The sequence below is a fragment of the Bufo bufo genome, chromosome 9 (assembly GCF_905171765.1).
Source record: "Bufo bufo chromosome 9, aBufBuf1.1, whole genome shotgun sequence".
Taxonomy (NCBI): domain Eukaryota; kingdom Metazoa; phylum Chordata; class Amphibia; order Anura; family Bufonidae; genus Bufo; species Bufo bufo.
Genome location: NC_053397.1, coordinates 135,144,876 through 135,721,591, shown reverse-complemented (window position 1 = coordinate 135,721,591; position 576,716 = coordinate 135,144,876). Strand labels below are relative to the sequence as shown.

At 44.4% G+C, this 576,716-nt stretch overlaps 1 protein-coding gene across 2 annotated transcripts; it reads right to left on the bottom strand.

The window, feature by feature from the left end:
• Positions 1-139,438: 139,438 nt before the first annotated feature.
• On the bottom strand, positions 139,439-572,883 carry CENPM (centromere protein M). Of its 2 annotated transcripts, XR_005774194.1 has the most exons (8): positions 572,772-572,883; positions 468,795-468,874; positions 399,966-400,064; positions 358,309-358,388; positions 358,127-358,224; positions 153,158-153,345; positions 150,321-150,326; positions 139,439-139,448 (listed from the first exon to the last, which is right to left on the bottom strand). XR_005774194.1 is itself a non-coding variant. In XM_040407185.1 (6 exons), exons 1-6 carry the CDS (start codon positions 572,838-572,840, stop codon positions 153,229-153,231), a joined length of 543 nt encoding a protein of 180 aa, XP_040263119.1. In that variant the 5' UTR covers positions 572,841-572,883; the 3' UTR covers positions 153,062-153,228. The 2 variants fall into 2 exon arrangements, 1 of the variants encoding a protein (XP_040263119.1); XM_040407185.1 differs by lacking the exons at positions 139,439-139,448; positions 150,321-150,326 and having other exon boundaries at positions 153,062-153,345.
• Positions 572,884-576,716: the final 3,833 nt, after the last annotated feature.

Sequence of the window (576,716 nt, the reverse complement as noted above, 5' to 3'; positions counted from 1 at the left end):
GGCAAAATCCAAAATCTGTAGAATGAAGGTTGCATACTTACCCTCAACATCAGACATTACCAAAAACTGAGTGACAGCTGCCATTCCATCCTTAAGACATATGGAAGTGTAGAGTGATTCTACATCACACGTTACGATCAGCATATCGTCCTCCAGTTGTATGCCATTAAGTTTGGGTAATATATCTCCGGTGTCCTTGAGATAGGAAGGTAGATTCTCAACCAGAGGCCGTAAAACATGGTCAACTAGTCTACATATGGGTTCACACATGTTATTAGTACCTGCCACAATGGGACGGCCTGGTGGTGTTTCCAAATTCTTGTGCACTTTAAATAACAAGTAAAATGTAGGTATTGTGGGGTAAGCCACATGTAGACAACTCAATTCCTTTGCAGTGATGGTGCCTTTGTCATGAGCAGTATGTAAAATCTTCCCCAAGGCTTCCTGAAAAGAATTCAAAGGGTTGAATGTCAGCTTTTTATAACATGTGGTATTTCTTAGCTGACGGAACGCCTCCTTTTCATATAATGTGGCAGGCCAAACCACCACATTACCTCCTTTACCAGAAGGTTTGATAATCAAATCCTTCATACCTCGCAATTGTTTAATCGCCAAGCGTGAATTGCCATCCATGTTACAATCTCTAAACTTAGTTGAAATCTTCCTCAGTTCCTCGGTTACCAGTTTCACAAAAATATCTATATTCGGAAACATAGATACAGGGAAGAATTTTTTGGATCTCGGCATAGGTGTACTGGGTAGTCTACTTACTGTCTCAGGGTCCTGTTCATCCAGCAGATCACATAGATCCTGAATCGCTCCTTGTTCAATGTCCAACGGTTCAGTCCCACGCTCAAATCTTTTTAAAAACCACATTTCTTGCGAATAAGTTCAAATCCTTTATCGCTGTAAAGGTATCAAATTTGGTAGTAGGGACAAAATTAAGACCAAGGCTTAACACTTCTAATTGGGTCTTTGTGAGGGACACATCTGAAAGATTAATTACCTGGCCTCTGGCAGAGCCAGAGTCACCTATGCGGTATCGTTTGTTGATATTCCGATTGTTGGGCAGCTCCTTCCGTTTACCACCCTGTCTGGTGGGGCGGGAACTGACCACATCATCACCTCTCGCCCCTTGAACATCAGTGGAGACATAGGAAGAGACAGACGTACTTCTACTCCGTGGTGCCATTCTATATTGCTTCCATCGGTAGACCCGTTTCTGCTCATAGTCCTGACAATCCCTCTGAAATTTTGTGGCCTTGCGTTCCTTAATTTGTTTTTCCCACAGACTATGAGTGCCCTCCATTTCATGTTTAAAGGCATCCAAATCCGTATTACTCAATATCTGTTTAAGCTGAATATCAACAGCCATCAGTTCTTTATCAACATCAGCCAACATCAACGTCTCATTTGCTGAAATAAGAAGTTTAAGGAAGGTGATGGAACAAACATTACATGCCTCTTCCCACTTAGTATTCAACTGGTCAACATCAAGACCATAAGAGGGAAAGACTTGTACCCGAAGACCACGTGGAATGAGGTTTTTAGATACATACTGTTCCATAGAAGTCTTGTTCCACCAAATGCATAACCGTTTGTGTGAGAGATTCTTGAATAAAATCTTAACATCCCGTGTGTTCTTTTGATGATCCACATCCTGTGTGAAATCGCCACCAGAATTAAAAATAGCATCCGCAAGGGACCTCAAAGAGGCTTTCCGAACTAGAAAATCCATAGTACTGGAACGTCTGCAAAAAAGACAAATGAATGGCTGCAGGAAATAAATAAACACCAATCGTAGATAACTCACAAAGTGAGTATGCGTACTAGGCCAGTATACCAAGTATCGACGCCAAAAAGGAGAGAAAAGGCAAAGCACGACTAACAATGTATATAAACTTTATTATGGTTCCCAAAAGGGGGAAAATACAATAACATACAATGACGGACAATACAATACAATGGTGGATAAAAAGACACACAGGGTGGGAAAGGATCACAGAATGGACAACATAAAGCAATGAAAAAACAATAGGCAAGGCCAAAGAGATACTAGATAGTTAATAAATACCCAAGTGGGGGACATGTATAAATGACCTCGCCAACCATGAACAAGATATTGGAGCCAGATACAGTACATACATTTAAAGTGCAAAGTGCAGGAAATACAATGTACATGGACAATAAATTGAACAATATAGTGAATAAAAAATTGCATCAATAAATACCAAAGTAGTGATCCAAAGAGCCCCAACGCGCGATTCGCGTAAGCTTCCTTAGGGGGTGTATGTGCAAACTATGCCAAAAGAAGGTGCCTTTTATGTAGAAAATAACTAAATTAATGATAAACAGCTGGGAGAGGGGGGGGAGAACACATTCATGTGTGGCCACACACAGAGGTGAAACGCACAACGTCACTTCCGGTTCGGGAGGAGAAGAATGCAAACCGAGCACATACTGTATAACTAAAAACACAGATGTAACTCATATAATGCTAATGGAGCGGACACCCATATATATATATATATATATATATATATATACATTGGGATGCAAAAGTTTGGGCAACCTTGTTAATTGTCATGATTTTCCTGTATATATCGTTGGTTGTTACGATAAAAAAAATGTCAGTTAAATATATCATATAGGAGACACACACAGTGATATTTGAGAAGTGAAATGAAGTTTATTGGATTTCCAGAAAGTGTGCTATAAATGTTTAAACATAATTAGGCAGGTGCATAAATTTGGGCACCACAAAAAAGAAATGAAATTTATATTTAGTAGATCCTCCTTTTGCAGAAATTACAGCCTCTAAACGCTTCCTGTAGGTTCCAATGAGAGTCTGGATTCTGGTTGAAGGTATTTTGGACCATTCCTCTTTACAAAACATCTTTAGTTCATTCAGGTTTGATGGCTTCCGAGCATGGACAGCTCTCTTTAAGTCACACCACAGATTTTCAATTATATTCAGGTCTGGGGACTGAGATGGCCATTCCAGAACGTTGTACCTGTTCCTCAGCATAAATGCCTTAGTGGATTTTGAGCAGTGTTTAGTGTTGTTGTCTTGTTGAAAGATCCAGCCCCGGCGCAGCTTCAGCTTTGTCACTGATTCCTGGACTTTGGTCTCCAGAATCTGCTGATACTGAGTGGAATCCATGCGTCCCTCAACCTTGACAAGATTCCCAGTCCCTGCACTGGCCACACAGCCCCACAGCACGATGGAACCACCACCATATTTTACTGTAGGTAGCAGGTGTTTTTCTTGGAATGCTGTGTTCTTTTTCCTCTATGCATAACGCCCCTTGTTATGGCCAAATAACTCAATTTTAGTTTCATCAGTCCACAGCACCTTATTCCAAAATGAAGCTGGCTTGTCCAAATGTGCTTAAGTGGCACTTTTTGTGCTGTGGGCGGAGAAAACGCTTCCTCTGCATCACTCTCGCATACAGCATCTCCTTGTGTAAAGTGCGCCGAATGGTTGAACGATGCACAGTGACTCCATCTGCAGCAAGATGATGTTGTAGGTCTTTGGTGCTGGTCTGTGGGTTGACACTGACTGTTCTCACCATTCGTCGCTTCTGTCTATCCGAGATTTTTCTTGGTCTGCCACTTCGAGCCTTAACTTGAACTGAGCCTGTGGTCTTCCATTTCTTCAATATGTTCCTAACTGTGGAAACAGACAGCTGAAATCTCTGAGACAGCTTTCTGTATCCTTCCCCTAAACCATGATGGTGAACAATCTTTGTCTTCAGGTCATTTGAGAGTTGTTTTGAGACCCCTATGTTGCTACTCTATAGAGAAAATTAAAAGAGAAGGGAAACTTACAATTGACCCCCTTAAATACTCTTTCTCATAATTGGATTCACCTGTGTATGTAGGTCAGGGGTCACTGAGCTTACCAAGCCAATTTGAGTTCCAATAATTAGTTCTAAAGGTTTTAGAATCAATAAAATGACAACAGTGCCCAAATTTATGCACCTGCCTAATTTTGTTTAAACAATTATAGCACACTTTCTATAAATTCAATAAACTTCATTTCACTTCTTAAAAATCACTGTGTCTGTCTCCTATATGATATATTTAACTGACATTTTTTATCATAACAACCAACGATTTATACAGGAAAATCATGACGGTCGATTAACAAGGTTGCCCAAACTTTCGCATCCCACTGTATATATATATATATATATATATATATATATACTGTATATATCAAAAAGGAGAAAACAAATTAAGAAACAAAGGAGGGGAATAAAAAATGCACGCAGTGCAAAAAGTGTATATTAGTAATATAAATAGTGAAAAAAAGTGAATAAATCGATAAAAAACACAAAATATGAATAGGAATGTAAATAAAGACTATCTTTGTTGTGGTCCTTATGCTGCTTACTAGTACTGCGAGTCTCGCGATAGCAGACGGAGCGGCGCATGCGCTGACACTCTTCCTGGACGCCAACAGTTCCCACCAAGTCTCTCCGGCCTAAAGTGATCCATTCAAAGGTTTTTAATAATTTTTATTGATGTATCATGGTAACACACCTGTTCACTAATCACACTTGATTATTAATTATGCAATTCTGGCGATTTTGTACTGTATGAATCACGTTATGGAATTTATATTATTACACTTATGTTTCTGCGGAATTGTATTATAATGACAAATGAATTTCACTTGTAACCTGGCTGTACTATCCATGTATTTGCACTTTATTATATTATGTATCGATTTGCAATCTTGTTAATCATTGGCACTTTGTGTATGTAATTTTGCAAATGTTACTCAGCTGGACAAAGGCTCCATAGAGAGAGCTGAAACGTTGCTAGATGGGTGAATAAACCGTCCACCTTTTTCATCACAAATTGGAGTGCTGCCTTCTTTTGCTTTCTTTATCCATACTTGGGATCTTGGTCTCAGGTCCCTTAAGAGGATTTTGCACCTGCATATATATTTTTTGTGCGCTGCGTCCTTCCTTTTTTCTATATATCTCTGGACCCAAGGAAGCTAAGCACCTGCAACATGGATCATACCACTGGATGTGTACACTCAGATGTGTTTTCCTATACGCCTGAAAATGAGGAGAGAATTTTGCATGATTCGGTGAGAGACGTTACCTTTTTGTCTACATTTTCTGCCACTGACATTAAGAGGAAACTTGAGAATGAAACCAAACGTTTAATTAGCTTGGAATTACACCTTGCTACTTTAAGTGAATATCATCTTGCACACAGGATCCCCAGAGGGATGCGTTCCCACCTGAGACTGGACCTATTTGTGAAGAACGCCAAATTTTGTACCAGATTCGTCCAAATCTCAAACAAATACGCGTTTGAAATCATCCTGTTGAATGTTGAATTTTTACAAAAAGAAAAAGCAACAGTACAAGGGACTTTAGATGAATTAACAGATAAATTGAAAAATGTGTTGTCTACTGAGGACTTTGACGCCTATATGTCCAACAGTGTGCCATATTTTGATAAATTTAAGGGAGACCTGCAGAGTAAAAAACGGTGCAAATGGATCCGGGATGTGGACGACTACGCCACAGGTTTTGTCTATAATTGGCAAGGTGACCAAAGGAGAAGTCGCAAGACCCCAGGGGAGAAATACGGATCCATGTCTCCGTCCACTACCAAGAAGCCACAGGGACATAACGCCCGGGATAATGCCATAGGGCCCCAGTTGGACTCTAATTCTGCTATGTCTTCTACATCTTTTTTAGGGGGAACCCCCGGGTTGGCAGGACTCGCCGAGGGGGGAGGAGACAACATAAACAGAGGAAAAGGGAAAAACATGCAGCCCCAACGGGGCAGGACTCTGAGACGCAAGATATAGAGGTAAATATTTCTTCAGTAAATTTGAGCACTGCACAGTTATCTGTATTGAACAAGGGCCTGTCATATTGTCCAGTGAACACAACTAAATGGTTTGATCTAGAAATGGATCTGCAGAGATTTTTACGTAACATTAAATTGAAGGTGTGGTTCGCGGACTAAGGTGACAGACCTTTGTCTGAAAATGTAAATATTAGTAAGTTGAATTTGAAAAACATGGGTCTATATCTTAAAAGTGATTTCATTTCAGCAATTGATCATTCTGCCATTGAGGCTTTTAGTCTCGCAGTCAAACGCGACATTGAGAGTCTCAAACAGGAAACATTTCAGCAACCACTCAAATTCGCTAACATGACTAAAGCAGAGATGGCGGCACTTAGAGATCTGGCTTCGGACCGCAGCCTCACCATCAAGTCTGCCGACAAGGGTGGTGGCGTTGTGGTCATGAACACCAGATCCTATGTAGCTGAAATCAGACAGCAGCTCGCAGAAACTAATTGTAAAGGGGGAATATTAATCACCAATATTTATGCAAATATCGATAATTAATATTCATAAATAGGAGGAGCCATCTATTGATATTTATACCTTTATATAGCAAAAATACAATACTTTGCCTTTGCCTTATGCTAATCACTAAGCTAGCTGCATGCGCCTTACTAAACTATCGCTAATAACCACACATCACACAGATAGTTATATATAAAACACAGTATTTATTAATACCAACAATACACTATGCACGCAATACACTAACAATACAGTACTATAAATACAGCACTAAACTACACTACACGGTTCCCAAATTCAACCCACAAACTAACTATACAATACACACACACACATGTATTAGCAGCCTACCCCACCTGACTAATTCTATCCCTAAGAGAACGACGAAGGGTTAATGGTGGCACTGCAGGGGTGAATGCAGGCCACAGACATTGGGTAGGGATCCAGCAATGCAAGGGCTAATACCTTGCAAATGACTCTGGTAGGATTAGGGTGAAGGGGAACTGAAGGGTAGGGATCCACCAATGCAAGGGTTTATACCCTGCAAGTGAATGCTGGGGTACAGGTGAATGGTAGGGGTGAATAACAGGGAGAGGGATAGTAGGGATGATGTTGGGGGTAGATTGGGGTATGGGGTGTATAGTGGCAGGGGTTGGATAATCAGGGGTGTAGGGAAAGGGGGAATGTGCTTGGTACTGCAATGGCAGAGATACAATGCAGTGCCAGGGTATTTGCAGGGGATTTCACCAACAGGGGTTGATGCTGCTGGGCAAGGAAGGGGTAAATATGGTTGGCACTGCAAGGGTAGAGATACAATGCCATGCCAGCGTATACTCAGCCATCTCCAGGGGCATATGGGCCTCTCTTCCTTCAGGGACCTGTTCCCATGTGTCTCTCTCTGTAGTCCAGTTCCAAAAAAAACCCTCTTCCTGGCTTGAGGCTCCTATATCAGCCTCAGAAACAGCCCACCTCCCCCCTCCTCAGGCATGTGACATCATAGTGTGCCTTCCCAAGAGTCCCCCCCACCTAGTCCCAAAAATGCTGGGAGTAGGGGCATGGAGTTTAGCCATGGGGCAGAGGTGTGGAAGACAGGTTCATGATGTCTCTGGTTAGAAAGCCCCTGGCAAACGGTGCTAGAGAGTCTGATTGTTTGGGGCCTGAACAAAAGAGGACTAGATACTAATCAGCTGTTATCCTACAGGCTATCAGCACAAGTTTTTCTCTAAACATGGGGGATGAACTGTTGATAAGAGTTGGGAGTACATAATACATATATATATATATATATATATATATATCCACAGATGCTTGGGGCACATCTATAAACACATACACATACAAAACCGGGGGTATGAATGGGCCCACATACATACTCTCATGCTGACATAAGTGTATATATATAGACACGTGTGCAAATACATACACATATATCCATATATACACCCACACTCGCATATACCTGGGGCATCACATACAGGGGACATACATATGTCCCCACTTGAAGGGACACATATAAGGGGGAACATAGTCCCCACAGGGGCCACCAAGGGCAGATGTGCGCAGATGCAGGGCACATCTGCGTACATCATCCTATGATGTGGCAGTCAATGCATGCATATATGTTATACATGCATGCACGTGTTTGCATGCATATATGGACATATATGCATACGTCTCAACCCTTCCTCGACAATCCCCCTGTTGTCGGAAATACGACAATCTTGGGGGAAGGGTTGAGATATATTTGCCCCCCAACCTCAACCCCATCCTTGGTGGAAGTTCAGGAAGAACTGTAGTGCTCACTGATTTTTAGGTACCTAGACATCCCTCATCCAGTTTTTTCCGACCTGCCCTTCACCGTAACCCACTCCTCCATCCACAGGATACACCGTCTTCTTCTCGCGGGAACTTTCTTGACATCTTTTGAATAGTCTTCCAGTGTCGGCCACTCCCAAAGTTTGGAGTGACCACACCCCCACAGTCTTTCGGTAGCATTGCCGATCTTCAGGTGTCGTCCTTCCCCCCCAAATCTGGAGCGGGTTCACCCTCGCAGTCTTTAACTGGCCTTTCTTTCACTTCCGGTGTCGGCCACCCCCAATTGGAGTGACCACACCCCCACAGTCTCTCGGTACCATTGCCGATATTCAGGTATGGCCCGCCTCCAAGGAGCTGTAGCGGGTTCACCCTCACAACCTTTACCTTTCTTTCAAGAAAACTTCCGGTGTCGGTCACCCCCAATTGGAGTGACCACACCCCCACAGTCTTTCGGTAATATTGCCGATCTTCAGGTATGGCCCGCCTCCACGGAATCTGGAGCGGGTTCACCCTCACAACCTTTAACTGGCCTTTTCTTCAAGTAACAGTCTTCCAGTGTCGGCCACCCCCACTTTGGAGTGTCCACACCCCCACAGTCTCTCTGTAGTTGCCGATCTTCAGGTATGGCCCGCCCCCAAGAAATCTGGAGCGGGTTCACCCTCACAACCTCAGTCCCAACTTTCTTCAAACATGACTTTCTCTTGTTCCATCTTGATGGGTGTGGTTCTCCCGTGGACAGATTAATAGGTCTTTACAAGGCAGGTCAGATTTTTCATTGTGCGAGGTGATGTCATGGTACCTAAATTCTAACTGCAGAGAACACCTCCGCCACACTACACATCCAGCCCTTCCCTTAAGAACTTCACCGTTCCGGGTTTCAAGGTGGCAAATGGCGAAGGCCTGTCCCTATTGTGTCCTAATCTTATCCCCATTCACACAATATACATGTCACATCCCTCCCAACACCACCAAATTCCATTATATGTGTGTACCCATAGAGACTCATGCAACCTGGCATATCTCTCTGCCTCCAAAGACACAGGTAGGTCGTAGACCCCCGTGTCAATGGGAAACGACTATAGGATGCAAATGTGTACAGTCAAATCCTGGGTATAGGCTGTCACACATTTGTACCTAGAGTGTCTATGGGTACACAATTGACCAACAAACAAAATCAATATATACAATACAATGTGCTATGGGGTTTCAGGGTAGTACAAGTTATACGTCCCGAACCCTCATAGGAAACAAAGTGTCCATAAAATATTTGGCTACAGGACAAAGTTGGAGTTATGTCCTGAGCCTCCTCCTCCGGTTAGTTCTGTAAAGTTCTGTCTGGTTCTGGTGTATTTGGTCAATAAGTCCCTTGACCCTCCGATATGACGATGACCAGAACCAGAAGAAGTTTCACTGGGTGAAACAAGTGATAATAAGCTCTTCCACCCGAACGTCTCCAAGTCTTCCTCCAGAGCCTGAGATAATGCTCCCGCTGGATTGTGGCACAGTCCTCCATCTCTAGAACACCTCGAAACAAAGGTCACTTGGTTGCCAAAATCCAGTGGGATCCTCTGGAGCCTCACAAGAGTGTCAGGGGGGATAGCTGGTCTCTTCTGTGGCGTCATCTGGGTTTTTCCTCTGCTCCATATAAACACACCTATGGCAGAAGAAAATACCAGGCGCTCCTGGGGGATTTCTCCCCTCATGGTGCAATTAAATGTCAAAAATCCCAGCACCAATACCTTTGACCCATGAGTAGAGAAAGGCATAGGGCTGCCCTTTATCTCACAGGACCCCTCGTTATCCTAATACTGGTGTCTGAACACCCTACCTTCAGAGGATCGCATCCTCTGCTACACATCCCTCTGCACCAACAGATAAGGATGGCCACCCTACTAGGTTAGGATAACTGAAGTGCTGTGGACAAAGCACCATCTTGTTATTGATGTCACCGTATCCCCGTCCACTCATGTGTACCCAGGCTGATTTCCCCCTGTGATCCTGTCCTGTGGAGGCCCGCAGAACCAATGGCATGGTCATGCCCTGGCTCTCCAGGACCCCACAACACAAGAACACAGTCCACACTCTGCTGCCAAACATTCTGTGTCCAATCCCTATCAGAGCTGTGTTACCTGTTCGGACTAGAATTAAGTGCACAGCACAACATTACACCAATGTTGTCTCTCCGCCCCAGCCCCTAGTGTAACACAGCCCTACCGAAATCCTTGAGCAAAACAGTGTTACCTGTATCGATCAGAGACCTTGGTTGCTCATCGTGACATTCCACGTAAATGTGTTCCAATATCACCCGTTCCGCAAACCAACAATTTACTAGATCCACAGTATAACAAAGTTCTACTCAAAGAGGACACAAGAATGAATCAAAACAGCAGCGACCGGACTTACAGCAAGGAATGTAAACTACAAAAATCAGCATGGGGAGACACATTCATAGACAAGGACCTCTGCCGTTACACATAAAAGACATACAAACAGGTAACAAATACACAACATGGACATACACGGGGAACAAACTGTGTAACAACTAGTACAGGGGTTTCAAATGTTGCCTAGCTTAGCTTGGCCATTCTGACCCCTCAGCGCCTGATGAGGCATGTGTCGCTGAGAGGTAGCCCCTTTATGGCCAAACTGACTAGATCCTGCTGCACGATTTGATACCTGGATCCCATCACTGGACACATTGCAATTACTTGCACAAGGGCAATTCCTTGCAATGTGTCCCTTGTTCCCACACCTGAAGCACCTGATTGGGCTTTCTGTCCTGTGTGCTTTGTTCTTATTTGTTTTGCAGTGCTTCGCTATATGACCCAAGCCACCACACGCAAAACATTTGATGTTTGCACGGCATGGCTTAGGTCCGTCCACACTGCAACCGTTGTCCCTGAATTGTTCCATCCTCAGGGAAGCACTTTTCACAATCTTTCTTCTTCTCAAAGTCAGGGAAAAATCTCTGTTAGTCTGGACAGGCTTGGTCTGGTGATTTGGCCTGTCACAGACTACTCTCCCCCCTTTTTGCCCTGCATAGGGCAAAGTTTTGGGAGATTCCGACCCTGACTTTATGGAAAAAGAAAGGGCCGGCACCAACTTGGTGATGACCTGTTGCATGCCAGTCATTATTTGGGAGCTTACAGCAACCTGAGCCTTCAATTTGGCTACCGTCACATCAGTAGAGGCAGTCTGCTCCTTGAAGGCCTTGACCTCAGTATAAGACTGAGTCAACTTAGCCTCAATTTCCTCCTTCTGCCTCTGCAGCTCTACTAACTGTGACTCTATCCTAGCCACCTGCGCATCTCGGTCAACAGTAGACTGCACATTCTCCGCCAGCTGTGCCTGCAATGCCGAAACCTGGTCCGAATTACTGGCACAGCACTGGCAGTGAATGGCCGGAGGAATTGTCTCCGTTGACTGAGACACCAGCGCAACTTCCTTTGGCTTGCAGATGCTAACCTCAAATGTTTGCACAAGTTTGGCTAGAATACGAAGCCGTTTGGTGGTCTTGTTCAACACCGTCCGTTTGTTAACACATAGCTTGTCGTAACTACAAGCCTGTGCTAACAAATCGGACCACAGCATTTCTGCTGACTTGTATGTGGTGGGGAGGATGGGGTTGAATGTGCTGTGTCTGCTCAAGTGTTGCAGTGTGAGGAAGTCCATACTCACTTTTTGATGAGCGTCCATCTTCTCATTGGTGCCGTACCTCTTCGTCCTAACAGCTGCTTGGAAGAAGTCCTTTTTCTCCCGGATCTCTTCTTCCCGACCAGCCGGACTGGTATGCTGCTCCAACGAAGATGGATCTCCTTCAGTGACGTGTCCTCTTCTCCCTCGCAATCACTTGAGTGATGCAGTGACCATGTAAAGCAAATAGCAAAATATTAGTTCACAGATAGACAATAGATTCTCTGCTAAAGATTTTGATCTGCGTTTGGTGCTATAAGGAAGAGTCGCGTTACCTGTCCGAATTATCAGGTCCTAGACGCTCAGACCACTGACCGCGTCTCTCTTGCCTGATAATTCACAGTATAACCGACCTCTAGCCTCAAACACCGTAAGGAAGAGTCACGTTACCTGTCCGAATTATCAGGTCCTAGACGCTCAGACCACTGACCGCGTCTCTCTTGCCTGATAATTCACAGTATAACGGAGCTCTAGTCTCAAAACCAAACACAGATTTCAAAATCTGAGCAGTGGGCCTGACTTGCCAATGTAAAGGGGGAATATTAATCACCAATATTTATGCAAATATCGATAATTAATATTCATAAATAGGAGGAGCCGTCTATTGATGACCCCGCCTATTTATACCTTTATATAACAAAAATACAATACTTTGCCTTTACCTTACGCTAATCACTAAGCTAGCTGCATGCGCCTTACTAAACTAACTATCGCTAATATAATAATATAGAATTTACAATAAAATATTTGCATAAATTATTCGCATAAAATATTGACATAAAAAATTGACATAAAAAGCACTGGGGACAATAAGTAGTTGTGTGTCTTCCTTATATTAGCTAACTGATTGAATGATAGGCTCTAGGTCAAATCCTATAAGTGCATATAATACATATAATGATAATAATGTCCTGTGTAAAAAATCAAGGATAAGTATCCTTCCGTGAAAAACCTGTGGAAAATAAAATAAAATAAAAATATCCTGTGGAGAATAAATGTGACAAAAAATATATATAGATATAATACACTTCCTGACTGTTGATACGCAAGGAGGTAGCCTCGTGGAACGCCGAGATCGGCGAGAGGTAACTCCTGCAGCGTTGGATCCCACGTCAACCCGGGAGAACTAAGAGTCCTAGCGCCTATGAGAGTGGCACCCCCAAAGAGGACAGTCACAATTAAGGGCAAGGTAAGAGGGTTTGAAGAACTAGGGGGACGCCCCAGTTTTAAAGCCCGACCACTCTTTACCTAAACCCTTATTTTCTGGCGCATAGAGGAATTGCTACTGAATAGAAACAATACCAATACCTCATCTGAGGAATTGCTACTAGGCCTTTACAAGATCTCACTGAAACTATTCACCAAAGTTTATTATATCTATATATATTTTTTGTCACATTTATTCTCCACAGGATATTTTTATTTTATTTTATTTTCCACAGGTTTTTCACGGAAGGATATTTATCCTTGATTTTTTACACAGGACATTATTATCATTATATGTATTATATGCACTTATAGGATTTGACCTAGAGCCTATCATTCAATCAGTTAGCTAATATAAGGAAGACACACAACTACTTATTGTCCCCAGTGCTTTTTATGTCAATTTTTTATGTCAATATTTTATGCGAATAATTTATGCGAATATTTTATTGTAAATTTTATGTAAAAATTCTATATTATTATATAAAGCTACTACTCTTAGACCTGCCAGCTGGTGTGTGCCTGCTTTTATTTCTAATCTATATATTTCTCTATGTGGGATGAATAGGTGAATCATCCAAAAAGCAGAGCACCTTAACCACAGTAACAGATACGGGTGAGCCACGATATATATATAAACTATCGCTAATAACCACACATCACACAGATAGTTATATATAAAACACAGTATTTATCAATACCAACAATACACTACGCACGCAATATACTAACAATACAGTGTTATAAATACAGCACTAAACTACACTACACGGTTCCCAAATTCCACCCACAAACTAACTATACAATACACACACACATGTATTAGCAGCCCACCCCACCTGACTAATTCTATCCCTAAGAGAACGACGAAGGGTTAATGGTGACACTGCAGGGGTGAATGCAGGCCACAGATATTGGGTAGGGATCCAGCAATGCAAGGGTTAATACCTTGCAAGTGACTCTGGTAGGATTAGGGTGAAGGGGACTGAAGGGTAGGGATCCACCAATGCAAGGGTTAATACCCTGCAAGTGAATGTTGGAGTACAGGGTAATGGTAGGGGTAAATAACAGGGAGAGGGATAGTAGGGATGATGGTGGGGGTAGATTGGGGTATGGGGTGTATAGTGGCAGGGGTTGGATAATCAGGGGTGTAGGGAAAGGGGGAATGTGGTTGGTACTGCAAGGGCAGAGATACAATGCAGTGCCAGGGTATTTGCAGGGTGTTTCACCAACAGGGGTTGATGCTGCTGGGCAGGGAAGGGGTAAATATGGTTGGCACTGCAAGGGTAGAGATACAATGCCATGCCAGCGTATACTCAGCCATCTCCAGGGGCATATGGGCCTCTCTTCCTTCAGGGACCTGTTCCCATGTGTCTCTCTCTGTAGTCCAGTTCCAAAAAAAAACCTCTTCCTGGCTTGAGGCTCCTATATTAGCCTCAGAAACAGCCCACCTCCCCCCTCCTCAGGCATGTGACATCATAGTGTGCCTTTCCAAGAGTCCCCCCCCCCCCCCAGTCCCAAAAATGCTGGGAGTAGGGGCATGGAGTTTAGCCATGGGGCAGAGGTGTGGAAAACAGGTTTATGATGTCTCTGGTTAGAAAGCCCCTGGCAAACGGTGCCAGAGAGTCTGATTGTTTGGGGCCTGAACAAAAGAGGACTAGATACTAGGGCATCACATACAGGGGACATACATATGTCCCCACTTGAAGGGGACACATATAAGGGGGCACATAGTCCCCACAGGGGCCACATATTTCCCACAGGGGCCACCAGGCGCAGATGTGCGCAGATGCAGGGGACATCTGCGCACATCATCCTATGATGTGGCAGTCAATGCATGCATATATGTTATACATGCATGCACGTGTTTGCATGCATATATGGACATATATGCATACGTCTCAACCCTTCCTCAACACTAATGTATATGAAAGGATCTACAATGATCCTAAGTTTGTGCTATTGAGAGAGCTCAAGGAAATATTGATTGGAGCCAAAGAGAAGGCCATAATTGATGAGAATATTTTTGCTTTTTTGTACTGTGATAAGCCGGCAACACCTATTTTATATACTTTACCCAAAATACACAAGTCTCTGACTTCACCCCCGAGACGTCCTATCGTCTCGGGGATGGATTCACTGTTCTGTAAAGCAGTCATTTTTCTCGATAAGATTTTACGTCCCTTTGCCATATCCGCAAGATCCTACATTAGAGATACTAATGACTTTCTGACTAAGATCGATGGTTTATCTATTCCCAAAGGGGCACTGTGTCATGGTCTTACCTTCTTGCTGTTCTCCTTCGTTTGACATGTGCTGGCGGCCATCTTGGTTTCTGGGTTTCTTGTAGCCTCCCACCCTGCGGCTCCTCCTTCCCACTGGGAGGAGCTGGATGCCTAGCTCATATATATAGGAGGTCTGTGGCTTCAGTTCCTTGCTTGGTCCTCCTGTGTTCACATGCTTCTAGACTGCTGCTGCTTCTGGTTCCTGATCCTGGTTTCGTCCGACTACCCTGCTGGTTCCTGATCCTGGTTTCGTCCGACTACCCTGCTGGTTCCTGATCCTGGCTTCGTCTGACTACCCTGCTGGTTCCTGATCCTGGCTTTGTCTGACTACCCTTCTGGTTCCTGACCTCTGGCTTCGCAAAGACTCTGCTTCGGTTTCGCCACCCGTTTGGACTTTTGCTTTACAGCTTTATTTTCAATAAAGAATTCTTATTTTCACTTATCCCTTGTTGTACGTCTGGTTCATGGTTCCGTGACATTAGGACCAAGCCATAAATTCTGACGGTACAGGGCCATCCTCGCTACCCACGCTGGTTGCCAGACTTGATCAGCAGGATCACCTGTTGGGTCGGTTCGCTGTGGCGTTGCAAACCCTGCTTGAACGCACGGCTCATTTCGCTCCCGTTGCCGATGGGTCGGTTGTCGCTCCTGGGCCCGCTCCTACTGCCGCTTCGGTTGTTGCACCAGAGTCTACCCCGACACCTATTGTTGCACCTGCGGTGTTTCGGGGTATGACCGGTTCTGCCCCTCTTCCACAGCGCTTTGGGGGAGAGCCAACTCAGTGCCGAGGTTTCCTTAACCAGGTGGGCATTTATTTCGAGTTGCTGCCACATGCCTTTCCTACTGAGAGATCAAAGGTGGGCTTCTTGATCTCGCTGCTCTCGGACAAGGCCTTGGCCTGGGCCAGCCCTTTATGGGAGAACAACAATCCGGTGGTTGCCGAGTTTTCCGGTTTTGTTGCTTCTCTTCGGAAGGTATTCGATGTGCCGGCTCGTGCTGCCTCTGCTGCGAAGCTCCTTATGTCCATCAGACAGGGTTCACGATCCGTAGCTGAATACGCCATTGAGTTTCGTACCCTGGCAGCAGAGGTGGGCTGGAATAATGAGGCTCTGGTCGCTGCTTTCTCTCATGGTCTCTCGGATGCCTTGAAGGATGAGGTTGCAGCTAAGGACCTACCAGTGGAGCTCGAGTCTCTTATTTCTTTCCTGATTTTGATTGACACCAGACTCAGGGAGAGACCTTCCTTTAAGGAGAGCCTGCGGAGGTTTTCTAACAGATTGGCGCCTACGTTTGCTGTCCCACCCGTGCCTCCCTCTCCTCCCACGCCTCCTGGGGATGACTTGTCTGGGGGTGAACCCATGCAGCTGGGGTTTGCTCGCCTGTCCGAGGGGGAGAGGGTACTCCGGAGACGCGAGGGCCGATGCATGTACTGTGGTCTCGGTGGGCATTTTCGGTTGGCATGTCCGAACCGTCCGGGAAACGCTCGCACCTGAGATCCTGTCGGGGGCAGATCTTGGGTGGAGTCTCCTCGTCCCCGGTTTCCCGTGTTGACAAACCACTGATCACTGTTGTCCTCTCCTGGGTCGGGGGCTCGGTGACGACCCAGGCGTTGGTGGACTCTGGTGCTGGTGGTTTGTTCATTGATAATGTGTTCGCTGCCGCCAATTCCATTCCTCTGCAGGCTCGAGGTTCCCCACTGGCTCTTGAGGCGATAGACGGCAGACCCCTTCTGCCGCCACACGTGACTCATGAGACCCTTCCAGTGGGGATAGCCATTGGTGCCGTTCACAGAGAGTCGGTCTGCCTCCAGGTTATTTCGTCTCCACACTACTCGGTGGTCTTGGGGTACCCCTGGCTCCGGAAGCATAATCCGACTTTCGATTGGAGATCGGCCGAGATCCTCTCGTGGTCACCGCAGTGTGGGGCTAGTTGCATCCATGGGTCTGTCAAGTTGCTGTGTACTTCCTCGGACTCTCTGTTGCCTCCTGAATACGAGGAGTACCGGGATGTATTCGATAAGGTGCGCGCGGTTGCCCTACCTCCGCACCGCCCATACGATTGTGCCATAGAGTTACAATCTGGTGCCGTTCCTCCTCGTGGCAAAGTCTATCCACTGTCGGTAGCGGAGAATGAGGCCATGGAGGAGTACGTGAGGGAGGCGCTTTCACGCGGACACATTCGCAAATCCTCGTCCCCGGCAGGGGCTGGATTTTTCTTTGTGAAAAAGAAGGGCGGTGAGTTGAGGCCTTGCATCGATTACAGGGGTCTCAATCGCATCACGATCAAGAACGCTTACCCGATACCCTTGATTTCCGAGCTGTTCGATCGCCTTAAAGGGGCCACGGTCTTTACCAAACTCGACCTGAGGGCGGCATATAACCTGGTAAGGATCAAGGCGGGCGATGAGTGGAAGACCGCGTTTAACACCAGGACCGGTCATTATGAATCCTTGGTTATGCCCTTTGGGTTGTGCAATGCGCCCGCAGTCTTTCAGGAATTCATCAACGATGTTTTCCGTGACCTGTTGCAGCAGTGTGTGGTGGTCTATTTGGATGACATCTTGGTATATTCTGAATCCAGGGAGGCCCACATTCTGGATGTCAGACGAGTGTTGCAACGGTTACGAGAGAACAAGCTGTTCGGTAAGCTTGAGAAATGCGAATTTCACCGATCCCAGGTAACCTTCTTAGGTTACATCATTTCCGCTGAGGGGTTCTCCATGGATCCTGAGAAGGTTTCGGCTGTCTTACAGTGGCCCCAGCCCAGTGGTCTTCGTTCCCTGCAGCGCTTTTTGGGCTTCGCCAATTATTATCGGAAGTTCATCAGGGACTTTTCCATGCTAGCCAAGCCTCTCACGGATCTGACCAGGAAGGGCAGTAATTCCCAGGTCTGGCCGCTCGAGGCCATCCGAGCTTTTGAGGCTCTAAAGTCCGCCTTTGTGTCGGCTCCGATTCTGTCGCATCCCAACCCTGGGTTGCCCTTTGTCCTCGAGGTGGACGCGTTTGAGACGGGAGTAGGCGCCCTTCTGTCTCAGCGTAGAACACCAGAGGGTCCTCTGCTTCCTTGTGGGTTTTACTCCCGGAAACTGTCTTCCGCGGAGTGCAACTATCAGATTGGTGACAGGGAGTTATTGGCCATCGTGCAGGCCCTTAAAGAATGGAGGCACTTGCTCGAGGGTTCGGTGGTTCCGGTCCTCATCCTGACGGACCACAAGAATCTGACCTACCTTTCTGAGGCCAAGAGATTGACACCACGTCAGGCCAGATGGGCTCTGTTCTTGTCACGTTTTAATTACGTGGTCTCCTACCTACCCGGTTCCAAGAACATCAGGGCGGATGCCTTATCACGGCAGTACTCCGAGCTGTCCAGGGAGGAGTCGATTCCGACTTCGGTCATACCTCCGAATCAGATCTTGGCCGCCATTCGCACCAGCCTGACCTCTCCTCTGGGTGAGCAGATTTTGGCGGCTCAATCTGGTGCTCCCTCTGGGAGACCCAACGGCAGATGTTTTGTGCCTGAGGAGTTGCGCACTCGGTTGTTGCGAACCTACCATAACTCCAAGACCGCGGGGCATCCTGGAAAGAATCAGCTGTCCTGGGCTGTTTCACGTCTGTTCTGGTGGCCTTCCCTACGTTCCGACATCGCCGCATATGTAGCGGCATGCTCCGTTTGTGCCCAGAGTAAGTCCCCTCGGCACCTTCCGTTGGGCCTTCTGCAACCCATAGCCACCGGGGAGCGCCCATGGTCACACCTGGGGATGGATTTCATTGTGGACCTCCCTGCATCCCGAGGCCATACGGTCATTCTCATGATTGTGGATCGGTTTTCCAAAATGTGCCACTGTGTTCCTCTCAAGAAGTTACCCTCTGCACAAGAGTTGGCCACGATTTTTGCCAGGGAGGTCTTCCGGTTGCACGGTTTGCCCAAGGAGATTGTGTCGGATCGGGGGAGTCAGTTTGTGTCCAGGTTCTGGCGCGCCTTTTGCTCCCAGTTGGGGATTCATCTCTCCTTCTCCTCGGCCTACCACCCTCAGTCCAATGGGGCCGCAGAACGATCCAATCAGGCCTTGGAGCAATTCCTTCGTTGCTATGTCTCCGATCACCAAGACAATTGGGTTGACCTCCTGCCTTGGGCTGAGTTTGCCAGGAACACGGCGGTGAACTCTTCCTCTGGGACGTCTCCCTTCATGGCCAATTATGGGTTCCAACCTGCCGTGTTACCGGAGGTATTCTCTCCCCAGGATATTCCGGCTGTGGAGGATCACCTTTCCGTCCTACGTGCTTCTTGGGTACTGATCCAGAAGTCCCTTGAGGTCTCTGCGCAGCGCCAGAGACTCCAGGCTGATCGCAGACGAGCGCCTGCTCCTTCCTACCAGGTCGGAGACCGTGTATGGTTGTCCACCCGCAACCTCAACCTTCGAGTGCCCACTCCCAAGCTGGCGCCTCGCTTTGTTGGTCCCTTCCGAGTGCTTCGCAGGGTAAACCCGGTAGCCTATGCCCTTGCGCTTCCTCCTGGCATGCGGATCTCCAACGTGTTTCATGTCTCCCTGTTGAAGCCACTGGTGTGTAATCGTTTCACTTCCTCGGTTCCTCGGCCTCGTCCGGTCCAAGTGGGTAATCGTGAGGAGTATGAGGTGAGCAATATCCTGGACTCACGCCTGGTCCGCGGTCGGGTGCAGTTTTTGGTCCATTGGCGTGGTTATGGTCCAGAGGAGCGTTCCTGGGTTCCCTCCGCAGATGTCCATGCTCCTGCCTTGCTCCGAGCCTTCCACGCACGCTTCCCTCAGAAACCGTTCTTTACTCCGCGGAGGAGGGGCCCTTGAGGGGGAGGTACTGTCATGGTCTTACCTTCTTGCTGTTCTCCTTCGTTTGACATGTGCTGGCGGCCATCTTGGTTTCTGGGTTTCTTGTAGCCTCCCACCGTGCGGCTCCTCCTTCCCACTGGGAGGAGCTGGATGCCTAGCTCATATATATAGGAGGTCTGTGGCTTCAGTTCCTTGCTTGGTCCTCCTGTGTTCACATGCTTCTAGACTGCTGCTGCTTCTGGTTCCTGATCCTGGTTTCGTCCGACTACCCTGCTGGTTCCTGATCCTGGTTTCGTCCGACTACCCTGCTAGTTCCTGATCCTGGCTTCGTCTGACTACCCTGCTGGTTCCTGATCCTGGCTTCGTCTGACTACCCTTCTGGTTCCTGACCTCTGGCTTCGCAAAGACTCTGCTTCGGTTTCGCCACCCGTTTGGACTTTTGCTTTACAGCTTTATTTTCAATAAAGCCTTCTTATTTTCACTTATCCCTTGTTGTACGTCTGGTTCATGGTTCCGTGACACACTGTTGGCTTCTTTTGATGTGGTAAGCCTGTATACTTCTATAGAACACGAACTAGGCATACGAGTCATTGAACAAGTTCTACAAAAGACACAATACAGCATTGATTGCCAACATTTTTTGAGTACTTTGTTGAGGTTCATCCTGACTCAGAATTATTTTTTGTTTCAGGACGACTTCTTTTTACAATTGCGTGGGACCACTATGGGGTCCAACGTGGCGCCGACCTATGCAAATATTTACATGTCACATCTTGAGGAGTCTGTCGTCTATGTGAGCCGCCACTTCAGGCATGTGCTGGGGTGGTGGCGTTACATTGACGACATTTTCCTGATTTGGGTCGGCGCCGCGAAGGACCTCATCGCCTTCCACTGTTTTTTGAAAACTATTGATCTCAGTGTCAAGTTTACATTGACACATTCTGATGCAACTTTACAGTTTCTGGACACTCAGGTTAGCATTCACAATGATAGGTTAGTGACTGACTTGTACGTGAAACCCACGGATAAAAACACTTTATTGCGTTTTGAGAGTCACCACCCAAAACCTATGATAAGGTCACTTCCCTTTAGTCAACTCCTCAGAGTTAAGAAAATTGTGCAAGACCCAGTGAAAGTAGAGAGTAGACTGCAGGAAATGCAGTCCAAATTCCAGACACGTGGATACCCCAAAAAACTCATTCGAGAACATGTGAATAGAATTAAACCTCTTACCAAAGAGACTATCAGAGAGGGACTAGGTGACACTAAACGTTCCCAAGCCCGGATCCCTTTTGTGTCGGAGTTCAGCACCAATAGTGATAGGATTGCTGCTATAATTAAAAAACATTGGCGAATTCTCACTAGTAATTTTGAGAAGGTGGAGAAATTCAAATCCTTACCTTTATGCTCATATCGACGTAGCCCCAACTTAGGTGATAGACTGGTGAAGTCTGATATTGGCTCCTCCAGGCAGACGTGTGAGACTTATTTTGGCTCTACCCGCAAGGGTTGCTATCCTTGCTATAACTGTGTTAACTGCAAATTGATCATGAGAGGTGACTCGTTTGTGCACCCGGTCTCTGGACAGAGGGTCAAAATCAGACAATATTTAACATGTGATTCGTCTTATGTTATCTATCTGTTGATGTCCCCCTGTAACCTTTTATACATCGGTGAGACTACATGGGACGTCAAAACCCGTCTCAACCAACACCGATATTCTATTAGAAAACAAAAAATGGATCTTCCTGTGTCAAAACATTTCACCGAAGCTAAACACACACAAAATGATTTACGTTTTAGCAAATATCCCCCTCAAGGCGAGGTGGTGATCGAACTAAATTATTGAAGAGACGTGAGCTCTATTGGATCTATACACCTGGTACTTTGAAGCCACAGGGCTTAAATGTGGAGTTTAGGGTTGCCTAGTCATTGATCCTGTTTGTTCTCTTCTGTTTGGATTGCATATATGGAAAACAACATGTGCTATATACTAAACTGGTTTTTCTTTCCTTTTTGTAGGATATTACTTTGGAATATATATTACGAATGCTCACGTATGGCGAAGACTGGAGGAACTGTGCCGGCGATCCATCCTTATATTTTTATTTTTATTATTCTATCATGTTGAGCGATTGTCTGGTGACGGCCCCTGTCTGCACTCTGGTGCGACTCCAGCCCCTTTCGGGACTTGGGTGGCATCTGTGCAGACGGGTGTTGCTGTCATGTGTAATATTAACATATCATGAGCCCCGATGCAGTTTGTCCGTGTCCCTCCCACTGGCAGTTGTGGTATACTCACAGTAATGTGGACCCTACCCACTGTATGGTGGTGAGTGACACGGAGCGGATATGCTGTTAATTCTGGACAGCGGGGTGTCAGCGGTGTGGCTACCACATCACCCTGCTGATACAGATGTCCCTTTGGTGACCGGCGTTGAACCGCTGGTCCCCGATGTAGGGATCAGCCTTGTCTGCTGTATACTGCGGTGCTTCTGACACTTCATATGTGTCTGTCAATTCTATACGGGCGGCTGTGCTGGCACGCACATGCGCCCAAGTGTAATGTTCAATAGCGGCCATCTTTGTTGTGGTCCTTATGCTGCTTACTAGTACTGCGAGTCTCGCGATAGCGGACGGAGCGGCGCATGCGCCGACACTCTTTCCGGACGCCAACAGTTCCCACCAAGTCTCTCCGGCCTAAAGTGATCCACTCAAAGCATTTTAATAATTTTTATTGATGTATCATGGTAACACACCTGTTCACTAATCACACTTGATTATTAAATATGCAATTCTGGCGATTATGAATCACGTTATGGAATTTATATTATTACACTTATGTTTCTGCGGAATTGTATTATGATGACAAATGAATTTCACTTGTAACCTGGCTGTACTATCCATGTATTTGCACTTTATTATATTATGTATCAATTTGCAATCTTGTTAATCATTGGCACTATTTATGTATGTAATTTTGCACATGTTACTCAGCTGGACAAAGGCTCCATAGAGAGAGCTGAAACGTTGCTAGATGGGTGAATAAACCGTCCACCTTTTTCATCACAAATTGGAGTGCTGCCTTCTTTTGCTTTCTTTATCCATACTTGGGATCTTGGTCTCAGGTCCCTTAGGAGGATTTTGCACCCGCATATATATTTTTTGTGTGCTGCTTCTTTCCTTTTACATATATATATATATACACTCACCTAAAGAATTATTAGGAACACCATACTAATACGGTGTTGGACCTCCTTTTGCCTTCAGAACTGCCTTAATTCTACGTGGCATTGATTCAACAAGGTGCTGATAGCATTCTTTAGAAATGTTGGCGAATATTGATAGGATAGCATCTTGCAGTTGATGGAGATTTGAGGGATGCACATCCAGGGCACGAAGCTCCCATTCCACCACATCCCAAAGATGCTCTATTGGGTTGAGATCTGGTGACTGTGGGGGCCATTTTAGTACAGTGAACTCATTGTCATGTTCAAGAAACCAATTTGAAATGATTCGAGCTTTGTGACATGGTGCATTATCCTGCTGGAAGTAGCCATCAGAGGATAGGTACATGGTGGTCATGAAGGGATGGACATGGTCAGAAACAATTCTCAGGTAGCCTGTGGCATTTAAACGATGCCCAATTGGCACGAAGGGGCCTAAAGTGTGCCCAGAAAACATCCCCCACACCATTACACCACCACCACCAGCCTGCACAGTGGTAACAAGGCATGATGGATACAGTCAGGTCCATAAATATTGGGACATCGACACAATTCTAACATTTTTGGCTCTAGACACCACCACAATGGATTTGAAATGAAACAAACAAGATGTGCTTTAACTGCAGCCTGTGAGCTTTAATTTGAGGGTATTTACATCCAAATCAGGTGAACGGTAAAGGAATTACAACAGTTTACATATGTGCCTCCCACTTGTTAAGGAACCAAAAGTAATGGGACATAATAATAATCATAAATCAAACTTTCACTTTTTAATACTTGGTTGCAAATCCTTTGCAGACAATTACAGCCTGAAGTCTGGAACGCATAAACATCACCAGATGCTGGATTTCATCCCTGGTGATGCTCTGCCAGGCCTCTACTGCAACTGTTTTCAGTTCCTGCTTGTTCTTGGGGCATTTTCCCTTGAGTTTTGTCTTCAGCAAGTGAAATGCACGCTCAATCGGATTCAGGTCAGGTGATTGACTTGGTCATTGCATAACATTCCACTTCTTTCCCTTAAAAAACTCTTTGGTTGCTTTTGCAGTATGCTTTGGGTCATTGTCCATCTGCACTGTGAAGCACCGTCCAATGAGTTCTGAAGCATTTGGCTGAATATGAGCAGATAATATTGTCCAAAACACTTCCGAATTCATCCTGCTGCTTTTGTCAGCAGTCACATCATAAATAAATACAAGAGAACCAGTTCCATTGGCAGCCATATATGACCACACCATGACACTACCAGCACCATGCTTTACTAACGAGGTGGTATGCTTAGGATCATGAGCAGTTCCTTTCCTTCTCTATACTCTTCTCTTCCCATCACTGTACAAGTTGATCTTAGTCTCATCTGTCCATAGGATGATGTTCCAGAACTGTGAAGGCTTTTTTAGATGTCGTTTGGCAAACTGTAATCTGGCCTTCCTGTTTTTGAGGCTCACCAATGGTTTACATCTTGTGGTGAACCCTCTGTATTCACTCTCGTAAAGTTTTCTCTTGATTGTTGACTTTGACACACATACACCTACCTCCTTGTGGGTGTTCTTGATCTGGCCAACTGTTGTGAAGGATGTTTTCTTCACCAGGGAAAGAATTCTTCGGTCATCCACCACAGTTGTTTTCCGTGGTCTTCCGGGTCTTTTGGTGTTGCTGAGCTCACCGGTGCGTTCCTTCTTTTTAAGAATGTTCCAAACAGTAGTTTTGGCCACGCCTAATGTTTTTGCTATCTCTCTGATGAGTTTGTTTTGTTTTTTCAGCCTAATGATGGCTTGCTTCACTGATAGTGCCAGCTCTTTGCATCTCATCTTGAGAGTTGACAGCAACAGATTCCAAATGCAAATAGCACACTTGAAATGAACTCTTGACCTTTTATCTGCTCATTGTAATTGAGATAATGAGGGAATAACACACACCTGGCCATGGAACAGCTGAGAAACCAATTATCCCATTACTTTTGGTCCCTTAACAAGTGGGAGGCACATATGCAAACTTTTGTAATTCCTACACCGTTCACCTGATTTGGATGTAAATACCCTCAAATTAAAGCTGACAGTCTGCAGTTAAAGCACATCTTGTTCATTTCATTTCAAATCCATTGTGGTGGTGTATAGAGCCAAAAATGTTAGAATTGTGTCAATGTCCCAATATTTATGGACCTGACTGTACATGTTCTCATTCTGTTTACGCCAAATTCGGACTCTACCATTTGAATGTCTGAACAGAAATCGAGACTCATCAGACCAGGCAACATTTTTCCAGTCTTCAACAGTCCAATTTTAGTGAGCTCGTGCAAATTGTAGCCTCTTTTTCCTATTTGTAGTGGAGATGAGTGGTACCCGGTGGGGTCTTCTGCTGTTGTAGCCCATCCGCCTCAAGGTTGTGCGTGTTGTGGCTTCACAAATGCTTTGCTGCATACCTCGGTTGTAACGAGTGGTTATTTCAGTCAACGTTGCTCTTCTATGAGCTTGAATCAGTCGGCCCATTCTCCTCTGACCTCTAGCATCCACAAGGCATTTTTGCCCACAGGACTGCCGCATACTGGATGTTTTTCCTTTTTTACACCATTCTTTGTAAACCCTAGAAATGGTTGTGCGTGAAAATCCCAGTAACTGAGCAGATTGTGAAATACTCAGACCGGCCCGTCTGGCACCAACAACCATGCCGCGCTCAAAATTGCTTAAATCACCTTTCTTTCCCATTCTGACATTCATTTTAGAGTTCAGGAGATTGTCTTGGCCAGGACCATACCCCTAAATGCATTGAAGCAACTGCCATGTTATTGGTTGACTAGATAATTGCATTAACGAGAAATAGAACAGGTGTTCCTAATAATTCATTAGGTGAGTGTATATATGTATTAAGGCATTTGCCTGGATTTGTGGGAGGGGCTGAGGTCCGCCTCCAGCCTATTTAGGGCACCCCCCTTACCTGGCTCCTGCACCGTCTGAGGTCTGAGCTTTGTGAGAGGAAGTCGCTTGTTGGAGTTCTGAGGAATTTACCTACGAGCCGCTGATTTTCTGAGAGCCTTTTTTCGTCGCCGTCTGGTTCTGGTTTTGGAGCATTGCTGTTCTTTTCCCAGCTTCACTCGGTTCACTGTGGGTCGCGTTTGCCCGTCAAACTGTGAGTTATTTCGTACGGGTCAGCAGGGCCTCACGGTTGCCCCAGTACCGGTTTATCTCATTTCATCAAGGCGCACTAATGTCATGGTTCATACAAGTCACCATCATTCATTTCTGTCACACCTGTTCATACGTTCTCATCCACGATTTGCACCATCATTCTGGTCACACTCTGGCAGCAGGCGGCAATGGTTCCTGGTTTAAAACCCCCTCTTTTTTCTGATGTTCTTTCACACGCTGCATTCATGTCACGGCTGCCCAGTCACCAGCAGCTCATTTCTCAGGCCCTCTGTCATCTCCCCACAGGACCGTTACGCCGGCCAGCAACCTGCTAATCTCAGCCCACTACCCGGTCTGGTTCACCCCAAACATCATGTACATCACAAGGGCAGCTGCGGTGCACCCCCCCCCCCCATTCACTTCACTTTCTCTAGCGATCGTCCCCTCCCCGTCGCCTCCTGCCTGTTGCCGCTCCGCCTGCCGCGCGGCCGATGGCGCCCGACCGCGTCCTGGGGCCTGGTCTGCGCATGCGCGGCCGGGGTTCTGCGCATGCGCGGCGATTTCGTCGGCGCATGCGCAGTGTCCCGACGACTCCGGACACATATGTTCAAATACATGGATTTCCCTGGCTCCATGTCACCCCCCCCCCCGGTCAATCACGGGCGCAGTCGCGGGGGCCAGAGGCGGTGATACCGCACACCCCCACCCCCCCCCCCTCTCCTCCCATTTATTTACCATGCACTGGGCTCACCGCGGCCGAAACATCCCCTCACCACCTCCTGGCTGGTACCGCTCCCCCTGCCGGCCGCATCCTTGGTGCGTGGTCTGCGCGTGCGCGGCCGGGGTTCTGCGCATGCGCGGCTATTCCGTCGGCGCATGCGCGGTGTCCCGGCGGCCGTGCGCGCGGCGCTTGTGTTCGGGGGGCCGCCGTCGGGCAGCACTGATTCTTCCCAGCCCCCACATGTCACTCCTCAGTCACACCCCCCCCCGGTCATTCATGTGCGCAGTCGTGGGGGCCAGCAGCAGTACAACCACACAATCTCCCCCCCCCCCCCCTCTTCCATTCATTACCTGCACTGGGCTCACCATGGCCGTAACGTCCCCTCACCACCTGCTGCCTGGTTGCCGCTCCCCCTGCCGCGCGGCCGCCCGCGTCCTGGGGCCTGTTCTGCGCGTGCGCGGCCGGGGTTCTGCGCATGCGCGACGGCATGTCGGCGCATGCGCGGTGTCCCGGCGGCCGTGCGCGCGGCATCTGTGTCCGGGGGGGCCGCCGCCGGGCGGCAGGGGAGGCCACAGCATGCCCCCCTTGTTACACATTCCCCAGGAGCCCCAATAAAGACAGGGAAACACATCACACCCATGAAATAAACAAACAGGGAATCATGAGCAGGCCCCTCTTGGCCAAAATCGTACATGATCTCACCATGCTGATCGCCGGAGGGGCATAGACTTCCCATCCGCATTCAGCTACAAGTGACTGTCTCCAACGGGGTCGTCACCTTTTTCACAACCATGTTCAAAAAAAAAAAAAAAAATAATAATATATATTTTGCTTCATATTCTATAAACATGTGGGAATTGCGGGGGCACGGTCCAGAATGTTCCAAAAAAAAAAAAAAAAAAAAAAAGAGGAAAATATTTTGCAGGCGCACACTTTCCGCCAGCCCATGGCCACGGCACGCACTGGTCTCGTTCACATCAGGCGCAAGCTATCATTTCATGTGTAACCGCCATGATCCTCCCGGTCATACATATGTACCACATGCATTTACGCTTTTCATCACGCTATGTCATGTTTACCCTCCCCCTTATTTTTTAGGCGGTCAACCTATACTGTTTTACACTACCGTGTATCCGGAGAATTTTTCTTGGTACCAGGTACGTTCACCTGCTCATTTACCAAAATCTTCCTTACATTTCGGATGGTCCCGTTAGGGTCAGCGTGCTGGCTTTAGGGGCACGATCATCCCACTAGGTAACCCCCCCCCCTTTCTTGGCTTCGCCGACAGTTAGTGGTCCCGCGAGGCCGACACCCCGCCTCAAACGTACGGAGGCACCTGCCCAACGCGCCACCTCGTTAGTAAGCCGCCTCGCATGTTGCATAGAGAGGGCCTCACCTGTCACTCCCTTCCCCTAGTCCTGTCTTACAGTCACCGAGAGGCCAACGCTCCTGCCACTACCACGAGTGGCCTCATTACCCCCTCGCGCCAAATCATAGGTAGAGCCTCTCAAAGCCGCTTGGCAATTAGCAGGGCCTCATCTGTCACCATGCAAGTGTAATTTTTTCGCCATTTGGCCTAGCTAGCCAGCACGATCCTGCATGGCCTCAAATTAATCAACTTTTTTTATTATAGTATGTCGCTGGATGGGTTGGGAAACTTCTCCCTACCTGGCACCCCTGCTAGATCTGTCACTGCCACTTCGGGAGACGATCTAGCCAGTCCAGCGTCCATCCGGTCCTGGACAATTCCTCGCATCACGGCGGAGTTGAGGAAACGGCATGTTCCCTTCCCCGCCACGGCTAGGAAAGCGGAGCTGTTCCGGCTGTTACGCGCTTCAACCGATACTAGCGATGCGGGGCAAGGACCCAGCCAGTCCGGCACCGGGGACATCCATGCCATGCTGGCCTCTCTGATGACATCCATGTCAACAATCAACGCCAGGCTGGAGAGGCTGGAAACGGTCACCACGACCCTCTCCTTGGCGGGTCCGCCACCGGCGGCATCACCGGCACCGGTCGGTTTGCCGGTGGTCACACCATCCACTAACGTGGAGGACCGGGAAGTCAACCCGGCGCATATGATTCCTGAGCACTTGAAACGGGATATCCTGGAAGGTAAGGATATAAACCTGGCCTCCCTTCTGATTGCCTCCCAGGACGTGGTCGAAAACACGACGTACGCCTATGACGAGGTGTCAGTTGTGGTCAAGTCCAGGGATGCCCGGCTCAACAGGAAATTGACCATTCCCGAATTCGTGCTGGCCTTCGGAATCTACAGAGAGGTCATCTGTGCGGTCTACCCCAACAGAAGGGAGGAATTCGACCTCTACTTACACAAACTGGTGGATTTGGGCAACAAATACGGAGGGTCAGCGTTTTATGACTATCACAGGTCTTTTTCGGCAAAGGTGGCAGGGGCTTTCTCCCAGTACGGAGTCCGCTCCAACTGGGCGAGGATCGACACGGTCATTTTTTGTCGCCACTTCGCAGGCCTTAGGACCCCAGCCTGTGCGCACTGCTCCTCCACGGCCCACACCACCAATTTCTGCCCGAACACGTCGGTCAGACAGGGCCCCTCCCAGGCAGCTGGTCCCTCCGGGGTCCCGGAGAGACTGGCCCGGGACAAACTGGGTCGGCCGATCAAATTTCTAGGCAAATCGATGATTTGCAATAATTTCAATGAGGGGTCCTGTAATTATAACGGATGTAAATTGTTACACATATGCACCAAATGTTTCCGGGCACATGCCAAGTCCATGTGTCCAAATAAAATGTTTACCAAACCGTATCTAACGACCATCAACATGCCAGTTTTTACCGCGCTCATGTCGCAACACCCCTCCAGGCATCTGTCAGATTTCCTCGTTTCAGGATTGACAGAAGGATTTCACACGGGCATCCTGTATATGCCAACAGGCACCCTGGAATGTCCCAATCTTTTATCCGCTCTACACAACCCCACCGCCATTGACGCCCTCATAGCCCAAGAGGTAACAGAGGGTTTTGTGCTAGGTCCTTTCAAAACTCCCCCATTCGCCACTTGGCGCACCAACCCCATTGGCGTCGTCACTGGGAAATCTTCCCAGAAACAGAGGCTCATCATTGACCTATCGGCACCTCACGGGACGGGCAACCCCAGTCTCAACTCCCTCATTCCCTCGGAGGAATTCTCTCTGCAGTATACCACCATAGATCACGCCATCACGGCCATCAGTCAAGCAGGGGTGGGGGCATGGCTCAGCAAAACCGACATCGCCAACGCCTTCAAATTACTTCCGATTCACCCTACACTGTGGCACCTGCATGGCATCAAGTGGTCTGGGGATTATTATTTTTTCTCCCGATTGACCTTCGGGTCCAAAAGCAGCCCGGCCATCTTCGACGTGTTTGCGGAAGCATTATGCTGGTTGCTATTGAATATAGCAAGGGGCCCGCTGGTTTTACATTACCTTGATGACTTCCTATTGGTGGAAGAAAACACTTCCCCTCCTTCCAGCCTCAGAGCCACCATCAAGCTGTTCAAGGAACTGGGGGTCCCCCTCTCCACCAAGAAGACAGAGGGGCCGGACACGATCATCACCTTCCTGGGTATCCAGTTGGATTCAGCTTCGATGCAAGCCAGTTTGCCGTCCGGGAAGATCCAGGACATCCTCACCCACATAGACGGCTATCTTCAACTCGGCACCTGCAACCGCAGAGAACTACAGTCCCTGCTGGGCTCCCTGAACTTTGCCATGCGCATCATACCCCAGGGTCGCTCGTTTATTTCACGGCTTCTGCACCTCTTCCCCTTGTTCCTACACGACTCGCACAGATTGTCCCTGGATGCCCACGCTGCGGCGGATCTGGGTATGTGGAGGAGATTTCTGTCCACCTGGAATGGTAGGAGCTTGTTTCTCCCTCAGCTGTCGGACTCTTCCCCCTCTATCTGGTCAGATGCGGCATCTACCACAGGCTTTGCGGCCATATTTGGGGACGATTGGCTGTGGGGCAGCTGGCCTCCTGAGGTCCAGGGTCTGGAAGGATTCTCCACTACCTCAGCACTTTTTGAGATCTATCCCATCGTAGCGGCTGCCGTGGCGTGGGGTCATTTATGGGCAAATCTGGCGGTCCGCTGCTACTCGGACAACCAAGCAACCTGCCAGATTATAAATAAAGGTCGTTCCAAATCCCTCACAATCATGAGGTTCATGCGAAGACTTACTTGGCTGGCCGCCTGCAACAATTTTTTCCTGCATTGTTTCCATGTCCCAGGGGTGTGCAATTCGGCTGCTGACAATTTATCTCGCTTCAAATTTCAGGCTTTTCATCAGGATCTCCCATCAGCATCACCCACTGCCTCCAGCACCCCGTCATTTCAGCAACTCATTCTGGACTAGAGGCCATCATGCGGCATAGCCAGTCTTTGTCCCACTTTTCACTATCAGTCAATACACATAGAGCATACAACAGAGCATTCACGCTGTTCAACAGATTCCTGGTAGAACACAACATCACGCACCCTTTCATCATGACGTCTGTTTTGGGATTTGCTTCCTTTTGCCACCTCAAACTAAAAATGTCATACAACACCATCAAACTGTATCTTACTGGCATTCAACATCATATGCTAATCTTGCACCCTAACTACACCAGCTTCATGGCCTCCCACCAAATCAAAACAATACTCAGAGGCATTCAGAAGACGGAACCCGCACGTCCAGCCCAAAGGCTGCCCATCAACAGTCATGTTTTCAAGGCATTATCCGACCTGCTGGACGCCACGCCTTTTGATACGAATACCAACGCGGTCATCAAAGCTGCTATTTACTTGGCCTTCTACGGGTTCCTGAGGCCCGGGGAATTCACTACCACCTCCGCATCCCAAACCTCATCTTGTCTTCTTGTCTCCCACTTATCTAAACACCTGGATCACTACGTCCTGACCTTACCTCACTCCAAGAGTAGTCAGCGTTCACCTGTCAACATCTCATATTACCCCACGCACAACAAATGGTGTCCGGTGAGGGTGCTGGACACATACAGTCAGCTTCACAGGTTCCTACCCTCTCAACCGCTACTTCAACTTCATGGATCGGTGCTCACCACGACCACCTTCATGATCCATGTCAGATCATTTCTCACCCAACTGGGCCTGGACGCGGCCAACTACTCGGGGCACTCCTTTCGCATCGGAGCTGCATCCACGGCCTCCAGTGCCAACATCCCTGCCCATGTTATCAAGAAATTGGGACGCTGGAAGTCGTCCGCTTACGCACGATACATTCCCAATCCAGCGCAAGAGTTAAGGGTGGCTTTCCAAAGCATGTCGGGTTGAGCTGTTTACATGTTTTATTGGTTACAAATAAACTGGTTTATTTCCATTTTTGCCCTCTTCTTTCTTAGGCCTACCTCGTCCTCGGTTTCGGCACACCACAACCGACTGCATTTCTTTCCCTGCTTCCCAGGGCTCTTCTCTGTACTACCGTAAGCACCTAACACAAGTATTAAGGCATTTGCCTGGATTTGTGGGAGGGGCTGAGGTCCGCCTCCAGCCTATTTAGGGCACCCCCCTTACCTGGCTCCTGCACCGTCTGAGGTCTGAGCTTTGTCCCTCCCACCACTCCACTCATTTACAACTCATTTCTTTTATGTCTTTTCCTTGGGTGGGCCCTCTTCTTTCTTAGGCCTACCTCGTCCTCGGTTTCGGCACACCACAACCGACTGCATTTCTTTCCCTGCTTCCCAGGGCTCTTCTCTGTACTACCGTAAGCACCTAACACAAATATATAATATATACTGTATATATCAAAAAGGAGAAAACAAATGAAGAAACAAAGGAGGGGAATAAAAAATGCGTGCAGTGGAAAAAGTGTATATTAGTAATAAAAATAGTGAAAAAAAGTGAATAAATCGATAAAAAACACAAAATATGATTAAAGTGAGAATAAAATAGGTGTGAAGTAAATGTGAAGAAAGTGGTTGAATTAGTGTAATAAGAAATAATAAAGTATAAAAATATGTATATATAATATATTTATAAAATATAGAATATCAAGATCAATGCAAAAAAATAAAAAATAAATTATATGTATATAAAAATCGCTCGTCGATGCTTCCATATATAAGTTCATCTCTGAAAGTTCCTCCAGATGAAAAATCGATGACACAAACAGGGCAGCCACACCTAATAACTAACAAGAAAACGAATAAAAAAATTGCATAAAATCATAAATATACACTGCTCAAAAAAATAAAGGGAACACTTAAACAACACAATGTAACTCCAAGGCAATCACACTTCTGTGAAATCAAACTGTCCACTTAGGAAGCAACACTGAGTGACAATCAATTTCATATGCTGTTGTGCAAATGGGATAGACAACAGGTGGAAATTATAGGCAATTAGCAAGACACCCCCAATAAAGGAGTGGTTCTACAGGTGGTGACCACAGACCACTTCTCAGTTCCTATGCTTCCTGGCTGATGTTTTGGTCACTTTTGAATGCTGGCGGTGCTTTCACTCTAGTGGTAGCATGAGACGTGGGTCTACAACCCACACAAGTGGCTCAGGTAGTGCAGCTTATCCAGGATGACACATCAATGCGAGCTGTGGCAAGAAGGTTTGCTGTGTCTGTCAGCGTAGTGTCCAGAGCATGGAGGCACTACCAGGAGACAGGGCCCGACGTCCACGGGTGGGGGTTGTGCTTACAGCCCAACACCGTGCAGGACGTTTGGCATTTGCCAGAGAACACCAAGATTGGCAAATTCGCCACTGGCGCCCTGTGCTCTTCACAGATGAAAGCAGGTTCACACTGAGCACATGTGACAGACGTGACAGAGTCTGGAGATGCCGTGGAGAACGTTCTGCTGCCTGCAACATCCTCCAGCATGACCGGTTTGGCATTGGGTCAGTAATGGTGAAGGGTGGCATTTCTTTGGAGGGCCGCACAGCCCTCCATGTGCTCGCCAGAGGTAGCCTGACTGCCATTAGGTACCGAGATGAGATCCTCAGACCCCTTGTGAGACCATATGCTGGTGCGGTTGGCCCTGGGTTCCTCCTAATGCAAGACAATGCTAGACCTCATGTGGCTGGAGTGTGTCAGCAGTTCCTGCAAGACGAAGGCATTGATGCTATGGACTGGCCCGCCCGTTCCCCAGACCTGAATCCAATTGAGCACATCTGGGACATCATGTCTCGCTCTATCCACCAACGTCACGTTGCACCACAGACTGTCCAGGAGTTGGCAGATGCTTTAGTCCAGGTATGGGAGGAGATCCCTCAGGAGACCGTCCGCCACCTCATTAGGAGCATGCACAGGCGTTGTAGGGAGGTCATACAGGCACGTGGAGGCCACACACACTACTGAGCCTCATTTTGACTTGTTTTAAGGACATTACATCAAAGTTGGATCAGCCTGTAGTGTGTTTTTCCACTTTAATTTTGAGTGTGACTCCAAATCCAGACCTCCATGGGTTGAAAAATTTGATTTCCATTTTTTTATTTTTGTGTGATTTTGTTTGTCAGCACATTCAACTATGTAAAGAACAAAGTATTTCAGAAGAATATTTAATTAATTCAGATCTAGGATGTGTTATTTTTGTGTTCCCTTTATTTTTTTGAGCAGTGTATATAATCATGTCTCCAAGAGGATACATATGAATAAAGACGGAACCAATTTATCCAATAGTCATACCCCCAGATGATTAGACCTAAAAGCAACCTTATATGCATGGTACAGTACAGACCAAAAGTTTGGACACACCTTCTCATTCAAAGAGTTTTCTTTATTTTCATGACTATGAAGGCATCAAAACTATGAATTAACACATGTGGAATTATATACATAGCAAACAAGTGTGAAACAACTGAAAATATGTGATATTCTATGTTCTTCAAAGTAGCCACCTTTTGCTTTGATTACTGCTTTGCACACTCTTGGCATTCTCTTGATGAGCTTCAAGAGGTAGTCCCCTGAAATGGTCTTCCAACAGTCTTGAAGGAGTTCCAACAGTCATGAAGTAGCTGCTTTTTTCTTGCCATAATACAAATTCTAACAGTCTATTCAGTAGGACTATCAGCTGTGTATCCACCTGACTTCTCCTCAACGCAACTGATGGTCCCAACCCCATTTATAAGGCAAGAAATCCCACTTATTAAACCTGACAGGGCACACCTGTGAAGTGAAAACCATTTCAGTGGACTACCTCTTGTAGCTCATCAAGAGAATGCCAAGAGTGTGCAAAGCAGTAATCAAAGCAAAAGGTGGCTACTTTGAAGAACCTAGAATATGACATATTTTCAGTTGTTTCACACTTGTTTGTTATGTATATAATTCCACATGTGTGGATGCCATAGTTTTGATGCCTTCAGTGTGAATCTACCATTTTCATAGTCATGAAAATAAAGAATACTCTTTGAATGAGAAGGTGTGTCCAAACTTTTGGTCTGTACTGTATATATATATATATATATATATATATATATATAAATCATATAGACACAAACATGAATAAATATACATACCAGATAAACACATACATAAATACATACATGCATATAACATAGACATACACATCAATCAACATACAAAAGAACACAATCCAAGCCAGGATCAAGAAATCCTCAATGGACTACAAAGATGTTATTAGATATGATAAGGTGGTGGTGGAACACTTAAAAAAAAGGGGCAAAGCTTAGACCCTCATTTAGACCATAGGGGGTAATGGTGTTGAGCTCAAAAATCCATTTGGCTTCGCGTTGAGCCAAAAGACGTTTCCAGTTGCCACCCCTACTGCCTATGAAAACTCAATCTATCCCTCTTACCTTCAAAAGGGAGCCATCGCATGCATGGTGGGCCTTAACCGCTTCCCGACCGCCTAACGCAGGGATGCGTCCTGCGGGCGGTCAGTTTGTTCCTCCTTGACGCATCGGCGCGTCATCTCGCGAGACGCGAGATTTCCTGTGAACGCGAGCACACAGGAGCGCGCGTTCACAAGATTGGGAGGTAAACGAGTGGATCTACAGCCTGCCAGCGGCGATCATTCACTGGCAGGCTGTAGATGCGATTTTTTTTAACCCCTGAAAGGTATATCAGACGCTGTTTTGTTAACAGCATCTGATATACATGCTACCTGGTCATCTGGTGGTACCTTTTGCTTGGATCGACCACCAGAGGACACAGGCAGCTCTGTAAGTAGCACCAATCACCACACTACACTACACCCCCCCTGTCACTTATTAACCCCTTATTAACCCCTGATCACCCCCCTGTCATTGATCACTCCCCTGTAAGGCTCCATTCAGACGTCCGTATGTGTTTTGCGGATCCGCGGATCCATGGATCCGCAAAACACATACGGACGTCTGAATGGAGCCTTACAGGGGGGTGATCAATGACAGGGGGTGATCACCCCATATAGACTCCCTGATCACCCCCCTGTCATTGATCACCCCCCTGTAGGGCTCCATTCAGACGTCCGTATGTGTTTTGCGGATCCACGGATCCGCAAAACACATACGGACGTCTGAATGGAGCCTTACAGGGGGGTGATCAATGACAGGGGGGTGATCACCCCATATAGACTCCCTGATCACCCCCCTGTCATTGATCACCCCCCTGTAAGGCTCCATTCAAACATCCGTATGTGTTTTGCGGATCCGCAAAACACATACGGACGTCTGAATGGAGCCTTACAGGGGGGTGATCAATAACAGGGGGGTGATAACCCCATATAGACTTCCTGATCACCCCCCTGTCATTGATCACCCCCCTGTAAGGCTCCATTTAGACGTCCGTATGTGTTTTGCGGATCCGCAAAACACGGACACCGCAGATCCGCAAAACACGGACACCGGCAATGTGCTTTCCGCATTTTGCGGATCCGCACATTGTCAGAACTATATAGAAAATGCCTTTTCTTGTCCGCAATTACGGACAAGAATAGGACATGTTCTATAGGCTCTACAAAAAACGCAGTTTTCCCCCGATCAGGCCTGATCTTGTGTGCACACTTGCGTTCAGTGCACCCCACCGCAGTGACAGAATTATTTTTTTCTGATCACTGCAAAAACACCGTAAAATCGCTGCGGCGCTATAAAGATCACTTTTGAGGGGCATAGAAGATTTTATTTTTTTTGGCACAAGTTAGCTGAAATTGATTATTTATTTTTATTTTTTTTCTTACAAAGTCTCATATTCCACTAACTTGTGACAAAAAATAAAATCTCACATGAATTCACCATACCCCCCACGGAATCCAAATGCGTAAATTTTTTTAGACATTTATATTTCAGACTTCTTCTCACACTTTAGGGCCTCTAAAATGCCAGGGCAGTATAAATACCCCACAAGTGACCCCATTTTGGAAAGAAGACACCCCAAGGTATTTCGTGAGGGGCATTGCGAGTTCATGTAAAATTTTATTTTTTGTCACAAGTTAGTGGAATATGAGACTTTGTAACAGAAAAAATATATAAAAAATCTTTTTCCGCTAACTTGTGGCAAAAAAAAAAATTCTAGTTGCCATGCCCCTCACGGAATACCTTGGGGTGTCTTCTTTCCAAAATGGGGTCACATGTGGGGTATTTATACTGCCCTGGCATTTTAGGGGCCCTAAAGCATGAGAAGAAGTCTGGAATCCAAATGCCTAAAAATGCCCTCCTAAAAGGTACTCATTGGAATTTGGGCCCCTTTGCGCACCTAGGCTGCAAAAAAGTGTCACACATGTGGTATTGCCGTACTCAGGAGAAGTAGGTCAATGTGTTTTGGGGTGTCTTTTTACATATACCCATGCTGGGTGAGAGAAATATCTCTGTAAAATGACAACTTTGTATAAAAAAATTGGAAAAGTTGTCTTTTACAGAGATATTTATCTCACCCAGCATGGGTATATGTAAAAATACACCCCAAAACACATTGCCCTACTTCTCCTGAGTACAGCGATACCACATGTGTGACACTTTTTTGCAGCCTAGGCGAGCAAAGGGGCCCAAATTCCAAAGAGTATCTTTACGATTTCTTCTCACGCTTTAGGGCCCCTAAAATGGCAGGGCAGTATAAATACCCCACAAGTGATCCCATTTTGGAAAGAAGACACCCCAAGGTATTCCGTGAGGGGTATGGTGAGTTCATGTAAAATTTTATTTTTTGTCACAAGTTAGTGGAATATGAGACTTTGTAAGAAAAAAAAAAAAACATTTTCCGCTAACTTGTGCCAAAAAACTAAATATTCTAGGAACTCGCCATGCCCCTCACGGAATACCTTGGGGTGTCTTCTTTCCAAAATGGGGTCATTTTTGGGGTATTTATACTGCCCTGGCATTTTAGGGGCCCTAAAGCGTGAGAAGAATTCTGGAATCCAAATGCGTAGAGAATGCCCTGTGAAATCGTAAAGATACTCTTTGGAATTTGGGCCCATTTGCGCACCTAGGCTGCAAAAAAGTGTCACACATGTGGAATCGCTGTACTTAGGAGAAGTAGGGCAATGTGTTTTGGGGTGTCTTTTTACATATACCCATGCTGGGTGAGAGAAATATCTCTGTAAAATGACAACTTTGTATAAAAAAAATGGGAAAAGTTGTCGTTTACAGAGATATTTATCTCACCCAGCATGGGTATATGTAAAAAGACACCCCAAACCACATTGCCCTACTTCTCCTGAGTACGGCGATACCACATGTGTGACATTTTTTTGCAGCCTAGGTGCGCAAAGGGGCCCAAATTCCAAAGAGTATCTTTACGATTTCACAGGGCATTTTTTACGCATTTGGATTCCAAACTACTTCTCACGCTTTAGGTCCCCTAAAATGCCAGGGCAGTATAAATACCCCACAAGTGACCCCATTTTGGAAAGAAGACACTCCAAGGTATTCCGTGAGGGGTATGGTGAGTTCATGTAAAAAAAAAAAAATTTCACAAGTTAGTGGAATATGAGACTTTGTAAGAAAAGAATAAAAATAAAAAAAATAAATCATTTTCCGCTAACTTGTGACAAAAAATTAAAACTTCCATGAACTCACTATGCCCACCAGCGAATACCTTAGGGTGTCTACTTTCCGAAATGGGGTAATTTGTGGGGTTTTTCTACTGTCTGGGCATTGTAGAACCTCAGGAAACATGACAGGTGCTCAGAAAGTCAGAGCTGCTTCAAAATGCGGAAACTCACATTTTTGTACCATAGTTTGTAAACGCTATAACTTTTGCGCAAACCAATAAGTATACATTTATTGCATTTTTTTTATCAAAGACATGTAGAACAATAAATTTTGAGAAAAATTTATATAGAAATGTAGTTTTGTTTGAAAAATTTTACAACAGAAAGTAAAAAAATGTCATTTTTTTGTAAAAATTTCGGTCAGTTTCGATTAATAACAAAAAAAGTTAAAATGTCAGCAGCAATGAAATACCACCAAATGAAAGCTCTATTAGTGAGAAGAAAAGGAGGTAAAATTCATTTGGGTGGTAAGTTGTATGACTGAGCAATAAACCGTGAAAGTAGTGTAGTGCAGAATTATAAAAAGTGGTCTAGTCATTAAGGGGGTTTAAGCTAGGGGGGCTGAAGTGGTTAAAATGACGTGGAATCGTCTTCAGACAGATATCATCTTCTTCATTCAGAGCCGAATGTATCCCCAGAACATGTTCCCTAGTTCGACGTTTCAGTTCGCGTGAGGTGAGACCAACATATTGAAGTCCGCACGGACAGCTGGCAGCATAAACTACCCCAATGGTATTGCATGCAATCATATGGGTGATTTGATAAGTCTTATGACCAGTGGAATCTGAAAAAGAGGTTGTAGTTAGAATGTTGGCACAAGCAACACAGTTGCCACATGGGCGGCAGCCCCACTTGGGTCCCTTGGAGCCAAACAGTCTGGGGGAATTAGTACCTTGATAGTAACTGTGAACTAAAACATCCCGGATATTGTTGTCTCTTCGAAACTTAAGGGAGGGTTTTGGATGTAAATGTTGTTTCAGAGTGGAGTCCATGTACAGAATACTCCAATATTTCTTCAATGATTCTAATACCGCATCATGACCCGAATTATATGTGGTAATAAAATGTACCGTATTCTTTAGAGAGTTCAATGTCCTTTTTGGTCGTTGTTGTAGAAGATCGTCCCTTCTGGATCGTTTAGCTCTGAAATAGCCCTTCTTCAGAGAGGATTCGTTATAACCTCTCTCCCTAAATCTTTTGGTCAGTTCTTGTGCCCGCTTTTCAAAGAGATCATCATTGGAACATATTCGCCTAGGGATACCTTCAATCAGTTTCCTTGGATGAGATGATTCTGCATGTAGGAGACTATTAACGGAGGTGGGTTTCCGATACAAGTCGGTGTAGATATACCCATCCTGGTCCACTTGTAGAAGCACATCTAGGTAGTCCATATTATTTCAACTAAATTTATATGTTAGATGGATATTAAGGTCATTTTTATTCAAATTACTCATGAAGGAATCCAATTCTTCAATCGTGCCCTGCCAAATGATGAGCACATCGTCAATATAACGATTCCAAAGATGTACTTTGTCAATGAGGGGAACAGGATTAGTGAGGAAAATGCCTCTCTCCCACAACCCCAGGAAAAAGTTGGCATAGGACGGCGCACAGGCCGCCCCCATGGCGGGGGAGCTGTAGGTAGAAAGACCCCTTGAACATAAAAAAGCTATGGCCAAGGGCAAAATCCAAAATCTGTAGAATGAAGGTTGCATACTCACCCTCAACATCAGACATTACCAAAAACTGAGTGACAGCTACCATTCCATCCTTATGACATATGGAAGTGTAGAGTGATTCCACATCACACGTTACGATCAGCATATCGTCCTCCAGTTGTATGCCATTAAGTTTGCGTAATATATCTCCGGTGTCCTTAAGATAGGAAGGTAGATTCTCAACCACAGGCCGTAAAACATGGTCAACTAGTCTACATATGGGTTCACACATGTTATTAGTACCTGCCACAATGGGACGGCCTGGTGGTGTTTCCAAATTCTTGTGCACTTTAGGTAACAAATAAAATGTAGGTATTGTGGGGTAAGCCACATGTAGACAACTCAATTCCTTTGCAGTGATGGTGCCTTTGTCATGAGCAGTATGTAAAATCTTCCCCAAGGCTTCCTGAAAAGAATTCAAAGGGTTGAATGTCAGCTTTTTATAACATGTGGTATTTCTTAGCTGACGGAACGCCTCCTTTTCATATAATGTGGCAGGCCAAACCACCACATTACCTCCTTTACCAGAAGGTTTGATAATCAAATCCTTCATACCTCGCAATTGTTTAATCGCCAAGCGTGAATTGCCATCCATGTTACAACCCCTAAACTTAGTTGAAATCTTCCTCAGTTCCTCGGTTACCAGTTTCACAAAAATATCTATATTCGGAAACATAGATACAGGGGGGAATTTTTTGGATCTCGGCATAGGTGTACTGGGTAGTCTACTTACTGTCTCAGGGTCCTGTTCATCCAGCAGATCACATAGATCCTGAATCGCTCCTTGTTCAATGTCCAACGGTTCAGTCCCATGCTCACCCTCCTTATGAAAAATCTTTTTAAAAACCAAATTTCTTGCAAATAAGTTCTAATCCTTTATCGCTGTAAAGATATCAAATTTGGTAGTAGGGACAAAATTAAGACCAAGGCTTAACACTTCTAATTGGGTCTTTGTGAGGGACACATCTGAAAGATTAATTACCTGGCCTCTGGCAGAGCCAGAGTCACCTATGCGGTATCGTTTGTTGATATTCCGATTGTTGGGCAGCTCCTTCCGTTTACCACCCTGTCTGGTGGGGCGGGAACTGACCACATCATCACCTCTCGCCCCTTGAACATCAGTGGAGACATAGGAAGAGACAGACGTAATTCTACTCCGTGGTGCCATTCTATATTGCTTCCATCGGTAGACCCGTTTCTGCTCATAGTCCTGACAATCCCTCTGAAATTTTGTGGCCTTGCGTTCCTTAATTTGTTTTTCCCACAGACTATGAGTGCCCTCCATTTCATGTTTAAAGGCATTTAAATCCGTATTACTCAATATCTGTTTAAGCTGAATATCAACAGCCATCAGTTCTTTATGAACATCAGCCAACATCAACGTCTCATTTGCTGAAATAAGAAGTTTAAGGAAGGTGATGGAACAAACATTACATGCCTCTTCCCACTTAGTATTCAACTGGTCAACATCAAGACCATAAGAGGGAAAGACTTGTACCCGAAGACCACGTGGAATGAGGTTTTTAGATACATACTGTTCCATAGAAGTCTTGTTCCACCAAATGCGTAGCCGTTTGTGTAAGAGATTCTTGAATAAAATCTTAACATCCCGTGCGTTCTTTTGATGATCCACATCCTGTGTGAAATCGCCACCAGAATTAAAAATAGCATCCGCTTGGAACCTCCAAGAGGCTTCCCGAGCTAGAAAATCCATAGTACTGAAACGTCTGAAAAAAAGACAAATGAATGGCTGCAGGAAATAAATAAACACCAATAGATAACTCACAAAGTGAGTATGCGTACTAGGCCTGTATACCAAGTATCGACGCCAAAAAGGAGAGAAAAGGCAAAGCACGACTAACAATTTATATAAACTTTATTATGGTTCCCGAAAGGGGGGAAATCCAATAAAATACAATGACGGACAATACAATACAATGGTGGATAAAAAGACACACAGGGTGGGAAAGGATCACAGAATGGACAACATAAAGCAATGAAAAAACAATAGGCAAGGCCAAAGAGATACTAGATAGTTAATAAATACCCAAGTGGGGGACATGTATAAATGACCTCGCCAACCATGAACAAGATATTGGAGCCAGATACAGTACATACATTTAAAGTGCAAAGTGCATGAAATACAATGTACATGGACAATAAATTGAACAATATAGTGAATAAAAAATTGCATCAATAAATACCAAAGTAGTGATCCAAAGAGCCCCAACGCGCGTTTCGCGTAAGCTTCCTCAGGGGGTGTATGTGCAACTATGCCAAAAGAAGGTGCCTTTTATGTAGAAAATAACTAAATTAATGATAAACAGCTAGGAGAGGGGGGGGAGAACACATTCGTGTGTGGCCACACACAGAGGTGAAACGAAGCTCCCGTTCCACCACATCCCAAAGATGCTCTATTGGGTTGAGATCTGGTGACTGTGGGGGCCATTTTAGTACAGTGAACTCATTGTCATGATCAAGAAACCATTTTGAAATGATTCGAGCTTTGTGACATGGTGCATTATCCTGCTGGAACTAGCCATCACATGATGGATACATGTTCTCATTCTGTTTACGCCAAATTCGGACTCTACCATTTGAATGTCTCAACAGAAATCGAGATTCATCAGACCAGGCAACATTTTTCCAGTCTTCAACAGTCCAATTTTGGTGAGCTCGTGCAAATTGTAGCCTCTTTTTCCTATTTGTAGTGGAGATGAGTGGTACCCGGTGGGGTCTTCTGCTGTTGTAGCCCATGCGCCTCAAGATTGTGCGTGTTGTGGCTTCACATATGCTTTGCTGCATACCTCGGTTGTAACGAGTGGTTATTTCAGTCAACGTTGCTCTTCTATCAGCTTGAATCAGTCGGCCCATTCTCCTCTGACCTCTAGCATCCACAAGGCATTTTCGCCCACAGGACTGCCGCATACTGGATGTTTTTCCCTTTTCACACCATTCTTTGTAAACCCTAGAAATGGTTGTGCGTGAAAATCCCAGTAACTGAGCAGATTGTGAAATACTCAGACCGGCCCGTCTGGCACTAACAACCATGCCACGCTCAAAATTGCTTAAATCACCTTTCTTTCCCATTCTGACCTTCAGTTTGGAGTTCAGGAGATTGTCTTGACCAGGACCACACCCCTAAATGCATTGAAGCAACTGCCATGTGATTGGTTGACTAGATAATTGCATTAATGAGAAATAGAACAGGTGTTCCTAATAATTCTTTTTGGTGAGTGTATATCGTCAGTGGGTGTAAATGCTAATAAAGGCCATCAACAATTTCTTGATGATCCAAGCGGATATGAGTACTCCCCTGTGTAACTTTGATGTCAGCTAGTGGCAGCTCATGCGTGACACCTGCCATTTGCTCAGGCCCTTTGAGGACTCCACGTTATTTGTCAGTCACCAGGACTATGGAATGAACGACGTCTTTCCACTGCTTCATATCCTGGAACAGATGCTGGTAACAATGGCTGGTCAGCGGACTGGAGACGTGGCGCCTAAGTCTCAAGGCCACATGAATCCTGTGGGGGCTGAACTGGAAGAGGAGGAGGAGGGGAGGAGGACATTGGAGTATAGGAAATATGTAGTAAAATGGGTGGTTTATCTACTCAGGTGACAGTAGAGGAGGAGCAGGAGCAGCCAGAGGAGCTACAGGGCGATGAGGAAGACGAGGCAGAGGACACAGACATACCATGGCAGTATGCAGTGGAGATGGAGGCAGGGAGTCCCTTGGAGTCACTTGCACAAATGGCCCGCTGCATGCTCACTTGCTTTCTTAGTGACAGCCAAATTGTCAGCATTCGGCAAAGGGATGACTTCTGGCTATCCACCTTGTGGGATCCTCGCTACCGGTCCAAAATGGGGTCCTGTTTTACACCCACTGAGAGGGAGTACAAACTGAACTACTATAGAGACATCCTATGTAGTCAGTTGGCCGCTGCCTATCTGCACCATCTTCTTGCAGGTCTGACCGGGGGTCCCTCTGCTCTCATGTTCCACTGCCATGGTTGCTGGGGAGGGGTGGGGTGGCAGGAGCAGTACCAGCTCCATCAGCAGCAGCCTGAGTTTAGAGTTGCTGATGAGCAGCCTTCTTCACCCGAATAGTGAAGAAACTACTCACCAGCAGCAGCAGGTAGACCTCAAGCAGGACCTAACCAGCAGGTGTTGGCATGCTTGGACAGCACCCTGCCAGCCGTCATTAAAGATCCGCTGGACTACTGGACAGCCAAACTGTATTTGTGGCTGCAACTGGCAGAGTTTGCTCTGGAAAAGCTGTCCTGCCCGGCCAGTAGTGTGGCATCAGAGCGGGTGTTTAGTGCGGCGGGGGCCATAGTTACCCCAAGAAGAACTCGCCTGTCCACCCATATGTGGAGAGACGGACCTTTGTCAAGATGAATCAGGCGTGGATCAGCCAGGATTTCCACCCACCAATGCCTGAAGCCGCCTCACCCATACCTTGACAAAAGAGTGTTTTTTTTCTGGCTACCTGCCTCAGCTACTATTCTGATGCTGCCACCTGCCTGATGCCACACATCTCCTGCCAAGTGCTCCTTCTTTCACCCACCTTTATCAGCGGCTACTGGTATTGCCACCCACCTCCCCACTTTGTCACCGGATCACTTTTATGGTATCCTGATGGTGCTGCTGTCATCTCCACACTATGTCATCTTGCTACTCTGTGGTCTTGTTAGGATCACAGGGACGTCATCTTTCCCTGGGGTCAGAGGGTACGGCGTAGGGTACGAACCTTCCATCAGCCTGGCAGATCCACAGGTGTCCCAGCCGCTAATGCGCTCATTTAGTCCTCAGCTGTAGACCTTGCTGGAGGAGGTTTCCCAGCCCACACACACACCCTCACCTGCTATTGGGCCGCAGGAGAGGAAGCTTCCTGGTCACCTTGGAGACAGGGGCGGACACACACACCTTCTGGCTATAAAAACCTGATCAGAGCCCTGGCTCAGTGTTGAGTTATTCCACCTCTTGGTGAGACATACTAAGCTCCCTAGGTAATTTCCTTGTTGTTTCCTTCTGGCTTCCTGCCTCGACCTGGGATTAGCTGACTATTTTTATTGAATTGTCCTTGGTGCCTTGTTTACTGGCTGCTACCCGCCAGTGGGTTCCCTCCTTGCTGTTCTCTTTTCAGGCTCATATCTCAGAGCTTAACAGGTCTCTTGATGCTGCTGCTATCTCCGCACTATGTCACCTTGTCACTCTGTGGTATCCTGATGCTGCTGCTGCCAAAACCTCCAGACTGTCATTGTGCAACTCTGTGGACTCCTGATGCTGTCGCCACCTCCACACTCTGTCATTGTGCCACTCTGTTCCCTACTCATGCTGCTGCCACCTCACCACTATGTCATAGTGCCACTCTGAGGACTTCTCATGCTGTTCCCACCATCTCCACTTCATGATTGGGCCTCTATTTTGGCTTTCGGCCTGGCTATCATCATAATTTATTCAACTTATTTATTCAACCTGATGCTGATACTGCCATCTCCACACTATGTCACCTTGCCACTCTGTGGTATCCTGATGCTGCTGCTGCCATATCCATACTATGTCACCTTGCCACTGTGTGGTGTCCTGATGCTGCTGCTGCCATCTAAACACTATGTCACCTTGCCACTGTGTGGTCTCCTGATGCTGCTGCTGCTGCTGCCATCTCCACACTATGTCACCTTGCCTCTGTGTGGTATCCTGATGCTGCTACTGCCATCTCCACACTATGTCACTTTGCCACTATGTGGGTTCCTGCTGCCATCTCCACACTATGTAACCTTGCCACTCTGTGGTATCCTGATGCTGCTGCTGCCATCTCCACACTATGTCACCTTGCAACTCTGTGGTATCCTGATGCTGCTGCTGCCATCTCCCCACTATGTCACCTTGCCACTGTGTGGTATCCTGATGCTGCTGCTGCTACTGCCATCTCCACACTATGTCACCTTGCCACTCTGTTGTATCCTGCTGATGCTGCTGCTGTCGCCACCTCCAGACTCTGTCATTATACCACTCTGTGGTCTCCCCCTGATGCTTCTGCTACCGCCACCTCCACACTCTGTCATTCGGCCACTCTGCGGTCTCCTCATGCTGCTTTCACCTCACCATTATGTCATAGGTCCACTCTGTGGACTTCTCATGCTGTTCCCACTTCATGACTGTGCCACTATTTTGCCTTTCAGCCTGGCTGACATCATAATTTTTCTTCTGATCTCTTAGAAGGAAGGAAAAATTAGACGCACAATGGATCCTGTCTGTGTAGCAGCTGTAAGGTCTGTATGGTCCCATAAGAATTGGCTTATAATTTGGTAGCCAAAAGCAGGAGTGGGTACAAAACACAGAAGACGTGCAAATATTCTATTCACGTGTCATCTCTGTTTTAGCTCCACTCCTGTTTTTTTTTGGCATTAGCAATACTGATAGATTATTGAGCAAATGCTGACCAAGTGAAGGCTTATGCTCCACAGACAGGATCCGTTTTTTTGTGGGTTATTGTTCTGATGGATCAAGGGAAGGGTAAAATAATCAGTGACGTCAACACAAACTTACTGCTGATACCCTCTCCTCTCTGTCAGGGGGCTCTACTTGTATAAGCGTTTAATAGAACAGGTTCTGTAGACATCTATGTGGAATCAGCTGGCGACTGTGTAAAAGGAGTGTGCTTCTTCTGGACGCTAACATCGACCTTTAAGGCTGAGTTCATACTTGAGTTATTTGGTCAGTTTTGGCCCCATGACTACCCAAATATGTGAAGTGTGCAGTGATTCTAAGAGCAACACCTGTCATCTGCATGTCATACTGACTTACAGTATTATTTCACTACCACAGCAGACTCCCTATGCGTATTAATGCAAGGCAAAGTGTTCTACACCACTATAATGGCTGCTCTCATCAGCCCAGAAATAGTTGTTTTTTTAACTCGATTCGACACAAATAAATTCAGACCGAAACAAATCTTTTCAAAGAATTCGGCGAACCGGCCGAATCCAATTTTTTGGAAATTCGCTCATATCTACTGATAAGCTAACACAGTAGTGGTGTCTATAATCATATATTGTGCCTGTGAATAAAGCAGTAATATATAGATTATCTTTCTGAGAAGATCTCAGAGTGGTGAAGCTATAGTACATAGTGTGTATAAAACACATATATACAGTAGATATGTATAAGCCAGGACAGAGCTCTGGCCTCCGCCTGATGTCTATTCCTGTCAATCAATGGGAGGGGGTGTGTACAGAGCACAGGGGTGTTCAACCCGGCCTCTTAGTGCTCCAATTGCTCATTTGCATATGAATAAATACGCATATTTCTCTGCAGCCATTTAGTATACAGACAAAAGAAAGGTATAGTTTTTACCAGCATGATGAGACCTACCAGCCAGTATGTCCAAATTAAAGGGGTTGTCCGGGTTCAGATCTGATGGAAAGCTCCGGGTTAATCTTCCTCAATTGTGGCTGGGATTTCCATGGTAGCTGGTACTCCACCACCGTAGGGCTAAACACTAGCGCTGCGTGGGCCATACCTCCCATTCGCTGTCCAATTTTCACCCAGGCAGCCCCCCCTGATGTTAGCATCGGAGCATGTTATGCTCTGATGCGTTCCCTTGCCCTGTGCAGGGCAAGGGCTTGTTTATTTACAACAACACACTGCTGGGCAGAGGCTTCCAGCCAGCAGTGTATTTGGTGATGTCACCGGCTCTGATGGGTCAGCTATAGGTCTGCCCTAGCCATTTTACAGTCTAGGGCAGCCCAATGGAGAGCCCAGTACGTCACCGGATCTGCAGAAAATGCCTTTACCCTGCTCGATTTATCGCATTGTGCTGACAGGACAGGACACGGGTAGTTTGCATGCTGTGCAGTCAGAGCCTGAAGCGAGGACTAAATGTTTTAAACCTGAGCACCAACTGCATGATCCGGAATCTAACCGTAAAGCACGAGCTGCAGTGGAGTACACAGCTGAAGAACCAAGAAAGATGCTCCCTAGTGATGAGCGGCATAGGCAATATTCTAATTTGCGATATTTCATAAATTAGCAAATTCCCTTAATCCAGTGGTGCCTCTGAAGGTTACGGCCTACGCCACAAACGCATTGGACTACAGGAAGGACATTGAGGACTGGGTCCTCCGCCTGCTAGATCGACCACTACCCCATGACCCGATGCTAGAAAGAAGGACCGGCACCGTGATCTGGTTCAGCGTCTAGCGAGGTACAGGGTTCGTGCAGGATGACAAATCTGGGACTGAGCTGTTTGTTAATAGGCGTTCAGTTAAATGGTTACTTACCGTAGGCTAGGCATAGCCTATACAAGGGGGAACAAGTAGAGTTTACTCCCATGCGGTCCCCTAAAGGCCCCTTTGCTATGGAGTGAGTTTGCTGCAGAAGCCGCTGGTCCCAGTGTCTACACCGGAGCACTGGCAGGAAGACCCAGCTGCCAGGGGACATGCTGGATGCTTGCAGGAGACAGAGGATGGAGTGCTGCGATATCAGGAAAAGCCCCAACCAGAGCCGGAACCCCTCATCCCGAGACTGCCTGCACCCCCAACCATTGGACAGCGAATGGGAGGTATGGCCCACGCAGCGCTAGTGTTTAGCCCTACGGTGGTGGAGTACCAGCTACCATGGAAATCCCAGCCACAATTGAGGAAGATTAACCCGGAGCTGTCCATAAGACCACCTAGAGAAGAGACCAATTTACCGGAACCCATGCAGCCGGAGATTCTGGATCCCCTCTGAATGGCAGGAGCAACTGTCCCTGTGAGACAAAAAGTCACAGCAGCAATGCGGAGTGTCACCACACGGACACTATCCAGGAGTGACAGCAGGTGTCACCAGAACACCACTGTGGAGGCCAGGATGGATTATAAAAGGCAGGACAAACCTTTGATTGAGTTTAGCAGGTCCAGTAGCGAGGAGGACCTGAGACCTTTCCTCTAAGGCGTCTCTTCAGCACCTAAAAAAAAAATAATTACCAGGACATCTGGGAGCCACTTCGTGGACTGGACCTGAAGGGTGAGGGCCTGTTTGTAGTGTTTTATTGATGTGTTTGCCCTTGTTTTTAGTCCTCACTCGGATGGCCATGCTAATTAGGACTCCCCCCACTATTTTTCCCCTTTTCAGGTTAATTGGGAACCCCCTTTGCTAAAACAGTTCTCATAACCTGTGCTGCTATTCTTATACCCATGAGGATTACAAATTACATCACTACCCATGTGGATTACAAATATTACCTCATCTGGATTACAATTAATGGTTTCCTAAGGATTACAAGGGACTCTTTTGCACTTAAAGGACTTTGTTGCACTTTTGTTCTCGTTCAGTGCACTTTACCCACCATCATTGAAAAAACGGACTCTAATATGATTTTACTGCATTATTGCACTATTTTAGTACATTGAATATGTACCTAATATATTTGCACTACTTCTGCACTAACCTTTAAAAATTTGAGCAACGTTCAAGTATACTGTGCCCATTGTGTGTATTCTTTTTCAGGTGCCACAATGTGATTATATGCACTTTTTGTATGGACTTTGGTGTAAAATAATATTGTTAGCCAGATAGTCAGCACCTTACTTTAACTTTATTGCTTACATGGACTGCCTCTGACAAAGTTAAAGGGATTCTGTCATCAGAATTTAGGCCTATAACCTAAACATATGGCGAGGTCCCTACTAATGCACAGAATCCTAAAGTGACCTTATCAAATGCGCCTGTGGCTCTATAATCATATAAAACAGGTTTATATAACCTGTCACCTACGTCAAAATGTGTCCAAGGGGATGTCTCACGATGCAGTGTGCCCGGCTGCAGCCATCTCCTTTCGGTGCCCAGCGCCGCCTTCTGAATTGAAATCTCTGCCCTCCCTTCCATTAGAGCCGCCTACCTCAGTTCATCGCCGCCTCTCTAACGTCCGCACTCCTCAGCCAGATCCCGCGCGTGCGCACTAGGTATAATTGAATAGAATTAGATCTGAAGGGAGCGTCTGAAGAAATGCAGCCTCTGCGATCCGAACCTCCGAACAGCTTTGCACCCGGCTGTAGGAGGTTGGATAGCTGTAGGCTGTAATCGGGCGGCCAAGGCAGGTTCTAGCGAAGTGCGCCGGCTGGCGCATGGGCACTTCACATAACGAGGCCACTGCCAGGAGTCCGCACGGGCGTATCAGGTTATACCTAGTGCGCACGAGCGGGATCTGGCTGAGGAGAGCGGACGTTAGAGAGGCGGCGATTAACTGAGGTAGGCGGCTCTAATGGAAGGGAGGGCGGAGTTTTCTATTCAGAAGGCGGTGCTGGGCACCAAAAGGAGATGGCTGCAGCCGGGCACACTGCATCGTGAGTGACAGGTTATATAAACCTGTTTTATATGATTATAGAGCCACAGGCGCATTTGATAAGGTCACTTTAGGATTCTGTGTATTAGTAGGGACCTCGCCATATGTTTAGGTTATAGGCCTAAATTCTGATGACAGAATACCTTTAATATGCGTCACAAGCAAGTCTAGTTTCACTACTGCTCATTAATGACTGCCTCTGAGGACATTAAAGGGAACCTGTCACCGGGATTTTGTGTGTAGAGCTGAGGACATGGGGTTGCTAGATGGTCGCTAGCACATCCGCAATACCCAGTCCCCATAGCTGTGTGTGCTTTTATTGTGTAAAAAAAACTATTTGATACATATGCAAATTAACCTGAGAGGAGTCCTGTCCCTGAGATGAGTCAGGGACACAACTCATCTCAGGTTAATTTGCATATGAATCAAATCAGTTTTTTTACACAATAAAAGCACACAGAGCTATGGGGACTGGGTATCGCGGATGTGCTAGCGGCCATCTAGCAACCCATGTCCTCAGCTCTATACACAAAATCCCGGTGACAGGTCCCCTTTAAATGCTAATGGTTCTTACTTTTACCTTGTGTTGGCTAGATAGCCTAGGCATTGTATTGTATTGCTACACAGGGGGAACCAAGTGGTAAGTCACAAGCAGATCTGAGATCATTGAGGGTAACCTGCTGCTAATATTTGTCTGGAGAGATTGGAGAGCTCGGCCTCATCCTCCTAATTGTTATATGTTTTAAGGCCTTGTGTTTTGCCAAGGTTATTTATCCCCAGGTCTTGTGCTTTGCCAAGACTAGGAGGAATTTGTGTGTAGCTACCTGGTCAATCATAAAGGTGACGAAACAGGATGAAGCCACCCTTCTGTTTATGGGCGTATTAAGACATGTGGAGGGATTACAGTATATGACACCCCCAAACTCCATTTACGACTATGGCAATGTCGTGGAGTATTGAGCGCTTAGTGCAGTAAATGAGTATATTTATTTGGTCAGTTTGCTGTGATAGGGAAAATGTCACGGCTGAGGATGAGGGAAACCCTCAGCCGTGTGCCGAAGGAAGATGGTCGCTGCTTGACCAGGACAAACAGGATTAGGGAGCAGGTCACCTCCTACAGCGTCCCTAACCCCCGTGTGTTGTGTGTTTGTGTGCTGAGTCCTGCTGTCTGTGGGCAGTACATCCACATGGGTTCCAGGCTTGGTTGTCTGTGGTAGGTCTTTGCTATGTTTGTGACAAGTACCTGCCATTGCCACAGGTTGCATTTGTTTCCCCTTGCTTGCAGCTTGGCCAGTGAGACTCCTGTTCCTCCGGATCCAGAAGGAACAGGATGTCTTACTCTGACTCCTAGCCTAGGGACCGGCGGAGGGCGAGTAGGGATCCGAGGTTCCTGCGCATTGGTCCTCCTACCTTCAAGGTCGGCCCATGCAGGTAGGAGTTAGAGTCAGGTTAGGGACGCTGTAGGAGGTGACCTGCTTCCTAATCCTGTTTGTCCTGGTCAAGCAGCGACCATCTTCCTTCGGCACACGGCTGAGGGTTTCCCTCATCCTCAGCCGTGACAATATGACCAGAACGGCTCCTCACCTGGTCCTTCCCTCGAAAGAGGGTAAAGCATGCATCGCCATAGGCTGATGGGGTGAATGCGCGCTCTTCGGAGGGAAAGCGTTGTGGGGGTTTCGCCGCTGACGGCACGGTGAGTGGCTTTTCCCCGCCACTTCCTCACCGTGTTCGTTTGGCGTCCTCTGATATTTTTATTACACGTGGTGTTTGTTTGGTATGCGGTATGCATACCTTCGAAAGAGGGTGCAGCATGCAGTGCCATCCTCTTGTGGCCTGCATGCGCGTTCTCCGGAGGGAGAACGTCCCGGGGGGATTACCGTTTACGGCATGGTTGGTGGCTTATTCCCCGCCACCTTACCTTCCGTGTCCGTGTTGGTGATCCCTCGTCCCTCTCCATGTTCTCATCTCTGGTCGTTTGCTGGCAGCACTCCGTAAGTGGTCCGGCTGCGTGCTGGTTGGGAGTGTCTGCTGGCAGCGACTGGAGTGGGGACGTGTGTGGAGAGTCCCCTCGTCCATCTCTCAGTGGTTCTCTCCCCTGTGTCGCTGGTGCGGGCTGCAGGCCTCGTCGGACTGGCTGTGTTGTGTGCTGGGAGAGGATGCAGCTGACAGCGACTTTTTGGGAACCGTGTCTGAGAGTGGACGTCCCCTTCTCCCATACCCTTGTGTGAGTCCCTCACGTGTTTTTTTTTTTGGTGCGGGGGGGGCTTTGAGGGGTGGGAGTGTCACGGCCACGGTTTTGGCCGTGACTCCTTGGGAGCCGCATACTGTTGCCCGCGGTTTTGGGTTGTAGTGTCAACCGCAGCTTGAGGCATAAGGTTGTTAGCCTCAAGTGCGGTTTCCGCGGACAACAGCTATGTGTGCGGTTCCCTCGGAGTTGTGTGCGCGTTTGTAAGCACTTTTGTATGTCTGTGTGCACTTTGTTTATGTTTGGTGTGCACTGACATTTTCCCTGCACTGTGGCTGTCCGTGGCAACGTTTGGTGGTATTATGTACATGTGGTGGCAGTGTCCCGGCCTTCGGGCTGACTTCCAGGACACGCTTGCCACCCATGTCGTTGCCCGCGGCAACAGCCACAGTGTGTTTGTTGTTTGGACACTTCCCCTTTAAGTTATGTTTTCCCTTCTGTGGTTTTGGAAGGGTTAACTTCCTTTCAGTGTGTGTGAGTCATGGGGTGTGTCTGATTGTTGGGTGTGGCCTCTTGGCCCTATAAAGCCTCAGTTGTAGGCAGTAGCCAGAGAGGGTGTTTCAGCCATGCTGGCTGTAGACATCCTCCTGGTTACTTACCAACTGCCAGTGGGGGCCAACCTTCTGGTCATAAGCAAATATATACAGGGAGTGCAGAATTATTAGGCAAGTTGTATTTTTGAGGATTAATTTTATTATTGAACAACAACCATGTTCTCAATGAACCCAAAAAACTCATTAATATCAAAGCTGAATATTTTTGGAAGTAGTTTTTAGTTTGTTTTTAGTTTTAGCTATTTTAGGGGGATATCTGTGTGTGCAGGTGACTATTACTGTGCATAATTATTAGGCAACTTAACAAAAAACAAATATATACCCATTTCAATTATTTATTTTTACCAGTGAAACCAATATAACATCTCAACATTCACAAATATACATTTCTGACATTCAAAAACAAAACAAAAACAAATCAGTGACCAATATAGCCACCTTTCTTTGCAAGGACACTCAAAAGCCTGCCATCCATGAATTCTGTCAGTGTTTTGATCTGTTCACCATCAACATTGCGTGCAGCAGCAACCACAGCCTCCCAGACACTGTTCAGAGAGGTGTACTGTTTTCCCTCCTTGTAAATCTCACATTTGATGATGGACCACAGGTTCTCAATGGGGTTCAGATCAGGTGAACAAGGAGGCCATGTCATTAGATTTTCTTCTTTTATACCCTTTCTTGCCAGCCACGCTGTGGAGTACTTGGACGCGTGTGATGGAGCATTGTCCTGCATGAAAATCATGTTTTTCTTGAAGGATGCAGACTTCTTCCTGTACCACTGCTTGAAGAAGGTGTCTTCCAGAAACTGGCAGTAGGACTGGGAAATGAGCTTGACTCCATCCTCAACCCGAAAAGGCCCCACAAGCTAATCTTTGATGATACCAGCCCAAACCAGTACTCCACCTCCACCTTGCTGGCGTCTGAGTCGGACTGGAGCTCTCTGCCCTTTACCAATCCAGGCACAGAAGGTAGAGCAAAACGTTTTTTACCCCTATGCACGGCGCCACCATCCCTTGGATCAGCAATATATACAGAAGATAAAAGCAATTTGTTTTATCAGATAAATTCAGAGTTTTTTTGTGTGTTTAAAATACAAATTACAAGTCACTGGCATATATATTCTCATCGGTTCAGGTAGTGGTTATGATGTCATGTAAAATATATATTAGATATACTATATATATTAAAAATGCTGTATATATTAAAAACAATTTTCACTCACTTCACCCAGGAGGTACCGGATGGGATAATCACAAAACACCCACCGGATCACCTCCTGCGCCTGGGTCGCCTATAAGATCCCACGGAATGACAGCAGTCCAGTCGAGCTTCTTGTCAATCGACTTTTATTCAAACCACAGGGTAGGGTGAAGGTATCTTGCTCTACGCGTTTCGGGGTATACAGGACCCCTTCATCAGAAGCATATGACATCATACATCTTTTGGGGGGTATAAATACACAAACTGTTTGTGGAAAAAAGCGCCAAAAAGCGCTGGAAAACGTCACTTCCGGTTTGCGTTCCAGCATGGAACACACCGGGAGCGGCATCTTCTCATATATGCACATATTGTTCTATGCAGATCGCAACATATAGGCAATAAAATACAATGCAATTTTATTAGTAGTAGAATGCAGTTTTTGGTTATTTTAGCATGAAATTTGTCTTGCCGTCCGTACAGGGACCTTGGCGTCACTTCCGATTTGTGTTACACTAGGCACAAGCCGTACTGGATCTTAGCAATTGGCTGATATCGGAACGTCACTTCCGGTGTGCGTTCCAGCATGGAACGCACCGGAAGTGACGATCTCCTTATACAGAAATATATAACATCTCTTTGCCCTTATACTGAAATATATAACATCTCTTTGCCCTTGGCAAATACAAACACAGTTTTCAAATCCTTCCTCTGGCGCCCCGCTGGAAACTCTCAAAACTTCCCTTGGGAAGAATAGAGATTAACCCCCCCCCCCCCTCCTTTTTTTTCTCCTCTTCTTTACCAATCCAGCCACGGGCCCATCCATCTGGCCCATCAAGACTCACTCTCATTTCATCAGTCCATAAAACCTTAGAAAAATCAGTCTTGAGATATTTCTTGGCCCAGTCTTGACGTTTCAGCTTGTGTGTCTTGTTCAGTGGTGGTCGTCTTTCAGCCTTTCTTACCTTGGCCATGTCTCTGAGTATTGCACACCTTGTGCTTTTGGGCACTCCAGTGATGTTGCAGCTCTGAAAATATGGCCAAACTGGTGGCAAGTGGCATCTTGGCAGCTGCACGCTTGACTTTTCTCAGTTCATGGGCAGTTATTTTGCGCCTTGGTTTTTCCACACGCTTCTTGCGACCCTGTTGACTATTTTGAATGAAACGCTTGATTGTTCGATGATCACGCTTCAGAAGCTTTGCAATTTTAAGAGTGCTGCATCCCTCTGCAAGATATCTCACTATTTTTGACTTTTCTGAGCCTGTCAAGTCCTTCTTTTGACCCATTTTGCCAAAGGAAAGGAAGTTGCCTAATAATTATGCACACCTGATATAGGGTGTTGATGTCATTAGACCACACCCCTTCTAATTACAGAGATGCACATCACCTAATATGCTTAATTGGTAGTAGGCTTTCGAGCCTATACAGCTTGGAGTAAGACAACATGCATAAAGAGGATGATGTGGTCAAAATACTCATTTGCCTAATAATTCTGCACGCAGTGTATGTCCTTTGGTGTCTTGAAGATGTGTTTGGTTTTATCTTGTTTTATTGCACCTATGGTCCTGGGTTCCCGTGTGTTGTGTGTTTGTGTGCTGAGTCCTGCTGTCTGTGGGCAGTACATCCACATGGGTTCCAGGCTTGGTTGTCTGTGGTAGGTCTTTGCTATGTTTGTGACAAGTACCTGCCATTGCCACAGGTTGCATTTGTTTCCCCTTGCTTGCAGCTTGGCCAGTGAGACTCCTGTTCCTCCGGATCCAGAAGGAACAGGATGTCTTACTCTGACTCCTAGCCTAGGGACCGGCGGAGGGCGAGTAGGGATCCGAGGTTCCTGCGCATGGGTCCTCCTACCTTCAAGGTCGGCCCATGCAGGTAGGAGTTAGGGTCAGGTTAGGGACGCTGTAGGAGGTGACCTGCTCCCTAATCCTGTTTGTCCTGGTCAAGCAGCGACCATCTTCCTTCGGCACACGGCTGAGGGTTTCCCTCATCCTCAGCCGTGACAGAAAACCATGGTAAGGCACCCTACTCAGGCAGGAGCCCATAGGTAGCCATCTTCTGTCAGTCTATATGTATGTACTTTCACGCAGCACTTACATTTTTTTTCCCTGGTACCCTTAGAGCACATGCATATATATATATATATATATATATATATATATCCTAAGCATAAGCCGAGGGCAGCTTGACTTTTAAGTAAGGGGGTATGTAAGGGGTATGTAAGTCCCCCGAGTGGCATTACCCTACACCCTGCTTCTATCTGTGTAAGCTAATATAATTTCATCTATGCATTTATTCCAAGCCCTCCACATTGTGCATTTCCTATTTCTATGCAACTGTATAGGTTCATATAATCTACCTGGTTCACCAGTAGGTGGCAGCAAGTATGGCAGAGCTACAGTTAGAGAGAATGGAATCTTCTTTTTATTCTATTCTCTCCCTCTAGGGAGGAGTTTAGCTAGTCAGAAGTCAGTCTAGAGTACCCCCTGCTAAGGGAAGGCCGCAGGAGCCCGTCTCTGTTGGATGAGCCCTGCTAGGCCAACTAGAGCACCTTCAGCTAGGCCACCCTACACCACTATGGCATTCCTACACTGGGTACCACCATATCACTAAAAAGGGCCCTGTGCCCTTGTTGCTTTAGTGCAACTGGCGTCACAACAAAACTTTTCACTTAAAGGGACCCCCAGCCCCGATTTTGTCCGCCATACATGTCTTGTGTGTGATGAGACCAAGATAAACTTATTTGGTTCAGATGGTGTTAAGCAGGTGTGGCGGCAACCAGGTGAGTAGTAAAAGTGTGTCTTGCCTACAGTCAAGCATGGTGGTGGGAGTGTCATGATTTGGCGCTGCATGAGTGCTGCTGGCTGTGGGGAGCTACAGTTCAGTGAGGGAACCATAAATGCGAACACCTCCTTTCAGAAAACGGGCCACAGGGCAGTATTCCAACATGATAATGACCCAAACACACCTCCACGACGAACACTGCCTTGCTAAAGAAACTGAAGGTAAAGGTGCTGGACTGGCCAAGCATGTCTCCAGACCTAAACCCTATTGAGCATCTGTGGGGCATCCTCAAACGGAGCATGGAGAAGCACAAGGTCTCTAACATCCACCGGCTCTGTGATGTCCTCATGTAGGAATGGAAGAGAATTCTAGTGGCAACCTATGAAGCACTAGTGAACCATGCCCAAGAGAGTTAAGGCAGTGGAAAATACTAGTGGCTACACAAAATATTGACACTTTGGGCACAATTTGACCATTTTTACTTAGGGGTGCACTCACTTTTGTTGCCAGCAGTTCAGACATTAATGGCTGTGTGTGGAGTTATTTTGAGGGCACATCAAATTTACACAGTTATACAAGCTGTACACCGACTTCTTTACATTGTATCAAAGTGTTTAATGAAAAGATATAATAAAATATTTACATTTATCATATAATATTGACCTCTTGAAATTCGTGTCCCATTCGGACAATTTTTCTAAAAGTTCGGTTTGGTCCCAAATCGATTTGTTATGACTTGAAGTTGCTCCAATTGCCGTGAAATTTGGTATTTTAAAGGGGTTGTCTCACTTAGGCAAATGGCATTTATCATGTAGACAAAGTTAATACAAGGCACTTACCAATGTATTGTTATTGTACATATTGTCTCCTTTGCTGGCTAGATTAATTTTTTCATCACATTATGCACTGATTGTTTCCATGGTTACGGCTGTGACAACCACCCGCCAATCCAGTCGTACTATGCCACAGTTGCCATACAGGTCTCGTCCACTAGAGATTTCTGGAGGCGAATCCACTATGAGCACAGTAGACATTTAAGATTGGTTGGTGTGCCCATACATGATACAATCACGATTGTATGTACAATCGCTAAAATAAAATGATTGATTTCACACTGGAAATCAAATTAATTTGCTGTCACCACTCTTCGTATTGAATCGGGGTAAAGAGACCCCAGCTAGCTAATCCTAAAGGGAAGAAACTGTTATTTGCAACCTAGCTAACCAATTAACAATTTATAAAAATAAGACAATGCGGTAGTATGTCTCTTCTGAGTTGTTAGCATAGACCACATAATCAAGTAACAAGGGCAAAACTGGAATGATTAAATCGTTAGTTTTATTCTAAAAACGATACACCAAAAATATATACATTAAAACTGACAGATGAATATACCTGCCAGTCGAACAGATTGTTTGGATAGAAATAGGTAAGAGGTGGAAGGGAATAGAATGTCTGTAAGTTTAGAATTACCGTGGTAGTGTCCAGTAAAAGATAAAGTCTTTGCAAAGAATAATCCAAGATGGCGGTGTGCCCGTGTCCAGCGGGCGGTTCTGAGGTTAGTCGACATCAGATGTTAGATGAAGGACTAGGATATGCCTGGGTCACTCTGTTTTACCCACTCTGGAGCTGGGAGTGGCTGTGACACGTACAAGTCCAGCCTGGTGTAATTGGAAGAGGGGCAGTCCTTGCCCTGAGAGGGAGAAAATCTGGCAGCATCATTGCTTTGCCAGTTTCTCCGTACCCGTAGGTCAAATTAGGAAATAAAGTTCATACTTATAATCAGGACAATTTTGCACATCATCTGATATCAAATATGACTGGAAGACCATACAGTGTGCCTGAGAACCGTCATATATCAGAGAGGGAATTTCCTATTTATTTGCGGATTTCTAGCAAGGTGTGTTAGAATAACCCGAACAACCTCTTGTCATGCCCTGTTCAGACGGTGTGCGGAGGTATGTCAGATTGGCAGCACGTGTCTAACCTTTTGTTTGTTTTGGAATCATGCTGGATCCGCCTTCCTTCAGGTGCTCTGGGTGGGGTCATTGGCTTAAATTGCCTTCAATCCCAGAGGGCCGTGCGGGTTATAGCTTTCAGTCTGGCCTTGGATTCAAGGAAGGAAGGATTGTCTGTTCCAGCTCAGATAAGTTTGATTTCTGTTTGTGTTGTTTGCGGTCTAGGCTATTTGTGTGTCTTCTGCCCCTTCTCCCCTTTCACCATCTCAGGGATTCTAGGATGTTTGCAGTCCAGGCACGAGGACACTTCATTCCTACCATTAAGGTCTGAATGTGGGCTTAGCAGCATAGGGAGAGAAGTCAGGGATGTGTTAGGAGGTGACCTGTCCCCAGCATCTAGCCTAGACACTTGTGAATTTGGTTGTCTGTGTATCTGAGTTCCTGTCCGCCGTGACACCTCTGAAGAGATGGTTCTTTTCATATTTTCCTAACCCATGAAATATGAGGAAAATATGGAAAAAATATGAAGTGTATGGATTAGAGGTGACTTTCAGGTCATCTTCCGTCTTGTACCAACCAGCTTTTCTTCTGAAGTTCGCAGCCCAGGCTAAAGGTGTGAGACCTCCTGCGATGCAGGAGCCACACAGACTGGGAAGATGAGGTTTTGTCATGATGATATCAGAGTGATGGATGTATAACCTGGCAGGAGGTGCTCCTCTGTCCAGGAAGATTCTTTTGGCATGGAGGTGCTAATTGACTCTGATCTGTGAGCTGTGCTAGCAAGGTGAATTACTTCTGGGTTGAAAAAAAAAAAAAAGATTTTAACTCTTTGTGTGCAGGAGAGGGCTCTTGTGATTTTTTGTGACTTTAATACCGGACAAAATCGCGATTTCTTCGTATTGCTGAGATGGCAAAGCGTCAACCCGTCAATCCAGCAGCAGTGGCAGTGCTTGCACACTATAGAAAAAAAGTGCTGGATTATGCACACTCCCACAGTCTCAGCCACCAAAGAGGCCAGTGCTTTTTCCTATAGTGTGCAACCATGGCCACTGCTGCTGGATTGCAGGGTGGTCGTAACGATGGATACGAACAGTATATGATATGATGGAAAAATGAATCTAACCACCAGCAAAGGAAGCAATATCACCAATCACATTAGTAAGTGCCTTGTATTAACTTTCCCTATATTATAAATGCCATTTGATGAAGTGAGACCATCCCCTTAACAAACACTAGTGTTTGATGGTGTTATGGGCTGATGCGCACAAACCTATTTTCTTTCCCCTTCCGTTCCATTTTTTTTGCAGACCGCATGCGGAACCATTCACTTCAATGGGTCCAAAAAAACAACGGAAGGTACTCTGTGTGAATTCCGCTACCGTATTTCCGTTCCGCAAAAAAGTAGCGCATGTCCTATTATTGTCTGCAAATCACAGTCCGAGGCCCCATTCAAGTCAATGGGTCCGCAAAAAATATGGAACACATCCGTATGTCATCCGTATTTTGCAGATCCATACTGTAGAAATGCTATGCCAAGCCCATATTGCTCATGTGTTTGGTGATTAATGAGTTACTGTTTCAGTTTCCGATCCGCAATAAACGGATCGCATAAGGAAACCATACGGATTTTGTTGAATAACAGAATGGAAGAGGACTTAAATCAGAAAAAAAAAAAACTCTGATACAGAACGGATCAGTGAAAAGCAGACCGCAAAACAACGGTCGTGTGCATGAGCCCTAACCTGTAAGATACCAGTGCCGTTCATGTACATGCGCCGATCAGCTGCAGGGGTCCGGCAGTTAATGATAGCCGGACACCTGCTGTATGCGCCGGCATTGGTGAAAACACAGATGCCGGCGCACTGCCGAAGTCAGCGTTGACCGTGTCACGTGCGGTATCCTGCCGGGTGCGGGATGTCCATCGGGTCCCCGCTCTGCTGTGACGGGGACCCAAAGGCAGGAAAGGCAGCCAGATGCTTTCCTTGGGCATCGTGGCGGCCTTCTGTGAGAGCCTGTGAGATCCAGGGGGCTGTAAGTGTATTACAGTGAGTAATACACTTACAGCCAATGCATTACAATACAGAAGTATTGTAATGCATTGAAAAGGGGATCAGACCCCCAAAAGTTGAAGTCCGAGAGTGGGATAAAAAATAAAGTGAAAAAAAGAAGTAAAAAAAAAAAGTTTTGCGAAAAAATTTAGTTTCAAGTAAAAAAACTTAGTGTCCTTTTCCCAAAATAAAGTAAAAAAAAATTGCTAAAACTATGGGAAAAAATAAAAGTAGAGATATTAGGTATCGCTGTGTCCGTATCGACCGGCTCTATAAAAATATCACACCCTGTCAGGTGAACGCCGTAAAACAAATTAATAAAAACAGTGTCAAGAAAGCAATTTTCTGGTCACCTTGCCTCACAAAAAGTGTAATACCAAGTGATCAAAGAGCCTTATGTACCCCAAAATGGTACCAATCAGTCATCTCATCCCACAAAAAATGAGCCCCTACCTAAGACAATCACCCAAAAAATAGGGCTCTCAGAAAATGGCAACACAAAAACAAGATTTTATTCTGTTCAAAAATGATTTCATATTAGGTATTGCGGCATCCATAACAACCTGCTCTATAATACATTATATGCCCCCTCAGGTGAATGCTGTAAAAAAAAAAATGTTTTTTAAAACTATGCCAAAACAGCAATTTTATTTTCACCTTGCCTCACAAAAGGTTTAATACCAAGCGATCAAAAAGTTTTATGTACCCCAAAATGTTACCAGTCAGTCACCTCATCTCACAAAAAATGAGCCCCCACATAAGATAATCACTTAATAAATAAAAACCAAATTACCACCACATATGGGGTGTTGCCACATTCAGGAGAAAATGGGTAACAAATCATGGGGTGCTTTCTCTCCTGTTACCCCTTGTGAAAATGAAAAATTTGGAGCTAAAGCAACATTTTATTGGAAGAAACAAAACTTTTAATTTTTTACAGTCAAGTGTTTCCAAATTCCGTAGAACGCTTAGGGGGTCAAAGTGCTCAGTACCCCCCTTATATATTCTTTAGGGGGTGTAGTTTTAAAAATTGGGTCACTTTTTGAGTGTTTCCACTGTAGGGGTATGTCAGGGTCTCTTTAAATACAAAATTCTGCTTAAAAACCATTCTAGCGAATCTGCCTCCAAAATCCATATGCACTCCTTTCCTTCTGGCCACTGCCACGTGCCCATAGAGCAGTTTACCACCACATATGGGGTATTTCTGTAAACTGCAGAATCAGAGTAACATATATTGAGGGATTATTTTGCTGTTAACCCTTGCTGTGTTGCAAGAAAAAAATTAACAAAAAAGTTTTCCTTTAATTCTTGTGTGTTAACAAAGTTTGTAACACCAGTTTTCAATGATTTGAGGGGTGTCGTTTCTAAAATGGGGTCATTTATGGGTGGTTTCTATTACGTAAGCCCCTCAAAATCACTATATAAGTGAATTGGTGCTTAAAAAAATGGTTTTGGAAATTTTGCTGAAAATGTGAAAAATAACTTCTAAATTTCTAAGCCTTCTCACGTCCTAAAAAAATTTAATTACATTTCCCAAATTATGCCAACATAAAGCAGATATATGGGGAATGTTGAATGATAACCATTTTATGAGGTATTACTATCTGTCTTAAAAGTAGAGAAATTCTAATTTAGAAAATGGTAAATTTTTCCAAATTTTGGGCAAATTTTGAATTATTTTATAAATAAAGGTGATCTATATATCGACTCAAATTTACCACTGTCATGAAGTACAATGTGCCATAAGAAAACAATCTCAGAATGGCTTAGATAAGTAAATCTTACACAAAACTGACATGTCAGATTTGCAAAAATCGGCCTGGGATTTAAGGTGAAATGTGGCCCGGTACTGAAAGGGTTCAAAACACACTGCACCGGGGGACTGTGGTTTGTTGGGACCAAGGATCCAAAAATTAGGCCTCAATAGGGGCAGATCCCTGCACCGTTTATACACACACAGATATTTTCAGAAGAAATAGCGGCTTGTTCCGTACAAGCGTCCAAAAATGATGCCTTCATGGGGGCAGAATGCCTACCCGTATTTATACATGTGCAATTGTTAACTGTCAGAAGAAAGAGTGGCTTTTTCTGAACGAGCCCAGAAAAATTCTTAATTTTAATTGGGAGCATCAGCAGTACAGTGTGGATGTGGAAAGGTTAGACTAAAATTGGCATGTGGCTGCAATAGTAGTGGCAGCACCGAATGGAACAGATAAGGCAGCAGATTTGTGACTATTTAGGGGCACTAGTAATGGTGACTGTGAAGTGGTAATGGTACTAGCAGTAGGGAATTAGCAGCAGGAAGTAGCAGCTATGGCAGTAGCCATATGGTACAGAACATGATGGTAGGCAGGCAAACAAGGGCAGTGGCATGATTGTGGCAAAAACAGCCATAGGGTACAAAACATGAGGTTAGGTATAAAGTGAGAGTGGCATAATGATGATGGCAGCAGCCATACGTTGAGGAACATGATAGTAGACAGAGAGATAGCGAAAGTGGCAAGATGGGCACCGTCAGATCTATTCATCGGCCTTAGCCTGAGAAGTGTGAAATTCCTCCCGGATCCATGCCTTTGCCATTCTGACAAAAGTGACACTTTTGAGGACAAATTTGTCTGTTTGGGTGTCCCCATGCCCCTTGCCGTGTGGAAAATCCTCCCTGAAATGACACTGGAGGCTGGACAAGGGAATGGAGAGCGCATACTGGGACAATTTGGGCCACTCTTCTAGTCTGCCTGCCCAGAAGTTCATGAGAAAGAAAGAGTTCCTGCTTCGGCGCTTCAAACCCATTTGAGCCAGTCTTTTTTTTAAATGAAAGTTCTTCTTTATTAAATAAAAAGTGCATGCAACAACAACAAGTTTCGGGGAATCTTAAGTCTCCTTTATCAGGTTGAAAAAGTACAGCTGTGTCACAATAGTGTGGAAATTTAAATACATAAAATAACCGCCAAAAATCGCACAAAAAAAAAACCGCACCCTTGGGCGGGAACCAGAATTAGGGCCCGCCCCCAGGGGTGGGTGGGTGTGACTTTAAATATATACACTTTATAGAGACACATATCTATTAAATGAACATGAGGGCACAGTAAAAAGGGGGCTTCAGTAGTGGGGATCTTTATTAGGAATGTTAATTGTTAGTAAAGATCGGGCAGAAAACCCGACAGAGGTGTTTGCAGTGTGCGGCAGGAAAGAGGGTCACGTGATCCGGAGGTCACCGTTCACATGCGCAGTTTCCATGGGTACTATAGACGCTACGGGAGAGTCGGCCAATTGGAACTGGTATTTCGGAGGGCACGTGACGAACTCCGGTCACGTGCTCCCTAAAAGGGGCGGAGAGAGAAAGGTCCTGTGGCTAGTGAAGATGAGTAAAGAGCGTAATAGGTGCCGCTTGAAAACACATCACTCGGTGGGGAGGGGGATGGTGGCAGGGGGCAGGTTGTAGCACAATATGTAAATTATATATATATATATATATATATATATATATATATATAGATGAATATGAATATAAAGGAGAATGTACAGGGGGATGATGGAGGGGAAATTGGAAGGACGCGTGTATACATATATACTATATGGAAATTAAGAGGAAATAAATGAGGGGGATATATGAGGAATGACGGAGAGGGGGACGCCTATAGACCTAAATGTATACACCTACACTAGACAAGAGTAGGGCCAGTGGGATAGGGGGATATACTGGTGTATTAATTGATGGGTATGCTGAGGGATGAATTATGTAATGATGAAAGAAATTATAAAAGATAAATTATATATAAATATAATATGTATAAAATATATATTCATATATATATATAAAAATAAAAAGTGGATAATAAATAATAATGCATAATAATTGGTAAATACAGAATAATAGACATAAAATGTATATAAAATGGTATAAAATTGGGGGTATGAATAAAAGCGAGATAAAAATGCTATTAAAATTTACTAATGAATCGGATAAAATAGCCTGGGATGGATAAAGAGTGAAGGATGAGGGGTGGGAGGGGTAAGCACAGGGGGGAGGGGGGGGAATATGTGAGGGGTGGAGGGGATGGTATGGTAACATGGAGTTGAAACTAAATGGTGGTAATTTATAAATTAATTTCAAAAGCCTCGCTTAATCCGTGCGGATTTAGAGTGTTGAGTTTATAAATCCAGTACATTTCTCTCCTTCTTATGAACTGTATACTATCTCTTTGATGTGCTGGTATCTGTTCAATGGGAGTAATTTTAAAGCCGACCAAGCTCCCGTCATGGTATTCAGCGGCGTGTCTGGAAACACTGTGTTTCATATATTTCTTTTTTATGTTGGATCTATGTTTGTTTAGTCTATTCCTTAATGTTTGTATAGTTCTTCCAACATACAGCAGTTCACATCGACATTCTAACACATTGATGACGTGTGTAGAATTATAATCAAGTCTCGTCAGTATGGGATGGGAGCTCCCTTCCTTCTTATCTAAAAGTTTATCAGTTTGGTCGATCGTTCTGCAGCAGAGGCACTTAGGTTGTGCACATTTTCTGCTGCCTATCTTCGCCCCCCTTTCCAGTAGTGTTTTTTTTCTTGGATATTATTTATTTATATTTTACTAGGTGCTAGTATGTTTTTTTTAGCATGCAGGCTCTCCTGTATATCAATTGGGGAGCAGTTGAAATAACTTTATTTAGAATCGGGTCTTTTCTCAGAATATGCCAGTGTTTCGTCAGAATTGATCTCACCATATTACGGTATGTCTCTGGTTATATGTCGTTATGAAATTACATTGATATTTTTCCAGATTGTTTGTTTGTTCCGCCTTAGTTACCAGGCATTCTGCCTGTGTCAGTTTGGTAGCTTTCCTTTCTGCGGCCTCTATAATGGTTTTGGGGTAAAAAATTTCGTGGAACCTTGATAATAAAATGGCGCACTGCTCTTTCTCCTGTGTGCAGTTTCTTCTAATCCTTTTTAATTGGCCAAAGAGGATGTTGCGTTTCCATTTTTTATAGTGTGTACTGCTATAGTTTAAGTAACTATTACTGTCTACCTCTTTGAAAAATGTTTTAGTTATTTTATTGTCTCTGCAAGAAATCTCCAGATCCAAGTATTCCATTTAACGAGAATTGACTGTAATTCTCGATATCAACCAGCAGATCATAGTGCAATACCCGAATCTTTTTCTAAAAAGTATAATTTATTGTACTTACAATAAAACAACTTGCGTATAGCATATAAAACTTGCCCGACCCGGGAACTTTTACTTGTGTTTTTTATTGTAATTCTACACACGTCATCTATGTGTTAGAATGTCCATGTGAACTGCTGTATGTAGGAAGAACTATACAAACATTAAGGAATAGACTAAGCAAACATAGATCCAACATAAAAAAAGAAAAAAATGAAACACAGTGTTTCCAGACACGCTGCTTAATACCATGATTAGCTGCAAGTACTACCTTCAAGTACTACATTAAGTACAGTGTAGAGATATTGCAGGAGACTGAAGAGATTGAAGAGATACTGCAAGAGATTGGCTTGGAGTTTGCAACTGGCTCATCTGTGTTTTTTTTGCTGACCATTGCTTGAGAAGAGGTAAGGAATTTGGTCAGGTGTTTGCTATTGTGCGTTTGCTAATGAGCCTAGCTCACTAAGGTGTTACATTTGTTGCTGGGGGAGGAGCTTGTGAAGGAGTGTGTGTGTGTATATATATATATATATAGAGACAGACTCATTAGCTGGCCTAATTCATTAGCTGCAAGTACTACCTTCAAGTACTACATTAAGTACAGTGTAGAGATATTGCAGGAGACTGAAGAGATTGAAGAGATACTGCAAGAGATTGGCTTGGAGTTTGCAACTGGCTCATCTGTGTTTTTTTTGCTGACCATTGCTTGAGAAGAGGTAAGGAATTTGGTCAGGTGTTTGCTATTGTGCGTTTGCTAATGAGCCTAGCTCACTAAGGTGTTACATTTGTTGCTGGGGGAGGAGCTTATGAAGGAGTGTGTGTATATATATATAGAGACAGACTCATTAGCTGGCCTAATTCATTAGCTGCAAGTACTACCTTCAAGTACTACATTATGTACAGTGTAGAGATATTGCAGGAGATAGTCAGGAGGTAGGCTGGAAGGTGGAAACAATACAAAAAAAAGGTAAGATTTGTTTGATTTAAATTAAAAAAAATAAATAAAATTCTCCTCTTTAAAATGGCAGACTTGGTTCAGTGCAGGAATTGTTGTGCATTTATTTCATGTTCCACTCTTTGGAGATTCGGATGCTGTCAGATCTGTAGACAGTTCTCCTTACTGCAGCAGGAAATTTCATTTTTGAAATCTGAGATATTTAAATTATCTGTTAAACAAACTCCAGCTAGGACTGCTGCGATGCCACTGCCACAGAGGACCCCCAGAAATGGCAGATGGGTTACTGTAGGTTCTGAAAGACTTAGAGTGGTGGATAGAAGACATGTCCCACAGTCGGTGGTTCTCCATAATTCATTTGCAGCACTCTCAGAATGTAAGGACAACATGGATATGGACTCAAGCACAGAGGGTGAGAAACCATCGACTCCTATGTCTAATGTATGCAAGACTGCAGCCAAGGACAAAAAAGATAAAGTGAAGTCTCAAAGGAAGCAGCTGTTGCTGGGTGATTCAATCATAAGAAGTGTGGAGCTTAAAGAAAATGGTTTTGTGAGATGTCTCCCTGGGGCTACTGCTAGAAGAGATAGAAGACGTATTATTAATATTGTTAAGCAAGCAAAGCAGGAAGGGGACGTGGATGTTCTTGTCCATCTAGGGACAAATGACCTGGCTTGCAATGAAGTGTCAGAGGTGAAAAAATCTTTTATCACACTTGGTAATGAAGTACAGGATTTTGCATCCACCATTTCATTTTCTGAAGTTCTGCCTGTGCATAATGTTCAGAATGATAGGCAGAGGCGCATAAAGGAGTTCAACATATGGCTTGGTAAATGGTGTCAAGAGCAAGGATTTGGCTTTGTTTCTCATGATAGCTCTACTTGGAATAGAAAGGAACTGTACAAAAAAGATGGTTTGCATCTTTCTCTCAAAGGAACAAATGTACTTAGTGAACAACTCCAAGAATTTGCGGAAGAGTATTTAAACTAGGAAGGGGGGGCAAAAGAGTGAAAATAAAAGAGTCCAATTGCCCCCCGAAACAATGCCAGTACAGGTCAGAAGCACAGAGGTTAAGAAATGATAAGCTCAGAGTCCTGTCTACAAATGCTCGCAGTTTAGGTAAAAAAATCAATGAACTTGGGTCAATAATGGCATCTGAGAATGTAGATTTAGTGGCTGTTACGGAGACATGGTTTAATGAAAGAAATGACTGGGACATAACCATACCAGGGTACTCTTTATACAGAAGAGAAAGAGAAGGCAAGAAAGGAGGAGGAGTGGCCCTGTATGTGAAAGATAGCATTAAATCTAACCTAATACAAGTTGGTGAGGCCAACATAGAGTCAGTTTGGGTTACGTTGCAGTTTGCTAACCATCCAGTAACTCGTGTAGGTGTGATATATAGACCACCTGGTCAAGTTAAAGAACTAGATGATCTACTAGTTGAAGAAATAGCTAAAATGACAATGAAAGGAGAAGTTATCATTATGGGAGATTTCAATCTTCCAGATATAAACTGGAAAACCAAAATAGCAAGTTCTACCAGGAGTACAACAAGTGGTTGAGGAGCCAACCCGGAGGGAGGCCATTTTGGATTTGGTATTCACAAATGGGGATTCGGTATATGATGTCATTGTAGGCGAAACCTTGGGATCTAGTGATCACCAGTCAGTGTGGTTTAATATAAGAACTGTGAAAGAGTCCCACCACACAAAAACAAAAGTTTTAGATTTTAGAAAAACAGACTTTTCAAAAATGAAATTAGTCATAAATGAGTCCTTATAGGACTGGAACGGATTACATGGAGTCCAGGAGAAATGGGACTACTTAAAAGGTGCATTATTGAAGGCAACAGAAAATTGCATTAGACTTGTCAGTAAAAGCAAAAAAAGGAAGAGACCACTGTGGTACTCAGCAGAAGTGGCCCAAATCATTAAAAATAAAAAGCTAGCATTTTGTAATTATAAAAAAAAACAGAGCAATGAAGATAAGGAAATCTACAAGATTAGGCAGAAAGAGGCCAAGCAAGTTATAAGAACTTCTAAAGCGCAGGCAGAAGAAAAACTAGCTCAGTCTATGAAAAAAGGGGATAAGACATTCTTCAGATATATAAATGAAAAAAGGAAATTAAAACAAGGAATAACTAAATTAAAAACAAAGGACGGAAGGTATGTAGAAGAGAATAAAGGGCTAGCCGACTGCCTTAATGAATACTTCTGTTCAGTTTTTACAAAAGAAAAAGAAGGAGAAGGACCTCCACTAGAAAGGATGACTAATAAATCGTTTGATGCATGTTCTCTTTACAGAGGAAGATGTTCTAAGTTTGCTGTCTAAAGTGAAGACAAATAAGTCACAGAGGCCTGATGAGATACACCCAAAATTATTAAAAGAGCTTAGTGGTGAGCTGGCAAAACCGTTAACAGATTTATTTAACCAATCATTAGTAACAGGAGTCGTCCCGGAAGATTGGAAATTGGCAAATGTCGTGCCCATTCACAAGAAAGGTAGTAGGGAGGAATCGAGCAACTATAGACCAGTGAGTCTGACATCAATAGCAGGCAAATTAATGGAAACCCTATTAAAGGATAGGATTGTGGAACATCTAAAATCCCATGGATTGCAAGATGAAAAACAACATGGGTTTACTTCAGGGAGATCATGTCAAACAAATCTTATAGATTTTTTTGACTGGGTGACTAAAATAATAGACGGTGGAGGTGCAGTAGACATCGCATATCTAGATTTTAGTAAGGCTTTTGACACTGTCCCACATAGAAGACTTATCAATAAACTGCAGTCATTGAGCATGGACTCCCATATTGTTGAGTGGATTAGGCAGTGGCTGAGTGACAGACAGCAGAGGGTTGTAGTCAATGGAGAACATTCAAAACAAGGTCATGTTACCAGTGGGGTTCCACAGGGATCTGAACTGGGACCAATTTTGTTTAATATCTTCATAAGTGATATTGCAAAAGGCCTCGATGGTAAGGTTCGTCTTTTTGCTGATGACACAAAGATATGTAACAGGGTTGATGTTCCTGGAGGGAAACGCCAAATGGAAAAGGATTTAGGAAAACTAGAAGAATGGTCAGAACTCTGGCAACTGAAATTTAAGGTGGATAAGTGCAAGATAATGCACCTGGGGCGTAAAAACCCAAGGGCAGAATATAGAATATTTGACACAGTCCTGACCTCAGTATCTGAGGAAAGGGATTTAGGAGTAATTATTTCAGAAGACTTAAAGGTGGGAAGACAATGTAATAGGGCAGCACGAAATGCCAGCAGAATGCTTGGATGTATAGGGAGAGGTATAAGCAGTAGAAAGAGTGAAGTGCTTATGCCGCTGTACAGAACACTGGTGAGACCTCACTTGGAGTATTGTGCGCAGTACTGGAGGCCATATCTCCAGAAGGATATAGATACTCTAGAGAGAGTTCAGAGAAGAGCTACTAAACTAGTACATGGATTGCAGGATAAAACTTACCAGGAAAGGTTAAAGGACCTTAATATGTATAGCTTGGAAGAAAGAAGAGACAGAGGGGATATGATAGAAACTTTTAAATACATAAAGGGAATCAACTCGGTAAAGGAGGAGAGCATATTTAAAAGAAGAAAAACTACCACAAGAGGACACAGTTTTAAATTAGAGGGGCATAGGTTTAAAAGTAATATAAGGAAGTATTACTTTACTGAGAGAGTAGTGGATGCATGGAATAGCCTTCCTGCAGAAGTGGTAGCTGCAAATACAGTGAAGGAGTTTAAGCATGCATGGGATAGGCATAAGGCTATCCTTCATATAAGATAGGGCCAGGGACTATTAATAGGATTCAGATATATTGGGCAGACTAGATGGGCCAAATGGTTCTTATCTGCCGACACATTCTATGTTTCTATGTTTCTATGATGGGAGCTTGGTCGGCTTTAAAATTACTCCTATTGAACAGATACCAGCACACTCTAAATCCGCACGGATTAAACGAGGCTTTGGAAATTAATATTTATAAATTACCACCATTTAGTTTCAACTCCACGTTACCAATCCTATCCACCTCCCCTCCGAGTGATGTTTTCAAGCGGCGCCTATTACGCTCTTTACTCATCTTCACTAGCCGCAGGACCTTTCTCTCCCTGCTCCCCAAATGACCGGAGTTCGTCACGTGCCCTCCGAAATACCAGTTCCAATTGGCCTCCTCTACCGCAGCATCTATGGTACCCATGGAAACTGGGCACGTGAACAGTGACCTCCGGATCACGTGACCCTCCCTCCTGCCGCACACTGCCAACACCTCTGTCGGGTTTTCTGCCCGATCTTTACTAACAATTAACATTCCTAATAAAGATCCCCACTACTGAGGCCCCCTTTTTACTGTGCCCTCATGTTCATTTAATAGACATGTGTCTCTATAAGTGTATATATTTAAAGTCGCGCCCACCCACCCCTGGGGGCGGGCCCTAATTCTGGTTCCCGCCCAGGAGTGCGTTTTATGTGCAATTTTTGGCGTTTTTTTTTATGTATTTAAATTTCCACACTATTGTGACACAGCTGTACTTTTTGAACCTGATTAAGGGGACTTAAGATTCCCCGAAACGCGGCGTTGTTGCATGCACTTTTTATTTAAAAAAGACCGGCTCAAGTGGGTTTGAAGCGCCGAAGCAAGAACTCTTTCTTTCTCCTTAAACGATCCTCCGGAGGGACTGGACATCTCTTCTGAGGAACCCTACACCCTGTGGCAGCACACCCAAGGATCTCGCTTATTAAGCCCTCAATAGTGTTACGCCTATTCTAGCGTAACCATACAAGGTGAGCCTTTAATTTGCTCTATTGGCTAACCAGTGTGAACATACTACCCTATTGTGCGCCATCTCTATCTAGCCTTAGGCACGCCCAGTACCTTTGAACAGAAGTTCATGAGGTCAGAGAACATGGTATGTGCTGGAGAAAGGCCAGTGTCCAGGTAGGGATGAGCCTGGGCATTGACGCTGTAGGTCTTAGTTTGCTGATTTGCCTCAGCATGTCGTGGCACGTGAAAAAAACTTTCATCATGTTGAGGAGACTCAACTCGCTGCTACAGCTTTTGCTGCTTGTGGCAGTGGAGACAGTGAGAGGTGGATGCCTGGGGGGAGGGGGGGGGCAGCTGTCTGTTCAACAAAAGCTGAGGCAAGCTGCATACACAGTGTTTCCTGGTCAAAGTGTTTTGGTCTCCCTTTCAGCAGAAGGAAAACATTCCCCCATTTTGCTTTGATAAAGAGGGTCTAAAAGAATAGCTATTAATCATCAGGCTGAATGATACGCCTATCATCACGTAAGCAAGCATACAGCTTGCCATTTTGGCCATCATTTCTGAGGATCCAGTTCTTTCCAGCTCCATCCCCCCAGTAAGATAATGGATGTCATGGCAGGTGTCATCATCATCCTCCTGCTCCTCCATGTGAGCTTCTATTCTAGGATAAATATGAGGGGAATTACATTGTTTATACCACAGTTTCCCCTACTGACAAATTTGGTGGTCCATTTGAAGGGCTTCAGCATGTGGTAGGTGTCTCTAATGAGCTGCCACTGCCTGACCTTGAAACAACACGGGATCCCCTGCTGAGGTGGCCTGGTATGTGACAAAATCATTCATGGTTTTACACTGATCATGCAGGTGTTCTAGCATGCACTAAGTGGGATTCCAGAGTTGTGAAACTAGGTTTATCACGTGTTATTTCCCCTAGATTCAGCACAGCCACAATGTTGCAGCCATTGTCACTGACAACCTTGCCCAGTTGGAATTGGCAGGGACACAGTCAACAAGAGGTTTGTTGCTTGATGCACTTTAGGACAAATTCATGGATTAAGGATAAACAAGGTTTATGTCACAACTGTTATCAAGACACTACATTGCCTAGATGGATGTTTAAAGAGGACCGTACATGGTTTTGTATTAATTGCGCTAAATACCTTTATTTGGGGGGTACCCACCGCTCATGCTGCCACCCTGCCTGATTTTTTAGTTTAGTTTGTAAAATATTTTATTGCAAAAAGAATAAAAGATGTCATCATCTTAGACATATATGTTACATCAGATCGTTTCCATACATTGCACGTCAACAGACCGACATTTACATGGACAATTTTGCATAGTTTTACAACACATAAAACAAAAACAACAACAAAAAGTGACAATCTATGAAAAGCACAAGTATGCATAGTATTTCTAGTTTTTATCTGCCTAAATACTGTAGTATATCAGGTGTCTGTACATCATTTTCCTATGCACAGCGGGGATGAGCAATTTGATAGAACATCTCATGAACCTTTCAATATCTTTTAAGTGAAGTCACAGAATTTTTTCCAAGGCCCCCACACCCTCTCAAAAAGGGGGGTGTTGTTGATTTCCCAATGGGCTATTTGCTCCATCCGGAACACCTGGTCACAGCGGGCCAGCCATTGCGTGATATTGGGCACTACTGTCGACTTCCAATTTGAGGCTATAAGGAGTCTAGCTACCACTAAGAGATGTTGGTGTAACCGATTGGCATAAGGGGAACGACAGGTTTTAGACCAATAAGGCAATACTGTGACAAACGTGGAAGAATTTCGCCCTGCAGCTTAGAAATAGTGTCACACACTCCCCTTCAGAAAGGTGCCAGTAGGTGACAGTCCCACCAAATGTGAACAAATGAACCCTCAGCATTTAAACATCTCCAGCACTGCGAAGGGGAGGAAGGAAAGATCCTATGTAATCTCTTCGGGGTGTAGTACCATCTAGTAATCATTTTGTAATAATTCTCTTGCAGGCGTACACATCTAGATATTTTATTAGTTTGAGACAGCAATAATTTTATTGTGCCAGGCGTGAACTTAGTATTCAAATCTTTCTCCCAGCTCTTAATGAAAGGGGGAGTGGTTGTTTGTGCTGTTTCAAGTAGTGAGGCATATATTTTGGAGATTTTTTTTTTAGGTTCATTCCTTCCTAGGGCCATCTGTTCAAACCCTGTGGGCTCAGTTTGGCACTGGGGCATTGTTCCTGAGGTGGCTTTCAGAATGTGTGCATACTGAAAACGAGATAGGTTCCCAAGCTCATTCTCTCCCTCATGGTTAGTACCTATGAAATCGTGTACCTGGGTGGAAATGTCTTAGGCCCCTGACCTAACGTTGACCTGAACTCTGGGGTGGAGTCCCACAGAACATCTCTAACCTGTAATAAAGGCGTGTTTCACTCTGATATCAATTTTTTTGACACTTCCGCGAACCAAACTTTAAGGGTATTGTGTGTAAGAGGGTTGGTTATCTGTCTCATGTCTATAGCTAGAAAGTAATGCTAGGGAGCGCAATGGGATACTCGTTAAATCATTTTCTAACCCTACATCTAGCCTCTCTGGCGAGTTACGTATCCATTCTAAAACTCTTAAGCCCTGGATTGATTTGTAGTAGAGGAGAAAGTCTGGTACGCCTAAACCCCCTAGTTTCTGGTGTTTAATCACTTGGCTGTAGGGCAGTCTAGGTCTGGCACTACTCCAGAGGAAGCGCGTCAGAATCCCCTTTAGTTGCAAGAAGAAAGCTCTAGGAACCCTTATTGGCAGTGCTTGTAAATAGTATAGCACCTTCGGGAGAATCATCGATTTGATTAAAGTCCTCCAGCCAAACCATGAGGTGAACGGCAGGTCCCATGATGTCATAAGATCCTTAACCTTTCGTGGAATATTTTTAAAATTTTCCTCGTACAAGTCAGAGTAGTGGGAAGTGATATTCACACCCAGGAAAGGGATACTACTAGTAGACCAAGTAAAAGGGGTACTCTGTTCTAATCGGGATTGTGTTTGTGAGTCCAGCGAGACATTTAAAACTTGCGATTTGGAGAGGTTGACTTTGAAGTTTGATAGGTCACCATAATAGTCCAATAGGGTATGGATCGCTGGGAAAGCCTCGCTGGGGTTTGTGATGATAAAGAGGAGGTCGTCTGCGAACGCGGCAAGAGAGTGGGTTCTCCCTTTTATGGTTACTCCCTGGATCCTTTGATCCTGCCGTGCAGCTTGTAATAATGGCCCCACTGACAGAATGAAAAGGAGTGGGGAGAGGGGGCAGCCCTGTCTAGTGCCATTACTAATTGTGAAAGGGGGGGAAAGTGTGTTATTCACCAGGACTCTTGCACTTGGGTTGCCATACATAGCCATTACTGCCGTTATAAAACTATCCGGTATTGCAAAGGTCTTCAATGCAGCACACATAAAAGACCAATTCACTCTATCAAAAGCCTTCTTGGCATCTGTGCCGAGAAGAACTAATGGAGTGGAAGTAGAGTTAGCATGGTGGATAATATTAATCAGGCGACTTATATTCATTCTCCCCTCACGGCCACCCACAAAACCAACTTGCTCAATATGGATCAACTGGGGTAATAGCAGCTGTAGGCGAGATGCAAGCATCTTAGCTAGTAGCTTGAGGTCCGTATTGAGCAAGGATATTGGTCTATAACTGGCGCATAATGAGGGATCCTTCCCTTCTTTAGGGATAATTGTTATTTGGGCTGCTAACATGTGAGGGTGTAGGGGTTTACCTTCCCATAGCGAATTACATACCATTAAAAATCTGGGTAGGAGGGTTGTGTGGAAAGAGTCATAATATTTCATCTGCAGTCCGTCAGGGCCTGGGCTTTTGTGTAGGGGTGAATCTTTAAGAGCTTTTTTTAGTTCGACAATGTCAAACGGGCGGGATAACTTCTGTGATTGCTCTTTCTTTAGTTTGGGCAGATTAAGTTTTGATAACCAATTTTCCATGTCTAAGAGTTTGGCATGGCTTTCAGCAGTGGGTAACTCCTTATTTAAATTATACAGCTTAGTATAATATTCTGTGAAACATGACGCTATTTGATCAGTTTGGTAGACCATTTGTGTCGGGGAATGCTGTATTTTTTGGATGTAAGAATGGGCTTTACGTTTTTTCAGTTGGGACAACATGAATTTAGAGGCTTTGTCGCCATGAGCATAATACTTAAACTTGGCTAACAAAAATAGTTTTGCTGATCTAGAATTCAGCAGATTTTTCATTTGCGATCTAAGGAGGTCAAGTTTTCCTAGTAACTCAGTTGTCTGTTTTTTTTTATGTAAGGACTCCGCCTCAGATATTTGGCCCTGTAGTTCAATTATATCCGCCTCTCTACGTCTTTTGACAGATGAAGTGTCCCCTCACCACTGCCTTGTGCGCTTCCCACACTGTTCCAGGTGATATTTCTGGGGAGTCATTGAGGGCAAAGTACTCTTCAATTTTCTCCTTTATGTTCTCCACATTTTGCGGGGCATGCAGGAGGGTTTCATTCAGTCTCCATATCATTTCTCTTTTAGGGATATTGAGCAGATGGAAACTCATGAAAACTGGCGCATGGTCTGACAATAAAATGGAGCCTATTGACGCCATAGTGCAACAAGGCAGCAGTGAGGTGGACACCAGGACATAATCTAACCTTTGGTAGGATTTGTGTGTCGGTGAATAATACGTGTAATCTTTTTGTCCCGGATGAAGGGCTCTCCAGCTGTCTACCAGTCCTACGTTGGTGATATTTCTTCTGATAGATCTTAGCGCTGCATGTGGAATCGATGATCTCCCGAGGGAAGTATCTATTTCTGGAGAAAAAGCAACATTTAAGTCTCCACCTAAAATCATTGGGCCTTCAGCAAACCCCTGGAGTAGTGCCAGAATGCTGCTCAGCCAGGTCGCCTGGCCTGTATTTGGTACATAAACACTCCCAAATGTATAGATCTGCTGTCCTATTACTCCTTTGACAAAAATATATCTTCCCTCTACGTCAACAAGGGATGAACGCAACTCAAAGGGAACATGTCTGTGGAAGGCTATACAGACCCCCTTGGAGGCAGAAGCTGGTGAAGTGCTGTGAAACCATTGGTTATAGGTCATGTGGCTCAATTTGGGCACGTGTTTCGTTCTGAAATGGGTATCTTGAAGGAGCAAAATTTCTACTTTCTGCTTCCTCATTAATGCACAAATCTGACCCCTTTTAGTAGGTGCGTTCATCCCTCTCACATTAAATGAACATGCTTTTACTACCGCCATTTATATCTCAGTATTTCCCCGTCTCCGCTAATAAAATAAAAATAAAAACAAAAAGGCAGATCTAGCATAAAAATTACTGAATCAAACCTGTCGCTATGAACATAACTGAAAGGTACCGGCATCCGAAAAGTTGCACATATCCTAACTGTTATAGCATACTCATAATCATGTGTGTGATTCATATGTGCAGTCGGTAACATATTAGCACAAACTTTGTCTAACAAGAACAGCAACAACATAGTTCCTAACAGGAACAACTGGTGGTTCTCATGAGTAGGTATGAGAATCGTGGGCGTAGGCTGCCACCTAGAGGATCTAAATGGGTGTGCAGGCAACTACTGCAACACAGGTATGGAAATGGTTAAAAGGCAATATTCTAACCAAAGTGCATTATAAATTCAACATAAGGCACACAAAGAGTTAAACTTTAGACTAGTGCATTTTATACTCAGTCTTTTCCAAGCGATGGACTGCAGGAACGACGTTTCTCAAATCTTCTTCTCTGACGCTGCGGTTGTCCAGCGCTCACCGGTGTCCAGGGGGTAACCAACGGCAGTGCTGGAAGCTGGGTGAGTTCTTGAACTGGGTTCCAGTCCTCTATCTGCAGGTCTGTAATGTCCAGCTTTTCGTAGATTCTTCTGAGGTCCGCAGGTGATTTGACCGTGATCTTCCTATCTGGGAAATTTATCAGCAGGCCAAAAGGGTACAGCCAGCGGTATGTCACCTTGCGCTCTCTCAATATATCTAGTAGAGGCTTGAGTGCTTTCCTCTTTCTCAGGGTCAGCGGTGAGAGGTCCTGGTATATCAGGATAGTAGAACCATCATAAGAGACTTGCGGCATAGATCTTGCTGCTTTAAGTATACATTCTTTAGTCTGGAAGCTATTCAGTTTGCACACTATGTCTCTTGGAGGTTCAGTTGGACCTGGCGGTGGGCGCAGGGCCCTGTGGGCTCTCTCTAATGTGAAGTCCAGGTTCTCTCCCCCCTGTGTTAAGCTTTTGAAAAAGTCCGCCAATGTGAACATAATGGCGTCCGCTTGTATGGACTCCGGGAAACCTCTAAGTCTGAGGTTATTTCGCCTGCCCCGGTTGTCCTGATCTTCAAGCTGGCTATACAGGGAGTTCAGGTGGGCCTGTGTCTGATCCATGTTGTGGGAGATAGCAGTGCTGAAGTCCACTATGGACACTTGTGCATTTTCCAGCACTTCCACCCGGTCGTTTTGCTGCTTAAGATCCTGCTTCAGCTCTTTAATTTCCAGGACCAGTGGGTCAAGCGCCTCTGCTAGCAGCTGTCTCATAAAAGCTCTGGATACTGGTAAGTCCTCTTTAACAGCAGGAGCAGCCGCTTCACTGCCTTTTCCGTCATCAGAGTCTGAGGCCTCCGGCGTTTCTGCTCTCAGCGCCATCTTGTCCGCCCGCCTCACACTCTGGGGACCCGCTTTCCTGACGAATCGGTCCAAATCTCCCTGGCCAGGCAGCGTTTTGCCGGTCCCAGGGGTCTCCTTAGCTTTGTCCTTTAAAGCTTTACCCATGTTGGGGCTAAAAAAAAGGCTTTATTATGGCTTTATAACACCTGTGATTGGATCACGAGTGCGAAGTCCTGTTTACCCTAATAGATCTCTATTAAGATGAATAGTACAAGGGATTAAAAGATCCCAGGTTCTAGCCCCTAAGGTGGCTAATAGTTATTAATAGTTTTTTGGGAGAAATAATGTAGGCTAGGTATCTTTCAACAAGGCGGAGTGCATGCCATCAGCTACCTAAAGGCAGTAGACTCTTCTAAATGGGACGGCCGTGACTGCACCGCAAACAATTTGGCAAGGTGGGAGTAAAGCTTGCTGGGCATGTAGAATTGTTTTCTGACCACACTTTCCGTTATCAATGGCTGACAATGGAACAGAGGAGGAGTTTGAGTGTGCGAAGCAGTAAGTGATGATGACACCATACTGCCCATGGATGGAACCTGGCTTCTGCAAAGTAGACTAGGAGAATGAGGAAAGTTTTGTTGCGCTAGCTGGCGGACACCCTGTTTTCCCACTGGATCAGGTGATGCCGCTTTCCGTGGATCAATAGAGCTGTTGTGCCTATGTTTGTGTTTGACTGCCCATACTCACACAGACTGCAGAAGGCAGCCAAGCTTGGGCCTTCTGCACCTACGGTATTAGCAGCATCACCTGTTCCCAAAGACGATCTAGCCCTGGCAGTTGTTTGAGAGGTTCTGGTCAACCATTGTATCTGCTCTTTATTGCTGCCGCTAGCACTGCTCTCCTCCCCTGATGTTACATCCTCTTCAGCGCCCTGATCTGGCTCACAGGTCCTGTCCAACACGCAATCAGCATCAGAGTACTCACCCTCTTCTACACTTTTACTTGTGATATCTCATGGTGGGCTTCTTGGCCCCCTCACAATTCCTTGCTCTGTACTTGCCTGACTGCCACTGTTGCTACCATTGCCCCTACCACCACCACGTGATTACAAGTGCCATCAGCATTACCACAAATTCAGCTATGCAGTCCCCCACCTTCCCGTGAACCTCTTCCTTCTGACAGTCCAAATGCTGACTGCTCTCACGCAAGTCATCAACAGGGAGACTCTCTTGAGTATCTGCCATAGTGCATGATGGGGTTTGTTGCCTCCTATTAGGAAAAACGAAGAAGCCCCACTAGAAGGGGGTAATGAAGACAGAGAGGACACCACTGAAAGCCTTCTCTGGGGCTGCAAGGAGGAGGATCAGGAGGAATGCTGTGACAACTGGCTCCAAGACACGGTCTCAGATTCAGAAGTGATCTCCATGTCATCCTGCTGTGACTGAAAAGAGCGAGCTATCCAATCTTTAATCTTCTTCTCTTTGTCCTGAATAACAATGTTGTGCCTTTCTGAAGCCAGGGATAACTGTGGTCTACTACTACTGCTACATCTGGCCGGGTAGCTGGTGCTGCTACTTCCCACATACTGGCTCTGGATCTTTAGTATTCCATACATTTTATTATAAGGACTAATGAAAACTCACAATTTTCCTAAATGAAAAGTCACAGGTTTAGTACACAGTTACACAAACTATAGAACTGTTATAACAAAATTGCAACTGTCATTTAAAAGGTGCAATTAAATGTCCTACCCTTTTACAAACACACTGGACACTGCTACTAACAATTTACTTTGGGAATAATGCGATACTGGCAGCGGTAAGATTTCTGCCTTTATTCCACCTCTCAATACTGCCAATTTAATGAAGCAGGAAAGGTGGCAATATTTCTGTCACAGCGTAATTAGAATTTAATTTGACTTGTATAAAAATGCTCCCCCATTACTGTTGACGAAATTACCATAACCAAACTAGCCAAGGGATAGGCACCTGGTCCTGATGGACTCCCCATAGATGTACAGGGTGGACCATTTATATGGATACACCTTAATAAAATGGGAATGGTTGGTGATATTAACTTCCTGTTTGTGGCACATTAGTATATGTGAGGGGGGAAACTTTTCAAGATGGGTGGTGACCATGGCGGCCATTTTGAAGTCGGCCATTTTGAATCCAACTTTTGTTTTTTCAATAGGAAGAGGGTCATGTGACACATCAAACTTATTGGGAATTTCACAAGAAAAACAATGGTGTGCTTGGTTTTAACGTAACTTTATTCTTTCATGAGTTATTTACAAGTTTCTTACCACTTATAAAATGTGTTCAATGTGCTGCCCATTGTGTTGGATTGTCAATGCAAACCTCTTCTCCCACTCTTCACACACTGATAGCAACACAGCAGGAGAAATGCTAGCACAGGCTTCCAGTATCCGTAGTTTCAGGTGCTGCACATCTCATATCTTCACAGCATAGACAATTGCCTTCAGATGACGCCAAAGATAAAAGTCTAAGGGGGTCAGATCGGGAGACCTTGGGGGCCATTCAACTGGCCCACGACGACCAATCCACTTTCCAGGAAACTGTTCATCTAGGAATGCTCGGACCTGACACCCATAATGTGGTGGTGCACCATCTTGCTGGAAAAACTCAGGGAACGTGCCAGCTTCAGTGTATAAAGAGGGAAACACATAATTTAGCAATTTCACATATCCAGTGGCCTTGAGGTTTCCATTGATGAAGAATGGCCCCACTATCTTTGTACCCCATATACCACACCATACCATAAATTTTTTTGTTCCAACAGTCTTGGAGGGATCTATCCAATGTGGGATAGTGTCAGACCAATAGCGGTGGTTTTGTTTGTTAACTTCACCATTCACATAAAAGTTTGCCTCATCACTGAACAAAATCTTCTGCGTAAACTGATGGTCCTGTTCCAATTTTTGTTTTGCCCATTCTGAAAATTCAGTGCGCCGATCTGGGTCATCCTCGTTGAGATGCTGCAGTAGCTGGAGTTTGTAAGGGTGCCATTTGTGAGTAGCTAATATCCGCCAAAGGGATGTTCGACTAATGCCACTCTCCAGTGACATGCGGCGATTGCTACGCTGTTGTCACGGCCAGGCCCATGACCGTGACTTCTTTCCGCATGCAGTTGCCGGCGGTTTTGCATGGGTCTTCAACCACGGGTGAGGGCCGCTTGTCTGTGGCCTCACTTGTGGTTGCTGCGGGCAACCAGTGTTTGGGTTTAGCAGCAGAGCAGCCTGAGCGTTGCTAGGCAGCTTGCTGCCCTGGCATGCGGTCACACCTAGCAACCTTTTTGTTAGGTGTGTGTGTTGTGTGCACTGTGTTGTATGTTATTGTGTGCACTTTCCTTTATGTATGTGTGTTTCCCTTCTGTGGCATTGGAAGAGTTAACTTCCTTCCCAGTGTGTGTGTGTGATGTCACTGGGTGTGTCCAACCTTTGGGTGTGGCCACTTTGGCCTATATATACCCTCTCTCTAGCAGGGCTCGGGAGGTTGCTTCAGTCTTGCTAGCTGAGGCAGCCTCCTGTGCTTTCCATTCCTCTGTGAGAGCCACCACTGTGGTCATAGGTTTAAGTTCAGGTTTTATGTCTTTAAGTTTATGCTTACCTGTATGTGTCATGTCTGGGTGATGGTCTGTTGGGATTTTCCTATGTTGGTCTGTGCAGCTAATGGTTCTGGATTCTCTGTGTCAGGGATCCAGTCAGCAAGGCTGTGGCAGGTTGGTTGAGCTACTTAGTTCACCTGCCATTTCCATTAGTCTGTTTATGTTTCCCCTTTTTCCCAACAGCTTGGCCGTTGAGACTCCTGCTCCTCCGTGTCTAGGAGGAGTAGGTCGTCTTACCCTGACTCCTAGCGCAGGGACTGGATGGAGGGTGAGTTAGGGATCCGAGGTTCCTGCGCATGGGTCCTCCTACCTTTAAGGTCGGCCCATGCAGTTAGGAGTTAGGGTCAGGGTAGGGACGCTGTTAGGAGGTGACCTGCTCCCTATCCTGTTCTCCTGGGTCAAGCAGCCATACCATCACCTGGCTGCACACGGCTGAGGATTTCCCCCATCCTCAGCCGTGACAGCTGTGGGCTCTTGCTGAATGAAGCTAGGACAGCCACTGATGTTTCTTCATTAGAGAGAGATTTCATGCGTCCACATTTTGGCAAATCCAACACTGAACCAGTTTCACGAAACTTAGCAAGCAGTTTGCTAACTGTAGCATGGGAGATGGGTGGTCTCGTAGGGTGTCTTGCATTGAAATCTGCTGCAATGACCCGGTTACTGCGTTCACCAGACATCAACACAATTTCTATCCGCTCCTCACGTGTTAACCTCGGCGACATGTCAATGGCTGTAAACAAAGAGAAACTTGTAAATAACTCATGAAAGAATAAAGTTACGTTAAAACCAAGCACACCATTGTTTTTCGTGTGAAATCCCCAATAAGTTTGATGTGTCACATGACCCTCTTCCTATTGAAAAAACAAAAGTTGGATTCAAAATGGCCGACTTCAAAATGGTCGCCATGGTCACCACCCATCTTGAAAAGTTTGCCCCCTCACATATACTATGGCTGTCAGGTCCGAGCATTCCTAGATGAACAGTTTCCTGGAAAGTGGATTGGTCGTCGTGGGCCAGTTGAATGGCCCCCAAGGTCTCCCGATCTGACCCCCTTAGACTTTTATCTTTGGCGCAATCTGAAGGCAATTGTCTATGCTGTGAAGATATGAGATGTGCAGCACCTGAAACTACGGATACTGGAAGCCTGTGCTAGCATTTCTCCTGCAATGTTGCTATCAGTGTGTGAAGAGTGGGAGAAGAGGTTTGCATTGACAATCCAACACAATGGGCAGCACATTGAACACATTTTATAAGTGGTAAGAAACTTGTAAATAACTCATGAAAGAATAAAGTTACGTTAAAACCAATAAGTTTGATGTGTCACATGACCCTCTTCCTATTGAAAAAACAAAAGTTGGATTCAAAATGGCCTACTTCAAAATGGTCGCCATGGTCACCACCCATCTTGAAAAGTTTCCCCCCTCACATATACTAATGTGCCACAAACAGGAAGTTAATATCACCAACCATTCCCATTTTATTAAGGTGTATCCATATAAATGGCCCACCCTGTATATGCTCAATACAAGCACATTATAGCACCGCAGTTAATGTCAACCATACACTTGACACTAATAGTCTCCCACCATCTCTGAAAGATGCTACCATTATTGTCTTACTTAAACCGGATAAAAAATCTAGAAGACTGCAGATCCTACCATCAACACAGTCATTACTCAAAACAGACTATAAAAGAATTACTACAATATGTGCGAACCGACAAAAGTCTTATCATGGACATCATCCACCCTGATCAATCCAGATTTATGCCAAGCAAGCCTGCTACTGACAATATTAGGAGAGTTCAAGTAATTTCCCATATTGTATTATTGGCATCGTTAAACACAGCCAAGGCATTCGACCGTATTGAATGGGCCTACCTTTTGGCAGTGCTGAGCCTCTTCGGTTTCAGCCCAGTTTTTAACAAATGGATATTAATTATATAACAGTAACTGTCAGCAAGGGAGATGGTGAATGGCCTCCTTTCCTCATCCTTCCTCTTGCACTGTGGGATAAGGCAGGGATGTCTCCTATCACCTCTATTATTGGCAGTGGCGATTTGTAGCACTTTCAGAGCGCAAGAGTAACATGGAGGATGGCTCAGGCACAGTGGGTGAGGAACAATCATCTCCTATGCCTAAAGTATGCAAGACTGCAGCCAAAGACAAAAAAGATAAGGTGAGGACTGATAGTAAGCAGCTGTTGGTGGGCGATTCTATCATAAGTGGTGTGAAGTTTGAGGAAAATGGTTTTGTGAGATGTCTCCCTGGTGCTACCGCTAGCAGGGACAGACAACGTATTCTTAATATTGTTAGGCAAGCAAAGCAGGAAAGGGAGGTGGATGTTATTGTCCATGTTGGGACAAATTATCTGGCTTGCAATGAGGTTTCAAAGGTAAAGGAAGCTTTTCACACACTTGGAAATGATATACGAGAGGTTGCATCAACTGTTTCATTCTCTGCAGTTTTGCCTGTGCATAATCTTCAGCATGACAGGTAGATGCGCATTAAGGAATTCAATGTATGGCTTGGTGAATGGTATCTGAAACAAGGGTTTGGCTTTGTGTCTTATGTTAGCTCTCGTTGGAATGGAAAGTAACTGTTCAAGAAAGATGGTTTGCATCTTTCTCACAAGGGAACGAATGTCCTCAGTGAACAGTTCAAAGTATTTGCTAAGGAGCATTTGAACTAGGAAAGGGGGGCAAAAGAGTGATAATCCAGCAGTCAGACTGCCCTCCGAAACAATGCCAGAAGATGCTAGCAGCACAGAGGTTAAGAAATGACAAGCTCAGAGTCTTGTCTACAAATGCTCGCAGTTTAGGGAATAAGATTAATGAACTTGAGTCTATAATGGCATCTGAGAATATAGATTTAGTGGCTGTCACTGAGACATGGTTCAATGTGAGTAATGACTGGGATATAACAATACCAGGGTTCTCTTTATATAGGAAAGACAGGGAAGGCAAGAAAGGGGGAGGGGTGGCCCTGTATGTGAAAGATAGCATAAAATCTAATTTAATACAAGTTAGCAAGACCAATTTAGAGTCAGTTTGGGTTACGTTGCAGCTTGATAATCATAGGGTAACTCGTGTAGGTGTGATATATAGACCACCTGGCCAAGTCAAATAATTAGATGATCTACTAGTTGAGGAAATAGCCAAAATGACATTGAAAGGGGAAGTTATCATTATGGGAGACTAATCTTCCTGATGTAAACTGAAAAACCAAAATAGCTAGTTCTGCCAGGAGTACAGATATTCTAAATTCCCTACTGGGATTATCTTTACAGCAAGTAGTTTAGGAGTCAACCCGGAAGGAGGCCATTTTAGATTTAGTATTCACAAATGGGAATTTGGTATCTGATATTACTGTAGGGGAAAGCTTGGGATCTAGTGATCACCAGTCAGTGTGGTTTACTATAAGTACAGTGACTGAGTCACACCACACAAAAACTACATTTATAAGATTAGGCAGAGAGAGGCCAAGCAAGTTATAATAGTTTCTAAAGCACAGGCAGAAGAGAAATTAGCTCAGTCAGTGAAAAAAGGTGATAAGACATTCTTCAGATACATAAATGAAAAAAGGAATCTAAAACAAGGAATTACCAAATTAAAAACAAAAGAAGGAAGGTATATGGAAGAATATAAAGAACTAGCTGACTGCCTCAATGAATACTTCTGTTCAGTTTTTACAAAGGAAAATAAAGGAAAAGGACCTCAGTTAGGGAGGAAGACTAATAAATATTTTGATGCATGTGTCTTTACAGAGGAAGAGGCTCTAAGTCAGCTGTCTAAAATGAAGTCACAGGGGCCTGATGGGATACACCCAAAGCTATTAAAAGAGCTTAGCGGTGAACTAGCAAAACCATTAACGGATTTATTTAGCCAGTCACTGGTAACAGGAGTCGTCCCAAAAGATTGGAAATGAGCAAATGTTGTGCCCATTCACAAGAAAGGTAGTAGGGAGGAATCTGGCAACTATAGGCCAGTAAGCCTGACATCAATAGTGGGGAAATTAATGGAAACCATACTTAAGGAGAGGATTGTGGAACATCTAAAATCCCATGGATTGAAAGATGAAAAACAGCATGGGTTTACTTTAGGGAGATCATGTCAAACAAATTTTATTGATTTTTTTGATTGGGTGACTAAAATAATAGATGGCGGAGGTGCAGTAGACATCGTTTATCTAGACTTTAGTAAGGCTTTTGATACTGTCCCACATAGAAGGCTTATCAATAAACTGCAGTCTTTGTGCTTGGACTCCCATATTGTTAAATGGATTAGGCAGTGGGACAGTCAACAGAGGGTTGTAGTCAATGGAGTATATTCAGACAATGGTCTTGTTACCAGTGGTGTACCTCAGGGATCTGTTCTGGGACCCATATTGTTTAATATCTTTATCAGCGAAATTGCAGAAGGCCTCGATGGTAAGGGGTGTCTTTTTTCTGATGACACAAAGATTTGTAACAGGGTTGATGTTCCAGGAGGGATACACCAAATGGAAAAGGACTTTGGAAAACTAGAGGAATGGTCAAAAATCTGGCAACTAAAATGTTATGTTGATAAGTGCAAGATAATGCACCTGGGGTGTAAAAACCCAAGAGCAGAATATAAAATCAGTGATACAGTCCTAACCCACTATCTGAGGAAAGGGATTTAGGGGTCATTATTTCAGAAGACTAAAAGGTAGGCAGACAATGTCAGAGCAGCAGGAAATGCTAGCAGAATGCTAGGGTGTATAGGGAGAGGCATTAACAGTAGAAAGAGGGAGGTGCTCATGCCGCTCTACAGAGCACTAGTGAGACCTCATTTGGAGTATTGTGCGCAGTACTGGAGACCATATCTTCAGAAGGATATCGATACTTTAGAGAGAGTTCAGAGAAGAGCTACTAAACTAGTACATGGATTTCAGGATAAAACTTACCAGGAAAGATTAAAGGACCTTAACATGTATAGCTTGGAAGAAAGACGAGACAGAGGGGATATGATAGAAACTTTTAAATACATAAAGGGAATCAACAAGGTAAAAGAGGAGAGAATATTTAAAAGAAGAAAAACTGCTACAAGAGGACATAGTTTAAAGTGGGGCAAAGGTTTAAAAGCAATATCAGGAAGTATTACTTTACTGAGAAAGTAGTGGATGCATGGAATAGCCTTCCTGCAGAAGTGGTAGCTGCAAATACAGTAAAGGAGCTTAAGCATGCATGGGATAGGCATAAGGCCATCCTTCATATAAGATAGGGTCAGGGGCTATTCATAGTATTCAGTGTATTGGGCAGACTAGATGGGCCAAATGATTCTTATCTGCCGACACATTCTATGTTTCTGTGGGATGAGGCATGGATGTCTCCTATCACCTCTATTATTTGCAGTAGCGATCGAACCTTTGGCATTAATTAATCGACAAGATGTTAATTTTCATGGTATATTTGAGGGCTCCAGGGAAGAATGCATAGGCATATATGCAGATAACATGGTGCTATTTTTGTCTGATCCCAAATACTCCCTCCCATATGCAGTATTAATCATTAACTCCTTTGGCAGGTTCTCAGAGCTACTTATTAATTGGCAAAAATCCTACCTTTTTCCACTCTCACAGACCAGCTGGCATATTGAAGAGGAACTTCAAATATTAAGGGATACATATTACTAGGGACATATTGCATTCCTATCTGCTTAATGTGACTCCTATGCTGCCTTTTCTTAGGCTCTCTGCCTCTGTTGACGGTGGGTATAATTAGTCTGCTTAACCACTTAAGGACCACAGGTTTATACCCCCCTAAAGACCAGGCCCTTTTTTACAAATCGTCACTCCACAAATTTAGCGGTTTATTGCTCGGTCATGCAACTTACCACCCAAATGAATTTTACCTCCTTTTCTTCTCACTAATAGAGCTTTCATTTGGTGGTATTTCATTGCTGCTGACATTTTTACTTTTTTTGTTATTAATCGAAATTTAACAATTTTTTTGCAAAAAAATGACATTTTTCACTTTCAGTTGTAAAATTTTGCAAAAAAAACGAGATCCATATATAAATTTTGCTCTAAATTTATTGTTCTACATGTCTTTGATAAAAAAAAAATGTTTGGGTAAAAGTTATAGCGTTTACAAACTATGGTACAAAAATGTGAATTTCCGCTTTTTGAAGCAGCTCTGACTTTCTGAGCACCTGTCATGTTTCCTGAGGTTCTACAATGGCCAGACAGTACAAACACCCCACAAATGACCCCATTTCGGAAAGTAGACACCCTAAGGTATTCGCTGATGGGCATAGTGAGTTCATAGAACTTATTATTTTTTATCACAATTTAGCGGAATATGATGAGGTTTTTTTTTTCTTACAAAGTCTTATATTCCACTAACTTGTGACAAAAAATAAAAGCTTCCATGAACTCACTATGCCCATCAGCGAATACCTTGGGATGTCTTCTTTCCAAAATGGGGTCACTTGTGGGGTAGTTATACTGCCCTGGCATTCTAGGGGCCCAAATGTGTGGTAAGGAGTTTGAAATCAAATTCTGTAAAAAATGGCCAGTGAAATCCGAAAGGTGCTCTTTGGAATATGGGCCCCTTTGCCCACCTAGGCTGCAAAAAAGCGTCACACATGTGGTATCTCCGTATTCAGGAGAAGTTGGGGAATGTGTTTTGGGGTGTCTTTTTACATATACCCATGCTGGGTGAGAGAAATATCTTGGCAAAAGACAACTTTGTATAAAAAAATGGTAAAAGTTGTCTTTTGCCAAGATATTTCTCTCACCCAGCATGGGTATATGTAAAATGACACCCCAAAACACATTCCCCAACTTCTCCTGAATACGGAGATACCACATGTGTGACACTTTTTTGCAGCCTAGGTGGGCAAAGGGGCCCATATTCCAAAGAGCACCTTTCGGATTTCACTGGTCATTTTTTACAGAATTTGATTTCAAACTCCTTACCACACATTTGGGCCCCTAGAATGCCAGGGCAGTATAACTACCCCACAAGTGACCCCATTTTGGAAAGAAGACACCCCAAGGTATTCGCTGATGGGCATAGTGAGTTCATGGAAGTTTTTATTTTTTGTCACAAGTTAGTGGAATATGAGACTTTGTAAGGAAAAAAAAATATAAAAAAAATCATCATTTTCCACTAACTTGTGACAAAAAATAAAAAATTCTAGGAACTCGCCATGCCCCTCACGGAATACCTTGGGGTGTCTTCTTTCCAAAATGGGGTCACTTGTGGGGTAGTTATACTGCCCTGGCATTTTCCAGGGGCCCTAATGTGTGGTAAGTAGGTAAATGACCTGTGAAATCCTAAAGGTGCTCTTTGGAATATGGGCCCCTTTGCCCACCTAGGCTGCAAAAAAGTGTCACACATGTGGTATCGCCGTATTCAGGAGAAGTTGGGGAATGTGTTTTGGGGTGTCATTTTACATATACCCATGCTGGGTGAGAAAAATATCTTGGCAAAAGACAACTTTTCCCATTTTTTTATACAAAGTTGGCAATTGACCAAGATATTTCTCTCACCCAGCATGGGTATATGTAAAATGACACCCCAAAACACATTCCCCAACTTCTCCTGAGTATGGCGATACCAGATGTGTGACACTTTTTTTGCAGCCTAGATGCGCAAAGGTGCCCAAATTCCTTTTAAGAGGACATTTTTAGACATTTGGATACCAGACTTCTTCTCACGCTTTGGGGCCCCTAGAATGCCAGGGCAGTATAAATACCCCACATGTGACCCCATTTTGGAAAGAAGACACCCCAAGGTATTCAATGAGGGGCATGGCGAGTTCATAGAAATTATTTTTTTTTTGGCACAAGTTAGCGGAAATTGATATTTTTTATTTTTTTCTCACAAAGTCTCCCTTTCCGCTAACTTGGGACAAAAATTTCAATCTTTCATGGACTCAATATGCCCCTTACGGAATACCTGGGGGTGTCTTCTTTCCGAAATGGGGTCACATGTGGGGTATTTATACTGCCCTGGCATTCTAGGGGCCCTAAAGCGTGAGAAGAAGTCTGGAATATAAATGTCTAAAAAAATTTACGCATTTGGATTCCGTGAGGGGTATGGTGAGTTCATGTGAGATTTAATTTTTTGACACAAGTTAGTGGAATATGAGACTTTGTAAGAAAAAAATAATAATTGTCTGAATGGAGCCTTACAGAGGGGTGATCAATGACAGGGGGGTGATCAATGACAGGGGGGTGATCAATGACAGGGGGGGTGATCAATGACAGGGGGGTGATCAGGGAGTCTATATGGGGTGATCACCCCCCTGTCATTGATCACCCCCCTATAAGGCTCCATTCAGATGTCCGTATGTGTTTTGCGGATCCGATCCATGTATCCGTGGATCCGTAAAAATCATACGGACATCTGAATGCAGCCTGACAGGGGGGGTGATCAATGACAGGGGGGTGATCAGGGAGTCTATATGGGGTGATCACCCCCCCTGGAAGGCTCAAGGGAGACGCCTGTATGTGTTTTGCGGATCCGATCCATCTATCAGTGGATCCGTAAAAATCATGCGGACGTCTGAATGGAGCTTTACAGGGGGGTGATCAATGACAGGGGGGTAATCAATGACAGGGGGGTGATCAGGGAGTCTATATGGGGTGATCACCACAGTCATTGATCATGCCCCTGTAAGGCTCCATTCAGACGTCCGTATGCGTTTTGCGGATCCGATCCATCTATCAGTGGATCCGTAAAAATCATGCGGATGTCTGAATGGAGCTTTACAGGGGTGTGATCAATGACAGGGGGGTAATCAATGACAGGGGGTGATCAATGACAGGGGGGGTGATCAATGACAGGGGGGTGATCAGGGAGTCTATATGGGGTGATCACCCCCCTGTCATTGATCACCCCCCTATAAGGCTCCATTCAGATGTCCGTATGTGTTTTGCGGATCCCTTCCATCTATCAGTGGATCCGTAAAAATCATGCGGACATCTGAATGGAGCTTTACAGGGGTGTGATCAATGACAGGGGGGTGATGAGGGAGTCTATATGGGGTAATCACCACAGTCATTGATCACGCCCCTGTAAGGCTCCATTCAGACGTCCGTATGCGTTTTGCGGATCCGATCCATCTATCAGTGGATCCGTAAAAATCATGCGGACGTCTGAATGGAGCTTTACAGGGGTGTGATCAATGACAGGGGGGTAATCAATGACAGGGGGGTGATCAGGGAGTCTATATGGGGTGATCACCACAGTCATTGATCACGCCCCTGTAAGGCTCCATTCAGACGTCCGTGTGCGTTTTGCGGATCCGATCCATCTATCAGTGGATCCGTAAAAATCATGCGGACGTCTGAATGGAGCTTTACAGGGGTGTGATCAATGACAGGGGGGTGATGAGGGAGTCTATATGGGGTGATCACCACAGTCATTGATCACGCCCCTGTAAGGCTCCATTCAGACGTCCGTATGCGTTTTGCGGATCCGATCCATCTATCAGTGGATCCGTAAAAATCATGCGGACGTCTGAATGGAGCTTTACAGGGGTGTGATCAATGACAGGGGGGTAATCAATGACAGGGGGGTGATCAGGGAGTCTATATGGGGTGATCACCACAGTCATTGATCACGCCCCTGTAAGGCTCCATTCAGACGTCCGTGTGCGTTTTGCGGATCCGATCCATCTATCAGTGGATCCGTAAAAATCATGCGGACGTCTGAATGGAGCTTTACAGGGGTGTGATCAATGACAGGGGGGTGATGAGGGAGTCTATATGGTGTGATCACCACATTCATTGATCACGCCCCTGTAAGGCTGCATTCAGACGTCCGTGTGCATTTTGCGGATCCGATCCATCTATCAGTGGATCCGTAAAAATCATGCGGACGTCTGAATGGAGCTTTACAGGGGTGTGATCAATGACAGGGGGGTAATCAATGACAGGGGGGTGATCAGGGAGTCTATATGGGGTGATCAGGGGTGATCAGGGGCTAATAAGGGGTTAATAAGTGACTTGGGGGGTGTAGTGTAGTGTAGTGGTGCTTGGTGCTACTTTACTGAGCTACCTGTGTCCTCTGGTGGTCGATCCAAACAAAGGGGACCACCAGAGGACCAGGTAGCAGGTATATTAGACGCTGTTATCAAAACAGCGTCTAATATACCTGTTAGGGGTTAAAAAAATCACATCTCCAGCCTGCCAGCGAACGATCGCCGCTGGCAGGCTGGAGATCAACTCTCTTACCTTCCGTTCCTGTGAACGCGCGCGCCTGTGTGCGCGCGTTCATAGGAAATCTCGGCTCACGCGAGATGACGCCAATCAGCGTTATCGTAGCCTGGGGGAGCCGCCGCAATGACGCCTTTCGGCGTTACAGTTGCGGCAAGTGGTTAAAATGATTACCCTACCTAAACTCCTATACACATTTGAGCACATAGACACAATAGTAGCACAAAGATTTTTTTCCCCTGAAGCGGAGTCCCTTACATCTTGATTTATCTGGGGCAAGAACAGGCCCAAACTCCGCTTGAGTACTCTGCAGTAACCTAAGACATAAGGAGAGCAGCCTTGCCTAACTTTCAACTATACTTTGTAGAAGGGTAAGTTTGATACATTTGTTTTTGGTTGTCTGACACACCATTACCTAATAGATATTGTTATGGAATATAATGGACACTTGCTTGGCACTTACAAAATGGTGTCAGTCCAAGAGACAACCCCCCAGTATGCATTCTATGATTGAAACTATTTGCAGCAAAAACTTGAAACTGTCAGGAATTCCTCTAAGTCTATCATACACATGCCTTAAACATATTTCCTGTTTACATTCCTTCTTGCTAAAAAAAACAATCATGTCAGCCCACTCCTCCCACTTATATGGAGGGTATATAATGTGAAGCCCCCACCAAATGAATTAGAGTTCTGCTTTGACCTTATCTAGAGTGTCAGTGTTATTTCTCTCGCCGTGCATGCACGTATCTATCTATCTAATTTGGAGCAGTGTATCAACCTACCTGACAATTGATCAGAACCAGAATATTTTGGCGTCCAGCGTGGGGCTCGAAGGTTGGACCCCACTGTTCCCATACCCCCTGGAGATCAGACGTCGGAGGGGTGCACCAACGGACACCGGGATCGCTACACGTGATATGAGGTAAGAAAACAGAGTAATCTTGCCTATACTGTGTCCCCTGGTGAAGCCTCTTGTCATCTGTCTGAGGAAGGGGTGCGGAAGCAGTTGGGGCGCCTTTGAGGGCACGCAAGTAAGAACCCCACAGTAATTGATGAAATTTTGATACACTGTGTTTTATGTGTTGTTCTGACGTCGTTATGACCTTGAGCACCTATGTATAAACTACCGAGTTACAAAATAAGGAAACCCACCTCATTTGCCTACATCGCGGTACAGCCAGAGGCGTCTGTCCGGATAGTAGAAGGGGAAGCGGTCCAAAGGTGTACTACGTGTCTGACTCAAAGAAGAACTCAGGTAGTTCAAGAACACAGGGTGCAAGCACAGGTTACGGACTAGACGGCTCCAGGAGATATTATAATATGGGAAATGTTGAAAGTGTCTCGAAGGGAAGCTGCTCACCAGAGCAGTACGTGGCAGACAAGAGAGGGAAACGCTTCGTAAAGTGTGTAAAGGTGGCACTCTTTGTGTTGATACATGTAGAGCATTGTTAAATGAGAAGAGAGGCAAACTTGCTGATGAAAAGATAGTAAATGCAGTGGAGGTGTGGCTTGACTGCAGCAAAGAATTTGAACGGATGGGGGGAGAACAGACATATAATGAAAAGACATTAACATATTACTGTATGCCCGGGCAGCCATCTTATAATTATGGTGTCATCAAGAAGAAGAGGGGGTGGACCTGTGCCGTATGTGGGCAACAGAATCCTCCCTCCAGTGTTACGTGCCTTGCATGTGGTGCTATACGCCCACATAGCCACATTCCTGTAGTTCCCCGGCACCTCCTACCCACAGCTCTGCCTGAGACACCATCATATTCCCAGCCGATGCCCACGGCTGGACTGTTAACCCCCGGTAACCCAGATCCCTCCATCCTGCCTGTAAGCCCACAAGTTCAAGCACTCTATCCCATGATAAATCCTGATGGCACATTCAGTCTGCCACAGCAGGTTGTTCAAGTGATGGTCGGGAAGAAGGAGGATGTGTGTCATTCACACCAAATCAGCTGTATTCAATTGTCAGTCAGTTGCCGGACCCCGAGACCCACCCCATGCCGTTTTACCGTAAATTAGATCAAATATACAAGACATATGGGTGTATGTGGTCAGATCTACAATGTATAGTAGAGTGAGAGACAGGGGGCCATAGCTGGAAGGGGGAGTGACATCATGCCATTGGCATGTGTGATAAGCGAGAACACTGTCTGAAAGGCCAAAGAGATAATTAAAAGAAGATTGTCGCATTCACACATGCTGGCAAGCAATACACTTGGACTGTGATGCCTCAGGGAGCACAGAATAGCCCCTCATGCTTTAGCAAATTCCTGTCCTCCGTGCTCTAACCATGGCAGGCAGACAACCCGGAGGTCGAACTCCTACAATACGTGGATGACCTCCTCCTTTGTGCTTCAAGCTTTCAGGAATGTCTCTCCTGCTCAATCTTTCTCCTACAGTTCCTGGCCGAATCGGGCTGCAAAGTATCTCAAACCAAACTCCAATTAAGTTTACCCAAGGTAGTCTTTCTTGGCCACTGTATTGCCCAAGGTCACGCTACAGGAGTTCTCATGGTGGACGCAACAGACCTCTGGGCTACTACTCTAAGCACCTTGACCCTGTAGCCAGAGCTGTTCCTTTTTGTGTCAGAGCTGTCCATGCTGCCACATCTGACGTTGTGCTTGGGCACCCCCTCACTATTTTGGCTCTGCATGACATCTCTCTCAGACACAACCCAAACACCTCACTGCACAATGCCACCTCCGGCGGCAGTGTAGTCTGCTCCTGCCAGATAAGGTCACCATTCAGAAATGTCACATCCTTAACCCTTCTACACTCCTTCCTCTTCCAAGGGGGAAGTATACTAGAGATTTAGGAGAAGCTTCTGAAGATTTTATTGATCTGCATGCTGAAGATGATCTTCAGGAAGAAGAACTATTGCCCTCAACTGACTCTCTTTACCAGGAACAGGATCATGATTGCATCACAATGATGGAAACTGAAGTATGGACACCACCATTGGTCTAAGACACTCCTCTGACAAACCCTTATTGGATTCTCTTTGTGGATGGCTCAAGGTACGCCAATGACTAAGGGAAATTCCATACAGGCATGGCAGTCACTAGTGAGCATGAAGTGCTGTGCGCAAGACAATTGCGCCCAAACCAGTCAGCACAGGAGGCTGAACTCATTGCCCTCAGTGAAGCCTGCCTCATGGTAAAAGATTCCAACGCTAATATCTACACGGATTCCAGATATGCCTTTGGAGTGGTTCATGACTTTGGACTAATAAGGAAGACACGGGATTAAATAACAGCTGCAGGAACCCCAATCAAAAATGCCTCAGCAGTAGTGGCCCTAATGGCAGCAGTACTCCTGCCCACTCAAGTGGCAGTGATCAAGGTAAAGGCCCATACACTAACTGACACTCCTGAGGCCAGAGGAAATGCCCTAGCTGATCAAACAGCGAAGAGAGCAGCAATGGAAGAGAAAGGAGCCCAGACAGAACAGATCCTGACAAGAAGATCTGGATCAAGAGGAAGTCACATGGGACCTACTGAAACAAATGCAGAAACAGGCCACTCCCAGGGAAAAGGAAACCTGGTTGAAAGAGTCAGCCCTCGAAGAAGAATCCGGACTCTGGACACAGGGAAAGAGAGTATGCCTACCCAGAACTCTCTATCCCCTAATAGCAGCAATAGCTCATGGGCCCACCCACCAATCTAAAACCATCATGAAAGAGCTAATTGATAAAATATGGGTGGCTCCAGGGATCACCCCCGTCCTGGTGAGACATACTCAAGCATGCCTCATCTGCGCAGAGTGTAATCCAGGTAGAACCGAGCCCACGCCCCAGAAATGTCTCCCAAAGGCCTTATATCCCTTTCAGAGAATACAAATCGACCACATCCAGATGCCAATGTACCAAGGGCTTCAATATGTGCTGGAAGTGATAGACTTGTTCTCTGGGTGGCCAGAAGCCTGCCCCGTGCAAAATCAGACAGCAACTACTACTGCTAAAAAACTGATGCAGGAGCTTGTCTGTAGGTTCGGAGTACCTAAGGTCACAGAGTGATCAGGGCCCAGCATTCACTGCCAGATTAACCCAAGAAGTCTGGGATATGGTAGGGTCGCACCTGGCGTATCACACCCCCTACAGGCCCCAAAGCAGCGGCAAAGTTGGAAGATTGGGGTGTTAAAGTCAAAAATGTTGAAGATGACCAGGGAGACGGGGCTCAATTGGGTTCAGAGCTTGCCTATAGCACTCTTTTCAGTTAGGCACACACCAAGGCATCCACACAAACTGACACCATACAAGATCCTATTTGGGACAGGGCCAAGAATGGGACAGTATTTCCCGTGTTGTGGAAATTTTATTATGCGGACATTTTACGTTAGGATGTGTGTGTGTTTTTATAGTTTGTCATCTGTCTCCCTGTGTCTGATTTGGCCAAGGAGCGCTCTAGCAGAGGGTACTTTGGCTGAATCGGGACCAGTGGCAAAACCGTCAGTATGAAAACCTTCTCATTGGCTTGGAGACATATCTGCTTTTAAGACATGCATATCTGCCTTGTCGGTATACTAGTACCGTATACTGACAATAGCCGTAGCAATGTCTCGCAGATAATTTCAAACCTATGGGAACCAGTAGAATGACCTTTATTAGATACTGATCACCTTTGAGCAGTATTGAATGAGGTCCATGCTGACAGTGATGGGGGGTGGGCGGCCACCTGGCTGATCAGACAATGGACATGACTCATCCTTCCTTATACAGGGATGGGGCGTGTGCATTGTCTGCCTGGCCACATTGATTGCCCCGCCCTGTCCTTTGACATCACTTCCTGCATGTTATAACTTCCTGTATCCATGTCTTGGGCCAGCCCCTTTTACACCTTTTGTGAGTAAATAAAGGTGAGCAGACTGAGGAGGAAGGAGGAGTTGCTCAGAATTTTCAAGCAAGATGGTAACACGTGTGTTTGTCTCTGACTGGGGCTGAGAGAAGGGATTCACCTTTTACACAAACTTTGATGCGAGCGGATTACAACTATTAATATATTTACCACAACTAGGGATGAGCGAACCCGAACTGTATAGTTCGGGTTCGTACCGAATTTTGGGGTGTCCGTGACACGGACCCGAACCCAAACATTTTCGTAAAAGTCCGGGTTCGGTGTTCGGCGCTTTCTTGGCGCTTTTTGAAAGGCTGCAAAGCAGCCAATCAACAAGCGTCATACTACTTGCCCCAAGAGGCCATCACAGCCATGCCTATTATTGGCATGGCTGTGATTGGCCAGTGCAGCATGTGACCCAGCCTCTATTTAAGCTGGAGTCACGTAGCGCCGCACGTCACTCTGCTATGATCAGTATAGGGAGAGGTTGCAGCTGCGACGTTAGGGCGAGATTAGGCAGATTAACTCCTCCAAAAGACTTCATTCTGTGATCGATCTGCAGCTGTGGATCATTGAAGTGCTATTATTGACTTGCTCACTTTTTTGAGGCTGCCCAGAGCGTTTTTAGATCACTTTTTTTCTGGGGTGATCGGAGGCCATTTTGTGACTTGTGGTGCGCCAGCACAAGCTATCACCAAGTGTATTTAACCATCGATAGTGTGGTTATTTTGTGCTATATCCTACATCAGCTGCAGGCTGAGCCTGTGTCACCGAAGTGCATTTAACCATCAACAGTCTGGTTATTTTTTGGCCATATACTACATCAGCTGCAGGCTGAGCCTGTGTCACCGAAGTGCATTTAACCATCGACAGTCTGATTATTTTTTGGCCATATACTACATCTGGTGCAGGCTGAGCCTGTGTCACCCAAGTGCATTTAACCATCAACAGTGTGGTTATTTTTTGGCCATATATTACATCAGGGGCAAGTTGAGCCTGTCACCCAGCGCCTAAAAAATAGACCTGACATTTCTATTCAACCAAATCTGTACTGTTTTAGCTGGTCAAGTTATTTGTAGTGACCGTAAAAGCACACTTTTTTTTCTGGGTGGAAAAACCATTCCCAAATTTGCCATTCTCAAAATAACTAGTTTCTGGTATTTGGCCTACTTGAAATCTATCCCAAAAAGAATATCTTACATTGAAGCTAGTGATAGTGTCATTCAGAAAAACCTAAGACACACGCTAGCGTGCAGATAGAAGTCTGATTCTGTGATTAAACCTATACCTGTCACACAGCGCAAAAAAAAAAAACAGGCCTCACATCTCTATTTAACCAAATCTGTACTGTTTTAGCTGGTCAAGTTATTTGTAGTGACCGTAAAAGCACACTTTTTTTTCTGGGTTGAAAAACCATTCCCAAATTTGCCATTCTCAAAATAACTAGTTTCTGGTATTTGAGGCCTACTTGAAATCTATCCCAAAAATAATATCTTACATTGAAGCTAGTGATAGTGTCATTCAGAAAAACCTAAGACACACGCTAGCGTGCTGATAGAAGTCTGATTCTGTGATTAAACCTATACCTGTCACACAGCGCAAAAAAAAACAGGCCTCACATCTCTATTTAACCAAATCTGTACTGTTTTAGCTGGTCAAGTTATTTGTAGTGACCGTAAAAGCACACTTTTTTTTCTGGGTTGAAAAACCATTCCCAAATTTGCCATTCTCAAAATTGTGGTGAACGGGAACAATGAGGAAAACATCTAATAAGGGACGCGGACGTGGACATGGTCGTGGTGGTGTTAGTGGACCCTCTGGTGCTGGGAGAGGACGTGGCCGTTCTGCCACAGCCACACGTCCTAGTGAACCAACTACCTCAGGTCCCAGTAGCCAGCAGAATTTACAGCGATATTTGGTGGGGCCCAATGCCGTTCTAAGGATGGTAAGGCCTGAGCAGGTGCAGGCATTAGTCAATTGGGTGGCCGACAGTGGATCCAGCACGTTCACATTATCTCCCACCCAGTCTTCTGCAGAAAGCGCACAGATGGCGCATGAAAACCAAGCCCATCGGTCTGTCACATCACCCCCATGCATATCAGGGAAACTGTCTAAACCTCAAGTTATGCAGCAGTCTCTTATGCTGTTTGAAGACTCTGCTGCCAGTGTTTCCCAAGGGCATCCACCTAGCCCTTCCCCAGGGGTGGAAGAGATAGAATGCACTAACGCACAACCACTTATTTTTCCTGATGATGAGGACATGGGAATACCACCTCAGCACGTCTCTGATGATGACGAAACACAGGTGCCAACTGCTGCGTCCTTCTGCAGTGTGCAGACTGAACAGGAGGTCAGGGATCAAGACTGGGTGGAAGACGATGCAGGGGACGATGAGGTCCTAGACCCCACATGGAATGAAGGTCGTGCCACTGACTTTCACAGTTCGGAGGAAGAGGCAGTGGTGAGACCGAGCCAACAGCGTAGCAAAAGAGGGAGCAGTGGGCAAAATCAGAACACCCGCCGCCAAGAGACTCCGCCTGCTACTGACCGCCGCCATCTGGGACCGAGCACCCCAAAGGCAGCTTCAAGGAGTTCCCTGGCATGGCACTTCTTCAAACAATGTGCTGACGACAAGACCCGAGTGGTTTGCACGCTGTGCCATCAGAGCCTGAAGCGAGGCATTAACGTTCTGAACCTTAGCACAACCTGCATGACCAGGCACCTGCATGCAAAGCATGAACTGCAGTGGAGTAAACACCTTAAAAACAAAGAAGTCACTCAGGCTCCCCCTGCTACCTCTTCTGCTGCTGCTGCCTCGGCCTCTTCTGCTGCTGCTGCCGCCGCCTCGGCCTCTTCCTCCGTCTCTGGAGGAACGTTGGCACCTGCAGCCCAGCAAACATGGGATGTACCACCAACACCACCACCTGCGTCACCAAGCATCTCAACCATGTCACACGGCAGCGTTCAGCTCTCCATCTCACAAACATTTGAGAGAAAGCGTAAATTCCCACCTAGCCACCCTCGATCCCTGGCCCTGAATGCCAGCATTTCTAAACTACTGGCCTATGAAATGCTGTCATTTAGGCTGGTGGACACACACAGCTTCAAACAGCTCATGTTACTTGCTGTCCCACAGTATGTTGTTCCCAGCCGCCACTACTTCTCCAAGAGAGCCGTGCCTTCCCTGCACAAACAAGTGTCCGATAAAATCAAGTGTGCACTGCGCAACGCCATCTGTGGCAAGGTCCACCTAACCACAGATACGTGGACCAGTAAGCACGGCCAGGGACGCTATATCTCCCTAACTGCACACTGGGTAAATGTAGTGGCGGCTGGGCCCCAGGCGGAGAGCTGTTTGGCGCACGTCCTTCCGCCGCCAAGGATCGCAGGGCAACATTCTTTGCCTCCTGTCTCCTCCTCCTCCTACTCAGCTTCCTCCTCCTCTTCTTCCACCTGCTCATCCAGTCAGCCACACACCTTCACCACCAACTTCAGCACAGCACGGGGTACGTTTACCCCGTGCTGTGCTGAAGTTGGTGGTGAAGGCAGGCCATTCTGAAACTCATATGTTTGGGGGACAAGCCCCACACCGCACAGGAGTTGTGGCGGGGTATAGAACAACAGACCGACGAGTGGTTGCTGCCGGTGAGCCTCAAGCCCGGCCTGGTGGTGTGCGATAATGGGCGAAATCTCATTGCAGCTCTGGGACTAGCCGGTTTGACGCACATCCCTTGCCTAGCGCATGTGCTGAATTTGGTGGTGCAGAAGTTCATTCGCAACTACCCCGACATGTCAGAGCTGCTGCATAAAGTGCGGGCCGTCTGTTCGCGCTTCCGGCGTTCACACCCTGCCGCTGCTTGCCTGTCTGCGCTACAGCGTAACTTCGGCCTTCCCGCTCACCGCCTCATATGCGACGTACCCACCAGGTGGAACTCCACCTTGCATATGCTGGACAGACTGTGCGAGCAGCAGCAGGCCATAGTTGAGTTTCAGCTGCAGCACGCACGGGTCAGTCGCACTGCGGATCAGCCCCACTTCACCACCAATGACTGGGCCTCCATGCGAGACCTGTGTGCCCTGTTGCGCTGTTTCGAGTACTCCACCAACATGGCCAGTGGCGATGACGCCGTTATCAACGTTACAATACCACTTCTATGTCTCCTTGAGAAAACACTTAGGGCGATGATGGAAGAGGAGGTGGCCCAGGAGGAAGGGGAGGAAGAGGGGTCATTTTTAGCACTTTCAGGCCAGTCTCTTCAAAGTGACTCAGAGGGAGGTTTTTTGCAACACCAGAGGCCAGGTACAAATGTGGCCAGACAGGGCCCACTACTGGAGGAGAGGAGGACGAGGATGAGGAGGAGGTGGAGGAGGATGAGGATGAAGCATGTTCACAGCGGGGTGGCACCCAAAGCAGCTCGGGCCCATCACTGGTGCGTGGCTGGGGGGAAACACAGGACGATGACTATACGCCTCCCACAGAGGACAGCTTGTCCTTACCTCTGGGCAGCCTGGCACACATGAGCGACTACATGCTGCAGTGCCTGCGCAACGACAGCAGAGTTGCACACATTTTAACGTGTGCGGAATACTGGGTTGCCACCCTGCTGGATCCGCGGTACAAAGACAATGTGCCCACCTTACTTCCTACACTGGAGCGTGATAGGAAGATGCGCGAGTACAAGCGCACGTTGGTAGACGCGCTACTGAGAGCATTCCCAAATGTCACAGGGGAACCAGTGGAAGCCCAAGGCGAAGGCAGAGGAGGAGCAAGAGGTCGCCAACGTAGCTGTGTCACGGCCAGCTCCTCTGAGGGCAGGGTTAGCATGGCAGAGATGTGGAAAAGTTTTGTCACCACGCCACAGCTAACTGCACCACCACCTGATACGGAACGTGTTAGCAGGAGGCAACATTTCACTAACATGGTGGAACAGTACCTGTGCACACCCCTCCACGTACTGACTGATGGTTCGGCCCCATTCAACTTCTGGGTCTCCAAATTGTCCACGTGGCCAGAGCTAGCCTTTTATGCCTTGGAGGTGCTGGCCTGCCCGGCGGCCAGCGTTTTGTCTGAACGTGTATTCAGCACGGCAGGGGGCGTCATTACAGACAAATGCAGCCGCCTGTCTACAGCCAATGTGGACAAGCTGACGTTCATAAAAATGAACCAGGCATGGATCCCACAGGACCTGTCCATCCCTTGTGCAGATTAGATATTAACTACCTCCCTTTAACAATATATTATTCTACTCCAGGGCATTTCCTCATTCAATACTATTTTTAATTTCATTTTACCATTATATTGCGGGGCAACCCAAAGTTGAATGAACCTCTCCTCTGTCTGGGTGCCGGGGCCTAAATGTGTGACAGTGGCCTGTTCCAGTGGTGGGTGACGTGAAGCCTGATTCTCTGCTATGACATGAAGACTTATTCTGTGCTGACATGAAGCCAGATTCTCTGTTAAGCGACCTCTCTCCTCTGCCTGGGTGCCTGGGCCTAAATATGTGACAGTGGCCTGTTCCAGTGGTGGGTGACGTGAAGCCTGATTCTCTGCTATGACATGAATACAGATTCTGCGCTGACATAAGGCCAGATTCTCTGTTACGGGACCTCTCTCCTCTGCCTGGGTGCCTGGGCCTAAATGTGTGACAGTGGCCTGTTCCAGTGGTGGGTGACGTGAAGCCTGATTCTCTGCTTTGACATGAATACAGATTCTGCGCTGACATAAGGCCAGATTCTCTGTTACGGGACCTCTCTCCTCGGCCTGGGTCTAAATGTGTGACAGTGGCCTGTTCCAGTGGTGGGTGACGTGAAGCCTGATTCTCTGCTATGACATGAATACAGATTCTGCGCTGACATAAGGCCAGATTCTCTGTTACGGGACCTCTCTCCTCTGCCTGGGTGCCTGGGCCTAAATGTGTGACAGTGGCCTGTTCCAGTGGTGGGTGACGTGAAGCCTGATTCTCTGCTATGACATGAAGACAGATTCTGCGCTGACATAAGGCCAGATTCTCTGTTACGGGACCTCTCTCCTCTGCCTGGGTGCCTGGGCCTAAATGTGTGACAGTGGCCTGTTCCAGTGGTGGGTGACGTGAAGCCTGATTCTCTGCTATGACATGAAGACAGATTCTGCGCTGACATATGGCCAGATTCTCTGTTACGGGACCGCTCTCCTCTGTCTGGGTGCCGGGGCCTAAATGTGTGACAGTGGCCTGTTCCAGTGGTGGGTGACGTGAAGCCTGATTCTCTGCTATGACATGAATACAGATTCTGCGCTGACATAAGGCCAGATTCTCTGTTACGGGACCTCTCTCCTCTGCCTGGGTGCCTGGGCCTAAATGTGTGACAGTGGCCTGTTCCAGTGGTGGGTGACGTGAAGCCTGATTCTCTGCTTTGACATGAATACAGATTCTGCGCTGACATAAGGCCAGATTCTCTGTTACGGGACCGCTCTCCTCTGCCTGGGTCTAAATGTGTGACAGTGGCCTGTTCCAGTGGTGGGTGACGTGAAGCCTGATTCTCTGCTATGACATGAATACAGATTCTGCGCTGACATAAGGCCAGATTCTCTGTTACGGGACCTCTCTCCTCTGCCTGGGTGCCTGGGCCTAAATGTGTGACAGTGGCCTGTTCCAGTGGTGGGTGACGTGAAGCCTGATTCTCTGCTATGACATGAAGACAGATTCTGCGCTGACATAAGGCCAGATTCTCTGTTACGGGACCTCTCTCCTCTGCCTGGGTGCCTGGGCCTAAATGTGTGACAGTGGCCTGTTCCAGTGGTGGGTGACGTGAAGCCTGATTCTCTGCTATGACATGAAGACAGATTCTGTGCTGACATAAGGCCAGATTCTCTGTTACGGGACCGCTCTCCTCTGTCTGGGTGCCGGGGCCTAAATGTGTGACAGTGGCCTGTTCCAGTGGTGGGTGACGTGAAGCCTGATTCTCTGCTATGACATGAAGACAGATTCTGTGCTGACATCAGGCCAGATTCTCTGTTACGGGTCCTCTTTCCTCTGCCTGGGTGCCGGGGCCTAAATGTGTGACAGTGGCCTGTTCCAGTGGTGGGTGACGTGAAGCCTGATTCTCTGCTATGACATGAAGACTGATTCTGCGCTGACATGAAGCCAGATTCTCTGCTATGGCATGAAGAGACTGATTCTCTGCTGACATGAAGCCAGATTCTTTGCTACGGCATGAAGAGACTGATTCTCTGCTGACGTGAAGCCAGATTCTCTGCTATGGGACCTCTGTCCAATTGATATTGGTTCATTTTTATTTTTTTTATTTTTATTCATTTCCCTATCCACATTTGTTTGCAGGGGATTTACCTACATGTTGCTGCCTTTTGCAGCCCTCTAGCTCTTTCCTGGGCTGTTTTACAGCCTTTTTAGTGCCCAAAAGTTCGGGTCCCCATTGACTTCAATGGGGTTTGGGTTCGGGACGAAGTTCGGATCGGGTTCGGATCCCGAACCCGAACATTTCCGGGAAGTTCGGCCGAACTTCTCGAACCCGAACATCCAGGTGTTCGCTCAACTCTAACCACAACAGATGGCGAGCTAGGAAGGAGATAATTTTTTTCCCCGTTATCAGCAGAACTTAAAGGAGATACAGCTTAATTTTCAAAAAGCAAAAAAGGCCAGCATAAGGTAATATCCTTTTCCTTACTCTCATTTTTGAGAAAGTTTTGCTCTTTGTGAACTGAAATCTGTGTACTCAAATCTGCTGACATCAGAAAGAAATCTATTTAAAGAATCTTTTGGTGTATGTGGTTGTTATCTGCTGCATCAAGGGGTGTGAGGATAAGGTAAGTGTTTTTCCCTTGTGAGTTGATTGTTCAGAGATTGTATGATAAGATTGTATGATGAGCAGTACAGGGTCTTAACTTTTATGTTACTGTGTTTTTGTAAGAGGCAATTTTATAGAGGTTTATAGAGACAGCAATTGGTTTTAGTGTTTGTACATTAGAGACAGCATTTAGAGAGTATTTTTATATTGTTAACCTGTAAATCTCCCACAGAGTGGAGGTTTTGCTCTTGTTTCGGCGGTAGGGAACAGGAAATATAGAAACTGTTTTTATTGCTGGATTTTGTACACACTATCTTGATTTCCTCTGTGTGATGACCATGTGCTTGTCGGCCATCTTTACTATGTGCTTGTCGGCCATCTTTACCATGTGGTATGTCAGCCATCTTTAAGTTTGTCGGCCATCTTAGTTAGTTTACTATGGAAAGCGATTTGATTGTTTTTGCCTGAAATGTTAGTTTTGTCCAGAATAGTTATCTTGTCTTTTTGTAACCTTTCTATGTACAGTTTGATTTTGTGTTGATAAGTTTTATGCTGGATATCAGTGGAGTGTTCGGTTATGTTATAGCTCAGTGATCAGTCTGATACAGGTATCATTGTGTGAGCATTAGTGGCAGTTTAGTGGTGAAATCGTCCTATAGTTGATGATTTTGCTTAATGTTTGTAAATCTTTGGCTGTTACACTGAATTGTAGACTTGTTTGGCATAATTAATACGGGTACTACAGTGTAGAAAGGTTCTGTGCCAAAAGTATTGGGACAACTCCTAGAAATTGGTACTAGTGTTTTGTTTTTTGTAGCAACCATTGTGGTGTTTGTTTTCTGGTGCAATGGAAAGTATTTTTAAAGAAGTTGCAAAGTTGAAGGACATGGCGGCCATTCTTCAGGCTATGCAGGGATCTACTGATCCATGGCTGCAGTCCCCGAATTGTGTAGCAAACCTGGTCGGTACCAAAAAATGGCGCAAAAGGAAAGGCAAGTATGCTCTGATTTTTGCTGCTGCGTGGATAGCGGATAAATATCAGGAGTCTTGTAGGCTGAAGCTGAGTTTGGAAGGAGAAGTGGAAGATTTAAAAGTGGAAATTGTTAAATTGAGAACTCTTGTCCAGCAGGCAGCTGAAGCTAGCGCTAATTATGAATGTACTGTGAGGTGTAATACTGAGCTGCGCAAGGAAAATGAATGTTTATCTGAAAGCCTGATGAAACAACCGTTGGAGAGTAATGTGTCTGGGGTTAGAGGCAATGTATGGGCTGTAAGCAGGGATAAGTGTGAGGACTGTGGGTCGCATGGTGGAACCGACTCAGGGATGGAGATGGACAATGTGTCTGACCCTGGAGTTGGGCGTATTAACACAAGGCCAGAAGATTCCTCAGATGAGTCCGTGGTAAGTGGACTCAATACAGATTGTAGTGTGGGGTCTAGTCATGCTAGGATGGTTAATGTGCGCCAAATCAAATCGCCATGTGCCCAGACAAGGTATTATGCAGGGAGGCGAGCTATCCTTTGTTTTGAATGCAGGGAATACGGGCACATTGCACGATATTGTGACGTTGCTAATGGCAACAGATACAGGTATGTTAAGTACCCCAGAACCCCACCTAGAAGTGAAGTGGTTTAATCAGCAAGGTGGGGTAATGGTCCCAGACATGCTTCTTTGCAAAGGCAGAGAACCCAGGGACAGTCAAGGTCTAGGAAAAACCGTTTTTGGGACATTGAAATGTTAAATCCTGCTTCTCTGGTAGGAATCTGAAGCTGTTTGGGGCTGGGCAAATTAACATTTCAATGGGTGGGTAGAAATTCTCCTGTACAGTTTCAGGGGAACCCTCCAAGACATTGATTTGTTAATTCAGTCCTATACAATTGTATGTGTTCCTAAGGGTTTCGTTTTTGTATGAGTTTTGGGCTTTAAGTTAAAATTAACTTTTTACTGAATCTCAATGTATGTAGCAGGACTGTCTGTAACTGAAGTTTGTTATGTTTGTTTTTCTCTCCTGTTTATAGGTCTTCTTCTTTTACTAATCCATTTTTTATTTTTTAGGTTTTTATTGAAGTTTCTTTCAGTTTTTCCTTATTTACCAACCCATTTTTATTTTTTAGCCTATTATTAATTTTTTCCTTTTTATACATTTTTTAGGTTTTTCATATTTTGGCGCTTTTCTCTTTTTCTTTTTTCTCTTTCTTTCCCTCTCTTTTCTCTGTAGATTTGGGTAGGAGTACTGGGGGTCTCATGATATTGTGTGGGAACTACTGTCTGAATACAAGGGTTGCTGCTGAGTGAGAGGTTTTTGATCAGTCACTTCAAAAAGGGCTTCGTGTGCTGTTCAGCTTGACTATATAGAATCATATCGGCAAAGGAAAGTGAGTTGATGAGCATTTTTTTAAGGAGACAAGGTGATATATATCACCTGGGCATACCAATAGCTGTGTGAGTAACCCCATTCCCCACAGGAGTACTGTGTGTTTGTTTCCTGTGTACCCCGTCCCCACAGAAGGTACTGTGTGTTCTCTGTGCACCCCTTTTTCCACTCCAGGTCAATTGGAAGCCCTATCCTGTGGTCAGGTCACTATTCAGAGCCAAAACTGAGGCTGGTATATCTCATTAGGAGACTCAGAGGGCCGCCGTGTGTCGGCGAGAGCCCTTTTCCTCACACTGATTACTCCTTTTCCTGAGGTCTAACTAGGGTGAACGGAGTCCGTGTGTCGGTGCCAGAAACCCTAGGGCACCTCAGAGGCGAACGAAGGGGAGTAACAGCCGTCCAGCGTGTGTTGCAGGGCAGTCCTTGCGTAGGTCGGGGGACAATCCCTTGCGTAGGTCGCGGGAAACTGTAGCTCGAGCATGAGTTTAGGGAACAGAAGGGTACCACTTCTGACTATAGGACATCTATGGAGGAGGAGTTGTTAAGTTGTTAAGCTCCTCAAAGATTGGCACCAATGGACTGTAGGTTCAGAGTGGACCATCCCCAAAAAAGGGACCTTTGAGGTCTGGATTTGGGAAAAGTTTGTCCGTGAATTCCCCACTAGACTCCAAAGCCATGGTTCCCTCCAGAAGGCAGAACTGTGGCTTCACAAATCCATAGAGCTCCAGCAACAGGGCATTCAAAAGTCCCAGACAGTGCGAACTAACACTGTCATGTACTCCCGTCCCGCAAAGACTGCAGAGTCCAAGAGAAGCGCTTTTCTCTTTCTCTCTCTCATCCCTCCGTCATCTCTCCATCTAACCTTGAGACGATGCACCATGTTTAATCCAGCTTCTCTTCGTCCTGGTTTTAAGGACGATGAGAAGGGAGGAAAGTGGTGCAGAAAACAACGATCTTCAAACTTTCTAACCTCTCTAATGTCAATCCTTTTCTTTGCTGGTACTTGGGTCCGATTTTTGCAAAGAAGGTAAAAATCACGACCGATCCATGGCCTGAATGTTCCGCTGTAACCCTTTTATTCCATCAGGTATGCCCCCAGGCAGCCCCACGGGTTATCACCCGATGTCCACCACCGGGTTCGGGAGTTTTCTTCCGGACCCAGACTCAATAACCAGTGTTCATTCTAGTCAACCAGGTGATTGGGTCTTGCTAAAGAAACATCCGAGGACGGGACTAGAGCCGAGATATCTTGGGCCATTCCAGGTGCTGCTGATGACGCCAACCTCTCTGAAGTTCGAGGGACGAGACAACTGGATCCACACCGGTCACTGCAAGAAGCTGCTCAACTAAGTCAAAGAATGCAGAGTATCACTTTTGTTTATTTGTTACAAGAAGGCATTTGTTGATAACGATACATTCCTAGAGGGTAATATTAATATTAGCTCTGGCTCCTGCTCCTTGCTTATTAATCCTGTATGGGTGTCCGGGCAGCTAGGTGACCCGTAGATGTGGGATCCTCCGGTTGTGAGCAAGGTTATGCCTGGCTAGCAGACACCATTGACAAGGGTCAGGCCCATACTGACAGGAGCAGGACAGAGGCGGAGCTATGACTAGTGAGGGTCAGAATCCTTTTTAAAGCTTTGGGAGGTCTTGGGGCTCACTGCTTTTCCATTGGATCCGGGTGAAAGGAAATGGGACATGTACTTATGTTTTTTGTTTCCATTCCTTCTATACGCCGGAGTGAGATGTTCCTGATGTCTAATCGACTGAGTTACTGAAGCCCGAACAGACAAGACGCCCTGAAGACCAAACCATGGACCAAATGCAGAGGATCCCAAACCAGCCGGCGACCAACGCAAAACGCCACCTCTTAAGTCACCTCCCGAAGAAAAGAAGACGTGTCAAGATTGACTTTTGGTTTTCCATCATCTGTTATGTTTTACAAAGACAGTTTTTTTTTTCAAAGAAGAAGATCAAGATTCATCGAGGGACATTGGCGAGCATATGACAAAGAGGAGGAACTGTTGTGGAAATTTTATTATGCAGACATTTTACGTTAGGATGTGTGTGTGTTTTTATAGTTTGTCATCTGTCTCCCTGTGTCTGATTTGGCCAAGGAGCGCTCTAGCAGAGGGTACTTTGGTTGAATCGGGACCAGTGGCAAAACCGTCAGTATGAAAACCTTCTCATTGGCTTGGAGACATATCTGCTTTTAAGACATGCATATCTGCCTTGTCGGTATACTAGTACCGTATACTGACAATAGCCGTAGCAATGTCTCGCAGATAATTTCAAACCTATGGGAACCAGTAGAATGATCTTTATTAGATACTGATAACCTTTGAGCAGTATTGAATGAGGTCCATGCTGACAGTGATGGGGGGTGGGCGGCCACCTGGCTGATCAGACAATGGACATGATTCATCCTTCCTTATACAGGGATGGGGCGTGTGCATTGTCTGCCTGGCCACATTGATTGCCCCGCCCTGTCCTTTGACATCACTTCCTGCATGTTATAACTTCCTGTATCCTTGTCTTGGGCCAGCCCCTTTTACACCTTTTGTGAGTAAATAAAGGTGAGCAGACTGAGGAGGAAGGAGGAGTTGCTCAGAATTTTCAAGCAAGTTGGTAACACGTGTGCTTGTCTCTGACTGGGGCTGAGAGAAGGGATTCACCTTTTTCCTTACACAAACTTTGATGCGAGCGGATTACAACTATTAATATATTTACCACAACACCCGCAACAGTTGCAAATGCATTATGAATCTGTTGCCAAATATGTGATAGCTCTGAGTAAACAATTGTCTAACATACATGCACAAGTTTTCTCTTCTATTCCAGATCCTAACTCCCTAGATGGAAGCCACACTCTGAAACCTGGAGAGTGGGTGGTGGTCAAGAAGCATATCAGAAGCACCCTCGGACCACGATACAAGGGACCTTACCAGGTGCTGGTGACCACCCCAACTTCTGTAAAACCCGAGGGAAGACCTAACTGGATCCACGCATCACCCTGCAAAAAAATACGAGCTCCAACTCCAGATATCGAGGGAACCACTGCTGAATCTGCATGATGCCTTTTGCAACAGTTATCGCTCTGCTACTTTTTGTCTACACCCACACGGTCATATACACAGAATCTTCCAAAGACAGGAGGACAAGTGGCCATCACCCAACAAAATGAGAAGGATGGCTACATATTGACCACTTTCTGGTTTAATTCCTCCAGTACGCACGTGGCTACCTTCAAATTCAATTACTGCAGTCTAGTATTGTGCCCAATGCCAGCACTGCAATGTAGCATGTACCAAACGGGCAGCCATAGATCCACATACATCTGTGTCACTGATAACCAGTATGGGGAACAGTGTAACTGGTGGGGAGCAGTTAGGTGGAACATGGGTGACCCATGGGGATACAGACCTCAGAGTGCTTGAGACAAAAAAGACAAACTGGGTAAATCCTTGCTTACCCGCATGATACTGTTTAAGAGTGGAAGATGCCACCCAAGTGGACAGACAGGCTCCAACATGCCACTTACCCTCATATTAGAAAACCCCAGCCCCAATGATGCAGGGACATACAGTACAGACCAAAAGTTTGGACACACCTTCTCATTCAAAGAGTTTTCTTTATTTTCATGACTATGAAAATTGTAGATTCACACTGAAGGCATCAAAACTATGAATATGGAATTATATACATAACAAACAAGTGTGAAACAACAGAAAATGTCATATTCTAGGTTCTTCAAAGTAGCCACCTTTTGCTTTGATTACTGCTTTGCACACTCTTGGCATTCTCTTGATGAGCTTCAAGAGGTAGTCCCCTGAAATGGTTTTCACTTCACAAGTGTGCCCTGTCAGGTTTAATAAGTGGGATTTCTTGCCTTATAAATGGGGTTGGGACCATCAGTTGCGTTGAGGAGAAGTCAGGTGGATAAACAGCTGATAGTCCTACTGAATAGACTGTTAGAATTTGTATTATGGCAAGAAAAAAGCAGGTAAGTAAAGAAAAACAAGTGGCCATTATTACTTTAGGAAATGAAGGTCAGTCAGTCAGTCAGCCGAAAAATTGGGAAAACTTTGAAAGTAAGGGCTATTTGACCATGAAGGAGAGTGATGGGGTGCTGCGCCAGATGACCTGGCCTCCACAGTCACCGGACCTGAACCCAATCGAGATGGTTTGGGGTGAGCTGGACCGCAGAGTAAAGGCAAAAGGGCCAACAAGTGCTAAGCATCTCTGGGAACTCCTTCAAGACTGTTGGAAGACCATTTCAGGGGACTACCTCTTGAAGCTCATCAAGAGAATGCCAAGAGTGTGCAAAGCAGTAATCCAAGCAAAAGGTGGCTACTTTGAAGAACCTAGAATATGACATATTTTCAGTTGTTTCACACTTGTTTGTTATGTATATAATTCCACATGTGTTAATTCATAGTTTTGATGCCTTCATAGTCATGAAAATAAAGAAAACTCTTTTAATGAGAAGGTGTGTCCAAACTTTTGGTCTGTACTGTACCTTGTAGGCACCTGGATGGGGGTAACTGCTGGGGACAAGGGCATGTTCCACCTGAAAGACCTACATAATCTCACAAAGATTGAGAAGGGTCCGTCCAAACCCTACACTACCTCCCTTAGGCAGATGACAGCCATAGCAAACCCCACCTTTGAAGATACTATGGCCGCCGAGACAGGATTTTTTGACACCAACCTGTGGTTAAAATGGATGAAATACAATGCTGACACACACAATAAGACAAACTGTTACATATGCAGGGGGCACGCCCACACCTAGGCACAGTGCCCTTGCATCTGCATGCTGAGACTGAAAGCTGCTTCCTCAGCCTATACACCAACATTGGTAGTAAAAACACCCAAACCAGGTGAAGGCATAACCATATACCCCGGTAACTACACCTGTTACTTCAACCCTGGCAGTCAGAGATTCTTGGGAAACTTCACAGAGGGGTATTGCTCATCCTACAGCAACCTGTCCACTGAAACACAGAATCAGAGGGTATCTTTGTGGGACATCTATTGGATCTGTGGAGACCGGAAAAATAAGAACTAGGTTAGAAGGCAATTGGCCCGGTTAATGCGCCCTTGCGAAAGCCATAATGCCCCTTCACATACTAGAAGATGACCCCACAGTTAGAGGGCATACTCAAAAATCCTATTTAGGGAGGTCAAAAAGGGGGGCCTCCCCACAGGGGAGCTTTGACCCACATTTGTAAATAGACACAATAGGAGTACCAAGGGGGGGCCCCAACGAGTTTAAGGCCAAAGATCAGGTGGCAGCTGGATTTGAATTCCTACTCCCAATAGTGACAATCAACAAGAACGTCGACTGGATAAACTACATATACACTGCTCAAAAAAATAAAGGGAACACTTAAACAACACAATGTAACTCCAAGTCAATCACACTTCTGTGAAATCAAACTGTCCACTTAGGAAGCAACACTGAGGGATAATCAATTTCACATGCTGTTGTGCAAATGGGATAGACAACAGGTGGAAATTATAGGCAATTAGCAAGACACCCCCAATAAAGGAGTGGTTCTGCAGGTGGTGACAACAGACCATTTCTCATTTCCTATGCTTCCTGGCTGATGTTTTGGTCACTTTTGAATGCTGGCGGTGCTTTCACTCTAGTGGTAACATGAGACGGAGTCTACAACCCACAAAAGTGGCTCAGGTAGTGCAGCTTATCCAGGATGGCACATCAATGCGAGCTGTGGCAAGAAGGTTTGCTGTGTCTGTCAGCGTAGTGTCCACAGCATGGAGGCGCTACCAGGAGACAGGCCAGTACATCAGGAGACGTGGAGGAGGCCGTAGGAGGGCAAAAACCCAGCAGCAGGACCGCTACCTCCGCCTTTGTGCAAGGAGGAACAGGAGGAGCACTGCCAGAGCCCTGCAAAATGACCTCCTGCAGGCCACAAATGTGCATGTGTCGCCTCAAACGGTCAGGAACAGGAGGAGCACTGCCAGAGCCCTGCAAAATGACCTCCTGCAGGCCACAAATGTGCATGTGTCGCCTCAAACGGTCAGAAACAGACTCCATGAGGGTGATATGAGGGCCCGACGTCAACAGGTGGGGGTTGTGCTTACAGCCCAACACCGTGCAGGACGTTTGACATTTGCCAGAGAACACCAAGATTGGCAAATTCGCCACTGGTGCCCTGTGCTCTTCACAGATGAAAGCAGGTTCACACTGAGCACATGTGACAGACGTGACAGAGTCTGGAGACGCCGTGGTGAACGTTCTGCTGCCTGCAACATCCTCCAGCATGACCGGTTTAGCATTGGGTCAGTAATGGTGTGGGGTGGCATTTCTTTGGAGGGCCGCACAGCCCTCCATGTGCTCGCCAGAGGTAGCCTGACTGCCATTAGGTACCGAGATGAGATCCTCAGACCCCTTGTGAGACCATATGCTGGTGCGGTTGGCCCTGGGTTCCTCCTAATGCAAGACAATGCTAGACCTTATGTGGCTGGAGTGTGTCAGCAGTTCCTGCAAGACAAAGGCATTGATGCGATGGACTGGCCCGCCCGTTCCCCAGACCTGAATCCAATTGAGCACATCTGGGACATCATGTCTCGCTCTATCCACCAACGTCATGTTGCACCACAGACTGTCCAGGAGTTGGCAGATGCTTTAGTCCAGGTCTGGGAGGAGATCCCTCAGGAGACCGTCCGCCACCTCATCAGGAGCATTTTGACTTGTTTTAAGGACATTACATCAAAGTTGGATCAGCCTGTAGTGTTTTTCCACTTTAATTTTGAGTGTGACTCCAAATCCAGACCTCCATGGGTTGAAAAATTTGATTTCCCTTTTTAATTTTTGTGTGATTTTGTTGTCAGCACATTCAACTATGTAAAGAACAAAGTATTTCAGAAGAATATTTAATTAATTCAGATCTAGGATGTGTTATTTTTGTGTTCCCTTTATTTTTTTGAGCAGTGTATTACAATCAGCAAAGACTTGTAAACTACACCCGTGATGCCCTAAAAGGAATTGCAGAACAGGTAGAGCCTACTTCTGCTGTGGTCTTTCAGAACAGGATGGCCTTAGATATGTTCCTAGCTGAGACTGGGGGAGTTTGTAAAATGATTGGGGGAAACTGCTGCACCTACATCCCTGCTGCCTCGGCCTCTTCTGCTGCTGCCGCCGCCGCCTCGGCCTCTTCCTCCGCCTCTGGAGGAACGTTGGCACCTGCCGCCCAGCAAACATGGGATGTACCACCAACACCACCACCTGCGTCACCAAGCATCTCAACCATGTCACACGGCAGCGTTCAGCTCTCCATCTCACAAACATTTGAGAGAAAGCGTAAATTCCCACCTAGCCACCCTCGATCCCTGGCCCTGAATGCCAGCATTTCTAAACTACTGGCCTATGAAATGCTGTCATTTAGGCTGGTGGACACACACAGCTTCAAACAGCTCATGTCACTTGCTGTCCCACAGTATGTTGTTCCCAGCCGCCACTACTTCTCCAAGAGAGCCGTGCCTTCCCTGCACAAACAAGTGTCCGATAAAATCAAGTGTGCACTGCGCAACGCCATCTGTGGCAAGGTCCACCTAACCACAGATACGTGGACCAGTAAGCACGGCCAGGGACGCTATATCTCCCTAACTGCACACTGGGTAAATGTAGTGGCGGCTGGGCCCCAGGCGGAGAGCTGTTTGGCGCACGTCCTTCCGCCGCCAAGGATCGCAGGGCAACATTCTTTGCCTCCTGTCTCCTCCTCCTCCTACTCAGCTTCCTCCTCCTCTTCTTCCACCTGCTCATCCAGTCAGCCACACACCTTCACCACCAACTTCAGCACAGCACGGGGTAAACGTCAGCAGGCCATTCTGAAACTCATATGTTTGGGGGACAAGCCCCACACCGCACAGGAGTTGTGGCGGGGTATAGAACAACAGACCGACGAGTGGTTGCTGCCGGTGAGCCTCAAGCCCGGCCTTGTGGTGTGCGATAATGGGCGAAATCTCGTTGCAGCTCTGGGACTAGCCGGTTTGACGCACATCCCTTGCCTGGCGCATGTGCTGAATTTGGTGGTGCAGAAGTTCATTTGCAACTACCCTGACATGTCAGAGCTGCTGCATAAAGTGCGGGCCGTCTGTTCGCGCTTCCGGCGTTCACACCCTGCCGCTGCTTGCCTGTCTGCGCTACAGCGTAACTTCGGCCTTCCCGCTCGCCGCCTCATATGCGACGTACCCACCAGGTGGAACTCCACCTTGCATATGCTGGACAGACTGTGCGAGCAGCAGCAGGCCATAGTGGAGTTTCAGCTGCAGCACGCACGGATCAGTCGCACTGCGGATCAGCCCCACTTCACCAATAACGACTGGGCCTCCATGCGAGACCTGTGTGCCCTGTTGCGCTGTTTCGAGTACTCCACCAACATGGCCAGTGGCGATGACGCCGTTATCAGCGTTACAATACCACTTCTAGGTCTCCTTGAGAAAACACTTAGGGCGATGATGGAAGAGGAGGTGGCCCAGGAGGAAGAGGAGGAAGAGGGGTCATTTTTAGCACTTTCAGGCCAGTCTCTTCAAAGTGACTCAGAGGGAGGTTTTTTGCAACACCAGAGGCCAGGTACAAATGTGGCCAGATAGGGCCCACTACTGGAGGACGAGGAGGACGAGGATGAGGAGGAGGTGGAGGATGAGGAGGATGAAGCATGTTCACAGCGGGGTGGCACCCAAAGCAGCTCGGGCCCATCACTGGTGCGTGGCTGGGGGGAAACACAGGACGATGACTATACGCCTCCCACAGAGGACAGCTTGTCCTTACCTCTGGGCAGCCTGGCACACATGAGCGACTACATGCTGCAGTGCCTGCGCAACGACAGCAGAGTTACCCACATTTTAACGTGTGCGGAATACTGGGTTGCCACCCTGCTGGATCCGCGGTACAAAGACAATGTGCCCACCTTACTTCCTACACTGGAGCGTGATAGGAAGATGCGCGAGTACAAGCGCACGTTGGTAGACGCGCTACTGAGAGCATTCCCAAATGTCACAGGGGAACCAGTGGAAGCCCAAGGCGAAGGCAGAGGAGGAGCAAGAGGTCGCCAACGTAGCTGTGTCACGGCCAGCTTCTCTGAGGGCAGGGTTAGCATGGCAGAGATGTGGAAAAGTTTTGTCACCACGCCACAGCTAACTGCACCACCACCTGATACGGAACGTGTTAGCAGGAGGCAACATTTCACTAACATGGTGGAACAGTACCTGTGCACACCCCTCCACGTACTGACTGATGGTTCGGCCCCATTCAACTTCTGGGTCTCCAAATTGTCCACGTGGCCAGAGCTAGCCTTTTATGCCTTGGAGGTGCTGGCCTGCCCGGCGGCCAGCGTTTTGTCTGAACGTGTATTCAGCACGGCAGGGGGCATCATTACAGACAAATGCAGGCGCCTGTCTACAGCCAATGTGGACAAGCTGACGTTTATAAAAATGAACCAGGCATGGATCCCACAGGACCTGTCCATCCCTTGTGCAGATTAGATATTAACTACCTCCCCTTAACAATATATTATTCTACTCCAGGGCACTTCCTCATTCAATACTATTTTTAATTTCATTTTACCATTATATTGCGGGGCAACCCAAAGTTGAATGAACCTCTCCTCTGTCTGGGTGCCGGGGCCTAAATGTGTGACAGTGGCCTGTTCCAGTGGTGGGTGACGTGAAGCCTGATTCTCTGCTATGACATGAAGACTTATTCTGTGCTGACATGAAGCCAGATTCTCTGTTAAGCGACCTCTCTCCTCTGCCTGGGCCTAAATATGTGACAGTGGCCTGTTCCAGTGGTGGGTGACGTGAAGCCTGATTCTCTGCTATGACATGAATACAGATTCTGCGCTGACATAAGGCCAGATTCTCTGTTACGGGACCTCTCTCCTCTGCCTGGGTGCCTGGGCCTAAATGTGTGACAGTGGCCTGTTCCAGTGGTGGGTGACGTGAAGCCTGATTCTCTGCTATGACATGAATACAGATTCTGCGCTGACATAAGGCCAGATTCTCTGTTACGGGACCTCTCTCCTCTGCCTGGGTGCCTGGGCCTAAATGTGTGACAGTGGCCTGTTCCAGTGGTGGGTGACGTGAAGCCTGATTCTCTGCTATGACATGAAGACAGATTCTGCGCTGACATAAGGCCAGATTCTCTGTTACGAGACCTCTCTCCTCTGCCTGGGTGCCTGGGCCTAAATGTGTGACAGTGGCCTGTTCCAGTGGTGGGTGACGTGAAGCCTGATTCTCTGCTATGACATGAATACAGATTCTGCGCTGACATAAGGCCAGATTCTCTGTTACGGGACCTCTCTCCTCTGCCTGGGTGCCTGGGCCTAAATGTGTGACAGTGGCCTGTTCCAGTGGTGGGTGACGTGAAGCCTGATTCTCTGCTATGACATGAAGACAGATTCTGCGCTGACATAATGCCAGATTCTCTGTTACGGGACCGCTCTCCTCTGTCTGGGTGCCGGGGCCTAAATGTGTGACAGTGGCCTGTTCTAGTGGTGGGTGACGTGAAGCCTGATTCTCTGCTATGACATGAAGACAGATTCTGCGCTGACATAAGGCCAGATTCTCTGTTACGGGACCGCTCTCCTCTGTCTGGGTGCCGGGGCCTAAATGTGTGACAGTGGCCTGTTCCAGTGGTGGGTGACGTGAAGCCTGATTCTCTGCTATGACATGAAGACAGATTCTGTGCTGACATCAGGCCAGATTCTCTGTTACGGGACCTCTTTCCTCTGCCTGGGTGCCGGGGCCTAAATGTGTGACAGTGGCCTGTTCCAGTGGTGGGTGACGTGAAGCCTGATTCTCTGCTATGACATGAAGACTGATTCTGCGCTGACATGAAGCCAGATTCTCTGCTATGGCATGAAGAGACTGATTCTCTGCTGACATGAAGCCAGATTCTTTGCTATGGCATGAAGAGACTGATTCTCTGCTGACGTGAAGCCAGATTCTCTGCTATGGGACCTCTGTCCAATTGATATTGGTTCATTTTTATTTTTTTTATTTTTATTTATTTCCCTATCCACATTTGTTTGCAGGGGATTTACCTACATGTTGCTGCCTTTTGCAGCCCTCTAGCTCTTTCCTGGGCTGTTTTACAGCCTTTTTAGTGCCCAAAAGTTCGGGTCCCCATTGACTTCAATGGGGTTTGGGTTCGGGACGAAGTTCGGATCGGGTTCGGATCCCGAACCCGAACATTTCCGGGAAGTTCGGCCGAACTTCTCGAACCCGAACATCCAGGTGTTCGCTCAACTCTAACCACAACAGATGGCGAGCTAGGAAGGAGATAATTTTTTTCCCCATTATCAGCAGAACTTAAAGGAGATACAGCTTAATTTTCAAAAAGCAAAAAAGGCCAGCATAAGGTAATATCCTTTTCCTTACTCTCATTTTTGAGAAAGTTTTGCTCTTTGTGAACTGAAATCTGTGTACTCAAATCTGCTGACATCAGAAAGAAATCTATTTAAAGAATCTTTTGGTGTATGTGGTTGTTATCTGCTGCATCAAGGGGTGTGAGGATAAGGTAAGTGTTTTTCCCTTGTGAGTTGATTGTTCAGAGATTGTATGATAAGATTGTATGATGAGCAGTACAGGGTCTTAACTTTTATGTTACTGTGTTTTTGTAAGAGGCAATTTTATAGAGGTTTATAGAGGCAGCAATTGGTTTTAGTGTTTGTACATTAGAGACAGCATTTAGAGAGTATTTTTATATTGTTAACCTGTAAATCTCCCACAGAGTGGAGGTTTTGCTCTTGTTTCGGCGGTAGGGAACAGGAAATATAGAAACTGTTTTTATTGCTGGATTTTGTACACACTATCTTGATTTCCTCTGTGTGATGACCATGTGCTTGTCGGCCATCTTTACTATGTGCTTGTCGGCCATCTTTACCATGTGGTATGTCAGCCATCTTTAAGTTTGTCGGCCATCTTAGTTAGTTTACTATGGAAAGCGATTTGATTGTTTTTGCCTGAAATGTTAGTTTTGTCCAGAATAGTTATCTTGTCTTTTTGTAACCTTTCTATGTACAGTTTGATTTTGTGTTGATAAGTTTTATGCTGGATATCAGTGGAGTGTTCGGTTATGTTATAGCTCAGTGATCAGTCTGATACAGGTATCATTGTGTGAGCATTAGTGGCAGTTTAGTGGTGAAATCGTCCTATAGTTGATGATTTTGCTTAATGTTTGTATATCTTTGGCTGTTACACTGAATTGTAGACTTGTTTGGCATAATTAATACGGGTACTACAGTGTAGAAAGGTTCTGTGCCAAAAGTATTGGGACAACTCCTAGAAATTGGTACTAGTGTTTTGTTTTTTGTAGCAACCATTGTGGTGTTTGTTTTCTGGTGCAATGGAAAGTATTTTTAAAGAAGTTGCAAAGTTGAAGGACATGGCGGCCATTCTTCAGGCTATGCAGGGATCTACTGATCCATGGCTGCAGGCCCAGAATTGTGTAGCAAACCTGGTCGGTACCAAAAAATGGCGCAAAAGGAAAGGCAAGTATGCTCTGATTTTTGCTGCTGCGTGGATAGCGGATAAATATCAGGAGTCTTGTAGGCTGAAGCTGAGTTTGGAAGGAGAAGTGGAAGATTTAAAAGTGGAAATTGTTAAATTGAGAACTCTTGTCCAGCAGGCAGCTGAAGCTAGCGCTAATTATGAATGTACTGTGAGGTGTAATACTGAGCTGCGCAAGGAAAATGAATGTTTATCTGAAAGCCTGATGAAACAACCGTTGGAGAGTAATGTGTCTGGGGTTAGAGGCAATGTATGGGCTGTAAGCAGGGATAAGTGTGAGGACTGTGGGTCGCATGGTGGAACCGACTCAGGGATGGAGATGGACAATGTGCCTGACCCTGGAGTTGGGCGTATTAACACAAGGCCAGAAGATTCCTCAGATGAGTCCGTGGTAAGTGGACTCAATACAGATTGTAGTGTGGGGTCTAGTCATGCTAGGATGGTTAATGTGCGCCAAATCAAATCGCCATGTGCCCAGACAAGGTATTATGCAGGGAGGCGAGCTATCCTTTGTTTTGAATGCAGGGAATACGGGCACATTGTACGATATTGTGACATTGCTAATGGCAACAGATACAGGTATGTTAAGTACCCCAGAACCACACCTAGAAGTGAAGTGGTTTATTCAGCAAGGTGGGGTAATGGTCCCAGACATGCTTCTTTGCAAAGGCAGAGAACCCAGGGACAGTCAAGGTCTAGGAAAAACCGTTTTTGGGACATTGAAATGTTAAATCCTGCTTCTCTGGTAGGAATCTGAAGCTGTTTGGGGCTGGGCAAATTAACATTTCAATGGGTGGGTAGAAATTCTCCTGTACAGTTTCAGGGGAACCCTCCAAGACATTGATTTGTTAATTCAGTCCTATACAATTGTATGTGTTCCTAAGGGTTTCGTTTTTGTATGAGTTTTGGGCTTTAAGTTAAAATTAACTTTTTACTGAATCTCAATGTATGTAGCAGGACTGTCTGTAACTGAAGTTTGTTATGTTTGTTTTTCTCTCCTGTTTATAGGTCTTCTTCTTTTACTAATCCATTTTTTATTTTTTAGGTTTTTATTGAAGTTTCTTTCAGTTTTTCCTTATTTACCAACCCATTTTTATTTTTTAGCCTATTATTAATTTTTTCCTTTTTATACATTTTTTAGGTTTTTCATATTTTGGCGCTTTTCTCTTTTTCTTTTTTCTCTTTCTTTCCCTCTCTTTTCTCTGTAGATTTGGGTAGGAGTACTGGGGGTCTCATGATATTGTGTGGGAACTACTGTCTGAATACAAGGGTTGCTGCTGAGTGAGAGGTTTTTGATCAGTCACTTCAAAAAGGGCTTCGTGTGCTGTTCAGCTTGACTATATAGAATCATATCGGCAAAGGAAAGTGAGTTGATGAGCATTTTTTTAAGGAGACAAGGTGATATATATCACCTGGGCATACCAATAGCTGTGTGAGTAACCCCATTCCCCACAGGAGTACTGTGTGTTTGTTTCCTGTGTACCCCGTCCCCACAGAAGGTACTGTGTGTTCTCTGTGCACCCCTTTTTCCACTCCAGGTCAATTGGAAGCCCTATCCTGTGGTCAGGTCACTATTCAGAGCCAAAACTGAGGCTGGTATATCTCATTAGGAGACTCAGAGGGCCGCCGTGTGTCGGCGAGAGCCCTTTTCCTCACACTGATTACTCCTTTTCCTGAGGTCTAACTAGGGTGAACGGAGTCCGTGTGTCGGTGCCAGAAACCCTAGGGCACCTCAGAGGCGAACGAAGGGGAGTAACAGCCGTCCAGCGTGTGTTGCAGGGCAGTCCTTGCGTAGGTCGGGGGACAATCCCTTGCGTAGGTCGCGGGAAACTGTAGCTCGAGCATGAGTTTAGGGAACAGAAGGGTACCACTTCTGACTATAGGACATCTATGGAGGAGGAGCTGTTAAGTTGTTAAGTTGTTAAGCTCCTCAAAGATTGGCACCAATGGACTGTAGGTTCAGAGTGGACCATCCCCAAAAAAGGGACCTTTGAGGTCTGGATTTGGGAAAAGTTTGTCCGTGAATTCCCCACTAGACTCCAAAGCCATGGTTCCCTCCAGAAGGCAGAACTGTGGCTTCACAAATCCATAGAGCTCCAGCAACAGGGCATTCAAAAGTCCCAGACAGTGCGAACTAACACTGTCATGTACTCCCGTCCCGCAAAGACTGCAGAGTCCAAGAGAAGCGCTTTTCTCTTTCTCTCTCTCATCCCTCCGTCATCTCTCCATCTAACCTTGAGACGATGCACCATGTTTAATCCAGCTTCTCTTCGTCCTGGTTTTAAGGACGATGAGAAGGGAGGAAAGTGGTGCAGAAAACAACGATCTTCAAACTTTCTAACCTCTCTAATGTCAATCCTTTTCTTTGCTGGTACTTGGGTCCGATTTTTGCAAAGAAGGTAAAAATCACGACCGATCCATGGCCTGAATGTTCCGCTGTAACCCTTTTATTCCATCAGGTATGCCCCCAGGCAGCCCCACGGGTTATCACCCGATGTCCACCACCGGGTTCGGGAGTTTTCTTCCGGACCCAGACTCAATAACCAGTGTTCATTCTAGTCAACCAGGTGATTGGGTCTTGCTAAAGAAACATCCGAGGACGGGACTAGAGCCGAGATATCTTGGGCCATTCCAGGTGCTGCTGATGACGCCAACCTCTCTGAAGTTCGAGGGACGAGACAACTGGATCCACACCGGTCACTGCAAGAAGCTGCTCAACTAAGTCAAAGAATGCAGAGTATCACTTTTGTTTATTTGTTACAAGAAGGCATTTGTTGATAACGATACATTCCTAGAGGGTAATATTAATATTAGCTCTGGCTCCTGCTCCTTGCTTATTAATCCTGTATGGGTGTCCGGGCAGCTAGGTGACCCGTAGATGTGGGATCCTCCGGTTGTGAGCAAGGTTATGCCTGGCTAGCAGACACCATTGACAAGGGTCAGGCCCATACTGACAGGAGCAGGACAGAGGCGGAGCTATGACTAGTGAGGGTCAGAATCCTTTTTAAAGCTTTGGGAGGTCTTGGGGCTCACTGCTTTTCCATTGGATCCGGGTGAAAGGAAATGGGACATGTACTTATGTTTTTTGTTTCCATTCCTTCTATACGCCGGAGTGAGATGTTCCTGATGTCTAATCGACTGAGTTACTGAAGCCCGAACAGACAAGACGCCCTGAAGACCAAACCATGGACCAAATGCAGAGGATCCCAAACCAGCCGGCGACCAACGCAAAACGCCACCTCTTAAGTCACCTCCCGAAGAAAAGAAGACGTGTCAAGATTGACTTTCGGTTTTCCATCATCTGTTATGTTTTACAAAGACAGTTTTTTTTTTCAAAGAAGAAGATCGAGATCCATCGAGGGACATTGGCGAGCATATGACAAAGAGGAGGGACTGTTGTGGAAATTTTATTATGCAGACATTTTACGTTAGGATGTGTGTGTGTTTTTATAGTTTGTCATCTGTCTCCCTGTGTCTGATTTGGCCAAGGAGCGCTCTAGCAGAGGGTACTTTGGTTGAATCGGGACCAGTGGCAAAACCGTCAGTATGAAAACCTTCTCATTGGCTTGGAGACATATCTGCTTTTAAGACATGCATATCTGCCTTGTCGGTATACTAGTACCGTATACTGACAATAGCCGTAGCAATGTCTCGCAGATAATTTCAAACCTATGGGAACCAGTAGAATGATCTTTATTAGATACTGATAACCTTTGAGCAGTATTGAATGAGGTCCATGCTGACAGTGATGGGGGGTGGGCGGCCACCTGGCTGATCAGACAATGGACATGATTCATCCTTCCTTATACAGGGATGGGGCGTGTGCATTGTCTGCCTGGCCACATTGATTTCCCCGCCCTGTCCTTTGACATCACTTCCTGCATGTTATAACTTCCTGTATCCTTGTCTTGGGCCAGCCCCTTTTACACCTTTTGTGAGTAAATAAAGGTGAGCAGACTGAGGAGGAAGGAGGAGTTGCTCAGAATTTTCAAGCAAGATGGTAACACGTGTGCTTGTCTCTGACTGGGGCTGAGAGAAGGGATTCACCTTTTTCCTTACACAAACTTTGATGCGAGCGGATTACAACTATTAATATATTTACCACAACACCCGCAACAGTTGCAAATGCATTATGAATCTGTTGCCAAATATGTGATAGCTCTGAGTAAACAATTGTCTAACATACATGCACAAGTTTTCTCTTCTATTCCAGATCCTAACTCCCTAGATGGAAGCCACACTCTGAAACCTGGAGAATGGGTGGTGGTCAAGAAGCATATCAGAAGCACCCTCGAACCACGATACAAGGGACCTTACCAGGTGCTGGTGACCACCCCAACTTCTGTAAAACCCGAGGGAAGACCTAACTGGATCCACGCATCACACTGCAAAAAAATACGAGCTCCAACTCCAGATATCGAGGGAACCACTGCTGAATCTGCATGATGCCTTTTGCAACAGTTATCGCTCTGCTACTTTTTGTCTACACCCACACGGTCATATACACAGAATCTTCCAAAGACAGGAGGACAAGTGGCCATCACCCAACAAAATGAGAAGGATGGCTACATATTGACCACTTTCTGGTTTAATTCCTCCAGTACGCACGTGGCTACCTTCAAATTCAATTACTGCAGTCTAGTATTGTGCCCAATGCCAGCACTGCAATGTAGCATGTACCAAACGGGCAGCCATAGATCCACATACGTCTGTGTCACTGATAACCAGTATGGGGAACAGTGTAACTGGTGGGGAGCAGTTAGGTGGAACATGGGTGACCCATGGGGATACAGACCTCAGAGTGCTTGAGACAAAAAAGACAAACTGGGTAAATCCTTGCTTACCCGCATGATACTGTTTAAGAGTGGAAGATGCCACCCAAGTGGACAGACAGGCTCCAACATGCCACTTACCCTCATATTAGAAAACCCCAGCCCCAATGATGCAGGGACATACAGTACAGACCAAAAGTTTGGACACACCTTCTCATTCAAAGAGTTTTCTTTATTTTCATGACTATGAAAATTGTAGATTCACACTGAAGGCATCAAAACTATGAATTAACACATATGGAATTATATACATAACAAACAAGTGTGAAACAACAGAAAATGTCATATTCTAGGTTCTTCAAAGTAGCCACCTTTTGCTTTGATTACTGCTTTGCACACTCTTGGCATTCTCTTGATGAGCTTCAAGAGGTAGTCCCCTGAAATGGTTTTCACTTCACAAGTGTGCCCTGTCAGGTTTAATAAGTGGGATTTCTTGCCTTATAAATGGGGTTGGGACCATCAGTTGCGTTGAGGAGAAGTCAGGTGGATAAACAGCTGATAGTCCTACTGAATAGACTGTTAGAATTTGTATTATGGCAAGAAAAAAGCAGCTAAGTAAAGAAAAACAAGTGGCCATTATTACTTTAGGAAATGAAGGTCAGTCAGTCAGTCAGCCGAAAAATTGGGAAAACTTTGAAAGTAAGGGCTATTTGACCATGAAGGAGAGTGATGGGGTGCTGCGCCAGATGACCTGGCCTCCACAGTCACCGGACCTGAACCCAATCGAGATGGTTTGGGGTGAGCTGGACCGCAGAGTAAAGGCAAAAGGGCCAACAAGTGCTAAGCATCTCTGGGAACTCCTTCAAGACTGTTGGAAGACCATTTCAGGGGACTACCTCTTGAAGCTCATCAAGAGAATGCCAAGAGTGTGCAAAGCAGTAATCCAAGCAAAAGGTGGCTACTTTGAAGAACCTAGAATATGACATATTTTCAGTTGTTTCACACTTGTTTGTTATGTATATAATTCCACATGTGTTAATTCATAGTTTTGATGCCTTCATAGTCATGAAAATAAAGAAAACTCTTAGAATAAGAAGGTGTGTCCAAACTTCTGGTCTGTACTGTACCTTGTAGGCACCTGGATGGGGGTAACTGCTGGGGACAAGGGCATGTTCCACCTGAAAGACCTACATAATCTCACAAAGATTGAGAAGGGTCCGTCCAAACCCTACACTACCTCCCTTAGGCAGATGACAGCCATAGCAAACCCCACCTTTGAAGATACTATGGCCGCCGAGACAGGATTTTTTGACACCAACCTGTGGTTAAAATGGATGAAATACAATGCTGACACACACAATAAGACAAACTGTTACATATGCGGGGGGCACGCCCACACCTAGGCACAGTGCCCTTGCATCTGCATGCTGAGACTGAAAGCTGCTTCCTCAGCCTATACACCAACATTGGTAGTAAAAACACCCAAACCAGGTGAAGGCATAACCATATACCCCGGAAACTACACCTGTTACTTCAACCCTGGCAGTCAGAGATTCTTGGGAAACTTCACAGAGGGGTATTGCTCATCCTACAGCAACCTGTCCACTGAAACACAGAATCAGAGGGTATCTTTGTGGGACATCTATTGGATCTGTGGAGACCGGAAAAATAAGAACTAGGTTAGAAGGCAATTGGCCCGGTTAATGCGCCCTTGCAAAAGCCATAATGCCCCTTCACATACTAGAAGATGACCCCACAGTTAGAGGGCATACTCAAAAATCCTATTTAGGGAGGTCAAAAAGGGGGGCCTCCCCACAGGGGAGCTTTGACCCACATTTGTAAATAGACACAATAGGAGTACCAAGGGGGGGGCCCCAACGAGTTTAAGGCCAAAGATCAGGTGGCAGCTGGATTTGAATTCCTACTCCCAATAGTGACAATCAACAAGAACGTCGACTGGATAAACTACATATACACTGCTCAAAAAAATAAAGGGAACACTTAAACAACACAATGTAACTCCAAGTCAATCACACTTCTGTGAAATCAAACTGTCCACTTAGGAAGCAACACTGATGGATAATCAATTTCACATGCTGTTGTGCAAATGGGATAGACAACAGGTGGAAATTATAGGCAATTAGCAAGACACCCCCAATAAAGGAGTGGTTCTGCAGGTGGTGACAACAGACCATTTCTCATTTCCTATGCTTCCTGGCTGATGTTTTGGTCACTTTTGAATGCTGGCGGTGCTTTCACTCTAGTGGTAACATGAGACGGAGTCTACAACCCACACAAGTGGCTCAGGTAGTGCAGCTTATCCAGGATGGCACATCAATGCGAGCTGTGGCAAGAAGGTTTGCTGTGTCTGTCAGCGTAGTGTCCACAGCATGGAGGCGCTACCAGGAGACAGGCCAGTACATCAGGAGACGTGGAGGAGGCCGTAGGAGGGCAAAAACCCAGCAGCAGGACCGCTACCTCCGCCTTTGTGCAAGGAGGAACAGGAGGAGCACTGCCAGAGCCCTGCAAAATGACCTCCTGCAGGCCACAAATGTGAATGTGTCGCCTCAAACGGTCAGGAACAGGAGGAGCACTGCCAGAGCCCTGCAAAATGACCTCCTGCAGGCCACAAATGTGCATGTGTCGCCTCAAACGGTCAGGAACAGGAGGAGCACTGCCAGAGCCCTGCAAAATGACCTCCTGCAGGCCACAAATGTGCATGTGTCGCCTCAAACGGTCAGAAACAGACTCCATGAGGGTGATATGAGGGCCCGACGTCCACAGGTGGGGGTTGTGCTTACAGCCCAACACCGTGCAGGACGTTTGACATTTGCCAGAGAACACCAAGATTGGCAAATTCGCCACTGGTGCCCTGTGCTCTTCACAGATGAAAGCAGGTTCACACTGAGCACATGTGACAGACGTGACAGAGTCTGGAGACGCCATGGTGAACGTTCTGCTGCCTGCAACATCCTCCAGCATGACCGGTTTAGCATTGGGTCAGTAATGGTGTGGGGTAGGCATTTCTTTGGAGGGCCGCAAAGCCCTCCATGTGCTCGCCAGAGGTAGCCTGACTGCCATTAGGTACCGAGATGAGATCCTCAGCCCCCTTGTGAGACCATATGCTGGTGCGGTTGGCCCTGGGTTCCTCCTAATGCAAGACAATGCTAGACCTTATGTGGCTGGAGTGTGTCAGCAGTTCCTGCAAGACAAAGGCATTGATGCGATGGACTGGCCCGCCCGTTCCCCAGACCTGAATCCAATTGAGCACATCTGGGACATCATGTCTCGCTCTATCCACCAACGTCATGTTGCACCACAGACTGTCCAGGAGTTGGCAGATGCTTTAGTCCAGGTCTGGGAGGAGATCCCTCAGGAGACCGTCCGCCACCTCATCAGGAGCATTTTGACTTGTTTTAAGGACATTACATCAAAGTTGGATCAGCCTGTAGTGTTTTTCCACTTTAATTTTGAGTGTGACTCCAAATCCAGACCTCCATGGGTTGAAAAATTTGATTTCCCTTTTTAATTTTTGTGTGATTTTGTTGTCAGCACATTCAACTATGTAAAGAACAAAGTATTTCAGAGATATAATATTTAATTAATTCAGATCTAGGATGTGTTATTTTTGTGTTCCCTTTATTTTTTTGAGCAGTGTATTACAATCAGCAAAGACTTGTAAACTACACCCGTGATGCCCTAAAAGGAATTGCAGAACAGTTAGAGGCTACTTCTGCTGTGGTCTTTCAGAACAGGATGGCCTTAGATATGTTCCTAGCTGAGACTGGGGAAACTGCTGCACCTATATCCCTGCTGCCTCGGCCTCTTCTGCTGCTGCCGCCGCCGCCTCGGCCTCTTCCTCCGCCTCTAGAGGAACGTTGGCACCTGCCGCCCAGCAAACATGGGATGTACCACCAACACCACCACCTGCGTCACCAAGCATCTCAACCATGTCACACGGCAGCGTTCAGCTCTCCATCTCACAAACATTTGAGAGAAAGCGTAAATTCCCACCTAGCCACCCTCGATCCCTGGCCCTAAATGCCAGCATTTCTAAACTACTGGCCTATGAAATGCTGTCATTTAGGCTGGTGGACACACACAGCTTCAAACAGCTCATGTCACTTGCTGTCCCACAGTATGTTGTTCCCAGCCGCCACTACTTCTCCAAGAGAGCCGTGCCTTCCCTGCACAAACAAGTGTCCGATAAAATCAAGTGTGCACTGCGCAACGCCATCTGTGGCAAGGTCCACCTAACCACAGATACGTGGACCAGTAAGCACGGCCAGGGACGCTATATCTCCCTAACTGCACACTGGGTAAATGTAGTGGCGGCTGGGCCCCAGGCGGAGAGCTGTTTGGCGCACGTCCTTCCGCCGCCAAGGATCGCAGGGCAACATTCTTTGCCTCCTGTCTCCTCCTCCTCCTACTCAGCTTCCTCCTCCTCTTCTTCCACCTGCTCATCCAGTCAGCCACACACCTTCACCACCAACTTCAGCACAGCACGGGGTAAACGTCAGCAGGCCATTCTGAAACTCATATGTTTGGGGGACAAGCCCCACACCGCACAGGAGTTGTGGCGGGGTATAGAACAACAGACCGACGAGTGGTTGCTGCCGGTGAGCCTCAAGCCCGGCCTTGTGGTGTGCGATAATGGGCGAAATCTCGTTGCAGCTCTGGGACTAGCCAGTTTGACGCACATCCCTTGCCTGGCGCATGTGCTGAATTTGGTGGTGCAGAAGTTCATTCGCAACTACCCCGACATGTCAGAGCTGCTGCATAAAGTGCGGGCCGTCTGTTCGCGCTTCCGGCGTTCACACCCTGCCGCTGCTTGCCTGTCTGCGCTACAGCGTAACTTCGGCCTTCCCGCTCGCCGCCTCATATGCGACGTACCCACCAGGTGGAACTCCACCTTGCATATGCTGGACAGACTGTGCGAGCAGCAGCAGGCCATAGTGGAGTTTAAGCTGCAGCACGCACGGGTCAGTCGCACTGCGGATCAGCCCCACTTCACCACCAATGACTGGGCCTCCATGCGAGACCTGTGTGCCCTGTTGCGCTGTTTCGAGTACTCCCCCAACATGGCCAGTGGCGATGACGCCGTTATCAGCGTTACAATACCACTTCTATGTCTCCTTGAGAAAACACTTAGGGCGATGATGGAAGAGGAGGTGGCCCAGGAGGAAGAGGAGGAAGAGGGGTCATTTTTAGCACTTTCAGGCCAGTCTCTTCAAAGTGACTCAGAGGGAGGTTTTTTGCAACACCAGAGGCCAGGTACAAATGTGGCCAGATAGGGCCCACTACTGGAGGACGAGGAGGACGAGGATGAGGTGGAGGAGGATGAGGATGAAGCATGTTCACAGCGGGGTGGCACCCAAAGCAGCTCGGGCCCATCACTGGTGCGTGGCTGGGGGGAAACACAGGACGATGACTATACGCCTCCCACAGAGGACAGCTTGTCCTTACCTCTGGGCAGCCTGGCACACATGAGCAACTACATGCTGCAGTGCCTGCGCAACGACAGCAGAGTTGCCCACATTTTAACGTGTGCGGAATACTGGGTTGCCACCCTGCTGGATCCGCGGTACAAAGACAATGTGCCCACCTTACTTCCTACACTGGAGCGTGATAGGAAGATGCGCGAGTACAAGCGCACGTTGGTAGACGCGCTACTGAGAGCATTCCCAAATGTCACAGGGGAACCAGTGGAAGCCCAAGGCGAAGGCAGAGGAGGAGCAAGAGGTCGCCAACGTAGCTGTGTCACGGCCAGCTCCTCTGAGGGCAGGGTTAGCATGGCAGAGATGTGGAAAAGTTTTGTCACCACGCCACAGCTAACTGCACCACCACCTGATACGGAACGTGTTAGCAGGAGGCAACATTTCACTAACATGGTGGAACAGTACCTGTGCACACCCCTCCACGTACTGACTGATGGTTCGGCCCCATTCAACTTCTGGGTCTCCAAATTGTCCACGTGGCCAGAGCTAGCCTTTTATGCCTTGGAGGTGCTGGCCTGCCCGGCGGCCAGCGTTTTGTCTGAACGTGTATTCAGCACGGCAGGGGGCGTCATTACAGACAAATGCAGGCGCCTGTCTACAGCCAATGTGGACAAGCTGACGTTCATAAAAATGAACCAGGCATGGATCCCACAGGACCTGTCCATCCCTTGTGCAGATTAGATATTAACTACCTCCCCTTAACAATATATTATTCTACTCCAGGGCACTTCCTCATTCAATACTATTTTTAATTTCATTTTACCATTATATTGCGGGGCAACCCAAAGTTGAATGAACCTCTCCTCTGTCTGGGTGCCGGGGCCTAAATGTGTGACAGTGGCCTGTTCCAGTGGTGGGTGACGTGAAGCCTGATTCTCTGCTATGACATGAAGACTTATTCTGTGCTGACATGAAGCCAGATTCTCTGTTAAGCGACCTCTCTCCTCTGCCTGGGCCTAAATATGTGACAGTGGCCTGTTCCAGTGGTGGGTGACGTGAAGCCTGATTCTCTGCTATGACATGAATACAGATTCTGCGCTGACATAAGGCCAGATTCTCTGTTACGGGACCTCTCTCCTCTGCCTGGGTGCCTGGGCCTAAATGTGTGACAGTGGCCTGTTCCAGTGGTGGGTGACGTGAAGCTTGATTCTCTGCTATGACATGAAGACAGATTCTGCGCTGACATAAGGCCAGATTCTCTGTTACGGGACCGCTCTCCTCTGTCTGGGTGCCGGGGCCTAAATGTGTGACAGTGGCCTGTTCCAGTGGTGGGTGACGTGAAGCCTGATTCTCTGCTATGACATGAAGACAGATTCTGTGCTGACATCAGGCCAGATTCTCTGTTACGGGACCTCTTTCCTCTGCCTGGGTGCCGGGGCCTAAATGTGTGACAGTGGCCTGTTCCAGTGGTGGGTGACGTGAAGCCTGATTCTCTGCTATGACATGAAGACTGATTCTGCGCTGACATGAAGCCAGATTCTCTGCTATGGCATGAAGAGACTGATTCTCTGCTGACATGAAGCCAGATTCTTTGCTATGGCATGAAGAGACTGATTCTCTGCTGACGTGAAGCCAGATTCTCTGCTATGGGACCTCTGTCCAATTGATATTGGTTCATTTTTTTTTTTTTTTTTTTATTCATTTCCCTATCCACGTTTGTTTGCAGGGGATTTACCTACATGTTGCTGCCTTTTGCAGCCCTCTAGCTCTTTCCTGGGCTGTTTTACAGCCTTTTTAGTGCCCAAAAGTTCGGGTCCCCATTGACTTCAATGGGGTTTGGGTTCGGGACGAAGTTCGGATCGGGTTCGGATCCCGAACCCGAACATTTCCGGGAAGTTCGGCCGAACTTCTCGAACCCGAACATCCAGGTGTTCGCTCAACTCTAACCACAACAGATGGCGAGCTAGGAAGGAGATAATTTTTTTCCCCGTTATCAGCAGAACTTAAAGGAGATACAGCTTAATTTTCAAAAAGCAAAAAAGGCCAGCATAAGGTAATATCCTTTTCCTTACTCTCATTTTTGAGAAAGTTTTGCTCTTTGTGAACTGAAATCTGTGTACTCAAATCTGCTGACATCAGAAAGAAATCTATTTAAAGAATCTTTTGGTGTATGTGGTTGTTATCTGCTGCATCAAGGGGTGTGAGGATAAGGTAAGTGTTTTTCCCTTGTGAGTTGATTGTTCAGAGATTGTATGATAAGATTGTATGATGAGCAGTACAGGGTCTTAAATTTTATGTTACTGTGTTTTTGTAAGAGGCAATTTTATAGAGGTTTATAGAGGCAGCAATTGGTTTTAGTGTTTGTACATTAGAGACAGCATTTAGAGAGTATTTTTATATTGTTAACCTGTAAATCTCCCACAGAGTGGAGGTTTTGCTCTTGTTTCGGCGGTAGGGAACAGGAAATATAGAAACTGTTTTTATTGCTGGATTTTTTACACACTATCTTGATTTCCTCTGTGTGATGACCATGTGCTTGTCGGCCATCTTTACTATGTGCTTGTCGGCCATCTTTACCATGTGGTATGTCAGCCATCTTTAAGTTTGTCGGCCATCTTAGTTAGTTTACTATGGAAAGCGATTTGATTGTTTTTGCCTGAAATGTTAGTTTTGTCCAGAATAGTTATCTTGTCTTTTTGTAACCTTTCTATGTACAGTTTGATTTTGTGTTGATAAGTTTTATGCTGGATATCAGTGGAGTGTTCGGTTATGTTATAGCTCAGTGATCAGTCTGATACAGGTATCATTGTGTGAGCATTAGTGGCAGTTTAGTGGTGAAATCGTCCTATAGTTGATGATTTTGCTTAATGTTTGTATATCTTTGGCTGTTACACTGAATTGTAGACTTGTTTGGCATAATTAATACGGGTACTACAGTGTAGAAAGGTTCTGTGCCAAAAGTATTGGGACAACTCCTAGAAATTGGTACTAGTGTTTTGTTTTTTGTAGCAACCATTGTGGTGTTTGTTTTCTGGTGCAATGGAAAGTATTTTTAAAGAAGTTGCAAAGTTGAAGTACATGGCGGCCATTCTTCAGGCTATGCAGGGATCTACTGATCCATGGCTGCAGGCCCAGAATTGTTTAGCAAACCTGGTCGGTACCAAAAAATGGCGCAAAAGGAAAGGCAAGTATGCTCTGATTTTTGCTGCTGCGTGGATAGCGGATAAATATCAGGAGTCTTGTAGGCTGTAGCCGAGTTTGGAAGGAGAAGTGGAAGATTTAAAAGTGGAAATTGTTAAATTGAGAACTCTTGTCCAGCAGGCAGCTGAAGCTAGCGCTAATTATGAATGTACTGTGAGGTGTAATACTGAGCTGCGCAAGGAAAATGAATGTTTATCTGAAAGCCTGATGAAACAACCGTTGGAGAGTAATGTGTCTGGGGTTAGAGGCAATGTATGGGCTGTAAGCAGGGATAAGTGTGAGGACTGTGGGTCGCATGGTGGAACCGACTCAGGGATGGAGATGGACAATGTGTCTGACCCTGGAGTTGGGCGTATTAACACAAGGCCAGAAGATTCCTCAGATGAGTCCGTGGTAAGTGGACTCAATACAGATTGTAGTGTGGGGTCTAGTCATGCTAGGATGGTTAATGTGCGCCAAATCAAATCGCCATGTGCCCAGACAAGGTATTATGCAGGGAGGCGAGCTATCCTTTGTTTTGAATGCAGGGAATACGGGCACATTGCACGATATTGTGACGTTGCTAATGGCAACAGATACAGGTATGTTAAGTACCCCAGAACCACACCTAGAAGTGAAGTGGTTTATTCAGCAAGGTGGGGTAATGGTCCCAGACATGCTTCTTTGCAAAGGCAGAGAACCCAGGGACAGTCAAGGTCTAGGAAAAAACGTTTTTGGGACATTGAAATGTTAAATCCTGCTTCTCTGGTAGGAATCTGAAGCTGTTTGGGGCTGGGCAAATTAACATTTCAATGGGTGGGTAGAAATTCTCCTGTACAGTTTCAGGGGAACCCTCCAAGACATTGATTTGTTAATTCAGTCCTATACAATTGTATGTGTTCCTAAGGGTTTCGTTTTTGTATGAGTTTTGGGCTTTAAGTTAAAATAACTTTTTACTGAATCTCAATGTATGTAGCAGGACTGTCTGTAACTGAAGTTTGTTATGTTTGTTTTTCTCTCCTGTTTATAGGTCTTCTTCTTTTACTAATCCATTTTTTATTTTTTAGGTTTTTATTGAAGTTTCTTTCAGTTTTTCCTTATTTACCAACCCATTTTTATTTTTTAGCCTATTATTAATTTTTTCCTTTTTATACATTTTTTAGGTTTTTCATATTTTGGCGCTTTTCTCTTTTTCTTTTTTCTCTTTCTTTCCCTCTCTTTTCTCTGTAGATTTGGGTAGGAGTACTGGGGGTCTCATGATATTGTGTGGGAACTACTGTCTGAATACAAGGGTTGTTGCTGAGTGAGAGGTTTTTGATCAGTCACTTCAAAAAGGGCTTCGTGTGCTGTTCAGCTTGACTATATAGAATCATATCGGCAAAGGAAAGTGAGTTGATGAGCATTTTTTTAAGGAGACAAGGTGATATATATCACCTGGGCATACCAATAGCTGTGTGAGTAACCCCATTCCCCACAGGAGTACTGTGTGTTTGTTTCCTGTGTACCCCGTCCCCACAGAAGGTACTGTGTGTTCTCTGTGCACCCCTTTTTCCACTCCAGGTCAATTGGAAGCCCTATCCTGTGGTCAGGTCACTATTCAGAGCCAAAACTGAGGCTGGTATATCTCATTAGGAGACTCAGAGGGCCGCCGTGTGTCGGCGAGAGCCCTTTTCCTCACACTGATTACTCCTTTTCCTGAGGTCTAACTAGGGTGAACGGAGTCCGTGTGTCGGTGCCAGAAACCCTAGGGCACCTCAGAGGCGAACGAAGGGGAGTAACAGCCGTCCAGCGTGTGTTGCAGGGCAGTCCTTGCGTAGGTCGGGGGACAATCCCTTGCGTAGGTCGCGGGAAACTGTAGCTCGAGCATGAGTTTAGGGAACAGAAGGGTACCACTTCTGACTATAGGACATCTATGGAGGAGGAGTTGTTAAGTTGTTAAGCTCCTCAAAGATTGGCACCAATGGACTGTAGGTTCAGAGTGGACCATCCCCAAAAAAGGGACCTTTGAGGTCTGGATTTGGGAAAAGTTTGTCCGTGAATTCCCCACTAGACTCCAAAGCCATGGTTCCCTCCAGAAGGCAGAACTGTGGCTTCACAAATCCATAGAGCTCCAGCAACAGGGCATTCAAAAGTCCCAGACAGTGCGAACTAACACTGTCATGTACTCCCGTCCCGCAAAGACTGCAGAGTCCAAGAGAAGCGCTTTTCTCTTTCTCTCTCTCATCCCTCCGTCATCTCTCCATCTAACCTTGAGACGATGCACCATGTTTAATCCAGCTTCTCTTCGTCCTGGTTTTAAGGACGATGAGAAGGGAGGAAAGTGGTGCAGAAAACAACGATCTTCAAACTTTCTAACCTCTCTAATGTCAATCCTTTTCTTTGCTGGTACTTGGGTCCGATTTTTGCAAAGAAGGTAAAAATCACGACCGATCCATGGCCTGAATGTTCCGCTGTAACCCTTTTATTCCATCAGGTATGCCCCCAGGCAGCCCCACGGGTTATCACCCGATGTCCACCACCGGGTTCGGGAGTTTTCTTCCGGACCCAGACTCAATAACCAGTGTTCATTCTAGTCAACCAGGTGATTGGGTCTTGCTAAAGAAACATCCGAGGACGGGACTAGAGCCGAGATATCTTGGGCCATTCCAGGTGCTGCTGATGACGCCAACCTCTCTGAAGTTCGAGGGACGAGACAACTGGATCCACACCGGTCACTGCAAGAAGCTGCTCAACTAAGTCAAAGAATGCAGAGTATCACTTTTGTTTATTTGTTACAAGAAGGCATTTGTTGATAACGATACATTCCTAGAGGGTAATATTAATATTAGCTCTGGCTCCTGCTCCTTGCTTATTAATCCTGTATGGGTGTCCGGGCAGCTAGGTGACCTGTAGATGTGGGATCCTCCGGTTGTGAGCAAGGTTATGCCTGGCTAGCAGACACCATTGACAAGGGTCAGGCCCATACTGACAGGAGCAGGACAGAGGCGGAGCTATGACTAGTAAGGGTCAGAATCCTTTTTAAAGCTTTGGGAGGTCTTGGGGCTCACTGCTTTTCCATTGGATCCGGGTGAAAGGAAATGGGACATGTACTTATGTTTTTTGTTTCCATTCCTTCTATACGCCGGAGTGAGATGTTCCTGATGTCTAATCGACTGAGTTACTGAAGCCCGAACAGACAAGACGCCCTGAAGACCAAACCATGGACCAAATGCAGAGGATCCCACCTCTTAAGTCACCTCCCGAAGAAAAGAAGACGTGTCAAGATTGACTTTCGGTTTTCCATCATCTGTTATGTTTTACAAAGACAGTTTTTTTTTTCAAAGAAGAAGATCGAGATCCATCGAGGGACATTGGCGAGCATATGACAAAGAGGAGGGACTGTTGTGGAAATTTTATTATGCAGACATTTTACGTTAGGATGTGTGTGTGTTTTTATAGTTTGTCATCTGTCTCCCTGTGTCTGATTTGGCCAAGGAGCGCTCTAGCAGAGGGTACTTTGGTTGAATCGGGACCAGTGGCAAAACCGTCAGTATGAAAACCTTCTCATTGGCTTGGAGACATATCTGCTTTTAAGACATGCATATCTGCCTTGTCGGTATACTAGTACCGTATACTGACAATAGCCGTAGCAATGTCTCGCAGATAATTTCAAACCTATGGGAACCAGTAGAATGATCTTTATTAGATACTGATAACCTTTGAGCAGTATTGAATGAGGTCCATGCTGACAGTGATGGGGGGTGGGCGGCCACCTGGCTGATCAGACAATGGACATGATTCATCCTTCCTTATACAGGGATGGGGCGTGTGCATTGTCTGCCTGGCCACATTGATTGCCCCGCCCTGTCCTTTGACATCACTTCCTGCATGTTATAACTTCCTGTATCCTTGTCTTGGGCCAGCCCCTTTTACACCTTTTGTGAGTAAATAAAGGTGAGCAGACTGAGGAGGAAGGAGGAGTTGCTCAGAATTTTCAAGCAAGATGGTAACACGTGTGCTTGTCTCTGACTGGGGCTGAGAGAAGGGATTCACCTTTTTCCTTACACAAACTTTGATGCGAGCGGATTACAACTATTAATATATTTACCACAACACCCGCAACAGTTGCAAATGCATTATGAATCTGTTGCCAAATATGTGATAGCTCTGAGTAAACAATTGTCTAACATACATGCACAAGTTTTCTCTTCTATTCCAGATCCTAACTCCCTAGATGGAAGCCACACTCTGAAACCTGGAGAGTGGGTGGTGGTCAAGAAGCATATCAGAAGCACCCTCGAACCACGATACAAGGGATCTTACCAGGTGCTGGTGACCACCCCAACTTCTGTAAAACCCGAGGGAAGACCTAACTGGATCCACGCATCACACTGCAAAAAAATACGAGCTCCAACTCCAGATATCGAGGGAACCACTGCTGAATCTGCATGATGCCTTTTGCAACAGTTATCGCTCTGCTACTTTTTGTCTACACCCACACGGTCATATACACAGAATCTTCCAAAGACAGGACAAGTGGCCATCACCCAACAAAATGAGAAGGATGGCTACATATTGTCCACTTTCTGGTTTAATTCCTCCAGTACGCACGTGGCTACCTTCAAATTCAATTACTGCAGTCTAGTATTGTGCCCAATGCCAGCACTGCAATGTAGCATGTACCAAACGGGCAGCCATAGATCCACATACATCTGTGTCACTGATAACCAGTATGGGGAACAGTGTAACTGGTGGGGAGCAGTTAGGTGGAACATGGGTGACCCATGGGGATACAGACCTCAGAGTGCTTGAGACAAAAAAGACAAACTGGGTAAATCCTTGCTTACCCGCATGATACTGTTTAAGAGTGGAAGATGCCACCCAAGTGGACAGACAGGCTCCAACATGCCACTTACCCTCATATTAGAAAACCCCAGCCCCAATGATGCAGGGACATACAGTACAGACCAAAAGTTTGGACACACCTTCTCATTCAAAGAGTTTTCTTTATTTTCATGACTATGAAAATTGTAGATTCACACTGAAGGCATCAAAACTATGAATATGGAATTATATACATAACAAACAAGTGTGAAAAAACAGAAAATGTCATATTCTAGGTTCTTCAAAGTAGCCACCTTTTGCTTTGATTACTGCTTTGCACACTCTTGGCATTCTCTTGATGAGCTTCAAGAGGTAGTCCCCTGAAATGGTTTTCACTTCACAAGTGTGCCCTGTCAGGTTTAATAAGTGGGATTTCTTGCCTTATAAATGGGGTTGGGACCATCAGTTGCGTTGAGGAGAAGTCAGGTGGATAAACAGCTGATAGTCCTACTGAATAGACTGTTAGAATTTGTATTATGGCAAGAAAAAAGCAGCTAAGTAAAGAAAAACAAGTGGCCATTATTACTTTAGGAAATGAAGGTCAGTCAGTCAGTCAGCCGAAAAATTGGGAAAACTTTGAAAGTAAGGGCTATTTGACCATGAAGGAGAGTGATGGGGTGCTGCACCAGATGACCTGGCCTCCACAGTCACCGGACCTGAACCCAATCGAGATGGTTTGGGGTGAGCTGGACCGCAGAGTAAAGGCAAAAGGGCCAACAAGTGCTAAGCATCTCTGGGAACTCCTTCAAGACTGTTGGAAGACCATTTCAGGGGACTACCTCTTGAAGCTCATCAAGAGAATGCCAAGAGTGTGCAAAGCAGTAATCCAAGCAAAAGGTGGCTACTTTGAAGAACCTAGAATATGACATATTTTCAGTTGTTTCACACTTGTTTGTTATGTATATAATTCCACATGTGTTAATTCATAGTTTTGATGCCTTCATAGTCATGAAAATAAAGAAAACTCTTTGAATGAGAAGGTGTGTCCAAACTTTTGGTCTGTACTGTACCTTGTAGGCACCTGGATGGGGGTAACTGCTGGGGACAAGGGCATGTTCCACCTGAAAGACCTACATAATCTCACAAAGATTGAGAAGGGTCCGTCCAAACCCTACACTACCTCCCTTAGGCAGATGACAGCCATAGCAAACCCCACCTTTGAAGATACTATGGCCGCCGAGACAGGATTTTTTGACACCAACCTGTGGTTAAAATGGATGAAATACAATGCTGACACACACAATAAGACAAACTGTTACATATGCGGGGGGCACGCCCACACCTAGGCACAGTGCCCTTGCATCTGCATGCTGAGACTGAAAGCTGCTTCCTCAGCCTATACACCAACATTGGTAGTAAAAACACCCAAACCAGGTGAAGGCATAACCATATACCCCGGTAACTACACCTGTTACTTCAACCCTGGCAGTCAGAGATTCTTGGGAAACTTCACAGAGGGGTATTGCTCATCCTACAGCAACCTGTCCACTGAAACACAGAATCAGAGGGTATCTTTGTGGGACATCTATTGGATCTGTGGAGACCGGAAAAATAAGAACTAGGTTAGAAGGCAATTGGCCCGGTTAATGCGCCCTTGCGAAAGCCATAATGCCCCTTCACATACTAGAAGATGACCCCACAGTTAGAGGGCATACTCAAAAATCCTATTTAGGGAGGTCAAAAAGGGGGGCCTCCCCACAGGGGAGCTTTACCCACATTTGTAAATAGACACAATAGGAGTACCAAGGGGGGGCCCCAACGAGTTTAAGGCCAAAGATCAGGTGGCAGCTGGATTTGAATTCCTACTCCCAATAGTGACAATCAACAAGAACGTCGACTGGATAAACTACATATACACTGCTCAAAAAAATAAAGGGAACACTTAAACAACACAATGTAACTCCAAGTCAATCACACTTCTGTGAAATCAAACTGTCCACTTAGGAAGCAACACTGAGGGATAATCAATTTCACATGCTGTTGTGCAAATGGGATAGACAACAGGTGGAAATTATAGGCAATTAGCAAGACACCCCCAATAAAGGAGTGGTTCTGCAGGTGGTGACAACAGACCATTTCTCATTTCCTATGCTTCCTGGCTGATGTTTTGGTCACTTTTGAATGCTGGCGGTGCTTTCACTCTAGTGGTAACATGAGACGGAGTCTACAACCCACACAAGTGGCTCAGGTAGTGCAGCTTATCCAGGATGGCACATCAATGCGAGCTGTGGCAAGAAGGTTTGCTGTGTCTGTCAGCGTAGTGTCCACAGCATGGAGGCGCTACCAGGAGACAGGCCAGTACATCAGGAGACGTGGAGGAGGCCGTAGGAGGGCAAAAACCCAGCAGCAGGACCGCTACCTCCGCCTTTGTGCAAGGAGGAACAGGAGGAGCACTGCCAGAGCCCTGCAAAATGACCTCCTGCAGGCCACAAATGTGCATGTGTCGCCTCAAACGGTCAGGAACAGGAGGAGCACTGCCAGAGCCCTGCAAAATGACCTCCTGCAGGCCACAAATGTGCATGTGTCGCCTCAAACGGTCAGGAACAGGAGGAGCACTGCCAGAGCCCTGCAAAATGACCTCCTGCAGGCCACAAATGTGCATGTGTCGCCTCAAACGGTCAGAAACAGACTCCATGAGGGTGATATGAGGGCCCGACGTCCACAGGTGGGGGTTGTGCTTACAGCCCAACACCGTGCAGGACGTTTGACATTTGCCAGAGAACACCAAGATTGGCAAATTCGCCACTGGTGCCCTGTGCTCTTCACAGATGAAAGCAGGTTCACACTGAGCACATGTGACAGACGTGACAGAGTCTGGAGACGCCGTGGTGAACGTTCTGCTGCCTGCAACATCCTCCAGCATGACCGATTTAGCATTGGGTCAGTAATGGTGTGGGGTGGCATTTCTTTGGAGGGCCGCACAGCCCTCCATGTGCTCGCCAGAGGTAGCCTGACTGCCATTAGGTACCGAGATGAGATCCTCAGACCCCTTGTGAGACCATATGCTGGTGCGGTTGGCCCTGGGTTCCTCCTAATGCAAGACAATGCTAGACCTTATGTGGCTGGAGTGTGTCAGCAGTTCCTGCAAGACAAAGGCATTGATGCGATGGACTGGCCCGCCCGTTCCCCAGACCTGAATCCAATTGAGCACATCTGGGACATCATGTCTCGCTCTATCCACCAACGTCATGTTGCACCACAGACTGTCCAGGAGTTGGCAGATGCTTTAGTCCAGGTCTGGGAGGAGATCCCTCAGGAGACCGTCCGCCACCTCATCAGGAGCATTTTGACTTGTTTTAAGGACATTACATCAAAGTTGGATCAGCCTGTAGTGTTTTTCCACTTTAATTTTGAGTGTGACTCCAAATCCAGACCTCCATGGGTTGAAAAATTTGATTTCCCTTTTTAATTTTTGTGTGATTTTGTTGTCAGCACATTCAACTATGTAAAGAACAAAGTATTTCAGAAGAATATTTAATTAATTCAGATCTAGGATGTGTTATTTTTGTGTTCCCTTTATTTTTTTGAGCAGTGTATTACAATCAGCAAAGACTTGTAAACTACACCCGTGATGCCCTAAAAGGAATTGCAGAACAGTTAGAGGCTACTTCTGCTGTGGTCTTTCAGAACAGGATGGCCTTAGATATGTTCCTAGCTGAGACTGGGGGAGTTTGTAAAATGATTGGGGAAAACTGCTGCACCTACATCCCAGATAACACTGGCCCAAAGGGAAGGTAACTGAAGCAATAAACAAGCTTACTAACCTCTCAGAGGAATTAAAACGTAACTCAGGGATAACAGACCCATGGGATGAGTACTATGGATGGTTCAAAAATTGGAAATCCTTCCTCACCCAGATAGGTAGGGTTTATAGTCTTGATGCTAGTATTAATGTCAGTAGTGTTATGTTGCATTGTACCCTGTGTCCGAAAAATATGTGAAACAATTGCGACTTCAATTACTGAACAGCCCATCATGCTGCTATATGGTGAAGAAGAAATGGAAACCAAAGAATTCAACACAAGTTCCCCCACCAATTACGATGTCGTACCGAGATAGGGAAAGATTAATCCCAGGGTACTATCATAAGTCCGATTAACTGGGAATCTTCCCAAAAGGGGTAGGTTGTCGCCACTGTGGGTGAAGAGGATTGCGACTGGTATTCCCAGGGGTTCACTAGGCATGGAAAGTTCTACAATCAAGAATCCAAGGGGGGACTGTTATGGAATATAATGGACACTTGCTTGGCACTTACAAAATGGTGTCTGTCCAAGAGAGAACCCCCAGTATGCATTCCATGATTGAAACTATTTGCAGCAAAAACTTGAAACGGTCAGGAATTCCTCTAAGTCTAATATACACATGCCTTAAACTTATTTCCAGTTTACATTCCTTCTTGCTAAAAAAAACAATCACGTGAGCCCACTCCTCCCACTTATATGGATGGTATATAATGTGAAGCTCCCACCTAATAAATTAGAGTTATGCTTTGACCTTATATAGTGTCAGTGCTATTTCTCTCGCCTTACATGCACGTATCTATCTATCTATCTATCTATCTATCTATCTAATATGGAGCAGTCCAACGAAAAAAGGAGATAATCCAGCTCAGGTGAAGTTATAATAACTTTATTCCAGCGATTTTAAAATTTCCATATAACAAGAAGTGTAAAGTAACGCGTTTCAGACCTCTAAGACATATGGGTCCTTCCTCATGACAAACACACAGTGTGTTTGTCATGAGGAAGGACCCATATGTCTTAGAGGTCTGAAACGCGTTACTTTACACTTCTTGTTATATGGAAATTTTAAAATCGCTGGAATAAAGTTATTATAACTTCACCCGAGCTGAGCTGGATTATCTAAATTTTTCTTTGGACTTTATCTTCCCGCTTCCAGGTGCGGCATCCGTGCCCAGAGGGTGATTAAGTAACCACAGGTCATAGAAAAAATGTATATAGCAGCACAACGAAAAAATTAAACCTTTCTTGTGGTGGTGCCAGCTGTGTTAGGAGCCAGTCTGATGTTCCCCCTTGGATGCATCATATATGAAAAACCGCAGCACTCACTTGTCTTCAATTATGCAGGATTTATTCACCAACAACAATGCAACGTTTCGACCGTCATGGTCTTTCTCAAGCTGCGGTTTTTCATATATGACGTAAGTAACCACAGGTGAGATGAGAGCTGCCTTATATTTGATCTAATATGGAGCAGTGTATCAACCTACCTGACCATTGATCAGAACCAGAACAATATGTATGAGCTCTAAGCAAAAGAATTTACAACTTTACAACTACTTAGGCTGAAACCCCTATGTGGAATAATAGAGGACTAGACAAGGTAAACTCTCTCCCAGATTCTGAGTTCTGAGTGCAATGAGGCATTACAACCTTATTTTACCTCTTCCAAAACCACATCCTTACGTCCTTTGAGCAGTTGCATGATAGGTACAGCCTCCCTTGCACAAGTTTCTATAGATAATTGCAGTTCAGACATGGTCTTGCTGCACAATTTCTGACACCCTCTTCACTTATCTCCTCTTACCCTCTGACCGGAGTCCTCAAATAGCAAGGCCCCAAAGGCCTCATATCAGCCAATTATGCTCATCTGACCCAATCTAAGACACTCACTATCCCCATAACTGCTGAAGCACTATGGCGCAAGGTGGTACTGGACCTTACCGCTGAAGATTGGACTGATGCACTTTACACCCCTCTTCATGCATCTCCATCAGCCAATCATCGATTTATCCAACTATGTACATTACATCAATGCTATCTTACACTGGTATGCCTGTACAGAATGGGAAGGATTTCTACTACTCAATGACATAGGTATCTATCTCCAGACGCAGATTTTCTACAACTTTTATGGTTCTGTCCCAAGCTACAATGGATTTTGGATGGCGGTAACACACTTATTATCCACTTTTGTGAGACAATCTGTCCCTTCCTAGTTCTGTGACTGTTAACCTCCGGCACTCCAGCTGTGGGAAAACTACAACTCTCAATATGTACTTACTTGGCTGTTTGGAAATTAATGGGGCATGCTGGGAGTCATAGTTTCACCACAGCTGGAGTTCCAGGGGTTAGCCATCATTGTCCTGGGTTGTGTCTTCTTGGGCTTATGGAAGAGGATCAGTTGTTATATTACACCCAAATGCTGCTACACAAAACAATGTTTTTATTATTAAAGCACCATTAATTCCATGGCGCTGTACATATGAAAAAGGGGCATACATACATAATAAAGACAATTGCATTAAGCATAAACAAGACGAGTTACAAACTGGTACAGAAGGAGAGAGGGCCCTGCCCGTGAGGGCTTACAATCTACATGGTATGGGAGGACAAAGTTGGTGAGGGTGAAGCTGGTCATGGCGGTATAGAGGCAGCAGGGTCACTGGTTGTAGACTTGTCTGAAGAGGTGGGTTTTTAGTTTTTTTTGGAAGGATTCCACTGTAGGTGAGAGTGATATGTGTGGGTAGTGAGTTCCAGAGTGTGGGGGATGCACGGGAGAAATCTTGAAGGCGAGGAGAGAAGGTCTTGTGAGGATGTATCGGGAAAGTAGCTCAGAGATGTAGGGAGGGGACAGGTTGTGGATGGCCTTGTATGTATTTGTTAGTATTTATAGAGGATAGATTAGAGGGGTGCGAGAGTGCTAGATGGAAGGCCACAGAGGAGAATGTTGCAGTAGTCTAGGCAGGAGATGATGAGGGCACGTACAAGCATTTTTTCGCAGATTCAAAGTTGAGGAAAGCTCGGATGCGGGAGATGTTTTTGAGTTTGAGGCGGTGGAAAGGGCTTGGATGTGTGGTCGGAACGAGAGGGCAGAATCCAAGGACAGTCCAAGGTAGCGGACTTGGTTAACGGGGAGAGTGTGTAGCCATTGATCGTGATAGATAGGTCTGTTGGGGGGGGGGGGGGGGGCAAGATGGGGGAAAGATGATGAATTCTGTTTTATCCATGTGAAGTTTTAGAAAGCGAGAGAAGAAGGATGATATAGAAGATAGACATTGTGGGATTCTGGATAATAAGGTGGTGATGTCTGGACCAGAGAGGTAGATTTGTGTGTCGTCAGCATAAGAATGATACTGAAAGCCATGGGACTCTATGAGATGTCCCAGGCCAAAAGTGTAAATAGAGAATAGCAGGGTTTCTAGGACAGAGCCTTGCAGGACACCAGAGAGGGAATGAGACGAGGAGGTGGTGTGAGAGTGGGAGATGCTAAACATCCGGTCTGTGTGGTATGATGTAATCCAGGAGAGGGCCAGGTCAGTGATGCCAAGAGATGAAAAAGTTTGCAACAGAAGGGAGTGGTTGACAGTGTCAAAGGCAGAGGGCAGGTCAAGGAGAAGGAGGCCAGAGCAATGTTTTTTGGTTTTGACTGTTAGTAGGTCATTGGTGACTTTGGTAAGGGCAGTCTCAGTCGAGTGGTGGGGTCGGAAGCCAGATTGTAGCCGGTCAAAGAGGGAGCAGAAGGAGAGGTGAGAGGACACTTCAGAATGGACATGTTGTTTAAGTAGCTTTGAGGCATACCGAAGAAGTGATATGGGTTGATAACTGGACAAAGAAGATGGGTCAAGTGAAGGCTTTTTGAGGATGGGTGTAATGGTAGCATGTTTAAAAGTAGAGGCGAAGACACCAGAGGTTAGTGATAGGTTGAAGAGAAGAGTTAGGGCTAGGATAAACACTGTGGTGAGGTTAGGGATGAGGTGAGATGGGATTGGGTCAAGTGCACAGGTGGTGAGATGTGATCTGGAGCGTAGAGTGGAGTTTTTTTTCTGTAATGGTGGAGAAGCGGGTTTTGGGAGAAGAGGACTAAGCAGTTGTGTAGAGGGTCTGTGGGGACTGTGTACTGAAGCTTTCTCTGATGTTGACTATCTTTTGTTTTAAGTATGCGCCAAAGTCCTCAGCTGAAATGAGAGGGTGGGGGTGCTGGGGGACGGAGAAGGGAGTTAAGTGTTAAAAAGTTGTTTAGGGCTGTGGGCCAGGGAAGATATTAGAGATGAGAAGTAGGCCTGTTTTGCATCAGCGAGTGAGGATTTGAATATGAGGAGGGATTGCTTGTATGCGGTAATTTGATCTTTAGAATGGGATTTCTTCCATCGCCGCTCAGCAGCCCTAGAAGCTTGTCTGAGTTTTTTGGTCAGGTTGGTGTGCCAGAGTTGTCTGTTGATTTTTTGGGTTTTGTTGTGTGTGAGGGGGGCAACAGTGTCCAGAGCTGTACTTGTTGTGGTGTTATACAGGGTGGTGGCAGCATCTGGGTCTTGGAGGGAACAAATAGTAGAGAGTGGCAGAAGAGAGTCAGAAAGCAAGGGAAAGTCAAGATGTTTAAGGTTCCTGGGGGTGTGTGCTAGTGTGTGGATCAAAGGAGCAGCAGGAGAGACCAATGAAGAGAAGGTGAGTAGGTTGTGGTTGGATAGGGGGAGAGGCAAATTAAAAAGGTTAGATAGGGAGCAGAGGCAGGTAAAGATAAGATCCAGAGTGTGGCCATCTCTATGGGTGGGAGTGGAAGACCACTGTGAGAGGCCGAAGGAGGAAGAGTGATAGGAATTTAGAGGCAGCGAAGTGGCAGGTGTCAATAGGGATGTTGAAGTCACCCATGATGATAGTGGGGATGTCAGCAGAAAGAAAGTGTAGTAGCCAGGTGCTAAAGTGGTCAAGAAAGATGGTGGCTGGGACTGGGGGGCGGTAAATGACAGCTAGTTGAAGGTTGGAGGGAGAGTAGATGCGAACAGAGTGTACTTCAAATGAAGTGAGCGCAATGGAGGGTGGTAGTGGAGTTGGGCTGTAGGAGCAGGTGTCTGATAGGAGAATATCAACTCCTCCACCATGTTTACAACCGGGGTGGGGTGTGTGAGTGAAATTAAATCCACTATAAGATAGTGCAGCAGGGGAGAAAACAACTGTAACACCCCAGAGTTGTGTTACGAAACTCTTTTACCCCGCTACAACCTGTTAAGGGCATTAACCTTGTCATCTAATGTGATTTTACATAATATACTCACAAATGTGCATTGTAAAGCCTTGTAAATGTATATTGCTGTAATTTTCATGTTCACCAGCAGGTGTCAGCAATGTGTTCAGCAAGGACTTAGCCAGTTTAGTGTTTCTGTACTGGAATAGTACATTCCAGTTCAGCTCCCCCATCTTTGAGCAGAGTGGGCTGGTCCATATCCTGCCTCATGGGGAGAGAAGCGTATTTGGACAAAAAAGAGAGGCGCTCATAGGGTAAATAAGTAAAATACTGTTTTCCCTTGTCTAGGGGAGGTAATGTGATCACCTGTCACAGTTGCACCTAATTGGGTGCAACTACAATGGAGGATGAACAATAGTGGTGATTGGTTGGTGCTGCCGGTCTTGTCCAAACACCCTTTGGTTGGGGCCAAACCGCCAATCGGGTGAGTGTAAGAGCTGAAGGTTTGCTGGACCAAGGAAGTCCAGGAGGAACGGACAAATAGAAGGGCGCAGGATCGCAACCAATGGTCAAAAAAATTATTTATTCAGAGACAATGCGTTTCGGGGTGCATGACCCCTTTATCAAGTCTGGTGGATCACAGAAGAGCTCGTTCGCTCCCCAGTACGTGGGGCGTCTGGTACGCAGTAAATACCAGACGCCCCACAGCATACCAGATGCCCCACGTGCTGGGGAGCGAACGGCCTCTTCTGTGATCCACCAGACTTGATAAAGGGGTCATGCACCCCAAAACGCGTTGTCTCTGAATAAATAATTTTTTTGACCATTGGTTGCGATCCTGCGCCATTCTATTTGTCCGTTCCTCCTGGACTTCCTTGGTCCAGCAAACCTTCAGCTCATGGGCAGAGAAGGAAGTTAGAGTTAGTGTGCCAGCCACCCCGGCTAGGGGAAGGCTGTGCGAGTAGGAGCTCCCAGATATAAGGATCCAAGCCAGGATCTTGTCTCGGCTGAGACAATTGATCATCATCCCCAGCCTGAGCCTTGCAGCCTCAGCTAGAAGAAAGCAAGCAGCCACCTCCAGTTACAGGAAGAAGCATACCCTGAGACAATAACTGTGAGTACCGTCCAGAGACCCAGGAGAAGCCATATTCCTCCTCAGCTAGTCAGTCCCCACACAGCAGAAGATAGAAAGTGCAGAAGCCAAATTCCTGCCACATTGCAGAGCTACTAAGCAGACGTCCTTTTCCTGCAAAAGCTCAAGGCACATGATAGAGCAGAAGATAGATTCCTTCCACACATTGCCAATACCTGCTGCACCTTGTTTGGGTGAAAGCTACTACAAGTAAAGATAAGTTTGAACTTCACCCAAAGTCTGGATCTCAATTTCTGCTACCAGTTCCTCTATTACTCCTACTAGCACAACATTCATTTTATTGCAAGTGAGCCAGGAGTCCAGCCATACTCAGGTAGGAGACACCGTTGACACTATTACCACTACCAGACAGAGACATTACACCACTCTGGCATTCCTAACCTGGTACGTGAGTTACAACACCTTAAAGGGCCCTGTGTTAGTACCCTGCGCACGCTGCAATTGGAGTCACGAACAAACTATAGACTATTGTACCCATATCTTGACCCACTGCATAATTTGGCATCCGTGTAACCGTACCACGGTCCTTGATCATTGCACAACCAGAAAGGAAAATGCAGCAGCACAGCAGTCTGATTTTATTGTGGTGGTACCCACGGTGTCAGATGCCAGGTGCCAGTCTGTAAGCACCCCGTTACAGCTAATTAAGTATTGAAGATATACCACGGCACTCTCATTTCTTCAGCATTCCAACATTTAATCACCAATTCTCAGTGACGTATCGACCAGTGTGGTCTTTCTCTTTGAGAAAGACCACACTGGTCAAAACGTCGCTGAGAATTGGTGATTAAATGTTGGAAAGCTGAAGAAATGAGAGTGCCGTGGTATATCTTCAATAATTAATTTGCAGCAGGGGAGGAGGTGTCAGAGGGTGTCAGACATGTTTCTGTGAGATCCAGAAAGAAAAGTTTTTGAGTGATGAAAAGATCATGAATGTAGAACAGTTTGTTACAGACAAAGCGTGCATTCCATAATGCTCCTGCAAGAGGAATCAAAGGAGCAGGGGTCAGAGGAATGGTTATTAGGTTTAAAGAGGACCTTTCACTAGTTTAAAAACTAAAAACTAACTATATCAGTGGGCAGAGCGGCGCCCAGGGGCCCCCCTGCAGTTACTAGTATGTCTGGGCGCCGCTTTATTAGGGTTGTCCCTTGCTGCAGCGCTGGCCAATCGTAGCGCACAGCTCAAAGCCTGGGAGTCCCAGGCTATGAGCTGTGCGCTATGATTGGCCAGCGCTGCAGCAAGGGACAACCCTAATACAAAAACTCTGCCCAGTACAACAGAGGGAGCTGCAGACACCGGAGCCTATACCGGGCGAACGGAGCAGCGCCCAGACATACTAGTAAGTGCAGGGGGACCCCTGGGTGCCACTCTGCCCACTGATATAGTTAGTTTTTTAACTAGTGAAAGGTCCTCTTTAAGGGTTTGCAGAAATTTGTAGAAGGAGATTTGTACTGGGACGTAGAGGTGATAGTGGGGATCTGCTGAGGGGGGATGGGGGGATTTGGAGAGATATCACCAGCAATAAGGAGAAGCAGAGAAAGTGTTAGTAGGTGAGAATAAGAGAGAGGGCATGAGGTATGTGTGTGTGTGTTTGGAAAGGAAGTGTTTTACATTGCCAAACAGGTTTGTGCAAGCGGTCAGATGAGAAGGTAAGATGGAGGGAGAGATGAATAGTTCCTTGCTGGGTGAATGGATGTGGGGGTATTTTATGAGGTTTTGGAAAAGTGGGAAGAGTAAGATGAAAAAATGAAGCATTGTTTGCATTAACTATTTATGTAATTACCTGTGGGTCACTTCTGGTTCAATTCTGGTATAATTCAGTATGTGCACTTGAAAGATGTTGCATTTGGAAATACCAAGGTCTGGAAGACCTAGGAACTTAAATTTATACCACTCAGTGTTCAATCAGTTGTGACCAAGATGGGAGGGGGCTACATATGGCTTAATCAAGGGAGGACCTGACACAGGGGTGAAATAGTCAATGTAAACAAATACTCAAAAAATCCAGCAGGGAATGAAACATTAAAGTTCAATGGAGACATACCAGGGAATGAGAAGGAAAGATGTGGACAATGTCAGACTGTGGAAAAGCTGGGTGCAGCATTAAGATTGATGGCCAGTTTTTCAATGGTGCAATTTAGTTAACAAACTAAGAAGACAGGTTGGCATTAGCAGGAGGTGCTCAAACCCACATGCAGTTGTGCATATATATAGGGGAGCAAATCCTGCACTTGTGGCCCATTGCTAATAGCAATCCCCAGCAAAATGCATATGGTGGAGGATGCCCGCAGCGAACCACAAGTACCACAATAGACATCCTACACAAGGTAACAAGTGCGGATGTCATAATTAATATAACAATATGCATTTTGCTGGGGATTGCCATTAGCAACGGGCCACAAGTGCAGGATTTGCTCCCCTATATATATGCACAACTGCATGTGGGTTTGAGCACCTCCTGCTAATGCCAACCTGTCTTCTTAGTTTGTATATATAGATTCCTGGAGGTGTATAAACTCCAATTTAAATGTGCCTGTTTTCCATCTACAGGCCCCATTTAGGTGCACCTGTGAGGCCTGGGACATATCAGCCAGTCTTGAGTGGGACTCGCAGACTCCTCCCATTGCAAGCATGGCTACATGCTGGAGGTAACTGGTGAGCTGTTTGTGAGTCGGCCTTATGCTCCTGTAATTTGCCCACTGGCTCCTGGTATTGCCCATACGGCTCAGGTAGGAGAGTGTTAGGTCCCGGGCTACTTGAGAAACCTTGGCGTGGTGCCCGGGCTTAGACATGTTCTACACCGTAGGACATGTTGACTAATCTCTCAATTTTAAAATCAGTTTGAGGGTTTAGTGAGACAGCAGAGTGCACCTGTTTTTGTTATTGTTTTGCAATTTAGTTAACACCATAATCTCCTACGAAAGAATTGTATATAAGAAAAGAAAGTGTGTAGACAACTTCCACAAAGTGTGGGATCACTGGTGTAATTCCTGTCTAACTGTATATACGCTGCAGGGTGTTCTGCAGCTCCTGGCTTCGACTTAACCCACCTAAGGTTCTATTACGCTTTGGGTCGCTTCACTCAGGATGAATAATATCCCTCTAGGATAGATCTAACATATACAGTATAAATAATGATGTCTTACCTGGCATCAGCTGAAAAACTGACGCCCTATTCCCTCCTCCATACTTAGCTAGTCTGGTGCTTTACATTTGTGTTATGTATATTCTCACCCACTTCTTTATTCAGATGTATGTTGTGTGTGCTATGATCTATGCACTCCATACATTGTTTGCTTGATCTTCTGTATTGTAGTCTTCAATAAATGCTATTGGGATGACATGCTGGCAATAAGACTATGTAGAAACTTGAGGTTTTTTTTTTGGGGGGGGGGGGGGAACTGTCCATCTCTTCAAATAAAAAAAGATTTTTTTTGTCTTGCAGGTGGCTAGTTTGGTAACGTCAGAAGGAGGTTCTGTAGAAGCTCCTCCTTTCCTCATAGTTTTCACTGATCAAAGTCCTTAGGATTCTAGCCTTCTCACCCCCACTTCTTCCCAGCGTCATGTGAGCATCCTTCTTTTTACCTCGTGGTTTTGCCTGCCAACATGTGCAGTAAAATGGCACTGTGCAGCAATTTACTGGATTCGCGAAATTTGTAATAAACCCAGTTCATTCCTTATCTATGTATATATAGCTCATTCTTTGAGAAGACATCCCCCCAGAAGATAATTTTCACTGCAATATTGGATGGTCCACTCTTTAATCCAGCAAAAATATACACCCACAATGTTATAGTTTAAAAATGAAGTTTATTCAGTATACAGGATAACTTTATGGTTTAGATATATGACACAGATATGTTTGAGTCTTTGTTACACTTTGTATTTTGTACCACCTTTTATGAAAGGCAGATTTTACACTAGTTTTCTGCTTGCCCTGTGGGCATAAAGTGAGCTCCAAGTGTTATATGTATTTAATTACTGATCCAGTATAGAGTGACGAAATGCCAGGCACCAGTCCAGCGCAGATTTTCAGCATATTAAGCAGGCGCTTGGCTGTCCATTCAACATCATCTTCATCCTGAAAAAGAATGCCCCAAATAAGATAAAATATATTAAACTGTGTCTCATATAAAAAAGCCTGCAAGACAATCCGTTTTGCTGAAATCTTGAATGCACAGAGAGACTATTTCCTCTTAGCTTCTTCCATCTTGAACCTGAAACCAGCTAGTGTACATAACAGCATTACATCAATGCTTAAACTGGAAATTGGAAAATGGGGCTTGCAGGACAATAATGAGGAATAGGAAGAAGTCCCAAGGTAAGAATAACTCCTGACTTATGTACAGTATGTTTTTTTTTTTCATTAGATTTTTTTCCCCAGTTAGTGTTTAACTCCTTCTACCCCAGGACAGTTTTCACCTTCCTGACCAGTCCATTTTTTTTTTTGCAAATCTCACATGTGACTTTATGGTATGTGGCAATAATTTTGGAATGCTTTCACTTATCCAAGCCATTCTGAGACTGTTTTCTCATTGTTATTTATTATTAAAGCGACATTCATTATATGGTGCTGTACATATGAAAAGGGGCATACATACAAAATAAAGACCATTACAATAAGCATGAACAAGACGAGTTACAAACTGGTACAGAAGAAGAGAGGGTCCTGCCCATGAGGGCTTACAATCTACAAGGTATGGAGGAAGGACACAGTCAGTTAGGGTAAAGCTGGTTATGGCGGTCTAGCACCAGGGTAACTGGTTGTAGGCTTGTCTAAAGAGGTGGGTTTTCAGGCTTCTTTTAAAGGATTCCACTGTTGGTGAGAGTCTGATATGTTGGGGAAGAGAATTCCAGGGTATGGGGGATGCACGGGAGAAATCTTGGAGAAGATTGTGGGAAGAGGTGATAAGAGGAGAGGAGAGAAGGAGGTTTTTGCGAGAATCAGAGATTACGTGTGGGGATGTATCGGGAAAGTAGCTCAGAGATGTATGGAGGGTACAGTTTGTGGACAGCCTTATATGTATTTGTTACTATTTTAAACTGAATTCGCTGGGAGATGGGGAGCCAGTGATGGGACTGGCAGAGGGAAGAGGAGTAATGGGGTTAGAGGTGGATTAGTTGGGCAGCAGAGTTGAGGATAGATTGGAAGGGTGCAAGAGTGTTCGATGGAAGGAGGATGGCAAAGGAGTCTAGGCGGGAGATGATGAGGGCATGTACAAGCATTTTTGCAGACTCCTGGTTGAGGAATGGTTGAGTTGGAGGCAGCAGGGGGTGGAAACGGCTTGGATGTACTGTTTGTAGGACAGGCTTAATCCAAGGTTACTCTAAGGTAGCGGAGTTGGTTGACTGGGGAGAGCCATTGATCTTGATAGATAGGTCTGTTGGGTGGGTTGAGCAAGATGGGGTAAAGATGATTAATTCTGTTTTATTCATGTTAAGTTTTAGAAAGCGAGATGAGAAGGAAGATATAGAAGATGGGCATTGTGGGATTCTGGATAGTAAGGTGGTGATGTTTGGACCAGAGAGGTAAATTTGTGTGTTGTTAGCATAAAAATGATACTGAAAGCCATGGGACTCTATGAGCCGGTCCTTCCCAAAGGTGTATATTGAGAAGAGCAAGGGTCCTAGGACATTGACAGAGAGGGAATGAGATGAGGAGGAGGTGTGAGAGTCTGAGACACTAAATGTCTGGTCTGTGATGTATGATGTGATCCAAGAGAGTGACAGGTCCATGATGCCAAGAGATAATAGAGTTTGTAACAGAAGGGAGTGATTAATGGTGTCAAAAGGCAGAGGACAAGTCAAAGGAGGAGGACATGTATTTTTTGGATTTGGCCATTAGAAAGTCATTGGTGACTTTGGTAAGAGCAGTTTCAGGCTACTTTCACAATAGCGTTGTTTAAATCCGGCGTTCAATTCCGACACTGGAACTGCCCGCCGGATCCGGAAAAACGTGTGAAAACGGATTACATTTGAATCCTGATCAGGATTTTGATCACAATGAAAGAATGCATTGGAAAAAACGGATCCGCCATTTATGGACTTTAACTTTTTTTTCACATTTTTCGGGTTTAACATGCAAAAGCCGGATCCGGTTTGACTGAACACACGGCGTTAATGCAAGTCAATGGGAAAAAGACCGGATCCGGCGTTCAGTCAAAGTGTTCAGGATTTTTGGCCGGAGGTAAAAATACAACATGCTACGGTTTTCTGAAAAGCCTGATCAGCTAAAAAGACTGAACTGAAGACACCCTGATGCATCCTGAACGGATTACTCTCCATTCATAATGCATTAGGATAAAACTGATCAGTTCTTTTCCGGATTTGAGCCCCTAGGACGGAACTCAGCGCCGGAAAAGAAAAACGCTAGTCTGAAAGTACCCTTAGTCGAGTGGTGGGGTTGGAAGCCAGATTGTAGCCGGTCAAAGAGGGAGTAGGATGACACATTGTACTTCATGACAGTGGTAAATTTGAGTTAATATATTTCACCTTATTTATAAAAAAAAAAAGTTTACCAAAAAATTGAAAAAATTTGCAATTTTCTAAATTTCTATTTCTCTGCTTTTAAGAGAAAAATAAAATTATTATTATTATTATTAATACCTCAAAATAGTTATTACTTTACATTTCCAATAGCTCTGCTTCATTTTGTAAATGTAATTTATTTATTTTTTTGTCAGATGGATTAGAATTTTAGATGTAGTTTATACATTTGTTAGGAAAACCACCCATAAATGACCCCATTGTAGAAACGACACCCCTCAAGTTATTCAAATATGAGTTTACAAACTTTGTTAACCCTTTAGGTATTCCACAAGAATTAAAGGAAAATAGAGGAGAAATTTCAATATTTAAATTTTTTTGAAAAGATTTTCCATTTGAATACATTTTTTCCTGTAAGGCAGCAATGGTTAACAGCCAAACAAAACTCGGTACTTATTAACCGATTCTGCAGTTTACAGAAAAACCCCATATATAGTCGTAAATAGAGATGAACGAATCAAAGCTAACGAAGTGGAATTCGATACGAATTTCAGGAATTATTCGATTCTCTCCGAATCCGAATTTCCTCAAGCCTTGTGGTAACAAATCGCATTTTTTCCTAAAAAAAGGTCTTATTAGCCCTTGTGTGGTGCAGTTATAGATATGTTCTAAAGCCTTTTTTGTCGTATATTAGTGGGGGGGGGGGGATAAAGAGGCTTATTAGCCATTGTGTGGTGAAGTGAGTAAATTAAAGCCCTTTTTGGCGTGTATTAGTGCCAAAAAAAACCATTTATTTGCGGTTAACGGTAGCAGCTTATATGTTCTAAAGCCTTTTTTAAGCGTGTATTAGTGGGGGAAAAGAAAAAGGACTTATTAGCCATTGTATGGTGAAGTGGGAAAATGATAGCCCTTTTTGGCATGTATTAATGGCAAAAAAAAATATTTGCCGTTCAGCAGGGAAGTTCCATTGTACTACAGCCATTTACGGGGTGTATTAATAGGATAGATACGTACGTCCTATTAGCCATTCTGCGGTGAATTGTGATTGTTATTTTTTTTGGGGTGTATTATTCACTTCCTATCTGGGCCATTTGCCCCCTTCCTAACCAGGCCTAATTTTGCAAATCTGACATATATCACTTTGTGTGGTAATAACTTTGGAACGCCTTTACTTATCCAAGTCATTCAGAGATTGTTTTCCCGTGACACATTGTACTTCATGATAGTTATAAATTTGAGTCAATATATTTCACCTTTATTTATGAAAAAATCCCAAATTTACCAAAAATTCACAATTTTCTAAATTTCAATTTCTCTGCTTTTAAAACAGAAAGTGATACCTCATAAAATATTTATTACTTAACATTCCCCATATGTCTACTTTATGTTGGCATCATTTTGGAAATGTCATTTAATTTTTTTAGGATGTTAGAAGGCTTAGAAGTTTAGAAGCAATTCTTCAAATTTTTAAGAAAATTGCCAAAACCCACTTTTTAAGCACCAGTTCAGGTCTGAAGTCACTTTGTGGGGCCTACATAGTGGATACCCCCATAAATGACCCCATTGTAGAAACTACACCCCTCAAGTTACTTAAAACCGATTTTACAAACTTTGTTAACCCTTTAGGCGTTCCACAAGAATTAAAGGAAAATGGAGATCAAATTTTTAAATTTAACTTTTTTGGCAGATTTTCAATTTTAATCCAATTTTTTTCTTTAACACATCGATGGTTAACAGCCAAACAAAAGTCTATATTTATTACCCAGATTCTGAGGTTTTCAGAAACACCCCACATGTGGTCATAAACTGCTGTATGAGCACACGGCAGGGCGTAGAAGAAAAGGAACTCCACATGGTTTTTAGATGCCATGTCCCATTTGAAGCCCCCTGATGCACCCTTACAGTAGAAACTCCCAAGAAGTGACCCCATTTTGGAAACTAGGGGATAAGGTGCCAGTTTTATTGGTACTATCATTAATTATAACACTTTATGGGGCAAAGTGTTTTAGCACAGTTTTTATTTATTTATTTTTACAGCGTTCACCTGAGGGGTTCGGTCAAGTGACATTTTTATAGAGCAGATCGTTACGGATGTAGCGATACCTAATATGTATACTTTTTCTTATTTAAGTTTTACACAATAATACCGTGTTTCCCCGAAAATAAGACATCCCCCGAAAATAAGACCTACTTCCAGTTTTGCCTCTTGCTGTAATATAAGGCATGCCCCTGAAAATAAGACCTCTCCGATAATAAGGCCCCCCGCAATATAAGGTCCCAGAAGTTACTGTAAGGCGTCTGACTCCTCTGGATCGTAGCAGCGGGTGCCGCCGCACAGCTCACTGATTGGCCGCAGCGCGGCCAGAGCTGTTCAGGCGGTGCGAGGTCTCTTTAAATCAGAGAGCCCGCGCCGCTGCAAGGACAAGAGTCGGGCACATTGTGTGAAATCTAGCCGGCACGGACACACAGGGGTGACTGAGGTGGGGGGGGGGGGGGAATTGTCTGATAAAGTGGTTGGGGGATGTCTGGTGAAGGTGGGAGGGGGGAGAGACTAAATAATCCAATGTCCGCTGGCACAGGGGAGGGGGGTCACTTAAAATGACACAGGGGGATCAGAGGGGGGAATCAAAATGACACAGGAGGATAAGAAAGGTACTAAAATGGTAATCCCCCCTCAGATTCTCCTGTGTCATTTTGATTCCCCCCTCTGATCCCCCTGTGTCATGGAAAATAAGACATCCCTGAAAATAAGACATAGCGCAGCTTTGGGAGCAAAAATTAATACAGGGAGTGCAGAATTATTAGGCAAGTTGTATTTTTGAGGATTAATTTTATTATTGAACAACAACCCTGTTCTCAATGAACCCAAAAAACTCATTAATATCAAAGCTGAATATTTTTGGAAGTAGTTTTTAGTTTGTTTTTAGTTTTAGCTATTTTAGGGGGATATCTGTGTGTGCAGGTGACTATTACTGTGCATAATTATTAGGTAACTTAACAAAAAACAAATATATACCCATTTCAATTATTTATTTTTACCAGTGAAACCAATATAACATCTCAACATTCACAAATATACATTTCTGACATTCAAAAACAAAACAAAAACAAATCAGTGACCAATATAGCCACCTTTCTTTGCAAGGACACTCAAAAGCCTGCCATCCATGGAGTCTGTCAGTGTTTTGATCTGTTCACCATCAACATTGCGTGCAGCAGCAACCACAGCCTCCCAGACACTGTTCAGAGAGGTGTACTGTTTTCCCTCCTTGTAAATCTCACATTTGATGATGGACCACAGGTTCTCAATGGGGTTCAGATCAGGTGAACAAGGAGGCCATGTCATTAGATTTTCTTCTTTTATACCCTTTCTTGCCAGCCACGCTCTGGAGTACTTGGACGCGTGTGATGGAGCATTGTCCTGCATGAAAATCATGTTTTTCTTGAAGGATGCAGACTTCTTCCTGTACCACTGCTTGAAGAAGGTGTCTTCCAGAAACTGGCAGTAGGACTGGGAGTTGAGCTTGACTCCATCCTCAACCCGAAAAGGCCCCACAAGCTCATCTTTGATGATACCAGCCCAAACCAGTACTCCACCTCCACCTTGCTGGCGTCTGAGTCGGACTGGAGCTCTCTGCCCTTTACCAATCCAGCCACGGGCCCATCAAGACTCACTCTCATTTCATCAGTCCATAAAACCTTAGAAAAATCAGTCTTGAGATATTTCTTGGCCCAGTCTTGACGTTTCAGCTTGTGTGTCTTGTTCAGTGGTGGTCGTCTTTCAGCCTTTATTACCTTGGCCATGTCTGTGAGTATTGCACACCTTGTGCTTTTGGGCACTCCAGTGATGTTGCAGCTCTGAAATATGGCCAAACTGGTGGCAAGTGGCATCTTGGCAGCTGCACGCTTGACTTTTCTCAGTTCATGGGCAGTTATTTTGCGCCTTGGTTTTTCCACACGCTTCTTGCGACCCTGTTGACTATTTTGAATGAAACGCTTGATTGTTCGATGATCACGCTTCAGAAGCGTTGCAATTTTAAGAGTGCTGCATCCCTCTGCAAGATATCTCACTATTTTAGACTTTTCTGAGCCTGTCAAGTCCTTCTTTTGACCCATTTTGCCAAAGGAAAGGAAGTTGCCTAATAATTATGCACACCTAATATAGGGTGTTGATGTCATTAGACCACACCCCTTCTCATTACAGAGATGCACATCACCTAATATGCTTAATTGGTAGTAGGCTTTCGAGCCTATACAGCTTGGAGTAAGACAACATGCATAAAGAGGATGATGTGGTCAAAATGCTCATTTGCCTAATAATTCTGCACGCAGTGTATAAGACACTGTCTTATTTTCGGGGAAACAGGGTAGCACTTTTGAAACAAAAAAAGAGCTATTTTTTTTTTATTTTTTGAGAGATTTTCTTATGTAGGGGCTCATTTTTTATGGGATGAGGTGACTGTTTTATTGGTACCATTTTGTGGGACATACGCCTTTTTAATCACTTGGTGTTGCACTTTTTGTGATGTAAGGTGACAAAAATTGCTAGTTTTGACACAGTTTTTTTTATTTTTACGGTGTTCACCCGAGGGGTTAGGTGATGTGATATTTTTATAGAGCTGGTTGTTACGGACAAGGCAATACCTAATATGTATACTTTTTTTTTTATTTATTTCACTTTAACACAATAATAGCATTTTTGAAACAAAAAAAATTATTTTTTAATGTCTCCATGTTCGGAGAGCTATATTTTTTTATTTTTTGAGAGATTTTCTTATGTAGGGGCTAATTTTTTGCGGGATGAGGTTACGGTTTTATTGGTACCATTTTGTGGGACATACAACTTTTTGATCACTTGGTGTTGCACTTTTTGTGATGTAAGGTGACAAAAATGGCTTTTTTTGACAGTTATTTTTTTATGGTGTTTATCGGACTGGGTCGATCATGTGATATATTTATAGAGCCGACCGTCACGGACGCGGCAATACCAAATATGTCTTTTATTTTTTCTATTTTTTTTTATTCCTTACTTGGGGATTTTTTTTTTTTTACATGTGATACTTTTTATTATTTTTATTGTTTTAACACTATTTTTTTATTTTACACTTTTCGTCCCCCATAAGGTCATACAAGACATCTGGGGGACATTTACTTCACTTTTTTTTTTCACTGTTGATTTCTCCTGTAACTGGGGCTGACATAGTAGCCCCAGTTACAGGAGAAATACACCCCCCAGAGAGGCTGTAAAGCAAATACTCAGTCCCTACAGAAGAAAGTCTACATTTACCAACCAAACCAATTTTCCCAAAAAAGGCTGTATCACAAAAAAATTTCATCACTGAATGACTGAATGTAAATTCACCGCAGAAAAGCTAATAACACATACTTATTTTTCCCATTAATACACCCCAACAATGGCTGTATAACAATGTCTGTTCACTGCAGACAGGCTAATAAGACATATTCTTTCTCCTTTTAACCACTTCCCGTCCGCCCATACACTATAAACGTCCGGGAGGTGGTTCTCTATTTCTGCCCGGCCAGTAGTGTGGCATCATAGCGGGTGTTTATTGCAGAGGGGGCCATAGTTACCCCAAGGAGAACTCGCCTGTCCACCCAAAATGTGGAGAGACTGACCTTTGTCTAGAGGAATTACGATTTCCACCCACCAATGCCTGATGCATAAGATTAGATCATCCATGCTGCCTCACCCAAATCTTGACAAAAGAGAACGGTTTCTTCTGGCTACCTGCCCCAGCTACTATTCTGATGCTGCCACCCGCCTGATGCCAAGTGCTCCTTCTTACACCCACTATCGTCAGCGGGTACTGTTATTGCCACCCACCTCCCCACTCTGTCACCGGGTCACCCTGTGGTCTCCTCATGCTGCTGCTGCCACCTCCACACTATGTTACCTTGCCACTCTATGGCCTCCTCATGTTGCTGCTGCTACTATGTCATTGGGCCATTCTGTGGACTTCTCAAGCTGTTCTCCCACCCTCCCCACTCCATGACTGGGCCACTATTTAGCCTTTTTGGCCTGGATGACATCACCATTTATTTGACCCTTCTTCTGATCTGTCAGAAGGAAGGAAAAATGAGACTCACAACGGATCCTGGAGAAAAAGATGTAGAGATCCGCTCACTTCTGCTCTCTCACGGTAGGTGCTCCAAAACCGGGTTTGAGACAACCCTCACAAATAAATAGAATATGTGAAAGAATGTGGATAGGGCACTCATATATGGAAATATAGGATACTATTTAATGAGTAAAAATACAATAAAATATCATACTAAAAAGCAATAAAATAAAACATAATATATCAGAACACAATATGCATGTTCACAATGTTGTAAATAGATAAAAAAAAACCTGACCAAATAACTCAAGTGTGAACTCAGCCTTACAGGTCGGTTAGTAACAAGAAGAAGCGCATTCCTTTTACACCGTCATCAGCTGATTTCATATAGATGTCTACAGAACCTGTTCTATTAAATGCTTATACAAGTAGCGCCCCACCCCCACCCGACAAAGTGGAAAGGGTATCAGCAGTAAGTTTGTGTTGACTTCACTGATTATTTTGCCCTTCCTCTGATCCGTCAGAACAATAACCCCCAAAAAACGGATCCTGTCTGTTGAGCATGTGCCTTCACTCGGTCAGCATTTGGTCAGTAATTCATCAGTATTGCTAATGCCCAAAAAAACGAGTGGATCCAAAACAGAGATGACACGTTAATGGAACATTTGCATGTCTTCTGTGTTTTGTACCCACTCCTGCTTTTGGCTACCAAATCAGAAGCCAATTCTGATGGGACCATACAGGCCTTACAGCTGCTACACAGACAGGATCCGTTGTGCAAGAATGTGGATTGGGCACTCATATATGGAAATATAGGATACTATTTAATGAGTAAAAATACAATAAAATATCATACTAAAAAGCAATAAAATAAAACATAATATATCAAAACACAATATGCATGTTCACAATGTTGTAAATAGATTAAAAAAACAATTTCAACAGGGACTGATCACTCCAAAGCTCTCTCTCCTATAGGTCCTGGTATGGACTCAATAGGGTCCTAGGTGTAGTGTAAGGGTTAATATTAGAGAGAAATCTGTGTGAGCAGTCTCTGTTTATTCAAATAACGATCCTCCTAGTAGATCGAACTTCATAAAATATCATTAAACATTTTCATATGTCCATCCTATATTGTACAAAATATAAACTATATAAACCGCACCACTTATAATGATGGGTTGCTAAGCATTGTTGTCCCCAGTTAAATCGCTGAGCGGTAATAATGTCCTGTATTTAGTAGCAAGTTGCGTCCAGGAATATATTCAAAGTAGCGCTCCCACTTTCAAGTCTTTTAGTAAACAGTATCTAGTTGCTGGCTTATATACTGTTTCATTTGCTTATATAGAAATCTCCGGAAAAAGAGAAAATCTTTGGAGGGTAGCTATATACGTTCGTATCGCTTCACCTCCTAATGTCTCAGTAATATAACTTCTTATGTTTCACCCACAAGTGTGGGCTTACCTGCGCCTGTGTTGTTACTTCAGTAAGATTTTTTGGTAAGTCTCTCCTCCGTTCTAAGTCGGCGTCCCGGCTCCGGAGTGCTTTAGCGTCCCTGGTGTCTCTCACAGCTGATGATAAAATGGTGGTGAGGATCACGGACCTTAATTTCCAGGCGCTGGTATATGACGCATTGCAATACTTGGTGGAGTGAGAAAAGTCCTTCTTTGTTATAGTGCACTTGGTTCCATAAAAAAGTTCGGGGGTATCAGTCCAGGATTCACGCCAAACGCGTTTCGGGGAGACGCTTTCCCCTTCCTCAGTGGCATACCCCAATTCCATAAGTCGGTGGGTTTTATAGTTGCTACCGCAGCCTCAAGAATAGACTGAAATATGCTTTGCCCAATATAGGAAAGAAGGATGATACATAGATATCCTTATATGATTAGTCCAATAAACATGATATTGTGAAAGCAGAAAAAAACACACCTACAGTTAAACGCAACTGGAATCGCACATGCGCTTTTTCAAATGACCTTTTGTTGGGGAGTTTCATTATTGGAGAGAATACATCCCTTCCATATAGAACTTGTAGGAATCTGCATTGAACTGATATATTTATTAATTTTATATAAAATTTTATATGTATTTTTCCTTTTTATCACATATACCTTTTACGATATTTTCATGTTGCATATTACTTATTATATCTTCACACTATGTTATGATTAGACCTATCATTCATATAGAATAGAGTGTATTCATAATATATAAAAAAATACAAGATATTCCCTTATATGAAATATTATAGGGTAGAATACACTAATTGAAGGCCTATCATCAGCTGTGAGAGACACGAGGGACGCTAAAGCACTCCGGAGCCGGGACGCCGACTTAGAACGGAGGAGAGACTTACCAAAAAGTCTTACTGAAGTAACAACACAGGCGCAGGTAAGCCCACACTTGTGGGTGAAACATAAGAAGTTATATTACTGAGACATTAGGAGGTGAAGCGATACGAACGTATATAGCTACCCTCAGAGACTGCTCACACAGATTTCTCTCTAATATTAACCCTTACACTACACCTAGGACCCTATTGAGTCCATACCAGGACCTATAGGAGAGAGAGCTTTGGAGTGATCAGTCCCTGTTGAAATTGTTTTTTTAATCTATTTACAACATTGTGAACATGCATATTGTGTTTTGATATATTATGTTTTATTTTATTGCTTTTTAGTAATATATTTTATTGTATTTTTACTCATTAAATAGTATCCTATATTTCCATATATGAGTGCCCAATCCACATTCTTTCACATATTATATTTATTTTGAGGGGTGTCTCAAACCCGGTTTTGGAGCACCTACCGTGAGAGAGCCAAAGTGAGCGGATCTCTACATCTTTTTCTCCATTTAATCCAAGCACCCATTCGAGATCGAGCTCCCTCTGCTCTTATCATGGATATATGGAACTATATGGAGACCAAACAGCTTAAGGCAGAGAACTACAATTTCGAGGATATGGAGGGGGAAGATATTAATAAACCAGAAGAAAGATCTGTAGTAGAGTCATTCAGAGATTTGGAAGACCTACTACATAAGAAATTAAGACAGATCTGGGAAATACGTTCCCTACAGTTATATTTAAATCACAATAAAATTCCCAAAGGCCTACAGCTAACAAAAATTCCCGCACAGGATTTGGCAGGAGAGACCTTTGACAAAGAATGGGAGGACTTATTACATATACAATCACGAGCCCTAGTGGAGCTCATTATTAGAAAGAGAACTATAATTTTGGATAATTTATCCGAAAAGATAACTAAATTAAAAGTAAAATTAGATAAATTCCCAAAGGACCAGATATATGAAATGTGGCAGGAAAGGTTACATAAAAGTCTGGACAAAACCGAACAAGAAATTATAGCCAAAAAAACAAAGAAATATAAAAATACAAAAAAAATAACATAACTAGAAAAGAGGGGAAAAGACACAATGGGGAGGAACAAATAAAGGAGAATCCTCACTCTAAGGCCTCCTGCACACGACCGTTGTGTGCACCCGTGGCCGTTGTGCCGTTTTTTTGGGCGGACCCATTGACTTTCAATGGGTCCGTGGGAAAAACGGAAAATGCACCGTTTTGCAGCCGCATCCGTGATCCGTGTTTCCTGGCCGTGAAAAAAATATGACCTCTCCTATTTTTTTTTTACGGCCAACGGTTCACGGACCCATTCAGGTCAATGGGTCCGTGAAAGAACACGGATGCACACAAGATTGGCATCCGTGTCCGTGATCCGTAGGTTACTTTTTATACAGACGGATCCGAAGATCCGTCTGCATAAAAGCTTTGTCATAGCTGAGTTTTCACTTCGTGAAAACTCAGAACCGACAGTATATTCTAACACAGAGGCGTCCCCATGGTGATGGGGACGCTTCAGGTTAGAATATACTAAAAGAACTGTGTACATGACTTCCCCCTGCTGCCTGGCAGGTGCTGCCAGGCAGCAGAAGGCAGCCCCCCCCCCGTAGTTAACACATTAGTGGCCAGTGGGCCCCCCCCCTGTAGTTAACACATTGGTGGCCAGTGCGGCCGGCCCCCCCTCCCCTGTAGTTAACTCGTTGGTGGCCAGTGCGGCCGGCCCCCCTCCCTCCCCTGTAGTTAACTCGTTGGTGGCCAGTGGGCCCTCTCCCCTCCCTCCCCCTCCTAATTAAAATCTCCCCCCCCCCATCATTGGTGGCAGCGGAGTGTACCGATCGGAGTCCCAGTTTAATCGCTGGGGCTCCGATCGGTAACCATGGCAACCAGGACGCTACTGCTGTCCCGGTTGCCATGGTTACTTAGCAATTTGTAGAACCATTATACTTACCTGCGAGCTGCGATCTCTGCGTCCGGCCGGGAGCTCCTCCTACTGGTAAGTGACAGGTCCGGCCGGGAGCTCCTCCTACTGGTAAGTGACAGGTCATGTCACTTACCAGTAGGAGGAACTCCCGGCCGGACCTGTCACTTACCAGTAGGAGGAGCTCCCGGCCGGACGCAGAGATCGCAGCTCGCAGGTAAGTATAATGGTTCTACAAATTGCTAAGCAACCATGGCAACCGGGACTGCAGTAGCGTCCTGGTTGCCATGGTTACCGATCGGAGCCCCAGCGATTAAACTGGGACTCCGATCGGTACACTCCGCTGCCACCAATGATAGGGGGGAGATTTTAATTAGGGGGGGGAGATTTTAATTAGGAGGGGGAGGGAGGGGAGAAGGCCCACTGGCCACCAACGAGTTAACTACAGGGGAGGGAGGGGGGGGCCCACTGGCCACCAACGAGTTAACTACAGGGGAGGGAGGGGGGCCGGCCGCACTGGCCACCAATGAGTTAACTACAGGGGAGGGGGGGGGCCCACTGGCCACCAATGTGTTAACTACAGGGGGGGGGGGGCGGGGGGGGCTGCCCCCTGCTGCCTGGCAGCACCTGCCAGGCAGCAGGGGGCAGTCATGTACACAGTTCTTTTAGTATATTCTAACCTGAAGCGTCCCCATCATCATGGGAACGCCTCTGTGTTAGAATATACTGTCGGATTTGAGTTTCACGATGTAACTCAAATCCGACGGTATATTCTAACATAGAGGCGTTCCCATGGTGATGGGGACGCTTCAAGTTAAAATATACCATCGGATTGGAGAAAACTCCGATCCGATGGTATATTAACTCCTGACTTTACATTGAAAGTCAATGGGGGACGGATCCGTTTGAAATTGCACCATATTGTGTCAACGTCAAACGGATCCGTCCCCATTGACTTGCATTGTAATTCAGGACGGATCCGTTTGGCTCCGCACGGCCAGGCGGACACCAAAACGACATTTTTTTCAGGTCCGTGGATCCTCCAAAAATCAAGGAAGACCCACGGACGAAAAAACGGTCACTGATCACGGAAAAACGGGACCCGTTTTTGCGGACCGCAAAAAAATACGTTCATGTGCAGGAGGCCTAAACCTAATGAACAGAAAGAATTAAAGAGATATAACATACCAACACAAAACAGATATGAGACTTTGGCTGATAACTCTTTTTTAGACCAAACCCCCCCCTCACCATTCACCACGACTAAAACAGAGACAACCACAGTCACCAGATCACAGAAGGATAACACCTCACATACACAGGGCACCATACAATTTGAGACACAGAGCACCACAGGAACAGAGGAATCAATCATATGCAATCACGGATCCAAGGAGACACGAAACATGGACACCGAACACTCAGACCAATCACAACCTAGGGACACGAGAGACACACTACAGGGAAAACCATTATCAAAAAAGAGGAAGACACGAAGATCACAGAGAAAGAGGGGAGCACAGGAATTATCATTAAATTCAAATGATAATATTATTAATTTAAGTGGAATAAAACTTACTACCACACAGATCACACTTTTAAATAAGGGTTTGAAGTTTGCACTATCATCCTCTTTGAATAAATTTGACACTTACATAGGCATTCAGAAATTTATTCAAAAAATTTGCCTAAAAAAATATTTCAGCAAAAATCCACTGATTATGGAATCCCAGACGAAAAATCCGTACATCCACACACACCTAAGGAATAAATCTAAAAAATTCCCTAGAGCTGAAATTGGACCTGAAATGGCCACATTACAAAAAAGTGTGGAAGTAGATTTGGAAAAATATAAAAATAGGTACAAAAATAATTTAACAAACGGGGAAATTAAAGCTATAAAGGAGTTACAGAAAAACCAAAAAGTAGTCATCCGCCCTGCGGATAAAGGGGGGGCTATAGTGGTAGGGGAGAAGATCAATATAACATAGAATGCCTCAGACAGCTGGCAGACCAGACCACATACACCCGCCTGAAAAAAAAAAACAAGGGAGGATTTCAAACTTGCTTTTTCCCATTATTGCACAAAAGGGCTACAACAGGGAATTTTAACGCAACAAGAATATAATTTTATCATGGATACACCGCGTAGATTACCTATCTTCTATTTCCTGCCGAAGGTCCACAAGAGCATTGTGGACTCCCCAGGTCGCCCCATCATTTCGGGCATTGAATCCCTAACAGTCAATTTGTCACAGTATATAGACACCCTATTTCAGCCAGAGGTGAAGAAAATAAAATCCTACATACGTGACACGACTGAGATTGTGGGTATTTTGGAGGGCCTGGACGCCCATGACCATTGGATTATGGGTACATTGGACGTCCAGTCCCTCTATACCATTATCAATCATGATCAGGGCATTGCAGCCCTGAGAGAACAACTACTTGGGAATAAGATTTGGAGGGAAAATCAAATTGATTATGTATTAGAAGGAGTAAACCACATCTTACATCATAACTATTTCCTCTTTTCGGATCAATTTTATTTACAGAATAGAGGAACCGCCATGGGTACCAAGTTTGCTCCCAGTTATGCCAATTTATTTTTGGCACAATGGGAGGCTAACAACATCGACCCGGAACTGGGGGCAGACCTGGTCCTATGGCGGCGATACATAGACAATATCATTTTCATTTGGGGTGGAACACAAGAAAATAACACAAGAAAATCTTGACAAATTTATTGTCAGGATTAATGATAATACAAATTAATTGAAGTTCACCTCCAATATCGGAAATGAAAAAGTTGAGTTTTTGGATATTGAAATTACACACAAAGACAATAAATATTTATGTAATACATTCCACAAACCCACCGCTAAAAATGTATATATCTTTTTCTCGAGCTGCCACCTACCAAGGTGGCTAATAAATATCCCCTTCGGACAGTTCCGCCGACTTAAGCGGAATTGCACAGAGGATGATAAATTCAATGAAGAGGCTAGCTCCATGAGTAATCAATTCAAAGAAAAAAATTATCCCGAAACAATCATTAATGAGGCCCTTATTAAAGTAAAAAATTTAGATAGGAAGACCTTTTTCGAACCAACACAAAAATCTGAGCAAGGAGATAATTCGGACTTCAGAATCATCCTTCCATATAACATCCAGGCAAAGCAGGTAGAATCCATTATTAAATCCCACTGGCATCATTTACAGAATGTTAAAACAATAGGGATGCTTTTACCTCGGATTCCTAAAAGTACATATTCAAGGGCTCCAAATTTGGGAATTCAAGTAGCCCCATCAGTAAAAGAGAGAATCAAAAAAGGCCCAGCATCAAATTGGCTTCAACCGAAAGGCTTTTTAAGATGTGGGAAATGCTTGGGATGTAGGAAAACAAAATTCCCGAGAAAAACAACTATAGTTACCTCCACGCAAAATTCCCATTCTTTAACCATCAAACATTTCCTGACATGCAACTCTGCCGATGTTATCTACCTAATCCAGTGTCCATGTTTGAGACAATATATAGGAAGAACAAAACGAACCTTGAAAGTCAGGATAGCAGAACACCTGAATAACATTACCAAGGGTTATGAAAAACACTCGCTATCCAGACTTTTCAAGGAGGTGCATAACCAAGACCCAAAGGGTCTCTCTTTCATGGCACTGGAGAAGGTGGAGAAACATTGGCGGGGTGGTAATCAGATTGAGCGACTATCCAGGGCAGAGTCCAGAAAAATATATATGAATTCGGCAGTCTTTTGCCGAGGGGCTTAAATGCGGAATTAGAAATTTTTGGTTTTATATGAAAATTGGGTAGTCCGTGTGGGTGTCGATGCAGAGTTGCATGTCAGGCTGTTTTTCAGCACTGCAACTCTCCCTCTACCCCACACGGGCCTCCCCCTTTCTCCATACCACCGCAGCCTCAAGAATAGACTGAAATATGCTTTGCCCAATATAGGAAAGAAGGATGATACATAGATATCCTTATATGATTAGTCCAATAAACATGATATTGTGAAAGCAGAAAAAAAACGCATCTACAGTTAAACGCAACTGGAATCGCACATGTGCTTTTTCAAATGACCTTTTGTTGGGGAGTTTCATTATTGGAGAGAATACATCCCTTCCATATAGAACTTGTAGGAATCTGCATTGAACTGATATTTATAAATTTTATATCTAATTTTATATGTATTTTTACTCTTTTTATCACATATACCTTTTACGATATTTTCATGTTGCATATTACTTATTATATCTTCACACTATGTTATGATTAGACCTATCATTCATATAGAATAGAGTGTATTCATAATATATATAAAAAAAATACAAGATATTCCCTTATATGAAATATTATAGGGTAGAATACACTAATTGAAGGCCTAATACGAATTTATGTTATATGGATTTAATTATATATACAAAACTGCAAGCATAATAGAAAAAACGCATCTTTACTAAAAAACCGCACCTAAATCGCAAGCAAACCGCAAAGATACAAATTGCTATCCAGGAACTAGATGCATATCAGGTCTTTGCATGCAAACAAGGTCCAGATCGGATTTTGTGGAAAACCAGTAGCAACTATAAAACCCACCGACTTATGGAATTGGGGTATGCCACTGAGGAAGGGGAAAGCGTCTCTCCGAAACGCGTTTGGCATGAATCCTGGACTGATACCCCCGAACTTTTTTATGGAACCAAGTGCACTATAACAAAGAAGGACTTTTCTCACTCCACCAAGTATTGCAATACGTCATATACCAGCGCCTGGAAATTAAGGTCCGTGATCCTCACCACCATTTTATCATCAGCTGTGAGAGACACGAGGGACGCTAAAGCACTCTGGACCCGGGATGCCGACTTAGAACGGAGGAGAGACTTACCAAAAAGTCTTACTGAAGTAACAACACAGGCGCAGGTAAGCCCACACTTGTGGGTGAAACATAAGTAGTTATATTACTGAGACATTAGGAGGTGAAGCGATACGAACGTATATAGCTACCCTCCAAGGATTTTCTCTTTTTCCGGAGATTCCTATATAAGCAAATGAAACAGTATATAAGCCAGCAACTAGATACTGTTTACTAAAAGACTTGAAAGTGGGAGCGCTACTTTGAATATATTCCTGGACACAACTTGCTACTAAATACAGGACATTATTACTGCTCAGCGATTTAACTGGGGACAACAACGCTTAGCAACCCATCATTACAGGTGGTGTGGTTTATATAGTTTATATTTTATACAATATAGGATGGACATATGAAAATGTTTAATGATATTTTATGAAGTTCGATCTACTAGGAGGATCGTTATTTGAATAAACAGAGACTGCTCACACAGATTTCTCTCTAATATTAACCCTTACACTACACCTAGGACCCTATTGAGTCCATACCAGGACCTATAGGAGAGAGAGCTTTGGAGTCATCAGTCCCTGTTGAAATTGTTTTTTTTAATCTATTTACAACATTGTGAACATGCATATTGTGTTTTGATATATTATGTTTTATTTTATTGATTTTTAGTATGATATTTTATTGTATTTTTACTCATTAAATAGTATCCTATATTTCCATATATGAGTGCCCAATCCACATTCTTGCACAACGGATCCTGTCTGTGTAGCAGCTGTAAGGCCTGTATGGTCCCATCAGAATTGGCTTCTGATTTGGTAGCCAAAAGAAGGAGTGGGTACAAAACACAGAAGACATGCAAATGTTCCATTCACGTGTCATCTCTGTTTTGGATCCACTCGTTTTTTTGGGCATTAGCAATACTGATGAATTACTGACCAAATGCTGACCGAGTGAAGGCACATGCTCAACAGACAGGATCCGTTTTTTGGGGGTTATTGTTCTGACGGATCAGAGGAAGGGCAAAATAATCAGTGAAGTCAACACAAACTTACTGCTGATACCCTTTCCACTTTGTTGGGGGGGGGGGGGGGGGCGCTACTTGTATAAGCATTTAATAGAACAGGTTCTGTAGACATCTATATGAAATCAGCTGATGACGGTGTAAAAGGAATGCACTTCTTCTTGTTACTAACCGACCTGTAAGGCTGAGTTCACACTTGAGTTATTTGGTCAGTTTTGGCCCTGTAACTGCCCAAATAAGTGAAGTGTGCAGTGATTCTAAGTGCATGTCACAGCAGACTCCCTATGCATGTTACTGCAAGGCACAGTGTTCTACACCACTATATAGGCTCTTTGCAGCCAGGAAATAGCAGTTTTTAACGTGATTTGCCGCAAATAAATTCAGATCGAATAGTTTCTGAAAATTCGGTGATCTGGCCGAATCAAATTTGTTTAAAATTCCCTCATCTCTAGACGCAAACTTCCGTATGGGCACAGCAGAATGTGGAGGGGAAGGAGCAACATATAGATTTTGAAGTCCAGATTTCGCTGGGACAATTTTTAAATGCCATGCCACATTTCAAGACCACTGATGCACCCCTACAGTAAAAACTCTCAAAAAGGGACCTCATTTTGGAAACCACAGAATAAGGTGAGAGCTTTATTGGTACTATTTTGGGGTACACATGAATTTTGATTGGTCGATATTACGCATTTTGCGAGGCAAGATAACAAAAAAATTGCATAATTTATATTTTTCATTTTTTACAATGTTCACCTGACAGGATAGATTCTGTATTATTTTTATACAGCATGTTGATATGGACACAACAAATACAAATATGTCTTTTTATTTTTTGTTTCAGTTTCACACAATAAAAGCATAAAAAAAAAAAGTTTTTGTATACTCCACTTTCTGAAAGCCATATTTTTTCTGCCAATCGTTTTGTGTAAGGGCTCGTTTTTTGCGGGAAGAGTTGATGTTTTTAAGGGTACAATTTTTGGGTACATATGATTTTTTGATCGTTCAATACTACACTTTTTGGGGCATGTTGACAAAAAAATGGCTTTTTTGGCATTTGCTTTATGCTTTTATTGTGTGAAACTGAAACAAAAAATAAAAATAGACATATTTATGTATCTGTGGGGGTACATCATGTGATATTTTTAGAGAGCATGTTGTTACAGACGCAGCAATACATAATAGGTCTATTTTTTAAATTTATTTCAGTTTTACTCAAAAGCATTTTTTTTAAAAAGTCATGTTTTTGTGTCTCCATTTTCTGAAAGCCATATTTTTTTATTTTTCTGCCCATCATCTTGTGTAGGGGCTAGATTTTTTGCGGGAAGAGTTAATGTTTTTAGTGGTACCATTTTTGGGTACATTTTTTGATCGTTCAATATTACAGTTATTTGGGGCAAGGTGACCAAAAAATGGCTGTTTTTACTTCACTTTTTATACTACGTTCACCTGTGGGGTAGATGTAATATTTTTTTAGAGCCACTCGTTATGGACATAGGAATATATTTAATATGTCTTATAAAAAAAATTTTTTTAAGAAAAATCGCTTGAAGAAGGGAAAGGAGCACAGTTTTTTAACTGTAAACTTATTTTTTTATTTTTATAAAACACTTTTTTTTAAACTTTTTATTCTTGACCCAGTACAAGGACGTCAACATTTCAGGGTCTGATATCTGTTTCAATGTAGTACAATACATGCTGTAATTTACTACATTGAGTGACTACACTGACAGACTGCCTGTGAGTCTTAGAGGCTTCCATACATGACATACCACGATGCCTTTGTGTGGCCGGGAGTTGAAATGGCAGCCATCGTCCCCCTGTCACTGCAGCTTGGGGGGGGGTCGATAGAGAGGCAAACCTTCTGCAAACCTCGTATATGCCGCAGTCAGCGTTGATCACAGCATATAAAAGGTTAATCCAGTCACAGCTGGGCCCCTCCATTGATAAGGTGCGCACAGCTCCAGTGCCCGCCCAATCATTATAACAGTACGTCAATTTGCTGGAAGTCAATTCCTGCTGTGACGTACTGGTACTTCACATTTGGCAAAGATCAACTGGGCAGCGGCATCGCTTCATGTTGTGCGCATGCCAGCGAACGGCACAAAACTAGTGACGAGGGGGTGGACAGGAAACAAGCAGGAAGACTGGAGGCAAGCCGAGCAAGAGAGATGCAAGCATATCCCCATTGCAGTGCGAATGCCCGGGCTGGCTGTGAACTGCACACGCGCGGGATCTCGGCCAGTACTTGGGATGAAGAAACGGCCTTACAGGGCGGGACCAGCAAGAGGCTGGGGAGGGGTAATATGAAAAGAAGGCAGAGCAGCCTGGGAACCTACAACAAGAACCCCGCCCTGGGCACTTGCGAGCCCTCATTTGCATTTAGAAACTACGTTTTTTCAGCTGGTGAAAGTCAGAAGAATACAAAAAAGGTACCATTGGAATCTTGTGTAGCTGCGCTAGAGCGCCATGTAAGCAGTTTATATTGTCAAATTTAGGTGGCAGACTCCCTTTCACCGCCTCCGGACCGCCTAACGCAGGATCGCGTTCCGGAGGCCGCAGCCCTGCGCACAGTCACGCATATATGCTTCATCTCGCGAAACGCGAGATTTCGCTCAAAGCCGGCCCGCGCATCGCGGGCCGGCAAAAGTTAAAGAAGTATTTCGTCACCAGCCTGACAGCCAATGATCGTTGCTGGCAGGCTGGCGATTTTCAAAAAATCAAATCACAAGCCATCTAACACATTATATTTGTAAATATGATGTGTTAAATGGCTTCTCTGCTCCTCTGCTGGTCCTTTTCGTCGGTTGGTTCCAGCAGAGGAGCAGACATCACAGTGAGTAGCACCAAACACTTAACTTAGCCCCAGATCACCCCCCATCACCCCAATTAACCCCTTGATCACCCCTTGATCGCCCCTGTCAATCACCTAGTGAAAGGAAAAAAGTGATCAGTGTAAACTGTCACTTTTTTTTCCTGATAGGTTTTAGGATAGTTTAGGTACCTTGGTTAGGTAGTTTAGCGTCAGTTAGTGCCCAGCCCACCGCACCGCAGTCACTGATTCGCTGATTAGCGTATCGCTAATCAGCATTTGTACTTTTATAGTATCTGTAAGTGATCAAAACTGATCACAGTCAGATCTAAAATTGTATTAGTGTCACCTTAGCTCGCCCTCCACCCAAAATGTAGTGTTTGCCCACGCCCGCCCCGCCGCAGTGACAAAAAAGATATATTTTTTTGATCACTGCACAATCACTTTCCAAGCGATCAAAATCAGTTTTGATATTTTTTATCAATCGCAGCGGCCTCCGGTACTTCGCTAGCCTCCCCTTTGTAAGACAGGCTTGCTTTTTTTCTTGGGTAGTCTCAGGGAATACCCCTAAATTTAGTAGTCCAAATGTCAAACAGGGGGTATTCTTCTGAAGAGGCCTACAGGATTATGACCCAGTCGGATGAGGAGTGGGAACCCTCATCTGACGAATCTAGCGGGTCAGAATATGAACCTGTAGAAAGCAGTGGCAGTCTGACCCAAAGTTCGGACGAGGAGGTTGAGGTCCCTGATAGCACCAGGCGTACCCGGCCCCGTGTCGCTAGACCACAGGTTGTGCAGGATCCGCTTCAAGAGCAGCAGAGTGGGGCTGGCGCTGTCGGATCACGTGGTGAGGCATACACCAGCTGGCAAATCCTGATTGGCAGTCCCCAACTTCAGCCGCACTATTAGTTCCCCCTTTCACCGCCCAGTCTGGAGTTCGGGTTGAGACAGCTCAGATCGGTTCGGCCCTGGGATTTTTTGAGCTGTTCTTGACTGCGGAGCTCTTGGACTTAGTCGTGGCAGAAACAAATTGGTATGCCACTCATTTATATCCGCCAACCCGGGAAGCTTTTATGCCCAGCCTTTCCGGTGGAAACCAGTCCAAGTTTCCGAAATTAAAATTTTTCTGGGCCTTCTCCTGAACATGGGTCTAACCAAAAAGCATGAATTGCGGTCATATTGGTCCACGAACCCGATTCATCACATGCCCATGTTCTCTGCTGCTATGTCCAGGGCACGATTTGAGGCCATCCTGCGTTTCCTGCACTTTAGCGACAACACCACCTCCCGTCCCAGAGGCCACCAAGCTTTTGACCGGCTCCACAAAATTCGGCCCCTCATAGACCACTTCAACCAGAAATTTGCAGATTTGTATACCCCTGAGCAAAACATCTGCGTAGACGAGTCCCTAATACATTTTACCGGGCGCCTTGGCTTCAAACAATACATCCCAAGCAAGCGCGCCCGGTATGGGGTCAAATTGTATAAGAATAACAAAAAGGCCAGATACGTCGACCAGGCCCACTTAATCCCAAAATTAAATAGCATAAATACTGATCCCATAGGACAGAGGGATAAAACGTAACATTTAATAATAGTACAGTCTAAAAATGAATAGACACCAGAGGAGGAGCCTCTACACCAAACAAAATTGACAAGACAGCCCAGCGGGCAAAAATGTACATGTATACACAGTGTGACCAAGATGATGTAAATAACAGGAACGTTCTCACCCGATTGTAGATCAGGATGTCTCAAGAAGAGGACTGGTGGTGGAAACGGCCTTCTGGTACTTGGTGATTCACACTGGAAAGGATAGGTGAATATGCCCCTTCAAAGTAGGTGGGTGACCCTAGACAGCCCTGAATGGGGGGGCAGGGGCTAGTATGCCCTACCTATCTATACGGGGAACTTTCCCCGCAAGGAGCGTCCCCGTCCGGATACCTGACCCTGTGGGGACAGATTCCCTAGTAGTCCCTAAAAGCAAGTTCCCCGTATAGATAGGTAGGGCATACTAGCCCCTGCCCCCCCATTCAGGGCTGTCTAGGGTCAACCACCCTGTCACCCACCTACTTTGAAGGGGCATATTCACCTATCCTTTCCAGTGTGAATCACCAAGTACCAGCCGTTTCCACCACCAGTCCTCTTCTTGAGACATCCTGATCTACAATCGGGTGAGAACGTTCCTGTTATTTACATCATCTTGGTCACACTGTGTATACATGTACATTTTTGCCCGCTGGGCTGTCTTGTCAATTTTGTTTGGTGTAGAGGCTCCTCCTCTGGTGTCTATTCATTTTTAGACTGTACTATTATTAAATGTTAAGTTTTATACCTCTGTCCTATGGGATCAGTATTTATGATGTCAAATTGTATAAGCTCTGTGAAAGGGCCACAGGCTATACCAACAAATTTCAAATCTATGAGGGAAAAGATCAGACCCTGGAGCCGGTCGGTTGCCCTGACTACCTGGGGAGCAGTGGGAAGAGAGTCTGGGACTTGGTGTCACCCTTATTTGGCAAGGGGTACCATCTTTATGTGGACAATTTCTACACAAGTGTGCCCCTCTTCAGGCATTTGTTCCTAGAACAGATTGGCTGCTGTGGCACCGCGCAAACTAGTCGCGTGGGCTTCCCCCAACGGCTCGTTACCACCCGTCTTGCAAGGGGGGAGAGGGCTGCCTTGTGTAACGAAGAACTGCTCGCGGTGAAATGGAGAGACAAGCGTGACGTTTACATGCTCTCCTCCATTCATGCAGACACGACAATACAAATTGAGCGAGCAACCCGTGTCATTGAAAAGCCCCTCTGTTTCCACAACTATAATTTGCTCATGGGAGGGGTGGACTTCAATGACCAGATGTTGTCTCCGTATTTAATTTCCCGACGCACCAGACGCTGGTATAAGAAGGTGTCTGTATATTTAATTCAATTGGCTGCATATAATAGTTTTGTTCTCTACAGTAAGGCTGGGAGAACACGATCCTTCAAACTTCAGGAAGAGATCATCGAGAACCTCCTGTATCCATAAGGTTCCGTGGCCCCATCCACCAGTGTAGTTAGCAGTCTACACGAGCGACATTTTCCCAGTGTCGTTGCCGGTACCTCAACCCAACCGTCACCCCGAAAAAGATGTCGTGTCTGTAGCAGGAGTGGAATAAGGCGTGACACCCGCTATTTCTGTCCTGACTGCCCTGACCACCCTGCCCTATGCTTTGGAAAGTGTTTCCGGAAGTACCACACACAGGTACACTTAGCATAGGGATTGCATCTCACAGGACAGGCACACAGGGCTATTAGGGCCCTTTTACTCACAGCTGCAGCAAACCTCTCCTTTCACCTGGGATAAAGTGCATAATGTACTTCGCCACATCTTTGGGCGATTTGCACTTTGCACATTGTCCCATGGGGAAGGAGAGGTTTGTCCTATAAAAGGTAAAAAAAAAGGTACACTTAGCATAGGGATTGCATCTCACAGGACAGGCACACAGGGCTATTAGGGCCCTTTTACTCACAGCTGCTGCAAACCTCTCCTTTCACCTGGGATAAAGTGCATAATGTACTTCGCCACATCTTTGGGCGATTTGCGCTTTGCACATTGTCCCATGGGGAAGGAGAGGTTTGTCCTATAAAAGGTAAAAAAAAAAAAAAAAACACCAGTAAGCAAAAAAGTTAAATTTCTGTTCAAAAAGTTTATATGTCCTGTTCAAAAGTTATTATAAAGTTAATAAAATTTATTGCGTTGCGGCCTGGTTTTTTTTTGTTTTGTTTTTTTTACCTTCCAGGTGGACCAACCGATCGACTAGCTGCAGCACTGATGTGCATTCTGACAGAAGCATTGCGCTGCTGTCAGATTACACACAAGTCGGTGTATGCGGAGCTGCAAGACGAGATTTCTCCTCTGCAGTAAAAGATACGTTTGCCGAGGCATATGAGCTGAGGAGGAGGCGGCGGTGTTCATATGCTTTGGCAAACACTTTGTATATATAAAAAAATATATAAAAATCCCGGCAATGATTTATTCATCCACATCGATTGATGTGAATGGAGAAATCTGGTTTGCCAGGGCATACGGGCTAAGTGGGTATGGATGTTGGGCGGAGCTCCTATGTCCTGGCAGACGCCTTTCCCCTCCCTTTTTTTTTTTGGCAGAGATTTTTTCATCCACATTGATCGATGCGAATGAAGAAATCTGTGCCGTTCATTTTTTCTTTCAGCCCAGAGGCTGAACGGAAAAAAAAAATCTCATTACCCGTATGCTCAATATAAGGAGAATAGCAGAAACTCCTAATGCTGGCCATACATGTAATGATTGCAGAGACTCTCAAATGCCAGGGCAGTACAAACACCCCACAAATAACACCATTTTGGAAAGAAGACACCCCAAGGTATTCGCTGAGGGGCATATTGAGTCCATGAAAGATTGAAATTTTTGTCTCAAGTTAGCGGAATGGGAGACTTTGTGAGAAAAAAAAAAAATATATCAATTTCCGCTAACTTGTGCCCAAATTTTTTTTTTGTATGAACTTGCCATGCCCCTCATTGAATACCTTGGGGTGTCTTCTTTCCAAAATGGGGTCACATATGGGGTATTTATACTGCCCTGGCTATTTAGGGGCCCTACAGCGTGAGAAGAAGTCTGGGATCCAAATGCCTAAAAATGCCCTCCTAAAAGGAATTTGGGCACCTTTGCGCATCTAGGCTGCAAAAAAGTGTCACACATGTGGTATCGCCGTACTCAGGAGAAGTTGGGGAATGTGTTTTGGGCTGTCATTTTACATATACCCATGCTGGGTGAGAGAAATATCTACCCCACAAGTGACCCCATTTTGGAAAGAAGACACCCCAAGGTATTCCGTGAGGGGCATGGCGAGTTCCTAGAATTTTTTATTTTTTGTCACAAGTTAGCGGAAAATGATTATTTTTTTTTTTCTTACAAAGTCTCATATTCCACTAACTTGTGACAAAAAATAAAAACTTCCATGAACTCACTATGCCCATCACGAAATATCTTGGGATGTCTTCTTTCCAAAATGGGGTCACTTGTGGGGTAGTCATACTGCCCTGGCATTCTAGGGGCCCAAATGTGTGGTAAGTAGTTTGAAATCAAAATCCGTAAAAAATGGCCGGTGAAATCCTAAAGGTGCTCTTTGGAATGTGGGCCCCTTTGCCCACCTAGGCTGCAAAAAAGGGTCACACATGTGGTATTGCCGTACTCAGGAGAAGTTGGGCAATGTGTTTTGGGGTGTCATTTTACATATACCCATGCTGGGTGAGAGAAATATCTTGGCAAAAGACAACTTTTCCCATTTTTTTTATACAAAGTTGGCATTTGATCAAGATATTTATCTCACCCAGCATGGGTATATGTAAAATGACACCCCAAAACACATTCCTCAACTTCTCCTGAGTACGGCAATACCACATGTGTGACACTTTTTTGCAGCCTAGGTGGGCAAAGGGGTCCACATTCCAAAGAGCACCTTTCGGATTTCACCGGCCATTTTTTTTTTTTTACAGATTTTGATTTCAAACTACTTCGCACGCATTTGGGCCCCTAAAATGCCAGGGCAGTATAACTACACCACAAGTGACCCCATTTTGGAAAGAAGACACCCCAAGGTATTTCGTGATGGGCATAGTGAGTTCATGGAAGTTTTTATTTTTTGTCACAAGTTAGTGGAATATGAGACTTTGTAAGAAAAAAAAAAAAATCATCATTTTCCGCTAACTTGTGACAAAAAAGAAAAAGTTCTATGAACTCACTATGCCCATCAGCGAATACCTTAGGGTGTCTACTTTCCAAAATGGGGTCATTTGTGGGGTGTTTGTACTGTCTGGGCATTGTAGAACCTCAGGAAACATGACAGGTGCTCAGAAAGTCAGAGCTGTTTCAAAAAGTGGAAATTCACATTTTTGTACCATAGTTTGTAAACGCTATAACTTTTACCCAAACCATTTTTTTTTTTTTACCCAAACATTTTTTTTTTTTTATCAAAGACATGTAGAACAATATATTTAGAGAAAAATTAATATATGGATGTCGTTTTTTTTGCAAAATTTTACAACTGAAAGTGAAAAAAGTCATTTTTTTGCAAAAAAAAAATCGTTAAATTTCGATTAATAACAAAAAAAGTAAAAATGTCAGCAGCAATGAAATACCACCAAATGAAAGCTCTATTAGTGAGAAGAAAAGGAGGTAAAATTCATTTGGGTGGTAAGTTGCATGACCGAGTAATAAACGGTGAAAGTAGTGTAGTGCAGAAGTGTAAAAAGTGGCCTGGTCATTAAGGGTGTTTAAGCTATGGGGGCTGAGGTGGTTAAACGTGCTTTTCAGTCTTTGGGTGACCTGTAGCCATGTTTGGTCGGTGCAATACTACTCCTTTACACCAGTGACAGAGAAATACAATAGTTAATCCATCTGTTAATGGTCTTGCTTCCACATACCTATATTTGGGTCGACCAAAACCATTTTTTGCCATTGTCCCATGGAAATACAATAGTTAAAACGTCAGTTAATTGTGTACCTGACACATACATATTTTTTGGGTCTGCAATACCCGTTCCTTGCCGTTCTCACACGGAAATACAATAGTCTACAGCCTATTTGCTGGGAGACCATAAAAAAAGGAGAAGAGCCTCAAATAAGGAACGTGGCTATGGTGCTGCTGGTGTTAGTAGTGTTGGTTGCTCTTGCTGCAGGGAGAGGACGTTGTCTATCTGGGCCAGCCACAAGCCCAAATGAAACACCTTCTTCTGGTGCACGCAGGTGACAGGATGTTCCGCTTCATTTATTAGGCTCAATTACCGTTCTAAAAATAGTGAGGCCATAACAAGTAGAGGCGGTAGTAGATTGGGTGGCTCAGAGTGCCTCCAGTTCCTTCACATTGCCTTCTATCCGGTCCACTGCTGAAAGTGCAGAGTTGGCCCCAGCGGCCCACGAGCATCCGTCTTCCATCTCAACCACTTGCACATCAGCAAAGCAGTCTGAGCCCCAAGTCACGCAGCAGTCACTTATGCTTTTTGATGACTCTGCTGGCGGGGTTTCTGTGGGCCATTCACCTAGCCCTGCCACAGAAGTGGAAGAGATTGAGTGCACTGATGCCCAACCACTTATGAGGGGATGAGGATATGGGAGGACTGCTGCAGCACGTCTCTGATGATTACAAAACACAGGTGTCAACTACTGCGGCTTTCTGCACTGCGCAAACCGGCATCCAGGTCATCAGAGTGACATGTGCAGTTTGGAGGAAGAGGTGGGGGTCATGCAGCGCTCAGAAAAAGAGGGAGCAGGGTGCAAAAGCAAAGCGACTGGCCCTTAGACAGTACGCCTGCTACTGCCCAATGCATCCAGGGACAGAGCACACCAAAGCCAGCTCAAATATGTTCCCTGTTTTAGCAGTTTTTCAGGCAATGTGCTGACGACAGGACACAGGTGGTTTGCACGCTGTGTAGTCAGAGCCTGAAGCGAGGCATAAATGTTTTAAACCTGAGCACCACCTGCATTACTGCAAAGCACGAGCTGGAGTAGAGACCTGAAGAACCACGAAAGACCTGAGGCTCCTCCTGCTCCCTCTTCTGCTGCGGTCCCTGCCTATTCCTCTCCCTATGGAGCGACAGGCCACCTGTCACTGCAAAGAAAGGATGTCACAGCAACACCACCACCGTCAAAGAGCATCTCCACACCGTCCTATGAAAGCATACAGCTGTCTAACCCCCAAACACTGGAGAACAAGAGGAAGTACCCCCTACGCAACTGTGAGCCCCGGCTTTTGAAATGCTGCCATTTAATCTGGTGGAGACATAGTGTTTTAAAAATTTTATGACGGCTGTCCCTCGGTACTTGGTTACCAGCCTCCACTACTTTTCCAGGCGGGCCGCCGCTGCCGTGCATGAACAAGTGGTGGAAGAATTCAGGTGTGCGCTGTGTGACGCCATCAGTGGCAAGGTCCACATAACCACCGATACGTGGACCAGTAAGCATAGGCAGGGACGTTATATATCTCCCTAACAGCCAACTAGGTAATTGGGACGGCTGTGCCCAGGGCAGAAAGCTGTTTGGCGCATGTCCTACCGCCACCAAGGATTGCTGAACGTTTCTCGGTGCCTCCTGTTGCCTCTCCTCCCCCGATTCTTCCTCCTGTTCCTCTTCTACTACCTACTCATCACGTCACCTGCAGCACCAACTTCAGCACAGCCAAAGGGAAACAACAGCAAGCTGTTCCAAAAACTCATATATTTGGGGAAAAGACCTTTCACTGCGCAGGAGCTGTGTGCAGGCATGGAAGAACAGACTGACGAGTGGTTGCTGACGCTGAGCCTCAAGCCCGGACTGGTGGTGTGTGACAACGGGTGAAATCTCGTAGCAGTTCTGGGCCTAGCCGGCTTGATGCACATCCCTTGCCTGGCACATGTGCTGAACTTGGTGGTGCAGAGGTTCCTGAAAAAATGACACTGATATGTCAGAGATGCTGCAGAAAGTGAGGGCTGTCTGTGTGTGCCTCCGGCGTTCTCATTCTGCTGCTGCAGGCGATAGTGGAGTTTTAGTTGCAGCATGCACGGGTGAGTCGCTCTGCGGAACAGCACCACTTCAACGAGTGGGCCTCCATGCGGGACATGTGTGCAGTGTTGTGCTATTTCGAGTATTCCACCAAAATGGACAGGGCCGATAATGCTGTCCTCAGCATTACTATCCCACTTCTATGTCTCCTTGAAAAAAACACTCCAGGTGATGATGGATGAGGATGTGGCACAGGAGGAAGAGGGATCATTCCCCTGGTTATCAGACCAGTTGTTTACAAGTGGCTTGGAGGCTGGGTTCCTACACCAACAGCGGACAGGTACACAACTGTCCAGCCAGGGCACAGTTTTGGTGGAAGAGGATGATGATGAGGAGAATCCGCGTTCACAGCAGGGTGGCACCCAAATCAGCTTGTGAGCATCTTTGGAGCATGACTGGGGGGGGGGGATACAGACTACACAGAAGATACACCTCCCACCAAGGACAGTTGCCCACATTCTAACCGTTGCTGATTACTGGGTGGCCACCCTGCCAGATCCCCGCTATAAGGACAACGTGCTGTCCTTCATTCCATCACTGGAATGTGATCATAAGATGCACGAGTACAAGCACACCCTGGTAGACGCCCTATTAATGGCGTTCCCATCTGACAGTGGGGGCTCAGTGGAAGCACAAGGCAAAGGCAGAGAAGGAGGAAGAAGTCACCAACACAGCTGGGGCACCGCCAGAATCTCAGAAGGGAGGACTAGCATGGCCGAAATGTGGAAAAGCTTTGTCAGCATGCCACAACATCCAGCACCACCAGCTGATACGGACCGTCTTAGCAGGAGGCAGGGTTTCTGCAACATGGTGGAACAGTACATGTGCACACACCTGCATGTACTGACTGATGGGTCTGTCCCACTCAACTTCTAGATCTCCAAATTGGGCACATCGCCTGAGCTTTCCCTTTACACCTTGGAGGTGCTGGTCTGCCCTGCGGCCAGTGTATTGTCTGAACGTGTGTTTAGCACAGCAGGGGGGTGATCACAGTCAAGCGCATCGGCCTGACCACATCCAAAGTGGACAAGTTCACGTTCATTAAAATGACCCAGGCTTGGATCCCACAGGACTTGTCCGTCCCTTGGCCAGAGTAAAGAAGTACACCCGCGGCACCTAGCCATTGTTATACTCCAGCACACTTTGTTCTCTTTTCCGTTTCCCATGTTTTGTGGCCAACAGTTACTCCCCCCCCAAATAATAAATAAATAATAAACATTTATATAAGAACACCCTTTTTGCATCCGTCTAACTGTTGTAGGAGAGGAAATTCTTCTCTGGTGTGTGTCTGTAACACTCAGGCAATTTTTTTTTGAAATTAAGAACACCCCTTCATCCGTTAAACGGAGACGAACAAATACTACAGGTGATCTCACCAACTGTATTACCTGCACCTGTCCCACTTGTCCCAGCCTAGACCCCTCCAGAGGGGCAGGAGAAAGAAGCGATATATGGCCTTGCCCGCAGAGCCAGACAGTTTTTACCCAGGACATACAAGCACCAAACAGTCACACCGTGGCCCTTAGCAACCTGACACAGAATTGACAGACACATAAAAAAACAACAAAAAAAAAAACAACGGTGTTGGCTTCCTCCCCCAACTCTTCCTCCTCCACTAGGACCGCCACCTCCTGGCTCAAGATTACTATGTCTTATATTGGGTGAGTAGAGAAATATACTGTCCGCAACCCAAAAAATTGCTAAAGGTTACACACAGAATTGACACACATTTAAAAAACAAAACAAACAGTGTTGGCTTCCTCCTCCACTAGGACCTCCACCTTCTGGCTCAAGATTACTATGTCTTATATTGGGTGAGTAGAGAAATATACTGTCCGCAACCCAAAAACTGGCTAAAAGGTCACACACAGAATTGACACACATGTAACCACCTCAGCCCCCAGTGCTTAAACACCCTGAAAGACCAGGCCACTTTTTACACTTCTAACCTACACTACTTTCACCGTTTATTGCTCGGTCATGCAACTTACCACCCAAATGAATTTTACCTCCTTTTCTTCTCACTAATAGAGCTTTCATTTGGTGGTATTTCATTGCTGCTGACATTTTTACTTTTTTTGTTATTAATCGAAATTTAACGATTTTTTTGCAGAAAAATGAAATTTTTCACTTTCAGTTGTAAAATTTTGCAAAAAAAACGAGATCCATATATAAATTTTGCTCTAAATTTATTGTTCTACATGTCTTTGATAAAAAAAAAAATGTTTGGGTAAAAAAAAAAATGCTTTGGGTAAAAGTTATAGCGTTTACAAACTATGGTACAAAAATGTGAATTTCCGCTTTTTGAAGCAGCTCTGACTTTCTGAGCACCTGTCATGTTTCCTGAGGTTCTACAATGGCCAGACAGTACAAACACCCCACAAATGACCCCATTTCGGAAAGTACACACCCTAAGGTATTCGCTGATGGGCATAGTGAGTTCATAGAACTTTTTATTTTTTGTCACAAGTTAGCGGAAAATGATGATTTTTTTTTTTTCTTACAAAGTCTCATATTCCACTAACTTGTGACAAAAAATAAAAACTTCTATGAACTCACTATGCCCATCACGAAATACCTTGGGGTCTCTTCTTTTCAAAATGGGGTCACTTGTGGGGTAGTTATACTGCCCTGGCATTCTAGGGGCCCAAATGTGTGGTAAGGAGTTTGAAATCAAATTCTGTAAAAAATGACCTGTGAAATCCGAATGGTGCTCTTTGGAATATGGGCCCCTTTGCCCACCTAGGCTGCAAAAAAGTGTCACACATCTGGTATCTCTGTATTCAGGAGAAGTTGAGGAATGTGTTTTGGGGTGTCATTTTACATATACCCATGCTGGGTGAGAGAAATATCTTGGTCAAATGCCAACTTTGTATAAAAAAATGGGAAAAGTTGTCTTTTGCCAAGATATTTCTCTCACCCAGCATGGGTATATGTAAAATGACACCCCAAAACACATTCCCCAACTTCTCCTGAGTACGGAGATACCAGATGTGTGACACTTTTTTGCAGCCTAGGTGGGCAAAGGGGCCCACATTCCAAAGAGCACCTTTCGGATTTCACAGGTCATTTTTTACAGAATTTGATTTCAAACTCCTTACCACACATTTGGGCCCCTAGAATGCCAGGGCAGTATAACTACCCCACAAGTGACCCCATTTTGGAAAGAAGACACCCCAAGGTATTCCGTGAGGGGCATGGCAAGTTCCTAGAATTTTTTATTTTTTGTCACAAGTTAGTGGAAAATGATGATTTTTTTTTTTTTTTTTCATACAAAGTCTCATATTCCACTAACTTGTGACAAAAAATATAAACTTCCATGAACTCACTATGCCCTTCAGCGAATACCTTGGGGTCTCTTCTTTCCAAAATGGGGTCACTTGTGGGGTAGTTATACTGCCCTGGCATTCTAGGGGCCCAAATGTGTGGTAAGGAGTTTGATATTAAATTCTGTAAAAAATGACCTGTGAAATCCGAAAGGTGCTCTTTGGAATATGGGCCCCTTTGCCCACCTAGGCTGCAAAAAAGTGTCACACATCTGGTATCTCTGTATTCAGGAGAAGTTGAGGAATGTGTTTTGGGGTGTCTTTTTACATATACCCATACTGGGTGAGATAAATATCTTGGTCAAATGCCAACTTTGTATAAAAAAAATGGGAACAGTTGTCTTTTGCCAAGATATTTCTCTAAACCAGCATGGGTATATGTAAAATGACACCCCAAAACACATTCCCCAACTTCTCCTGAGTACGGAGATACCAGATGTGTGACACTTTTTTGCAGCCTAGGTGGGCAAAGGGGCCCACATTCCAAAGAGCACCTTTCGGATTTCACAGGTCATTTTTTACAGAATTTGATTTCAAACTCCTTACCACACATTTGGGCCCCTAGAATGCCAGGGCAGAATAACTACCCCACAAGTGACCCCATTTTGGAAAGAAGAGACCCCAAGGTATTCGCTGATGGGCATAGTGAGTTCATGGAAGTTTTTATTTTTTGTCACAAGTTAGTGGAATATGAGACTTTGTATGAAAAAAAATAAATAAAAAAAAATCAGCATTTTCCACTAACTTGTGACAAAAAATAAAAAATTCTAGGAACTCGCCATGCCCCTCACGGAATACCTTGGGGTGTCTTCTTTCCAAAATGGGGTCACTTGTGGGGTAGTTATACTGCCCTGGCATTTTCCAGGGGCCCTAATGTGTGGTAAGTAGGTAAATGACCTGTGAAATCCTAAAGGTGCTCTTTGGAATATGGGCCCCTTTGCCCACCTAGGCTGCAAAAAAGTGTCACACATGTGGTATCGCCGTATTCAGGAGAAGTTGGGGAATGTGTTTTGGGGTGTCATTTTACATATACCCTTGCTGGGTGAGAGAAATATCTTGACAAAAGACAACTTTTCCCATTTTTTTATACAAAGTTGGCATTTGACCAAGATATTTCTCTCACCCAGCATGGGTATATGTAAAATGACACCCCAAAACACATTCCCCAACTTCTCCTGAGTACGGCGATACCAGATGTGTGACACTTTTTTGCAGCCTAGATGCGCAAAGGTGCCCAAATTCCTTTTAGGAGGGCATTTTTAGACATTTGGATACCAGACTTCTTCTCACGCTTTGGGGCCCCTAGAATGCCAGGGCAGTATAAATACCCCACATGTGACCCCATTTTGGAAAGAAGACACCCCAAGGTATTTAATGAGGGGCATGGCGAGTTCATAGAAATTTATTTTTTTTGGCACAAGTTAGCGGAAATTGATATTTTTAATTTTTTTCTCACAAAGTCTCACAGGGGGGTGATCAGGGAGTCTATATGGGGTGATCACCACAGTCATTGATCACCCTCCCTGGAAGGCTCCAGGGAGACGCCTGTATGTGTTTTGCGGATCCGATCCATCTATCAGTGGATCCGTAAAAATCATGCGGACATCTGAATGGAGCTTTACAGGGGGTTGATCAATGACAGGGGTGTAATCAATGACAGGGGGGTGATCAGGGAGTCTATATGGGGTGATAACCACAGTCATTGATCACGCCCCTGTAAGGCTTCATTCAGACGTCCGTATGCGTTTTGCGGATCCGATCCATCTATCAGTGGATCCGTAAAAATCATGCAAACATCTGAATGGAGCTTTACAGGGGGTTGATCAATGACAGGGGTGTAATCAATGACAGGGGGGTGATCAGGGAGTCTATATGGGGTGATAACCACAGTCATTGATCAAGCCCCTGTAAGGCTTCATTCAGACGTCCGTATGCGTTTTGCGGATCCGATCCATCTATCAGTGGATCCGTAAAAATCATGCAAACATCTGACTGGAGCTTTACAGGGGGTTGATCAATGACAGGGGGGTGATCAGGGAGTCTATATGGGGTGATAACCACAGTCATTGATCATGCCCCTGTAAGGCTTCAGACGTCCGTATGCGTTTTGCGGATCCGATCCATCTATCAGTGGATCCGTAAAAATCATGCAAACATCTGAATGGGGCTTTACAGGGGGTTGATCAATGACAGGGGTGTAATCAATGACAGGGGGGTGATCAGGGAGTCTATATGGGGTGATAACCACAGTCATTGATCACGCCCCTGTAAGGCTTCATTCAGACGTCCGGATGCGTTTTGCGGATCCGATCCATCTATCAGTGGATCCGTAAAAATCATGCGGACATCTGAATGGAGCTTTACAGGGGGTTGATCAATGACAGGGGTGTAATCAATGACAGGGGGGTGATCAGGGAGTCTATATGGGGTGATAACCACAGTCATTGATCACGCCCCTGTAAGGCTTCATTCAGACGTCCGGATGCGTTTTGCGGATCCGATCCATCTATCAGTGCATCCGTAAAAATCATGCGGACATCTGAATGGAGCTTTACAGGGGGGTAATCAATGACAGGGGGGTGATCAGGGAGTCTATATGGGGTGATAACCACAGTCATTGATCATGCCCCTGTAAGGCTTCATTCAGACGTCCGTATGCGTTTTGCGGATCCGATCCATCTATCAGTGCATCCGTAAAAATCATGCAGACATCTGAATGGAGCTTTACAGGGGGGTAATCAATGACAGGGGGGTGATCAGGGAGTCTATATGGGGTGATAACCACAGTCATTGATCATGCCCCTGTAAGGCTTCATTCAGACGTCCGGATGCGTTTTGCGGATCCGATCCATCTATCAGTGGATCCGTAAAAATCATGCGGACGTCTGAATGGAGCTTTACAGGGGGGTAATCAATGACAGGGGGGTAATCAATGACAGGGGGGTGATCACCACAGTCATTGATCACGCCCCTGTAAGGCTTCATTCAGACGTCCGGATGCGTTTTGCGGATCCGATCCATCTATCAGTGGATTCGTAAAAATCATGCGGACGTCTGAATGGAGCTTTACAGGGGGGTAATCAATGACAGGGGGGTAATCAATGACAGGGGGGTGATCAGGGAGTCTATATGGGGTGATCACCACAGTCATTGATCACGCCCCTGTAAGGCTTCATTCAGACGTCCGGATGCGTTTTGCGGATCCGATCCATCTATCAGTGGATCCGTAAAAATCATGCGGACGTCTGAATGGAGCTTTACAGGGGGTTGATCAATGACAGGGGGGTAATCAATGACAGGGGGGTGATCAGGGAGTCTATATGGGGTGATCAGGGGCTAATAAGGGGTTAATAAGTGACGGGGGGGTGTAGTGTAGTGTAGTGGTGCTTGGTGCTACTTTACTGAGCTACCTGTGTCCTCTGGTGGTCGATCCAAACAAAGGGGACCACCAGAGGACCAGGTAGCAGGTATATTAGACGCTGTTATCAAAACAGCGTCTAATATACCTGTTAGGGGTTAAAAAAAAACACATCTCCAGCCTGCCAGCGAACGATCGCCGCTGGCAGGCTGGAGATCAACTCTCTTACCTTCCGTTCCTGTGAGCGCGCGCGCCTGTGTGCGCGCGTTTACAGGAAGTCTCGCGTCTCGCGAGATGACGCATATATGCGTGACTGTGCGCAGCGCTGCCACCTTCGGAACGCGATCCTGCGTTAGGCGGTCCGGAGGTGGTTAAAAAACAAAAACAGTGTTGGCTTCCTTCTCCATCTCTTCCACCTAAACTGCTTCGTCCACAGCCTCCTCAACTTCGTACTCCATTGGACCTGCGCCTCCTGGTTCAAGATTGTTATTTTTTATTTTTATGTATTTTATGTTATTTTAAGTAATTTCCCTATCCACATTTGTTTGCAGGGGTCAATTTCGGAACCCAAATGAAACAAAGTTTGGTCAAGATAACCATGTCCCATTTGAGGACCCCCTGATTTTCCCTACGTAGAAACTCCCAAAAAGTGAACCCATTTTGGCAACTACAGGATAAGGTGACAGTTTTATTGGTAATATTTTGGAGTACATATGATTTTTGATCGCTCTATATTATGCTTTTTGTGAGGCAAGGTAACCAAAAAAGTGGCTGTTCTAGCAGTTTTTATTTTTTACAATGTTCATCGAACAGGTTAGATCATATGCTATTTTTATAGAGCAGGTTGTTATAGATACGACAATAACAAATATGTCTACTTTTTTTGTTTCAGTTTTACATATTAAAGCATTTTTATTTTTAAATGTTTTTGTGTCTCCATTTTCTGAACGCCATATTTTTAAAATGTTTCTGCCAGTGGTGCCCACCTGATCAGCATGACGTAATAGTACGTAAAATTGTGGGAAGTCACTTCCCGCTAGGACATACTATTACCTCATTGGTCAGGAAAGGGTTAACATAGGACGCCTTTCTTTTATCTCACCTGCACAGTTCTTGCATCCGTTGAACTTGTTTGGAGAGTTTCTGCTTGCATTTCTATGCAGGATGTCAGAATAGTCCCCTAGAGCTGCTGTGTTGATGTGAACTGCTTCCCAACCTCATAGATCTTTTGCTAGAGGATACTCAAAAGGTTCTCAATAGGTTTTAGGTCAAGAGAGTATGGTGACCACACCATGTTTCTCTCCTTTTATGCTTATTGCAGCAGGAGATGGTGCATTGTCATGCATGAAGATTAATTTGCTACAGAAGGCGCAATTTCTATCAGTGCCAAAGCGGTTTATTTTCAAAAGTGCTTTTTGTCCTGCAAGTAGCCAGCATCACACATTTATTCTTTGGAGTGTAAAAGTGCATTAACCGTCCGCTGAGGCATTCCTGTCATCCCTGAGAATATAGCGCTCTTGTTATTTTTTTTTTATTAAGGCACAATTTCTATTAGTGCCAAAGCGGTTTATTTTTAACCCCTTCCTGACCTATGACATACTACTACTTCATGGGGACCACTGCGTTCCCGCAATTTGACGTAATATTACATCATAGTGTTCGCGCGGTCACCGGAGCGGTGGGCGCGCGATCACTGCAGGGGCCCGGCAGTCTGTGGTAGCAGGTCCACACGCGGTCTGCACTGACCACGACATAGAAGGGGTTTGTGTCGGGTGAGTGATCGCATCGAGTCCCCACGCTGCTGTGACACAAGGCAGCCCAATGCCGTGCAGAGGCTGCCCAATGCCTTGCACGGCATCGGGAACTGCCTTCTACGGGAGCCGAGGATATCCAGCCACAGGCTGGGTCTCCTAGGCAACCTGTTAGTGTATGACTCAGTGTCATGCACTAACAGGTAATGCATTACAATACAGATGTATTGTAATGCTTTGCAGAGGGGATCAAAATGATCCAAACATGAAGTAGACATATGGGGAATGTAAAATAATTACTATTTTTGGAGGTATTACTATCTATTATAAAAGAAGAGAAATTTAAATTTGCTAATTTTTTTCAAAATGATTTTTTCCCCTCATTTTTACCAATGTCATGAAGTACGATATGTGACGAGAAAACAATCTCAGAATGGCCTGTATAAGTAAAAGCTTAAAGTTATCACCACATAAAGTGACACATTTGCAAAAAATGGCCTGTGCAGGAAGGTGAAAACAGGCCAAGGGTTAAAGGGGTTAAAAGCGCTTTTTGTCCTGCAAATAGCCAGCATCACACATTTATTGTTTGGAGTGTAAAAGTGCATTAACTGCGTGCTGAGGCATTCCCGTTATCCCTGAGACTATAGCGCTCTTGTTAGTTTTTTTTTTATTAAGGAGCAATTTCTATCAGTGCCAAAGCGGTTTATTTTTAAAAGTGCTCTTTGTCCTGCAAGTAGTAGCGTCACACATTTCTTCCTTGGAGTGTAAAAGCACATTAACCATCTGCTGAGTCATTTCTCTTATCCCTGAGAATATAGCGCTCTTGTTCTTTTTTTTTTTTTTTTTTTTTGTGAAGCACAATTTCTGTCTGTTAGTACCAAACCAGTTTGGTGAATTATATATGCGACCCATGTGACTGTCATTTCAATCTTTACAAAAGCAAGTGTGTGCCTCGGAGTGAACTGTAATAAAGCACTTTTTTTTTTCTACATTTGTATATTAAAATATAACTACTGATCCTAAATCCTAAAATGGCGCTTGCAAAGAAAAGAAAAGTTGATTCTGAGTGTCGATCTTTCCAAGAGAAATGGACAAATTATTATTTTTTTGGTTGAAGTTAAAGGCAAACCTGTGCGTCTAGTTTGTGGTAAATCGTTAGCAGTAATGACAAAAGCCAATCTGGAATGTCATTAAAGCACATTGAGATAAAATAAATGCTCTACAGCGGAGATTGGAAAAACAAGATGCTTTTATTAGGCCTCGATATGACAGAGATCACTTTATTCAGACAAGTTATGCAGTGAGCGAGCTAATCACAAAAAAGCTGAAGCCTCATATAGAGGGAGAGTTTGTGAAAGAGTGCATGGTGGCTGCCGCGGAGTTGTTGGCACCAGACAAAGTAAAATTATTTCAGGATGTTAGTTTGTCTCGTAGAACTCTCTCAGATAAGATTAGCTCAAGATCTTGAAAAAACACTGAAGAATTCTACAGGAGATTTTGAATATCTTTCTCTGGCTTGTGATGAGACACCGAACATAAATACTGCCCAACTGGCCATTTTTGTTCGTGTAATTACTGCAGAGTTTGACACACGAGAGGAACTACTGTCACTGGAAGCCATGCATGGCACTACAAGAGGTGAAAACTTTTTTGAGAGACTTGTTTTATCAATGACAAAATTCGGGCTAACATTTGAAAAGTTAAGTGGCCTCACTACAGATGGAGCTCCAGCCATGGTTGGCTCCAAAAAAGGATTAATTGTATTGGTCAGGAAAGAACTGATTCGTCTTGGTCTTGATCCAAGTGATTTAATTATATGCCACTGCATCATACACCAAGAAAGTCTCTGTGAACAGTCTCTGCGCCTCAACAATGTGAGGTCAACGGTAGTGTAGTGCATAAATTTGATCAAAAGCGTAGGGTTTAACAACCGCCAGTTTAATGAGTTACTGAATGATGTTGACTCTGAGTATGGTGATCTTGTTTATTACTGTGAAGTGAGGTGGTTGAGTTGTGGGAACATACTCATGAGGTTTTACGAACTGCGGAATGAAGAAAAGCAGTTCATGGACATGAAGGAAAAAACTGTCAGAGAGCTCAGTGATAGCAAGTGGCTGTGTGATTTAGTGTTCACGGTGGACATTACCAAGTACCTCTCAGAGCTAAACGTCAACCTTAAGGGTCACATCCAGCTTCTCAGCTTGTTGCTTTTGGTAGAGATGTGGCCATCATTCTTTGAATCAGCTAAGAAAGCTCACATACAGTGCTGCCCATAATTATTCATACCCCTGGCAAATTTTGACTTAGTTACTTTTATTCGACAAGCAAGTAATTTTTTGACGGGAAATGACATAGGTGTCTCCCAAAAGATAATAAGACGATGTACAAGAGGCATTATTGTGGAAAAAAAACATTTCTCAGGTTTTATTTACATTTGAGCAAAAAATACAAGATGTTCCGCACTGTGGAAAATCGCAGAGGACGTGGTTGGAAGCCAAAAGTGACACCTGTGCTGGCCAGGAGGATAGTTAGAGAGGTGAAAAAGAATCCAAGCTTCACCATCAAGGCCATCCTGGTGAATCTGGGCTCTGCTGGTGGCAATGTCTCAAGGCAGACAATCCAACGGACACTGAAAAATGCAGACCAAGGAGGACGCCACTTCTCCAGATAAGGCATACAAAAGCTCGCTTGGCTTTGCAAAAGCTTATCTGGACAAAGAAGAAGACTTCTGAAAATTGAATTATTATTATTATTTTTTTTTATTCTTTATTTATACATTTCAAAAATATGACAAAAGTTGTAGTATGTTGATTCACATATAGCAAAATGATAGAGTCGGAGCCAAGTTGACAAACAGACATGGATAACATGCTAACATCTAGATAGTAAGGTCTATGCATACGTATGACATGAAATCCATATTAATACATGAGTATCATGATGTATGTAGTATATAGAAAACAAAACCAAGAAGGCCAAATACAATGCGGCCTCATCATAAAAATAATAATAAGACCTAGACAGCTGGGGGGGGGGGGGGGGGGGGGAAAGGAAGACAGGACAGAACCACAAAAGGAAGGCAAGGATACAAAGGAACACGTGAGCACAGAAGATACATTAAACGGACGAAGGTGCTAAAGATGACACTGTCAGGCCTACAAAGATTGGTACTCTGAGTCTTGAAAGACAAACCAAGGGGTCCAAGTAGCAACAAAGGCTCTGTTATTACTCTTTAGGGACGCTGTGAGTTCCTCCATTCTCCGGATCTCCTCAACTCTCTGAATCCACACCTGGTGGATGGTGGAGAAGGAGATTTCCATTTCGCTGGGATGCAAGACCTAGCTGCAGTAACCAAGTGACGTAGGCAGGATCGACGGAATAAGCTCATCGGTAAATCCGAGAGGAATAGTAGAAAGAATCCCGGTGTGTTTGGTATGGGAAAAGAGAAGATAGATGCTAGGGCCTTATGAATTGAGTCCCAAAAAGGCTTGATTTTGTCACATTGGCAGAAAATATGGAGAAGCGAACCTTGATGAGAATCGCAACACCAGCACAAGGGAGACTGTGTCGGAACATTCTCTGGAGACGGGTTGGGAATACCCTCTTGATAGTAATTTATAACTGGCCTCCTGATATTTACTGGCAATGGATGATTTGTGAGCTAGTTTGGAATATTTTGAGCCACTGGTCGGAGGAGATATCTGTGGCGAAACCAACCTCGCCACTGGGTTTTGGAGGGGCCTGGCAACTAGCCTCTTGCCCCAGGATTATGGCCCATACTAACTTTGAAGGAGAAGACAGACCGGCCGCACAGCTTAAAATCTGGTGGAACTGTTTTGGGCAGGAAAGCCATGCTTGCGGCCGGCCAAATGTGACCTTCCATGAATTCGGGAACCCCTGCTCGGATCTGGGTGATTTTTGGATATGTTGTTCACCCAGATCAGAGCTATCCATGGATGTATACATTATGGGGGTATGTGGGGTTTTGGGGTGTTTTCTGTGTGTTGGAAAAAATGTGTGTTTTCTGTCTGGTACGATTAAGTTAGCACATTATGTTTGGTAATTGTATTTTGTGGATTGCGTCTCAGACAATGCTCATTGTATTTAGTTGATTGCGTTACAGACAGAGGGAAGGGGATTTTGTGTACAATTGCTGGGAAGGTTTGAATACTGTAAATGCATGTGAATGCCTGTTTTTACAAAACCCTGTGGGTGGTAACCTTGTTGGAAGATGTGTATAAATCAATGCTTGTGTTAAAATAAAGAGAGTTCCTGTTTTTATACCTTCATGAAGTTTTGGCTCATGTTTGGGGAATAGGATAACTACACTCTTGGGGATTGCTATATCACAATACTCCCCTGAGTATAAGCTCTTGTAAGAGCTTGTTCATGGTTCCTGCTCTCTGCATTTAGGAGAGGTTCACCCACTGGAGCCTTGTCGTAGGTCCAGGGTGGGTAGGAGACAGCGGGACCTCCACCAAGCTTCCGCATGTTCGTGGGGTCTGCAGTGCTGACGGTGTCAAGTGGAGTGCTTGGAGTCCTCTGGAAGCACTAGGAGCCACTATCAACGGAGGTACCCGGTCGGGGTGCTAGGCGTTTCGTTACAATATCCCTTTGAAAATCCTGAGTCCACTTGTCAGAGTAGGAAGGGTGGAAATCTAATTTGGGCGTTACCAACGCCTTGTAGAGTTCAGAGAGGGAGTGATGGTATATTCCTGAGCCTATGCATGTTTTTTCAAAAGGAGTAAGTGCTCTATCAAAACCCGGGGAAGAAGGGATAGAGGACAGGAAATGGTGTAATTGCCTAGTTCTCCACGGTCCAAGAATACAGGGTTCAGACTGTCCCAGTAGTTCTGTGTGTGTGAACCAACGTCCAGAGGTTCTAAAGAAAGGTGCACGACACCTTCCACCCAGTCTCCATTGCACAAATGGGCCCCCCGAACTACTCGCCGGGAAGTCAGGGTGTCCCAGGATAGGGAACATTGGGGATGGCGCTGGGAAAATCGTAGGGATGTGTTGGTATTTGCGGAATTGAGTTAGAGTAGGACCTATGATAGGATGGGAAGAAAGTGCACAAGGAACTTTCCTATCAGTCCATAGTAGAAGGGCTAGTGAGGTCCTGGATGAGAGTTGTTCAATGGAGATCCATTGTTTGAATGGAATGTGCCGGCACCAGTCTACCACCTGCTGAAACATAGAAGCAGCATAATATTTCCTTAAGTCAGGAATCCCCAAACCCCCCTATCCTTCGGAACATGTAGTAAAGATCTAGAGAGTCTAGGACTTCTCCCTACCCAGATAAGTTTGAATAGGTCACGGTGTGCAGTATTAAAGAAACTAGCTGGATTGTGAATGGGAAGGGTTTGGAATAAGTATAATAGGCGCGGGAGGACATTTATTTTAAATATGGCACACCTGCCAAACCAAGTATATAGGCCTTTGGACCATCTCTTAAAGGGAACCCTGTCACCTGGAAAAGACAATTTACACTAATCACTGTACCTTAAAGTATCTCTCATAGTGTGCCCAAAGATGTATTCATATCTTCTTTCTGCGTTGTGCTGTCTCATAAAATCGACTTATAAAACTGTGTTTGGCACCTTTTTGAAGTCGTGCTGAAGTCACGGGGGCAGCGGCCTCCTTGACTCAACCGTCGGATAAGCCCGCCCCTATGCCGCATCTCCGCATATTGATGGACATTTTTTCCCTGTAGCCGTGACCGCGCTCTTCTCGCGCATGCGTCCGTGCGCGTCCTGCCGCAGCGCGATTCCCGGCTACGGCTCCCTCCCGGGCATCTGCATGTTCACTGCGCCTGCGCTGCAGTGCAAGCAGGCAGTGATTGTGCTCACGCCGCCAGAGGGAGAAGAAGCGATGGGGCGCGAGCGCGCTGTATAGGAATGGCTCAGGCGCAGTGAACAAGAAGATAACAGGGAGGGAGGGAGCCGTAGCCGGGATCATGCTGTGGCAGGACACGCACGACGCATGCGCGAGAAGAGCGCGGTCACGGCTACAGGGAAAAATGTCCATTAATATGCGGAGGAGCGGCATAGGGGCGGGCTTATCCGACGGTTGAGTCAAGGAGGCCGCTGCCCCCGTGACTTCAGCACAACTTCAAAAAGGTGCCAAACACAGTTTTATAAGTCGATTTTATGAGACAGCACAACGCAGAAAGAAGATATAAATACATCTTTGGGCACACTATGAGAGATACTTTAAGGTACTGTGATTAGTGTAAATTGTCTATTCCAGGTGAAAGGTTCCCTTTAAGGTCTACCCTAATCCGACTCAAGAGGGGAGTGTAGTTCCTAGAGAATCGCTCCCTTAGATCTTTGGGAATCATCGTGCCCAAGTATCTAATGGCACCTGTCATCCAACGGAACGGTAAGGAGCCCGCCAGTTCTGCCTCAAGGGAGTTTGGAATGGATATGTTAAGCGCTTCAGATTTCTGTAAATTAATTTTCAGGTTAGATAAGTTGTGAAACTCTTTAAATTCAGCAATTAGTTTGGGGAAGGTGATCCAAGGTTTGGTAATCATAAACATCAGATCATCTGCATAGGCAGCTATCTTAAATTCCTGACCTCCCACCACCAAATCTGAGATGTCAGGATTTTTCCTAATAGTCCTCAGAAGAGGTTCTAAGGTAGGGATGAAAATTGGGGGAGATAGAGGACAACCTTGACGGGTACCATTCCTGGCATTCCAGGCGAGAGCACACCATTAACCTTTGTGGCCGCCCAGGGGGAGGAGTATAGAGAATGGATCCATGCTAAAAGTGGACCCTCAACGCCCACATGGTTTAGTACTGCAAATAACCAGGGCCATCCCACCCTGTCAAATGCCTTTTCGGCATCAGTGGACAGGAGACATAGGCAAGAGCGTTGTATCTTGGCGTGATGGATCAAGTTCAGTACTTTCGTGGTGTTGTCTCTCGCCTCCCTTGAAGGGATAAAGCCAACCTGATCTGTATGTATAAGGTCTGACAGGAAAGGGGTTAAGCATGTGGCCAACACTTTTGCGAATAACTTAACGTCAACATTAAGTAACGATATGGGGCGGTAACTAGCGCAGGCTGATGGGTCCTTACTTTCCTTATGGATCACTGTAATGTGCGCATGCGACATATCCCTAGGGAGGGATTCACCTGAGCTTATTTTATTAAGGGCGTTTGAAAAAGGGGTCTGGAGAAGGAGGAGGTATTTCTTGTAATATGAGGCTGGGAGGCCATCTGGGCCTGGTGCTTTACTAGGCTGCATTGACTTCAGAGCCTCTTCAATCTCATCAGTGGTAATTGGGCCACTCAAACCTTCGAGTGTCTCACTCGGTAGTTTGGGCAAATTTGACCTGGTTAGGCAAGTACTCATGGCTGAGTCTAGGGACGAACTCATTTGACTAGATTGTGGGAGATTATACAGGTTCTGATAAAAGTGGGCAAAAGCTTCTGTTATGGAATCTGGATTATTCAGCACATGACCCCGTGGAGGTGCAATGAAAGGGACGTAATTCCTAGCTCTTTGTTCGCGCAATGATCTGGCTAATAGTCTACCACACTTATTGCCATATTCAAAAAAATGTCTTCTACCCCGTGAAAGAAGAAATTTCTTAAATCTTGCCAACAAAAGAGCTGAGTGGACCGATTGCGCATGCGAGCGTTTATGAACCTGTTCCAATTCTGAAATTTCCTTTAGAATCTGGGAAATTTCCAATGCCCTCTCCTTCTTACGCCGAGCTCCATGTCTAATGAACTCCCCTCTTATCACACATTTGTGTGCAGCCCACACCGTGAGAGGTGAGGCACTGTTAACCTGATTTTCCTCAAAGTAGTGAGAAAGAGCTGAGTTACTTTCTTGCGATACTTCCAAATCCTGGAGCAGAGACTCATTGAGGCGCCACTGCCAGGATCTGGGAGAAGGAAGAGGGGACTTCAAGGAGACATGCAGCATGGCGTGGTCAGAGAAAGTGATTGGATCAATTGAGGAAGAAGCAATGAGTGGGACTGCCGAGTGTCTAAGCAAGAAATAGTCCAATCTGGAGTATACATCTCTAGGGTTAGAATAAAATGTGAAATCCCTAGCTTCAGGATTTACTGCTCGCCAAACATCTACCAACTGATGAGTGTGAAGAAGGTTCTTAATGCGATGAGTGTAGGAGTAGGGTAAATGAGAGGAACCTTTAGAAACATCTACAAGTGGATCCAAGGCAACATTTAGATCTACTCCGACCAGAAGCGTACCATCTGCAAAATTATCTAATTTAGACAGGATTCCAGTTAAGGCTCTCAGTTGTTTTGTATTGGGCAGGTACAAGTTAGCCAAAGTATAGACCTGGCCACCTAATCTACCCTTGACGAACAAAAACCTGCCAGTGTCGTCTGAACTAGAATCCAAAAATTCCCAAGGGGTAGATCTAGCAATAAGGATACTCACACCTCTCGATTTGGATACATTATAGCAACTGTGGTAGGCATCCGGATACCTGGGAGAGTTAAATTTTGGTATAGTATCCCTGCGGAAATGGGTCTCCTGAATGAAGTCAATCTGTACCTTTTTACACCACAAGAGCCGGAGAATGGAGGAACGTTTTTCAGGAGTATTCCACCCATTGGCGTTGATGGACGCAAAGGTAATCTCGGACATGATCGGGCCTGTAGGAAACAAGAAATAAAAGAAAATCGAGGGGAGGAAGGGGAGGCAAAAAGACACAAGGGTGGGACGACAACACAGAAGATTTAGAACAACAGATACAAATACAAATACGCCTGACGGGCGAGATATCAAAACCGGCTAATCCAGTTCAGATAGAACCAATTTAAACAAAACTGTGGAAAAACCAATCCACTATGCGACTCTTGGTAAGCCCAAATCAAGCGGACAAAGACTCACGGTCCTAGTAGGGGTGAAGAAGAGCACTCTATAAAGCTGCCTTTTCCCCCGGCCCAGGGATTTAGGCAACAATAATACAAATTAAGGAGGGAGGCACAGAGAACAAACCACCACCTATGGGATATAGGAATCAACCAGCTGGAATATTAAGGCTGTGCTTCGTCCCCTGTGCCCCCCCCCCCAACTGGCACAATATCAAGTATTGTGGGTCATATAGTAAGGGTTTTAATCACCCCATGGAATCTGAAGCTACTCATAAAGAGGACAGTCCCCTATCCTGGAGAGTGTGGGACTTGAGGCCGGACTTGTCAAGGACCACTGTTCAGACATGGTGAGGGTCCAGCTGCTGGGGAAGTGAAAACTGGAACATCAAGCCAGTCCGGTAGGGAGATGAGTGGACTGTCCAGAAACTGACTGAGCTCACCCGCCTGATCCGGGGAGTGTAGGGCAAATGTGGATCCATTTTTACGGATTATCAGGTGAAATGGGTGGCCCCAACGATAAGTGGCCCCAGCATTTGTAATAATTTGCAGGAGGGTTTTAAGGGTGCGCCTCATGAGCAAGGTTCTCCTAGACACGTCAGGGAGGATTTGGATCTGTGATCCGCTGAATGAAATTGGACCTTGTCTCCAGGCTCTTTGTAAAAGTTCCTCTTTTTTTCTAAAGAAGTGAACTCTGCATAGAACATCACGAGGAGCAGAATTTTCTGAACGTCTAGGGCCCAGGACCCTATGTGCTCTGTCCAGCTCTATTTCAGATTCCTCAGATCTGTCAAGGAGAGAGTTGAAGATGGCAGTCACCGCTTTCCTTAAATCTGCGGACGGGACCTCCTCAGGGATCCCACAGATTTTGATATTATTGTGCCGGCCCCTGTTCTCTTGGTCGTCCATCTGTAGTAACAGGTGTCTGTTCAAGACCTGCTGCGAGGTGATGATCTCTTCCACATTCGCCAGGTGGGCATTTAACTCAGCTGAGACTTGGGTTTGCGAAGTCACTTTGGTGGAAATAACTGTTAATTCAGCTTTGACTTCAGCTATAGCCTTATCGTGTTTGGTCTCAACCCTCTGTATAATCACCTCCAGGTCCGAATTAGTTGGGAGCATGCTTAATAGTGACCAAATGTCCTTCAGCTTGGGACGTTTAGCTCGTCTGCCTTGGGAGGAGGAAGCAGATGATGAAGCCCCTGATGAATCAGAAGCGGCTGAGGGATGAAAAATAGCAGGAGTGGAGGGGAGATCCATAGGCTGAATCTGAGAAGGTCGCTCATCCCCAATTGCCATCTGTGTGCAGCCTTGGGCCTGTAACGTAGGTGTATGTAGCCGAGACCCCAGAGGAGCATTGAGACTGCCAGACTGTGAGGCTAGATATTCAGGGTGGTGGGGAACATGATTCAGGGCCGGCGAGTTGCCGGTATTCGGTCTAGGAGCAGAGTCGCGGGGCATCTCACTCACCGGGGTTAGTACTGAGGTCCCGTCAGAGTCCATGGTCCCCGGAGCGGACGCCGAAGGCTGCAGGTGTGGATCTCTGCACGCTGTGGCAAGAGGCATATGGGCGAGCTGCTGTGAGGTCCGCTTGTTAGAGTCCTGCAGGCCATCCTGAAAGGTCGGAGCCTCCATCTCCTGCGTTCCTTCCGTCGCCATCTTGGACCAGGAGGCCGCTTGAACATAGGACTTCTTGCCTGGTACGTATGTGTGGCCTATGGGCGTTGAAGTCACTGCAGGCCAGTCCGAGGACAGTGAAAGCGGTGATGGGGAGAAAGCTTGTGTCTGTACCGAGCCGCCAACCACCAGACTCATGGGAGCGGCCGGCAACGCCGCTGCTTCCTCCATCAGCGCCATCTTGGTAGGATCTGGCGCAGGAGCAGGTGTGGCTGAGAAATACCTCGCAATGTGAGGTTCTGAGGTCATAAATGTGGACCCATGGCGGCCCGAACGTCTGACCATGTTGTTCAGGCCAGTAGCATCCGAATCGTTGCTATTTAATTGAGATAAAAGGGCCTAGGGTCCGGGAGCTCTGAAACAGGCCACGCCCCCCCCCCCCCCCAAAAAAAAATTGAATGGTTTGGTCACAATGATGTTTCCTTCAACCCAAAAAACACTATCCCCACTGTCAAACATGGTGGTGGGAACCTAATGCTTTGGGGGCGTTTTTTTAGCCAATGGACCAGGGAACCTAATCACAGTAAACTGCACCATGAAAAAAGAGCAATACATGAGGATTCTCAACGACAACATCAGGCAGTCTGCAGAGAAACTTGGCCTTGGGAACCAGTGGACATTTCAGCATGACAATGACCCAAAACACACAGCAAAAGTGGTGAAGAAATGGTTAGCAGACAACAACATTAACGTTTTGGAGTGGCCCAGCCAGAGTCCAGACTTGAATCCAATTGAGAATCTGTGGAGGGAGCTATAGATCAGGGTGATGGCAAGAAGACCCTCCAACCTGAAAGATTTGGAGCTCATTGCTAAAGATGAATGGGAAAAAATACCTGTGGAGACATGCAAAAAGCTGGTCTGCAATTATAGGAAGAGTTTGATTGCTGTAATAGCCAATAAAGGCTTTTCTATTGATTATTGAGAAGGGTATGAATAATTTTGGACTGGACACTTTTTGCTCAAATATAAATAAAAGCTGAGAAATGTTTTTTTCCCCACAATAATGCCTCTTGTACGTAGTCTTATTATCTTTTGGGAGACACCTATGTCATTTCCCGTCAAAAAATTACTTGCTGGTTGAAAAAAAGTTACTTTAAGTCAAAATTTGCCTGGGGTATGAATAATTATGGGCAGCACTGTATACTCCAGCTCTCAGACAACACCTTATCTTCTACAAAGCATGAAGGTTCCATCTTACCCAAGAGAACGAGCCTCCTTGTTACGTCATATATGCTTTTCTGCTGTTAGTGAAAACTCCATTACAAGATGGCCCCTATAGTTAGATATTTACATAGTTCACATACCAGAGTTAGTAAAACAATGCACAATAGGCAGATGCCAAGTGTTATCTCTTTTCATATTTCAGCCAATGTAACAAGGCCACAAATCTCAGGGGGAATGCCTATCTGAAGTCTACATAAACTGCTGTACTTCTTGTAATAAATGAGAAACTGCTTTGACCCTTGCCTGGTGTCAGTGTAGGATCTTCCATGCATGTAAAATCCTAGGATCAGAACAATTTGGAAAAGTAAAGCAAACATAATTAGCCCCGATTGAGGACTTCTTCAACAGTTGGCGCCCAATGTGGCGCTCAGGAGAATTAGCATCACTAGCCAAAGTTTGGGTTCCCAGAGCACGGTGGACCACGCTTGAGGACGAGGACTGCAGCCTCAGAGACAAGGTGAGCAAATTTTGGTCATCTCACTTGCCTCGTGCTGTGCTCTACTCTGCTGTGGTAATCTGTTCTGATGTTGATATTACGTTGCGGATAGTAGCAACTTCGGTTGATGTAAAATCCTGAGTTCCTAGAACCCTTAGATGGAAAGTTTGAGTATGCTCTACTGTGGTTGTGGTTTGTATTTGGTCTGTGTGGTTTGTGTCAGGCACCTTCACAGTTAATGGTTAAGCAGAGCAAAAGATTTCCCCTGACAGAAGGGAGGAGCCGCATTAGGGGCTATTAAATTATCTGTCCTGTCCAGACAGTGGGAGTAGCCCCAGGGTGCTCTGGGATGGGGCTTGAGTTAGGGGTTACTGATTTATCTGTCTCAGTGACGGAGGGTTTGACCCAGGGTAGGACTCAAATTAAGGGCCACTAAATTATCCTAGTGATGGAGGGTGTGGCCCTGAGGAGTCCCAGGAGGACTATAAATTATCTGCCTGGAGTGGCGGAGGGTTAGTCCTAGACTGGCGGACCAGACATAGTAGCCAGGGAAGAAACCGTTAATATCCTGCACAGGGTTGAGCTCTGCTTGGTGGTGTGAAGGAGGAGATACCTGCTTCTGTCTTGGTTGTGTGTGTGTGGAGTGAGTAAATCCACGGGACATAGTGTTAAAGAAGTTGCAGGGATTAAGTATGGGAATCTTAACCCTAGGAGTACTAGTACAGTGCCACCGTGATTTAGGGAGGAAGCTAGTCTGGGAAAGATTCAGAAAGACACATTGTGTGTATATTATAAAAGATCATGGATGTAAAGAAGTTGAAGATTACAGGATGTGATTTTAAATGGATAATTGAGTGTGTGGAAGTAAGCATGTGAAGCATTGTGGAAAGTTGAGTGATGATGCACTGCAGCGCTGAGGAAGTATTGTGTCTTGTCTGTCTGTGTATCTGTGTGCCCCGCACCATGCGCGTCTCTGTTGCCCGGTCAATATAGAGAGAGACAGCGGGGGGAGGGGTTTGCAGCTGCGGGGGAGGAACGTCATGACATTGGAATGTGTGATAGCGAGAACACTGTCTGCAATGCCGAAAACATAATCAAAAGAAAATGTGTGTGAGGTACTGAGCGTGCATGTATGAAGCTCCAGAAAATGTTTTTGATAATAAGTTCAAAGACTTGTGTGTGCAAAAGTATTAGAAAGTGTTCTATATGTCTGTCTGTTTATATGTCTGTTTGACATTGAATGTTATGTCTGTGTGGACTGGGAATCTGACCTTGTGTGTTGCCAACGAGAAAACTGACTAGTAGAGGAAAGTCACATAGCCAAGTTTACTGTGAGCGAAGTCAGTTCTACAAAGTAAGGGTTAAAGGGAACCTGTCACCAGTTTTATGGTGTCCTAACTAAGGGCAACATAAATAAGTGACTGATTCTTTTAGCACAATGCTGGGTCACTAACTTTAATTGACCTTGTGTGTTGCCAACGAGAAAACTGACTAGTAGAGGAAAGTCACATAGCCAAGTTTACTGTGAGCGAAGTCAGTTCTACAAAGTAAGGGTTAAAGGGAACCTGTCACCAGTTTTATGGTGTCCTAACTAAGGGCAACATAAATAAGTGACTGATTCTTTTAGCACAATGCTGGGTCACTTACTTTAATTGACCCAGTCAATCTGCCAACATCTTGTATTGCAGTTTGAACACAATCCTGTTCAGGGGAATCTGTTTATAGAATGAGGAGGTATATATATATATATAAACAATTTCACAGAACTACCACCATTCTAAAATATAACCTTTATTGTTATTATATAAAAGTAATTACACCCTTTTATAAATACAAAAAACAAATAAATGACAAAATGAAAAAAGAATATGGAAAAGGACAAATATAGGTCTGGTAGTAAATTCCCACTAAGGTTATATAGTAAGGGTTGGAGTGGGTAAATGAGGACCTGTTGGGATAAATATCCCTAGTTCTGGCCCTGATGTAGGATTCCCTACCTGAATACGGAATAGCCGCCCTGATGAGGGCGATCCCGTTTCTCGTGCCTCCTGATGACCCTGTAAGGACCCTGATAGGGGAAGAGAGACTACCCTAATTAATTAACGACCTATACTAAAGTACAGAAAAAAATAACAATTTAGAACAATATAAGTACCCAACAATAGTGAAGGTGAATATCCAGGTGAATATCAAAAAAGAGAAAAATAGAGAAATAAAGATGTTCAAAGCCGTCCCTACGCGTTTCGCCTGGTTGTCGTCAGGCTCATCAGGGGACAAGATTGATCATGGAAAACCCGACACCCGAGTACCTAATGTACTATTATATACACTTTAGTTCATTTATTTTTGATAATTATTTTTGATATTTAATAAGATCATAATAGAAAACCACTGGCTCAAATAAGTATAAATACTCTATCAGCCTAATAGCTGGTTAGTTAGTCCGACAAAAACCAATATGATGTCAGTTATGGACTTGACACTATGGTCCAAATACATAGATGATATTCTATTACTTTGGTCAGGTACAGCTAATCAATTTGAACAATTTATGCATGTCTTGAATTTGAATCATATCGGACTTTTTTTCACCTCAGAAATACATCACAATACCATCAATTTTTTGGATGTGTGCCTGACCAGGGATGAACATAATCACATTAAGACGACTCTGTTCAGGAAAAAGACTTCTACCAACAGTCTTACGTTGGGATAGTTTCCACCCTATCCCCCTCAAAAGAGGCATCCCCAAAGGCCAGTTTTTAAGAGTTCAGAGGAACTGTTCTGACGACCAAAGCTTCACATATGAAGCATCTAAACTTTTTGATAGGTTCAAACAAAGGGGTTACCCAGATCCATGCCTTTTCCAAGCATGGGACTGGGCCAACTTAAAAAATCGTACTACCTTACTCCAACCGCAACCTAAGAAAATAAATTCCCAAGATCCAATTAGAATCGTCGGCACCTTCGACTCAAAATCCAGACAGATCCGAGACATCTTAAATCGCTATTGGTCCCTTCTTAAGACGGATCCCGACCTAACGCAGGTCTTACCAGAATATCCGGCGATCACTTATAGACGTGGACGCAATATAGGCGATACATTGGTCCATAGTCACTTCGAGTCCCCAGAAAAGAATACATGGCTGTCGAACAGACAGGTGGGCACTTTCAAGTGCGGTAAATGCAAAGCTTGCACATTCATAGCCCCAGGCAAAACATTTATGAATAGCCTGGCAGATCTGACTTTTTATGCCCGCAGCTTTGCCAATTGTAACACCTCTGGGATTGTCTATATGGCCGAATGTGACTGTGGGCTCATGTATGTCGGGAAAACCAAAAGAATTTTCAAAAAACGTATCCTCGAACACATCGGGGATATTCGCAATAAACGAGATAAACCAATATCCAGACATGTATGGATGAATCATGCAGGGTCCAGTAAAAGCATCCATTTCTTCATGATCGAGGTTTTGAAAATGTCAAAGTGAGGTGGTGACTTAGATAAATTATTAAAACAGAAAGAATCTAGATGGATCTTTAGATTAAATACGGTCACACCAGCAGGACTAAATGAAAATATAGATTATGCGTGCTTTATTTGAGGCCTTTTATCTTACAGGATCAACCTATCATGTACAGTGGGATGCGAAAGTTTGGGCAACCTTGTTAATCGTCATGATTTTCCTGTATAAATCGTTGGTTGTTACGATAAAAAATGTCAGTTAAATATATCATATAGGAGACACACACAGTGATATCTGAGAAGTGAAATTAAGTTTATTGGATTTACAGAAAGTGTGCTATAATTGTTTAAACAAAATTAGGCAGGTGCATAAATTTGGGCGCTATTGTCATTTTATTGATTCCAATACCTTTAGAATTAATTATTGGAACTCAAATTGGCTTGGTAAGCTCAGTGACCCCTGACCTACATACACAGGTGAATCCAATTATGAGAAACAGTATTTAAGGTCGTCAATTGTAAGTTTCCCTCCTCATTTTCTCTGAAGAGTAGCAACATGGGGGTCTCAAAACAACTCTCAAATGACCTGAAGACAAAGATTGTTCACCATCATGGTTTAGGGGAAGGATACAGAAAGCTGTCTCAGAGATTTCAGCTGTCTGTTTCCACAGTTAGGAACATATTGAGGAAATGGAAGACCACAGGCTCAGTTCAAGTTAAGGCTCGAAGTGGCAGACCAAGAAAAATCTCGGATAGACAGAAGCGACGAATGGTGAGAACAGTCAGAGTCAACCCACAGACCAGCACCAAAGACCTACAACATCATCTTGCTGCAGATGGAGTCACTGTGCATCGTTCAACCATTCGGCGCACTTTACACAAGGAGATGCTGTATGCGAGAGTGATGCAGAGGAAGCCTTTTCTCCGCCCACAGCACAAAAAGTGCCGCTTGAGGTGGGCTAAAGCACATTTGGACAAGCCAGTTTCATTTTGGAATAAAGTGCTGTGGACTGATGAAACTAAAATTGAGTTATTTGGCCATAACAAGGGGCGTTATGCATGGAGGAAAAAGAACACAGCATTCCAAGAAAAACACCTGCTACCTACAGTAAAATATGGTGGTGTTTCCATCATGCTGTGGGGCTGTGTGGCCAGTGCAGGGACTGGGAATCTTGTCAATGTTGAGGGAGGCATGGATTCCACTCAGTATCAGCAGATTCTGGAGACCAATGTCCAGGAATCAGTGACAAAGCTGAAGCTGCGCCGGGGCTGGATCTTTCAACAAGACAACGACCCTAAACACTGCTCAAAATCAACTAAGGCATTTATGCAGAGGAACAAGTACAACGTTCTGGAATGGCCATCTCAGTCCCCAGACCTGAATATAATTGAAAATCTGTGGTGTGACTTAAAGAGAGCTGTCCATGCTCGGAAGCCATCAAACCTGAATGAACTAAAGATGTTTTGTAAAGAGGAATGGTCCAAAATACCTTCACCCAGAATCCAGACTCTCATTGGAACCTACAGGAAGAGTTTAGAGGCTGTAATTTCTGCAAAAGGAGGATCTACTAAATATTGATTTCATTTCTTTTTTGTGGTGCCCAAATTTATGCACCTGCCTAATTGTGTTTAAACAATTATAACACACTTTCTGTAAATCCAATAAACTTCATTTCACTTCTCAAATATCACTGTGTGTGTCTCCTATATGATATATTTAACTGACATTTTTTATCGTAACAACCAACGATTTATACAGGAAAATCATGACGATTAACAAGGTTGCCCAAACTTTCGCATCCCACTGTATATAGTACAACATATGTTGACTGGGTAGTTAACCGCCCTAATCTTGATCCTTGTTTATATATATCAGTTAGTCACACCCTTATTAAATTTAACCACCCACTGGTAATTTATCAAATAGGGAATATACTATCTACTGACATATACATCTGTATCTGACTTATTTTGATATCCCTCATGTCGTCACATTATATCCCCTCCTTACTTCTTCATATTCATCCTGGGGAAGTCTATTCTTCTCCCCTTGGCAATAATAATTGGTCATCTATAGTTTCATGTCGTTCCTCCCCATTTATCCTTTCTTGATCCCGACTGATAGTCACCTGACCGGCATTTGTTGTCATATGTGAGCGGCGGTACCTACACGTCATCTAATCTCCACGCTCCGTACGTATAGCTCCACCTAGTCAGGTGTCCGATAGTGTGACATCACTAAGTCACGTGACCGGCACTTCAGTCACGTGTCTGTGTTGATTTTTTGACTACCGTATTGCGGTCCTTATCTCCTTCCAACGCACGCCCCTGGATTCGTGACCTCATCTGGTCACATGAGCGGCTACGTCTCTGACCCGATCACGTGGTGTACGTCTGACGTCAGACGTCACACGTGATGAACCTTTGATCCTATCAGAGATCTGGTAGCATTATTTAAAGGTAAAAACGCTGGCAGCACACTGCTATCCTATTGACCGGACGCCAGCATGCTATCAGGATGCACCAACAGATACTGGCCTCTCAACCTATGAATATCATCAACGGCCCATTATTTGTCCTTGGGGAACGCAAGTACCGCATATCATTACAGCATCATCTAACTGCTACCATTATTGCATTATATGTTGACAGTTCTGCCTTATGACAGTATTATCTAACGGCCACCATTGTTGCGCTACATGTTGACAGTTTTGCATTATGACAGTACTAACTGCTCCCAATGTCGCATTATATGTTGACAGTCTATGTCTGATCTGTTATATAGACTGAGACTGATTATTTGAATTGGTGACATACTGTTGATTTTCATACCATGGTTGATAGTCACATCCTTATACCACTCCTTAGGCCTTACGATTTTTTCGTCCTGACTACCAACCTATTACAATACTCTATGTGGGATATACATATGTGTATATAAATTGGCACATCGTGGATTGTGATATATAGGAGTCATCTCCGATTGGATTATATAGACTTTGAACCTCTCAAGTCCATAACTGACATCATATTGGTTTTTGTCGGACTAACTAACCAGCTATTAGGCTGATAGAGTATTTATACTTATTTGAGCCAGTGGTTTTCTATTATGATCTTATTAAATATCAAAAATAATTATCAAAAATAAATGAACTAAAGTGTATATAATAGTACATTAGGTACTCGGGTGTCGGGTTTTCCATGATCAATCTTGTCCCCTGATGAGCCTGACGACAACCAGGCGAAACGCGTAGGGACGGCTTTGAACATCTTTATTTCTCTATTTTTCTATTTTTTGATATTCACCTGGATATTCACCTTCACTATTGTTGGGTACTTATATTGTTCTAAATTGTTATTTTTTTCTGTACTTTAGTATAGGTCGTTAATTAATTAGGGTAGTCTCTCTTCCCCTATCAGGGTCCTTACAGGGTCATCAGGAGGCACGAGAAACGGGATCGCCCTCATCAGGGCGGCTATTCCGTATTCAGGTAGGGAATCCTACATCAGGGCCAGAACTAGGGATATTTATCCCAACAGGTCCTCATTTACCCACTCCAACCCTTACTATATAACCTTAGTGGGAATTTACTACCAGACCTATATTTGTCCTTTTCCATATTCTTTTTTCATTTTGTCATTTATTTGTTTGTTGTATTTATAAAAGGGTGTAATTACTTTTATATAATAACAATAAAGGTTATATTTTAGAATGGTGGTAGTTCTGTGAAACATCTTGTATTGAAAAGCTCCAGCTGATAATGATGAGTCATGAATATTCATGAGCTCCTGACTCTCTCCGACCACCTGCTGCTGAGTGACAGTTTGTTTCCATATGAACCAGCAGCAGGTGGGCAGGGGAGTGGCTATAGCTCTGAATTAAATATACGCTGGACTCAATGACATCACACCGGACTCGAATCAGCTCATTAGCATGCGGCATCTTTGTGTGTATATTATGAGATAACCATCTGTCACACCAGTAAGTGAATACATCTAAGGTACTTTTTAGTAGTTAATGATTGTATATAATTAGTTAGATTATAATCAAATATCCACATGACAGGTTCCCTTTAAGTCGAGAATGAAAGAAATCAGCACAAAGACACAGGGAGGGGTGTGCTCTGGCCTTAGGCTAAAAAATGGAGTGAAATTATTAGTGAACACAGGATGCTCGGCCTTGATTTAGAACATTCTATTCTGGATATTATAAAAAACAATGATGAACAGGCAAGTGATAACTTTTACATGCCGCAAACACCAGCCCCATCAGTCTCCAGAGGGGTAGACCTGTTAAGTATGTCAGTGCCAAAACCACGCCCTAGGCCCACCTCTTTGTATCCAGTTATCACACAAAATTGCACTTCCTACGTCTCAACTTCCGCTGTGGTGGCCATGTTAAAGAATCCAGAGTCCAGTCTGGCAGCCATCTTAACTCATGTAACTTCCGGCATGGAAGCCATTTTACATAGTAACATAGTACATAAGGCCGAAAAAAGACATTTTTCCATCCAGTTCGGCTGTCATCCTGCAAGTTGATCCAGAGGAAGGCAAAAAACAAAACTGAGGTAGAAGCCAATTTTCCCCACTTTAGGGGAATAAAAAATTCCTTCCCGACTCCAATCAGAATAACTCCCTGAATCAATGACCCCTCTCTAGTATCTATAGCCAGTAATATTATTACACTCCAGAAATACATCCAGGCCCCTCTTGAATTCCTTTATTGTACTCACCATCACCACCTCCTCAGGCAGAGAGTTCCATAGTCTCACTGCTTTTACCGTAAAGAATCCTCTTCTATGTTTGTGTACAAACCTTCTTTCCTCCAGACGCAGAGGATGTCCTCTCGTCACAGTCACAGTCCTGGGGATAAATAGATGGGATAGATCTCTGTACTGAGCCATGATATATTTATACAGAGTAATTAGAACTCCCGTCAGTCGTTTTTTTTCAAAAGTGAATAACCCTAATTTTTATAATCTTTCAGGGTACTGTAGTTGCCCCATTACAGTTATTATTTTAGTTGCCCTCCTCTGGACTCTCTCCAGCTCTGCTATGTCTGCCTTGTTCACAGGAGCCCAGAACTGTACACAGTACTCCATGTGTGGTCTGACCAGCGATTTGTAAAGTGGTAGGACTATGTTCTTATCACGGGCATCTATGCCCCTTTTGATGCAACCAATTATCTTATTGGCCTTGGCAGCAGCTGCCTGACACTGTTTTTTGCAGCTTAGTTTGCTGTTTATTAAAATTCCTAGATCCTTTTCCATGTCAGTGTTACCGAGTGTTTTACCATTTAGTATGTACGGGTGACTTGCATTATTCCTTCCCATGTGCATAACTTTACATTTGTCAGTGTTAAACCTCATCTGCCACTTATATGCCCAAGCCTCCAATCTATCCAGATCCCTCTGTAGTAGTATACTGTCCTCTTCAGTGTTAATTACTTTACACAGTTTAGTGTCACCTGCGAAAATTAATATTTTACTATGCAAGCCTTCTACGAGATCATTAATAAATATATTGAAGAGAATAGGGCCCAATACTGACCCCTGAGGTACCCCACTAGTGACAGTGACCCAATCTGAGTGTGTACCATTAATAACCACCGTCTGTTTTCGAGCCAGTTACTTACCCACATACAGACATTTTCTCCTAGTCCGAGCATTCTCATTTTATATACTAACCTTTTATGTGGTACAGTGTCAAATGCTTTGGAGAAGTCCAGATATACGGTATCCATTGATACGCTGCTGTCAAGTCTAGAACTTACCTCCTCATAGAAAATGATTAAATTAGTTTGGCATGACCGATCCCTCATGAAGCCATGCTGATATGGCATCATTTTCTTATTTCCATTGAGATGTTCTAAGATAGCATCTCTTAGAAAACCTTCAAACAGTTTACCCACAAGAGATGTTAAACTTAACTGGCCTATAGTTTCCAGGATCTGTTTCTGGACCCTTTTTGAATATTGGCACCACATTTGCTATGTGCCATTCCTGTTGGACATTGCCTGTCAGTATAGAGTCCGCAAATATCAGAAATAAGGGTCTGGCTATGACATTACTTAATTCCCTTAGGATACGGGGGTGTATGCCATTCGGTCCTGGCAATTTGTCCATTTTAATTTTTTTAAGTCGCTGTTGTACTTCTTCCTGGGTCAGACAGGACACTTTTAGAATAAATAGCTTTTTATTATTTTGAAGGAGCAAAAGAGCAAGACAACATAATATCCTGGTTTACATAGAGGCTTACCTATACAATAGGCTTACTCATACAATAACAATATATATGGGTCGTTTTATATAGCAGAAATAGGGTGATACAAGACCCTTAAAGTATAAGCAATAAAATTAATAAGGAAAAAGGGGGAGGAGAAAAAGGGGGGGGGAGGAAGGAGGGGGGGGAAGTAGTAATGGTCTTAGTAAAATGGGACTGGTGAGTGAGTATCAACTGGATCCCACCATTCCCACTTCTATCTCTGATTAATTGAACATCTGTGAAAGTTAGGGAGAATAGTTAGAGTCAAGGAGCCATGGACTCCACGTGAGCGGCCTAGATTTGAGAGAGATAATCGTGGACGGTAGTGAGTGTTCATATCTACATGATGCATTAACCTCCTGTATAACTTCTGAAATGGTCGGTGGAGCCAGTTGTTTCCAGTGGAGAGTGATTATCAGCTTAGCGCTAAGAAGAATATGTCCTACTATGTTTCTGTATGGGGGGGCTATGTTATGTATGCCTAAGAACAGTAGAGCTAGTGGTTCCATAAGTTGAGCTGTTAGACCAGATAGTAAGTCAAAGACACTTTGCCAGTAAGGAGCGAGTATGGGGCATGACCCTAAGATGTGGAGCAAGGAGCCTATGTTACCGCAACCTTTCCAGCAATAAGGGGAGGATGAAGGGTAGATTGTGTGTAGTCTTTGTAGAGTGAAATACCAGTGTAGGATGGTTTTCAGCCCCGCTTCATAATGAGTGACACATTTAAAGTTAGAGACTAGGAATCAAGAAAGGACTTTCCCAACTCCAGTTCCCATTTGTTGATGAGTAAGGATTTAGTGAAAGTGGCTTTATCTCCCAATATGTCGTATACATATCGTGTGGTGTGTCTTTTAAAAAGGGATGAAAACTGGAACAGTCTCATAATGTCTGAGTTTATTGGAGGCGGAGATCGCGTAATTTTTGTAAGAAAATGGCGAATTCTCAGGTAGTTGTAGAATTCCGTGTGAGGCAATGTGAATGAGCGTTGGAGTGAATCAAAGGGAAGAAGTGATCCATCTGGCATAATTTGGGAAATGGTAATGATCCCTTTTCCTCGCCACATTGTTAAGTTAATATCAGGGATATTTAGTTCTAATGTGCGTATAGTGGCGTGTTGAAGGAGGGATGAGTTCGAGTCACTCTGTGCTTTATGGATTTTAGACCAGAGGTTGCTAACATGTGTTATTGTTAGTAGGTTGTTATTTGGCAGGGTCGGGTTCCATAACAAATGGATTAAGTTGTCTTTTAGAGTAGCATGTTTATGACGTGTGATTCAATCTGGAGCCAGGCTTTCGTGTCACCTGAGGACCACCATTCCCGAGCAAAAGAAAGGGCTATCGCTGTGAAATAGTCCTTGATATGAGGGAGGCCCAGTCCACTGGCATGTTTTTTCTTGGACATTAATGTCCGAGCTACTCTGGGTTTGAATGGTCCCCAGATGTACCCACCTAGAATAGCCTTCACTTTCTTGAAAAATATAGCAGGGACCGGGATTGGGAGGGCCCGAAATATACAAATAAGCTTGGGAAGGGTCATCATTTGAAAGGATGCCACTCTACCCACCCATGATACTGCTTTCATTGAGAAGCTTTTGAAGTCGTTTAACATGGTGGTAAGGAGGGGGTCATAGTTCCTAGTATATAATAGGGAGCAAGGCGAAGTAATCTTGACTCCCAGGTATGAAAGTTCAGATGATTGCCAATCTAGAATATGGAAGGATTTTAGTAAGGTTAATTCTGCTGAATTGATGTTAATGGGAAGAGTTTGAGATTTAGTGTTGTTGATCTTATAGTAGGAAAGAGATCAGTAATGGGAAATCACCCTGAGGGCGTTGTCAAGTGAGTTGATGGGGTCAGTTAATGTGAGGATGATATCATCTGCGTAGAGTGTGATTTTATGGGATTTTTCCCCCACTTCTACCCCGGAGATAGAGGTTGAGTTCCTGATAATTTGTGCTAGAGGTTCTAGTGCAAGGATAAAAAATAAGGGTGACAGGGGACACCCCTGTCTAGATCCGTTGGTTATACCAAATGGATCTAAAACTACTCCGTTAACCAAGACTTTCGCGGAGGGAAAGGAATAGAGGCTGTGGATAGCCTGGAATATTTGTCCCGAGAAGCCCATTTGGCGAAGGGTGGAAAATGCATAATCCCAATGCAAGCGATCAAACGCTTTTTCTGCATCCAATGTGATCGCAAGCATTGGGAGGTTCTGCAATTCAACTTAATTAAACAGGTCTACAATCCGTCTGGTGTTATCGGATGCTTGTCACCCAGCCACAAAACCCGTTTAGTCAGGGTGGATCAGAGAAGGGAGTAATGGAGATAACGTATTAGCAATAAGTTTAGCAAAAATTTTTATATCAGAGTTGAGCAATGAAATAGGCCGAAAATTCTGGGGTGTGTCTGGTGTTTTCCCGGGTTTTGGAATAGTGACTATTAGTGCTTCCAGCATGTCCGGGGGAAAGGGATGTCCCTCTTGTACCTCATTGAACATGTCTAGCATGTAAGGTGTAAGAATGCGTTGGAATTTGCGGAAATATTAATTAGAGAGCCCATCAGTTCCTGGGGATTTGCCCAAAGGGAGCGATGCAATTATCTTGTTGATTTCGGAGATTGAGAATGGGACATTAAGAGATTGTAGTTGCGAGTGGGTGAGTGTAGGGAGGGATGCATGTGAGAGGAATTCTTCAACCAGGGTAGAGTAATTTTCTGGTAGTGGGGTGCTGTCTTTTAGGTTATAAAGTGCTTGATAATACAATTTAAATTGGTTAGCGATGTCTCGGGGATCTATTAATTTTGCCTTAGTCGTGGAGTGCAATAAATGTGGTATTTTGGACTTGGATTGTTGAGTTTTTAGTTGTTGCGCCAGGAGTCGACCCGCCTTGTTTCCTTGGAAGTAATATTTAGATTTAAGTCTGAGGAGAGATTTGTGGGAATTTTGGAGCAGTAAGCTACTAAGTTTATTTTGTGCTAATTTGAGTTCGTTGGAGCACTGGGGAGTGGGAGTGGTTTTGTTTATGTTCTCTAAGCTAGCTATTTGAGCTAAAGTTTGCGTAATGTCTCGCTCTCTAAGTTTCTTTACTGTAACACTCAGCTTGATCAAACACCCTCTTATGTACAGTTTATGAGCTTGCCACAGAACAAATTTGTTTGAGACTGATTCGTCATTAAAGTGAAAGTACTCTTAAGTGTGTTGAAAGTTCCGCTATATGTTTCGGATTGTTAAAGAGAAATGTATTATTCCTCCAGACTGGAGCTCTATGCGATTGAAATTGTTCTTCAAGGGTAATGGTAATCGGGGCGTGATCTGATCATTTAATGAGGCCAATGTCAGTGGAGAGGGTATGGAGTAGGGAGGAATGGTCAATTATAAACATGTCTATACGCGAGTACGACACATGCGCTGGGGAGAAAAAGGTAAAGTCCTTTTCCAGGCTATGCTGGGCTCTCCACACGTCTGTAAGACCTTCAGAGTGCAAGAAAGTGGAAACCCCTGTATCAGTTCTTCGTGTCAGGGACGTAGAATCTAGAGAGGGTTGTAAGACGGTACTGAAGTCACCGCAGAGGATCACTTTCCCTTGTTTTAGTTTGTTCACATTGCGCATAAGCTTATGTAGGGAAGCTAGCTGGTGTGAGTTGGGTGCATAAAGGTTAACTAGCGTGTATGTAATGTTATTAATGGAGCATACTAGGATAATGTAGCGACCATTTGGGTCAATTTTTGTCTTAATGGGGGTGTAGGCAACAGTGTTCTTGACAGCAATTAGGGTACTTCTTTTTTTTCTTGTTAAAATGTGAATGCAGGATATTGGGGAATAAACGGTGATGCACTCTATTGGCGTCTGCTTGTAGTAAGTGAGTTTCCTGTATACACAAAACATCAACATTAGTGGTTAAAGCTTCTTTCCACATATAAGACCTTTTCTGAGGACAATTGAGACTTTTAACATTGAGGGACATGATCTTAAGACCCATGATGTTGAATGGAAGGTAGCTATCTAGACTTTAGAGAGACAATGAGAACACAATAATGATGTACTATATCAAGGTGATGAGACTGCGTACAATTAAGGCTATGGGGTGGGTGGGAAAGGGGAGGAAAGAGGGAGGACGGGAAGAGTAAGGGAAAAGATAAGTAACGGCAACAAATGAGACGGAAACAACCGTCTAAAACCTGTTAGGCAATGAACAGGACGGTAATTACCGTCTAACTTCTGGTAGGGCGAAAGTTCAGTGCTAGGACTAGAAGGACCAGGGAAGGTAAGTAGTTGGTGTCAGAGGGCCTGCACCAAATTTGAGTAAGGTATTATCAAGATGCCCAAATGAGACACAGCAGAGAGTCCCAACACAGGTAGGAATAAAGCAGTATAACGCAACTGCGGGAGTTACGGTTTTTACAGTATCATCCATAGGAGACAGTTCCAGGGCGTCAGTCCCTTGATGTGAACGGGGTTGAAGGAGCCATTGAGGTGGGATTAACTTCCGTGTTTCCTGGCGACAGTGGGATCTGCCATAGTTGGAGTAGTTGTTTCTCTTCCTCAAGCGTTTTGATGGCGTGGGTCTGTCCGATTCTGCGGATGAGAATCTTCAAGGGGTAACCCCACTTATAGGGGACATCTTGATCACGAAGGGTTGTCGTGATTGGCAGCAATGCTCTGCGTCGACGGAGGGTGAACATAGATAGAACAGTAAAAAGCTTAACTTTTTGATAGGGAGCTGGGAGTGGGATCTTCTTTCTTGCCGCAGCCATGAGTGCCTCCTTGGTGTGGAAGAAGTGAATGCGCGCAAGGGTGTCGCGCGGGATATTAGGGCCTAGGTGTGGAGGTTTACGGATCCTGTGGGCCCTATCAATAATTATATCAGGGGCTGGGATCTGCGGTAGAAGCGCTCTCATTAGTCCTTTTAGGTATGCTTGCAGTTCCTGGGGAGCAACGTCTTCAGGAATACCACTAAATTTCACGTTATTTCGCCTGGAGCAATCCTCCAGGTCTGCCATCTTTAGCTTAATGGCTTCCAGCTCATCAGCCATATTATTGTGGGCATCTATAATCGCATTTTGGGAGGATGCAAAGTCGCCCATTTTTGTTTCCACATGGTGGATTTGATCTTGAGTTGTCTGCAGTCTGGCAGAAAGAGGGTTAATCAGTCCCGCAATGTCCACCTGCAGGGAGGATTTTAAAGCTAGTAACATGGCTTTAAGAGAGTCCTCAGTAACAGGTTTGTCGGAGGTAGGAAGCAATTGGAAGGGGTCCAAGGGCGCTGTAATGTGAGAAGTATATGTGTACTCACAAAGCTGCGGTTGGCCTCTGACATCTGATGTAGTCATCTGAGGATGAGGGCTTCCAAGTAGATGGTCCCGCTCCGCAGGAGGTCGGGCGCCATTTTGGATCCCAGGAGGTGTGCGCACCGGAGCTCTGGCCTCCTCTGGCGTCAGTGGAAGCGACATATTCAGCAGGTTACTGCTGGCAGATACGTCCGGTGGAGACGGTGAGCGAGTTGTAGGAGCAGGTGACATGGCGCTGATGGGGGATACTAGCAGGGCCTTATCTGTTTTATCGGCGCCATCTTTGGATCTTCCCCTGTCGAAGTAGCTTTCCAAGTTGCCATCTTGCAGTTTCGGCAGTTGCTTTTGGTCTTCCCCATTGACTTGGAGGAAGGATTAGGCATCTGTGGGTGCAGTATGGTACCGCTCAGATACAAATTGAGACGGGCAGGCAAGATTTCAGTCGCTTGGGTGCAGGAGCTCTTCTCTCAAGCGGCCATCACGCTCAGCAACCTAGCCACGCGCCCTAGACAGGACACTTTTAATGGGGAATTTATTTTCCTCAGTGAATACATTAGAGAAAAAAAATATTTAACAGCTTTGCTTTCTCCTCGTCGCTCTCTGCGACTCCACCCTCATTACTCTTTAAAGGCCGACACCTTCAGATTTACACTTTTTAACATTTATATAATTGAAGAACATTTTAGGGTTAGTTTTACTCTCTTTGGCAATTAATCTCTCAGTCTCTAGTTTTTTACATGTTCTATTTTTTTCCTTATAGTTTTTCAGCGCTTCCGCGCTACCCTCCCGTTTTAGTGATTTATATGCTTTCTTTTTGTCATTTATTGCTTTCTTTACAGTTCTATTTATCCATTTAGCCACTCTCAGTTGGCTAAATTTAGCTTTTTTGAAGTTTGGTATTTTTGTTCCTCCCTGTAGAAATGCTCTTTTGAATGATATTTGGAAGGTTATTACTTTATGGTCACTATTTCCCAGGTGTCCCCCAACCTGCACGTCTGTTGTTCTGTCAGGCCTATTGGTTAATACTAAGTCCAGTATGGCCGTCCCTCTAGTCAGGTCCTGAACCAGTTGGGAGAGGTAATTGTCCTTGGTTATTGCCAAGAACCTGTTTCCTTTATGGGATGTACAGCTTTCAGTTCCCCAGTCTATATCTGGGTAGTTGAAGTCCCCCATAATAACCACCTCATTATGATTTGCTGCCTTGTCTATCTCGTTTAGTAGTAGATTTTCTGTGGACTCTGGTATATTAGGTGGTTTATAGTAAACTCCCATTAGTAATTTATTATTGTTTTTAGCTCCATGTATCTCTACCCACAGTGACTCCACATGTTCATGTCCCTCACTAATATCTTCACGGAGTGTGGGCTTTAGACAGGACTTTACATAAAGGCAGACCCCTCCCCCTTTCCTGTTTTGACAATCCTTTCTAAACAGACTGTAACCTTGTACAATAACCACCCAGTCATAGCTATCATCCAGCCATGTAATTGCAGTCCCCCACTGAAGTCCCTGAATCTAAAGTCACTTAATCTTAAAGCGAACCTTTCACCTGCATTTCACTTAATATACTATCAAAAGTACCTTATAGATCATCCTCATTGTGTTATCATACAGTCTTGTCCCGCTTTTCTGCCATGTATATGCATGAAAAAATCGCCTTATAAAGTACTCTTCTCCAGCTCCACAAGTCACGTTAGAAGTCAAGGGGGTAGCCCTTCCCTCACTCCAGGCTGTAACTCCCCTGCCCTAACCCCGCCTCTATGCAGTCTAATTGACACTCGGCTCAGTCGCCGGGACTGCGCTTGTACAGGCGGCGCATGCGCCGTCGGACTCAAGCGCGATCCTGTAACTGAATCGCGCATGCGCCGTCCCCGATGCCTGCCTGTCTTCAAGATAGCCATCTAATTAAATCTGGGTTTGTCACATGTGTATATCTATGTATAGATAGATATCCCCATGAAATATGCAGAGTTTTTGACATATAATACCTGCTGAATATGATAACAATGCTCCAGATGATCACTGGCTTGCGATCTGCGGCAAGTCAACAGTGATCATGTGGACGCATGGAGCGTGAAGATCGAGGCGCGCGCGCGTGAGGAAGAGAAGACAGGCAGGCATCGGGGACGGCGCATGCGCGATTCAGTTACAGGATCGCGCTTGAGACCTACGGCGCATGCGCCGCCTGTACAAGCGCGGTCCCGGCGACTGAGCCGGGTGTCAATTAGACTGCATAGAGGCGGGGTTAGGGCAGGGGAGTTACAGCCTGGAGTGAGGGAAGGGCTACCCCCTTGACTTCTAACGTGACTTGTGGAGCTGGAGAAGAGTACTTTATAAGGCGATTTTTTCATGCATATACATGGCAGAAAAGCGGGACAAGACTGTATGATAACACAATGAGGATGATCTATAAGGTACTTTTGATAGTTTATTAAGTGAAATGCAGGTAAAAAGTTCGCTTTAATACTTACACAACCACACACTTAATCAACCACGCGTCGCGGTCAAACTCACGTTATATATCTGCTTATATAAATATAAATGAAGCTCACTACACCAGCCTGGTTTTTTTCCCTCTGGATTCAAAAAGCTGAGGGCATCTCCCTGCCCAGCAGCCATCTTAGTTACTGGTATTTTTTTCAGATACGACTACTGTGCACAAAAAAATACACATAAATCCCAGTATCCCAAGTAGTACTCATTCGAGTCAATAAGTGAAGGATACACATATACCTATGATTAGTTATGATCAATAGTATTGTTTGTTTTACTCTGATGAAATGCCTTAATTTCTGTTTTTCAAGTAAAGTCAAGTGAAGTCCCCCCTCCTGCCCATTTGCTAGAATCGCAAAAGGAGGGGATTGTGATGGAGATGGTCTCAACTGTAGTAAACTGTAGCTTTAAGGCCGGACAGATTCTGTTCTCTGTCTTTCATATGATGTTGCTGAAAAATGCTAACCTTGAGATAAGGCACTGCAGAAGTAGTAAAGAATGTAGACAGGCAGTGAAAACCATCAGCAAGCTAATGAAAGGTGTAAACATCCCCCCCTCCTGTAGGGAAATAAAGGGTGGATGAAAGATAAAAAGCTCACAGAACAGACAGAAGTCTTCCTGCGAGAGGCAGGTGTATAGAGGAGAAGGTGTAGAGACAGAGAAAGTAGGGTTATGAATGTTATCATGATAATGTTAAATCACGTCCGAAACAGAGAAAGGAAAAAGTAGGTCTGCCACCCTATAATGGTCCTGGGAGGTGGACCTGCAGAGTCGGCGGGACCCAGAACCCAGATTGGAGAAAGTGTTGTGCTGTGTGTGGTACTCATCGTCCACACCACACAAAAGGATTGTATTCTTTGTTGACCATGCCCTGATCACTGTCCCCACAGACACCCATGTTTTTAGGGATGGCTGAAGAGGCAGTGAGGATGACACAAAGACAGGTGAGGGGGAAAAGTTAGACCAAGATTAGGAAACCATTCAATATCGGCTGTGCCCTTAAACATTTTAGCAAATTCAAGTCTGACCTCAATGATATCCCTCACTCTGGGTGATAAAGTAGACCCATTTTTGATTGATACTGGAGCAGCCAAGACAATTGTGCACAGCAAATATGGCCTCCCTTGACTTAATCTCCAAAAATACCAGTCCTTGGGTAGAAGTGGAAGGGAAAGTAGTACACTCCCCTTCAAACAGAACCCATCTGTGTTAGATTTGCCCTCTCCCAAGAAGTGCTTGCCCGGTTGCTGGTCAGTGATAATGCCCCTTGTTTCCTCCTGGGTGCAGACTTGCTTGCAAAAGTACATGCCAGCATCTCATACCAGGAGGATGGCGCTGTGAAGCTCACAGATGCCCTCAATGACCAGGAACTTTGCTTGTACGCCGTTAGTGTAAAACTCCATGGTCCATGTGTCGCGGTACATTCTGTGACAGAAGTTAAAAGATCAGAGAGAGAGACTGCACGTGAGGTTAACTGACAGTCTCTTGATTCTCAGTGTTGTTGTTTGGTAATGACCACACCTCTTGTCAGGTGCAGCTGGCGGTCATTACTGCTTCTCTATTTAGTTTGGCTTCACACTTCATACCGGTTGATATTCTCTGCTTGGATTTGGAGGAGTTGGTGTGTGGACCTTGCTTGTTAGTAGGCCTCAGGGAGACGCTGGTTCGTTCACCTGGGAAGGAACCAGTAGTCTCATTCCCTTTCACTAGCTTTAGGGCATCTCAGGGCTCCTAGGGTTTAGGTTCTGGAGTATGTATTTTTCCACTTTCAGGGTCTATACATACTGACAGGAGTCAGGGCCAAATCTAAGGGTTTCCCAGGAGGTGACCTTTCCCTTCTCCCTAGCCTTGAGGCCTAGTTCTTTGTCCTCTCCTTTCTGTTGTCTTTCTGGTGTCCCTCCTCTCCCCATTATTTGTGACACCATGTTTGTGTCAGTACTCCCCACAAAAAGAGAAGAAAGCCCTGCTTGCGGGTCCCATGGATGTTGGCAAGCTCAAAGTTCCTCCTGTGGAAGTGGAGACGAAACCTGGTACCCCACTTCCCAGGAAGATACAGTATCTCTTGAGTATGGCACAGTCAGATGCCATACCTCAAACAGTCCGAGACTTTTGAAAAAAGGGGTTATCAAGGACATTGTACCCCCTTCTAACACTCTTTTGCACCCTGTTTAAAAGAAAATTAAGAGCAAACCCATCCAGTACCAGATGGTACGTGACCTACGTGCTGTCAATGAAGCCACAGTTTGTACCAGCTCCATTTTGCCCAGTACACACACCTTGTTGGCTCAGGTCCCCACTACCCCTACCCACTCAACTGTGATTGATTTGACAAATGTTTTCTTTTCAGTACCACTACATTCAGACAGTTGGTATTTGTTTGCCTTCACATATGAGGGTAAACAGTATACCTGGGTGGTGCTGCCGCAATGAGCCTACAACTCACCTAGTAAGTATACTGCAGCCAAGTCACTCCTGTCCTTTTTTAGAACATGGCTGCAAGTGAAAAAAAATAAATAAAAATTATATATATATATATATATTTGTGGTCAGGGTGACGGCCCTTGAACGTACTAATCGGAGCTTACAGAAGGCTGGTTAATGCTGGGAGCCCGGAGCGAGGGTAGGCCTAAAAGGGGGCCTACCCAAATAGAACTGAAGAGAAAAGGGGAGGGTGGGAGGGGTACTTGGCTGCACGTCCTGTCTGTAACTCCCGCCGAGGTTATAAAGGCAGAGGGGGCGTGGCCTCTGCCCCTCCCACAAATACAGGCTGCCCGGCAGCCTTAACCACTTGTGGTCAGGGCGACGGCCCTTGAACGTACTAATCGGAGCTTACCGAAGGCTGGTTAATGCCGGGAGCCCGGAGCGAGGGTAGGCCTAAAAGGGGCCAAAAATGGAGACATAATCATACTGTTAAACACTTTATTGTAGCATTACAGGGCAAGTGAACAGAACGCATCACGAATCTCGGATTGAGGATTTGGTACATATCTGGAGAAACAAGACGATCTCCACCGCCCCATACTCCTGATGACATGCGGCGGTATTTTGTGCCTAGAAGCGGCTGAGGCCGCCCCAATGCGAAAGGAGTGGCCCGAGATGGCCTTGGGATCCTGACCCAACCCTGCAACCAAGGAGCGGACATGGGACATGAACTGAGACGTGGACAATGGACCCCCCTTAAAGGGAAGTAGAGGACTATCTGGGGCCGCCGCCTGCAGCCCTGAAGACAATTGCTGCAGCGCATTGACCGGGCACCAGTCGTTGTGCGAGGGGTAAAACCTCACCAGAGTTGGAGGTCCTGTTTGAGCAGTCTTGGTAGACAGGATGCTCAGTATAAAATGGTCGTGATGCCAGGTCAAGTGCTGCTTCTGGAGATGATGGCTGTTCCGGACGGCAGTGGTGAATTCCCCCGGCCGGAGGAACCCGTAAAACCCCAGGTATAGGGCGGCTTTTATGACGGTGCTAACCAAGGGCCCAAAAGGATTACCATCCAGAGCCAAGGACAACTGCCTAAACAAGGAGCCGGACATGGGTTGACGGACCACTGGCCTACTTGCACCGGCTTTCTCGATGCCCCAGAGCGTGGCCTTGATGGCCTGCGAAGTGAAAAAAGATACTCGGGCAGGGTTGTTCAATGTGAACTGATTTTGAATTCCTGCCAAGTAAAGGCGGATGGTGTTGTGCGCGAGACCGAGGTTGGCATGACAATGCGCGATAAACGTCATCCACGTTGCCTTGTGGATGATTCTTTGCAAACTCCTTATAAAGGTTCCAGCCCGTGCGATAATTTCTGACTGTGTTCTCAGAAAGGCTCTGGTGCAAGAGATCTTTTGCTGTCCTGATCAATGACGTTAATCCCACACCAGGTCGCTGTAAACTGGAATGCCCGCCCCGGTTGTGTCTGCATGCGGCATAATCTGAAAAAAGACATTAGCGTTAAACCGGGACAGCGCATCCGCAGCCGTATTCATGGAACCCTGAATGTGGGAGCACTCAAAGCAAAAATTATGCACCATGGACAGCCAAACCAACCTGCGCATGAGGGCCATGATTTTAGGGGATTTAGCTCTGCCACTACGGATGATGTCAACCAAGTCCTGACTATCGGTGATAAACAACACCCTCGAGTCTGACCAGTCGTGGCCCCATACATGGGCTGCTGCCACCAAAGGATATAACTCCAACAGGGGGGATGACCGAAGAGCCTCCCTGTCCACCGTGATCTGGGACGGCCAGGCACCGGCCAGCCAGTGATTGCCAAATATGGCTGCAAAGCCCTTGGATGCGGCTGCATCTGAATAAATCGTGGGAGAGGATGGGTCCCGGGGGGGAATGAACAACCTTACCCCATTCCATGAAGACATGAATGTACTCCACATGGACAGGTCCGCCATGGCCTGTTGGTCCAACCGAATAACACTGTCTTGCTCTGGGGCTGATGGCAGGAGCAGCAAGAGCCAGGAAACAAAAGGTACGTCCCTGGGACATGACCCTCATGGCGAAGTTCAGCCGGCCCAGCAACGATTGGAGGTTTGTCTTGGTCAGGACGCAGGCCTTGGACGCCTCCAGGATGGCTAACCGTATCTGCTGCAACTTCTCCTCGGGGAGCCTTGCTTCCAACCTCACTGAGTCCAGGATGACCCCCAGGAAGGTGATCGTCTTGGAAGGACCTACCGTCTTCCCTGAGGCAACAGGAACCTGGAGTGCCGAGAATAATTCCAGCAGGGAGGATAAGCTGGAGGGCTGCTGGGAAGGGTGTTCCACCAGCAGGAAGTCGTCCAGGTAATGGATGCACATGGGTGCCTGCCCATGTTCGACCAGGATCCAGTGCAGGGCCTGGGCCAGACGGTCAAACAGCCATGGGCTGCTTTTCGAGCTAAACGTTAGGCGATTGGCAAAGTAGTACCTGCCTGCCCACTTGATGCCGTAGTATTGCCACAGTTGCGGATGGATCGGGAGCAGTTTGAAGGCGTCCGCAATATCTGTCTTGGACAACCAGGCCCCCCTGCCTGCCTTGAGAATAAACTGAATGGCCTCATCGATAGAGGAGTACTTCATACTAAACTCTTCCGATGGTATGAGGGAGTTAACCACCTCCCGACTGCCTAACGCACGGATGCGTCCGGAAGGTGGTTGATTCATTCCTCCTGGACGCATCCGTGCGTCATCTCGCGTGACGCGAGATTTCGGTCAGAGCCGGCCCGCGCATGCGCATCGCGGGCCGGCAAAAGGTAAAGTATAAGTTCGTCACCAGCCTGCCAGCAACGATCATTGGCTGGCAGGCTGGCGATTTTCAAAAAAACGAATCACAAGCCGTATAACAGATCATATTAGTAAATATGATCTGTTATATGGCTTGTCTGCTCCTCTGCTGGTCCTTTTCGTCGGTTGGATCCAGCAGAGGAGCAGACTGAACTGTGAGTAGCACCAACAGTACACTGTAGCCCCAGATCACCCCCCTGCAACCCAATTAACCCTTTGATCACCCCCTGTCAATCACTAGTGAAAGGAAAAAAGTGATCAGTGTAAACTGTCACTTTTTTTTTCCACTGGTATTGACTGTTAGGTTTTAGGGATAGTTTAGGCCCCTTGGTTAGGTAGTTTAGGGATCAGTTAGCGCCCAGCCCACCGCACCGCAGTCACTTATTCGCTGTTTAGCGTATCGCTAATCAGCATTTGTACTTTTATAGTATCTGTAAGTGATCAAAACTGATCACGGTCAGATCTATAATTGTATTAGTGTCACCTTAGCTCGCCCTCCACCCAAAACGCAGTGTTTGCCCGATCAGGCCTGATCAGTCGCCCACACGTGCGTTCACCCACGCCCGCCCCGCCGCAGTGACAAAAAATATATATTTTTTGATCACTGCACATTCACTTTACACGCGCTGCGGCGACAAAAAAAATCAGTATTGATATTTTTTATAAACCGCAGCGGCCTCCGGTACTTCGCTAGCCTCCCCTTTGTAAGACAGGCTTGCTTTTTTTCTTGGGTAGTCTCAGGGAATACCCCTAAATTTAGTAGTCCAAATGTCAAACAGGGGGTATTCTTCTGAAGAGGCCTACAGGATTCTGACCCAGTCGGATGAGGAGTGGGAACCCTCATCTGACGAATCTAGCGGGTCAGAATATGAACCTGTAGAAAGCAGTGGCTCTCTGACCCAAAGTTCGGACGAGGAGGCTGAGGTCCCTGATAGCACCAGGCGTACCCGGCCCCGTGTCGCTAGACCACAGGTTGCGCAGGATCCGCTTCAAGAGCAGCAGAGTGGGGCTGTCGCTGCCGGATCACGTGGTGAGGCATACACCAGCAGCGCAGCCCTTTCTGGACCTAGTACCAGCACTGCCGTACAACATGGTGAAGTAGCGATCACCAGAAGGGCAGTTGAAGCTGGTACGGTGGCACGTGCAGTAGTTACCCCGTCGCAGCCACCGCACAGACAGGCCCGTAGAGCCCCTAGAATCCCTGAGGTGCTGGCAAACCCTGATTGGCAGTCACCAACTTCAGCTGCACCATTAGTTCCCCCTTTCACCGCCCAGTCTGGAGTTCGGGTTGAGACGGCTCAGATCGGTTCGGCCCTGGGATTTTTTGAGCTGTTCTTGACTGCGGAGCTCTTAGACTTAGTTGTGGCAGAGACAAACCGGTATGCCACACAATTTATAACCGCAAACCCGGGAAGCTTTTATGCCCAGCCTTTCCGGTGGAAACCAGTCCAAGTTTCCGAAATTTAAATTTTTCAGGGCCTTCTCCTCAACATGGGTCTAACTAAAAAGCATGAATTGCGGTCATATTGGTCCACGAACCCAATTCATCACATGCCCATGTTCTCTGCTGCTATGCCCAGGACACGATTTGAGACCATCCTGCGTTTCCTGCATTTTAGCGACAACACCACCTCCCGTCCCAGAGGCCATCCAGCTTTTGACCGGCTCCACAAAATTCGGCCCCTCATAGACCATTTCAACCAGAAATTTGCAGATTTGTATACCCCAGAGCAAAACATCTGCATAGACGAGTCCCTAATACATTTTACCGGGCGCCTTGGCTTCAAACAATACATCCCAAGCAAGCGTGCCCGGTATGGGGTCAAATTGTATAAGCTCTGTGAAAGGGCCACAGGCTATACCCACAAATTTCGTGTCTATGAGGGAAAAGATCAGACCCTGGAGCCGGTCGGTTGCCCTGACTACCTGGGGAGCAGTGGGAAGACAGTCTGGGACTTGGTGTCACCCTTATTCGGCAAGGGGTACCATCTTTATGTGGACAATTTCTACACGAGTGTGGCCCTCTTTAGGCATTTGTTTCTAGAACGGATTTGCGCCTGTGGCACCGTGCGACCTAGTCGCTGGGGCTTCCCCCAACGGCTCGTTACCACCCGTCTTGCAAGGGGGGAGAGGGCTGCCTTGTGTAACAAAGAACTGCTCGCGGTGAAATGGAGAGACAAGCGTGACGTTTACATGCTCTCCTCCATTCACGCAGACACGACAATCCAAATTAAGCGAGCAACCCGTGTCATTGAAAAGCCCCTCTCAGTCCACGACTATAATTTGCTCATGGGAGGGGTGGACTTCAATGACCAGATGTTGTCTCCGTATTTAGTTTCCCGCAGAACCAGACGCTGGTATAAGAAGGTGTATGTATATTTGATTCAATTGGCTCTGTATAATCGTTTTGTTCTCTACAGTAAGGCTGGGAGAACACGATCCTTCCTCAAATTCCAGGAAGAGATCATCGAGAACCTCCTGTATCCAGAAGGTTCCGTGGCCCCATCCACCAGTGTAGTTAGCCGTCTACACGAGCGACATTTCCCCAATGTCGCTTTTCTGGTACCTCAACCCAACCGTCACCCCGAAAAAGATGTCGTGTCTTTAGCAGGAGTGGAATAAGGCGTGACACCCGCTATTTCTGTCCTGACCACCCTGCCCTATGCTTAGGAGAGTGTTTCCGGAAGTACCACACACAGGTACACCTAGCATAGGGATCACATCTCATCAGGACAGGCACACAGGGCTATTAGGGCCCATTCACTCACAGCTGCTGCAAACGTCTCCTTTCACATGGGACAAAGTGCATAACGCACTTCGCCACATCTTTGGGCGATTTGCGCTTTGCACATTGACCCATGGGGAAGGAGAGGTTTGTTCTATAAAGGTAAAAAAAAACAAAAAAAAAAAACACCAGTAAGCAAAAAGGTTAATGTTCAGTTCGAAAAGTTAAAGTTTATATGTTCTCTTCCAAAGTTAATAAAATTATTGTGTTGCGGCCTGGTTTTTTCTTTTTTTTACCTTCCAGGTGGACCAACCGATCGACTAGCTGCAGCACTGATGTGCATTCTGACAGAAGCATTGCGCTGCTGTCAGATTACACACAAGTCGGTGTATGCGGCGCTGCAAGACGAGATTTCTCCTCTGCAGTAAAAGATACGTTTGCCGAGGCATATGAGCTGAGGAGGTGGCGGTGTTCCTATGCTTTGGCAAACACTTTGTATATATAAAAAAAATATAAAAAATCCCGGCAATGATTTATTCATCCACATCGATTGATGTGAATGGAGAAATCTGGTTTGCCAGGGCATACGAGCTAAGTGGGTATGGATGTTGGGCGGAGCTCCTATGTCCTGGCAGACGCCTTTCCCCTCCTTTTTTTTTTGGCAGAGATTTTTTCATCCACATTGATCGATGCGAATGAAGAAATCTGTGCCGTTCATTTTTTTCTTTCAGCCCAGAGGCTGAACGGAAAAAAAAATCTCATTACCCGTATGCTCAATATAAGGAGAATAGCAGAAACTCCTAATGCTGGGCATACATGTAATGATTGCGGAGACCCTCAAATGCCAGGGCAGTACAAACACCCCACAAATAACACCATTTTGTAAAGAAGACACCCCAAGGTATTCGCTGAGGGGCATATTGAGTCCATGAAAGATTGAAATTTCTGTCCCAAGTTAGCAGAAAGGGAGACTTTGTGAGAAAAAAATAAAAAAAAATCAATTTCCGCTAACTTGTGCCCAAATTTTTTTTTTTCTATGAATTCGCCATGCCCCTCATTGAATACCTTGGGGTGTCTTCTTTCCAAAATGGGGTCACATGTGGGGTATTTATACTGCCCTGGCATTTTAGGGGCCCCAAAGCGTGAGAAGAAGTCTGGTATCCAAATGTCTAAAAATGCCCTCCTAAAAGGAATGTGGGCCCCTTTGCGCATCTAGGCTGCAAAAAAGTGTCACACATGTGGTATCGCCGTACTCAGGAGAAGTTGGGGAATGTGTTTTGGGGTGTCATTTTACATATACCCATGCTGGGTGAGAGAAATATCTTGGTCAAATGCCAACTTTGTATAAAAAAATTGGAAAAGTTGTCTTTTGCCAAGATATTTCTCTCACCCAGCATGGGTATATGTAAAATGACACCCCAAAACACATTCCCCAACTTCTCCTGAATACGGAGATACCACATGTGTGACACTTTTTTGCAGCCTAGGTGGGCAAAGGGGCCCACATTTCAAAGAGCACCTTTCGGATTTCACCGGCCATTTTTTACAGAATTTGATTTCAAACTCCTTACCACACATTTGGGCCCCTAGAATGCCAGGGCAGTATAACTACCCCACAAGTGACCCCATTTTGGAAAGAAGACACCCCAAGGTATTCCGTGAGGGCATGGCGTGTTCCTAGATTTTTTTTATTTTTTGTCACAAGTTAGTGGAAAATGATGATTTTTTTAATTTATTTTTTTATTTTATTTTTTTCTTACAAAGTCTCATATTCCACTAACTTGTGACAAAAAATAAAAACTTCCATGAACTCACTATGCCCATCAGCGAATACCTTGGGGTGTCTTCTTTCCAAAATGGGGTCACTTGTGGGGTAGTTATACTGCCCTGGCATTCTAGGGGCCCAAATGTGTGGTAAGGAGTTTGAAATCAAATTCTGTAAAAAATGGCCGGTGAAATCCGAAAGGTGCTCTTTGGAATGTGGGCCCCTTTGCCCACCTAGGCTGCAAAAAAGTGTCACACATCTGGTATCTCCGTATTCAGGAGAAGTTGGGGAATGTGTTTTGGGGTGTCATTTTACATATACCCATGCTGGGTGAGAGAAATATTTTGGCAAAAGACAACTTTTGCCATTTTTTTATACAAAGTTGTCTTTTGCCAAGATTTCTCTCTCACCCAGCATGGGTATATGTAAAATGACACCCTAAAACACATTCTTCAACTTCTCCTGAATACAGAGATACCAGATGTGTGACACTTTTTTGCAGCCTAGGTGGGCAAAGGGGCCCACATTCCAAAGAGCACCTTTCGGATTTCACAGGTCATTTTTTACAGAATTTGATTTCAAACTCCTTACCACACATTTGGGCCCCTAGAATGCCAGGGCAGTATAACTACCCCACAAGTGACCCCATTTTGGAAAGAAGACACCCCAAGGTATTCACTGATGGGCATAGTAAGTTCATGGAAGTTTTTATTTTTTGTCACAAGTTAGTGGAATATGAGACTTTGTAAGAAAAAAAAAAATCATCATTTTCCGCTAACTTGTGACAAAAAATAAAAAGTTCTATGAACTCACTATGCCCATCAGCGAATACCTTAGGGTGTCTACTTTCTGAAATGGGGTCATTTGTGGGGTGTTTGTACTGTCTGGCCATTGTAGAACCTCAGGAAACATGACAGGTGCTCAGAAAGTCAGAGCTGCTTCAAAAAGCGGAAATTCACATTTTTGTACCATAGTTTGTAAACGCTATAACTTGTACCCAAACCATTTTTTTTTTACCCAAACATATTTTTTTTATCACAGACATGTAGAACAATAAATTTAGAGCAAAATTTATATATGGATCTCGTTTTTTTTTGCAAAATTTTACAACTGAAAGTGAAAAATGACTTTTTTGCAAAAAAATCGCTAAATTTCGATTAATAACAAAAAATGTAAAAATGTCAGCAGCAATGAAATACCACCAAATGAAAGCTCTATTAGTGAGAAGAAAAGGAGGTAAAATTCATTTGGGTGGTAAGTTGCATGACCGAGCAATAAACAGTGAAAGTAGTGTAGGTCAGAAGTGTAAAAAGTGGCCTGGTCTTTCAGGGTGTTTAAGCTATGGGGGCTGAGGTGGTAAATACTGGGTATGTGAGAAGAATGAGGAGCCGAGAGATCATAGATAAGTCTTCTTTTATTTGAGTCCTTCTTAGCCACCACTCCAATGGGGTTAACCCTCCATACTTCAAAGGGGATAGAATCAAACGGACCGATGAGGAACCCTTTTTCCAGTTCCAAGGAAATCGCCGCTTGCACAGCCTCTGGATCCTGTCTGGAGAGAGGAGATTCTCACACTCCCAGTTGGCATGCGGCAGGGCCACCAACCCCGTATGGAACCCTTGTGACAGACCCGTAAGCAGATGTACCACAAACTGTTGATCACCATGGCCTTCTAGGAGTGCCCCCAGGAGATCAACGTTGATGTCGGTCAGTCACGCCTGTTTAGCTCACTTTTTAGGACAGGTGGACCTTGGATGTGCACGAAAGCAGACAGTGCACACGTGGAGGGCCCTGCACCCACTGAACATGCAGTGACCGAAGTTAAAATTATTGCATACCTGGCTTTTGCCCAGATACACAATCGGCCTGCCAAACTTGTCCATGAGGGCCGGACCCCTGTGGACTCCTGATGTACCTGGAAGGGCTCTATCTGGATGGGAGGCCGCCTCATTGGGGCACCATTCTGTGGCATGGAAAATGGACTGGCACGAACCACAAGAGGGGGCTCGGAGCCCTGCAAAATGCCTGCAGAAAAGCTCCATGTCTTGCACAGTCCAATTGGTCATGAATTGAAACTGTGCTAGGGAGGCTGCGGCTTTAGCCGCGAAGGACCGATGGTAATCATAAAACGCCGAGCCCCCATACTTGTGGCCCAAATCGGTGACCTGATATAGATAGGCGTCCAGCTCCTCCCTCCTATTAGGCTGTGTCGAGCAGATGACGTCCCTGAACAAACTGAAAGCGAGCACAAACTCGGGTATGGACAGTTTGCGATTCAGTCGGGCATCTTTGGACTTCATCACTACTGACACCTCCCTGCAATCAATGGTTCTGTGCTCGCTTGCATCATGGGATGCTATGATGATAGATGCCAGGTTGACTTCTTTGCCTGCCAGTATATCCCTCCTGATATTTTCCGCCACAAAATGAGCTGGGACAATGGCCGGCGGAGTAGCCGACATACCTGGGGAACCCGCCACTGGCCCTGACACCGCCGTCACGGGTGACACCGACTGCGACGAGGTGGAGGCCCTGGACTCCAGCTCCATGACCCTGCGCTGGATGTCTGCTACTGAGGCAGCCAGACTCCCCATAGTGGCATTCAACTGAGCCAGCGATGCCTGGACAGTAGGTACTGCCAGCTGCTCGCTGGATGGGCCCGGGCTAGATACCAGCAGCCTATAAAGTTCGGCTTTCCTGGCCGAAGCCGGGTGACTGATGCCCCTTCTATTCAATTCGGCCACCAGTTTTGGAATTGTCCAGTTCCTCAGGGATCCATGACCAGCCAGACCGGAAACCACGGACCCAGAGATGGACGAGGCATCGTCGATGTCTGAGGCCTGGGACATGTTGACCATGCTGCAATACTCTATGCCCTGGATATCACCTGAGGACAAAACCTTTGATACTTGTGCCGACACCAGGCGCGTCTTGGACATCCCGATGGCCCCTCCCCCTTTTGGCCTCTACCAGAAAGACCGCCCCTAGATTATGGCCGGCCTGACGGACCTGAATTGATACTCACCTGGTAATGGAATTTGATGAAAATGATAACGATACCGTACTGGAGGCCCGTACCACCGACCGAGGTGGAGGCCTTGTTTATGGGAAACCGAAGGCACCGAGACCCCAACGTGCTGCCGTATAAACAAGAACAAGTATGAAAATCTAAATGCACTGGGAATAACCCACCTGGTTGCGTCAGGCCGTACAACCTGCCCCTAAGGGTAAACGAGAAACATGGCCTAAACGTTTCTAGGCAACAATGATGAGGACAGAAGAGCCAATAAACCAGGATGACGTGCCCCCCGGGCGTGCTGCTGGGTCATGCATGCTGCTATGGGCGGATGTGTGCCAAGATTGGTGAAAAAGACCCCTTGGACGTACTTAGACAGGACACCATGCCGCCGGGGCGGCTGACGCGACATTGCCTGAACGCTTCAGACAGACGTGCAACAAAAGACGAGTAAGACAACCTGGACGTACCAGGTAGGACCACGTGCCACCAGGGTGGCGGACATACTTTGCCTGAACGTTTCAAGCAGACGTGCAACAGGAGATGAACATGACAACCTGGACGTTCCAGGCAGGACCCCGTGCCACCGGCGTGGCAGACATACTTTCCCTGAACGTTTCAAGCAGACGTGCAACAGGAGACGAGTATGGCAACCTGGACGTTCCAGGCAGGACCACCTGTCACAGGAGTGACCAATATAATGCTTAAACGCTTCAAGCGGACGTACCACATGAGATGACAAGACACCCTGGAGACCCAGACAGGACACCGTGCCACGAAGTGGCGGACGTAACATTGCCTGTACGCTTCAAGCAGACATACCACAATAAGGAAAATGACAACCTGGAGTTTCAGGCAGGACCACATGCCACTGGAGCGGCGGACGCAACAATGCCTGAACGCTTCAAGCAGACGTACCACAATAGACAAAGTGACAACCTGGACGTTCCAGGCAGAATCATGTGCCACCGGGGTGGCCGACAGAATAGCGCCTGAACGTTTCAAGCCGACGAGCCACGAGGGAGAGAGTTGGGTACGACAACCTGACGTGCCAAGAGGAACCACATGCCAAGGTGCGGCGGACATTTCATATGGGACGTGAAAATGTGCCTGCGGCCAAACCCCTGTGACACATACCATACCCATATAGAAAACAGGACATACCACCTACTGCAAGTAAGGAATCCTTGGAATGGAGTGGAGCGTCAGATACTCGACCAGAAGCAAACACTGCAATATGATGATGCATGACAACAATGTAAATGTATAATTTATTTTTTTTTTTTCCAGCTTCCCACAGACGTAGGCACTGCTGCTCCCGCACGGAGAGCCCCATAACACCGCTCTAGAGCAGGGCAAGTAGAAGATATCTAGAAGTTAGGGTAATCCTATATGACAATCACAGGCAGGGAACTAAAAAGCAGATCTATGTGGAAAGGTGTACCAACACCAGCCTAAATGTAGGTAGACAGTGGAAAACGTTTGGGGCAACTGTCTATGCAAGTAAGCCAAATCCCAGACATAATAGTTCCCCATTATGATTTGCAAGAGGTGCATTCAGCAATGAAAAGCACCTATAACACTAACACACGTTGTGGAACACTTGGGAACAGGGTAATCGGTGACAGCTCCCATGAAAACCAGCCACGTGCCTAGTAAAAGCACGCGCTGGCTTACATGCGCCTCTGCAATGTACCATCGACCCCCGGCCGGCGGCGGGGTTCTGAAAACAGTGAGAGCGTAACCAGGGGCGGAGCCGCCGGCGTGCCTAGCAACCGGCACCCGCGGCCGCCCCCGGAACACACGCCTGCCCGCGACTTGCCAGCGCCGCCCGGCCTGAACCAGGAGGTGAGCGGAGCTCCGGGCCCAACCCCCCGCCTGTATGCGCCGTCCCCGTTGTGAGGAGAGGCCTTGCGCCGCCGTATGCCGCCCCCCCGCACCGAGGTAAGAATCTGACCAGACGACTGGCATCGGATACTTTGCTTACCTGGGCGACCGAGACGAGGTGAAGCCGATCCAATACTTACCCGGATTGAGGCTTAAGGGCGCGGGACGTGCAGGAACCAGACTTGACCGGAAGACCCAGGTACCTGGCTGCACGTCCCGTCTGTAACTCCCGCCGAGGTTATAAAGGCAGAGGGGGCGTGGCCTCTGCCCCTCCCACAAATACAGGCTGCCCGGCAGCCTTAACCACATATATATATATATATATATATATATAAAATTCAGTTTTATTGCATTACGGTTGCCTTCCTGGGGTAAAAAATTTTGTGCCCCCCCCCCCCCCCCCTGCACACCGGGCCTATCATTTAGATTGTATTACCTTTCTTGGCTTATCACAATTGACACTGTTACAGACGATCATGACGCATCACAAACTTATTTCCTGAAGCTTATAGATCAACTGTTTTACGTACTATCATGAATTCATTGTGTTGATTATTTGTCCTAACTACTAATATATGGGACCGTTCTAGATAATATTATCTTTATACAATTGTTTCTCTATCACAGAATTCCAGCTATTGTAACTTTTTCCATCAACCTATTCATCAAAATATTGTGCCTATCAGCGATATTATTGTGTTGCTGTATGATCATCCTGTCACGTCCGTGACAGGTGGTAGAAGATCTGAAAGACTTGCTGCACGTGAGTGATCTGACAGCTTCTTTTGGTTTCACTTTGTCTATGTGTTGCTAGTATGTCCACACCTCCTTTTTAGGTGTAGATCATGTGACCATTACTACTCCCTACTTAGTCTTGGTGTCTGGATTTCGGATGTGTTCCTGCTTTCCATTTACCCTGAGTTAAGTGTCTTTCCTTTTTGTATTGTGTTTATTTCCCTGTCTCTTGGTATCAGACCTGAGGCAGACTCTTGTTCCTTCACCTGGGAAGGAACAGGTCGTCTGTGGCCCAATCACTATCTTCAGGGCCTTCTAGGGTGGTGAGCCAGGCTTAGGTTCCTGCGGATGAACAGTCCTACCATCGGGGTCTGTTCATTCTGTTAGCAGTCAGGACTCAGGCTGGGATTTTATTAGGTGGTGACCTTTCCCCTTTCCCTAGTTTGAAGGCCTGGAACCTTCTCCCTCCCTCTCATGTTTGGTGTGGCATTCCCCTCCCACACCACGCCGTGACACATACACTTCATTTGATTAATGTAATGTGTTTTCGTTGACAAAGGGTATTCGTATGCAGGGGCGGACTGAGAACCCTTAGGGCCCCCGGGCAAAATAAATCAAGGGCCCCCTTACAGGCCCCACCCATGTTCTGCTGCAAGCCCCACCCTTGTTCCGCCTCCATGCCCCGCCTCCAGCCACACCCTACACAATCTTTAATAAGATTTCAAAGTTAAAGTGACACAAAAGGCACCCAGACCACTTCAGCTCATTGAAGTGGTCTGGCTACAGTGTCCCTTTTGCAAATCGAGCTGCAATGTTATAGAGAAACTGCATTGTTTACGTTCCAGCAATAAGTCAGCCTCTAGTGGCTGGCAGCCACCTGAGGGCTTCCTGGATTAAAACAGACCTTTGGTCCGGTATCTGATGCTGGATGTCCTCACACCCTGCATGATGACCTCCAGGGTCAAATTTTTCCCCATAGGAATGCATTGATTCAATGCTATCATATGGGGTGATCTAATCACAGCGTCCATTAGTGAGCCTCTGTTAGAAGCAGTGTGGGCATAACTACTGTAAAGGGGGCACATATCTGGGTATAACTACTGTGAAAGGGGGGAGGCCCTTCACAGTAGTTATTAATCCCTTTCAGCAGTCCCCCCTTCCTTGAAGGTGTTCTGGGGGCTCTGTGGATGGCACTGTTGTGGGGGCTCTGTGGATGGCACTGTTGTGGGGGCTCTGTGGATGGCACTGTTGTGGGGGCTCTGTGGATGGCACTGTTGTGGGGGCTCTGTGGATGGCACTGTTGTGGGGGCTCTGTGGATGGCACTGTTGTGGGGGCTCTGTGGATGGCACTGTTGTGGGGGCTCTGTGGATGGCACTGTTGTGGGGGCTCTGTGGATGGCACTGTTGTGGGGGGCGGATCTGTGGGTGACACATATATAGCACCTTATGCTATATATGTGTCATCCATAGATCCCCCCATAACAGTGTCCCTGTGAGTGAATGATCCCCAATACAGGGTCTGGGGGCCGGCATCTGGTGTTGTAATGGCAGCTGGGCCCGGTGCAGTCACTGTATTCTATTACACCGGGCCCCGCTCGCTGTAATACTAATATTCATATGTGAACAACTTGAAATCCTCTGCGATCCTCTCCCTCTGAGCTCTCTGTACTCACAAACTCAGTAGCAGGCCGGGCGGCAGCGCAACTCACTGACGTCACACGCCTGCTCCTCCTACTTCATTCATAGAGTGGGAGGAGCAGGCGCGTGACGTCAGTGAGTTGCACTGCCGCCCGGCCTGCTACTGAGTTTGTGAGTACAGAGAGCTCAGAGGGAGAGGATCGCAGAGGATTTCAAGTTGTTCACATATGAATATTAGTATTACAGTGAGCGGGGCCCGGTGTAATAGAATACAGTGACTGCACCGGGCCCCGCTGCCATTACCAGGCCAGCATAACATTCGGAATCGGGGTGCTGGGCATAACATTAACACATAATGTTATTCTGCGGCGGGCCCCCATCCCGGCTGGGCCCTCGGACCCCTGAAATGTTCGTATGACCCCTGAAATGTCCGAAGATGTAATATTTTGGATCCAGCCACACAAGTTGCCTCTGGAGCAAGGGGGAGGGAAGAGTTAGGGCACTTAAACTTTCTTCCAGACTTCCAGATCCACATGACGTCACAAGGGACAGCGGGATTTGGTAAATCAGCTATTAGATACTCCAGATCATGTGCTATTTGTGGATGGATCGAGATATGGCCAGGATGTCAGGTACTACGCAGGTTGGGCAGTGGTGATTAAACATGACACTAAAAAGCATAGTCCTTACCACCACACATGTCTGCCCAAGAAGCAAAGCTAAGGGCTCTGGAGATGGCTTTCAGATATGCAGATGGAAAAGCAGCCAACATTTATGCTGATTCGAGGTATAGCCCATTTGAAAGCCAGAGACTTACTGACCGTTTCAGGTAAACTCATCAAAATGGGGAAGCAGTGAGGTCTCTGATGGAAGCCCTCATGTAGCCAACTTGAGTGGCGGTGATAAAAGTAAAGGTTACTGTAAAACAGACTCAGAAGAGGCAAAGGGAAAAGCCACGGCAGATCAGGCGGCAACAATGGCTGCCAAATTGCCTGGGCAGACTTCTTCCTTAATGGACACAGCTCAGGTCCCTGAAATAACCCCTCCTGTCTCACTGGAAGTTCTTAAGACCTTGCAGAACCAGGCGGGGAAGGGGGAAATGGACTAGTGCATGAAAAAAAGGGGGGACTGGAAATGAGGAAGGCCTAAAACAATTCCAAGGGAAACTCTGCCTTCCCAGGTCCCTCTAATCCACAATGGGACAGGGAACCCGTGGGGTGACGCACCAGTCAAAAAACTTTGTGTGATTTAGTACATGGTACGCCCCAGGGTTCAGCACTGTAGCAGCCAGATATACTCAAGTCTGTATGATTTGTGCCCAGAACAACGTGGGCAAGGTGGTTAAGGTACCCCAAAAACACCTCTTGCCCTTTGTATATGTTTCAACGCTTGCAGACTACATTCAACTACCCAAGGTGGGCGTGTATGAGTATGTATTGGTGTGTGATGACTTGTTTTCAGGATAGCCAGAAGCACTCTCGGTAGATTATGGCCAAAGTTGTATGCAGGTATGGGGTACCCGAGACCATTGAAAGTGACACAGGTGAAGTGATGCAGAACATAATGAAGGTTTTGGGCCCTACATGCTTCGTACCATCCACAAAGCAGCAGTAGGGTAGGGAAAAAAGGAACTGAACCGGACACTAAAGATTAAAAAAGCCATGGCAGAGACTGGTAAGCCATGAACAGAGTGCCTGCTGGTAGCCCTCTTTTCAGTAATGTATACCCCTAACCATAAGGCAGGCTTTAGTCCCTATAAAGTACTTTTTGGGTCAGCCCCTAAGACAGGATTGTATTTCCCACAGCAGCTCCAGATGCAACATGGTTGTCTGACAGATTGTGTGATCAGTTTGCACAAGCATTTGACTAAAGTGCATTCTCGAGTTTTTGCTTCACTTCCAGATCTTGATAAAGAACCAGAAACCCACCTAGTTGTGTCTGGAGATTGGGTGGTGGTAAAAAGACACTTTAGAAAAGTCTTCAAATCCTGGTTTGATGGTCCATTCCAAGTATTGTTGACCATAAGCACATCAGTGAAGCTCGAAGGAAAGCCTAATTCAAGTCATTTCAAGAAAGTGTTGAGTCGGGAGACTTGAAAGGATGTTTCTTGTTCCCCTTTGTGTGACTGCTGATCTTGACTAAAAGAATATGGATTCTAATTGAGAAAATAAAAATAGGTTTCTGGGTTGGGAAAAAGTTGTGCAAAAGAACAAAGTTGTTATAGTCCGATACTTCTAGCCCAGTGAGCCATTGATAGTATTGCCCAAAGATTCTCAGTATTATTGGTTCTTATGTTCACAATAATCAATGGCCAGGTCATGAATGCCCTAAAAGGGCTTACTTCCTATTCCTGAATTTATTTTTTATTCTGCTGTTTGCGTTAATTAATTGTTGTGTCATCCCCTGCATTAGGAGGCTTTTGTTCAAAGTCGTAGCTGAGGCTACCGCGGAGATGATCATGGGAGACCTCCAAGAGGATGGGAGACAAGGCCCCCTCTGCTTATGAAACCACCTGGTGATCATCAACCATAGGGACAGACATCTGACTTTCCCTTGCTCAAGTACAGTGTCATGGGGGATATACACTAGGGTATGTTGTCATGGAAGCTGGTGAAGAGGATGTCAGAGCACTGAAACAGAGGTGCTAGGTTTTTATTAGGGAAAGAATGAGGTCCAAGGGGGGACTGAGAGATGTGGCCATCATTCTTTGAATCAGCTAAGAAGCTCACATATACTCCAGCTCTCAGACAACAGCTTATCTTCTATAAAGCACTAAGGTTCCATCCTACCCAGGAGAACACGCCTCCTTGCTACATCATATATGCTTTTCTGATGTTAGTGAAGACTCCATTACAAGATGGCCCCTATAGTTAGATATTTACATAGTTCACAAACCAGAGTTAGTAAAACAATGCACAGATGCCAAGTGTTCTCTCTTTTCATATTTTCGTATTTCAGCCAATGTAACAATGCCACAAACCTCCGGGAGAATGCCTCTCTGATGTCTATAAAAACTGCTGTACTTCCTGTAATAAACGAGAAACTGCTTTGACCCTTGCCTGGTGTCAGTGTGGGTTCTTCCATGCATGTACAATCCTAGGATCAGAACAATTTGGAGCAGTAGAGCAAACGTAATTAGCTCCGATTGATGGCATCTTCAACACTTATAAATGTGAAATAATTTGAAACTAAATTAGGGCCGTGGAAAGTGCAACTTGAAAAGAATAACATGGTGCATTTCCCCACTCTGGAAGAACAAAAGCCTAATACGAAACTTGAGCATGCTGGTGAATGTGCAAAACTTATTGAGGCATTTGATGAAAGTTTCAAGGAAGTCAAAAGTAAACAAATGGAACTGAACATCTTTGATACACCTTTCAATGTAGAACCACGAAATAATTGAGCTGCAAAGCAATGATGAGCTGAAAGCCAGGTACAGCAACCTTCTGCTGCTTCAGTTCTATAAATGTTACATATGCAATGATGAATTTCCCACTTTGAGGAGACGTGCACTGAAATATGCATCTTTGTTTGGCACAACTTACTGCTGTGAGCAGTTCTTTTCAGAAGTTACCATTGCTAAGAGTCGCCTACGCTCCAGACTGACCTACACAAACCTGGAAAATGAGTTGCGAGTAGCATCATCATCAATACCAGCTAACATTACACAATCTCACCAAAGAGAAGCAGTTCCAGCATTCACATTAGCGATAGTTAACTTACCCCTAAGTTATTTATATGTTTGACCAAATATAGTAACCTCATTTTTAAGTTGAGAATTTTGTACGGCTCCCGAACGATTTTTCAAATATCCAAAAGGCCCTTGGCAGCAAAAAGGTTCCCCACCCCTGATATAGTACATGACTATCTTTTTCTAGCAAAGCTAGAACCAGCTTTGTACCTCACATGGATCCAGAGATCTCCTCATTCAGTGTTCTACTAGATTTATATCAAGCTGGCAGCTCAAATGTGTTTTTTCTGCTAGAGCTCTCTTCCTATCAAAGCTCAAGAGGCAGTCGGAGGATGAAACAGAACATGTGTGGCCTTCTCAATGAGCAAGAAAAAGAAATAAGACAAAGAAGAAAGAGCAGGTGACGCTACACAGTTACATTTTACTGAATAACTCAGTGGCTATACAAATTTTTTAATTACATGCAATTGTAATTAAAGTATTCAGAGCAAGGTGCTGGTTTGAAAACTGTAGAATATTTTTCGTGGGACAACCCCTTTAACTAGTTTTCTTTTAATCGGACTTACCTGGCAAACTAATTATCACAGGTGTTTGACATATCTGTAAAGAATAAATCAAGGCAACTGGACTTACTGTAGATTTCTTGAAAAAGTTTCACTCGTTCTTCCAACGAGCTTTCTCAATTCTGAGTGACTGTACAAGAAGTCTCAACATCTGGTAATTATATTCAGTTACATATTTATTCCCAGAGACTTCTTGTACAGTCACTCAGAATTGAGAAAGCTCGTTGGAAGAACGAGTGAAACGTTTTCAAGAAATCTACAGTAAGGCCTTGATTTATTCTATACAGATATACCATGACCTGGATAAATGAGAACCTTCACAGACCCACAGATGTTTGAGATTGATTTCAGTGATCCAAAGAGCTGTGAGACACAATACCACCCCTTCACAACTGCAATCAGTCTATATACTGTACGTGCTAGCTGCACATACCCCGTGCAGCTACCACGTGTATAGACGTCATGGCAGTTCTTTAATCCAAGCGCTGCAAAGCGCTTGGATTAAAGCTTCTGCCCCTGCCCTGCTGCTGTCATGGACAGCATACAGTCTAGTAATGCCGGCAAGGGACCAATCATAGTGGTCACTTGCCGGCAATCGATCCGATTGGTTAGTTTGTGCAAACTAACCAATCGGATCGCGGCAGTGTTAAAATGCGGTTTCAGGCTCTGATTTGCACTCTGCAAATGTAAAAAAAAAAAATGTTCCAAAACAGCCAATTTTTTGGCACCTTGCCCCATAAAGTGTAATAATCAAAAAATCATATGTACCCAGAAATTATACCAATAAAACCTCAACTCTTTCTGCAAAAAACGAGCCCCTGCACAAGACGATCGGCAGAAAAATAAAAAACATATGGCGTTCAGAAAATGGACACACAAAAACTATTTCTTTTTCAAAAATACCTTATTATGTAAAACTGAAACAAACAAAAAAATAGACATATTTGATATCACTGCGTCCATTACAACCTGCTCTACCATGTCAGATGAATCTTGTAAAAAATTAAAGATAACAAAACTGTGGCAAAACAGCAATTTTTTGGTTACCTTGCCTCACAAAAAACATAATATATAGCAATTAAAAATCATATGTACCCCAAAATAGTACCAATAAAACTGACACCTTATCCCCTAGTTTCCAAAATAGGGTCACTTTTTGGGAGTTTCTACTGTAGGGGTGCATCAGGGGGGCTTTAAATGGGACATGGCATCTAAAACCAGTCCAGCAAAATCTGCCTTCCAAAAACCATGTGGCGCTCCTTTCCTTCTGTGCCCTGCCGTGCGCCCTTACATCATTTTACGACCACATGTGGGGTGTTTCTGTAAACCGCAGAATCAGGGTAAAAAATATTGAGTTTTGTTTGGCTGTTAACCCTCAATGTGTTGAAGAAATAAATTTAATAAAATGGAAAATCTGACAAAAAAGTGAAATTTAGAAATATAATCTCCATTTTCCTTTAACTCTTGTGGAACACCTAAATGGTTAACAAAGTTTGTAAAATCAGTTTTGAGTAACTTGAGGGGTGTAGTTTCTGCAATGGGGTCATTTATATAGGGGGTTTCACTATGTAAGCCCCACAAAGTGACTTCAGACCTGAACTGGTCCTTAAAAAGTGGGTTTTGGAAATTTTCTTAAAAATTTTAAGAATTGCTTCTAAACTTCTAAGCCTTGTAACGTCCTAAAAAAATAAAATTACATTTCCAAAATGATGCCAACATAAAGTAGACATATGGGGAATGTTAAGTAATAAATATTTTATGAGGTATCACTTTCTGTTTTAGAAGCAGAGAAATGTAAATTTTGAAAATTGTGAATTTTTCAAATTTTTGGGTAAATTTGGGATTTTTTTCATAAATAAAAGGTGAAATATATTGACTCAAATTTATGACTGTCATGAAGTACAATGTGTCACGAGAAAATCTCAGAATGGCTTGGATAAATAAAAGTGTTCCAAAGCTATTACCACAAAAAAGTGACGCATGTTAGATTTGTAAATTTTGACCTGGACACTGGGGCATCAATGACCTTTGGTCATGAAAGGGTTAAAGAACAAAACTACGGTACATCTTTATGACACTTGAATCCAATTTGCATAATAATAGCTAGCTTGAGAAAGGCTCTTGTATGAGCTGAAACGTTGCCTTCCACATGGGTGAATAAACACCAATTGCTTTTTTTACTTGGAGTGCTGTCCGCTTTTCGTCTTTATCTACATGGGGTAAGCAGCTATATCCCTGGACTTAGCACCCGCCAGCATTTGTTTTTCCAGTGCCGCCATCATTTTCCTTTTTCATATTTATATATATAGCAAGTGTTCAGCAATTGTGAACAGCACAACACTAGTCTGTGATGGCGGGTGCCAGCGACTGATGAAGCAATCCAGGCTTCAAAAACAATATAAATCCAGGAAATCCACGGCACTTCCTTCAGTAAAAGCGTAAGTGTTTATTCACCAGAAATACTTTATACTGTATTTCTGGTGAATAAACACTTATATTTTTACTGAAGGAAGTGCCGTGGATTTCCTGGATTTATTATATATATATATATATATATATATATATATATATATATATATATATATATATAGCATCAAAGGATGAGGCAGCACTCCAGATAAAGTGAAAAAATGGTGGATCTTTTATTCCCCTCTGCAACGTTTCAACCGCTCAATGCGGTCTTTCTCATGCTTGAGAAAGACCGCATTGAGCTGTTGAAACGTTGAAGAGGGGAATAAAAGATCCACCATTTTTTCACTTTATCTGGAGTGCTGTCTCATCCTTTGATGCTATACTTACCGATAGCCGTTTGAGCCTGCGGCTGTGAGGATTTCCTGCACCCACTTCATCGGTCTTGTGCTGCTGTGACCTGTTTTTGATATATATATATATATATATATATATATATATATATATATATATATATATATATATATATATATATATTAGGATGTTTCATTTTGTAATGGAAAAAATTTTTATTTATAATTTTTGCAAACTTTGTTTACGCCCGAGTCTCAGAGATGCAAAAGATATATATGCCAAATTTGAAGAAGATTGGATAATATTTAGAGGTTGCACACTTTGATCAGTTTTGTAAAAAGTTGGCAAAAAATTTGATTTTTTAATGTTACTTTTATTGGAAAAACTAGAAATCACAAACTTAAAATAATATTAAAACTAGACACTAAGATTAATAGGTAGCATGATAGGCCAAACATGTATTATATTAATCAAATTTGAACAATGCAATCCCTTTTGTTAGCTTGGTGACGACTTTTCTGTGATGCTCGACTACCGTCAGCAATCTGTGCCGTGGATTTTCTGGGATTATATATATATATATATATATATATATATATATATATATATAAATATATCAATATATAGATGATGTGTTTTTGATTTGGGCAGGTTCAGAGGTGCAACTCCTTTCATTTTTTGCATTTCTCAACACCATAGATAAAGACATTAAATTCACATTTGATTACTCCAGACAGGAACTCTGTTTTCTTGATACTAAGGTTACATTACAACAGGGACACCTACAAACGGATATATATATACGTAAAACCAACTGATCGTAATACTTTGTTACAATTTGACAGTGCCCATCGCCGGGTGAAGGTCAAATCGCTTCCTTTGAGCCAATTTCTGAGAGCAAAAAGAATAGTTAATAATGATCAATTACTCAATAGGACATTGGATAATATGACTAACAATGTATTAGGGAAACCTCTGGGCTGGAATGTTTTAAACACTCATCGCAGTACTGTTGAAACACATTGTAGGTCAGATCTTTTGAATAGAAGACATGTGAAGGAACCATCTAAAAAAATTCCTCTGGTAATTACTTACACTGAGGATAGCCATTGTATTAGAAATATTTTTTAAAAACATTGGCCAGTTCTGAGCAGTGCACATAATACGATTGAGGAATTTAAATCCCTCATCTATTATCCTATAGGAGACCTAACAACTTAAAGGATAAACTGGTTCACACTGACATTGGTCCACAGTGTGAACAAAGTTTATATATTAAACAAAGTTTAATATACACAAAAAAACTAGGCTGCTTTCTTTGTTTAAATTGTATTAACTGTCGATATATACACAAGGCCAGTAGTTTTAGCCATCCAATCACTTCTAAGGAATATGTCATCAAACACTATTTAACGTGTGACTTACATACATTATATACAGTCAGGTCCATAAATATTGGGACATCGACAATTCTAATATTTTTGGCTATATACACTACCACAATGGATTTGAAATGAAACAAACAAGATGTGCTTTAACTGCAGACTGTCAGCTTTAATTTGAGGGTATTTACATCCAAATCAGGTGAACGGTGTAGGAATTACAACAGTTTGCATATGTGCCTCCCACTTGTTAAGGGACCAAAAATAATGGGACAGAATAATCATAAATTAAGCTTTCACTTTTTAATACTTGGTTGCAAATTTTTTGCATTGAATTACAGCCTGAAGTCTGGAACACATAGACATCACCAGATGCTGGGTTTCATCCCTGGAGATGCTCTGCAAAGCCTCTACTGCAACTGTCTTCAGTTCCTGCTTGTTCTTGGGGCATTTTCCCTTCAGTTTTGTCTTTAGCAAGTGAAATGCATGATCAATCCGATTCAAGTCAGGTGATTTACTTGGCCATTGCATAACATTCCACTTCTTTCCCTTAAAAAACTCTATGGCTGCTTTTGCAGTATTCTTCGGGTCATTGTCCATCTGCACTGTGAAGCGCCCTCCAATGAGTTCTGAAGCATTTGGTTGAATATGAGCAGATAATATTGCCCAAAACACTTCAGAATTCATCCTGCTGCTTTTGTCAGCAGTCACATCATCAATAAATACAAGAGAACCAGTTCCATTAGCAGCCATACATGCCCACGCCATGACATTACCACCACCATGCTTCACTGATGAAGTGGTATGCTTCGGATCATGAGCAGTTCCTTTCCTTCTCCATACTCTTCTCTTACCATCACTCAGGTACAAGTTTATCTTGGTCTCATCTATCCATAGGATGTTGTTTCAGAACTGTGAAGGCTTTTTTAGATGTCGTTTGGCAAACTTTAATCTGGCCTTCCTGTTTTTGAGGTTCACCAATGATTTACATCTTGTGGTGAACCCTCTGTATTCACTCTGGTGAAGTCTTCTCTTGATTGTTGACTTTGACACACCTACAAATAGCTCCTGGAGAGTGTTCTTGAACTGGCCAACTGTTGTGAAGAGTGTTTTCTTCACCAGGGAAATAATTATTCGGTCATCCACCACAGTTGTTTTCCATGGTCTTCCGGGTCTTTTGGTGTTGCTGAGCTCACCGATGCGTTCCTTCTTTTTAAGAATGTTTCAAACAGTTGTTTTGGCCACGCCTAATGTTTTTGCTATCTCTCTAAAGGGTTTGTTTAGTTTTTTTCAGCCTAATAATGGCTTACTTCACTGATAGTGACAGCTCTTTGGATCTCATCTTGAGAGTTGACAGCAACAGATTCAAAATGCAAATATCACATGTTAAAAGAACTCTGGTCCTTTTATCTGCTCATTGTAATTGGGATAATGAGGGAATAACACACACCTGACCATGGAACAGCTGAGATGCCAATTGTCCGATTACTTTTGGTCCCTTAACCCCTTAAGGACGCAGGGCGTACCGGTACGCCCTATTTCCCGAGTCCTTAAGGACCAAGGGCGTACAGGTACGTCCTGACTTAAATTCGGAATTCCGGCGCCGCAGGGGTTAATCGGAACGGGACGCCGGCTGAAATCATTCAGCCGGCATCCCGTAACAACGCAGGGGGGGGGTCATTTGACCCCCCCGTATCGGCGATCGCAGCAAACCGCAGGTCAATTCAGACCTGCGGTTTGCTGCGCTTTTTGCAGTTTCTGATCGCCGCGGTCCCTGACCGCGGGGATCAGAAACTTTAGAGTGGCTAAAATCATTATTTTTCACCCCCCCCTGCACCCCTGCACGATTTTATGCCGGAGGGTGGTGCGGGGGGGGTGTCGCAGGCGGTGGGGGCGTTGCGGGAGGCGGGCGGTGCGGCAGGCGGGATCGCGATCCCCCGCCCGCCTCCCCATGAACGATCGTTGGCTTCTAGTGGGTATACCAGGGTGCCAGCACATTGCTGGCACCCTGGTATAAACGGCTGACATCTGTGAAGATGTCAGCCGTTTAACCCTTTCCATACCGCGGTCCGTACGGACCGCTGTATGGAAAAAGTTAACTGTCATTGGTCAGGGAGCTCCCTCCCTCTCCATCGGGGGGCTGCTGTGGCTTTGCAGCCCCCCGATGGAGAGGGAGAGAGCCCCCAGAGAGCCCCCCTCAGCCCCGTCCTTACCCTTCCCCGTCTGCGAAGTTCTGAGCAGACGGGGAAGGTTCCCATGGCAACAGGACGCCTGCTCAGGCGTCCTGCTGTCCATGGTGCTGAACAGATCTGTGCTAAAAGCACAGATCTGTTCAGTGTAAGTAAAATACAGTACAGAACAATATATATTGTTCTGTACTGTATTATACAGACACCAGACCCACTGGATCTTCAAGAACCAAGTGGGTCTGGGTCACAAAAATGTAAAAAAAAGTGAAAAAAGTTAAGATAAAAAAAAAAACATTTATCACTGAATAAAAATTAAAAAAATAAAATAAACTACACATATTAGGTATCGCCGCGTCCGTAACGACCTGATCTATAAAATGGTCATGTTACTTTCCCCGCACGGTGAACGCCATAAAAATAAAAAAATAAAAACTATGAGAAAATTGAAATTTTGCCCACCTTACTTCCCAAAAAAGGTAATAAAAGTGATCAAAAAAGTCGCATGTACGCCAAAATAGTACCAATCAAACCGTCATCTCATCCCGCAAAAAATGAGACCCTACTCAAGATAATCGCCCAAAAGCTGAAAAAACTATGGCTCTTAGACTATGGAGACACTAAAACATGATTTTTTTTTTTTCAAAAATGAACTCATTCTGTAAAACTTACATAAATAAAAAAAAAGTATACATATTAGGTATCGCCGCGTCCGTATCGACCGGCTCTATAAAAATATCACATGACCTAACCCCTCAGATGACCACCGTAAAAAAATAAAAATAAAAACAGTGTAAAAAAAGCCATTTTTTGCCATCTTACGTCACAAAAAGTGTAATAGCAAGCGATCAAAAAATCATATGCACCCCAAAATAGTGCCAATCAAACCGTCATCTCATCCCGCAAAAAATGAGACCCTACTCAAGATAATCGCCCAAAAACTGAAAAAACTATGGCTCTTAGAATATGGAGACACTAAAACATTTTTTTGGTTTTAAAAATGAAGTTATTGTATAAAACTTACATAAATAAAAAAAAATGTATACATATTAGGTATCGCCGCGTCCGCGACAACCTGCTCTATAAAATGACCACATGATCTAACCTGTCAGATGAATGTTGTAAATAACAAAAAAAAAAAACGTGCCAAAAAAGCTATTTCTTGTTACCTTGCTGCACAAAAAGTGTAATATAGAGCAACCAAAAATCATATGTACCCTAAACTAGTACCAACAAAACTGCCACCCTATCCCGTAGTTTCTAAAATGGGGTCACTTTTTTGGAGTTTCTACTCTAGGGGTGCATCAGGGGGGCTTCAAATGGGACATGGTGTCAAAAAAAACAGTCCAGCAAAACCTGCCTTCCAAAAACCGTATGGAATTCCTTTCCTTCTGCGCCCTGCCGTGTGCCCGTACAGCGGTTTACGACCACATATGGGGTGTTTCTGTAAACTACAGAATTAGGGCCATAAATAATGAGTTGTGTTTGGCTGTTAACCCTTGCTTTGTAACTGGAAAAAAAATATTAAAATGGAAAATCTGCCAAAAATGTGAAATTTTGAAATTGTGTCTCTATTTTCCATTAAATCTTGTGCAACACCTAAAGGGTTAACAAAGTTTGTAAAATCAGTTTTGAATAGCTTGAGGGGTGTAGTTTCTTAGATGGGGTCACTTTTATGGAGTTTCTACTCTAGGGGTGCATCAGGGGGGCTTCAAATGGGACATGGTGTCAAAAAACCAGTCCAGCAAAATCTGGCTTCCAAAAACCAAACCGCGCACTTTTCACTCTACGCCCTACTGTGTGCCCGTACAGTAGTTTACGGCCACATATGGGGTGTTTCTGTAAACGGCAGAGTCAGGGCAATAAAGATACAATCTTGTTTGGCTGTTAACCCTTGCTTTGTTAGTGGAAAAAATGGGTTAAAATTGAAAATTAGGCAAAAAAATGAAATTCTCAAATTTCATCCCCATTTGCCAATAACTCTTGTGCAACACCTAAAGGGTTAACGACGTATGTAAAATCAGTTTTGAATACCTTGAGGGGTGTAGTTTCTTAGATGGGGTCACTTTTAGGGAGTTTCTCCTCTTGGGGTGCATCAGGGGGCTTCAAATGGGACATGGTGTCAAAAAACCAGTCCATAAAAATCAGCCTTCCAAAAACCATATGGTGCACCTTTCACTCTACGCCCCGCTGTGTGGCCGTACAGTAGTTTACGGCCACATATTGGGTGTTTCTGTAAACGGCAGAGTCAGGGCAATAAAGATACAATCTTGTTTGGCTGTTAACCCTTGCTTTGTTAGTGGAAAAAATGGGTTAAAATGAAAAATTTGACAAAAATATGAAATTCTCAAATTTCCTCCCCATTTGCCAATAACTCTTGTGCAACACCTAAAGGGTTAACAATGTATGCAAAATCAGTTTTGAATACCTTGAGGGGTGTAGTTTCTTAGATGGGGTCATTTTTGGGTGGTTTCTATTATGTAAGCCTCGCAAAGTGACTTCAGACCTGAACTGGTCGCTAAAAATTGAGTTTTTGTAAATTTCTGAAAAATTTCAAGATTTGCTTCTAAACTTCTAAGCCTTATAACATCCCCAAAAAATAAAATATCATTCCCAAAACAATTCAAACATGAAGTAGACATATGGGGAATGTAAAGTCATCACAATTTTTTGGGGTATTACTATGTATTACAGAAGTAGAGAAACTGAAACTTTGAAATTTGCTAATTTTTTTCAAATTTTTGGTAAATTAGGTATTTTTTTGTGCAAAAAAAATAATTTTTTTGACTTCATTTTACCAGTGTCATGAAGTACAATATGTGACGAAAAAACAATCTCAGAATGGCCTGGATAAGTCAAAGCGTTTTAAAGTTATGAGCACTTAAAGTGACACTGGTCAGATTTGCAAAAAATGGCCTGGTCCTTAAGGTGAAAATGAGCCCGGTCCTTAAGGGGTTAAGAAGTGGGAGGCACATATGAAAACTGTTGCAATTCCTACACTGTTCACCTGATTTGGATGTAAATACCCTCAAATTAAAGCTGACAGTCTGCAGTTAAAGCACATCTTGTTCGTTTCATTTCAAATCCATTGTGGTAGTGTATAGAGCCCAAAAATTTTGAATTGTGTCGATGTCCCAATATTTATGGACCTGACTATGTACTATGGTGTCCGTGCAAACTATTGTATGTCATGAAACTACATGTGAATTCAAAATTTGTTGTAACCAGCATCGGTATACTATCAGGAAGAAACGGTTGGATCTTCCGGTATCTAAACATTTGGCCGATGCTGGACACAAGGAACGTGACCTCAAGTGTATGATAATCGACTACATTCCCATCTCCCGTAGAGGAGGGGACAGACAGTTGTCCCTAAAAAACAGGAGATGTTTTGGATCCTGACAATTAACACATTGAAACCTGTGGGTTTAAATGTGGATTATAGACCTTGGATCGTTTGATCCGATTTCTTCTTCCTTATGGACACCCTTCTCTATGTCCATCCTCGTCTTTTGGTGCTACATTATATTTATATTTCTTTATATTTATATATTTTTCTATTTTTTTTTTGTTTTTAAAGGCAAAGAATAGGATGAATACTACCAGCGTTACCTTTCATTATTTCTGCTAAACCTACAGTTTGGATCACTGGACGACTGCTGCACACGACATACAGTACAGACCAAAAGTTTGGACACACCTTCTCATTCAAAGAGTTTTCTTTATTTTCATGACTATGAAGGCATTACTGCTTTGCACACTCTTGGCATTCTCTTGATGTGCTTCAAGAGGCAGTCCCCTGAAATGGTCTTCCAACAGTCTTGAAGGAGTTCCCAGAGATGCTTAGCACTTGTTGGCCCTTTTGCCTTCACTCTGCGGTCCAGCTCACCCCAAACCATCTCGATTGGGTTCAGGTCCGGTGACTGTGGAGGCCAGGACATCTGGCGCAGCACCCCATCACTCTCCTTCATGGTCAAATAGCCCTTACTTTCAAAGTTTTCCCAATTTTTTCGGCTGACTGACTGACCTTCATTTCTTAAAGTAATGATGGCCACTCTTTTTTTTACTTAGCTGCTTTTTTCTTGCCATAATACAAATTCTAACAGTCTATTCAGTAGGACTATCAGCTATGTATCCACCTGACTATTCCTCAATGCAACTGATGGTCCCAACCCCATTTATAAGGCAAGAAATCCCACTTATTAAACCTGACAGGGCACACCTGTGAAGTGAAAACCATTTCAGGGACTACCTCTTGAAGCTCATCAAGAGAATACCAAGAGTGTGCAAAGCAGTAATTAAAGCAAAAGGTGGCTACTTTGAAGAACCTAGAATATGACATATTTTCAGTTGTTTCATACTTGTTTGTTATGTATATAATTCCACATGTGTTAATTCATAGTTTTGATGCCTTCAGTGTGAATCTACAATTTTCATAGTCATGAAAATAAAGAAAACTCTTTGAATGAGAAGGTGTGTCCAAACTTTTGGTCTGTACTGTATATATGAAGAATTATTAATATATATTTTTTTATGCATCATTATTTGGTAGCATATGTGTATTCTTTCCGCAACACATTATCAATTTAAATATTTTTTGGGATATTAATTTGGGGAATAATCAATTTTAGTTTTTTCGGTTTAATGACCCATCTTAATGTAGGTCGCTTGCCGTGATCACTGTGTGACGAGCCTGTGAGATCCAGCCCCCTGGATCACACAGGCCGGAAGCTGTATGAGAAATACACACTGTATTACTCATACAGCCAATGCATCCCAATACAGAAGTATTGGAATGTATTGTAAAGGGGATCAGACCCCCAAAAGTAGAAGTACCAAAGTGGGACAAAAAATAAGGTGAAAAATAAGTTGAAAAAAATAAGTTTCCCCGACCACAAAAAAAAAAAAAGTTTCAAGTAAAAAAAAAAAACTAGGTAAAAAATATAATTGGTGAAAAATAGGGAAAAAAAAAGTAGACATATTAGATATCACCGCGCCCGTATCGACAGGCTCTATAAACACATCACATAACCTAACCCCTCAGATGAACACCGGAAAAAATATAAACTGTGCTAAACCATTTTTTTGTCACCTTATATCACAAAAAGAATAACAGTAAGCGATCAAAAAGGCGTATGCCCACCAAAATAGTACCAATCTAACAGTCAGCTCATCCTGCAAAAAATGAGCCCCTACCTAAGACAATCGCCCAAAAAATAAAAATAAACTATGGCTCAGAATATGGAGACACTAAAACATCATTTTTTTTGTTCTAAAAAAAGCTATTATTGTGCAAAACTTAAGTAAATTTTAAAAAGTATACATATTCGGTATCGCCGCGTCCGTAATAACCTGCTCTATAAAAATATAATGACCTAACCCCTCAGGTACACACCGTAAAAATAAAAAAATAAAAAGTGTAAAAAAAGCTATTTTTTGTCACCTTACATCACAAAAAGTGTAATAGCAAGCGGTTAAAAAGTCATACGCAAATTAGAAATTTTTCAGAAATCTACAAAAACCCAATTTTTAGGGACCACTACAGGTCTGAAGTCAGTTTGTGAGGCTTACATAATAGAAACCACCCAAAAATGACCCCATTCTATAAACTACACCCCTCAAGGTATTCAAAACTGATTTTACAAACTTTGTTAACCCTTTAGGTGTTGCACAAGAGTTATTGGCAAATGGGGATGAAATTTTAGAATGTCATTTTTTTGCCTAATTTTCATTTTATTCCACTAACAAAGCAATGGTTAACAGTCAAACAAGACTATCTTTATTGCCCTGACTCTGCAGTTTACAGAAACACCCCATATGTAGCCGTAAACTACTGTATGGCCACACAGCGGGGCGTAGAGTGAAAGGCGCGCCGTTTGGTTTTTGCAAGGCAGATTTTGCTGGACTGGTTTATTTACACCATGTCCCATTTGAAGCCCCCCTGATGCACCCCTAGAGTATAAACTCCCTAAAAGTGACCGCATCTAAGAAACTACACCCCTCAAGGTATTCAAAACTGATTTTACATACGTCGTTAACCCTTTAGGTGTTGCACAAGAGTTATTGCAAATGGGGATGAAATTTGAAAATTTTATTTTTTTGCCTAATTTTCCATTTTAACCCATTTTTTCCACTAACAAAGCAAGGGTTAACAGCCAAACAAGACTGTATCTTTATTGCCCTGACTCTGCCGTTTACAGAAACACCCCATATGTGGCCGTACACTACTGTACGGCCACACAGCGGGGCGTAGAGTGAAAGGTGCACCGTTTGGTTTTTGGAGGGCTGATTTTTATGGACCGGTTTATTTACACAGTGTCCTGTTTCAACCCCCCTGATGCACCCCGGGAGTAGAAACTCCCTAAAAGTGACCCCATTTTGGAAACTACGTGATAAGGTGGCATTTTTTGGGACTATTTTTAGGGTACATATGATTTTTGGTTGCTCTATATTACATTTTTGTGAGGCAAGGTTACCAAAAATTGAAATTCTGAAATTTCATCTCCATTTGCCATTAACTGTTGAGGAACACCTAAAGGGTTAATAAAGTGTGTATAATCAGTTTTGAATTACTTGAGGGGTGTAGTTTCTTAGATGGGGTCACTTTTAGGAAGTTTTTACTCTAGGGGGGGCATCAGGGGGGCTTCAAAAGGGACATGGTGTCAATATAAAAGGCCATTAAAATCAGCCTTCCAGAAACCATGTCGGTCCTTTCCTTTTGCGTCCTCCCTTTTACTGATACAGCAGTTTACGACCACAAATGTGGCATTTCTGTAAACTGCAGTATCAGGGTAATAAATATTAACTTTTGTTTGGTTGTTAACCCTTGTTTTGTTACTGGAAAAAACGGATTGAAATGAAAAAGTGCCAAAAATAGCGGTTTTGGCACAGTTATATATTTTTTGACAGTTAATCTGGGGGGTTAGGTCATGGGATATTTTTTATAGAGGAGATTCTTACGGACGCGGCGATACCTAATAAGTCAACTTTTTTTTTTACAATTATTTAGGTTTTTGACTATATTATCCTTTTTGATACAAAAAATTTTTTTTTGTATCTCTAGTCTGTCATTTTTTTTTTATCCGATTATCTTATGTGGGGGCTTATTTTTTGCGGGATGAGAGGACGGTTTTATTGGCACTATTTTGGGGGCTATATGACTTTTTGATGGCTTGCTATTAAACTTTTTATTATGTAAGGTGACAAAAAAAAAATCTATTTTTCCACCTTTTTTTTCTGGACCGTGTTAATCTGGGGGGTTAGGTCATGGGGTATTTTTATAGAGGAGATTATTACCGACGCGGCGATACCTAATATGTCTACTTTTAATAAATTATTTTAGTTTTTTTGGGTGTCAAGTCTGAGAACCAGTTTTTTTTATCCGATGTCAGTGCTAAATTGGGATATAAATTTAGTACTCCATGGAAGTGTGATACTCCCTGAAGCAACCAATAATGCAGAGGCCCGGATGATCGGGGCACGTGTCACATTGAGTTGTGGTGTCCTTTCGTATCCCCCTCCTGTGACACACTCTGCACCTTTTCTGGGTTCGTCCCTTCTTTCCAGTATGGGGGACCACACCTGGAAAGTTTTGGCCAGGGATGATCCGGGCGCCTACAGTTCCCGAGGTACTTCGGCCTGCTCTTTCCCGGTCCGAAAAGATCAGGGCCTTGAGGACTGCCTCATAGAACTGAAGGAATGTCCCTGTGTTGCCAGCGCTCCTGGACAGCACAAAAGAGTTGTACATGGCAACCTGTACCAAGTAGACCGCAACTTTTTTGTACCATGCCGGCTTTTGCGCATGGCGTTATATGGCTTGAGGACTTGATCAGAGATCAACTCCTCCCATATACCGATTGTAGTCGACGATACAATCGGGCTTGAGGACCGTTGCCGCGGTACCTCGCACAGGGACAGGGGTGATGCCATTACCATGAATTGTGGACAGCATAAGGACATCCCTCTTGTCCTTATACCTGACCAGCAACAGGTTTCCAGGGGTAAGGGCACGGGTCTCACCCCTGGGGATAGGTACCTGAAGGGGGAGGGCAGGGAGGCCACGTTGATTTTTCCGCACGGTCCCACAAGCGGACGTGGATCTGGCGGCAAGGGACTGGAACAAGGGGATACTGGTATAAAAGTTATCCACGTAAAAGGTGGTAACCCTTATCCAGCAGTGGGTACATAAGGTCCCACACAAGTTTCCCGGTAACACCCAGAGTGGGGGGACATTCTGGGGGTTGAATCCGGGAATCTCGCCCCTCGTATACACGAAATTTGTAAGTGTACCCTGAGGTACTCTCACAAATTTTGTATAGCTTCACGCCATACCTCGCCCGCTTGGAGGGCACATACTGGCGGAAAATGAGTCTCCCCTTAAACGCAATGAGAGACTCATCAACCGCGACCTCCCTTCCAGGTACATAGGCCTCCATGAATTTAGCCCCAAAGTGATCGATGACCGGCCGTACCTCGGGGGGGGGGGGGGGGGGGACATGCTGCATTATCTGAATAATGCAGACATTTCCGGATGGCCTCAAACCGGGAGCGTGTCATGGCCGTACTGTAAAGTGGGGTCTGGTATTGGACGTCCCCACTCCAGTACAGCCTGACACTGGGTTTCTTGACCAGGCCCATATGCAGCACGAGGTCCCAAAATGTCCTCATTTCGGCTGCACTGACAGGCGTCCAGCCACCGAGCCTGGCCAAAAAGGAGCCCGGGTGTTGAGCAACGAACTGTTGGGCATACAGGTTCGTCTGCTCCACCATCAGATTTACCAGTGGGTCACTGAAGAAAATGACCAAAAAAGTCATATTCAGTGTAGCCCACTGTGGCAATCTGGATTCCTGATTGGCCTACAAAATCAGGAATCACGGGCTCATATCGCTCTGGGCTACACCAGACTAGTTCACCGGCAGGGTGCTCCGGTGGATTTAACTGGTGGGCCGGGAAACCAGTACGAGCCCCAGAGCTGCTCGTACTAGGCTGGGCCACAGGGTCCCTAACATGGCGGTCCCCTTGCTCCGCCATAGGGGAGTGTGTGTGTGTATGTGCATGTGTGTAAATCTTTATTAGGTGTGCGCGTGTGTGGGGGCACGGGTGTTCGCGAACTCACCCTAAAACAGAAAAAAAAAAAAAAAAGGGGCAAAAAATGTGAAAAAAAATTCAAAACCGCTGATCAACCGTCCGAAGTTTATCAGCGGTGGGGTGTGCGATTCGCTAACAGTGGCTGGACGCTAAGAGTGCCGGCCACAGTCAGCGTACACAAAAAAATAAAAAATCCTGCACCCCAAAAAAAAGTTGGGGGGGGGGGGGGGGGCAAGCGGAAGCACCCCTGAGGGGTCTAAGGTCACACAGCTGTGCTAGGGTGATGCAATCAAAGTTTATCCAACTAACTTTCCCTTTATTTTCCCTGCCTAACCCAAACTTTCCCTATGCTTTCCCTATGTACCTGCGGTATAGATGGGGGGTGCTGGGGCACAGATTGGGTGATGCTGGCACCGATGAACACGACGTGCAGGCAGCTCCTCTCTCCTCCGGCTCCGGAACACAAAAGGAGGAGGAGAGGAGCGCTTGCATCTTTTGAATCTGCCGCCGTCCCGCCCACCAGCCAATCAGAGATGATCCTGAGAGGTAATGTCACCATCACCTCTCAGGATCGCAGGATGGTGATTGGTGGGGTAAAATCACACCACCATCACGTTCCGGGTTATCGGGTCTTCAGAGACCCGAATAACCCGGAAACGCAGAAAACCGCAGGTCTGAATATACCTGCGGTTTTCTGCGATCGCCGACATGGGGTGGGGTCACAGGACCCCCCGGCGCATTTAGCCTAGGTGCCTGGGGTTCCGATCACTGCCCACCGGGGATCAGAACCATGCATGACGTACCAGTACGTCATGTGTCCTTAAGTACCAGGACATCATGACGTACCGGTACGTCATGTGTCCTTCAGAGGTTAAGGTGAAAATGAGCCCGGTCCCTAAGGGGTTAAACACTTATTTAAGCCAAATGAAGCAAAATGTGTACATAGCCTTTAACCCCATAAGGACCCATGCCGTACATATACGGCACTGGTGGATGTGACTTGAGGACCAACGCCATACATGTACAGCCGGCAGATCAGGCGGGTGCCGGAGCTGTACCCGCCCGATCAGCGGCAGGGGTCTGGCAGTCACTGATAGCCGGACCCCTGCTGTATGCAGCAACATCAATGAAAACACCGATGCCAGCACATTAACCCTCGCACTACCACAGTGAGCGCTGACCGCGCCACGTGCAGGATCATGCCGGGTGGCCATCGGGTCCCCGCGCTGCTGTGACGGGTACCCGATGGCAGCCCGATGCCTTCCTTAGGCATCGTGCCTACCTTCCGTGACAGCCTGTGAGATCCAGTACCCTGGATCTCACAGGCAAGCAGGCTGAAGTGTATTACAGTGTGCAATACACTTACAGCCAATGCATCCCAATACAGAAGTATTGAAATGCATTGTAAATAGGATCACACCCCCAAAAGTTGAAGTCCCAGAGCTGGACAAAAATAAATAGAAAAAAAAAAGTTTAAAAATTTTTTTTTAAACTTTCTTTTTTTAAGTTTCAAGTAAAAAAAAAAGCAGCCTTTTTCCAAAATAAAGTAAAAAAAAAAAGAAAGTAAAATAGGGAAAAAAATGAAAAGTAGACATATTAGGTATAGCTGCGTCCGTATAGACCGGCTCTATAAAATATCACATGACCTAACCCCTCAGATGAACACGTCAAAAAAATACTATAAAAACAGTGCTTAAAAAAAAAAAAAGTGTCACCTTACATCACTAAAAGTGATGTAAGGTGATGTAACATCTCTAAAAGTGCAACACCAAGTGATCAAAAAGGCGTATGCCCCCCAAAATAGTACTAATCTAACAGTCACCTCATTGTTTCAAAAAAGCTTCTATTGTGTTAAATGTAAAAAAGAAAAGAAAAAAAAGTAGACAAATTAGGTGTCGCCGCATCCGTAACAACCTACTCTATAAAAATATCACATGACCTAACCCTTCAGGTGAACACTGTAAAAAAAAGTAAATAAACAGTGTCAAAAAAGCCATTTTTTGTCACCTTACATGGTGTAATACCAAGCGATCAAAAAGTTATATGCACCCTAAAATAGTACCATTCAAACAGTCATGTCTTACCGAAAAAAAATTAGCCCCTACATAAGACAGTGCTTTTAGAATATGGAGACAATAAAATCATTTTTTTTTTTTTTGTAAATATTTTTTATTAGTATCACCAATATATAAAATACAAAATTACAGTACTTTTGGTTACAGAAGCAAAGTTCAGAATACATGGCAATACATATTTTGTATCATTTTTTTAAACAAAGAAGACCCAAACTCCCAAACCCACCCCCCCACCCAACTAAGTCACATCTGCAAATACCATCTCACCTATAATTCCATCAATCTGCTATTCATTTTTCCAAATATGTCCGTAGCTGTCAGTAGAGTGACTACCCAATCATTGATACTTTCTAATAACTAGATAGCTAATTTTCCCAACGTACCTTTAAGGGCTTCTAGATTATACCACTCTGTATACTTGAATGATTGCATAATCTCATTAATGACCTCTTGTTTGAAGTTATTTGCAATAAAGATTCTCCATTTTTTGAAAAACCCTTTAGTTTTTTTATCTTTATTAGATTCTGTGTCTAATTTATCCATATACATGAAACGCACCATCTGAGTCTTCACCTCCTGGATTCCAGGTACTCCTGGTTTCAACCATCTCTGCAGGAGACAACGCAGGGAAATCACCAATACTACATCTAGTATCAAGGGGGGAGAATGATGGGATTCCTCAAAGTCATGAAAGAGCATATTTTCGGGAGTTAAATTCATATCAAATTTCCAAACTTCTCTAATCCAACTTTTGACCTGACTCCAAAATGTCTGCACCTGTGGACACGACCAATACGCAGTGCGTCAGATCTGCTTTATCTAGATCACATTTCGGACAGGCAGTGAGAAAATCTGTCTTATCTGGCTTTTTAGGAAAGGTGAAAGCATAAATGGCTGAGTGTATTAAACGCAAGTGTGACTCCCTCCACACCTCACAAGGCACCGCCTTGCACACTCTGAGCCAACCCTGTAGAATTTTTTCAGGTGTGACTGAAATATTTAACATCTTCCCCCATTTGTTAAAGAGAAATTGGGCTGAGGCTTTATTGCCTGATTCCCTTAAAACTTTATATACATGTGATATAGAAAGCCTGGACTTTTCCGCTCCTAAGGAGAAAATCAAAGAGGCACCTGTGCATTCACCTACTACATCTCAATCTATCCCTACAGAAAAGATATACCTGCTGAAAAGGTAGCATATGATGTTTATCTAGATCATATTTTTGACAGAGTTCTGGAAAAGTAAGATATCTTTTTTCTGTAACTTGGAGAAGGTCAAGTAAAATTTTAATGCCTCTTGATCTCCATACCTGGAACATCTTATTCGAAACTCCTTGCGGAAATTTGGGGTGTTGCCAGATACCCATTACTCTGGATGCCAAGTAAGGTTTTTTAGCTAATTTGCGAGTCTCCTTCCACGCTACCATTGTATCACGAATTATCAATGAGTGTTTCATGAGCTGAGGCAGAGCCTGTCTCCTAGAGTGTAGTAAATTCACTAAAGGCCAAGGGTGGGACAACTGTGATTCCAGGTCATAGTTGGAAAAATGGCTAGTCTCATGTATCCAATCTAAACCATGTCTAAGAAGGCATGCCAGATTATACAATCTAATGTTCGGTACATTAAGGCCACCTAATTCTCTAGGTAACATTAATTTAGCTAAGGCGATGCGGGGTCTCTTGCCCGCCCACAAGAACCTAGTGATCACTGAGTGAAGGTCACAAACATCAGAGTGTTTTAAAAGTACTGGTATCGTTTGCAGGGGATATAGTATTTTGGGGAAACATATAATTTTCAGTAAATGACACCTACCTGATAAAGACAAAGGGAGACTCTGCCATCTACTAAGATCAGATTTATTTTTTTAAACAAAAGGAGGTAATTTAGATTGTAAAGGGAAGAATGAGACCTTCCTATTTTTATACCTAGGTAAGTGATCTGGGAGTCACTAACCCTAATGCTCTCACATAAACTGGGAAATTCTTCTCTAGTCATAGCTGGCTTTAATGGTAACAAGACACATTTATCACAATTTATTTTGAAACCTGATACTGGCTCAAAGGAATCCAGGAGACTGATGACTTTTTCCATGTCTTCCACAGGGTTAGCCATGAACAAAAGAACATCGTCAGCAAAAAGTGACATGAATATTTCCTTCTGACCTACCTTGATCCCTCTAAAGATCTCTCCCCCTTCTAACATACGGGCTAACGCTTCTAATGTGAGGTTAAATAATAACGAGGAAAGCGGACATCCTTGTCGTGTCCCCCTGCACAATGGGAATGAAGATGATAAAAACCCTGGAATTGCTATCCTCGCCTTAGGGGAAGTATAAAGCGCTGAAATAAAAGTTCGTATTGGGCCACTGAAACCCATCCTATCCAATATTTCATCCATCCAGTCCCACCTAACATTATCAAATGCCTTCTCCGCGTCTATCGCAAGAAGCGATGGACACGGAGAAGGACATGTGTTCCACTGGACTACATCCAACACCGCCAGTACTTTTCTGATAATGGAAACAGCCGCTCTGCCCTTGACAAAACCAGATTGGGATGGAGACACCAACCCCGGCATAAATGAAGAGAGTCTGTCCGCCATAATTCTTGCCACCAATTTCAAGTCCACATTAATTAAAGATATTGGACGATATGATGAGGGATCCGTCGCATCCTTTCCTGGCTTTGGTATTAATTTAATATACGCCAAGTTCTCGGATGAAGACAGTGGGGAACCCCTCAACATACCGTTAAACACAGCAGCCAAAGGATCTTTTAGCTTGTCTCCCAACATCTTGAAAAATTCTCCCGTAAATCCATCAGGACCCGGGGCTTTATGTAGACTTAAACCTTTAACAGACCTCCTCTTCAGATACAGGGGAGTTCAATGTATCTAACTGGGTTGTCGAAAGAGTAGGCAGATTAACACACTTGGAGAGAAAGGAAGATAACAGGGATTTGGGACCCGGATCTCTATACAAGTCCCTATAAAAGTCTCCTAGGATAGAGACTATCTCCTCAGGATTGCTATGTATATTACCCCCTGCATCAGCTATTTTCAGGATGTGGTTCTGGCGTCTGGAATTTTTAATAAGATTGGCCAACATTTTCCCAGATTTATTTCCACCCCTAAAATATCTATTCTCCAAATTGGACATGTCACATTTCATTTTTCTTTCATACCACAGCTCATATTCCCTCCTTGCTAGGTACCAAGTTTCCTTATTTTGCGAGGTCATATTAGCTTGGTATTTTGTGTAGGCATTCCTCAGAGAGAAACTAAGTTTCTGAAGATGGTCCGAATTTTTTTTTTTCAATCCCCTAGTATAGGCTATTATCCTACCTCTAAGGACAGCCTTGGCTGTGTCCCAAAATAGAGACGGATTCTCAAGGCTAGACATATTATCTCCTCTGAACTCCATGTACCATCCTCTAAGAACCTCCCTAAAGTTGTCGTCATTATACAGGAAAGCGGGAAATCTCCAGATAATATCCTGGCCCTTTGGTTGGATCTCAGACAACGTTATAGAAATCGGACTATGATCTGAGATTACCATGTCATGAATTTTCGAATCCACTACTCTCGTTCTCAGGGAATCCGATACTAGAAGGTAGTCGATCCTAGACCAGGAGTCATGAGGAGATGAATAAAAAGTAAAGTCCCTGTCGTCAGGATTGGCAGACCTCCAAATATCAATTAAGGCTGTATCTCTCAGAAAGGGTTCAAGTACTTTATCATGAATATGAGGGAGATCAGAACCTTTAACTGCACGTCTTCTATCTTCTAAGGTGTTAACCACTGTGTTCAAGTCACCTCCAACTATTTGTTTGGATACCAAACCCCCGTTTATTCTGGTTACCAGATCGGCAAAAAAGGCCTTATTCTCACCATTGGGGCCGTAAATATTATGTAACATAACTTCTTCCGCATTGATCCTCAAATGCAGCGTGCACCATCGCCCTGAATCATCTGAGTTAACTCCCAAGATATCATAGTCTAGATTTTTATGTAGAAGAAAAAGTACCCCTGCCTTATGTTGCACTGCTTGAGAACCCACTACCTTATCCACCCATGATTTTTCCATGCGACTGAAATCATTTTCTGTAAGATGAGTTTCTTGCAGCATGGCAATATCAACTCCTAGATGTTTTAAACGTTTCAGGATCATATTACGTTTTTGTGGGGACCGTAACCCTTTAACGTTCCATGACACTACTTTCACCATCGCATAAGAGGAAGGAAAGAACCAATTGAGGCAGACATTTGCATGTGACTAACATAGATTCCATATTGAAACCCAACACCACCTCCATACCCCCAAAATATATAACATCCCCAGAGCAAAGCGCACTACAGATCTACCTAGTGCCTCTTTCATAGCCCTTACAAACTTCACTTTTTTCCTCATGTGATATCAGGCTAAAACTCCCTGCCTCCCATAACAGTTGAGAAAAGAGAAAAAAAATAAAAATATAAAACAGAGTGCTAAGGTCTAGACAACACCGATGGCCCCTTTCACTCCTATTCATACGGCAGCTCTACCTCTAAAATCCCCTAATAAGAAGAAAACGTCCCCAGATCAAGACTATCAGCAATATTACTTTGCAGGTCGATATTCAACGCAGTCTCTTGGGACGTGGATCATCTTGTTGATCAGAGGTCTGCGACAAATCTTCTTGCGCGCCTTTCAAAAAGTTCCGTTGGCCTCGCGTCACAGGACCCATTTCCCCTCAAGTTCGGCTGCTGCTTTCTCGGGTGAGGTAAAGGTCTTGCTGGAACCGTCCAGTTTAAACACTCTCAAGGTGGCCGGATAGATTAAAGCAAAATTAACTCCCCCTCGATGTAGCTGGGTGCATAGTGGGGAAAAAGCTTTACGTTTCTTCGTGACCTCAGCGGAATAGTCACCGAACAGAAGAACCTTCATTCCCTTCAGTATGACGGGCTCTTTGCGAGATTTAAAGGCCTTGAAAATGGTCTCCTTGTCGGAGTAATCCAAGTAACGCATGATTACTTGTCTTTATCACGGTCGGCGTGACTATCACATATGTGACACAGAGGGAGGGTACAAGGAAGGCCCTGACCAAGTGAGAGGGAAGGTGGTGACCCCTGACTCACCTAGAGGCTGGCACCTGGCTGCCCTGACGTCCCTAGACGGGTTCCTCACCCGTACGCCGATCACGTGCCTAAAGCCCTGGCTTTCCCTAAGCTGAGCCCTAGATAGTGAACAGGGCGGTGGGAACACTAGTCCGCACCACTAGCTCTAAAGGAAAACACCAAGGGAAGGACAGACAATACAAACGCCAACATATAATCCCAGGTGGGCGACAACAGGGATCCGGAGGGTAGCACTCTGGAACGACAACCAGGATTCACAACTCCAGTGGGTCAGTATAGATGTCCAGGCAGGAAGCTCTATAACTGGCAACTAGAGAAGTGTGAGGGGAGAATATAAGGAGGTTGGAAGTGGCAGACAAGAAACAGCTGAGGAGGAGAAGCTACGGATCCCTGATTGAGACAAAAAGGATAGCAAGGCAAACACAGAAAACAATCACTAAGAAACAACGTGATCTTTAGATATAGAGCGCGCAGCCACCCGCTGCGACCTCCTGACCCCGGGTATAACGGAGTCAGACGTGGCTCTAGATACCCTCGTGACAGTACCCCCCCTTTCACGAGGGGCCTCCGGACACTCAGGACCAGGTCTCTCCGGATGAGAGGTATGGAAAGCCTGAATTAACCTGTTGGCGTTTACCTCTGACGCTGGAACCCACATTCTTTCCTCGGGACCGTAACCCCTCCAATGCACCAGATACTGAAGAGAGCGGCGGACCCGACGAGAATCAACAATTCTGGCTATTTGAAACTCCAGATTACCATCCACAATAACAGGAGGAGGTGGCAGCGGTGATGGTTCTAGAGGTGGAACATACTTCTTGAGTAACGATTTATGGAAGACGTTATGGATCTTAAAAGTCTGAGGTAGCTCCAGGCGAAAAGCCACAGGGTTAATGACGGCTACTATTTTATAAGGACCAATGAACCTAGGGCCCAGTTTCCAAGAGGGAACCTTCAACTTAATATTCCTAGTAGACAACCACACATAGTCATTCACCCCTAGGTCCGGACCTGGTGACCGTTTCTTATCGGCCATGCATTTATATTTACCACTCATCTTTTTCAAGTTAACTTGCACCTTCTGCCATACCGAAGAAAGAGATGAAGAAAACCTTTCCTCTTCGGGAACCCCAGAAGACCCCCCTCTTTGAAAGTACAAAATTGGGGATGAAAACCGTATGCACCAAGGAATGGTGACTTGCCAGTGGACTCCTGATAATGATTATTTATGGCAAACTCAGCTAACGGTAAATATGATGACCACAACTCTTGGTTTTCAGACACAAAACACCTTAAATATGTTTCTAGGTTTTGGTTGGTACGCTCAGTCTGTCCATTCGACTGAGGATGGAAAGCTGAGGAAAAGGACAAGTGTACCCCCAAACGGGAACAAAAAGCTTTCCAAAACTTAGAAATAAACTGGGTTCCCCGATCCGAAACCACATCGGAAGGGACCCCGTGAAGCTTCACGATTTCACTGATAAACACCTGAGCAAGAGTTTTAGCATTAGGAAGTGCGGGTAGCGCAATAAAGTGTACCATTTTGCTAAACCTGTCTACTACTACCAAAATAACTGTTTTACCCGCAGACAACGGTAAGTCAGTGATGAAATCCATTGACAGATGTGTCCATGGCCTATTGGGGATAAAAAGAGGCAATAAAGACCCTGCTGGACGTGTATGAGAGACTTTCGCGCGTGCACAAGTAGAGCAAGTAGTCACGAAATCCATTACATCCTGACGCAACCTTGGCCACCAAAAACGACGAGATAATAGCTCCAAAGTTGCTTTACTACCCGGGTGCCCAGCAAGTGCTGAATTATGATGTTCTTTTAATAATTCAAGACGCAGGTTTAACGGTACAAACAATTTCTCTGAGGGGCAAGAGGCCGGGGCGTCCCCCTGGGCCTCTAACACCTTTCCCTCTAGAACAGAGTGTACAGCAGAGACAACCACTCCTCTTTGTAAAAATAGGTAGTGGATCACTAGCATTACCCCCTCCAGGGAAACTACGAGATAACGCGTCTGCCTTGGTATTTTTTGCCCCAGGACGATAGGTGATTACAAAGTTAAATCTGTTAAAGAATAGCGACCACCTAGCTTGTCTAGGGGTGAGACGCTTAGCCGATTCTAGGTACAGAAGGTTTTTGTGATCCGTAATCACCGTGACGGGGTGGATTGCTCCCTCTAAGAAGTGACGCCACTCTTCAAGCGCCAGCTTAATCGCCAACAGTTCCCTATTTCCAACATCATAGTTCTTCTCTGCAGAAGATAATTTTTTGGAAAAGAAAGCGCAAGGGCGCCATTTGCCAGGAGACGGACCCTGAGACAATACAGCCCCCACTCCCACCTCTGACGCATCTACCTCAACAATAAAAGGCTGGGAGACATCAGGTTGAATTAGAACAGGTGCCGAGGTAAACCTCTCTTTAAGAGAGGAAAATGCATTTTTAGCGGCGTCAGACCATTTAGAAAAATCAGTCCCCTTCCTAGTCATGTCGGTAAGGGGTTTAACGATCACTGAATAATTTTTAATGAACTTTCTATAGAAATTTGCGAAACCCAAAAACCGTTGTAGGGCTTTAAGGTTCTCAGGAAGATCCCAATCTAAAATTGCCTGGACCTTCCCAGGATCCATACGGAAACCTGAAGCAGATAATAGATATCCCAGGAACTGTATTTCCTGAACGGCGAAGACACATTTTTCAATTTTCGCATATAATCTATTCGTCCGTAGGACCTGCAGTACTTGCCTGACATGCACCTCATGTGTTTTCAGATCAGCCGAATAAATTAAGATATCATCTAGGTATATGACAACAAACCTGCCGATGAGATGACTAAAAATATCATTAACGAAATGTTGGAAGACAGCGGGGGCATTGGTCAGACCGAAAGGCATAACTAGATTTTCATAATGCCCCTCAGGGGTGTTAAAAGCTGTCTTCCACTCATCCCCTTCCCTGATACGAATCAGATTGTAGGCCCCCCTAAGATCAAGTTTGGAGAACCACCTAGCACCCGCAATCTGATTAAAAAGGTCAGGAATGAGAGGAAGAGGGTATGGGTCTCGGATGGTTATCTGGTTTAGCTCACGAAAATCTAGGCAAGGACGCAGGCCCCCATCTTTCTTTTTAACAAAGAAAAACCCTGCAGCCACGGGTGAAGAAGAGGGTCTGATGTGTCCCTTAGCCAGACTCTTGGAGATATAATCTTTCATGGCTTGTCTCTCGGGACCCGAAAGATTATACAACCTGGACTTGGGTAATTTTGCACCGGGAATCAGGTTAACCGGGCAATCATAAGGACGATGAGGTGGTAGCTTCTGACAACCCTTTTCAGAAAAAACGTCCTCAAAGTCCGAAATAAATGTAGGTAGGGAAGCTATGGAGGCGATTAAGCAATTGTTATTTAAGCAATTCTCTCTGCAATGCTCACTCCACTCCAATATCTTCCTGGCCTGCCAATCCACCACTGGATTGTGCGCTACCAACCAGGGAAGACCCAATACCACAGGAGAGGGAAGACCCTCCAGAATGTAACATGAAAGACACTCATTATGGTGGTCCCCTACCCGAAGGTGTAAATTATGAACAATGTGGGTGAGGTTTCTCTGAGACAGAGGAGCCGAATCTATAGCGAATACGGGAATAGGTCTCTGCAGCGTACAGAGAGACAAACCCATAGTGCGGGCAAAATGGGCATCAATCAAATTTACACCTGCTCCACTGTCTAGAAAAAAAGAAATAGACTCCGTCTTAACACCAAAAACAATAACCGCTGGTAACACAAATTGAGATGTTCGTATGGAGGAAACGTATACCCCCCCGGCTGACATCCTCCGCACAGCCTGGGGTTAGTAGTTTTCCGACGGTCTTTTGTTTTTGAGAAAGGAGGGACAGACATTAATGAAATGACCCTTCCCCCCACAGAAAAAACAAGCCCCCCCCCCCCTACGGCGAACCTCAGGAGGACGGACCTGACGAGAAGTTCCGCCTAGCTGCATAGGCTCATCTAAGTCAGTACAGACTAATTGTTGCTTGGGAGAGGTAACCAATTGCTCAGGAATTTTCGATCTCTCCCTAAGACGCCTATCAATTCTGATAGAGAGGGACATAACAGCATCAAGGGAAAGGGGGGTCTCATACAGCGCCAGTGCATCCTTAACCCTTTCAGATAACCCAGAGCAGAACTGACTCCTGAGAGCCGGGTCGTTCCACTGAGTATCCGTAGCCCACCTACGGAACTCTGAGCAATATTCCTCTGCTGACCGATCTCCCTGTAGGAGTCTCCGTAACTTCGACTCAGCCAGGGCGACTCGGTCAGGGTCATCATATATGAGACCCAAAGCCCCAAAAAATCCCTCCACTGACCGGAGAGCCTGGGAACCAGGGGGTAACGAGAACGCCCAGGATTGTGGGTCCCCCTGAAGCAGGGAAATGACAATCCCAACCCGCTGTTCTTCATTACCTGAGGAGTAAGGGCGCAACTTAAAGTATAATTTGCAGGCCTCACGGAACGTCGCAAATTTGTCCCTTCCCCCAGAAAATCTGTCAGGAAGAACAACCTTGGGTTCTGTAACAACCTGGTTACCCATAGCAACCGCTGGGGGTGCGGTCTGCTGCATTTGCTGCTGTTGTTGGAGGACAGACGCCTTCAATCCTGCCACCTCCAAATACAGGCCTTGAAGCTGTTTTGCCAAGGCAGCAATAGGATCCATATTGGATTCTAAGTAGAGAAAAAAAAACAACAAAAATAAAATTTTCTATTTTTTTTTCTCAAAAAGTAAAGGCCAGTTATAATATCACGGTCGGCGTGACTATCACATACGTGACACAGAGGGAGGGAACAAGGAAGGCCCTGACCAAGTGAGAGGGAAGGTGGTGACCCCTGACTCACCTAGAGGCTGGCACCTGGCTGCCCTGACGTCCCTAGACGGGTTCCTCACCCGTACGCCGATCACGTGCCTAAAGCCCTGGCTTTCCCTAAGCTGAGCCCTAGATAGTGAACAGGGCGGTGGGAACACTAGTCCGCACCACTAGCTCTAAAGGAAAACACCAAGGGAAGGACAGACAATACAAACTCAACATATAATCCCAGGTGGGCGACAACAGGGATCCGGAGGGTAGCATTCTGGAACGACAACCAGGATTCACAACTCCAGTGGGTCAGTATAGATGTCCAGGCAGGAAGCTCTATAACTGGCAACTAGAGAAGTGTGAGGGGAGAATATAAGGAGGTTGGGAGTGGCAGACAAGAAACAGCTGAGGAGGAGAAGCTACGGATCCCTGATTGAGACAAAAAGGATAGCAAGGCAAACACAGAAAACAATCACTAAGAAACAACGTGATCTTTAGATATAGAGCGCGCAGCCACCCTCTGCGACCTCCTGACCCCGGGTATAACGGAGTCAGACGTGGCTCTAGATACCCTCGTGACAGTCTTGGGTTGCTTGGCTGATTTTTAATGACCGAATGGGGTGGTCCCACTCTGTGAGCACGTTCCACTTTGCAGCTCCTTACTATCCCCAAGGCCTGAGGTAACTCCTGCTCACAAATGGTAAGTAAGTCCCCTTGAGGAATAGATTCCCGGAGGCCCACTAACCGCAGGTTGTTGCGCCGGGATCTATTCTCTAGATCTTCGATCCTTTCCCACAGACGCTTGTTATCAGCTACCGCCGACTGGAGTTTTGATAAAATCGACTCTGTGGTGTCCTCCAACACTTGAATGCGGCCTTCAGCTTCGTCCAACCGAGTCTCGTGCTGCTGGACCGCCTCTTGTAGCTGCCGCATGACATTGGTAACCGACACTGCTAAGGTTTCCCGCATGTCCGGGGCCAATAATGCTGCCACCTCCACCGCCAGTGCCTTATAATCAATTTGTGGCGGAGCATTTGCGTGTCCCGTCGGCTCAGCCGATGAGCTCGGTTCAGGTACCTTAGGCGCCATTGTTGTCACAGCTTGATCCTCGAACCGCGAGGGAGAAACCGCTCTGCCTTTTGTCTTCTTGCCCATATTCGTCAGAAACTGATCCATGCGATGTATTCGGTATTTCAGAGAGATATTCAATCGAAATCCGGCAACATACGGGCAATTTGCAACTGTATGAATCTCAACTGCATCGGAGCTCCTGTGCCTGCCGTCCTCACATGTCGGCGCCGGAACCGGAAGTCTCAATAAAATAATTTTTTTCAAAATGCTTTATTATGTAAAACTGAAACAAACAACCAAAAAAAGTAATAATTGGTATTGTCAGATGAACATTGTAAATAACAAAACAAAACTGTGCCAAAACAGCTATTTTTGGTTACTTTGACTCACAAAAAGTGTAATATAGATTAACCAAATATCATATGTACCCTAAAATAGTACCAACAAAACTGCCACCTTATCCCTTAGTTTCCAAAATGGGGTCATGTCAACTTCAAATTATCCCAGTGAAATCTGCCCTCCAAAAACCATATGGCGTTCCTTTCCTTCTGCACCCTGCCGTGTGCCCGTACAGAAGTTTATCACCACATATGGGGTGTTTCTGTAAACTACAGAATCAGGGTAATAAATATTGAGTTGTGTTTGTTAACCCTTGCTTGATGAAAAAAAGTTTCTAAAATGGGGCCATTTATGGGTGGTTTCTATTATGTAAGCATCACAAAGTGACTTCAGACCTGAAATGGTCCTTAACATCCTCAGGACCGCCGTACGCAGGATTGCGTCTTTGCGGCGGTCCTGTTGTTCTGGGTGGACGCGCCGGTGCGTCCTCTCGCGAGACGCGAGATTTCCTGTGAACGCGCGCACACAGGCGCGCGCGTTCACAGGATCGGAAGGTAAGCGAGTGGATCTCCAGCCTGCCAGCGGCGATCGTTCGCTGGCAGGCTGGAGATGTGATTTTTTTAACCCCTAACAGGTATATTAGACGCTGTTTTGATAACAGCGTCTAATATACCTGCTACCTGGTCCTCTGGTGGTCCCCTTTGTTTGGATCGACCACCAGAGGACACAGGCAGCTCAGTAATATGTTGCACCAAGCACCACTACACTACACCCCCCCCCCCGTCACTTATTAACCCCTTATTAGCCCTTGATCACCCCTGATCACCCCATATAGACTCCCTGATCACCCCCCTGTCATTGATTACCCCCCTGTCATTGATCACCCCCCTGTAAAGCTCCATTCAGATGTCCGCATGATTTTTACGGATCCACTGATAGACTGATCGGATCCGTAAAAATCATACGGACGTCTGAATGCAGCCTTACAGGGGAGTGATCAATGACGGAGGTGATCACCCCATATAGACTCCCTGATCACCCCCCCTGTCATTGATCACCCCCCTGTAAAGCTCCATTCAGATGTCCGCATGATTTTTACGGATCCACTGATAGACTGATCGGATCCGTAAAAATCATACGGACGTCTGAATGCAGCCTTACAGGGGAGTGATCAATGACTGTGGTGATCACCCCATATAGACTCCCTGATCACCCCCCTGTCATTGATTACCCCTCTGTCATTGATCACCCCCCTGTAAAGCTCCATTCAGATGTCCGCATGATTTTTACGGATCCACTGATAGACTGATCGGATCCGTAAAAAATCATACGGACGTCTGAATGGAGCCTTACAGGGGAGTGATCAATGACTGTGGTGATCACCCCATATAGACTCCCTGATCACCCCCCTGTCATTGATTACCCCCCTGTCATTGATCACCCCCCTGTAAAGCTCCATTCAGATGTCCGCATGATTTTTACGGATCCACTGATAGACTGATCGGATCCGTAAAAATCATACGGACGTCTGAATGCAGCCTTACAGGGGCGTGATCAATGACTGTGGTGATCACCCCATATAGACTCCCTGATCACCCCCCTGTCATTGATTACCCCTCTGTCATTGATCACCCCCCTGTAAAGCTCCATTCAGATGTCCGCATGATTTTTACGGATCCACTGATAGACTGATCGGATCCGTAAAAATCATACGGACGTCTGAATGCAGCCTTACAGGGGAGTGATCAATGACTGTGGTGATCACCCCATATAGACTCCCTGATCACCCCCCTGTCATTGATTACCCCACTGTCATTGATCACCCCCCTGTAAAGCTCCATTCAGATGTCCGCATGATTTTTACGGATCCACTGATAGACTGATCGGATCCGTAAAAATCATACGGACGTCTGAATGCAGCCTTACAGGGGAGTGATCAATGACGGAGGTGATCACCCCATATAGACTCCCTGATCACCCCCCTGTCATTGATTACCCCTCTGTCATTGATCACCCCCCTGTAAAGCTCCATTCAGATGTCCGCATGATTTTTACGGATCCGATCAGTCTATCAGTGGATCCGTAAAAATCATACGGACGTCTGAATGCAGCCTTACAGGGGAGTGATCAATGACTGTGGTGATCACCCCATATAGACTCCCTGATCACCCCCCTGTCATTGATTACCCCTCTGTCATTGATCACCCCCCTGTAAAGCTCCATTCAGATGTCCGCATGATTTTTACGGATCCACTGATAGACTGATCGGATCCGTAAAAATCATACGGACGTCTGAATGCAGCCTTACAGGGGGGTGATCAATGACAGTTGGGTGATCACCCCATATAGACTCCCTGATCACCCCCCTGTCATTGATCACCCCCCCCTGTAAGGCTGCATTCAGTCTTTTTTTTGGCCCAAGTTAGCGGAATTTATTTTTTTTTTCTTACAAAGTCACATATTCCACTAACTTGTGACAAAAAATAAAATCTCACATGAACTCACCATACCCCTCACGGAATCCAAATGCGTAAAATTTTTTAGACATTTATATTCCAGACTTCTTCTCACGCTTTAGGGCCCCTAGAATGCCAGGGCAGTATAAATACCCCACATGTGACCCCATTTCGGAAAGAAGACACCCCCAGGTATTCCGTGAGGGGCATATTGAGTACATGAAAGATTGAAATTTTTGTCCCAAGTTAGCGGAACGGGAGACTTTGTGAGAAAAAAATAAAAAATATCAATTTCCGCTAACTTGTGCCAAAAAAAAAAAATTTCTATGAACTCGCCATGCCCCTCATTGAATACCTTGGGGTGTCTTCTTTCCAAAATGGGGTCACATGTGGGGTATTTATACTGCCCTGGCATTCTAGGGGCCCCAAAGCGTGAGAAGAAGTCTGGTATCCAAATGTCTAAAAATGCCCTCCTAAAAGGAATTTGGGCCCCTTTGCGCATCTAGGCTGCAAAAAAGTGTCACACATCTGGTATCTCCGTACTCAGGAGAAGTTGAGGAATGTGTTTTGGGGTGTCATTTTACATATACCCATGCTGGGTGAGATAAATATCTTGGTCAAATGCCAACTTTGTATAAAAAAATGGAAAAAGTTGTCTTTTGCCAAGATATTTCTCTCACCCAGCATGGGTATATGTAAAAAGACACCCCAAAACACATTCCCCAACGTCTCCTGAATACGGCGATACCAGATGTGTGACACTTTTTTGCAGCCTAGGTGGGCAAAGGGGCCCACATTCCAAAGAGCACCTTTCGGATTTCACTGGTCATTTACCTACTTACCACACATTAGGGCCCCTGGAAAATGCCAGGGCAGTATAACTACCCCACAAGTGACCCCATTTGGAAAGAAGACACCCCAAGGTATTCCGTGAGGGGCATGGCGAGTTCCTAGAATTTTTTATTTTTTGTCACAAGTTAGTGGAAAATGATGATTTTTTTTTTTGTTTTTTTTTTTCATACAAAGTCTCATATTCCACTAACTTGTGACAAAAAATAAAAACTTCCATGAACTCACTATGCCCATCAGCGAATACCTTGGGGTCTCTTCTTTCCAAAATGGGGTCACTTGTGGGGTAGTTATACTGCCCTGGCATTCTAGGGGCCCAAATGTGTGGTAAGGAGTTTGAAATCAAATTCTGTAAAAAATGACGAGTGAAATCCGAAAGGTGCTCTTTGGAATATGGGCCCCTTTGCCCACCTAGGCTGCAAAAAAGTGTCACACATCTGGTATCTCCGTACTCAGGAGAAGGTGGGGAATGTGTTTTGGGGTGTCATTTTACATATACCCATGCTGGGTGAGAGAAATATCTTGGCAAAAGACAACTTTTCCCATTTTTTTTATACAAAGTTGGCATTTGACCAAGATATTTATCTCACCCAGCATGGGTATATGTAAAAAGACACCCCAAAACACATTCCCCACCTTCTCCTGAGTACAGAGATACCAGATGTGTGACACTTTTTTGCAGCCTAGGTGGGCAAAGGGGCCCATATTCCAAAGAGCACCTTTCGGATTTCACAGGTCATTTTTTACAGAATTTGATTTCAAACTCCTTACCACACATTTGGGCCCCTAGAATGCCAGGGCAGTATAACTACCCCACAAGTGACCCCATTTTGGAAAGAAGAGACCCCAAGGTATTTCGTGATGGGCATAGTGAGTTCATGGAAGTTTTTATTTTTTTGTCACAAGTTAGTGGAATATGAGACTTTGTAAGAAAAAAAAAAAAAAAAAAAAAATCATCATTTTCCGCTAACTTGTGACAAAAAATAAAAAGTTCTATGAACTCACTATGCCCATCAGCGAATACCTTAGGGTGTGTACTTTCCGAAATGGGGTCATTTGTGGGGTGTTTGTACTGTCTGGCCATTGTAGAACCTCAGGAAACATGACAGGTGCTCAGAAAGTCAGAGCTGCTTCAAAAAGCGGAAATTCACATTTTTGTACCATAGTTTGTAAACGCTATAACTTTTACCCAAACCATTTTTTTTTTACCCAAACATTTTTTTTTATCAAAGACATGTAGAACAATAAATTTAGAGCAAAATTTATATATGGATGTCGTTTTTTTTTGCAAAATTTTACAACTGAAAGTGAAAAATGTCATTTTTTTGCAAAAAAATCGTTTAAATTTCGATTAATAACAAAAAAAGTAAAAATGTCAGCAGCAATGAAATACCACCAAATGAAAGCTCTATTAGTGAGAAGAAAAGGAGGTAAAATTCATTTGGGTGGTAAGTTGCATGACCGAGCAATAAACGGTGAAAGTAGTGTAGGTCAGAAGTGTAAAAAGTGGCCTGGTCGTTCAGGGTGTTTAAGCACTGGGGGCTGAGGTGGTTAAAAAGCGGGTTTTGAAAATTTTCTGAAACATTTCAAGATTTGCTTCTAAATTTCTAAGCCTTCTAACATCCCAACAAAAAAAGAAAATGTAATTTATAAAATGATCAAAACATGAAGTAGACATATGGGAAATGTAAAGTAATAACTATTTTAGGAGGTATCCCTATCTGTTTTAAAAGCAGAGAAATTGAAATTTTTAAAATTTAAAAGTTTTAAATTTTTTGGGGAAATCTGGTATTTTTTCTTATAAATAAAAATGAAATATTTGGACTAAAATTTACCACAGTCATGAAGTACAATATGTGACAAGAAAACAATCTCAGAATGGCTTGGATAAATAAAAGCATTTTAAAGTTATCATCACAAAGTGCCACATGTCAGATTTGCAAAAAATGGCCTGGTCCTTAAGGGGTTAATGCTTCAGCATACCAAAACATTTTGTACAATTGCCTGCTTCCAACTTCGTGGGAACATTTTGCGCAAAGAACATTTCTGTGCAAGGTCTATAATGGCATAGTTGGGCGAGTTTCGTGTGGAAGAACTTACTAGTCGCACAGAGGACTGACCTCAACCCCCTCTGTGTTCTACTGATCCACCAAATTTTAGAAGACAGAACAGGCTGGTCAGTACTTTCTTTGTTCTGCATGTCAACTTCACCATAACTATAAATTAATTCATTATATGAGCCCCGCCACGTTTCCTAGCTGCTAACAGGAGCTGTGACACCATAAAGTGTCACAGGCCCAGAGTCTCCACTGTCACAAACAGCGGAGCCTCTGCAGCAGCCAGCAAGGGACCAATCCGAGTATTCTCTTGCCAGAAATTGCACTGGTTGGTTAATCTATACAGACTAGCCAATCAGAGCAGGTTACAGGCTCTGATCTCCTCAGTGAAGATCAGAACCTGTAACCGTATACCCTGCTGCCTCTGATGCCCCCTTGCTTCCACGTACTCCCATGCGGTCCCAACAATGCATTTGCAGGTTCTCAATGGTTGCCATGGCAGTTGGAGGCCTTACAAAGGCCTCCAGGCTTGCAAGGTACCAAAGCCTGCCAGGCCCTGAGGCAGGGTCTAATCAGGCAAAATCTAAGTGTAAAACTGACATTACAATACTCTGCAATGCAATGACTATAGATGATTACTGCAGGATACTGTACAAGCAGACCATTAAGGATCTTCAAAAACCCAAGTTAACACACATGCTTTATGAGACGTATCTAAAACTAAATGCATTAAGCAAACACCTTCAATTACCTTATAATAGCTTTTGTTTCAAGATAACACGATGAGTTAAGAAATTTGAGTTAAGAGTTTGTGTGTTAACCCTACTACATCTGTATGTACCACACAATGGTACCAATACAAACTACAGTCCATCCCACATAAAACAAGCTCCCACACAAAAGTTATGGATCTTATATATGGCAAAGTGGTAACACATGAAAAGACAAAACTGTATACATTTTGTATTGCCATAATCGTATCATATCAAATATACCACATGGGAACCCCAAAAAAAATAAAAACACAACAGTATTGCAGATTTTGCCAAAGTCAACTCCCCAAAAGTTAAATAAAAAGTTATAAAAAATTCTTTTGTAACAAAAAAGGTACAGCTCAGTAAGCAAAATAATAAAAGTTATTGCCCTTAAAAGTAATTTCAGCAAATTAAAAAAAATCGGGGACATGGCAGCATTCCATTCTGATTGCTGCCATGTCCAAAAAAAGCAGTTTACATAGTTACAGTACATACATTTTTCACAGCCATGTGTTTCCAATTTTATTAAGCACTTATTGGGTCAAGGCACTCAGTACACGCCTCAATTAATTTCGAGGCGTGCAATTTCCAAAATGGGGTCACATCTTGGGGGTTTCCCCTGTAAGGGTACCTCAGGGTCTCTTCAAATTTGACATGGTGTGTGAAAACCATTCAGAAAAATCTGCTCTGCCATGTGGATATAAAGAGGTTTACGACCACATCTCGAACATTTCTGTAAACTGCAGAATCTGAGTAATAAATATGGAGGTTTGTTTTGCTGTTAACCCCTGCTGTGTTACAGGAAAAAATGGATTAAAATTGAAAATCCACACATTCCTGAGGAACACCTAAAGGGCTAAAGTTTCTAAAATCAGTTTTGAATATCTTGAGGGGCATAGTTTCTAAATTGGAATAATTTATGGGTGATTTCTTTTAAGTAATCATCAACAAAGTGACTTTGTAACAGAATTGGTTTTTAGAAAAGTTTGCTTTTGAAACTTTTCTTGAAAATCTGAAAAATTGCTCCTAAAATGTTAAGCCTTCTAAAGTCTTGAAAAAAAATGACATTAACAAAATGAACATATACAGGGAGTGCAGAATTATAAGGCAAGTTGTATTTTTGAGGATTAATTTTATTATTGAACAACAACCATGTTCTCAATGAACCCAAAAAACTCATTAATATCAAAGCTGAATATTTTTGGAAGTAGTTTTTAGTTTGTTTTTAGTTTTAGCTATTTTAGGGGGATATCTGTGTGTGCAGGTGACTATTACTGTGCATAATTATTAGGCAACTTAACAAAAAACAAATATATACCCATTTCAATTATTTATTTTTACCAGTGAAACCAATATAACATCTCAACATTAACAAATATACATTTCTGACATTCAAAAACAAAACAAAACAAATCAGTGACCAATATAGCCACCTTTCTTTGCAAGGACACTCAAAAGCCTGCCATCCATGGATTCTGTCAGTGTTTTGATCTGTTCACCATCAACATTGCGTGCAGCAGCAACCACAGCCTCCCAGACACTGTTCAGAGAGGTGTACTGTTTTCCCTCCTTGTAAATCTCACATTTGATGATGGACCACAGGTTCTCAATGGGGTTCAGATCAGGTGAACAAGGAGGCCATGTCATTAGATTTTCTTCTTTTATACCCTTTCTTGCCAGCCACGCTGTGGAGTACTTGGACGCGTGTGATGGAGCATTGACCTGCATGAAAATCATGTTTTTCTTGAAGGATGCAGACTTCTTCCTGTACCACTGCTTGAAGAAGGTGTCTTCCAGAAACTGGCAGTAGGACTGGGAGTTGAGCTTGACTCCATCCTCAACCCGAAAAGGCCCCACAAGCTCATCTTTGATGATACCAGCCCAAACCAGTACTCCACCTCCACCTTGCTGGCGTCTGAGTCGGACTGGAGCTCTTTGCCCTTTACCAATCCAGCCACGGGCCCATCCATCTGGCCCATCAAGACTCACTCTCATTTCATCAGTCCATAAAACCTTAGAAAAATCAGTCTTGAGATATTTCTTGGCCCAGTCTTGACGTTTCAGCTTGTGTGTCTTGTTCAGTGGTGGTCGTCTTTCAGCCTTTCTTACCTTGGCCATGTCTCTGAGTATTGCACACCTTGTGCTTTTGGGCACTCCAGTGATGTTGCAGCTCTGAAATATGGCCAAACTGGTGGCAAGTGGCATCTTGGCAGCTGCACGCTTGACTTTTCTCAGTTCATGGGCAGTTATTTTGCGCCTTGGTTTTTCCACACGCTTCTTGCGACCCTGTTGACTATTTTGAATGAAACGCTTGATTGTTCGATGATCACGCTTCAGAAGCTTTGCAATTTTAAGAGTGCTGCATCCCTCTGCAAGATATCTCACTATTTTTGACTTTTCTGAGCCTGTCAAGTCCTTCTTTTGACCCATTTTGCCAAAGGAAAGGAAGTTGCCTAATAATTATGCACACCTAATATAGGGTGTTGATGTCATTAGACCACACCCCTTCTCATTACAGAGATGCACATCACCTAATATGCTTAATTGGTAGTAGGCTTTCAAGCCTATACAGCTTGGAGTAAGACAACATGCATAAAGAGGATGATGTGGTCAAAATACTCATTTGCCTAATAATTCTGCACTCCCTGTAGTAGACATTAGGGATCGACCGATTATCGGCCGATATTCAGGAATTTGAAAGGTTATCGGTATCGGCATCTATTTTGCGATATTTCGATAATGAATCGGGAAAATGGATCGCGCTGCTGTCAGCGCGATCCGTGCTTCCTCAGCAGCACAGGGGAGAAGGAAGCAGTGTCTCCCATCCCCCCTGTGCGGCTGCTCCCGCTGCCACCAATGAGAGGAGGGAGGACAAGAGGAGGGGCGGGGCTGTGGCCACTGCGCCACCAATGAAGATAACTATCTCATTAATTCATATACAGGAGGCGGGTGCTGGCTGCAGAACCACATAGCCGGCTCCCGACCTCTATGACAATTAGCTGCCATCCGCGGTAGTTAACCCCTCAGGGGCCGCACCTGAGGGGTTAACTGCCGCAGATCGCAGCTACTGCTCATAGAGGTCGGGAGTCGGCTATGTGATTCTGCAGCCAGCTCCCGCCTCCTGTATATGAATTAGGGCTCTTTCACACTTGCGTTGTCCGGATCCGGCGTGTACTCCATTTGCCGGAATTACACGCCGGATCCGGAAAAACGCAAGTGAACTGAAAGCATTTGAAGACTGATCCGTCTTCAAAATGCGTTCAGTGTTACTATGGCAGCCAGGACGCTATTAAAGTCCTGGTTGCCATAGTAGTAGTGGGGAGCGGGGGAGCAGTATACTTACAGTCCGTGCGGCTCCCGGGGCGCTCCAGAATGACGTCAGAGCGCCCCATGCGCATGGATGACGTGTCCATGCGATCACGTCATCCATGAGCGTGGGGCGCCCTGACGTCACTCTGGAGCGCCCCGGGAGCCGCACGGACGGTAAGTATACTGCTCCCCCGCTCCCCACTACACTTTACCATGGCTCCCAGTACTTTAGCGTCTTGGCAGCCATTGTAACCATTCAGAAAAAGCTAAACGTCGGATCCGGCAATGCGCCAAAACGACGTTTAGCTTAAAGCCGGATCCGGATTAATGCCTTTCAATAGGCATTTATTCCGGATCCGGCCTTGTGGCAAGTGTTCAGGATTTTTGGCCGGAGCAAAAAGCGCAGCATGCTGCAGTATTTTCTCCGGCCAAAAAACGTTCCGGTCCAGAACTGAAGACATCCTGATGCATCCTGAACGGATTTCTCTCCATTCAGAATGCATTAGGATAATCCTGATCAGGATTCTTCCGGCATAGAGCCCCGACGACGGAACTCTATGCCGGAAGAAAAGAACGCAAGTGTGAAAGAGCCCTTAATGAGATAGTTATCTTCATTGGTGGCGCAGTGCGCCCCCCAACCCCAGTATTAATCATTGGTGGCAGTGGCCACAGGATCCCCTCTCCCCCTCCTCCTCCTCAGTGGCAGCTTCTGATCAGAGCCCCAGCAGTGTAATCCTGGGGCTCCAATCGGTTACCATGGCAGCCAGGATGCTATTGAAGCCCTGGCTGCCATAGTCAGCTCCCTGCTGCTGTGTGCACAAAGCACAGAGCAGCAGGGAGTGTGTGAAGTCCTATTCACCCTGATAGATCTCTATCAGTGTTAATAGGACAAGGGTTCTAGTCCCTAAGGGGGCTAAAAGTTAGTAAAAAAAAAACAAAAAAAAAAAAACACCTAAATATTAAGTATAAATGAAAATTCACAGAATATCTGTATAAATTATCAGCTATCGGCCTGAAAGTTCTCAGATTATCGGTATCGGTTCTAAAAAATCAATATTGGTCGATCCCTATTTGGTGAATGTTAATCTTGTAAGGTATCAGTTTGAAAAGCACAGAAATTCAAATTTAGAAAATTGAGAATTATTTTCAATTTTTGGATTTCTTTTAATAATAAAGATATAACATATTTAGGCCAATTTACCACTAACAAATGAGGTACAATGTGTCATGAAAACAATCTCAAAATTGCTTGGATAAGTAAAGGTGTTCCAAAAACAATTATCACAAAGTGACGCGTCAGATTTGAAAAATGGGGCTTCAGCATTTGGTCCAAACAGGCTTTTGCTGGAAGGGGTTAAACAGGTGCCCTTATTGGGACCTGATTGCTTCAGAATGCCTGATTTTTTTTTGCATTTTGTCTCCCCCTCCCTAAGCTCTTTATTGACAGCAACAGCGAATAAAGTCAGAGCGACATGTATGTTTAACCCCTTCAGTACTGAGCCACTTTTCACATAGAGTCCCAGACCGATTTTTGCAAATCTGACATGTTACTTTATGTGGTACTAACTTTGAAACGGTTCTACAGGGTTTGCAGAGGGGGGCTCCCTCTCCGATCCCATCGGCCCCACAAGCTGCTGTGAAGGGTGGCCGATGGCTTCTAAGGCAGCTCGATACCTTACACAGGCATCAGAGTCTGCCAGCTACCGAAGCCTATGCGATTCAGCCCCCAGGCTGGGTCTCAAAGGCACACTTTCAGTGTATTACAGTACACAATGTATTGCATTGCATTGTAAAGGTGTTCAGACCACCAGAAGTTGAAGTCCCCTAGTGGGACAAAAAAAAAAAGTTAAAAAACGTTTCAAGAAAAAAAAAAAGAAAATTTCCCATAAAATAAAGATATACCAATACGTTTATGATTGGTGTCTAAGTATCGGTAGACCCTCTCATAAATAATCCTCAGTAGTCTCAAAATGTTTATAGCTTGTACTGAGTGTGCCTTATTGTATTTAAATTAAGATTTAACTTTTAATTTCATATATATAAAATAAATGAGACTGTGGAATCTAGTGAATTCCTGCCTATAAAGATATACCAAGTTTCAAAAAATAGACAAATTAGGTATTGCTGCAAACATAATGACAAGCTCTATAAAAATAACACATGGTCCACAATTTTAGGTAACTGCCGTAATTTTTTTAAAATAAAAACTGTGCCAAAACTGCCAATTTTTGGGTGCCTTGCCTCACAAAAAGTGAAATTTTGTACTAAGCGATCAAAAAGTTGTATGTACCCCTAAATAGTACCAATAAAATCGACACCTCGTCCTGGAAAGAATGGGCACCCACACAAGATCATTGCCAGAAAAAAAATAATAACAATCACATGCTCATTAAATTTTTTCAAAATGCTCACTCCACCCCTTAATAAATACCTTGGGGGTGTATTTTCTGATATATAGGGTCACTTCTCTATGATTCCATTTATTATTTCACCCCAGAGCCTCTACAGTTTGTCAGCACAATAAGTGTATATCACCACCTTGGGCCTCAAATGTGCATGGTGCTCACTTACTCCTGAGCCCTGTTGTATGTCCAGGCAAAAGATGTGTGCCACATCTAGGGTGTTTAAAAAAAACAGGAACCATGGCATAATAATAAGAGGGTTTGCTTCTCACACTGGCATAAACCGGGTACAACATATTGAGCACTGAAAGAGCATATCTGTGTGCTCACTATACCAATCGTTAAATTCCTTGAGGGGTGTGGTTTCTAAAATAGGATTATTTGTTTGGAGTTTCCTTTTTTTTTTTTGTAGGTTAATGCTGTATAAATCACTAAACCAGGCCTCAAATACACATTGCACGCCTTCCCTTCTGAGCCCTGCAGTGTGCCCATAAAGCACTTTACAACCCAAAAAAATGGGTAAAAAATTGGACCTACAACATTTTCTTGCAAAATATATAATTTTTCATTTTCACGGCCAAGTGTTTCTGAATTCTAAGAAGCGCCTGTGGGTCCAAAGTGCTAACTACAAACCTTGAAAAGTAGTTACAAAATGGGGTCAAATTCTGGGGGTTTCTACTACATAGGTTCATCAGGGGTTTTTCAATGAGACATGGTACCTGAAAATTAATCCAGTGAAATCTGCCCTCCAAAAGCCATATGGTGCCCTTTCTCTTCTGAGCTTCTTCTGCTGTGTGCCCATACAGTGTTTATGACCACATATAAGGTGTTGCCGTATTCCGGAGATAATGGATAATATTTTGTCGGGTACTTTTTTACTGTTACACTTTGTGAAAACAAAAAATCTGGAGCTAAAGAAACATTTTCATTCAAGAAAAATGAATTTTTAATTTTCAGAGCCACGAGCCATACAATTAGCCAGAGACGATCCTACGTTCTGTACTTTTAAAATATTCTGTGATCTATGGTCAAGGTCATACTGGAAACGTAAAGTGATACTGGAATACTAAAAGTGGCCTCATTTTGTAGGCGGTTCCACATAGACAGAAGACAGGTGGGGCTAGCAATACCATATTGTGGCACAAAATACCACGTCAGCAGGACAAAATACCACAGTGCATCACAAAATAATGGCCCAGCAGCAGCCCCTCTCTGGTGACACATTTTTTCCTCCTACTCCAGTTGCCTCAGGTGGCAATACAGTTGAATTCAGAAGTCAGGAGGGCACCTGAATCCACCAGATACATGCAGCTTTGTGAATCAAAAGATCAGTATGATTTACATATTTTCTATGACTTTGAATGTACGCAGGAGACTGGGTTACATGTGCTTAACCCCTTAAGGACCCATGACGTAGCTGTACGTCATGGGTTCGATCCCTAAACATGGCGCCCGCTCGCGTGTGCAGCGGGCGCCTTAGCCGCGGGGTCTCTGCTATTTTAAATAGCAGAGACCCGTGGCACATGTATGCGATCAGCCATAAGGCTTCCGGTCCAGTAACAGCATTCCCCGGCTGAGATCGGGGGTCCTGTTACTACGATCTAATTGACCGAAGCCCCAAGCTGGCTTCCGAGTCAGTTAGATGTATATATCAATACAGGCCACTAGGTGGCAGCCTTGTATTGATATAGTGCACTTGAAATCTTCAATGATGGCTATTTAGCCATCACTGAACACTATGGACAATCGAATGATTGCCAGTTATTGTCACCCAAGGTGTCTTAAAAAAAAACCTAAAGTTCAAATCACCCCACTTTCCTTAAAATAAAAATACTTGACCAATAAAAAAATAAACATCATGGGCATCGCGAAAATGCCCATACTATTAAAATATAACAATATTAATGGCGTACGACAAATGGTGTAGCGGGAAAAAAAATTAAAACAGCCAATTTGCCATTTTTTCTCACTTCAACTACACAATAATTTTCTAATAAAAAGTGATCAAAAAGTCGCACACACTTAAAATTGGTATCACTGAAAAGAACAGATCGTCCCGCAAAAAATTAGCCCTCACACAGCCCCGTACACAGAGCTACAAAAAAAAGTTATAGGGGTCAGAATAAAAAAAAAAGTTTTTCCTAAAAAAAAATTTCAGTATTAAAACGCAAGAAAAATATATTCAAGTGTGGTATCGTTGGAACCGTCCTGACCTGGAGAATGAAGATAACAGGTCAATTTTACCCCATAGTGTACAGTGTAAAAAAAAATGAAAAAAAAAAATAAAAAATAAAAACCTTTAGCAGAATTGCATTTTTTCCCAATTCTACCCCATACTACATGGTATGCAACCGTAAATGGTGCCATTAGAAAGTACAACCTGTCCCACAAAAATTAAGCCCTCATAAGGCTATGTGAATGGAAAGATAAAAAAGTTAGGACTATAGGAAGGCGGGGAGTGAAAAATGAAAACGCAAAAATGGAAAATCCCAGGGTCCTGAAGGGGTAAATTATAACTACGACAATTCAGCATTTAACTGCTGAAAAACGGTATTATATGCAAAAGCCTTGGACGCAGTAGGAGTACCACTCCCACTATTCGGCCTATGCTCGTGGAGTAAGTGTCTACATACATAGAAATGTAGATTATAATCCATATGATCAATGGATTGACAAGGAGGGAAGATTTATATTTTTATATGGCCGATGGATGGGACTGGTATGCGTACTTGCGTTTGTATATATCCCGCCTCCTTTCTCCTCTGAAGTTATGAGTAAGCTCGCGGAATATGTATGTAAGAGGGATGGGTGTCCTGTATTAGTGCTGGGAGACTTCAATGCAGTCATGGACAATAAGGATAGAGTATCTGCGCTTAGTGGTGGGGGGAGCCCTATCGGTCAGCCAACGACCATCAGCAGGATCTGCCAGGAGATGGGCCTCAGGGACGTGTGGCAGAATTTGTATGGGGAAAGAAATCGCCTTCATCTGTTTTAGCAGATCTTGCAAGGCTATGTCTAGAATAGATCTATCCTTGGCGAACTCAGAATTTCTGGAAAGGATCCAAAAAATGAAATACGTGCCACACGGTATCTCTGACCATACTCCAATGTTGTTGTCGACAGTCGACTCCGTGCCCTCTGACGGTAGAAAACCTTTTAGGTTAAACCCACACTGGATCCATGTGGTGGGTGAACAAGAAAGGACCGTAAATGACATCTCAGAGTTCTGGGCACAAAATTATGGATCCACACATGTACAGAGGGAAGAGTGCCAGGGAGGCTAGCCCTGATCTGACACACCCCAACAAGTTTGCACGCTTGGCAGATGAGGGGGATATCAGTCCAGGAACGGCACTGCCGCAGCCGGACACTTCCTCTGCAAGTCAGGGGAATGTCAGTTCCGGTAAGCAGGGGACCAGGAGAGCAGGGCAGGCCAGACAGGTGCTGGTAGTGGGAGACTCTATTAGGGGAACAGATAGGGAAATCTGTCACAAAGACCGTGATCGCCGAACAGTGTGCTGTCTTCCTGGCGCTAGAGTTCGACACATCGCGGATCGGGTTGACAGATTACTGGGAGGGGCTGGAGAAGATCCAGCGGTCATGGTCCATATCGGAACCAATGACAAAGTTAGGGGTAGGTGGAGAGTCCTTAAAAATGATTTCAGGGATTTAGGTCAAAAGCTTAGGGCAAGGACCTCAAAGGTAGTATTTTCCGAAATACTACCTGTACCACGGGCCACACAAGAAAGGCAGCGGGAGATTAGGGAAATAAACAAGTGGCTCAAGAACTGGTGTAGGAAGGAGGGGTTTGGGTTCCTGAAGAACTGGGCCGACTTCTCTATCGGCTACAGGCTCTATCGTAGGGACGGGCTGCACCTCAATGGGGAAGGGGCAGCTGTGTTGGGGAAGAAGATGGTTAGAAGGTTGGAGGAGTGTTTAAACTAGGGACTGGGGGGGAGGGTAATTACACTATAGAAGGGGAAGATAGTGCAGATAGAGACCGGGGGCAAGGTAGTGGGACTGGGGGAGGAATGGAAGGAGGGACTAGAACAGTTCAAAAGGAAAGGTGTAGGGTAAAAAATATACATAAACCTCTCAAATGTATGTATACTAATGCCAGAAGCCTGACTAATAAAACTGGTGAACTGGAATTAGTTATGTGTGAGGAGGACTATGACATAGTGGGAATAACGGAGACATGGCTGGATGATAGCTATGACTGGGCAGTTAATGTACAAGGTTACAGTCTGTTTAGAAAGGATCGTCAAAACCGGAGAGGGGGAGGGGTCTGCCTTTATGTAAAGTCCTGTCTAAAGCCCACACTCCGTGAAGATATAAGTGAGGGACATGAACATGTGGAGTTACTGTGGGTAGAGATACATGGAGCTAAAAACAACAATAAATTACTAATAGGAGTTTACTATAAACCGCCTAATATACCAGTCCACAGAAAATCTACTACTAAATGAGATAGACAAGGCGGCAAATCATAATGAGGTGGTTATTATGGGGGACTTCAACTACCCAGATATAGACTGGGAAACTGAAACTTGTATATCTCATAAAGGAAACAGATTCTTGGCAATAACCAAAGACAATTACCTCTCCCAACTGGTTCAGGACCCGACTAGAGGGACGGCCATACTGGACTTAGTATTAACCAATAGACCTGACAGAAAAACAGACGTGCAGGTTGGGGGACACCTGGGAAATAGTGACCATAAAGTAATAACCTTCCAATTATCATTCAAAAGAGCGTTTCTACAGGGAGGAACAAAAATACCAAACTTCAAAAAAGCTAAATTTAGCCAACTAAGAGAGGCCATAGGCCTAACTAAATGGGATAAAGTCCTCACAAATAAAAATACAGCCACAAAATGGGATATCTTTAAAAGCATCCTAAAAGCTCATTGTGAGAGGTACATACCGAATGGGAATAAAAGGTTAAGAAACAAAAAGAAACCAATGTGGATAAACAGAACTGTAAAGAAAGCAATAAATGACAAAAAGAAAGCATATAAAACACTAAAACAGGAGGGTAGCACGGAAGCACTGAAAAACTATAAGGAAAAAAATAGAACATGTAAAAAACAAATAAAAACGGCCAAACTAGAGACTGAGAGATTAATTGCCAAAGAGAGTAAAACTAACCCTAAAATGTTCTTCAATTATATAAATGTTAAAAAGTATAAATCTGAAGGTGTCGGCCCTTTAAAGAGTAATGAGGGGGGATTCGCAGAGAGCGACGAGGAGAAAGCAAAGCTGTTAAATGTTTTTTTCTCCAATGTATTCACTGAGGAAAATAAACTGTCAGATGAAATGCTGAATGTTGAAATAAATTCCCCATTAAAAGTGTCCTGTCTGACCCAGGAAGAAGTACAACAGCGACTTAAAAAGATCAAAATAGACAAATCGCCATGACCGGATGGCATGCACCCCATATCCTAAGGGAATTAAGTAATGTCATAGCCAGACCCTTATTTCTGATATTTGCGGACTCTATACTGACAGGGAATGTCCCACAGGATTGGCGCATGGCAAATGTGGTGCCAATATTCAAAAAGGGTCCAAAAACAGAGCCTGGAAACTATAGGCCGGTAAGTTTAACATCTGTTGTGGGTAAACTGTTTGAAGGTTTTCTGAGAGATGCTATCTTAGAGCATCTTAACGGAAATAAGCAAATAACGCCATATCAGCATGGCTTCGTGAGGGATCAGTCATGTCAAACTAATTTAATCAGTTTCTATGAGGAGGTAAGTTCTAGACTTGACAGCGGCGAATCAATGGATGTCGTGTATCTGGACTTCTCCAAAGCATTTGACACTGTACCACATAAAAGGTTAGTATATAAAATGAGAATGCTCGGACTGGGAGAAAACGTCTGTAAGTGGGTAAGTAACTGGCTCAATGATCGAAAACAGAGGGTGGTTATGAACGGTACATACTCAGATTGGGTCACTGTCACTAGTGGAGTACCTCAGGGGTCAGTATTGGGCCCTATTCTCTTCAATATATTTATTCATGATCTTGTAGAAGGCTTGCATAGTAAAATATCAATTTTCGCAGATGACACTAAACTGTGTAAAGTAATTAACACTGAAGAGGACAGTATACTACTACAGAGGGATCTGGATAGATTGCAGGCTTGGGCAGATAAGGTTTAACACTGACAAATGTAAAGTTATGCACATGGGAAGGAATAATGCAAGTAACCCGTACATACTAAATGGTAAAACACTTGGTAACACTGACATGGAAAAGGATCTAGGAATTTTAATAAACAGCAAACTAAGCTGCAAAAAACAGTGTCAGGCAGCTGCTGCCAAGGCCAATAAGATAATGGGTTGCATCAAAAGGGGCATAGATGCCCGTGATGAGAACATATTCCTACTACTTTACAAATCATTAGTCAGACCACACATGGAGTACTGTGTACAGTTCTGGGCTCCAGTGAACAAGGCAGACATAGCAGAGCTGGAGAGGGTCCAGAGGAGGGCAACTAAAGTAATAACTGGAATGGGGCAACTACAGTACCCTGAAAGATTATCAAAATTAGGGTTATTCACGTTAGAAAAAAGACGACTGAGGGGAGATCTAATTACTATGTATAAATATATCAGGGGTCAGTACAGAGATCTATCCCATCATCTATTTATCCCCAGGACTGTGACGAGGGGACATCCTCTGCGTTTGGAGGAAAGAAGGTTTGTACACAAACATAGAAAAGGATTATTTACGGTAAGAGCAGTGAGACTATGGAACTCTCTGCCTGAGGAGGTGGTGATGGTGAGTACAATAAAGGAATTCAAGAGGGGCCTGGATGTATTTCTGGAGTCTAATAATATTACAGGATATAGCTACTAGTTGATCCAGGGAGATATTCTGATTGCCTGATTGGAGTCGGGAAGGAATTTTTTATTCCCCTAAAGTGAGGAAAATTGGCTTCTACCTCACTGTTTTTTTTTGCCTTCCTCTGGGTCAACTTGCAGGATAACAGGCCGAACTGGATGGACAAATGTCTTTTTTCGGCCTTATGTACTATGTTAATCCACTATGATTCCCTTAAGGCTATGATACGAGGGTTATATTGTATGAGAATCAGCAGAAAAAGGGCAGAATATGCTAATACTGAAAAGGAACTGGCTGAGAGGGTTGGGGATCTGGAGGCAGACGTGGCCAGACAGAATGGGGAAAACATCAGATTATTATTAATGGAGGCTAAGTGGAAATATCAGACCTTCCTATATGAAAAAGCGCAACATAAGTCCTTCTTCGCGGGTCAGCAAGCCTTTTTTGAAAAAGGTAAAACAGGCAGAATGCTGGCATCTGTAATTGCTAACCAAAAGATTCAAATTCCAATAAAGCATATTAAACTGCCCTCCGGTGCCTTAACCAACAATCATTTAAATATCAAATCAGCTTTCATAAAACATTTTACCAAACTATATCAGTCGGACCTCGGGGAGGGTGATGGAGCTCTGGCTCTCTATTTAGACAGCATTGTGCTCCCTCACCTCTCCGATCAAGACTGTTCCAGATTAACCACTTCAGCCCCCAGTGCTTAAACACCCTGAAAGACCAGGCCACTTTTTACACTTCTGACCTACACTACTTTCACCGTTTATTGCTCGGTCATGCAACTTACCACCCAAATGAATTTTACCTCCTTTTCTTCTCACTAATAGAGCTTTCATTTGGTGGTATTTCATTGCTGCTGACATTTTTACTTTTTTTGTTATTAATCGAAATTTAACGATTTTTTTGCAAAAAAATGACATTTTTCACTTTCAGTTGTAAAATTTTGCAAAAAAAACGACATCCATATAGAAATTTTGCTCTAAATTTATAGTTCTACATGTCTTTGATAAAAAAAAAATGTTTGGGTAAAAAAAAAATGGTTTGGGTAAAAGTTATAGCGTTTACAAACTATGGTACAAAAATGTGAATTTCCGCTTTTTGAAGCAGCTCTGACTTTCTGAGCACCTGTCATGTTTCCTGAGGTTCTACAATGCCCAGACAGTACAAACACCCCACAAATGACCCCATTTCTGAAAGTACACACCCTAAGGTATTCGCTGATGGGCATAGTGAGTTCATAGAACTTTTTATTTTTTGTCACAAGTTAGCGGAAAATTATGATTTATTTTTTTTTATTTTCTTTTCTTACAAAGTCTCATATTCCACTAACTTGTGACAAAAAATAAAAAGTTCTATGAACTCACTATGCCCATCAGCGAATACCTTGGGGTCTCTTCTTTCCAAAATGGGGTCACTTGTGGGGTAGTTATACTGCCCTGGCATTCTAGGGGCCCAAATGTGTGGTAAGGAGTTTGAAATCAAATTCTGTAAAAAATGACCTGTGAAATCCGAAAGGTGCTCTTTGGAATATGGGCCCCTTTGCCCACCTAGGCTGCAAAAAAGTGTCACACATCTGGTATCTCCGTACTCAGGAGAAGGTGGGGAATGTGTTTTGGGGTGTCATTTTATATATACCCATGCTGAGTGAGAGAAATATCTTGGCAAAAGACAACTTTTCCCATTTTTTTATACAAAGTTGGCATTTGACCAAGATATTTATCTCACCCAGCATGGGTATATGTAAAAAGACACCCTAAAACACATTCCTCAACTTCTCCTGAGTACGGGGATACCAGATGTGTGACACTTTTTTGCAGCCTAGGTTGGCAAAGGGGCCCATATTCCAAAGAGCACCTTTCGGATTTCACTCCTCATTTTTTCCTGAATTTGATTTCAAACTCCTTACCACACATTTGGGCCCCTAGAATACTAGGGCAGTATAACTACCCCACAAGTGACCCCATTTTGGAAAGAAGACACCCCAAGGTATTCCGTGAGGGGCATGGCGAGTTCCTAGAATTTTTTATTTTTTGTCACAAGTTAGTGGAAAATGATGATTTTTTTTTTTTTTTTTTTTTCATACAAAGTCTCATATTCCACAAACTTGTGACAAAAAATAAAAACTTCCATGAACTCACTATGCCCATCAGCGAATACCGTGGGGTCTCTTCTTTCCAAAATGGGGTCACTTGTGGGGTAGTTATACTGCCCTGGCATTCTAGGGGCCCAAATGTGTGGTAAGTAGGTAAATGACCTGTGAAATCCGAAAGGTGCTCTTTGGAATGTGGGCCCCTTTGCCCACCTAGGCTGCAAATAAGTGTCACACATCTGGTATCTCTGTATTCAGGAGAAGTTGAGGAATGTGTTTTGGGGTGTCTTTTTACATATACCCATGCTGGGTGAGATAAATATCTTGGTCAAATGCCAACTTTGTATAAAAAAATGGGAAAAGTTGTCTTTTGCCAAGATATTTCTCTCACCCAGCATGGGTATATGTAAAAAGACACCCCAAAACACATTCCCCAACTTCTCCCGATTACGGAGATACCAGATGTGTGACACTTTTTTGCAGCCTAGGTGGGCAAAGGGGCCCATATTCAAAAGAGCACCTTTCGGATTTCACAGGTCATTTTTTACAGAATTTGATTTCAAACTCCTTACCACACATTTGGGCCCCTAGAATGCCAGGGCAGTATAACTACCCCACAAGTGACCCCATTTTGGAAAGAAGAGACCCCAAGGTATTCGCTGATGGGCATAGTGAGTTCATGGAACTTTTTATTTTTTGTCACAAGTTAGTGGAATATGAGACTTTGTATGAAAAAAAAAAAAAAAAAAAATCAGCATTTTCCACTAACTTGTGACAAAAAATAAAAAATTCTAGGAACTCGCCATGCCCCTCACGGAATACCTTGGGGTGTCTTCTTTCCAAAATGGGGTCACTTGTGGGGTAGTTATACTGCCCTGGCATTTTCCAGGGGCCCTAATGTGTGGTAAGTAGGTAAATGACCTGTGAAATCCTAAAGGTGCTCTTTGGAATATGGGCCCCTTTGCCCACCTAGGCTGCAAAAAAGTGTCACACATGTGGTATCGCCGTATTCAAGAGAAGTTGGGGAATGTGTTTTGGGGTGTCATTTTACATATACCCATGCTGCGTGAGAGAAATATCTTGGCAAAAGACAACTTTTCCAATTTTTTTATACAAAGTTGGCATTTGACCAAGATATTTCTCTCACCCAGCATGGGTATATGTAAAATTACACCCCAAAACACATTCCCCAACTTCTCCTGAGTACGGCGATACCAGATGTGTGACACTTTTTTGCAGCCTAGATGCGCAAAGGTGCCCAAATTCCTTTTAGGAGGGCATTTTTAGACATTTGGATACCAGACTTCTTCTCACGCTTTGGGGCCCCTAGAATGCCAGGGCAGTATAAATACCCCACATGTGACCCCATTTTGGAAAGAAGACACCCCAAGGTATTCAATGAGGGGCATGGCGAGTTCATAGAAATTTTTTTTTTTTGGCACAAGTTAGCGGAAATTGATATTTTTAATTTTTTTCTCACAAAGTCTCCCATTCCGCTAACTTGGGACAAAAATTTCAATCTTTCATGGACTCAATATGCCCCTCACGGAATACCTGGGGGTGTCTTCTTTCCGAAATGGGGTCACATGTGGGGTATTTATACTGCCCTGGCATTCTAGGGGCCCTAAAGCGTGAGAAGAAGTCTGGAATATAAATGTCTAAAAAATTTTACGCATTTGGATTCCGTGAGGGGTATGGTGAGTTCATGTGAGATTTTATTTTTTGACACAAGTTAGTGGAATATGTGACTTTGTAAGAAAAAAAAAAAAAAAATTCCGCTAACTTGGGCCAAAAAAATATCTGAATGGAGCCTTACAGAGGGGTGATCAATGACAGGGGGGTGATCAATGACAGGGGGGTGATCAATGACAGGGGGGTGATCAATGACAGGGGGGTTGATCAATGACAGGGGGGTGATCAGGGAGTCTATATGGGGTGATCACCACAGTCATTGATCACGCCCCTGTAAGGCTTCATTCAGACGTCCGGATGCGTTTTGCGGATCCGATCCATCTATCAGTGGATCCGTAAAAATCATGCGGACGTCTGAATGGAGCTTTACAGGGGGGTAATCAATGACAGGGGGGTAATCAATGACAGGGGGGTGATCAGGGAGTCTATATGGGGTGATCACCACAGTCATTGATCATGCCCCTGTAAGGCTTCATTCAGACGTCCGGATGCGTTTTGCGGATCGGATCCATCTATCAGTGCATCCGTAAAAATCATGCGGACATCTGAATGGAGCTTTACAGGGGGGTGATCAGGGAGTCTATATGGGGTGATCACCACAGTCATTGATCATGCCCCTGTAAGGCTTCATTCAGACGTCCGGATGCGTTTTGCGGATCGGATCCATCTATCAGTGCATCCGTAAAAATCATGCGGACATCTGAATGGAGCTTTACAGGGGGGTGATCAGGGAGTCTATATGGGGTGATCACCACAGTCATTGATCATGCCCCTGTAAGGCTTCATTCAGACGTCCGGATGCGTTTTGCGGATCGGATCCATCTATCAGTGCATCCGTAAAAATCATGCGGACATCTGAATGGAGCTTTACAGGGGGGTGATCAGGGAGTCTATATGGGGTGATCACCACAGTCATTGATCACGCCCCTGTAAGGCTTCATTCAGACGTCCGGATGCGTTTTGCGGATCCGATCCATCTATCAGTGGATCCGTAAAAATCATGCGGACGTCTGAATGGAGCTTTACAGGGGGTTGATCAATGACAGGGGTGTAATCAATGACAGGGGGGGTGATCAGGGAGTCTATATGGGGTGATAACCACAGTCATTGATCACGCCCCTGTAAGGCTTCATTCAGACGTCCGGATGCGTTTTGCGGATCCGATCCATCTATCAGTGGATCCGTAAAAATCATGCGGACATCTGAATGGAGCTTTACAGGGGGGTAATCAATGACAGGGGGGTGATCAATGACAGGGGGGTGATCAGGGAGTCTATATGGGGTGATCAGGGGTGATCAGGGGCTAATAAGGGGTTAATAAGTGACGGGGGGGGGGGTGTAGTGTAGTGTAGTGGTGCTTGGTGGGACTTTACTGAGCTACCTGTGTCCTCTGGTGGTCGATCCAAACAAATGGGACCACCAGAGGACCAGGTAGCAGGTATATTAGACGCTGTTATCAAAACAGCGTCTAATATACCTGTTAGGGGTTAAAAAAAACACATCTCCAGCCTGCCAGCGAACGATCGCCGCTGGCAGGCTGGAGATCAACTCTCTTACCTTCCGTTCCTGTGAGCGCGCGCGCCTGTGTGCGCGCGTTCACAGGAAATCTCGGCCATCGCGAGATGACGCATATATGCGTGACTCTGCGCAGGGCTGCCACCTCCGGAACGCGATCCTGCGTTAGGCGGTCCGGAGGTGGTTAAATTTACCAATTACTCTCGATGAGCTGGAGACTACCGTCGACAGCATAAAGGGCAATACGGCTCCAGGCAGAGACGGCTTGCCCTTTGAATTTTATAGAGCACATCGCAAAGTTATACTGCCCTTCCTTCTTCAAACGCTTAATGACTCTTGGAGGAATGGTCTACTCCACCCTTCCTTGAGGGAGGCCTCCATTTCTCTGATTTCTGAAAAAGGACAAAGATGAGACCGAAATTGGGTCGTATCGCCCAATTTCACTACTCAATACTGACTACAAGATATTAGCCAAATTGCTAGCTAATAGGTTGAGGAGGGTTATTCACTGTCTGGTCCATCCGGATCAGACTGGGTTTATCCCAAAATGAAACATACAATCTAACATTCGTAGAGCCTTCCTTAACATTTACATTGGGGATGGGGAGGGCCGCTCCATCCTGTCCTTGGTTGCTGACAAGGCCTTTGACAGGATGGAGTGGTCCTTTCTGTGGGGAACTATGAACAGAATGAACCTGGGTGGACACTTTATTAAATGGGTGCAACTGCTCTATTGTGGATCTACCGCCAGCGTTAAGATAAACGGGATTGACTCTGAACAGTTACCCCTACAGCGAGGCACTCAGCAGGGCTGCCCTCTTTCACCTCTGATCTTCGCCCTGGCCTTAGAGCCCCTTGCATGCAGAATCCGACAGTCTAATAAGATTATTACTGGCTTTGGAGGGAGAGAAGAGGAAGATAAAATTAGTCTTTATGCGGACGATATCCTGGTCTTTTTGAAACAAGGATGGAAGGCAGTTCCTTCCGTTATGAACATCTTGGAAGAGTATGGCTTATTATCTGGATATAAAGTAAACCGGGACAAATCTGAACTTCTTCCCCTTGTTCGATCACCCCCTGATGGCCTTCTAGGTATTAGGCTACTTGAACCCACTGACACTATTCGATATCTGGGCATTATAATCAGCGCAGACTTGACTAGATACAATCACTTAAACATTACCCCTATGATTAATAAGGTGAGGGAGAAGATCCGTACTTGGCAGAAGCTGCCTCTGTCACAGGCTAAAATAATCACATTAGTTAGGATGGTGATCCTCCACATCGCTCTATACACTCTGACTGCTTGTCCGATATGGATCGACGACTCCGTCTTCGGCCTTCTGGAGAGACTGTTGAATGAGTTAATCTGGGTGAGGGTCAGGGTCAGGATTAAACAAATATCTTTGGCTCTCTGAGCGAGATGGTGGTCTCTCCCTCCCCTTCCTTCAGGGATATTATATTGCAGCTCAGATAATGTGGTGTGTGGGACGGGGGGAGGATTATCAACCTGCCCTGCTAAGTATCTTGTCAAAGGACTTTCAGGGGCCGTATGGGGACATTTTCTCTATTTTGGAGACTGGTCATCCGGGGAAAAACAAAAAAACTGTGTCTAATTAGTGATACGTTAAATAAGGTCTTGAATTAAACTAAAAAGATACTAGGCATAACATATCCCACTCACTTCACTCCACTTTGGCACAAGCTTAATTTAAAAGAATTTATGCTAATCTCAGATTATGAATATTGGAATTCACGCGGTAGCAACTGTTTAACTCACATTTCATCACATGGTAATACAGTTGTGTTCAAAATTATTCAACCCCCAATGCTGTAAAGGGTTTTAGGGAATTTAGTGTACATTTGTAATTGTGTTCAGAATGAAATCATTCAAGGACTTTTTAAAGAACCAAATGCAACTAAAATGACATCAATTGTTTTTGTAATACAGTATTAAATGTTTTTTTTTGTGATTTCTTCATTGACACAATTATTCAACCCCTTAAAGACTACCACTCTTAAGAACAGAGGTTCATTCAAGTGTTTTCGATCAGGTATTGAAAACACCTGTGGATGTCAAGGAGCAGCAATCAAGCATAATAAGCATCAATTAGGCAGATTTAAAAGGACTGTGATACTCAGCTCCTTCTAGACATTTACTGGTGTGTTTACAAACATGGTGAAGTCAAGAGAATGGTCCAGGAAGACAAGAGAAGAGGTGATTTCTCTTCACAGGAAGGGCAATGGCTATAAGAAGATTGCAAAGATGTTAAACATACCAAGAGACACCATAGGAAGCATCATTCGCAAATTCAAGGCAAAGGGCACTGTTGAAACGCTACCTGGTCGTGGCAGAAAGAAGATGCTGACTTCGACTGCTGTGCGCTACCTGCAGCGCATAGTGGAGAAAAGTCCCCGTGTGACTGCTGAGGAACTGAAAAAAGATTTGTCAGATGTGGGTACTGAATTTTCAGCTCAGACAATAAGGCGCACACTGCGTAATAAAGGCCTCTATGCCAGAACTCCCAGGCGCACCCCCGTGCTGTCTCCAAAGAATAAGAAGAGTTGACTGCAGTATGCCAAAAGTCATGTGGACAAACCACAAAAGTTTTGGGATAGTGTTCTGTGGACTGATGAAACAAAATTAGAACTGTTTGGGCCCATGGATCAATGCTATGTTTGGAGGAGGAAGAACAAGGCCTATGAAGAAAAGAACACCTTGCCTACTGTGAAGCATGGTCGGGGGTCAATCATGCTTTGGGGCTGTTTTGCTTCTACAGGTACAGGGAAGCTTCAGCGTGTGCAAGGTACCATGAATTCTCTTCAGTACCAGGAGATATTGGATGAAAATATGATGCAGTCCGTCACAAACCTGAGGCTTGGGAGACGTTGGACCTTTCAACAGGACAATGATCCCTAGCATACCTCCAAGTCCACTAGAGCATGGTTGCAGATTAAAGGCTGGAACATTTTGAAGTGGCCATCGCAGTCACCAGACTTAAATCCGATTGAGAACCTCTGGTGGGACTTAAAGAAAGCAGTTGCAGCGCGCAAGCCTAAGAATGTGACTGAACTGGAGGCTTTTGCCCATGAAGAATGGGCGAAGATACCCGTAGATCGCTGCAAGACACTTGTGTCAAGCTATGCTTCACGTTTAAAAGCTGTTAGAACTGGAAAAGGATGTTGTACTAAGTACTAAGATTGAATGTCACTTGGGGGTTGAATAAAACTGATAATGATGTGAGCACAGAAAAGACATTTGTGGTTATTTCATTATAAATGTTATGTTATATTTGTCTGACTTACAAGTGCCTCTTTGATTTAATTGTAAACAAGATGACTGAAATGATCAAAATCAATGTCAAACTGGCCAAAACACTCAATTTCAGTGGGGGTTGAATAATTTTGAACACAACTGTATTATCCCCTTAGATAATTTAATAAAAGGCACAAAAGTCACTTTTTTTTAGATAGGTATAGATATGCACAAATCTGTCACGCATTTATAAGCACCCAGGATAAATGTCTTTTGACTATTAGGGCAAACTCCTTTTTGGATTACTGTTTTAAATTTAAGGATACACAACTCACACTTTCCCAAATATATCACAGACTCCGGGACTCTCTTGGTGAAATAATAACATATAAAAGCAAGGGAAGCTGGGGAGCTGAACTGGGCGATGGAAACATCCTGGATTGGGATATAGTATACAAAAATATTTAAAAAGTATCGATCTCCCAGAAATATAGACTGTTCCAATTTAAAATTGTACATCGCCTATACTACTCCCCCGCCTTCCTCGCCAAAATATATAAAGAAAAAAAGGGTGAGTGTTGGAAGTGTTTGGCAGAAAATGCCGATCTGAGTCATATACTATGGAAGTGTCCAGAAATAAGCAGTTTCTGGACTCGTATCTATGAGGAACTATGTAGAAGACATAAGGTCCAATTGGACCGCTGCTTTATGCAGGCAATACTGAGTTTCTTTCCCCCTAGTGACTTAACGTCTCACCAGATACGAATTTGCTTGGACGGTTTTATGGCCGCAAAGGCCCTGATAGTCAAATATTGGGGCACTAATAATAGTCCTAGTTTTTCTGAGTGGCTGGCTCTGACGGATACCATTGATGTCTATGGTAAAATAGCAAGAAAATCAAAGCGTAGCTAGAATGGGTTGGATTTCCGCCCCTCAATCCCCGGTTATTTGTAGCATTGGCAATTGAAACAAAAGTGTCAATAAAGGTCTGGTCGGACCTCGCAACAGTGAATTATGGGGGGTGGGTGAGTAATAGGATTAATTGTATTATCTCTGTGTATAATCACTCCTTATTTTTTATCACTCGCAAATTGTATGTTATGAAATTTTATATATTTGTTTAAGAAAACAATAAAGATAATTAAAAAATTAAAAAAACTACGACAAGTTTGTACAGCCAAGCTTCCTGGGAGTTTGTCCAGTTTATTGCCAGTGGTAAATTTGCAGGTTATACTACAGTATATTATAGCTAAAAGCTGTTATAGGTGTTATGACAGGAGTGTGAACGGTATAGAGACATTTGCGAAGGAGATGATGCAGCAAAACATTACAAGATTCTGTAAGCCTCAAATGAAGCATGTTGTGATAAGCAAATGCGTTGCTCCTGTTCAGCTCATCACCCTGTCATCTGTGTGTATGGCTATGTCCAAAGAAAGTTTCCAAAACTGGCACCTCCTCTATAAAATTCCCATCTTTATTTTAATCCATTAAAAGCATGGCAAAGCAGATACAGTCTACTCGTTTCGGACGACTACAGTGTGTCCTTATTCATGACATAGTAAGACAGAGTATAAGCTTAATTTTTTTTTTTTTAAAGAGGAGACACCTCCAAAACAATTCCTCCCACTACCTTGATTGCTGGTAGTGATGAGTAAAGCAAGCTTCAGATCATAGAGCTGAAGTCGCTTTGCTCAAAACTTCATTTGAATACTGTACAGAGATTCGTCCATTCAAATATATGGGCTCCGGCGAGATAAAATAAGTTATCAATTAAGTCTCGTGAGATTACAGTACTTCGGCATCTAATTTTTAACCCTTTCCCGACATGTGACGTGTTATGTCACATGTCGGGTATTTAAAGATAGTGCTTGCCCCTGAGCGGAGGGGGCACCATAGCAACCAGGGGCCTGCTGTTTCATACAGATTGCGGACATTAAACCTCTCAGTTGCCGTGGGGAAAACTGATCATGGCATCTGAGTGCCCTAAATACCAAAAGCGCATGCTTCCAGTGCTGCTTTGGCTCCCCTGTGCGGCGATTGGAGGAACTGGAGCTTATGTGCGGCAGCCCCCATCATAATGAATGACAGGAGGCTGCTGCACTGCGGTTCATATGGAGCCCTTGCCTGTAGTTCTCCACAGTGAACACTTCTTTAACAGTGACCTCCACAGTGTCTGCCCCTTTAACATTGACCACCCCTTGAACAGTGAGCTTCATAGTGGCCGCCCCTTTAACAGTGACCTTCACAGTGAAAGATCAATGAATGAAACTGATCGGTGGTGAATGGAGGGAATTTATGTATTGGCAGAACCTGTGCCGATGTGCATGGTGTAGCCGGTAATGATGCTTGAAGATCGGGGAATGCTGGTGGCCAATTGTTCAAATATACCTTCCTCTAATTTGATTTCATATCATTCCACAACTTGTTCATACGGTCAGTCAGATTTAGATATATTTTTCCATCCTTTGCTTTTCCATCCGTTTACTTCACATATGACCCCTTACTGTACACCATATATATGGTTTCCCTTTATTCCATCTTCCCTCAACACCACTGTACCGCAAATACATAAATTCTCTGTTCACCACCGATCAGTTTCATTCATCAATCTTTCACCATACTTTCTTCCCTTCATCACTTTTTGTTTCCCACCATCATCCGATCAACATACCCTCATCCTCCCCCTATAATCCATCCATCTGTCCCCCCTACCCACACCGCGCACCTTCATCCACCCTCAGTGCATCGCCGAGTCCAGTTATGCCAATCCCGCCCACCAGTTGGACACCCTTCAATCAGCATGTACCTCCTCACCCACTCTCAGCGGACCGCCCAGCCCCATCATCCTAATCTCGCAGAGTGATTACCTCCAATCAGCGTGTTCCTCCACACCTTCTTCACCCCACGGCAGCAAGCGCGCGTTGTGACCATACAGCGAATCTAACGCTCTACGTGCCGGCAAGCAATGGCCGCATCCTCTATTCAGCTGTTCACATCCAGGTACCATTCCTTCTTTACAGGTTTATGTTCTTTGCTGATTTTGGAATCGCTTATTGTTCTCCAGATGGGTGTCCTAGTTTGGGGACTCGTTCATGGTCATACTGCCTATTCAACTTAAATAATAGCATTCATTATTCAAGTTGGGATTTCTATTGTTACATTCATTTAACACACAATTGTTTTTATATAGCACCAGGCAATGGATAATTATATTATAGTGTGATCTGACACTAACACCCCCACCCTTCCTGCCTATTATGCACATATACCCATGAGATCCGCTCTGGGGGGCTGTCTTTTCATTGGTCCACTTGAAGTTTAATTTTATATATGAAGTGTCACAATTTTATTATTTTTATTAATAATTTTATTGTCTTACCAATATTTATATGATTTATATGGTATCACATTTTTATACACACACACACACACACATATATATATATATATATATATATATATATATTATATTCATCTCCTTTAAGACTTGATAAAAGGGTCTGATGTACCCCAAAACGCGTTGTCCTTGAATAAATTTATATTCACTTGACACCTGGTTGTGATCTTGCGCCCTGTGTTGTCCACATGTTTGCTTGACTCCTATGGTCCAGTGTTTCTTCAGCACTAGTGTTCATGTAATGTACCTGGTTCACCAGAGGTGGCAGCAGACTTGGCAGTGCTGTTAGAAGACAGTAAAACATCTCTTTGGATTCTGACCCTCTCTAAGGAAGGGAGCAGACTAGTTTGTTAGAGGTGAGTTCAGCTTACCCCCTTTCCCCTTCTAGGGGAAAAAACTTAGCTTACCCCAGCTAAGCAAAGTAAGCCAGAAGAAAACCTTCAGCTCTGCTGGATATATAACTTTTGGCCACGACTGTATATATATATATATATATATATATATATATATATATTATATTTTTTTATTTATATGTACACATACTTAGGCTCCATTCACACATCTGCAATTCCATTCCGCATTTTGCGGAAAGGAATTGCGGACCCATACATTTCTATGGGGCCGCACGACGTGCGGCCCCTATCGGGAACTACGGACCCGGATCCTGTCCGCAATTACGATCCTGAAAAAATAGAACATGTCCTATTCATCCAAGAATAGGCATAGTCTCTTAGTGCCGGCAATGTGCGGTCCTCAAAAGGCGGAATGCACATTGCCGCTGTCCGTGTTTTGCGGATCCGTGGATCCGCAAAACACACACGGATGTGTGAATGGACCCTTAGACATAAATACATACACATATAGATACATATATACTAGGGCTGCACGATATATCGCAAAAATAATCGAATCGCGATAATCGGCAAATGCGATATGGCGATTCGGCCGACCCAAAAATGCAGCGATTATATATGAAGGGGCCCCTATTGATAAAATGTCCTCTGTCCTATTGATAAAATGGCCAGCCTCTGTACTTACTTTCACGATGAATGCACTGCAGAGAGCGGGAGCGAGCGAGGCGGCCAGCTGGCCGGCGTGTGACTAACGTCACTTAATTCAGGAAGCAGGAGCGTGACTAAGTGGGAGGAGCGTAACAGTGACGTCAGTCACGCGCCGGCCGGCTCGCTCGCTGCCGCTCTCTGCAGTGGGAGTGCATTCATAGTGAAAGTACAGAGGCTGGCCATTTTATGAATAGGAGAGTTATGTGCGCAGTTTAGGACACATGAGGGGACACATAGGGCCATGAGGGGGACCAGCATAAGATGCTCTATCTGTGTCTTATGCTGGCCCCCCTCATGGCCCCATGTGTCATAGCACACATCCCCTATAACAGTGCCATCCACCGGTCCCCCATAAGTGTCCTCCGCAGATCCCCCACAGATCCCCCAGATAACAGCGTCCTCCCCAGATCCCCCACATAACAGCGTCCTCCCCAGATCCCCCACATAACAGCGTCCTCCCCAGATCCCCCACATAACAGCGTCCTCCCCAGATCCCCCACATAACAGCGTCCTCCCCAGATCCCCCACATAACAGCGTCCTCCACAGATCCCCCACATAACAGCGTCCTCAACAGATCCCCCACATAACAGCGTCCTCCCCAGATCCCCCACAACACAGCGTCCTCCACAGATCCCCCACATAACAGCGTCCTCCACAGATCCCCCACATAACAGCGCCATCCACAGATCCCCCACATAACTATGTCATACCCAGCCACGTCAGCGGCTCATATGGGAAAATCCAAGCAAATAGACCTCTAGCACAATTCCCTTAAAATATTGCATCGCACATCGTTATTGCAATTTTTAGGGCCCTAATCGCAATCGCACAAAATTCCCATATCGTGCAGCCCTAATATATACACATAAATATATTAAACACGTGTGTGTTATATATATATAAATAAAGCAAAACAACAGCACTCATTAGATGAAAATAGAAAAAAGATTATTCACTCATGTTGGCGCGATGTGTATATATATATATATATATTTGTGTTAGGTGCTTACGGTAGTACAGAGAAGAGCCCTGGGAAGCAGGGAAAGAAATGCAGTCGGTTGTGGTGTGCCGAAACCGAGGACGAGGTAGGCCTAAGAAAGAAGAGGGCCCACCCAAGGAAAAGACATAAAGAAATGAGTTGTAAATGAGTGGAGTGGTGGGAGGGACAAAGCTCAGACCTCAGACGGTGCAGGAGCCAGGTAAGGGGGGTGCCCTAAATAGGCTGGAGGCGGACCTCAGCCCCTCCCACAAATCCAGGCAAATGCCTTAATACTTGTGTTAGGTGCTTACGGTAGTACAGAGAAGAGCCCTGGGAAGCAGGGAAAGAAATGCAGTCGGTTGTGGTGTGCCGAAACCGAGGACGAGGTAGGCCTAAGAAAGAAGAGGGCAAAAATGGAAATAAACCAGTTTATTTGTAACCAATAAAACATGTAAACAGCTCAACCCGACATGCTTTGGAAAGCCACCCTTAACTCTTGCGCTGGATTGGGAATGTATCGTGCGTAAGCGGACGACTTCCAGCGTCCCAATTTCTTGATAACATGGGCAGGGATGTTGGCACTGGAGGCCGTGGATGCAGCTCCGATGCGAAAGGAGTGCCCCGAGTAGTTGGCCGCGTCAAGGCCCAGTTGGGTGAGAAATGATCTGACATGGATCATGAAGGTGGTCGTGGTGAGCACCGATCCATGAAGTTGAAGTAGCGGTTGAGAGGGTAGGAACCTGTGAAGCTGACTGTATGTGTCCAGCACCCTCACCGGACACCATTTGTTGTGCGTGGGGTAATATGAGATGTTGACAGGTGAACGCTGACTACTCTTGGAGTGAGGTAAGGTCAGGACGTAGTGATCCAGGTGTTTAGATAAGTGGGAGACAAGGAGACAAGATGAGGTTTGGTATGTGGAGGTGGTAGTGAATTCCCCGGGCCTCAGGAACCCGTAGAAGGCCAAGTAAATAGCAGCTTTGATGACCGCGTTGGTATTTGTATCAAAAGGCGTGGCGTCCAGCAGGTCGGATAATGCCTTGAAAACATGACTGTTGATGGGCAGCCTTTGGGCTGGACGTGCGGGTTCCGTCTTCTGAATGCCTCTGAGTATTGTTTTGATTTGGTGGGAGGCCATGAAGCTGGTGTAGTTAGGGTGCAAGATTAGCATATGATGTTGAATGCCAGTAAGATACAGTTTGATGGTGTTGTATGACATTTTTAGTTTGAGGTGGCAAAAAGAAGCAAATCCCAAAACAGACGTCATGATGAAAGGGTGCGTGATGTTGTGTTCTACCAGGAATCTGTTGAATAGCGTGAATGCTCTGTTGTATGCTCTATGTGTATTGACTGATAGTGAAAAGTGGGACAAAGACTGGCTATGCCGCATGATGGCCTCTAGTCCAGAATGAGTTGCTGAAATGACGGGGTGCTGGAGGCAGTGGGTGATGCTGATGGGAGATCCTGATGAAAAGCCTGAAATTTGAAGCGAGATAAATTGTCAGCAGCCGAATTGCACACCCCTGGGACATGGAAACAATGCAGGAAAAAATTGTTGCAGGCGGCCAGCCAAGTAAGTCTTCGCATGAACCTCATGATTGTGAGGGATTTAGAACGACCTTTATTTATAATCTGGCAGGTTGCTTGGTTGTCCGAGTAGCAGCGGACCGCCAGATTTGCCCATAAATGACCCCACGCCACGGCAGCTGCTACGATGGGATAGATCTCAAAAAGCGCTGAGGTAGTGGAGAATCCTTCCAGACCCTGGACCTCAGGAGGCCAGCTGCCCCACAGCCAATCGTCCCCAAATATGGCCGCAAAGCCTGTGGTAGATGCCGCATCTGACCAGATAGAGGGGGAAGAGTCCGACAGCTGAGGGAGAAACAAGCTCCTACCATTCCAGGTGGACAGAAATCTCCTCCACATTCCCAGATCCGCCGCAGCGTGGGCATCCAGGGACAATCTGTGCGAGTCGTGTAGGAACAAGGGGAAGAGGTGCAGAAGCCGTGAAATAAACGAGCGACCCTGGGGTATGATGCGCATGGCAAAGTTCAGGGAGCCCAGCAGGGACTGTAGTTCTCTGCGGTTGCAGGTGCCGAGTTGAAGATAGCCGTCTATGTGGGTGAGGATGTCCTGGATCTTCCCGGACGGCAAACTGGCTTGCATTGAAGCTGAATCCAACTGGATACCCAGGAAGGTGATGATCGTGTCCGGCCCCTCTGTCTTCTTGGTGGAGAGGGGGACCCCCAGTTCCTTGAACAGCTTGATGGTGGCTCTGAGGCTGGAAGGAGGGGAAGTGTTTTCTTCCACCAATAGGAAGTCATCAAGGTAATGTAAAACCAGCGGGCACCTTGCTATATTCAATAGCAACCAGCATAATGCTTCCGCAAACACGTCGAAGATGGCCGGGCTGCTTTTGGACCCGAAGGTCAATCGGGAGAAAAAATAATAATCCCCAGACCACTTGATGCCATGCAGGTGCCACAGTGTAGGGTGAATCGGAAGTAATTTGAAGGCGTTGGCGATGTCGGTTTTGCTGAGCCATGCCCCCACCCCTGCTTGACTGATGGCCGTGATGGCGTGATCTATGGTGGTATACTGCAGAGAGAATTCCTCCGAGGGAATGAGGGAGTTGAGACTGGGGTTGCCCGTCCCGTGAGGTGCCGATAGGTCGATGATGAGCCTCTGTTTCTGGGAAGATTTCCCAGTGACGACGCCAATGGGGTTGGTGCGCCATGTGGCGAATGGGGGAGTCTTGAAAGGACCTAGCACAAAACCCTCTGTTACCTCTTGGGCTATGAGGGCGTCAATGGCGGTGGGGTTGTGTAGAGCGGATAAAAGATTGGGACATTCCAGGGTGCCTGTTGGCATATACAGGATGCCCGTGTGAAATCCTTCTGTCAATCCTGAAACGAGGAAATCTGATAGATGGCTGGAGGGGTGTTGCGACATGAGCGCGGTAAAAACTGGCATGTTGATAGTTGTTAGATACGGTTGTGTAAACATTTTATTTGGACACATGGACTTGGCATGTGCCCGGAAACATTTGGTGCATATGTGTAACAATTTACATCCGTTATAATTACAGGACCCCTCATTGAAATTATTGCAAATCATCGATTTGCCTAGAAATTTGATCGGCCGACCCAGTTTGTCCCGGGCCAGTCTCTCCGGGACCACGGAGGGACCAGCTGCCTGGGAGGGGCCCTGTCTGACCGACGTGTTCGGGCAAAAATTGGTGGTGTGGGCCGTGGAGGAGCAGTGCGCACAGGCTGGGGTCCTAAGGCCTGCGAAGTGGCGACAAAAAATGACCGTGTCGATCCTCGCCCAGTTGGAGCGGACTCCGTACTGGGAGAAAGCCCCTGCCACCTTTGCCGAAAAAGACCTGTGATAGTCATAAAACGCTGACCCTCCGTATTTGTTGCCCAAATCCACCAGTTTGTGTAAGTAGAGGTCGAATTCCTCCCTTCTGTTGGGGTAGACCGCACAGATGACCTCTCTGTAGATTCCGAAGGCCAACACGAATTCGGGAATGGTCAATTTCCTATTGAGCCGGGCATCCCTGGACTTGACCACAACTGACACCTCGTCATAGGCGTACGTCGTGTTTTCGACCACGTCCTGGGAGGCAATCAGAAGGGAGGCCAGGTTTATATCCTTACCTTCCAGGATATCCCGTTTCAAGTGCTCAGGAATCATATGCGCCGGGTTGACTTCCCGGTCCTCCACGCTAGTGGATGGTGTGACCACCGGCAAACCGACCGGTGCCGGTGATGCCGCCGGTGGCGGACCCGCCAAGGAGAGGGTCGTGGTGACCGTTTCCAGCCTCTCCAGCCTGGTGTTGATTGTTGACATGGATGTCATCAGAGAGGCCAGCATGGCATGGATGTCCCCGGTGCCGGACTGGCTGGGTCCTTGCCCCGCATCGCTAGTATCGGTTGAAGCGCGTAACAGCCGGAACAGCTCCGCTTTCCTAGCCGTGGCGGGGAAGGGAACATGCCGTTTCCTCAACTCCGCCGTGATGCGAGGAATTGTCCAGGACCGGATGGACGCTGGACTGGCTAGATCGTCTCCCGAAGTGGCAGTGACAGATCTAGCAGGGGTGCCAGGTAGGGAGAAGTTTTCCAACCCATCCAGCGACATACTACAATAAAAAAGTTGATTAATTTGAGGCCATGCAGGATCGTGCTGGCTAGCTAGGCCAAATGGCGAAAAATTACACTTGCATGGTGACAGATGAGGCCCTGCTAATTGCCAAGCGGCTTTGAGAGGCTCTATCTATGATTTGGCGCGAGGGGGTAATGAGGCCACTCGTGGTAGCGGCAGGAGCGTTGGCCTCTCGGTGACTGTAAGACAGGACTAGGGGAAGGGAGTGACAGGTGAGGCCCTCTCTATGCAACATGCGAGGCGGCTTACTAACGAGGTGGCGCGTTGGGCAGGTGCCTCCGTACGTTTGAGGCGGGGTGTCGGCCTCGCGGGACCACTAACTGTCGGCGAAGCCAAGAAAAGGGGGGGGGGTTACCTAGTGGGATGATCGTGCCCCTAAAGCCAGCACGCTGACCCTAACGGGACCATCCGAAATGTAAGGAAGATTTTGGTAAATGAGCAGGTGAACGTACCTGGTACCAAGAAAAATTCTCCGGATACACGGTAGTGTAAAACAGTATAGGTTGACCGCCTAAAAAATAAGGGGGAGGGTAAACATGACATAGCGTGATGAAAAGCGTAAATGCATGTGGTACATATGTATGACCGGGAGGATCATGGCGGTTACACATGAAATGATAGCTTGCGCCTGATGTGAACGAGACCAGTGCGTGCCGTGGCCATGGGCAGGCGGAAAGTGTGCGCCTGCAAAATATTTTCCTTTTTTTTTTTTTTTTTTTTTGGAACATTTCTGGACCGTGCCCCCGCAATTCCCACATGTTTATTGAATATGAAGCAAAAATATAAATATTATATATTATTTTTTTTTTTTTTTGAACATGGTTGTGAAAAGGTGACGACCCCTTTAGAGACAGTCACTTGTAGCTGAATGCGGATGGGAAGTCTATGCCCCTCCGGCGATCAGCATGGTGAGATCATGTACGATTTTGGCCAAGAGGGGCCTGCTCATGATTCCCTGTTTATTTCATGGGTGTGATGTGTTTCACTGTCTGTATTGGGGCTCCTGGGGAATGTGTAACAAGAGGGGCATGTTGTGGCCTCCCCTGCCGCCCGACGGCGGCCCCCCGGACACAGATGCCGCGCGCACGGCCGCCGGGACACCGCGCATGCGCCGACGAGCCGTCGCGCATGCGCAGAACCCCGGCCGCGCACGCGCAGATCAGGCCCCAGGACGCGGCCGGCCGCGCGGCAGGGGGAGCGGCAACCAGGCAGCAGGTGGTGAGGGGATGTTACGGCCGCGGTGAGCCCAGTGCAGGTAATGAATGGAAAAGGGGGGGGGGGGGGGAGATTGTGCGGTTGCACTGCTGCTGGCCCCCACGACTGCGCACATGAATGACCGGGGGGGGTTTGTGACTGAGGAGTGACATGGGAGGCTGGGAAAAATCAGTGTGTTGAACACCAACGTCCGGAGGCGTCGGGACACTGCGCATGCGCCGTCGAAAATGCCGCGCATGCGCAGAACCCCCCGGCCGCGCATGCGCAGACCAGGCCCCAGGACGCGGTCGGGCGCCATCGGCCGCGCGGCAGGAGGAGCGGCAACAGGCAGGAGGCGACAGGGAAGGGACGAACGGCAGCCCAGTGAAAAGTGAAAATGAATGGGGGGGTGCACGGCAGCGGCCCACTGTGCTGTGCATGATGAATGTTTGTTTGGGGTGAACCAAACCGGGGAATGTGCAGGGATCAGCAGGTGCTGGCCGGCATGACGGCCCTGTGGAGACGCCAGAGGGCCTAAAAAGGAGCTGCTGGTGACATGGGTGCAGCGTGTGGACAACAACAGAAAAGGGGGGGTGTTTGAACCAGGAACCATGCCGCATGCTGCCAGTGTGTATGACCAACTGGTGGTGCGGATCGTAATGAGAACGCATGAACAGGTGTGACAGAAATGAATGATGGTGACTTGCATGAAACCGTGACATTGGTGTGCCTTGATGAAATGAGATGAACCGGTGCTGGGGCAACCGTGAGGCCCTGCAGACCCGTACGAAATAACTCACAGTTTGACGGGCAAACGCGACCCACCGTGAACCGAGAGAAACTGGGAAAAGAACAGCAATGCTCCACAACCAGAACCAGACGGCGACGAAAAAAGCTCTCAGAAAAACAGCGGCTCGCAGGTAAATTCCTCAGAACTCCAACAAGCGACTTCCTCTCACAAAGCTCAGACCTCAGACGGTGCAGGAGCCAGGTAAGGGGGGTGCCCTAAATAGGCTGGAGGCGGACCTCAGCCCCTCCCACAAATCCAGGCAAATGCCTTAATACATATATATATTAGGGGTGCACCGAAATGAAAATTCTGGTCCGAAACCGAAACCGAAAATTCAGGATGCCCTTGACCGAAAACCGAAACTGCCTTTTTGCCCAAATACTTTTAAAATACTTTTTTTTTAATGATTGGCGCTGTTATGGAGAGGGGGATCTGTGGGTGGCTCTGTTATGGAGAGGGGGATCTGTGGGTGGCGCTGTTATGGAGAGGGGGATCTGTGGGTGGCGCTGTTATGGAGAGGGGGATCTGTGGGTGGCGCTGTTATGGAGAGGGGTATCTGTGGGTGGCGCTGTTATGGAGAGGGGGATCTGTGGGTGGCGCTGTTATGGAGAGGGGGATCTGTGGGTGGCGCTGTTATGGAGAGGGGGATCTGTGGGTGGCGCTGTTATGGAGAGGGGGATCTGTGGGTGGCGCTGTTATGGAGAGGGGGATCTGTGGGTGGCGCTGTTATGGAGAGGGGGATCTGTGGGTGGCGCTGTTATGGAGAGGGGGATCTGTGGGTGGCGCTGTTATGGAGGGGGGGGATATGTGCACTGTTATGGGCATAACAGTGCACAGATCCCTTTCCCCATAACAGTGCACAGATCCCTTTCCCCATAACAGTGCACAGATCCCTTTCCCCATAACAGTGCACAGATCCCCCCTCCCCATAGCAGTGCCATAGACCGATCCCCCTACCCATAACAGCCCCGGCCCTGCTGCTCACAGCATCACTCACTGCATCTTTATTTTACCTTACAATCGTCACGCTCCAGTAAGAACTCTGCAGGCAGAGCGGAGGGCGGCGTAACGTCACTTACTCACGTGACGCACCTGCTCCGCCCACTTTATGAATGAAGGAGGCGGAGCAGGCGCGTCACGTGAGTAAGTGACGTTACGCCGCCCTCCGCTCTGCTTGCAGAGTTCTTACTGGAGCGTCAAGGTGAAATAAAGATGCAGTAAACCGCCCGCCCGGCGCCCGCCCGCAGATGGTGGGTGACAAATCCCACACCCCATATTTTCGGCCGATATGTAACAATATCGGCCGAAATGGATTAGGTACATTTTCGGCCGATATTTCGGTGAACCCCCAATATATATATATATATTTATATTTATATTCCAAAAAGCAGGCAGCACTCCAAGGTAAAAGGAGTGTGTGTGTGTGTATATATATATATATATATATATATATACATACATATACATACATACACACACACAAACATATACACTTACCTAAAGAATTATTAGGAACACCATACTAATACGGTGTTGGACCCCCTTTTGCCTTCCGAACTGCCTTAATTCTACGTGGCATTGATTCAACAAGGTGCTGATAGCATTCTTTAGAAATGTTGGCCCATATTGATAGGATAGCATCTTGCAGTTGATGGAGATTTGAGGGATGCACATCCAGGGCACGAAGCTCCCGTTCCACCACATCCCAAAGATGCTCTATTGGGTTGAGATCTGGTGACTGTGGGGGCCATTTTAGTACAATGAACTCATTGTCATGTTCAAGAAACCAATTTGAAATGATTCGAGCTTTGTGACATGGTGCATTATCCTGCTGGAAGTAGACATCAGAGGATGGGTACATGGTGGTCATGAAGGGATGGACATGGTCAGAAACAATGCTCAGGTAGCCCGTGGCATTTAAACGATGACCAATTGGCACTAAGGGGCCTAAAGTGTGCCCAGAAAACATCCCCCACACCATTACACCACCACCACCACCACCAGCCTGCACAGTGGTAACAAGGCATGATGGATACATGTTCTCATTCTGTTTACGCCAAATTCGGACTCTACCATTTGAATGTCTCAACAGAAATCGAGACTCATCAGACCAGGCAACATTTTTCCAGTCTTCAACAGTCCAATTTTGGTGAGCTCGTGCAAATTGTAGCCCCTTTTTCCTATTTGTAGTGGAGATGAGTGGTACCCGGTGGGGTCTTCTGCTGTTGTAGCCCATCCGCCTCAAGGTTGTGCGTGTTGTGGTTTTACAAATGCTTTGCTGCATACCTCGGTTGTAACGAGTGGTTATTTCAGTCAACGTTGCTCTTCTATCAGCTTGAATCAGTCGGCCCATTCTCCTCTGAACTCTAGCATCCACAAGGCATTTTCGTCCACAGGACTGCCGCATACTGGATGTTTTTCCCTTTTCACACCATTCTTTGTAAACCCTAGAAATGGTTGTGCGTGAAAATCCCAGTAACTGAGCAGATTGTAAAATACTCAGACCGGCCCGTCTGGCACCAACAACCATGCCACGCTCAAAATTGCTTAAATCACCTTTCTTTCCCATTCTGACATTCAGTTTGTAGTTCAGGAGATTGTCTTGACCAGGACCACCCCCCTAAATGCATTGAAGCAACTGCCATGTGATTGGTTGACTAGATAATTGCATTAATGAGAAATAGAACAGGTGTTCCTAATAATTCTTTAGGTGAGTGTGTGTATATATATATATATATATATATATATATATATATATATACACATACACACACACATATACACACACACACACACACACACACACATACACACACACACAAAATCATAGTTCCTGGCTAGATGTCCTGCTTTCCCTGTTGGTTGCAGGGGGCGTGGCCTAACAGAACCAGTGGGCGTGGCTTAGCTGGTCGGCTGTGTGGTGATAGTCAATCCCTACCCCCCCCCTGCACTAAGTAGCTTCTGCAGTAGGGACTCTAAAGGTTTTTATCACAGCCAGCTTCTGACAGGAATCAGCTGTTTGTAGAGAGGGAACAAGCAGCTGATTCCTGTCTGAGTTGGAGCGGGCAGCAGGGAGCCGACCACTGACAGGAGCAGACTGCACATGCGCATGGACGAGCTTCCTCTCAAGCTCCTCCATGTCACGTGCAGCCATGGACGAACTCAGCTGCAAGGTAGAGCAGGACTAAGGGGGAGTGGCTTATAAATGAAAGTAAAGCAGGCAGATGTGTTTAATGAAGTATATTAGGAACTTCATTTTTTTCCCTGCCTGCCACACTGTAGTGGAGAGTATTTAAAGAGTGGCCAACCCCTTTAACTATTCACCCTATTTGCTCTGCTGCGAACGACAACTCCTGGGGTTCCAGGATATTCAGGTAGAAGCACCGCGACAAGTGCACAACCACATCGAAAGGGACATTATAGGTTACCCTTACACTACTCTGGCATTCCTACACCTGGGTACTGAAAGGAATCCATGTTTTTATATGTTAAAACTAAATCTGCTTTCTGTTAAAGTTTCATTTCTCTGTTAGAAACTAACTCTGATTGCTGTTAAGTATGTTTTCTCTGTAACCCTGAATTTCATCTCTTTGGCACTACTCCCGGACAATATTCCTAATATGGAAGTTCCGTTTTTGTTTCTCTTTTGCTGTCTGTAGAATAGAATGTGTTAATATGATAGGTTGAATAAACAACTTACGTTGATATGCTAATAAAGGGGGTAAAAACCCCTCTATATAACCTGTGTGCATTAAAAATAAACTTCAGAGTGTTCATTCAGTACATCATTGTTGTGTCTTTTATTCCCTACTGAGTGAAGCGCTCTCCTGACGTCAGAACAAGACTCAAACCAAGCAGATACTAGAAGTTTGGTGCCAGGGGTACCAAGTGGGACATTGAGATTTCCTAACAGTTTGGGGGCTCGTGTCCGGGATCGAGAAGGTCATCCTCGGGTCTGGTGAGAAAAGACATCTGTTATTGTCCCCTGGCCGATCCGAGGGCCATGTCTCGATCTAGTAAGTAGAACCTACAACTTCTAGGATAATTACTGTATCACGGATACAGGGAACAGACTCCGGGAGTCTGGTGGAGTGACCCGGGGACTCCGGGAGTCTGCCGTGAGGATCACTCAGAGAAAATATAGTGAGCACTAAATAATATTGTCTCAGGGAGACAAGGACGGAGCTTGGTTTGACTCTTTTTAAAGTTGTTTTAAAGCTGTTTTAAAGTATAAGAATATTAGAGTTGAGATAAGGATACTGATGTCCGGGTGGTAAGTGTACGGACTGAAGTTCACTATTTGCATAGAGTTTTAAGGACATTGCATCGTTGTTTTACTGTGTTGCAGAGGTCTGCAAGACGCCCCACCCCCACCTAGGAGCAATCCGTTAACCCGGGGATAGGTGAACGCAAGCGGCAGACCAAAGCAACAAATTATATGTTTGATAAAACTCTCTGATATTTTGTGATCAGACCTGAGTTCTTTGCCTAGTTGACAGGATTAATTTGTTGGAGCCTTAACGGTTTAGTACATCCAGTCCTAGGAAAGCCGCATCATTAAAATATCAGACGGAATGGGGGCACAAGGGTCTAAAACAGATTATCCCAAACCTGAGACGGGAGAAACATGCAAAGTTTATGTTGCACGGTGTAGTCCCACAAATTAATTCCTAGTTAACCCATGGGTGGATAACTTAGCTGGATGGACTGAGTTCAAGTTGCAAGCTGCTAGCCCCTTTCCCAGGGACGGCGATAATAGCCCGTACCACATGGACATGATAAAGGGTCTTTGTCTGGGAGACAAAGCAGCATGGCCACATTTTGACCATGTGATAGCACTCCGCAACCAGCACTCCGCCCTGCCTCCATGCTGGATGTTGAATGAGGCATTGGTGTACATTTTGGCCAAAGCGTAATAAGCCACTCACCACGTCAAGGTCGCCTCCATGAGTGGTCCCTAACACTAGTTCCTACCCGTTTATGGGCCATGACAGCCACACAAAGTCCAGGGAGCGCAGGTACAGCATGAACGCCAGGCACACTCTGCTTTTAACCCCGTCCTGTGCCGTTACAGCTTTCATTGGATCCAGGGATGCAAGTACCAACATGCATGCTGAGCCCACTATATACTTCTCCTGGAGCCAAATGGCTACTGGTAGGCCCTGTAGAAGTAGACTCAGTTTTATACTGACTTTAAAACCAGCCTCCAGGGCAGATTAACTGGTCAGGTGTGCATGACTGCATGGAGATCGCCACGCCTCCAATATATACTACAAAGAAAAAATGTGAGGGATTCAGTCAGCACAACCCTATATGCAGGTGCATGACGTGGTGAGTCGGCTTATTATTACGCTTTGGCCAAAATGTACACCAATGCCTCATTCAACATCCAGCATGGGGGCAGGGCGGAGTGCTGGTTGCAGAGTGCTATTGCATTTGTGTCTTTTTCTTTGTATATGTATTTCGCCATAGCGATGTGCACCTGCATATAGGGTTGTGCTGACTGAATTCCCCACATTTTTTCTTTGTAGTATATATTGGAGGCGTGGCGATCTCCATGCAGTCATGCACACCTGACCAGTTAATCTGCCCTGGAGGATGGTTTTAAGGTCAGTATAAAACTGAGTCTACTTCTACAGGGCCTACCAGTAGCCATTTGGCTACAGGAGAAGTATATAGTGGGTTCAGCATGCATGTTGGTACTTGCATCCCTGGATCCGATGAAAGCTGTAACTGCACCGGACGTGGTTAAAAGCAGAGTGTGCCTGGCGTTCATGCTGTACCTGCGCTCCCTGGACTTTGTGTGGCTGTCATGGCCCATAAACAGGTAGGAACTAGTGTTAGGGACCACTCAGAGGCGACCTTGACGTGGTGAGTGGCTTATTACGCTTTGGCCAAAATGTACACCAATGCCTCATTCAACATCCAGCATGGAGGCAGGGCGGAGTGCTGGTTGCAGAGTGCTATTGCATTTGTGTCTTTCTTTGTATATGTATTTCGCCATAGCGATGTGCACCTGCATATAGGGTTTTGCTGACTGAATCCCCCACATTTTGACCATGACCCGTCCTAGGATATGGATTACATGATACAAGGGGGGATGGAATCCTGCAGAGTAAGCAATGTTATATGTGTAATATTATTATAGAAGACAAGGAATTGTTCAATAATTTTCTTTCCCAAGCAGTGTAATGTGAGAATCCAGCTTTTAACAAAAAATATTATATATGTACAACATTAACTAAGACCACCTGGCATATAAGATGATTTGGGCTTAACAAAATTACTGTATGATTATAACATGTATATTGTCTTCTTATAAGAGTTGATTAATAACAGAGTGAAGACCAGAAGACATTGGAAAACACAGCACAAACAGCGACATAGACCATCAGCAATTCTGGGTGTGGTGTGGATATCTGTTTCCAGGAAAGCTGTGTTTGTCTGTGCTGCAAGTTTTGGAATGAAACAAAGAAATTGAGTGACTGGGTTGAAAGATACATGATTCAGTGGAATGTGAATGGGTGTGGCTTTGAGTTGTAGTGGGGTTGAAAATGTGTGAAAACAGAGATGTTTTTAGCAGAACTGTGTATGCAATTCAGTTTTTATGCATGAGGGCGTGGTTATGAGCGGTTTGTGAAAATGAGTACATGAAAATGTGAATGTGTATGGAGTACGATATTTGTTTTCATATAATATGCGCATTGAGAATTTTATTTTATTTTTCTTGGAAGTTTTTTGGTTTTTATTGGTGCCAACAGCATTGATCAAGCTGTACATTTTTTTTAATTGAAGTCAATGAAAAAAGTTTTTATGGGCCCTTTGTGTGTTCATGTCTGTATTGTCAGATCTGTTTGTTTCAATGTTTGAAGTTATGTGTTACATGTTAAGTGTTGTGCTCAACATCAGAGCTCTGTTCTTATGGGCAGCTGGGACACTAATGACAGACAGAAGGAGGACCACAGCGTCGGACTAAAAGGGGTGGACTTAGATGACTCAGAGTGGGAGGAAGGAAGTGTGAGCCTTCTATGTGAATTAATGGGGTTTTGACAAAACCTTTCAAAACTGACTCACTACCACTTGAGACCATGGACAGGGAGTACATCACAGACCACAGACTACTCTACCCCAGGAGGATCGAAGCCCAGATGGGTATAAGAATTACCTAATATCATATAGAGAGAAAAAGGACAAGAAAAGAACCATGTAGTGTGATACACTAAAGGTTCTTAAGAGGGGATTTGAAAGGAATCCATGTTTTTATATGTTAAAACTAAATCTGCTTTCTGTTAAAGTTTCATTTCTCTGTTAGAAACTAACTCTGATTGCTGTTAAGTATCTTTTCTCTGTAACCCTGAATTTTATCTCTTTGGCACTACTCCCGGACAATATTCCTAATATGGAAGTTCCGTTTTTGTTTCTCTTTTGCTGTCTGTAGAATAGAACGTGTTAATATGATAGGTTGAATAAACAACTTACGTTGATATGCTAATAAAGGGGGTAAAACCCCCTCTATATAACCTGTGTGCATTAAAAATAAACTTCAGAGTGTTCATTCAGTTCATCATTGTTGTGTCTTTTATTCCCTACTGAGTGAAGCGCTCTCCTGACGTCAGAACAAGACCCAAAACCAAGCCGATACTAGAAGTTTGGTGCCAGAGGTACCAAGTGGGACGTTGAGATTTCCTAACAGTTACCCATAAACACCATCTACTTAAGGGGACTCTGTCCCTTGTTGCTTCAATGCAACTGGCATCACGACAAATTTACCTAAAAACAACCCCAGACGGGATAGCAGACTATTAAAACGAATGCTCGCTGATTTCATGTAATGCAGGGCTTGTATCTCTCTGGTTAGCTGTATGTGACAGGATACACACTGCTCTGGGGTACTGGGGGAAGTTATCTGCATTCGGATTGGTCTTGCTTGTCTGCTAGTTCATATGAGGAGAGCAAGGGCTTATGGGAAGTGAGGGAAATATAAGATGGCCTTAAGGAAGAGCAAATATCACCACAGGAAGTGCAGCAGAGGCCATCTTAGGAAGATGTTGAAATAGAGGCACAGAGAAATAGGGTTGCCAAGGGCTGAATACAGACATCAGAAAGGTAAAATTAACTGAAAAATAAAGCTTTATGAATATTTTCCCTTCAGCATCACATATGTTAGGAATTTCATTTTTGGTAGTGAAATGGCTGTTGCACTTTAACCGCTCTTTCACATGAGTGAGTTTTCTGTTCATAAGCGATGCATGGGGCATCAGGAGGATGCACAGCATCCAGACTGAATCCTGGCCCATTCATTTCAATGGGTCTGTGCACACGAGTGTCATTTTGCATTCAGGAAAAATGACAGCATGTTCTATAATGTTTTTTTCACGTAGCTCTGGCTCCATAGAAGTGAATAGGCCTTGCGTGAAAAACGGAAGGCATCCAGATGCAATGCATTTTTCACTGATGGTTGCTAGGAGATGTAGATTTTTATTCTTCAGTTTGTCTTCATGTGTGCGAAAAACGCATGCTAATCCAGATACAATCTGGATGGAAAAAAACATACACTGAACGTGATTGAACTTCCGTATCACTCTTTTGAAAGAGGACTAAGGCTAATGTTATTTTCTAGGGATCGACCGATATTGATTTTTTAGGGCCGATACCGATAATTTGTGAACTTTCAGGCCGATAGCCGATAATTTATACCGATATTCTGGGAATTTTCATTTTTGAGAAAAAAAATCCTACACAAATCTGCTGAAAATTAATATGTTTATTGTTAATGTGTATTTTTTTTATAAATCTTTTTCATTTATACTTAATATTTTTGTGGTTTTTTTTTTACTAACTTTTAGCCCCCTTAGGGACTAGAACCCTTGTCCTATTCCCCCTGATAGATCTCTATCAGGGTGAATAGGAGCTCACACTGTCCCTGCTGCTCTGTGCTTTGTGCACACAGCAGCATGGAGCTTACCATGGCAGCTAGGGCTTCAATAGCGTCCTGGCTGCCATGGTAACTGATCGGAGCCCCAGGCTTACACAGCTGGGGCTCCGATCGGAGGAGCAGGGGAGAGGGGATCCTGTGGCCACTGCCACCAATGATTAATACTGGGGGGGGGGGCTTGGGGGGGAGCGCACTGCGCCACCAATGATTAATACTGGGTGGGGGGAGCGCACTGCGCCACCAATGTTTTTACTATTGGCCGGGATTGGGATGGGGGGGGGGCGCACTGCGCCACCAGTGATTAATACTGGGGGGCTTGGGGGGGGCGCACTGCGCCACCAATGAAGATAAGTCTCTCAATCATTCATATACAGGAGGCGGGAGCAGGCTGCAGAATCACATAGCCGGCTCCCGACCTCTATGAGTGGTAGCTGCGATCCGCGGCACCTGAGGAGTTAACTACCGCGGACCGCAGCTATCGCTCATAGAGGTCGGGAGCCGGCTATGTGATTCTGCAGCCAGCTCCCGCCTCCTGTATATGAATGAATGAATGGCTTATCTTCATTGGTGGCGCAGTGGCCACAGCCCCTCCCCTCCTCTTATGTTCTCTCCTCTCATTGGCGGCAGCGGCAGCAGCACAGGGGGAGGAGACACGGCTTCCTTCTCCCCTGTGCTGCGGAGGGAACACAGAGAGCGCTGAGAGCAGCGCGTTCTGTGTTCCCCATACGTTATCGGTATATCGGCAAAATAGATGCCGATAACGTTCAAAATCCTCAATATCGGCCGATAATATCGGCCAAACCGATAATCGGTCGATCCCTATTATTTTACCCTGCATAAGTTAACACGCTGCCTGATCGATCCCTGATAAGCCACTTTACCTCCCTGGTGAAACGCGTTCAATCATGGGCCTTATTAAGAACCCTCGTCAGCGCTAGTGCTGGCATAGTTTTCATCAGACACCGCAGGAAGCTCAATGCCACTCCATTATTTAGGAACCAGATATTTAACCCAGTCTCAATCTATTAATGTAGCAACAACTGATTGATGCATTTCAATGCACACACTGGGGGACATTTACTAAGCATGTTGTACCAGAATTATGGCGTAAAATGCGCCAAAAAATGGCATTCTGATTTGCACCAAATATATCAACTGTTTTCTTCAGAATTTTCACCATAAAGAATGCATCACACGAAAAATGAGTTATAAATGTCAACGCAGACGGGGCTATCAAATTGGCACATATTACGCCTCATTCATCATCCTCTTATCAGCAGAAATGGCTCAAATTGTTGTGGACAAATAAGCCAGCTCATGTGGAGGTGTTTTGTGTAAAAAGTTACATTGATGGCAGAAAGTCCCATTTATGAAAAAAAAAATAAAAAAATCGTCATGGGAACAAGTAATATGTAAATATTGAAACAGGATGCATTTATTTTTATCTAATATCAATGAGGTAAACAACAGGGTTTGTCAGTAAATTGACATTCAACAGAAAAAAAATAAAAAATATAAAAATTGTCCGAAGTCTGAGACAAAAGTAGCAATTTACCAGTGGAAATGTCGCAAATATGCTTCAAAAGTCGCAAATATGTTTCAAAAGTTGTAAGTGTGGTCTAGCAGGGTTGGCTGAAATGGAGCATTACTGTTTAAACAAGTTACATTTTTGTGCTATTGGCGTTAAAATGTTGCAAATCAATAGAAATAGGCAAATAATCAAGTTTAATTTTTAAAAAAGTCACGGTTTAAAAGTGATGTGCGCCTTTTGATATAGGAGGTGAAACAAACCACTTTTGATTTGTAATGTTAGTATTTTTTGGCGCAAATTACACCATTATTGATTAATGTCCCCCACTGTGTTTTAGTTTTACTCAAATAAAGGTTATGCTTTAAATCTGACACAACTTCACACATAGGGTATATATGCAGGTCATAGATATACCCCCATAAGAGTGGTGGAATTAAACTTTCATGACATCTACAGACTCTCTGACCCATACCAAATCAAATGGATAGGAATATGGCTTAAAGGGTAGTTTTACAATGACGAGCAAAAGGGTAACAATGTTTTTAACCTTTGACTTTCAGGCTCCATATCTCATTATCCACTACAGTTTCGAACGTGAGACTACCATCATTTTATAGACAATCATCCTGGTTATATCATACATAAATTGGACTTGCAACTATTTAGCATGTAATTAGTTATGCAGATTCTTGTCATGTAACTGCATTGTTACTGTTTTGCTCTTAAAATTGAAAATTTACATTTTTATTATTATGTTAATATTTTGTGTTAGTATTTTTCCACTTTTGGCTTTTAACACTGCCCAAATACTTCTGGGCATGCTCTCAATCAGATAAGCATGTCTCAACTAAAATCTGTTCCCAGGTCTCTTCTACATGTTCCCAATGTTGGTGCATACTGGTCGACTCACTTGGGTACGAATGCAGCTTTTTCTTCAACTCCACCCACAAGTGTTTCATTGGGTTGAGGTCTGGGGATTGTGGGGACCAGGACAGCACCTCTACTTCATTGTCATTGAACCATTTCTAAGACAATATTGACATATGCTTTGGGTCGTTGTCCTGCTGCAACACCACGTCGTCCTTTCCATACACATAGTATTCGAGTGTACAAAGTATCCAACATCTTTGGCTGTAAAACAACCCCATATCATCAGGCTTCCGCCACTGAACTTGAGTTCCTTCAATATCTCGATCCGTTAGCCCCCTTTTCCATTGTTTCTTCCAGACCCATTTGCCCCATCAGAGCAAAGTCTTTTGACTTTTGTCTCATCGCTGCAAATCACCCATTTCCAATCTTCTACTGTCCACTGTTAGTACTTTTTTACAAACTTGAGCCAACGCTTCTTATGACTATATTGAAGTTGAAGCTTCTTGCCTTTTTTTCCAGGCCACCATTCCAGACTTGTGTAATCCACGTCACATTGCGCTTGCATGGAAATCTGATTTCACTATTACAAAGCATATGGGCTACATTCACTGCAGCGTTTGTTGCACCAGAACCGATAGACCTTGTGATAAGGCGACTTGTTAACTCCGATATTTTGCCTGGACGTCCACCTCTTGGCTTTGGAATGGAAGGACGGACTTCATTTTGTTTTCTTCCAACGGCCGAGATACCGCTATCGATGAGCTGGGTGATGCTGTTTCTCTTCTGTTGTGAAATCTTCATGGCTGCTCCTGGATTCGAACCAGTGACCTTTCACTTGGAAATAAACCTAAACACACTGAGCTATTAGGGAATATGAGAACAGGTAGTAATTAGTAGTATACAAGAAAAAGATTGTTCGACCAACAGGAACAAAACAGTAACAATGCAGTTACATGACAAGAATCTGCATAACTAATCATATGCTAAATAGTTGCAAGGCCAATTTATGTATGAGATAGCCAAGATGGTTGTCTATAAAATGATGGTAGTTTTAAGTTCGAAGCTGTAGTGGATAGTGAGATATGGAGCCTGAAAGTCAAAAGTTCAAAACATTGTTACTCGTTTGCTCATCAGTGTAAGCAGTGCCTTGCAGAGAAGTAACACTCATAAATAACCAGGTTTAGATTTAAAGTAGGATAATGTCCAGTGTTTCTCCAAGAACAGGTGTCGAAGCGGAGCATCTGCAGGCCTGGTGGAACAGTTGCACAATGGACTGGGAGAGAGTGGACTAGTTACATTTCTACTGTGCCCTGGTCCTTTGATTTGGAGCACGTACAATAGAAACAGGGGTACAGGAGTGCACATACAGTCACTAACAGGTTGGTCAGGTGACCACCCAGGGCGTGAGGTCACATCCTGCAGTGCTTGCCCAGAGGAAATCTGTTTTAAGTAGAGAACACCAAACTGCATTAGTACTGAAAGTTATGAAACACAGTGGTGTATACACTGCTACAACATGTCTAATAAAATATATTTATAGGAATGTGAACAATTCCTTTAATTGGGCCCGTGAACGTTGCTTGCTGAATGATGTACAATTGCTTTGGCAACTCTACTGGCCAAAGTGCAGAGGGTGCACAGAGAGCGCGAAGCCACTAGGTGTAATGGCAATGCCCCCGTTGCTCCTAGACACTCACTTGCATATATTAAAACATAATTGTTCTCAGTAATGTGGGCACATATGAACATGGGACCAACACAGATGTGTTCAGCTGCCAAGGATAGCCAGTTTCACATGTATAAATCTGTGACAGATACCCTTTAAGAGACACTTTAGCATATATAGCTTCTAATAAAAGCCATGTTTGTGGAGCTCAAGATAACCACAATTACTGTAGCTCACGGACGCTCAACCTGCGGCCCTCCAGCTGTTGCAACACTACAACTCTCATCATGCCCTAATAGCTGAAGGCTCTCCAGGTATGCTGGAAGTCGTAGTTTTGCAACAGCTGGAGGGCTGCAGGTTGGGCATCCCTGCTTTAGCTGATATCAGACAGGCATGATGATATTGCAATAACACCATTAATATACGTTTGGGAATGCATTCTATTACTGCATACCTTCAGTTACTGCAAACACATTTTATACATTTACGCCATTAGTACATCAGTTAGTGAACGCACAGCAAGATACTGTTCAGTTACAGCAAACACATTTTACTACAATAAAGTAATTAGTATACTTGTGTTACTGAAAGCATTACACAGCAAAGTCTAAATGCATTCTATACTCTATATACTTTGCAGTAAAATGCTTTGGCTGTTACTGAAATCGGCCCAATTGTCACAGCCAGATCTCTGAGAAGTTCTGACAGACGTTCTTCAGTACCTCCTGCATGATGTTCTTTTGTTTTGGTTTCGCTTTGACATCTCTTCTCCTCCCTCTCCCAGCTGTCATCTATTAGCAGTGATTGCCTCCCTTTATATCCTCTCCCATACTGCCTCACTTTGCGGTTTATACTACTTCTTGGATTGTGCTCACTGCTAGAAGTTGCAACTGCTGGTTCCTCAGATAAGTCTATTCCTTTATTTGTGTTTTCCTGTTGGCTTGATTCTAGGAGACCCTAACTCCCTTCGTATTAAGTGCAGGGAGCCGGTGGTCGTGTCCCCTCACTATTATAGGGTTTTCAGGTGTCACTCAGTCTAGGTACGTGGACATGCAATTTTGTATCATAGAGATCTTTGCATGGGCTGAGCAGTTCGGGAGAGCTCTAGGCCTTTTATAGGGCTCAACCTTTTGTTCCTTAGTTTGGGATCAAGTCAGTCGGATCTTTATTTGTTACATGTTTTCTGCAACACCATCCGTGACATTATAAACCGCCAAAACCGTCTTCAGCATGGATCCGGTTTCAGCCTTGACGGACCGCATGCGGGGTCTTTCACTGGAGGTAGCAGAGCTCCGTAAAACTGTATCTCAGTTTCAGGTGACCGGTTCTGCTTGCGTTCATGGAGTTTGTTCTGAGCCTAAGATCTCGCTTCCGGATACCTTCTCTGGGGTAGTGAGAATTTTGTTTGTTTTAGAGAGGCTTGCAAACTCCATTTTCGCCTACTTCCCCATTCCTCTGGTGATGAGGAGCAGAGGGTGGGGATCATCATCTCACTGCTCAGGGATAACGCTCAGTCTTGGGCCTTTTCGCTGCCGGTGAAGGCACGGCCCCTCCGATCAGTGGATTAATTTTTTGTAGCCCTGGGTCAGATATATGATGATCCGGATCGTATTGCTCTGGCTGAATCTAAAATGCGTCTTTTATGCCAGGGTAAACAGTCCGCAGAGATCTACTGTTCAGAATTTTGGAGATGGGCAGATGATGCTGCACTCCGAAGTCAATTTTGCCATGGTCTTTCAGAGGGATTGAAAGATGCATTTGCCTTTCATGAGAGACCTACCTCCTTGTAGTCTGCCATGTCTCGGGCTGTTCGTATTGACAGGCGTCTTAGAGGGAGGAGAGATCACCCCTTGCTGTCATACTCAGTCCAAGGACAGTGGGGCGGTCTCATTCAGTGCGCAGGGGTCTCAGTCTCTCTCAATCCCCTCTGAGCAGGAGCCCATGCAGCTGGGTTTGCTTGCCTCTAACAGAGGATTCAGCTCTCAAAGGAGGGTTTGTTTCTGTTGTGGAGGTATAAATCATTTGGCAAATGTTTGTCCCTCTAGGAGATTCAGGGAGTTTTTTAAAGGGTAAATAAGAAACAAAAAGAAAAAAAAAGTCCTCTAAAAACGTTCCATCTGTTACTATTGGCAAGGTTGATGCGGAAATTGAAGGTTTTTCATTTGCTTGTAGTTCCCATTTTTTCCTAACTGCCAGGGTGGCGCTAGAGAGCAAGAACATTGTTTGTGAAATTTTTGTAGATAGTGGAGCAGCTGTCAATCTCATTGATAATCAATTTGCTATAACACATGGTTTCCAGGTATGCACTTTGGGAAAGGAAATACCTGTTTTTGCTATTGATTCCGCTCCACTTTCTCAAAAATCGTTAAAGGGCATAGTTCACAATATCCGTTTGACTGTGGGTGATGCTCAAGTTGAGGATGTGTCATGTTTCGTCCTAAGCGGATTACCTACTCCTCTAGTGTTGGGGCTACCCTGGCTCACTAAACATAACCCCACCATTGATTGGCAAGCGAGGCAAATAAATGGTTGGAGTGACTTTTGCAGAGAGAATTGCCTCTTGACGTCTCTTTCAGGGGTTTCTACTAAGACTGTACCATCTTTTCTCTCTGAATTTTCGGATGTGTTTTCTGAGAGTGGTGTTCAGGAGCTGTCACCTCACCGGGAGTACGATTGCCCTATTGATCTCATCCCAGGCGCCAAGCTGCCTAAATCTCGTTTATACAATCTCTCCCAACCTGAAAGGGTCGCTATGCGTTCTTATATCTGAGAGCCTGAGAAAGGGACACATACGACCCTCGAAGTCACCTGTTGCCGTTGGTTTTTTTTTGTTAAGAAAAAAGATGGTTCTTTAAGACCATGTCTGGATTTCAGGGAGCTGAACAGTATCACAATTCGTGACCCTTATCCGCTTCCTCTGATCCCGGACCTGTTTAACCAGATTGTTGGGGCTAAAGTTTTTTCCAAGTTGGATTTAAGAGGGGCATACAACTTGGTCAGGGTCAGAGAAGGGGACGAATGGAAGACTGCCTTCAATACCCCTGAGGGCCATTTTGAGAATTTGGTTATGCCTTTTGGTTTGATGAATGCTCCAGCCGTCATCCAACATTTTGTGAACATCATTTTTTATCATTTAATGGGGAAATTTGTACTAGTGTATCTAGATGACATTTAGATTTTTTTCTCCTGATTTCAAAACTCATAGGGACCACCTACGTCAGGTCTTGCTCATTCTGCGGGAGAATAAATTGTACGCTAAACTGGAAAAATGTGTGTTTGCGGTTCCAGAAATTTAATTTCTGGGTTTTCTTCTCTCCGCTTCTGGTTTTCGCATGGACCCCGAGAAGGTCCACGCTGTGCTTGATTGGGAGCTCATTTTGAATTATTCCTCTGTTAAGCCACTCACTGATATGACTAAAAAGGGGGTAGATTTCTCCTCCTGGTCGGTAGATGCGTGTAAGGCCTTTTCTAGTATCAAAGAGAGCTTTGCTTCCGCTCCCATCTTGGTACAACCTGATGTCTCTCTGCCCTTCATTGTTGAGATGGACGCTTCTGAGGTGGGTGTGGGTGCGGTCTTGTCTCAGAGTCCCTCTCCTGCCAAATGGTGACAGTGTGCCTTTTTCTCGAAGAAACTCTCCTCCACAGAGAGAAATTACGATGTGGGACATAGGGAGTTGTTGGCCATCAAGTTAGCTTTTGAGGAATGGCGCCATTGGCTAGAGTGAGCCAGACACCCTATTACCGTGTTTATCGACCATAAGAATCTGGCCTACTTGGAGTCAGCCAAGCGTCTGAACCCGAGACAGGCCAGATGGTCTTTGTTCTTTTCAAGGTTTAATTTTGTTGTCACGTTCCGCCCTGGGGTTAAGAATGTGAAGGCGGATGCCCTGTCACGTTGTTTTCCGGGAGGGGGGAACTTTGAAGACCCGGGTCCCATTTTGGCTGAAGGGGTGGTTGTCTCTGCTCTTTATCCTGAATTGGAGGCAAAGGTTCAGGCAGCCCAGGCAGAGGCTCCTGATCTTTGTCCTCCTGGGAGGTTGTTTGTGCCTCTTGCTTTACGACACAAGGTTTTTAAGGAGCACCACGGTACTGTCCTTGCTGGGCCCCGGGGGGTAGAGCCACAGTGGATCTCATTGCTTGGAGATTCTGGTGGCCGGCTCTTCGTAAGTCGGTTGAGAATTTTGTGGCAGCCTGCGAGACCTGCGCACGTGCCAACGTCCCTCATTCACGGCCATCGGGTCCTCTCCTCCCGTTACCCATTCCTTCCCGTCCTTGGACACATCTGTCTATGGACTTCATTACGGACCTGCCTCGTTCCTCGGGGAAGACTGTGATTCTGGTGGTGGTGGACCGTTTTAGCAAAATGGCGCATTTCATTCCTTTTCCTGGGTTGCCCAATGCTAAAACGCTGGCGCAAGCATTTATTGATCACATTGTCAAATTGCATGGCATTCCTTCAGACATAGTCTCTGATAGGGGCACGCAGTTTGTTTCCAGATTCTGGAAGGCTTTCTGTTCTCGCTTGGGGGTTCGGTTGTCATTCTCTTCTGCTTTCCACCCGCAGTCGAATGGCCAGACAGAGCGCATCAATCAGAATCTGGAGACATATCTGCGCTGTTTTGTGGTGGAGAATCAGGAGGATTGGTGTTCTTTTTTGTCCCTTGCTGAGTTTGCTTTAAATAACCATCGTCAGGAGTCCTCTGATAAGTCACCATTTTTTGGTGCATATGGGTTTCATCCGCAGTTTGGGACATTCTCTGGAGAGGGGTCTTCTGGTTTACCTGATGAGGAGAGATTCTCCTCGTCTTTGTCATCTATTTGGCAAAAGATTCAGGATAATCTAAAGAGCATGAGTGAGAAATATAAGCGTGTTGCGGACAAGAGACGTGTGCCTGGTCCGGACCTGAATGTTAGTGATCTGGTGTGGTTGTCTACTAAGAATATCAAATTGAAGGTTCCTAAGTTGGGTCCTAAGTTTATTGGGCCTTACAAAATCTTGTCCGTCATCAATCCCGTTGCCTTCCGTCTTGATCTTCCTCAGACTTGGAAGATCCATAATGTTTTTCACAAGTCCCTATTGAAACCTTATGTCCAACCCACTGTACCCTCCTCTTTACCTCCTCCTCCGATTGTGGTTGATGGTAATCTTGAATTTCAGGTCTCTAGGATTGTGGATTCTCGTATTATCCGCGGTTCTCTCCAGTACCTTATTCATTGGGAGGGTTATGGTCCTGAGGAGAGGATGTGGGTCCCAGTGGCGGACATTAAGGCCACTCGTCTTATCAGGGCGTTCCATAGGTCCCATCCTGAGCAGGTGGGCTCTGAGTGTCCGGAGTCCACTCGTAGAGGGAGGGGTACTGTCACCGCCAGATCTCTGAGAAGTTCTGACAGACGTTCTTCAGTACCTCCTGTATGATGTTCTTTTGTTTTGGTTTCGCTTTGACATCTCTTCTCCCTCTCCCAGCTGTCATCTATTAGCAGTGATTGCCTCCCTTTATAGCCTCTCCCATACTGCCTCACTTTGCGGTTTATACTACTTCCTGGATTGTGCTCACTGCTAGAAGTTGCAACTGCTGGTTCCTCAGATAAGTCTATTCCTTTATTTGTGTTTTCCTGTTGGCTTGATTCTAGGAGACCCTGACTCCTTCTGTATTAAGTGCAGGGAGCCGGTTGTCGTGTCCCCTCACTATTATAGGGTTTTCAGGTGTCACTCAGTCTAGGTACGTGGACATGCAATTTTCTATCATAGAGATTAGGGATGTCCCGATACCATTTTTTTAAGACTGAGTACGAGTACCGATACTTTTATTTAAGTACTCACCGATACCAATTACCGATACCAATTTTAACAATAAAATACACACACATGTATTTTGTGACCACTGATTAACCAAAAGGCCCAAAAACAGAACTATAACATACATTGTTTAAGTACAAGAGGCAGTGTATCAACTATTTATGTAATATAAGTGGAAGGTTTTTTTTAAGGAACAGAAGCATTTCTGCATGGTCAGCTAGAAGTCTGTTTCTGCCTTCGGTCAGAACGTGAGACACTGTGCTGAACAGTCTTTCACTTTCCACACTACTGCATGGGGCTGAAAGATACTTTTGCGCCATTACAGCCAAAGTTGGTAAAAGTATTTTATTTAATGCCCAGTATTTAAGTGGACTATCTGAGCGTCACACAGTGTTCTCCTCTAGGTACCTTAACAGCTGCACAGTAGCAGCTTTTGGAGTGATGCTCACAGATGTAGAGGGATGTTCATCTGCTATTTCCTGAAAAACACAGTCCAGGCTGGTACTCTGCTTGTCATGGTGTGGTTTTTTGACAGCTGGTTCTTCCTCAAGCGTGGCTGTGTCTTCCGAAAGCTTTTGAAGTTCAGCAACAAACCTTTCTTTGACCTGCCTAGCACTGTCAGCATTGGAAAAGAATCGATCTTTATACCTAGAAAAAAAATATATATACAATTTGCTCATAAATGTTGGGATGAATGATGTGTTTCATGATGAAACACATCATTCCCCCCCAAGATTTATGAGCAAATTAAAGCTTTATTTAAAAGTTACTGCATTACCTTGGATCAATTATTGTTGCTATGTAGTATAGTGGATTGCGCTCTGTATCAGAAAAGCGTTTCTGCAAAGCAGCAAGCAAAGTGCTCTTCATTGTTTTAATACCATGGTCATCATCCTCTTTTGATAGCAGTCTCTGCAGCACAGTCACAGCAGGAATAACATCAGATGCAAAAGCATCCGCAGAACTCACTTGACGTGTCAGCTCTTCAAAGGGAGCCAAGACGTGTAACACTTTCTCCATTAGATTCCAGTGGTTTGCAGTGAAAGTGGCCGGAAGCTCATGCTCAGACATATATACTCCTAGTGCCCGTTTCTGCTCATTCAATGACTGCAGCATGTAAAACATGCTGTTCCAACGAGTCTGCACGTCTTGTTGAAGCCTTTTAATTGGTTGACCAAGCTGCTTTTGAATATCTTGTAAGCGAGAGTATGCCAGGTTTGAATGTTTGAAGTGGCCGACTATTTTGCGACCTATTCCCAGAGCATCAGCAATGCTGCGCTGTGCTAACAGGCCCTCTGAGACAGCCAGTTGCAGTGTATGTGCCATACAGGAAATACTGCAAAGTCCAGCTTCATCCATGCCTTTTATCATATTTTTGGCACTGTCACGGACCACAACATGAACAGAACTTTTAGGAATTGCCCAAGTATCAAGCATTTCCTGAAGGATGTTTGCTATTGCTTGACCAGTGTGAGAGCCTTGAAATGCCTTTGCATGGAGCATAACTTGTTTTAGAGAAAATTCCTCATCTATCCACTGCGCTGTTAAGCTAATTAAGGACACTGGACTCACACTGCAGCTCCATATGTCAGTAGTGAAGCTGATGGCATTCTTCTTCACCTGCAACATGCTGGTGAAATGCTTTTTAACGGTGTCATGTATTTGTGGTAAGATTACATCAGTGACATAGTGGCGACTGGGCTCTAAAACATTAACAAATCTTCGAAAACCCATGTTATTCACTATTGACAGTGGTTGATCATCAAGAATAATAAACTGAGTAAGCGCCTCTGTGATTTGTATAGCTCTTGGGTTATCTCTTGAAAATTTTTCTCGTCTTGCTAGCGTTTCCTCCAGTGTTGGCTGCCGAGCACTGCTGGTAGAAACAGCAGCAAATTCTCTATGCTCATTTTTATGTTTTATTTTTAGGTGTTTTATAAGATTGCTAGTATTATATCAGCTAACTTTTGCACCTCCTCTTGATATCTTTGTAGAACAAAGATTGCATTCTGCCATGCGTGGGTTGTCCTCACAAATTTTGAAATGCTTCCACACTGCTGACATTTTGCTGGCGGCTCTGTGCACTGAAAGGATGCAATAAATAACTTTCTTCACCTTTTTGGTAGTAGTAATGTTACAGCAAATTTCAATTTAATTTAGTCATAGGGGAGATTTATCAAACCTTGTACAAAGAAACAGCGGCGCAGTTGCTGATAGCAATGTTTACTTTTCCTTTGTACAAGGGTTAATAAATTAATAAATGGGCATATAACCATGTTTCACAACCAATGTGCATCCAGCAGTTGCAAAACTACATCTCCCAGAATGCCTTGACAGCCTTTGCATGCTGGGAGGTGTAGTTTTGCAACTGCTGGAGGTACACTGGTTGGGAAACACTGTTATATGCCCATTTCCTCCCCCCTCCACCTTATTTTATATTCTCTTTTTACTGAATTTCTCCTAAGCTTATTATTTACTAGGGTCGGTTCCTCTACCTTTGGAAACTCCTGGCAGGTAAACTCTGTGTGAGGAGGGTGTCTGGACTCTGGAGAGGCTTTTCCCGTGGCTGGCTTGCTCCTGTGCTCCGATTCGGAGATCAGATGTCTGTGGGCAAAGTCATGGGCAACATGAATTTAAAAAAACACTTGAGGTTCCAAGGAGAGTTAGGAGACATTACACTGAATGGGTGCCACAAAGAGACATTATACTGTATGGGGGCAGCCACAAAGACATTATACTGTATGGGGTCAGCCACAAGGAGACGTTATACTGTATGGGGTCAGCCACAAGGAGACGTTATACTGTATGGGGTCAGCCACAAGGAGACGTTATACTGTATGGGGTCAGCCACAAGGAGACGTTATACTGTATGGGGTCAGCCACAAGGAGACGTTATACTGTATGGGGGCAGCCACAAGGAGATGTTATACTGTATGGGGGCAGCCACAAGGAGACTGTATGGGGGCCACAAGGAGACGTACTGTATGGAGTCAGGACAACAATTTTTGAAGCCCTCCCTCCTCAGTATAATAGTCTTGTGGCCATTATACAGTAATGTATTTTTCTTCTTGCCCTAATGCCTGCTTTTATAGATCAATGTGCAGCTTGCAGGCAGGAAGGGAAAGACCAGGGCCATAGAAGACAGACCACAACACCTTTATTTCTTCTAACTGGTTATTATCTTCTAACTAAGCTTTATCCACTTACTAGGGTCGGTTCCTATAACTTTTAAAACTACTGGCAGGCGAACTCTGTGTGAGGAGGCCTGAGGGTGTCTGGACTCTGGAGAGGTTTTTCCCGCGGCTGGCTTGCTCCTGTGCTCCGATTCGGAGATCAGATGTCTGTGGGGGGAGGAGCCGGGGACGGTGGCGGCCTCTGCGGAAAGTGTTAATCAGAGAAGCCGCGGGAAAAGTCTCTTTCCAGACAACCTCCACCACATGCAGAACTGGTCACGTCGGATGGCTGTGGGCGGAGTCTTAAATATGCGAGGAGCCGGGGACAGCGGAGGCAGCTGGTAATCAGGGCGAGGGGAGCAAGAAGCAGCTGTTTTTACTTTTTGCTGTGCGAGATGCAGGGGCAGGCCGCGGACCACATTTAGAAGCGGCGCACAGGTATCGGCAGTGGTATCGGGGACATTTGCACGAGTACAAGTACTCGTGCAAATGTCCGGTATCGGTCCCGATACCGATACTGGTATCGGGACATCCCTAATAGAGATCTTTGCATGGGCTGAGCAGTCAGGGAGAGCTCTAGGGCTTTTATAGGGCTCATCCTTTTGTTCCTTAGTTTGGGATCAAGTCAGTCGGATCTTTATTTGTTACTTCTTGTTTTCTGCAACACCATCCGTGACACCAATATAATTTTGATCAGAAATCTGTGCAAAGAGCTTTTTTTCATAAATAGTAAGCATAGCACTAATGCAATCCAGATTGACCCATGTTTCCAGTGTCTGCATGTGTCTTTTTGCATGGAACAGTGTGCTGCTACTTACAGTGTTTGTTTGCATCTGCATGTTAGTAAATGGTAGTGTGAAAGTAGCCCATCTCCAGCAGGCTGTTTAGGCAGGCTGTCTGGTTCCGGCACTGCCTGATGGAAACTGACATCCGGCAGATCCATTTACTATAATGGGTAGATATCTGCCCGCAACCCAGTGGTTCTTGTACAGCTGATTCTCAGCATATTTCCGGAATCTCCACCGTGCCCATTGTTGTTACTAGGGATATGTGGAATTCCAGCAGTGCTGGAATTCCATACATAGGTATGCTAATGTAGGTATACTAACACCATTAGAATACCTGTGTTATTGAATACATTACAATACTGCAAGATACCTTTTAGGTTACAGCAAAAGAAGGATGTCATGCCCCCAAAAGAAGGACATCACATACCCACAGAGATTCCCATGTGGAAAAGCCACAGAGTAGTAAAGTACCAGCAAACTGTATAACAAATCTCATGTACATTGTATGAAGGTTTTCCCTGCATAAATTGATCTGCTTTGCGGATTTAGAAATCCTCAAAATATCAATTATGTTTACATTTTAGCTGTGGATTTCACCCTTTTCTAATAAAGGATGAGATCTGTGGCAAAACCGCATCAAATGCGCACCGCATCAAAAGCGCACCTTCTAGAAATTGTGGTTTTGGGTGCAGAAAAAAAACTAATCTGCATGGACATTTTTGTGGTAGTTCTGCACATTCACCCGCACTTGTGTTCAGGTACCCATAATCTATATAACAATGTCACTAGAAATCTACAACATAAATCAGTGCTTTACTCACCAAACTTGGCATCTACTTGTGATATTTAAAGAGGTTGTCTCACTTCAGCAAATGGCATTCATCACATGGAGAAAGTTAATACAAGGCACTTAATAATGTGGCGGTCGTGCTTGTACACTATAGGACAATGCGCTTTTTACTATAGTGTACAAACACGGCCACTGCTAATGAATTGCAGGGTGGTTGTAACCATGGAAACGAGAAGTGCATAATGTGATGGAGAAACAGATCAAGCCAGCAAAGGAAGCAAGATAGATAATAACAATACATTAGTAAGTGCCTTGTATTAACTTTCTCTACATGATAACCAAATTACTTACCGGTAATTCCCTTTTCATGAATCCTCCATGACGGCATACCATGAGAGATGACCCGCCTCCAACCAGGTAGGGACAGGAAGTATAAATTAGACCCTCCTCCAGCTCTTCCCCAGTGTCTTTCTGGACCGATAGCCTAGAGAGTCTTATCCTCACATATAAAGGATTATTATATACCTACAAATATATATATTTACTTTTTTTGCATTCACACCCACACACACCTTCACCTAATTTTTTGGCCTATATGTGGGCCTGTATGTACATATTCCTACATATAATTTATTCATATACGTAATTTAGGGTGGGAAATCCGTGCCGTCATGGAGGATTCATGAAAAGGGAATTACCGGTAAGTAATTAGTTTTTTCCCTTTCATCCTCCATGACGGCATACCATGAGATATAACAGATTAATACTCTTATTAGTAGGGGACTACGGCCTGAAGCACCTTCCTGCCAAAAGCGAGCTCCTGACTAGCTGTAGTATCCACTCTATAATGTTTAATAAATGTATGAGGACTTGACCATGTCGCTGCTTTGCATATCTGTTCTAATGAGGCACTTGCCCTCTCTGCCCAGGATGCAGCCACATATCTTGTGGAATGTGCTGTAAAGGACTTTGGTGGAGGAATATCTGACACTTTATATGACTCCGAAATAGCCATTTTTATCCATCTGGATAAGGAGTTTTTTGTGGCTTTTTGCCCTTTATGTGTTCCACTGAACTGGACAAATAGATAGTCTGTTTTCCTGAACGTTTTTGTAACTTCTAGATAGAGTAAGACAGCCCTACGTACATCTAAATTGTGAAAATTTATTTCCCCTTCTGTTTTTGGGTTTGAGCAGAATGATGGGACGATAATCTCCTCCTGCCTGTGGAAGTTTGATACCACTTTAGGAAGAAAAGAATTGTCCAGTCTGAATACAATTCTGTCCGGAAATATGGTGCAAAAAGGTTCCACTATTTTTAGAGCTTGGATTTCACTCACTCTTCGCGCTGAGGTGATTGATACCAGGAATAAAGTCTTTAGAGATAAATATCTCAACAAGGTTTCTGACAAAGGTTCAAACGGAGCGTTTGTCAAACCTAATAGCACTACATTGAGATCCCAAGGGGAAACTGTAGGTCTTAGGAACGGTCTTAACCTATCTGCTCCTTTTAGGAAACTGATAACCCAGGGATGTTCTGCAATTTTTTCACCAAACACCGCGCTTAAGGCTGATATGTGTACTCTTAATGTGTTTGGGCGTAAACCTTTTTCAAAGCCGGACTGCAGGAAACCTAGGACTGCTTGGACTGAGAACTTCTGCGAAGAAGTTTTTTCCTGGATACACCAACAGCAGAATTTATTCCACACCTTATGATAAATTTTAGAAGTTACATCTTTTCTGCTGGCTGACATAGTGTTAATAATGGCTTCTGATAGGCCCTTAGCTCTCAAAATCATCCTTTCAGGGTCCAAGCCGTTAGGTGTAACTTTTCTATCTGGGGATGGTAGATCGGGGCCTGGGATAGTAGATCCTGTTGCCAAAGAAGGATCCATGGGCTCTGGACTGAAAGCGTTTTCAGTAACGGAAACCATGTTTTTTTTGGCCATAGAGGGGTATCACATGAGCCCTGTCTAGCCGAATCTTTTTTAGGACCCTGGGAATTAATTGAAAAGGGGGGAAGGCATATGCTAGTTGAAAATCCCATTTTTGGGACAGTGCATCTACCCCTATGTTTCCGTCGAACGGATTCAGAGAAAAAAAACTTTTTTAGTTGTGCGTTTGTGGCTGAAGCAAAAAGATCTACTTGTGGGGTTCCCCACAATTTAGTGATTTGAAGAAAGACGTGTCTTTCTAGGCTCCATTCTGTTGTTTTTAAGGAAGTTCTGCTTAAAAAGTCTGCTTCTATGTTTAGGGATCCTTTTAGATGGATTGATAATAGGGATCTTAAGTGAATCTCCGCCCAGGAAAATATTTTTTCTGTTCGTTCGCTCAATGCTAAACTTCTTGTCCCGCCTTGATGGTTCAGGTAAGCAACTACTGTTGTATTGTCCGTTCTTACCTGAACGTCTTTGTTTTGTATAAGGTGGGCAAACACCTTTATCTCTTCCCAGACTGCCGTGAATTCTCTTTGATTTGACGACAGAACACCCTTGGGAATAGAGATGGGAACAATGTGCTCCCCATCCCCAAAGACTTGCGTCTGTCGTGATAACGACTAAGTGTTCGAAGGTTCCAAGGAACTCCCTTTAATAAATGGTTTGACTGTTTCCACCATTGTAGGGACTGAAACACTGGTCCGGGAATTTGAATTATTTCCTCTAGAGAATCTGGGCTTCTGTTCCAACACTCTAAAATCCATTGTTGCAGGATCCGGGTGTGGAACTGAGCCCATCTTACAGCCGGGATGCATGAGGTCAGAGAGCCCAGTAGTTTCATTGCTTCTCTGATCGTACATACAGGTTGATTTTGGAAATTTGTTGCCTTTTCGCTTATCCCCATTACCTTCTGGTCTGTAAGAACTGTCTCTTGGTGGATCGTATCTAGACGAACCCCCAGGAAGGTTAGGTTCTGGGATGGGCAAGGATTTGACTTTTTCCAATTTATTAGCCACCCTGTATGGTACAGAGTTTGGCAAGTCAAAAACAGATTGTTTTTGAGATCTGTCTCTGAATTGCCTACGATCAACAGGTCGTCTAAAGTAAGGGAATATCAGGATATTTCGTCTTCTTAAGTGAGCCACTACCTCCAACATTACCTTGGTAAATACCCTTGGTGCGGATGTAATTCCAAATGGGAGTACCTGAAACTGGAAATGGCATAGTTTTCTTCCTAAGAAAACCGCTATGCAGAAAAAACTTTTGGGATTCCTCGCAAATTGGGATATGGAAATAAGCGTCCTTTAGGTCGATTGATGCTAAAAAATCTCCTTCTTTTAACAGGTTTATTATGGACCTTATTGTTTCCATTTTGAACTGGACTTGTTATTAAATTGTTAAGTTTTTTTTACGTTTATTAATAGTCGTGATTTTCAAGTCTGTTTTTTTTTTTTTACCAGAAAAACGGATTTTGAATAATAAACCTTTCACTCTGTTGAGAAGAGGGGAACGGCGACAATAGATTTTTTTCGGGCCACGCAAATCCAGAATCCCACTTCCTAAGTTTTATGTAACTATGCAGTACCGCTTTAGGATGGGGGGGATATTTGAACAACATTTTGGGCGAGGAGGAAGGCGAAGTTAATATTGTAACTTTTGAAATGTTTTTTACACCCCAGGGATTTATTATGATATTTTCCCATTCTTTTAAGAACAGCTTCAGTCTTCCTCTACATCTCTGGCGTCATTGTTTATTTGGAATCTGTATTTCTTGGGGTAAATAAGCACCCCTATGTTACCAACGTTTTGGATTTTTCCCTTTTGACCAAGGAGTGTCCCTAGAGGTTCTCTTGGCCTGAAAGAACTCCCTTTTTAGTCCTAAGAAAGGGAAACTTCCTTTTATTTGTATCTTGGGAAATGATTTTTTTATGTCCGCGGCCTTCTCTAAAATGGATCAAGATCTTGGCCGAACAGTAGGTTCCCATGAAAGGGCAAACTACAAAGCCTTGTTTTTGAACCGGTGTCACAGCGGACCAGGATTTTAACCAGAGAGCTCGCCTAGCTGTAACTGCTAGGCCCGAGGTCTTAGCGGTCATTCTGACTGACTCTGCCGTGGAGTCTGACAGGAAATCAACTGCTTTCACTAGTAGGGGAAAGGAGTCTTTTAAAGTATCATAAGAGGCTCCTTCTTTAAGGAGAATCTCTAAATGTGGCCGCCAGATTAGGCTTGAATAGTGCTGTGCTAGCCTCCCAGACTTTTTTAAGAACTTGATCATTTTTTTTGTCCATGGGATCCTTTAAGGTCCCCATATCTTCAAATGGGAGAGCATTGGCCCCTTTCACTAGTTTGGATAAAGATACATCCACTTTGGGGCAAGTTGTTAATAGGGCCTCGTCTTTACAGAATGGGAGGCGACGTTTCATTGTTTTTGGGACAAATCGTTTTTTATCTGGGGATTTCCATTCTCTTTTAATTAGTTCCATCATGTTTTTATGGACCGGAAATACCCGCTTTCCTTTGTTCTAGACCGCTATACATTTGGTCCTGGACAGATCTCTGCACTTTCTCGTCTGAGAGCCCCATATTAGCCCTAATGGCTTTTACTAACTCCTTTGTGTCCTCAGAGGGAAAAAGGAAGTTTTTATACTCTGAATCAGACCCGGAAGAGATTTTGGAATCTTCATCCTCCGAATCAGACTCAGGCTCTGAGTCAGAGGATGGCACGGAGATGCTCAATTTAGGATCTCTGTGTTTAGAGCTAGATGTCCCGGGAGTAACAACCGGACTTTGTCATAGCAGATCTCATTTCTTCCCGTATTACATCTTGTAGCTCCTCTCTAATTGACGGAACTAAGTCCTTCACCATATTAGAGGTACATTTTTTGCAAAGTTTTTTGTTATAAGCGTCGGGCAATTTAGCTGAACACATAACACATTTTTTAGTTTTTGGACTAGCTTTTTTCTGAGCTATATCCTTATCACTCTGCATTAATACAGGGAGAGCCATAGAGGGGGAGAGAGAGAGAGAGAGGAGAGGCACATATTGGGGTTAGCAAGTAATACAACCAGCACTCACCCAACCCCCAGGACCTTAACTTACAAAAGAGGGTCCCTGAGAGGTTTCCATCTGGCCAGGTTGTTCAGACATGTTGCAGCAACCCTCTCTACAAAACCCCCCCTTAAATACTCTCACCCTGCAGACCTCAGATCAGTGGGCGACTTCCGCCATGATCAGCGTGCCGATTTGCCGCTTCACCCCCACTGTGTGCGTTCTACATAGCGGAAGTTCTGGTTGGAACGCACATGAACCGCATAGGACTTCCGGTGGCGTTCTTTGCGAGAGCCAAACTTATCGGATCGCAATGCGGAGCTCCTAGACAGACCGGAGGGACTCCCTGAGTGTCCGGTCGCACATGGACCTCCATGCCCGACACACCATGCGGGAGGTAAGGAGCAGGGATCTTGACAGTCTTTACAGCCCCACAATACCCAACTAGGGCACGGGTGCTGTCTGCTTCCCTAAGTGCTTAAGGCATTTCTTTTCTTCTTACCGCCTCTGCCTGCCTGTAACAGAAACGGCTCATAGCATGTGCCATGAGGATGATCCATCTCCTACCTGGAGGGACAGGAAGACACTGAGGAAGAGCTGGAGGAGGGTCTAATATTATACTTCCTGTTCCTACCTGGTTGGAGGCGGGTCATCTCTCATGGTATGCCGTCATGGAGGATGAAAGGGAAAAAATGCCATTTGCTGAAGTAAGCCTACGCCCTTTAACGCCTTTCTTCACTGCCTCCAAGAGTTTGCTATTGGATATTACAGGGAGGAGTTTTACAAGGAGACAACTACAGCTTCCAGCATTTCCCTGGCTCTTACCCTGAATTTATGCTGCTTGACTGTATTTTCCTCCACACAAAGCTGGGCTCCCTCATGTCACCTGATGTCCACACGTCCTTCATCTCTTGCTAATGGCTGTTATCACTTTTACTTAAGGTCCTATGACACCTGCAGATGTAGCAGGTGATTGTGGGAAAGGAAGAGTTACTTCCCGGCAATCGCCTGCTTGATAGCGGAGGATACCACTGCTATTACATGCAGCCGTCACCTCCTCAGTATGGGGACGAGCGATCGATAATGCATACTAATTCATTGTTTGCGGGCAGCAGAGTGCTGATTACACTGCATGATCTGCCGCTGGCAAACTATTAATTTAAAAAATGTTGAAAGACTTACAACTGCCAGATCATTGCTAACAAGCGTTCATTACGAACGCTTGTTAGCGACGATCTTAGCGATTAACTGCCAGTGTAATAGGGGCCTCGAGGGCCGGTGGGTATAGCGGGACATGCAGGAAACCGCTCGAACAACAGAGAAAAACCAGGAATTGTCAAACTGGATCCGGGATTGTTGGGATCCATGCTTTTGCTACTTTTTTCCACAGCTGTCTTCATGTGGAGATCCAGCTGGAGTAAGAAATCTTACAGACAATGCTCTATAGTGCCACATCATGCAGTCACCCTGTATGTTAATATTCAACTCACCAAAACATCTTGAAATGAGGAGGAAGAGCCCAAAAACTACTGTCAACAGAAAGGTATATCTGGTTTGGCTGACATCCAGAGGCTCTTCAAAAGGACTGACATTGACTTGCTACATGTATGTGGTACTACAAAGATAGTTTTGATCCTCTAGAGCTATTTACCTTTTCATTAAGGTCCTGTACGTACATTGCCTTGATCCTTTAATTTATCCATTTATGTCCATATTCAACTGGTTTCTGACAGTACTAGAAGCCTCCACCCATAGATAGTATAAGGTATGTTACATCAAGTTTTCCACTGCTGGGACCAGGAACTGTGGATAGGTTCCCAGGAACAGCTTGGTGGTCATCAACAGAAATGGGTGTATATTTGCACATAATATAACAGGCCTCCATATTTCAATGTGGTAAAAACTAACCTAAAGCCATGTATCATTTTATTATATTATATTCTGTTGTACTTTAACTCTTTCAGGACATCTGCTGTACATATACGTCGGATGTCTGGTCCTTAAAGCGAACCTTTCACCTCATTTTCACCTTATAAACTAGCAACAGTACCTTATAGATTATCTTGAGTGTGTTGTTATCCATGTTAGTGCCGCTTGCCTGGGCTCTTTATACTTCAAAAAATCGTCTTATAAACTTCACATTCTGTGCTCCAACAGTCATGCAACCAGTCAAGGGGGTAGCCCTTCCATCTCCTCTGGCCGTACCGCCCCTGCCCTAACCCCTCCTCTATGCTCCTTAACTGACAGCCGGCTCAGTCGCCGGGACGGTGCTTCTGAAACCTGCGCATGCGCCGTCCTCCTGATTCGCCGCGCGATCCCGTGTTTCTTGCTGACAAAAGCGCGATCATGTAAGAGAATCGCGCATGTGCATTACGCAATGCCGGCCTGTCTGCTCTCCCTCCCTAATGTGCGCGCGCTCCACTATCTTCATGCTCAAAGTGCCCCACGTGATCACTGTAGACTTGCCGCATATTAGGGAGGGAGAGCAGACAGGAGAGCAGACAGGCCGGCATTGCCGTAATGCGCATGCGCGATTCTCTACATGATCGCGCTTTTGTCAGCAAGAAACACGGGATCGTGCGGCGAATCAGGAGGACGGCGCATGCGCAGGTTTCAGAAGCGCCGTCCCGGGCGACTGAGCCGGCTGTCAGTTAAGGAGCATAGAGGAGGGGTTAGGGCAGGGGCGGTACGCCAGAGGAGATGGAAGGGCTACCCCCTTGACTGGTTGCATGACTGTTGGAGCACAGAATGTGAAGTTTATAAGACGATTTTTTGAAGTATAAAAAGCCCAGGAAAGCGGCACTAACATGGATAACAACACACTCAAGATAATCTATAAGGTACTGTTGCTAGTTTATAAGGTGAAAATGAGGGGAAAGGTTCGCTTTAAATATGGCACCTGCTCGGAAGCACAGCAGGTGCCATAGCTGCTGGGTCTCTTGTCGAAGGTGACGCTAGGGAGGCTCGTCCAAGTCACCGCATGCTATTTGCTGGACTTGAATAACCCCTTTAACGTCTTCCCTTGTTTGAAGTTTTAGCAAGGCAAAGAGATGCACTTGGCTTTCTCAGTCAGCATTCACCATTCAGTAAGGAAAGGGGGAAGAGTAACTCTATTAGAGTATCATACATTACACTGATAAGTGCAGTGCTCTTCTGCTGGCATGTTTAGTTAGGTCTATCAAGTTAACAATAGATCTGTCATACTATTCTAATTTTACTCATCTACTATTTTACTAACAGATAACATCTTCCCCTCACACCAGCAGTAAACTGACCTTCGATCACCTACGAGAGGTGTTCAATAAGTTATCTACCCCAACATGTTCTGTCAGTGTTAGGGGGCTTAGCTTGTCTGAACAGGTTAAGACATGTTTGGACAGTAACAATTCAGTCGGAAGAAAGCACTGGAAGTGACAGGATGTGCAGTACAGTGCGGGCCAACAAAGAAAGTGAGGAATTTGGAAATCGGGTTTCCTGGAAGTCTCCATGACAGCACATCTGAGACTGCATTCCTTCTGATAGGAACGGAAAACCCCACCCCTCTCACCTCACTAAATCCATCTCCACACAAAGAATCTAATTTTCTCCAGATTTTTAAATAGATCTTTAAAGCATTAGTCTTCCTACTCAGTAATATTGTTTACACCACTCTTTCAGAAAGTCCCTTTTCTTATTAGAGTCCTTCTCAAAATCTATGCTGATAACCTCAGGACCTTTAGGTCCAGGTGAGAAACTGGTCCTTGTGATAAGTCTGGATTTGGGGAAAGATGACCGGATCTTCCCTGCTTATGTTCTTTAGGAGGCCAAACCAACTCCTTTTGGGCCAGTATGGGACTATGAGTATCAGGCTGAAATTCTGCCCTGGAGGCTGGTTTTAAGGTCAGTATAAGGCCTACCAGTAGCCATTTGGCTCCAGGAGAAGTATATAGTGGGCTCAGCATGCATGTTGGTACTTGCATCCCTGGATCCGATGAAAGCTGTAACGGCACCGGACGGGGTTAAAAGCAGAGTGTGCCTGGCGTTCATGCTGTACCTGCGCTCCCTGGACTTTGTGTGGCTGTCATGGCCCATAAACAGGTAGGAACTAGTGTTAGGGACCACTCATAGAGGCGACCTTGACGTGGTGAGTGGCTTATTACGCTTTGGCCAAAATGTACACTAATGCCTCATTCAACATCCAGCATGGAGGTAGGGCAGAGTGCTGGTTGCAGACTGCTATTGCATTTGTGTTTTTTCTTTGAAATTCTCAGACCTGAACTTTTGAAGAACCCTAAAAATTAAAGGAATTGGTGTATGCTAGATCGTATTGCCAATCCTGACTGAACGCATCCACAGATAGTGGATGGTTCCTGGGGTTAAAGGAGAAGAATTGCTTCATCTTCCGATTTTTTCTGGAGGCGAGCAGATTCATGCTTGGATTTCCCCATTGCTTTGTTAGCATTGCAAATTCCTGAGGGCAAAAGGGACCATTCTCCCAGATATACTTCGTGTTGACTTAGATAGTCCACTGTATAATTGAGAGAATTCTTTAGATGGACTGCTCATAGGACTGCTGACCTTTCTGCCCAAGAAAATATTTTCTGTGATAATGACTGAAGGTAGTTCAGATGGCTAACCGTTCTCTGCAGTTTGACGACTCCATCGATCCTGAAAAAGACCTTGGTCCTACTGGATCCCCCAACCTCAGGAACTTGTGTTCGTTGTTAATGAGAAGGTCCGTTTTTGCTGCCAGTGAACTCCATTCTTCAGATTCCTGCCTGCTCTCCACCAAGCTAGTGATTGTTTTACTTTTCTGGTTATGTATACCCTTTGATGTAGGGCTGCTGGAGATCTGTTTCACCTGGAAAGGACACATTTCTGGAGAGTCCTCATGTGGAATTGTGCCCATGACACCGCCGGAATACAGGATGATAGAATGCCCAACAGTGCCATGGCTGATCTGATTGAGAAAAAGGTTTGCTTTTGAAATTGCTGTACCTGGGACTGATTGTTTTTTATTTTCTGCGGCGGAAAGAAAGACATCTGTTTTGTTGAATCCACAAGGATACCTAGGAAAGTTTACCTGGTGTCTGGAGATAAACTGGATTTTTCCCAGTTGATGATCCAGCCTAAGATCTGGAGTTGCTGGATTATGATCTGGAGTTGGGAACAAAGATGATGTTCTGACTCTGCAACTACTAGTATGTCGTCTAGGTAGGGTATAATTACCATAGACTCTTTCCTGAAGGTTGTCATTAGCTCGGTAAAGATCTTGGTAAAGATTCTTGGTGCCAAGGATACCCCAAAAGGGAGGCATCTGAACTGGAGGTGCAGAATTCACCTGCCTCGCTGTAATGCAAATTTTAGGAATTGCCTGGACTGTAGATGGAAAGGAACATGGTAGGAGTCTTTTAGGTCTATCAAAACCATTACCACCCCTTTCGTATTAGTTTCACTGTTGTTTTGTCTCCATTCTGAATTTGTGGTATGGTTTTAGGTTTATTATGATCCTGTACTTACGATTGGATTTTTTTTCACGGAAAATAGATAAGAATAATGACCCTTCCCCCTCTTTTTTTTTATTGGAACTGGCTCCACAGTCCCTAGATCTATTAACTTTTTTAGTACTTGAAGCAGTATATCTTGTTGATGAGAAGGGAATTTTGTTAGGAGAAATGTTTGCGGAGAAACAGATAAGCGTTCTAAACGATAACCTCCTTTTATGTTGTTGTTTGTCCCACCTTTTGCGTAGCTTCATCTCCCTGTTTTACCTTTATCCTTCCTATCCTCCTTGGCATACGGTTTCCCTAAAAAACAGCTTTCTTTTTTATAACCTATTGGCTGGGAATCCCTTCTTACGGTCCATGGCATTTTCAAAATGTTATCTAGGTCAGCACCGAACATATACTGGCAATTAAATGAAAGAGATTAGCTTATTTTTTGAAGCAATATCTCCTGACAACGCTTTCAGCCATAGCCCCCTGCGGGCTAAGTTAGAGAGAACAGCAGAATGGGCTGAAGGTCTCACACACTCAGCAGAGACATCTGAAAGGAAACTTGTCGCCATTTTTAATAAGGGAAGTCTTCCTAAAATTTCCTCCATAGTTGTTTTATTAATCAGGTGCACTTCAAGTTGTTCAAGCTATACATTAAGTGTACATTAAGTTGTCGGCAGGTGTGTTGCTGCTTCACTACAATGCACAGGCTCACAAGTCTCAAAAATAACAAGTTGATATCAGGGAATGTGACTTCATGGAGCTTAACTGTCCACCCTACAGTTCAGACCTGGCTCCTAGTGATTACTTTCTCTTTCAAAACCTGAAGAAATGTCTGAGTGGGCAATCATTTCTAGATGATAATGCCGTCAAAGAGGCGATAACAGGGTTCCTGCAGCAGCAAGAATTCTCCTTCTATCCTGAGGGCATCCAATCACTGGAGGTGAAGTGGAGTAAGTGTGTTGAAATTAAGGGGGATTACATTGAAAAGTGATAAGTTAAATTTTCTCAGAAAAGTTTGACAGATACCCTCTTATCTATTAATATTTAGTTTTTTTTAAATATCACTTTCTGACAGTGGAATCCCCTTAAAGGTGTTATCAAGGCAAAAATGGACCAGACTATGTTAAAAATATCAAAGACACATTCTTAACTTCCACCCTATAACCCTGTCGTTCTGATACTGCTTCAGTTGCTGCTGTAGAAAGTCATATACTCGCTTGACATGGTGAGCCAGGACAGGAGGTGGAGAGCGGAGGGGACAAGAGAAGCATCGAATGGCAGGGAATCGGTGGAGGGGCGTAATAATACTTTGTTATCTTCAACATTGTTTGGCTTTTTTTTTTTTTTAACCCTTTAGTGACCAACCTTACTGACCAAGCATTTTTTCATCGTTGCGTTCCAAGAGCTATAACTTTTTTATTTTTCAGTCTATATAGCTTTATGAGGGCTTGTTTTTTGCAGGATAAGTTGTGATTTTTAATGGTGCCATTATGGGGTACACCATAACTTTCTGATTAACTTTTATTAACTCTTTCTTGACAGAGAGATGGAAAAACAGCAATACTGCCACTGCGTATTTACGTTATAGATTTTACGGCGTTCATTTTTCAGATTAAGTAGCACGATTACAGTGATACCAAATACATATAGTTTTTTTTTAACGTTTTTCTACTTTTATGCAATAAACCCCCCTTTTTTTTTTTTTTTTTAAAGAAAAAAATGTTTTTGCATTGCCACATCACAAGACCCATAACTTTTATTTTTCTTTATATGGAGTTGTGTGAGGTCTTGATTTTCGGGCGACAACTTAATTTTTCATTTATATCATTTTGGAGTAAATGGCGCTTTTTGATTGCTTGTTATGTTTATTTGGAGGCAACTAAGAATAAATTAGCAATTCTGTATTTTTTTTACGGTATTCACTGTAGGGAATAATTTACAGTACGTGATATTTATGTAGTCCGAGTCATTGCAGATGTGGCAATACCAAATCTATGGGGAAAAAAATTTTTTGCAATTTTTTTCCATTGAAAAGCGTATTTTCAGTGGAAAAAAAGGATAATTTATTAATTTTTTTATTTTTATTGAATAAATGAGTTAAAAAAATAATAATATTTCTACCACTTAACTCCTTAAGGACACAGCCATTTTTTGCAAATCTGACCAGTGTCACTTTAAGTGGTGATAACTTTAAAACGCTTTGACTTATCCAGGCCGTTCTGAGATTGCTTTTTCGTCACATATTGTACTTCATGACACTGGTAAAATGAAGTTAAAAAAAATCTTTTTTATTTATAAAAATAAAAAATTTACCAAAAATTTGAAAAAAATTGCTAATTTCCAAGTTTCAATTTCTCTACTTCTATAATACATACCTCCAAACATAGTTATTACTTTACATTCACCATATGTCTACTTCATGTTTGCATCATTTTGGGAATAATATTTTATTTTTGGAGGATGTTACAAGGCTTAGAGGTTTAGAAGCAAATCTTGAAATTTTTCAGAAATTTTCAAAAACCCAATTTTTAGGGACCAGTTCAGGTCTGAAGTCACTTTGTGAGGCTTATATAATAGAAACCACCCAAAAATGACCCCATTCTATAAACTACACCCCTCAAGGTATTCAAAACTGATTTTTCAAACATCGTTAACCCTTAAGGTGTTGCACAAGAGTTATTGGCAAATGGTGATGAAATTTGGAAATTTCATTTTTTTGCCTAATTTTCCATTTTAACCCATTTTTTCCACTAACAAAGCAAGGGTTAACAGCCAAACAAGACTATCTTTATTGCCCTGACTCTGCCGTTTACAGAAACACCCCATATGTGGCGTACACTACTGTACAGCAACACAGCGGGGCGTAGAATGAAAGGTGCGCCGTTTGGTTTTTGGAGGGCTGACTTTTATGGACCGGTTTATTTACACCGTGTCCTGTTTCTACCCCCCTGATGCACCCCTGGAGTAGAAACTCCCTAAAAGTGACCCCATTTTGGAAACTACGGGATAAGGTGGCGGTTTTGTTGGGATTATTTTTAGGGTACATATGATTTTTGGTTGCACTATATTACATTTTTGTGAGACAAGGTTACCAAAAATTGAAATTCTGAAATTTCATCTACATTTGCCATTAACTGTTGAGGAACACCTAAAGGGTTAATAAAGTTTGTAAAATCAGTTTTGAATACCTTGAGGGGTGTAGTTTCTTAGATGGGGTCACTTTTGTGGAGTTTTTACTCTAGGGGGGCATCAGGGGGGCTTCAAAAGGGACATGGTGTCAATAAAAAGGCCATAAAAATCGGCCTTCCAGAAACCATGTCGGTCCTTTCCTTTTGCGGCCTCCCTTTTACTGATACAGCAGTTTACGACCACAAATGTGGCGTTTCTGTAAACTGCAATATCAGGGTAATAAATTTTAAGTTTTGTTTGGTTGTTAACCCTTGCTTTGTTACGGGAAAAAACGGATTGAAATATAAAAGTGCCAAAAATAGCTGTTTTGGCACAGTTTTTTTTTTAGCGTGTTAATCTGAGGGGTTAGGTCATGGGGTATTTTTATAGAGGAGATTCTTACGAACGTGGCGATACCTAATAAGTCTAATTTTTTTTACAATTATTTAGGTTTTAGACTATATTATCATTTTTGATACAAAAAAAAGTTTTTGTATTTTTAAAGTCTAAGAGTCATTTTTTTTTTTGCCGATTATCTTATGCAGGGGCTCATTTTTTGCGGGATGAGAGGACGGTTTTATTGGCACTATTTTGAAGGTATACCTAATATGTCTACTTTTAATAAATTATTTTAGTTTTTTTGGGTGTCTCAAGTCTGAGAACCAGTTTTTTTTATCCGATGTCAGTGCTAAATTGGGATATAAATTTAGTACTCCATGGAAGTGTGGTACTCCCTGAAGCAACCGTCAATGCAGAGGCCCGGATGATCGGGGCACGTGTCGCACTAAGTAGTGGTGTCCTTCCGTATCCCCCTCCTGCGACACACTCTGCACTTTTTTTGGGTTCGTCCCTTCTTTCCAGTATGGGGGACCACACCTGGAAAGTGTTGGCCAGGGACGATTCGGGCGCCTCCATGTCACGACCGCTATCCCAGCAGCAGTCGTGTCGCACCAGACGGAGGGGAAGGGGGACCCTTATCTACGGATGGGAATAGTATGGCCACCCCTGACTAACCCTAAGCTGGCACCTGTCTGCCCTGATACCCTAGACGGGGTGTGAACCCGTGTGGCGAGCAGGATGCCTAAACCCTCAGTCACCCTAACAAGCCTAGAGTGGGGAAAGGCCGATGGGAGCACTAGTCACCATCACTCATGTCTAGGAGAACAGCAGGGGAAGACAGCAACAAACAAACTATAGCAGAGATAGACTTATCCAGTCACGAGCAGAGAAGGCGATCCCAATCACGACAGTCCACGCCGGACAAGAGCTCCACAGCAACACCATCAAACGATCTCCTTCAAAAGGTCAGAATAGAACTGAAAGTAAGGACTATATCTGGCAATGACTGCAAGTGAAACTGAAACTAATATAGTAGCTGGGAGTGGCAGACAGGACTCACCTGAGAAGGATGCCTACAAACTCCCAGTCAGGACAAAAAGGTTCACAAGGCAAAACCCGAATGACATACCCTGAACCATGGAGCAAACTCACAAGCTATCGCGAGTAGCAAGTCGCTGCGACCTTCTCCTCCCAGACCTGTCTGGATCAGTCACAGTCGTGACAGTACCCCCCCTTTCTACGAGGGGCCCCTGGACCCTCAAGACCAGGCCTCTCCGGATGGGAGCTATGAAAAGCCCGAATGAGTCTGTCCGCTTTTATCTCTGAAGCTGGAACCCACATTCTCTCTTCGGAACCATAACCTCTCCAGTGCACCAGGTACTGAAGAGAGCGGCGAACATATCGTGAGTCAACAATCTTTTCTACCTGAAACTCAAGACTGCCATCAACACATCCTGGCGCCACTTAGGCCACCAGAACCGACGAGACACTAATTCAGAGGTTGCCCTACTACCTGGGTGTCCTGCCAGTGTGGAGTTATGGCGTTCTTTTAGTATCTCCAGGCGTAAATTTTCTGGCACAAACAGTTTACCCGAGGGGCAGGAGGCCGGGGCGTCCCCCTGAGCTTCCAACACCCTCCCTCTAAACCTGAGTGTAATGCAGAGACCACCACCCCCTTTTGCAAAATGGGCTCTGGAACCTCAACATCACCCCCTCCAGGAAAACTTCGAGACAATGCATCCGCCTTAGTATTTTTTGCCCCCGGGCGATAGGTTATTACAAAATTAAACCTAGTAAAAAATAACGACCACCGAGCCTGTCTAGGGGTGAGACGTTTAGCAGACTCCAGATATAATACGTTTTTGTGATCAGTAATCACCGTGACGGGATGAACCGCCCCCTCCAAAAAATGACGCCACTCCTCAAAAGCCAACTTAATAGCCAAAAGTTCCCTGTTGCTAATATCATAGTTCCTTTCTGCAGTAGACAATTTCTTCGAAAAGAAAGCACACAGATGCCATTCACCAGGGGACGGGCCCTGAGATAGTACCGCTCCCACCCCCACCTCTGATGCGTCAACCTCTACAATAAAAGGAAGCGAGACATCTGGCTGTACGAGAATAGGGGCCGAGGTGAATCTCTCCTTCAGAGATGCAAAGGCAGTTTTGGCTGCATGTGACCATTTGGAAAAATCGGATCCCTTTCGGGTCATGTCCGTCAGTGGTTTGACCACCAAGGAATAGTTCTTTATAAATTTTCTATAAAAAATGGCAAACCCCAGGAAGCGTTGCAATGCCTTCAGGTTCTCAGGCAGATCCCAGTCTATAATCGCCCGGACTTTCTCTGGATCCATGCGGAAACCTGAATCTGACAACACATACCCCAAAAATGGCAGTTCTTTTACGGCGAACACACATATTTCTAACTTAGCAAACAATTTGTTGGCCCTTAATATCTGCAGCACTTGTCTCACATAGATCTTATGTGTATCCAGATCCGGGGAATAGACCAGGATGTCATCAAGATATATCACAACAAATCTCCCGATAAGGTGACTAAAAATATCGTTGACAAAATGTTGGAATACCGCAGGCGCATTAGTGAGACCAAATGGCATGACCAGATTTTCATAATGCCCTTCCGGAGTATTAAAAGCAGTCTTCCACTCATCCCCCCTCTTTGATGCGAACCAGGTTATAGGCTCCTCTGAGATCCATTTTGGAGAACCATTTAGCACCAGCAACCTGATTAAAGAGGTCGGGAATGAGAGGAAGAGGATAGGGATCTCGGATAGTTATCCGGTTTAATTCCCGGAAATCCAGGCAAGGACGTAGGCCCCCATCTTTCTTTTGAATGAAAAAGAACCCTGCAGCCACAGGTGAAGAAGAGGGTCTGATGTGTCCCTTAGCCAAACTCTCCGAAATATAATCTTTCATAGCCTTCCTCTCCGGGCCGGAAAGATTGTATAACCGGGTTTTAGGTAGTTTTGCCCCAGGTAATAGATTAATCTGGCAATCATATGGACGATGAGGTGGTAACCCCTGACAACCCTTCTCAGAGAACACATCCATAAAATCTGACAGAAAGGCAGGTAAAGATGTTACAGAGAGTGTAGAGCACCTACTACTCAAGCAGTTGTCCTTACAATGTTCACTCCACTCCACAATCTCCCCGGCCTGCCAATCCACAACTGGATTGTGAGTCACCAGCCAGGGAAGCCCCAATACCATAGGAGCCGGAAGACCGTCCAGGACATAACAAGAGATATGCTCTTTATGGAGGTCCCCTACCTGCAGATGGATATTATGGATGATCTGAGTTAACTCTTTCTGAGTAAGAGGGGAGGAGTCGATGGCAAAAACAGGAATAGTTCTGCGTATCGGTTCCGGAGTAAAACCCAGAGCCTGAGCAAACCGTGAATCCACCAAGTTGACCCCCGCCCCACTGTCCAAAAAAACGGAACAGATCTCAGTCTTATTGCCCGCCTCAAGGGTAACGGACAACAAAAACTGAGACATGCGTATGGAGGAAACGAATACGCCCAGACTGTTATCCTCCGCACAATCTGGGGACTCTAGTTTTCCGGCGGCTCCTTTGTTTGTGGTCTCTTGGCTTCTGAGGGACAAACCTTTACAAAATGACCCCTCCCCCCACAACGAAAACAACCCTCTGACCTACGGCGGAACTTAGAAGGATTCACCCGTCTAGTGGCGCCCCCTATTTGCATTGGTTCGACTGGATCATAATAAAACCGATCCCTGCCCTATAGGGGCCTCCGTAAAATTTAATAGTCTCTCCCCGAGTCGTCTGTCGATTCTTATGGACAGAGACATAGCAGCCTCCAGAGACCCAGGGAGCTCGTATACCGCTAGCGCGTCTTTTAATTTTTCAGACAACCCCTGGCAGAACTGACTCCTAAGGGCCGAGTCGTTCCATAACGTATCAGTAGCCCACCTACAGAATTCGGAACAATATAGTTCAGCAGACCGGTTGTCTTGCCGAAGTCTACGTAGCTTAGACTCAGGCAGTGAGACCCTGTCCGGGTCATCAGATACGAGACCCAGGGCTTCAAAAAACTCCTCCACTGATCGTAAGGCCAGAGAGTCTGATGGTAAAGAGAAAGCCCAAGCCTGCGGATCTCCTTGCAGGAGAGAAATTACAATGCCCACCCGTTGTTCCTCACCGCCGGAGGATCTAGGGCATAACCTGAAGAACAATCTGCAAGCTTCTCTGAAGGTTACAAATTGGTCTCTCCCTCCTGAGAACCTATCAGGAGTACCTTGGTTTCCCGTAGCAACGGTGGAACCCAAGGATGGCTGCTGCTGCTGCAGCACTGTTGCTTTTAATCCTGCCACTTCAAGGGATAATCCCTGTAATTGTTTCGCCAAAACCGTAACCGGATCCATAGTGGAACAGAAAAATAGAAAGCAAAACAGCAAGCAAAAAAAAAAAAAGAAATGTCATTTTTTTTTTTTAAAAGGCCAGATATACTGTCACGACCGCTATCCCAGCAGCAGTCGTGTCGCACCAGACGGAGGGGAAGGGGGACCCTTATCTACGGATAGGAATAGTATGGCCACCCCTGACTAACCCTAAGCTGGCACCTGTCTGCCCTGATACCCTAGACGGGGTGTGAACCCGTGTGGCGAGCAGGATGCCTAAACCCTCAGTCACCCTAACAAGCCTAGAGTGGGGAAAGGCCGATGGGAGCACTAGTCACCATCACTCATGTCTAGGAGAACAGCAGGGGAAGACAGCAACAAACAAACTATAGCAGAGATAGACTTATCCAGTCACGAGCAGAGAAGGCGATCCCAATCACGACAGTCCACGCCGGACAAGAGCTCCACATCAACACCATCAAACGATCTCCTTCAAAGGTCAGAATAGAACTGAAAGTAAGGACTATATCTGGCAATGACTGCAAGTGAAACTGAAACTAATATAGTAGCTGGGAGTGGCAGACAGGACTCACCTGAGAAGGATGCCTACAAACTCCCAGTCAGGACAAAAAGGTTCACAAGGCAAAACCCGAATGACATACCCTGACCCATGGAGCAAACTCACAAGCTATCGCGAGTAGCAAGTCGCTGCGACCTTCTCCTCCCAGACCTGTCTGGATCAGTCACAGTCGTGACAATCCAGTTCCCGAGGTACTCCGGCCTGCTCTTTCCCGGTCCGAAAAGACCAGGGCCTTGAGGACTGCCTCATAGAATTGGAGGAATGTCCGGCGGGCCATAGGGGAGTGTGTGTGTCTGCGTGTGTATGTGCGTGCATGTAAATCTTTATTTGGTGTGCGTGTGTGTGTGTGGGGGCACGGGTGTTCACGAACAGAAAAAAAAAAAAAAAAAGGGCAAATAATGTTTAAAAAAAAAATTTCAAAACCGCTGATCAACTGTCCGAAGTTGATCAGCGGTGGGGTGTGTGATGCGCTAACAGTAGCCGGACGCTAAGAGAGCCGGCCACAGTCAGCGTACACAAAAAAAAAAACTGCACCCCCAAAAAGTTGGGGGGTGGGGGGGCAAGCAGCAGCACCCCTGGGGTTCTAGGGTCACACAGCTGTGGACACCAGACACCCTAACTTAGGGTGATGCAATAAAAGTTTATCAAACTAACTATCCCTTTATTTTCCCTGCCTAACCCAAACTTTCCCTATGCTTTCCCTATGTACCTGCTGGATAGATGGGGGGTGCTGGGGCACAGATCAAGTTCTGGGGGGCACAGATGGGGTGATGCTGGCACCGATGGACGACGACGTGCAGGCAACTCCTCTCTCCTCCGAGCTCCGGAACACAAAAGGAGGAGGAGAGGAGCGCTTGCAACTTCTGAATCTTCCACCGGCCCGCCCACCAACCAATCAGAGGCGATCCTGAGAGGTGATGTCACCATCACCACTCAGGATCGCAGGATGGTGATTGGTGGGTTAAAATCACACCACCATCACATTCCGGGTTATCGGGTCCTCAGAGACCCGAATAACCCGGAAACGCAGAAAAAGGTTAATAGTCCTGTGTCCGGAAAAGGTTAATAGTCCCACAAGGGGACTATAACAGACAGCTTTTTGATTGCTTTGAAAATGCAATGCACTATCCCTACAGTGCTTTGCATTTAAATGGAAATGCTATTCTGACATTGACCAGCAGGCTGCGCTGGAGAGGCGCAACCTACTGGAAATTACTCAAGGCTGGTCTGGGGCTTACATCATACCCTAGGCAGCGTTCACACACATCGGCACCCCGCGAGCACATTTGCAGAGTGCCGATGGGAGAAAGAGGGAGTCCACTCCCTCTGTCAGCACTTTACATGCGGCATGTAAAGTGTTAAAGAGCCTGGATCGGCACTCCTGCCAGTCCGGGCTCTGAGAGCCAAGTCCCCCTGCACGGGGGACCCATGCAGTGCTTAGACTGGGCCGCCATAAAAAAAAGTGTCGGCCCAGTCTAAGGCCCCTTAGTGACCGCCGTAAAAACACGTATGGGTGGTCACTAAGGGGTTAAATATTACAATGCTTTGTTTCCTTTTCTACCTTTAGAACTTTTGTTTAAGACTCATGTGAAATACCAGTGTAAATAAATATACCACTCAGTGTACCGTATGTGATGTATCTTCACACTGCCTCCGGCTTGTTTCTCCCTGTCAGTTCTTACAAGCAGTAGAAAGGAGAGAGCAGAGTGTAACAGCACCTCATAGAAACACACAGGAGATTTTGCACACAGCAGTCATAGGTAGTATAGATAATTAAGGTGAGTAAGGAGAGACTTAAACTCTGCAGCTAATCACTGTACAGGATGGTCTCACTATATCATTACACTTCTAGTCTCTTACAGGGCAGACATTATGGGGGTCATTTATCAAGCTGAAATATGCCTAAGTTAGGCGCATTTCAGGCCCATCGGCGCATCGGTCAGTTGCACCACAATCGGCAACTTCTTCCCGCTCACACTAGGTATAAAAAAAAAAGAGGGCGTGACATGGGCGGGGAAGCATTTTCTACGCCTGTTTCAGGCGTAGAAAAAGGTCTAAGTGTAAGATGGCTAGGAAGCCATCTTATATTTAGAAATGACGAAGGAGGCTGGCACCTCTACATAACTTCAGCAATCCACACCCAGATACACTGCGTGCAGAATTATTAGGCAAATGAGTATTTTGACCACATCATCCTCTTTATGCATGTTGTCTTACTCCAAGCTGTATAGGCTCGAAAGCCTACTACCAATTAAGCATATTAGGTGATGTGCATCTCTGTAATGAGAAGGGGTGTGGTCTAATGACATCAACACCCTATATCAGGTGTGCATAATTGTTAGGCAACTTCCTTTCCTTTGGCAAAATGGGTCAAAAGAAGGACTTGACAGGCTCAGAAAAGTCAAAAATAGTGAGATATCTTGCAGAGGGATGCAGCACTCTTAAAATTGCAAAGCTTCTGAAGCGTGATCATCGAACAATCAAGCGTTTCATTCAAAATAGTCAACAGGGTCGCAAGAAGCGTGTGGAAAAACCAAGGCGCAAAATAACTGCCCATGAACTGAGAAAAGTCAAGCGTGCAGCTGCCAAGATGCCACTTGCCACCAGTTTGGCCATATTTCAGAGCTGCAACATCACTGGAGTGCCCAAAAGCACAAGGTGTGCAATACTCAGAGACATGGCCAAGGTAAGAAAGGCTGAAAGACGACCACCACTGAACAAGACACACAAACTGAAACGTCAAGACTGGGCCAAGAAATATCTCAAGACTGATTTTTCTAAGGTTTTATGGACTGATGAAATGAGAGTGAGTCTTGATGGGCCAGATGGATGGGCCCGTGGCTGGATTGGTAAAGGGCAGAGAGCTCCAGTTCGACTCAGACGCTAGCAAGGTGGAGGTGGAGTACTGGTTTGGGCTGGTATCATCAAAGATGAGCTTGTGGGGCCTTTTCGGGTTGAGGATGGAGTCAAGCTCAACTCCCAGTCCTACTGCCAGTTTCTGGAAGACACCTTCTTCAAGCAGTGGTACAGGAAGAAGTCTGCATCCTTCAAGAAAAACATGATTTTCATGCAGGACAATGCTCCATCACACGCGTCCAAGTACTCCACAGCGTGGCTGGCAAGAAAGGGTATAAAAGAAGAAAATCTAATGACATGGCCTCCTTGTTCACCTGATCTGAACCCCATTGAGAACCTGTGGTCCATCATCAAATGTGAGATTTACAAGGAGGGAAAACAGTACACCTCTCTGAACAGTGTCTGGGAGGCTGTGGTTGCTGCTGCACGCAATGTTGATGGTGAACAGATCAAAACACTGACAGAATCCAGTGCAAAGAAAGGTGGCTATATTGGTCACTGATTTGTTTTTGTTTTGTTTTTGAATGTCAGAAATGTATATTTGTGAATGTTGAGATGTTATATTGGTTTCACTGGTAAAAATAAATAATTGAAATGGGTATATATTTGTTTTTTGTTAAGTTGCCTAATAATTATGCACAGTAATAGTCGCCTGCACACACAGATATCCCCCTAAAATAGCTAAAACTAAAAACAAACTAAAAACTACTTCCAAAAATATTCAGCTTTGATATTAATGAGTTTTTTGGGTTCATTAAGAACATGGTTGTTGTTCAATAATAAAATTAATCCTCAAAAATACAACTTGCCTAATAATTCTGCACTCCCTGTATATGGCTTAAATAAGACCAGCATCTAAAACGCCGGTCTTAATAAATGACCCCCTATATCTTCTGTACATGAAATGAAACAAGGAGGGCAGAATATGCCTTTGTGGATATCTGCCGTTAGATTCCGGTATTCTGATCAACATAAAAGAACAATCTCTGGACTGGGGGGTTAGACTAAGATAATGTGACACCGTTTTCCATAATTAAAGTGTTCAACATTTACAGATGCAATAGAGCTGGGAACAAATTACACAACTAGGCTATTTCTGGTGAGTTATATGTGTGTGCGTGTGTGTGTGCGTGTGTGCGTGTGTGCGTGTGTGTGTATATATATATATATACACACACACATACACTCACCTAAAGAATTATTAGGAACACCATACTAATACGGTGTTGGACCCCCTTTTGCCTTCAGAACTTCCTTAATTCTACGTGGCATTGATTCAACAAGGTGCTGATAGCATTCTTTAGAAATGTTGGCCCATATTGATAGGATAGCATCTTGCAGTTGATGGAGATTTGAGGGATGCACATCCAGGGCACGAAGCTCACGTTCCACCACATCCCAAAGATGCTCTATTGGGTTGAGATCTGGTGACTGTGGGGGTCATTTTAGTACAGTGAACTCATTGTCATGTTCAAGAAACCAATTTGAAATGATTCGAGCTTTGTGAAATGGTGCATTATCCTGCTGGAAGTAGCCATCAGAGGATGGATACATGTTCTCATTCTGTTTACGCCAAATTCAGACTCTACTATTTGAATGTCTCAACAGAAATCGAGACTCATCAGACCAGGCAACATTTTTCCAGTCTTCAACAGTCAAATTTTGGTGAGCTCGTGCAAATTGTAGCCTCTTTTTCCTATTTGTAGTGGAGATGAGTGGTACCCGGTGGGGTCTTCTGCTGTTGTAGCCCATCCGCCTCAAGGTTGTGCGTGTTGTGGCTTCACAAATGCTTTGCTGCATACCTCAGTTGTAACGAGTGGTTATTTCAGTCAACGTTGCTCTTCTATCAGCTTGAATCAGTCGGCCCATTCTCCTCTGACCTCTAGCATCCACAAGGCATTTTTGCCCACAGGACTGCCGCATACTGTATGTTTTTCCCTTTTCACACCATTCTTTGTAAACCCTAGAAATGGTTGTGCGTGAAAATCCCAGTAACTGAGCAGATTGTGAAATACTCAGACCGGCCCCGTCTGGCACCAACAACCATGCCACGCTCAAAATTGCTTAAATCACCTTTCTTTCCCATTCTGACATTCAGTTTGGAGTTCAGGAGATTGTCTTGACCAGGACCACCTCCCTAAATGCATTGAAGCAACTGCCATGTGATTGGTTGACTTTAGATAATTGCATTAATGAGAAATAGAACAGGTGCTCCTAATAATTCTTTAGGTGAGTGTATATATATATATATATATATATATTACTAGAGTGTTGCTTACTTCAAGTTCAGTGTGAATTAAGAGACTCAGATATTTGTCTGCAAGATCTTTTACGATGCTTTTATCCACTAAACAATGTTGAACTTTCCCGTGCATACCTATTAAAAAAATAAAAGGATTAAAGAGAATACTAATACAATAATTCTAGTTTGTGATATTATATTCAGATAAAACTCCTGTACCTTTTGTGGCTAGAAAACACACCTTCCCAAAGAAAAAGTAGGCATCCAAGAGGGTAACTGAAGAAATAACACTAGCCAGGCTGCAAATAAAATAAGAATATATAAGCTTTTGACAAAAAAAAATAGCTAAACATTTAAGTCCTTTCATAAAACATGTAATTAAAATAAAGTTTACCATATTTTCAATATACAACTTTTGCCCCACATTGAACACACAGTACTTTCCCCTTATTGCTCCCACTGCGTACATTGTAAAGAGTGTATGCTTAATTGACTGCTAAATAAATGGCTTTAAAAAAAAAAAAAAAAAAAAAAAACAACAATGGTGGTGCTCATTGTGACTGAGAATTGGTTGAGTGGATTACAGGTAATAGTAAGATTCTTTTATTTTGTGCTGAGTTTGATTGTGTAGAAACACTGACAGAATTGTAAAACTTTTTTTACCTTTGCTTGCACCTAATTAACTAAATAAAGGTATGGGTTGTCTCAGGTGTTATAAATTAAACTGCAGAATTCACGAGCTTGCCGTACTGAAAACCTTGCTGAAACCATTGTCTGATGCACTAAGTCACTGCTGAAGCAGCAGCATTAAATAATAAATGTTAAAATCAGGATTTTAAGTCCCTGTAAGTACATTACAGTACTTTCCCATTCTCTTAAAGGGGTTCTCCGGGAATTATCATCATGGACAATGGGGGCATATCACTAGGATATGCCCCCAATGTTTTATAGGTGCGGGTCCCACCGCTGGGACCCGCACCTATATCGAGAACGGAGACCTGCAAGGTGGTGGCTGGAGGAATCCGGTCCGGCTACCACTAAGCCGGCTCCCCACAGAAGTGAATGGGAGAGTACAGCGCATGCTACCATTCATTTCTATGGGGCCGATGGGAATAGCCGAACACCGACCCATAGAGAATTAATGGAGGGCGGCTGCGCATTCGCAGTGCGCCCTCCTTCACTTGCAGGGCTCTCGATATAGGTGCGGGTCCTAGTGTTATGCCCCCATTGTCCATGATGACACAAACACTTTAAGAAAATGTATATACTTAAATATTACTTTATTACAAGTATATTCGCAAATACCTTTCATTAGCTATAATGGCTTGTTTTGTGTAGGGGGCAATCTTCCGAAGAAATAAAATGGCCGGCGTCCTATTAATGCACACAAATCCTGTCCTAATCACACAGCAGGACAAGTTACTTTACAACATGGAGCTAAAGAGCTGCCTTATCCTCCTCTCTGCTCTACTTGTCAGGGATTATGATCTTGAATAAGATCCTCAGCTGAATCTCTGTGGGAATGGAGTTCATGAGGAGACATGAAATACAAAGACAAGGTGGGGATGAGGCTAATGAGTTGAGATGAGCAAATTTCATATTTTGAAATTCGTTCACGATTCATCTGGTGGTAAAACCATAATTGCGTTATGGATTCCGTTACCACGTACCATAACTCATTCCATCATAATAGTAGTCTATGGGATGCAAAACGGATCCGTCCCGTTTCTGTTATGGAGGGGAATCCTCCCCTGCATAACTGAAACGGGATGGGCCATAGACTTCTATTATGACGGAATGAAAATTCCGTTATGCAGTCAGTCATAGAATTGCGTTATTTTCTTTATTTTAAAAAAATTTCAAGAAAATTTCCAAAATCAACTTTAAGGAGCAGTTCAGTTCTGAAATCACTTTTAGGAGCTCACATAATAGAAACCACCCATAAACGACACCATTTTTTTTTTAAACTACACCCCTCAAACTATTCAAAACTGTTTTTTAGAAATGTTGTTAACTTTCCAATTATCATTCAAAAGAGCGTTTCTACAGGGAGGAACAAAAATACCAAACTTCAAAAAAGCTAAATTTAGCCAACTAAGAGAGGCCATAGGCCTAACTAAATGGGATAAAGTCCTCACAAATAAAAATACAGCCACAAAATGGGATATCTTTAAAAGCATCCTAAAAGCTCATTGTGAGAGGTACATACCGTATGGGAATAAAAGGTTAAGGAACAAAAAGAAACCAATGTGGATAAATAGAACTGTAAAGAAAGCAATAAATGACAAAAAGAAAGCATATAAAACACTAAAACAGGAGGGTAGCACGGAAGCACTGAAAAACTATAAGGAAAAAAATAGAACATGTAAAAAAACAAATAAAAGCGGCCAAACTAGAGACCGAGAGATTAATTGCCAAAGAGAGTAAAACTAACCCTAAAATGTTCTTCAATTATATAAATGTTAAAAAGTATAAATCTGAAGGTGTCGGCCCTTTAAAGAGTAATGAGGGGAGAGTCACAGAGAGCGACGAGGAGAAAGCAAAGCTATTAAATATTTTTTTCTCCAATGTATTCACTGAGGAAAATAAACTGTCAGATGAAATGCTGAATGTTGAAATAAATTCCCCATTAAAAGTGTCCTGTCTGACCCAGGAAGAAGTACAACAGCGACTTAAAAAGATTAAAATAGACAAATCGCCAGGACCGGATGGCATACACCCCCGTATCCTAAGGGAATTAAGTAATGTCATAGCTAGACCCTTATTTCTGATATTTGCGGACTCTATACTGACAGGGAATGTCCCACAGGATTGGCGCATGGCAAATGTGGTGCCAATATCCAAAAAGGGTCCAAAAACAGAGCCTGGAAACTATAGGCCGGTAAGTTTAACATCTGTTGTGGGTAAACTGTTTGAAGGTTTTCTGAGAGATGCTATCTTAGAGCATCTTAACGGAAATAAGCAAATAACGCCATATCAGCATGGCTTCGTGAGGAATCTGTCATGTCAAACTAATTTAATCAGTTTCTATGAGGAGGTAAGTTCTAGACTTGACAGCGGCGAATCAATGGATGTCGTTTATCTGGACTTCTCCAAAGCATTTGACACTGTACCACATAAAAGGTTAGTATATAAAATGAGAATGCTCGGACTGGGAGAAAACGTCTGTAAGTGGGTAAGTAACTGGCTCAATGATAGAAAACAGAGGGTGGTTATTAACGGTACGTACTCCGATTGGGTCACTGTCACTAGTTGAGTACCTCAGGAGTCAGTATTGGGGCCTATTCTCTTCAATATATTCATTAATGATCTTGTAGAAGGCTTGCATAGTAAAATATCAATTTTCGCAGATGACACTAAACTGTGTAAAGTAATTAACACTGAAGAGGACAGTATACTACTACAGAGGGATCTGGATAGATTGCAGGCTTGGGCAGATAAGTGGCAGATGAGGTTTAACACTGACCAATGTAAAGTTATGCACATGGGAAGGAAAAATGCAAGTCACCCGTACATACTAAATGGTAAAACACTCGGTAACACTGACATGGAAAAGGATCTAGGAATTTTAATAAACAGCAAACTAAGCTGCAAAAAACAATGTCAGGCAGCTGCTGCCAAGGCCAATAAGATAATGGGTTGCATCAAAAGGGGCATAGATGCCCGTGATGAGAACATATTCCTACTACTTTACAAATCATTAGTCAGACCACACATGGAGTACTGTGTACAGTTCTGGGCTCCAGTAAACAAGACAGACATAGCAGAGCTGGAGAGGGTCCAGAGGAGGGCAACTAAAGTAATAACTGGAATGGGGCAACTACAGTAGCCTGAAAGATTATCAAAATTAGGGTTATTTACGTTAGAAAAAAGACGACTGAGGGGAGATCTAATTACTATGTATAAATATATCAGGGGGCAGTATAGAGATCTATCCCATCATCTATTTATCCCCAGGACTGTGACTGTGACGAGGGGACACCCTCTGCGTTTGGAGGAAAGAAGGTTTGTACACAAACATAGAAGAGGATTCTTTACGGTAAGAGCAGTGAGACTATGGAACTCTCTGCCTGAGGAGGTGGTGATGGTGAGTACAATAAAGGAATTCAAGAGGGGCCTGGATGTGTTTCTGGAGTGTAATAATATTACAGGATATAGCTACTAGAGAGGGGTCGTTGATCCAGGGAGATATTCTGATTGCCTGATTGGAGTCGGGAAGGAATTTTTTATTCCCCTAAAGTGAGGAAAATTGGCTTCTACCTCACAGGTTTTTTTTGCCTTCCTCTGGATCAACTTGCAGGATGACAGGCCGGACTAGATGGACAAATGTCTTTTTTCGGCCTTATGTACTATGTTACTATGTTACATTAAGTATTCCACAGGAATTAAAACAAAATGGAGGTAAAATTTCAAAATTTTACTTTTTTTGCAGATTCTTCATTTTTTCACGTAACACATCAAGGGTTAACAACAAAACAAATCTCAATATTTATTACCCCGGTTCTGCAGTTTGCAGAATCCCCCCATATGTGGTCATAAAACGCTGTATGGACACACAAAAGGGCTCAGATGGCAAGGAGCCCCACATGATTTTTGGAGGGCAGATTTTGCTGGAATGGTCATTAGGCGCAATGTTGCATTGAAGAGACCCTGAAGTACCCCCACAGTGAAACCCCCCAAAAGTGAACACATTTTGTAAACTACACCACCCAAGGAATTTTTAAGGGCACTTGACCCAACAGGTGTTTCATAGAATTTATAACACTTTGCTGTGAAAATGGAAAAATATTTTTTTGTTTACAAGAAAATGGTGCGTTAGGATTAAGGCTACTTTCACACCTGCGTTCGGTGCGGCTCCGTCTGATATCTGCACAGACGAATCCGCACCTATAATGCAAACGATTGTATCCGTTCAGAACTTACATTGAAAGTCAATAGGGAACGGATCCGTTTTCAATTGCACCATATTGTGTCAGTGAAAACGGATCTGCCCCCCTTGACTTATATTGTAAGTCAGGACGGATTCGTTTGGCTCCGCATCGCCAGGCGGACACCAAAACGCTGCAAGCAGCGTTTTGGTGTCCGCATCCATAGCGGAATAGAGGCGGAACGGAGCCAAACTGATGCATTCTGAACGGATCCTTATCCGTTCAGAATGCATTAGGGGTGAACTGATTCATTTTGAACCATTTGTGAGATCCCTGAAACGGATCTAACAAACGGAACTCAAAACGCCAGTGTGAAAGTAGCCTAAACTTTCTTTTTTTTTTTTACAAAGGATAATAGGAGAATATCCAATCACAATTTTCTCCTGAATACAGTAACACCCCAAACTGCTGTTTGGGGATACACTATGGCTCAGAATGGATTTTCTAATATATAATTTTTTTACATGGTTTTTAGCGATAACTTGTTTATTTTTCTGTTGACTGAGCTGTGTGAGGGCATATGTTTTGCGGAAAAAGCAGTAGTTTTTATTGGCACCATTTTAGGGTACATTTGGCTTTCTGATCGCTTTTTATTTGAAGTCACAAAAAAGCTGTTTGGGGTCATTTTTCTATATATATATTTTTTTTTTTTACACCGTTCACTTAAAGGCGTATATCATGTGATATTTTTATAGATCCTGTCATTAGAATTTTTTTTATGTTTTACAAAATAAGTATTTTGAGGGAAAAAAATGCTTTTTTGTGTTGCAATTGTCTTATTTTTTCTGGCTATTGTCTTGTGTGAGGGCTCGTTTTTTGAGGGATGAGGTAACATTTTTATTGCTACCATTTCGGGGTACATAAGTCTTTAATTAATTGACATACTTTTTGGACGGGAGGTGGATTAAAAAAAAGCAGTTTTGGCATTATTTATATATTATTTTTTACGGCATTCACCTCATGGGGTAGATCACGTGATATTTTTATCGAGTCGGTCATTACGGACGTGTTAATATCAAATGTTTCTTTTTAACATTTTTTAAATGAATTTGTGAATTTATTTTTATTTTTTTATAAAACACTTTTTATTTAACATTTTGTGTCCCCTATAAGGTCATACAAGACCTCTTGGGGGACATTGAACTTCACGTTTTTTTTCTATGTCAGCTCCAGCATAATACTTTACTGTACAGCCTCAGTGCAGGGCTGATAGAGGTCTGTGGAAGAACCGTCAGGAAGTGGCATATCGCTTCCTCAGCTGTACACACAGCGCTCCTTCAGAGCTGTGTATACAGCGATCTAGAAGGCAGGGACACTGTGGAACGGTCCTTGCCTTCTCTAAGGGGAGCCCTGCTGTCACTAACAGCTGGCCCCCAGCACAGCAGATGCATGACTAACATGCAGCTGCAATCTCTGAATGGACGTTCCAGAATGTCCTTTCAGAGACAAACCTGACCGCTCAGGACATTTATAGTCGATGGGCAGTCGGAAAGTGGTTAAAGGGGTTTTCTAGGTTCTAGGTTCATATTCAGCAATAGAGATGAGCGAATTTCTCAAAAAATTGATTCGGCCGGTTCGCCGAATTTTGCAAAAAGATTTGATTCGATCCGAATTTACTTGTGGTGAATCGTGTAAAAAAACAGCTATTTCCTGGCTGCACAGAGCCTGTATAGTGGCGTAGAAAACTGTGCCTTTGCAGAAACATGCATAGGGAGTCTGCTGTGGTAGTGAAACAATACTGTGAGTCAGTATTACACGCAGATGACAGGCCTCGCTCTTAGAATCACTGCACACTTCACTTATTTGGGCAGTTACGGGGCCAAAACTGACCACATAACCCAAGTGTGAACTCAACCTTACAGGTCGATGTTAGCGCCAGATATAAAGAACCGTGCAGAGGCCCAAGATCCTACTGTAGTGTAAAAGAGCGCACTCCTTTTACACCGTCGTCAGCTGATTCCACATAGATGTCTACAGAACCTGTTCTATTAAATGCTTATACAAGTAGAGTGGAGAGGGTGTCAGCAGTAAGTTTGTATTTACGTCACTGATTATTTTGCCCTTCCTCTGATCCGTCAGAAAAATAAACCCCCAAAAAATGGATCCTGTTGAGCATCGCCCTTCACTCGATCAGCATTTGGTCAGTAATCCATCAGTATTGCTAAAGCCCCCAAAAAAACTGGAGTGCATCCAAAACGGAGATGACATGTAAATAGAATATTTGCATGTCTTTTGCGTTTTGTACCACTCCTGCTTTTGGCTACCAAATCATAAGCCAATTCTGATGGGACCATACAGGCCTTACAGCTGCTACACAGACACTATCTGCTTTGAGTCTCAATTTTCCTTCCTTCTGATAGATCAGAAGAAAGGTCAAATAAATGATGATGTCAACCAGGGCACAAAGGCAAAATAGTGGCCCAGTCAGGGAGTGGGGAGGGTGGGAGAACAGCTTAAGAAGTCCACAGAGTGGCCCAATGACATAGTGTTGAGGTAGCAGCAGCATGAAGAGACCACAGAATGGCAAGTTAACAGTGTGGAGGTGGTAGCAGCAGCAGCATGAGGAGGCCACAGAGTGGCACAATGACAGATTGTGGAGGTAGCAGCTGCATGAGGAAGCCACAGAGTGGCACAATGAGAGATTGTGGAGGTAGCAGCTGCATGAGGAGGCCACAGAGTGGCACAATGACAGATTGTGGAGGTAGCAGCTGCATGAGGAGACCACAGAGTGGCACAATGACAGATTGTGGAGGTAGCAGCTGCATGAGGAGACCACAGAGTGGCCCAGTTACAGTGTTGATTTAGCAGCAGCATGAGGAGACCACACAGTTGCCCAGTGACAGAGTGGGGAGGTGGATGGCAATAACAGTACCCGCTGACGATGGTGGGTATAAGAAGGAGCACTTGGCATCAGATGTGTGGAATCAGGTGGGTGGCAGCATCAGAATAGTAGCCGAGACAGGTAGCCAGAAGAAACAGATCTCTGAGGAAGCATGGATGATCTAATCTGAAGCATCAGGCATTGGTGGGTGGAAATCCTGGCTGATCCACACCTGATTCATCTGGACAAAGGCCAGTCTCTCCACATTTTAGGTGGACAGGCGAGTTCTCCTTAAATTAACTATGGCCCCCGCTGCACTAAACACCAGCTCTGATGCCACACTACTGGCTGGGCAGGACAGCTTTTCCAGGGCAAACTCAGCCAGTTGCGGTCACAAATCCAGTTTGATTTACCAATAGTCCAGCGGATCTTCAATGTGGGGTGACAGGATGCTGTCCAAGTATGCCACCACCTGCTGTTTCAGGTTCTGCTCCAGGTCTAACTGCTGATGAATAGTTTCTTCACTAGGCAGGTTAAGAAAGCTGCTCATCATTGATTCTAGACTCAAGCTCCTGCTGATGGAGCTGGTACTGGTCCTACCCCCAACCCAGCCACAGCAGTGGAACGAGAGTGCAGAGGACCCCCATGGTCAGACCTGCAAGAGGATGGACAATGGCGCAGAGAGGCAGCAGCCAAATGACTACATAGGATGTCTCTATAGTAGTTGTTTATCCTCCCTCTCTGTGGGTGTAAAAAAGGCCCCCATTTTGGACCGGTAGTGAGGGACTAACAAGGTGGAGAACCAGAAGTCATCCCTCTGTTGAATGGTGACAATTCGGCTGTCATTACCCAAGCAAGTGAGCATGCTGCGGGGCATTTGCGCAAGTGACTCGGAGGGACTCCCTGCCTCCATCTCCACTGTATACTGCCACAGTGTGCCTGGGTCATCTGTCTCGTCTTCCTCATCTCCCTCTTGCTCCTCCGGATGCTCCTGCTCCTCTCCTGTCACCTGTGTAGAAAAACCACCTATTTCGCTACACATTGCTTGTCCTCCAATGTCCTCCTCCTATTCCAGTTCAGCCCCCACAGGGCTCATGTGGCCATGAGATGTAGGTGCCACGTCTCCAGTCCGCTGACCAACCAGATGTACCCGCATCTGTTCCAGGATATGAAGCAGTGGAATGACATTGTTCATCCCGTAGTCCTGGCGACTGACAAATAACGTGGCATCCTCAAAGGGCCTGAGCAAACGGCAGGTGTCACGCATGAGCTGCCACTGGCCAACATTAAAGTTACACAGGGGAGTACTCCTGTCCGCTTGGATCATCAAGAAATCATTAATGGCCTCTCTCTGTTCGTATAGTCGGTCCAACATATGGAGGGTGGAATTCCATCGGGTGGAAACGTTGCATATCAGCCTATGTTGGGGGACCCCGTTCTGCCTCTAAAGCTCAAGGAGGGTGTGATTGGCGGTGTACGATTGGCTGAAGTGCATGCAAAGTTTCCTGGTCATTTTTAGGATGTCCTGCAGATCGGTGGAAGACTTCAGGAATCGCTTGACAACCAGATTGAACACATGCATTATGCAGGGCGCATGGCTCAGCCCTCCTTGACGCAGCGCCGACACCATGTTCTTCCCGTTGTCGGTCTCCATGGTTCCAATTTTGAGTTGTCGCAAAGAAAGCCAGGGTTCGATTTCTTGATAAAGGACACAAAGCTGTTCCTCCCCTGTGTGATTCCATCCAGGCAAACAAGGTGTATAACAGCGCGATATCGCCGTGCCCTGCAGATGTGGCATGCTGGAGGAGCACTGTGAATTATCCCTGCAGTGGAGGTTGAGGACAAGGTGGAGGATGAGGAGGCAGACACGGACATTGCCGCAGGACCAATGGCATGAGAACGTGGAGGCGGAAGCGGCGTCACCTGGCCAAGTTGCTGGTTTGGCTGGGCAGGGACCACATTTACTCAGTGGGCCGTAAAGGACATAAATTGTCCTTGACCGTAGTTACAGCTCCACACATCGAAGCTGCTGTGCACTTTGGCAGACGTTGACAGGCTTAAGGACAGGTCCACCTTCTGTTCTACATATTTGTGCAGGGCTGGTATTGCCTTTTTGGCAAAGAAATGGTGGCTTTGGACTCTCCACCTCGGCTTGGCATAAGCCATCAGTTCTCTGAAAGGTGCAGAGTCCACCACTTGGAAAGGGACGGACTGCAGCACCAGCAACTTGGCCAGGAGCATGTTCAGCTCTTGCGCCATTGGATGAGTGCACGGCATACTTGAAAAATCCCGTCTTGTGGTGTAGGGCAGAAGGGTTTGGGTTCCTAAAGCACTGGGCCGAATTTTTTTATTGGGATACAAACTGTACTCCACAGATAATCTGTACCTGTTAGAAGAGAGGCTGTGGGGGATAATTTTAGTAGGGGGTGGAGGAGTATTTAAACTAGGAATGAATAGGGCAAAAAATTAAGTAACAGGTCACAGATGGGTGAAGAAATAGATCACAGGGTGCTTATTTGTGCAGTGGATTAGGAGATCCACGTGTTACAAACTAACAAATAAGACCACTGTGCCAACAAAATTTCAAGATTTGTGAAGTGAAGAAGAAGCCGGGGCCTCTGTATCGGCGCTGTATGCAGGAGACGTGATATCAAGTGGATATTGGTAAAAAAAAGTTTATTTTTATTCCAAGTCTACACGTTTCAGGGGCGAACAGCCCCCTTCCTCAGGACAATTAAACATATACAAAACAAATGGTTACATGTCTGTTTTTTAAACAGTGTTTGGGCGCGCACAATGAGCAGTAGAGGGGGGTGGTTACGTGCAGGGTTATGTTAGAGTGACAGTGAGAGCCCTGCTGTGCACTCCGCCCGCTGTGTTGGAGTGACAGCTGTATCTAGAGTATTCTCAGCGATCGGCACACTGATTGTAACGTCAAGATGAAACAGAAAGTGTTGGTATTGTAGGGACTTTTATAGAGTGGAGTATGGCAGAGATAGTGAGTGTTGCGACACTCGTTAATGTATACTACGTGGCCGTTCAGAACGGAGCGATCTTCATTGAATATAGTGGGTACTTTTTATGGTATCTGGTGGGCTACGATAGTAATGGGGGGGGGGGTGATAGATCACTCGCCCTACACAAGTTGTAGTGCTGGATATATTCGCAGGTCTGCATCTACTTAGAAAAGGGTTGTGTTTGGTTCGAGAAATGGCAAATGGGTCAATTCCCTTTATGTATTCATTGTGTTGATATATATTCATGTGGTTAGCAGCAAAATATATTGTGTTTATTATTCTCGATTTTTCTCATGCTTGATTGGCATATCCATGTGAGATGTATGGATGCTTGTGGGATATTTAAGTGTATTTTTATGACAGGGGTTGGCTAAATATAGGACTCACAGTGTTCCCTAATAACTTAGAAAATAGAACATCGGAGGCCTATTAGGTAGCTGTACATTTTAATTAAAAGGGGAATCTGTTTGTATATACACAGTGTTTGCATGCATAAAATTTTAAAAACATCATCTTAAAATCAAATAAAGAAAAAAAAAAAATATATATATATATATATATATATATATATATACACACACACACATACACAGTACAGACCAAAAGTTTGGACACACCTTCTCATTCAAAGAGTTTTCTTTATTTTCATGACTATGAAAATTGTAGATTCACACTGAAGGCATCAAAACTATGAATTAACACATGTGGAATTATATACATAACAAACAAGTGTGAAACAACTGAAAATATGTCATATTCTAGGTTCTTCAAAGTAGCCACCTTTTGCTTTGATTACTGCTTTGCACACTCTTGGCATTCTCTTGATGAGCTTCAAGAGGTAGTGCCCTGAAATGGTTTTCACTTCACAGGTGTGCCCTGTCAGGTTTAATGTGGGATTTCTTGCCTTATAAATGGGGTTGGGACCATCAGCTGCATTGAGGAGAAGTCAGGTGGATACACAGCTGATAGTCCTACTGAATAGACTGTTAGAATTTGTATTATGGCAAGAAAAAAGCAGCCAAGTAAAGAAAACCGAGTGGCCATCATTACTTTAAGAAATGAAGGTCAGTCAGTCACCCGAAAAATTGGGAAAACTTTGAAAGTAAGGGCTATTTGACCATGAAGGAGAGTGATGGGGTGCTGCGCCAGATGACCTGGCCTCCACAGTCACCGGACCTGAACCCAATCAAGATGGTTTGGGGTGAGCTGGACTGCAGAGTGAAGGCAAAAGGGCCAACAAGTGCTAAGCATCTCTGGGAACTCATTCAAGACTGTTGGAAGACCATTTCAGAGGACTACCTCTTGAAGCTCATCAAGAGAATGCCAAGAGTGTGCAAAGCAGTAATCAAAGCAAAAGGTGGCTACTTTGAAGAACCTAGAATATTACATATTTTCAGTTGTTTCACACTTGTGTGTCCAAACTTTTGGTCTGTACTGTATATATATTGAAAAGGGAATAATTGGAACAGCATAACCATACCTGATCACAGTTATATGTGTGTGATCTGAAAAAAAAAAGCGGGAGGAAGGGGTGGGGATGAAGACGGGGGAAGCAGGGGACAAATTGCATGGGGTTGTCACTGGTTTCGAATGGCGTATGTACTTGTGTAATCAATTAGTGGGTGACATTGTCATCAAGAAGGATATAAGCATTTGTCTTGGCAATTAAATATAGGTACAGGACGGCTTGGTATGCAGTATTGGTGTATAGTTTCGTTTATCTCATTTAGTCCATATGGTGTTAGTGTATCTAATTGGTAGATCCAATACACTTCTCTTTTTTGTAAGTTACTTAATCTATTGAATAGGTTTTCAGGTATAAAGTCAAGGGGAGTGATTTTTTATGAATGTTTGTCTTTCCCAGGGGTGAATGCACAGTGTCTGGAAATGCTGTGTTTGAGATATTGTCTTTGAATATTATATCTATGCTGGTTGACTCTACAATGTAGAGCCTGTGTTGTGCGCCAACATACTGGAGACCGCACTCACACTCGATCAAGTATAATTACATACAGTAGCTGGTTGTGCATGCCAAAGGTGGTTCCGTTTGTACGGTTGTGCGTAATGACTTTGCAAAATAGGCAGCATTTAGTTAAACACTTAAAGGATAACTGTCATATTTTCATCAAAAAATAAATGTTACCATATGTTACTGCTGCAGCAGCATTATGCATAAAATAGTCTTTAGTTTCTTCACTTACCACTGTTTTCCTTGAGTTTCCCCCTTAGTTACGGCTGTTTTAAATCCTACATTATGAGTATCTTCTCAAGATGGCTCCTCTGCCAGTTCACTAAGGCCAAAACTGCATTCCCTCAGGTCACATACAAACATGCTGTTGCCAGCAGCTTCCTGCCAGCCAATCAGATTGGATTACTGAGAGACACGCCTTCTTTTTCTGAAGCCTAGTGCAGGTATGCAGTGTGAAGGACCGTCTTCCTAGCCGGACAGATGAGCCATAGCAACGGTCTTTTAAGGGAGCAGTGGAAAGGGACAGAGGACATTAATGAAAGCTGTTATTATAAGGTAATTACAGATCTTTTGGCAATCATTGACAGACTAACTCTGGTATACATGCCTAGCTCTAATAAACTAGCAAATAAAATAAAAATATGACCGTTATCCTTTAACCTGTTGGGGACACATGACGTACCAGTAAGTCATGATGTCCTGGTAGTTAAGGACACATGATGTACACACGTGTATTTCCGATCACCGCCGTGCGGCGGTGAACTGAACTGGGTGCCTGCTGAAATCAATCAGCAGGCACCCTGGAACAATGCGCGGGGGGGGGTCACAGGACCCCCCCCCCCCGTATCGGCGATCGCGGCAAACCGCAGGTCAATTCAGACCTGCGGTTTGCTGCGTTTCCGGGTTGTTCGGGTCTCTGGTGACCCGATAACCCGGAACAGGATGGTGATCTGTGGTGTGATAATACCAGGTGTGACAACACCTCTCAGGATTGCTTCTGATTGGCTGCACGGGCGGGCGGTTTAACTTGATGAAGCTCTCCTCCTCCTTTCTGTGTCCAGGAGCGAGGAGAGAGGAGCCTGCATCGGATCTGTGCCCAGCACCCCCTTCTGACCCTTCACAGTGCCATCTGGCACCAAAAGGTAATTAGGGAAAGGTTAGGGACAGGTTAGGTTAGGCAGGGATATTCAGGGAAAGTTTAGAAAAAGAAAAAAAAAAAGTTTGATTGTTGCATCACCCTAATCGGGTGTCTGTGTGACCCTAGAGCCCCCAGGGGTGCAGCAGCTTAAACCCCCCTACCCCCCCCCCACAAACACACACTGTTTGGGGCGCAAGCAGTTATTTTTTTTTTTCTGCGTACGCTGACTGTGGCCGGCACTCTTAGCGTCCGGCCAATGTTAGCGCATCGCACACCCCGCCGCTGATCAGAGAGTTTGAATTTGATTTTTATTTTTTTCTAATTTTTTGGGCATTTTTTTTCCTGTTAGTTTTAGGTATAAGTACGCGAACACCCGTGCCCCCACACACACATGCACACTAAATAAAGATTTACACACACAAACTCCCTTATGGCCTGCCGGATGTTCTCAGCCGAGGAGCCATACGCCCAGCTTGCCTCCGACTCCGAGAGCCCCAGTGAGAACGAGGATGACCCCACTTTCCTTTTGTCATCCGCGTCTTCCTCATCATCTAGCAATGATTATGAGCCCCCAAGGAGGCGGAGACGCTGCCAGGTGGAGCAGGGGGACCGCCATGCCAGGGACCCTGTGGCCTACACAAGTACGAGCAGCTTTGGGACTCGTACTAGTTTTTCAGCCACCAGTTAAGTCCACCTGAGCCCCCTACCGGTGAACTTGCATGGTGTACCCCAGAGCATTTATAGCCTGTGATAACGGATTTTGTTGGCCAACCAGGAATCCAGATTCCCACAGTGGGCTTCACTGAATATGACTATTTTAGTCTTTTTTTCAGAGACTACTTTGTGAATCTGATGGTGGAGCAAACGAACGTGTGCGCCCAACAGTTCATTGCTCAACACCCGGGCTCCTTTTTGGCTAGGGTCGGTGGCTGGACTCTGGTCAGTGCAGCCGAGTAAAAAAAAAACGGCCTAGTAAAAAAATAAAAATAAAAACAGTGTCAGGCATTACTGGAGTGGAGACGTCCTCTACCAGACCCCAATTTACAGTATGGCCATGACACGTAACCAGTTTGAGGCCATCCGGAAATGCCTGCATTATGCAGATAATGCAGCATGTCCCCCCCAAGGTGATCCTGCCTATGACCACGTGTACAAAATCAGGCCGGTCATCGATCACTTTGGGGCCAAATTTGTACAGGCCTATGTACCTGGAAGGGAGGTCGCGGTTGATGAGTCTCTCATTGCTTTCAAGGGGAGACTCATTTTCCGACAGCGTGTTTCCTCTAAGCGGGCGAGGTATGGCGTGAAGCTGTACAAACTTTGTGAGTACCTCAGGGTACACTTACAAGTTTCCTGTGTATGAGGGGCGAGATTCCCGTATTCAACCCCCAGAATGTCCCCCCACTCTAGGTGTTAGCGGGAAACTTGTGTGGGACCTTATGCACCCACTGCTAGATAAGGGTTACCACCTGTACGTGGATAACTTTTATACTAGTATCCCCTTGTTCCAGTCCCTCGCCACCAGATCCACATCCGCTTGTGGGACAGTGCGGAAAAATCAACGCAGCCTCCCTACCCACCCCCTCCAGGTACCTATCCCTAGGGGCGAGACCCATGCCCTTACCAGTGGAAACCTGTTGCTGGTCAGATATAAGGACAAGAGGGATGTCCTTGTACTGTCCACAATTCACAGTAACGGCATCACCCCTGTCCCTGTGCGAGGTACCACGGCAACGGTCCTCAAGCCTGATTGTATCATCGACTACAATCGGTATATGGGAGGAGTTGATCTCTCTGATCAAGTCCTCAAGCCATATAATGCCATGCGCAAAACCCGGGAATGGTACAAAAATTTTGCGCTCTACTTGGTACAGTTTGCCTTGTACAACTCTTTTGTGCAGTCCCAGAGCGCTGGCAACACAGGGAAATTCCTCCAGTTCTATGAGGCAGTCGTCAAGGCCCTGATCTTTTCTGACCGGGAAAGAGCAGGCCAAAATACCTCGGGAACTAGAGGCGCCCGGATCGTCCCTGGCCAACACTTTCCAGGTGTCGTCCCCCATACTGGAAAAAAGGGACGGACCCAAAAAAGGTGCAGAGTGTGTCACAGGAGGGGGATACGAAAGGACACCACCACTCAGTGTGACACGTGCCCCGGTCATCCGGGCCTCTGCAATTTTGGTTGCTTCAGGGAGTACCACACTTCCATGGAGTACTAAATTTATAATCCCCTTCCCCAATTTTAATTCCATTTAGCCAATGACAATCGAGAAAAAACTATGGTTCTCTGACTTGACACTAAAAAAAGTATTATTTTGTAAAACTAAAATAAAAAAAAGTTGACATATTAGGTATCGCCGCATCCGTAAGAATCTTTTCTATAAAAATACCCCATGACCTAACCCCTCAGATGAACACGGTCGAGAAAATAAAATAAAAACGGTGCAAAAAAAAGGTATTTTTTTGTCACCTTACATCACAAAAAGTGTAATAGCAAGCGATCAAAAAGTCATATCCCCCCCCCCCCCTCAAAATAGTGTAAATAAAACCGTCCTCTCATCCGACATAAAATTATTATCGGCTAAAAAACAGAAAGAAAAAAAAAGACTATGGAGATACTTTTTTTGTTTTGTTTATAAAAGCATAATATAGTGTAAAACCTAAATACATTTTTAAAGAAGTAGACATATTAGGTATCGCCGCGTCCGTAGGAATCTGCTCTATAAAAATAACCCATGACCTAATCCCTCAGATGAACACCGTCCAAAAAAGAAATTAAAAACGGTGCCAAAAAAGCTATTTTTTGGCAAATTTTCCATTTTAAGCTGTTTTTTCAAGTAACAAAAAAAGGGTTAACAGCCAAACAAAACGTAATATTTATTACCCCGATTCCGCAGTTTACAGAAACACCCCATATGTGGTCGTAAACTGCTGTATGACCAAACGGCAGGGCGCAGAAGGAAAGTAACGCCGTATGGTTTCTGGAAGGCAGATTTTGATGGCCTTTTTTTTTGGCACCATGTCCCATTAGAAGAACCCTTGATGCACCCCTAGAGTAGAAACTCCATAAAAGTGACCCCATTTAAGAAACTACACCGCTCAAGATATTCAAAACTGATTTTACAAACTTTATTAACCCTTTAGGTGTTCCTCAACAGTTTATGGCAAATGGAGATGAAATTTCAGAATTTCTTTTTTTGGTAACCGTGCCTCACAAAAATGTAATATAGAGCAAACAAAAATCATATGTTGACTAAAAATAGTCTCAACAAAACTGCCACCTTATCCCGTAGTTTCCAAAATGGGGTCACTTTTATGGAGTTTCTACTCTAGGGGTGCATCATGGGGGCTTCAAATGGGTGTAAATAAACCAGTCCAGCAAAATCTGCCTTCCTAAACCACACGGCGCACCTTTCGGCTCCCTTTCGGCTATGAAGGCTTCCACACGGCTCCCTCTATGCCCTACCATGTGCCCGTTCAGTAGTTTACGGCCACATATGGGGTGTTTCTGCAAACTACAGAATCAGGGCAATAAATAGAGTTTTGTTTGTCTGTTAACCCTTGCTTTGTTACAAAAAAAAATGGATTAAATTGGAAAATTTGCCCCCCAAAAAAATCTACATTCTGAAATGTTATCTACATTTGCCATTAACTCTTGTGGAACACCTAAAGTGTTAACAATGTTTGTAAAATCAGTTTTGAATACATTAAGGGGTGTAGTTTCTAGAATGGGGTCATTTTTGGGTGGTTTCTATTATGTAAGCCTCAGAAAGTGACTTCAGACCTGAACTGGTCCTTAAAAGGTGGGTTTTTGAAAATTGAAGTAGACATATGGGGAATGTAAAGTAATAACTATTTTTGGAGGTATTACTATTATAATAGTAGAGAAATGGAAACTTGCAAGTTTTTCTAAATTTTGGGTAATTTTGTTATTTATAAATAATTTATTTATTTTTTGACTCCATTTTTGACTCCATTTTACCAGTGTCATGAAGTCCAACATGTGATGAAAAAACAATCTCAGAATGGCCTGGATAAGTAAAAGCGTTTTAAAGTTTTTTCACAAAAAAAGGACACTGGTCAGATTTGCAAAAAATGGCCTGCTCCTTAAGGTGAAAATGAGCCCGAGCCTTAAGAGGTTAAAGCTGCAGGTTATTCCGTGTGCATTTTTCTTTTGGGCCTTGGTGTGGTGTTTAGGCTTAGTTGGGGCTAGGATGCTTTTAATCGTGGACCCTTCTATAAACTATCCTGGGTTTTTGTAGTAGGTATTTTTCCAAGTAGGGATATGGTTGTAGGATGTGCCAGTGTTTGGCTAGTATTGTGCGAATGGCTTTGTTAGATGTATTATATTGGGTGATGAGATTAAGATGCATTTCCATTTGTGTTTTTTTCATTCTTTGTGCTTTCTAGACAGTCTTTTTGTGTATTCAAAGTACTCCTCATATAGACGTCCTTTATGAGTCTCTTGGGGTATCCTTTTTCTACAATCTCTTTTGGATGACCTTGGCCTGTTGTCTAAAGTCCTCATCGTGTGTACAGTTTCGCCTGATGCGTTTATACTGGCTATAGGTTAGCGTCGACTGGTTTGAAATATATGCATCACTAATATATCACCAGTGGGTGATACAGTCCTGATCAAAAGTTTAAGACCACTTGAAAAATGGCAAAAAATCATATTTAGCATGGCTGGATCTTAACAAGGTTCCAAGTAGAGCTTCAACATTCAACAAGAAGAAATGGGAGTGAGACAAAACATTTTTTTAAGCATTCAATTTAATGAAAACAACGAATAAACTGAAACAGGCTGTTTTTCAGCTGATCCAAATTTTAGGACCACATGCCTTTAAAAGGCCAAATCTGTGCAAAGATGTGGATTCATTGTCATTTTCTGTCAGGTAGTCACACGTTGTGATGGCAAAGGCAAAAAAACTCTCCCTTTTTGAACGTGGTCGGGTTGTTGAACTGCATAAGCAGGGTCTCTCACAGCTCGCCATCGCTGCTGAGGTTGGACGCTGTAAGAGTCATTTGGAATTTCTTAAATGATACTGAGGGTTATGGAACAAAAAAGTCAAGTGGAAGACCCAAAAAAATGTCATCAGCACTGAGCCGGAGATCCAATTGGCTGTCCGTCAAGACACTGGACGATCCTCGACCCAAATTAAAGCCCTTACTGGTGCGGACTGCAGCCCCATAACCATCAGACGGCATCTGAGACTGAAGGGTTTCAAAAACAAAAAACTTCTTCAAAGACCTCGTCTCCTTGAACGCCACAGAACTGCTCGTTTGGACTTTGCAAGAGAGCACCAAACATGGGACATTCAAAGGTGGAAGAAAGTTTTATTCTCTGATGAGATTTTTTTTACATCACTCTTTTGGCCCATCCTGATCTAAATCCAATTGAGAACCTTTGGGGATGGATGGCAAGGGAAGTTTACAAAAATGGACAACAGTTTCAGACAGTAGATGGCCTTCGTGCGGCCGTCTTCACCACTTGGAGAAATGTTCCCACTCACCTCATGGAAACGCTTGCATCAAGCATGCTGAAACAAATTTTTGAAGTGATAAACAATAACGGCGGAGCTACTCGTTACCGAGTTCTTTGGTGTGGTCCTAAACTTTTGATCAGCTGAAAAACAGCCTGTTTCAGTTTATTCGTTGTTTTCATTAAATTGAATGCTCAAAAAATGTTTTGTCTCACTCCCATTTCTTCTTGTTGAATGTTGAAGCTCTACTTGGAACCTTGTTAAGATCCAGCCATGCTAAATATGATTTTTTGCCATTTTTCAAGTGGTCTTAAACTTTTGATCAGGACTGTATAAGAAACCGGCGCTGGTAGACGAGCTAAGCAGCTATTCCCACTAGGGCTTACTTACTCTATTAGATCTGCCCCTTAAAATTTTGAGGAAATCTCTAGGGAAGAGGGCGGTATGCTAGAGTTAGCCTATCAGTATCCTGTTGTATAGAGGAATGTGTATAGATAACTGCTATGTTGGGAGTGGTAATAGATCCCAAAATATTAATAAACAGTGAAAGCAGACGTTAAAGGGACACTGACAGGCCCAAAAAGCATATTTAGGTATATATATGACAGTACAGGTCTTATAAAGTGTATTAGAATCATCTAAGTATCCCCCCTGTCCACCTTATAAATACAGTAAACTGAAGTTTTATAACCTGCTTGAATAGTCTTCAATCTGCCCAAGGGGCGGCGTTTCATCATCACTTGCGCCCAGCCAGCCGCCCCCAACTCCCATTTTGAAGCGCCGCCCAGCTTATCAATATTCACTTCGCTGGGCGGCTACTCTGAAGCGCTGCTCTGAACTGTGCCCGGCGCATGCGCATAAAGCAGAAGCTGCATCGGCCTCTGAGATGCAGACTGTGCGCAGGCACGATGCGATCCAGGCCAGTGAGGGTGCCAGGCGCATGCGCTGAAGATGAGCCGGAGGCCGATGCCCATAGGATTGTATTGGGCATGTGCCGGATCTTGCGTCGGGGACACTAGTAGCCGCCCAGCGAAGTGAATATTGATGAGCTGGGTGGCGTTTCAAACGGCAGTTGTGGCGAGGCTGGCTGGGCGCAAGTTGAGATGAAACGCCGCCCCTTGGGCAGATTGAACACGATTCAAGCAGGTTATAAAACTTCATTTTACTGTATTTATAAGGTGGACAGGGGGGATACTTAGATTATTCTAATACACTTTATAAGACCTGTACTGTCATATACAGTACAGACCAAAAGTTTGGACACACCTTCTCATTCAAAGAGTTTTCTTTATTTTCATGACTATGAAGGCATCAAAACTATGAATTAACACATGTGGAATTATATACATAACAAACAAGTGTGAAACAACTGAAAATATGTCATATTCTAGGTTCTTCAAAGTAGCCACCTTTTGCTTTGATTACTGCTTTGCACACTCTTGGCATTCTCTTGATGAGCTTCAAGAGGTAGTCCCCTGAAATGGTCTTCCAACAGTCTTGAAGGAGTTCCCAGAGATGCTTAGCACTTGTTGGCCCTTTTGCCTTCACTCTGCGGTCCAGCTCACCCCAAACCATCTCGATTGGGTTCAGGTCCGGTGACTGTGGAGGCCAGGTCCCAATTTTTCGGCTGACTGACTGACCTTCATTTCTTAAAGTAATGATGGCCACTCATTGTTCTTTACTTAGCTGCTATTTTCTTGCCATAATACAAATTCTAACAGTCTATTCAGTAGGACTATCAGCTGTGTATCCACCTGACTTCTCCTCAACGCAACTGATGGTCCCAACCCCATTTATAAGGCAAGAAATCCCACTTATTAAACCTGACAGGGCACACCTGTGAAGTGAAAACCATTTCAAGAGAATGCCAAGAGTGTGCAAAGCAGTAATCAAAGCAAAAGGTAGCTACTTTGAAGAACCTAGAATATGACATATTTTCAGTTGTTTCACACTTGTTTGTTATGTATATAATTCCACGTGTTAATTCATAGTTTTGATGCCTTCAGTGTGAATCTACAATTTTCATAGTCATGAAAATAAAGAAAACTCTTTGAATGAGAAGGTGTGTCCAAACTTTTGGTCTGTACTGTATATACCTAAATATGCTTTTTAGGCCTGTCAGTGTCCCTTTAATGTTATTATCATGGTCCGTTACCTTCTACTTTTCCCACTTTATTCCCCGCTCTCTCTTGTGGTCTTATTGCGCTCTTCTCCCGCTCGTACACAGTTCTTTTCTTTGTAGATATTTGTTGAATGGGAGCGTCCTCCTTGCTCACCTTCTAGCATCAGCGCTTCCCCCGGCCGGAAGCACGCGCAGTGCGAGGGAGCTTGTGATTTCGTTACCCGGGAAACCACTGCCGGTGACGTCACCGTTGAAGGTACTGGAGCCTCAGTGGGACAAAAAACTTCCTATGAGTTTCAGAGCCTATCGGGCTCCTTCGTCAGGGATAGTCGGCTGGTAATGCCTCGGAGGTTAAGTAGCTTCTGCGGTTCCCATGGTAACGTGTGTGCAAATTCCTTAAAGTGACAGAGGTCCCATTATCTAATTTCAAGGGAGCATTGTGGGCACAGTTACTACTGGAATGCAAAGAGTTCTATCTCTTGATTTATTCTAAATTCCCTACTGGGGTTATCTCTACAACAAGTGGTTGAGGAGCCAACCCGGAGGGAGGCCATTTTGGATTTGGTATTCACAAACGGGGATTCGGTATATGATGTCATTGTAGGCGAAACCTTGGGAACTAGTGATCACCAGTCAGTGTGGTTTAATATAAGAACTGTGAAAGAGTCCCACCACACAAAAACAAAAGTTTTAGATTTTAGAAAAACAGACTTTTCAAAAATGAAATTAGTCATAAATGAGTCCTTATCAGACTGGAACGGATTACATGGAGTCCAGGAGAAATGGGACTACTTAAAAGGTGCATTATTGAAGGCAACAGAAAATTGCATTAGACTTGTCAGTAAAAGCAAAAAAAGGAGGAGACCACTGTGGTACTCAGCAGAAGTGGCCCAAATCATTAAAAATAAAAAGCTAGCATTTTGTAATTATAAAAAAAACCAGAGCAATGAAGATAAGGAAATCTACAAGATTAGGCAGAGAGAGGCCAAGCAAGTTATAAGAACTTCTAAAGCGCAGGCAGAAGAAAAACTAGCTCAGTCTATGAAAAAAGGGGATTAGACATTCTTCAGATATATAAATGAAAAAAGGAAATTAAAACAAGGAATAACTAAATTAAAAACAAAGGACGGAAGGTATGTAGAAGAGAATAAAGGGCTAGCCGACTGCCTTAATGAATACTTCTGTTCAGTTTTTACAAAAGAAAAAGGAGAAGGACCTCCACTAGAAAGAATGACTAATAAATCGTTTGATGCATGTATCTTTACAGAGGAAGATGTTCTAAGTTTGCTGTCTAAGGTGAAGACAAATAAGTCACAGGGGCCTGATGAGCTTAGTGGTGAGCTGGCAAAACCGTTAACAGATTTATTTAACCAATCATTAGTAACAGGAGTCGTCCCGGAAGATTGGAAATTGGCTAATGTCGTGCCCATTCACATGAAAGGTAGTAGGGAGGAATCGAGCAACTATAGACCAGTGAGTCTGACATCAATAGTAGGCAAATTAATGGAAACCCTATTAAAGGATAGGATTGTGGAACATCTAAAATCCCATGGATTGCAAGATGAAAAACAACATGGGTTTACTTCAGGGAGATCATGTCAAACAAATCTTATAGATTTTTTTGACTGGGTGAATAAAATAATAGACGGTGGAGGTGCAGTAGACATCGCATATCTAGATTTTAGTAAGGCTTTTGACACTGTCCCACATAGAAGACTTTTCAATAAACTGCAGTCATTGAGCATGGACTCCCATATTGTTGAGTGGATTAGGCAGTGGCTGAGTGACAGACAACAGAGGGTGGTAGTCAATGGAGAACATTCAAAACAAGGTCATGTTACCAGTGGGGTTCCACAGGGATCTGTACTGGGACCGATTTTGTTTAATATCTTCATAAGTGATATTGCAAAAGGCCTCGCTGGTAAGGTTTGTCTTTTTGCTGATGACACAAAGATAGGTAACAGGGTTGATGTTCCTGGAGGGAAACGCCAAATGGAAAAGGATTTAGGAAAACTAGAAGAATGGTCAGAACTCTGGAAACTGAAATTTAATGTGGATAAGTGCAAGATAATGCACCTGGGGCGTAAAAACCCAAGGGCAGAATATAGAATATTTGACACAGTCCTGACCTCAGTATCTGAGGAAAGGGATTTAGGAGTAATTATTTCAGAAGACTTAAAGGTGGGAAGACAATGTTATAGAGCAGCACGAAATGCCAGCAGAATGCTTGGATGTATAGGGAGAGGTATAAGCAGCAGAAAGAGTGAAGTACTTATGCCGCTGTACAGAACACTGGTGAGACCTCACTTGGAGTATTGTGCGCAGTACTGGAGGCCATATCTCCAGAAGGATATAGATACTCTAGAGAGAGTTCAGAGAAGAGCTACTAAACTAGTACATGGATTGCAGGATAAAACTTACCAGGAAAGGTTAAAGGACCTTAATATGTATAGCTTGGAAGAAAGAAGAGACAGAGGGGATATGATAGAAACTTTTAAATACATAAAGGGAATCAACTCGGTAAAGGAAGAGAGCATATTTAAAAGAAGAAAAACTACCACAAGAGGACACAGTTTTAAATTAGAGGGGCAAAGGTTTAAAAGTAATATAAGGAAGTATTACTTTACTGAGAGAGTAGTGGATGCATGGAATAGCCTTCCTGCAGAAGTGGTAGCTGCAAATACAGTGAAGGGGTTTAAGCATGCATGGGATAGGCACAAGGCCATCCTTCATATAAGATAGGGCCGGGGGCTATCCATAGTATTCAGTATATTGGGCAGACTAGATGGGCCAAATGGTTCTTATCTGCCGACACATTCTATGTTTCTATGTAACCCATTGGGGGCCAGGCTGTTACATCTAAAAATCCACTTGCTTTCTGTTCGAGACATAAGCTTAATAAAGTCACCTCCTCTCCTATCCGGTTTAACTCTTTCGATGCCCCCAAAGGTAGATCCTAGGAATTTTCCCTGATGTAATTCAGCATAATGGCGTGATAGTGGGTGATTCTCTGATTTTTTTATGGATATTGTTAATATGTTCCCTGATTCTTGTTTTTAATTCCCTTTTAGTCCGTCCCACATATATTTTGTTACAAGGGCACTTGATGTAATAGATAACCCCTTTAGTACTGCATGAAATGTATTCTTTAATTACGTATTTACCTTGTGGGGTATCTATTTCAAATATGGGCTTAACTTGATGCCTTAAGATTTTACAGTTTTGGCATAATCTACATTGATAGAAACCTTTTCTGACACATAGTTTATTACCTAATATGTCCAATTTAACCCCAATGTCCAATGTAACGCACAGCCAGGCACCTTGGGTCAATGCAGAGGGGGGTCCTGTGACCCCCCATATCGGCAGTCGCTGCAAACCGCAGGTCAATTCAGACCTGCAGTCTGCAGCGCTTTCTGCAGTTTCTGATCCCCGCGGTCCCTCAGTTATGGCAGACGGGGAAGGTTCCCATGGCAACAGGACGCCTTCTCAGGCATCCTGCTGTCCATGGTGCTGAACAGATCTGTGCTAAAGGCAGAGATCTGTTCAGACAAAGTAAGTACAATACACTATATAGTACATGATTAGACAGTGCGCAGTGCATGATTACACTACAGCTAGGACAAATTGAACACGAAATGTATAAAGTGCTATATAGTGCAAATTCATTAGGAGATATTACTCTTAGTTACAACTAAGGGATGTAGACAATAGGGATCGACCGATTATCGGTTTGACCGATATTATCGGCCGATATTCAGGATTTTGAACGTTATCGGTATCGGCATCTATTTTGCCGATATACCGATAACGTATTGGGAACACAGAACGCGCTGCTGTCAGCGCTCTCCGTGTTCCCTCCGCAGCACAGGGGAGAAGGAAGCAGTGTCTCCTCCCCCTGTGCTGCTGCTGCCGCTGCCGCCAATGAGAGGAGAGAAGATAAGAGGAGGGGAAGGGCTGTGGCCACCTCTCCACCAATGAAGATAAGCCTTTCATGAATTCATATACAGGAGGCGGGAGCTGGGAGCTGGCTGCAGAATCACATAGCCGGCTCCCGACCTCTATGAGCAATAGCTGCGGTCCGCGGTAGTTAACCCCTTAGGTGCCGCGGATCGCAGCCACCGCTCATAGAGGTCGGGAGCCGGCTATGTGATTCTGCAGCCAGCTCCCGCCTCCTGTATATGAATGATTGAGAGACTTATCTTCATTGGTGGCGCAGTGCGCCCCCCCCCCTCCCCCCCAAGCCCCCCAGTATTAATCATTGGTGGCGCAGTGCGCCCCCCACCCCCAATAGTAAAAACATTGGTGGTGCAGCGCGCCCACCCCGTATTAATCATTGGTGGCAGTGGCAGCAGTGTAACCCTGCGGCTCCGATTGGTTACCATGGCAGCCAGGACGCTATTGAAGCCCTGGCTGCCATGGTAAGCTCCATGCTGCTGTGTGCACAAAGCACAGAGCAGCAGGGACAGTGTGAGGTCCTATTAACCCTGACAGAGATCTATCAGGGTGAATAGGACAAGGGTTCTAGTCCCTAAGGGGGCTAAAAGTTAGTAAAAAAAATAAAAAAAAAATATTAAGAATAAATGAAAAAGATTTACCAAAAAAAAAAAAAAAATACACATTAACAATAAACATATTAATTTTCAGCAGATTTGTGTAGGAAATTTTTTTTTTTTTCTCAAAAATGAAAATTCCCAGAATATCTGTATAAATTATAGGCTATCGGCCTGAAAGTTCACAAATTATCGGTATCGGCCCTAAAAAAATCAATATCGGTCGATCCCTAGTAGACAATATCATCCAATACCGTGATGGATATCGATCAACATACAGTATGAATATACAAAATAATGTATATCTATAAATTACAAAAAACGTGATAAGTGATAAAAACCAATGATAATAATTATTTCATCTACCTTATTTAGTCCCTACTATCATGACATATTGTATTTTATTAAAGTGTCACAGCAATATACACTCACCTAAAGAATTATCACGAACACCTGTTCTATTTCTCATTAATGCAATTATCTAGTCAGCCAATCACATGGCAGTTGCTTCAATGCATTTAGGGGTGTGGTCCTGGTCAAGACAATCTCCTGAACTCCAAACTGAATGTCAGAATGGGAAAGAAAGGTGATTTAAGCAATTTTGAGCGTGGCATGGTTGTTGGTGCCAGACGGGCCGGTCTAAGTATTTCACAATCTGCTCAGTTACTGGGATTTTCACGCACAACCATTTCTAGGGTTTACAAAGAATGGTGTGAAAAGGGAAAAACATCCAGTATGCGGCAGTCCTGTGGGCAAAAATGCCTTGTGGATGCTAGAGGTCAGAGCAGAATGGGCCGACTGATTCAAGCTGATAGAAGAGCAACGTTGACTGAAATAACCACTCGTTACAACCGAGGTATGCAGCAAAGCATTTGTGAAGCCACAACACGCACAACCTTGAGGCGGATGGGCTACAACAGCAGAAGACCCCACTGGGTACCACTCATCTCCACTACAAATAGGAAAAAGAGGCTACAATTTGCACGAGCTCACTAAAATTGGACTGTTGAAGACTGGAAAAATGTTGCCTGGTCTGAGGAGTCTCGATTTCTGTTGAGACATTCAAATGGTAGAGTCCGAATTTGGCGTAAACAGAATGAGAACATGTATCCATCCTCTGATGGCTACTTCCAGCAGGATAATGCACCATGTCACAAAGCACGAATCATTTCAAATTGGTTTCTTGAACATGACCATGAGTTCACTGTACTAAAATGGCCCCCACAGTCACCAGATCTCAACCCTATAGAGCATCTTTGGGATATGGTGGAACGGGAGCTTCGTGCCCTGGATGTGCATCCCTCAAATCTCCATCAACTGCAAGATGCTATCCTATCAATATGGGCCAACATTTCTAAAGAATGCTATCAGCACCTTGTTGAATCAATGCCACGTAGAATTAAGGCAGTTCTGAAGGCAAAAGGGGATCTAACACCGTAGTAGTATGGTGTTCCTAATAATTCTTTAGGTGAGTGTATATATATATTTATACTCCCATTACTTGATCAAATGCTCTGATATCGTGGAAAGTGCAAGTGCATACAGACAGCAGAGAAGAGGACAGAAAGAAACCCAATGTGAAATAGCGTGAACAAGGTGCTCAAAGTGCATCAAATGATGATATCAGAATCAGGGTTCACAATTCTCAGTTCCATAATTGAACTGCTAGAATGTCATACATAATAATAACAAAAAATACATTCCCAAATACAGCAGGCTATTAATGTCCCTCACATCAGCGACACAGGGAACATAGTAGTTCATCCAAATGTATCATCCCACTACCAAAAAAAAAAAAAAAAAAACACACAACATCACGGGGTTCCCATCACTACCCAGCTAGAATCAGGTAGTACGTATACATAATGGTAATTCATCCGATCTTGTTATCCCATCGGCTACATGGATTACACAATAAGACTGGCACCACTGCATCAAAGTAAACTGGTGGTTCCAGATGACGGTATTATTACGAAACAACAGATGTCCTTTTTAATAACAGAACACCCAGTGACCCAACGATGTATTTTCTACCAAAAATACACAAAAATGCGAAACATCCCCCTGGGAGGCCAATTGTTTCAGGTATTAACAGCCTAAATGATGTGATATGTAAATATGTTGAAAACCATTTACATCCCTTGGTTGAAGAATTGTCTTCATATTTGAAGGACACGACAGATGTGCTACGGAAAATAGAGGACTTACACTTGGAACCAGACATGTTGCTGGCTACCTGTGACGTGGAGTCACTTTATACCTCTATCAAACATGAAGATGGACTGAGAGCGACAAATTTCTATCTACTGTATATCGCACCCCTCAATCAGTATTTTGTGGAAGCCGTTGTATCGCAAGCCTCAATCAATATTTGGTGGAAGCAGGTACAGTACAGACCAAAATTTTGGACACACCTTCTCATTCAAAGAGTTTTCTTTATTTTCATGACTATGAAGGCATCAAAACTATGAATTAACACATGTGGAATTATATACATAACAAACAAGTGTGAAACAACTGAAAATATGTCATATTCTAGGTTCTTCAAAGTAGCCACCTTTTGCTTTGATTACTGCTTTGCACACTCTTGGCATTCTCTTGATGAGCTTCAAGAGGTAGTCCCCTGAAATGGTCTTCCAACAGTCTTGAAGGAGTTCCCAGAGATGCTTAGCACTTGTTGGCCCTTTTGCCTTCACTCTGCAGTCCAGCTCACCCCAAATCATCTCGATTCGGTTCAGGTCCGGTGACTTTGGAGGCCAGGTCATCTGGCGCAGCACCCCATCACTCTCCTTCATGGTCAAATAGCCCTTACTTTCAAAGTTTTCCCAATTTTTCGGCTGACTGACTGACCTTCATTTCTTAAAGTAATGATGGCCACTCGTTTTTCTTTACTTAGCGGCTATTTTCCTGCCATAATACAAATTCTAACAGTCTATTCAGTAGGACTATCAGCTGTGTATCCACCTGACTTCTCCTCAATGCAACTGATGGTCCCAACCCCATTTATAAGGCAAGAAATCCCACTTATTAAACATGACAGGGCAGACCTGTGAAGTGAAAACCATTTCAGGGGACTACCTCTTGAAGCTCATCAAGAGAATGCCAAGAGTGTGCAAAGCAGTAATCAAAGAAAAAGGTGGCTACTTTGTTTCACAATTGTTTGTTATGTATATAATTCCACATGTGTTAATTCATAGTTTTGATGCCTTCAGTGTGAATCTACAATTTTCATAGTCGTGAAAATAAAGAAAACTCTTTGAATGAGAAGGTGTGTCCAAACTTTTGGTCTGTACTAGGGATCGACCGATATTGATTTTTTAGGGCCGATACCGATAATTTGTGAACTTTCAGGCCGATAGCCGATAATTTATACCGATATTCTGGGAATTTTCATTTTTGAGAAAAAAAAAAATTCCTACACAAATCTGCTGAAAATTAATATGTTTATTGTTAATGTGTATTTTTTTTTTATAAATCTTTTTCATTTATACTTAATATTTTTGTGTTTTTTTTTTTTTACTAACTTTTAACCCCCTTAGGGACTAGAACCTTTGTCCTATTCACCCTGATAGATCTCTATCAGGGTGAATAGGATCTCACACTGTCCCTGCTGCTCTGTGCATAGTGCACACAGCAGCATGGAGCTGAACATGGCAGCCAGGGCTTCAATAGCGTCCTGGCTCCCATGGTAACCGATCGGAGCCCCAGGCTTACACTGCTGGGGCTCCGATCGGAGGAGCAGGAGAGAGGGGATCCTGTGGCCACTGCCACCAATGATTAATACTGGGTGGGGGGGGGGGGGCGCGCACTGCGCCACCAATGTTTTTACTATTGGCCGGGATTGGGATGGGGGGCGCACTGCGCCACCAATGAATAATACTGGGGGGCTTGGGGGGGCGCACTGCGCCACCAATGAAGATAAGTCTCTCGATCATTCATATACAGGAGGCGGGAGCTGGCTGCAGAATCACATAGCCGGCTCCCGACCTCTATCAGCGGTAGCTGCGATCCGCGGCACCTGAGGAGTTAACTACCGCGGACCGCAGCTATTGCTCATAGAGGTCGGGAGCCGGCTATGTGATTCTGCAGCCAGCTCCCGCCTCCTGTATATGAATGAATGAGAGGCTTATCTTCATTGGTGGCGCAGCGGCCACAGCCCCTCCCCTCCTCTTATGTTCTATCCCCTCATTGGCGGCAGCAGCAGCAGCAGCACAGGGGGAGGAGACACTGCTTCCTTCTCCCCTGTGCTGCGGAGGGAACACAGAGAGCGCTGAGAGCAGCGCGTTCTGTGTTCCCAATACGTTATCGGTATATCGGCAAAATAGATGCCGATACCGATAACGTTCAAAATCCTCAATATCGGCCGATAATATCGGCCAAACCGATAATCGGTCGATCCCTAGTCTGTACTGTATATCGCACCTCTCAATCAGTATTTTGTGGAAGCCGGTGTATTGCAGGCCTCAATCAATATTTGGTGGAAGCAGGCATATCACACCCCTCAATACAGTACAATACACTATCTATAAGATGGTGACAGGGGAAAAGACCAACTTATCTTGTCACAGAGCAGAAATGGCAAATCCTTCCTTCCACAGAGCAAGATAGAAGCTATAACCCGCACAGGACACTGGAAGAGGCGTGATTTAAACTCATACAAACGACCCCACCCAGAGCACCTAAAGGGAGGCGGATACAGCTCAACCAAAACAAAAAACTAAAACAAAAAACTACACACGTGCTGATAACCTGGCAGACCTCCGCACATAACCTGAGCAGGGCATGACAAGTGCCCACCCTAAAACAACCCAACATTTGACCATCTGTTAAAGGTTAGGCCTGTCATTGACCACTTTAACACCAAGTTTGCTGAGGTGTACAACCCAGATAAAAAGGTCAGTGCAGAGGATTCCCTATTACTCTTCAAAGGGAGGATTAGATTCCACCAGTACCTGCCTAACAAACGGGCAAGGTATGGCATAAAAATATAAAAACTTTGTGAGAGTAGCTCCGGGTACATCCACAAGTTCCGCATTTACGAAGGGAAAGATTCCCAGATAGAACCCCAGAATGCCCACCCATCCTAGGAGTTAGTGGGAAGATCGTGTGGGACTTACTGCACCTATTGCTGGATAAGGGTTGCCACCTCTATGTGGATAACTATTATTGCAGCATACCCCTATTCATGTCACTAATTGCCAGAGGTACTGTGGCTTGCGGCACAGTGCGCAAAAATCAGAGCGGCTTCCCTAGATCCCTGGTAGGGCAACCACTGAGAATAGGTGAAAGTAGGGCTCTCCTCCATGAGAACATGCTGGTGGTTAAGTACAAGGACAAGAGGGACGTTATTGTACTGACTATCATTCCACAACCACTACCCCCAAACCAGTTTGTATCTTGGACTACAACAGGCACATGGGAGGGGTGGATCTTTCAGATCCACTTCTGAAGCCCTCCAAGTGCCACACAAAAAACGTGTGGTACAAAAAGCTGGCCGTACACATTGTACAGATGACGATATGCAATGAGTACGTGCTATTTCAATCTGCAGGCCACACAGGAACTTTCCTTCAGGTCCAAGAGGTGGTTATCAAGGCCCTAATTTTTTTCAAACCCAAGCCAGGGAAGGTCCCAGTACTTCAGGAAGTCATGGTGCCCATGTTTTACCAGGGCAACATTTTGCAGGTCAAGTCCCCCAGACAGCAAGGAAGGGAAGGACCCAAAAAAGATGTAGGGTGTGTTCCAAAAGGGGAATAAGGAAAGACACCATTTACCACTGCGAAACCACCCCTGAAAAACCTGGCCTGTGCATGCAGGAGAGTTTTAAAATCTACCACTCATCCATGGAGTATTAATTTAATTTCATCCATGATGTACCCTGTAGTTTTACCACCTTATATCTCTGATTTACGGTAGTCGGCATAGCTTACAGATCCACTTTTTATCAACCACTACATATTCATTTCTGTGAAACAACTGTTAGGTCAAAAGTGCCATTTCCACCACTTAAAATGTTCATACAAATGTGCTCTTTCCAAAATGGGGTCACTTCATGGGGTTTTCAATTTCTAGGGACCTGAGTAATTTTTTTAATGCGACACGGCACCTAAAATCCATGTCTGCCAATTCAGGCCTGCCAGCAAAATCCATATTTTGCTGTTTGCCTGCTGTGCGCCCATACAGCAGGCTACAAGCACATATGGGGTGTTTCCTAAATGGGGAGAAAATGGGCAACACATACTGGGGTGCATTTTCTCCTTTAACCCCTTGTGAAAGAGAAAAATTGGGGTCTACTAGTAATTTTTCATTTTCACAAATGTGTGCTCTGCCTTCTGCGAGACATCTGTTTGCTGAAAAGTACACTTTCCACCACTTAAAATGTTTGAACGGGGGTGCCCTTTCCAAAATGGGGTCACTTCTTGGGGTTAATCTCTGGGGACCGCAGTAATCTTTTAAAGGTGACATGGCACCTAAAATCAATGTCTGCCAATTCAGGTCTGCAAAATCCATATTTTGCTGTTTGACTAAAGAGCTCTGCTGTGCGACCATACATAATTTTTTTAGCACATGTGGGGTGTTGCCGTATTAGGGGGGAAATGGGGAACAAAATGTGGGTTGCATTTTGTCCTGATACCCTTTGGGAAAGTGAAAAATGTGGGTGTAAAAAAACTTTTAGGTGAAAAGATAGCATTGAATATAAAAAATTGCAAAGTGTTTCTTAATTCTAGAAAGCACCTTTGATGTCAAAGTGCTCACTACACACCTTGAAAGATTCCTTGAGGGGGTGTAGTTTCTGAAATTGGGTCATTTTTGGGGGGTTTCCACTGTAGGGCCACCTCAGGGTGTCTTCATATGCGACATAGCTCCCAATTACCACTCCAGCTAAATTTGTTATTAAAAAGCCAAAAGCTCCTTCCATTATGAAGCCTGCTATGCGCCCATACATCAGTTTTTGAGGACATATGGAGTGTTTCTGTAAACTCCAGATTAAGGGTAATAGATTATGAGTTTTGTTTGACTGTTAACCCTTGATGTGTTGCCAAAAATGTAATAAAATATAAAATCTGCTAAAAAAAAAAATGAAATGTTGACATTTCAATTCCATTTTCCTTTAATTCTCGTGGCGCACCTAAAAGGTTAACAAAGTTTGTAAAATCAGTTTTGAATAGCTTGAGGGGTGTAGTTTCTAAAATTGGGTGATTTATGAGCGATTTCCAATATGTAAGCCCCACAAAGTGACTTCATAACTGAACTGGTCCTTAAAAAATTGGGTTTTGGAAATTTTGTTAAAAATTTCAAGATTTGCTTCTAAACTTCTAAGCCTTCTAACGTCCCAAAAAAATAAAATCTAATTTTCAAAATGATCCAAACATGAAGTAGACATATGGGTAATGTAAAGTAATAACCATTTTTGGAAGTATTACTATCTATTATAAAAGTAGAGAAATTGAAATTTGGGGAAAAAAATATAATTTTTTTTTTAGAAAATTTAGAAATTTTGGAAGTTTAGAAGCAAATCTTAACCTTTTTAAAAAAAAATCCAAAACCTAATTTTTTTTAAGGACCAGTTCAGTTATGAAGTCACTTTGTGGGGCTTACAGTTAAAAACCAGCCATAAATCACCCCATTTTAGAAACTACACCCCTCAAGTTGTTCAAATACGAGTTTACAAACTTTGTTAACCCTTTAGGTATTCCACAAGAATTAAAGGAAAATGGGAATGAAATTTCAAAATTTCACTTTTTTTTTTTTTTAGCAGAGGGATCTGTGGAGGACGCTGTTATGGGGGATCTGTGGAGGACGCTATTATGGGGGATCTGTGGAGGACGCTATTATGGGGGATCTGTGGAGGACGCTATTATGGGGGATCTGTGGAGGACGCTATTATGGGGGATCTGTGGAGGACGCTGTTATGGGGGATCTGTGGAGGACGCTATTATGGGGGATCTGGGGAGGACGCTATTATGGGGGATCTGGGGAGGACGCTATTATGGGGGATCTGGGGAGGACGCTGTTATGGGGGATCTGGGGAGGACGCTGTTATGGGGGATCTGGGGAGGACGCTGTTATGGGGGATCTGGGGAGGACGCTGTTATGGGGGGATCTGGGGAGGACGCTGTTATGGGGGATCTGTGGAGGACGCTGTTATGGGGGATCTGTGGAGGACGCTGTTATAGGGGATGTGTGCTATGACACATAGGGCCATGAGGGGGGGCAGCATAAGACATATAGCATATTATGCTGGTCCCCCTCATGGCCCTATGTGTCCCCTCATGTGTCCTAAACTGCGCACATAACTGGCTTTGTGTGTAAAGTATTTCACTAGTGTGTAAAACAAGCTCTCTCCTATTGATAACAGGTCCAGCCTCTGTACTCACTGTTACTATGAATGCACTACAGGGAGCGGGAGCGAGCTGGCCGGCCGGCGCGTGACTGACGTCACTTAGTAACGCTCCTCCCACTTCAGGAAGCAGGAGCGTTACTAAGTGACGTCAGTCACGCGCCGGTAGGCCAGCTCGCTGCAGTGCATTCATCGTGACAGTGAGTACAGAGGCTGGACCTGTTATCAATAGGAGAGAGATTGTTTCACACACTAGTAAAATACTTTACACACAAAGCCAGTTATGGGCGCGGGGCCCCTTCATATATAATCGCGGCATTTTCGGGTCGGCCAAATCGCCATATCGCATTTGCCGATTATCGCGATTCGATTATTTTTTTGATTTATCGTGCAGCCCTAGTTCCCATAGGGAACTATAACATGCAGTCATTAGATTGCTATTATCATAGACTCCAATGCACTTGCAATGGAATCTATGATGATTTTACAACTTTCCTATGGAGCCCTATTACAGGCAAGGGCTCCATAGGAAATACACTGCTCAAAAAAATAAAGGGAACACTTAAACAACACAATTTAACTCCAAGTCAATCACACTTCTGTGAAATCAAACTGTCCACTTAAGAAGCAACACTGAGTGACAATCAATTTCACATGCTGTTGTGCAAATGGGATAGACAACAGGTGGAAATTATAGGCAATTAGCAAGACACCCCCAATAAAGGAGTGGTTCTGCAGGTGGTGACCTAACCACTTCTCAGTTCCTATGCTTCCTGGCTGATGTTTTGGTCATTTTTGAATGCTGGCGGTGCTTTCACTCTAGTGGTAGCATGAGACGGAGTCTACAACCCACACAAGTGGCTCAGGTAGTGCAGCTTATCCAGGATGGCACATCAATGCGAGCTGTGGCAAGAAGGTTTGCTGTGTCTGTCAGCGTAGTGTCCAGAGCATGGAGGCGCTACCAGGAGACAGGCCAGTACATCAGGAGACGTGGAGGAGGCCGTAGGAGGGCAACAACCCAGCAGCAGGACCGCTACCTCTGCATTTGTGCAAGGAGGAACAGGAGGAGCACTGCCAGAGCCCTGCAAAATGACCTCCAGCAGGCCACAAATGTGCATGTGTCTGCTCAAACGGTCAGAAACAGACTCCATGAGGGTGATATGAGGGCCTGACGTCCACAGGTGGGGGTTGTGCTTACAGCCCAACACCGTGCAGGACGTTTGGCATTTGCCAGAAAACACCAAGATTGGCAAATTTGCCACTGGCACCCTGTGCTCTTCACAGATGAAAGCAGGTTCACACTGAGCACATGTGACAGATGTGACAGAGTCTGGAGACGCCGTGGAGAACGTTCTGCTGCCTGCAACATCCTCCAGCATGACCGGTTTGGCATTGGGTCAGTAATGGTGTGGGGTGGCATTTCTTTGGAGGGCCGCACAGCCCTCCATGTGCTCGCCAGAGGTAGCCTGACTGCCATTAGGTACCGAGATGAGATCCTCAGACCCCTTGTGAGACCATATGCTGGTGCGGTTGGCTCTGGGTTCCTCCTAATGCAAGACAATGCTAGACCTCATGTGGCTGGAGTGTGTCAGCAGTTCCTGCAAGACGAAGGCATTGATGCTATGGACTGGCCCATCCGTTCCCCAGACCTGAATCCAATTGAGCACATCTGGGACATCACGTTTCGCTCTATCCACCAACGTCACGTTGCACCACATACTGTCCAGGAGTTGGCAGATGCTTTAGTCCAGGTCTGGGAGGAGATCCCTCAGGAGACCGTCCGCCACCTCATCAGGAGCATGCACAGGCGTTGTAGGGAGGTCATACAGGCACGTGGAGGCCACACACACTACTGAGCCTCATTTTGACTTGTTTTAAGGACATTACATCAAAGTTGGATCAGCCTCTAGTGTATTTTTCCACTTTAATTTTGAGGGTGACTCCAAATCCAGACCTCCAAGGGTTAAACAATTTGATTTCCATATTATTTTTTTTGTGTGATTTTGTTGTCAGCACATTCAACTATGTAAAGAACAAAGTATTTCAGAAGAATATTTAATTAATTCAGATCTAGGATGTGTTATTTTTGTGTTCCCTTTATTTTTTTGAGCAGTGTACTATGTAGCAGCCTTCTGTCATTCATAAAGACAGGGGCTGCTGCGCACAAGCTCCAGCTCCTCCAATCGCCGCATGGGGGAGTCAGAGCATAACCGGAAGCGCGCGCTTTCGGTTTTCAGCGCAATGAGATGCCTTGGTCAGCCGCTATAGCGCACGCAGTGCTCAGGAGAGGGCACCATCTTTAAAGACACGGCCAGAGCCGTACTATTACGGTGCTGGTCGGGAAGAGGTTAATAATTTTTTCCTGCAACACATGAAGGATTAGCAGCCAAACAGAACTCAAAATCTATTACCCTGAATCTGGAGTTTACAGAAACACTCCATATGTGCTCAAAAAAAAATGTATGGGCGCACAGCAAGCTTCAGAGTGGAAGGAGCAAACTATAGCTTAAGTAGAGCGGATTTAGCGGGAACGGTAATTGGTAGCTATGTCGCATATGAAGATACCCTGAGGTGGCCCTACAGTACAAACCCCCAAAAAGTTACCCCATTTTGGAAACTACACCCCTCAAGGACTCTTTCAAAAGGTGTGTAGTGAGCACTTTGACCCATTAGGTGTTTCACAGAATTAGGAAACACCCACACCCACATTTTTTACTTTCCCAAAGGGTAACAGGACAAAATGCATCCCACATTTCCCCACGAATATGGCAACACCCCATATGTGATAAAAAAAAAAATTATGTATGGGCGCACAGCAAGGCTCTAGAGTCAAACAGCAAAATATTGATTTTGCTGACCTGAATTAGAAACTAAAATCAATGTCTGCCATGTCGCATTTAAAAGATTCCTGAGGTCCCCATAGATTAAAAACTCCAAGAAGTGACCATTTTGGAACAAGCACCCCTGTACAAACATTTTAAGTGGTGGAAAGGGCACTTTTGACCTAACAGGTGTTTCACAGAAATGAATATGTAATGGTTGGTGAAAAGTGGATCTGTAAGCTATACAGACTAAATCAGAGATATAAGGTGGTAAAACTACAGGGTACATCATGGATGAAATGTAATTAATACTCCATGGATGAGTGGTAGATTTTAAAACTCTCCTGCATGCACAGGCCAGGTTTTTCAGGGCTGGTTTTGCATCTTTTTTGGGTCCTTCCCTTCCTTGCTGTCTGGGGGACTTGACCCGGAAAATGTTGCCCTGGTACAAGACGGGCACCATGACTTCCTAGAGTACTGGGATCCTCCCCGTTCTGGGTTTGAAAAATTAGGGCCTTGATAACCACCTCTTGGAAATTAAGGAAAGTTCCTGTGTGGCCTGCAGATTGAAATAGCACGTACACATTGCACATTGCCATCTGTACAATGTGTACGACCAGCTTTTTGTACCACACTTTCTTTTTTGTGTGGCACTGTAGGGCTCCAGAAGTTGATCTGAAAGATCCGCCCCTCCCATGTACCTGTTGTAGTCCAGGATACAAACTGGTTTGGGGGTAGTGGTTGTGGAATGGTGGTCAGTATAAGAACATCCCTCTTGTCCTTGTACTTAACCACCAGCATGTTCTCATGAAGGAGAGTCATACTTTAACCCACTCTCAGTTGTTGCCCTACCAGGGATCTAGGGAGGCCTCTGATTTCTGCGCACTGTGCCGCAAGCCACAGTACCTCTGGCAGTTAGGGACATGAATAGGGGTATGCTGGTATAATAGTTATCCACATAGAGGTGGCAACCCTTATCCAGCAATAGGTACAGTAAGTCCCACACTAACTCCTAGGATGGGTGGGAATTCTGGGGGTTCTATCCGGGAATCTTTCCCTTCGTAAATGCAGAACTTGTGGGTGTAGCCAGAGGTACTCTCACAAAGTTTGTATATCTTTATGCCATACCTTGCCCGTTTTCTAGACAGGCACTGGCGGAATCTAATCCTCCCTTTGAAAAGTAATAGGGACTCATCTACACTGACATTTTTATCTGGGTTGTACACCTCAGCAAACTTGGTGTTAAAGTGGTCAATGACAGGCCTAACCTTTAACAGACGGTCAAATTTGGGTCGTTTTAGGATGGGCACTGTGCATTGTCGTTGTAGTGTAGGAATTTCCTAACTGACTCAAATAGCTTCCGGGTCATGGTCTTACTGTAAATTGGAGTCTGGTAGAAAATGTCCAAATTCCAATATTGTCTAATGTTTCGCTTCTTTACATTGCCCATATGCAGCACGAGTCCCCAAAACTTCATCTCTGCTACACTTACCAGGGTCCAACCAAGGGGTCTAGCGTATGCCGATGTAGGGTTCTGATCAATAAATTGTTGGGCGTATAAATTGGTTTGGGCCACCATTAAAGGGACACTGACAGGCCCAAAAAGCATATTTAGGTATATATATATGACAGTACAGGTCTTATAAAGTGTATTAGAATCATCTAAGTATCCCCCCTGTCCACCTTATAAATACAGTAAAATGAAGTTTTATAACCTGCTTGAATCGTCTTCAATCTGCCCAAGGGGTGGTGTTTCATCTCAACTTGCGCCCAGCCAGCCTCGCCCCAACTGCCGTTTGAAGCGCCGCCCAGCTCATCAATATTCACTTCGCTGGGCGGCTACTAGTGACCCCGACGCAAGATCCGGCGCATGCCCAATACAATCCTATGGGCATCGGCCTCCGGCTCATCTTCAGCACATGCGCCCGGCACCCTCACTGGCCGGGATCGCATCGCGCCTGCATCGCACGATGCAATCCCGGCCAGTGAGGGTGCCAGGGCGCATGCGCTGAAGATGAGCCAGAGGCCGATGCCCATAGGATTGTATTGGGCATGCGCCGGATCTTGTGTCGGGGGCACTAGTAGCCGCCCAGTGAAGTGGATATTGATGAGCTGGGCGGCGCTTCAAACGGCAGTTGGGGCGAGGCTGGCTGGGCGCAAGTTGAGATGAAACACCGCCCCTTGGGCAGATTGAAGACAATTCAAGCAGGTTATAAAACTTCATTTTACTGTATTTATAAGGTGGACAGGGGGGATACTTAGATGATTCTAATACACTTTATAAGACCTGTACTGTCATATATATACCTAAATATGCTTTTTGGGCCTGTCAGTGTCCCTTTAAATTTACTAAATCTTCACAGAAGAAAATTTAGAAAAATAATCTAGTTCAGTGAAGCCCACACAGTCCATCTGTATTCCGGAGATGCCCTCAAAATCCGGAATTTGGGGCTGATAATTGTCAGGGGGTGGGGTCCATAAGGGTTCACTCTGGGGGACTGCCTCCGTTGCTAATCTGGGGCGCCTTCTAGATGGTCCCTCATCAACGGATGATGATGTTGATGATGGGGTAGAGGAGTAGAGGAAAGTGGCATCCTCTTCTCTCTCACTGGCAGACTCAGTATTGGAGGCAAGCATGGTGTATGCCTCTTCAGCTGGGGGTATACTCGTTGGGACGGACGGGCCATTTTAATTTTATTGGGGTGTGTTGTGTGAAATGTGTAAATCTTTATTTTGTGTGAGGGGTGTGTATGTTGTGTTTTCACACGTGAAGTGGCTTGTAATAAAATTTTAATTACATTTAGAAGGAAAAAAAAGGAGAAAAAAAATATATTAATAAACGTATTTTCTGCAAAAAAAACAAAAAAAACTTGCAGTGCAAATTGAGAAGACGCGATCAGTAATGGATCGATGCTCAGCGGTTACAAAATGCACTTATGCAGATGGTACGTTCGTGCAAAATTCTAAACTGACACTAACTGAAATACATATATATATATATATATATACACATATATATATATATATATATATATATATATATATATATCCATATACCACTAACTGTAAAAAACAACTCTAAAACGTGCAGATGTAAATGAGCACACTACTGATCGGTGCTTTGCAGCACGCACACAGATCATGCGCGCAAAAACTGCACTATAAAAAAATCATCCCCAGGTGCTTATCATGCAGGTATGCACTGAACAGCAATTGGCGGTCATAGCTCGCACGCAGAAAAAGTGGTGCAGAGCTGAAATTGTATTTATTTTTTACAAAAGACCAAAGAAAGCACATGGACCAAATAGCATCCGTGAAAAAAAGGACGGGGAGGCTGGGGGGGTTTGGGAAGGGACAAGGACAGAGGGTGGTTTAGGGATCTGGAACAGCTGCAAATGAATAAAAAAAATAATAATCAGAGCAGCAATTTCAGATGTTGTTCTTTTCTTCTTGCAGCAGGAAAAGTTGAAATCACAGTGGTGGTGCACCACAAGTCCCAGCAAGCCAACAAGCAGCACAGAGATGCACAGAACCTCTCTGCATGCAGTCACCAGCTAGAATGGCTGCATGCAGGAAGGTTCAGCCGTTTTCTGTGCAGCTATAGCGCTGCCATTGGCTGGAGCGTTGTTCCAGCCAATCGCAGCGCTGGCAGGGGACGCTAAACACTGGTGTCCCCCGCCTCACCTAAGAGAAAACTTGACCGGATCAGCACCGGTCACCTCCCCCTGATTCCCCCCCTCCCCCCCCCCCCCGCCCCGCAACTCCATACTGTTTCCGGCGCTGCGATGTATCGGTCTTCATTGACCAGCCAATCGCAGCCTTTGGAGCTGCAGGGGGTGGTGCTGCACCATGCTGCCCTTACCTGGCATGGATGCTGTCACTGCCTGCCCTGTGAGAGATCTGAGAAGATCGTATAGACTTGTAGCACGTAAGTCTATATCTGACAGGTCTTTCTGTGTTTCCCTTCTGTTTGTTGTTATGGGCAGGATCCCACCCTCTCTACAGGATCTGCTCGTTAGCTGTTCAAGAGGCTCTATTTAAGTCCGCCTCTTAATGCTCACTTTGCGGTTGATATTTTCCTTCTGGAGTTCTATACAGGTTGTTTCTAAATTCTCTAATTCCCGCTCGTCTCAAGCTAAGTCCTCCTGTTCTCCCCTTTGTGCGTGTTGCTGCTAGGTCTCAGGGAGACACTGGTCCCTTCACGATGGAAGGTACTGGCTGTCTCATCCCCCACTCCCTAAGTTAGGGTTTGCTTCAGTGTCAGCAGGGCTTAGGTTCCAGCGTATGAGTTTGTTCACATCAGGACTTGCTCATACTGTCAGCAGTCAGGGAGAGGCTCAGGGATTGTTAGGAAGTTACCATTCCATCCTCCCTAGCTTTGGGGCCTAGTCTGTTTACCTGTTGCTGTTTGTTTACTTGGTGTTCCTCTTATTCCCACTTGCCATGACAAATGCCTGCCGGTAAGAGCAGCCATGGTGCCCCAATTCCCCAGCGATCCTGCCCCAGCACCCAGCGGACCTTGCGCCGTACATGTACGGTGTGGGTCCTTAAGGGGTGAAGATGAAAAATGGCAGGCTCCTGAAGGGGTTAAATAAATAATACATAATAAACACCATGTCAAAGAGAAGTACACTTCATCAGCATTTTTATAAAAATGGCAAACAAGGGGATTTCCTGTCTCTTACCTGTACTGGCTGTGTACATTAATTAAAAATACAATCATGTCAAAACGTGGACGGAGATGATCTCTTTCAAATGCTAAAGGAAGGGATGTTGTCACATGGCTGAAAAACACAAGTAAAATCAAATCAGATTAAAAACATTAGATAAGTACACAAAAAAGACATATTTAAATCAAGTTTTTATGTTAAACATTTTTCAAATGTTTTAATATTTATGTTTTTCCCCATGTCACTACCTATATTAACCCCTTCAGTACCAAGCCACTTTTCACCTTAAATCCCAGCCCGATTTTTGCAAATCTGACATTCGTCACTTTTTGTGGTAATAACTTTTTCTTATCCAAGCCATTCTGAGAATGTTTTCTCATGACACTTTGTACTTCATGTTAGTGATAAATTTCAGTCAATATGTTTCACCTTTATCTAAAAATCCAAATATTAGAGAAAATTTAGAAAAATTCACAATTTTTTTAATATGAATTTCTCTACTTTTATGGCAGATAGTGATACCTACCAAAATGGTTATTACTTTACATTTTCGATATGTCTACCTTATGTTGGCACAATTTTTGAAATGTCATTTCATTTTTTTAGGACGTTAGAAGGCTTAGAATTTTTAGAAGCAATTTCTCTAGTTTGCAAGAAAATTTCCAAAACAATATTTTAAGTACCAATTCAGTTATAAAGTGAGTTTGAGGGGCTTACTAATAGAAACCACCCTAAAAAGACTCAATTTTTAAGACTACACCCCTCAAATTATTCAAAAGTGATGTTACAAACTTTGTTAAACCTTGAGGTGTTCTATAAGAATTAAAGGAAAATGGAGGTGAAATTTCTCATTTTCATTTTTGGTAGATTAAGTTAATCAATATTTTCTTGCAATACAGCAAGGGTTAACAGCAAAATAAACCTCAATATACATTAACCTGATTCTGACGTTTCCGAAAAACTCCATATGTGGTAGCAAACTGCTGTTGGGGCACATGGCAGTAGTCAGAAGGAAAGGAGCGTCATATGATTTTGCTAGAATGGCTTTTGGGCACCATTTTGTATTTGATGAGATCTTGACAAAGCCCTACAGTGGAAACCTTCAAAGAGTGACCCCATTTTGGAAATAATACTCTGAAAGAATATATTAAGTGGTGTACTTAGTACAGTGACATCATAAGCATTTTATGGAATTTGGAAACACTTGGCTGTGAAAATGAAAAGCTTCATTTCTTCCAATAAAATTTTGTTTTAGCCCCAATGTTTTCATTTTCACAAGGGATAACAGGAAAAAAAGCACCCCATAATTTGCTACCCATTTTCTCCTGAATACGGCAACACTCCATATGTAGTAGTAAACTGCTGTTGGGGCACATGGCAGGACGCAAAGGAAGGAGCACCACCACATGGCTTTTGCAGCACAGATTTTGAAGGATTGGTTTACGGGTGCCATTATATATATTTTTTTTGAGCGACTGTGCCATGTGGGGGCTTATTTTTTTTCGGGAAGAGGTGACGTTTTCATTGGTACCATTTTGGGGTATATGTGATAAGCAAATATATATTTGCTGTATTTGCATGAGGGGAGGCAGGGTCTAGCGTTTATAAGACTCTGCCTTCCCCTCTCCTTAACCCGCGTCAGCTCGTTTTGCGTCTGGTGGTGAACGTCTGCGTCACTTCCGGCATCGATACCTCGTTTTTCCTCAAACAGCAGCAAATTCAGCATTTTCCTACCTTAATACCTCGGCAAGATAGCGGTAAGATCGGGGCCGTATCGCCAGCGCACAGGGGAGAGAAGGGGGGTGTTCAGCATGCGATCGTACGAACCTTCTGCTGTTTCATTGTCGGCGTTTCTCTGCTGTAACATGCTCTACTGACTAAACTGTACTTGCACGCCATCTACTGGTCAAAGTCAGTATTGCTACTTATATACAAAAAAGTATCTCCATGCACCAGGTGTGTGTGTGCAGAGATATATCGCACCTCTTATAAACTTATTTACCACATGTGGACTGAGTATATATACAATATAACTTTTACTATAAATTTAATTAAAAAGCATTGGTGGTTGCAGTGGGACAAGGAAAAAATAACATACATACATATAAACACATATATTGCCACCATCTAGAGCCGTGGTAAGGTAATAGTGGGTGGGTCTTACCCCGTCCTGTAGACACACGACCAATGGATGGTGGGTGGCATCAGTGCTCCAATGTGGTAACAGGCACTAGTGCCCAAATGCTTTTGTTGGTATGGCAATCTGGACACTCCTATAATGCCCTGGTCTGGAGCCCTCCCTATATGGATGGTAGGGGGCTATCCTCATAGACCTGCCTCAACGACACGGAGCACCCGCCCGACAGGGGCGACCCCATACGGATCCCGTCCCTAAATGGGGCCTATTCCCCGTAAATCCCTTACTGTATGGCCCTAAATGCCATGTTTCCTTCCATTAAAAATGGAGCTCGTCAGGGGCTTATTGAAATCAGAAGGTTTCTATAAAGACACAGAAAAAGATACATGCAAAACGTGGTCACTAAATGTGCTTAATTTGATATACACTTAATTAAAATTATTAGGTATGTATTCTCAACTTACTATTTCAGTAGAGAATTTCTCTTTGTAGATACAAAGCGGTATGAACGGTCAGTGGTACACGTCCCTGCCGGGGTATGGGGAAGTGTCCCCAACGATACCCTCGCCTCACCTCACTGCAAGATGCCGGCAGTGTGGGGATACAGCCTACTCTGCTGCATCGCCTTTTAAAATCAGCGCCTCCAGCTGTTTCCACCCTCTTGCTCCACCTTCTCACGGTGGAACGCATATGGAACGCACGCCGTTCTCATGCGCTCCATTCCAACCGGAAGTTGGTGTCACATGATCGCTCGGGCTGACGGAAGTTACATGCAAATGTGTCTGAGCGTCACCAGTCGCTAAGCAACCGGATGACGCGCAGGCACTACACACTGATAAGCCGTCTCAGAAACTGAAATAGTAAGTTGAGAATACATACCTAATAATGTTAATTAAGTGTATATTAAATTAAGCACATTTAGTGACCACGTTTTGCATGTATCTTTTTCTGTGTCTTTATAGAAACCTTCTGATTTCAATAAGCCCCTGACGAGCTCCATTTTTAATGGAAGGAAACATGGCATGTAGGGCCATACAGTAAGGGAGTTACAGGGAATAGGCCCCATTTAGGGACAGGATCCGTATGGGGTCGCCCCTGTCGGGCGGGTGCTCCGTGTCGTTGAGGCAGGTCTATGAGGATAGCCCCCGACCATCCATATAGCGAGGGCTCCAGACCAGGGCATTATAGGAGTGTCCAGATTGCCATACCAACAAAAGCATTTGGGCACTAGTGCCTGTTACCACATTGGAGAACTGATGCCACTCACCATCCATTGGTCGTGTGTCTACAGGATGGGGTAAGACCCACCCACTATTACCTTACCACGGCTCTAGATGGTGGCAATATAAACTCACCTAAAGAATTATTAGGAACACCATACTAATACGGTGTTGGACCCCCTTTTGCCTTCAGAACGGCCTTAATTCTACGTGGCATTGATTCAACAAGGTGCTGATAGCATTCTTTAGAAATGTTGGCCTATATTGATAGGATAGCATCTTGCAGTTGATGGAGATTTGAGGGATGCACATCCAGGGCACAAAGCTCCCGTTCCACCACATCCCAAAGATGCTCTATTGGGTTGAGATCTGGTGACTGTTGGGGCCATTTTAGTACAGTGAACTCATTGTCATGTTCAAGAAACCAATTTGAAATGATTCGAGCTTCGTGACATGGTGCATTATCCTGCTGGAAGTAGCCATCAGAGGATGGATACATGTTCTCATTCTGTTTACGCCAAATTCGGACTCTACCATTTGAATGTCTCAACAGAAATAGAGACTCATCAGACCAGGCAACATTTTTCCAGTCTTCAACAGTCCAATTTTGGTGAGCTCGTGCAAATTGTAGCCTCTTTTTCCTATTTGTAGTGGAGATGAGTGGTACCCGGTGGGGTCTTCTGCTGTTGTAGCCCATCCGCCTAAAGGTTGTGCGTGTTGTGGCTTTACAAATGCTTTGCTGCATACCTCGGTTGTAACGAGTGGTTATTTCAGTCAACGTTGCTCTTCTATCAGCTTGAATCAGTCGGCCCATTCTCCTCTGACCTCTAGCATCCACAAGGCATTTTTGACCACAGGACTGCCGCATACTGCATGTTTTTCCCTTTTCACACCATTCTTTGTAAACCCTAAAAATGGTTGTGCGTGAAAATCCCCGTAACTGAGCAGATTGTGAAATACCCAGACCGGCCCGTCTGGCACCAACAACCATGCCACGCTCAAAATGGCTTAAATCACCTCTCTTTCCCATTCTGACATTCAGTTTGGAGTTCAGGAGATTGTCTTGACCAGGACCACACCACTAAATGCATTGAAGCAACTGCCATGTGATTGGTTGACTAGATAATTGCATTAATGAGAAATAGAACAGGTGTTCCTAATAATTCTTTAGGTGAGTGTAGGTGTTTATATGTATGTATGTTATTTTGTCCTTGTCCCACTGCAACCACCAATGCTTTTTAATGAAATTATAGTAAAAGTTATATCATACTCATATGAGGTCAGGCGTATGTGTGTATGTATATACACTGCTCAAAAAAGATAAAGGGAACACTTAAACAACACAATGTAACTCCAAGAAGCAACACTGAGTGACAATCAATTTCACATGCTGTTGTGCAAATGGGATAGACAACAGGTGGAAATTATAGGCAATTAGCAAGACACCCCCAATTAAGGAGTGGTTCTGCAGGTGGTGACAACAGACCACTTCTCAGTTCCTATGCTTCCTGGCTGATGTTTTGGTCACTTTTGAATGCTGGCGGTGCTTTCACTCTAGTGGTAGCATGAGACGGAGTCTACAACCCACACAAGTGGCTCAAGTAGTGCAGCTTATCCAGGATGGCACATCAATGCGAGCTGTGGCAAGAAGGTTTGCTGTGTCTGTCAGCGTAGTGTCCAGAGCATGGAGGCGCTACCAGGAGACAGGCCAGTACATCAAGCGACGTGGAGGAGGCCGTAGGAGGGCAACAACCCAGCAGCAGGACCGCTACCTCCGCCTTTGTGCAAGGAGGAACAGGAGGAGCACTGCCAGAGCCCTGCAAAATGACCTCCAGCAGGCCACAAATGTTCATTTGTCTGCTCAAACGGTCAGAAACAGACTCCATGAGGGTGATATGAGGGCTCGACGTCCACAGGTGGGGGTTGTGCTTACAGCCCAACACCGTGCAGGACGTTTGGCATTTGCCAGAGAACACCAAGATTGGCAAATTCGCCACTGGCGCCCTGTGCTCTTCACAGATAAAAGCAGGTTCACACTGAGCACATGTGACAGACATGACAGAGTCTTGAGACGCCATGGAGAACGTTCTGCTGCCTGCAACATCCTCCAGCATGACCGGTTTGGCATTGGGTCAGTAATGGTGTGGGGTGGCATTTCTTTGGAGGGCCGCACAGCCCTCCATGTGCTCGCCAGAGGTAGCCTGACTGCCATTAGGTACCGAGATGAGATCCTCAGACCCCTTGTGAGACCATATGCTGGTGCGGTTGGTCCTGGGTTCCACTTAAATCAAGACAATGCTAGACCACATGTGGCTGGAGGAGTGTGTCGGCAGTTCCTGCAAGACGAAGGCATTGATGCTATGGACTGGCCCGCCCGTTCCCCAGACCTGAATCCAATTGAGCACATCTGGGACATCATGTCTCGCTCTATCCACCAACATCACGTTGCACCACAGACTGTCCAGGAGTTGGCAGATGCTTTAGTCGAGGTCTGGGAGGAGATCCCTCAGGAGACCGTCCACCACATCAGGAGCATGCACAGGCGTTGTAGGGAGGTCATACAGGCACGTGGAGGCCACACACACTACTGAGCCTCATTTTGACTTGTTTTAAGGACATTACATCAAAGTTGGATCAGCCTGTAGTGTGTTTTTCCACTTTAATTTTGAGGGTGACTCCAAATCCAGACCTCCATGGGTTGAAAATTTTGATTTCCATTTTTTTATTTTTGTGTGATTTTGTTTTCAGCACATTCAACTATGTAAAGAACAAAGTATTTCAGAAGAATATTTAATTAATTAATTAATTAAGATCTAGGATGTGTTATTTTTGTGTTCCCTTTATTTTTTTGAGCAGTGTATATGTAAAAAAATAAAATAATCTGATTTATTATTTTAGTACTTACTTATAGCACTACTGTGCTTTTTCTAGATCTACGGGTTTCCCATCCTCGGCATATAAGGATCTCTGCAATTAGAAGCGGCTGCGTATTTATCTGACACGCAGGCATCCGGGTCATGTAAGCCACGATTTATCTTAGAGTAGGGTAGTTTGGGTTATAGCCAGAAGGAGTTAACACTCTGTTTAGGTATTTAGTCTTATAACTGTTTCTGCATCCACAAGCAAACAACTTCAGGTAAAGTACTATTATGGTAGTCTTCCACAACTCACGTGTGATAAAAAAAAATACTTTTTCAACACATAGCTTTACATAGGACTTGAAGATGTCGGATAGGTCCACAACTACGTTATAGCCTGTCACGACTACAGGCCACACGCTTCGATGCGCATGTGTTAAAGATGTGTGAATTTTACTGTTAAAGATGTGTGAATTTTATTCTATATTTTTTGTATATCTAGGACTGTAATGAGTTAAACTTTTTCTCTTCCAAGTGCCTCCCTCCCACCCCTCTCTTTGTCTCAAGCCGGAGAAGAGAGGAAGGGGGGCAAAGATCTGTGCTGTGGGCAGTGTCTGATTTCTCACCTTTCTACAGGTGTCCCATAGAGTGTTGGAATGTGTAAACCAATCATATGACTTGATGATATATGTTATTCACTGCCTATAGAGAAGCACCTCTTTGAAGTGTCACAAATATGGTATGCAGTAGTATTGTTAGACTGTCCACCATTATAAAATGGCAACACTTAGATGTTTACATTAGCTTAACATTCCAAGGTGGTACCCACTGCGCAGATGTTAAGAGTGTTATCTCTGTTTCTCTTATCTCTTTTTCTCTTTGACCAATGAAACAATGGTTATGTCTCAGTGAGGACTGCCCTCTTCTGAAGATATATATATGCTTACCTCATGTAATAAAAATTAGAGATTTCTTTGACCAACTTCTGTGTCAGTGTTCAGTCTCTCTACCACGCGTGGATATCAACCCCCTGAGGGTACATTGATTCGGAACACCAGAGTGTATCTTAAATGCCCTAATTTAGTTGTGGCTTTAACACATGTTACGTCCTAGATACACATAGCTGTCCACATGTCTGTCACGTCCACAGATACGTTAAGTCCTGTCATGACTACAGGCAACGATTCGATACGTCTGTCATGACTACAGACAGGTTCAGGTCCTGTTATCACTACAGTTAACGACTTGCATGCCTTAGTTCACCGTCATGGATCAGCCGGTACTCGCTGGGTGCTTCACAGAAAGTTCTATGGTATCCACATCTTCCGGTTCTGCCACGGGGGGGTCGTAGGGTGATTAGTGTGCTGGGTATGAGTCACGTGTGCAGATACGATGGTTCTTAGCACGTCTTGGCTGAAGTGAATTCAGGTGGTGGGTTTTCTGTTCTACATTAACCATGTCATGTTTTAGTTAAGATGTCTCAAGAATCCATGGTGGGCGACACATTATCTTCCCGTGCAAGCGTGGCATCAGGTTCAGCAAGAAACTCCAGGCAGTCGTTAAGATAGTGGACAGTGCCCAAGTTGATGGCAGAGCTGAACAAAAGAGGCATCCCATTCCCAGCATCCGCAAGGAAGGCTGAACTCTTTTGTTTGCTGTCTTCAGATCCGGCGGGCCAGAGTCAGGAGACGGTTTCCATGGCTACGATCCAGACCTCACCCAACTACACGCGGCCATCAACTCTACGGCATCATCGATGTCGGACTTACAAACTAGATCAGAGTCGGTCGAAGCTGGCAATACAGCTACTCGTTTGATGGCACAGAGTGCGGCGGGGTCTTCTAATTCCCGCAATAGTATAACTGGTGGGTCAGGTCTAACACCCTCTATAGCACCTTTTCATTTTATTTCTGCCAACATTAGGCAGGATATAATTGATGGCAAGGATGTTAATTTAGCATCCTTGCTAATAGCAGCACATGAGGCACCTGGACAACAAAACCATAGTCTGTGGTGAGGTTTCGGTTGTGCTCAAATCCAAAGACATACAGTTGAACAGGAAACTCAGCATCCCAGAGCTTGTTTTAGCTTTTAGCTTATATAGGGATGTTGTTTGTTCAGGAAATCCTCAGCGCTGGGAAGAGTTAGACCTGTATATGTACAAGGTGGTGGATTTGGCTTATAAGTATGGTGGGTCAGCTTTTTACGACTATCACCGTTCTTTCTCAGCAAAAAAAAGCTGCAGCGGCGTTGGCTCAATTCCAACATACGGAGGATTGGTCTAATATCGATACAGAGCTATTCTGTAGACACTTTGCCGGTCTCAAAGCCTCAGCCTGCTCCAAATATAATTCATACTCGCATATGACGGACTGGTGCTCAGTCGGTGATAACCCAGCTCTGTCACAGGCTAGTAGTACTCCTGGGCCGTCAGTCAGCAGGACTGCATCGGGGGTGGACAAGTTGGGGCGACCCATCAAGTATTTGGGCAAATCCCAAATCTGTAATAACTTTAATTTTGCGGTCTGTCATTTCAACCAATGTAGGCTATTGCATTTGTGTGCGATATGTTTCAGAGCCAACCCCCGGGCATCTTGCCCACAGAAAAACCAGGAACCGGCATGACTAGGCGTGGTGAATGTCGGCCTCCTTCAGTCTTTTCTAGGTTCTCATCCAGATACCAACTGGGTGCAGTTCATCATTAAGGGTTTGTCAGCAGGTTTCCATACAGGTTTACTGGCCCTTCCTCAGTCCAACTATGAATGTAAGAACCTACTGTCAGCCTCGAAGGATCCCGAAGCAGTTTCTCAGCTTATTCAGGCCGAGCTGAATAAGGGGTATCTCATTGGGCCATTTGATCAACCACCCTTCGATTGTTGGAGGATTAACCCAGTTGGAGTAGTGGCTGGCAAATTTAGCAATAAAAAGAGGCTAATCTATGACCTGTCAGCTCCACATTTTTTACCGGTACCTAGCCTTAACTCATTAATTCCTTCAGAGGAATTTTCAATGAAATATGCATCCATTGATGAAGCTATTCAGGTTATTCTCAGTCTGGGTAGGGGAGCTTGGCTATCTAAGGCCGACATTACTGATGCCTTTAAGTTGCTCCCTGTCCAACCAGAGTTGTGGAAATGGTATGGGATTAAGTGGTCAAATAAGTACTACTTTGCTAACAAAATCTAGCCCCTGGATTTTTAACCAGTTTGCCATAGCCCTGCATTGGATACTTCAAGAACTGTTCCGGGTCAACCACGTCATTCACTATCTGGATGACTTTCTGTTAATAGAATCTCCGAACCATGCTCCTCAGGACCTACAGGTGCTGCAAGCAATGTTTTCAGATCTCAGGGTCCCTGTTGCCCCACACAAGGTGAAAGGTCCTGACACTACCATTACGTTTCTCGGCATTTGCTTAAACACTATTAGTATGGAAGCTAGTCTCCCGCAGGACAAATTGATTAGAGTTAAGGAGACAGTTCACAGGTTAGCACGCGTCAGGACTGTCACCAAAGCAGTTCTCCAGTCACTGCTTGGCATGCTCAACTTCGCTACACGCATCATTCCACAAGGCAGGTCGTTCATTGCTAGACTATTAAAGCTGTTGAAACATGCTCACGATCAAGATAGCCTGGTAGTCATAGATCAGAATGCGATGGCGGATTTAGTCATGTGGGATCAGTTCCTGTCACAGTGGAACGGCATATCATTATTTGTTCCGTCAGTTTCAAGTGAATCTCCAGTAGTTCATACGGATGCCTCATCCTTAGTAGGCTTTGCAGCTATTTTCGGTCATAAGTGGTTGGCAGACCAATGGCCAGCGGAGGTGGTCAGGTTGGAGGGCTTCACCAGGTGTTCCTCATTATTCGAGATATGCACGCTGGTGGCGGCAGCTCGGGTGTGGGGCCCACTATGGAGGAGTCAGTTCTCTTCCTGACTAATGAGGCCTTAGTAGAGATACTCACTAAGGGTATATAGGCCTCTGCTCAGATTATGTCGTTTGTGAGGAGACTCGTATGGTTATCACTTCAATATAATTTCCATATTATATGCGATCATATTAGGAGGTAAGCTAATGTAGCGGCGGATGCTTTATCTAGGGGTAACCTGTCGCTCTTCTTTCAGGTCTCTCCACAGGAAGACCGCACACCGGCAACCATTCCCGAGTTCGACCAGTTAGTGATGGACTAGCGGCTCACCTTACCACTGCAAGGTCTCTTATGACTAGATCGGTATCTGATAACACCTTGAGGATGTATAAGAAAGCTTGGGCGTCATTCTGTAAATTTAAGAGAACGCACCCGTCAGGGGGAGCAGGATATATATCTTATCTACTGGCATTTGGTGCATTTTGCCACTCACACCTGAAGCAGTCTTATAGTACTATTAAATCATATCTGGCTGGGATACAACATCATTTGTATTTAATGCATCCCCATCTACCATCATTGTTTTCAGCACATCCTATCAGAATGTTACTGAAGGGTATACAGAAAGGCTCTGCTGTCACCCGTCCTTCCCGGCAGCCATTTACGGGGAAGATGTTCAGGTCCTTATCCGATATGTTGCAAGGATATCCTTTTGGTGAATATACTAGCTTACTGATAAAGACAACCATGTATCTGGCTTTCTATGGTTTCCTAAGTCCAGGCGAATTTACCTGTGCTTCAAGGTGTAAAAATTATCTGAGGAAGAGTCAGCTCTCTTGGGACGGGTCATGTTACATCCTTGCGCTAACTTCCACAAAGATGACACGCCCAGGACAGCTGACTGAAGTTAAATACTTTCCTACTATGAGAACCATTTGAGAGTGGTTACAGTTTATTAAGGAAACCCCGGGTGAGGCACCTCTGCTTCGGTTATGTTCTGCTCCTTTGAGTTGCACAAACTTCCTCAAATACATTTGTATTCTGTTGAGGAACATTGGTGTCGACCCCAGCTCGATTACTGGGCATTCTATGCGCATTGGGGGGGGCCTCCGCCGCATCTAAGCACAATGTCCCGGTACATGTAATTAAGAAATTAGGCAGGTGGAAGTCGGCTTGTTATGTCCAATATATACCAAACCCGCAGGTTGAATGGTTGAAATGTCTAGTGCCTTCAGTAATCTAGTTTTGTAATGGTAAATAAACATATAACATTAAGCTATGTTTGTGATTTTTGGCCCCTTTAGCCTACCCTCCGTACCGCAGTCTCGGCACACCTCTACTGCTTTAGAGGTAGGTAGGTAGGTAGGTCTCACACACAGACTACCCGAATACAAGTGATAAGCAAATATATATTTGCTGTATTTGTATGAGGGGAGGCGGGGTCTAGCGTTTATAAGACTCTGCCTTCCCCTCTCCTTACCAGAGTCAGCTCATTTTGTCCCACCCTCCCAATCCCATTATTACAACAACTCATTGGGGGTGGGATCCTTTAGCCTACCCTCCGTACAGCAGTCTCGGCACACCTCTACTGCTTTAGAGGGAGGTAGGTAGGTAGGTCTCACACACAGACGACCTGAATACGAATGACTTTTTGATCACTTGATAGTATGCCTATTGTAAGTGACAAAAAATGACTTATTTTATTTTATTTTTAGAGTTCAGAGTATATTATGTGATATATATTGGTACTATTTTGGGGTATGTACAACTTTTTGGTCACTTGGTATTACACTTTTTGTGAGGCAAGGTGACAAAAAAAAATGCCTGTTTTAAAACTTAAATATTTTTTTACAGCATTCACGTGAAAGGGCATATGATGTGATATTTTTATAGAGCAGGTTATAACAGACGCAGCAATACCCAATGTGTATTTTTATTTTTGTCAAGTTTTACACACAAAGTATTTTTGAATTGCAAAATCTTGTTTTTGTGTTGCCATGTTCTGAGATGAGTTTTTTTTTTTATGGCGTTCACCTGACGGGGTGGATCATGTGATATTTTTATACAGCTGGTCGATAGAGACGCGTCGATACATAATATGTCTTTTTCCTATATATTTTTTTAGCACTTAGTTATGCATTGGCTGTAAGTGTATTACACTTACAGCCTGCTTGCCTGTGAGACACAGGTGGCTGGGTCTCACAGCCTTCCATGGAAGACAGCATGATGCCTATGGAAAACATCGGGCTGCCTTCCCAGGCATCGGGTCCCCGTCACCGCAACACGACTACCCGATGGGGACAGGGAGGGAGCTCCCTCACCTCATCTCCCATGCTGCGGTCAGTGCTGACAGCTAGGGTTAATGTGCCAGCATCAGTGTTTTCACCGATGCTGGCGCATACAGCAGGAACACGGCTAATGGGAACAGCCGGACGCCTGCTGCTGACCAACCAAAAAGCTATTTTTCTCACATTACATCACAAAAAGTACTAAGCGATCAGAAAGTCATACGCACCCCAAAATCATATCAAACAGTCATCTCATCCTGGAAAAAAGGAGACCCTATCTAGGACAATCGCCCAAAAAATAAAAACTATGGCTTTCAGAATATGGAGACACTAGAAAATTGTTTTATTATGTAAAACTGAAACAAACAACACAAAAAAGTAATCATATTTTGTATTGCTGCGTGCGAAACAACCAGCTCTATAAAAATACCACATGATCTAACCTGTCAGATGAACATTGCAAATAACAAAAAATAAACATGGTTCCAACACAAAAATTGTAATATAGAGCAACCAAAAATCATATGTACTCTAAAATAGTACCAACAAAACTGCCACCTTATCCCGTAGTCCCAAAAATGGGGTCTTTTTTTTGGAGTTTTTACTGTAGGGGTGCATCAGGGGGGTCTTTAAAATGTGACATGGCAACTTAAAATTATCCCAGTGAAATCTGCCTTCCAAAAACCATATGGTGTTCCTTTCCTTCTGCGCCCTGTTGTGTGCCCATACAGCAGTTTACAATCACAAATGGGGCGTTTCTGTAAACTACAGAATCAGGCTAATAAATAGTTTTTTGTTATTTTGGTATTTTCTTTTTAATAAAAAGGAAATATTTTGACTCAAATTTACCACTGTCATGAAGTACAATATGTGACAAGAAAATAATCTCAGAACAGCTTGGATAAGTAAAAGCGTTTTAAAGTTATCACCACATAAAGAGACATGCCAGATTTGCAAAAAATGGCCTGGTCCTTAAAAGGGTTATCAGAGTTATGAAAAAAAAAATATATATATAGCACTATAAATCTGATGGGCAGCAATATATAGCTGAGCTAAGCAAGTTAGCTAAAAAAAATAATATATTTCTTCGTTTCCCTGGTTCTCTTTTTGCCCTTTGTTTACCTGCAATAAGAACAATCTCTGCCCCTCCCCCTGCTCTGCAAAGGGAGTAAATACAAGTGCTGCCCTGAGTGGCATGTCTGCCTGCTGGGATACTTTTTTTTTTTTTTTCCATCAAATTTTTATTTGTATTTTGCATGGAAGAACATCAATTACATCAAAGGTTGTACGAACCTTTCAGCACATTTACAGAACCACATTGGCAGTACTGATATTGGTTTGTGACATAGAAATAAAAATAAGTAGTTATGACAATTAACAAAAAAGTTCCTAGCAAATATACCACATAATGACATGTTGAATTGCACTACTTATGTGCATATACTGAGAACGGCAATTTTATCCCCCAGGTTCTCCTCACTACAGGAGGTAAAAAGGAAGTGGGTCAGCATAAGGGCTAGACAGCCACAATAACCATGAATTATGTACTGACACTCCATGTTGTACCGTATAGGCAAATACAAACTCGCATTGCATATGAAAATTCACCAATCTAACTACCTCTTTGATTGAGGGGGCGTTCGCTTCCTTCCATTGGCGTGCTATCACCTTTTTTGAGGCGTTAAGGATATGGGCTACAGTGCCCCTAGCAGAGTGAGGTAAGTCTGCTGATCCAACATTTAAAATGGCTAATTCAGGTTGCAGTATTCCCTTTATCCCAATCACCTCGTCAAGGACATTAGACACTGACTTCCAGAAATTAGTAAGTGAAGGACAGAGCCACCACATGTGATATGGAGTGCCTACTTGACAGCATCCCCTCCAACATAGGGGGGGGGAATACCCTGGTATGATGCGGGATAGTCTATTTGGTGTTAGATACCATCGTAGTTGGACTTTTCTGTTCTGCTCTGCGTGGTTAATGCATCTCGAACATTTCATTGACCAGTGCATAGCATCTGTCTACGAGTCTAAGGTCAACTCTTTCCCCATTTCGACCTCCCACATAGTCATGAAAGGTTTTTTGTAGCCTTTACCCCCCCCCCCCCCCCCCCCCCGACGTAAGAAGCGCGTACCAGACTGAAAGACTGGAGCAAGAAGGAGTGCCTACTTTAAGTAGGTCGCAGAGTGTACCATCATCTTCTCCCCCTGCACGAGATGGGAGAGAGGAGAGAAAATGGCGAATCTGCAGGTACTGGTAGAATTGAAAGTTTGGCAAGTCGTAGGTGAAATGTAGAGATTCAAAAGGCTTCAAGAGGGTTTGGTCAAATAGGCACCCCAGAGTATCAATCCCACAATTCAGCCAATGTGTAAGTAACAGTATTCCTACATATGGTATTCCAAAAACGAGATAGGAAAGAGACTATAATCTAGGAGAAAGGGAGTTTTAAGCTTAAACAGTTGTGCCCAGGCGGAGAGGGTAGTTTGCATAGTACCCAGGGCCAGAGGAAGGTAAGGGGCTTTAGCAGGTATGCTGCTAATAGTGCTTTCAGGGAACCTCTTTTGACAAAGTGCGCTTCTATTTGCAGCCACTGGTGAGGTGTGGATGGGGACCACCATACCATGGCCTGGTCTAATAAATTGGCTAAGTAGTATTTGTTTAGGTCTGGAACGCCCAATCCCCCCTTACGCAATGAGGGATAAAGCATTCTCCTGCTAACTCTGGGTCGGGATTTTCTCCAAATAAAACCCAGCATATCCTCCTGTAAGCATCAAATGAGCTTTTTTGGGACTTTAAGGGGAATACATCTGAACATGTACAGGATTTTTGGGAGGATTAGCATCTTGACTGTTTATTTTTGCTATCCACAATAGCTGTACTTTACTATATTTAGAATAATCTTTCTGAAGTTCAGCTCTTAAAGTTGAGGGGAACCATCTCAGTTATTGAACCAGTTAAATCCACTCCTAGATACTTAATTGATTTATTAGCCAAATTAAATGAGTGCTGTTTGCTGATTTCATGCCTCACCTTGTCCAGTACATTGATGGGTTAAACATTCGTTTTAGTGATATTGAGTTTGTAATATGATACCAAGGAGTATTGGTGAAGTATTTCAGTTGCCGTGTTCAGTGAGTTAAGCGGGTTTGTCAGTGTTAGGATGACATCATCGGCATATAGTCCGATGCAATAGGAGTGCTTACCTACCAATATCCCTACATGTGCAGATTTTTTCCGCCAGAGGTTCCATAACTAGTGCAAAAACCAGGGGTGACAATGAGCACCTCTGTCTAGTGCCATTAGTAATAGAGAAAGATTCTAATAAGAACCCTGATGCCAAGACTTTCGCGGATGGGGATGAATATATTCCTAATATAGCTTGTAGAATGTGCCCATGGAAACCAAATTTCTTAAGGACCTGGTCCAGGAACCCCCAGTGTACTCTGTCAAACACTTTTTCGGAGTCCAAGGAGACAGAAATGGAAGGGGCCCTGGACCATTCTGCAATTTGGATTAAATTAATCATTTTCCTAGTGCTATCCAACTTGGTCAGGGCCAACCAATGAGGGTAATACATTATTCAGGCGGGAGGCTAAAATATTTGCAAACAATTTGAGGTCTGCATTTAGCAGGGAGATTGGCCTGAAATTTTCGGGGGCATTAGGGGGTTTCCCGGGTTTGGGCAAAGTCACCACTGTGGCTTCCAACATTTCAGAAGGGATATTTTCAGATACTAAGAAACCGTTATACAGCTTGGTCAAGTGGGGGAGTAGTATGGAATAAAAAGTTTTATAATATTCCACTGGGAAGCCGTCCGGTCCGGGAGATTTATTAGATGGAGTGGATTTGATGGTAGCTAGGTTTTCCTTAGAGGTGATTGGTCTGTTTAGGATGCTTAAATCATCTGCTGACAGTTTGGAGAGAGAAAGGGAATCTAAAAAAGACGATATAGCTTCTGAAGTGGGCTGTATAGTGTCACTGTCAAGTTGTATATTATACAGGGAGGAATAATATGATGCAAACGCATTAGCCATTTCTTGAGGGTGAGTGTACATAGTATTACCATGTTTTAGGCTGACTATTCTAGCTTCAGCTTTCCTACGGTTTAATCTGCGTGCCAGTAGAGCGCCTGCTCTATCGTCTGTGTGATAGAAATGTGCCTGTAAGCATTTCATACCCATTGGCGGTATAAGAGTAAGGTTCTCAGAGCAGATCTGCATTCTTGGAGGGAGGCTAAAGTCTAGGGGTTATTAAAAAGTTTATGGGTTTTTTCTGCTTCTTGCAGCCGAGAGAGGGCACCCTGCAATGCCTTATTCGCATTTCTGTTCAGTTTCGCAGCAGACTGTAGTAGGATCCCTCTCGTATATGCTTTATGCGTGAGCCATAAGGTATTAACATTAGTATCAGGGGAGTCGTTGAATTGTATGAACTCTTGTAAGTTAGCAGAAAACCTCTTGACTCTTTCAGGGCATTTGAGTAGATATGGATTCATTCTTCACTGTGGCTGAGGGGGACTAGGGAGATTGTCCTCAATAATTATGCTCACAGGTGCGTGATCTGACCACGTCGCTCCACCAATGTCAGACCTCAAGACCCTGTGCAGAAGACTGCTCGACACTAATATGTAGTCGATGCGAGACTGAGAAAAGTACACCGTTGATATGAATGTGAAGTCACGCTCATCACTGGGCTGGTAAAGCCAGATATCATGGAAGGGTGACTCATGGAGCATTGTTTGGAGGTCTGTACGGCGACTATCATTTGCAGATCTATAATCTAAGTCTGAGTTGACCGGGACATTAAAGTCCCCTCCTATAATTACATCGCCCACAGCTACTTTTTGTACTTTGTTAAACAGTCTTCTGCAGAAGGCTACCTGTTCAACATTGGGGGCATACACAGACACCAACGTGAAGGGTTTATCATCCAGTGCACATATCAGAATAACATATCTCCCTCCCGAATCAGTTATACAAGAGAAAGTAAGTGAAGATATTATACCAATAAATACTGCTGCCTTCCTTTTTTTCTTTGTGTGAGAGTGATATAGTACAGGAAAATTCCTGTGTGTACATCTGTAAACATCTTTTTCTAATAGATGCGATTCTTGTATGAAAGCCACATCACATCTAGATTTGAGGATTTCTGACCATAGCTGGGTGCGCCTGTATGGAGAAGTTTAGCACCCGAACGTTAAGTGAGAAAACTTTTATCCCCATGTTAAATAGCTATAAATACCCTGTGGAGTGCATTGCCGTACTATAGTGTGACAGGAGTGTAAGATCAAGCTATACACTGCGTGCAGAATTATTAGGCAAATGAGTATTTTGACCACATCATCCTCTTTATGCATGTTGTCTTACTCCAAGCTGTATAGGCTCGAAAGCCTACTACCAATTAAGCATATTAGGTGATGTGCATCTCTGTAATGAGAAGGGGTGTGGTCTAATGACATCAACACCCTATATTAGGTGTGCATAATTATTAGGCAACTTTCTTTCCTTTGGCAAAATGGGTCAAAAGAAGGACTTGACAGGCTCAGAAAAGTCAAAAATAGTGAGATATCTTGCAGAGGGATGCAGCACTCTTAAAATTGCAAAGCTTCTGAAGCGTGATCATCGAACAATCAAGCGTTTCATTCAAAATAGTCAACAGGGTCGCAAGAAGCGTGTGGAAAAACCAAGGCGCAAAATAACTGCCCATGAACTGAGAAAAGTCAAGCGTGCAGCTGCCAAGATGCCACTTGCCACAAGTTTGGCCATATTTCAGAGCTGCAACATCACTGGAGTGCCCAAAAGCACAAGGTGTGCAATACTCAGAGACATGGCCAAGGTAAGAAAGGCTGAAAGACGACCACCACTGAACAAGACACACAAGCTGAAACGTCAAGACTGGGCCAAGAAATATCTCAAGACTGATTTTTCTAAGGTTTTATGGACTGATGAAATGAGAGTGAGTCTTGATGGGCCAGATGGATGGGCCCGTGGCTGGATTGGTAAAGGGCAGAGAGCTTCAGTCCGACTCAGACGCCAGCAAGGTGGAGGTGGAGTACTGGTTTGGGCTGGTATCATCAAAGATGAGCTTGTGGGGCCTTTTCGGGTTGAGGATGGAGTCAAGCTCAACTCCCAGTCCTACTGCCAGTTTCTGGAAGACACCTTCTTCAAGCTGTGGTACAGGAAGAAGTCTGCATCCTTCAAGAAAAACATGATTTTCATGCAGGACAATGCTCCATCACACGCGTCCAAGTACTCCACAGCGTGGCTGGCAAGAAAGGGTATAAAAGAAGAAAATCTAATGACATGGCCTCCTTGTTCTCCTGATCTGAACCCCATTGAGAACCTGTGGTCCATCATCAAATGTGAGATTTACAAGGAGGGAAAACAGTACACCTCTCTGAACAGTGTCTGGGAGGCTGTGGTTGCTGCTGCACGCAATGTTGATGGTGAACAGATCAAAACACTGACAGAATCCATGGATGGCAGGCTTTTGAGTGTCCTTGCAAAGAAAGGTGGCTATATTGGTCACTGATTTGTTTTTGTTTTGTTTTTGAATGTCAGAAATGTATATTTGTGAATGTTGAGATGTTATATTGGTTTCACTGGTAAAAATAAATAATTGAAATGGGTATATATTTGTTTTTTGTTAAGTTGCCTAATAATTATGCACAGTAATAGTCACCTGCACACACAGATATCCCCCTAAAATAGCTAAAACTAAAAACAAACTAAAAACTACTTCCAAAAATATTCAGCTTTGATATTAATGAGTTTTTTGGGTTCATTGAGAACATGGTTGTTGTTCAATAATAAAATTAATCCTCAAAAATACAATTTGCCTAATAATTCTGCACTCCCTGTATACTGTATAGAGCACATTCATGGCATTTGCAGAAACAAACTTAAAAACAAAACATAAAACATTTAAAATAAACTGAAAAATTACGGAACATGTTAAGGTCATCATGGCCGAAACAGCCTGACCGAAAATTAGGGGTCGAAACGACCAAGGTAAGTCCGGTTGGGACAGAGAAAAAAAAGCTCCCTGCCACGGACCAACACTGAATTCTTACAATTAGATACACCCGACTAATAGGAGACTCACTCATCAGGCAGTGTCCCAATCTGGAGGAATCTTGTCCGGGCGTGATGTGTTGTCCTTCACAAGATGGGAGTCTTCGGTAATAAGGCCCCATTCAAGCAGTTGGCGAGATGCTTCTTGCGGCATGTGGAGGACCTGCAGTGTTCCTTTGTAGGTAACTAGCACCTTTACTGGGAAGCCCCAACGGTATGTCATTTGGCACTGTCTCAGCACTTCAGTGATCGGAGGAAATTCTTTTCGTTTAGCAAGCGTTGCTCCGGAGAGATCCGTATAGACAGAAATAACCTTGAAGAGATCAGATGGGGTAGGGTTTTGTCTAAGGTCCCTCAGAAATGCTTCTTTGGTAGTGTAAAAATGGATCCTTTCAATAACATCACGAGGCAGGGATGAGTCCAAACCCTTTGGCTTTGGCACTCTGAATACGGTCAATTATCAAGTCCCTTTCTGTGGACTCTGGAAGTGCTGCTTTAATAAGCTGTTGGAGAAGAGGTTCGAGTTCCCCTGATTCTGCCGATTCTGGGATCCCTCGGATCCGGATATTGTTGCAGTGATGTCTATCTTCCAGGTCATGTAGCTTGGCTGAAATTTTCGCAAGATCATACTCCATAGCCTCATGTGTGTCAATGAGGGTGTTGTGTGAGGTAGCGAACGCCGCCATCTTAACCTCCAGATGAGACCTGCATTCTCCTATGCTCTGGATGTCTTTTCTTGGGTCTTTCAGGAGGCCCAACATGTCCTCTTTCATAGAGGTGCGTAGGTTGTCAAGCATATACCGCATAATGTCTGCTGTGAGGTGGTTAGCTTCATAGACTTCCCGCTCACATCCGCGTCTGTCTGCGGAGTTGTGTGGTGATGGTAATGGCGTTCCCGCAGGGGAGGTCAGTGAGCACACTGGCGATGAGGCTCCCTTTTGGCCTGTCTCTGTTTGCTCCGGTTTACCGAAAAACTCGGTTAGCTTCGCTGGAGCAGGACGCCTGCTCACCTTCCCCATGCCTGGCATTCAGCGTGGTAATTCAAATCGCTGGTTAAGTTGTCATGAGTAAGTGCTGTGAGACGCTATAGTGTGTTTTAGTCCGGAGCAGAAGCGCTATGCGACCGGCGCCATCAATGTGCAGGCCACGGCCTGCCTGCTGGGATACTAAGCAGAATGTTGTATGTGTAGGACTACAAGTCCCAGCTATAAAATGACACTGCTGATACACACAGGATCTCCTCCCAGCCTGTTCTTGTGCAGAACGCCTCTAGTCTGTCCGCTCCTGTGCCCAGCATTTGTCTCCTCACTGCCTGCAGCTACTCAGTAAAGCCTTCAGCCCTGAGTCTGTGCTCCTGACGGGGTTAATCTTTCCTGAAGTATCTAGTGGGAGGGAGACACAGGGCAGACAGCAGAAGCAGAGCATGGGGGCGTGGCCAGAACAGTGAGGTCTCATGTACAGACGCATCTGATCTCTCAGGCTTGTGCACGAATCATCATCAGAGCAGGGAGAAAAGCTGACATCACAGTTAACCGTCTTGCACGGAATCTAACAGTGAAAAAACACTTACAAATGGCATTGGAGGAAATCGTGGATCCCCAACGAGGAACAAACGTGTGAACAAGGTGAATTACACTTCTCAATGGACTTTAAAGAAATGGTACAAGTCTCCTATCTTTAACACCTACGGTGTGAACAGGAACCTGAAGAATGTGTTAATTCGTCCAGAGGAGGGCAACTAAAATAATAACTGGAATGGGGCAACTACAGTACCCTGAAAGATTATCAAAATTAGGGTTATTCACGTTAGAAAAAAGACGACTGAGGGGAGATCTAATTACTATGTATAAATATATCAGGGGGCAGTACAGAGATCTATCCCATCATCTATTTATCCCCAGGACTGTGACTGTGACGAGGTGACATCCTCTGCGTTTGGAGGAAAGAAGGTTTGTACACAAACATAGAAAAGGGTTCTTTACGGTAAGAGCAGTGAGACTATGGAACTCTCTTCCTGAGGAGGTGGTGATGGTGAGTACAATAAAGGAATTCAAGAGGGGCCTGGATGTATTTCTGGAGCGTAATATTATAGGTTATAGCTACTAGAGAGGGGTCGTTGAACCAGGGAGTTATTCTGATTGCCTGATTGGAGTCGGGAAGGAATTTTTTATTCCCCTAAAGTGAGAAAAATTGGCTTCTACCTCACAGGTTTTTTTTGCCTTCCTCTGGATCAACTTGCAAGATGACAGGCCGAACTGGATGGACAAATGTCTTTTTTCGGCCTTATGTACTATGTTACTATCTACCAACAAGGATTTTTACCCTGTGCAATCTAGATCTCTGGCATTAGATCGATTTCAAGATCTATTAGAGAAAGATCTAAATGCCTTGCAGAGAAGAACTACTTTGGATGTGACGGAGAAACAGCCTAAGGTACTTAAGAATATGAGCCAAAAGGAATATCTTGCTTTAAAAAAATCTTATGCAAAGATCTGATTTGGTGATAAAAAGGGCTGATAAGGGGGGCTCAGTTGTGGTGATGGACAGTCAGGTTTAGAAAATGCAGGTTCTCCGTATGCTGGATAATACATCTACCTACTATATATATATATATATATACACACACATACACACACACACACACACACACACACATACTGCTCAAAAAAATAAAGGGAACACAAAAATAACATCCTAGATCTGAATTAATTAAATATTCTTCTGAAATACTTTGTTCTTTACATAGTTGAATGTGCTGACAACAAAATCACACAAAAATAAAAAAATGGAAATCAAATTTTTCAACCCATGGGAGGTCTTGATTTGGAGTCACACTCAAAATTAAAGTGGAAAAACACACTACAGGCTGATCCAACTTAGATGTAATGTCCTTAATACAAGTCAAAATGAGGCTCAGTAGTGTGTGTGGCCTCCACGTGCCTGTATGACCTCCCTACGCCGCCTGTGCATGCTCCTGATTAAGTGGCGGACGGTCTCCTGAGGGATCTCCTCCCAGACCTGGACTAAAGCATCTGCCAACTCCTGGACAGTCTGTGGTGCAACGTGACGTTGGTGGATAGAGCGAGACATGATGTCCCAGATGTGCTCAATTGGATTCAGGTCTGGGGAACGGGCGGGCCAGTCCATAGCATCAATGCCTTCGTCTTGCAGGAACTGCTGACACACTTCAGCCACATGAGGTCCAGCATTGTGTTGCATTAGGAGGAACCCAGGGCCAACCGTACCAGCATATGGTCTCACAAGGGGTCTGAGGATCTCATCTCGGTACCTAATGGCAGTCAGGCTACCTCTGGCGAGCAAATGGAGGGCTGTGCGGCCCTCCAAAGAAATGCCACCCCACACCATTACTGACACAATGCCAAATCAGTCATGCTGGAGGATGTTGCAGGCAGTAGAACGTTCTCCACGGCATCTCCAGACTGTCACGTCTGTCACATGTGCTCAGTGTGAACCTGCTTTCATCTGTGAAGAGCACAGGGCGCCAGTGGCGAATTTGCCAATCTTGGTGTTCTCTGGCAAATGCCAAACGTCCTGCACGGTGTTGGGCTGTAAGCACAACCCACACCTATGGACGTCGGGCCCTCATATCACCCCCCTGTTTCTGACCGTTTGAGCAGACACATGCACATTTGTGGCCTGCTGGAGGTCATTTTGCAGGGCTCTGGCAGGGCTCCTCCTGTTCCTCCTTGCACAAAGGTGGAGGTAGCGGTCCTGCTGCTGGGTTGTTGCCCTCCTACGGGCTCCTCCACGTCTCCTGATGTACTGGCCTGTCTCCTGGTAGCGCCTCCATGCTATGGACACTACGCTGACAGACACAGCAAACCTTCTTGCCACAGCTCGCATTGATGTGTCATCCTGGATAAGCTGCACTACCTGAGCCACTTGTGTGGGTTGTAGACTCCGTCTCATGCAACCACTAGAGTGAAAGCACCGCCAGCATTCAAAAGTGACCAAAACATCAGCCAGGAAGCATAGGAACTGAGAAGTGGTCTGTGGTCACCACCTGCAGAACCACTCCTTTATTGGGGGTGTCTTGCTAATTGCCTATAATTTCCACTTGTTGTCTATCCCATTTGCACAACAGCATGTGAAATTGATTATCACTCAGTGTTGCTTCCTAAGTGGACAGTTTGATTTCACAGAAGTGTGATTGACTTGGAGTTACATTGTGTTTAAGTGTTCCCTTTATTTTTTTGAGCAGTGTGTATGTGTGTATATATATATATATATATATATATATATATGAATGAAAGAAGATCCGCAGCACTCCTTGAAAGATAAAATGTGCTCTTTATTCACACATATCAAATGTTGACAACGTTTCGGTTCTCTCACAGAACCTTTCTCAAGTCAGGTGAAACAAAGTGCAGTAGTGCCAGTATAAATACATCATCAGGTTGTTACCAATTAATTCATCAACCAATACAAATAAAGTGCACTCCCCTTTTATAGACATGTTACAATTCATTACTTGACGACATTTGTTCACGTAAACATCAATGTGTCCACTGTCGTAAATATATATTGTGTATTTATAACCCCAATATCGCTTGTAATTTTCATCAGTGATACATTAAAGTGCATATAATAAAGTGCATAGTGCTCTAAAAACATCTAATACCTTGCTGGAGGTTTAGTGGAGTAGAAGGAGATGGCGTGTTGGCTTCTGTGAAAGCACGCCGTTTCTCCGCGTCTACTCTTGGTCAGTGCGCATGTGTCTGTCTCTTGCCCCTCCTGTTAGGCGGTACATAACCATTTTACGTCACTAACTGGCGGAGACCATGCGTCATGACGTCCGGTTTACTGCGATCCGGCGCACATCACGCACATCACGTGCCTGTGCGCCCGAGATCTCTTCACTGATTCCTTCCGCCATTTTACATTTGGGCAAACTTTTGGGCAATGACAATATCCATCATCTTTTTGACTCTATTGCTTCCTCTTAGTTACCCTAAGTTATTTTGGCTAAACAACAAGCCTTTTTGGAAAAAATGCGTAGAGACCTTGAAGAAACAAAAAGGTCTAAATGGCACAGAGATCAAAATGATTACGGGTCTGGACACATTTACACCTGGGAACAACCCTGGCGTGTTGAGAGAAGCATGATGCCAAGAAAGACACCCAAATGGAATAAATAAATGAGTAAATGGGGGAGAAACAATGATACAGGTGACAACGCTAACACTGGACTGCCTGGATCTTTTTTAGGAACCCACAATGTCATGGGAGATGCCCCACAAGAAGGGGAGGTCACAGACACAGAAGATCTGGGAAAAACCAGATCACAAAGGTCTAAGAAAACCAACAAACAGATGAATGTGATAAAGTAAAAGTAGAAACAAATGTAGTAGTCAATATCTCATCCTATACATTGTCTGAGCATGAGTTGAAAGTATTGAATAGAGGATTGTCCTTTTGTCCACAGGCTAAGCCTGACTGGTTCCAGTTGGAACTAGACTTGAACCGCCTCTTCAGGAACCTTAGACTGAGGGTGTGGTTCGACTCTGGTTCCTCTGAGACCAGGTTTACTAATGAGCCCACGGCATCTGATATTGGGTTAACTTTGAAACAATTTGGTTTGCATTTAAAAAGTGTTTTTCCCATTGTGAACTCACATGCCCTAGAATGTTTTATTGAAGCAGTGAAAAGAGATATAGTTGTGTTGAGACAGAATGCCAAATCTGATGTGTTTGTGAAACCAAATATTACTGTACAAGAAATGGCTGCTTTAGAGAGTTTATCCAAGAACCCCGAGCTCACCATAAAACCCGCGGATAAGGGTGGTGGAATCGTGGTTATGGATACCTCTCAATATGTGAAAGAAATACACAGGCAATTAGGGGAACCTGGAGGTTACAAACCATTGAACAGGGATCCCAGACATGAGATTGCGAAAAAAATTGATGTACAGTTAACTATAGCTGAGGATAAAGGCATTATTAATAAACAACTTAAAGAATTTCTGGTGGTGAAGTCTCCAGTTACACCGACCATGTATGTATTACCCAAAATACATAAAAGGCTGATAGACCCTCCGGGACGGCCGATAATTTCAGGCAGGAACTTCATATTCTCAAATCAAATATCAATGTCTTTCTTGACAAGATATTAAGAGAATATGCCATGGGTGCTAAGTCATACATTAGGGATACTGGAGACTTCATCAACAGGATCAGAGGGATGCAGATCCCGAAGGGGGCGATTTTGGCATTCTTTGATATTGTATCATTATACACTTCGATCAACCATGAAAAGGGCTTGTGGGCAGTAGCGGAGATGTTGCGGGATTCTGATTACCCTGCTCCAACCCGCCAGTTTATTTTGACATTATTGGAGTTGTCACTGAGGAACAATTACTTTGAGTTCCAGGGACAGTTCTATTTGCAGGTGGTGGGCGCGGCGATGGGGTCCAACACCGCGCCCACCTATGCAAATATATTTGTACGGTCATTTGAGGAACGTCTTGTCTATGTATCTCCCCACTTCAACCATGTTTTGACGTGGTGGATATACATAGACAATATTTTCCTCATTTGGACTGGTACCATGGAGACACTGATGACTTTCATGTATTTTTGAACTTCATTGATCAGGAGATCCAATTTACATTAACGGCATCGGTCGACCGGGTACAATTTCTAGATACTCAGATATACATAGAGGATGAACAAATACACATGGATTTGAATGTTAAACCCACGGATAAAAATACATTAATGCATTTCTCTAGTGGGCATCTAAGGAGGATGGTGAATTCTTTACCGTTCAGCCAAATGCTTAGAGTAAGGAGAATAGTAGACAAGGATGAGAACATGAATCAAGCACTAAGAAATATGGAACAATCATTTCTGGATAGGGGTTACCCCAAGAATCTAGTCAAAAGGCATGCTGAGAGAGCAAGATGTATATCCAGGGAAGAACTGTTGACTACAAAACAAAAACAGACCAGTGAAAGGCTACCATTTGTATCATCTTACAATGAGCTGAGCCCAAACCTAGAACAGATAGTGAGGCGACATAGGGGGCTGCTGAGTAGTGGGCACCCCACTATAGCAGCGTTTAAAAAACCACCGATGATGGCGTATAAAAGAGCAGGGAACATTAGGGATAAGGTTGTACATGCCAGACTGCCGGAAAAAGGGCATTTAAAACAGACATTTTTGACAACGAGACGCACAGGGTCTTTCCCGTGTCTGGGATGTGTGAATTGTAAACTGATGCACAAAGGGTCGGTGTTCACGCACCAAGACACGGGAGAAACATTTAACACGAGATATTACCTTACATGTAATTCAACATGGGTGATATACGTGTTATGGTGCCCGTGCAAAATGCTCTATGTGGGTGAAACCACGTGTGATATGAAAACTAGGCTAAACAAACATAGACAATCCATCAGAAATAAAAAGAAAAGATTTGCCGGTGTCTAAGCATTTTTGTGAAAAAAATCATAGGGAAAATAATCTGAGATTTATGATCCTGGATCATGTGAAACCATTAGATAGAGGAGGAGATAGGTTGACTATATTAAAAAAAACGGAGCTCAGATGGATTTTTCGTCTGGACACCTTGAAACCCAAAGGGTTAAATGTCGAATTCAGGGTAACAGGGGGAATGGTTAGTTAGCATCCTTTTGTAGGGCCCAGGTTTTTTTGTGTATCCAGCTTGCTGTACAGGGTGGAAGTAATAGAATGTTACGTTATATTATGTGATTTCGAATCAGGTGCTTATTGTAACTAAGAGGAAGCAATAGAGTCAAAAAGATGATGGATATTGTCATTGCCCAAAAGTTTGCCCTAATGTAAAATGGCGGAAAAAAATCAGTGAAGTGACCCTGGTGACTGAGATCTCGGGCGCACAGGCACGTGATGTGCGCCGGATCGCAGTAAACCGGACATCATGACGCATGGTCTCCGCCAGTTAGTGACGTAAAATGGTTATGTACTGCCTAACAGGAGGGGCAAGAGACAGACATGCGCACTGACCAAGAGTAGAAGCGGAGGAACGGCGTGCTTTCACAGAAGCCAACACGCCATCTCCTTCTACTCCACTAAACCTCCAGCAAGGTATTAGATGTTTTTAGAGCACTATGCACTTTATTATATGCACTTTAATGTATCACTGATGAAAATTACAAGCGATATTGGGGTTATAAATACACAATATATATGTACAACAGTGGACACATTGATGTTTATGTGAACAAATGTCAAGTAATGAATTGTAACATGTCTATAAAAAGGGGAGTGCACTTTATTTGTATTGGTTGATGAATTAATTGGTAACAACCTGATGATGTATTTATACTGGCACTACAGCACTTTGTTTCACCTGACTTGAGAAAGGTTCTGTGAAAGAACCGATACGTTGTCAACATTTGTTGTGTGAATAAAGAGCACATTTTATCTTTCAAGGAGTGCTGCGGATCTTCTTTCTTGTCTTCCGTCCTGAGTCGAGGGACCACCGCCTGCACCCTGTGATACTGCTGAAGGGAGTGCTGCCAGATTTTCCTTATGGATAATATATATATATATATATATATATATATATATATATATATATATACATACATACATACATACACACACATATACACACACACATACACTCACCTAAAGAATTATTAGGAACACCATACTAATACGGTGTTGGACCCCCTTTTGCCTTCAGAACTGCCTTAATTCTACGTGGCATTGATACAACAAGGTGCTAATAGCATTCTTTAGAAATGTTGGCCCATATTGATAGGATAGCATCTTGCAGTTGATGGAGATTTGAGGGATGCACATCCAGGGCACGAAGCTCCCGTTCCACCACATCCCAAAGATGCTCTATTGGGTTGAGATCTGGTGACTGTGGGGGCCATTTTAGTACAGTGAACTCATTGTCATGTTCAAGAAACCAATTTGAAATGATTCGAGCTTTGTGACATGGTGCATTATCCTGCTGGAAGTAGCCATCAGAGGATGGATACATTTTTCTCTTTTTGTTTACGCCAAATTCGGACTCTACCATTTGAATGTCTCAACAGAAATCGAGACTCATCAGACCAGGCAACATTTTTCCAGTCTTCAACAGTCCAATTTTGGTGAGCTCGTGCAAATTGTAGCCTCTTTTTCCTATTTGTAGTGGAGATGAGTGGTACCCGGTGGGGTCTTCTGCTGTTGTAGCCCATCCGCCTCAAGGTTGTGCGTGTTGTGGCTTTACAAATGCTTTGCTGCATACCTCGGTTGTAACGAGTGGTTATTTCAGTCAACGTTACTCTATCAGTTTGAATCAGTCGGCCCATTCTCCTCTGACCTCTAGCATCCACAAGGCATTTTTGCCCACAGGACTGCCGCATACTGGATGTTTTTCCCTTTTCACACCATTCTTTGTAAACCCTAGAAATGGTTGTGCGTGAAAATCCCAGTAACTGAGCAGATTGTGAAATACTCAGACCGGCCCGTCTGGCACCAACAACCATGCGATGCTCAAAATTGCTTAAATCACCTTTCTTTCCCATTCTGACATTCAGTTTGGAGTTCAGGAGATTGTCTTGACCAGGACCACACCCCTAAATGCATTGAAGCAACTGCCATGTGATTGGTTGACTAGATAATTGCATTAATGAGAAATAGAACAGGTGTTGCTAATAATTCTTTAGGTGAATGTGTGTGTGTATATATATATATATATACACACATACATACATACATATATATATATATATACACACACACACAAAACAAGGGCAGCACAGCCAAAAACGAACAAAAGTAACTGGGTGCCAGCAGCGATGGGGGGGATCCACCCACCTGACTTGCATAAAATATTGAATTCCGCGGCACATCCAGAAAAACGTGACTATTGCTTGAGAAAGATCCCATTGAGAGGATTGAAACGTTGCTGTATCTTTGGTGAATAAACTCACGTTTTTCTGGATGTGCTGCGGAATTCAATATTTTATATATTAAATATCCAGTTGTTGCCATTTTCCATTTGTTACCAAAGGTGCATAAGGAGGGATTCCCACCACCCATGAGACCAATTGTTGACGGGATCGGTGCTTATTCTGAGAGATTCTGTGAGTGGGTGGACCTCCTTCAGTCCCTTGTTCAATCCATTCAGGTTATATTAAACATACCAGAAGGGTTCTGCAATCTTTTACTGATTTCCAGTGGAATAGCGGCTATATTTGGATAATTGCTGATGTAGTATCCTTATATACCAACATTCCACATGATCAAGCTCAGATAGCCCTTCAATGGTTCCTTCAGGTACACAGTAACCATACATCAACACTCCAAGAATTTATTTGTATGTCTATGGATTTTCTTATGAAGCATAATTTTGTTATGTTCAATGATCAATTTTATATTTACAAGTTTCTGGAGTGTCGATGGGAGCTAAGTTTTCTCCATCTATAGCTAACATCTACATGGCGTGGTGGGAAAAGCAATTACTGTTTGTCGATTCCAATCCCTACTCCCATGCCATTAAATAGCATAGAAGATATATAGATGATTTGCTGTTTGGTCAGGGGACATTTTCACATATACCGGGCTTTAAAAATTATCTTAAAAGCTGCTTGAGTTCCCTTTCTTTTAGTTTGCATTTTGATGCCAGTACTATCTCTTTTCTGTATTTGAAGTTAATGGGGGATAGTTTAACATATAGAAAAGAGACAGCGGGTAATATAATTAGCAACATCATGCCATCCATTACATGTTACACATAACATACGTAAGGAGAAACTAATTAGGGCGAGACGGAACTGCTCTGGCAGGGATACATTTTTTTTTTTTATCGGAGGCAGAGAGCACTAAGAGGACATTATGCCAGGGAAAATATGCCGCACAGTCTGTACAGGGGGCGATAGATTGGGTGCTTTCCCTAGACAGACGTTCTCTAGTTTTCCCTAATTAACCACTTCAGCCCCCAGTGCTTAAACACCCTGAAAGACCAGGCCACTTTTTACACTTCTGACCTACACTACTTTCACCATTTATTGCTCGGTCATGCAACTTACCACCCAAATGAATTTTACCTCCTTTTCTTCTCACTAATAGAGCTTTCATTTGGTGGTATTTCATTGCTGCTGACATTTTTACTTTTTTTGTTATTAATCAAAATTTAACGATTTTTTTGCAAAAAAATGACATTTTTCACTTTCAGTTGTAAAATTTTGCAAAAAAAACTACATCCATATATAAATTTTGCTCTAAATTTATTGTTCTACATGTCTTTGATAAAAAAAAATGTTTGGGTAAAAAAAAAATGGTTTGGGTAAAAGTTATAGCGTTTACAAACTATGGTACAAAAATGTGAATTTCCGCTTTTTGAAGCAGCTCTGACTTTCTGAGCACCTGTCATGTTTCCTGAGGTTCTACAATGCCCAGACAGTACAAACCCCCCACAAATGACCCCATTTCGGAAAGTACACACCCTAAGGTATTCGCTGATGGGCATAGTGAGTTCATAGAACTTTTTATTTTTTGTCACAAGTTAGCGGAAAATGATGATTTTTTTATTTTATTTTTTTCTTACAAAGTCTCATATTCCACTAACTTGTGACAAAAAATAAAAAGTTCTATGAACTCACTATGCCCATCAGCGAATACCTTGGGGTCTCTTCTTTCCAAAATGGGGTCACTTGTGGGGTAGTTATACTGCCCTGGCATTCTAGGGGCCCAAATGTGTGGTAAGGAGTTTGAAATCAAATTCTGTAAAAAATGACGAGTGAAATCCTAAAGGTGCTCTTTGGAATATGGGCCCCTTTGCCCACCTAGGCTGCAAAAAAGTGTCACACATCTGGTATCTCCGTATTCAGTAGAAGTTGGGGAATGTGTTTTGTGGTGTCATTTTACATATACCCATGCTGGGTGAGAGAAATATCTTGGCAAAAGACAACTTTTCCCATTTTTTTTATACAAAGTTGGCATTTGACCAAGATATTTATCTCACCCAGCATGGGTATATGTAAAAAGACACCCCAAAACACATTCCCCAACTTCTACTGAATACGGAGATACCAGATGTGTGACACTTTTTTGCAGCCTAGGTGGGCAAAGGGGCCCATATTCCAAAGAGCACCTTTCGGATTTCACTAGTCATTTTTTACAGAATTTGATTTCAAACTCCTTACCACACATTTGGGCCCCTAGAATGCCAGGGCAGTATAACTAGGCCGCAAGTGACCCCATTTTGGAAAGAAGACACCCCAAGGTATTCCGTGAGGGGCATGGCGAGTTCCTAGAATTTTTTATTTTTTGTCACAAGTTAGTGGAAAATGATGATTTTTTTTTTTTTTTTTTTCATACAAAGTCTCATATTCCACTAACTTGTGACAAAAAATAAAAACTTCCATGAACTCGCCATGCCCATCAGCGAATACCTTGGGGTCTCTTCTTTCCAAAATGGGGTCACTTGTGGGGTAATTATACTGCCCTGGCATTTTCCAGGGGCCCTAATGTGTGGCAAGTAGGTAAATGACCTGTGAAATCCGAAAGGTGCTCTTTGGAATGTGGGCCCCTTTGCCCACCTAGGCTGCAAAAAAGTGTCACACATCTGGTATCGCCGTACTCGGGAGAAGTTGGGGAATGTGTTTTGTGGTGTCATTTTACATATACCCATGCTGGGTGAGAGAAATATCTTGGCAAAAGACAACTTTTCCCATTTTTTTTATACAAAGTTGGCATTTGACCAAGATATTTATCTCACCCAGCATGGATATATGTAAAATGACACCCCAAAACACATTCACCAACTTCTACTGAATACGGAGATACCACATGTGTGACACTTTTTTGAAGCCTAGGTGGGCAAAGGGGCCCAAATTCCTTTTAGGAGGGCATTTTTAGACATTTGGATACCAGACTTCTTCTCACGCTTTGGGGCCCCTAAAATGCCAGGGCAGTATAAATACCCCACATGTGACCCCATTTTGGAAAGAAGACACCCCAAGGTATTCAATGAGGGGCATGGCGAGTTCATAGAAAAAAAAAATTTGGCACAAGTTAGCGGAAATTGATTTTTTTCATTTTTTTCTCACAAGGTCTCCCTTTCTGCTAACTTGGGACAAAAATTTCAATCTTTCATGGACTCAATAAGCCCCTCAGCGAATACTTTGGGGTGTCTTCTTTCCAAAATGGTGTTATTTGTGGGGTGTTTGTACTGCCCTGGCATTTGAGGGTCTCCGCAATCATTACATGTATGCCCAGCATTAGGAGTTTCTGCTATTCTCCTTATATTGAGCATACAGGTAATGAGATTTTTTTTTTCCGTTCAGCCGCTGGGCTGAAAGAAAAAAAATGAACGGCACAGATTTCTTCATTCGCATCGATCAATGTGGATGAAAAAATCTCTGCCAAAAAAAGAAAAAGGAGGGGAAAGGCGTCTGCCAGGACATAGGAGCTCCACCCAACATCCATGCCCACTTAGCTCGTATGCCCTGGCAAACCAGATTTCTCCATTCACATCAATCGATGTGGATGAATAAATCATTGCCGGGATTTTTTTTTTTTATATATACAAAGTGTTTGCCAAAGTATATGAACACCGCCACCTCCTCAGCTCATATGCCTCGGCAAACGTATCTTTTACTGCAGAGGAGAAATCTCGTCTTGCAGCGCCGCATACACCGACTTGCGTGTAATCTGACAGCAGCGCAATGCTTCTGTCCGAATGCACATCAGTGCTGCAGCTAGTCGATCGGTTGGTCCACCTGAAAGGTAAAAAAAACAAAACAAAAAAGAAAAAACCAGGCCGCAACGCAATAAATTTATTAACTGTTGAACAGAACATAGAAACTTTTTTTAAACTTTTTTAACTGAACGTTTAACTTTTTTACTTACCGGTATTTTTTTTTTTTGTTTAGTTTTTTTTACCTTTATAGAACAAACCTCTCCTTCCCCATGGGACAATGTGCAAAGCGCAAATCGCCCAAAGATGTGGCGAAGTACGTTATGCACTTTATCCCAGGTGAAAGGAGAGGTTTGCAGCAGCTGTGAGTGAATGGGCCCTAATAGCCCTGTGTGCCTGTCCTGGTGAGATGTGATCCCTATGCTAGGTGTACCTGTGTGTGGTACTTCCGGAAACACTCTCCATAGCATAGGGCAGGATGGTCAGCACAGTCAGGACAGAAATAGCGGGTGTCACGCCTTATTCCACTCCTGCTACAGACACGACATCTTTTTCGGGGTGACGGTTGGGTTGAGGTACCAGGAACGACACTGGGGAAATGTCGCTCGTGTAGACGGCTAACTACACTGGTGGATGGGGCCACGGAACCTCCTGGGTAAAGGAGGTTCTCGATGATCTCTTCCTGGAATTTGAGGAAGGATCCTGTTCTCCCAGCCTTACTGTAGAGAACAAAACTATTGTACAGCGCCAATTGAATCAAATATACAGACACCTTCTTATACCAGCGTCTGGTTCTGCGGGAAACTAAATACGGAGACAACATCTGGTCATTGAAGTCCACCCCTCCCATGAGCGCATTATAGTCGTGGACACAGAGGGGCTTTTCAATGACACGGGTTGCTCGCTCAATTTGGATTGTCGTGTCTGCGTGAATGGAGGAGAGCATGTAAACGTCACGCTTGTCTCTCCATTTCACCGCGAGCAGTTCTTCGTTACACAAGGCAGCCCTCTGCCCCCTTGCAAGACGGGTGGTTACAAGCCGTTGGGGGAAGCCCACGCGACTAGTTCGCGCGGTGCCACAGGCGCAAATCCGTTCTAGAAACAAATGCCTAAAGAGGGCCACACTTGTGTAGAAATTGTCCACATAAAGATGGTACCCCTTGCCGAATAAGGGTGACACCAAGTCCCAGACTGCCTTCCCACTGCTCCCCAGGTAGTCAGGGCAACCGACCGGCTCCAGGGTCTGATCTTTTCCCTCATAGATCCGAAATTTGTGGGTATAGCCTGTGGCCCTTTCACAGAGCTTATACAATTTGACCCCTTACCGGGCACGCTTGCTTGGGATGTATTGTTTGAAGCCAAGGCGCCCGGTAAAATGTATTAGGGACTCGTCTACGCAGATGTTTTGCTCGGGGGTATACAAATCTGCAAATTTCAGGTTGAAATGGTCTATGAGGGGCCGAATTTTGTGGAGCCGGTCAAAAGCAGGGTGGCCTCTGGGACGGGAGGTGGTGTTGTCGCTAAAATGCAGAAAACGCAGGATGGTCTCAAATCGTGTCCTGGACATAGCAGCAGAGAACATGGGCATGTGATGAATTGGGTGCGTTGACCAATATGACCGCAATTCATGCTTTTTTGTCAGGCCCATGTTGAGGCGAAGGCCCAGAAAAATTTTAAGTTCGGAAACTTGGACTGGTTTCCACCGGAAAGGCTGGGCATAATCGCTTCCCGGGTTTGCGGTTATAAATTGTGTGGCATACTGGTTGGTCTCTGCCACGACTAAGTCCAAGAGCTCCGCAGTCAAGAACAGCTCAAAAAATCCCAGGGCCGAACCGATTTGAGCCGTCTCAACCCGAACTCCAGACTGGGCGGTGAAAGGGGGAACTACTGGTGCGGCTGAAGTTGGTGACTGCCAATCAGGATTTGCCAGCACCTCAGGGACTCTAGGGGCTCTACGGGCCTGTCTGTGCGGTGGCTGCGACAGGGTAACTATTGCACGTGCCACCGTACCAGCTTCAACTGCCCTTCTGGTGCTCGCTACTTCACCAGGTTGTACGGCAGTGCTGGTACTAGGTCCAGGAAGGGCTGCGCTGCTGGTGTATGCCTCACCACGTGATCCGGCAGCGACAGCCCCACTCTGCTGCTCTTGAAGCGGATCCTGCGTAACCTGTGGTCTAGCGACATGGGGCCGGGTACGCCTGGTGCTGCCAGGGACCTCAACCTCCTCGTCCGAACTTTGGGTCAGAGAGCCACTGCTTTCTACAGGTTCATATTCTGACCCGCTAGATTCGTCAGATGAGGGTTCCCACTCCTCATCCGACTGGGTCAGAATCCTGTAGGCCTCTTCAGAAGAATACTCCCTGTTTGACATTTTGGACTACTAAATTTAGGGGTATTCCCTGAGACTACCCAAGAAAAAAAGCAAGCCTGTCTTACAAAGGGGAGGCTAGCGAAGTACCGGAGGCTGCTGCGGTTGATAAAAAATATCAAAACTGATTTTTTTATCGCCGCAGTGCGTGTAAAATGAATGTGCAGTGATCAAAAAATATATTTTTTTTGTCACTGCGGTGGGGCGGGCGTGGGTGAACGCACGTGTGGGCGACCGATCAGGCCTGATCGGGCAAACACTGCGTTTTGGGTGGAGGGCGAGCTAAGGTGACACTAATACTATTATAGATCTGACCGTGATCAGTTTTGATCACTTACAGATACTATAAAAGTACAAATGCTGATTAGCGATACGCTAAACAGCGAATAAAAGTGACTGCGGTGCGGTGGGGTGGGCGCTAACTGACGCTAACTACCTAACCAAGGGGCCTAAACTATCCCTAAGACCTAACAGCCAATACCAGTGAAAAAAAAAAAAAAAGTGACAGTTTACACTGATCACTTTTTTTCCTTTCACTAGTGATTGACAGGGGCGATCAAAGGGGTGATCAAAGGGTTAATTGGGGTGCAGGTGGGTGATCTGGGGCTAAGGTGTAGTGTTTGGTGTACTCACAGTTCAGTCTGCTCCTGTGCTGGATCCAACCGACGAAAAGGACCAGCACAGGAGCAGACAAGCCATATAACAGATCATATTTACTAATATGATCTGTTATATGACTTTTGATTGGATTTTTTGAAAATCGCCAGCCTGCCAGCCAATGATCGTTGCTGGCAGGCTGGTGACAAAATACTTCTTTTAATTTTGCCGGCCCGCGATGCGCATGTGCGGGCCGGCTTTGAGCGAAATCTCGCGTCTCGCGAGATGACGCGTATATGCGTGACTCTGCGCAGCGCTGCCACCTCCGGAACGCGATCCTGCGTTAGGCGGTCCGGAGGTGGTTAAATACCATTAAAGAAGCAAAAGACACAATGCATCATGGAATCTAGGCACAGACAAGTTACATTCACCACACAATATAGTGAGGAATAACGGGACATATGTAAAATAGTTGAGCGTCACTTGCCTGTTCTGAATTTTGACAGAGCTGGAGTGCAATAGTGGCTGATAGATTAAGATGAGTAGCCCGTAAAGCACCCAATCTAGGTCAAATGCTTAGCCCAAGACTGTTCCGTGAACGGTCTAATATAAAACCTACTTCGTTAAAACATAAAAGGCAGCTACAAGTGTGGTCAGAATAAATGTATTTGCTGCAATCATATGTTTATAAGTAGAACCTACATCACCTCCAAAAAACAATCCCAAGCCGCCAGCAGTACCTGCACATAGCCAGCAATGTGTTTCAGATTATGCCTTTCTTCCTTAAGGCAGATGCAGCAAAAGTACTAAAACAGTTGTTTTATCCCCTGCCCGGCGCGCTTCTCCACACATGCTTGAAGTCAAGGATGCCCCTGACAAAGCTTTTTGGAGCAAAACCCGGGACGGGAGTTTTATCTTTCTGTACACTGCTTGTTATCGAACAGAGTTTGTGAGTATAATAAACCCTTTTAACTCAACTCATTTGAAGGTGCTTAACTATTGTCGCATCCTTTGGTTTTTCACAGAAGCTCGGAAGAATGAGAGGGAGGCTTTGTGTATCTTGTATGCTTTCCCATGTCCAATTTTTCTGAATGGTTCTGGTGCAGGAACTCTCTTCCGTGATCTCCTGAAGCAGCGCGGTCCAACCAAAAACGCAACTTCTGTAAGTGAACTGTTACCCACTTCACTATTGAGACCTGCGACGCCGACATCATAGGCAACGTACTAAAGACATTTTTTATTTATTTACGTCCAACTTGTTTGTTCAGGGAATAGAAAGGGTTACCGCACCTGTTCGAGGCAAAGATCATAGAAAAAAGCTTCTCAGCGGAGAGGCTTTTTGGATATTGGCCAGTCTCTCCGATCTCCTGGTACCTACCACAGGGACATCTGTGACAGTACCCCCCCCCCCCCCTTCTACGGGTGACCTCCAGACACCCAGGACAGACCTTCTCCGGGTGAGATCTATCAAAGGCATTCACTAAACTATTGTCTTTAATGTTGGATGCCGGCATCCACATCCTCTCCTCCAGGATCCACGGAGAACTCAAGGGTCAACTATTTTCGCGATCCCGAATTCAAAATTAGAGTCCACCATGACCGGAGCGGATGGAAAGGAAGATGGCTGTAAAGGTTCCACATATTTTTTCAACAAAGACCTATGGAACACATTATGAATTTTCAGGGCCTGAGGAAGCTCAAGACTAAAAGCTACAGTATTAATATTGGCTGTGATCTCATATGGGCCGATAACCCTTGGACCCAACTTCCAGGAAGGTATCTTCAACTTAAATGTTTCTTGTGGACAGCCACACAGAATTACCCACACTTAGGTCCAGACCTTGCATACGTTTCCTGTCAGCCAAACGTTTATATTTGTTGCCCATATTTTTCAAGTTATTTAAAAAAAAAATCGCCATATCGATGACAATGACGACGAAAAATGTTCTTCCTCAGGGATACCAGAAGGATTAGAACCAGAAAATGTGCCAAACTGCGGGTGAAAGCAATAGGCTCCAAAAAACGGCGACTCGCCATTGGACTCCTGACTACGATTGTTTATGGCAAACTCTGCCAAAGACAAAAAGGAAGACCACTCCTCGTGGTTCTCAGATACAAAACATCTCAAGTAAGTCTCCAGACACTGATTAGTGCGTTCCGTCTGTCCGTTCGACTGAGGCTGAAAAGCCAAAGAAAATGACAGTTGAATTCCCAGACGAGTACAGAACGCCTTCCAGAATCTGGAAACAAACTGAGTCCCACGATCTGAGACCACGTCAGAAAGAATGCCATGAAGTTTCACAATGTTGTCAACAAATACCTGTGCAAAGGTTTTAGCATTAAGGTAGGCCTGGTAATGCAATAAAATGTACCATTTTACTAAAGAGATCAACTACCACCAGACTAACTGTCTTTCCTGAAGAATTAGGTAGATCAATGATAAAGTCCATGGATACACGAGTCCATGGTCTGGACGGAATGGGTAACAGAAGTAAAGCTCCAGAAGGTAGAGAGTGTGTCACCTTGGCACGTGCACAGGTAGTACAGGCTGACACATAGTCCTTCACATACTTACGCCCCCCCGGCCACCAGAATCTACGAGATACTGTATGAGGTTGGCAGTGGACCTACTCCCAGAATGTTCTGTAAGAACCGTACAATGATGTTCCTCCAACCCTTTGTGACACAATTCAGGTGCCACAAATAGTTTCCCAGAAGGACACGAGTCAGTTATAGGTCTCCCTCAGCCTCTAACACCTTCACCTCATGGTCAGGGTAGAGGGCGAATATCACCACCCTTTTAGACAGTATGGGACTCGGGTTTTCAAATTCACCACTGTAACGGATCTCCTAGCACCCCGACCGGGTATCTCCGTCAATAGATGCTCCTAATGCTTCCCGAGGTCTCCAAGCACTCCACTTGACACCGTAAGCACTGCAGACCCCACGAACCGTCGAAGCTTGGTTGCGTCCACACCTGGCAACTCCGGCTGCTGCTGAGGGTCTGGGCCAGCTGCCCAGCATCCCAGTGGAGAGACCTCGGTCCCGTCTCCACCTGCCTGTTGTGGTTCCTCACAGGACCAGTCTATGAGGACCCCTACTTCGGGTTCCTCTGGCCTACTTCGGGTTCCTCTGCTTACCTCCTCGGATGCAGCCTCTGCTCGGCTGCTGTAACACTCCTTCCGCTGGTCAATTTGTCTCTCTTTCGCCAGTCGGAATTCTCGTTCCATCCTTGCGTGTCGCTTGGCTGTGACCTGGTTCCAGATGGCCTGGAATATATCCATGGACACATTATCTCCATACTGGGCCACTCACTGCCTCACCTCGGCCAGCCAGTCATCTTCAGAGCCTTCCATACTTGTCTGCTCCAAGTGGCTGGATACCTCTGCTCCCAGGGGCGCTGCACGAGTGCTAGCGTTGCCCTCAATTTGTAACTCCACACGTTTCCGGTGTCTCTGAGCTGCTTCTCCTCGCACTAGGACGCCATCCCACTGCTTGCCACCAATGTAACGGATCTCCTAGCACCCCGACCGGGTACCTCCGTCGATAGTGCTCCTAGTGCTTCCTGAGGTCTCCAAGCACTCCACTTGACACCGTAAGCACTGCAGACTCCACGAACCGCCGAAGCTTGGGTGAGGTCTCGCCGTCTCCTACCCACCCTGGACCTACGACAAGGCTCCAGGCTCCAGTGGGTCAACCTCTCCTAAGTCCAGAGAGCAGGAACAGCTCTTACAAGAGCTAGTAGTTATAGCCAGGGGAGTATAGCAAATATTCAGCGTATAGCAATCCCCAGCGTCGATCAGTTACCAAAACATCAGCCTCAACATGATAAAGGGTAAAACAGGAACTCTTTATTGAGGGCTACCCATCCGTATTTATGCAGGTCCCCATCTGGTGGACACTCCCCTAGGGGACCAGATGGAAGACTGACACAGGACAGATATGTAGCAATTCAGGATACACAGACACAATACATTCCCACAATGCATCATGGTTTCCTCCTCTCTGCCCTGGAGACACCCGAGGAGTAATTCAATTATCTCTCAGGACAAAGGGAAATCGCCAATACACATGTGGGGACAACAGGACAGAAATCACCATTTAAACATACAATGTCACAATCCTTACAGTAAAAACAGACATTTAACATATCCCCAGATAGCTCAAGTCTGAGTGCATATTATTAGGTGAATGGCACTCAGACTACACGAATACAATAAAATTAGCTATCTGGGTACCCTCACATAACATACACTACAATTCCTAAGACAGATGGTTCTGTCACACACCTCAAAACCCCACATATCCCCATAATGTATACATCCATGGATAGCTCTGATCTGGGTGAACAACATATCCAAAAATCACCCAGATCAGAGCAGGGGATCCCGAATTCCATGGAAGTCACATTTGGCCGACAGCAAGCATGGCTTTCCTGCCCAAAACAGTTCCACAGATTTAAGCTGTGCGGCCGGTTTGTCTTCTCCTTCAAAGTTAGTATGGGCCATAATCCTGGGGCAAGAGGCTGGCAACCAGGCCCCTCCAAAACCCAGTGGCGAGGTTGGTTTCGCCACAACCACCTCCAGGGAAAGTACGTGACAAGGCGTCCGCCTTGACATTCTTAATCCCAGGATGATAGTTGAAAGTGAAATTGAATATGGTGAAAAACAGGGCCCATCTGGCTGGTCTTGGGTTCAGTCGCTTTGCCGACTCCAGATAATCCAGATTTTTGTGATCAGTGAATACCGTTGTCCGGATGATTCGTCCCTTTAACCAATGACGCCATTCCTCAAAAGCAAATTTAATGGCCAGCAACTCTGTTACCCACATCATAATTTTTCTCAGCGGGGGATAGTTTTTTTCGAGAAAAATGCACATGCCGCCATTTACCAGGTGATGGGCCCTGTGACAAAACTGCTCCTACACCCACCTTGGATGCGTCCACTTCCACAATAAACGGATGCGACACATCTGGCTGCACCAATATGGGAGCAGAAGAGAAGCATTCCATAATCGCAGAAAAGGCTTGCAACGCCAAATCAGACCATACAGAGACATCTGTCCCTTTCTTAGTCATGTCTGTTAAGGGTTTTACTATTGTCGACTAATTAATACATTTTCGGTAATAGTTAGTGAATCCTAAAAACCGCATAAGAGCTTTCAGGTTTTTGGGTCGATCCCAGTCCAATACAGCATGGACTTACTCAGAATCCATTCGAAAACCCGAAGATGACAGCAGGTAGACCAAGAACTGCACCTTGTGTACCGCAAATACACATTTCTCTAATTTTGCGAACAATTTATTATCCCTTAGAATCTGTAACACCTGTCTCACATGATTCTGATGCGTTTCCATGTCAGGAGAATAAATAAGAATGTCATTCAAATACACAATAACAAACCTCCCCACCAGGTGATGAAAGATTTCATTCACAAAATGTTGGAAGACCGCCAGGGCATTGGTCAACCCGAAAGGCATGACCAGGTTCTCAAAGTGCCCCTCAGGAGTATTAAAAGCAGTCTTCCATTCATTCCCTTCCTTGATCCTAACCAGATTATATGCCCCCCTTAAGTTCAACTTGGAGAACACCTTGGCACCAATAATCTGGTTAAGCAAATCAGGAATCAAAGGAAGAGGGTAAGGATCACAGATAGTAATCTGATTGAGTTCACGAAAATCCAGACATGGCCGAAGACCTCCATTTTTTTTTTTTTCCAAAAAAAAGAACCCTGCAGCCACGGGAGACTTGGAAGTTCTTATGTGTCCTTTCTTCAAACTCTCTGCAATATATTCTCTCATTGACTGCATTTCAGGTTCAGAAAGATTATACAACCTAGATTTAGGCATATTCCCAATGGGAAGGTAAATCCTGACATCCACTCTCAAAAAACATATCGGCAAACTCTGATATAAAAGAGGGTACAGCCTTAGTAGTAACCACAGAAAAGGATGTATTGAGACAATTATCAATGCAATAGTCCTCCCAATCCAGAATCTGCCTAGCTTGCCAATCGATGGATTATGCTTGGCAAGTGACGGTAAACGCAGAACCATAGGTGCAGGGAGACCTTCCAAGACAAAACAGGAGATAACTTCTTGATGAGTCACCCACTCTCAGGCCTCTTTCACACAGGCGAGATTTCCACACGGGTGCAATGTGTGAGGTGAACACATTGCATCAGCACTGAATCCGGACCCATTCATTTCTATGCGGCTGTTCACATGAGCAGTGATTTTCACGCAGCATGCTCTATTTTGTGTGTTTTTTCACGGAACGCAGGCCCCAAAGAAGTGAATGGGGCTGCGTGAAAATCGCAAGCATCCGCAAGCAAGTGTAGATGCGGTGCAGTTTTCACGCATGGTTGCTAGGAGATAATCAGGATGGGGACACGATCATTATTATTTTCCCTTATAACATGGTTATAAGGGAAAATAATAGCATTCTTAATACAGAATGCTTAGCAAAATAGGGCTGGAGGGGTTAAAAAAAAGAAATAAAATTTAACTCAACGTACTCCACTTGTTCGCGCAGCCCGGCTTCTCTTCATTTTTCTTCTTTGCTGTGCAGGAGGAAAAGGACCTGTGGTGACGTAATTGCGCTCATCACATGGGCCATCACATGATCCATAACCATGGATGTTTTGCACTCGATGTTTTGCACTCACACATACGCAATTCTGTTCTGTATTTTGCGGAACGGAATTGCGGACCCATTCATTTCTATGGGGCCGCACGATGTGCTACCCGGATCTGGAAATGCGGACTCGCAATACCAATCGCAATTGAGTTGTCAGTTGTCTTGCCCGGCATGAAGCCAGATTGATCTGGGTCTATAATCGATAAGATGACTTCTCAGAGGAGTCTGGCTAAGATTTTTGCTCAAATTCTGGTATCCGTGTTTAAAAGGGAAATCTATAGTCTATAGGAGCTGCACCCACAGTATATTCTTAACTACTATGCAATAAACCCGACAGCTAAACAAGTTACAGTGTATAAGCTATACTACAGTGCTCTGACTTGGTGTGCGAATATTCACACATTTTTCCAGGAGCGTTAAGTGTCTTACAATACTCCTCGTGCATATTCTACGCCCTCCATAAAGAGAAATAGTACCCCAACCAAGTCTCTCAAGCAGGCAAACAAAAATTTCTTTGTTCAGCTCTGTTGTTACCCAGAAAAGAGCTGTGTTCCTAGTATGAGACATGGTTTTCCTTTCCTTTTAGAAAGGAAAAGTAGCTTGCATGTCTCTTTTCCAGAGAAGCATTAAGTGAGGAAAAAAGCACAGCAACAGATAATACATCTTACAAAAATACACAGATTGAACAGTTTGAGGTACTGATAAAGCACTTTAGGCAAACTTCAGAAAAGTTAGCTGCACGAGTAGGGCCTCTCTCAGGTTTAGGCATAGTTACAATGAGAGCTTCCAGCATTTCTAGCGGAAATCATTCCACTTCAGCCTGGTTGAACACGGACGTTAAATGCGGCACTATGATAGTATTGTATTGTTTATAATATCCATTCATCAGGGGACTTAGACTGCAAAGACTGAATCTCTGTAGTACCAATTGGAAGAGACAGGGAGTTTGATTGTTCCTGGCTCAACCTGGGCAAGCTAAGCCTGTCCAAGAAAGGTGAGATCTCAGACTCCAATGATAAAGCAGAGAGAAATAAGGGGTGAATTCCTCCACAAACCATTGGGGACGATATCTTATTCCCATGTTTATGAATGAGATAATTAATTAATCTTCCCTCTAGCTTTACAACTCTTCGATTGTCTCTTTCAACTCTTCGATTGTACTTATAAGCAAAATCCTATTTTTCTTCCAGGTGGGCTCTTAGATCCATTCGGGTTTTGAAAAGGGCAGATGACACATCAGAGGAGGGTTAAGTTTTATTTTTGGACTCTAAACATTGAATATGTTTCACTAGGGAACAAAATGTCTACTCTTTCTTTTCATAGGTTTTAATACAAATTCCCCTAACGTATGGTTTATGTGCCAGCCAGAGCAATGATTGGAAACGGAGTGAAGGTGTCCGGAATCATCCTGCTATGTCTGTCTAGTTCAGATTGTCTTGCCCTCAAGTTTTCCCTCAGTTAAGATGGTGGATTGTGTCTCAGCTGGGTGCCATCTTACTTCCTGTTTCGCATTTAAACCTCTCAAGCCTGTTACTAATTGCTTGAGTATTGTGTTTGAGCTCCTGCTTGTGCAGTCCTCTCGCTTGGAACTTGCTCTCCGGTTTGTTCCTCCTCCTTGCGGTTTACCCTGCTACCTCTTGTTGCCGACCCGGATTGCCTGACTACATTCCTGTGCCGCCTGCCCTGACCCATTGCTCGTCTGACCTCGGCCCGGCTTCATCCTTCAATCCTGCCTCGTTGCTACTGCTAACGACTCCGCCTGAGTGGCTCTGCTTCATCCTTCTATCCTGCTGCCGCCTGTTTAAGACTCCTGTGCTTCCGGTGTTCAGGCCTTGTCCCTGCCATTGGAATCCAGCAGCATTCCACTAGTATCATGACAGAATACTCAAGCCTAAAATAGAGTCTGCCGGGACTGGGAGTTCAGAAATTTGCATTAAGCAACTGCAGATTGCTATGGCTAATATGCACACCGAGATGCAGAATTAAAAAAATAAATATGATGGCTTTGAAGGACAGACTTCACACAACATCCAAATTTATGAACAAACGATTCACGAGCTATGTGGTACCGTGCATACATTATCCAATTGGATATTCCACTTGGAGAATCATGTTTCTGTACCACTCGCTACAGTTCCTGTAATGACCCAAAAGTTACCACCATTCAGATTTGGTGGAGACCGCGACAAATTCCGGGGGTTCCTTTATCAATGTAGGCTATACTTTGAGGAGAATTCAACCCAGTTTCCTACTGATAGATCTAAAGTCCTATGCATTATTATGCTGCTGACACAAAGCCATTGCCTGGGCTAGTCCGTTGATTGAGACTCAAGACGACCAGTTAAATCCCTTAGAGGACTTCATCGATGCCATGAGTCAAATGTTTGATAATCCCAATCAAGGTGCTACAGCTGAAGCAGCACTACTAGCATTGCGCCAGGGCAGATGTCCTGTCAAAGAGTATGCAATGGAGTTCAAGAGGTGGGCTGTCGACACCAATTAGAACGACCCAGCGAAAATGTTTTTTTTTTTTTTTTTTTTTTTTTTTTTTTTTTTAGGAAAGGACTATGCAGCGCATTAAAAGATGAACTTGCCCGTGCGGAGGCCCCTTTAGGTTTGGATGCCTTTATTAACCATTGCATTCGTATCTATACCAGACTGTCTGAAGGACAAGAGAGATGGGCTACCTTGAATTATGATACTAAGCAGTCCTTTCCATGTCTCCATTTCCAAGGAACCATAAGGAAAAATTCACAAAGAATCAGGAAGTGAGCCTATGCAAGTATATTCCAAACAAAGACATGAAAGCGTTAATCGAAGGGAGCACAGGCTTATCAACTGCCCTAGCTGTCCACGGAGGTTGGTGGCAGCTATTAAGGATCCAGACTTTTCAGATGGAGAATCAATTGCTTCTGAAACATAATTATCTGAGAAAGCAGTTATCCATTCCATTTTATCGGTAGCTCCTCATTAAGAAAGAGGAAAAAAAAGACTCCCATTGCTTCCTTCCCATTAAGTTCCTGATTTACTCTCAGTGGATATCCACCTCTGCTATGGTGGACTCCGAGGCTAGTGGCAATTAACATGGACCTTTCTTTTGCTCAAAAGCATAAGGTTAAATTTCAGAAAAAGCCTTCACCCGTGGTAATGGAGACCGTAGATGGATCTCCACTGAGCTCAGGGCCAGTGGATCAATAGACGGAACCACTTGAAATTATAACACCCCATCACCGTGAAGTCATATAGTTTCAATTGATCTCTACTCAATTTTTGATCTCTACTCAACATTTCCCTGTTATTCTAGACCTACCCTTGTTGCAAGCCCAGAACCCTATCAACTGGAAAACCAAAGAAATAAGCTTCCCAGCAGATGATGTTATTTCAACAGCTCAATCTGAACAAGGTTCAGAAAATCCAGCTCAAGATAATAAGATAATAGAGTTACCCTCTGTATACAAGGAATTTGCGGACATTTGTGAACAAGCTTTCCCCACACCGATCCTACGCTTGTCCTATAGAATTGCTTCCTGGTGCGTCTATACCTTTTATAAACATCTACCCTTTGGCAGGCCCTGAACTAAAAGCACTCAAGGACTACATAGAAGAAAAGGGGTTGATCCGCCCATCTTCCTCCCAGGCGGGGCTCCCATATTCTTTGTTAAGAAGAAGGACGGTTCTCTAAGACCTTGCATTGATTACCGAGAACTTAACAAAATTACAATCAAAAACCGTTATCCTCTACCATTGATCCCCGATTTTTTGGAGAGTGTGTGACATGCAAAATTTTTTACCAAGTTATACCTGCAAGGTGCCTATAACTTGGTCAGTATCAGATCTGGAGATGAATGGAAAATAGCTTTTAGGTCACGTTACGGACATTTTGAATATCTTGTTATGCCTTTTGGTCGTTGCAATGCCCCGGCCACTTTTCAACATCTCGTCAATGATATCTTCAGAGATCTTCTAAACCAGTTTGTGGTCATCTATTTGGACGATATTTTGATCTTCTCTAATTGTATGGAAGAACATCAGAGACATGTGAGACTCATTTTGGAACGTCTAAGAAAGAATCAACCTTACATTAATATTGAAAAATGTGAATTTCACCAGACTGAGATCTAATTCCTTGACTATATAATTTCACCTCATGGTCTACACATGGACTCCAGCAAGATTATAGCAAACGTACACTGGCCTACCCCCAGGAGCATAAAAGATATTCAACGTTCCATAGGTTTTGACAAATTTTATATACGCTTCATTAGGAATTTTTCTGAAATAATTACTCCTATTACACAGTTGACTAATAAAAAAAAAATGCTTTTGTCTGCTCTACCCAAGCACAGAAATCCTTTTGTCTCCTAAAGTCCAAGTTCACTACAGCGCCTGTATTAGTTCGATCCGACCCAGAACTCGCCTTCATTGTGGAAGTAGATGCTTCAGACTGTGCTATAGGGGCTATTCTGTCTCAGAGAATGGGAGACAAGGGTTTATTGCATCCGTGCGCTTTTTTCTCCCAATGTTTATCCCCTGCTGAGAAGAATTAGGATGTGGGGAATAAAGAACTGTTAGCCATCATTGCAGCTTTTAAGGAATGGAGACATCATCTTCAAGGAACCTCACAGCAAATAATAGTACTGACTGATGACCATAATTTGGAATTCGATAGATTTGCATAATGTCTATCCCCTCGCCAAGCTCGCTGGAGTCTCTACCTCAATCAATTCAACTTCGCGATCTCGTACAGGCCCAGTTCCCGTAACGGCAAGGCTCTACCTAGAATCTTTTCCAATGATTCCACTTCTACGATTCTGCCCAAGACCATTGTTCCTGAGTGTAATTTTGTGGGAGTAATCCATAATAAGGACTTGCTTGAAGAGATAAAAGAGGCCTATGACACCGACTCCTTGCTGTCTCAAACACCTGATGATGTGCATTTGGTGCTTAAGAACAAGGTGTGGACCCATGGAAGCAGCTATATATTCCCGAAACAATAAGAATGAAAATTCGAAAAGTTAGTCCATGATTCCAAGATCGCGGGTCACAAAGGAGTGCAAAAGACACAGGAATTTTTGTCCCGATAATTGGGCCACCAAAAGAAACAACAGGATGTAAAGAAATATGTCATTTCATGTGACGTTTTTGTGCTAGATGCAAGAGCCCACGTTCTTCATCCATGGGGTTATTATAGCCTTTGTCGGTCCCCTCTTGTCTCTGGGGTTCTATTTCCATGGACTTTATCGCAGATCTACCTACCTCTAAAGTAAAAAACACAATTTTGGTAGCAGTTGACCAGCTCACCAAGGCTGCACATTTCATTCCATGTACCGGCCTACCCTTTTCATAAAGATACTGCTGACCTTGTAGTTCAGAAGGATTTTTGTTTTCATGGAGTTCCTGATGAAGTCATCTCGGATCGTGGGGTGCAGTTTACATCCAAATTTTGGAGTAGTTTTTGCAAAGCACTTGAGATTGATATTAATCAACCGTCTTTCGCCCACAATCTAATGGACATACTGAACGCACAAATCAGACTCTGAAACAGTATCTTCGATGCTATATCTGCCATTTACAAGATGATTGGGTAGATATGCTTCCTGTGGCCGAGTTCTCTTACATTAACCCCCAAAATGCCTCAACTAAGCAAACTACATTAACCCCCAAAATGCCTCAACTAAGCAAAATTCCCCACTGTTTTACCTATTCCAGCAGTCGCGGAAAGGATCTCTGCATTACAGCAGAATTTAGAACTACTAAAAGGAACATTAGAGAGGGCTCAAGAAAATTACAAGGTGGTGGCAGATACATTTTGTAGACTAGCACCAATATTTAAAGTGGGGGATAAAGTATGGCTTTCCACCGGAAATTTGAAACTTAAAGGTTCCTTCACCAAAACTAGGACAGAAGTTTGTTGGGCCTTATAAGATTATCGAGATAATTAGTCCCGTAGCTGTTTGGCTCAAACTCCCACGATCTTTGAATATTTATCCTGTTTTTCATGTGTCTCTATTAAAGCCTGCCGTGCCCAACCCTTCTCTAGAATGTGTTCCTCCTCCTCCCGATGCGGTGGAGATAGATGGGCAAGAACAGTTTGTTGTAGAGAAAATCTTGGACCATCTACAATACCTCATTAAGTGGCAGGGTTATGGGTCTGAAGAGAATTCTTGGGAACCTGCGAGTAACATTAATGCTACCTGACTGATCAAACAGTTTAATCAAAGACATCCTGGGAGACCAAGTCAGGTCTCGTCCAGAGGCCGCTGTTGAGGTGAAAGTAATGTCAGGAATCATCCTGCTATGTCTGTTTAGTTCAGATTGTCTTGCCCTCAAGTTTTCCCTCAGTTAAGATGGTGGATTGTGTCTAAGCTGGGTGCCATCTTACTTCCTGTTTCGCATTTAAACCTCTCAAACCGGTTACTAATTGCTTGAGTATTGTGTTTGAGCTCCTGCTTGTGCAGTCCTAGCGCTTGGAACTTGCTCTCCGGTTTGTTCCTCCTCCTTGCGGTTTACCCTGCTACCTACTGTTGCCGACCTAGATTACCTGACTACATTCCTGTGCCGCCTGCCCTGACCCATTGCTCGTCTGACCTCGGCCCTGCTTCATCCTTCAATCCTGCATCGTTGCTACTGCTAACGGCTCCGCCTGCCTGGCTCTGCTTCATCCTTCTATACTGCTACCCCCTGTTTAAGACTCTGGTGCTTCCAGTGTTCAGGCCTTGTCCCTGCCATTGGATTCAAGCAGTATTCCACCAGTATCTTGGCAGAAGGTAAGCATCAAGGCATTGCCTTAATTCCATTTCCAAGGGTCTTTCATAATCTGCACGAGACAAAATATATTCATTAAGTTTCCAGGTAGTTATAGGGATCTGTGAGAAAAGGTCAAAACAGTTAAATTAGAATAAGGAGCATGGTCCAACCACGTGATGACGAAGAGTTGGTAGAATAGTCAGAGGACTTTAATGCATGATAAAGTCCAGGGAGGGACCAGAACAGAGTTTAAATCACCCCCTAAAACCAACATTCCTGATATATTGTCCACGAGCCACAAGACCTTTGTAAAAAAAAAAAAAAAAACTGTGTGGGAAATAAATGTTCTGAAAGGTGAATGTCACTCCATCAATATTACAGTCCAGACTACGAAAACGACCATAAGGGTCAGATTAATGGAAATCCAAGGTAAATACTAGAGTGTCTTTAATGGCAATTATGTGTTACGCTGGTATAAGTATGAATGGTCTATATATTCTCAATGAACTTTGTGTTCTTGGTTTATTTTTTACAGCAAGTAGCTTCAGATATAGTATAGTTATGTTGATATTTAAAGCTCCCAATGGGGAGCAACCTGGTCTACTTTATTGATCCATTGTAAAGGTACTTTCACACTAGCATTTTTTTGATTCTGGCAGGCAGTTCCGGCAACAGAATGGCCTGCCGGATCCGGCAAGCTGTGTACAAACGGAAAGCCTTTTTTTTCCGGATACGTTAGAATAAAGCAAAAATAGCTCCTCCTATGTCCCAGCAATCCGTTATTTACATTTTTTTCAAAGCTCAAAAAAGAGAAACTGGCTCCTAGTATGTCCCGGCACATACGCAGACCGGAACACCAGATCTGGCGATGCAGCATTTTCCGCAACACTTGGTACCAGATCCGGCATTAATACATCTCTATTGAAATTAATGCCGGATCCGGCAAGTGCAGTATTGTTCTGGGATTTTGGCCGGAAAAAATACTGCAGCATGCTGCGTTATTTTGTCCGGTCAAATACCGTACAAGGGACGGAACGGAAGACATCCTGATGCATACTGAACAGATTGCTTTCCATTCCGAATTCATTAGGACAAAACCGATGCGTTTTTTCTGGTATTAAGACCCTTTACCGGATTTCGATACCGGAAAAAGAATAACACTAGTGTAAAAGTACCCTAAGACTGTGGGAATGTTGGCTGATGTCCAGTCTAATGGAATAATAAGATATTTGTTAGCAAATGAAGCAAAACATTTTTTGGAAACAATAGCTGAGATCAGAGAAAGATGAGCTATTTCAGGTAACACGCAGAGAGTAGGCTCATCTTCCAAATTACATTTATATATTTTAAATACTGTAGATAAAATGAATGAATCTCAAAGCATTTCCAAAAGACAAATTTATGCCCCATTTTGTGCCCCCTTCTCAGTAGTTATGCTCCCTTCTTAACAGTAATGCCCCCTTAGTGCACCTTCACATTAGTTAGGCCCCTTTGAGCCAACACACAGTAGTAATACTAGTAATTCATTTTGTTGTGACTTCTATCCAGCCACTGGGTGACACAGGATCTGAATGCAATGAAAGAGACATTTACATCAGATGGCTCCAGTACTGATATAACCTCCCGAGAGAATTACATCATATGTGACCGATATCAGTCGCTCCTCTTATAACCTCCAGAGACATTTAAATCATATGTGACTGATATCAGAGGCTCTCCTTATAACACTCCAGTACTGTTATCACCTTCAGAGGGCAGGGGGAGAACGATTTGCATAAAACTTTCAATATTGTACGGAGCGAGTATTAGAATGTATTGGCTCCGATGAGCCGAAGTGATTACTTCGCGAAGTCTCGCGAGACTTCGCATAATAACTTCAGAAATTGATTTATATTGTAAAAAAACATTTCCCGAACTCGGGTTCGGCTCCAAGTGGTACCTTCGGACATGTTTCATCCGAAGTCAATTTGGTCATCCCTAGTAGCGAACACAGATGGTAGGCAGCACCTTCAGGACTGACTTAACTTGCCCCCCTGCTGCTGTCTGTGGGAGGGATGCATAGACTCAGGAGGCGACTGAGCTTTATCAGCACCACACTTGAGGAACAGTAACATAACAGGAGGTGAAGGCTCAGTGTCTCTGCTGGCAGCTTTGATCATCTCCTGCAGCTACTGCTCGTCTGGGAGGAGTTCCCGACCCCTCTTCACATGGACTATCACACTGCAGAGAGGAGGGGGTGGCTGTCTTCACTTGGGGTCAGTAAACTCTGATATGGGCCAGTGGGGGCAGCTGTGAATGGCCCCCTTTTTTGCTTCCTTCAAGCAGGGCCCCTGACAGCAGTCAGTTCTAGTAGTATTACCCTGATGGTGAACCTGCTGCGCTGATACACACTTGTATTTTATAATAATGATAGTATGGTCCTGCAGCCTGCGCAATGTTCCTACACATAACAGACATTGCAAGCCGCCTACCCCGCTGCACTTTCTCATTATAGTGAGAGCACAGCAGTAGGGATGAGCGAACCCGGTGAAGTTTGGGTTTGCTGGGTTTGGCCGAACTTCAAGTCAAAGTTCGGGTTCGGGTCTCGAACTCGAACCCCATTAAAGTCAATAGGTACCCGAAATTCACTTTATTATTTTCCATTAGAACATGGTTATAATCTTCATTCACCAGGACCTACGGTAAAGTCATCGCAGGTCCTGAAGAAAGAAGACGTGCGCAATGAAGGCTGCGTGCTCAAGTGGATGAGGCGAGTTCTTTTATTATTTTTAACCCCTCGATGTCAATTTTATTTAGCATTCTTTCTTAAGAATGCTATTATTTTCCATTATAACGGAAAATAATTAAATCACCCAAATACTGAACTTCAGTGGAAAAGTTCGGGTACGGTACCCGAACTCGCAAAGTTCGGTACGAACCCGAACTTTGCAGTTTAGGTTCACTCAACCCTAAATAGCAGGGTTAGAAGTTTGTGATGTCACATTGTGCAGGCTGCAGTTCCATACTATGATTATCATACAAATGTGTGTCAGCAAAGCAGGGCTGCAGCCCTGTGATGTGTATTGCGAGTAGACAATTAACACCAGCCCACTGGGAAGTTTCCCGGTGGGGTGAATGGCTAATCCGCCCATGTAGGCGCCTCAATAGTAAAATCCTGACAACCCCTTTAAGTTGCCACTGGTAAGATGCAGCTGTTAGATAATGTTAAATTTTTGCATGAACTGGAAAATATTATCTGTCTAAAGGGGATTTGCAGAATGATTTCCTCTATATGGATTCAGAGTTTATGAGGTAGGAGTCTTATCCAGTCTATTATAGTATTCAGATGGTATTTGATTACCACTCAGAATCCTATGCACCCTTGTCTGGAGGAAGTTGCAGACTTTTGTAAGAAATTCTGGGTTTGGCGTCTGCCCAGATATAGCTTGAGCAGTTTACCATGATAAAGACTGGTACAGTGAGTGCGATAGTAAGCAGTTCAGTACATTTCTGTCACACTCTGGTGTGGGAGGGAAACTCCACACCGAACATAGGAGGGAAAGGGGTGAGGGAATAAGGCCTGGAAACTAGTGAAAGGAAATGACACCTCCTAGTAAAACCCTAATCAAAGTCCTGACTAACTAGCAGCATGAACAAACTCCAGAGGTAGGTGAGTTCATACACAGAAATACCCAATGTCCTAACTTACCCTATAGGACCCTGGTGCTAATGTCAGGACTGAGACAACCTGTTCATCCAAAAGGAAGGATGAACAGGAGTCTCCCTCAGGCCTTAATACAAATGACAGGGAAATGCAACACACAAAATAACTCAAACAAAATACAAAAAGGGAAAGAAAACAATTAACTTCAAGTGGCTATGGCAGCACCAGGTACTCAGCCAAGATCCACACACCAGCTATCCACAACTCAAACTGAAGCTATAAACCGCATAGGCTGTTTACCAGTACCGGGACGCTCTCTCGGGGGGAGGCTCCCTTCCCTTATACAACTATATAACTATACAACATTGCAACATGGACTATTAGTATATAACATTCTACATTGGGATACAATATTCTAGAACCGAGTGAATTCTTCAATATATAGCAACAGTTGGGGAGATATAGGTTGGAAGGGGATAAATCTCTGATTCCTCAAATCTCTGACCCCTCACTATGCCCTCAATTAAAAGGAAAAATAGGAAATAATAATAAAAAACCTTTTGGATAGAAATATTGGGTACATATATCATGAAGCTTACATAAAACATCCATTTAGGAGCATACTGAGAATGTGTCCCCAAGATGAAACCCTTTGGGGTGATTTCTGAGTGATTTCCGAAAAAGACGCAGCTAAAACGCACAAGAAACGCAGGTGCGTTTTTTGGGGAATTAATGCGTTTTTCCAGGAAATCCACTTGTGTTAAAATGAGATAAAAAATCAGGAAGATCAAAATAAAGGACATATTTCCGATATGGAGGTTGTCACTACAATGGTATTAATGAAAAGAAATACAAATGAAAAGATAGATATATAGAAAACTGATTATGATTGAATATGTGTTTTGTCCGAGAGAGATCACCCCCCCCCCCCCTTTTTCTATTGGAGAAATATCCATTGGGAAACAACCAAAAGGTGGAGAGGAGATACAATGAAACCAAATGAAATAATAGGACGAGTGTTTTGGTTTTTAGGTGATTTGATTATATAGTTTTGATTGTCACATATGAAATTGGAAAATTCTTGATTTTCAGAAAAATGCCAAAATAAATGTGTATGCAGCATAAATCCATGCCATGGTTTAGGTGGGTGGTTGGGAACCACACAGTATATAAGTAGGGGGTAGTTGGATCTCACATCATAGCCACTGAGGAAGAGGATTAACCCTCGAAACGCGTCTGGCCGATTTGGAGAGGACTAACTACCCACCTAAACCTAAAGAAAATTGGAAGAAAGCCTATTTGAGAAAATCGCTCCTTGAACGGACTGATATACACAGTTATTAACTATCAGGAGCGGTTATTTTGGTTTATCGCGAGCCATGACGAGAGTTGCCGGGATAATGACACACAAACCAGACGAGGTGTGATTACGTCAGAGGAAGAACACGTGATCGAGTAAGAACGCCGAAGATCCCGTGAACAACTATCGGACTTGGAAGAGAACCATACACTATACGATACGGGGACGTAATAGAGTGTCAACACACAGCTAGTCCCACCGAAGCGGACCACCCAAAGGAATAAACACCGCGCAGGGGAAGGTAAGAGGGAGCGCATCAGGGGGACGCCCCAGACGCAACCCCTATATACTAATACCTAACCCCACATACTAACATCTAACCTCTAAGATATACTGATTGCTACTATTGGAGGAATATTAATGGATATTATGAGACTTACATGTCTATCTTGAGTTCTCAATACGCCTGTCTTGAGGTTTAAACATTGCAAGAGGACTTTATCACAAATTGGATATTTCTACCTTCACCTTTTTTATCATAATTTTTGATACATTCGAGTCACTGAGATTGGCACATTATGGACACTTTTTGATATATTGATATATTTATTTCTTGATATTTTTTGTGGTATTTTGATAACTGATATTTGATATTTAGTTGATACACATGGTGTAAATGTACAAGGCATAGGAATATCAAGGTAGAACAATATCTCCAGATACCAACAGCTGAAAGAGCTAGATATATTCACCAATATACAGGAATTTATACAATCGTATATATGTTTTAGAATATATTTTATATGTACTGTAATAAATTTTAAATAGATAAACCATTTAAAAATATATCAGGTGGTGAGTGCTTGTTTTATTCATTTATATAATTGAAATTTTTCTTACATAAACCGCATAGCATAGTGGGAGAAATAACAATAAATAGAAAAGGTTAAATTACCATAATAGCCACACCTGGGGAAAGAAGGTGTGGCAAGCACCAGAAACAACACAGATGTCATTTGAGCCAAACGGAAAACATGTCAGATCAAACCACGTGTTAACAGTCTCACCGATTTCCTGCCACCTGTCGCAGGAATGTCCGTGACAATTTCTCAGTTTTATCCATGACAATAAAAACAAAGGATTTCACAATATGCTGCAGTTTAGAAAAAGTTGTTTTTAGGTTGGTCATCAGCAGCAAGGCTGTACAAGGTATCGTTGGCTACTAAATGGCTGCCCTGCAAGTCGTGACACAAATTAAATTTGGCTATCACTTTTATTTTTATTTGTTACAAAAAAAATAGCCATAATGACCATGTTTTTGTAAACAGAGGGGGAGATGTATCAAAACTGGTGCAAAGGGAAACTGACAGCTGTCTGCAGCAAACAATTATATTCCACAGTTAATTTTTCAAAGATCATTTGCAAAAGGTAAGGATTGTTCCAATTGGCTGCTATGGGCAAATAAACCAGTTATATCTTACTAGCATTTTCTTCATGGTATTTATTTCCCTATAAAAGGTAAGCAGAATTTTTAAAAAGAAGGCAGAATACAAAAAAGTCACCTCAGTAACAAAAAATGTGTATTTGTTTGTCCTTTGTTTAATATTCCCGAAAGATAATCAGCCAAAATATGGAGCTGGTATTTTTACCATAAAAAATTTGGCAAAAAGCGCTGATAAAAAAAAGCCACTAAAAACAGACCTGTAAAAGCACTCATACGGTTTGATACTAGGGTGTTTGGGAGGTGCCCAAGGCAGACTGGGATAGACCAAAAGTCCTAACATAAGCACTCTGAATCAGACTCTCAGGATAATTTACCGTATTTTTTAGAGGAGAACAATAAGAAAAAAATATTTTTCATTACACCTCAGGTGAGACCACCAATCGGACCTCAGCTCACAGCCCCAATCAGATCCCCAATGTTAATAGGACCTCAGGTCAGACCCCAATGTGAATGACCCCAAATCAGACCTTAGATCAGAGCCCAATATAAAGACCCCCAATCAGACCTCAAAGCCATTATTCAGCAGCCCCCAGCCTCAGATGACAAAATAAATAAACCACTTACCTCACCTGCTCCTGGACGCTGACGCTCCTCTCCTCGAGCGCGATCCTCTTCATCCTGCCGTCAGCTGTGCTGTGAACTGGCATGCATAGAGTGAGGTCACAGAGCGCCCTCACGCTGTGCGCAGCCACTGCACAGCTGATAGCCGAGGACCAGGAAGCAGTGAGTACAGAGCCTTCACCACTTCCCGGTCCTCCGGTACTAATGAGAGCTTCCATAATAGAAGCGCTCTTTAGTATTCACCCTATAAGATGCAGTGGCATTTCCACCCCAGTTTGGGGGAAAAAAAGGTGCGTCTTATGGGACAAAAAATACGTTATGTCTTTAAAACGTTCAAATCAGGTCATCTATATGAAAGAATATTTCTGGTAAATATATCTGCATTCAGTATATAATCCTGTTCGAAAAGACCCACCTATAAATTGGCATAAATCTCAGCCCTCAATTTGGTTATACAAATTACCATTAACCCATTTGTGCATTATCACTTACATGTACGTGAGGGAAGGCGGTCTCTTGAAATTCATGTTGGCAAACAGGCAGGTTGATGTTATTGGAAGGAAAACATTGTATGGTATGACACCTTTTGAGATTTAGTTTGCTTCAGGTTCGTCACATTATTCAAAAGGTTCTGTTCAGATCCGTATCAATTCTACCAAACTAAAGTTGCTTCAATTGTCATGAAAATTGCTATATAACTCCCTCTAGTCTCCTAGGATTCAGAATTTTTAAGAAAAGATGTTCTCTTTTCAATGATTTTTTTTCTTATAAATTTTTATTTTTTTCTCTCAACGCTCCCTAACCTCGTGAATGCAATGACAGGAATAGCATTAATGTTAGTGACACTGACAAACATAGCTGTGGGTAAACGCATAGTAAACAGCGTGTTTAAAAAAAAATTATATATAATACGGTATTGTGGCATATCATAATCCAAAGCTGCCATAAATTGTCCCTTATCGGGACAGATTGTGTTTAAAAATAAAAAAATAAAATAAAAAAGTAGCTTGTTGAGGGACCAAGCATTCAATAATTATGCCTTAAAAGGCTTCTGTCACCAGCTTCATAGCGTTATAAACAGGCTGACCTTAGACCTGTGCTCTGGTCAGTACAAATGATCTATCTTGGTCCCATCCTGATATTTTGGTGAAAAAATAAGTTTTAACACATGCAAATTAGCTTCTAGGAGAAACTGGGGTTTTGCAGTTACTCCTTGAGGTTCCGTTATTTCTGCTGCTGCCGTGCACCTTGCACTTTGACAGGCCAGGCATTGTAAACCTCATCACAAAGCTCTGACCTCAAAGTCTCGCTTCTGCTTAGTGTGGTCCAGTAACAGACACAGGCACAGTTTAGAAGAGAACTGCCATCAAGCCTCTTCCCTGTACAAGTGTTAATTCTCAGAAGCAAGAGTGGCTTGTTGGGACCAACCTCTCTCTCTCCTGGCTTCTTCCCCTCTTTTAAACATTCTTTCAAAAAATAAAAAATAAAAATCACAACAACTTTCGCTTGACCACTCCAGCGCAACTAACTACAGGCCTGTCTCTAATCTCTCCATCTTGAAACTCCTGGAACATCTGGCCTACTCTCGCCTCATGCGTTCTCTCCTCTCTCTCCTTGATCCATTACAATCTGGTTTTCACACCCTACGTTCTACAAAAACAGCCCTCAAAGTGACCAATGACTTCCTGACAGCTAAAAGCAACGATGCCTACTCTTCACTAATTCTTCTCAATCTCTCATTGCATTTGACACTATAGACCACCATCTCCTCCTCACCATGCTCCAATCTATCGGCCCTAAGGACAATGTTCACTTTTGGTTTTCTTCGATCTCTCTTGTCGCTCTTTCAGTGTGTCATTTGCTGGCTCTACCTATTCTCCTCTCCCTCTTGCTGTTGTGGTTACTCAGGGTTCAGTCCTAGGTCTTCTCCTCTTTTCTCTGTATACAGTCCCTATTGGACAGACAATTAGCAGATTTGGTTTCCAGTACAATCTCTATACTGATGACACCAAACTATACATTATCCTGTAAGATCACCTCTGCTGTACTACAGTCCACCAGTGACTCTCTGCTGTCTCTAACATCATGTCCCCCCTCTATCTGAAACCGAATCTTAAATTAACTTCTGGTGTTTCCTAGAACTAACCTACCTAAACCTTATATCTCCATCTCAGTGTGTGGCACCACCATCATCTAGACAGCACACCCACTGTCTCAGTGTTCTGTTTGACACTGATGTTTCATTCACCCACTATATTCAATTTCCTCCCCACCTACACCTCAAAAACCTCTTTAGAATTCACCTCTTCCTTACTGTGGAAACAAAAACTCTCATTGTTGCCTTAATCCATTTCTGTCTCGATTACTGGTCTCCCCCTCACCAATCTATCCTGAATGCAGAAGCCAGGCGCATCTATCTGTCTAGGGGCTCATGCACATGAACGTATTTTCTTTCTCTGTCCGTTTCGGGTTTTTTGCAGACCGTATGCGGAACCATTCATTTCAATGGGTCCACAAAATAAACGGAAGTTACTCCGTGTGCATTCTGTTTTCGTAGGTCTGTATTTCAGTTCCACAAAAAAAATAGAACATGTCCTATTCTTGTCCCCATTACAGAAAAGGATAGGACTGTTCTATTAGGGGCCAACTGTTCAGTTCCACAAAATACAGAATGCACACGGACGTCATCCGTATTTTTTGCGGATCCATTTTTTGTGGACTGCAAAATACATACGGTCGTGTGCATGAGCCCTAACTGCTACGCTGATGCCTCCGCTCTGTGCCAGTCATTGCACTGGTTGCCCATACAGTACAGGTTTCAATTTAAAGTTCTCATTCTTAACAAACGGTTTCCGAAATAGCTGCAGCTTCCTTGATTTCTCCTCCGCAAAGCCTTTTTCTTATCTGCTGCTCTTTCTAGAATAGTATCCAGGACTGGTCCAAACAGATAAAATCCGGAGAAGGGGATTGCACATAATTTATTCTTGGAAGCTATGTCCCCTGACCATAACTTAAGCCAAAGAGCCCGCCTTGCCATATTTGTTAATGTCTCATTCCGAGCAGAAAAACAGATAGACTCAGCTGAAGCATCTGCCATGAAAGCTGTAGCCATCTTCAACAGTGGTAGAGACTCCAAAACCTCCTCTCTAGAGGTTTTTAATTTGAGATGGTTTTCAAGCTGATCTAGCCAAAGATTCATTGCTCTGGCTACTGACGTGGCACCAATATTTGTGTTGCTAGACACAGCCAAAGATTTCCACGCTCTCTTTAATAATCCATCTATAGGACTTCCGGTTCCGGCGCGCACATGTGAGGACGTGCGGTGAAGGAGCTCCATATACCCTGCCACATATCGGGGGTTTGCCGGGACCAGAAGCGGGATCACCGCTGCCTATCTTGAACCGGGTGGCTCATGGACAGATACCTGGTCCGCAACGGCCCCCCACTGCTGACCTCTTCACTCCTGCCGCGAGAATCGGCACTGACGCGATCTGACAAGATGGCGGAGGGTAATCGGAGAACAACCCGCTCCTCTTCACAACCCCCCCTACCCCCCGATGCAGATGAATCTTCTAGAGGGGAGTCACCGCCGCAATCGCAGCAGTCGCTGCAGCTCCAGGAGCTGGAGCTCCCTAGCAAAGAAATCGCTTTGGCGGTTGCACAAATACTGGCCCCAGATATTAAGGCCACGTTGGAATCCACCATTGCTGGGACTATGAAGCAATTACAACTGGACATTGCGCAGAACTCTTCCCATATTCGGGAATTAGAGCAAAGAACAGGGAAACTGGAGGATGAGCTTTGCAAAACTCAGTCTCAAGTAAGAGACATAGTTCGTATTAACCAGGCCCTGCAAGATAAAGTGGAGGACCTGGAGAACCCCTCCCGTAGGAGTAATATTCGCATAGTGGGTCTCCCTGAAGATATCCCAGCGCATCATTTGGCACGTTTTTGCTCCTCAGAACTCCCGCAGGCATTGGGATTTGAGTTGCCGCTTACTGTAGAGAGGGCTCATAGAAATGGCCCCCCCAGAGAACCACGCGTTGAAAACCAGCCATCCAGACCGAGGCCGGTTATTGTTAAATTTCCTAACTATGCTGACAAGGAAGCCATCTTAGGGAAGTACAGATGCCTGACTCAACCTCTAAGAGTTAAAGGGAATAAGCTCCTTTTATTCGGTGATTATTCTATGGAAGTAGCTAAAAGAAGGAGAGCGTTTTCCCAGATTTGTACACAGCTGGTCCAGAGGAAAATCCGCTTTGCTCTCATTTATCCGGCTGTATTGCGTGTATTTAAACAAAATAGAGGAACTGACACCTACTTAACACCGAGAGAAGTGACAGATGCCTTAGAAGATGGCGACTTCTGACAGCTCGAGGCCCAGATCAACGCCCAGAGGTCGCTCTTCACCCAGAGGAGGGCGCTCTGGTGGTCAATTGACACCGAGACCTGGTGACACGTCCCAGAATAGGCCTGGTGAAGCCTTTAGCCAGGTATCTCGATCAGACTGGGACGGATATCTGCTGTAGTAAACGGCTATGGCGGGAAAACGAGTATCTGGAACTTGTGAGTTACCAACTTGATACTGCCGGGACTCTGTTTATTCTTATACCGCTACCTTCTAGGTCGTTGATATGAATGCCTTTAAATGAAAGCAGGGTGGAGGTGGGAGGGGAGAACAGAGTGGAGGGTTTTGTTGGCTAATTATCTATGGGTTGTGGAGTTGATGGCATAATGTATTTACACAGGAGGGAATCTGGCGGGACAGAGTCCGAATGTACTCGCCAGTTCGGTGCGAAAATAGTGAAGTCTAAAGTGCCTTATGGCAGATCTATGTGGGTTATACTCACCCAATGGTTTGTTGTTAATGCTGTTTACAGGTTTGGGGGAATGTTTTTAGCCTCTTTTACGGTCATGCTCCATAGATGTTTTGCACTTTCTATACCTAATATAAGCGTCCGGGAGCGGCCTCCACCAGGTGGTACTCCTTGTAAACCCTTTATACTGAACCAATTATGAAAGTAGTCACTTGGAATGTAAAGGGCCTTAGAGCCCCACAGAAAAGAATAATGGTTCTCAAACACCTCAAGAAATTGAAAGCGGATATTGCGTTGCTGCAGGAGAAGCACCTGGGGGAGGCTGACCTATGGTGCATGAAGCGTCTTTGGGTAGGACATGTCATGGGATCCCCATCATGTGGCAGGAAAGCGGGGGTGATAATTCTTATACATAAACGAGCGAGCCATAATGTGATCGCTACTGAATGTGATGAGGAGGGCAGGATTATACATCTTAAATTGTCCACGGACGCGGGTCTTATAGACCTATTCAATGTTTATGGACCTAACACTGGTCAGGCCCCTTTCTTTAGGGTCTTGGAAAGTAAAATTCTACAGGAGGCAGGAAACCAGATTTTAGTCATGGGGGATCTTAACACAGTACATAACCTAGAGGAAGATAGGAAACAGACGCAGTCTTCGCTCCAATCTACGCAGCCTATCAGAGGTGGAAGGTTTTCTTTAGAACCTCTCATTAAGTCCACAGGTATGATAGACATTTGGAGATTTCTGAACCCAGTAGAAAGGGAATTCACTCATTTTTCGCATGTCCACCGGTCGTGGTCCAGGATCGATTATGCCCTGACCTCGCCACAACTTTCGAAAAAGGTCCTTCAGGCTGAGATCACGGACATGGTGATATTGGACCACGCCCCAGTATGCATCACTATTGCAGAAAACACCCACAGAGGCACTGATAAGGTAGCTAGGTAAACGCCAAACCCTATGTCTGACGATGATTTTTTTAGATAGACTGAAAGGCTGGTGGTGGGAATTCTTGGATAATAATTCGGGTCATCGGGATTCCCAAGACGGTTTTAACCAGTCACGGGCGGAGGAACTTCTAGCTAATGTCTCTCTCCCCAAACTTTATGATATGCTAAATAGCCTCAATAAGCCAATTACAGTTGAGGAGGTTCAGGGCACCATTAAGTCACTTGGTAACGGAAAAGCACCGGGCCCGGATGGGTTCCCGGCGAAGTTCTTTAAGGCCCTTGCGGCAGACGTCTCCCCGGTTTTGCAGGAGCTGTTTAACTCCTGTCTACACGGGGGGGACATTATGTCTACAGGGAAGCTGGCCCATATTAAACTGATTCCTAAACGGGGTAAAGATGTTGCTCCGATGGGATCTTACCGCCCGATATCGTTAATTAACCAAGACCTGAAAATTTTGACTAAGCTAATGACCAATAGACTAGCGGAACTCATGCCATCCCTGATCGGACCTCACTAGGTCGGGTTTACAAAAGGGGAGAGCAGCGGTCACTAATAGCAGAACAGTTTTAACGATACAAGATCACCTTTTTTATAATCAGGATCCAGCTGGTTGCCCTGCCCTGCTGTCTGTGGACGCGGAGAAGGCTTTCGACAATGTTAACTGGAATTGGCTTGGGAAAACGCTGGAGGCCTTTGGCTTTACAGGGCCTTTCCGGACGTTCCTGGATAAATTGTACGCTGACCCGATGGCTCAAGTTCATCTACCTGGTTTCTGTCGACGCCTTTCCGCCTCCACAGAGGTACGAGACAGGGTTGCCCCCTATCCCCGCTCCTCTTTAATTTAGCCCTGGAACCTTTAGTCAGATTCCTGATACATTCTGATGTGTACCAGGGGATTAAGGTGGGAACTAAAGAAACTAAACTCACAATTTTCGCAGATGACATAATTATTTTCCTTAACTCCCCAGAAACCAATCTTAAAAAAGTATTAGATTCTCTACAGTATTTTGGGGAGGTGACAGGCTATCGGGTGAACGTGAGCAAAAAAGTCAATTGTTATATTTAAAAAGGATATACTAGAGATCGCACCGCACCAATTATACTCCAGGAAGTAGAGGTAGTCCCCCAATACTTGACTTATCTGGGGATTAAAATAGGTAGAAGTCCACTGTCCCTATATAAATTTAACTATAGCCCACTAATCAGGAAGATAGAGGAAGAACTTGATAGGTGGCTGAATTTGCCATTGTCTCTATTCGGGAGGGCCCATCTAGTGAAGATGGTTAGCTTTGCCAGATTACTTTATCCCATGCAAACAATTCCTCTCCTAAAACACATATGGACGTTGCCAGAATTCGAAAGGTTTTTTCACGCTTTTTATGGCGAGGTAGGAGACAGAGGATCGCGTACGCGAAACTATGTCTGTTGAAATGGGAGGGGGGCATACAGATGCCTAATATCAGGAATTATAACCTAGCTTCCCTCTGGAGACATATTAAGGATTGGATGTCTGGTTCCTCAAATTTTTCCAATACCCCCTTGGAGAAGGAATTGGCCGTTCCATGGGATTTGAGAGCTATTTTGCACACCAGAATCCGAGACATTGCTCTGGCTTTGAGGAAATATACACTACTGAAGGATACTTTAGCTACGTGGAGAGGGGTCCGTAAACTGTTTCGATTACCTATGTATCTCTCTCCATACATGCCATTATGGACCCTCCCAGCCTTTCCAGCGGGGTTACAGTCAGTAATGTTTACACTCTGGAAAGAGAAGGGAATCATTTCCTTGAAACAGTTGCTTAACCCTATGGAAAGTGAGTTATTGTCTTGGCAAAATATCAGGTCCCAGTTCCGGTTGCCTCCCTCGCACTTCTTCCCATATAGTCAAATTAGTTCTTTTTGCCGGTCTCAGTCGCTGGACATGGGAGACCAGGAAAGGTTCGATGCCCTAATGGGAACTCAAAATAATTCTCTTTCAGATCTATACCGGAAAATTCAAAATACTCATTTGATTCCTATAGAAGCAAAAGTTTTCCAGAAATGGGAAGTTGAGCTGGGGGAAGAGGAGTTGACCCCAAAGTTAAGGGAAGGCTTGGAACGTGTGAGGCAGGCGACAGGAAATGAGACTTGGAGGGAAATGCACTTCAGGATTTTGCACAAAGCAACGTATGCGTTTGACTTGTCTTATAGGGATGCTCCAGCACACTATCTTAGATGGTGCCCAAAATGTCAACTCCAGAAAGCCAATCTGTTGCATGGGCTGTGGGGCTGCCCATCTTTAACTCCCCTGTGGAAGGGTGCGCTAGAACTCATGAAACAGATCTGGGGAGTGGAAGTACAATTGAATCCACTACATTGTATTTTTCATTATATACCTTGGGATACTAAGGGGGAAATAACTCACTCCACACATGTCAAAGGTATACATCGGTTTTTACTAGCAGTTAAAAAAACGATATTGAGGCACTGGATATTCCCCACCATTCCCACATTGGACGAAACAGTGGGCATTATGAGCCGTATTCTCTATATGGATAGGCTGGAGGCAGAGAACAATAAGGATAAGTCCACGAAATCCTTCTTCAGTAAGTGGAGGAAATTTATCAGCCATGTTCTAACTCCTATGGAGATTCAGGAGGTAATGAAGCCTTTTTGCCACACTAAATGGTATCTGGAAGAACAGATAAAGGGGGACGTTAGGTGCACTAGAGATAGATATCCCGTGATGGTAGCACTCGCTAACTAGAGGTGTAGACAGGATTCCTTCAGGTTATAGATACAGGGGCCGGCAAGCGGCCGTGAGGCAGACATCTTTGATGGAGAGTACTTTTACTTGACCGAACGTTGGGCACACAGTTGGGGTGACAAAGGTTCATGGGAGGGGGGAGGTGGGTGGGAGAAAATGGAAAATTGGGAAATGTTATTATCTTATGCCATATATGACACTTTATTGTACGTGTATCTGGAAATGACATTTGTATCTGCTAAGTGTCTTTTTACATCTATATGCTGCTAATTGATGTTTCCCTGAATAAAAATATTTTGAAAAAATAAAAAATAATCCATCTATTTTACGATCCATCAGAGCCTTCATCTTGGATGAGTCTGCAAAGGGAATCGTAGTTTTCTTTGCCACCTTTGCTAATTGTGTGTTGACTTTAGGGATTTCTTCCCATAATTTTGTCGCTTTCAGATTGAATAGAAGTCTGCATTTAAACTTACACGGTAAATACTGTTTCTTTTCCGCATCTTCCCACTCCTCCTCTATTAATTCTTTCAAATTTGAGATTACTGGAAAGAGTTTCTTCTTTTTCGCTCTCAGGCCCCTGAACATCTCATACTGAATAGTTTGGGCCTGTTCCTCATCTTCTACCGCCATAGTTTGTCTTACTGTGGTTAGAAGGGGATCTAGATCCTCGCAGGAAAAAAGAGGTATCTCCTAGATTCTTCTGAAAAGGAGGAAGGGAAATGCTGATCATCTTCTTCCAATTCTCCCTCTGAATAATATAAGCCATAGTCTTCAGAGTCTGAACCCATTTGAACCCTGGGTGTCTTAGACGGTGGCGGAGAGGGGACTGGGGGGTGGAACCAGGTTAGACACAGATGCCTGAACTCTTATCATAACTCTAAATTCCAATAAAAAAGAAGGCTGCTTCTCTAAGAATTTTTGTAAGGCAGTCAGGGCATAATTGTTTATTATAAGACTCCAGAAGTCTTTTAGAACATGTCGCACACTTTCTAGCCTTCTATTTTGTTTCTACATTGGACGAGAGAGAGAAAGAGAAAAAAAAATATAAAAAAATCTGTACTAGCCTGCTGCTTTCCAGATATCTAGACCTCCATGGCGCACAGACTGTACCCCTCAGCTGCAGTCATATAAATGGACTAACCCCATTAGGTCCAATCCCCGCCGCACCGCTCCTCCTCCTCTTCCTGGGAGACTTATTCCATGGAAGAGTCTAACCCCATGCAAGGCCTCACTAAATCAAGGCCTCCAGCATGCAACGACTGGTGCTGCCATCTTCTTCTGGCCACGTGACCTGATTGGCAATCGCACGCACAGACGCACGCCAAGGAGACACAGCCGAGCCCAGAGCTCCCTCAGGAGAAGCGGCATCCAAGCACCCTACAGGTATCTGGGAAGAGCTAGGGAACCCCTTCCCAGAGGGGTGCTAGCTTAAGCTACTGGAGACTGAGGAGAGGCATAAACCCCCGACACAGCCTCAGCCTTCTTATCCTAAATAGGGTACTTCTCCTCTTCATCCCTAAGCAGGAACTCCTTCTCTGCTTCCCTATCCCTGTAGGGACAGGAAGAACACTGGTGTGTGGGGAGGGGCCTTTTAATCTCTTTCGCTTCCTGTCCCTACAGAGATCAATAGGACATCCTCCAGTGGTGCTGTCATGGAGGAACATCCTGAAAAATGACTGTTCTGGCACAGTTTTTATTTATTCTGAGAGACATATTTATTTATTTTTTGAGCGCTTGTGTTATGTGGGGTCTAATTTTTTACGGGATGAGATGATTGTTTGATAGGTACCATTTTGGGGTATATATGACTTTTTGATCGTTTTGGCATGGTTTTTATTTTTATTTTTTAAGGCGTCCACCTGAGCGGCGATACCTTATATGTCTCCTTTGCTTTTTTACAATCTTACATACCGTTTTTTTCGCCCCATAGGACACATTTCTCCCCCCAAAAGTGTGTGTGGGGGGGGGGGGGGGGGTGAGAAATGCCCCTGAGTCTTATGGGGCAAATACTAATGAGCGCTCATTAGTACCGTAGGACCAGGAAGCAGTCAAGGCTCTGTACTCACCGCTTCCTGGTCCTCGGCTGTCAGCTGCTCTCTGTGACCTCACGCTGTGCACCCCAGTTCACAGCACAGTCGACAGCAGGAGGAAGAAGATTGCGGGTGGTGAGGCGGCATCCAGGAGCAGGAGAGGTAAGTGGTTTTTTTATTTTATAAAACATGAGGCTGCTGGGGGCTGATCTGAGGCAATGGAGGTGATGAGAGGTATAAGGGCTGATAATGGGGGCTGAGAGAGGCATAAGGGGCTGTCTATTACCATTGTAATTCACTGACAGCCTGCGAGACCCAGGGGGCTGGATCTCACATGCTTCCATAGAAGGCAGCCACGATGCCTATGGATAGCATCGGCCTGCCTTCCCAGCCATCGGGTCACTGTCACCACAGTGCAGAGACCCGATGGGGACCGGGAGGGAGCCCCCTTCCTCTCCACTAACCATACATGCCGTGGTCAGCACTGACCGCGGCATAGCAAGGGTTAATGAGCCGGCATCTCTGTTTTCACAGATGCTAGCACATACAGCAGGGTCAGTGACTGCCGGGCCTCTGCTGCTGAATGGGCGGGTGTAGCTCCTGCACCCGCTCGATCAGCCTACCGTACTTGTATGGCGCTGGGGTTTAAATCATGTCCTACAGCGCCGTACATGTACGGTATCCTAAGGGTTAAGTCTTTATGCTTTTTGTCTTACTATAAACATAAGTGAGTTAATTAAGAAATATAGTCTGTTTCCTTTGGTTCTGTTTTGTAACATTTATAAGGAACTTATACACACATACTCACATATTGAAACATGAAATATAGAAAAGGACTTTTGCAGTATTTTGAATTGTGTGTGTACGTAATATCTACATGTATTTTTCCATTATACCATCATGCTTCTGAATAAATGCCTATTAAACGCTTTTGATTCGTCATATTAAAATTGATGGCTAAACAGGGGTGGTTAGACACCCCAATGTACAACTAATAACTTGTCCTAAATTGGAGCATCTCTGACGAGCAATCACTCTAATTTTGTGGATCTTCACTTACAGAAATATGTAATTGGCCTCCTATCATTTCTTAGAGACTCCACTTAACTTATTTGTGAATTGCTACAACTTAATCCACCATAGTCCTCTCTTTTAACCCCTTAGTGACCACACATATGCGTATAACTGAGCAGGAGAACGGAAAGGCTGATCTATCACAAAATATCTTCGCTCCCAGCAGTTTTTAAAAAAATTTGGACTGAAGATTTCAAATTTCTCAGTGCATAGATAGAGACTTTGGGACTTTCTAAGTATTAGCTGACTGTGCATTACCATTTTCCACAGATATAGTGCAATAAAAATGCAAATGAACAGGATACAGATGTACCATGGTTAGCACTCCCTCTGTTAACTCAAATTTCTTAACTCATTTCATTATCTTGAGACAAAAGCCATTGAAAAGCAATTGAAGGTGTTTGCTTAGATTAGATAACCAAACTCAGAAATCTCAGAAAAAAGGAGTGCTAACCATGTTGTAGCTGTATATTACACATATTTAGTGGCATGAATGAACTCTGCATATGTTTAATTTTAAGAGGTGTGATCTATGAAACTTTCTGCTTTGGTCAAAATTTTACCCACTAATATAAACTATTGTACAATTTTTATGAAAAATTACAATTTGTTGCAAAATTGCATGAAAGTGTCTGTGTGTATGAAGCGCTGAGTGGCATTCTGACGTGTGAAAGGTGTCTACTTTCAGAAAATATGGTTAAAGAGGGTTAATCAGAAATGGCCAACTGAAATATTCAAACACTGTATTAAACCAATATTTGTATACTCACATCTTTACTTCAAAGGTTCCCGTCCTTTTCAAAATTGCATTGGCAATTAATTCCTGATGACTCTCCTCTGAGCCCACCAACTGCATAAATTGAATACATATATCTTAGATTTATATATTTATCCACAAATTACATAATCTGCAATGTTGATAAATGTTAATGTACCTAGGCCACAGTATATACAGTCATGGAAATAAAACTAGGGACAGAATAGAAGAAGGACTTGCTTACAAGTAAACTAAATACCAGTACTCAAAGTCAGGTAGCAGCTGCAAAAGCAATAAGATTTTGAGGTGTATAAAAAGACATAAAAAATAATTGTGGTCCCACTGTATGAAGAATAATCTCAAATTCTAGTAAAGTACTGGGAAAAGCTTGTGGAACGCTAGTTCACGTGTTAGATTGAAATAGAAAGTAATTTAAAAGGTAATGGCATCAAATACGAACAATGTGAACAAGTAAACTTTTGACGTCTAGTATATATATTAGTTACAGTGAAATGTAACATTCTCTTTTGCAAAAATAATGAGCCTGTTATTAAATATATATATACACACACACACACACACACACACACACACACACACATACATACATACATACACACACACACACCTAAAGAATTATTAGGAACACCATACTAATACGGTGTTGGACCCCCTTTTGCCTTCAGAACTGCCTTACTTCTACGTGGCATTGATTCAACAAGGTGCTGATAGCATTCTTTAGAAATGTTGGCCCATATTGATAGGATAGCATCTTGCAGTTGATGGAGATTTGAGGGATGCACATCCAGGGCACGAAGCTCCCGTTCCACCACATCCCAAAGATGCTCTATTGGGTTGAGATCTGGTGACTGTGGGGGCCATTTTAGTACAGTGAACTCATTGTCATGTTCAAGAAACCAATTTGAAATGATTCAAACTTTGTGACATGGTGCATTATCCTGCTGGAAGTAGCCATCAGAGGATGGATACATGTTCTCATTCTGTTTACGCTAAATTCGGACTCTACCATTTGAATGTCTCAACAGAAATCGAGACTCATCAGACCAGGCAACATTTTTCCAGTCTTCAACAGTCCAATTTTGGTGAGCTCGTGCAAATTTTAGCCTCTTTTTCCTATTTGTAGTGATGAGTGGTACCCGGTGGGGTCTTCTGCTGTTGTAGCCCATCCGCCTCAAGGTTGTGCGTGTTGTGGCTTCACAAATGCTTTGCTGCATACCTCGGTTGTAACGAGTGGTTATTTCAGTCAACGTTACTCTATCAGCTTGAATCAGTCGGCCCATTCTCCTCTGACCTCTAGCATCCACAAGGCATTTTTGCCCACAGGACTGCCGCATACTAGATGTTTTTCCCTTTTCACACCATTCTTTGTAAACCCTATAAATGGTTGTGCGTGAAAATCCCAGTAACTGAGCAGATTGTGAAATACTCAGACCGGCCCGTCTGGCACCAACAACCATGCCACGCTCAAAATGGCTTAAATCACCTTTCTTTCCCATTCTGACATTCAGTTTGGAGTTCAGTAGATTGTCTTGACCAGGACCACACCCCTAAATGCATTGAAGCAACTGCCATGTGATTGGTTGACTAGATAATTGCATTAATGAGAAATAGAACAGGTGTTCCTAATAATTCTAGTGCATATATGTATATACAAGTTAAACTTGAAGGACATGCTACAAGACAACCTGAAACAATGCCAGAGGTTTCATTAGCAAAAAATAAATAAATGAGGAGACAGCAAATTTAATAACTCTGCGCCTAAAATCTCTCAATATGCAAAATTTGGCGGATCCAGAGTTTAAACTTATTTACTACATGCTTGACAAGGAGGTATGGCTTACCGGAATCTAGGCGGAGCTTGACTGGAAATTGAGCGGGGTTACATTTCAACTCAATTCTGGCAGAAAAATGGGTCTCCAAGTAAGCCAACCAATAGTTGGTACAGAGTCAATGAAAAGCATCTATCCCTGCACCACATTCATCATACAGCCTGAGCAACTGTGATAAATCTGGTGTGGGTTCCTTCCCGATAACTGCCTGCTCTTCAGTGAAAATGTAGAGCTGCATTAAAATGCACTGCTCACCTCCACTGTATGAGGATTAGCAAATCGCTAGTTTCATCGTTCGACCTCATGCAGATTAATTCATGAGCAGTCTAAATATGTCCAGTCTCTACACTGTCTCTTCAAGACTCTAAAATGGCTGGCTTGTGTGTGTAATTGGCTGATAAATTTATGAGCCAGCCGATGAGAATTAGATTTTTTTTACGGGACACCTTAGACCTTTGTGCCATTAGATAATGGATATAATATTAAAACAATAACTATTTGAGGAAAAACTGAAAATCATGAAAAATAAACATTTATTAATTTTTTTTCTATTACAAAAGGTTTCAAGATAAAACATTTTTAAAAGCCATTACCGTACACTTGTACCCTGAAAATGGATGCCATCTATGTAATTTATCTACTGGCTGTGCCCTCTGCAAGACTTCAAAAGACGAGCACATTTTGGCGGCCTATTTTTCTATTGCTGGTTGTATGGCATCGTACTGCCATAAAAATCTTGTACAGCACCAAAACATTACAAGCCCCTTTCAAAGTGACTTTTTTAGGTTATTCCCCTAAGGTATTCATCTTGAGGAAATTTGGACATTAAGTTTTTTTTAAAATATATATAATTTTACACAGAAAAAAAACCCTGTTACAAAATATAGCTAAAACAAATACCTAGATTTTTAGAATAAAAATGTGCATGTTTGTATATTTTACACACATGAATTCCACTATACTATTGCTAAAACTAATAATATATTTTTTTTTTATGAACGAAAAAGGGTGTTTGTATGGGTATGTACGTAGTCTGCTATACTATTGCTAATGCTAGTAACTATTGCTATAACTTAATTTATTTTTCTGTATTTCTCTTTTTATAAAATATATATATTTTTTTTTTTTAAAGTGAATTAACCCCTTCTTGCCACAGTCAAGGCAGGAAGCAGTTAATTCCCAGCCTGCAGGCTGACTCTTCATTTTATAGCAGGTGACAAAAAGAGCTCCCTGACTGCTTTTAGATTTTACAATTTGATAGACGCTTGTAGCACACCGCTACAAGCGTCTATTACTGCCTGACCGCTGGTCATGTCACTTCTCCCAGTGACTGGAGCTGCCTGATGACAGCACGGTCACGTCGATATGCAGCGGCACTGGCTGCCGGCAAATCGCAATGTAACCTGATGCTTTTATAAGTCGGGTTACAGATAACTGCCTAACGCCGCAATGCATAAAGTCGTGCGGCAGTAGGCAAGTGGATAAACATTCCCATGGTTTCTCCAGGTGTGTAAGGAGCCAGGAGCATGCCTTCAAACTTTTGACAATATAGTACAGGAGGCCAGAATTTCTTTATAAAATAACATTCACCATTATGGTAACGGAATCCATAACGCAATTCACCTTTTACCACTAAACGAAGTGTGAACGAATTTCAAAATATGAAATTTGCTCATCTCTAGTAAAAAAAAATCTACTTTCTGTAACTAAATGTACATTTTTTAGGCCTGCATGCCTACTTATTTTCTGGGCACCTGTTGCCCATTTTTGCCTATATGCACAGTTCTAGATACTTTTACTGATACCTTTTTTGAACTTTAATACAAAGATTAAAAAATGAAATGGAGAAGGACTTAGAAAATGCAGTTCACAGTAGGGATCGACCGATTATCGGTTTGGCCGATATTATCGGCCGATATTGAGGATTTTGAACGTTATCGGTTTCGGCATCTATTTTGCCGATATACCGATAACGTATGGGGAACACAGATCGCGCTGCTCTCAGCGCTCTCTGTGTTCCCTCCGCAGCACAGGGGAGAAGGAAGCAGTGTCTCCTCCCCCTGTGCTGCTGCTGCCGCCAATGAGGGGATAGAACATAAGAGGAGGGGAGGGGCTGTGGCCGCTGCGCCACCAATGAAGATAAGCCTCTCATTCATTCATATACAGGAGGCGGGAGCTGGCTGCAGAATCACATAGCCGGCTCCCGACCTCTATGAGCAATAGCTGCGGTCCGCGGTAGTTAACTCCTCAGGTGCCGCGGATCGCAGCTACCGCTGATAGAGGTCGGGAGCCGGCTATGTGATTCTGCAGCCAGCTCTCGCCTCCTGTATATGAATGATTGAGAGACTTATCTTCATTGGTGGCGCAGTGCGCCCCCCCCCCCCCCCCCCCAAGCCCCACCCAGTATTAATCATTGGTGGCAGTGGCCACAGGATCCCCTCTCCCCTGCTCCTCCGATCGGAGCCCCAGCTGGCTGCCATGTTCAGCTCCATGCTGCTGTGTGCACTATGCACAGAGCAGCAGGGACAGTGTGAGCTCCTATTCACCCTGATAGAGATCTATCAGGGGGAATAGGACAAGGGTTCTAGTCCCTAAGGGGGCTAAAAGTTAGTAAAAAAACAACACAAAAATATTAAGTATAAATGAAAAAGATTTATAAAAAGAAAAAAAATACACATTAACAATAAACAAAAAAAATACACATTAACAATAAACATATTAATTTTTTAGCAGATTTGTGTAGGAATTTTTTTTTTTCTCAAAAATGAAAATTACCAGAATATCGGTATAAATTATCGGCTATCGGCCTGAAAGTTCACAAATTATCGGTATCGGTATCGGCCCTAAAAAATCAATATCGGTCGATCCCTAGTTCACAGTAAACTAAACTACGGAAACCAGTGTTAAAGGGGTTGTCAGAGTTCAGAGGTGAACCCAGACATATTCCCCATTTTCACTCAGGCAGCTCCCCTGATTTGAGCATCGGAGCATTTAATGCTCCTATGCTCTCCTTTGTCCAGGGCCGTATCATGCAGGGCAAGGGCCGTTAACATTTTTAACACAGCTAGGTGGAGGCTTCCTAGCAGGGTTGCAGATGACGTCACCGTTGCTGATGGGTAGGCTTTAGCCGCCTAGCTTTACCCATGGAGAACCCGTTAAGTCACCAGATCTCCCCACAAAAAAAAACAAAAAACCTTTGCCCTGCGCAATTCAGAGCAAAGGAAAGTATCGGAGCATAAAATGCTCCGATGCTCATCAGGAGGACTGCCTGCGTAAAAGACTTACATTACTCTTACCGGTAATCGTTTTTTCCCTTTAGCCTCCACAACGGCAGTAAACATGGAGATTATCCCGCCTTCTCAGGGACAGGAAACAGCTTTGTGGATCAGCCCATATAAGGCCCCCTCCCTCTTACCTCTCCAGTTAGTAACCTAGTACTCAGAGATAAATGCAAGGAAGGTTTAATAAAGAACAAAGTAACAAATATCAGAGCCAGTCTGCTCTAACTTAGAAGAACATATATTTCATCAATAGAATATACACATAAGTATTTATACGTATTAAATAATGTATATCTATATATAGTAGATTTTTTTTTTTTTTTTTAGGGGGGGAATTCCTCCTGCCGTTGTGGAGGCTAAAGGGAAAAAACGATTACCGGTAAGAGTAATGTAAGTCTTTTCCCTACGCCTCCACAACGGCAGTAAACATGGAGGAAGTAACATAGGATAACAGCCTAGGGTGGGACAACTGCAGATAGGACCCTCCGCCCAAAGGCTAAATCCCTATTTGCAGAAACATCTAATCTGTAATGTCTAAAAAATGTACATGGATTGGACCATGTGGCTGCACGGCAAATGTCCTCTAAGGAAGCTGAAGCACCCTCGGCCCAGGATGTGGCTAGGGCCCTGGTAGAGTGAGCTTTGAGAAACGGTGGAGGAGGAACACCCTCTGTCTGGTAGGCTAGATAGATACAGGACTTGATCCATCTTGATATTGAAGTCTTGCTGGCCGCTTTTCCCTTCAACATGCCCAGGTATTGAATTAGAAGTTGATTAGTCTTCCTAATCTCCTTAGTGGCTTCCAGGTATTGGAGGACACATCTCCTGACGTCCAGGTTATGAAGAAGTCTCTCTTTTTCGTTCTTTGCCTGAGAACAAAAGGAGGGAAGGATAATTTCCTGTTGGCAGTGAAATTTTGAGACTACCTTCGGAAGGAATTCTGGAGCATGTTTTAGCGTGATCCTGTCGTCTGAAATGGAAAGGTATGGAGGCAGGATAGAAAAGGCTTGTATTTCGCCTACTCTTCTGGCCGTAGTGATGGCTAGCAGGAATGATGTCTTAAGAGTAAGAATTCTTAAGGGTATATCTGTGATTGGCTCAAATGGAGGGTACATAAGCTTGGACAGTACCAAGCTTAAGTCCCAAGGAGGCACTAGGGATCTTAACCTAGGGCGAATCCTGACGGCCGCCTTAAAAAACCTTTTTATTATTTCCATGTTAGCCAGTTTACAGTCCATAAATACACTCAAGGCTGCTATCTGAACTTTTAGTGTACTTACTGCGAGGCCTTTATCCAACCCTGCTTGGAGAAAGTCCAGTATGAGGGACATCTGAGGTTCTCCTGACGGGTCGTATTTATCCTTCCCGAAGAGCAGAAAGGATTTCCAGGCCCTTAGATATATTTTCGAGGTGACCGGTTTCCTACTAAGAAGTAAGGTGGAGATCACTTTCCCGGAGAAACCTTTTTTACTCAGGATGTTTCTTTCAGCCTCCAGGCCGTCAGACGGAGTTGGGTGACTTGAGGATGAGAAACCGGACCCTGAAGTAGAAGGTCTGGGCGAGGAGGGAGGATCCAGAATTCTTCTCCTGCTAGAATCTTCAGGATCGGAAACCATGATCTGCGGGGCCAAAATGGAGTGATCAGGATGATTCGTACTCTTTCTTCCAAAATCTTTGCTATGACCCGCTGTATGAGGGAGAATGGTGGGAATGCATATAACAGGACTGGTGGCCAGGGTACCGAGAGCGCATCCACCTTTAAGGGTTGATCTTCCACTGCCAGAGAGTAGAAATTCGGAACATGTTTGTTTTTTCTTCTGGCGAACAGGTCGATCTTCGGCGTTCCCCACCTGGAACAGATCTGCTTGAATACCTGAGGGTTTAGTATCCACTCTCCTGCGTTTAGCTGGTCCCGGCTGAGGAAATCCGCCACCTGATTCTCTTTCCCTCTCACATGGGCTGCTGAAAGGGACTGAATATTCTTTTCTGCCCAACTGAAGATTTTTCTCACCACCAGGGCTAGCGATAGCTTTCTTGTGCCGCCCTGTTTGTTCAGGTACTCCACTGTTGTAGAGTTGCCCGACAAGATCTTTACATTCCTCTGCAGGAGGGAGGGTGTAGTTTGTTGGCTTATCTCCCCCGGACGAGGGTTCTCCATATATCTGTCTGGTGGGCAGGTTTTTAACTCTAGACTGTACCCCTTTTTTATGACTGACAGAACCCATGGAGAGGCCTGGATATTTACCCAGGCAGGATAGAATTGGGACAGTCTTCCTCCCACTACGCTTTGGGCGTCATTGAGTAGAGGTGTGGGCCGATTTGTCAGGGTTAAACAGGAACCCTCTGCCTTTACCCCTATTGGACTGCCAGGCTGGTCTAGTGTCCCTTCTGTTTTGGTCCGGCCTACCCCGGTTCTGGGACCGAAAGGACCGCCTTTGTTGAAAAAATTTTGATTCTGTAGGAAAGCCCTTTTTTCTATCTGAAGCTTTCTCTAGAATGTCGTCCAAGGCCGTACCGAACACCCTATCTCCCTCACATGGCAGAGTGCACAGCTTGTTCTTGGAGGCTGTGTCACCGGACCAGGTGCGTAACCATACTGCTCTTCTAGCAGAGTTAGAGAGGGCAGCAGATCTGGCTGAAAGCTTCACTATGTCTGCTGACGCGTCTGCCATAAAATTAGCGGCCTGTTTTAGCATAGGTATAGAAGCTAGGATTTCTTCTCGTGGAGTGCCTGACTCTAGATGTTCCTCCAACTGTCCCAACCAAAGGCCCAGGGTTCTCGCCGTATAAGTTGCAGATATCCCTGGTCTTAGAGTGGCCGTAGAGGATTCCCACATCTTTTTAAGGAGGTTTTCACATCTTTTGTCCATCGGATCTTTCAGAAGGCCGAGGTCTTCAAATGGAAGGGCAGTTTTTTTGGAGATTCCTGCTACTGGGGCATCTACTTTAGGGGTCTTATCCCAGGCCACAGAATCTTCTTCCGCGAAAGGGTATTTTCTCTTTAACCACTTAGAGGCGGATTGTTTTTTCTCAGGGTCTCTCCATTCTGAGTGTATTAAAGCCCGGATGTTAGGGTGGACGGGAAAGACTCGTTTTTTCTTGTCCCCTAATCCAGCAAACAATTGGTCCTGTACTGAAAGGGGTTCTCTGGGCTCTTCCAGGCTTATTGTAGCCCTAATGGTTTTCAGCAGGGAATTCGTCTCCTCAACTGAACAGAGAGGTTTACCGCCTGCTTGATCTGAAATATCCGAGTCAGACCCAGAGGAAATTTCACCTTCATCCAGGTCAGAGTCCTGCACATTAGAGACTATGGCTCCTGAGGTAGATGGTCTGGGAGACAATGTAGATAACTTAGCTTCTACAGCTGCACCCACTTCTTCTCTGATTATGGTTTTCAGACTTTCAATTAAAGATGGGGTCTCCTCTGACACAACCTTGTCACAACACTTTTGGCACATAGATTTCTTGTATGTACCAGATAGCGATTTCTTGCACATTACGCATTTTTTCTTCAAGGGTGGATCCTTTTTTGAGGATTCTTTACCCTGAGAGACACAAAATTGGAGAGGAAGTTTTATCCTTAGTCTCTAAAGAGAAGGGTAAAGAACCACCACCAAGGAGACCCCCATACAGGATAAGGCACCCTGTTATTTAGTAATGGGAGGAGGCTTACCGGGCTAGAGGGCCTGGAGGAATCTGTGGGCCGCCTGGGCGAATCGTCAGCTTGCTGGGACATTCTCGGGAGAAGAGCGCAGGAGCTGCCTGGAACGCCGGCAGCCGCGCTCCTTTACTTCCTGGTTCCCACTGATGACGACATTATGCTCCGCCCCCCCTCGCGTCACGCGCCGGCCTCCGACGTCACATAGAATTCAACTGCCGGCGCGCGCGCATAGGGGAAATGTGTGGGGAGCGCTCCCAGGCCCAGGAACGCTCCCCCGGCTCGCAGAAACAGGGCCGGTCCGCACTGGACGCGGGTCCAAAGCCCGGGGTGGCCAGCAACGCTGGGCTTAAACCACAGGGAAGGAGGAACTTCTTGCAGAGTTCCGCGACCCTATCCCCTGCCTCAGCCCTCCGGCCAGAGCCGGGATAACAAACCGAAAAGGCTGGGCGCGTGACTGATCCGGCAAGTCCTGACCTTCTGAGGGACAGGAAAACAACTGGAGAGGTAAGAGGGAGGGGGCCTTATATGGGCTGATCCACAAAGCTGTTTCCTGTCCCTGAGAAGGCGGGATAATCTCCATGTTTACTGCCGTTGTGGAGGCGTAGGGAAAAACTGGGATATGTCCGGGTTCAGCTCTGAACCCGGACAACCCCTTTAAAGGGAACCTGTCACCGGGATTTTGTGTATAGAGCTGAGGACATGGGCTGCTAGATGGCCGCTAGCACATCCGCAATACCCAGTCCCCATAGCTCTGTGTGATTTTATTGTGTAAAAAAAAAACGATTTGATACATATGCAAATTAACCTGAGATGACTCCTGTCCCGGAGATGACCCTCTGTCACACCTGGCCCTGTCAAAGTGCAGAGGGCATGGCAGTTGCAGAGAAAGCTGAGTCTCTAAAGGATGTTTCACACGAGCGGATGCCGTGCGTGGCATCCGCTCTGTGAGAGTGCCAAGACCCGATGCAGACTGCAGAGGCACGGAGCATTAACATGACTGATAATGCTCCGTGCCTCTCTGTGATCTCTTTACTACGAAATCACAGTGACAACTGATTTCGTAGTAAAGAGGTCACAGAGAGGCACGGAGCATTATCAGTCATGTTAATGCTCCATGCCTCTGCAGTCTGCATCGGGTCTTGGCACTCTTTCACAGAGCGGATGCCACGCACGGCATCCGCTCGTGTGAAACAGCCCTAAGAGTAATGGTAAAGCCCCGTTGCTCCTAGAGGCTCATTTGCATGTATTAACCCCTTAAGGACACAGCCTTATTACACCTTAGCACCAGGCCATTTTTTGCAAATCTGACCAGCGTCACTTTAAGTGCTGATAACTTTAAAACGCTTTGACTTATCCAGGCCGTTCTGAGATTGTTTTTTCGTCACATATTGTACTTCATGACACTGGTAAAATTAAGTCAAAAAAATTATTTTTTTTTGCACCAAAAAATATCTAATTTAACAAAAATTTGGAAAAATTAGCAAATTTCAAAGTTTCAGTTTCTCTACTTCTGTAATACATAGTAATACCCCCAAAAATTGTGATGACTTTACATTCCCCATATGTCTACTTCATGTTTGAATTATTTTGGGAATGATATTTTATTTTTTGAGGATGTTATAAGGCTTAGAAGTTTAGAAGCAAATCTTGAAATTTTTCAGAAATTTACAAAAACTAAATTTTTAGGGACCAGTTCAGGTCTGAAGTCACTTTGCGATGCTTACAGAATAGAAACCACCCAAAAATGACCCCATCTAAGAAACTACACCCCTCAAGGTATTCAAAACTGATTTTACATACGTTGTTAACCCTTTAGGTGTTGCACAAGAGTTATTGGCAAATGGGGATGAAATTTGAGAATTTCATTTTTTTGTCTAATTTTTCATTTTAACCCATTTTTTCCACTAACAAAGCAAGGGTTAACAGCCAAACAAGACTGTATCTTTATTGCCCTGACTCTGCCGTTTACAGAAACACCCAATATGTGGCCATAAACTACTGTACAGCCACACAGCGGGGCGTAGAGTGAAAGATGCGCATTTTGGTTTTTGGAGGGCTGATTTTTATGGACCGGTTTATTTACACCGTGTCCTGTTTCAACCCCTCTGATGCACCCCTGGAGTAGAAACTCTAAAAGTGCCCCGATTTTGGAAACTACGGGATAAGGTGGCATTTTTTTGTGGACTATTTTTAGGGTAAATATGATTTTTGGTTGCTCTATTACATTTTTGTGAGGCAAGGTTACCAAAAATTGAAATTCTGAAACTTCATCTCCATTTGCCATTAACTGTTGAGGAACACCTAAAGGGTTAATAAAGTTTGTATAATCAGTTTTGAATACCTTGAGGGGTGTAGTTTCTTAGATGGGGTCACTTTTAGGGAGTTTTTTTTTCTCTAGGGGGGCTTCAAAGGGGACATGGTGTCAATAAAAAAGGCCATCAAAATCGGCCTTCCAGAAACCATGTCGGTCCTTTCCTTTTGCGGCCTCCCTTTTACTGATACAGCAGTTTACGACCACAAATGTGGCGTTTCTGTAAACTGCAGTATCAGGGTAATAAATATTAAGTTTTGTTTGGTTGTTAACCCTTGTTTTGTTACCGGAAAAAACGGATTGAAATGGAAAAGTGTCAAAAATAGCGGTTTTGGCACTTTTTTTTTTTTTTAACAGTGTTAATCTGGGGGGTCAGGTCATGGGGTATTTTTATAGAGGAGATTCTTACGGACGCGGCGATACCTAATAAGTCTACTTTTTTTACAATTATTTAGGTTTTAGACTATATTATCCTTTTTGACACCAAAAAAAATCTTTTGTATCTCTAAAGTCTAAGAGTCATTTTTTTATTTTTATTTTATCTGATTATCTTATGTGGGGGCTCATTTTTTGCGGGATGAGACGACGGTTTTATTGGCTCTATTTTGGGGGCTATATGACTTTTTAATCGCTTGCTATTAAACTTTTTATAATGTAAGGTGACAAAAAAAAACTATTTTTGCACCTTTTTTTTTTTTCTGGACCGTGTTAATCTGGGGGGTTATGTCATGGGGTATTTTTATAGAGGAGATTATTACCGACGCGGCGATACCTAATATGTCTAATTTTAATAAATTATTTTAGTTTTTTTGGGTGTCTCAAGTCTGAGAACCAGTTTTTTTTATCCGATGTCAGTGCAAAATTGGGATATAAATTTAGTACTCCATGGAAGTGTGATACTCCCTGAAGCAACCGTCAAGGCAGAGGCCCGGATGATCGGGGCACGTGTCGCTCTGAGTAGTCGTGTCCTTCCATATCCCCCTCCTGCGACACACTCTGCACTTATTTTGGGTACGTCCCTTCTTTCCAGTATGGGGGACCACACCTGGAAAGTGTTGGCCAGGGACGATCCGGGCACCTACAGTTCCCGAGGTACTCTGGCCTGCTCTTTCCTGGTCCGAAAAGATCAGGGTCTTGAGGACTGCCTCATAGAACTGGAGGAATGTCCCTGTGCTGCCAGCGCTTCGGGATAGTACAAAAGAGTTGTACATGGCAACCTGTACCAAGTAGACCGCAACTTTTTTGTACCATGCCCGGGTTTTGCGCATGGCGTTATATGGCTTGAGGACTTGATCCGAGAGATCAACTCCTCCCATATACAGATTGTAGTCAACGATACAATCGGGCTTGAGGACCGTTGCCGCGGTACCTCGCACAGGGACAGGGGTGATGCCATTACCATGAATAGTGGACAGCATAAGGACATCCCTCTTGTCCTTATACCTGACCAGCAACAGGTTTCCAGTGGTAAGGGCACGGGTCTCACCCCTGGGGATAGGCAGGGAGGCCGCGTTGATTTTTCTGCACGGTCCCACAAGCGGACGTGGATCTGGCGGCAAGGGACTGGAACTGGTATAAAAGTTATCCACGTAAAGGTGGTAACCCTTATCCAGCAGTGGGTGCATAAGGTCCCACACAAGTTTCATGGTAACACCCAGAGTGGGGGGACATTCTGGGGGTTGAATCCGGGAATCTCGCCCCTCGTATACACAAAATTTGTAAGTGTACCCTGAGGCACTCTCACAAATTTTGTAAAGCTTCACGCCATACCTCGCCCGCTTGGAGGGCACATACTGGCGGAAAATGAGTCTCCCCTTGAACGCAATGAGAGACTCATCAACCGCGACCTCCCTTCCAGGTACATAGGCCTCCATGAATTTGGCCCCAAAGTGATCGATGACCGGCCGTATCTTATACAGACGGTCATGGGCAGGATCACCTCGGGGGGGACATGCTGCATTATCGGAATAATGCAGACATTTCCGGATGGCCTCAAACCGGATCGTGTCATGGCCGTAGTGTAAAGTGGGGTCTGGTATAGGACGTCCCCACTCCAGTACAGCCTGACACTGGGTTTCTTGACCAGGCCCATATGCAGCACGAGGCCCCAAAATGTCCTCATTTCGGCTGCACTGACCGGTGTCCAGCTACCGGGCCTGGCCAAAAAGGAGCCCGGGTGTTGAGCGACGAGCTGTTGGGCGTACAGCTTCGTCTGCTCCACCATCAGATTTACCAGTGGGTCACTGAAAAAATGACAAAAAAAGTCATATTCAGTGTAGACCACTGTGGAAATCTGGATTCCTGATTGGCCTACAAAATCAGGAATCACGGGCTCGTATCGCTCTGGGCTACACCAGACTAGTTCACCGGCAGGGTGCTCCGATGGATTTAACTGGTGGGCCGGGAAACCAGTACGAGCCCCAGAGCTGCTCGTACTAGTGTGGGCCACAGGGTCCCTAACATGGCGTCTCCGCCGCCTTGGGGGCTCATCATCATCGCTAGATGATGAGGAGGACGCGGATGACAACAGGAATGTGGGGTCATCCTCATCCTCACTGGGACTCTCGGAGTCGGAGGCAAGCTGGGCGTATGCCTCCTCGGCCGAGAACGTCCGGCGGGCCATAGGGGAGTGTGTGTCTGCGTGTATATGTGCGTGCATGTAAATCTTTATTTGGTGTGCGTGTGTGGGGGGGCACGGGTGTTCACGAACTCACCCTAAAACGAACAGAAAAAAAAAATAATAAACTAACTAAAAAAAAGGGCAATAAATGTGGGGGGAAAAAATTTAAAACCGCTGATCAACCGTCCGAAGTTGATCAGCGGTGGGGTATGCGATGCGCTAACAGTGGCCGGACACTAAGTGCCGGCCACAGTCAGCGTACACCAAAAAATATAAAGAAAATGCACCCCAAAAAAGGTGGGGGGGGGCAAGTGGCAGCACCCCTGGGGGGTCTAGGGTCACACAGCTGTGCTGTGGACCCCAGACACCCTAACTTAGGGTGATGCAATCAAAGTTCAGAAACTAACTTTCCCTTTTTTTCCCTGCCTAAACCAAACTTTCCCTATGCTGTCCCTATGTACCTGATGGGGGGTGCTGGGGCACAGATCAGGTCCTGGATCGCTGGATGGTGATTGGTGAAGTGAAATCACACCCCCATCACCATCCTGTTCCGGGTTATCGGGTCATCAGAGACCCGAATAACCCGGAAACGCAGAAAACCGCAGGTCTGAATTCACCTGCGGTTTTCTGCGATCGCATACATGGGGGCGTCACGGGACCCCCCGGCACATTTGCCCCAAGTGCCTGCTCAATGATTTGTACCTGTACGCCCTGTGTCCTTAAGGGGTTAAAATATCATTTTCTAGCAATACAGGCACATATGAAGATGGGACCAACACAGATGCCTTCAGATGCCAAGCACACATACAACAGGTCAGCCAGTTTCATAGGTATAAATCTGCTTACAGATGCCCTTTAAATTCACAAAGTGAACATAACCCTGTTCGAGGGATTATAGTAGAATTAGGTCAGTTAATAGACAGACTTCACAGAATAACCATTAATTCTAAAACATAACATTTAATAATCAATAATAATATATTGGACCCTTTGGATATAGAAATAAATAAAAATAAACAAAAACAAAACAAGAACCCGTGTGTCACTTGTTTCCTTGGTAGCAGGAAGGGCAGCCAGGTATGATTGTAGTGGCATAAATGGGACGATATCCCTAATGCTTACCCTATTAAGGTAGCCCTGCCTACAAACGGAATAGCCGTGCCTCCTACTGTTCCCTGGAGGACCCTAAGACGGGTGACAGATAAGGCTATTCCTACTTGGAGACCAGGCCTATTCTATACAATTGCCAAAAACAAGAATAAAACAACATGTAGAGAACACCACCCCCCCCCCAGTGTGGTGGTGAGTAGACCACCCGTTGATAGTGCAAGAAAAAAATATAATAAAATATAGCAAAGAATGTAGTACACAATATGGGTAGAGTGTCACATTGGCACTACTACCCTCAACGTCCCAACGCGTTTCGCCCGGTTGGTGTAGGGCTCCTCAGGGGACAGAAAACCAGAAATAACAGTGTCCTAAATCATAAATGATAACATAAAAGAAGAAAGAAGAGAGACCAAGATGTGTCTTACTCTTCTAATATAGTGGTCACTAAATCTAGAGCCACATGTGGATATTTAATATATGATACAAAACTATTTAATACAAAGATATATCACCACAGATCAGGTTAAGGGACTTGATAGAAAACCACAATTGCAATTATACTAAGGACGGCGCCTTAGGTAAAAAAAAAAAATGCAACAAATCAATATAAACAAATACACTGCTCAAAAAAATAAAGGGAACACTTAAACAACAGAATGTAATTCCAAGTCAATCACACTTCTGTGAAATCAAACTGTCCACTTAGGAAGCAACAATGAGTGACAATCAATTTCACATGCTGTTGTGCAAATGGGATAGACAACAGGTGGAAATTATAGGCAATTAGCAAGACACCCCCAATAAAGGAGTGGTTCTGCAGGTGGTGACCACAGACCACTTCTCAGTTCCTATGCTTTCTGGCTGATGTTTTGGTCACTTTTGAATGCTGTCGGTGCTTTCACTCTAGTGGTAGCATGAGACGGAGTCTACAACCCACACAAGTGGCTCAGGTAGTGCAGCTTATCCAGGATGGCACATTAATGCGAGCTGTGGCAAGAAGGTTTGCTGTGTCTGTCAGCGTAGTGTCCAGAGCATGGAGGCGCTACCAGGAGACAGGCTAGTACATCAGGAGACTTGGAGGAGGCCGTAGGAGGGCAACAACCCAGCAGCAGGACCGCTACCTCCGCCTTTGTGCAAGGAGGAACAGGAGGAGCACTGCCAGAGCCCTGCAAAATGACCTCCAGCAGGCCACAAATGTGCATGTATCTGCTCAAACGGTCAGAAACAGACTCCATGAGGGTGATATGAGGGCCCGACGTCCACAGGTGGGGGTTGTGCTTACAGCCCAACACCGTTCAAGACGTTTAACATTTGCCAGACAACACCAAGATTGGCAAATTCGCCACTGGCGCCCTGTGCTCTTCACAAATGAAAGCAGGTTCACACTGAGCACATGTGACAGAGTCTGGAGACGCCGTGGAGAACGTTCTGCTGCCTGCAACATCCTCCAGCATGACCGGTTTGGCAGTGAGTCAATAATGGTGTGGGGTGGCATTTCTTTGAAGGGCCGCACAGCCCTCCATGTGCTCTCCAGAGGTAGCCTGACTGCCATTAGGTACCGAGATGAGATCCTCAGACCCCTTGTGAGACCATATGCTGGTGCGGTTGGCTCTGGGTTCCTCCTAATGCAAGACAATGCTAGACCTCATGTGACTGAAGTGTGTCAGCAGTTCCTGCAAGACGAAGGCATTGATGCTATGGACTGGCCCTCCCGTTCCCCAGACCTGAATCCAATTGAGCACATCTGGGACATCATGTCTCGCTCTATCCACCAACGTCACGTTGCACCACAGACTGTCCAGGAGTTGGCAGATGCTTTAGTCCAGGTCTGGGAGGAGATCCCTCAGGAGACCATCCACCACCTCATCAGGAGCATGCACAGGCGTGGTAGGGAGGTCATATAGGCACGTGGAGGCCACACACACTACTGAGCCTCATTTTGACTTGTTTTAAGGACATTACATCAAAGTTGGATCAGCCGGTAGTGTGTTTTTCCACTTTAATTTTGAGGGTGACTCCAAATCCAGACCTCCATGGGCTGAAAAATTTGATTTCCATTTTTAAAATTTTTGTGTGATTTTGTTGTCAGCACATTCAACTATGTAAAGAACAAAGTATTTCAGAAGAATATTTAATTAATTCAGATCTAGGATGTGTTATTTTTGTGTTCCCTTTATTTTTTTGAGCAGTGTATAATTCGCTCATGGGAGGGGTGGACTTCAATGACTAGATGTTAGCTCCTTATTTACGCTCCCGCAGGACCAGACGCTGGTATGAGAAGGTGTCTGTAAACCTAATTCAATTGGCTATGTACAATAGTTTTGTTCTCTACAGTAAGGCTGGGAGAACAAGATCCTTTCTCAAATTTCAGGAAGACATCATCGAGAACCTCCTGTATCCAGGAGGTTCCGTGGCCCCAACCACCAGTGTAGTGAGCTGTCTACACAATTGACATTTCCCCAATGTCGTTGCTGGTACCTCAAACCAAGCGCCATCCTGAAAAAAATGTTGTGTCTGTAGCAGGAGTGGAATAAGGCGTGACACCCGCTATTTCTGTCCTGACTGCCCTGACCACCCTGCCCTAAGCTTAGGGGAGTGTTTCCGGAAGTACCACACACACAGGTACACTATTCGCATAGGGATTGTGTGACAGGACAGGCACACAGGGGTCTTAGGGCCCTTTCACACAGAGCTGCTGCAAACCTCTCCTTTCACCTGGGACAAAGTGCATAATGTACTTCGCCACATCTCTGGGCGATTTGCGCTTTGCACATTGTCCCATGGGGAAGGAGAGGTTTGTCCTATAAAAGGTAAAAAAAAATAAAATAATAATCACCGGTAAGCAAAAAAGTTAATGTTCTGTTCAAATGTTATATAAAGATAATGTTAATAAATTTATTGCGTTGCGGCTTTTTTTTTTTACCTTCTAGGTGGACCAACTGATGAACCAGCTGCAGCACTGATGTGCATTCTGACAGAAGCATTGCGCTGCTGTCAGATTACACAAAAGTCGGTGTATGCGGCATTGCAAGACGAGATTTCTCCTCTGCAGTAAAAAAAAAGATACGTTTGCCGAGGCTTATGTTTGCCAAAGTTTATATGCTTTGGCAAACATTTTTTCAAAAAAAAATAAAAAATTCCGGCAATGATTTATTCATCCACATCGATTGATGTGAATGGAGAAATCGGGTTTGCCAGGGCATACGGGCTGAGTGGGTTTGCATATTGGGCGGAGCTCCTATGTCCTGTCAGACTACTTTCTCCTTTTTTTTTTTTTCACATTTTTTGGCAGAGATTTTTTCAATGCGATCAATGTGGATGAAAAAATCTCTGCCAAAAAAAGAAGAAATGAAGCAATCTGTGCTGTTCATTTTTTCTTTCAGCCCAGAGGCTGAACGAAAAAAATAAAAATAAAAAATCTCATTACCCGTATGCTCAATATAAGGAGAATAGCAGAAACTCTCAAATGCCAGGGCAGTACAAACACCCCACAAATGAGCCCATTTTGGAAAGAAGACACCCCAAGGTATTCGCCGAGGGGCATATTGAGTCCATGAAAGATTGAAATTTTTGTCCCAAGTTAGCGGAAAGGGAGACTTTGTGAGAAAAAATAAAATCAATTTCCGCTAACTTGTGCCAAAAAATAAAATAAAAATCTTCTATGAACTCGCCATGCCCCTCACGGAATACCTTGGGGTGTCTTCTTTCCAAAATGGGGTCACATGTGGGGTATTTATACTGCCCTGGCATTTTAGGGGCCCTAAAGCGTGAGAATTAGTCTGGAATCCAAATGTCTAAAAATGCCCTCCTAAAAGGTGCTCTTTATAATTTGGGCCCCTTAGCGCACCTAGGCTGCAAAAAAGTGTCACACATGTGGTATCGCCGTACTCAGGAGAAGTTGGGCAATGTGTTTTGGGGTGTCTTTTTACATATACCCATGCTGGGTGAGAGAAATATCTCTCTAAAATGACAACTTTGCATAAAAAAAAAAAATGGGAAAAGTTGTCTTTTACAGAGATATTTATCTCACCCAGCATGGGTATATGTAAAAATACACCCCAAAACACGATGCCCTACTTCTTCTGAGTACGGCGATACCACGTGTGACACTTTTTTGCAGCCTAGGTGCGCAAAGGGGCCCAAATTCTAAAGAGCACCTTTAGGATTTCACAGGGCATTTTTTACGCATTTGGATTCCAGACTTCTTCTCATGCTTTAGGTCCCCTAAAATGCCAGGGCAGTATAAATACCCCACAAGTGACCCCATTTTGGAAAGAAGACACCCCAAGGTATTTTCGTGATGGGCATAGGGAGTTCATGGAAGTTTTTATTTTTTGTCACAAGTTAGTGGAATATGAAACTTTGTAAGAAAAAAAAAAGAATAAAATAAAATCATTTTCCGCTAACTTGTGACAAAAAATAAAAACTTCCATGAACTCACTATGCCCATCAGCGAATACCTTAGGGTGTCTACTTTCCGAAATGGGGTCATTTGTGGGATGTTTCTACTGTCTGGGCATTGTAGAACCTCAGGAAACATGACAGGTGCTCAGAAAGTCAGAGCTGCTTCAAAATGCGGAAATTCACATTTTTGTACCATAGTTTGTAAACGCTATAACTTTTGCGCAAACCAATAAATTTACACTTATTGCATTTTTTTTATCAAAAAGACATGTAGAACAATAAATTTAGAGAAAATTTATATAGAAATGTAGTTTAATTTGAAATATTTTACAACTTAAAGTGAAAAAGGTCAATTTTTTGCCAAAATTTGGGTCAATTTCAATTAATAACAAAAAAAGTAAAAATGTCAGCAGCAATGAAATACCACCAAATGAAATCATTTGGGTGGCAAGTTGTATGACCGAGCAATAAACCGTGAAAGTAGTGTAGTGCAGAATTGTAAAAAGTGGTCTGGTCATTAAGGGGAGCTGGGGTGGTTAAAGTGATAATCTAATAACTATGCATAAATTCATCTATCAGTGGCAAACATAGATCTCTCCCATGTTCTATTTATACCCAGAACTGTGGCTATAAATAAGGGAGCATTCTCTTTGTCTAGAGAAAATCAGGTATCTCTATGCTAACAGAACGGGATTATTTACTGTAACAGCAGACTATGATACCCTGACGTGAATTTGGAACGATGAACTAAAAAAAAATAAAAATAAAAAAAAAATAAAAAAAAAAGAGTTCAAAAGGGAACTGGATAAATTTCTTGAGAGTAACAATATTACAAGTAATAGTTACTTAATTATTGGAGAAGGGTCATTGGTCCAGAAAAATATTCTGATTGCCAGATTTCGAGTCAGGAAGAATTTTTCAATTTCACCACTATAACAGAATACATATGGAGTTTGACCCCTGACCTCTCTAAGGGAAGGAACAGAAAAAGGTTAAATTGCCCCCTCCCATCACCACTCACATTACAGTGGCCAGGGTAGAGAAAGTCCTCTCTGTTCATCAGGGAGGTGAAGACTGTTTTTTTATACAAAAAGATTCCAGGATAATACATCTGGGCCTCCCTTGCAATGCAACACTTATCTCTTGGTGCTTCCCTGGAGGTACCCTGCTCACCGCAGGAACAAGATGGCCTGGTATTCCGTTCATTGTATACCTGTCCTTGAGTCCTCCTTTCCCCTATTGGGATAAGATCACATACCCGCAAGTACACATACAGGAAGGGGTATCCGGCATCCACCTTCAAAAAAAGCCAGCAGAAAAGCCATGGAGCTTCTTATCTGAGGTCTGGTGGAGGCCATGTCGGGCCCGGTACTGCAGGCACCTAGAGAGCTCGATGCTCCAGCGCTACCTCCTCTTTCCCACATGTAAAAACTCCTTTACAGCAGTGCACCTGCATAGAATATATCCCTAGCAGATTTTTTTTTATTCTATGGAGTAATTTTAGTATGCATATATGGAGATGTGTATATACAGTGAGGAACAGAAGTATTTGAACACCCTGCGATTTTTCAAGTTCTCCCACTTAGAAATCATGGAGGGGTCTGAAATTCACATAGTAGGTACATTCCCACTCAGAGGCAGAATAAAATTAAAATAAAAAAAATAAGTCGGGAAATCACATTGCATGATTTTTAAAGAATTTATTTGTTTTGCACTGCTGAAAATAAGTATTTCAACAGCTGAGAAAATCAGTGTTAATATTTGGTACAGAAGCTTTTGCAATTACAGAAGTCAAACGTTTCCTGTAGTTCTTGACCAGGTTTGCACACACTGCAACAGGGATTTTGGCCCACTCCTCCACACAGATCTCCTCTAGATCTGTCAGGTTTCGGGGCTGTCGCTGAGCAACATGGAGTTTCAGCTCCCTCCAAAGACGTTCTATTGGATTTAGGTCTGGAGACTGGCTAGGCCACTCCAGAACTTTGATAAGCTTCTTACGGAGCCACTCCTTGGTTATCCTGGCTGTGTGCTTCGGATCGTTGTCATGTTGGAAGACCCAGTCATGACCCATCTTCAATGCTCTGACTGAGAGAAGGAGGTAGTTGCTAAAATTTTCACAATAAATGGCCCCATTGATCCTCTCCTTAATACAGTGCAGTCGTCCTGCCCCCTTCGCAGAAAAGCACCCCCCAAGCCTGAGGTTACCACCCCCATGCTTCACAATAGGTATGGTGTTCTTGGGATGCAACCCATCCTTATTTTTCCTCCAAACACGACGAGTTAAGTTTACACCAAAAAGTTCTACTTTGGTCTCATCTGACCACATGACTTTCTCCCATGTCTCCTCTGGATTATCCAGATGGTCATTGGCTAACTTCAGACGGGCCTGGACATGTGATGACTTGAGCAGGGGAACCTTCCATGCAATGCATGATTTGAAACCATGACGGCGTAGTGTTCTACCGACAGTGAACTTTGAAACTGTGGTCCCAGCTCTCTTCATGTCATTTACCAGCTCCTCCCTTGTAGTTCTGGGCTGATTCCTCACCTTTCTTATCATCAGTGATACCCCACGAGGTGAGATCTTGCATGGAGCCCCAGTCCGAGGGAGACTGACAGTCGTCTTTAGCCTCTTCCATTTTCTAACAATTGCTCCAACAGTTTATCTATTTTCACCAAGCTGCTTGGCAATTACCCCGTAGCCATTTCCAGCCTTGTTGAGGTCCACAATTTTGTCTCTGGTATCTTTTTACAGCTCTTTGGTCTTGTCCATGGTAGTAGTTGGCGTCTGACTGACTGTGGGGTGGACAGGTGTCTTTAAAGAGCTCAGACAGGAGCTACTAAGTTAGATTAATGAGTGGAGTAGAGGTGGACTTTTTAAAAGGCACAGCAACCGATCTTTGAGAGCCAGAATTCTTGCTGTTTCTCATGTGTTCAAATACTTATTTTCAGCAGTGCAAGACAAATACATTCTTTAAAAATCATACAATGTGATTTCCTTATTTATTTATTTTTTTATTCTCTCCCTCAGAGTGGGAATGCACCTACAATGTGAATTTCAGACCCCTCCATGATTTCTAAGTGGGAGAACTTGCAAAATCGCAGGGTGTTCAAATGCTTCTGTTCCTCAATATACAGGGTGGGCCATTTATATGGATACACCTTAATAAAATGGGAATGGTTGGTGATATTAACTTCCTGTTTGTGGCACATTAGTATATGTGAGGGGGGAAACTTCAAGATGGGTGGTGACCATGGTGGCCATTTTGAAGTCGGCCATTTTGAATCCAACTTTTGTTTTTTCAATAGGAAGAGGGTCATGTGACACATCAAACTTATTGGGAATTTCACACAAAAAACAATGGTGTGCTTGGTTTTAACGTAACGTTATTCTTTCATTAGTTATTTACAAGTTTCTGACCACTTATAATATGTGTTCAATGTAGGGGTGCACCGAAATGAAAATTTTGGTCCGAAACCGAAAATTCAGGATGCCCTTGACCGAAAACCGAAACTGCCTTTTTGCCCAAATACTTTTAAAATACTTTTTTTTTAATGATTTTATTAATAATTCTTTTTCATGAATGAAATTCATCTGTGGGTGGCGCTGTTATGGAGGGGGGGGGATATGTGCACTGTTATGGGCATAACAGTGCACAGATCCCTTTCCCCATAACAGTGCACAGATCCCTTTCCCCATAACAGTGCACAGATCCCTTTCCCCATAACAGTGCACAGATCCCTTTCCCCATAACAGTGCACAGATCCCTTTCCCCATAACAGTGCACAGATCCCTTTCCCCATAACAGTGCACAGATCCCTTTCCCCATAACAGTGCACAGATCCCTTTCCCCATAACAGTGCACAGATCCCTTTCCCCATAACAGTGCACAGATCCCTTTCCCCATAACAGTGCACAGATCCCTTTCCCCATAACAGTGCACAGATCCCTTTCCCCATAACAGTGCACAGATCCCTTTCCCCATAACAGTGCACAGATCCCTTTCCCCAGAACAGTGCACAGATCCCTTTCCCCATAACAGTGCACAGATCCCTTTCCCCATAACAGTGCACAGATCCCCCCCACCCCATAGCAGTGCCATAGACCGATCCCCCTACCCATAACAGCCCCGGCCCTGCTGCTCACAGCAGACTAATCACTCACTGCATCTTTATTTTACCTTACAATCGTGACGCTCCAGTAACAACTCTGCAGGGAGGGCGGCGTAACGTCACTTACTCACCTGCCCCACCCACTTTATGAATGAAGGAGGCAGAGCAGGCGCGTCACGTGAGTAAGTGACGTTACGCCGCCCTCCGCTCTGCCTGCAGAGTTGTTACTGGAGCGTCACGATTGTAAGGTAAAATAAAGATGCAGTGACTTAAAGTAAACCGCCCGCCTGGCGCGGGTGACAAATCCCACAAATCCCAAACCCCATATTTTCTGCCGATATGTACCAATATCGGCCGAAATGGATTAGGCCCATTTTCGGCCGCCGGAATTTCGGTGCACCCCTAGTTCAATGTGCTGCTCATTGTGTTGGATTGTCAATGCAACCCTCTTCTCCCACTCTTCACACACTGATGGCAACATCACAGGAGAAATGCTAGCACAGGCTTCCAGTATCCGTAGTTTCAGGTGCTGCACATCTCATATCTTCACAGCATAGACAATTGCCTTCAGGCGATACGAGATGTGCAGCACCTGAAACTACGGATACTGGAAGCCTGTGCTAGCCTGCAGCTAGGGACAGAGAAGGGGATCGGAATTCAGAGGCGCTGATGGCAAAAGCAAAGCTGGAATCAGCGTGTACGGGATTTTATCAGAAAATCGCAATGCCAATTAAATGTTCTAGACAGATGCTAAAAAGATGGTAGTAGCTGTTAATTACAGGGGTAGTGATGGGAAGATTGATGTCTTGAAGCAGAATAAATTGATGACAGCGGGTGGGGAGGGAGGGCAAAAGGAAAGGCAAAAGGGAAAAATAAATAAAAATCCTACAGGGAGGAATGGGTTGTGATTTCGGTATGTGTGGAAGGGGATAATAACTGGACTAGGGATAGCATTTGGATGAATCCACTGAAATCCAACCTAAAGGGGTTGAGGAGGGTATGGATAGGATGGATGGCAAGGGTGGGGGGGAGGGAAAAGGGACAGGAAGCGAAGTGTAGGTGGGGACGAGGGGATGGGCCAGAGGGGTGTGAGCGGAGTGTGTATGTGGAAAGTGTTTGGGGGGGGGGGGGGGATGTGTGTAATGGGGGGCACTGGTCTGATTTGAACCGGGCCGCTCAGAAACATTTGCTCTCCAAGGACTCGTTGAGTCCGTACGGTTGCAAGGTTTGGAGTTTGAATATCCAATACATCTCCCTCTTCTGTAATGTCCTGAATCTATCAGAGGCTGTTTCTAAAATGGTCTCAATAGGTGTTATTATTTTGGAAGCATCTTTATTATGGGTAGTGAGGAAATGACGGGACACACTATGTTGGAGGTAGCCCCGTGAGATATTCCATCGATGTTTATTCAATCTTTCTCTCAGTGTCTGGATGGTGCGGCCTATATATTGTAGCCCACATTCGCATTCTATCAAGTATATGACATAAGTTGATGAGCAATTCATGAGGCTTTTGATCGGATGTTCCTCTGCCGTCACGTTGCTCCTGAAGGACTGGACGCGGTTTGAAATATTATCGCAGCATTTGCATAGTCTATGATTGCATTTATAGCTGCCTTTGAATTTCAGCTGACACGTTACTCCGGCTGAAATTGTATTGATGTTCTTTTTCTTCTTAAGTTTACTCGGTGCGAGTATGTTCTTCAGAGTTTTTGCTCTCCTGAAGGTGATACAGGGTTTTGATGGTATCAGGTCTTTCAAATATGGGTCATCTTTCAAGATGTGCCAATGTTTTGATAGAATGGTTCTTAGAGCTGCATGGTTAGGATTGAAGGTCGTGATAAAAGAGGTCTTATATTCTGCAATTTTGGATGTCTCGCTCTGCCTGTTTTTCTTTTTTATATACAGGTATTCTTCCTGGCTTTGATTTTTTTGCCCGCATAAACGCATTTTGTATAATTCTTTCTGGGTATTTTTTCTTAGTGAACCTAGACCGTAATATATTGCTCTGAGAGAGAAAATAGTCCTCATCCGTACAATTCCTTCTGATGCGCTTGAATTGGCTGAACGGGATATTGTCTTTCCACTTTTTGTAGTGGGCGCTCCTATAGTCAAGGTAGCTATTTCCGTCAACCCTTTTGAAAAATGTCTTGGACTTGATGGTCTTGTCCTCTGAATAAAGGATCAAGTCTAGATATTCGATGGATGTGGTTGTCAGATTGGAGGTGAATGAAAGGTTCCATCTGTTTATGTTAAGATAGGTGACAAATGCCTGAGCTTCTTCTTTGGGGCCGTTCCAAATCACAATGAGGTCATCAATATACCGTTTGTAAAAGATGATATTGTTCCTCCAATATCTTGCCTTATAAATGGGGTTGGGACCATCAGTTGCATTGAGGAGAAGTCAGGTGGATACACAGTTGATAGTATTATGGCAAGAAAAACGAGTGGCCATCATTACTTTAAGAAATGAAGGTCAGTCAGCCGAAAAATCGGGAAAACGTTGAAAGTAAGGGCTATTTGACCATGAAGGACAGTGATGGGGTGCTGCGCCAGATGACCTGGCCTCCACAGTCACCGGACCTGAACCCAATCGAAATGGTTTGGGGTGAGCTGGACCGCAGAGTGAAGGCAAAAGGGCCAACAAGTGCTAAGCATCTCTGGAAACTCCTTCAAGACTGTTGGAAGACCATTTCAGGGCACTACCTCTTGAAGCTCATCAAGAGAATGCCAAGAGTGTGCAAAGCAGTAATCAAAGCAAAATGTGGCTACTTTGAAGAACCTAGAATATGACATATTTTCAGTTGTTTCACACTTGTTTGTTATGTATATAATTCCACATGTGTTAATTCATAGTTTTGATGCCTTCATAGTCATGAAAATAAAGAAAACTCTTTTGGTCTGTACTGAAATAAATAAATATATATATATATATATATATATATATATATATATATACACACACACACACACACACACACACACACACACTTCATGATACCCAATTGCTCTCTTTACTATTATGTCTCTAAAGAGGCTCAGAAGAAGCCTAGGAGGTTACCAGATCGATATCCAAAGAAACCCTATAAAGAATGCATTTCAAACATCGTAAGAGAAGCAGCCATCTATTATGGAGGAGTTCAGGTCCATGATTCAGGAAGATGTTATATCCATCCTTGCCTCACTGAGAGATACCAGTCCAGGACCACAACCTCCTAAATGCCAAAAGCTAAAAATGTATTCCTCCTCAGACTTTGATGGTCTAGGACAGTGATCGCTAACCTCCGGCACTCCAGCTGTGGTGAAACTGTGACTTCTCCCAGCATGCTCCATTCATTTCTATGCAGGTCGAAGAACAGCCAAGCGAGTGTGCATCTTGGGAGTTCAAGTTTTAACACAGCTGGAGTGCCGGAGTTTAGCCATCACTTGTCTAGGAGATGAGGCTTCCTCCTCCAAACAGTTGTCTGAAGGAGAAATAGCTAAAGAATCCCAAAAATTATATTTATCAGCAGGTGAAATGAATGATCTAGAGCTACAATGGGCAATGAGGAGGTTCACAAACACCCATTCAATACAGGAGGTGGTGTTTGGGGGTTTGAGAGTCAAGCGCTCCAGGGTTTTTCCCATTAATAAGAACATTAAATATATGGTATTGGATGAATGGCTGGACCCAGAAAAGAAAGATCCCAGCAGACGAGTCTTCAATGCTTGCAAAGTTTTAATGCCTGTAACAATAGTCCATCAAAGGGACGCGTTTCGGCTCAGTTGCCTTTCTCAACAAACAGATCTGTTTGTTGAGAAAGGCAACTGAGCCGAAACGCGTCCCTTTGATGGACTATTGTTACAGGCATTAAAACTTTGCAAGCATTGAAGACTCGTCTGCTGGGATCTTTCTTTTCATCACACGTGGTAATTATCCTATCCCGTGCGGCGAGCACCTCAGCGTGTGCCGGCCAAACTCCTTGGACCCAGAAAAGAGACTGGGTATAGTAGAATCAAAAATATTTTACGAGATACCAAAAATTGATGTTCAAGAAAGAAAACTTCCCTGCTACTTGAGGAGTCATCTCAGCTGAGAGATCCCATGGAAAGAAAAGCGGATAGTCTTTTACCCAAATCATGGGAAGAGGCTATGTATGGATTGAAAAGTAATATAGCAGCAATATCAGTGGCTAGGTCTATGTACCTTTGGCTGAATGAGCTAGAAAACCACCTAAAACAATAGGACTCCTAGATCAGAGATAATTGAATTGATTCCTTTATTAAGATCTGGAACAGCTTTTCTCATGGATGCCTCAGCTGAAGCTGTCAGGTTTTCCTCAAAGGACGCAGCTCTCTATAATGTCGCCAGAAGAACGCTTTGGATGAAGTCATGGTCCGGAGACAAAACCTCTAAGATGATGCTGCACTCCATAGCATTCATTGGGGAGTACATTTTTGGGCCTGTGTTGGACAAAATCCTTGAAGAAGCGGACAATAAAAAGAAAGGCTTTCCTCAGGAAATACCAGTTAGAATAAAAATTCCTTTTCATCCCTATGGTAAATCAGGAGAGAACTACTAAGGGAAAACGGAAGACAGGACTTTGGAGCAACCATAAAGACGGAAGGAGGAGAGGATTTCTTCTTAACCCTCAAAACAAAACATGTATCAAACAAAGACACTAGGATAGGAGGGAGACTGAATAATTTTCTATCCCAATGGGCTATGATCATAATACGAAGCGGCTACAAAATAGAATTTTCTTCAGCTCCTCCAGACAGATATTTGATCACCGCACACAGATCAAAAGAACTCCCTGGAAAAGATCTGGCAGGCAGTCCAGGGCCTTCAGAAATTAGGGGTAGTGGTAGCAAAATTCAAGATGGAGTCTCTAAAATCCACCATTCCCCTAATAAACAGAAATGCATTAATGTGTATGGTCGATTCGCTCTCAGAAATTCAACAGGGAAGGTATGTCAATTCCAATTCGTTGCTCTCCTTTTTGGCAAATCATCTGCCCCCAGGATGTTCACCAAGCGCATTGTGGAAATGGTGGCATATCTAAAAAGGAGGGATTAATAATCCTCTAATTAGACGATTTCCTAATCATTAGAGACACAAGGAGCCAGATAGACTACAACCTGAACAGTTTTTTGCTCTTAAACAGACCTGAGATGTGTCATAAACCTAAAGAAACTTTGTCTTCATCCAGCAACACAAGCAAGATTGTTGGTAATAATCGTGGACTCATAAGCAGTGATGGCCAGTTCGCCCGCGAAGACATGTGGGCTGGCATCTTAACTCACAAGACCGGCGAGGTACAGGTAAGCCCTTAGTTCCGAGAACAGCCAGATGAAGGCCCCCGGCGGCTGTTCTCGGAACTGCCTGCTCCCGGTGAACGCATTTGTTTCAGACCGGCTAGCGGCGCAGGCACAGGTAAGGGCTTACCTGTACCTCGCCGGACTTGCGAGTTAAGATGGCAGCCCGCATGTGTTCACGGGTGAACACAGCGAACTGGCCATCACTGCTTATAAGTATCCTTTCTTCCACAGAAGAAATTAACATCACTGCAACAGAAAATCCAAATATTTCAAAGGAAGAGGATGTGTTCCATCAGAGAAGCTATTAGCTTACTGGGATCGCTAGCATCATGCATACCCTCAGTAACCTGGTGTCACTAATTTTCAGACTGTCCAATCATCATGGTTGCTGAGAAAATGGGACAAAAACCAAATGTCCCTAGATTCAAAGGTCACCATTCCAGGACATGTAAAAGCCTCACTTTACTGGTGAACGAGGTCAACAAATCTCACCAGAGTAGTATGGCAGCGATCTCCATCCATACCGGTCCAGACAGGGGGTCAGATTCTAACAGGGCGATTGACCCATATAGAGCCAGCTAATCCTCAAACTTTCGAGAGCTAAGAGCGGTATAGGAGACCCTAAGATCAGCATCTAAAATTCTGGAAGGTCACCATATAAAAATATTGTCAAACAAGACAACAGTGTCGTACCTCAAACACCAAGGAGGTACAAAGGTCAAAAAAGCTACTAGGCCTATGAGAAAATCTTTACTTGGGCAGAAGGAAGAGTGGGTTCTATACTGGCAATCCACCTCAACGGATCTCAGAACCAAGTGGCTGACTTTCTCAGCAGAGAAAAATTTGATCAGGGAGAGTAGTCACTGAAACCAGAAATATTCAAGATGATAGAATACAACTGGGGCTCCCTATCAGTAGACCTATTCGCATCAAGGAAGAATGCAAAGGTCCAAAAATTCTGCTCTATAAACCCCAGGGACAACCCTTGGGCAAAAGATGCATTTTTTTCCCCACAGGCCTGGGATTGGGATCTGGCGTATGCCTTTCCAATGCTACTCCGAGTAATTCAAAAAACCCTTCAAGAGAAGACGACTCTTATACCTATTACCTGGCCAAAGAAAAGCAGGTTTTCCCTGCTGAAAAGATTGTCGCTACAGGAACCATGGATTCTTCCAGGACAGGAAGAACAGAAGAATGTTCTAGTACAGGGGCCCATTATTCAACCAAATCCAGAGTTCTTCAAGCTGACAGAATGGATACTGAGGTCAACATTCTGAAACGTCAGGGTTTATCAGTTAGGGTGATATCCACACTTAGATCCAGTAGGAAGAAAGTCACAATTTATTTGCAATGTACCAGAAAATTTAGAAGATTTAGGTGAAACATCCCCTAACCATGAGAAACCAAGGATTCAGAAAATCTTAGAGTTTCTTCAACAGGGTCTAGACTTGGGCCTCAAATGCAGAAAAAGCAGGAGCATCATTGGAACAGATCTGCAAAGCTGTGACCTGGTCTAATATGCATACATTTGTCAAACACTATAGATTAGACTTAACTGGTGCCGCAGACCGGTCCTTTGGATGTAAGATTATTCACGTAGTAGCCCCCCTAAAAAGAGATGACAATTCTCTTCTCCTACTCTGGGTATGATGTAACACGCAAATTAAATGTAAATAATGGTTGGTGAAATAAGACATGAATGGTAGTGGGAGGGGGCAATTTAACCTCTCTCTGTTCCTGCCCCTACAGAGGTCAGGGGCAATCTCCATATGTATGCCGTCATGGTGGATTCATGAAAACAGAAATATCGGTAAGATTAATTCCGATTTTTTTTTCCCCCAAATAGATGTCACTATATTACCTAACATCAACGGTGTACATAAGCCATATATTGAAGCTTACTTATTGACACACATGCGGTGTTGTGTAACCTGTCAAGAGGTCACTGTCCAGGAAGGTGGAGGAGCTGTGTAGAGATGAGCAAATCAATTCTAAGCAAACTGAATTTGCTACACAAGTTTACCACAAACTTTGGGCTCCAATAAATCCAAAGTTTTGGGATTTGTCCGGCACAGATTGATAAAAATGGTGTCTCCTACTTTGCATATCAAAATATTAGTAAGATGAGATAAAAAAAAAGACGATCCGGTGACCCCCTTCACAGTGGGCTTGCCCATAATGGGAAGGGGTTAGCCTCAGCCAATCATAAGGGAATATAGCTGTAATGTTAGTAGTCGTGTCATAGACGTATGTTTATGATGTCATAGACATAAAACCCCAGCCAGGATCGGCCATGTTATTCTAGGCTTGTATATTGGAGGAATGGTACATCTATACATGAGATAGCAGAAAGAAGTCTTAAAAACACAGAATAAAGCTAATGTAGAGTCAGATACATTATTTCACAGTGATGAGAAGACAACAGCTACATATATTTTATAATTGACAGGTTTTAGAGAAAAGGACAGTGTGTCATTTGGAAACTTAGGCTACTTTCACACTAGCATTTTTACTGGATCCGGCAGGGATCAGCAAAAACGCTTCCGTTACTGATAATACAACTATACGCATCAGTTATGAACGGATCCGGTTATATTATCTTTAACATTGCCAAGACAGATTCGTCAAGAACTCCACTAAAAGTCAATGGAGGACGGACCCGTTTTCTATTGCGTCAGAAAACGGATCCGTCTCCATTGACTTGCATTGGGGGTCGTGCCGGATTAGTCTTTCTCCGCATCCCAGGACGGAAAGCAAACTACAACATGTTGCGGTTTGCTCTCCAGTATGGTACCGCAACTAGACAGAACGAAATGCATTCTGAAGCATTCCGATCTGTTTAGTTCAGTTTTGTACCCATTAACAATGAATGGGGACAAAACTGAAGCGTTTTTTCCAATATTGAGCCCCTATGACGATCTCCATACCGGAAAACTAAAACACAAGCGTGAAAGTAGCCTGAGGCAGGCTGGCAAGCATTTTATTGAGAGCTTGTAGCATTTAACCACTTACCGCTACGCTAACGCCGAAAGGCGTCATTGCTGCGGCGCTCCCAGGCTACACTAACGCGTGAGCCAAGATTTCACAGGCGCGCACGTTCACAGGATCGGAAGGTAAGCGAGTGGATCTTCAGCCTGCCAGCGGTGATCGTTCGCTGGCAGGCTGTAGATGCGATTTTTTTAACCCCTAACAGGTATATTAGACGCTGTTTTGATAACAGCGTCTAATATACCTGCTACCTGGTCCTCTGGTGGTCCCTTTTGCTTGGATCGACCACCAGAGGACACAGGCAGCTCAGTAATAAGTAGCACCAAACACCACTACACTATACCCCTCCCCCCATGTCACTAATTAACCCCTGAGCACCCCATATAGACTCTCTGATCACCCCCCTGTCATTGATCACCCCCCTGTCATTGATCACCCCCCTGTAAGGCTCCATTCAGACGTCCGTATGATTTTTACGGATCCACTGATACATGGATCGGATCCGCAAAAAACATACGGACGTCTGAATGGAGCCTTACAGGAGGGTGATCAATGAAGGGGGTGATCACCCCATATAGACTCCCTGATCACCCCCCTGTCATTGATCACCCCCCTGTCATTGATCACCCCCCTGTAAGGCTCCATTCAGACATCCGTATGATTTTTACGGATCCACTGATACATGGATCGGATCCGCAAAACACATACGGACGTCTGAATGGAGCCTTACAGGGGGGTGATCAATGACGGGGGTGATCACCCCATATAGACTCCCTGATCACCCCCCTGTCATTGATCACCCCCCTGTCATTGATCACCCTCCTGTAAGGCTCCATTCAGATGTTCATATGTGTTTTGCGGATCCGATCCAAGTATCCTTGGATCCGTAAAAAACATACGGACGTCTGAATGGAGCCTTACAGGGGGGGTGATCAATGACAGGGGGTGATCACCCCATATAGACTCCCTGATCACCCCCCTGTGATTGATCACCCCCCTGTAAGGCTCCATTCAGATGTCAGTATGTGTTTTGCGGATCCGATCCGTAAAAAACATACGGACGTCTGAATGGAGCCTTACAGGGAAGTGATCAATGACAGGGGGTTGATCACCCCATATAGACTCCCTGATCACCCCCCTGTCATTGATCACCCCCCCGTAAGGCTCCATTCAGACGTCCGTATGTTTTTTACGGATCCATTCAGAATTTTTTTTGGCCCAAGTTAGCGGAAATTTTTTATATGTTTTTTTCTCTTACAAAGTCTCATATTCCACTAACTTGTGTCAAAAAATAAAATCTCACATGAACTCACCATACCCCTCACGGAATCCAAATGCGTAAAATTTTTTAGACATTTATATTCCAGACTTCTTCTCACGCTTTAGGGCCCCTAAAATGCCAGGGCAGTATAACTAGCCCACAAGTGACCCCAGTGATCATTTTCCGCTAACTTGTGACAAAAAATAAAAAAATTCTAGGAACTCGCCATTAGGGATCGACCGATTATCGGTTTGGCCGATATTGAGGATTTTGAACGTTATCGGTATCGGCATCTATTTTGCCGATATACCGATAACGTATGGGGAACACAGAACGCGCTGCTCTCAGCGCGTTCTGTGTTCCCTCCGCAGCACAGGGGAGAAGGAAGCAGTGTCTCCTCCCCCTGTGCTGCTGCTGCTGCCGCCAATGACAGAAGAGAAGAAAAGAGGAGGGGAGGGGCTGTGGCCGCTGCGCCACCAATGAAGATAAGCCTTTCATTCATTCATATACAGGAGGCGGGAGCTGGCTGCAGAATCACATAGCCGGCTCCCGGCCTCTATGAGCGATAGCTGCGATCCGCGGTAGTTAACTCCTCAGGTGCCGCGGATCGCAGCTACCGCTCATAGAGGTCGGGAGCCGGCTATGTGATTCTGCAGCCAGCTCCCGCCTCCTGTATATGAATGATTGAGAGACTTATCTTCATTGGTGGCGCAGTGCGCCCCCCCCCCCCAAGCCCCCCAGTATTAATCATTGGTGGCACAGTGCGCCCCCACCCCAATCCCGGCCAATAGTAAAAACATTGGTGGCGCAGTGCGCCCCCCCCCCCCACCCAGTATTACTCATTGGTGGCAGTGGCCACAGGATCCCCTCTCCCCTGCTCCTCTGATCGGAGCCCCAGCTGTGTAAGCCTGGGGCTCCGATCGGTTACCATGGCAGCCAGGACGCTATTGAAGCCCTGGCTGCCATGGTAAGCTCCATGCTGCTGTGTGCACAAAGCACAGAGCAGCAGGGACAGTGTAAGATCCTATTCACCCTGATAGAGATCTATCAGGGGGAATAGGACAAGGGTTCTAGTCCCTAAGGGGGCTAAAAGTTAGTAAAAAAAAAAAAAACACAAAAATATTAAGTATAAATGAAAAAGACTTATAAAAAAAAAAATACACATTAACAATAAACAAAAAAATACACATTAACAATAAACATATTAATTTTCAGCAGATTTATGTAGGAAATTTTTTTTTTTCTCAAAAATGAAAATTCCCAGAATATCGGTATAAATTATCGGCTATCGGCCTGAAAGTTCACAAATTATCGGTATCGGCCCTAAAAAATCAATATCGGTCGATCCCTACTCGCCATGCCCCTCACGGAATACCTTGGGGTGTCTTCTTTCCAAAATGGGGTCACTTGTGGGGTAGTTATACTGCCCTGGCATTCTAGGGGCCCTAATGTGTGGTAAGTAGTTTGAAATCAAAATGTGTAGAAAATGACCTGTGAAATCCTAAAGGTGCTCTTTGGAATGTGGGCCCCTTTGCCCACCTAGGCTGCAAAAAAGTGTCACACATGTGGTATTGCCGTACTCAGGAGAAGTTGGGCAATGTGTTTTGGGGTGTCATTTTACATATACCCATGCTGGGTGAGATAAATATCTTGGTCAAATGCCAACTTTGTATAAAAAAATGGGAAAAGTTGTCTTTTGCCAAGATATTTCTCTCACCCAGCATGGGTATATGTAAAATGACACCCCAAAAAACATTGCCCAACTTCTCCTGAGTACGGCAATACCACATGTGTGACATTTTGTTGCAGCCTAGGTGGGCAAAGGGGCCCACATTCCAAAGAGCACCTTTCGGATTTCACCGGCCATTTTTTACAGATTTTGATTTCAAACTACTTTGCACGCATTTGGGCCCCTAAAATGCCAGAGCAGTATAACTAGCCCACAAGTGACCCAATTTTGGAAAGAAGACACCCCAAGGTATTTCGTGATGGGCATAGTGAGTTCATGGAAGTTTTTATTTTTTGTCACAAGTTAGTGGATTATGAGACTTTGTAAGAAAAAAAAAAAATCATCATGTTCCGCTAACTTGTGACAAAAAATAAAAAGTTCTATGAACTCACTATGCCCATCAGCGAATACCTTAGGGTGTCTACTTTCCGAAATGGGGTTATTTGTGGGGGTTTTCTACTGTCTGGCCATTGTAGAACCTCAGGAAACATGACAGGTGCTCAGAAAGTCAGAGCTGCTTCAAAAAGCGGAAATTCACATTTTTGTACCATAGTTTGTAAACGCTATAACTTTTACCCAAACCATTTTTTTTTTTCCCAAACATTTTTTTTTAATCAAAGACATGTAGAACAATAAATTTAGAGAAAAATGTATATATGGATGTCGTTTTTTTTGCAAAATTTTACAACTAAAAGTGAAAAATGTCATTTTTTTTGCAAAAAAATCGGTATATTTCGATTAATAACAAAAAAAAGTAAAAATGTCAGCAGCAATGAAATACCACCAAATGAAAGCTCTATTAGTGAGAAGAAAAGGAGGTAAAATTCATTTGGGTGGCAAGTTGCATGACCGAGCAATAAACCGCTAAAGTTGTGGAGTGCCAATTTGTAAAAAAGGGCCTGGTCTTTAGGGGGGTATAAACCTGTGGTCCTTAAGGCTCAGTTCAGACCTGAGCGTTTTACAGCGCGTTCCTACGCGCTGTAAAACGCTCAACAAGGAGAAACCAATGCTTCCCTATGGGAATGGTTCTCACCTGGGCGTTTTACAGCGCGTACGATCGCACTGTAAAACGCCCGACGCTCAAACAAGTACAGGAGCGTTTTTTTAGGCGCTTGTCGCGCGTTCCCGTACATAGACTTTCGGGAACGCGCAACACTGTGTGTACGCTTGTCTCTGTATGCGCGATTGTAAACGCCCGTACAATCGCGCATACAGAGCGCTCCTTTCAGAACGCTCAGGTCTGAACTGAGCCTAAGTGGTTAACCACCTCAGCCCCCAGTGCTTAAACACCCTGAAAGACCAGGCCACTTTTTACACTTCTGACCTACACTATTTTCACCATTTATTGCTCGGTCATGCAACTTACCACCCAAATGAATTTTACCTCCTTTTCTTCTCACTAATAGAGCTTTCATTTGGTGGTATTTCATTGCTGCTGACATTTTTACTTTTTTTGTTATTAATCAAAATTTAACGATTTTTTTGCAAAAAAATGACATTTTTCACTTTCAGTTGTAAAATTTTGCAAAAAAAACGACATCCATATATAAATTTTGCTCTAAATTTATTGTTCTACATGTCTTTGATAAAAAAAAAATGTTTGGGTAAAAAAAAAATGGTTTGGGTAAAAGTTATAGCGTTTACAAACTATGGTACAAAAATGTGAATTTCCGCTTTTTGAAGCAGCTCTGACTTTCTGAGCACCTGTCATGTTTCCTGAGGTTCTACAATGCCCAGACAGTACAAACACCCCACAAATGACCCCATTTCTGAAAGTACACACCCTAAGGTATTCGCTGATGGGCATAGTGAGTTCATAGAACTTTTTATTTTTTGTCACAGGTTAGCGGAAAATGATGATTTTTTATTTTATTTTTTTTTTCTTACAAAGTCTCATATTCCACTATGTTGTGACAAAAAATAAAAACTTCTATGAACTCACTATGCCCATCACGAAATACCTTGGGGTCTCTTCTTTCCAAAATGGGGTCACTTGTGGGGTGGTTATACTGCCCTGGCATTCTAGGGGCCCAAATGTGTGGTAAGGAGTTTGAAATCAAATTCTGTAAAAAATGACCTGTGAAATCCGAAAGGTGCTCTTTGGAATATGGGCCCTTTTGCCCACCTAGGCTGCAAAAAAGTGTCACATATCTGGTATCTCCGTACTCAGAAGAAGGTGGGGAATGTGTTTTGGGGTGTCTTTTTACATATACCCATGCTGGGTGAGATAAATATCTTGGTCAAATGCCAACTTTGTATAAAAAAATGGGAAAAGTTGTCTTTTGCCGAGATATTTCTCTCACCCAGCATGGGTATATGTAAAATAACACCCCAAAACACATTCCCCAACTTCTCCTGAGTACGGAGATACCAGATGTGTGACACTTTTTTGCAGCCTAGGTGGGCAAAGGGGCCCATATTCCAAAGAGCACCTTTTGGATTTCACAGGTCATTTTTTACAGAATTTGATTTCAAACTCCTTACCACACATTTGGGCCCCTAGAATGCCAGGGCAGTATAACTACCCCACAAGTGACCCCATTTTGGAAAGAAGAGACCCCAAGGTATTCGCTGATGGGCATAGTGAGTTCATGGAAGTTTTTATTTTTTGTCACAAGTTAGTGGAATATGAGACTTTGTATGAAAAAAAAAAAATAATAATAAATCAGCATTTTCCACTAACTTGTGACAAAAAATAAAAAATTCTAGGAACTCGCCATGCCCCTCACGGAATACCTTGAGGTGTCTTCTTTCCAAAATGGGGTCACTTGTGGGGTAGTTATACTGCCCTGGCATTTTCCAGGGGCCCTAATGTGTGGTAAGTAGGTAAATGACCTGTGAAATCCTAAAGGTGCTCTTTGGAATATGGGCCCCTTTGCCCACCTAGGCTGCAAAAAAGTGTCACACATGTGGTATCGCCGTATTCAAGAGAAGTTGGGGAATGTGTTTTGGGGTGTCATTTTACATATACCCTTGCTGGGTGAGAGAAATATCTTGACAAAAGACTACTTTTCCCATTTTTTTTTTACAAAGTTGGCATTTGACCAAGATATTTCTCTCACCCAGCATGGGTATATGTAAAATGACACCCCAAAACACATTCCTCAACTTCTCCTGAGTACGGAGATACCAGATGTGTGACACTTTTTTGCAGCCTAGATGCGCAAAGGTGCCCAAATTCCTTTTAGGAGGGCATTTTTAGACATTTGGATACCAGACTTCTTCTCACGCTTTGGGGCCCCTAGAATGCCAGGGCAGTATAAATACCCCACATGTGACCCCATTTTGGAAAGAAGACACCCCAAGGTATTCAATGAGGGGCATGGCGAGTTCATAGAAATTATTTTTTTTTGGCACAAGTTAGCGGAAATTGATATTTTTAATTTTTTTCTCACAAAGTCTCCCGTTCCGCTAACTTGGGACAAAAATTTCAATCTTTCATGGACTCAATATGCCCCTCACGGAATACCTGGGGGTGTCTTCTTTCCGAAATGGGGTCACATGTGGGGTATTTATACTGCCCTGGCATTCTAGGGGCCCTAAAGCGTGAGAAGAAGTCTGGAATATAAATGTCTAAAAAATTTTACGCATTTGGATTCCGTGAGGGGTAGGGTGAGTTCATGTGAGATTTTATTTTTTGACACAAGTTAGTGGAATATGAGACTTTGTAAGAAAAAAAAAATAATAATTCCGCTAACTTGGGCCAAAAAAATGTCTGGAGCCTTACAGAGGGGTGATCAATGACAGGGGGGGTGATCAATGACAGGGGGGGTGATCAATGACAGGGGGGGTGATCAGAGAGTCTATATGGGGTGATCACCACAGTCATTGATCACGCCCGTGTAAGGCTTCATTCAGACGTCCGGATGCGTTTTGCGGATCCGATCCATCTATCAGTGGATCCGTAAAAATCATGCAGACATCTGAATGGAGCTTTACAGGGGGGTGATCAATGACAGGGGTGTAATCAATGACAGGGGGGTGATCAGGAAGTATATATGGGGTGATCACCACAGTCATTGATCATGCCCCTGTAAGGCTTCATTCAGACGTCCGTATGCGTTTTGCGGATCCGATCCATCTATCAGTGGATCCGTAAAAATCATGCGGACGTCTGAATGGAGCTTTACAGGGGGGTAATCAATGACAGGGGGGGTAATCAATGACAGGGGGGTGATCAGGGAGTCTATATGGGGTGATCCCCACAGTCATTGATCATGCCCCTGTAAGGCTTCATTCAGACGTCCGGATGCATTTTGCGGATCCGATCCATCTATCAGTGCATCCGTAAAAATCATGCAGACATCTGAATGGAGCTTTACAGGGGGGTGATCAATGACAGGGGTGTAATCAATGACAGGGGGGTGATCAGGGAGTCTATATGGGGTGATCACCACAGTCATTGATCATGCCCCTGTAAGGCTTCATTCAGACGTCCGTATGCGTTTTGCGGATCCGATCCATCTATCAGTGGATCCGTAAAAATCATGCGGACGTCTGAATGGAGCTTTACAGGGGGGTAATCAATGACAGGGGGGGTAATCAATGACAGGGGGGTGATCAGGGAGTCTATATGGGGTGATCACCACAGTCATTGATCACACCCCTGTAAGGCCTCATTCAGACGTCCGGATGCGTTTTGCGGATCCGATCTATCTATCAGTGCATCCGTAAAAATCATGCAGACATCTGAATGGAGCTTTACAGGGGGTTGATCAATGACAGGGGTGTAATCAATGACAGGGGGGTGATCAGGGAGTCTATATGGGGTGATCCCCACAGTCATTGATCATGCCCCTGTAAGGCTTCATTCAGACGTCCGTATGCGTTTTGCGGATCCGATCCATCTATCAGTGGATCCGTAAAAATCATGCGGACGTCTGAATGGAGCTTTACAGGGGGGTGATCAGGGAGTCTATATGGGGTGATCACCACAGTCATTGATCATGCCCCTGTAAGGCTTCATTCAGACGTCCGGATGCGTTTTGCGGATCCGATCCATCTATCAGTGGATCCGTAAAAATCATGCGGACGTCTGAATGGAGCTTTACAGGGGGTTGATCAATGACAGGGGGGTAATCAATGACAGGGGGGTGATCAGGGAGTCTATATGGGGTGATCAGGGGTGATCAGGGGCTAATAAGGGGTTAATAAGTGACGGGGGGGGGGTGTAGTGTAGTGGTGCTTGGTGCTACTTTACTGACCTACCTGTGTCCTCTGGTGGTCGATCCAAACAAATGGGACCACCAGAGGACCAGGTAGCAGGTATATTAGACGCTGTTATCAAAACAGCGTCTAATATACCTGTTAGGGGTTAAAAAAAACACATCTCCAGCCTGCCAGCGAACGATCGCCGCTGGCAGGCTGGAGATCAACTCTCTTACCTTCCGTTCCTGTGAGCGCGCGCGCCTGTGTGCGCGCGTTCACAGGAAATCTCGCGTCTCGCGAGATGACGCGTATATGCGTCCAGGCGGAATGAATCAACCACCTCCAGGACGCGTCTGTGCGTACAGCGGTCCGGAGTTGGTTAAAGGGAACCTGTCACTGGGATTGTGTATAGAGCTGAGGACAAGGGATGCTAGATGGCCGCTAGCACATCTGCAATACCCAGTCCCCATAGCTCTGTGTGCTTTTATTGTGTCAAAAAACAGATTTGATACATATGCAAATTAACCTGAGATGAGTCCTGTACATGAGATAAGTCAGGGACAGGACTCATCTCAGGTTAATTTGCACTTGTATCAAATAGTTTTTTTTTTACACAATAAAAGCACACAGAGCTATGGGGACTGGATATTGAAGATGTGCTAGCAGCCATCTAGCAACCCAAGTCATTAGCTCTATACACAAAATCCCGGTGACAGGTTCCCTTTAACTCCTTAAGGACCGGGCTCATTTTCACCTTAACCACCTCAGCCCCCCTAGCTTAAACACCCTTAATGACCAGACCACTTTTTACACTTCAGCACTACACTACTTTCACCGTTTATTGCTTGGTCATGCAACTTACCACCCAAATGAATTTTACCTCCTTTTCTTCTCACTAATAGAGCTTTCATTTGGTGGTATTTCATTGCTGCTGACTTTTACTTTTTTTGTTATTAAATCGAAATTTACCGATTTTTTTGCAAAAAAAATGACATTTTTCACTTTTAGTTGTAAAATTTTGCAAAAAAAACGACATCCATATATACATTTTTCTCTAAATTTATTGTTCTACATGTCTTTGATTAAAAAAAAATGTTTGGGAAAAAAAAAAATGGTTTGGGTAAAAGCTATAGCGTTTACAAACTATGGTACAAAAATGTGAATTTCCGCTTTTTGAAGCAGCTCTGACTTTCTGAGCACCTGTCATGTTTCCTGAGGTTCTACAATGCCCAGACAATAGAAAAACACCACAAATGACCCCATTTCGGAAAGTAGACACCCTAAGGTATTCGCTGATGGGCATAGTGAGTTCATAGAACTTTTTATTTAGTTAGCGGAAAATGATGATTTTTTTTTTTTTTTCATATTCCACTAACTTGTGACAAAAAATAAAAACTTCCATGAACTCACTATGCCCATCACGAAATACCTTGGGGTGTCTTCTTTCCAAAATGGGGTCACTTGTGGGGTAGTTATACTGCCCTGGCAATTTAGGGGCCCTAATGTGTGGGAAGTAGTTTGAAATGAAAATGTGTAAAAAATGACCTGTGAAATCCTAAAGGTGCTCTTTGGAATGTGGGCCCCTTTGCCCACCTAGGCTGCAAAAAAGTGTCACACATCTGGTATCGCCGTACTCAGGAGAAGTTGGGCAATATGTTTTGGGGTGTCATTTTACATATACCTATGCTGGGTGAGAGAAATATCTCGGCAAAAGACAACTTTTCCCTTTTTTTTTTATACAAAGTTGGCATTTGACCAAGATATTTATCTCACCCAGCATGGGTATATGTAAAATGACACGCCAAAACACATTCCCCAACTTCTCCCGAGTACGGCAATACCACGTGTGACACTTTTTTGCAGCCTAGATGCGCAAAGGGGCCCACATTCCTTTTAGGAGGGCATTTTTAGACATTTGGATCCCAGACTTCTTCTCACGTTTTAGGGCCCCTAAAATGCCAGGGCAGTATAAATACCCCACATGTGACCCCATTTTGGAAAGAAGACACCCCAAGGTATTCAATGAGGGGCATGGCGAGTTCATAGAATTTTTTATTTTTTTTGGCACAAGTTAGCGGAAATTGATTTTTTTTTGTTTTTTCTCACAAAGTCTCTTTCCGCTAACTTGGGACGAAAATTTCAATCCTTCATGGACTCAATATGCCCCTCACGGAATACCTTGGGGTGTCTTCTTTCCAAAATGGGGTCACATGTGGGCTATTTATACTGCCCTGGCATTTTAGGGGCCCTAAAGCGTGAGAAGAAGTCTGGAATATAAATGTCTAAAAAAATTTACGCATTTGGATTCCGTGAGGGGTATGGTGAGTTCATGTGAGATTTTATTTTCTGACACAAGTTATTAGAATATGAGACTAAGGCCTCTTTCACACTTGCGTTGTCCGGATCCGGCGTGCACTTCACTTGCCGGAATTACACTCCGGATCCGGAAAAACGCAAGTGTACTGAAAGCATTTGAAGACTGAACCGTCTTCAAAATGCTTTCAGTGTTACTATGGCAGCCAGGACGCTATTAAAGTCCTGGTTGCCATAGTAGGAGCGGGGGAGCGGGGGAGCGGTATACTTACAGTCCGTGCGGCTCCCGGGGCGCTCCAGAATGACGTCAGGGCGCCCCATGCGCATGAATGACGTGATCCATGTGATCACATGATCCATGCGCTTGGGGCTCCCTGATGTCACTCTGGAGCGCCCGGGGAGCCGCACGGACGGTAAGTATACTGCTCCCCCGCTCCCCACTACACTTTACCATGGCTGCCAGGACTTTAGCGTCCCGGCAGCCATGGTAACCATTCAGAAAAAGCTAAATGTCGGCTCCGGCAATGCGCCGAAACGACGTTTAGCTTAAGGCCGGATCCGGATCAATGCCTTTCAATGGGCATTAATTCCGGATCCGGCCTTGCGGCAAGTGTTCCGGATTTTTGGCCGGAGCAAAAAGCGCAGCATGCTGCGGTATTTTCTCCGGCCAAAAAACGTTCCGTTCCGGAACTGAAGACATCCTGATGCATCCTGAACGGATTTCACTCCATTCAGAATGCATTGGGATAATCCTGATCAGGATTCTTCCGGCATAAAGCCCCGACGACGGAACTCTATGCCGGAAGACAAGAACGCAGGTGTGAAAGACCCTCTATATGTGATCACCCCATATAGACTCCCTGATCACCCCCCTGTCATTCATCACCCCCCTGTAAGGCTCCATTCAGACGTCCGTATGCGTTTTGCGGATCCGATCCGTGGATCCGCAAAACACATACGGACCTCTGAATGGACCCAGCCTTACAAGGGGGTGATTAATGACAGGGGGGTGATCAGGGAGTCTATATGGGGTGATCACCCCCCTGTAAGGCTCTATTCAGACGTCCGTATGTGTTTTGCGGATCCGATCCATGTATCCGTGGATACGTAAAAAACATATGGCCGTCTGAATGGAGCCTTACAGGGGGGTGATCAATGACAGGGGGGTGATCAGGGAGTCTATATGGGGTGATCAGGGGGTTAATAAGGGGTTAATAAGTGACAGGGGGGGTGTAGTGTAGTGGTGTTTGGTGCTACTTATTACTGAGCTGCCTGTGTCCTCTGGTGGTCGATCCAGGCAAAAGGGACCACCAGAGGACCAGGTAGCAGGTATATTAGACGCTGTTATCAAAACAGCGTCTAATATACCTGTTAGGGGTAAAAAAAACGCATCTACAGCCTGCCAGCGGACGATCGCCGCTGGCAGGCTGTAGATCCACTCGCTCACCTTCCGATCTTGTGAACGCGCGCGCCTGTGTGCACGAGTTCACAGGAAATCTCGCATCTCACGAGATGACTCGTATATGCGTGACTCTGCCTGCAGCTGCCGCCTATCTAAGCCATTCTGAGATTGTTTTTTCATCACATATTGTACTTCATGACACTGGTAAAATGGAGTAAAAAAAAAAAAAATGATAGTAGATATATATATATATATATATATATATATATATATATATATATATCTTTTTTTTTTTTTTTTTTTTTTAAAGACAAAAATTTGCCAAAAAATTGAAAAAAAATTTGCACATTTCCAAGTTTCAATTTCTCTACTTCTATAATACATAGTAATACCTACAGAAATAGTTATAACTTTACATTCCCCATATGTCTACTTCATGTTTGGATCATTTTGGGAACACCAAAGGGCCCACTAAGAAGGAAGGGGGGGAGAATATGCTTATTAAAATATAATTTAATTATGTATGCAGTAAAATACACCACAAAGATGCATCGACATGACAAACATAAAAGGAGAGGTCCAAACCTGGTACACCAATGCTGCTACAGGAATCTGCTACACCTGTGAGGGTGCAGACCTCAAGGTACTCTAACTTTTAGCACTAGGGATCAGATCCTAGATAGGTATCAGGACGGGGACTTCCCTTTCGGGGCGGGTGCTCTGTGTAGATAGGCAGTATGGAAACAGTCCCCTTCCCCAGGTTTAGATAGGGCACAGCTACAAAACTGCCTCCACGGGATGTCCTCCTGTCCTGGCATCACCAAAGTCAAGAGGATTACCCCTCCGTATTGATCCTAGTCGTCTGGTTGGTCTGGTAAGACTGCTTGCACCCTCACAGGTGTAGCAGATTACTTTTCTACCAGCATTGGGGTACCAGGTTTGGACCCCCTCCTTTTATGTTTGTCATGTCGATGCATCTTTGTGGTGTATTTTACTGCATACTCAATTAAGTTATATTTTAATAAGCATATCCCCCCTCCCCTTCTTAGTGGGCCCTTTGGTGTTGAATCTTGGAATATTAGTGAGGCACCCCTAATTTTGAGCCTCATCTATATTAATGATCATTTTGGGAATGACATTTTATTTTTTGGGGATGTTACAAGGCTTAGAAGTTTAGAAGCAAATCTTGAAATAATTTCCGAAATTTTCAAAAACCCACTTTTCAAGGACCAGTTCAGTGAAGTCACTTTGTGAGGCTTACATAATAGACACCACCCAAAAAATTACCCCATTCTAGAAACTACACCCCTCAAGGTATTCAAAACTGATTTTACAAACTTTGTTAACCCTTTAGGTGTTCCACAAGAATTAAAGGGTTTCTGTCACCCCACAAAACTAATTTTTTTTTTTTGGATAGTTAGATTCCTCATAGCGCGATATAGGAGAATATAATAGTCTTACTTACTTTCATGCGGCCGATTCTTTATAAAACAAAGTTTTATAATATGTAAATGAGGGCTCTACCAGCAAGTAGGGCGTCTACTTGCTGGTAGCCGCAGCAGAAAACCGCCCCCTCGCCGTGTTGGTTGACAGGGCCAGCCGTGATCTCCTCCTCCGGCCGGCCCTGTCAGTAATTCAAAAATCGCGCGCCTCTGGTCATTCGGCGCAGGCGCTCTGAGATGAGGAGGCTCGTCTCCTCAGCACTCCCTCAGTGCGCCTGCGCCGATGACGTCTTCTCTTTCGGTGATGTCATCGGCGCAGGCGCACTGAGGGAGTGCTGAGGAGACGAGCCTCCTCATCTCAGAGCGCCTGCGCCGAATGACCAGAGGCGCTCGATTTTTGAATTACTGACAGGGCCGGCCGGCCGGAGGAGATCACGGCTGGCCCTGTCAATCAACACGGCGAGGGGGCGGTTTTCTGCTGCGGCTACCAGCAAGTAGACGCCCTACTTGCTGGTAGAGCCCTCATTTACATATTATAAAACTTCGTTTTATAAAGAATCGGCCGCATGAAAGTAAGTAAGACTATTATATTCTCCTATATCGCGCTATGAGGAATCTAACTATCCAAAAAAAAAAAAAAAAAGAGTTTTGTGGGGTGACCGAAACCCTTTAATAGAAAATAGAGATACAATTTCAAAATTTCCCTTTTTTGGCAGATTTTCCATTTTAATAATTTTTTTCCAATTACAAAGCAAGAGTTAACAGCCAAAGCAAACAATATTTATGGCTCTGATTCTGCAGTTTACAAACACCCCATATGTTGTCGTAAAACACTGTACGGGCACATGGCAGGGCACAGAAGGAAAGGAATGCCATACGGTTTTTGGAAGGCAGATTTTGCTGGACAGTTTTTTTGACACCATGTCCCATTTGAAGCCCCCCTGATGCACCCCTAGAGTAGAAACTCCCAAAAAGTGACCCCATTTTAGAAACTACGGGATAGGGTGGCAGTTTTGTTGGTACTATTTTAGGGTACATGTGATTTTTTTGTTGCTCTATATTACACTTTTTGGGAGGCAAGGTTTTGGCACAGTTTTTATTTTTTGTTATTTACAACATTCATCTGACAGGTTAGATCATGTGGTATTTTTATAGACCAGGTTGTCACGGACGCGGCGATACCTAATATGTATACTTTTTAATTTTATTTATGTAAGTTTTACACAATGATTTCATTTCTGAAACAAAAAAAAAATTATGTTTCAGTGTTTCCATAGTCTGAGAGCCATAGTTTTTTCAGTTTTTGGGCGATTATCTTGGGTAGGGTATAATTTTTGCAGGATGAGATGACTGTTTGATTGGGACTATTTTGTGGTGTGTGTGACTTTTCGATCGCTTGCTATTACACTTTTTGTGATGTAAGGCGACAAAAAAATTGCTGTTTTTTTTACACTTTTTTTTTATTTACGTTACTCACCTGAGGGGTTAGGTTATGTGATATTTTTATGGAGCAAGTTATTACGAATGTGGCGACACCCAACATGTCTACTTCCCCCCCCCCCCTATTTTTTACCAATTTTTTTTTTTTACTTTATTTGGAGAAATTATTTTGTTTATTTTTACTTGAAACTTCATTTTTTGGGGGGAAAACTATTTTTTGTCCCATTTGGGACTTCAACTTTTGGGGGTCTAATCCTTTACAATGCATTCCAATACTTCTGTATTGGAATGCATTGGCTGTATGAGTAATACAGTGAGTATTACTCATACAGCTTCCGGCCTGTGAGATCCAGGGGGCTGGATCTCACAGGCTCGTCACAGGAAGGCAGCGCCGATGCCTCAGTAAGGCGCCCCCGCGCATTGACCCAAGGTGCCCTGTGTCCTTAAGTACCGGAAAGAGGTTGTGTCCAGAAAAGGTACTCAATGCATTAATAATGTCCAATTGTGCATCGAAATGGACTCATCAACTAACCGGTGATTCCACTGTGAGTGTTATCAGAAAATAATCTACTGCTTAAGGCCTCCTGCACACGACCGTTGTGTGCACCCGTGGCCGTTGTGCCGTTTTCCGTTTTTTTTCGCGGACCCATTGACTTTCAATGGGTCCGTGGAAAAATCGGAAAATGCACCGTTTTGCAGCCGCATCCGTGATCCGTGTTTCCTGGCCGTGAAAAAAATATGACCTGTCCTATTTTTTTCACGGCCAACGGTTCACGGACCCATTCAAGTCAATGGGTCCGTGAAAGAACACGGATGCACACAAGATTGGCATCCGTGTCCGTGATCCGTGGCCGTAGGTTAGTTTTTATACAGACGGATCCGAAGATCCGTCTGTATAAAAGCTTTTTCAAAGCTGAGTTTTCACTTCGTGAAAACTCAGAACCGACAGTATATTCTAACACAGAAGCGTTCCCATGGTGATGGGGACGCTTCTAGTTAGAATACACTACAAACTGTGTACAAGACTGCCCCCTGCTGCCTGGCAGCACCCGATCTCTTACAGGGGGCCGTGATCAGCACAATTAACCCCTTCAGGTGCCGCACCTGAAGGGGTTAATTGTGCTGATCACGGCCCCCTGTAAGAGATCAGGGCTGCCAGGCAGCAGGGGGCAGACCCTCCCCCCCCCCCCCAGTTTAAATATCATTGGTGGCCAGTGCGCCCCCCCCCCCCTCCCTCTATTGTAATTATTCGTTGGTGGCACAGTGTGCGCCCCCCCCCTCCCTCCCTCTATTGTAATAATTCGTGGGTGGCACAGTGTGCGCCCCCCCCCCTCCCTCCCTCTATTGTAATAATTCGTTGGTGGCACAGTGTGCGCCCCCCATCGGCCCCCCTCCTCCCTCTATAGCATTAACAACATTGGTGGCCAGTGTGCGGCCTCCCATCTCCCCCCCCCCATCATTGGTGGCAGCGGAGTTCCGATCGGAGTCCCAGTTTAATCGCTGGGGCTCCGATCGGTAACCATGGCAACCAGGACGCTGGTTGCCATGGTTACTTAGCAATAGTACAATAGTAGAAGATTCATACTTACCGGCTGCTGCGATGTTCGTGTCCGGCCGGGAGCTCCACCTACTGGTAAGTGTCATTGCTAAATGAACCGTCACTTACCAGTAGGAGGAGCTCCCGGCCGGAAGCAGACATCGCAGCTCCCAGGTAAGTATGAATCTTTTACTATTGTACTATTGCTAGTAACCCGCTGCCACCAATGATCGGGGGGGGGGGGGGGGTAGATGGGAGGCCGCACACTGGCCACCAATGTTGTTAATGCTATAGAGGGAGGGGGGCCAATGGGGGGCGCACACTGTGCCACCAACGATTACAATAGAGGGAGGAAGGGGGGGGGGGGCGCACACTGTGCCACCAACGAATTATTACAAAAGAGGGAGGAAGGGGGGGGGGGCGCACACTGTGCCACCAACGAATTATTACAATAGAGGGAGGAAGGGGGGGGCGCACACTGTGCCACCAACGATTTATTACAATAGAGGGAGGAAGAAGGGGGGGCCGCACTGGCCACCAATGATATTCAAACTGGGGAGGGGGGAGGCACCTGAAGGGTTAATTGTGCTGATCACAGCCCCCTGTAAGAGATCGGATGCTGCTAGGCAGCAGGGGGCAGTCATGTACACAGTTTGTAGTATATTCTAACTAGAAGCGTCCCCATCACCATGGGAACGCCTCTGTGTTAGAATATACTGTCGGAAATGAGGTTTCACGATCTAACTCATATCCGACAGTATATTCTAACATAGAGGCGTTCCCATGGTGATGGGGACGCTTCAAGTTAAAATATACCATCGGATTGGAGAAAACTCCGATCCGATGGTATAAAAGGGACTCCAGACTTTACATTGAAAGTCAATGGGGACGGATCCGTTTGAAATGGCACCATATTGTGTCAACGTCAAACGGATCCGTCCCCATTGACTTGCATTGTAATTCAGGACGGATCCGTTTGGCTCCGCACGGCCAGGCGGACACCAAAACGACTTTTTTTTCATGTCCGTGGATCCTCCAAAAATCAAGGAAGACCCACGGACGAAAAAACGGTCACGGATCACGGAAAAACGGGACCCGTTTTTGCGGACCGCAAAAAAATACGTTCGTGTGCAGGAGGCCTAAATCACATATTTATGTTAAACATATGTTTAAAGGGTTTCGGTCATCAGAAAAATGGGTATTAACCTGGTTGACATTAGCGATGTGCTAATTTCAGCTGAACATAACTATATTAGTCCCATGTCACTCTGTGCCACCGTTATTTAGAAAAAGAAAAAACGAACTTGTATAATATGTAAATGAGCCTGTAGGAGCAGGGGGGGGGGGGGAGATTGCTCCTTCTCCTAGAGGCTCTGTTCACTTACCCCTTTCTAGGGATCGACAGATATAGATTTTTTTTTTAGAGCAGATACTGATATTTTGTGAACTTTTAGGTCAATAGCTGATAACTACACCAATATTCTGAGAATTTTCATTTAAAAAAAAAAAAAATAAATCCTACACAAATATGCTGTTAAATGAACATGTTTATCTTTTTTCATTGGTGATATGGGTCAAATAAAATTTAAAAAAAGTGGTCCAATTTGTTGTGTTTTTTTTAATAAATCTCAGTCAAAAGGTAACTAACAAGAACAACAATGTTCAACAATTCACCTCCCACCAAAACAGGTTGACATGTTTCGAACTGTAGCGTTCTTAGGCCTCTTTCACACGGCGTCATGTTTTTGGGCCGGATAAGATGCGGGTGCGTCGCGGGAAAAAGCACGATTTTTCTGCGCGAGTGCAAAACATTTTAATGCGTTTTGCAAGACCGTGAGAAAAATCAGCATGTTTGGTACCCAAACCCGAACTTCTTCACAGAAGTTCGGTTTTGGGTTAGGTGTTGTGTAGATTTTATTATTTTCCCTTATAAAATGATTATAAGGGAAAACAATAGCATTCTTAATACAGAATGCATAGTACAATAGGGCTGGAGGGGTTAACATTTTTTTTTATTTAACTCGCCTCAATCCACTTGTTCGCGCAGCCCGGCTTCTCTTCTGTCTTCATCTTTGCTGTGCGGTAGGAATAGGACCTTTGATGAAGTCACTGCGCTCCTCACATGGTCCGTCACATGATCCATCACCATGGAGACAGATGAAGACAGAAGAGAAGCCGGGCAGCGCGAACAAGTGGATTAAGACGAGTTAAATTATTTCTTTTTTAACCCCTCCAGCCTTATTGTACTATGCATTCCGTATTAAGAATGCTATTATTTTCCCTTATAACCATGTTATAAGGTAAAATAATAATGATCGGGTCCCCATACCGATCGTCTCCTACAAACCGTGCGTGAAAATCGCACCGCATCCGCACTTACTTGCGATTTTCACGTAGCCCCATTCACTTCTAAGGGGTCTGCGTTGCGTGAAAAATGCACAAAATAGAGCATGCTGCGATTTTTACCCAAAGCATAAGTGATGCTTGAAAATCACCGCTCATGTGCACAGCCCCATAGAAATGAATGGGTCCGTATTCAGTGAGGGTGCAATGCGTTCACCTCACACATTGCACCCGCGCGGAAATCTTGCCCATGTGGAAGGGGCCTTAGGCCACTTTCACACTTGCAGCAGAGGAATCCGGCAGGCAGTTCCGATCAGGCAAAACGTATGCAAACAGGATCCTGATTAGTCTTAAAAATGCATTGCAAGAACAGATCCGTCTGTCCATTTGTCATACGGACAAACGGATCCCTTTCCATTTTTTTTCATATTTTTACCGGTCTGCGCATACGGAACAGAACCGGCATTCTGGTTTTTTCAATGCCGGCTCCGGTACTAATAAATTCCTATGGAAAAAAAATTGCATTCAGGCAAGCCTTCAGTATTTTTGTCCGGAGATAAAACCGTAGCATGCTGTGTTTTTATCTTTTGCCTGATCAGTCAAAAAGACTGAACTGAAGACATCCTGAACGGATTTCTCTCCATTCAGAATGCAAGGGGATAAAAGTGATCAGTAGAGTTGAGCGGACACCTGGATGTTGGGGTTCGACTGAACTTCGCAAAAAAGTTCGAGTTCAGGACCCGAACCCCATTGAAGTCAATGGGGACCCGAACTTTGGCAGCAAAATGTGGTTAAGAGCATGGCAAGTGCTCTGCAAACAAATGTGGATAGGGAAATGACTTTAAATAACATAAAACACATAAAAATAAAACATTATCTTGTTCTAGGAGGACAAGATCCATATGGAGTAGGAGGTTGAGGAGGCGGTGGATGTGGCTGTATAGGTGGAGGATGAGCAGGTAGCCTACACTGGTTTTATTTTTTATCTTTTGTTTAAATTAGGGTACACCCCAAAACATTGGGAAATATAGCCTGTTATAACCTCCTCCAGCCGTGCTAAACACTTGTTCAGACAATACACTGGCTGCAGGGCAGGCCAGCACCTCCAAGGCATAAAGGGCAAGCTCAGGCCATGTGCCCAATTTGGAGACCCAGAAGTTGAAGGGGGCATACCCATCAGTCAGTACGTGTAGGCATGTGTACACATACTGCCCCACCATGTCGCACGTTAATGCGATGTTCACGATCCAATTGGATATCTTCTCTAACAACTTTCAATGTTCATTTCTGCGCCTACCATGTTGATCACGGTTAGCGGCGAATCAGGGTTCCACGCTGGAGAGGGAGCGTGAGAAAGAGATACCACATACAAGGGAGGACAATGGATTTAAATAGATGTTGATAGAGCAGAAAAGTAGGACATATTATTGAAACCGAAGCTTACAAGTAAAAGGAGGTGGCGCGCGTCAATTAACCCCTTCCCGACTGCAATCTGTTTCTATACGTGATATTTGCACATGCCCCGTGCAGCTACCATGTGTATAAACGTCAAGCCAGCTCTTTAAATCCAAGCGCTGCAAAGCGCTTGGATTAAAGCTTCTGCCCCTGCCCTGCTGCTGTCACGGACAGCATACAGTTCAGTAATGCCGGCAAGGGACTAATCAGAGTAGCCCCTTGCCGGCAATTGATCCCATTGGTTAGTCTGTGTAGACTAACCAATCGGATCGCAACACTGAAAAAATGCCGGTTTCAGGCTCTGATCTGCGCTCTGCAGATCAGAGCCTGAAATCAGGTAGTGTCCTCGTGTCCCCCGGATCTATGCCCCCCGATCTGTGCGCCTCCAAGCCCCCCCTTGTCCCCGCCTGCCCCTTATGAAGTCCTCCCCACTCCCATCCACATTCCTGCAGCCTGCCCTGATGCGGTCCGCCCCCTCCCCACCCCACCCGATACATTCCTCCTGCCACCATTTGCGCTGCCTCAGCCTCCCTCAATGCTGGCCGTACCCCCCCCAACCCCACCGTCCCCCTTTTCAAGGCTGCCCTCTGCCTCCGATGCGGTCCTCCTGCTGTGTGTGATGGCGGCGGTTCCATTCCTGAGCTGCCGCCATCAGAAGAGAGTGTCAGCTCTATGCTGACACTCTGCTGTAACCCCATAGATGCCGCAACAGCGGCATCCATGGGGTTAATAGAGGGAGGGGGCTCCCTCTCCACCATCGGGGCTGCAGCGCTGCGATGGCAGCGCCCGATGGTTGCCATGGCAACCGTATGCTTTGCAAAAGCGTCCAGTGTTGCCACCTGCAGGGCATCTGCAAGAGTATTGCAAAGTATAGTACAGCCATCAGCCCCACTGGATCTTCAAGATCCAAGAGGGACTTGATAAAAAAAGAATGTGAAAATAATAAAAGTAAAAATAAATAAATAAAAATGTAAAAATTAAAAAAATAAATTGCCTTTTCCTATAAAAAAAAAAAATAAAAAAAAAAAACATTATTAGGTATCACCGCGTCCATAACGACAGTCTGTATAAATATATCACATGATAGACACCGTCCGATAAACACCATAAAAAAAAAAAAACTGTAAAAAAAAAAAAAAAAACATTTTTGGCACCTTACATCACAAAAAGTGCAACACCAAGCAATCAAAAAGTTTATATCAAACAAAATGGTACCAATTAAACAGTCACCTCATGCCGCAAAAAATGAGACCCTACATAAGAAAATCGCTCAAAAAATAAATAAACTAGTTCTTAGAACATTGAGACACTAAAATAATATTTTTATTTCAAATATGCTATTGTGTTAAAGTGAAATAAAAAAAAGAAAAAAAAGAAGTGTACATATTAGGTATCGCCGCATCCGTAACAACCTGCTCGATAAAAATATCACATGACCTAACCCCTCAGGTGAACACCGTAATAATTTTTTTATTTTTTTTTAAAACAGTGCCAAAAAAGCAATTTTTGTCACCTTACATCACAACAAGTGCAACAGCAAGCTATCAAAAAGGCTTATAACCCCCAAAATAGTACCAGTCACCTCATCCCACAAAAAAATGATACCCTATTTTACCTCCTCAGGACCGCCGTACGCAGGATTGAGTCTTTGCGGCGGTCCTGTTCTGGGTGGACGCGCCGGTGCGTCCTCTCGCGAGAGGCGAGATTTCGTGCATTGTCGGCCCGCGCATGCGCATCGCGGGTCGGCAAAAGTTAAAGAAGTATTTCGTCACCAGCCTGCCAGCAACGATCATTGGCTGGCAGGCTGGCGATTTTCAAAAAATCAAATCAGAAGCCAGATAACAGATCATATTAGTAAATATGATCTGTTATATGGCTTCTCTGCTGGTCCTTTTCGTCGGTTGGATCCAGCAGAGGAGCAGACTTCACTGTGAGTACCCACCAACACTACACCTTAGCCCCAGATCACCCTCCATCACCCGAATTGACCCCTTGATCGCCCCCTGTCAATCACATAGTGAAAGACAAAAAGTGATCAGTGTAAACTGTCACTTTTTTTTTTCACTAGTATTGGCTGTTAGGTTTTAGGGATAGTTTAGGCCCCTTGGTTAGGTAGTTAGCGTCAGTTAGCGCCCAGCCCACCGCACCGCAGTCACTTTTATTCGCTGATTAGCGTATCGCTAATCAGCATTTGTACTTTTATAGTATCTGTAAGTGATCAAAACTGATCACGGTCAGATCTATAATAGTATTAGTGTCACTTTAGTTCACCCTCCACCCAAAACGCAGTGTTTGCCCGGTCAGGCCTGATCGGTCGCCCACACGTGCGTTCACCCACGCCCGCCCCACCGCAGTGACAAAAAAAATTTTGTTTTTTGATCACTGCACATTCACTTTACACGCACTGCGGCGATAAAAAAATCAGTTTTGATATTTTTTATCAACCGCAGCAGCCTCCGGTACTTCGCTAGCCTCCCCTTTGTAAGACAGGTTTGCTTTTTTTCTTGGGTAGTCTCAGGGAATACCCCTAAATTTAGTAGTCCAAATGGCAAACAGGGGGTATTCTTCTGAAGAGGCCTACAGGATTCTGACCCAGTCGGATGAGGAGTGGGAACCCTCATCTGACGAATCTAGCGGGTCAGAATATGAACCTGTGGAAAGCAGTGGCTCTCTGACCCAAAGTTCGGACGAGGAGGTAGAGGTCCCTGGCAGCACCAGGCGTACCCGGCCCCGTGTCGCTAGACCACAGGTTACGCAGGATCCGGTTTAAGAGCAGCAGAAGTGGGGCTGTCGCTGCCGGATCACGTGGTGAGGCATACACAAGCAGCGCAGCCCTTCCTGGACCTAGTACCAGCACTGCCGTACAACATGGTGACGTGGCGAGCACCAGAAGGGCAGTTGAAGCTGGTACGGTGGCACGTGCACAAGTTACCCCGTCGCAGCCACCGCGCAGACAGGCCCGTAGAGCCCCTAGAATCCCTGAGGTGCTGGCAAACCCTGATTGCAAGTCACCAACTTCAGCCGCACCATTAGTTCCCCCTTTCACCGCCCAGTCTGGAGTTCGGGTTGAGACGGCTCAAATCAGTTCGGCCCTGGGATTTTTTGAGCTGTTCTTGACTGCGGAACTCTTGGACTTAGTCGTGGCAGAAACAAATCGGTATGCCACACAATTTATATCCGCCAACCCGGGAAGCTCTTATGCCCAGTCTTTCCGGTGGAAAACAGTCCAAGTTTCCGAACTTAAAATTTTTTTGGGTCTTCTCCTCAACATGGGTCTAACTAAAAAGCATGAATTGCGGTCATATTGGTCCACGAACCCAATTCATCACATGCCCATGTTCTCTGCTGCTATGTCCAGGACACGATTTGAGACCATCCTACGTTTTCTGCATTTTAGCGACAACACCACCTCCCGTCCCAGAGGCCACCCAGCTTTTGACCGGCTCCACAAAATTCGGCCCCTCATAGACCATTTCAACCAGAAATTTGCAGATTTGTATACCCCCGAGCAAAACATCTGCGTAGACGAGTCCCTAATACATTTTACCGGGCGCCTTGGCTTCAAACAATACATCCCAAGCAAGCGTGCCCGGTATGGGGTCAAATTGTATAAGCTCTGTGAAAGGGTCACAGGCTATACCCACAAATTTCGGATCTATGAGGGAAAAGATCAGACCCTGGAGCCGGTCGGTTGCCCTGACTACCTGGGGAGCAGTGGGAAGACAGTCTGGGACTTGGTGTCACCCTTATTCGGCAAGGGGTACCATCTTTATGTGGACAATTTCGACACAAGTGTGGCCCTCTTTAGGCATTTGTTTCTAGAACGGATTTGCGCCTGTGGCACCGCGCGAACTAGTCGCGTGGGCTTCCCCCAACGGCTTGTAACCACCCGTCTTGCAAGGGGGGAGAGGGCTGCCTTGTGTAATGAAGAACTGCTCGCGGTGAAATGGAGAGACAAGCGTGACGTTTACATGCTCTCCTCCATTCACGCAGACACGACAATCCAAATTGAAAGGGCAACCTGTGTCATTGAAAAGCCCCTCTCAGTCCACGACTATAATGCGCTCATGGGAGGGGTGGACTTCAATGACCAGATGTTGGCTCCTTATTTAGTTTCCCACAGAACCAGACGCTGGTATAAGAAGGTGTCTGTATATTTAATTCAATTGGCTGCATATAATAGTTTTGTTCTCTACAGTAAGGCTGGGAGAACAGGATCCTTCCTCAAATTCCAGGAAGAGATCATCGAGAACCTCCTTTACCCAGGAGGTTCCGTGGCCCCATCCACCAGTGTAGTTAGCCGTCTACACGAGCGACATTTCCCCAGTGTCGTTGCTGGTACCTCAACCCAACCGCCACCCCGAAAAAAATGTTGTGTCTGTAGCAGGAGTGGAATAAGGCGTGACACCCGCTATTTCTGTCCTGACTGTCCTGACCACCCTGCCCTATGCTTTGGTGAGTGTTTCCGGAAGTACCACACACAGGTACACCTAGCATAGGGATTGCATCTCACAGGACAGGCACACAGGGCTATTAGGGCCCTTTTACTCACAGCTGCTGCAAACCTCTCCTTTCACCTGGGATAAAGTGCATAACGTACTTCGCCACATCTTTGGGCGATTTGCGCTTTGCACATTGTCCCATGGGGAAGGAGAGGTTTGTTCTATAAAGGTAAAAAAAAACTAAACAAAAAAAAAAATTACCGGTAAGTAAAAAAGTTAAACGTTCAGTTAAAAAAAAGTTTCTATGTTCTGTTCAAAAGTTAATAAATTTATTGCGTTGCGGCCTGGTTTTTTCTTTTTTGTTTTGTTTTTTTTACCTTTCAGGTGGACCAACCGATCGACTAGCTGCAGCACTGATGTGCATTCGGACAGAAGCATTGCGCTGCTGTCAGATTACACGCAAGTCGGTGTATGCGGCGCTGCAAGACGAGATTTCTCCTCTGCAGTAAAAGATACGTTTGCCGAGGCATATGAGCTGAGGAGGTGGCGGTGTTCATATACTTTGGCAAACACTTTGTATATATAAAAAAAAAAAAAATCCCGGCAATGATTTATTCATCCACATCGATTGATGTGAATGGAGAAATCGGGTTTGCCAGGGCATACGAGCTAAGTGGGTATGGATGTTGGGCGGAGCTCCTATGTCCTGGCAGACGCCTTTCCCCTCCTTTTTTTTTGGCAGAGATTTTTTCATCCACATTGATCGATGCGAATGAAGAAATCTGTGCCGTTCATTTTTTTCTTTCAGCCCAGAGGCTGAACGTAAAAAAAAAATCTCATTACCCGTATGCTCAATATAAGGAGAATAGCAGAAACTCCTAATGCTGGGCATACATGTAATGATTGTGGAGACCCTCAAATGCCAGGGCAGTACAAACACCCCACAAATAACACCATTTTGGAAAGAAGACACCCCAAGGTATTTGCTGAGGGGCATATTGAGTCCATGAAAGATTGAAATTTTTGTCCCAAGTTAGCGGAAAGGGAGACTTTGTGAGAACAAAATCAAAAAAATCAATTTCCGCTAACTTGTGCCAAAACTTTTTTTTTTATATGAACTCGCCATGCCCCTCATTGAATACCTTGGGGTGTCTTCTTTCAAAAATGGGGTCACATGTGGGGTATTTATACTGCCCTGGCATTTTAGGGGCCCCAAAGCGTGAGAAGAAGTCTGGTATCCAAATGTCTAAAAATGCCCTCCTAAAAGGAATTTGGGCACCTTTGCCCACCTAGGCTGCAAAAAAGTGTCACACATCTGGTATCTCTGTATTCAGGAGAAGTTGAGGAATGTGTTTTGTGGTGTCTTTTTACATATACCCATGCTGGGTGAGATAAATATCTTGGTCAAATGCCAACTTTGTATAAAAAAATGGGAAAAGTTGTCTTTTGCCAAGATATTTCTCTCACCCAGCATGGGTATATGTAAAATGACACCACAAAACACATTCCCCACCTTCTCCTGAGTACGGAGATACCAGATGTGTGATACTTTTTTGCAGCCTAGGTAGGCAAAGGGGCCCACATTCCAAAGAGCACCTTTCGGATTTCACAGGTCATTTACCTACTTACCACACATTAGGGCCCCTGGAAAATGCCAGGGCAGTATAACTACCCCACAAGTGACCCCATTTTGGAAAGAAGACACCCCAAGGTATTCTGTGAGGGGCATGGCAAGTTCCTAGAATTTTTTATTTTTTGTCACACGTTAGTGGAAAATGATGATTTTTTTTTTTTTTTTTTTTTTCATACAAAGTCTCATATTCCACTAACTTGTGACAAAAAATAAAAACTTCTATGAACTCACTATGCCCATCAGCGAATACCTTGGGGTCTCTTCTTTCCAAAATGGGGTCACTTGTGGGGTAGTTATACTGCCCTGGCATTCTAGGGGCCCAAATGTGTGGTAAGGAGTTTGAAATCAAATTCTGTAAAAAATGACCAGTGAAATCCGAAAGGTGCTCTTTGGAATATGGGCCCCTTTGCCCACCTAGGCTGCAAAAAAGTGTCACACATCTGGTATCTCCGTACTCAGGAGAAGGTGGGGAATGTGTTTTGGGGTGTCATTTTACATATACCCATGCTGGGTGAGAGAAATATCTTGGCAAAAGACAACTTTTCCTATTTTTTTATACAAAGTTGGCATTTGACCAAGATATTTATCTCACCCAGCATGGGTATATGTAAAAAGACACCCCAAAACACATTCCTCAACTTCTCCTGAGTACGGAGATACCAGATGTGTGACACTTTTTTGCAGCCTAGGTGGGCAAAGGGGCCCATATTCCAAAGAGCACCTTTCGGATTTCACAGGTCATTTTTTACAGAATTTGATTTCAAACTCCTTACCACACATTTGGGCCCCTAGAATGCCAGGGCAGTATAACTACCCCACAAGTGACCCCATTTTGGAAAGAAGAGACCCCAAGGTATTTCGTGATGGGCATAGTGAGTTCATAGAAGTTTTTATTTTTTGTCACAAGTTAGTGGAATATGAGACTTTGTAAGGAAAAAAAAAAAAAAAATCATCATTTTCCGCTAACTTGTGACAAAAAATAAAAAGTTCTATGAACTCACTATGCCCATCAGCGAATACCTTAGGAGTGTACTTTCCGAAATGGGGTCATTTGTGGGGTGTTTGTACTGTCTGGCCATTGTAGAACCTCAGGAAACATGACAGGTGCTCAGAAAGTCAGAGCTGCTTCAAAAAGCGGAAATTCACATTTTTGTACCATAGTTTGTAAACGCTATAACTTTTACCCAAACCATTTTTTTTTTTACCCAAACATTTTTTTTTTATCAAAGACATGTAGAACAATAAATTTAGAGCAAAATTTCTATATGGATCTCGTTTTTTTTTGCAATATTTTACAACTGAAAGTGAAAAATGTCATTTTTTTGCAAAAAAAAATCATTAAATTTCGATTAATAACAAAAAAAGTAAAAATGTCAGCAGCAATGAAATACCACCAAATGAAAGCTCTATTAGTGAGAAGAAAAGGAGGTAAAATTCATTTGGGTGGTAAGTTGCATGACCGAGCAATAAATGGTGAAAGTAGTGTAGGTCAGAAGTGTAAAAAGTGGCCTGGTCTTTCAGGGTGTTTAAGCACTGGTGGCTGAGTTGGTTAAGACAATCGCCCAAAAAAAATAAAATGGCTCTCAGACTATGGAGAAACTAAAAACATAATTTTTTTGGTTTCAGAAATGCTATTATTGTGTAAAATTTTAATAAATAAGAAAAATAATTCATATTCGGTATTGCCATGTCCGTAACGATCTGCTCTATAAAACTGTCACATGACCTAACCTCTCAGATAAACGCTGTAAAAATAAATAAATAAAAACTGTTCCAAAACAGCAAATTTTTTGGTCACCTTGCCCCATAAAGTGTAATAATGAATGTTTAAAAAAATCTTATGTACCCAAAAATGGTACCAATAAAACCTCAACTCTTTCTGCAAAAAACGAGCCCCAGCACAAGACTATAGGCAGAAAAATAAAAAACATATGGCGTTCAGAAAATGGACACACAAAAACAATTTCTTTTTCAAAAATGCTTTATGTAAAACTGAAACAAAGAAAGTAGACATATTTGATATCATTGCGTCCGTAACAACCTGCTCTATAAAAATAGCACATGATCTACCCTGTCAGATGAATCTTGTAAAAAAAAAAAAAATGCCAGCCAAAAAAGCCATTTTTCAGTTACCTTGCCTCACAAAAAACTTAATATAGAGCAATTAAAAATCATATGTACCCCAAAATAGTACCAATAAAACTGGCATCTTATCCCCTAGTTTCCAAAATAGGGTCACTTTTTGGGAGTTTCTACTGTATGGGTGCATCAGGGGGGTTTAAATGGGCTAAAACCAGTCCAGCAAAATCTGCCTTCCAAAAACCATACGGCGTTCCTTTCCTTTTGCGCCCTTACATCAGTTTACAACCACATGTGGGGTGTTTCTGTAAACCGCAGAATCAGGGTAATAAATATTGAGTTTTGTTAGCTGTTAACCCTCAATGTGTTAAAGAAAAAAAATGTAATAAAATGGAAAATCTGCCAAAAAAGTGAAATTTAGAAATTTCATCTACATTATCCTTTAACCGCCTCCGGACCGCCTAACGCAGTATCGCGTTCCGGAGGCGGCTCACTCAGGCAGAGTCACGCATATATGCGTCATCTCGCAAGACGCGAGATGACGCTCACAGCCGGCCCGTGCATGCGCATCGCGGGTCGGCAAAAGTTACAGGACAAGTTCATCATCAGCCTGCCAGCCAATGATAGTCGCTGGCAGGCTGATGATTTAAAAAAAAAAACGAATCAGAAGCCATCTAACACATTATATTTATAAATATAATGTATTAAATGTCTTCTGTGCTCCTCTGCTGGTCCTTTTCGTCAGTTGGTCCCAGCAGAGGAGCACACATCACTGTAAGTACACAAGACACTACACTTAGCCCCAGATCACCCCAATTAATCCCTTGATCGCCCCTGTCAATTACCTAGTGAAAGGGAAAAAAGTGATCAGTGTAAACTGTCACTTTTTTTTTTTCCACTAGTATTGACTGTTAGGTTTTAGGATAGTTTAGGCCACTTGGTTAGGTAGTTAGTGTCGGTTAGCGCCCAGCCCACCGCACCGCAGTCACTGATTGGCTGATTAGCATATCGCTAATCAGCATTTGTACTTTTATAGTATCTGTAAGTGATCAGAACTGATAGTATTAGTGTCACCTTAGCTCGCCCTCCACCCAAAACGCAGTGTTTGCCCGATCAGGCCTGATCGGTCGCCCACACGTGCGTTCACCCACGCCCGCCCCGCCACAGTGACTTCCGGTACTTCAGTTTTGATATTTTTTATCAATCGCAGCGGCTTCAGGTACTTCGCTAGCCTCCCATTTGTAAGACAGGCTTGCTTTTTTTCTTCGGTAGTCTCAGGGAATACCCCCTAAATTTAGTTGACCAAATGGCAAACAAGGGGTATTCTTCTGAAGAGGCCTACAGGATTCTGACCCAGTCGGATGAGGAATGGGAACCCTCATCTGACGAATAAAGCGGGTCAGAATATAAACCTGTAGAAAGCAGTGGCAGTCTGAGCCAAAGTTCGGACGAGGAGGTTGAGATCCCTGATAGCACCAGGCGTACCCGGCCCCGTGTTGCTAGACCACAGGTTGCGCAGGATCTGCTTCAAGGGCAGCAGAGTGGGGCTGGCGCTGTCGGATTACGTGGTGAGGCATACACCAGCAGCACAGCCCACCCTGGACCTAGTACCAGCACTGCCGTAGAACATGGTGAAGTGGCGAGCACCAGAAGGGCAGTTGAAGCTGGTACGTTGGCACGTGCAGTAGTTCCCCCGTCGCAGCCACAGCACAGACAGGCCCGTAGAGCCCCTAGAGTCCCTGAAGTGCTGGCAAACCCTGATTGGGCGGTGAAAGGGGGAACTACTGGTGCGGCTGAAGTCGAGGGCTGCCAGTCTGGAGTTCGGGTTGAGACAGCTCAGATCTGTTCGGCACTGGGATTTTTTGAGCTGTTCTTGACTGCGGAGCTCTTGGACTTAGTCGTGGCAGAAACAAATCGGTATGCCACTCAATTTATAGCCGCCAACCCGGGAAGCTATTATGCCCAGTCTTTCCGGTGGAAACCCGTCCAAGTTTCCGAATTCAAAATTTTTCTGGGCCTTCTCCTCAACATGGGCCTAACCAAAAAGCATGAATTGCGGTCATATTGGTCCACGAACCCAATTCATCACATGCCCATGTTCTCTGCTGCCATGTCCAGGGCACGATTTGAGGCCATCCTGCGTTTCCTGCACTTAAGCGACAATAGCACCTCTCGTCCCAGAGGCCACCCAGCTTTTGACCAGCTCCACAAAATTCGGCCCCTCATAGGACATCCTTAACACCAAATTTGCAGATTTGTATACCTCTGAGCAAAACATCTGCGTAGACGAGTCCCTTATACATTTTACCGGGCGCCTTGGCTTCAATCAATACATCCCAAGCAAGCGCGCCCGGTATGGTGTCAAATTGTATAAGCTCTGTGAAAGGGCCGGATCTATGAGGGTAAAGATCAGACCCTGGAGCCGGTCGTTGCCCTGAATACCTGGGGAGCAGTGGGAAGAGAGTCTGGGACTTGGTGTCACCCTTATTTGGCAAGGGGTACAATCTTTATGTGGACAATTTTTACACAAGTGTGCCCCTCTTCAGGCATTTGTTCCTAGAACAGATTGGCTGCTGTGGCACCGTGCGACCTAGTCGCCGGGGCTTCCCCCAACGGCTCGTTACCACCCGTCTTGCAAGGGGGGAGAGGGCTGCCTTGTGTAACGAAGAACTGCTCGCGGTGAAATGGAGAGACAAGCGTGACGTTTACATGCTCTTCTCCATTCACGCAGACACAATACAAATAGAACGGGCAACCAGTGTCATTGAAAAGCCCCTCTCGGTCCACGACTATAATTTGCTCATGGGAGGGGTGGACTTCAATGACCAGATGTTGGCTCCTTATTTAGTTTCGCGACGCACCAGACGCTGGTATAAGAAGGTGTCTGTATATTTGATTCAATTGGCTGTATATAATAGTTTTGTTCTCTACAGTAAGGCTGGGAGAACACGATCCTTCCTCAAATTTCAGGAAGAGATCATCGAGAACCTCCTGTATCCAGGAGGTTCTGTGGCCCCATCCACCAGTGTAGTGAGCCGTCTACACGAGCGACATTTCCCCAGTGTCGTTTCTGGCACCTCAACCCAAGCGCCACCCCGAAAAATATGTGGTGTCTGTAGCAGGAGTGGAATAAGGCGTGACACCCGCTATTTCTGTTCTGACTGCCCTGACCACCCTGCCCTATGCTTAGGGGGAGTGTTTCCGGAAGTACCACTCACAGGTACACTATTAGCATAGGGATTACGTTATGCAGGACAGGCACACAGGGCTATTAGGGCCCTTTCACACACAGCTGCTGCAAACCTCTCCTTTCACCTGGGACAAAGTGCATAATGTACTTCGCCACATCTCTGGGCGATTTGCGCTTTGCACATTGTCCCATGGGGAAGGAGAGGTTTGTCCTATAAAAAAGGTAAAAAAATAAAAATCACCAGTAAGCAAAAAAGTTAATGTTCTGTTCAAATGTTATTATAAAGTTAATAAATTTATTGCGTTGCGGCCTGGTTTCTTCTTACCTTCTAGGTGGACCAACCGATGAACCAACTGCAGCACTGATGTGCATTCCGACAGAAGCATTGCGCTGCTGTCAGATTACAAAAAAGTCGGTGTATGCGGCGCTGCAAGACGAGATTTCTCCTCTGCAGTAAAAAACACGTTTGCCAAGTCTTATGATCTGAGGGGCGGTGTTCATATGCTTTGGCAAACACTTTGTATATATAAAAAAAAATAAAAAATCCCGGCAATGATTTATTCATCCACATCGATTGATGTGAATGGAGAAATCGGGTTTGCCAGAGCATACGAGCTAAGTGGGTTTGGATGTTGGACGGAGCTCCTATGTCCTGGCAGACGCCTTTCCCCTCTTTTTTTTTTAGCAGAGATTTTTTCATTCGCATTGATCGATGCGAATGAAAATCTGTGCCGTTCATTTTTTCTTTCAGCCCAGAGGCTGAACGAAAAAAATAAATAAATCTCATTACCCGTATGCTCAATATAAGGAGAATAGCAGAAACTCCTAATGCTGGCCATACATGTAATGATTGTGGAGACCCTCAAATGCCAGGGCAGTACAAACACCCCACAAATGACCCCATTTTGGAAAGAAGACACCCCAAGGTATTCGCTGAGGGGCATATTGGGTCCATGAAAGATTGGAATTTTTGTCCCAAGTTAGCGGAAAGGGAGACTTTGTGAAAAAAAACAAAAAAATCAATTTCCGCTAACTTGTGGCAAAAAAAAATAAAAAATCTTCTATGAACTCGCCATGCCCCTCATTGAATACCTTGGGGTGTCTTCTTTCCAAAATGGGGTCACATGTGGGGTATTTATACTGCCCTGGCATTTTAGGGGCCCTAAAGCGTAAGAATAAGTCTGGGATCCAAATGTCTAAAAATGCCCTCATAAAAGGAATGTGGGCCCCTTTGCGCATCTAGGCTGCAAAAAAGTGTCACACATGTGGTATCGCCGTACTCAGGAGAAGTTGGGGAATGTGTTTTGGGGTGTATTTTTACATATACCCATGCTGGGTGAGATAAATATCTATCTATAATGACAACTTTGTATAAAAAAAAATATGGGAAAAGTTGACTTTTAGAGAGATACTTCTCTCACCCAGCATGGGTATGAGTAGAAAGACACCCCAAAACACATTGCCCAACTTCTCCTGAGTACGGCGATACATTCCAAAGAGCACCTTTAGGATTTCACAGGGCATTTTTTTTTTTTTACACATTTTGATTTCAAACTACTTCTCACGCATTAGGGGCCCTAAAATGCCAGGGCAGTATAACTACCCCACAAGTGACCCCATTTTGGAAAGAAGACACCCCAAGGTATTCCGTGAGGAGCATGGAGAGTTCCTAGAATTTTTTATTTTTTGTCACAAGTTAGCGGAAAATGATGATTTTTCTTTTTTTTTTTTTCTTACAAAGTCTCATATTCCACTAACTTGTGACAAAAAATAAAAACTTCCATAAACTCACTATGCCAATCACGAAATACCTTGGGGTGTCTTCTTTCCAAAATGGGGTCACTTGTGGGGTAGTTATACTGCCCTGGCATTTTAGGGGCCCTAATGCGTGAGAAGTAGTTTGAAATCAAAATCTGTAAAAAATGCCCTGTGAAATCCTAAAGGTGCTCTTTAGAATTTGGGCCCCTTTGCGCATCTAGGCTGCAAAAAAGAGTCACACATGTGGTATCGCCGTACTCAGGAGAAGTAGGGCAATTTGTTTTGGGGTGTCTTTTTACATATACCCATGCTGGGTGAGAGAAATATCTCTCTAAAAGTCAACTTTTCCCATTTTTTTATACAAAGTTGTCATTTGACAGATATTTATGTCACCCAGCATGGGCATGTGTAAAAAGACACCCCAAAACACATTAAATTAAAAAGTTCTATGAACTCACTATGCCCATCAGCGAATACCTTAGGGTGTCTACTTTCTGAAATGGGGTCATTTGTGGGTTTTTTCTACTGTCTGGGCATTGTAGAACCTCAGGACAGGTGCTTAGAAAGTCAGAGTTGCTTCAAAATGCGGAAATTCACATTTTTGTACCATAGTTTGAAAATGCTATAACTTTCACCCAAACCATTATTTTTTTTTACCCAAACATTTTTTTTTTATCAAAGACATGTAGAACAATAAATTTTGAGAAAAATTTATATAGAAATGTAGTTATTTTTTATTTTTATTAATTTTTTTGCAAAAATTTTGGTAAATTTTAATTAATAACAAAAAAGTAAAAATGTCAGCAGCAATGAAATACCACCAAATGAAAGCTCTATTAGTGATAAAAAAAAGGGAGGTAGAATTCATTTGGGTGGTAAGTTGCATGACCGAGCATTAAACCGTGAAAGTAGTGTAGTGCAGAATTGTAAAAAGTGGTCTGGTCTGGTCTAAACTTCTAAGCCTTCTAACGTCCTAATAAAATAAAATGACATTTCCAAAATGATGCCAACATAAAGTAGACATATGGGAAATGTTAAGTAATAAATATTTTATTAGGTATGACTTTCTGTTTTAGAAGCAGAGAAATTGAAATTTAATGAACGTGAGCTTGTCCACATTGGCTGTGGACAGGCGGCTGCGCTTGTTTGTGATAACGCCCCCTACCTTGCTAAACAAACGTTCAGACAATACACTGACTGCAGGGTAGGCCAGCACCTCCAAGGCGTAAAGGGCAAGCTCAGGCCATGTCCCCCATTTGGAGACCCAGAAGTTGAAAGGGGCAGAACCATCATTCAGTATATGTAGGCGTGTGCACACATACTGCTCCACCATGTTGCAGAAATACTGCCTCCTGCTAAGACGTTCCATATCAGCTGGTGGTGCTGGCTGTTGTGGCGTGCTGACAAAGCTTTTCCACATTTCGGCCATGCTAACCCTGCCTTCTGAAGTGCTGGTGGTGCCCCAGCTGTGTTGGCGACCTCTTCCTCCTCCTCTGCCTTGTGCTTCCACTGTGCCCCCACTGTCAGGTGGGAATGCCACCAGCAGCGCGTCTACCAGCGTGCACTTGTACGCGCGCATCTTACGATCACGCGCCAGTGACGGAATTACGGACAGTACGTTGTCCTTGTAACAGGGATCCAGCAGCGTGGCCACCCAGTAATCAGTACAAGTTAGAATGTGGGCAACTCAGCGGTCGTTGCGAAGACACTGCAGCATGTAATCGCTCATGTGTGCCAGGCTGCCCAGAGGCAACAAAAAGCTGTCCTCTGTGGGAGGTATATTGTCTGTGTCCGCTGTATCCCCCCAGCCAAGCACCAGTGATGGCCATGAGCTGGTTTGGGTGCCACCCTGCTGTGAACATGGTTCCTCCTCCATCTCCTCTTCCTCCTCCACCTAGTCATCCTCCAGAACTGTGCCCTGGCTGGACAATTGTGTACCTGGTGTTTGTGGGTGCAGGAACCCACTCTCAGAGCCACTTGTGAATGACTGGCCGGAAACCCTATGAAATGATCCCTCTTCCTCCTCCTCCTGTGCCACATCCTCTTACATCATCGCCAGAAGCGTTTTTTCAAGGAGGCATAGAAGTGGGATAGTAACGCTGAGAACTGCATTATCGGCACTGGCCATGTTGGTGGAGTACTAAAAACAGCGCAACAAGGAACACTGGGCTTCCATGCGAGACCTGTCATTGGTGGTGAAGCGGTGTTGTTCCGCAGAGCGACTCACCCGTGCGTGCTTCAGCTGAAACTCCACTATCACCTGCTGCTGATCACACAGTCTGGCCAGCATGTGCAAGGTGGAGTTCCACCTTGTGGGCACGTCGCATATGAGGCGGTGAGCGGGAAGGCCAAAGTTACGCTGCAGCACTGATAGGCGAGCAGCAAAAGGGTGAGAACACCTAAAGCGCGCACAGATGGCCCGCACTTTATGCAGCAGTTTTAATATATCAAGGTAATTTTTAAGCAACCTCAGCACCAAATTCAGCACATGCACCAGGCCGAGCTGTTCCATGCCCGTCCACAGCTCCTGCGCGGTGTGGGGTTTGTCCCCCAAACAGATACATTTTAAAACTGCCTGCTGTCGTTTACCCCTGGCTGTGCTGAAGTTGGTGGTGAAGGCATTACGCTGACCGGATGAGGAGAAAGTATAGGATGAGGAAGCAAGAGGAGGCAAAGAGAAGCACCCTGCAATTCTCAGTGGTGGAAGGACATGCGCCAAACTGCTATCCGCCTCAGGTCAAGCCGCCACTTCACTTACCCAGTGTGCTGTTAGAGAGATATAACGTCCCTGACCGTGCTTACTGGTCCACGTATCCGTAATTAGGTGGACCTTGCCACAGATGGCGTTACACAGTGCGCACCTGATTTTGTCCCCCACTTGGTTGTGCAGGAAAGGGATGGCTCACCTGGTAAGGTAGTGGCGGCGGGGCACGACGTACTTTGGGACAGCCACCGCCATAAGGCTTTTAAAACGCTCCGTCTCCACCAGACGGAATGACAGCATTTCAAAGGCCAGTAATTATTAAATGCTGGTATTCAGGGCCATGGATCGCGGGTGGGTACCTCCTCTTCCGCTCCAGTGTTTGGGAGATAGAGAGCAGGTGGTGGTGTGGCTACGCGACTCCAGCTTATATAGAGGCTGGGTCACATGCTGCACTGGCCAATCACAGCCATGCCATTAGTAGGCACGCTTGTTAATTGGCTGCTCTGCCATTAACTCGCCGAACACCGAACCCGAACTTGTACTGAAAAGTTCGGGGTCCAAAAATCCTTAAGTCCGGTATGAACCCCTACTGATCAGTTCTTTTCCGGTATAGAGCCACTAGGACGGAACTCTATGCCGTAAAAGAAAAACGCTAGTATGAAAGTACCCTTAGTTGTGTAACCTCCTGGACATTCGAAACATGTCAACATGTGGTGGTGGGAGGTGATGTCCACAAGATGTAACCTGTGATATGAAATGAAAAATAAAGACGATGCAACAGTAAATTTATCCAGTGATGGAATTTATCCTTTCACATTTATGTGCTGAGAGCCCGCCTTGGTTTATGCCTTACACAGAGAACATTTAGAATTTCTTCAATACTTCCAGTTGAGAAGGAGTACATTGTAGTGCAGAAAGCACAACATTTCTGCATGTTCTCCTGTTAAACTGCTTCTGTTTCTTTCATAGATTGCTGACACTTCACTAAAAACATGCTCACTGGGTACAGAGGAGAGTTGAGAGCAAAGGTATCTTCTGGCATAAGCAAGGGTTTTAAAGCGTGCCTCATTTTCTTTCCACGACTCAAGTGGATTGTCCTTTCTATTGATCACTGGTTCTTTCAAATAAAGATGAAGCTCATCATCAAGGCAGACTTTTGGTAAAGTTATAGAATCCTGTACATGAGGCCCCAATAAAACGCTGAACATGGCATCAACTTGGCCATGTTTAACCCTTTTTTCCATGTGTTTCCTTTTTGGGAATTTGTATGTTTCTGTTGCATCATCATTCTGCTCTTCCAGACTCGTAACATCGGGCTCTTCAAGATGTGACCTTTCTAGAACCTGCACCTCCTTTTGCATATCTTCAGTCAGCTATTCTTTTGCCTTGCTCAATACATTATGAGAAGAGAAAGCATGATGTTTGAATCGAGGATCTAAAAGACATGCCAACACTACGATTATATTCTCTTCATACTTCAAAAAAAACATTTGTCGAAGCTTTCCTTCATGACCTCCCTGAGTGTTTTTAATGTCTCGTGTAGTGGGCCCTTCATTCTCTTGAAGAAGCATCTTCAGCACTCTCACACATGGAATGACGGATGAAACACTTGAGTCGTTATGGCTAACCTCTAGGGTCACATCCTCTAGTGGGAGGAGGGTCTGAATCAGATTTGCTACAATTTCCCACTGATCAACATTAGGGCAAGAATATTCTCCATGTTCACCAGCGTAGATGCTAAGAGCTCGCTTTTGTTCCAGCATTCTTTGTAGCATATGGAGTGTGGAGTTCCACTGTGTTGGAACAGCTGAATCAAGCTGTTTTGGGGCAGGCCAAGGTCTGACTGAATGCACCTCAGTCAGTGCTTGGCAATGAATGAATGGTGGAAATGACTTGCGCACTTCTTTAGCATGGTAATTATGTCGCTCACAGCTCTCTGGCTTGACCGACCATCATTTACTACAAGTTGTAGGGTGTGTGCCATGACATTTCAGCAAGCTTTATTCCTTTCACCATGTTTGCTCCGCTGTCTCGAAACACAAGCAGCACTCGATCCCCCAGACATCAAGCATGCCTAGAAACATTTCTTTAATGTACTCACCAGTGTGGGATCCTTGCATCACCTTTGTGTTCAACACCAACTGTCTTTTTGTCCATCCATTATCAATGAAGTGACAAGCAAGACTAATTAGTGATTCTTTTGATCCAGACCAGCAGTCAGTAGTGAATGAGAGTGAATTGCCAGCGCCCTCTGGTTGTAACATTGTTTTCACTTTCTGAACCACCTTGTGATTAATCTTTGGCAACATTTCCGATCTGTAAAACTTTTCATTTTTCAGTGTGTACCTTGTCTCAACTATGGACATAAAGCGCTTAAAGACAGAGTAAATGGCTGGTTATCCGTAACAATCATCTCTGCGATTGCTCTGTCCATCGGAATTTTGCCACTTTGTGTGTTTCAGAAATAGGTCTTATTTTTGGCTGGAGTAGAGTTGGTGTTTCAGATGATTTCCTTTCTTTTTGTGAGTCATTAAATAATTCAACATGATTAATTCTTAGATGGGTCCAAAGATTTAATGTATTATTTGTTTTTGTTTTTGCAGTTGCATATCCCATGCTCACATTGGTTTTGCATGTGTTGCACATTTACCGTCCTGGGGTGGGTTGACTAAGGGTACTTTCACATTAGCGTTTTTCTTTTCCGGCATAGAGTTCCGTCACAGGGGCTCTATACCGGAAAAGAACTGATCAGGCATATCCCCATGCATTCTGAATGGAGAGTAATCCGTTCAGGATGCATCAGGATGTCTTCAGTTCAGTAATTTTGACTGATCAGGCAAAAGAGAAAACCATAGCATGCTACGGTTTTATCTCCGGCGAAAAAAACTGAAGACTTGCCTGAATGCTAAGGAATGTATTAGTGCCGGATCCGGCATTCAAAATACCGGAATGCCGGACACGTCCTTCCGGTCTGTGCATGCGCAGACCTTTAAAAAGGAGAAAAAAAATTAATACAGGATCCATTTTTGCCTGATGACACTGGAAAAACGGATGCGGTATTGCAATGCATTTTTCTGACTGATCAGGATCCTGATCATTCTGAAAAATGCCTGATCAGTCAGAAAAAATGACATGCGTTTGCATACAGTTTGCCTGATCAGGCAGTCAGTTCAGGCAACGGAACTGCCTGCCGGAATCAAACAACGCAAGTGTGAAAGTACCCTTAAACAGTCCCAAACTATACTTTTACTTTTTCTTTGTGCATCCATCTGCATTGAAAGAAGAGGGTTACATGACTACTAGTGCTGTTAGCCTTTTAGGAGCAGTACAGAGTAAGTAACAGCATGCAAGAAATATGTGGAATCGAGGGGGGGGGGGTTTGGAGAAAAAAATAAATTTTTATAATATATATATATATATATATATATATATATATATATATATATATATACTTGTTTTAAGGACATTATATCAAAGTTGGATCAGCCTGTAGTGTGTTTTTCCACTTTAACTTTGAGTGTGACTCCAAATCCAGACCTCCATGGGTTGAAAAATTAGATTTCCATTTTTTAATTTTTGTATGATTTTGTTGTCAGCACATTCAACTATGTAAAGAACAAAGTATTTCAGAAGAATATTTAATTAACTCAGATCTAGGATGTGTTATTTTTGTGTTCCCTTTATTTTTTTGAGCAATATATCTCTATCTCTATCTCTATCTCTATCTCTATCTCTATCTATATATATATATATATATATATATATATATATATATAGATATAGATATAGATATAGATGTGAAAAATGGCGGCACTGACTACTACGCGGGAAAAATAGGGTGCACGCTCCAGGGGAATCGACTCCTTACCCCAATCAATGGATCCAGAAAAAGGACGGCACACCGGTCTTGAAAAAGTAAAAGTGGTTTTAATCAACCTTGCGGTACAACGTTTCGGCTCCAATACTGAGCCTTTCTCAAGCACTTGAGAAAGGCTCAGTATTGGAGCCGAAACGTTGTACCGCAAGGTTGATTAAAACCACTTTTACTTTTTCAAGACCGGTGTGCCGTCCTTTTTCTGGATCTATATATATATATATATATATATATCCTGAGACAAAGCGCAGGTGCAAGCTATTCAGCAATAATACAGCAAACAAAAAACAGTAGCAGCACACCACTATAATGCGCTAAGACTAAGTGAACAGGTGAATGTGTGAACAGGGTCAAATACATGACGCCATATAGTTACTGCAAAGCAGTGGAGAAGCTCTTAGCGCATATTATTGATCAAAAATATCTCGGGCCCACCTACCAGACGGCAAGGTCGCTTCTCATCAGGTGGGACCTACTCTAACACGGAATGTCCAGCTCCATTGTTTCTCTGATTAAAAGCACCAAGGGGTGGGGGAAGCGACCTTGCCGTCTTATAGGTGGGCCCAACATATTTTTTATCAATAATATGTGCTAAGAGCTTCTCCACTGCTTTGCAGTAACTATATGGCGTCATATATATATATATTTATATATTCGCTTGAGAAAGGCTCATGTAAGAGCCGAAACGTCGCTTTTGCCACCGCATGGGTGAATAAAACTTACACTGTTTTACTGAAGAACCGTTTGGAGTGCAGTCCGATTTTTTTGCTGTCTATAAATGGGTAAGCACCAGTTACCATACTTGGACTTTGCACCCGCACTTCTTTACCATACTATTTATTCCAGCTGTGCTGCCGGTAGTTTTTTTTACATATTATATATATATATATATATATATATACATATATACACACACACATACATACACACACACATACATACATACATACATACATACACAATAAAAGCTTGTGAGGAATATCAGCAGTGCTCCAGACAAAAAAAATGACCAGGAGCCATTGGCTCTTAAACTAAAAAATTTAGGAGCCAAATTACATTTTTTTTAGTCGCCAAATTTAAAATGCATATAATTTAAAAAAAAAGGACTTTGAGAAGATGAGGCAGGTCACAGTAGTGAGCCAGCACTACATATAGGAGAAAACAGCACCACATACCTCTCACATCCAGGGACATCTTCTGGGGGACAAGGTGACTAAAAATGGCGAATTGCGTGGTTTAGAGTTTTTTTTTTTTTCTGTTACGGCCTTCACTGAGCGGAAATATTTTTTAATATTTTGATAGCTCACACTTTTTGAGACGTCGCGATATGTAATATGTTTATTCTTTATTGTTTGTAAATTTTATATGTAAAACTGGGAAGGGGGCCATTTAAACTTTTAGTATTTTGGTGTGTTTTTTTTTTTTTTACTTTTTATTTAACCACCTCAGCCCCCATGGCTTAAACACCCTGAAAGACCAGGCCACTTTTTACACTTCTGACCTACACTACTTTCACCGTTTATTGCTCGGTCATGCAACTTACCACCCAAATGAATTTTACCTCCTTTTCTTCTCACTAATAGAGCTTTCATTTGGTGGTATTTCATTGCTGCTGACATTTTTACTTTTTTTGTTATTAATCGAAATTTAACGATCTTTTTGCAAAAAAATGAAATTTTTCACTTTCAGTTGTAAAATTTTGCAAAAAAAACGAGATCCATATATAAATTTTGCTCTAAATTTATTGTTCTACATGTCTTATAAAAAAAAAAAATGGTTTGGGTAAAAGTTATAGCGTTTATACCTGTCATGTTTCCTGAGGTTCTACAATGCCCAGACAGTACAAACACCCCACAAATGACCCCATTTCGGAAATTAGATACCCTAAGGTATTCGCTGATGGGCATAGTGAGTTCATAGAACTTTTTATTTTTTGTCACAAGTTAGCGGAAAATGATGATTTTTTTTTTTTTTTTTTTCTTACAAAGTCTCATATTCCACTAACTTGTGACAAAAAATAAAAAGTTCTATGAACTCACTATGCCCATCACGAAATACCTTGGGGTCTCTTCTTTCCAAAATGGGGTCATTTGTGGGGTAGTTATACTGCCCTGGCATTCTAGGGGCCCAAATGTGTGGTAAGGAGTTTGAAATCAAATTCTGTAAAAAATGACCAGTGAAATCCGAAAGGTGCTCTTTGGAATATGGGCCCCTTTGCCCACCTAGGCTGCAAAAAAGTGTCACACATCTGGTATCTCCGTATTCAGGAGAAGTTGGGGAATGTGTTTTGGGGTGTCTTTTTACATATAAACATGCTGGGTGAGATAAATATCTTGGTCAAATGCCAACTTTGTATAAAAAAAAATGGGAAAAGTTGTCTTTTGCCAAGATATTTCTCTCACCCAGCATGGGTATATGTAAATCGACACCCCAAAACACATTCCCCAACTTCTCCTGAATACGGAGATACCAGATGTGTGACACTTTTTTGCAGCCTAGGTGGGCAAAGGGGCCCATATTCCAAAGAGCACCTTTCGGATTTCACTCGTCATTTTTTACAGAATTTGATTTCAAACTCCTTACCACACATTTGGGCCCCTAGAATGCCAGGGCAGTATAACTACCCCACAAGTGACCCCATTTTGGAAAGAAGAGACCCCAAGGTATTCGCTGATGGGCATAGTGAGTTCATGGAAGTTTTTATTTTTTGTCACAAGTTAGTGGAATATGAGACTTTGTATGAAAAAAAATTTAAAAAAAATCATCATTTTCCACTAACTTGTGACAAAAAAAAAAAAAATTCTAGGAACTTGCCATGCCCCTCACGGAATACCTTGGGGTGTCTTCTTTCCAAAATGGGGTCACTTTTGGGGTAGTTATACTGCCCTGGCATTTTCCCGGGGCCCTAATGTGTGGTAAGTAGGTAAATGACCTGTGAAATCCGAAAGGTGCTCTTTGGAATGTGGGCCCCTTTGCCCACCTAGGCTGCAAAAAAGTGTCACACATCTGGTATCTCCGTATTCAGGAGAAGTTGGGGAATGTGTTTTGTGGTGTCATTTTACATATACCCATGCTGGGTGAGAGAAATATCTTGGCAAAAGACAACTTTTCCCATTTTTTTATACAAAGTTGGCATTTGACCAAGATATTTATCTCACCCAGCATGGGTATATGTAAAATGACACCCCAAAACACATTCCCCAACTTCTCCTGAATACGGAGATACCACATGTGTGACACTTTTTTGCAGCCTAGGTGGGCAAAGGTGCCCAAATTCCTTTTAGGAGGGCATTTTTAGACATTTGGATACCAGACTTCTTCTCACGCTTTGGGGCCCTTAAAATGCCAGGGCAGTATAAATACCCACATGTGACCCCATTTTGGAAAGAAGACACCCCAAGGTATTCAATGAGGGGCATGGCGAGTTCATAGAAAAAAAAAAATTTTGGCACAAGTTAGCGGAAATTGATTTTTTTAGATTTTTTTCTCACAAAGTCTCCCTTTCCGCTAACTTGTGACAAAAATTTCAATCTTTCATGGACTCAATATGCCCCTCAGCGAATACCTTGGGGTGTCTTCTTTCCAAAATGGTGTTATTTGTGGGGTGTTTGTACTGCCCTGGCATTTGAGGGTCTCCGCAATCATTACATGTATGCCCAGCATTAGGAGTTTCTGCTATTCTCCTTATATTGAGCATACAGGTAATGAGATTTTTTTTTTCCGTTCAGCCTCTGGGCTGAAAGAAAAAAATGAACGGCACAGATTTCTTCATTCGCATCGATCAATGTGGATGAAAAAATCTCTGCCAAAAAAAGAAAAAGGAGGGGAAAGGAGTCTGCCAGGACATAGGAGCTCCGCCCAACATCCATACCCACTTAGCTCGTATGCCCTGGCAAACCCGATTTCTCCATTCACATCAATCGATGTGGATGAATAAATCATTGCCGGGATTTTTTTTTTTATATATACAAAGTGTTTGCCAAAGTATATGAACACCGCCACCTCCTCAGCTCATATGCCTCGGCAAACGTATCTTTACTGCAGAGGAGAAATCTCGTCTTGCAGCGCCGCATACACCGACTTGCGTGTAATCTGACAGCAGCGCAATGCTTCTGTCCGAATGCACATCAGTGCTGCAGCTAGTCGATCGGTTGGTCCACCTGGAAGGTAAAAAAAACAAAAGAAAAAAGAAAAAACCAGGCCGCAACGCAATAAATTTATTAACTTTTGAACAGAACATATAAACTTTTTTTTTTACTTTTTTAACCGAACGTTAACTTTTTTACTTACCGGTATTTTTTTTTTTTGTTTAGTTTTTTTTACCTTTATAGAACAAACCTCTCCTTCCCCATGGGACAATGTGCAAAGCGCAAAGCGCAAAATCGCCCAAAGATGTGGCGAAGTACGTTATGCACTTTATCCCAGGTGAAAGGAGAGGTTTGCAGCAGCTGTGAGTAAAAGGGCCCTAATAGCCCTGTGTGCCTGTCCTGTGAGATGCAATCCCTATGCTAGGTGTACCTGTGTGTGGTACTTCCGGAAACACTCACCAAAGCATAGGGCAGGGTGGTCAGGACAGTCAGGACAGAAATAGCGGGTGTCACGCCTTATTCCACTCCTGCTACAGACACCACATCTTTTTTGGGGTGACTGTTGGGTTGAGGTACCAGGAACGACACTGGGGAAATGTCGCTCGTGTAGACGGCTAACTACACTGGTGGATGGGGCCACGGATGGGGCCAACGGTTCTCGATGATCTCTTCCTGGAATTTGAGGAAGGATCCTGTTCTCCCAGCCTTACTGTAGAGAACAAAACTATTATACAGCGCCAATTGAATTAAATATACAGACACCTTCTTATACCAGCGTCTGGTTCTGCGGGAAACTAAATACGGAGACAACATCTGGTCATTGAAGTCCACCCCCTCCCATGAGCGCATTATAGTCGTGGACACAGAGGGGCTTTTCAATGACACGGGTTGCTCGCTCAATTTGTATTGTCGTGTCTGCGTGAATGGAGGAGAGCATGTAAACGTCACGCTTGTCTCTCCATTTCACCGCGAGCAGTTCTTCGTTACACAAGGCAGACCTCTCCCCCCTTGCAAGACGGGTGGTAACGAGCCGTTGGGGGAAGCCCACGCGACTAGTTCGCGCGGTGCCACTGGCGCAAATCCGTTCTAGAAACAAATGCCTAAAGAGGGCCACACTTGTGTAGAAATTGTCCACATAAAGATGGTACCCTTTGCCGAATAAGGGTGACACCAAGTCCCAGACTGTCTTCCCACTGCTCCCCAGGTAGTCAGGGCAACCGACCGGCTCCAGGGTCTGATCTTTTCCCTCATAGATCCGAAATTTGTGGGTATAGCCTGTGGCCCTTTCACAGAGCTTATACAATTTGACCCCATACCGGGCACGCTTGCTTGGGATGTATTGTTTGAAGCCAAGGCGCCCGGTAAAATGTATTAGGGACTCGTCTGCGCAGATGTTTTGCTCAGGAGTATACAAATCTGCAAATTTCAGGTTGAAGTGGTCTATGAGGGGCCGAATTTTGTGGAGCCGGTCAAAAGCTGGGTGGCCTCTGGGACGGGAGGTGGTGTTGTCGCTAAAATGCAGGAACGGAGGATGGCCTCAAATCGTGCCCTGGACATAGCAGCAGAGAACATGGGCATGTGATGAATCGGGTTCGTGGACCAATATGACCGCAATTCATGCTTTTTAGTTAGACCCATGTTGAGGAGAAGGCCCAAAAAAATTTTATGTTCGGAAACTTGGACTGGTTTCCACCGGAAAGGCTGGGCATAAAAGCTTCCCGGGTTGGCGGATATAAATTGTGTGGCATACCGCAGTCAAGAACAGCTCAAAAAAATCCCAGGGCCGAACCGATTTGAGCCGTCTCAACCCGAACTCCAGACTGGGCGGTGAAAGGGGGAACTAATGGTGCGGCTGAAGTTGGTGACTGCCAATCAGGGTTTGCCAGCACCTCAGGGATTCTAGGGGCTCTACGGGCCTGTCTGTGCGGTGGCTGCGACGGGGTAACTACTGCACGTGCCACCGTACCAGCTTCAACTGCCCTTCTGGTGCTCGCCACGTCACCATGTTGTACGGCAGTGCTGGTACTAGGTCCAGGGAGGGCTGCGCTGCTGGTGTATGCCTCACCACGTGATCCGGCAGCGACAGCCCCACTCTGCTGCTCTTGAAGCGGATCCTGCACAACCTGTGGTCTAGCGACACGGGGCCGGGTACGCCTGGTTCTATCAGGGACCTCCACCTCCTCGTCCGAACTTTGGGTCAGAGAGCCACTGCTTTCCACAGGTTCATATTCTGACCCGCTAGATTCGTCAGATGAGGGTTCCCACTCCTCATCCGACTGGGTCAGAATCCTGTAGGCCTCTTCAGAAGAATACCCCCTGTTTGACATTTTGGACTACTAAATTTAGGGGTATTCCCTGAGACTACCCAATAAAAAAAGCAAGCCTGTCTTACAAAGGGGAGGCTAGCGAAGTACCGGAGGCCGCTGCGGTTGATAAAAATATTAAAACTGATTTTTTTATCGCCGCAGTGCGTGTAAAATGAATGTGCAGTGATCAAAAAATATATATATTTTTTGTCACTGCGGTGGGGCGGGCGTGGGTGAACGCACGTGTGGGCGACCGATCAGGCCTGATCGGGCGAACACTGCGTTTTGGGTGGAAAGCGAGCTAAGGTGACACTAATACAATTATAGATCTGACCGTGATCAGTTTTGATCACTTACAGGTACTATAAAAGTACAAATGCTGATTAGCGATACGCTAAACAGCGAATAAGTGACTGCGGTGCTGTGGGCTGGGCGCTAACTGACGCTAAACTACCTAACCAAGGGGCCTAAACTATCCCTAAAACCTAACAGCCAATACTAGTGGGAAAAAAAAAGTGACAGTTTACACTGATCACTTTTTTTCCTTTCACTAGTGATTGACAGGGGCGATCAAAGGGGTGATCAAAGGGGTGATCAAAGGGTTAATTGGGGTGCAGGGGGGTGATCTGGGGCTACAGTGAAGTGTTTGGTGCTACTCACAGTTCAGTCTGCTCCTCTGCTGGATCCAACCAACGAAAAGGACCAGCAGAGGAGCAGAGAAGCCATGTATCAGATCATATTTACTAATGGCTTGTGATTGGATTTTTTGAAAATCGCCAGCCTGCCAGCCAATGATCGTTGCTGGCAGGCTGGTGACGAACTTCTTCTTTAACTTTAGCCGGCCCGCGATGCGCATGCGCGGGCCGGCTTTGAGTGAAATCTCGCGTCTTGCGAGATGACGCGTATATGCGTGACTGTGCGCAGCGCTGCCACCTCCGGAACGCGAATCTGCGTTAGGCGGTCCGGAGGTGGTTAATGACCATTTCTTCCCTTAGGGACTAGAACCTGGATCTTTTCATCCCTTGTGCTATTCACCCTGATAGAGAGCTATCAGGGTGAACAGGATCTCGCACATCTCCCTGCTGCCCTGTGCTCTGTACACACAGCAGCAGGGAGCTGAACATGGCAGCCACGGCTTCAGTAGCATCCTGGCTGCCATGGTAACGATCTGAGCCCCAGCAGTGTAAACTGCCACTGCCACCAATGAAGGGGATGGGACCTGTTATCACCATATAACAATGGGGGGGGGGGGGGACACTTGTGGCCAGTGATAATGAGGGGGGGGGGGGGGGAGAGGAGAGGCTTTGAGGGGGCGCACTGCACCACCAATGAATGTAATTAAGACCTTTTGATACCAAAGAATATGAACTTAGTAGCAGGCTGCATAGAGCGGCGCCCAGGGATCTAAGTGCACTTACTATTATTCCTTGGCGCAGCTCCATTCACCCGCTGTGGCCCCCGGTATTTTCAACATTCAGAGCAAGGAGGAGGAGACAACAGCACTGTCCAATCACAGCGCAGAGCTCAGAGCCAGGGAGAAAAAAAAACTCCCTCGCTCTGAGCTCCGATTGGACAGCGCTGCTGTCAGGGAGGAGAGGACACTGGCGTCTCCTCCTCCTTGCTCTGAATGTTGACAATACCGGGGGCCACAGCGGTGTGAACGGAGCGGCGCCAAGGAATAATAGTAAGTGCACTTAGATCCCTGGGCGGCGCTCTATGCAGCCTGCTACTAAGTTCATATTCTTTGGACCCACGAAAGGTCCTCTTTAACTCATTTATACAAGTGTCTGCAGCGGTATCACAGACCCGGCACCCGACCTCAATAACAGGCCATGCGATCTGTGGCACCTGAGGGGTTAATTGCCGTGGATCGCATGCCCTGTTATTGAGGCCGGGTGCCGGGTCTGTGATACCGCTGCCTATACTTATGTTTTACATTCATTGGTGGCACTGTATATGTGTAATAATATGATGTATATAAGGATCCTTATATACCTCATATATTACACATATGCAGTGTGTTATATATCATAAACCTCGCTCATACTACATCATACACTCCTTGGAGTCCTTATATACCTGATAATAGTGTACATATACATAACATATACTGTGTTATATACCTCATGCTATTATACAGTGTGTTATATGTAATATATCTCATACTACATCATATACACATTACAATTACATACTGTGTGTATGATGTAGTATGAATATGAGGTATATAATACACACTGTATATGTATAATAGTATGAGGTGTATATATATATATATATATATATATATATATATATATATATATATAAATAATGCACAGTATATATTTATACTATTATCAGGTATATAAGGACTCTAAGGAGTGTATGATGTAGTTATTAGCGAGGTATTACATAACACACTGTTTAATATGAGGTATGTATAAGGAGTGTATGATGTAATATGAGGTTTAACACACTGTAATATGTGAGGTATATATTTATATATAATATTATACATATACAGTTAGTGTTTGTGTATATATATATATATATATATATATATATATATATTACACACACACACAGTGTTATATGACCTAATACATCATAACACACTGTATATGTATAATAGTATATGAGGTATATAAGGTGTGTAGGTTGTAGGTAAACTGTATATATCTACTATGACGGCGCACGTATATATTATTACCATAGCACTGTAATCTCGGCAGGCACTCTGGTTCTCCACTCTGCCCTACCTGACACTTTCCCGCCTCCAATGACATCAGCGTCGCCTACGGAGTTACGTTCGGGACGTTCAGGCAGACACGCCCACACGCGTAATCTCTCCTGTACTCCCGCGATAGTTGGCACTGGCAGCCGAAAGACATGGCGGACTCAGACTTCGGATGTAATAATGTAATAATAATTATTTTTGAAGGTATTACTAACATTTCCCATATGTCTACTTCATGTTCGGATCGTTTTGTGAATGCCATTTTATTTTTTAGGGACGTTAGAAGGCTTAAAGGGTTTCTGTCACCCCACAAAACTCTTTTTTTTTTTTTTTTTGGATAGTTAGATTCCTTATAGCGCGATATAGGAGAATATAATGCTCTTACTTACTTTCATGCGGCGATTCTTTATAAAACGAAGTTTTATAATATGTAAATGAGGGCTCTACCAGCAAGTAGGGCGTCTACTTGCTGGTAGCCGCAGCAGAAATCCGGCCTCTCGCCGTGTTGATTGACAGGGCAGCCGTGATCTCCTCCTCCGGCCGGCCCTGTCAGTAATTCAAAATCGCGCGCCTCTGGTCATTCGGCGCAGAGGTGAGGAGGCTCGTCTCCTCAGCACTCCCCTCAGTGCGCATGCGCCGATGACGTCTTCTCTTTCGGTGATGTCATCGGCGCAGGCGCACTGAGGGAGTGCTGAGGAGACGAGCCTCCTTATCTCAGAGCGCCTGCGCCGAATGACGGAGGCGCGCGATTTTTGAATTACTGACAGGGCAATGTTCATGTCTAATCTTCTGCGCCTGCGCCCCGCCGTGGTTACATCGCGCCTGCGTACACACCCAGCCTGTGTCTTCGAGGCCGCTGCAGCCTCTGCTTTATGCGCATGCGCCGGGGCACTTGAGTCGGGGAGATTTGTAGCCGCCGCCAGCAAAGTGAATATTGATGAGCTGGGCGAGGCTTCAGAACGGCAGTTGGGAGTTGCTGGCTGGGCGGCATTTTGAGATGAAACGCCGCCCCTTGGGCAGATTGGTGACGAGGCAAGCAGGTTATAAAACTTTATTTTAGAAGGTGGACAGGGGGGATACTTAGATGATTTTAATAGACTGTATAAGACCTGTAATGTCATATATATAACTAAATACTGCTGATTTGGCCTAGTCAGTGGTCAACAGCCCAAACAAAACTCAACTATTTATTACCCTGATTCTGCGGTTTACAGAAACACCCCACATGTGGTCGTAAACTGATGTAAAGGGCGCACGGCAGGGCGCAGAAGGAAAAGAGCGCGCATGGTTTTTGGAAGGCAGATTTTGCTGGATGGTTTTTAGATGCCATGTCCAATTTAAAGCCCCCCTGAAGCACCCTACAGTAGAAACTCCCAAAAAGTGACCCTATTTTGGAAACTTTAAATAATAAAGCATTTTTGAAAAATAAATTATGTTTGTGTGTGTCTATGATTGTGATCTGTATCTAAGGATCCGAGATTCCCCCATGTCCTAATCAATTGGATGAATAAATAGAATTATAGCAATCAGAAGTCACTGGGGGACCGCTCCCCGCATGTAGGAGGCGTATTAGGGGTTAAAACTGTTCACTGCATGGCTTTAAAGAAGCGCTATCGTGTCTTCATACCTCTAACAATCGCTAGAGGCCGGTGTCTTGGTGAATCGCGAATCGGACGTGACGTTTGCGTTCCACCAGACTGGAAGTAAGGTTGTGGCGTGCGTTCCATGGGCCGGAAGTGCCTGAGGTAGGGATCGAACCGATATTGATTTTTTTAGGGCCGCTGATACCGATAATTTGTCAACTTTCAGGCCGATAGCCGATAAATTTATACCGATATTCTGGGTATTTTTATTTTTTGAGGAAAAAAAAAAAATTCCTAACAAATCTGCCTGAAAATTAAGTGTTTATTGTTAACGTGTATTATTATTTATTTTTTTTGTAAATCTTTTTCATTTATATTAATATTTTTTTTTTTTTTTTTTTTTTTTTTTTTACTAACTTTTAGCCCCCTTAGGGACTAGAACCCTTGTCCTATTCACCCTGATAGATCTCTATCAGAGTGAATAGGATCTCGCACTCTCCTGCTGCTCTGTAGCTCTGTGCACACAGCAGCATGGAGCTGACTATGGCAGCCCAGGGCTTCAATAGCGTCCTGGCTGCCATGGTAACCGATCGGAGCCCCAGGCTTACACAGCTGGGGCTCCGATCGGAGGAGCAGGGGAGAGGGGATCCTGTGGCCACTGCCACCAATGATTTAGAACTGGGGGGGGGGGGGGGGCGCACTGCGCCACCAATGTTTTTACTATGGAATGGGGGTGGGGGGCGCACTGCGCCACCAATGACTAATACTAGGGGGCTTGAGCGCACTGCGCCACCAATGTTTTTACTATTGGGGTGGGGGGCGCACTGCGCCACCAATGATTAAAGGGAATCTGTCACTAGCAATGTTTAAAAAATTTTTTTTCATGGATCCATGTTTAATAAAGTACCTTTTTTCCATCTGTTTTCTTCTTTTCCATGTCAGTCTTGTCCTTTCTTCTAAAAATCGATTCTTAGGATATGCAAATGACGCTGTAAGGAGCCAGATGGTGCGTTTTTCTTTCTCCACGGTGCCAGGAACGCCCCTCTGAAGTGCCGTGCCCGCCTAATATGAAAACTACTAACGCCTCCATGTTTAGCTGAATCGCCTCCAGAGGCGCGGCTAAGTCCCTAACACCCGATCCTCTCTCGTCGGCGTCCCAAATCCCGCGCAGGCGCAGTGCCGGCGATGCCTGCGCTTGATAATACGGTGAGGGCAACAGCTTCAACATAGTCACTGGGCATGCGCCGGAGCCAGTGACGATGTTGAAGCTGTTGCCCTCAGCCGTATTATCAGAGCGCAGGCAATCGCCGGCACTGCGCCTGCGCAGGATTTGGGACGCCGACGAGAGGAGGATCGGGTTGTTCGCAGAGAGCGCGGCGCTGAGGAGGGGGAGTGGGAGGAGGAGGGGGGGGTGAATGTTGAGGACTAGCCGCGCCTCTGGGAGGCGATTCAGCTAAACATGGAGGCGTTAGTAGTTTTCATATTTAGGCGGGCACGGCACTTCAGAGGGGCGTTCCTGGGCACCGTGGAGAAAGAAAAACGCCCCTTGGGCTCCTTACAGCGTTCATTTGCATATCCTAAGAATCGATTTTTAAAAGAAAGGACAAGACTGACATGGAAAGAAGAACACAGATGGAAAAAGGTACTTTATTAAAACATGAAAAAAAATTTTTTTAAACATTGCTAGTGACAGATTCCCTTTAATGCTGGGGGGCTTGGGGGGGGCGCACTGCGCCACCAATGATTAATACTAGGGGGCTTGAGGGGGGGGGGGCGCACTGCGCCACCAATGAAGATACCTCTCTTTCACATACAGGAGGCGGGAGCTGGCTGCAGAATCACATAGCGGCTCCCCGACCTCTATGAGCGGTAGCTGCGATCGCGGCACCTGAGGAGTTAACTACCGCAGATCGCAGCTGCCGTTCATAGAGGTCGGGAGCCGGCTATGTGATTCTGCAGCCAGCTCCCGCCTCCTGTATTTGAATTAATGAAAGACTCATCTTCATTGGTGGCGCAGCGGCCACAGCCCCTCCCCCTCCTCTTTGTCTTCCGTCCTGTCCTTGGAGGCAGCGGCAGCAGCATCACAGGGGGAGGAGACACTGCTTCCTTCTCTCCTGTGCTGCGGAGGGAACACAGAACGCGCTGAGAGCAGCGCGTTCTGTGTTCCCAATACGTTATCGGTATATCGGCAAAATAGATGCCGATAACGTTCAAAATCCTCAATATCGGCCGATAATATCGGCCAAACCGATAATCGGTCGAACCCTAGCCTGAGGAGCGCAGATTTTAAAAGAACAGAATTTCCCATGTATGCCACTGCCATATCGACCCTGGGAGGAGGCAGTCACGTCAGGAGCTGGGAGCTAAATTGTAAGTGTACTTGAATGTCCCTGGATGTTGAAGTAAAGAGTATGACCTCGACTAAAGGGTCTCTCTGTATATATCCCTATCTGCATCTAGTACTTGCTTTTTACTATACATGTTGGATTACAGGTAGCAGCACCTACCATCAAAATAGGAGCTAGCGCGATACCCAGCCCTCATCTGATAAGGTCTGTTGTACCATTTTTGATTAGGACGTCTGCAATACTTATTTTAGACGACGAATGGGATAATGTACACTGCTCAAAAAAAATAAAAGGGAGGAGGCGTGGCCTGCTGCTGTCTGAGATGGCTGCTCAGTGAAAGAGCTCCGCACCACCATCCCTGATAACGCGTCCTAAAGCAAACTTAGCGAAGTGGAACAGAGGCAAAGACATCTTCCCGAGTTCCCCTACACCTAAGGGTCATGATGACCAGAAAAAAAGCGTCTCGCCCGGGTTCAGAAGGCTGACAGACTTCTTTTCAGCTCAGGAGCAGAAGGGTGAATTCCCGCCATTGCGACATGCTGCTTCATCAGCGCGCGAGAAAAAGAAGACGCCCGCTACTCATCTAGCAGGGGAAGCGCTTCTCGTCCCTCACAAGATATGAGACCCCAGAGGAAAGGGAAGAATACATACCTTCGCCGCACAGATACAACCCCAGAAGCGGAGATCACAGACATGATTCTGGGCAGGAGGAAGGAGCCGTCATGACTTCTTCGTTTTCCGGTGAGTGATACTGCAGCCGGCTCTAGCACAGCGGCACCCTTCCCCAGATAAGGCCCCAAACAACACCCTTAAACAAAGCTGCAAGTTTAGGGACTACACTGTCAGATCCCCTTCAGAACTTTATCTGGCACAGACCAGGGCAGTGTCGGAGAGCTCACTGAAAGCGATGATGACGGCGGTCATCAATCTCTCACATCACAGCTCCAACAAGTAGCTTCCACCATTACCTCTGCTGTGGACGACTTAGGTTCCAGGGTGAACCACATAGAATGCAAGATGGGGGAAACTAACCAACTCCCATAATAATCTTATCGATGCACACTATTCCCTAGAAGATGAAGTGGCAGGGCTGAAAGCTAAAATGGCGGGACCTGGAAGACCGGAATAGACGCAACAACTTGAAATTCAGAGGGATCTCTGATTCGATTAGTTTACCAATCTACAACAGCATCTAGGAGAAATGCTTTAAAGTAGTGTTTCAAGATAAAGACTCCTAATCTTCTTATGATTGACAGAGCTCAACCACCTGCCTAAACCGAAGCATCTTCCCAGTCTCAGTGCCTAAGATGTTATTGCACGTTTTCACTTTTACTGCATAAAGAAGAATTAGTTGCCTATATGAAGAAAAATCGCAATCTTCCAGCTCCCTTTCAGGACATTCAAATATTCGCCGATTTGTCGCAAAGTGACATTACAAGCAAGAAACAACTCTCCCCAATTACCAGAATCTGAGAGATCTACAGATTCCGTATAAGTGGGATTCCCGACGAAAACTCCTGATTCATAAAGAGGGGAAAACATCATATCATCAAAGCCCAGAAGAGGGTGAAGCACTACTTAAAGCCCTGGAATGTGGGGAGACCGACTTCGCCGACAACAGCAAAGAATAAATTTAGTTCCCATATTACTCCAGATTGGTCCACGGTGGGAGGACTGATTCTAGTAATTACGGCCCAGTGCGGTCGTTGTCCCTTTGACCATGTTTTTTTTCCTATTATAGGGATGGAGGATAGGGCCGGGATGTTTTCCCCAGATTTCTCTGGTCCAGGTTTTATATAACCCTCTCAAGACCAGTCATAAACAATTTCTGATTGTTTAACCCCAGTTTATTATGCAGCTGAATTAATCCTAATAATATATTCTCTTGTCCCTTTTGTCTTCCCTTTTCTTTTTCTTTTTCATTTTACAGATGGTCATACGACATTATCTCAATTTCCTACACAGGCTAGAGATGTAAGGTTTTTTCTATGTATACTACTTCAAGGTATTTTCATATTTGATGGCAGTTAAGGTACTATCTATTAATGCCAAGGGGGCTCAACTCCCCCTACAAAAGATCCTCGCTTTGGAAAGATGTTCGCTCCTCTCAAATGATATAGTCTGTGTTCAAGAAAACACATTTTGTCAGCGGCAACATCCAAATTTCTATAATAAAGAGTTCTCTACGGTGTTACTTGCTAATTCTGCTAAAAAGAAAGCAGGAGTAGCTATCGCAATAAAAAAACTCACTGGGCTTTCAAACTGAAAAAGTGATTTGTGATGAAGGCGGACGATATATAATTCTGGTAGGCCCTGATTGGTCCTGTAGAAATGACCCCTTGTCAATATTTATGCCACCCAACAAATCCCCAGTTAGATTTTTAAATTAAAAATCCTGAAAAAAACCCGTAAGGTGCAAAAAGGGTCTTTGATGATATGTGGGGACTTCAATATTGTCCCAGACAGGACCATTGATTCCTCCAGCTCAATAAAATATTGGCTCCATCGTTGGGACGGTGGATACGGGAAAACCAGCTATATGATAGTTTAGATGTTTAAATGCGAACTCAAAAGAATATAGCTTCTACTCTGCTAGACATTGGTCATTCTCCAGAATTGATCTATTTACTTTCAGACAGATCTCTCTTATCTAAGATCTCTAGCTCTTCAATAGGTAATACATCCTGGTCCGACCATGCCACCATCTCATGTTCTATTTCCCAAATTGTAACCGATTAACACACAAAAATTGTGGAGAAATAACACTATTCTTCTCCGTCATCCCACTTATAATGCACGTACAAAAGCAGCTTTAACAGAATACTTCTCCCTCAATAAATAGGAGATATCAGCAAGACATCACCTTTTCTATTTTTAATGGTTATGGAGCCCTTTGCAGAAATGATAAGGATGTCAGATAAGATTCGGGGTATCCCAGCAGTAACCGTCAACTTAAAATAGGGCTGTTCGCAGATGAGGTCATTCTATCCAATAACTGACCCCATTCCTTCCTTAAGGGCTGCACTCAAATTATTAAGAATTTTGGAGAAGTATTGTACTATAAAGGTTAATGAGACCAAGTCCCTGATATTAACTATCAAAGTCCCCTGCATCCTTGAGAGATCTTCTTGGAAAAAGAATTCCCCTTTTCATTGGGCAGAACACTCTCTATTACTTATTTAGGTGTCCTAATATGCTTTCCCCTCTCTAGAATTGTCGAGTGCAATTATGATGCGTTATATACTTCTCTTCAAAACTGACTTGACCAGATACTCCAAATAGAACTGTCCTGGCTAGGAGCGAGTAATAATATTTAAAATGATGATACTACAAAGATTCTGTATCTGTTTAGGACACTTCCTATTCCTATCCCTGCTTCAGTCTTAGCTAAATTTAAAACTCAAATGCTTTCCTTTTATATGGAACAAAGGTCTCACAGAATTGCAGCTTTTATACTTTAACAGTCACAGATCTCATGGAGGCCTAGGGGTCCCAAACCTTCAAGGTTATTACAACTCTTTTATCTTCAAACAGCTAAAACTTTGGTTTAGTCAAGAGCAATATCCAAGCTGGAAGCAAATAGAGGTTAGATCTTAACAAAGGGAAATCTCTCCGCTCGCTTCTTTTACTACATGCAATAGACAGGAAATTTCCGCTACCCACGGCACTGACAATGAAAGCTTCTATTCAAACATGGAAACTAATGCTACAAAAAGTTGAACCTACCTTACCGGTCAAAACTTTGCAGATCCCTATAGAGATTTTGCAATACTATATTTCAGACTTCTCGGTGAGCGGCTGGCGGAAAGCGGGGATAAAAGTATTAAATGATTTCTATACTGGAGATGCCATTAAGTCATTTACAAATCTGAAAACTTCATATAAACTACCGGACTCTTATGGCTACCAGTATACCAGAATAACCCATTTTCTAGCTAAGGGGCCTAAAAGAGAAGTCAATCTCCCAATGGTTCTTCTCAATACCCTACCTTGTACACAGGGAAATCCGCAGGTGCCCACTAATGTTATATATAAAATTGTGATAAAAGATGAACATTTTACAAAAAAAAAGCACATTTGCTAAATTGGGAAAAAGATCTTAAAATCTCTTTTCCTTTGGTTAAATGGCAGATTGCGATTAAAACTACTCATAAAGCCACAAAATGTTCTAATCTGGTGGAAGGTTATCTTAAACTTCTCACACGCTGGTACTTCACCCCAGTTAAACTAGCTAGATTCTATCCTAACACAGAAAATACATGTTGGAGGTGCCAAGTAATGCCTGGTAATCTGATACATATATTCTGGGAATGTGCTAGACTTCGCCCCTTTTGGGTGGAGATTAACCGACTAATAGAAGATGTCCTAGGACTAAATGTGACATTGTCCCCAGCTATGGCACTTCTATCATTAGACATTGATACAATCCCCTCGCAATATAGATCTCTAATGTGTCATATTTTACTAACGGCCAAATTATTGATTGCTAAGCATTGGAAATAGTTCATTCAAGGAAGGAATTTTAGACTAACAGAAAGGATTTCCACACATGTCATATTTGAACATCTATGGGCCCAAAGAGCGAATAGGTTAAAATATTTCTATATCTCTTGGTCCCCTTGGCTGACTAAGTTCCCTATGCCCCAGTAATCAATTTCCTTACCCAGCCCCTTGAGTATTAAACTGGTCTGGCCTGATGTGGCCTAAAATTATATAGGAAACTATATATCCATCGATGTTTTTCAACATTTCCATCTTGCTCATTTTCTTTTCTTTCCCCCCCTTTTCTCCCCTCATGACTCGCCTTATTCGTAACCAACTGTTCTAGTGTTATGGTTCCTTTCTTATTGTTACCCTAAGTTCTACGTTGGCAGCACCCGAGCGGGTGCCGTAGGACTTCCTACATTATAAATTTTTTTTTGTCAAATTACCAATGTGGTGGCTGCGTCCATCAAACATCAAGCTTATTTGTTTTTAGATCTTTTGAGTGGCTGCGTCCACAATATATTTACTGTCATTTATTATTCATTTTTGACAATAAATATTTCTTGAGAAAAAATAAATAAAGGGAACACTTAAACAACACAATGTAACTCCAAGTCAATCACACTTCTGTGAAATCAAACTGTCCACTTAGGAAGCAACGCTGAGTGACAATCAATTTCACATGCTGTTGTGCAAATGGGATAGACAACAGGTGGAAATTATAGGCAATTAGCAAGACACCCCCAATAAAGGAGTGGTTCTGCAGGTGGTGACAACAGACCACTTCTCTGTTCCTATGCTTCCTGGCTGATGTTTTGGTCACTTTTGAATGCTGGCGGTGCTTTCACTCTAGTGCAGGGGTGGGGAACCTCCGGCCCGAGGGCCGTATGCGGCCCACGGTATCATTTCATGTGGCCCCCGGCCCCCTGCCAGAACATAATGTGAAAATGCTTATGACCCCTTCCATTATGGAAGCGGTCATTAGCATACGGGAGGCACAGGAAGGTGAGAACAGCACTGCACTGGCTGTCCTCACCTTCCCTGGTCTTCTTTCAGCCCCACACTGTGTCCTGACACATCCAGCGTCAGGACGCAGTGCACGTAGACGTGCACTATGACCTGACGCTGTGCGGTGTGAGGTGACAATATAGTGCGGCAGGAAGAAGAACAGGGAGGGTAAGTGAATCTGCCAAGAGGCAGCGCCGTACGGAGCTGGAGAGGTAAGTTTATTTGTTTATCTTAAATACAGTATCTGATCTGATGTCTGATTGGGGCTGATCTGAGGCTAAAGGAGGGTGGGGAGGGTCTGATGGGGGTCTGATCTGAGGCTGGGGGTGTCTGATCTGAGGCTGGGGGTTGATAGGGGTCTGATGTGAGACGAGGGGGGCTGATGGGGGCTGATCTGAGGCTGGGGAGGGTCTGATGGGGGCTGATCTGAGGCTAGGGAGGGTATTATGAAGGTCTGATCTGAGGCTGGGGGGTCTTATAGGGGCTGATCTGACCCTGGGGGGTCTGATGGGGGCTGATCTGAGGCTGGGCGTCTGATCCGGGTCTGGTCTGAGGCTGGGGGTCTGATGGGAGTCTGATCTGAAGCTAGGAAGGGTCTGATTGGGGTCTAATCTGAGGCTTAGAGGTCTGATGGGAGTCTGATCTGAGGCTGATGTAGGCCTGGGGGGTCTGATAGGAGGCTGATTTCAGGCTGATGGAGGTGGGGGCAGATATTTTGCTGAGAAAGGGACAAAGGCAGGGACAGTTGCGAAGAAAGAGGCAGGGAGAGTGAAAGCTGGGTGAACCCCTCTCTGGACCCCCTGGGTTTAGCTTCCTGCCATTAATGTCAAATAAGTAACATTCTGAACTTAAAAATTAGACTGCTATGTGTGGTCAATATGGCGCCTGTATTGTATGTAATATACTGTATATATATAGTGCAGGCGCTATTTTGTGCTGCAAAAATACAGCCCTCTAGATTATTTTAATTGAAGTGCAATTTCTGTAACTTATCCCTAAGTCAATTATATGTTTGACCAAATACAGCAGTAAAAAATTTTTATTGAGAATTTTGTATGGCCCCCGAATGATGTTACAAATATCCAAATGGCCCTTGGCAGCAAAATGGTTCCCCACCGCTGCTCTAGTTGTAGCACGAGACGGAGTCTACAACCCACACAAGTGGCTCAGGTAGTGCAGCTTATCCAGGATGGCACATCAATGTGAGCTGTGGCAAGAAGGTTTGCTGTGTCTGTCAGCATAGTGTCCAGAGCATGGAGGCGCTACCAGGAGACAGGCCAGTACATCAGGAGACGTGGAGGAGGCCGTTGGAGGGCAACAACCCAGCAGCAGGACCGCTACCTCCGCCTTTGTGCAAGGAGGAACACTGCCAGAGCCCTGCAAAATGACCTCCTGCAGGCCACAAATGTGCATGTGTTGCCTCAAACGGTCAGAAACAGACTCCATGAGGGTGATATGAGGGCCCGACGTCCACAGGTGGGGGTTGTGCTTACAGCCCAACACCGTGCAGGACATTTGGCATTTGCCAGAGAACACCAAGATTGGCAAATTCGCCACTGGCGCCCTGTGCTCTTCACAGATGAAAGCAGGTTCACACTGAGCACATGTGACAGAGTCTGGAGACGCCGTGGAGAATGTTCTGCTGCCTGCAACATCCTCCAGCATGACCGGTTTGGCATTGGGTCAGTAATGGTGTGGGGTGGCATTTCTTTGGAGGGCCGCACAGCCCTCCATGTGCTCGCCAGAGGTAGCCTGACTGCCATTAGGTACCGAGATGAGATCCTCAGACCCCTTGTGAGACCATATGCTGGTGCGGTTGGCCCTGGGTTCCTCCTAATGCAAGATAATGCTAGACCTCATGTGGCTGGAGTGTGTCAGCAGTTCCTGCAAGACGTAGGCATTGATGCTATGGACTGGCCCGCCCGTTCCCCAGACCTGAATCCAATTGAGCACATCTGGGACATCATGTCTCGCTCTATCCACCAACGTCACGTTGCACCACAGACTGTCCAGGAGTTGGCAGATGCTTTAGTCCAGGTCTGGGAGGAGATCCCTCAGGAGACCGTCCGCCACCAAATCAGGAGCATGCACAGGCATTGTAGGGAGGTCATACAAGCACGTGGAGGCCACACACACTACTGAGCCTCATTTGTACTTGTTTTAAGGACATTAAATCAAAGTTAGATCAGCCTGTAGTGTGTTTTTCCACTTTAATTTTGAGTGTGACTCCAAATCCAGACCTCCATGGGTTAAAAAAATTTGATTTTTTATTTTTGTGTGATTTTGTTGTCAGCACATTAAACTATGTAAAGAACAAAGTATTTTAGAAGAATATTTAATTAACTCAGATCTAGGATGTTATTTTTGTGTTCCCTTTATTTTTTTGAGCAGTGTATATATGGTGAATTGTACCATCTACCTAGACACTGCAAAAAGTGTTATTGTATATATCTTGGGATCAACACTTTAACAGGTGTCACTATACTATCTGTATCACTGGAACTGAGACCCCCTGATGAGCCCTTGAATGGGCGAAACGCGTTGGAGCATTGCTTTGTACAACAATTATCTATGTTGTGGCAGTATCGTATATATGTTGTTTGTTTACACTACACTATCACTGTTAGGGTACATTCACACAACCGTATTTTTGGCTCCGCATCCGTTCCACAATTTTGCGGAACAAGTGCGGACCCATTCATTTCAATGGAGCTGCAAAAGATGCAGACAGCACACAATGTGCTTTCCGCATCCGTAGATCCATTCCGCAAAAAAGATAGAGCATGTCCTATTCTTGTCCGCAATTGCGGACAAGAATAGGCATTTCTATCATGGGGCCGGCTACATTCACACGGCCGGTATCCGTGTTTTGCAGATCCAAAATTTGCGGACGGCAAAACACATACGGTCGTGTAAATGTACCCTTAGGGTATTATAGGGAAAGGAGGGAAGGTACGCGGACAGGGAACCCCACCATCAGGGGCGACCCCTGGGCAAAGGTTAGAAAGAGTGTGTACTAGGGAAAGACTTCCTACACCAACCATCTACCTTCCAATACACATTGTACACTGTGTAAGTTTGTATTGTCAGTATGTCATAATTGTGGCGGATGCGATCATACAAGAAGAGTAGCCGGTTGGAGGCCTGCACTCGATGTATGACATCAAGCCACCATTAAGGGGCATTTATTTTAAGTATAAATAATAAAAAGTATATTTCTATTATGTAAGCCTCACAAAGTGACTTCAGACCTGAACTGGTCCCTAAAAATTGGGTTTTTGAAAATTTCAAGATTTGCTACTAAACTTCAAAGCCTTGTAACGTCCCCAAAAACTAAAATGTCATTCCCAAAATGATCCAAACTTGAAGTAGACATATGGGGAATGTAAAGTAATAACTATTTTTGTAGGTATTACTATGTATTATAGAAGTAGAGAAATTGAAACTTTGAAATTATTATTTTTTGATCATTCAGGGTGGGAGCATGCGTGCGGACGCACGCAGGTGACGTGCGCAGCTCCCTTCTGGCCGCCAAGCTCCCAGCCCTATGTGAGATGAAGTAGACGCCGCTCTGCCGTCTCATCCGCCGCGTTGCCGCCTTGCTGACCTGTCTCTTGGCCGCCTGGCCGTCCTTCCTCCCTGCGTGTGAGACGCCGCCTAGTTGTCTAGAGGCCTCACTGGTCACATTTAATACTGGGAATCCGCACTGGCCACCAATGAATATAGAGGGAGGGGGGCCGCACTGGTCACATTTAATACTGGGAAAGGGAGGGAGGGAGGGGGGGGCCGCACTGGCCACCAATGAATATAAAGGGAGGGGGGCCGCATTGGTCACCAATGAATATAGAGGGAAGGGGGCCGCACGGCTCACATTTAATACTGGGGAGGGAGGGGGGGCGCACTGGCCACCAATAAATATAGAGGGAGGGGGGCCGCACTGGTCACATTTAATACTGGGGAGGGAGGGGGGGCCGCACTGGCCACCAATGAGTTAAATACAGGGGGGGGGGGGGGTGTTTGCCCCCTGCTGCCTGGCAGGACCTGCCAGGCAGCAGTCATGTACACAGTTCTCAGTATATTCTAACTTGAAGCATCCCCATCACCACGGGAACACCTGTGTTAGAATATACTGTCGGATCTGAGTTTCACGCTCTAACTCAAATCCGATGGTATATTCTAACAGAGGCGTTCCCATGGTGATGGGGACGCTTCAAGTTAAAATATACCATCGGATTGGAGAAAACTCCGATCTGATGGTATATTAATAGGGGACTCCTGACTTTACATTGAAAGTCAATGGGGGAGGGATCCGTTTGAAATTCCACCATATTGTGTCAACGTCAAACGGATCCGTCCCCATTGACTTGCATTGTAAGTCTGGACGGATCCGTTTAGCTCCGCACGGGCAGGCGGACACCAAAACGACTTTTTTTTTCATGTCCGTGGATCCTCCAAAAATCAAGGAAGACCCACGGACGAAAAAACGGTCACAGATCGCGGACCTACGGACCGCGTTTTTGCGGACCTTAAAAAAAACGGTCGTGTGCATGAGGGCTAACATGGTTATAAGGGAAAATAGCATTCTGAATACAGAATGCATAGTAAAATAGCGCTGGAGGGGTTTAGAAATAAAAATAATTAAACTCACCTTAATCCACTTGATCGCGCAGCCCGGCTTCTCTTCTGTCTCCTCCTTTGCTGATTGCAGGAACAGGACCTGTGGTGACGTCACTCCATTTCTATGGGGCCTGCGTTACATGAAAAACGCACAAAATAGAGCATGCTGCGATTTTCACGCAACGCACAAGTGATGCGTGAAAATAACGCTCATGTGAACAGCCCCATAGAAATGAATGGGTCGGGATTCAGTGCGGGTGCAATGCGTTCAACTCATGCATCGCATCCACGCGGAATACTCGCCCGTGTGAAAGGGGCCTAAGAGAAAGGAGTCAGTTCATTGATATAAAAAAAAAAAAATTTAAATTGCGCTTACATAACAAAGTATTCAATGATGTTTCCAGCTAAGCTATGGGTCGAATGGGAAGATAAAACCAGTTTTTTTGATACTGCAGAGGCGGCGGGGTGAATGGATCAGAGGAAAAATAAACAGCTGAGGTGAAAAATGGTCTGGGGAGGGTCTGGGAGGGAGTAATGCTAAGTAAGAGAGCCAGGGCTAGATGCCATTCTGGGTCATTCGGCAAGGGTGGGATAGGGGTTGGGTTGTTATCTGCTTGTGTTTTTTTTTTGTTTTTTTTCTCTCCTCTTCTTCTCCTCCTCTCTCTCCCGGTCATCTTCTCCCTGCCCCCTTTTCCTCTCTTATCGGATTAGACAAATCAGGTAAAAGATAGTTAGTATTAACTAGCCGTTATGAGAGTAGACTCATGGAATATTAGGGGCTTGAGTAGGGGCGTAAAGAGAGTCGCTGTGCTTGATGCAATCCAAAGGGCATTAGGCTACTTTCACACTAGCGTTCGGGGCTCCGATTGTGAGCTCCGTTTGAAGGGGCTCACAAGCGGCCCCGAACGCATCCGTACGGCCCCAATGCATTCTGAGTGGATGCGGATCCGCTCAGAATGCATCAGTCTGGCAGCGTTCAGCCTCCGCTCCGCTCAGCAGGCGGACACCCGAACGCAGCTTGCAGCGTTCGGGTGTCCGCCTGGCCGTGCGGAGGCAAACTGATCTGTCCAGACTTACAATGCAAGTCAATGGGGACGGATCCGTTTGAAGTTGACACCATATGGCTCAATTTTCAAACGGATCCGTCCCCCATTGACTTTCAATGTAAAGTCTGGACGGATCCGTCTGAACAACTTTCACACTTAGAATTTTTTCTAAACTATAATGCAGACGGATCCGTTCTGAACGGATCTAAACGTCCGTCTGCATTAAAGGAGCGGATCCGTCTGTGCAGACACCAGACGGATCCGCTCTCAACGCAAGTGTGAAAGTAGCCTTACATGCCATAATTTGTTTACAAGAAACACATCTGACAGATGAGAAAAGGCGGGGTAGATAGACCATGGATCCAGTACGCCTTCCATTCAGTTTATTCATCATATGCAAGAGGGGTGAGCATATTAATACATCGCAATATAGATATCAAGGTGGTTAAAACTGTGATAGATACACAAGGTTGTTACGTTTTTATGGACTGCATACTGGAAGGAAAAGCATGGTTGATAGCAAATGTCTATATACCTCCGCCCTTTAAAACAGATGTTTTGCTAAAAATACACGATCTTGCGATTAGCGCGGGGGATAAATCACTTTTGGTAATGGGAGACTTTAATAATGTAATGGACGGTATTATAGATAGATGTAGAATAGGTAACACACAGGGAAGGGGTACGGACACCAAGTTAAAAATTATCACAGAAGAGTTGGGATGGATTGATATTTGGGGGATAATGCACCCAAAGTTAAAGAAATATTTATGTTTTTCAAAAACACACCGGAGCTCATGACAGATTGATTTGGCTTTCACTAATAAATTTACACTGGATATTAAACGAGTTAGGTATGGTCAATGCGGGATTTCGGATCACAACCCCATAAATATAAATATAAATAGGGAGGTGGGGGAAAAAAAAAAAAAAAAAAAGAAGGGGCATGAATATAAACGTAGGGAGGATAAATATAATGGGTATACATGATAAGGTTTTGGAAGAGATTAGGGAATACTTTGATATAAATGAGGGTTCAGCGGCAAATAATATGGTCTGGGATGCTGCAAAGGCCTTCATTAGGGGGATTATCACAAAATACACAATATTACATAAGAAAAGCCTAAGGAAGAAACTACTAGCATTAGAACAAGAGGCGGAAAGGTATGAAAAAAAATATGTTGAAAATCCCATAGAAGTAAATTACAAAGAATTGATGGATAGAGTTACTAAAATGGAAGATGAAATGTTTCTGCAGGCTGAACAACAAAAAGTAAATTATGTGAGGGACAACTACATCTACGCACATATACCGGGTAAAAAGTTAGCGGCCTTGGTTGCAGCACAGAAAAAAAATTATAATTATATCCACTGTTTAGTAGATAAAAAATCACTGAACAAACGGCCAAAATAGAACTATTTAAGGAATATTTTGGGGATATAGATATAGATATAGATATATATAGTAGTAAAATAAAGAAAAAGATGTAGCAACTTTTTTTGGGATAAAATTACTATCACTACTATAACTCCAGAACAAAGGGGAAGTTTGGAAACACCAATAGACCCTGAAGAAGCGGATAAAATACTATTAAAGATCACCAAAAATAAGACGCCGGGCATAGATGGTATCCCGTTTGAAGTGTACGCCCAATATAGAGAAAGAATGATCCCGAAACTACTAAAGATGTGGACAGCATCGAGAGAGTCAGGTAAATTGAACGACTCATTGAGGGAAGCCTTAAATCACACTCATCTTAAAGCCCGGGAAAGATCCAATGTTACCAGATTCATATCGCCTTATCTCACTGATTAATACAGATAAAATACTGGCAAAGATTTTGGCAGTTAGGCTTCGGGGGGTAATGCTAGGGCTTGTGCATGAGGATCAGGCGGGATTTATGTCGGGCAGAACCACAATTGAAAATATTATGAGGTATTTTGTGAACATCCAAATGGAGCCCACAAATAGTGGTGAGAGAATGATCCTAACTCTAGACGCCTCAAAAGCCTTCGATACCATAGAATAGCCCTTTTTAATGGCAACTCTGAAGAAAATGGGATTTGGTGAAATATTTATCTCCTGGGTTAAGCTACTATATACTGATATATCATCGAGGGTGATACTGACTGGAGAACACTCTGAAGGCATACCTATTCGCAGGGGGGTTAGACAGGGTTGCCCCCTCTCCCCCTGCTATTTGCTATAGCTATGGAACCCATGGCAGACTTGATTAGGCAAGATAAAGATATTGAAGGATTTAGGTATAGACCTCATGAAGAAAAAATTGCTTTGTATGCAGACGATATTATGCGGTTTGTGGGCTCCCATGGATCACTTACCAGGATCTTTGAGATTTTTGAAGAGTACAGCGAATATGCTGGACTCAATATAAATTGGTCTAAGTCAGCCTGCATCCCGATTGATCCCCTGAATGGGTTAATACCGGGTCAACTGGAAATCAAGAGAATAGATAAACCCATACAATATCTAGGGATTCAAATAACGCCTAATCCTTAAGACTATGTCCAGTTAAATGTAATACCTAAAATACAAGAAATTAGGAAGAAAGTAGAAGAAGTAGTATAGAAAAAACTATATGTTTCAATGGCAGGGCGAAATTCACTAGTGAAAATGTGTATTCTACCCTCCATGAATTATATCTTATGGAATGCGCCGGTAATAATTCCTAAAAAGGTTTTTTTTTAAATAACTTCCTTACTGGCGGATTTAATATGGCGTGGAAAAAAAAAAAACGTGAATTGAATAAGAGCACAAATATTGCAGATTCGAGAGAAGGAGGGTGGATTATTAGCCCCGGATAGGGTACTATATTTCCTTTCTGGCCACATTAGAAATATGATAATATGGAGTAATTCACAAAGATATAAAAACATGGTAGCAGGTATTAATAAAAAACTGGATAAATGCAGTAATTTTCAAGTGGTGGAAGCCGACATTTTGTCACAGCAGCAAATTAGTAAAATACCGCTATTTGGGCTATGGACTAAAATCTATAAAGAAGCAAGAGAACTGTGGCCCCAGACTAGATTACACACAGACCCCTTACTGTGGGATAACATACTTCTCACAGAATTGAAGTCAATTAAACAGAAAATTTGGTGGAAATACGGAATCTTCAGACTGGGACAGGTATGGAAGGAGGGAGGCATAGTCACATACTCAGATCTTAAAAATGAAGGTGGGTTTGGGAATAGGGACTTGAGTCTCTTTTACTTACAACTGAAACAAGCTCTACGAGTGTCGTTAGGTAGGGGGACACAAATTTATACCCTCCCATCCCCCATAGCTAATATTTCTAAATTAAACAACAGGAAAGAAATTGGTGTCCAAGATATATGAAAGTCTGTTATACCAAAAATAAAAATAAAGTGCAGTTAACTGCCTAATGTATAAATGGCAGGATGTTCTGGAGCCTCAACGGGAGAAATTTTGGGAGAAGGTGATAAGGGCCAAAAATGGTGTCTCAAATAATTTCTCCCATAGGATTACTCAATTTAATATATCTGCTATATTACTCCCCTAAAAAGCTGATGAAATATTATAAAACCAAGGAATTTAGCTGCAAAAAATGGGCAATTAGGAGTGGACGACGTGCATATACTTTGGACATGCACGAAGATCAGAGAATTTTGGCAGAAGGTGCACAAAAGAATACAAGAATATCATGGGTTTAGAGTTCCTTGGGAATTTGAAACTTGTATATTGGGGAGGATGGATGAGATAGAGTCCGCTAAGTATCGAGAGATAGCATCCAAACTTTTATTCCAAGCCAGGAGATGTATCATAGCACATTGGGGAGATAGCGTGGTCCCGGCGGTCAGAGAGTGGGAGAACCAGGCTAGAGTCTCGTTTGCCAGAGAGAAATTTCATTTGGTATCTAGGGGAAAAAAAAAAAGCTAGATTTGATGGGCTCTGGCAGAAATGGCTAAAAATGACTTGAGATGGGAGGTTGGAGGGGGGGGGGGGGGGGGGGAGGAGAGAGCTTCTGAGCAACCAGTGGGGCGGGCGGGAATATTATATCTTTGTATAATTGTGGATATGCTGTTGCTCATTGTAAAGCAAATTAGAATGTCGATTGTATTAAATTTGTAAAAAACAAAGATTAAGTATAAAAAAAAATGAAATTTGCAATTTTTTCCAAATTTTTGGCAAATTTGGTATTTTTTATAAATAAAAATGCATTTTTTTTTACTTCATTTTACCACTGTCATGAAGTACAATATGTGACAAAAAAACAATCTCAGAATGGCCTGGATAAGTAAAAGCATTTTAAAGTTATCACCACTTAAAGTGACACTGGTCAGATTTGCAAAAAATGGTCTGGTCCTTAAGGTGAAATAAGGCTGTGTCCTTAAGGAGTTAAAGTGCCCAAACCCGCAGTCGTTTCCTCCCCTGAATAGTCGGGATGTCAGGGGAGAGTGAAATAGTGAAATTACCCTCATCAATAGCTCAACACAGAATGAAGTCTCCAACTTTCTCCAAGGATCATTTGAGCATTCTACTTCCTCCCTTGTGGTTTTGCAGCAGGGTGGATTTGATTTAAATCAAAATGATTTAAATCATGATTTAAATCACTAGTCAGTAAGGCTTGATTTAAATCATAGTTTTCTACATAAAGACTAATTCTTGCTGGTATAACTTATAATATGCAAGTAGATGAAGATTTAAACAACTTTTCATATTAGTTTGAATAGGTTGATTCTGCATTCATAGGTTTGTAGAAGTTAGGATTAAGGTATTTTTCTCAACTCTGTTCATGTTATAACATTTTTGCTGTGAAGAGGCATGTGATCTCTGCTGAGTCAAATTCAGTTTTGAGAACTGCAAAAGTAAACCAAGCATCTGTGATAATATCTTGTAGGCAGAGAAACTGCCCAATAATCTTACAAAAACCTCTGGAAGAGCATGATATTGTGAATGGATTAATGGAATTTATTTACCAAAAAATTACACATATAGAAACATAGAAACCTAGAATGTGTCGGCAGATAAGAACCATTTGGCCCATCTAGTCTGCCCAATATACTAAATACTATGGATAGCCCCTGGCCCCATCATATATGAAGGATAGCCTTATGCCTATCCCATGCATGCTTAAACGCCTTCACTGTATTTGCAGCTACCACTTCTGCAGGAAGGCTATTCCATGCATCCACTACTCTCTCAGTAAAGTAATACTTCCTTATATTACTTTTAAACCTTTGCCCCTCTAATTTAAAACTATGTCCTCTTGTAGCAGTTTTTCTTCTTTCAAATCTTCTCTCCTCTTTTACCTTGTTGATTCCCTTTATGTATTTAGCAGTTTCTCTCATCTCCCCTCTGTCTCATCTTTCTTCCAAGCTATACATGTTAAGGTCCTTTAATCTTTCCTGATAAGTTTTATCCTGCAATCTATGTACTAGTTTAGTAGCTCTTCTCTGAACTCTCTCCAAAGTATCAATATCCTTCTGGAGATATGGTCTCCAGTACTGAGCACAATACTCCAAATGAGGTCTCACTAGTGCTCTGTAGAGCGGCATGAGCACCTCCCTCTTTCTACTGGTAATGCCTCTCCCTATACACCCTAGCATTCTGCTAGCATTTCCTGCTGCTCTATGACATTGTCTGCCTACCTTTAAGTCTTCTGAAATAATGACCCCTAAATCCCTTTCCTCAGATACTGAGGTTAGGACTGTATCACTGATTGTATATTCTGCTCTTGGGTTTTTACGCCCCAGGTGCATTATCTTGCACTTATCAACATTAAATTTTAGTTGCCAGATTTTTGACCATTCCTCTAGTTTTCCTAAATCCTTTTCCATTTGGTGTATCCCTCCAGGAACATCAACCGTGTTACAAATCTGTGTCATCAGAAAAAAGACACCCCTTACCATCGAGGCCTTCTGCAATATATATTAAACAATATGGGTCCCAGAACAGATCCCTGAGGTACCCCACTGGTAACAAGACCTTGGTCTGAATATACTCCATTGACTACAACCCTCTGTTGTCTGTCCCTCAGCCACTGCCTAATCCATTCAACAATATGAGAGTCCACGTACAGCCTTATTCTACATAATTAAAAAACTAATCTTTATTTAATGATGGAATAACCTTTGGATGGTAATATATTTTCCTCAAAAAGCATTTTCTATAAAAAAAAATCTGATTTAAATCAAAAAAATCCGATTTCTTTTAAAAATTTTTTTAAAAAAATCATTGATTTTTATCCACCCTGTTTTGCAGTAAAATGGTGTTGTTCGTCTGAAGAAACCTGAAACGCTCTGTATTTGTTTGGCAAACGGATTTGTGGGAAAGTTGTAACTAAACCTGTTCATTACATATCGAACATTTATGTTCTGCTAGTATTATCTAAATATTTTTCACTTAAATTGGACTTTAATAAATGAGCCACTTTATACACCGAGGTTTTTTAGGAATTTTTTTTTTTTTTTTTAACTTCTCTGCCTTCTGGGGGGTTGGTATTCCTGCCAATGTATCACACTTATATGTATATAAAGCATAGCGTCTGTATTATGTCCCAGTGTATGTGAAGAAGGGGATCCATCCCCAAATAGTGTTATATTATTGGAGTAACAAAGGATCTTTCAGAACTATCACTGGCTGGTGCCCGTGCCTTCTTTTTCCTACAGGTGTCACTAGCCTTTTACTAGAGATGAGCGAATCGACTTCGGATGAAACATCCGAAGTAGATTAGTATAAGACTTTGTTCCAATACTGTACAGAGCAGGAGCTCCGTACAGTATAGAATGTACTGGCTCAGATGAAGCGAGACTTCGGATAATAACTTCAGAAAATTAATTTGTACTGTAAAAAATCTATTTACCGACCTCGGGTTCGGTTCCACAAATTAATTTATGAAGTAATTGAGCGAAGTCTCGCGAGACTTTGCGAAGCAATAAGTTCGGCTCATATGAGCTAATATATTCTAATACTGTACGGAGCTCGTAGCGAATCGACTTCGGATGTTTTATCTGAAGTCGATTCTCTCATCCCTACCTCTTACAACTGCATTAAGCTGGGCCGCGACTAGTGTTGAGCGAGCTACTGTTTTTAAGTTCAGCGTACAAGCTTCGGGATATCTAAGAAATCCGTTATGGGTTCTGCTTCTGTGGTAACGGAATTCTTAGATAACCTGAAACTTGTACGCTGAACTTGAAAACAGAAGTTCGCTCATCCCTAGCCGCAACCATCAGCTGTTTGAAGAGGAGTCTGCTCTTCCTGTTTATCGGTGGTGCAGTGTAATGAAAAGTACCATTCACTTGAACAGAGCGAGTACTTGTAATTACACTACTCCGCCGCTCCACAGGAGATGACAGGCAATGTAACAACTAGGAAGCAGCGCTCACATGGAGCTCCGCCTCCTCGTCAAACAAATGATTGTAGGGGCTGTGGGGTCTACGCCGATCAGATATTGATCAATATATATGGCAGAACATCTCATCCATACGCTGAGAAAAAAATAAATAAATCAAGCAGTATAAATTGCCCTGTGGTGTGGATTGGAAATCTGCAGCATATCAATTCGTTCTGCAGATCTTCATCCTGGATTTCACCATTTATGAATGCAGGGCATGAAACCTATGGCAAAAAACGCAAGTAATTCATGTGGGGTTTTTGCTACGATTTTGTGTGGATCCACAGCAGACATTTCCAGTGTATTTTACATCCAGGTCATGTGGGACCTAGTCACACAGGACATAACAGGATTGAAAGACAGGGGGAAATGATTCTCCCTTTGCCTGTTTTTCACGTAGAAAATTGCAAATCCATTTCATTAGGGCATCACCCCATCAAGAATGTGCAAGAGACGCCAATCATGAATCAGGGTCATAATTTTCTTCTGAAAATATGACTTCAAAGAGAGTCAATACTGACAAGCAATAGTGCAGCAGCACACAAAGAAAGTGCTTGCTCAGCCCCAATAATCGCTGCAGTGGAGAGCGCTCCATTCAGAGTGTGGGGGCCTAGATGACACCTAACAATCCTGCAGAGAGGCCATAAATACTTCTCATGGGATAACATCTTTAATAAAGTTTATTTTAAAAAGAAAACATATACAGTAAAAATAAGGAATAAGGTGAATGCCAAGCCCCAAAATGTAGGACAATGTGTTCTATGAACAGTCCAGATCGCAGTGGAATCGGCTGGATATGTAATACTATGCTCACAACAATTCTTGTAGAGTTATTTATCATATCCCAAAACACTGACAGATGGGATGCCCTATCAAGTCCCACATCTGTCATAGAGTGAGGCGGCGCCCCTCCATGTGAACGGCTAGCTTACCTTTCCTCAGAGGCGAGCAGCAGCTCCCGGAACTCGCACATAATCTATGCAATAGATGCTAGCTGCATAGCTAAAGAAGCGACTTACCAGGAGAGAGGCAACGTTCAACACAGGCATCTTATCGAAAGGCTTGACTACAGAAGCATTACGCGCCATATTACTCAAAGACTAAGCCAGTGAGCTTGAGGTCATGTGACAGGCAGAAGTCACGTGAGCAGTCCAGCTCTACTTCCGGGTTGTTTCTAGTCTAGTTCGTGAATTAACGGAATGCTTTAGAGGCATTCCGTTTTGCATGCAGTCATAATACAAGGGTTGTGACTAAATTCCATGACTGGGAGGGACCTGGTCCTCCCCAGTCATGGGATTTAGCCGGCTCTGCAGCAGCTGTCTATTTCCCATGACTGGTAAGGATCTTTTGGCCCCCTAGTGGTGAGGTCCTCCCTAGTCATGGGATTTAGCCGGTGTTCTATGAATAAACCTTAAAGGGAGTCTGTCACCACATTTGAGCATATTAGACTGATCAAATAGCGTTATATGTGCCACCCAGAACTTAAAAACGGTACCTTTGTTGTATCTAATGGAGATTTCTTTCAGCCAAAAATGAACTTTTACGATTCTGTAAATGCGCCCTCTCAAGTGCCCAGGGCGGTGTCTCAATCGTCCGAGCCCCAGGCAGCACCTCCTCAACGGCTCATAACCCCGCCCTCCGTGTGCCTCTGCCCACCCGTTTACTCTCCCCCTCTCTCCTTTTCCACTGCGGCTGCGCGGTCAAATTCGTAGCGCAGTGGAAAAGGAGAGAGGAGGAGAGTAAACGGGTGGACAGAGGCACACGGAGGGCGGGGTTATGAGCCGTTGAGGAGGTGCTGCCTGGGGCTCGGACGATTGAGACACCGCCCTGGGCACTTGAGAGGGCGCATTTACAGAATCGTAAAAGTTCATTTTTGGCTGAAAGAAAACTCCATTAGATACAACAAAGGTACCGTTTTTAAGTTCTGGTTGGCACATATAACGCTATTTGATCAGTCTAATATGCTCAAATGTGGTGACAGACTCCCTTTAAGTTATAACCAAACCTTAAAGAGGACCTTTCACTTGTAAAAACTATGTGAACTAAGTATGCTGCCATGGAGAGCGGCGCCCGGGGATCTCACTGCACTTACTATTATCCCCCGGCGCCGCTCCGTTCTCCCGTTATGCCCTCCGGTACCTTTGCTCCTTAAGTTATAGTAGGCGGGTCTTCCATTGTCCTGTGGGCGTCTCCCCCTCCTAGGCTGCAGCGCTGGCTAATCGCAGCGCACAGCTCACAGCCTGGGAGTTTTTTTTCTCCCAGGCTGTGAGCTGTGCGCTGCGATTGGCCAGCGCTACAGCCTAGGAGAAGGAGACACCCACAGGACAAAGGAAGACCCGCCTACTATAACTTAAGGAGCAAAGGTACCGGAGGGCATAACGGGAGAACGGAGCTGCGCCTGGGGATAATAGTAAGTGCAATGAGATCCCCGGACACCGCTCTACATGGCAGCATACTTAGTTCACATAGTTTTTACAAGTGAAAGGTCCTCTTTAAGTCAGCTGATTCAAGTGGGCTCGCCGGGGGTGTGTTCTTCGGCGCAAGCGCACTACGCCGAAACTGATATTCAGCACATGCGCAAACAAACGGAGGTCTGAAGAAACCTTAACTCTCATTCAGCCCTATTTACGTCACGTGCACGCGCGGCACGTATCGCACGGGGGTATGAGGAAACCTTAAGTGGCACGGGGTTATGAGCTCACATCGCACGTGGGTATAAGGAAAACTTAAGAGGCACGGGATTATGAGAGGCGCGGGGATCACACGGGCACGGGTGTATGAATAAACCTTAAGTCATTCAGCCCGATTTACTTCACACGTGCACGCGCGGCAACTGCTGACACTGCGCGGCCACCCTATAACTGATTATGTTAATGAAATGTCTGCAGCAGCTGTCTATTTCCCATAACTGGTAAGGACCTTTTTGCCCCCTAGTGGTGAGGTCCTGCATAGATACAGTATTTAGCCATGTCACAGTGAATTGGCTATTTCCCATGACTCAGAAGGACCTGGTCCTCACTAATAATGGAGAATGGCCAGCTCTATAGCAGCCGTATAATCTGCAGGAACCATTTATTCCCCCATTGTCCTGGACCTGATCTATCATAGTATTTAGCGTCACAGTGAATTAGCTAAATCCCATTCTCTCCACAAGAACAATTCTGGTAAAGCTTTGGTGACATTATTATTATTTGTATTTGTTTCACTTGGTAGCATTGACTAAAGTAAGAGAGGTGAACGGTGGATAATAATGTCTTTATAGTTATTTCCTATTTCCCAGATTCCAGAGGGACCTTTTCTATCTATTACATACTGAGAAGGTGACATGTAGGAGAGGTCCCTCTGAGTGATGGGATTTAGCCGGCACATATAGAAATGACTATTTCCCAGATTCCAGAGGGACCTTTTCTATCTATTACATACTGAGAAGGTGTCATGTAGGAGAGGTCCCTCTGAGTGATGGGATTTAGCCGGCTCATATAGAAATGACTATTTCCCAGACTCTAGGAGGACCTTTTCTATCTATTACATACTGAGAAGGTGACATGTAGGAGAGGTCCCTCTGAGTCATGGGATTTAGCCGGCTCATATAGAAATGACTATTTCCCAGACTCCAGAAGGACCTTTTCTATCTATTACATACTGAGAAGAGGTCATGTAAGAGAGATCCCTCTGAGTCATGGGATTTAGCCGGCTCATATAGAAATAACTATTTCCCAGACTCCAAAAGGACCTTTTCTATCTATTACATACTGAGAAGGTGACATGTAGGAGAGGTCCCTCTGAGTCATGGGATTTGGCCGGCTCATATAGAAATGACTATTTTTCCAGACTCCAGAAGGACCTTTTCTATCTATTACATACTGAGAAGGTGACATGTAGGAGAGGTCCCTCTGAGTCATGGGATTTAGCCAGCTCATATAGAAATGACTATTTCCCAGACTCCAGAAGGACCTTTTCTATCTATTACATACTGAGAAGGTGACATGTAGGAGAGGTCCCTCTGAGTCATGGGATTTAGCCGGCTCATATAGAAATGACTATTTCCCGGACTCCAGGAGGACCTTTTCTATCTATTACATACTGAGAAGGTGACATGTAGGAGAGGTCCCTCTGAGTCATGGAATTTAGCCGGCTCATATAGAAATGACTATTTCCCGGACTCCAGGAGGACCTTTTCTATCTATTACATACTGAGAAGGTGTCATGTAGGAGAGGTCCCTCTGAGTCATGGGATTTAGCCAGCTGATATAGAAATGACTATTTCCTGGACTCCAGAAGGACCATCTCCATCTATTATATACTAAGAAGGTGTCATTTAGGAGAGGTAACTCTGAATGAATGGGATTTAGCCGGCTCATATAGAAATGACTATTTCCCGGACTCCAGAAGGACCTTTTCTATTACATACTGAGAAGGTGTCATGTAGGAGAGGTCCCTCTGAGTGATGGGATTTAGCCAACTCATATACACTCACCTAAAGAATTATTAGGAACACCATACTTATACGGTGTTGGACCCCCTTTTGCCTTCAGAACTGCCTTAATTCTACGTGGCATTGATTCAACAAGGTGCTGATAGCATTCTTTAGAAATGTTGGCCTATATTGATAGGATAGCATCTTGCAGTTGATGGAGATTTGAGGGATGCACATCCAGGGCACAAAGCTCCCGTTCCACCACATCCCAAAAAGGCTCTATTGGGTTGAGATCTGGTGACTGTGGGGGCCATTTTAGTACAGTGAACTCATTGTCATGTTCAAGAAACCAATTTGAAATGATTCGAGCTTTGTGACATGGTGCATTATCCTGCTGGAAGTAGCCATCAGAGGATGGATACATGTTCTCATTCTGTTTACTCCAAATTCGGACTCTACCATTTTAATGTCTCAACAGAAATCGAGACTCATCAGACCAGGCAACATTTTTCCAGTCTTCAACAGTCCAATTTTGGTGAGCTTGTGC

Bases quoted from the DNA above. Each gene is read 5' to 3' on its own strand.
- CENPM (XM_040407185.1), bottom strand. From the start codon at position 572,840: ATGGCGCGTAATGCTTCTGTAGTCAAGCCTTTCGATAAGATGCCTGTG. The intron at 400,065-468,794 runs GTGAGTATACAA...TGTGTTTTTCAG, and splicing joins GGAACCTTTGAAGTAAAGAT to CCATGTGACAACATCCCTTC. The intron at 358,225-358,308 runs GTACAGGAGTTT...TTTTTTTAATAG, and splicing joins GTGTTTTCTAGCCACAAAAG to GTATGCACGGGAAAGTTCAA.